Genomic DNA, 576,716 nt, shown 5'->3' with positions numbered 1-576,716 from the left:
ATATAGCAAAAAAGCACTATATTTAATATAAATAAGCTGGAGAGAAAGGAGAAAAGGAGCATAGAGAAGTTGTTTTCTGCCCAAAGATATCTGAATGATCAAAGCAAAACTTAAAGAAAAATCTTGCTTTTTTTTTTCAATATAATTATTAATTAGCCTCATGTCATTCTTAATAGTCTGGAGCAACCCTAAGAGTTCTTTTTAAAAAAAACCTAGTGACTATGTATTTTTTCTTGACTTAATTGATGCAGTTTGAGATGATTTCTTTAAATAGAAATCTTTTGAAGACAGGATAAAGCTTTATTTAATGTCACATACATTCACTCATTTCTTCAATAAACACTAAGAATGAATGTTTATTATACAAAAAGTGCTGACATCTCTCACTAGAGAATGAAGCATCTGCCTAATTCTAATCAGTTTTCATCTGAGATATTTTCTGAGTTTCCAATCAAAGAGCTTAGGAAGAGGTTGCACTGTTTGTAGGTAGACATGGTTGTGTTCATATAGAATATTACAGCTGAAAAGGACCTTGGAGACCATGATGCTCAGCTCCTTTTTTAAAAAACAGATGTGAAAACTGAAATCTCAAAAACTAAATTGACTTGTTTAAGGTCACTCAATGAGTAAGGGAAGAGGAAGATGATTAAAGAGATTTTAATTTCTCAAGCTTTCTAGTTCCTAGTCATCTTGATAATATCTTACAAAGTGTTTTGAGATCATTTAAGGTACTACTATTACTTACTATTGGGCATCTAGATGACACAGTAGATAATGTGACAAAACTGGAGGCAGGAAGACTCATCTTTCTTAGTTTCAATTTGGCCTCAGACACTTATTAGTTGTGTGACCCTGGGCAAATCACTAAACGATGTTTGTCTGAGTTTGCTCATCTGTGAAATGAGCTGAAAAAGGAAATGGCAAACCTCTCCAATATTTATGCTAAGAAAACCCCAAATGGGGTCACAAAGAATCAGGCATAACTGAATATAACTATCATTATCCTTAACAATAATAACAAGAAACACTTTGCTTCAGGAAGTCAGAAAGGCTTTAGGAGTGACCAACTCTAAATTTCCAGTTTTAGTTATTTGAATAATGAAGGAAGAAAATACACAATGGCACAATAAGGGAGGAGCTGAATAAAGAAAGGTGTCATTTATTGGAAATCAGATATTGTTACACCTCATGTGTTCAGTCATGTCCCCTCTCAATATCTGAGTGAAATGGAAAAGCTGGTGGCATCACAGTGCAGTCTTGTTGTATTTAAAGTGACATTTTTATTTAGTAGAAAAGCTCTTCTTGGTTGCTTTACCCCCTAAGGGAAAATTTAATTAAACTGTTAAATGTCAAACACCAGGAAGAAGAATGACACCCCCTGCTGTGTCTCCCCAAAGGTACTCTAATGAATCAAGAGTGTTAGTTACTGAGAAGTCAGCTGGTGATAGAGCATTTAAGGTAAGCCCTGGGTAATAGAGAGAACAGGTTCTGGTTCTACTCATCAGACCAGCCACTTGGAGAGCAAGCCATGCCTGAGCTAGACATATGAAGGGCAGAAAACAACCATGGATGTGCTCCAGCTGATAGGGCAAAATAACAGTCCCCATAGAGTTTAAACAAATAGTAATTTTCAGGTCAGGGAATCCAAAAAGGAAGAACCTTGTAGATTTAAGTTCTTTGTTGTAAAATGTTTTATGAAACCCACTATCCAATTGTCTTTTTACAACAAGACAAGGAGAATGGGGAAAGGGTTATCATATATAGAATACTTATTAAATGTGTTCTGCTTTTGATGCCCTCCCGGTCTTACCCCGATCTTACTTATGTCAGTCTTATCACTGGTCTTACCTATGTCAGTGTTGTGGGTAAGACTGGGAGTGCACAGCATATATAATACATGCCCACATACATCACACATACATATACCATATACATTACCAATATGTCAGTGAGTAGAAAGATAAATATTCTTAAGCACAGGAGAAAATAGTTCACTGATTCCGACATCCAGAAATTCTCATTCTCTTTCAAGGGCATTAGTTCTCTGCACAAAATTCAATCTCTCTTCCTAATGAGGGGCATAGCCTTTCATAGCATTAATAGCCACTTTCATCAAAAGTGCTAATGAGGAAAAGAGAAGAATGTATTCATGGATTTTTAAAAGTCTACCTGTTGTGGAGGGAAAGGAAGTGGGCCTGCTATTTCAATGCAGCGTGGCACCCATGCCCCTTGTAATTTTGGAGAGTTGCCTAAATTATTAACTTATAGCATTTGAACCCATATTTTCCTGGATCCAAGGCCAAATTTCTATCCATTACACCCTAACTTCTTTGACCTGATATATAGATAAATAGATAGATACAGATATAGATAGATAGGATACACACACACACACACACACACACACACACACACACACACACACACAAGACAAATAGCATTTTCCCTGATAAAAGATTTCACAGTAGTAGAAAGGAAGTGATAGGAAAATGAGAGTCTTAACTAAAGTTATAATCTGTCAATGGCAAGACCTGAACTCGAACCTAGACCAATGCATGTTTACAGCTAAGTGTTCTCTTTAATTAAAAATTCTGTGTTTCAGAAACTCTCCACACCTTTTAATCTTCTTACTTGTTTTGTCCCAGAATGTATTCAGGTGGCTTTTCCTCACATGTCCAATCATTGAGAAGATTCTTGCAGGTTCCTATTGCAGATGGAGGAGAGAAAATCCTAGTTATCCAAAGGGGAACTAAATTTTTATTTAAAATAAAAAATGACTTGGCTTCTGGACTTCATTGTAGTGCCTGGAGTAGATAAGAAACTAAGATTGGGGAAAATTAGCTAAGTAGCCTGAAACAAATTACTCAGCTTCTCAGATTAAATGACTTTCTCAGGTTCACAAAAGTAGCATTGTTATAGGTAAGAGTTAAAAAGAGACAGCTTTTGACTTTAAGTCAAGTACTCCTTTTAATATCCCATATTTTCTCTAAAAAAAAGTCACACAATTGTCACAGTATAGCAATTGTCAGAAGGACCTAAAACAACTGTTCAGGGATTTTATTCCTTTATTTAATTAATAGGTGTGAGGGAGATTTCTTCTACCCAGCTCAGTTCATGGTTGATATTTTTCCTAGGATATAATTATGGATGATGATATGTTAACACATTACAAGATGAAAAGTCTATCACCCTTTAATAATCTCTCTCTCTCTCTCTCTCTCTCTCTCTCTTTTACTCTCTCTGTCTCTCTCTTTTTTTCTCGCTATCTATCTCACTTCTCCTCTTCCTCCTCTTTCTTCCACACTCTGAGCCCCACAGAAGGATTTTGGCACTTAAACAGATAAATCATAAAAACAGATGGTAATTCAGCATTTGGGTAAATTAACTCAGAAGTGAGAAATTAGGAAAGTAGGAGACAGAAGATTTTTTTCCTCTCCACCTTCGACGATTATGACATCCAGTAAGAGGGGTACAAAAGTAGAAGACATAGCTGGAAAATCATTTCAAAAAAAAAGTGTTAAGTACAATTGAGGGAACAAAGAAGCATTCTAGAAAATAGCCAATAAATCAGATTGGAAGAGCCACTTGTGGACTCAAGAAAAAACTAGCCCTAAAAATTGATAATTGAGATGCAGAGAGGTACTGAGACTATGGAATCCCAGAGTTGTGAGTTGCTTTGGCTACATATATTCTTTTTGTGTATCTCCCAATCATTATGCTCTGTTTGTGACCAGTTCTGAAGATAATGAATATTAATGGAAGAGTATGCACTAAGTTGATGGAGAAAATGTTTCATAGAAACTGTTCTTTCTCTCTCTATATATATATATCTGTGAGTGTGTGCCTAATGGTGGCCATTTCTTATAGCAGATTAGAGGGAGAAAAAAAAAGAAAAATAAAGAAATTTATATGTCAATTTTGTTGTACATCTGAGAGGAATAGCAAGTTGTGTGTAGTAGATCTGCAGATTCATGTACAATCATCTTTTTTATTGTACTATGTTATTGAAATTGTTTTATTCTACAGTATATTTAGAGTGGTAAAAATAAAGAATATAGGTGTCAACCTTCATTTACAGAATTAAAGGAAATAAATAATTGCAGTAATTTTTAAAGGTATATTTCATTCTGTATTCAGAAGCCATCATTTCTTTCTTTGGAGCTGTATAGCATTTTTATCATATGTCCTTCAAAATTGTTCTGAGTCATTGTATGGCTGAGAATAGCTAAGCCATTCACAACTGATTATCATACAATATTGCTGTTACTGTGTACAATGTTCTCCTGGTTCTGCTCATTTCACTTTTCATCAGTTCATATAAATATTTGCAGATTCTACTTGAATCATCCTGTTTATCATTTCTTATAGAGCAATAATATTCCATCCCATAACTTATTCAGCATCACCTCAATTTCTAATTCTTTGCCACTGCAAAAAAGCTACCATGAATATTTTTGTATATATATATATATGTGTGTGTGTGTGTGTGTGTGTCCTTTTCCTTTAATTTCTTGAGATATATAATAAAATAGTGCTAGTAATACTAATAGTATTGTTGGTTCAAAGGGCAAGCATAATTTATGAGATAGCTTTCTGTCACCCTGTTAGCTTATTTGGGCTTTCATTCATCAAGTTTTCTCAATAGGATTCTGTCACCTTGTTAAAGTCCTTGACAGAAAGCTTGAATATTTACCATTGTTTGTTTCTATTGGAGTTGTTTTGACAAGAAATTTTGACTGGTAGGTGGGCTTCCTTCAGCCAGTGCCTCAGTCAGGAAATGTTCTAATCATCTTCTGAAACTTGGCAGCATAATTCATTAGATAAGAATGGTTCTTGCCCAAACATCACTAAGTGTAAGTAAAGCCTTTTCTATCATTCTTGTATGTTTCAACCAAAACATTGGCAAAAATGTCAAATGTTGACTCAGTTAAACTTACTGTTCAGCCTTAGAATTGCTACTTTTGTTCAGCAATGAATAATTACAATTCTCATATCAATGCCGAAAGGCTCTCCTGTTTGGTTTATATGAATTGCAAATATTTAATTGAGGAAGAATATAGAGGACTTTTTTTTACTATGTTCCCTGTTAATTTGAGTTTCCAGACTGGCAAAATTTTGAGGTCTGTCTTTGATCTTATATCGCTAAAGAAGTTTTTATCATGGTAACTGAAAATCTCCTTGAGAGAAACTGGGAAATATCTAATGGAAAACTTTGTAATTTCTTTTTGAGAAGGAGAACATTATTAGTCAGTTTTTAACATTGAAGAGAAACAATTTGGCTCAGGCCGGATGGAACACCTTAGCTCATGAAAAAGCATTAAGCACAGAGTTAACTTTTTGTCTGTAAGTACACAAAACAGTAAAACTCAGAGGAGAGAGCAAAAGAGTTAGAAGTTGATCTGGATCCCAGAAAGTCCTCCCCCTATCATCCACCTGCCTTCAACCTTGGGATTTGCTAATGGTTGAATTAGGGTAAAACTATACTGGCATTACAGGGTTCTCATTTATATGGCCCAAGAATAAAATTCCTAGACCTTGACATCCTGTACTTTTTGCACAGTCCTAGAAAGGAGATGACTAATATATAATGCCATGTTTCTCTAAAAGAAGGGAATTATGCATCAAAGTAGTGGAAATTCCTGAATCCCAACTTTCAAGAAAAATTTCTGGATTCCAGCCTGCTAAAAAGTCAGAGTTCCTTGACAATACTAACTTCTTAAATAAAAGAGAATTACACTATTTTCTTGAGTGCTTGTGCAGGAGCTCCAAGAGCCTTTTACCTACACCTCAGAAGACCTAGACATGAGCTATGCAGAGTTTCTCAGCGTTAACTGTGAATGGGAATAACACAAGTCAAAAGAAGAATGATCTGGAGTCATCATCAAGATTGGCTTTATTAAGACAAGAACTTTATATGTTGGGCCACAGGTTATAATATGATAGGTGTATGATCTATGCACAGTTTTTCCCTCCCCTAGCATTAATTCTTTAATGAAGTGGTCACTTTTCCCCAAGGCATCCATCACTTTTGCTTTAACAAATAAGTTCTTCATGTTAATCAGAATCAGATCCTGAGTTTTCCTAGTCATTTCCTCCAGTTGTTGAAGGATTATTATCATTAAATCAAGTTAAGAATTTAACAACTGCTGTGGCCTTGGCAGAAGAAAAAGGGCTAGTTTAGAAGATGTCTCAAAATCCATTAAGTATCTTCTCTCCAGTCTTAATCAAAATGGTATCATCCCTCTACTCTAGGTCAGGTTTGTGATCTGCTTTCTGAATGCCTCATCTTAACTGAATGTCTCCTTTTAACTACAGGATCAACTGCATGCTCTCACTAAAATGTGATTTCTGTTTCTTCTTCTTCTAAGTAACAAAATGCTCTCTCTTTTCTCTTCCGTGGACCACTGGATTCCTTCATGTATACATATATTCTTTTAAAATAAATTCTAAATTTAACTAATAAAGCAATCATTTCCATAATAAACTAGAATAGGGTAAAAAATGATTGTACATGAAACTGCAACTATATTATATGTAAATTGCTATCCTTTTATATATATACATATATATGATAAAGTTTTATAATGCGACTTTCTTTTTTGCTTTCCTTTTTTCTTCCTTCCCATCTCTGCCCTATAGATGGCTACCATTAGGCATACACATATATATGTTTATGAGTAAAATCATTCCATATATACTTGTAGAGAGACACAGACAGTGGGAGAACTTTAGGTGAGTATAAGACCCTTCAATTCAGAGGGAACCTGCTGAGAATGTCTGGTTCAATTCCCCATCTCCCTTTGGGGCGTCTCACACTTCCTGAGTGTGTGACCATTTGTGTTCTACTTGAAGCAAGGAATACTTATAGTAAAGAGGCATTTATGTATCAATAGCAGGGTGCTTATAGTTATCGCTTGCACAGTGTGGTATGGTGATATAATGGTTCTATAGTTGGCTCTTAGTGTGCTGTGGTGATGTAATGGTACTATAGTTGACCCATGCTCAGTGTGCTGTAGTGATGTAATTGTACTAAAGTATTTAGGGATTGAGAGACTTGAAATAAATGGACTCCATCTTTGACCAGCTTTGTGGGTCTCCTGCCTTTATCACTCCTCCACTAAGAACATGGACTTGGGCTGGTTCCCAGATCCTTCAGAGAGCTAGTCCAGATGAGATATTTTGGCATCCCAGAGTGGGGGCTCTAGAAAGCATGATGCACATTCATCTATTTATCAGTTTTTTTTTTCCTAGATGTAGATAGCTTCTTCCTTTATATATATTTGTAATTAATTTGGGTATTCATAAGAGTCAAAATGATTTAATCACTCAAATTCATTCTTGAAATAATATTGCTTTACTATATTTAATGTTCTCTTGGTTCTGTTCATTTTGCTCTTCATCATTTCATACATCATTCATACATACGAGTCTACCTATGTTTTTAAGATAATCAAGCTCATCATTTTCTTTCATTTTTTAATAATAGCTTTTAATTTTCAAGGTACATACAAAAGTAATTTCCAATATTCACCTTTCAAAAGCTTGTGTTCTCCTTTCCTTCCTCCACCCCCTCCCTGAGACAGCAAGTAATGTATTATATGTTAAAACATGTAAAATTCTATACATATTTTCTCATTTATTATTCTACAGAAGCCAAATAAAGGGGAAAAAAAGAAAGAAAACAAAAAGCAAGCAAATGACCAAAAAAAAAAAAAACATGAAAAAACTATTGTGGTCCACATTCAGTCCCAACAGTTCTCTTTCTGTATGCAATTGGCTTTCTCCCTCACAAGTCTATTGGAATTGTCTGGAATCACTCCATTGTTGAAAAGAATTCTATACATTCAAATTGATTATCACATACTCTTCTAGTTGCTATTTATAGTGTTCTTTTGGTTCTACTCAATTCACATAGAATCAGTTCATGTAACTCTCTCCAGCCCTCTCTGAAATCATTCTGCTGGTCATTTCTTATAGAACAATAATGGTCCATAATATTTATATACATAACTTATTCAGCCATTCCCCAACTGATGCACATTCACTCTGTTTCCAATTCCTTGTCACTACAAAAATGTCTGCTACATTTTTGCCCATGTGGTCCTTTTCCCTTTTTTATGATCTTTTTGGGATTCAGTAGAAACACTGCTGGATCAAAGGATATGCAGGGTTTGGTAGTCCTTTGAACATAGTTCCATATTGTTCTCCAGAATGGTTGAATCATTTCACAATTTCATCAACAATGTATTAGTTTTCCCACATCCCCTCCAACATTCATCATTTCATTATTGTTTCCTTCCATCAGTCTGAGAGGTTGTAGTTGTACTATAAAGTTGTCTTAATTTGCAGTTTTCTGATCAAGAGTAATTTAAAGGATTTTTTCATATAACTAGAAAGGGTTTTAATTTAATTTTTTCACCTGAAAATTGTCTGTTCATATCCTTTGAACATTTACCAATTAGAGAATAGTTTATATCCTTATAAATTTGAGAAAATTATTGATATATTTTAGAAATGAGGACTTTATCAAAACTCTTGGGTGTACAGATTTTTCCCCAGTTTTCTGCTTTCTTTCTAATATTGTCTGCATTGGTATTGTTTGTACAAAAACATTTTATTTTAATTTAATCAAAATTATGTATAAATTCTTTCCTTCATTGATTTGAGAGGTAGATTATCCTTTGTTCTTCAATTTGCTTTTAGTATCACTCTGTATGTCTAAATCATGACCCACTTTAACCTTATCATGGTAGAGTCTATTAAGTGTTGGTCAATGCCTAGTTTCCTCCATATTAATTTCCAATTTTCTCAGCAATTTTTGTCAAATAATGAGTTCTTTGAGGCTTCATCTGGAGAAGTTTTGCCTTTAAAGTCCTCTGGGTTTGAGGTCTGTTCTTCCCTGTCTTCATAAAAGCTATCTATGGTCAGAGCTCTTTTTGCTTTTTTGATCATTTTTAAAGATTTAGGTCAGCATAAGGCAAAAGGGAGATTGTCCTAAGCATTCTCAATAAGGGACAGTGGCTTTATGCTGCTTTGTAGCTGGTGCTTCAGGCTTCCTTCCTGTGCTTGATTAAGTCCTGCTTGTTATGATGGGGTTAAGGGGTCATTATTTGGCTTCAATAGTTGTGTTGGAGATCTCAGTCTGATGATTCACTAGCTTCTGAACCAGGACAAATAAGCAAACACTGTTGTATTTTGGTTACAAGTCTCCCACTAGATTCCCTCTGTGAGGAAGCCTCTTCTTCCTGCGTCTCCCTGAATTTCCCTATGCTGCATTGTGCCTGCATTGGACTGCAACCCCACTCCTGCCTAATTGAGACAAACCTTTTCTTAAGTTATCTCAAAATATCTTCTGCTGGAAATTTGTTAACACTCCAAATATCTGTAGGTTCTGTCACTGCAAAACACATTCAGAGTCTTGATCTGGTGTTGATATGAGAGAAGCTAGGAAAAGCTCAAAGACCTATCTATTCTCCATCATCTTGACTCTGCTCCCCATCATTTTTATTAATAAAGAATGTTCCTGCTCCTACTCTTTAATCAGTTATTTTCTCTTAATATGTTATACCATTCCATAATTATATTTCAATTATATGTCATGTTCCACCAGTTTTTAATGATACTCAAGAGATAAAATTTTCTTTCATTTGTTATTCTATTTGACCCTATATGTTTTGCTTTCTTTACTTGTATCTAGACATCTTATCCACAAATGGATAAGCAGTTACTATATATGAGATACTAAGTTGTGTGAGAAATATAAATCCAAATAAGCAAAAAATTGCCTATTCTTGGGGAGTTTACATTCTAATTGAGAAAGTCAAAATCTGAAGGGAGGTAGAAAGGAGGTGAAAAGAGTCTTGCTCATTTGGGGAGTGTTGTGGAGTCCTGTTTAACAGTAAGTAGGAAAAAAAAGGTTATCTATCCAGAGCCAAGGATACAAAGATAGAATCCAAGACTACAGGCAAAGGGAGATAATAATATAGAAATATAGGCAAGATGGTGAGGAGATACCTGAAAAGTAAAATTTCACACTTAAATTATCCCAGGCAAATTTCCTTTTGATTTCCCTTACCACAGAAGCACCACTATATATTTGTCTTCTCTAAGTGAGTGATATTGAGAGTGTGGTAAAAATGAATGAAGTGAGTATTGGGAAGATCAGCTCAGATTTTCTATTCTTCAGTCAATAGTGTGTGTTCCTATCTTTTTTTGTCTCTTGAAAGACCCACCATGATTGTGTTAAGAAAAATTATAAATTTGTGTCTATGCTGATCCAGCATCAAGGTTCATGAGTCCATACATAGCTTCCTCCATTTGAAATAATAACAGATGATCCACCTTGGAGCTATTTCCTTCTATATGAATTGTGTGAACTAACCTTACTCCCAATTTCAGATTGCTTAAGAATCATGGCAATTGTCAGGCACATAAAAACATCAGTCCTTCCATACTATTGGACATATTGGTAAATTTGAGCCTGGGTGATCATTGAGAACTTTAAAAAAGGAACCTTAGAAATGATCTAGACTGTTCCACTCATTTTATAGTTGTTTATAATTGACAGTGTTCTTTGGGAATCAGTGACTGTATCTGTATCAACCAATGACAGCAGGAGAGAAAAAATTAATCTCTTTCTCCAGAAATGTTAGCTAGGAAAGTTAGGGAACCTAAAAAGTAATATTATATCTATGTTTTGGTATTATTTAATGTATTTTGTTAACCATTTTCCACTTATATGTTAATATGAGAGAGAATTAGAGAGAGTTGGAAGAAATGAGGCGAGATGAGGCCTGGAAACCATAAGCTTAACATCTCTATTGTAGATTGTCAAAAAAAATTAAGAGACATAGGGTATGTGATATGCAAAATAACAACTCTTTTAAGGGTTAATAAACCTCCAGAAGAGGATCTGGAAGCTATATGATATAAAGATTCACTAGTTAACCCAGATGGTAGATCTGGAACTGGAAGGACCTTTCAGACCATGTACTACAACACACTCATATCATGCATGAGAAATTCAGGCACAGGAAGAATGTAAGGTCCTTGAAGGCAGAGATTGCCTTTCTACTTTTATGTATATTTCAGCATTCATCGGTGTCTGACTCATACTACATGCTTTCTAAATGGTTTTGATTCCTTCAAAATGAAAATAATTTCCCTTGTAAGTAGCTAGCTCCCTGTCATAAGGAGGGTTCCAGGAGAACTAAAATTGCCCATCCAGGGATATTGCTGTGGAGATGGAATGGAAAATATAGCAAATATTAAAAAATAAAATAGGAAAGTGGGAAGTTACAGGAGGAAGCTTCACATTTAGAAAAATCAATGCCCTTCAAATCTTCATTCTTTTCATAACCTTCTCACAAAACCTTCACCAACTGATTCCTTCTATCAGAAAACCTTTTTAACGATACAGTAAATACTTTTATGTGTAAGCTAACCAAAAAAATGTAAATAGGATTGGATAAGGATATCGTAGACTAGCAGGGATAAAACTCTCACAGTATTTCACACTTTGTTGATTTGTCAGCAGAGTACTTCACACTTGACTAAAAAGCTATTAAAACAATTACCAGGTCATTAGCAAGGACTTTTAAGTCTGAGCTGTGAAACCTCCCTAGCTGGAAAATTTGCTTTAATAGGCACTTTAACCCTGATTGCAAGTGCTTATTTGGGCCATCACAGTCCTTTAGGCTTCTTTTCCCCCATCTTCTGCCCTATCTCCCACCTCTTTCTTATTTCTTTAACCTCCTCCTTATATAAAATAAACAGGGAGAACAGGGAGTCTGCCTAAACCAAACCTTTCTCTACAGTAGAGGCATCTAGGTGGTACAGTGGATGGAACAATGGATGTAGCATTAGGAAGGCTTTACTTTTTTACTAATCTCTATTGTAATACTAGCCTCCCCAACTAGTTATGCAACTGGCAACTCAACGTCTTGAGAAGTTTATTGATCTCTACTTGCTTTACTTTCCTTATCTGTGAGCTAGGAATAATTATGTATGTATTTCCTAGTTGTTGTGAGGATAAAATGAAATAATGTTTGTAAAGTTTTTTGCAAACCTTAAAATGCTACGTAGATGCCACTCAACAGAGACCAGTTATTCTTTTGGTGTCATGGGCTCTTTTGATAGTCTGATGAAGCCTATGAACTCTTTCTTAGAATAAGGTATTTAAATACATAAATATAAAATATAGAGAATTACAGAGGAAAACAAAAGTGAGAAAATAAAGATGTAATTTTCCCATTCAAGTTCACAGATCCCCTGAAATCTTTCTATGTATGCATTGTCATTGAATCCCAGATTAAGAACCCTGTTTTAATATCACCACTGTGTCTGTATCCCAAAGAAAAAACAAAAAACAAAGAAGGACCTATATGTACAAAAATACTTATAGAATCTCTTTTAGTGCTGAGAAAGAATTGGAAATTGAGAGGATGCCTAAACAAATTCTTATAGATGAATTTAATAGAATACTATTGTGCTGTAGAAAGAATTGGCAAACCACTCCAGTATCTTTACCATGAATCCCCCTCCTCGCAAAAGTCACAAAGAGTTGAGCATGACTGAAAGTTAACTAAATGAAAACAGCCATTGTTGTGTTATTATTTGAGGCAAGGCAAGCCATTAAAAATTATTGCCAAATGGAACAAGGAAACCTGGATGAAGAGACAGTAAATTGTAATACAACAATATTTACTAAGAGGGCAAATAGAAGGTAGTATCCTTAAACAAAATCAGAAGTATTAACTAATCCAAATAATTTTTGATTTGGGGGATACATGGAAAATTTTTTTTAAACCTTGGGGTTCATCCTGGCAACTGTTACTTGAAGTAAAACAACTCTATCAAGCCTCTCCCCCCAAAAAAAACAAAACAGGAGAGAGTAACTGAGCACCCAATTTCTCAAAGGTTGCTGAACTGTGCTCTTTTTAAGGCTAATAGTATCAAGAAGTAATTTTTCTTTGGTTCTGGGTTTTTTCTGTCTATTTGCTAAAATACCTGGGGAATCTACTTCATGCTTTGAATAATATAGCTGTTCTCATTCTTAATCCCTGTCCTATAAAAAGATTAATTTCAGTAAATGTCAGTTGAGCTGTTAACCTAGTGAATTTGTTTACAGAAGCTTAACAATAAAAAATATATCATTTTCAGCTGGGAAAGACTGCAATATTTGAGAAGGTATTGAGTTTTCTCCCTTTGGTCTCATTTGTTCTGTCACTCAAGAAGCAATCCCAGAGTCACTGTAATAATAGAAAATATCAAGAATAAAAACTAAGAAAATATGTTTGGTTTATAGTACATGTTGTTGTCTGGTTTCCCATAACTATATTTTTAGAACAAGTAGACATATTTTTTAAGAGCTATTTGCTTAAAGAGAGACATTTGGGTTATGAAGCAAATAGGGTGATAACATAAATGAATCAACCCAAATCTGGAAAATGTCTTTGTCTCAAAGAATTATGTTTAGATAGAGGTGTTTATTCTAGGCACAATTGTAAAATGGATTGTCTGAAATTTGAATGAGCTGTTGAAAGAGGTATAGAGTTAGCCTTTCTCTCCTTAACTCCCACTCTCACTGAAGGCCTTTAGGGAAAGTTGGATAAATCCTTATTGGGAATGCTGTAAAATCTAGTGATGTTGTAATACTATTTACAATCTTGAACACAGGGTCATGCTGAAGGAAGCATATGATAATCTGTGCAATTATAGAAATATACATTTATTATTAATAAATGGCAATAAATTCTTCAGGTAGATATTTCTCTTCGTAAGATATGGCCTGTACAGTAGCAACAAGTTGATAGTTAATTATATTATGTGAAATGGATTGGAGATCATTGATGCATAACAAAAGGTATTCATGAGCTACATTTTTTATGAGTCTTCTAGGTAAGGTTTTATCTCTTGTTTGCTTATTTTTTTAATGCACGTATTTTTATGGGGCATGCATAAAACTGACAAAACCATGGTAATAATGAATTCTGAATATAATACTCAGGAGTCCACAGATCTCAAGAGAAGACAACTGCAAAGTAATAGTGCTTTGAATTTTGTCCTAAAAGTCATGAAATTAGGTCTTGAAAACTGCTATTCTCTTTCCTTGCTTACAAGTTCAAGACCTTAACTGGAAGATGTGTAAACTGCTTCCATTCATCAATTAGTCTGATAAATGCTGAAAGAATTTTGGTATGGAAATGATAGAGCACAGGAGAAAATAAAAACCTAATATGAAAAAAGCACAGACCTAATTTCTCAACATCTTCCTACTATTTGATCTTGAAATGAGAATGTGCTACCTGTTAAATTATTTTCATGTGACAGAACCATGATCACTTTTTGATTAGGTGGTGAAATAAGGCAAAGAGAGAAATATTTGCCAAAAAAGGTCTTGAGTAAAGTAAGAATTTAATTCTGGTGTCTTAGGTGTCTAAAAGGTTTGACAACTTCTTCAAACCAGTAAGTATACTTTGTTCTAGATTATCTGCTTAAGACAATTGATGGACTTTGTGATGAACATTTTTAAGAAATGATTAATTTGGTGAAATGGTTTACACCCAGGCCATGAAAAAAAAATTGCTCTTTTTTTCTGCTGAAAATTCAGTGGCATTAGAAATCTAATTTTTTGAAATAATTTTATTGATGTCTTTCACACTTGTAATCAACAAAATTTTGCTTCTTTTTCTCCTCCCAAAGAACCACTCCAAATCATAAATATTTTTAAAAGACAAAAAGAAAAAAGAAAAAGAGAAGAAAGATCAGTATACCACAAAATCTAAAAATAAATTAAATTACTATGCTAATATTCAAGGACCTGCAACCTCTGTAAAGGGTTAGAAAGAAGGTAACAAGGTATGGTTATTTTTAAAAACTTTGCAATATTAATTTTTAATTTGTTTGTGATATGTGGTTTTTCTTTCTATTTATATTATTATAGTTATTGTATATAATTTTATCTTGGTTCCACTTCATTCTGAATGAGTTCACACTCATTCTGTTCACACATCTCTGTTTTCATCATATTCATCATTTTTTAGAGCATAATTATATTCCATTGTAATCATATGTCACAATTTGTTTAGCCATTCCTTTATCTTTAAACTCCACTTTATTTCTAGTTTCTAATTATTTGACATCACAAAAAGTGTTGCTACAAATATTTTTAAATGGCAACTAAATCAAAAGGAGTAGATATTTATATATATATATATATCTTCAAAAACAGGAAAATATGCTTTAACTTTATTAATAAGATCTCAGAATTTAGAACTGGAAAAGATGTTCTAAATCCTGAATCTTACAAATAAGGAAACAGACTTAGAGATATCAGGTAATTTCCTTATGGTCACATGAGTACTAATTCAGGGACTGCAGTCTGGTGTCTGACTTCAAATCCAAAGTAAAGGCCAGAATTTTAGAACTGGAACAGATCTTAGAGATCACCTGGTATAACCTTGTCTAACTACAGAATCTGCCAACTATGCCAGGGACAGCTAGGTGGCTCAGTGGATAGAGCACTTGGCCTAGAATCAGAAAACCCTGAGTTCAAATGTAACCTTAACTACTTACTAGCTGTGTGATTCTGGGAAAGACATTTAACCTTTATTTGCCTTAATACACTGAAGAAGGAAGTGCAAACTGTTCCACTATTTTAGCTAAGAAAACCCCTTGAACATTATGAACAACAAGAGTCAGACATGACAATGGGAACAATACAACTTTATCCAAATACAGATAAGAAAGTTGAAGCTCAGTTAAGATATAATTTGCCCAAGTTCACTACAGTACCTGGAGTTTCTGGTTCCCTAATCAATATTATTTCTATTATAACACATTGCCTTATAAAATAATAAGAATCAGAATATTCCCATAAGTAATGATATTAATCAATTACAATCCCATGAAATTTTGCTTTCATGTCAACCAAAGATCTATCAATGATGCTTATAAAGCCCATGAAATTAAGGTCTTATGTAAACTTTTTATCTCTTCTGGCATGTAGTACCATGCTCTGCACTTATTATTGACTTAATATATGTTTGGTGAAAGAATAAAAAGAAATAAATGCTGGCTTTCCTTATATAACCTTCCTCTTTAAGTACATCATAGGGATGTAGAATAACCCTAATCGGAAAAGAATAAGTAAATATTCTAAGTATAGTGATGAGAAATCATATTTTAAATGATTACGGGCAGTATATTTCCCACACAACTTAAAAGAGCTCTCCTGGGTACCTGTTTTTAAATCAGACTTCATCATATTATCAGTTATAAAAAGATGTAACTTGGAAACAGAAGCTTGAGTTCAAGGTTTTGCACTTAGTAGTTATGTGATCTCAAACATATCACAAACTTTCTGAACTTGTTATAAAATGGAGATCATAGTATCTGCAATACCTATTTCATGGGATTGTGGTGAATAGAGATAATGTAAATAAATTACATTGTCATGATAAATTATTTTTTATTATTAAATGTTTTATTTTTTCTCATTATACATGTATATTAACTTTTAAAATACACATTTCTTTATCACGTTAGAAGATAAAAATCAGAACAAAAGGGAAAAACCACTAGAGAGAAAAAAAAAAAACAGGAAAAGAAGTAAATATAGCACATGTTGATTTACATTCAGTCTTCAAAGATCTCTTTCTGGATGCAGATGGTATTTTCTATCCAAAGTTTATTGGGGTAGACTTTGATACCGAACTACTGAGAAGAACGAAGTCTTTCAGATTTGATCATCACACATTCTTGCTCTTACTATGTACAACATATTCCTGGTTCTGTTTATGTGAAGTTCTTTATATATATGATTTGGTTTGGTTTATTTGTTTTTTAAGAAAGATTCAGATCAGAAATTCATAAATCTGAGGAATCTTAGTATAGAAACTATTTCCATCCAATTCATATTGCCAGTTAATCAATAACATCACCCAAAGAATTATCTCTGGCCCTGAGAATTAAATGCTATACCCAGTATTACATAGTTAAACTGTATCAGAGGTAATCTGTTGTCATCTCAACTCCAAGATGAGCCCTCTATCCCCATCACTATTATCACCAAACTTTATTGAAAATCAACTTCATTGTGCTGACACTTGACTACTACATGGCACTTCCAAAAAAAATTATTCTTAGGTATATATTATCAAATTTTAACAATGAGAAGCAGACCATAACTATATACATATAAATATATTAAAATGAATCAGGAATGTTTCCATTTTGATTAAATTATGAATGAATATAGATGTTAAGGAAGAAAAGTAATTTTCACAAAAACTGAAATGGTAGTTCTGTAGAATCTAAATGTGGCAAGTGGTTTTGAAATAGTTGTTTGTGGGTATAAGTCCTACAAATTTAGAATCTATACTGATGGCTGAAGTGACCTTTCCCCATATGTACATAGTTAATAAAGTTAATAAAATAAGCAGTAAAAAAGTACATATTTATAAAATGCCTTATATACTTGTTCTCTTTAGTGACTTTTTAGCATAATTATGGTAGATTCTAAGAACCTTTACCAAAAATGCTTACCATCATCTTGGAAGATGTGCAGCACAAAATCTGAATAAAAGAGATATTCCATATTGATAGTGAGGTCCACCAGATATTCCTGTTTATAGTTAGTATTATACTGATTGCATTGAGGCTTACAAAATGGCAAAGCATCCTCCAGGAAATCAATAATTATTTGAAAGAATTAAGCCAATCCATATTGGAAAAATCTATGGATGAAGAATTTCTTGCATACAGATTATCATAAAAGGACCACCCAGAGAGTTGGCATATATATACACACATAATATGTTATATATTTTACTCACCCACACATAATATGTTATATATTATACATCACACACACACACACATTCCACACAATATATTTCTCATATATATATATATATATATACATATATATATACACATCTTGTATATGACAATGCATTAGCAATTAACTGAGTTCAAAACTGAATGAGAGGAAAGTGGGCTAGATTGCTTTTATGAATTTATGTTATGCTTTAAATGATTCCTAATTTCTTCCTGGAAAAAAGCATATCTTTTAAAACATATGCTTCTGGTTGTATGATATGGTTTCAAGTCATGGAATGTCCTAATCTCTAAAGAAGTAAAGTTTAGGATCACAACAAGGTTAATATAAAAGTGATTGATGCCCATAACTAGGCAGTGATATATTATTTACAAAGAATTACATGAGAGAAGGGTCATAAAGGATGCTATGAAAGACATATATAATTGAAAAACATGTTTTGGTTATAAATTAAGATTGAGGGATAAATTAAGAACAGCAAGCATAATCGAGTGGTAACTAGTATCAAGTTACACTTCTCAAGTGTCAAGAGATCTATAGGAAGACCCATGCCCAAAGGACCCTCTGCAGAGCCTTTATGATAGAACATGGAAGGATCACATAAGATGAGACAGAATGAATGACCATGGACCATTGAGGGACTACAGTTGTCCCTTCCACATGAATTTCCCCATTGAGACTTCGATATATCACAGATTGACATAAGAAATTAACTGGGCATTTTTTGGGGGTAGTTTCCACAAAATACAGACAATATGTAAAAGCCAGCAGAAGAAAAAACAAGTTTAGAAACTCAGAAATGCATAAAATATGTATATAGTATCATGAAATATTAACATATATTATCTTTTAATATTATAATAATTCATAATTTTTCTCTGGTACAAAAGAGAGTCAAAAATTTTATATGAATTTTCCAGATCAATGGGAGCATATGCCCCATATGCCCCAGTGATGTGGAAGGCATAACTGTACTCACATTGATGAATTCATAGGTAAAATGTCAAAGTGAAAGTGTTTGCACCTGAAATTATTTTCCTTATTTTTTAAAAAACAAAGCTGATCAAACCCCTTAACACCTGCTCCTAAGCATTAATTCCCTATTTAACTTCTATCCATCCAGAAGATCAATGAATATGTGCACAATGACCTCCAAAACTTGGGCAAGTTTTGCTACAAATTCCCTAATACTTCATTTCTCCTTTACTTAGTATCTTAGAGGAGTGCATCCTTGTTTTGGGGGGGCAGAAATGCTAAAAAAATAATAATCCTGATGGAATTCTTCTATTTGAAGAAGGCTTTGATTTGGCATCTTTGGGGAAATGTCAGAGGAGTAGAAAATGTCTATACTCAGGAAACTTGCCTTATCCCTGTTGGGTTATCAGAAGTTTAAAAAATATATAAACTTAATTACTTCCCTTGGCAGAGTTCACAATTCAGTAAATTTTATTTACAGGATAAGTGTGTGTGTGTGTGTGTGTGTGTGTGTGTGTGTATGTGTGTGTGTGTGTAAACTGTTTACCTCTTTTTCTTCATTTTAGCCCATTATCCTGAGACATACTGTAGCATCCATGAGCACTCTTATTGTGAGTTATCACAATTTACATCAGCCTCTTAAATAAAAGCAGTGAAATTAATGTATTGATACTAGAAAGCATATCATTCTCTTGGTCTTTTTGTCTTTTTTTGGCAATGAAAATATTCCATTTCAATATTTCCTATCATTCTATTTCATGTATGGATATCAGAAAATGTACCATGTCTCTCCTTTATTGTACTTTTTGGCAATGAAATATATTCAGTATTTCCTAATATGCTATTTAGTATGAGTATCAGAAAATGCATAATTATTCTCTTTTCTTTGTCATTTTGGCAGTGAAAAATATTCAATTTTAGTATTTCTTAATATGTCAAATAATTAACTAGGGAACATTCAACAACAATATTTCCTATTTCCTATTAGGAAACCCTTGTATTGTTAAATCTTTGTAAGGATGACAGCATCTGGGGATAGTGATTGCATTTTTAAGTTAGAAATGCACTACTATGCTTCCACACATGCCATGATGAATAATTTTCTTTCTTGTTAGTGTTTATACTTATCAAGTCTTTGTCATTGTTCCTGGTCAGTCATCATTTAACCAAACTACACTGTGCATTATCAAATGCTTTTGCTTTTTCCTCATAAAATCAATTCCTTCTGCCCCTTAATTACCCTTGCCAGTCTCCTCTGAACTCCTTCCAGGTTGTGTTTTGTCTCCCCCTCTCACTCCTCAGATAATAAAGTATACAGTCTTGAATATTTCTTAAAATATTTCTGGATGCCACTATGTGAAACTGAAGTTCAATTGGGCAGCCTGACTGATGCATAAGGATCCTGAAAGGAGAAACAACATGGTGTAGCGAAATAGTATAGGATTATAAATTACAAAATCTGGGTTCTAATAAGAACCACTTCTGTTCTTTTAAGTAAGTCACTTAAATTCTTTCAGGAATCAGGGTACTCCGTGGAATAGGGTAGGGAAAGTTAGAAATAGATGGTTTTGGTGACTGATGCTTTTTTAATATAGTTTTAGATCAGGTACAGCTAAATCACCTTCATTTGATTTTTTTTTTTCATTAATTCCCTTGAAATTCTCAACCTTTTGTTCTTCCAGATGAATTTTGTTGTTGTTTTTTTCTAGATCAGTAACATAGTTTCTTGGGAGTTTGATTGGTATAGCACTAAATAAATAGATTATTTTAGGTAGTATTGTCATCTTTATTATATTCGCTTGACCTATCCAGGAGCACTTAATATTTTTCCAATTGTTTAGATCTGACTTTATTTGTCTGGAAAGTGTTTTGTAGTTTTGCTCATATAGTTCCTGACTTTCCTTTGGCAGATAGATTCCCAAATATTTTATACTACTGACAGTTATTTTAAATGGAATTTCTCTTTGTATCTCTTGCTATTTGATTTTGTTAGTGATGTATAAAAATGCTGATCATTTATGTGGATTTACTTTGTATCCTACAACTTTGCTAAAGTTGTGAATTATTTCTACTAGCTTTTTAGTAGAATCTCTGAGGTTCTCTAAGTATACCATCATATCATCTGCAAAAAGTGACAATTTAGTTTTCTCATTACCTACTGTAATTCTCTTAATCTCTTTCTTGACTCTTATTGCTGAAGCTAGTGTTTCTAATACAATATTGAATAATAATAGTGATAATGGGCAACCTTATTTCACTCCTGATCTTATTGGGAATGGTTCCAGTTTATCCCCATTACATATGATGCTTATTGGTGGTTTTAAATAGATGCTACTGACTATTTTAAAGAAAACCCCATTTATTCCTATAGTCTCAAATGTTTTTAATAGGAATGGATATTGGATTTTATCAAATACTTTTTCTGCATCTATTGAGATGATCATATGGTTTTTGTTAATTTGGTTATGGATATAGTCAATTATGCTAATAATTTTCCTAATATTGAACCAGCTCTGCATTCCTAGTATAAATCCTACTTGGTTGTGGTGATTATCCTGGGGATGATTTTCTATAGGCATTTTGCTAATATTTTATTTAAGATTTTTGCATCAATATTCATTAGGAAGATTGGTCTATAATGTTCTTTCTCTGTTTTCAACCTACCTGGTTTAGGTGTTAGTATCATTTCTGTGTCATAAAAAGAATTTGGTAGGAGTCCTTCATTCCCTATTTTTTCAAATAGTTTATATAACATTGGAGTTGATTGTTCTTTAAATGTTTGGTAGAATTCACATGTAAATCGATCTAGTCCTGGGGATTTTTTCTTAGGGAGTTGATTAATAGCTTATTCTATTTCTTTTTTCTAAAATGGGACTATTTATGCAATTTACTTCCTCCTCTGTTAATCTGGGCAACCTATTTTTTTAAAGGTATTCATCCACTTCATTTAATTTATCAAGTTTATTGGTATAAAGTTGGGCAAAGTAACTCTAAATCATTGCTCTAATTTCTTCTTCATTAGTGGAAAGTTCTCCCTTTTTATTTTTAAGACTAACAATTTCCTTTTCCTCTTTCCTTTTTCTAATCAAATTTACCAAAGGTTTATCTATTTTGTTATCTTTTAGTTTTATTTATTAATTCAATAGTTTTTTTTTTGAACTTTCAATCTTATTAATCTATCCTTTTATTTTTAGAATTTTAAGTTTGTATTTGACTGGACTTTTAATTTGCTCTTTTTCTAGCTTTTTTTTAGTTGCAAGTCCAATTCATTGGTCTTCTCTTTCTCTATTTTATGCAAGTAAGCCTCTAAAAATATAAAATTTCCCCTTATTAACACTTTGGTTGCAACCCACAAATTTTGGTATGTTGTCTCATTATTATCTTTCTCTTGGATGAAATTATTAATTGTGTCTATGATTTATTGTTTCACACATTCATTCTTTAGGATGAGATTATTTAGTTTCCAATTACTTTTTGGTCTATTTTCCCCTGGCTTTTAATTGAATGTAGCTTTTATTGCATCATGATCTGAAAAGAATGCATTTACTATCTCTGCCTTTCTGCATTTGATTTTTAGGTCTTTATGTCCTAATATATGGTCAATTTTTGTATAGGTTCCATGAACTGCCAAGAAGTGTACTCCTTTCTGTCTCCATTAAATTTTCTCCAAAAATCTATCATACCTAACTTTTCTAGTATTCTATTTACCTCTTTAATTTCTTTCTTATTTATTTCATGGTTTGATTTCTCTAGTTCTAAGAGTGCAAGGTTGAGATCTCCCACTATTATAGTTTTGCTGTCTATTTCTTCTTGCAGATCTCTTAACTTCTCCTTTAGGAAATTAGATGCTATACCGTCTGGTGCACATATGTTTTGTATTGATATTGCTTCATTATCTATGGTACCTTTTAGCAAGATATAGTTTCCTTCCTTATCTCTTTTAATTAGATCATTTTTTGTTTTGGCTTGATCTAATATCAGGATGGCTACCCCTGCTTTTTTTTTTTTTAACTTCACTTGAAGCATAACAGATTCTACTCCAGCCTTTTACCTTTGGTCTCAATGTATCACTCTGCTTTAAATGTGTTTACTGTAAACAACATATTGTAGGATTCTGGCTTTTAATCCAGTCTGCTATCTACCTCCACTTTATGGAAGAGTTCACCCCATTAACATTTACAGTTAAAACTATTAATTCTGTATTTCCTGCCCTCTTATTATTCCCAGATTATACTTTTATCTTTCCTTTTCCCCTTACCTCCCTCTCCAGTATTTTACTTATGAGCACCACTTGCCTCAAACAGCTCTCCTCTTTTAGATTCCCTCCCTCTTTCCCCTATTATTTCTGTATTTGTTTCTATTAGGCTCCCCTTCTCTTTTCATTTTTTCCCATCCACTTTTTAATAAAGTAAAAAAGTTTCTCTGTAAACCAAATATGTCTAATATTTTTGAGCCAAATCTGATGAGAGTATGATTCACATAATGTTCCTCCTCCTCCCTTCTTTCCCCCAAATACAATAGGTTTCCTCTGCCTCTTCATGAGATGTAATTTGCCTCTTTTTACCTCCATTTTTCCCTTTTTCTGGTACAACCCTCTTTACACTTTTAGTTCCTTTTTTATATTATAACAGTAAAATCAAATTATACATACACTCTCTGTCTATACCCATTAACAGAAATCCAGTTCTCAATAGTTCTTTTTACTTTTTTATACTTCTCTTAAGTCCTTTATTTGGAAGTATTTTGTTGTTGTTGTTTAGTTCTGATTTTTTTCATCAATAATAAATGGAATTCACCTGTTTCATTGAATGCCCATCTTCTTTCCTGGAAGAACATGCTTAGTTTAGAGGGGTAGTTTATTCTTGGCTGCATTCCAAATTCCTTTGCCTTTCAGAATATCAAATTCTAGTCCCTTCAATCCTTTAATATGAAAGCTGCTAGATCCTGAGCAATCCTCATTGTGGCTTCTTGGTATTTGAATATTTTTTCAGGCTGCTTGTAATATTTTTTTCTTTGGTCCAATAGTTCTGAAATTTAGCCACAATGTTCCTTGGAGTTTTGATTGTGGGATCTCTTTCAGGAAGGGTTCAATGAATTCTTCCAATGGCTATTTTACCTTCCGATTCTATGACATCTGGACAGTTCTCTGATGATTTGCTGAAAAATTGTATCTGGGCTCTTTTTTCATCATGGTTTTCAAGGAGTTCAATAATCCTTAAATTATCTCTCCTAGATCTATTTTCCGGGTCTGTTTTTTTTTTCCCAAGTAGGTATTTAAGATTTTTTCCTATTTTTTCAATTTTTGGTTTTGACTGATTCTTGATGTCTCATCAAGTCATTCATTTCCATTCGTTCAGTTCTCATTTTTAATGAATTATTTTCTTCACTTACTTTTTCTAAAACTTCTTTTTGTATTTGTTCAATTGAGTTTTTAAGTGAGTTGTTTTGTTCTATGGAATTTTTTCCATTTCACAAAAATTTTTAAGCAGTTATTTTCTTTTTCCAATTCACAAATTCTGTTTTCATGGGAGTTCTTTACCTTTTCCATTTCACATATTCTGTTTTTCAGGGAATTGTTTTCTTTTTCCAATCTATTTTTTAATGAGTTATATGTTTTTTCCAAACCCTCTTGCAAAGTTTTCATTTCCTTTCCCCACTGTTCTTCTAGCTCTATTTTAAGATCCCTTTCAATTTCTTCTAGGAAAGCCTTGTGTGGTAGGGACCAGGTTATATCACCTTTTGGGGTTTCATCTGTAGACAATCTGCTTTTAGTCTCCTCAGAGTTTGAAATCTGTTCTCTTTCACTATAGAAGCTATCTATAGTTAGAGCTCACTTTGCCTTTTTACTCATTTTTTTTTTAAAGGTGGAAGTTCCAAGCCTCTTGTACAGACACTAAGAAGAGGCAGCGACTTGGATGGGATCAAGCTGAGCCACTCCCAGTGCTGGGTGGGTGTGGCCAGGTCTCCTGAGACTCCTGCGCTTTGGGGTATACTCTTTACCTTTTGTGTTTTTGTTGAATGTTTTATAACTTCTGTGCTGCTCTACTGGTTTGCAACTAGGGTAGAGTAGCAACATTGTGGTAGAATCCTCCCCATAGATTCTCTATCCTGCTGAGACTGCACCCAACTCTGGTCTGGTCAGTGTGCTCTGGCCTCTGTGCCCTGCCTCCTTGCCTGCACCTGGCCACCTCCTTCCATGCCCGATCAAAACAGACCTTTTCTGGTGATCTTCAAAGTTATCTTCTGCTGGTAATTTGCTGCACTCCCAATATTCATGTATCCTGCCAGTCCAGCACTATTTCAGAGGCTGAATTTCATAATTAGTGTGAGGATAGTAGGAGAACTCAGAAAGAAACATGTGTCCTCTCTGCCATCATGGCTCCATCCCCAAGTCATTTCTTTTGAAGAAATAGAAGTAATTTATAATGTACATATTCCATTAAAAAGTCTGATTATTTTGTTATTGCAATAAAAATATAATAGGGGATAATTTTTAAATATCAGAAAAAGTGTATTATTTTAAGGAGGTCATTATTCCTTTTACATTTTGCATGATTATTTTGCTTAGGATTCACCATTTGTTACAATCTATGGAGAAAAGGTTAAATGGATTCTAATATCTATCAGTATTATCTGAATTCTATGTTAAGTGTGAATGAGCCAAATTGCACTGTGTACATCTAATGAATCAACCAATATTTATTAAATGCTGGGTATGGACCAGGCACTATGTACTAAGTCCCTGACTCTCTTTTATCTCATGTCCATCTGTAATTCCCTGTTTCTGATTTTGGTCTATTAACATTGAATAACATCCATTTTGATTCTTCTCAATATTTCTTGTCTAGATATTAAACAAAGCCTAACTCCCATCCTTTGAGCCCCAAAATATAACAGTAATGTGCCTAATTCTTCTATTTCTGGGTATCATTTTATCATAGAAGCTATATTTTGGCTTCTGCCATTTAATTTGAACTTAATTGAATTTAATTTGAATTTCTATAATTCTGATGCTGTTTCTTCTTTCCAAGTCAATCTGCATTATAATATTATGAATGTTATTTTTACAATAGTGAGTCAAGCTCTTTCCAAAATGGAGATACCCTCAAGTACATCTACAGATTTTGTAATATGTTTAAAACATCTGCATTCTTTATTAGACTTGATTTATTCTTGCTACCTACTTTCATTTTGATGTTCTGACATATCCAGCTTCACTGCTTCACTTGGTTCCATTCTTTTGAAAATTATCTTTCTAGTATTGACTCTTTGCCTATTGAAAATGGTAGGTTTATACTTTGATCTAATGGTAGTCCAGGAAGCTGTGATGTTTTCTATTGCTATTTGAACAAGATAAGAAGCACGGCATAATGAGTATTGAGTTAGGTTTGAGGGTAGAGCCAAAAAGACCATGGTTCAAGTCCTGTGACACATATTGGCCATATCACCCTAGGCATGTAAATCTAATCTGCCTCCAAACAGCTGATTAAGTTTAAGTTTAACTTGAAGAACTGTTGCCTATCTTTGTTGGTGGAGGGAATTTCCTAACCAGGAAGTTCCTATAACTAATAAAATCAGAGATCTGGGCAGGCACAAATATACAAATATGCAAAAAATACATGTGTATGAATAAACTTCAAAAATGAATAAATAGATAAACTACCATCTATTCCTGCACTTCCCTCCTCCTATACTTTCTTTTCTCATCAGTCTCCTTCCTTAGAATAGACTCTTTCCCTTCCCACTTCTGAGTGCTAAATATCTTTTCTTTAAGAGTCTATACAGGAGCCTTTTTATCCACCAAAGTTTCATTTCTTCCCACCCAGAGAGTCTTGTACTCTCCTTCTCAAGTTAAAGTGATCTTTCCTTCTTCAAATTTCTCATAGGGAAAAGAAGAAATGCCATTCTATTGTGCATCAGTCACCTGTCTTTGGGCAAAGGAGAAAATATTGTTCCATTGTCACAAATTTCTTTTCTACTGATAGAGAAGAAACCATTTTATTAAGGAGCAGGCTTCCCTTTCAGGGAAGAAGAGGAAAATCATTCAATCAAATTTTCACTTTGGTCTGCTATCTTGGGGAAGGGAAATCAGACCATTCTTGAAGTTTGAAGCACTTGTTGCTTCACTTAAATTGCTTAAGGCCCTGAAAGGAGTCTCTCCTGAGACCAAATTCCTATGGATAAAGAAAACCTGCTTGAACTCACTTCTCAGTGATAAACTCCCCATTCCAACTATTCTGAATCCCCTGCTGTCAATATTCAAAACCCATTTTTGATCACCCATTAGCCTATTCCTTATTTTCATTTCCCCTCAATATAACTCCCAGTCAATGTCCTACTTTAAAGCTACCCAACCATTCCATGATGCTCTCTTTCATATTTCCTTTTCAATCTTTTCCTTTCTCACTTATTCAGTTTTCTGATTTTTACTGAAACTTGACTTCCTTCTGAAAACATAACTTTCCTGGCCTCTCTTTTAGCACTTGGCTATATTTCCACTCGTTATCCTCTGACTCACTTCTCAAGGTGGCAGAATTGGAATACCCCTTGCTTCTCACTGGCATTTTTAGGCATTTCCTCTACCACCATATGACTCATCTTCCTGAATTCAAATCTGACCTCATACATTTACTGGCTATGTGACCCTAGTCAAGTCACTTAACCCTGTTTGCCAGTTTTCTCATCTGTAAAATGAGATGAGAAGGAAATGACAAACATTCTAGTATCTTTGCCAAACAACGACAACAACGAAATAACCCCAGATGAGGTCAGAAAAAAATAATATAGAATTGAAAAATGGCTATAAAACAACAAAAATCCATATCTATCATCCTATCACAATTCTGGTAGCTATTGCTACAATCTCCAGGCTGCTCCCCTTCTTTACTCAGTCAGTTCAATGCCCAGCTCGCAGTCCTCTCTTATTTGCCTCCTGAGTACATCACAAAGAACTTACATAGACCGACAGACAGCTAGATAGTCTCAAATAATTCAGAATTCCTCAACTTAATTCATTTCAAATGACCTATTCTTCTACCTCACCTCAGCCAGGTACAAAAATGGTCATATCCTAGATTCTGTCATAATCCACAAATGAAACACTTCCTTACTTATGAGCTTTGAAATTCTCTTATCTAAAAAAATTTCTAAACAAAATCTATTGTCATTCCACCTTTTTCCTGTTCTTTGTTCCTGATCTTACCTTTAATCTTAAAATCTTTCCTATGCTATTGCCTCTGCACTAGCTATAATCTCTTCTTTTCTTATTTTGATCCATTGATGAACCAGTTCAGCTCTATACTGTCTTCTTTTGATTCCCTCACTCTTTATCTTGACATGTCTCAAAAACTCATTCCCACCATCTACTACCTTCACTCCTACACATTATACTGAATAAAGCTGAAGAAAATCACAAAACCATGCAGACTGACTAAACTGAAATTTTATATTATATCATTTCACCTGGGTCCTCACTGCTACAAAGCAATCTTTTTATGTTTCCCTAATTAACTTACTATCTCACCACAGTGAGTTCCATACCTTTGCCTCCCTCTTAAGCTGTCTAGGCTTTCTCTCCTCCTGTTCTCTTAGCTCGATGTTTTGCAAAACAAATTTTTAAATGACCAGTCACCAACACCTCTCTCTCTTTTCCACATCTCACATCATCAAAATGCTTTCTGTCATCTCCACGTTTATTCTTGGTTCATATGAAGGAAGTGACTCTTCTCACGGCAAACTCATCTATATAAATGTATTCTTATTCTATCCCATCTTCTTTAGCAGGGTTCACTCTCATTTCAATCTCTTCTTGTCTGTTTTATTTATCATCAAAAAGCCCACAGTTCATTTATCCACCCCCAGTATCTATTGTTAAATAATTTCTCTCTTTTGTGATTAAACTCCTTGAAAAAATTTTACAAGGTTTGCCTCTACTTTTTTTCATCACTATATTTTTAAACTTTATAGTCTGATTTCTGGCCTCGTTCAATTAGAAAAGCTCTCTTTAGTTACTAATGAATGGTCTTTTCTCAATCCCCATTTTCCTTGACATTCTTATAGCCTTTGACATTTTAAAACATTTTCTTCTTGAAATCCTTTTCTCTTTAGGTTTCTATTTCACTATTCTAAACTGGCTCTCCTCCTATTTTCTGACCACTCTTTCTCAGTCATCTTTTTGAGATCTTCATGTGAACCACAGTTATTTAATATTAGTGTTCCCTGAGGGCTCTTTCCTTCTTGTTCTATACTATTTCATTTGATGATCTCATCAGGACCCATCATTTCAATCATTTTTATGCTGAGAATTCTTAGATCTACTTATCTAGCTTTAATCTCTCTCCTATGCTTTGGATTTGTATCTTCAACTGCTTTTTAGATATCTCAAACTTCATGTACTATTTATGTCTTAAACTCAACATGTCCAAAACTGAAATCAACATCTTTCCTCTCAAACTGTCTATCTTTCTCAATTTTCCTATTACTACTGAGGTTACTACCATCCTCCCAATTACCTAACCATGTGTCATCTTTGACTGCGTTTCTCTCTCCAGCCTATATCCAATCTGTTTTCAAATACTGCTTATTTTAATCTTCAGCATATCTTTCATATATGTGCCCTTCTTTTCTCTGACATTACCAACATTCCAATGCAAAGCCCTTATTACTTTATATCTGGATTATTGCACTAGTTTGCTTATTGGTGTTTCTGCCTCAAGTTTTTCCAGCTCTAGTCAATCCTCCACTCAGCTGTCAAATTAATCTTCCTAAAGGAGCAGAAATGATTATCTCACCCACCTATTCAATAAACTCCAGTAGTTTCCTAACACATCAAGGATCAAATATAAAAATTCTTTGTTTGATATTCAAAGCCCTTCACAATCTGGCTGGCTTCTACCTTTCTAGGCTTTTTGTACTTTATTTCCCTCCCCATTTCTTTGTGATTCAGTCACAATAGCTTTCTTTCTTTCCTTCCTTTCTTTTTTTCCCTGAGGTATTTGGGATTAAGTGACTTGCCCAGTCACTGTGCCCACACACAGGAAATGTTAAGTGATGAGGTCAAATTTGAACTCAAATCTTCCTGACTTCAGGGCTGGTAATCGATCTATACACCATCTAGCTGCCCCAACAGTAGCTTTCTTATTCCTTGAGTAAGATACTCCATTTTCACATTTTGGGTATTTTGTGGGTTTTTCTTCATATATGGAATGTTCTCTCTACTCATCTCCATCTTCTGACTTCCCTGGCTTCCTTCAAATTTCAAATGAATATCTTCTATGCAAAGTTTTTCCTGATGTCCCTGAATGCTGTGAATTCATTCTATTGACTATCTATAATTTATCCTTTACATTGCTTTTTGTACATGCTTGTTTTCATGTTTTCTCCTCCATTAGACTTTGAATTCCTTAAGTGCAAAAACTACCTTTTATCTTTTCTTTTCTTTTTTTTCTTTTTTTTTTTTTTTTTTTTAAATATCCCCAGTACTTAGAATAGTTCCTGGCACAAAGTAGGCCTTTAAGAAATGCTTATTGATTGATTAACAATCTAACTTGGGCTTCTAACTTGCACTCAGAATGTTCTACGTGATTTCATATTGATTTCTTTATATTTCTTATCTTATAAGCCACTATCATTTTAACTGAGAGCTACTAAACAGTAAGGTGATCTTCCTAGATTATATCAGTATGTTAAAGCAACTTGGTGGCATGATAGTTAAGAGGGCTGCACTTGGAGTCAAGAAGACTTGAATGTAAATCCTACATCAGGTATTTATGAGCTATAGATGCTGGGCAACCCCATAACCTTAGTTTCCTCATCTGTAAAAAAGTGATACTAATTTCCCCTACTTTTCAGGGTTGCCAGAATTGCTAAATATTCATCATATCATGGTCCTTCCCCAATTCCTCTTAATTCCAGTGCTTTCCCTCTTTTAAGTATATTATCTTTATCCTGAATATAACTTGCTTTTTAATTATTTGCATATTGTCTCCCTGACTAGATTGTAAATTCCTTGAAGGCAAGGACTATGTTTTGTCTTTCTTTGTATTCCTAGTGCTTAGCATAGTTCCTGAAACACAACAGAAGTTTGATAATTGTTTGATTGAGTGAATACAAAACTGAAAATATTATCTCAAGAAATTTGAACTGGAAGAACTGACTCAATTTCAATTGTCTTTAGCAGTGAAAAGCGCTGCAATTAATTTGGGTAAGGTCCAGTATAATTATGTAATTGGATATGCATTTATTGTTATTGTAATTGTTATTGTTATTGTTCAGCCAACCCTGTCTGACTGTTCATGACTCCATTTGGTGTTTTCTTGGCAAAGATACTGAAGTGGCTTGTCATTCCTTCACCAGCTCATTTTATAGATATGGAAACTGAGGCAAACAAGATTAAGTGACTTGTCCAATGTCACATAGCTATTAAGTTTCTGAGGCTGAATTTGAACTCAGGTCATCCTAATTGCAGGTCCAGACTTCTATTTACTGCACCACCTAGATGCCCATGAATTTATTAACTGCCTATAATATAAATGCACAATTCTAGGTGCGGAGGATACAAAAATGCATGCAAGATTCCCTGGAATACAAATCATTTAACTTTGTATTTGTATCTTGAGTGTTTGCCACATAGTGAGTGTATAATAAATGTGGATTAAATGACAATAAATAAAACTTCCTGTGCTCAAAATGTTTATATTCTGATGGAATATACATATATATTTTGATGTGAATATATATGTACACACATACATATATATTCATATGTGCATATATTTGTGTATGTATGTATATATGTATATATATATAAAATAATACATAATATAATAATATTATACTTTGATATAATAATATACTTTGAATTTCAAATTTTACTCTTCAACCTCAGTATTCTGCTTCTCCAATGGAAAAACTTGATTATTCTACAAAGCTCAACATTTTGCCACTTGCTCTTTTAGATTTTTTGCTGTCCTCTCCTGAAATAACATTTGCTTATCATTAGTGGGTCCAGAAGAAGTTATTCAGAATTCTAATTAGTCATTTCTTCCCCAGGGCCAGTCTGCTCCAAGCCTATTGTTAAATCTTATCATATTATTCAGAAAATAAAAATAGAACCTGTTCACTGAAAGACAGGGCTGATGAAATTTACCAGTTCACCCCAGTCATCTTGAAACACCCTGCATTCGAGATTCCTCTAATCTTTTCAGCTTTTCAGTTAAGGTATTCAAAGCTTTGGTGCTATTTTTTTAACTGCCTCATTTATATTATGAGACTCTTAGATAGTAGGCATTAACATATTGGTTTTGAGTATGAAGATATCGATCTGATCTAGAGGCTAATTGATTTGCCCTGGGAGACATGACAAGTTCAGAATTGTATTGAGATTTGACACCACGTCTCTTAATTCCCAGATCAGGGCACTTTTTCCTTGCTAAGTGATCCCCAACCAAAACTAGCAAATAATATGTCTGTATATCTAGATATGGATATATATATATATATATACAGAGAGAGAGAGAGAGAGAGAGAGAGAGAGAGAGTATCTATATATATATATATATATATATAGAGAGAGAGAGAGAGAGAGAGAGAGTAAGTATCTGAGAACAGATTTGAACCCAGAAATATGACTCTTCTTGACCAAAGGTCTGGCACGCTATCGATTGTGTCATGTAGATGTCTAAAATATATGTGTGTATGCGTGTTCATATATGTGTAGTATGTGTATGTATGTGTATCTATATCTTTCTATCTACCGTGGTTTCCCCGATAATAAGCCCTCCCCCGAAAATAAGCCCTATTGAGATTGCTACTGTAGTGAAGGTGATCCCCTGCGCTACATGCTACATTACGGTACCTTCTGCATGCACCGTCTCCTCTCCCCCCCCCCTCTCCCCCCCCCCGTGAAACGCACACCGCGCTCCGAGCTACATCCAATCTGAGCTGCAGCAGTGAGCACGTCATCCTGTTCTTCCCCAGTGATTTGCTTGCTGGCGCCACTGAGAGCAGTGCCGCGGAGGAGAGCTGAGGCAGGACAACATAAAAACCCGGTATGTAAGCGGAAGTGAGGGGGCATGATGGAGGATAAAAGAAGTACTCAGAGGGCATGATGGACGATAAAAGAAGAACTCAGGGGGCATCATGGAGGATAAAAGAAGAACTCAGGGGGCATCATGGAGGATAGAAGGAGTACTCGGAGCATGATGGGGTTAAAACATTATTGAATAAAGGTACTTTTTTTTGTTCACATTTACCTGTTTATTAAAATTGCTGTCAATGTTCATTAAAATAAGCCTTCCCCTGAAAATAAGCCCTCTGGTGTTTTTCTGTCCAAAAAAATAATGACAGTGTCTTATTATCCGGGAAACACGGTATATAGAAATATACACACATATATACATACCCAGGGTTTAGATTTGTCTCCTGATTCATTTTGTTTTGTTTTGTTTTGTTTACTTTATTATAACCATTATGTATGTTGTTGTCCAGATTTTGTTTATTTCACTCTTCATCAACTTATATCAGTTTTCCTATGTTTCTCTGAATTCTTTTAAATATCAATTTCTTATCAGGCAGTTATAGTCCTTTTTTTCACTAAGAGGCAGCATGATATAGTACATAGAGAACCAAGAGTGAGGAAGTCTTGGAATCAGGTGCTACCTTTGATACCTACCACCTGTATGATCCTGGTAAACTTTCAGTACTTCACCAAACTTTTTAAGATTAAAAGCAGATACTAATCTATGTTGGTAGGAAGGTTTTCCCCCATCAAGAGTTCCCTATAACTATGCAATCATAGCCATGGTTGTTCTTGTTTTGGCAAGGTACTTGAGGTTAAATGACTTACCCAGGGTCGCAAGCTAATTAAGTGTTAAAGGTCTGAGATTGGATTTGACTTCAGGTGCTCCTGACTCCAGGGTTGGTGCTCTATTTCCTGTACCATCTAGCTGCCCCCATAGCCATGATTTTTTTTTAAAATCTGTTATGTCCATATACAATAATTTGCTTAGCCATTCTTCAAAATACATCCATGTACATATACATATATGCCTATATAGTAATATATGGAATTTCCCTGACTCCACGTCCAGAACTTTATTCACTACCACTTAGCTTCCACTAATTTACATACAATGTAATTAATATATTGTATTGTCCTTTAGTTGTTTTTCATCCATGTTTGGTTCTTTGTGATCCCTTTGGGGTTTTCTTGGCAAAGATACTGGAGTAGTTTGCTATTTCCTTTTCCAGCTCCTTTGATAGATGAAGAAACCAAAGCAGAATTAAGTGACTTGCCCAGTTAATGGCTAAGGCCAGATTAGAACTCAGGTCTTCCTAATTTCAGGCCTGTCCCTCTATCTACTGTACCATTTAATTGCCTAATAAGTATGTTATATGTATGATATAAATTGACATACATAATTGAGATATAGATTATATATTAGATATAATTAGGTATTTTAATTACAATAAATTACATGTTACAAATAAGTAATATTATTGTATCATTATTGCATGTTATATGTACCGTTTATATATTGTATATTATGAGATAGCAATCTGTCTTTAACCTCTCTTAGATATGGAATCTCTAGGTTAAAGGGTATAGCCATTTAATCCCTCCCACCTTCCCCCCCCACTTTTTTTTAGCATAATATCAAATCTCTTTCCAAAATGATTGGATCGATTCACAACTCTCTCAATAGTATACTAGTATTTCAAAGGTAACTTAAAAAAAAAAAAAACTTTTCTTATATGCTAATATACAAGAGTGTATATTTATGTACTCCCTCTTTTAACTATAGTTGATTGAACACAAACTTTGAGCATGAGTGTCCTACAAGCAGGAAAGAAAGATAAGAAAATATGACACGATCCTAAAAAACTGATATCCTGTGAAAGCTTTGTACCACTTCTATGGCTTTACCATATACAGTGTTCTACATTGTAGTATTTTATAGGTTATTTATGCATAAGATTTATATCCCCTTACCTCAAGAGCAGGGATAATGTCATTCATTCTTACGCCATCTCCAATGCCAACAGACTATGATGTGTGTTACCATTGCTTAATAATTGTTGAATTGTGTCATTTAATTAATTCTGCCAGGATCTTAGTGTTACTTTATTTCTAATAGAACTAATATTTTGAATTCCAATCCCACAACCCTCTATTAAGTATCTACAGTGTGCAGAATTCTATGCTAGATGCTATGGGGAATTACAAAGTTTAGTACACTTTCATAGTTCTCATGAAGCTTATAATCTAATTTAAACACAGATATCAATTATATGTCCATATTGTGGAGATTGATGAATTATGGTAATGCTTACTCTTAAACAAAATCCTTGAAAGTTGCTTCTCCCTTTTTAACCTTATACTCCTCCATTCCTGAATAATGCAGAATTATCCTTTATCTGATTTTAAATAATGGAAGAGCCAAGAAAGTAATTGTTTTTTATGAGTCCAGCAGGCCAAGTCTGATCTTTTGGGATTTATTCTCAGATCCTTCCCCTCCCTCAATATCTTAAGTCATATTCCTAGGAGTAAAATGGAACTGCTCTCTTCACTATACAAAAGAATAAAAGGATCTTAAAACTTCTCCTCTATCAGCTACAGTTCTCTTAGCAGTAGGAACCTATAGAGTAGTTCCTAGGATAGTCTTGAATGAAGACTCAAATAGTACCAATTGTTTAACTTATATAGGTACCCATCTTCTCAGGCTTTGTTGATAATGTAACACACATAAGTGTTCATAGAAAATAATTTGACGTTGTGATAAGGAGAATAGAAACTTAGTCCTAATCCTATCACTTTATAATCCAGATGACCTGGACCTCTGTGGGCCTTAGTTACTTTATCTAAAAATGATGGGTTTAGATTAGCTTATTTCTAAGGTCCCTTCCATCTCATAAATTCCAGGATTCTAATGTCCTTACACATTTTGTAACTTAGTTCTAAAATCTCTGTAGTCAATAGGGTTACATTTTACAGAGGAAGAAATGGAGGATCAAAAAGTTCTCACAGTTACTTAGTAGCAGAATATGGGCATTAGATCACAAATGACAACTATATTTTCTTGATAGTTATACTTATAGAGATCCTTGGAGGAAGACTTTTTCATTTTGCCTTAGTATATCCAACATCTAGAACAATACCTAGTTTATGGTAGTTTCTTAATAAACACTTGATTGATTGAAGAGGGAAAACCTCTCCCTTATTGAAAGTACTTGCAGAACTCATAAGCCAAGATTTTTACTGGTAAATCACAGCTTAGTGCCAGAGAATTATGGGAAACAGAAAGGAGAAAGAAGGTATCCATACCAACAAGTGAATTATTTGTTGAAAGTTGAAGGAAGTGTTTTATAAAGGTTAGATTCACATTTAGATCACCTAATGGTTAAATAGTGCAAAACTTGTTTTAAATTCACTTGCTTCTCCTTGTATATACTATAAAGAATACGGCCTGATTCTCTAAGTTTAAAAAAAAAAAAGAAAACAACACTAAACTAGTTAATGTTTTCCTTCTGGGCTATGCCTCATGTGAAGGTTGTGCATGACCCTGAGGATGACTAACATAATTTTTTTTTTCAAAAAATCACCACTTTTAAAAGGTTCAGAAAGAAAAGCAAAACAGAAGTTTCATGTTTCTTTTTCATGAGTGGAAAAAAATGAACTGGTTTTTATCATAAAATACTGTAATTTGATTTTAAGATGTTTTAAACATTTACTACAGATTTTTCAATTTTTTAAAATTTTAATACCTACATATATACACATGCATACAAATGGCATATCCAGTAAGTTTTTAAAATCTTTTGAAGTCTTGGACAGATGAAATTTTAAATACTTAGCTATTGCCTTTTATAGTACTTTATTTCTCTTTTCAGACCTTTTTTCTATCTAAAAATTTAGTCTAATTTTGAAACATATGAATTATTATATAGTCATTGATATATATATATATGCCTTTTCTCAAATGTCACAACTATTTTGTAACAGTAATAAATTTTAACTATAATAATTGTGCAAAAATTTTCAATTTCATTTAAAAGGCAAAATTATAGATAGATAGATAGATAGATAGATAGATAGATAGATAGATAGATAGATATTTTACGGCTGGAAATTTTCTATGGAAATACCAATCATAAAATATGACATTTGAAATTGTAAAGGACCATTACAGGAAAAAAAAATGAAAATTTTCTCTTGAACTATTTATACTAAGTTTATGTAATTATCTATGTTGTCTGTGAAATAATAGTATTGCTTGAATGTGTGAAGTTCTTAAGTTTTGTTTCCTTTCAGACAGCTAATAAAAATATAAAGAATATCTTTGAAGTTCCAGTCTATTGTGAATCAGGTGAAGTCATAGAAAGAAGCTTCCTTTTCTCCTTTGTTTGTTCTTTTTCCTTTGGGACCAAAACATCTGGTATCACATCTTGGATCTGATCTCTGCCATAAGGACATTTACAACCTAATCACCATGTGACCCCCATCCAAGTACTGAGCACCCTGCTCACAATTGAATATTATTGTTAGCAATGAGAGTACTATAGCAGGAGTAGGTAAGTCACAATTTAGTTCTTCTAGAAAACACAATTTATTTGAGAGTTATATAATTCCCCACTGTGTGCATTGATGCTAGATTAGAGACAAGTTTCCCATGCTAGTAAAGCTGTATATAGTCATGAAATTTATTTCTTTATAGACAATACTACTATCCAGGATAATTGGGATGTACCTCATCCTCCTACTTACTATTAGTGATTAAAGGGATTTTCCCCTTGAAAAATCTAAATTAAAGTGTTCCTGTAAGAAGCTATCACCTTACATACTCTATAGCTGTTTTGCTATACATAAACTGACCAGTCTGACTTTGAATGTTAGATGATTTGAAGTGGCTGAATTTGTTAAGACAAACTAAATGATGTCTTTTTTAGTTTATGTGACAGGAATCAAAGAAAACATGGTATCACTGGGACTGAGTTGATGACAGTTAGGACTTCCTGAGAATCTTTTTTCTATATCTGGGAAAGAGGAAAAACTTTCCAGGAAGCTATGAGTAAGTTTCTCAACATTTCAAGCAGATGACTAGTCAGGGAAGGGAGGGGAAGGAAAATCTGCTTTTTGGAGTAGGTAATAAGATTTTGAAAAAAAGAAGGAAAATTGCCTAAAATTTCCTGGAAGTCCTACCAATTAAAAAACAAGAAAAGGAAAAAAAAAGAAAGAACCATGAAAAATATCATAGACATCACTTCTAGCACACATATCAGAATTAGTGCCATCCTTTACAGTAAATTCTGAAGAGGAGTTTTTACTTTAAAACTTTAATAACAAGTACCTGCAACATTGGAAAGAGAAATATCTTGTTTGTAAAAAAAAGCAAAATATGGTCTTTCCCCGCCTTTTCTTTTGGATAAAAATTTCTGCCTGAATCATCAAAGTTTGGGAAGCAAACAAAAGACTTTTTTTTCCTTATTCTTAGGGTAACTTAAAATATTTGGATTTGGGGGGAAAACCTTCAAAATTGGCCAAAGTTGCTAAGTTACTAAAAAAAGGATGCTTTTTGTGGAAATTGGAGAGATATATGCTTTATGGAAATACCAATCATAAAATATGACATTTGACATTGTAAAGGGCCGTTAGAGCAAAGCAATGCTCAAAGTCAGTTTTCATGCATTCATATTTCTAAGTAGGATTATAAGTTTATATATGAAATGAACTTTAGAAGCCATCTAGTCAAACACTCATTTAACAGTTGAAGATAGGGGTCTAATAAGGTTAGGTAATTTATAACAAGGTTTTGTGTGTATTAAATGGCAGACAGAGGGCTTGGACACAGGTCTAATACTCCAAAGTTAATGCCCTTTCCATTGGACTTCCCTGATCCACTCTCAAACTATCTTGATCTACTTGATCCTAATATTAATTTTTCAGAAAGCATTCTAAAAACTGGTGACTTTATACACATCATCCAAGAAGTGCTCTGAAAATCCTTTCCATCTTAGCCAAGTATTTCCATTTCTGAAATTACTACTCTCTGTGTTTCTGCCTCCTTCTCTTGTTCTCTCATTACTCAAGGGCACAAATGTGCCTTCATGGATGTTTCTCTATGTGCCTTCAGTAGAGTATTTAGTGCACTCTAGGGCAATACACCCTGTGGTTTCATTGACTTGTAGCAGATGGTGTGTGTTAGAATGACATTCAAACAAATACAAATTGTACAGAGTCACACTAATAGAGCTTCTCTTTCTGCCATGTAATTTCTAGATTTGGAAGAAGTTAAGCCTTGAAACAGATAATGATCAACTACCAAATGAAAAATTGGACACCCTGGGCTGTAAGGGTTTTTTTTTTCCTTTGGCACTTAAAAGAAGAAACAAGTATAAGAAAATGTGATTTCCTATGAGGTGCCAATAGAACTGTGACAAGACACTCAAAGAAATTGAACATTTGAATCTTCAACCAGTCTTATGATAGTTCATACAATAAATAAAATAATTAATTTTGATGATAATAACTTGCATTTATATATTAAAATTTAAAAATCATTTTACCTATTTTATCTCATTTGATATTCACAATAACCCTATGAAATACCTATTATTGTTATTCTTACTTTACAGATGAAGAAACTGAGTTTATGAAAGGTTACATGGCTTACATAAGGTCACATAAATATCTGGGTAATGTTTTGAACTGAGGTCTTTGTGGGTCAAGTCCAGAATTTTATCCCTTGTACTACCTAACTGCTTACATGATTCAGTTTTAGAACTTGAAGAACTAGCACTGTGCCTTGCACATAGTAGGCCCTTAAAAATGTGCAATATATCAAATGTTAACCCAGCAAATGTTCTACCACTCATTCATTTATAGAGAAAAAAAATGGCACTCTACTAAAGTATGTGGAACTTTCTGATTACAAAGTATATTAGGTGTTCAGACATGGTTTCCAATTTAGCAGGACACAGCTTCATATAAATTATAATTTTCCTTTTTATAATTCTCGTCAATTAGAGTGATAGAATTTGGAACTTAAAGAGACTTTAAAGATGTTTTTAATAATTGAAATCACATTTCTTAAAAACCTATACAAAATTATCTTATTAAAATTTAATTAAATTTTTTATAACTTTTTATTGACAAAACATATGCATGGGTAATTTTTCAACATTGACCCTTCAAAAACTTCTGTTTCAACTTTTCCCTTCCTTCTCCCCACTCCCTCCCCTAGATGGCAGGTTGTCCCATACATGTTAAATATGTTAAAGTATATGTTAAATGCAACATAGGTATACATATTTATACAGTTGTCTTGCTACACAAGAAAAATCTGATTTAGAAAGAAGGTAAAAATAACCTGGGAAGAAAAACAAAAATGCAAGCAAACAATAACAGAAAGAGTGTAAATGCTATGTTATGGTGCACACTCATTTCCCATGTAGTATCCTCATGTAGTATTGTTGGTGAAGTGTATAATGATCACTGAGACTCAGAGAACTGCAGTGAGCACAGAGTTCAAAAGTACCTTACTATTCTAAATGCTATAATACTATTATCTGAAATAGTCTTTCTGTTTCTGTTATATCTACAAATTCTTCTCTACTGTTTGCTGCTCATATTCCAGAATATTCTGGCTGAGCTGTTTTTGGTCAATGAATGGTTTTTTTTCAGGTTACGGATAATCATCTTTCAATACCTTCTATTAAATAAGATGATGTATTCAAGTGCTTCACAAAACTCAAAGCACTATATAAATGTGAGCTAAATTATTTTTCTTCTTGTTGCATTGAAAGATTTCTTTCACTCTTATTTTCTGATTCTTAATAATGCTTCCCATCTTTAAATCACATATCCTGATTTCCCAAAGATGTTAATTACATGAACTACCTGTTGTCTTTGCTGTCTTCCCCATAAAACAATCATGACACTATTTCCTTTTTTATTTTCAAAACATATGCAAATGTAATTTTTTATATTCATCCTTGCAAAATCTTGTGTTCCAATTTTTTTCTCCCATCCTCTCTTCTAAACATCAAATAATCCAATATATGTTAAACATGTATAATTCTTCTATATATATATTTTCACAGTCATCATATTGCACAAGAAAAATTAGATCAAATAAATGATTGAAGGATAAGAACACACAATTTCCAGTTGAAGAAACTAAAACAATTTCTAGCCATATGAAAAGGTGCTCTAAATCACTATTGATCACAGAAATGCAAATTAAGATAACTCTTAAGTACCACTACACTTCTCTCAGATTGCCTAAGATGACAAGAAAAGATAATGATGAATATTGGAGGGAATGTGGGGAAACTGGGATATGAATATATCAATTGTGAACTCATTTAACCATTTTGGAGAGCAATTTGGAACTATGCTCAAAGGGCTATCAAATTGTGCATACCCTTTCATCCAACGGTGTTTCTACTGGGCTTATGACCCAAAGAGATCTGAAAGAAGGGAAAGGAACCCACAAGCGCAAAAATGTTTGTGGCAGCCCTTTTTGTAGTGGCAAGGAACTGGAAACTCAGTGGATGCAGAGAATGGCTGAATAAGTTATGGTATATGAATGTTATGGAATATTATTGTTCTATAAGAAATTATCAGAAGAATGATTTCAGAGAATCCTGGATAGACATTCAGGAACTGATGCTAAATGAAATGGAAAACTAGGAGATCTTTATACACAACAACACCAAGATTATATGATGATCAATTCATATGAACATGGTTCTCTTTAACACTGAGATAATTCAGGCCAATTCCAATGTCCTTGTGATGAAGAGACTTACATGAACTGATGGAGTGAAGTGAGAGTAACCAGGAGAACACTGCTCATAGCAACAGCAAGATTATATTATGATCAATTCTGAGGATGTGGCTCTTTTCAACACTGAGGTGATTCAGGTCAGTTCCAATGGTCTTGTGATGAAGAGAGCCATCTACCCCCAGAGAGAGGATTGTGGGAACTGAGTGCATCACAACATAGCATTTTCACACTTTTTGTTGTTGTTTGCTTGCATTTTGTTTTCTTTCTCACTTTTTTCCTTTTTGTTCTGATTTTTCTTGTGTAGGCATGATATTTATGGAAATTGTAGAAGAATTGCACATGTTTAACACATTTTGGATTATTTGATGTTTAGGGGAGGGAGTGAGGGAAGAGAGGAAAAAATTTGGAACACAAGATTTTGCAAGGGTGAATAATGAAAATTATCCATGTATATATTTTGAAAATAAAAAGCTTTAAAAAAAGAAAAATCAGATCAAAAAGAAAAAGATTAGAAACAAAATGCAAGCAAACAACAACAAAAAATTGAAAATACAATGTTGTATTCTACACTCAGTCCCCACAATTCTTTGTCTGGGTGCAGATGGCTCTCTTCATCACAAGACCATTGGAACTGACCTGAATCACCTCACTGTTGAAAAGAGCCACATCCTCAGAATTGATCATAATATAATCTTGCTATTTCTATGAGCAGTGTTCTCCTGGTTACTCTCATTTCATTCAGCATCAGTTCATGTAAGTCTCTCCAGGCCTCTCTGAAATCTGAAATTTGCTGATTGTTTCTTATAAAACAATAATATTCCATAACATCCATATACCATAACTAATTCAATCATTCCTCAGCTGATGGGCATCCACTCAGATTCCAGTTTCTTGCCACTACAAAAAAGGACTGCTACAAAAAAATATTTGCACATGTGGATCCTTTTCCTTTCTTATGATCTCTTTGGGATACAGACCCAATAGAGATACTGCTGGATCAAAGAGTATGCACAGTTTGATAACCCTATAGGCATAGTACCAAATTGCTCTATAGAATGGTTGGATCAATTCACAACTCTACCGACCATGTATTAGTGTCCCAATTTTTCCACATCCCTTCCAACATTCATTCTTTTTTCCATGACACTCTTTCCTAAAACCTATTTTTATATTTAATATAATTTTCATCTATAGGTGAAAATATGTAAAAGAACTATATATACTATTATCCAGGACACACACACACACACACACACACACACATATATATTCCAGTAGAAACTTGAGTCTTCAAGCTCCAATGCTTCTCTGTTATCTAAGGACAAACTTCAAAGGAAGCTATCCCAAAATGGAAATCAATGAGCATTTATTAAATACCTATTTGTTCTAGGCACTCATGACAGAGAGGCAAAAAAATGGAACACTTTCTTACTTCAGAGAATTTATATCTATGAGGATATAAATACAAGTATATACTGGATACATATACAAGGTCAACACCAGATAATTTTTTTCAGTGGTCAATAAATGGGGACACTAGCATTTGAACACAGGGTATAATAAAATTCCTCAATCAAAAGGTAGAAATTGAACTTTGACGGAAACTAGGAATTCTTAGAAGCCAAGATGAGGAAGTCATTCCAGGAATAGATGGCTTAAACCTCCTATGCCAAGCCAAGGAGAGAGGAGACAGAAAGACAGTTTGGCCAGACCACAGGGCACATGAAGGGGAATAATGGGTAATAAATTATCCTGAAAGGTAAGCTGAAGCCAAATTATGAGGAATTTGGAATTTAAGAAGTGAATTCCTCCCTCTTACTAGTAGTCTTCAAGCAAACTCTGGGGGGCTGTGCTATGTGGGTTGTACAGGAGATATTTCTCAGATATAGGTTGGACCAGTGTTTCTTCCAACTTTGAAATTCTCTTATATACTATAGTAAACAGTCACCCACTAGTCATTTTCATTACTCCTCAGTTTCTAGTTGGAATAAATAACTGATGCAGGACCCACAAAGAACTGAAACATAAATGTTAAGACATTATGACACTGCTAAAACTATTTAGACAGATGAGTAAAAATAACACATTTTTATGTGGTGAACCAGTTGACTAGGGCTTTATAATTCTATATTATTTGCTTTTTTAAAAGAAAGCTTAAAGTTTCTAGAACAAACATTTCCCTCTTGTCGATGGGTTTTAGAGTGCCAACTGAGTTTTGTTTCTTTTCTTTAAAGTATATTTATTTTTAGACATTTCAATCTGCTATTGCAAACAGATGTGCACTTTTTTCTTCCCTTAGAAGAAAATAAATAACCAAGATTGTGATTCTCTTTAAAAACAGAAAAACAATAGGAGTTTTATTTCAGAATTATGCTTTGTGCCAAGCTTCCAATCTGTAAAACATTTTGCCCTGTTGTATTGGGGAGGCGGCAAGGACATCTGTGTATGTTGTATCAATCTGTTCCCTCAAAATACAATAGTAGTTCATTATGCTTCTAATCTAATTGGTGATAATCAGAAAAGATACACAAATACAATTTTCTGACAGTGCTCTTAAGAAAAAGAAGAAACTTGACAGTTTGGAGACTGCTACCTAAATGAAGTCAAAGTGAATTGTAGTATTGAAGTTAACATTGAAATAATCATTTTCCTCTTAAGTAAAAATTAAAAGGCCTGTTTTCATATTTAGCTGCGTTTTTTTTCATTTTTAATAATAGCTTTTAATTTTTAAAATACATGCAAAGATAGTTTTTAATATTTACCCTTGCAAAACCCTGTGTTCTAAGGTTTTCTTCCTTCCTCCTCCCATTTTCCTCCCCTAGACAGCAAGCAATCCAATTTATGATGCTGCATCAAAAAAAAAAAAAAAAATCAAATCAAAAAAAAAAAATGAGAAAGAAAAAAAGCAACCAGACAACATCAAAAAAGTGCAGATATTATGTTGTGATCCCCATTCATTCTCTACATACTTCTTTCTGAATAGATATGGCTCTCTTCATCACAAGTCCATTGGATTTGTCCTGAATCACCTCATTGTTGAAAAGAGCCAAGTTCATCAGAGTTGATCCTCACATAATTTTGGTGCTACTATGTACAATGGTCTTTTACTTCTACTTCATTTAATATTATTTCATGTAAATCTTTCCAAGGGGTTCTGAAATCATCCTGCAGATCATTTCTCATAGAACAATAATATTTCATAATATTCATATGCCATGACTTATTTAGCCATTCTTCAACTGATGGGCATCCCCTCAGTTTCAAGTTTCTTGCCACTACAAAAATGTCTGTACATTTTTGCCCATGTGGGTCCTTTTCCCTTTTTTATGATTTCTTTGGGATACAGCTCCAATAAAGACACTGTTGAATCAAAGGGTATGCACAGTTTGATAACCCTTTGGGCAAAATTCCAAACTGCTTTCTTCAGAATGGTAAGATCAATTCACAACTCTACCAACAATGTTTAATTACACTTTCAACTTTAGGTGAAAGTATATAAAGAAGTCATGTATAATATTATCAAAAATGTATATTTCAGGAGAGATATTTTCTCTGGGAAAAGGAGCCTTAAAGATCATTTATTCCAATTCCCTCTTTTAGAAGATGTATAAATGGAAATTGGGGCAATAAGGTGTCACAGTGAATGGAATACAATACCTAAAGTCAGGAAGACTAATCTCCCTGAGTTGAAATCTGGCCTCAGATAGTTCCTAGCTGTATGACCCCATCTAGGGGAGGAGGTGGGAAGAAGAGTAGGAGAAAAATTTGAAACTCAAGGTTTTGCAAAGGTGAATGTTGAAAACTAACTATGTATATGTTTTAAAAATAAAAAGCTTCAAAGAAGAAATGAATTGGGCACCACTAAAGAATAAAAGATAAAGGGAAATTAATAACAAGTCATCAACAATTTGCCAAGACATGCTAAAACATACTGGTAACATAAGAGATTTAGAGCTGGAAAGGATTTTAAGAAAGAGCTGAAGAAACAGAAGCCAATCCAAGTTTAAACAAGTAGTAAATAGTAGAGTCGAGATTTGAACCCAGGTCCTCAGAAGCCAAATCCCAAATTCTTTCCTGTGCATCAGGTTGTATAAAAGTATTGTTACGAGTCAGATAACGAAACTTGGACCTGGAGAAATAAAGTCAGAGGACAATTTTAGAATATACCATGATCAATTGTGGACAAAGTCTGGTCTTGAATGAATGAATGAGTACATAAATGAAGGAATGAACAAATAAACAAACAAACAAACAAACAAATAAATAAATAAGCAAATAAAAAACGAATAATGAATGAACGAACAAATAAATAAAGGTCTCCACTCCCTGTGTAGTGCTCCTTTTATTTCTTTACTTAATCCCCTAATCTCAGGACCAATTAGACTAGATTCTAGATCTAAATCTATAGTTTTATGGTTTGACTTAGAAAAAGCGAAGTATGACAGTTGACTGGCCCTGATCTTACTGCTTTGCTCTAAGTAGCCACTCTTCCCACCTTCTATCCTCCAATCACCAGAGAAAAAATAAATAGACTAAAAGCAACTCAAATTCTCTTTTAGAAACCAAGGAACCTAAGCTGATTTTCGGATATGTTTTTTTTTTTTTTTAATCCAAGTACTTCAAGTTAGTCATGAACAAGAAAAATAATGAAGAATTCAATAATGTTATCTATATTTGAGTCAAATGAGGCTGTCATAATTACCTTTCTTTAGGGTCTAATTGGGGATAGGAAGAAGAGGAAGTATGAGTATGCATACTTTGTAATCTGCTTAGGCTGCATTTGTAAATTTCCAGGGACTATCTGTTTGTTGAGAAATTTTGTTATTTAGTAGGGAAAATGATAAAACTGACATCTATTTGGCATCTATTAAAATTTCTCTTACTAAATGAATGTTGATTTTCTTATCATCTGAGCTCAGAAACATAAAAGTGCTTACAGTCCAAATATTTCATCCTAATTCTCTTGTTTTAGGACCAAGAGTATTTCATTAATATTCAGGTCATATTTGTTATTTTGTATTTAAATAAAGCCTTTCTTCATGAGAATACAAAAGTTTTTTCTTTTTAAATAAGCATTATCATTATTATATTTGCAAAAGCTTAATAAAAAATTCCTCATCATCCCTCATTCACTGAAAAATACTACCTCCAAAGATGGAAAACTTTGGATTATATTTGATTTTTTCACTATTTTATTGATATTTTTATCTCTACAATTCCCATGTATTTTCTAATGCAGAGTTCCATAACCTCATAACCAACAGGGTCAATAATACAACCATGGCAGTCCCTGATGAAATTGAGGCATAAAATCATAGCATTTCAAACTGGAAAAGAGCTTTAAGATTTTCTAGCTTGGTACTCCTATTCTACAGATGACAAAATGGAGTCTCACTTGGCATGAGAAAGAAGGAAAGAAAGGAAAAAGAAATGAAAGAAAAGAATGGAGAAAAGAAGAGGGGAAAATGGAGAAAGGAAAGAAAGAAGGAAGAATGAGGAAGGAAAAAAGAGGGAAGGAAAGAAAACATATATAATAAAGAGATTCAGTGTGATATAATAAATAAATAAATAAGTGAATGCTAGACTTTGGATCAAAACTAAGTTCAAATGCAATTGCTTTTGCTAAATTGAAGTATTCTTTGCATTTTGAATACACCCTGTGCTTTCCTGCCCCCATTATGGGTAGCTGGAATATATTTTCTCTTCTCTTGTTGATTGAATCTGTATCAGTTCTTTAAGGTTCAACTCAAATACAACTACTTTAAGAAGCTTTCTGTTGTCTCCCTGATAAGTAATATACTTTCCTCCTGAGCCTCACATACCAACTATTTTTGCATTTCTCTAATATATTTATTATATAATATTTGCACATTATAGTTTTCTCTCACTTTATAACCAATTAAAAAGTTTGCCAATCCAACATTAAGTTGATAATGAATAACTATTTTCAATGTTATAGTTAATGTTACTGAACTGGCCATTAAAATATATAGCTTAAAATGACACTGTAAAATATAATAATATGACTCTACCATTGAATAGAAATAGAAAAAGCAGGATGGGCTGTGAAATTAGATAGTACTTTCAATGACCCCAAGCTTCTTTCCGAAACAAAAAACAATCTTTATAACACCAATATTCATTGTTACATAACTGTAAATCACAAAAAAGAGGAAGATCTCTGAAGAATCAAAATTGCAAGCAACCAGAAGAACAATGAAGAGATGCATGGTAGATGAAGATAAGCTTTGTAATATGGTATCTTATGTGCAACAAGTAGTATAAAGATATTATACAAGAGTTCCATGATCAGAAAAAGAAATGAACCAATCATAGAATTAGAGCAAAAGATAATAAAGCCTGCAAAATGCATGTTATCCACAATGCCACAAAAGATTAAAACAACAAAAGGACACAGCACTTTGGGTGTACTCTCAGGAGGATTTATAGGATAACTTGGACAGGAGTCAAATAAGATGAAAAGACATGGCTATGTTGTAGTATGTATCATTAGAGAGATCATCCATATAAATGAGTTAAAAATCCATGGAAGCTTGGAAATATGCAATTATCTTCTGTTGTGTTGTGGCATCAAGTTGGATACTTGCATTTTATGCCACCAGAATGCAAGTTCTGACATTTCTAACAAATGTGGTTTCAACAATGGATTATATTTCTGTTGTTTGAAGACCAGACCAGTTATATCCAAAAAAACTTATCTCGAGAGGTTTGCCCCAGCTAAAGAATTTTTTTCTAGCCACAAGAGCTCAGTAACTAATTACTAAATGGTGAAAGGATTGAAGTTGAAATCTGAATGCATTATAGATATTCTGCAGTTATAAAATAATTATGCATCTTTGTATATACATATATATATATTTGTATGTATATATGCTATATCCTCCCTACAAATCAGAATGTCTTAACCTGAAGTTCAAGCATTTAAAATTTTTTTGATAACTATATGCCAATACAATTGGTTTTGTTAATCATGTGTATATTTTTATGCAGTTCAAAAACATTATTCAAAAGAGGATTCCATAGACTTCACCAGACCACCAAAGGGGTCTATCAAACACACACACACACACACACACACACACACACACACACACACACACACGGTTTGTTTTAGATTCTAAATTTAACCAGGAACAGGAATCATGTCATAATTGTCTTTGTTTTTCTCCAGCATAACACCATATTTTATACACAGCAGGTGGCTTGGTAAATAGTGGTTGAGGGAATAAATTAACTTAAATGCAAAAACATTTTTTTTATCTGCTAGTCTCAAAAGATAGGGTCAATAATAGATTTCATGGAAATTTTTGAGACATTTTTAAGGAAGTAGAATTTGTAGTACAGTAGGTGGCACTTCTCTCAGAAATAAACATTGAAATCAAGTCCTTATCTTCTGACAGGGGAGATACTTCTCACAGAAGCTTCTCTTGTTCTCATTAAGATCAAAATAAAAGTCCAGAGTTTTAATTTCAGTGGGGGATCCCAAATGGTATCACTTGGTTTTCTGTAATAAAAGTGATGGACATTGATGCCCCTTACTTCAGTGTCAAGACAGTCAAAACAATCACAGCTTCTGCCCTCTTACAATCTCTTGGGTATTTTCATCGGACTACAATATTTCTGATACTCCCTGACCCACAATATAATTTTATGTGCTCCTTATTGAAGGAAAAAAGACTAACGGAAGAAGGATATTGTTGTTTCAAGTTTTCTCACCTGAAATTCACAGAAGAAAGGTAAAGCATTGTGGCCACCAGAGAAAATGATTAAAATAACATCCCAAAAACAGAAGCAGTGTACTTAAGTTTGGCCTTGTGCCAGGTGCCAGGATAAATCATGTAATTTCTTTAGAAAATGAGGAGGGGGGGCAATTGGCCCTAAAAAAGGCATTTCAGAGAGATAGAGTCAAGATGGCAGAGTAAAGGCAGGAATTCACCCAAACTTTCCCCCACACTGCTCCAAATAACTTAGAACTCCCAAAAATGGAATAGAACATTTTCCAGCTGAAGACAACTTAGAAGCTCAGCAGAAAAGGTCTGTGACAGTGGGGTGGGAGTCCAGCATGCAGCCCTGGCCCCAGCATCAGCTTCAGCAAGGTGGGAAGGGGAACACTTGAATCAGCAGTCCTACTGGTGGCTTCCAGATTTCTCAGCCTAGGAAACCTTCTAGAAGGTCAGAAGAAAAGGGCTGTGGAACCAGGGTATGAGCCCAGTTCACAATCCCACGGCAGGCCATGCTGGTTTTGACCGGACCCTGACCTAGTCTGGGCTCAGCCCCAGAGTCAACAAGGCAAGACCTCTGAATAGGCAACAATGCTGGTGGCTTCTGGCTCTCTCAGCCCAGGGACACCAAAGAAGACTTGGAAGGTCATCAGAGAGGGTCTGTGGCAATGAGTGTGCAGTCCCAGCACAGGGTACCCAGCACAGACCCAGCCCCAGCATCAGCAAAGCAGGACTCTATTGCTTTACCACACTAAATGTTATAGGAACAGAAGGCTGGGGACATTTCTAAAAGTCCCAAGGCAGAAAAGATTTCTTATGGTCAGATTTCTAGAAGCATTTCTGAAAACAGAAGCACCAAACCCCTGAAGCTTGGGACAGTGAACCCTCCACCCTGGAAACAGAGCTCTACTTTAGCACACAATTAAAAGCTGAATAATGGGCTAGGAAAATGAGCAGATTACAAAAAAAAAGGTTTCTGATCAATGGAAATTATATTGGTGACAAGATAACTAAGAAGACAATAACAAAGTCCAAGCTCCTACATCCAAAGTCTCCAAGAAAAATAATAATTGAGTTCAGGCCATGGAAGAGTTCAAAAGGGATTTTGAAAATCAAGCAATAGAGATAGAAGAAAAATTAGGAAAAGAACTTAGAGAGGTGCAAAAGGAAATACAAAAAGCTAATGAGGAGAAGAATGCCTTAAAAACAAAATTGGTCAAATGGGAAAGGAGGTATTGTTAAGAGAAGTCAATTCTCTGAGAGCCTCTGAGAGCTGTGGATCATAGCATCTGAAGGAGTTGCAAAGCAACCTTTACTAATACAGGTGTTGTGGACTGGGAATGAGATAAATTGGAGGCAGAGGGAAGAAGAGAGAAGTGAGACAATGCAACAGCCTCTCAGTCAGAGAGGTCAGAGAACAGCAACTGCCTCTCAGTCTCCTTTGTATCATCCTCTCACAAGAAGAGATCCATTTTGGGTTGGATCTCCAGCAGCCACTGTCAGGTGGCTCCCGTGTATTCCAACAGCTCCCGGTTGGTCCAACATATGGCGCCCAATGTGGGGCAAGAATTGCAAGAAGAACCAGAGCTATTCATGAGAAGGATCCTTCCAGAGTTAAGGAAGAAGAGCCCCGGTAAGACTTTTTTAGTCACATCAAAGGGCTGAGCCAGGACACTGATGAAAGACTTAAATGCCTGTTTTGACTACAATCCTCTTCTCCATTTGAAAGTTTGCTTGATCAAGGCAACACTTGCTATAACCATCCAGAAATGATAGTGCTGCTTGCATTCCTTAGTGTGCAGACTATGCTGTGTGTGTGTGTGTGTGTGTGTAATGACAGCAAAAACAACAACAACAACAAAAAAAAAAAACACAGGGAATTATTAAGGGACAGGTCAATTTTCTGAGAGCCTCTACAGCTGTGTAATGCTCACAAAGGAAAAGAAACACATCAAGTAAAGTGGAGCCAGAGTAAGGATAACATAAGATCTAACAACTTCTACATTATAAAATTGCAGAACTATGTAATATTCTAGAGAGCAATAGATCTAGGATTGAAATAAAAAATTACCTGTCTAGTGAAACTGAATATAATCTTTCAGAGGAAAAGGTGGATGTTCAATGAAATAGAGGGTTTTCAAACATTTTGTGATGAAAAGACACATGCTGAATGAAAAATTTGATTTTCCAATACAGGGCTCTGGAAAAGCACAAGGAGATAATCAGGAAAGTGATAATAAGGGACTTCATAAAATTTATGTGTTTACATTCCTATATGGAAGGTTGATACTTGTAACTCATTAAAACTTTCTAATTATTATGGCAGTTTGAAAAAATATATATAAATAGAGGGTATAGCTGTGAACTAAATGTGAAAGGATAATATTGAAAAAATGATGAAATTAAGGGGAGGGAGAGAGGAATGTACTAGGAGAAAGAAAAGGAAGAAGTAGAATAGTTTCAATTATCTGCCATATAAAAGAGGAAAGAAAAGTGTTTATGTGAAGGAGAAGGGGAAGAAAGAATGATTGAGTGAACCTTATTCTCATCAGAATTATCTCAAAGAGGAAATAATATACATATTCAATATGGGTATCTTACCTATCTCACCCTATAGGATAATGAAAGGAAATGGGATATAGGAAGGGAGGTGGTTGATAAGGGAGAGAGCATATTTGAGAGAGAGAGGTCAGTAACAAAACACTTAAGGATGAGCAGGGTGAAAGGAGAGAGAGAGAGAATAGAATAAATGGGGAGATATAATTAGCAATAGTAATTTAAAAAAGAATTTTAAAGCAAGTTTGTCTGATAAGGCTTTATTTTTCAAACATAGAGGGAACTGAGTCAAATTTATAAAAAGTAAGAGCCAAACCCCAGTTGATAAATTATCAAAAGATATGATCTATCTCCAGGGAAGTATTAATTTCTTTGATCTAACAATACCACTATTAGACATGAATACTAAAATATTTTTAAAAGGGAGGAAATAAAAAGAAAAGGACCCATATATACAAAAATGTAACAACTGTCTTCTCAGGATAAAGAACCAGAAATTAGGGGACACCCACCAATTGGGGAATGGCTGAATAAATTATGATGCATGACTGTTATAGAATATTGTTGTTCTATGGGAAATGATGAGCAGAATGCTTTTGGGGGGAAAAAAACTGGAAAGTCCTCCATGAACTCAAGCAAAGTAAAATGTACTGTATATAAAGTAATAGCAATGTTCTGGGATGACTAGCTGTAAATGACTTTGCTATTCTCAGCAGTACTATGATCTACAACTACTCTGAAGGACTTAATAAAAAATCCTATCCATATCCAGAGAAGAAACTGATTGTATCTAATATAGATTGAATCATATTCTCTCTCTCTCTCTCTCTCTCTCTCTCTCTCTCTCCCTCTTCTAACTTTAATTTTCTTGAGATTTCTTTTTTATTTGGGTGGGTGGTCTATGTTTTTTTTCACAACATGACTTTTATGGAAATGTTTTGCATAACTTTGTGTGTGATTTTTTTTAATGGGGACTGGCAGGGATAAGGGACAGAATCTGCAACTCAAAAGTTTAAAAATGTTTTAAATGTAATTAGGGAAAATATTACATTAACAAATAAGAAATAGAAAAAAAGAGCATCTCCCCTCATCCAACCATTTGAATTCCGCTTCTTATTATCTTTTCACTTCCTATTTATTCACACCTGAGAACTTCCAGATTCCCCCACCTTCTTTACTTGTTAAAACCTATCTTATTTAAAAGGATAGCTCCTTTTTTCATTAAACTTTCCCCCTTTATTTACTACCCTCTACTCCCAAGTAGGGAGTCATTTCCTCTTTATCAGACCTTAAGTAAGATACTTACCTTCTCTGGACCTCAATTTTCTCATCTATAAGGTGAAGAGTTTGAACCAAATGGTCTCTGAGGTCACTTCTATTTTTAAAACTATAATTTTACAGTAAAATATGCTCTTATTAGTCAATTAAGATATTTTAATTTGTATGATATATAGCAATGTCCTTTTCTTATCTCTCCTAATATAAATATCTTAAGTCTGAGACTGTCTCTGCCAGGACTTAGCACAGCCTATAATAGGCAATTAAAAATTGCTGAATGGACTAATAATAATAATAATACACATTTAAATAGCTTATAAGGTTTGCAAAGTTCTTACATATACTAGCTCATTGGATGCTTACAACAATTCTGTAAAACAGCTACCATTATTATTCCCATTTTGCACATGAAGAAATTGAATCTCAGAAAAGTTAAATTTCTTGTCTGGAGTCATACAACTACTGAGTATTAGAAGGATTTGAAGCTAGTTCTTCCAGACTCTAACTTGAGCACTCGTTTCCCTATGCTACACCCCATTTATCATTATTCATTTACAATAAAATGAATGCATGAATGAATGCATGCATGAATGAATGAATGAATAATACTTTACCAAAAAGAACAACAAACTTAGAAAGCAGTAGAGAAGATAAAATCACCAATTGAATATTATCAGTTTAATTACTATCAATTTAAAATTATCTGTTTATTAGTGTAACAATTTTATTGGTAAAAGAAATGAACCATGATTTAATTAGGCTTTTAGAAATCTCACTTTCTCTCTTTGAAAGAAAAAAATATCATATTTGTAAGAGAACACTTTTTAAGCCTATGTATATATTAGTCACAATGAAGCTATGTCTAGAGAATCCTACTCCACTTTTTAAAAATAAAACAATTAGGAGACTCAGGAATAGAAGAACTATGTAGCAAGTGTTTACTATCTTCCAGCCTGCAAATACAGAGAAATCACAATTGCAAATATCAATGATGAATTTTTTGCCACATCATATTCTGTGCAAGTAACCTGAGTCTGATACCATGGCCCCTCAGGTACCTCTAATTTATACACTTTTCATTTTAAAATATGTCCTTAGAGTTCTTTTTTTGTCATTGAATAAGCCTTCCATGTCTCTTGAGGACCAAGCATTGAATGCTTGTTTTTCCAAAGTATCTCTCCCTCCTTCAGAACACATAGAACAGTCAGAGGGTTAATTGAAATGAGAATCATTTGTGCACAGGAGACTAAGTTTGCAAGTAAGGCAATCCATAGGCCACAGGGTTTCCATACATGCACGTATATGTGGAGGAGGGGAGAAAAGCATATTGATAGACATTTTTATTTTTAAATTGCTATTATTAATAATGTTCTGGTCTTATTCATTTATTCAGCACTTTTTATTGTAAATATTTTAAAAGCCTTAACAAGACAAAGACAATGGAACCTAATGCTTGACTCTTAATATATTTTATCTGCATAAATTAATATTATTATATTGGTAACACATATAGCTTTAGGGCTAAAGAAAATGTGCACTGATTGTAGGGCACAGAGCCATCTGTTCTACCTCTGCAAGCATTTGCTTTGTGGAAAAAATTCATGGTATGAAAAAAGGAAGCTATAAGAAGTGTCCAGAGCCCTGTTAGGTACCTAAGTGTTTTTGGATAGAAATTTTTGCTTCATTAATGTATCGTAGAATGTCAAATCTGACCTTCAATTGGGTTCATTCAAAGTGATATCTAGTTCACAAATGCAAATCAGCCTTCTTCCTTTTGAGTTCTGGGGCTAATAGTCTAAATGCAATGATCTGCCCCAGCTAGAGTATATTAATAATAAGGATGATGATGATTATATAAGACTTTAAGTTTTGTAAAGCACTTTACATATGTTATCTTATTAGTTCTTTACAACAATCCTATAAGGTTGATGCTTTTATTATACACATTTTGCAGATTAGGAAACTGAGACTAGGAGCAAGTAATTGGCTTATCTAAGTTTACACAGTTAATATCTAAGATAGGATTTAAATTCAAGTCTTCCTGATTCCAGATCCTTTACTAGATCTACTTCTCTACCTAGCAATTTTGGGTTGGGTTGGCTAAAACTGCTTTTAGCTTCCACTTTCTTTTTCTGACTGTCATTTTCTTTTTTTTTTTTCCTGAGAACTTCCTTTGATTCTTTATCACAGCTTAGAAGTGTCCTAAAATCTTTGAAGTCTATACTAGCAGAATATAGACTTTTACAACTTCTACCAAGCCAAAGCAGCTTCAGATTAAGTTCCTATAGCAAAGTTAGATTGTTGTTCAGTTGTTTTTCAGCTGATGTCCAACATTTTGTGACCCATTTGAGGTTTTCTTGGTAGAGATACTGGAGTAGTTTGTGGTGATCTTTTTCTTCTCAAAAACGCAGCCAGGTGATAAAAGTTCAGATCTTTTATTATCTTCAATATAGCGTCTTCCTCTCTAGAACTCTCCGACTGGCCCATTGGCCTATTTATGCTCCTTCCAGAGAGAGGGATTATGGGTAGTTCTACTTAGTACCTTGTTTCAGGTTCTGCCCAAAACATCTTCTTGTAAGATTAGATCAACTCTAATTAGTTAGCAGTTAGTAAGGATTCCAACATCTCCCCCTTTCTTTTGTTTTAAAACATAGGGGGTTTCTGAGGGGATACACATAAATCCATCAATATGGGCCAGAACTTTGTAACAGATATACATGGTATACATAAATCCATCAATATGGGAGGCATTATACATAATTTACATAAGTACATAGCAATATAACACAGGCTAGTAGTAATGTAACAACATGAATCAACCTAAAAATTTACACATGTCCATAAGTCCTAGAAACAGTCCAATAGGATTCCATTGTCCTTAGTTCATGTGCCAGGAATCCAATAGTTCCTGTAAGCCCTGAAGTACTGCAAAAGTCTCATCAACAATTTTTCATCTCAGGGAACCCAATGATTCTTGCTGGTTTTTCAAGAAGTAAAACAGTTTCATCTTGTGTTAGGAAATCCAATGATTCCTGAAGCTTTTAAAAGTCTTTTTAACAGTTTCATAGTCAGCCATCTGATTCTTTCTCCATCTGTGGAAATATAAGCAGATCCTCTTCCCCAAGCAGTTAATCTAATTCCCTTCTATTTACCAAATTTGGGATTTCTCCTCATCACCTGGTAATTACATTGGAGTCGTTTGCATTGGATATTGTCTTGTTGTCTTAAAAGGCCTGTATTCTTCCCAACTGTAATCCTGATTGCTTTTCTGTTGTTGATGACATCAGAATCCTGAATTTCTAAAGTCTCTCTGGGTGTAACCTCAGCTGCTATCATGCCCCACCTGTCCTTTGATTGATACTTTAGAGCTGGGCCCTGCCTCTCATTCCTCTGGGTCAATATACATTTAGAGGCCCAGTGAAAGCCTCCGTTACATTTTGGACATGGGGTTTTGGGTTTTCTCTCACCCTGTCTTCTCACTCTATCTCCATATCTACAATGAGCTCTCAAATGTCCAATTTTTCCGCACTGAAAACATCGACGAGTTTCTCTAGAATTCCTCTGCCAAGAAGGACCTTGTCTTTCCATGTTCATCATAGTCTGGGCATAATAAGCATTTGTGCCCACTGTGGCACAGCGTCTTATGATTTCTTCTAAAGGAGCATCTTTGTCTAGCCCCCATATAATTCTTTTGCAAACCTCATTGGCATTTTCCTTAGCCAAATGTTTAGTCATTATTTCTGTTGCTGCATTGTCTCCAATGGTTCTTATTATAGCTGTTTGTAAACGTCCCACAAAATCTGCAAAAGGTTCATTGGGACCTTGCTCTATTTTTGTGAAAGCATTATTTCCATCTTTCTGTCCAGGGAGAGAATTCCAAGCTTTTATTGCAGCCTTAGAAATTTGCTCATACACTGTTATGGGATAATAAATCTGTTCTGAACTCTCTGCATCTAAATATCTGTCCCATCTTAGCTGAAATTCTACTTTAACTCTTCTAACAAAATTTCTTTGTTGCACTCACCCTAATTTCTGGGTTGAAGTCTTTTCCACTGGATCAGGATCAGAGGCTTTTCCACTTGAATCAGGATCGTAGCTTTTCCACTGAAATCCACTGAGGGGTCTGTCAGTCCCACGTTCAGGGCGCCAAAATGTGGTGAGCTTTTTCTTCTCAAAACACTGCCAGGTGATAAAAGTTCAGATCTTTTATTATCTTCAATATAGCCCGGTTAGCTTAGAGGCCTATCTCTCTGCTTGGTTCCAAGAGCTCTCTCCAAATGTCTTTAAATCCAAAGGTCTGGTCCTTCAGCCTCTGCCTCTGCTTTCTTCAGCCTCCAGCCAGCTCCAGTCTTCATGTAATTCCGGTGAAATCTCGACTTGTAGCGTCTTCCTCTCCAGCCCTCTCCAACTGGCCCATTGGCCTATTTATGCTCCTTCCAGAGAGAGGGATTATGGGTAGTTCTACTTAGTACCTTGTTTCAGGTTCTGCCCAAAACATCTTCTTGTAAGATTAGATCAACTCTAATTAGTTAGCAGTTAGTAAGGATTCCAACAGTAGTTTGTCATTTCCTTTTCCAGCTCATTTTACAGATAATGAAACTGAGGCGAAGAAGTTCTTAAATAACTTGTACAGGGTCACACAGCTAGTGTCTGAGGCCAGATTTGAACTCAGGAAGGTGAGTCTTCTTAATTCCAGGCCCAGGTGCTCTATCCATTGTGTTATCTAGATGCAATAAAGTTGGATTAACAGTGTCTAAAACATTGTGTTCAACTTCAGGGCAAAGACAAGCTTTAGATGAGAGAGAATGCAATCTAATAAGGGTGCTATAATACATACAGAATTATTCTTTTTTATTAAAGCTTTTTATTTTCAAAACATATGCATGGATAATATTTCAACATTAACCCTTGCAAAACTTTGTGTTCCAGTTTTCCCCCTTTCTCCCATCCCTCTCCCCTGGATGGTAAGTAATCCAATATATGTTAAACATGGTAAAATATATGTTAAATCTAATATATGCATACATATTTATAAAGTTATCTTGCTACACAAGAAAAATCAGATCAAAAAGAAAAAAATGAGAAAGAAAATAAAATGCATGCAAATAACAACAAAAAGAGTGAAAATTCTGTTTCAATCCACCCTCAGTTCCCACATTTCTCTCTCTAGGTGCAGGTGGTTTTTTCACCACAAGACCATTGGAATTGGATTGAATAATCTCATTGTTGAAAAGAATCACATCCAGCAGAATTGATCAGCATATAATCTTTTTTTTTAATTTTTATTTAATAATTACTTTATATTGACACTCGTTTCTGTTCCAATTTTTTTTCCCTCCCTCCCTCCACCCCCTCCCCTAGATGGCAAGCAGTCCTTTATATGTTGGATATGTTGCAGTATATCCTAGATACAATATATGTTTGCAGAACCGAACAGTTCTCTTGTTGCATAGGGAGAATTGGATTCAGAAGGTATAAATAACCCGGGAAGAACAACAAAAATGCAGATAGTTCACATTCGTTTCCCAGTGTTCTTTCTTTGGGTGTAGCTGCTTTTGTCCGTCATTTATCAATTGAAACTCAGGTCTCTTTGTCAAAGAAATCCCCTTCCATCAAAATATGTCCTCATACAATATCGTTGTCGAAGTGTATAATGATCTCCTGGTTCTGCTCATTTCACTTAGCATCAGTTCATGTAAGTCTCGCCAGTCCTCTCTGTATTCATCCTGCTGGTCATTTCTTACAGAACAATAATATTCCATAACATTCATATACCATAATTTACCCAGCCATTCTCCAATTGATGGGCATCCATTCATTTTCCAGTTTCTAGCCACTACAAACAGGGCTGCTACAAACATTTTGGCACATACAGGTCCCTTTCCCTTCTTTAGTATTTCTTTGGGATATAAGCCCAATAGAAACACTGATCAGCATATAATCTTGCTGTTGCAATGTACAATGATCTGCTGATCATCAGATTTATTCTTTAGTATTTAAATGGGCCTGAGAACTCATCCTTCTTGGTATATATCCAGAGTGGAGAATTAATAACAACTCCTACATGCTATCTCATCTAATATTCCAAGTTCAATTCTTCCCATAAATCCTCCACAGAAAGTCCATGAAGCATCCTTCACTCTTGGGCCTTCATTCAGATCTTTTCATATTATGTTAGGGACACATAGGCTTTATACCTGTGTGAACTTACTTTTGTTATAGGACTGGAGCCTGTCTCTTTCTGGCCATGTACATTTTGAAGAATATCTTTTGGTACCATTTTTTTTTAATGCAAATAGCCTGAGTTTTATAGCATGACCCATTAGTTATCTCTAATTTCTACCTAATAACATGTTGAAACCAATTACACCTGCTCTCCTATGGATTCTCGTGTGTGTGTGTGTGTGTGTGTGTGTGTGTGTGTGTGTGTGTATGTATCATGGACTCCTCTGGCAATCTAACAAAACCTATGAATTTCTCAGAAAATGTCTTTAAAATACATAAAATAAGCAAGGAAACTAATTATATTGAAGTATTTTTTCAGATGTTATTTATTCTTCCTTCATTTTTGAGGACCAATGTTATCATAAAGTGATATCTTGACTTGCCTCTTAATTGAATTTAAGTGAAACAGACACTGACAAAGTTGTCTCACTCTCTCTTCCAGAATCTTTAAAAACTGATGATGGCTTGGTATGCAGTGGAACATCTTCAAAGTCTAATCAAGTTCTAAGTGAAGGCTTTGGCTGCCTTCATGAGCCATTGAAACAAATTGTTTACATCTGTCTCTTTCATCTGAGAAGTCTCCACATACTTAGGGTAGACATCCCTCTACCTCACTAAACAGTTTGAGACCTATGAGATATCTTCCAACTGGTTTAGCCTGTTAGCCAAGAGGGTTTTAGAAGGGTATAGCTGCTATGTATGCTACAGCTTCTTGGAGCCACAGGTGAGAATTGGGTTACAGGTGGACCCCAAAGGTGATTGAGCAGCTCTGCAAAGGGCTTGATAAGCCTTCACACTAGAGGTACTAGTTCTCCCTGAATATTCCTTAAACCTTTTCAAATATTATTTTTAAAATGATCAGAAACCAAGTTAACAACACTTGCTATATATAGAGCTCTACTTTGTCCTTTGGACAAATTACATTTTTAATTCTTCATATATTATGGCATAAATCACAAAAGGCTATTGCCTTTTGTGATTTATGCCATATTATAACAAAAGGAGAATATGTGGTTAAAAGAAGCTTGGGTTCATTAAAAATGATTTTTTTGGTTTCCTAGATATAATTCATCTTTATTCTTTGTCAGTCCTGAGCTCCCCTCATTATCTATTTTCAATGTCTGACAAAGGTTTATCTAGATCTAAATATTTAAATGGATCAACTCAGTGGGCAATTTATCTAACTGTGTATTATAATATGGTCACTAGGAATTTCTTTTCTATTTAGTTTTTCTTTTGTGGATTGTTAGACCAAACTCTTTTAAGTGGTTTCCAAAATCCATCAGGGGATTAGATTGAACTCGCTAATAAGCAGTCTGTTCCCCCAATTTTGTTCTTCAAGCAGAGAATGAACAAATTCTTGAACTTATTATAATAAGAATTTTTTCAAAAATGGATAAGATGAGATGAATGTTAAGATCTCTTCTGATTCTAAAATTCTATCTTTTTTTATTCTGGTTTTAAGTTTCATTGTAAAAGCATTATAGTGCTTTTCCAGGGCTTGATACACTTAGTAGAACATCATGAAGAAATCAGGGACTCAGGGATGTCTAGTCATAACTACTATTTATACCCTGTGTTAGAAATCATTCATTATTGTAGCAATTAACATGTACCTTCTTTTTTATGCTTGATATTAATCATCAGAGTCATCAAATTAAGCTACCTCTGGTATTAAATTTTCAAGAATTTATTTACAATTTAAATTTTTAAGGGAGATACCTTGTTGGAAGAAAGTCTCTTTTTATAATTTGCTGTACTTTGTGAAATGTTATTAGAATTAATGCATAATAAATACAATGGGATATTGTATATATTGTATTATCTGAATTTTTTACTCTATCATGTGATATATTCTGTTGTAGATATTCCTTGCAAAAACATATCATTATATAGGTGTAACATGTTTATGTATATATACATATACACACATGATATGTATATAAATATATACTTACATATTCATTTGTATATGTACATTATGCACATACATATAGAGTGAGGTTGTATTTGAGATAGATATACATTATATATGTATATATACATACATATATAATAAACATATATGTAATTTAATATATCTTTGATAGATTTATATCCTTGACATTGATTATCAAGGATACCCCTCATTCTATGTGTATATATGCATATATATATAAATTATATATAAAATTTTTGCAAGTTCTGTTCTATGACAGGCCATACCTTTTAGTCACATGACAGACTGAAAGATATATATGTATATACTTATATACATACATACATACACATATACATAAATGTATATAAATTTGAATATATGTATGTGTCTATATATGTACATGTATGTATACTATATATTTATATATATACATACAATAGATATGTGTGTGTGTGTGTGTGTGTGTATTATCAAGGATACCTCACACCCATAAAGGTTTTCATAGAAATGAGAAAGTTAGTGTATGATTCAGTAGTTTTTGATGCTTTGATTGACTCTAATGGGCAATACTACATTCTCTTTTTTATCCTCCTAGTCTTTTAGTATCTTCTCTTCTTTCAGATAAGAGAAATAATCCCTCATTTTTTTTCAAAACTGTGGCACCTCTAGCACAAAGCCAGCTCAGTGGCACAGTGGACAGAGTTCTGGTCCTGGAGTCAGGCAGACTTGACTTTAAACTGTAACCTCTGTCTAACTGTGGAGATCCTAGACAAGTCATTTAAACTCTATCTGCCTCAGTTTGGATTGGATGGAATCATTATTGTAAAGCACTTTGTACAATGCCTGACATCATATAGTAAGTACTTAATAAATGATTGTTTCCTTTGCATACTGTCTTCCCCTTCCTCCATAGTTGGTCAGACTTTTCTATCTTTGTTTTCTTTAATTCTATTTCTACTTCCTTGGACAGTGTTTTGATATTACAATTTAAATGTGGTTGTGTCACTATTGGTGATGGGGAAAAAAGTCTGTTAAAGAAACTTTGATATATTTCTTTTCCATTTTCTTCTGGTTTTCCTCCTTTTGTATTGTCTTTAAAGGCTCTTAGGATAATTTGCTTTACCTTAGTCTAATGACATAGTTTTTTTCCCTCAACAAACTCCATATTTTCCCTTTTGCTGCTTTCTGTTGTTTTATGAGTTGACACTTCTCAAATCTTCCACCATGTTCCTCCAATAACTTTTGCAAATGCATTTATAGTCTAAATTAGTTTTGCCTTTGGCTACTATTGCTCTTTTCTTGGCAAAGAAGTCAAATATTTTCTGGCTGAGACAGTTTTTAGTATCTTTGGGGATTTTTATTATGACTATTGCTTTAAATTGGTTAAACTATTGTAAGAAATGAAGCATGACAATACCTGTTCCTTTATCCATTTTCTCTTTGTTTCAGTAGCTTCATTGAACAGATCAGGTTCAGAACTATTTCAATTGCATACCACATCTTTCTCTCCACTTTATTCTTTTTGCTAATTTATTACAGATTTTATTCTTTATTCCAATAAGTAAATGGTCTGATTATACATAGGCTTCTGATTAGAAAATAACTCCCATATTGGTAATGATTCATTCCCATCTGGCAGAATATAGGCTGTTTCATATGTACATGTATGTGTCTTATGTTACTACTTATCACTCACCATAAGACTCTCTAACTACTCTTACTTGGAGATATAGTGAATAGAGTGCTGAACATGAAGTCAGAAAGACCTGTATTCAAATCTGGCCACTTTTCTGTGTGTCCCTTGGCAAGTGACTTAATTCTGTCTGCCTTAGCTGCCTCATCTTTGTAGCAGGATAATCATAAAACTCTATCTCCCCAAGGTTATTATGAAGATAAATAATATCTACAAAGTATTTCTCATACCTTAAATTACCATACAAGTGCTAGATATTTTATTCATTAAATTAGTTTTTAGAAATATAGTTTCTGTATATTTGATAAATCTTGGTATTCTTTTATTTGTTCTTTTCCAAAATACTTTCAGCTATGAGCTACTTCTACATTAAAATTACAAATATTAAAATTTGTGTTGTATTTATTTGAGGGAAAATGGAGTCTTATCACCTTTACAAAATTTCTCAAACTCCTTATTCTCTACAACAAATATTGATGCATTTGTCACAGTTATCTTCAGAGTTGTCTATTTTTTAAAATAATTCTCATCATGAGCATCACAGATTTTTATGATAAAGTGTAGCACAAAATTATGGTTTTGGCCAATCATTTTTAATTTGTGTCAAACTCTTTGTGCCTCTATTTGGAGCTTTTTTCCTTTTGCAAAGATAGTAGAGTAATTTGCCATTTCCTTCTGCAATCATTTTACAGATGAGGAAACAGAGGACAACAGGGTCAAGGGACTTGCCTAGGGTCACACAGCTAGCAAGTATCTGAGACCAGATTTGAATATGTGAAGATGAGTCTTCTTCCTGACTCCAAGGCCAGTGCTCTAATTACCACATCATCTAACTTGCCTGCACTATCTCCACCAAATGGAATTTGTTGTTATTTTGATCACGTGATGAAAAACAATTTTTGCCAACTCTTTCCAATTAGAATATATAGGTTAATTCTAAGTTGTTGGGGTTTTTTTTGTTTCATTAATAGAACAGCAATATTTATACTATTAAATTCCTCTAATAACATGTTGACTCTTTGTTGTTGAATAGAAACATCATCTTTAGAGCACCAATACTTCATGTTCTTAGTCTAAAAATGATTTTATAACAGCCTAAGTACATCTTAATGTAAAATAATAAAAAAGAGAATATAAAATGTATATAAGAACAGTATTAAATGCTATTCAAAAAAGATCATTTTTGTCTGGAAAGTCATGGATAACTCTTAGAGGAGGTAACATTTTTAATGGTCCTTGAAAAGGCTTGGTTTTCAATAGGCTCAAAAGGAGAGAGAAAACAGAGAAGAGCATATAAGCAAAGATCCAGAAACAGTGAAGCACTCCACCTGACTGAGAACTGTAAAAACAATGAGGCTGAATCATCTCTTGAGCAAGAATATTTCAAAAATCTTCAGTATCTCTGAGTCAAGTAGGGATATTAGGGAGACACTGATTTTTTCCTTTCTGTATCTCCCTTCTTCAACATTCTACCTTCATTTCAAATATAAATCCTACTTAGATCCTTTACCATCTCAGATCATAAACAGTGAAAATATTCTCCATGGCCATATCCCCCATTAAAATGCCTTTCATTTCAAATTCCAAGCATGCATATATGTGTTTATACATTTTCCTGCCCTTATATTATAATATATGCCATACTAGGAAATTATTTTATGTAGTAAGCATTTAGCTATGTTTTTTTTTTTTGGACAGCTGTTCTGAAGGTCTACATGACAATTTAGGCAAAGAAAGGAAGCAGAAAACCACATCCATTTTTAACTTTTAGGGGAATATGGGTCAGCTGAAGGTCATTTTATAAACTGAAATCCTTCTTAGCCACCACAGTTTAAGAGTAGTGGTGAAATGAGATTGTGTGATCTTTGATCATAAATCTAGAGCTGAAAAAAGATCTGGGTTTTTTGTAGTCCATCCCTCTCATTTTATGGATGAGAAAATTGAAGTCCAAGGAGGTACAATGTGTTACTCAAAATCACATCATGAGAAATGATATTTAAGCCCAGGTCGTCTTATGTCAGAGTCAATGTTCTTGCTCTCATGACCCAAGAAAAGCATTTTTTTCCAGTTGACTAAACTTAATACTTGGCACTAAAGTATTACAAAGAGAATAGTACTCACTGAATGAATTACATGCCATTTCCATGATCATTTCTCCTGAAATTTCTTATTATATCTGGTCAGTCTTAGTCATCTAAGTCCTGAATGTTCCTGAGAGCTTTTTGAAACTGGATAAAATTTTGTTTACTATGTTTAATTGACAGTGGTTTATGCAATTTCACTACCTAGTCAGGCAAGGTAGCCTGACTACCAATATTTACAATAAATGTAAAGCGCTTATTAAAAGCTTACCATGTGCAAAACATTGTGCTAAGCAGTCAGACAAATATAAAAGCAGGACAACTCCTGCTATCAAGGAGCTCACATTTTTTTCCCCCCAAGGGGAGTTAGTATAGTTAGAAGGCTTCAGGAACAAGACTTAGTGGTTTATTATTATTCTTGAAAAGATCATAGAATCTCATGAAAAGAATGCTGGATGGGGAATCAGATCTCTTCAGCTATGGTCCTTGAAAAGGCTTGGTTTTCAGTAGGCTCAAAAGGAGTGAGAAAACAGAGAAGAGCATATAAGCAAAGCTCCAGAAACAGTGAAGCACTCCACCTGGCTATGCTGCTACTTAGAAGGTGACTATAGACAATTGGTCTCTCTTGTCTACAGTTATCTCAGCTATAAAATTAAGTGATTTTGCTAGGTCCAGGGTTCCTATACTTTGTCAGTCCATAGTTTTTGGATTTTGATAAATCCTTCTTGTACTCTTTATTCAATATAAAAAAGGAATAAATTTTATAGTTTACTTTGCAAAAGCATATAAGAAATAAAGATTAATTTTATAAAGAAAAACTTTGATCATAATAACATCATAAAACTTTCAATTGTTATAAATTTAGAAGTAGTTAGGTAGCACAATGGATAGAGCACCAGGCCTGGATTCAGGTAGACCTGAATTTAAATTCAGCCTTAGATGCTGATTAACTGTGTGACTTTGGGAAATCACTTAATCTTTGACACCCTTAATGTCCATATCTGTAAAATGGGAATAATAATAGCACATATCTGCCAGAATTATTGTGAGGATCAATTGATATACTATTTTTAAAGTGTTTTGCAAACCTTAATTATAAATGCTATATACTATTATTGCTATTGTTATCAATTTATCCCATCCATACATATGGTTTTTTCCACTGACCCTACTACTTCTAAAATATTCTCTATACTCTCAGAACCTATCCACACTTAAATTCAACTTGCATCATTTCCTATGGAATCATGGTCCTCTTTGAGAATAAAAGACAAAACAACAACTACATACCCTCTCAACAAGCTTTTCAGATCCCATTAGGATATCTTTATATCAGATCAAGAACCCCTGAAGTAGGTAATTTTTAGTTGTGATGCTCTATGATTACAGGACACTTTTAAACAAGTGATACTCAGTAAATACTTTCATGCCCCTCTAAAAATATATACTACAAAGTAATTTTCCAAGCCACCTCTTGATGCTGCTGCTGAAGAATTATACAAGGAGTTCCTCTGAGCGCCAAGGTCAGAAAGCATCCTGTGCAAAGTCAAAGAAACATGGACTATGTTTTGTCAGCATCTGTAGCTCTTCAGTGACATTTGGATAGCACAACTCATTTTTCTTTTCTTCGATGAATCAGGCCCTTAGGGTCATTCTCCTAGGTGTCATGTCACATGATGATATGAAGCATAAGAAAGATTTTGTCAGTTTAACCAGAATGTGCAGGAAAAATGCAATCATCCTTCCATTCCAGTCATTCTGAATCTTCTCACAGCATCAAAGGGAAGCTCAGAGACACAGTGCTGGCAGCTCCTTCCCCCACCCTCTGACAGTGTGGGATACCTCACTCAGATGAATAATACATGCAGTAGCAAGGAACACAATTTTAAAAGAATCTGGCATTTATAAAGCAGCTTTACTGGTGGGAAAAGTAAAGGCTTTGAACATTCTGTCAACTTGAAAAGAGATTCTGTGTCACCCTAGCAGGTCACAAAAGCCATCTGATCAACTGCCACTTGATGGAAGCATTTATTAAAGCCAGGAGAAAGGCAATATCAGTTTGAGAAATGGAAAAAAGGAGGGTAGAAAATTTATTTTTTTAAATTTGGGGGTGAGGAGATTCTGTGTTTAAGGGAGAAAATATAATCTTAAAATCTGATTTGGATGATAACTGTCTCATATCCCAAGATGAAAAGAAAACACATTTTTTAGATTGAACCCATTTAAAATAATTTTAATAAGAATTTTTAAATAAGCTGTATTGTGTGTCATATGAGTTACACATAGCATGTGTCTTACACATAAAAACCTTTAATAGACTACCAGGAGCAGCTAAGTGTTGTAGTAAATAGAGTGCCAGGTATTATGGCATCAAAAACATGAGTTCAAATCCAGCTTCACTCACTTAACACTTCTTAGCTGTGTGACAATGGCAAGTCTCTTAACCCCAATTGTCTCCCCACCAAAAAAAAAAAAATAAGAAAATAGAGCTGCAGAAGGAAATGGTAAACCACCCTAGAATCTCTGCCAAGAAAACCCCAAATGGTATCATAAAGTCAGACATAAATGACTGATAAATGACTGAAAAGTAACAAAAGTAAAATTGTTTACTTTACTTTGAATGGATAGTATGTAACATTTAGAATATTGCTTTTCTATAATTTTTTTCCCTTTTTTTCTTTCCTTTTTTTTAAGATTAAATATTTCTATTTTGTCCTGGCTTAAAAATATAATAGCATCTCACAGACCTGATCAATTTGAGAAATGGGAAAAAAGAGGATAGAATTTTTTTTTAATTTGGGGGTGGGGAAATCCTGTGTTTAAGGGAGAAAACATAATCTTAAAATCTGGTTTTAACTGATATAACTGTCATATCCCAAGATGAAAAAATATTTTTTTAGATTAAACAAGTTTACCTGCTTAACCTCTTACATGCATTATTTTGCCCTTTTTTTAGGCTGAGCTTCCTCTCCCTTTTCCTTCATTGGCTTAGCTCCTGGAAGATCAGAACTCCCAAGCTCAAGGGATCTGTTAATCTCACCTTTTCATTAGCAGGTATTCCAAGATGTCCCACTATGCTCAGCTATATATTTCCTTTAAGAGTATTTTCTATAAAGCTCAAAATTTATCATCTCACATGTATAGATCATTTTTATGTTCTATCAAGAAAGAAATAATTGTGTCCCCAAGGAAATCCATCCCTCCCTCTCTTCACACATACACAGCTGGTATACAACTTCCTCTTTTATATGTCTTAAAATCCCTAATTTCACTCATTTACCCTCTTCATTTCTGCCCCATAAGATCTCCAATTTTCCAGGTTCATTTTTCACCTTAGCTTTTCCTAATCCTTCAAGTTGTTGGTGCTCCCTCCCTCCTTAAATGATCATTTATTCATATGATAGCATATATCAGATTCTGCTTCATGTTTCTCTTTGTATCCTCAGAGTCTTTAGCACAATATCTGGCACATAGCAGGCTCTTAATAAACACTTATTCAGTTGAATTGACTCATAAAAAATGCTATTATCGTCTAATGGTTATTAGTTTTAAGTGCTTTTTTCAGTATATTTTAAGCATTTTGCTATTCTAATAGGAAACAACAGATCAAAAATATGAAATAAGAACGGAAATGTATATTTCCTTGATGTGTCTAATAGTATGACAGCAGTCTTTTGGTTTAAAAGTGATCAAATTAGAAAATACCTGGACCTTACTTCTCTTCGACAGGAAATGATCTGATTAGTCTCCTGCAGATAACACTGATCTAGCAAAGAGCAAAGGAAGATCAGGACTTGACCAATGAAGGGATAATAAAAGAACTTATATTAAGTGTTTGAAAATGGAAGGGCAAAGCTACTTTGACAAACATCCCTATAAAGGAGTGGTTTATGTTATTGTTTCATTTAATTTGCTTAAAATAAAGGAAATAAAGCATGAGACTCTTATGAGTAGTACAAAGTCACACCATAGTCATCAACAGAAGTGGATGTATGATGATTCTTTACTGTGCTGTCTGTGGTCAGACAACTCAGATATACATCCTTTCCTTTCTTCCTCACCCCCATCATTAGGGTTGATTTTCCTTCTTTTCACGAAAACAAAACTTTTCCCAAAGGGGATTATTTTTCCCCTTTTGAGAAAATGAAGCAGGATATCAGACTAGCATAGTAACAAAAGCAACAATTAGGGAAAACCTCTTTATAAATTTGTTTTTTTAATTAATTTATTTTATTCTGAACATAAGAAGTAAACAAATATTTACATAACATAGTAGAATAGAAAAAGAAACTCATGGTACATGAAACTACAAATCTATTATGTACAACTTGTAATTCCTTTTAAATATAATAAATATAATTCCTTTTAGATATTAAAAATAACAAAAAAGAAATTTAAACATAATACAGTTGTAATGTAAACTTTTTTATCTTTTTTGTTTCCTTCCCTTTGCTCGCACCTTAGAGATAGCAATCTTTACACACACACACACACACACACACATCACATATATTTATGTACGTTTACATACATTTGTTAATCAGTTATTTTTTTGGATGAAGATAGCATCTCCCTTTATATAAACTTTGTAATTAATTTGAGTATTGATAATAGAATGATATAATCACTCTAAGTTATTCTTAAAACAATATTGCTATTATTACATACAACATTTCTTGGTTCTGCTTATTTCACTTTTCATTATTTCATGCAAGCCTACCCATGGTTTTCTGAGATTATCAAGCTCATCTTTTCTTAAACATAGCAATATTTTATCACAATCATATAACTCAACTTCTCTGACCATTTCCCAATTGATGGGCACCTCTGAAATTTCAAGTTCTTTGCTACTACAAAAAGAGCTGCTATAAATATTTTAGGATATAAAGAATCTTTTTCTTTATAATAATCATGGGAAACAGATCTAGTAATGATAGGCAGTTTAATAACTCTTTGGGCATAATTCCAGATTGCTCTCTACTAACAGTGAATTAGTGTCTCAATTTTTCCACATCCCTTCCAACATTTGTCACTTTCCCCTTCAACCATGTTACCCAATCTGATAGGTATAAAATGATATCTCAAGGTTGTTTTAGTTTACATTTCTCTAATCAATAATGCTTTATAGTATTTTTCATGTAACTATAAATTGTTTTGATTTGTTCATTAGAAAACTGCCTGTTATGCTTTGACCATTTGTCAATTAGGAAATGACTCATAATCTTACAGATTCTTTATATCTTTGAGATCTGAAGTCTTTATCAAAGAATCTGTCTATAAGATATTTTTTTCCTATAACATTCTGCTTTCCTTTTGATCTTGGTTGCATTATTTTATTTGAACTAAATATTTTAAATTTAATGTAGCCAAAATTTAGCATTTTATGCCTATCTTCTATCTCTTGTTTGCCTTGTCATAAGCCTGATAGGTAATATGTTCCATTCTTCAGTTTTTCTTGTAATATCTGCCTTTATATCTAGGTTATATATCCAAGTTGATCTTTGTTGATAAATGCTGTAAGACACTGGGCTATGTTCAGTTTCTCCCAGACTGCTTTCCAGTTTTCCCATTTTTCCAAAACAAAATAATGAATTCTGATGTCAAAAACTTAAACCTTCATACTTGTCAAATAAAAGGGTACTATAAATATTTGCTATTGTAAATTGTGTCTATTTTATTCCACTAATCTACCTTTTTCTTTCTTATACTGTACTAGATAGTTTTGATAATTGCTGCCTTATATTATAGTTTAAGCCTCTTTTCTTTGTGTTTTTATTCATTTCTTTGATTATTCTTGACTTGTTATTCTTCCAAATAAATTTTGTTGTTTTTTTTTTTTTTTATGAAGAAACTGAGAACTAGAGAAATGAAGTGAAGTGACTTGGTCACTTGGTCATAGTCAAACTATGAGTTCTAGTATTGCCAAACATAAAGTTTTGTCTTAGGATTTTATGCTTTTGCTTCCTAGGAAAAAAGTTAATAATTACAGAAGCCTGAGAAATGAAAATTCTCTCCTACTTAGACCCAGGTTTGTGACTACTAACAGGAAGTAGCTTTCTAGAAGCTGTATATTAATCTCTTTCTTCATCTAACTTTTTCTATTTCCTTGCTGAGCAGAACTTCTTACGATACATGATATGGCTTGGATCTTTCCCCTAATTTAGCCTGCATAATGCATTGTTTCAAAAATTTTGGTTAAGGCCCTAAGATTGCCAAATATGATGCTAGACACTGGGGATACAAAGACACAGACAAAAATTTTTCCTGCCCTCAAGGAGTAGAATATAGAATTAGGTAAGAAAATTGTAGATAGTGCTGGAGGTATTATCAAAATGGTGAGAGGTAGATTGTTTTTTCCTTTTGTCATTTTTTAAAGCAGATTGATATGTACAAATAAGAGATTTATTATGGAAATCAGACATCAAGCTAAATCAATTACCTGGAAAATATGGACTTGAATTGTGTGTGGGGGGTGGGGGGGTGGCATTTGTGTTTGCAATGGAAGAAGGCAAAAGCAGGCCAGAACTAGGCAACAAAAGGAAGAAGAATGAGGGAAACAAAGGAATTAAAGAAATTTTTCAATAAGTGGCTAGAAGGAAAAAAATAATGTGTACCGTTTTCACTAACTTCTAGTGAATTAGGAGGTTATAGCCAGAATAGAACTGTGAGATGAAGCATTACTATCTGGAATACAGCTTGAAGCAGATGCATTCCCCTTTCAGTTCTCAATGTGGTCTAACAACACCATTTAATTCTCATCCAATTGATGAACAAATATTGATCAAGCAAGCAATAAATATTTATTAAGTACCTGCTTGTAGAGGGTCACAGACAGTGAAGAAACTCTGGATGAGGTATAAGACCCTTCAGCCCAGAGGGAACCTGCTAACAATGTCTGGCTCAGCTCCAGGACACCAGGCAAAAAACACTTGGGGCATGATGGCAACTATTACATACAGAGAGTCTTTAAGCAAGCTGGTGGGAGAAGGGGATCACAATGAGGGTGAATAGAGCTGTATGCCCCTGGGACTACTGAGACATCCCCTGGAAAGCTAAAACCTGTCCCTGTCCAGCCTATAGACCCCTTGCCTCCGGGCACAATAGGCTTGACCTCCTGAGAGTGCTCACAAAACAGTGTCCATCCATACACTGATTTAGGAAACTGGGGAATGTGTAGCTAATGTCTCAGTCACTGGTCAAAGATTGCAGCAAGTCTGGCATAGGAGGATCAATAGCAGCTGAACTTAGTGCTACCACTTTGGGGTGGAGGTTTGGGGATGGAACAGGGGTTTTTACTCCTTTTGTATTAAAAAAATCCCTATCAATCTATGGGTAAGAGACATCAAGATGCACCTCCAAAAATAAAAGAGAGGGGGAGTGACAGGTAACCCTAGAGAACTTCTAAACTTAACTTTATGTATTTTTTTTTTATTTTTGATGGAGATGCACTGGCTCCAGCAGACAGGTTTTATAACCCACCAGAAGGGCAGTATCCAGTGTGAGCAGCTCCACTATCTTTAGATAATCACCAGGTGATGTGGAGAGACCCAGAAAGTGGTGAATGGAAGGGACCAAATAGGTTAATTGCTTGGGGGAGAGGGTTTGCTTGTATCTCTACAGATAGAAGAGGAACCCAATGGATCTCAACAAGCCATATCCGTCTTCTCCATCAGAGAGAGATAGGAAAGAAAAGACCTAAATGAAGAAGACCCAAGAAACATCACTGACTGTGCCCACCACTGAAAGAGCTTGGCAGTTAACCTTTTGTGTATGACAATTGACTCATGAACATCAAAAGTAATTGTTAATGAAACTGATGCAGGACTTCAAAACCTGCAGGAATTATTGGATTCCCTGACACATGAAGTAATGGACATTAGATTGGTTTTGGACTATATCTTGGCTGCTGAAGGAGTTATATGTGTGGTTATGAATTGATAGTTTTTTTTTAACACCTTCCTTCTGGGACTCATGGAATTCTTTATAGTATTTTGTTTATTCATATTGTTTGTTATGTTTGCTTGTAAGATATTACAACTTCCCTGTGTGATTCCTTCCATGGTGATAGATTTAACCACTGATGTATATCTGCTTCAATTAAAACAAAAGAAAGGGTGAGATGTAGAGGGCTACAGACAGTGGGGGAACTCTGGATGAGGTATAAGACCCTTCAGCCCAGAGGAAACCTGTTGACAATGTCTGGTTTGGTTCCCCATCTCCCCTAAGGGCTCTCGATCTTCCTGAGAAATCAGGGGGCAGTGGCAACCTGTGTTGAGATTGAAGCAGAGTGATACCAGGTGGAAGAGTGATACCAGGTGGCAAACTACGTATAATAGCAAGTTGTTCATGTGGTCCCACATGCACAATATTTACTGGGTGCATGCCCAGTGTTTTATTATTTAAGGGTATGAGGGTATAAAAGGGGGAAAATCCTTGAAATAAATGGATTCCATTTTCCCATCATCCTCAGGAGTCCTGCCTCATCACTTCTTCACTAGGAAGGTATATTTTAATCATCTTGGTGTGGGGGATCTAGAAAGCACAGTATGTTTTGTCACCTCAACTGGGGGCTCTAGGAAGCAGAATATTTTAATCACCCCAACTTGGGAGCTCTAGAAAGCAGGACACAACACCTACTATGTATCAGACACTAGGCTAAGGTGTGGGAACACAATTTAAAAAGGAGGCAAAAGACAATTTCTGCCCACATGGAGCTTCCAATCTAATGGAGAAGACAATATTCAAATGCAAATATGCAAACTAACTATTATGCAGGATATATAAGAAATAATTAACATAGGTAAAGCACTAGAATTAAGAGAACTCAAAAGGCATCCTGTTGTATGTTAGTTGGGACTTAAAAGAAGCCAGAAAAATTAGTACTTAGCATTGAAGAGGGAAAACATTCCAGGCTTGGGGGACAGCCAGAGAAAATACCTAGAGCTAGGAGATGGGCTATTTTGTTTATGGTATACCCAGGAGGCTAACATTATTTGATGGAAGAAAAGTATGTGTGGGAGATTTGGGTTTAAGAAGACTGGAAAGATGGAAGAAGGCTATGTCATGAAGAGTTTTGAATGCCAAAACAAAATATTCTGCATTTAATCATAGAGGAAATAAGAAGTCACTGGATTTTGGGGGGTGTTGGGGGTGAGGTTTGGGACAAAGTAGAACCTATATTTTAAGAAATCATTACAGTGACTAAATGACGAGTGGATTGATATAGGCAGAGATTTGCATAAGGCAGACCTACTGGCAGGCTATTATATGAAGTAAGGAGAGTCTGGTCTAAGGAGGCAGAAGTGTCAGAGGGGAAAAGGGGACATATTTTTAAAAAGTTGCAAAAGTGAAAGCAAACCTTGGCAACAGCCTGGATATGGGGAGGAAGAGATAGTGAGGAATCAAAGATGACTCCTGGTTTGTGAGTCTAAGAGACTGAGGGAATGATGTTACCTTTTAAAGAAATAGGAAAGATAGGAGGGAGATAGCATTTAGAGGAGGGTTAGAGAAAAAAGAATTATTTCAGTTTGGATATGTTTGCTCTAAGATATCTATTGGAAATCCATTTCAAGGCATCTGAAAGTCAGATGGAGATCATTAGAGAGATTGGGGCAGGATAGGTAGATTTGAGTATAACCAACATAGAGATGGTAATTAAATCCATGAAAGCTAATGAGATCTCCAAGTGAAGTAGCATAACAGGAGAAGAGAAGAAGGTCTAAGACAGAGCTCTAAGAGATACCCCTGCTTAAAAGGCATGATCTGGATGAGGGTCCAACAAAAGAGACTGAGAAGAAGCAATCAAATAAGGAGAAGCAGGAGAGAGTGGAGCCCCCAAAACCCAGAGAGATGAGGATATGAAAGAGGGGAGGGTGATCAAAAATGTCAAAACTTCAAGGGGATCAAAGCAAATCAAGATTGAAAAAAAAGGCCATTGGATTTAGCAACTAAGAGATCACTGGTAGCTTTGGAGAGAATAACTTCAATGGAGTGATAAACTTCACTGACAGATTATTAAAGGTTAAGAAAAAAGTGATAAGAGAAAAAAGTAGAGGTACCTATTGAAGTTAAGTTTTTTCCAAGAGTTTAATGACCAAGGAGATAAGAAATGCAGGGCAATAATTAGTAGGGATAGAAGGATCATTTGAGGGGAGATATTGTCATGTTTATGGGCAATAGTAAATGAGTCAGTACAGAGGGAGAGATTGAAAATAAGTGACAGAGTGAGGATAACAAAGGAGACAATTTGTTGGAGGAGATGGCATAGAACAAGGTCATTTGGACAGGCATAGAGATTAGACATGGTAAGGAGTAAAAGTACCTTATCAAGTAAGACAGGAAAGGGGAACATCTGGCCCGCAGGCCACATAAGGCTTGAGAAATCATTTTATCTAGCCCTGCATAGCAACCGCAGGAGATCATGAGCTACAAGCTGGGTACAAACACCTCCCACTGCTTGAGTTCTGTAAGTTGATGCTTTTGGATAATCTGCAAATGATATTATAAATATCCAAATGGCCCTTAACAGAAAAAAAGGATTCCCCACTCCTGTTATAAGATAAAGGTGAAGGAAAAAATAGTAGCAGAAAATATCTGACTGATAAGAGATAAGGAAGAGTTCACAATATTTTTTTTCTTGCAAAATATGAGACAAGGATCTCAGTTGAGAGAGTTAGGGGAGATGAAGTCATAGGAGGTTTAAGGAGGAATAAAAAATTTTGAAAGAGTTGCTGTGAAATGTAGAGTAGTTGAAAAGGCAAGTATAGTAGGATTGCCTAACAGTAGTGAGAATCTATTTGAGGTTGTATAACATAAATTTTAGTAAACTCAGAATAACAGTATGATTTTCTTCTCTTTCACTTAGTAGCACACATACAGGAGCAAGGATGGTAAATGGTGGAAGTGACATAAAGCTGAGATTTGGCAGGGCCTCATGATAAATGTAAATGATAAAGTAGTAAATGATAAAGAGAGGATTCAAGGGAGGAAGACAAACTGTTGAATTACTTCATCAACTGATGAAAAGGATGCAAATATTGATGATCTGCTGATGTTTTAAGCTAGATAATACAAAGGAATTTCACATCATGATTCTTGCACCCAATTGTGTTGAGAGGAACAATTCCATTCCATAGACATTTATTAATACCTAAAAATAGACGTATCAAATTTTGAAGGTCACATAAACAATGCCAAAGATGGCATATCTGTGTTCTTAAAAGAAACAAAATAATACTGAAAAAAGTTAGTGCATTAGAAAAGGTTATAAGAATTCAGAGGTAGGAGAGAAAGTACTAAGCTGTGTGTATATAGTTCTGGTTACAAGGAGGGTGATACTTTTGGAGATAAATTTGGGGAAAAGAGAGCAATGTAACCTGGAATGGCTTTGTGAAAGAGGTGAGATGTGACCTGGGGTTCAAAGGATCACAAAAATTTAAAGTTGGGTAGGACCATAGAGAATATTGAGTTCAATACTTTTGTTTTACAGATGAAGAAACTGACTTTTCCATAGTTAGTAAACATTGAAGGTACCATTCAATCTTAGTTTCAGTGCTCTCTCTCAGGTAGGTAAAGGTAGGAAATAAGATCATTTCAGGATTGGAGGAATCCCAAAACATAGACAAGAGTAAATATGACATTTGTAGGGAGAACTTAACACAAGATTTCAGCTATCCTCTTTCCATCACAAAATACAAGGAGATAATTTCATCTGATGCTATTTCAATTAATGCAGTCAAGAATTGCATTAGCTCTTTTAGCAGTCATCTCACACTTTTGGCTCATGTTAAACTTGTGGTGAGCTAAAATAGCCAGATCATTTTCCTGAGAACTCCTGCCACGTCAGATCTCCCTAGTCTATAAGCTTGATTTTTTAAAAAAACCTAAAATTCAGCACTTCACATTATAGCTGCTCTCTATTTCATTCCATTGCTTTCAGACCCAGTTTCAGTCTATTGAGATAAATTTTGAATCTTGATTTTTATCATCTCTTGCATTAGCATTCCTTCCCTACTTTTTGTCATCAGCAGATTTAATACATTTTCTGTTTGTTACTTTAAGTCATTGATAAAATGTTGAATGAGGGAGAGCCAAGGACAAAGCCCTTGTTGAAGTGGCCAAATATTAGCTTTACATCAGGAGAAAAGGTTTCAGGTTCACATAAGGTTTCAAGCAGCTCTTATTCACTCCTACTGGCAACCAGTAGATGGAAGCAGCAACAAAAAAGTATCTTCTTTCAATAAGTAATCAGGGAAGGGGGGGTGCAGGGAGATGAATAATATGAGTTTGCTAACCTGCTCCAACTGTGATATTGGAGAAGAGATGTCTGGAGGCTTTCCATTCCTGCTCTTCACTTGATGATAATAGACTTTGCATAAAGATCTAATCATTCTAATGGCTTGAAACAAAAATGAACAGTGTGGAATGTCTTCTCTTAGTATATGAAAATGTTGTTGATGCCTTGTAGTTTTCTGTCTTTAAATTTAAATGCCAATTTTGTTGAGCTACAAAAAAGTCTCAATAACAAACCTTCCTGATTCCACAGAATCACTAAATTCCAGAGCTGGAAGGAACCTAGTCTACAATATACCTGACCAGTATTCACCAATCATTTGCTTAAAGATCTCCAGGAAGGTAGATCACTTCTCAAAAAGATCTAAGCATGTGATTTTGAATGATATTGTTAGAAATTCCTTCTTGATGCCAAAACTAAATTTATCGATTTTCAGTTTCTAGCCATTGTTCTTAGTTCTGTTTTCTTTCCAAATGCTTTGAAGATGACTATCATGTTCCCTATAAATCTTTTCTTCTCTAGATAAAACATCCATAGTTCTTTCAAATCATTCCAATGCAATAGGATTGTGGAGTCCATCACTATTCTGGTTGTAGAACAAAATTATAAATCAAAGATATTGTGAGTTGATTTTGCTGAACCAAGTTTCCCCACCTCTGAGTTACTCATTATGGTCCAATAGCCAAGTATCCAAGAGCTCTGCACTCTTCATTGATAATTTCTGTGTTTAGATGATAAGAAAGTAACTAGAAACCTGAGTCTTTAATCCCCTCAGTTAATCAAGTCTTTAAGGTTGGTTTAACTACCTTAAAAAACTGGTCTAACTTGCATGAGGGTGGTGGAATAGGATATTTCTCCCACACAATGATCATCCTTCACTGGATATCCTCCAGTTTATATCAATATTCTTCCAAAAAGGAAAATGTTTGATTATAGAAATCTAATGCATGATTTTCAAAATACAAGAAAACTTAAATAGAAAATACATAGGTATTTAAAAGAGAAAAGGTAGAAGGATGACCTCTGCTCCTACAGCTAAACAACTTCTCTTTAATATCTTAATCTCTGTCTCCATATCAATCTCAGTTTCAAAGCCTGTGAACACATAGTTAAAATGTTAAACATAATCTAGCCATCCCATTTGTCTCAGTTATCTCCTATGACAGAGCAAACAATTTTCTCTTGTCTTTATTTCTAAGTTAGTTGTCCTATAATTTTGATAAATATCCTATCTTTGTCCTTTCAAGGAAAAACACTTTATGATAGTTTTCCTCATGAGCATACCTCTTTGTATCATCTCAGAGGCACAACAAGATTAAAATGACAGGTGATTGACAAATGAGAAATGGAATATACTAAATATTTATTACACACACACACACACACACACACACACACACATATACACACACACCTAATGACTTTTTTGAACTAGTAGATTCAATATCTCTGGTTGGTCTCAATTTGTGAGAGGCGAGATTCAGCAATAGGAAATTGTTTATTACCTACTGGTGATAAATATATTATACATTTAACATAGGTCCAAGACTTTTACCTCTAGACAAAGTAAGAAAGGTATGTCAATTAGGGAACAGAAGACCAAAGGTGCAGTTATAGGATGCTAGAAAGGAACACTCTTCTCCTCATAGAAATGGGAACAAGAACATTTCTTCACCACATCTATCATAGATCCCTAACCTTAAGGCACAATTCTGGATATGGTTCATCCTCTTCAATCTTGAAATGAGGTTATACATATTTAACATGTATAACATATTTAACAGTAAGGACTACCTGCCTTCTAGGGGAGGGGATGGAGGGAAGAAGAGGAAAAGTTAGGACAGAAGTTTTTGCAAGGATGAATGTTGAAAAATTACCCATTGAAAAATACCCCAAATTACCCATATGTTTTGTCAATAAAAAACTATAATAAAAAAAAAGAAAGGAGGTTATAGACCTAAGCAGCAAGCAACAATTCAATTTAGAATATGAAAACAGAACATCAGTTATTTTCTGACCCAAACATTCTTGCCAAACTCAGTTCTACCTTGTAACACCCTCTGCTTCTGTGACCTTTTAAAAACACAATGATGCTATGCTAAGATGTCACAAGAATCTAAATTGAAGATATAGTCCTTAATCAACAAGTTATTCTTCCATTAAACAACAAGTAAACTCTTAGCACTTGTTCTCTCTAAACCTTTGTTTTCCTCTCTCTATTTCTTTAAGTCCTCTGGAACTCTTGCTTTATTGCTTACAAATTTTCCTTATTCTAAGATCTTTTCACTTCATTTTCTATCTTCTCATGCTAATAGAAACATGGTTCTATGAAAGAAATTATATCCTACCTTTCTAGTTTAGCCCACCAAAACAATGACTCAATAGAAGAGCATGTACTTCCTATTCCTCAATTTCATTTTAGACCATTATTTTGCCAAAATTATTGTAGTAATTACTACTTTGAGGTTGACTCCATCCACCCATAGCACCTAGTTCAAATCCTAGACATAATCATATTAGGTTTCTTTTTTTATTATAGCTTTTTATTTACAAAATGTATGCATAGGTAGTTTTTCACCACTGACCCTTGCAAAACCTTCTGTTTCAACTTTTCCCCTACTTTCCCCCATCCCCCTTAGATGGCAGGTAGTCCAATATATGTTAAATATGTTAAAGTATATATTAAATACAATATATGTATACATATTTATACTGTTATCTTGCTGCTCAAGAATTATCGAATCTAGAGAGAAGGTAAAAAAAACCTGAGAAGGAAAACAAAAATGCAAGCAAATAATAACAGAAAGAGTGGAAATGCTATGTTGTGATCCACACTCATTTCCCTTAGTTCTCTCTCTGGGTGTAGCTAATTCTCTTCATTACTGCACAATTGGAACTGATTTGGTACATCTCATTGTTGAAGAGAGCCACGTCCATTAAAATTGATCATACAGTATTGTTGTTGAAGTGTTCATAATAGTTTCTAAGTCATTCTTCCTTTCTCAAGGATTTCAGACCTGATTCATGGTCTTTTTACTACCTGCCCATGCCCTTATTCTTGAGGCCTTAAATATACCTATGAGAGAACTTCAAAAATTTGTTTCCCAATTGATGAATCTCTTCAACTTTCATAACATGTATTTTAAATTTACTTCATGTACTTGGAGTCCAACAACACCATAATTATATTTCTTACATAATCTAAAACTTTTGAGAAGCCTCCTGTCCTTCCATTTCTTCCTCATCCTCATTGTTCTTTAGGTTATTTTTTTAACTCACTAGGAACTCTAGTCCACTAGCCCTATCTGTTTTACTAATTTGCTAAACTACTACTGCCTTTCTTCCTTTTGTATTTTGACCCTAGGCTTGATCAATCCGTTTGCATTTGACTATTTTAAGACCTTAGAGGGTAAAAATTAATAAGAAACCATTTATAAACAATTGAAGCCCTCAACTATATTTTTTTAATGATTAATTTCATAGAGGTCAATTGATGGGTTGTTACCTTTTATGTAAAAGATGAGTCACCGAGTGATTGGAAGCTCTGATTCAAGTCATTAAAAGTATGGGAGATATAGAAAATGGATAAGATGACAAAGACTAAAGAAATAGCATGGAACAGGAAAAGCAGCCTTGCCAGAACTGTTTAAAGAAATTGCCAGGAGAAGTAATTAGCTGACAGAAGGCTACATGATTCCTGATTGGTTGGATATAAGCTCAACTACACTGGACATACAATTATTGACCCATTTCACCCCTTTAGAGCTAACAAGTGAAGCCTTTCAGAAGTGCATGCTTCTCCTTGCTGTCCTCTATGGTTTCAAAGGGAAAAACAGAAAGGGGAAAGACAGGTTCTACAGTTGCTTTGCTATTTTAAAAGAGCTTCCTGGACTGCTTTATTTTGCCTACAAAGCCAACCTAAGGTGTTTACTGTAAATTCTGTTCTGACTGTATAATGAAGCAACCTAATGAATATAGAGCGAACTAATCTATTCTATAAAGTTTATAGATAACCAGCTTTATGAATTTTTGAGTTCTCTTGCATAAAAGAAGCCATTCTCTAAGAGAACAGGTAATAGTTTCTCATTACTTTTTAGGAGTGATTGAAAGTTAGAAGTTACCAAGATATTACTGTCTTATATGGTGATCATAGGAATAAAACTTTACTCTTAGTTCCTTCTTTCATCTCAACTAATCCTCCTTTACCACCTCTTATTGTTAATGTTAAATGACTTCTGGGTTTCTAGCTGGTAGATGCAATCTGACCCTGTTCATTTTGGGAATTCATGTATAAAGTAAATGTATTGTGATATAATAAATTTATACATAAATTTGTGTCATAGTCTTACCAATGTAGTCAATAATTGTGGCATAGTACAAGTAATTACTTATAGGAAGCTGATGGGGAAATACATGAGGGAGGAAAACCCAAGTGTTTGGCTTAATGATATTCTGGATTATAGACTTCAATGTCATTGGCTCACTTAATCTGTTCTTTGCAGACCTGAATTATAAATAGGATATTTTGTTAGGCAGTCCCAGCCAGTTAAGGGTTGCACTTGAGAGACGATAATAATAATGATAAAAATAAAATAACTAACTTTTGTAGAGTGCTTAATATATACTAGATGCTATACTTTACAATTATCTCATTTAATCCTCATAACACTAGGAGGTTGGTACTATTATTATCTCCATTTTATAAATGAGGAAATTGAGGCAAACTGAGGTTAAGTGGTTTGACTTGTTATATATTTAATAAGGGTCTAAGGCCAAATTTCATGCTATACACTGCATCTTGTTCTAGATGTTCTAGAGGGCTAAAACACAAGACCAGACTGTGTCTACTCCTGAATCTATGATCTTGATGCCTACAAATTATTGAACATTGAGAACAAGAAATGGTGGAGAAGTATGAGTTGAGATAAGAGAAGGAACTAAGAGCGAGGTTTCATTCCTGTAGACATGTAGGACAATAAAATCTTGATAACATCTTTGTTTTGACCTTTAAGGCATTATAATATATTATTGATGTATAAGAAAGCACCAATGATAACACCAGCCCAGAGTGTATGAACACCCTCAACATATACTCATGATTATATGTAGTAGCAAGAACTAGATATAGAGAGATTATTAAAAAATTGAAGGAAAAAATGAAAAGTTATCAGAAGCTTATTGTTATGCATGCCATCCACAGAAACTAAAACCATATTCTTTCTTAATTCTTCTTTCTTCTCATTGATCCTTTTCTTCTTGATTTTAGTGGCAAGAGTGAGTGATGGGGATGTTTATTTCAAAGTATATGGAAATACCCAGCTGTGACCTGGGCCCAAACTCTGGCATTGTCTACGAAAGTGGACAAGGATTTGAAAATAGTTAAAGAGAGATTCAAAAGGATTTGGTGAAGTTGGGCAGGAAAAAAGAAAAGGAAAAACCTTCTTTGGTCCCTCTCAACAATTAAGATTGGTAGTAAGAAAAAAAATCCAGTAAGGGGCCCCAAGTAGCCAAATCCTAGACTTGTGCACTCTCTCTCTCTCTCTCTCTCTCTCTCTCTCTCTCTCTCTCTCTCTCTCTCTCTCTCTCTTTCTCTCTCTGTCTCTGTCTCTCTTCTTTCTCTCTCTCTCTCTCTCTCTCTCTCTCTCTGTCTCTCTCTCTCTGTCTCTCTCTCTGTCTCTCTATATCTCTGTCTTTGTCTCTCTTCCTCCCTCTCCCCCATCTCTATTCTCTTCCTTCCTTCTCCCCTGTCTCTGTCTCTCTGTCTCTGTCTCTCTCTCTCTCTCTCTCTCTCTCTCCCTCTCTCTCTCTCTCTCTCTTTCTCTCTCTCTCTGTCTGTCTGTGTGTGTGTGTGTGTGTGTGTATGTGTGTCTCTCTCTCTCTCTCATCACATAGAATATTATATTTGGCATTCTTTTATTATATCCCTGTGGACAAATTAGAGAGACATAGATTGGACAATTGTACAATTAGATGGAGTCCATAATAGTAATGGAATGATTGGACCTAAACTTGAATGATTAATATGTAAAGGAATTGTGCTTATAAAATCCAGAACCTATTCACAGAAAAGAAGCTGATAGCAAAAGGTTAAAGTGTAATGACTAGAGATATGGTACGTGATCCCTTTATGAGCTGTGAGAAAGTCCTTTGAGTAAATTAGAATAGAAACATTGGATGAAAAATAATTGACTATACTCCAGGGTGACCTTTAAAAGTCAGTTCAGTTAGTCTAGGCAGGGAGTTTACTCCAAAAGGAACTAGGAGATATTTAACTTGAGGAGCAGCTATAAAAAAATCTACCTAAACCTAGAAGAGTAGAAGGAGAAACAAAGACTGCTGAGACAAGGAGAAAAGCCAGGACACCAGAAGCAATATTGTTTGGAGTGATGGGCATAAGGATTGTTGGTACAGACGTGCTATTAAAACACTCCTCCTTGTCTAACTACAAAACTCAAGATAGAAATCCTACATTTATAATATGTGATGGTTCTCTAGGAGCAGGTTTCTTGGGGAGGTTTTCTGGAGGCAGCCTTAGTTTTAGTTCAGAGTAATAATCACTTCAAATTCAGCCAGCTGATAAAATCCAAACTTTATTTTCTCCTTCCAAATCTTGTCTCTTTCCTTGGGCCCAGTTAGCTTTCCCGACCTTGTCAATCTTCCGAAGTGTCTGACTTCACTGACTCAGCTCCTTTTTATCCTCTCTCCAAGGTTGACTCCTCCTCCGAGAGTGGGATTATGGGAGGTATGAATTCACAAAGCTACAAAGCTAGTTTTATGTATCTCCCATACTTGTGAACACTTGTGAATCTTCCAAACTTGTAAACTAATGGGTGTGAGCTAATGTGTGAACTCTCAAAGGTGTTCACTTAAACACACAAGCATTGCTTCTATCAATTCCATTGAGTTATCACCTTGTTTCAAGTTCTGGCTCATAACATCTCCCTATAGGATCAGATCAATCATACTGAACTATGCTAAATTAGATAATTATTGTCTCTATCAATTCTAATGACCTAACACTTTGTAAGGATTCCAACATCCTACATCTCCTTTCTTTCTTTAGACTCCCTCAAGGAAGCCTGATTTTTTTTTTTTTTTTGAGAGCATGGAGAGAGCTTGTTTACTTTTTTTTGTTGTTTTAAGTATTTTGTCTTATCTGGGTGTATATATAAAAATGCATCTGAAAGGGGACAGTTGAGAAAGTAACCTCCCCAGAAAGGAGAGGGAGATGTATCTAATACTAGAATATTTTGCCAAGAAATTATTTGTGCCTGGAAGGCTCAGAGATTTAGAAAATAAATAGAGAAGTATAAATATGTTAATATAATTTTCCAAAGAAGAAAAAAAAAGTGTGCTATGAAATGCATCTAGGTAAGTTAGAGTAAGGTAGAACAAATAATAATGGTTAAACAACTTAACTTATTGAACAATCACAATGAGTCCATGTTAACCCATGGAGAGGTTTCTAGTGGAATTACCTGAACCCTGTGCTGTTCAGTAATTTTTACAAATGAATTACCTGTAGGTTTAGATGTTTTACTTATTAAATCTGAACATAATTAAAAGGAATTGGTAATAGACTAGCTGATAGGATTAATATACAAAAGATTCTTGACAGAGTAGAAATTATTTAATATAATAAAAATTGGGGGAAACTAGATGGCACAGTGCATAGAGCACCATTCCTAGAGTCAATAGGACCTGAATTCAAATTCAGCCTCATTCAGACTATTAACAATTCCCAGCAGTATGGGAATGACCCTAGACAAGTCATTTAACCCCAATTACCTTGCCAAAAAAAGTTAATAGGATTAAGTATAAAGTCTAAAGGTTCAAAAATCAAATATGTAAAAATAGGATGAAGGATGTATATTTAAATAGTTAATATGATAAAGACTAGTATGATAGTCTAATGTTGCAAAATATTGTATTAGTCTAATATTGCTAACATGCAACTAGGTAGCACAATGGGAGAAAATGAACTTGGAGTCAGGAAGACCTGAGTTCAAATCTGACCTCAGATGCTTACTAGCTGTGTGATCTTGAACAAGTCATTTTCTCTTTGCTTCAATTTGTTCATCTTTAAAATAGAAATAATATTATCTACCTCCCAGTTGTTGTGAATTGTAAAATTACAAACAAGGCACTTATCACATATTAAGAACTGCATAAATGTTAACTAATATTATTAATAGAGTACAAGTATAATATAAATTCAGCAGAGATGTCACAGAATAAAACTTTAATGAAATTGTAGGGTGGGATATCAAGAACAACTTAACTATGTTATTGTTTAATCATGGCTGACTCTTTGTGAGCCTATTTAGGGTTTTTTGGCAAAGAAATGAAAGTAGTTTGCCATTTCCTTCTCCAGCTCATCTTATAGATGAGGAACTGAAGCAAACAAGGTTAAGTAACTTTCTAGGAAATGTCTGAATAGGAATTTGAACTAAGAAGATGAGTCTTCCTGATTGCAGGCCCAGCGCTTTATCCACTGTGACAACTAGCTACCCTATTCTAAAAACCAACAAAGATCTTACTGAAACAGCATGTTCTCTGCATTAAAAATGCTATGTCAACTACTTTTGGTATAATAAAGGAAGTGAGAATAGTAAAAACTTTTAAAAGAACTTATAAATGAGGAAAGAAAAAATATTTGCAAATAAGCAAGAAATAGATCAATAGAACTAGTTATAATTTAAAATGCAGGAATGGTAGCCACAAACTGCCACATATTGGCACAATTGGCCAAAGTCTGGTCAAGGACAAAACTTTAGGTAGGTAGGTGTTGAATGATCCCATCTCTGAAGATTGGAGAAATAGGGTATAGTTAAGATAGAGAGCCAAGATAGTTCTTACAGTAATGGTTCATTAAAAGCATTTGAAAATCTAAGTTAATGGTGATTCAGCTTATTAAGTGTTATCAACTCTTTTCCAGGGGAACATCTTCTTTTTATTTCCTTGATTTCTTTCAGTCTCAAGATTATAGAGTTCATAGCACGAAAACATAAGTCAATGAGTTGAAGGAAAATAGGAACCAAACTGACAGGGGAAATCCAGAGCTTGGAGATAAAACTACATAGGGAGGTTGGGAAATAAGTCATCAAAGCAGCAATTGTTCATGTTCCTCTATCCCACTGGAAAAGCCCTCAAACCTGTGGGAAGGGACTATAGTAATAGCTAGTAGGCCAACAATAAACTTGTTGGGCTTAAAGATTGGCTTGATAATATTGAGCAATTTTTTTTTGGGGGGGAAGAGCTTTGCAATAAATCCAACATTTTTTTTCTTACAAATAATAGATGCAAATGGGGGAAAGTGAAACTGATAAATGTTCTATCAAGATAGTTGAAGAAGAGTTTGTATCCTAATCAATAATTCCTTTACCATCTCAAAACAGCAAGAAATGCACTAAAAGACAAAAAAAATCCAGAGGATTCACAAAGATAGCTTTGTAGAAAAATCAGTCAAAATATGAACATAATGGTGATACATAAAAAGTGGCCCTGATCTAATGAGTGGTAGAGGAAAAAAAGAAAGTCAAAATAATGTAGAAGAAAAAAATCTTCAGCAAAAACAACTAGCATTACCTAGAAATGAGAATGGAACAAACACAGAGACTTCTTGCTTCAGAATTTTATGAAAAGAATTAAAGGAAGGGAAATAAAGGCACCTAACAAGAATACAAAAAGGCAAGAAAATGACAATTTTTAATAGACAGCTGGAAATCAGAATGAATCAATAGAATCTCTGAAAAAAACAATTTACATGAAATTTAATAACAGACATTAGAGAAAATCAAAAGACAGAAAACTTAGAAAACATTTAGGGGCTTTACAAGTCAAAGTGATTTACATTGGAAACAATACTCAGCAAGATAAACTAAGACTGATTGGGCTCTAAGAGAAAAAAAAAAGCAAAATGAAGTAAAGTACCTAAATAGAATATTCAGAGAAATCATTCTTGCAAATTGTCAAAATAATGAAATAGAAATTAGAGTGCAGATTGATACACTCCATGAGATGACACCAAAGTAAAGTACCAGTATTAATATAATCAGAAATATATTCACCAATTATCATTTTAATATGCAAAAAAGGATATGATACTTAAATTCAATTTATCCAACAATTATTCACTGCTTACTATAGACAAGATAGAATGTCACTGATCAGGATAGGATAGGCCAAGATATAGGAATATCAAAGCAAAACACAATTTTAATTATGCAAGAATAGTCATCAAAATATATACATAAAAGGTAACTGGAATGTGATATTCCAAAAATCAAAGCAAATAACCTTGATCTTCAAAAAAAATCCTGAAAAGTTGAGAATATTTCTCCATGGAGGAAAAAACACTTTCAGGAGAATAATAAATTTAAATCACTTCTCCACAGAAAACTAGAGATAAGAAGAGCTTTTCAAATGCAAACAATAAACAGAAGAAAATTAACAAATGCAAACAAGTTTATATAATATAAAAAAACCTAGGTGATGACTCAATATTTACATACTACAAAGAAGAGATGAGATATTTTATTCTTTAGAAGTTTCATTTTTGAAGATTATTGAAGGCAAAAAAGAAAAACATTTATAAACTAATGTCAAATTTTGAGAATATATAGAAGTACCCTAATCAAAAAAAAAAAAAAAAAAAAAACAAAGAAAGAAAGAGGGGAGAGGGAAGATACAAATTAATATTTCTTAAATTGGACATGTCAAAACTGAAAATCATTCAAAAGAAAATAGAGGAACAAGGGAATAGCACTGATTATGAGTCTTATTTTACTCCTGATAAATGAGAGAAAATTTTAAAATGTCAGTAACAGTAGATTCAAAGAATCTAGTTTTGAAGTGGGAAAAGGAGGGAGAGTATGTTAAGATGGCAACTGGAAATAGATTGTATTTAGAAAAATTGTACTTTCAATCATGATTTCAAATAAGACAACAATAGCAATAACAGTATAAATATTGCAATGAGACAAATAGATTAATAAGACCATAGATAAGAAAATGTCAACAATTTAAAATTGTAATGTACTAAATGGCAATGTATTCAAGTATTTCATAGAAAAGCTAACTGAATTTTTTAAAACAATTAAGTGCAGATGAATCTGTTGTGCTTATGTTATGTTAATCAAAACTCTAAAAGAAAGACAATTGTAAGTGTGCAAAAACTAGAAAGTACAGAATGTTGAGGAAAATAAATTTGGCAGACCCATGATTTTATTATAGACTATATTTCTTTTTTCACAAGCATGCAGCATCTTTTTAAAAACTGATCTGGCCCCATGGAATTAAAAATAAATGCATAAGCTTGAAATATTAAACATAACCTCATCAGACCATAAGAAATATGATCAAGACATGTAGAACTGAATAGAAAATTTTAAAATACTGTTCTAAACACAGAGAACAATTCAGAGACAAAATAAGTAACAATATTAAAGACAATTTCAACAATGTTATACCAAATATTATGCAGTGTCGTTAAGACTGTCCTTTGGATGGAATTGCTATTAAATGCTAAATACTGCTAGTAACAAAAGAGGAAAGGGAGGATACAAATGAATTAAATATTTTTAAAACCAGGAAACCTTTAAATTAGTAAATACCAGAAAAGTATAAATAAAAAATTTTAAGTCAAATAAGAGAATACAACAAAACAATTTTTTTAAATCCCTACTGATCTGATAAAACAATCATTTGTTAAAGAAAAAACTAGCAAAATTTGTGACATTCATTAACTTAGAGAGGAATAGGAAAAACAAATTATTACCAAGGTTAAAAAAAGAAAATGATACTTTGTAACATACATTCAAGAAATAAAATAGTATCAAAATACTATATACAATTCAGTTTTTAACATAATGTAAAGCATTAAATAGATGACTATTCACAAATGTAAAATGCTCTAATTGACAAATCAGAAAAAAAAAGAACCTAAATGACCCAACTTCAGAAAAAAAGATATAGAAGAAGCCATAAATTAACTCACAAAGCAAAGAGGGAAAGCAAACATAAGGGAAGAAGGAACTCTTGAGCAAGACAGATTTACAAATTAATTCTATAAAACATTTAATTATCAGTTAATCATCATATTATCAAAAAGCAAAAAAGAAGGTACCCTATCAGATATCTCTTATGAGACAAATATAATCCTGATACTAAGCCATGAGTAGAAAAAGAAAACAATACAATACTTCAAGTAAAACATTAGCAAAACAGTTATACTGATATTTTAAAAAATATTAATTTTGGCTATATTGAGTCTATGCTAGGACTACAGGTATGCTCCAGTTTTAGAAAAATACTTCACAAAAGATCATTTTAGTAAGAAAATAATAATGATACTATTATAACAATAGATACGAAAAAAAGCCTTTAAAAATGATTTTTAAAAATTACTAAAATGTATAGGAATAAAAGGATCTTTCCAGTATAATCAAATCATTTATCTAAAAGCAAGAGCTAACATTATTTATAATAAACACTGAAAACTTATCAAGAAAATGGGAAAACTTAAAGATAGAGAAAAGTATCCCCATTTGCAAACAATGTTATGATTTACTTAGAAAATCATAGTATCAAACAAAATGAGGTAAGTAATAGCTTCAGGAGAATCTTACAAAACACATACATACAAACACACACACACAGAGCAACATTTATCTCTGACCCTAACAAAATCCAGAAGGAAGAACTAGAAAAATAAATTCCTTTTAAAATGACCCCCAAATTTATTAAATATATAGAATTTAACTTTGCAACACTCACACAGGACTTACTTAATACTAATAGAACTACAAAATAAACTACAAAAGAGCTAAATAACTGAAGTCTTATTCAATAGTCATGCCTTGTTCATAATATTATTATCAAATTAATCTACAGATTTAATGCTACACTAATTAAATTATTAGGGTAATGCCTTCTTAATTAAACAAAATATTACCAAAATCATATGAAAGAACAAAAGGTCAAAATTGCCAAAGGAAATGGGGAGGGGGGGAAGGAGGAGTACAAATGAGATATCAAATCTCTATATAAAGAAGTAGTTATCAAAACTATCTGACACTAGACTAAAAATAGAATAAAACAGATCAGGGAAGTACACAAGATAAGTAGGAACTATAAACAAATATGTAAAGTACTCTGGTATTGATTAAATCTGAAACATAGTAAGTAAAGGAAATTTCTAGAAAATTTGGAAAGTAGTTTGGACTAGACCAGCATTTTTATCAAATACTACAGTAAATTCTAAAGAAATTATGAACCTAAGTGACTAGGTGAATGGTATTCAAAAAAGAAAAAAGAAAGGAATAGAGGTAAATTCAGGAAAGAACATAATCTGTCTTATTTTACATATTTTGAGTTTGATATGCAATTGAGACATCCGGGGAAAGAAATCCAGCAGGCAGGTGGGAACCTAAAAGTGGAGCTCAAGAAAAAGATTAAGGTGGGATACATAACTGTGGAAATTATCTGGATATAGATAATTGAGCTTTGAGAATCAATGAAATCCCCATAAGACAATGTGTGAGAGAGAGGTCCAAAGAGAGATCCTTTGAGAAATCTCACATTTGATAAATAGTAGAAAGAGGAGTAGTCTGACAGAAGGATAAGTCAGAAGAGTAATGTTATGATGGTGAGAGAAGGAAAGAATACTCAAGTGCCGTGGGTAGTTGACAGGGTTACAATCTTGAGAATTCAAATAGGTATTTGAATTTAACAGGGCATTGTATAGAATTTTGAGATTCAAAATCTATAGGAAGGTGACTGAAACAGCTAAGAAGAGTCATTGCCCCATAATATTGTCAAAGGATATAAAACATTTTAATAGATCAACATAATCAGCAGACCGAAAAGACAGAAGCATAATAAAACTGAAGGAAGAAGAATTGACAAGGAAATAGTTAAGAGTGTCAGAAGCTTCAGAGGTGTTAAATACAATGAGGTTTAGGAAAAATCATTCAGATGAATATTCTAGAGAAGTCTGACATACATATTCCATAGTAAATTGAACTAAATAAAGATTATTAAGATCAATTCTCCAATGAAATGGTCAAAGGATATATATTTTTCCCCTGAGGCAATTGGGTTAAAGTGACTTGCCCAGGATCACACAGATAGGAAGTGTTAAGTGTCTGAAGCCAAATCTGAACTCAGGTCTTCCTGACTTCAGGGCTGATGCTTCATCTACTACACCATCTAGCTGTCCCTCAAAGGATATTTTTTAACATTCAATGGATCAATATTGTCAACAACCAAATTAAATATATTTAATAAATTTTCAACAAATCATACAAATTAAAATGAGATGAGTCTTCCTAAATCCACTCTATCCACTGCACCACCTAGCTGCCTTATTTAGAATTAAAATGAATACCAGAAATCATCTAGTCCAATCCTCTCGTATTACCATTTAGAAAACAGAACCCCACACAAATTTTGACTTGATTAAGATACAAATTACAAATAGTAAAGATGGGATTTGAACCCAAATCCTCTAATGCAAAGGTTCTCAAACTTTTGTTTTCAATATCTTTAGCCTATTAAAAATTATTGAGGATCTCTCCAAAGCGGTTTTGTTTATCTGGATTATATTTATAGACATTTACCATATTGGAAATAAAGTATTTCCAATAAAATAATTCCAAAAATTGGAATAAAAACTATTTTTGAATTTGTAGACCCTCTAAAAGGGTTTCAGAGATCCCCAGGATTGAGAACTATTGCTCTAATGTTAAGGGACAGGTCAATTCTCTGAGAGCCTCCACAGCTGTGGATCATAATATCAGAAAGGGTTGCAAGGCAGCCTTTGCTGACACAGGTATTGCGGACTGGGAACGAGATAAATTGGAGGCAGGGGGAAGAGGTGGGAGGTCAGACAACATAATGGCCTCTCAGTCAGAGAGATCAGAGAACAACTGCCTCTCAGTCTCCTTGTGTCATCCTCTCACAAGACGAGATCCACTCTGAGTTGGATCTCCAGCAGCCACTGTCAGGTGGCTCCCATGTATTTCAGCAGCTCTCCCATGTATTCCGATACTCTAACCACACAAATTTAGTACTATCTCCTCTATATCATGCTCTTTCTTAGCATTTCATCTTATAAGAAGCAATGACAACTTGAGGGTTCTGACCTTTTAATACACAATGGAAAAAAACTGATTGTCATGTGTCCTTATAGAACTTACTTTCTTTTCCATTTAAATATAGTCGGCTAGGATAGAGGCAGCAGGGTGGGGTTGCCTGAACTTGGAAAAGGAAGAAGGGAATTCTGGATTCTCCTCCTAGCTCTGTGATAATTTCACTCTGTGACCTTAGACTAGTTATTTACTCCCTAGTTTCTCCATCTTTAAAATGAGAATAATGCCAAAGTCAATTGGAAAAAATTGAAATGAGTCACAATGGTGAAGTGCTTTTTGAAAAGATAATCCTCTATTTTAATGTAAAATTTTATCCTTAGACAACTGATGCACTGTGGGGCTTCCCTAGCTCCATAGCAGTCACTAGGGTTACTTGCCAATTAATAAGTCCAGTTGTACCCTAACCATCCCGGGACCTTTCCTATTATGCAAGAGATTGCTTCTGATTTATTAGCAGAAGTATTAGGCTTTGGGAACATATTCAATAAATTAAAAATAAATGATGCAGTTGCCTGATATGGCTTCCACAGTCCCAGTTTTGCCTGAGGGAGGAATGAGCCTTTAAGCTTTTGCACAACAACTATCTTTTCAGAGAGTTAATTATCTACAGATATATTTAGGAAATAAAAAACAAGACCAAGTGATTTCCAAACAACCCTAGCCTAAATTAACAGGCTGCCTGGATCCCTTGGAGCCAGAGTACAATCATACAAGGGTCGTTTACATTACATTACATTTTTTTCAGGTTCTCCAGTTTTCTAAAGTTCTGGGGCTCCAATGTCCACAGAGTCAGTATACACACTTGTTTTAATTGTTCATACTTGTTGTGACATTTTAGTAAGAACTAACTACATAGGGAGTCAGAAACTGATTCTCTCCACTGGCTAGCCCTGTGATTGTGGTCATTTCACTGAGCCTCAGGAAAATGAAGGCTTTAGGCTAAATGATTTCTAAGGTGCCTTTCAACTCAAACATTCTAAAGTTCCCTGGACATCAAAGTCTTTCTTCGTGATCTCACTATCACTCTGAGTCAGGGAGATAGCAGCCCTTGAATCCGATTTTTCCAGTGTGGTAAGCTACTTTGGGGAAGTAAGTCAGACACCCTCTGAATCACTGATTCTTCCAAATCAATAACAAAGTAATATGGTCTTTAGGGTACTGATCTTTCAGGGTCCTAACTTTCTTATTTTTTTAAAGCATTTATTAAACATTTACTATGTGCCAGACTGTGCTTAGATGGGAAATAGAAATCCAAGTTAAAAGAAACTCAGCTCCTGTCTTCAGGAAGCTTACTGTTTAGCAAGGGAAACAATGCACTAATGGAAGTAGAAGGTCTGGGAAGGATGAGGAGAGAGAGGGTTCCGAATTCTAGGAGGAATACAGTGTAGTGGAAACTGTAAAGAAAGACAGCCTAATTACCCTCCTTAAGTCAAGGATAATGAGGGGAATCAACAATCAGAGCGAGGATCCACAGGTAATGGGCACCTCCTAAAGGCGTGAGCTCTGGCCCTAAATAATCTCCCAGAAAAAAGGGGTTGTTGGGGCATGATGGAGAAATCTGGCAGAGGGCACCCTAGTGGCACCTGACCTAACAATCTCTTATTCTATGAAATGAGCAGAGAGGCAGAGTAGCAGTGAATCAGGAGCCCAGCCTGAGAGTTCCTTGCACTTGGGTTCCAAGTTAGCTTTGGATGGGTATTAGCCATTTTATTCTGGAAAAGTAGACATCTTCTCAGTGCTTCCCCACTCTCAGGCAACTTTCTAATACTTTCTGCATTGATAGAGTGGTTTTCCACAATAGTAGTTCTCTATGCCAATGAACTCACAGGACTTATGCTCCTAAAAAAATTACAAATAAAGTTTAAAAAATAAATAAATGAAGGAATTTAAAAAATTATTGTGATAAGAATTAGAACACTTGGGTCTTGTCTCATCCACTAACTACTTATTTGGTTTTGGGCAAATGAAGGTTTTTTTACTTCCATCTCCTCCAATATTAAATATACATAGCAATAAATATTCTTCACCATGAAGAATATATATTTAGTGATTTTGTCTTTGGCGGAAACTCTCATTTAGGAACTTCCTCTGCCAATCATTCTATCATTTTGAGCAAAGCTTCTTAAATTGTGGGTAATGACCCCTTATGAGATCCAACTCCCCAAGTTACATAAAAATTTCTCTGGTGAAAAGGAATCATGAGTGTTAAAAGTTTAAGAAGTCCTTATTTAGAGCCGAGGTTCTGGTGAACTGCATAAATCACACAAAATGTACTCTCTGGACTCCATTCCACTATCATTATCTCCCTCTCCATCTTACCAGGAAAGACTCATCCCCAGGAAACTCATCATCAATGAGATTGCTTCAGTTTTGGTACTCACATCTCACTGGAAGCCTCTGAAGTTTCTGTCCCTTTGACTGAAGGACTGGAAGACAGTGCAAAAAGCTCCCCAAACCTCCATATAAAGGGGAGTCAGAAGCATGGTAAGCTCTTCATATCCTATCAGTTATACTCTTTGGATTCCTCCTGCCAATATCATGCAACCTGTAATTTGTACTGTACCCCTTTGCATATTTCAGTTTCTTTTTCTGTGTTGTGTTCCCCCAATATAAAGTAAGCCTCTTGAGGGCAGAAGATGTCTTTTCTTATTTGTATAAGGTTTAGCACAGAACCTGGCACGTGGTAGTCAAATAATCAGTGTTTATTGAATTACATATGATGTGATAAGGGTTGGAAAGCTAATATCAGGGAGAGGATTTATATCTAGTCCTTCCTGATTATAAATCCCAATCCTCTCTGTTTATACCAAGTTGCCTCCAGACTCTGACAGAATATGAGATTAATTAGAATCTGAATAAGACTTGAAAAAAGTAATGTGTCACTCAAATGCCCTAAAGCCATGACTTACCAAATAGTAGTCTATTGACCTGAAAGGGTTAATATGGTTCCATTCCTGAGATGCTTGATTTACTATTCCTAGGGAGTAGCTGGGGAAAGCTGAGTCATTAATTATTTGTTATTCAGTTGCTGGTGGAGAAACAAAATTGTAGGCCAGAGGACACCCAATGAGTCAGCAGAGAAACTATCAACAGGTCTCCTTGTCCAGTTTTCTGCCAGAACTAAGATGCTGTGACTAGGATTGTGGTTGGTCATGATACCTAGACCAGGACTATGGGAATAGGCTGTACTTTATGGTAGCCAGAAGCTCTCTCCCCCATCCCCATCTGTGACCCAAATTTCTATTAATATCCTAACCACATCTGCAGACTTTCTGTCTGTGTTTTTGATCTTCCAAAGAGACAAGGCCCTCTGATATTGCTTATAGCCAAAGGCTCCCTCCACCAAACACATGTATTTTTGCTGGAGGCAAGGAGGCTCTGGGAGAGAAAGGTCTGGAATCCTGGAGAATAGACAAGATGCAACAAATTCACATCTTGTAGACATTTCTTTGTAAAATCTGTAATCCTTTCCAAAGCAATGATCATTGTTTCTGAATCAGTAAAGTTTACCTGGAATTCATGAATATGCTAATTTCCACTAATGAGTAGAACAAGTATAAATAGATAGAATGTCCTTGGGTTTTGTTTCCCCTGCCACAAATTTATATGGAACTCATAGATCATAGCTGATAAAACAGATTTAGAACAAGAGATCAACTCATCTAACCCTTTGACTTGGAAAATGCATTTATTTCTTTGTAAAAAAAAAAAAGTTTGAAGAAATACATAATCCTTGTAAGAATATATTCAGTTTTCACAGAATACTTTTTAAAGTGATTCATTGTATTTCATTACAGTCAAATGATTATCAGAACATAGATTTATCACCAGAAGAGAATCTAGAGATTACCTGATTTCATCAGAGAAATCAAGAGAGGACTTCAGAGGTTAAATGATTCTTCACTCAGGATGGTTTCAAATTCTTGGTAGTTGTAATTTTAGAATACATTAGAGATAGCGTATGGCAGAGCAAGATTTTCTGCTTTGGTTTTGGAAAAATCATGGGTCAAGTCCTGCCTCTGATGCATACTGTAGACTTTATGACTCTGGTCAAGTTTTTTGATCTCTTCTCATCCCCAAATACCAGCTCAGTTGTTACTTTATTTCAATGGACTGTTATTCTCTCAGACTTCTATGTAAAGGGGTTTTCACACAATGCAAATTTGCCTCTACTCACCTACTTAGCCTGTATACTATATACAAAATGATACCTTATACAAGTCAAAAAATGTATTAAAATGTAGACATGTTAAATATAGTCTGATAATAGGCAATTTTGAAATTAAGGATAAAGTAAACATAATACTGTACAGTAAAATTAACAAAGGTGTGCTGTATGTTGCTCTTTCCCCATCCAATGCCCCTAGCTTTTATCACTGGTGTTCGCTTGAATGATTTTGTTGATTGAAGCTATCAAAAGATGTTTGAACAGTGGCTCTCTTTATTTTTTCATATATCTGACACAAGTAGGCAATATTATGCTCAATTAGTCTTGGAATTTTTAAAAATCTTGAAGTGTTCAGATCCACCTTTTCAATACAAAAAAAAAAAAATCACTCAAATGACAAAATGCTTTTATCACTTGTTTCATTGTAAATCTTTCTGGTTTGAACTCAAATTCCAAAGTTTCTCTCTTCTTCTGTAATTTTTGCAGCTATCACCTTAATCAGATCCTTTTTCAGATTTCTTTTAGAATTCTTTACATAAAGTTAAATTTATATAATGTGAATTTACATAAAGAAAGAACTGTCCACAACTTTCTAAGATTATGTAACAGATGAGTTGATGATTTGCAACATTGGGAAACAAATTCTAATCCACTATGTGACAAGGTTAGTAATCCTTTACTGCTATCTTGAAATGGATAGAGAAATCAAAAAGGTATTTTTATTAATTATTTATTATTATTATGTCATTAATTATTATTATATTTAATAATATATCATGTAATTATGGAAAATAAAAATTAAAAAGTAATTGGCAATCTTATAATCTAGAAAGTCTTCTAATTATAGGGCAGGGGAGTGTGTATAAAGAGCAACAACCTACACAAATATATAGCTTAAAATAACCTTTATTGTTTCTTAATGGAAGGAGTGGGACAGTTATTAGTGAGACCTTTTTTCATATGCAGCCTTCATACCTACAGATAAATAATACTCAGATGAAAAAAGACTGGTTTGGGGAGGGGGTCCATCTATTTACCATTTAAAGGTCCAAAGCCTCTAGGGCTCAAACTTACAGTTTTAGACAAGAGTCTCTTTTCTATAGGACCAAGAAAGTAAAGATATTTTTTAAATTGCTTAATGAGTAATAAAGAATAAGGAGCAGGAAAGTAGGAAATTTAACCCTAATTATACTAGTCAAAAGAGAAGTTGAAAGGACTAATGCTTAGTCTCTCTTTTTCTCTCTCTGACTTTATTAGCCTTAGTATTATAGGAGTTGGGGAATGAGAAGAAGGGTGAAATGTTTCCATTGTCTCACTCTTGTTCATCATTTATCCCATCCTCCTCACCCCCCATGATTACTGACCTGTTTTTTCAAGGTTAATCAAGCACTATTTAATGAGTACCCTTAATGTGTTTCATGTGTAAATACAACTGTGGGAGGCACAATAGATAAGATGTCTTCCCTCCTCTTTAAGAAATTTACAATCTAAAATAAAATAAAGAAATTTAGAATCTATAAAGGACCCACATGTGGAAAAATATTTGTAGCAACTCTTTGTGGTGGCAAAAGTTTGGAAAATAAATAGATACCCTTCAATTGGGGAATGGCTGAAAAGATTATGGTATATGAAAGTATTGGAAGGGTACTGTTGTATAAAAATGATGAAAAGGCTGATTTTTAAAAGACCTGGAAAGATTTACATGAACTGATGCTGAGGGAAACAAGCAGAACCAGGAAAAGATTGTACAGAACAATAGCATGATTGTGTGATGATTAATTATGACAGATGTTCAGTGATCCAATTCAATCCAATAAACTTTGGATGGAAAACACCATCTGCATCCAGAGAGAAAACTAAGGGGGCTGAATGTAAATCAACATATGTTGCATTCATTTTTCTTTTTCTTTTTTCTTCTGTTTTTTTTTTCCTGTCATGGTTTTTCCTTTTTGTTCTGATTTTTCTCTCCCAGTATGATTTATGAGGAAATAAGTTTTTAAAATGAATAAACTTGTATAACCAAAAATTGATTTTACATGTAACTGCGGAAAATAAAAATTAAAAAATAATTGGCAATCTTATAATCTAGAAAGTCTTCTAATTGATTAACACACATAAAACCATCAGACAACAATTAATTAATTGTGGGGAGTATATTCAAATTGACTCTGATTTTTTAAGGTTAATGACAGATGGATTTGAAGATTAAATGCTAAAATACTAGATTTTTTTTCCTGTGTAATACACTAAATTCCCTTTAGAATTATCAGACCTCCCAATTTCATTAATTTCCATAGTTAACATTGTATAAAGTACATGCAAAGTATATGTGTGTATACATATATGAAATTTCATCTGATCCTCACAAAAATTCCCTAAAGTAGATTCTACAAGTAACATTGCACCCGTTTTAGAAATTAAGGGACTGAAGCCTTAAGATATTAAATTATCTACCCAATATCATTCTTGTATTGGTGTCCCTGGCAACAAGCACAGGCCCTTTCACATAGTAGATGCCCAATAAAAGTTCATTGATTGATTACATAGTCATATCAAGCTCCTATGGACTCCAAGGCTGGCATACTTTTCACTATTTATAGAAGGGAATCTTGATTCTACCACAAATAAACTCTGTAACTTTAGGCAAGTTGCTTACTTTCTCTGATCTTTAATGATTCTGAGAATCCTTAGAGATTCATCTCTAAAGTTCAAAGATTATAGGATTTAGGAATTAGAAGAAATTCTTTATGAATTCTATTCACTTTACCCAGTATAAAGGAGTCAGAGAACAAAGAGAACTCTAATTGAATTATGTAACTCAGTTTCTTGGTGGGCAATATCATTTCTACAATTATTAAGGAAGCTTAGCAGATTATTTCAGCAAGTATTCTCTTAGCACTTGGCTTCCCAAATATATCTGTAGAGATATAGTTAGAAATATAGCAAAATGAAGTAGGACTCTATCTTGCCTTTTTTTCAGTAGTATCAAATGCCCTTTATCTTTATTTTTAAATATTCATTTTACTTACCAATGCTTTTCTTTGAGTTATTTTTATTACCAAAATGATAATCAGCATCATTCAGCTATCAGCTTGATTGTGATTCTGAGAAATAATAAAGTTTACCTAATAGGTTAGAACACTAATATTGCCCAAAGTTACTATGTCCCATGTCAGGACTAATTTTTTTTTCATTCAGGAGCTAAAGTGAGTACAAATGTACTAATCCAAGATAAGCAGGTGCCAGAGACCTCTGGAAGGAAATTCTTGACAGTATCAGTCATGAGAAGGCTAGTAAATGATGATGGACAGAGAGAATAAGATTTCGTGATATTCAGCATTTCTAGAATGGACTCACTCATCACTATAGCTTTTTCTCTTCCTGTGTCCCTCACCTCAGTAAAAACAAATATTTTCTTTGACCAGATTATAAAAATATCACCATAAGATTGGCAAAACACTATATATTTGTATGAACACACCTACATATATATATGAATATGTATGCATATATACCTGCACACATACATATATATATATACATAGAATATGTATATAAATAAACTCATTTAATATTCATGAATACATAGGGAGAGATAGGTGAAAAGAGGAATAAATTTGTCTTTTAGTTGGAAAAAAAATCTAAATACAAATGGAAAACTTTAATTTAAAAATCTGGCCCTTTCTACTAGATACCAAATGACAATTATACACTTCTCAACATCAGTACCACATTTGTTTCTTTTGTATCCCCCCACATCCTTTGATGCAATATTAGGTACACATGAGATGCTCAATTCATATTTGTTGATTGATGAATTAAAGTTCCTAAACTTCTCTACAGCTGTTAATGTGAACAGTATGACAAGGTCCACTGCAAAAACAAAATGCTACACGTATTCCTGTTATTAAAGCATGCTCTAGTTGGTTCATTATAAAATTGTCACGTTGAGTGAATTGTGGGCTTGTGAATGATTCCTTTCTATTTACTGGACAAAATGAAACTGCCCTTTCTTGTAATGACATTGCACCAAGAACCTATGTTCTGCTTGATTGATAATTATCCCTATGTCTTCTCTTCAGAGCTCTTTTCTTTTTACTGTTCCCTAATTTATATCTCTGCACTGTATTAAACCTCCCTGTGTGCATTTCTGTATGCTAACTTCAATATATCCGATCTCAGTTCTTTGGTTCTAAGTCCCTAAAGTTATTCCTACTTATCTGAATTTTTTTATTGATTTCTCATACCTTGCCATAGTTCTTTCCTCACTGTCACACATAAATTTAAATTTTTTCTTACTAAGTTATTAATGAATAACTTGAATAATATTGGTTCTAATATTATGACATTGACCTCATGGGTGAAATAGAATATCAGTTCCTTGAAGGCAGGTCACATTTTTCATTTTGTATTTATATCTTGCATATAGCAAATTCTCAGATTGGATTTAATCAGGTTCCACTGTCCCCAGCTCTCTAATGCAGCTTCTACAGACCTAGCTGCTATAGCTCTGCTTGCTTCAGCGAATTCAAAGAACTCCTAACTAGTCAAAAGACAAGGAAATAAATATTTATTAAGCACCTACTATTTTCCAGGAACTGTATTAAAGACTTTACAAATATTATTGCATTTGATATTTACAAATGTTACGGTAAGTAAGCAAATGAGTGACAAGCAAGTGAGCAAATGAGTGACTTGTCCATGGGCACATGACTAGTACTACTAAGTCTAAATCCCTGAATGGGTGAACCTCAGTCAAACTAAGTTCTGTTGAAGACCTTAGCTTAAAAAAGCCAAGGTCCCCCATAACATCCAGGGCCATCTCCACTTGTCTTGAGCTATATCTTGCCACTGGTCCAGAAGACTCTGCAGGAAAAAGTGAGGTAGATGACCTCACACAGATCTCCCTCACTTAAATCCAATTCACTTGCATGTCACAGCATCCCCTCTCTGATGTCATGGTCCTCTTCAAGAACGATGGACAAAAAATACTAACCAACCAAAAAAAAAAAAAACAGCAAAGAGGAAATGTCAAAAAAATATTAGCACCTCACTGAGGACTTCTATTTCTTGTTAATGGAACCACCAAAACAGTAGTGGCTGTAGGGCAAGAAAGATCTTTAGAGAGAAATTTGGGCAATTGTTAGAGAAAACTGGCATTTTGTACAAAAAAAGGATTATTTGATGATTTTTCTGCTTAAGAGAGTCAAGGGAAACTCCAGTCCCTTGCTGACTCTCAGATAGAAAGACCATCATATATTCATGTGTGGTATCGTTTAGCCTTATTTTCTACTTCAGTTCAACCCCTGCTTCAAAGACTTATATGGCCCATTATTATAACAACAGAGATTAATATTAACATATAAGGGGTGCAGATAACATGCTAAAAAAAACAGTAAACCAAGAAGCCAAATTTTGGAAGCAATTTGTAAATAGGAAGTCTTCCAGATATTTATTTATAGCAAGTTGTTTTTGTAGTGTGTGTGTGTGTGTGTGTGTGTGTGTGTGTGTGTGTGTGTACACTAATGTTCTCCCTTTCACTTTCTTTCATGACTTCCAGGACAGAAATTCAGTTAATTCTATTGATTGTACTTAGCCTGGTGTAGAGAATGTTAGATTAGGAATCCAGAGAGCTGGCTCAGCTGTAGCACTGACTGACCGTCACTTTGGGTTTGTCTGTCCTCATCGAATAAGCCCCTCTGTTGATCATTAAGAAAAGTGCTCCATCAAATATTCCTGTTCGCTATAATCCATTGATGTGTACTCTTTTAGTCAGATGATTTCTAAACAAATAATAAATGATCAATCAATGAAGAAATGAGAACCATCTATGCAAGAAATCAATCAACAAAAAGTTATTGAATGTATTATATACCAGTTTTTTTCCTAACATTGAGATTACAAAGAAAGGTAAGAGAAAACAACAGCCAGAACAAAATAAAACAAAAAAACAAAAACAATATCTTCCTTCAAGTAGCTTATATTCTACTACAGGATACAGAAAGTAAATAAAAGGCAAGAAAGCAAATAAAAGGAAAAATAGACAGAAGGTTGTAAGTATGCTAGGTTTGGATTTTATGTCCTTTAATTTCAGAAGGAAAGGCATCATGGCAGTGAAGAGTAAGTTAGCCTAGGAGTCAGGATGATTTAAGTTTATTTCCCACTTAGGACATCTACTAGATGAATAGCAATAGACAAGACACAACCTGTCGATAAGTGATTCAGACAGTTCTCTAAGACTTTATTATAAGAAAATAATTGATGTCCATCAGTGGAGGGACTTCCTATATAAGGACTTCACACCAACTAAATAATAAATTTCAAAAGTGGGAAGGGGAAGGAGTCCTAGAAGCTGGAAGAGATTTTAGGAATCCTCAATTATAAAATAAGTTGGATTAGAGGTTCTTTAAATTAAAGATACCCTCTAATACCCCAACCTAAATTGGGGTGGTCACATTTTTGCATATTTTTGACAAAGATTTCATATATAATATTTAGAGGAAGTGATACAAAGACAAAAATATTCTCAATCTAGTGATAAAAGGATATGGATAGAAACTTTGCGGAAAAAAAAAAAGCTAGCCACACCCATAAGGGTAAGAATAGTATAGAAAACCAGTCTTAGAAACCATAAATCTTAAAAGTCTGGTTTGTTAGTCATACTGGCTAAGTAGCCCTGAGCAAGTCATGCAAATACTACTAGGTACTCTTGCTGAATTACATGGATAAACTGTTATTCATCCAGGAGTTCTCTAAAACAATGAAATTATAAACTCACTCTTTATACCAAAATAGACCAGAAAATATCTTCCAATCTTCTCCTTTACTTGTCTTTGTTTTTTTTTTTTTTTTTTAATAATTTCCTAGGCTGAAACAAAAAAAGTAACTCCTAACCTTAACCTCTGGCTCATGCAGCCTTTTCCACTTTTTCTTTTCCCCTTGATCCTACAGAGAAAGATGAAATTGGACATAAAATAAATATGAATACAAGATCTTTGTAATATTATCCTGTTTCAAAGAGAAAATATGATGTGAATTCTCCTTAGCAATGCTTTAAGTGTGGAGATTGAGACTCTGGATTAGGGCAAAGATCAGAATAGGACTTTTTGTGAAGGCTGAACAGACAGAAATCCACACTAAGGGTGCCAATGAAGAGAACTGAATAGCCACTCATGGAGTCAGCAATAGTGGACCAGTGAAGGAACAAGGGCTATAGGAAGAAAAAAGGGCTTTCTTTCTTTCTCTCATTTCCTGCCACTATTGCCAGTCCAGAAAAAAAAATGACCTTGCCTCCAAAGGAATAGGAAAGAAGATCAAAAACCAGTGGGTCAGTAAGTGGCCTCTGGCATTAGAAGAATAAAATAACATGGGAGGGAAAATGCAATTATGTAGGGTTCTTCATGGATGACAAAATCTTTTCATTATCTGATCACTTCTTAGACTTCTAAAAAGGGAAAGTACTTTGCAAGTCATTATATTCCAAACCCCTCAGAAATCTGAAGCCAAGAGGGACCAAGTAATTTGCATATTGTCACAAAACTTCAGGTACATTCCTAAAACCCAAGCCAGCTGATTGCAAGAACTATCAGTAGAAATGCAGGAAAAATTCCCAGGGGTTCCTGAAAACATATAAGTAAGCTTAGTATTTTGGGGAGTCATCTATATTCTCCTTGTATAGAACAATAGGCATAGAACCTATACAATATTTGTTAGTGTTCTTATTTATATGCCAATTATTTGTTTTAGCTGGAAAATATGTATATATTTAAATACCATAAATTAAATTTCTAAATAATCTCCAAATCTCATTATAGTTAATCTTTCCATTTTCTTCTTTTCCAAATGTAGAACTGCTAATAAGCAAAATAATGCAATTAAACTTCTACTATGTGCAATGTGATTATGCTAACCACTGAATGAAATATAAAGACAAAAAAAATCTCTTTACCAAAGGAATTTATGTTCTATAAATCAGTGACTAACAAGTTTTGACTGCTCTTATGTTTCTTACTCATTGACAGGTAACATGTAGAAAAAAACAAGAAATAGTAATAGTTAAAGAAAAAGAGGAAGAAAGAATAAGGGTGGGAGTGATGACTGGATGAACTATCTGTTAGAAAATGTATCCATGAATGAAAAAGGTAATTATTGACCCATGAATTTTCATTGAAAATGAAAATTAAATATTATTTAATGCTCTAACATTAAAGAAGCAGATAAGTAGTACAGTGGATAGGACATTGCTTCTGGAGACAAAAAGACCAAAAGACCTGAGTTCAAATCCAGTCTCCCACATTTAGTAGTTGTATAAAATGTGGCCAAATTACTTAACTTTTGTCTATCTCTATTTTTTCAAATGTAAAATGGGAATAATAATAGCATTTATCTGTCAGTGCTGCTGTGAGGATCAAATGAGATATTATTTGTAAAGAGTTTAGCATAGTGCCTGGCACATAGTTTTGTGTTTTGTTTTGTTTTTTTCCTAGCAAAAAGAAAAACAATAGACATGGAATTTAAAGAACTAAATTCAAATTGAAGAAGAATTTAGCACCAGAAAAGAATTCAAAGTTCATCTACTAAACTCCTTCATTTTGCAGATAAGGAAACTTGAGATTCAGATGGTCTAAAAATTCAGGGGTCCTCAAACTACGGCCCACGGGCCAGATGTAGTAGCTGAGGATGTTTATCCCCCTCATCCAGGGCTATGAAGTTTCTTTATTTAAAGGCCCATAAAACAAAGTTTTTGTTTTTACTATAGTCTGGCCCTCCAACAACCTGAGGGACAGTGAACTGGCCCCCTATTTAAAAAGTTTGAGGACTCCTGCCAGTGACTTGATCCAGATTACATAAGTAATAAGAAGCAAAGTGAAAGGAGTTGCTGGTATATCTGGGTTATAGAGAGGAGACTAGAATATGAGACATGTGAGTAGAGATTGTAACTCTGGGATTCTTAGATTAGGAGGAAGGTGCTGGGACCCAGGTCACTTGTTTTATGGGAAGGGAGCTGGAGAGCCAGGATACCCAAGTTAGATTCAGAACAACTGGGTTATTGAAGAAGAGTTGGAAGTTCAAATTACTTTATAGTAGAAGAAGCTTGGATGCCTAGATTATGGGAAGGGTTTTGGAGCTCAGGACTACCTGGATTTGGGAAAAGAAGCTAGATTCTCAGCTGGCTTCAGGTATGCTGAAGCTTGCTGACAAGAGAAATTCAAGCTTTGCCTAGATCACAGCAACTGGATTGTCCTATAGAACAAATGTCCCAGATTTACCTGCTGAGTGACCCTGAGGGGTCATTTACCTGTGAGTCAGCTTCTTCATCTGTAAACTAGGAGTAGGACTGTGTTTTATCCCAGAATTATAATGAGCATCCAAGAAATAAGATACATAAAGTGCTTTGTAACCATAAAGTACTAATTAAATCTAAACCACTATTATTATTTCCTCAGAGACATATATATATATGGTATTATTTCAATTTGAGGAGAAAAGTCCCTTAATCTTTGATAAATGTTTAAATTTCTTTCCTGTTTTGGGGTTTCAGTAACACTTTCTTGGATCATAGAGCTAGAATGGCTCTCAGATTTTACAAATGAGAAAACTGAGGCCTAGAAGGTTGAACTATTATATCATAATAACCATTTTATATTAATTGTAATTTATTCCTTTTGTTAAGTAAATCAGAATGCATTGTTCCTGTTTTCTACATGGGGACACAGTCAAAGAAGGTTAGAATTCTTGTTAAAAGTCAGGAGTAAGTCACCTATTGAGTCATGAGTGATGAAGGAACAATAAGTCTACCATATTCTTCAAGTTGGAGAGTAAGAATGGAATATTCAAGTGTTCATGTGCCTTCCCTAAAATTGTAGGACATTTAATATGCATATATGTATGTATGTAAATATATGCATAAATACCCATCTGAAATAACTAATAATAATTAATTTGGCAAACCATGGCATACAATATTGGTTGGATCTATAAAATGGTAAAAATATTTTTTTAAAAGCTCCAATAAGGGGTGAAGATACGTGTATGTATGTGTGTATATAATACACATATTTGTATATTAAAATACATACATATGAAAACACAGAAACCAATTTTTGTAGTTGAAGTTGTGAGCTTTAAGCAAAAAAGCAATTTTCCACTACTTGGCAAAAGCAAGAAAGTATCAAAGGATAAAGTTAGTTTTCTGCACCAGTAGACTCAGTTGGAATCTTACCTTCTTTATCAGCATTTCACACCTCACAACAAAGATTAAACTAGGAAGGGAAGGTGCTGAGGAGAACAAGAGCTGAAAAAGCTTCTTTTGAAAAAAAGAACAATGAAATTTTGTAAGAAGCAAAGTAGAAATTCATTATTAATTTGTCATTCTTATTTGGTGCTTGACTATACTTAAAACCTTTTATTTTAATATATAGACTATAGATATAGAATTTTTGTTTCTGGGGAAAAACAATTAAACTAGAAAGGCCATCGATACTAAGCTTGATACCCTCCCACTATTCCATGGCCCACCCCAACCCCCAAATAAGGAAAGTAAAGAATATTCATGTATCTCCAAAAGTCAAACAATTTACACATTTGGTGTTTATTTCTTCATAGAAATAACAATTAGAATCTTCCTTCAGTAATCATTCCTATTCAACAGTGTATGTCAGCCACAGAGTCCAGAGCTCTTTCTCTATCCAATACTAAATATTTAGGGTTTTGCTGCTGTTGTTTTTGGAAAAAATCTATAAAATGGATTTTTCATAAATTGTCCAAGATTTCCTGGCTATATTGTACATTTCCAGAAGTGGAGCAATAACTAGAACTTCCAGCCTGTAAAGTGAATCCTTCTTAACTTTGTGTATTAAGGAATATAGAAGAAATAGTTAACTTTGAAGAAGGTACTAAGAGTTGTGGTATGCTCCGGGATAACAAAAATTCCATTTCTCTGCATACCAGAAGATGGAAGGGATGTCCAAGGAAGAGATTTAGAAAGAATGAGAGTTTAAGCATAGAGAAGAGTTCAATAAGCATCTATTAATAGTTTATTGCATGTTTTGCACTGTACTAAGTAGCAGACATAATAATTAATAATAATAACACTCATTGTTACTAATAATAAGGCTAATAATCACTCCCTTCTCCAAAGAATGCCACAGTCTAATGAAGAAAACAAAGGGAAGGGAAAAGAACAATCATTTATATAGTTCAGGCATTGTGCTAAGTGCTTTTAAAATTATTTTCACACTTGAACAAACTTCAAACAGCTATGTACAAACAAGATATATATATAGATATATATATGTATATATCTATATATATATATGTATATTTATATATAGGGTAAATTGGGAATAATCTCAGAGGGGAGGCACTAACTATAAGGGGAACCAAAAAAGATTTCTTGTAAGATTTTAGATGAAATTTGAAGAAATTTGGAAGTGGTAAAGAGAGAGAAATTCTCTAAATGAGCTACAGCCAGTGAAAAAATGGGGGACAAGGGAGAACAGAGACTAAGAAGATCTATGAGTGAGCCTACAGCAGTGACTGGGCACAACTGGGCCAAGTTCTTTTGCCTTCAAAGATTATTTCATGTTAGCACAAGCTGCCAATAAGCCTGTCAGAAGCAATCTGCTCTGGGGAAAAGAAATACCTAAAAAGGTTTTCTGATTATGAAACTCTAAGGGGTAGCAGACCAGGCACTGGATGAAGTAACTTCTGAAAGACTGTCAGACTCTCCCTTCTCCCCACTCCTTCCAGGGCTCCACAGATATCAGTGTCTAGGGATATCTAGACAATTAACTTCCAGAAGCACAGAGATTTCTTCTTCGACTTCTTGACGTTTTATCATCACCATCACTGAAAACAAAATAAAAAAAATACAAACCACAGAGTATATTCTCAATAAATATTTTTAAAGAGAACATAAAAACAAAAGCAAACATTCTAAAATTCTACCATATAAAACAATGCCCTGATTAAAGAAAACCTAAAAGATTTAGTCATGTCTGACTCTTCATGACCTCATTTGCAGTGGTTTGCTATTTCTTTCCCAGATCATTTTACAGATGAGGAAACTGAGGCAAACAGAATTATGTGACTTGTCCAAGTTCACAAAACTAGTAATTGTTTGAGGCCAGATTTGAATTTGTGAAGAAGAATCTAAACTCCAGTGTCAGTACTCTCTACCCAGAACTACTTAGAAGACATAAATTAAAATGCTGATTCTGTCACTTGGTACTTTAAGTAAATGTAGTCAATTGACTTTATCCTTCTTGGTCTCAGTTTCCTAACCTGAAAATAAGGGGGTTGGATTATCTGACCTCTAAATGTTCCCCTAGCAATAAATCTAAAGTCAGCGATCCTAACATAACAAAATCTAATCTTTCAAGCCAGAAAGCATTTTTTATTATGAAATAACATTTCACTTTTATAAGGGAACTTGTACATTTTTATACTTTTTCATTATACTAATAATAATTCACATTTATAGAACTTTAAGATATTCAAAGTGCCTAAGCAGTTGGTTTAATGGATAAAATATTGCGTGAGGGAGGTTCAAATCCTATATCAGGCAATTAATAACTGTATTAAGGAAAAGAGAGATCTCATATTGTAGTTTCCCCCATTGTAAAAAGTGATACTCTCTGGGATTATCTTTAGCACTGTTATAAAGAAAGAGATTTACAAATGAATGATGGTGATAAGGTTTGTCTTTAAAAAAGGAGTTCTTTTGTTACTTAAAAATATGATTTGATTTGGGAAAGAAATCTCATTTGTACCCTTGATTTCAGCAATACACTTCTCACAAAGTATTGACAGGGACTGGCAATCTCACCATTACTTAAGTACTACAGAACTACATCACCATATTCTTCCATTTTTATGTCTATGCTGGGGTTGTCTGGGTTCCTTCTGAAATTCTGACTATTTATAGTGTTTGTTTAATATATTCAGAAGCACTCAGCAAAGTGTCCTGTGTGTGGTAGATTAATAGATACATTTTGATAATGTTTCTAATTTTAACATGATTTGAATAAGAAAGACTTGTAGTACTTTTAAAATATAAAGAATGGAGATATTTATTTCCTGTGAAGCAATAGCTTCTTTCCCAAGACTCAGTGGGGGAAAACAAAGCTTTGAAATCTTGAAATCTTGTCCAGCAACTTCACACAGATGGTAGTTTTCAGAAAGTTCCAAATGCAAGTAGAGGCAGTAAATTTTGGGTTCCTGTACTAATAAAGGGACATTTGGGTGACTCAGTAAATGGAGTTTCTGGCCAGGAGTCAGGAAGACTTAAGTATTCTTGTATTCAAATCTGATCTGTTTGTTGTTGCTTGTTCTTTGTTCTTGAAGAGGACCATGATATCAAGGAAATGATTCCATGGTGTAAGAGGAAATTGGATTTGAGTGAGAGAGGATTGGGCAAGGTCATCTGTCTTACTTTGTGAAGTACCTCCTAGTTATGGGACCTGAGCGAGTCACTTCACACTGTTTGCCTCAGTTTCTCATCTGCGAAATGAGTTGGAGAAGGAAATGGGAAATTATTTTGCCAAGAAAACCCCAGAGAGTACAAAAAGTTGGACAAGATTGATGCTACTGAACAACAAATACTAACATAAGCTCTAAAGAAGATTTGCATTTTTTATATATGATAAAAGAACCTTTTAGTGTCCATACTCATCTCCATCACAATAGCCTATGCTTGCCTAGAATAGCCCATGTTAAAATTGTCTAAGACATTTTAAATTTTCTGGATTCTTTTCAGGACATGTTCATTTTTACTAAAAGAAATGCTAAAGATATGGGTGATAAGTAGATGCCAAACTAGAATTCTAGATTGCAAGAATTCCTAATAATGCTTCAATTCTCTTAGGGAAATGCTTATTTATATAAGGAAATTCAATTGTTTATTTATAGAAGCAAAAATCAGGGGAATTCCATACACTGGTTTTTAATGCTTTGTCACCAGTGTCTTTGTTTCCCAGCATGTTAATTATTAGCTTGAGAATGCAACAGTCTATATTGCAGCCTGGCTTTGCTTCTAATGAAACAACCATTATGGGCCATGTATTACAGATTAAGTGGGTTATGGGTGTTTTTTATTTTTAATTTATGACACGGGGAGGATACTAATAGCATTCTTTTCCTTTGGCCTTTAAAGACTTTGGATCGCAAATAAAAAGATATATATGTATTTTTTTCATTTTCATAGGCAAAGAAACAGCAAAGTTTAGAAGAGTTTATAAGAGGGTACCAATGCCAACACCAAAATTAAAGGGTTATTTGGCAAATTCCATCTTATCATTTAGTGGCTTGACCTTCAAGATTCCAGCTTACAGACCCAGAAAATGCCAGGTCCAAATGAAATGTGCTAAAAAATGATGATGATGGTGATGATGATGAATACTCATAGTCTTTAATCTGCATAGAATAAAAAAGCTTTCAAAATATGAGACAGAGTGGAAGAAATTTTTAAAAGTAGGGAAACAGGAATAAGTATATATCATTTCCATTATCCTATCCATTACTAGAAATTTTTTTCCAAAGAAAATTTCAGTTAGTGTACAGAAGTTGATTCTGAATCCCAAAACTTTTTTTAATTAGAAAAAATAATTTTACACATCTATACAACAGTTGGCCAAACACTAAATACAAATGTTAATACAGCAACTTGAAGCCATTTACACCTGAAATTAATTGAACATAAAGGTGAAAAGAATGAAAAAGCAAATTGATTTTCTTTAGTGCTTTAAGAAAGAAAAAAAAAACATTTTTCATACGTTGTCTTGTGAGGTTTATAACAACTCTGTGAGGTGTTACAAATATTATTATCCTCATTTAACAGATGAGGAAGCTGAAGCTGGGAAAAGTTGAGTAACTTTCTTAATGGTCACATGACCACTAAGTGCCAAAAATAAGTTTTGAATTCATTTTTATGATTATTTTTCTATCCATTCTGCTCCACTGGCATTAGAAAGCAAAACCTGAGCAATATCATACTTGAGTAGTCCACTGTCATTAGATTTAAATACATAAAGGCCAGGTTTTGTTTCATGAAGAAACTAGAGGGCAGTGGCTGCAATTTAACAGATTTGTAATCAGAAAAGCATTCAAAAAATTTGTGTTTTATGACTATGTTTCCCAAGAAATTGTAGCATTCTCTAGACAAGATGCGTATGTGTTTCCTCCATCTGACTAGTGCCAAAGCAATTTTTCCCCTGTGATTTATGCTCACATTCAAACTCTATTATTTTGTAATACTCAAGAGAAAGAGCATGAAGTAAAAGGAATGTTCTTGTATCAATGAAACCACTCCCACTTCTTATTATTCTTCTTTAGGGTGCTATTAAAATCCCTCCCCATCCTTCCAATTGTACAAGGACGTCTTTATGCATTTTTCTCATGATCTAGCATTGAAAATTTGTTGATGGTAGGTAATATTCTTTTTTTTTTTTGGACTGGACCCAGACAATTCCATTATTATAAGGAACCCTAATGAGCAAATTCCTTTTACCGTAGAAGATCAACACCTGTTAGGTAATATACAGTTCCATTGTGCTGTCTGGAAATACTAAAAAGTAATTGACAGACCCAGGGTAACTGGCCAGCAAGTGTCAAAAGTGGAACTAAACCCCAAGACCAATTCTGTCTGCAATATTTCAGATTGCCTTAATATCATATAGTATACACTTTGAGGAAAAAAGTTGAAAATGTAAATGTCAGAGTACCTAAGGTCCAGATCCTAAGACAACACGTTTTTCAAAACAAAGTGTTCTGACTGAATCTTAAAAAACTTAACTTTGGATGCCCAAAATGTATATTTATTGTTTAAAATTATCTTTGCATATATTTTGAAAATAAAAAGCTATTATTTTTAAAAAAAAGATATTGCTTCCATTTGCATCTGCTAATTTAGCTTTATTGGTTTTTCTAAGTAAAATCATTAAAAATGTACCTTTTCAATGATTGAAAATTAGAGATGGTAAAGGTCCTTTACCATAGATCAAATTCAATTCTCTCTGGATTTTCCCTGCTGAAAGAGGTTAAAATGCAGAATAAAGAACTCACATTTGACTCAGACACTAAAGAATATTGGAGATTATCTTGAGAACTGATGTCAACTAAACATTTTCTGACTCTTTACAGAAACTATATAATTCCAAAGGGAGATTAGGATAAGTACAAGCCAGGTTAGGGATCTGAATGCTGTGTCTCTAACTCCAAAATATACTTTTCTATAGGATACAAGTTAATGCTTGGGAGTTTTAAAAATAAAAAGAAATTACAGACTACTTGCCAGTATCGTGAAACTGGTGCCTTGGAAGACAGTTACAATTAACAAGCAGTGAATGATGATGGTATCCCTGACAAAGAAGGCTGTTCTTGGAAAAGTCTTTTGGAATCAAATATTAGTCCAAAGATATGAACATACAATTTTCAGACTAAAGAAAGTAAAACCATTTCTAGTCATATGAAAAATGTTCTAAATCATTATTGATCAGAGAAATGCAAATTAAGATAATCCTGAGATACCAGTACATACCTCTTAGATTGGCTATAATGACAAAGATAATGATAAATATTGGAGGGTATTGAGAAAACTAGAACACTAACATATTGTTGGTGGAGTTATGAATTGATCTAACCATTTTGGAAAGCAATTTGGAATATTAACCAGAGGGCTATCAAACTGCATATCCTTTGATCCAGCAGTGTCTCTACTGAGTCTGTATCCCAAAGAGATCATAAAAAAGAGAAAAAGACCCACATTTTCAAAAAATTTTGTAGCAGCCCTTTTTGGAGTGATATGGAACTGGAAATTGAGTGGATGCTTATCATTTGAGGAATGGCTGAATAAATTATGGTATATGAATGTTATGGAATATTATTATTCTAAAACAAATTATTAGCAGGATGATTTCAGAGAGGCCTGGAGAGACTTACATGAAATGATGCTGAGTGAAGTGAGTAGAACCTAGAGAATATTATATACAGCAACAAGAAGATAATGTGATGATCAGTTCTGAGGGATGTAGCTCTTTTCAACAGTGAGGTAATTCAGGTCAATTCCTAAACACTTGTGATGGAGAGAGCCATTTGCATCCAGAGAAAGGACTATGGGGACTGAATGTGTTTCATAACATTTTTTCCCACCTTTTTGTTATTCTTTGCTTGCTTTTTGTTTTCTTTTCTCATTTTTTTTCCCTTTTTGATTGGATTTTCTTGTGCAGAATGATAAACATAAAAATATGTATAGAAGAATTATACATGTTTGGTACATATTGGATTACTTGCTGTTTAGGGGAGTGGGTGGGAGAAAGGATAGAAAAAATTTTGAAATACAAAGTTTTGCAAGAGTATATATTTAATATTTAACATATATAGGACTGCTTGCCATCTGGGGGGGGGGTGGAGGGAGGGAGGGGAAAAAACGAGACATAAGCGAGTGCAAGGGATAATGTTGTAAAAAATTACCCTGGCATGGATTCTGTCAATACAAAGTTATTATTAAATAAAATAAAATTTAAATTAAAAAAGTATATGTTTAAAATTATCTTTGCATATATTTTGAAAATAAAAAGCTATTATTTAAAAAAAGATATTTCTTCCATTTGCACCTGCTGTAATATCTTGGCTTTGCTACAAGAATAAGATTGAATGTGATCATGAGAGAATAGAGGCCCAAAGTAAGTAAGAGACCAATAATAGTGGCCACAAATTTTAGATAAGTTTAATTTCACATCCCCATATGAATGATAGAACAGAGTGGCAAATAATGTAAGATCCTTAAAAATATCATTATAACTTTCTACTCACTATAATGTTGGAATGCCTTCCTTCTTCTCTTCAAGCCTCCACTGAAATGCTACCTGATACATGAGAGTTTTCCTGATCTTCTCAAATATATCTGCTAGATAGTTCTCTCCCTAACCCCTGCAATAACTTTTTATTCACTTTGTATACATCTAAATAACTGTATATGTTGCAAAGACACAATAGAATGTTAAGCTTCTTGAAAACAGGGTCTATTTTTCCCCTTATATCACCAGCGTGTGGCACATAGTGAGTGCTTAATAAATGATTGTTTAATTGAACTGCATTGAACTGAGATATCATAAAGAAAGGGAATGTTTCATAAGACTGTGACTCAGAATCTCAGAACTGAAAGAGGGACTTTAGAAGAGTTTCAATAGGGTCTTCTTAAATTTCATTCCTTAACAGAGAGTAAAACTGCTTAAGAGAGATGCTTTTCTACCTTTTTAGCTCTCTGACTTAGTCACTGATATAGATTGATATTTCCCTCTTATTTTCGGATTGTTTATTAAACTTTACCATAAATTTTCTGTATAGAAAACACCCAACATACCCTTTTGTCTTTTTGCTGTTACCAGTTCAAACATTATCTGACCAAGAATCCTTTCTACAAGGTCCCCATTGGAGAGATTTTTCATTCTCTATTTAAAGACTTTCATAAATTGGACAAGTTGTTGCTCCATTTGGTCCTGATTATTTGGATCTTGAGTGACTCAGATTGAATGTAAATAGTAGTCATTTATGATTTGGACAGAAACCCTGAGGATCTTTCCCTCCCAGACTCATTCATTCACTTCTTTATTTATTTAGTGTTTTTTTTTTTGGGGGGGGGGAACTAGGTGAAATAGGATATTCTTTGACTCATTTGCTAGCTAGTCTTAAACACTGAATGGGTCAAGCCTCAGTCACAATGAGACCTGTGGAAGACCATAGCTTAAAAAGACCACGGTCTCCCATTTCATTCAGTCATCTTGATCTATATCTGGTTACTGGACCCAGATGGCTCTGGAGGGAAAAGTGAGACAAGTGACTTTGCACACTCCTCCCTCACTTAAATACAATTCACTTGTCTATCATGGTGTCACTTTCCTGAGATCATGGTCCTCTTCAAGAAGGAAGGACAAACAACAGCAACAGCCTCATAAGTCAGCTCATTCATACAAAGTTTCTGGCAGATGTTGAAAAATACTTTTTCATTCATTCATGCATTACATTTTTCTACTTCTCTAATTATTTAGAAATCATTTTTTTACATTAAGCCTATATTTACCTCTAAATCTATATTTACCTCTCTGATGTAGTATGCATAGTGATCATACCCTAGTAAAACCAAATTAGCAGTTGAGGTAACCAGGTTGAGGGTGATTGACAAGCTTCCAATCTGCCAGTGAGTTACATACCAAGCATATATAAAGACTTCCTAGTGGAATAAGTTGTTGAGAATAATTTGTTCCAGTAGCCACAAAAGCAGCTAAAGCAGACACTATGGAGAGCTTTGCTACTGAAGACCCCGAGCTAAATATCCCCTATTTCTTCAACATAATCTTTAATTGAATGGTATTCCATCTCCTCACCACTAACATCTGTAAACAAAGGAACATGAAAACAATAACTGAACTGATTGATATGGACTAGTTTGCAGATAGGATATATGAAGTGCTTGTGATGTACAATTGTGAGAAAATTGAGTGTATCAATGTTTTCATCTGACTAGGTTTCTAGTCCACATAACCTAGGTCCTTGATTAAGAGTCTCTTATCAGGACCTCTAAGAGGCGGTCCAGCTTCCCAGCTATGCAGGGCTAAGTTAAAATAATTCAATTAGGTTTTCTCTCAATTCCCACAATTGAATAAACTTTTCTCAAAAGACTGAATTTGGACTAGACCCATAATTGAATAGAAATGGAACTGAGCTCGTTCCAGAATTGAATCACAAGATAGAGTCAGTGTGATTCTCTCAATTCTGACAATAAATCACCTGTTGTTCTAATTCCCTCAATTCCCTCAATTTTCTCCCTTTTGATTTATGGGAGAGTAGGAAATCTATGAATCATTTATCTTTAAGTCAAATTTACAAAGTTTTTCACATATTCATAATCAGAATTGCATAAATCAGGTTAGAGGTCAAATTACTTAGAGGGCTAATAATGGACTAATTTTGAGAAGGGAAATTTATGTGTTAACAAGGTAATCAAGAAAATTCAAACTTAAATATAAACATCTTTAAACAAAAGACTAAAATAATACAATAAAATCATCAATATTAACTAAAATCAAGTCTCCTTATAGCCACTCCCAATGTTCATTTAATCAACCCATTTTGAGTCCCAGATGTCTTATGTAGCCCTCTAGTCCCTGGATATCTACACTTAAACATTCTGGAGTAGACTTCACTCTCAGGACAGCTATAAAGAGGGCTCTGCTTCTCTAGTTCCAAATCACTTTTACAGGTGCCTAGATAATTCTGATAAAATCTGCCAGTAACAAAACTTAATACAATTTAGTACAATCTCTTAAAATTGGTTCTTCAAGCCTGAAACTTCAGAGAATTTCAGTTTTATATGGGACTTGTTTTTATCTTTATCTAAACCTTGTACCTGATAAAATAATTTCTTTAATTTTATAATATTAAGAGCATAACTATATAGTGAATTCTTCTGTTTTTTAAAATTAGCAGACCAATACTTGTAAAATAAAAAAATTTTCACTTTCCTTATAATAATTTATAATTTTTTATGTGTAAAGTCTTTAATTTTGGTAACTTGTTACTACAACATAATCAAAGCCTAAATTTTTCTACTACATACACTTGGAAGTCACATTGTTTTTAGGAGATGTACATTGTTCTTAAAAAAAGAATTTAATCCTGTTGATTTCTCAAATTTTACTATTCCATTTAATTAAAAAACTTTACATTACATCCTTTTCTTATTACTCTATTTAATTCCCTCTTTAGGAAGATATCATTCCTAAATGATAATTTGATCACAAATACTATTCATATTGTAAGATTTTTCATACTTGCATCCTATTTTAGTAACTTAGAGATCTTTCAATATCCATTTATAAATAGATTTGGCATTATTATTATAAAATCTACAACCTACTAGGATATTCCACATCCTTTTTATTCCCTCCCTCCTAGGAGATAGTTTCAATGAGGAGAGGGGAAGGGAGGAGAGAGATTTTATAGCCTAATGTATTCTTCATGAAGCCATATTGACTTTTGGTAATCTCTGCTTCCCTTTCTAGGTGTTCACCAGTCATTCTTTTAATAATAAGCTTTAGAAGTTTGAGCAGAAAGTCAATTTCATTAGCCTATACTTTTCAGTAAGGAATAACAACAACAAACAATGGTGTCAGGGGACACTCAGTCAGTTCACCATTCTTCTGTCTCCTCCCCCTCTCTCAGTTCCTGCAAGCAGTTCCTATGATCTCAGCTTCTGTTAGTCATAGGGTTGAAACTACTTGGTTAAGGTAGCTATTTTACCTCCATTCCATTATGAGAGCTATATTTTCTTTCACTCCTTTATGGGGAAAGATGCTCTAGGACTTTTGAACATCCTTAAGCACATGGCACATTCATTATTTATTGAGAAAATTCAGCTTTCTCCCTCCTTCAGGACAAACATAGGAGAACATAGAAGGAGGACACAGACATTTCTTGAGGATAGTCAGAAATTCCAGTCCTTTTCAAGTCAGAATATTTTAATGAAGTCTGATCCTAGCTGCTCCTACAGATTTTCATCACAGCTATATTTTAACTTATTGGGCCAAGGGATTTATTCTTGCCTTGATTTTTATCATCTATATGTGCGGGGTTTAATTCTTTTTTTTAAATTAAGAAAAAAAATGAACATCTTGATATACAAAAAAGAATAAAAAATTATTGCATATGAAACAGTGAATTTCTAATATGTACAACCTGAATTTAAGTACATATTTAATTTAACTTGATAGTACCAACACTATATTGATCTTTCGCTCACAAGATGAAACAACTCATCCCACTATAGGAAGAGCCTCATAAACATTATAAAGCTCCATGTGTTCAGTGGTTTTTCTTCTTCCATTTCTTATCCATGTCATTCTTTTTTTCTTCCAATCTCTTTGTACAGATGAGACTATTCTTCACTCTCTTTATATCCCTCATTTTTTTTTTCATTTCCTCTTTGAAGCACTTCTACCAGATTTTTTCAAAGAATATTCCTTTTTTCTCTATCAAGCTGGAGAGAAACTTCTCTTTTGAAGTTCCTTCAAACTTTGCAATTCTCTCAAGTATATGGGCTTAGTGCATAAACATTGTTCAAAAATTTTAGTGCAATTATAAATGCCTGAGATAAATCTTAGTTTTAAATAAATGAGTAACTCTCAGTGTACTTTTAAGGAGCAATTTGGTGGTATAGTACATAGATCCATCAGCCCTGGAGTCAGGAAGACCTGATTTACATCTGACTTCAGACATTTACCAGCTGTGTGACCTTGGGCTAATCACCCAACCTCAATTACCCTCTCCCCAAAAAAGAAGATCCTTAAGTATCTTAAACTTGAACTAAGACTTGGGAAACAATCTAAATAACTGATACTTAGCACCTAAATAACTGATACTTAAATACAAACATAGAACATCCTCTGAAAATCTCTACAGATTTTTTTCATTTTTCTCTAAACTTATTCAAAGCAAGCTCCCCTTGATCTACAAGATTTGTTTACTTCTTTTTGGTGCTCTCTCAACTATCTCATGTCCAAATGCTATGGGCCACTCTGTTTTTTAAGGACCAAAGACAAGACATCAGTTAAATAATATCTATCCACATTATTCCATCTTGCCCCTGAACCCCAGATATTTAATTCAACTCCCAAGCAATTATTTCAAAGCAAATGTCTTCGAGGCAACTAAGAAAGGGGGATAAGGAGGCAACTAGATGTCACTGTAGATAGAGTGCCATACCTGGAGTTAGGATAACCTGAATTCACATCAGCTTCTCAGACATTGGGTGACCTTAGGCAAATCATTAAGCATCTGTTTAGCTTCTAAGTGTTGATGAAAAAAAAGAGGATAACAATATCTACCTTTCAGTGTCATTGTAACAGTCAAATAAGAATAATTGTAAAGTACTTGATATAGTATTTGGCATATATTAGGTCCTATGTAAAAGTTACTTATTAGCCATTATAAAAAGACAAAATTACACAGTCTCTTTTAATGAAATTAAGTTCTATTTCTCTAAAATCTCTTTTTTTACTGATAAAGGGTAAAATTTAAATCATTTAGCAAAAAAAGAAGCAGATAATAATTACATAAAATAAAAGATATAAGATGAAATTCAATTATCTAATGAGTCCATCCCATTTCATGTTGCTGATCATCTTCAGGAATTTTTCTTTATTTTCCTGGCTGTTAGGCACTCTGATTCTTACATTTTATTTCAATATGTCTCTTAAGGTCATTTCTCTCTAACAAGTGGTTGATTGTGTTATTATCTTTACTTTTGCCCAAAGTGGCAAAGACTTGTCTATCCAGTCATTTAAATGATTCAGACTGGAAGTGCTGTAATCATATGCATTGTCTCTTTCTTATCTTAACCCTTTTTTCTAATTTGAGTCTGACTTTGACTATTGTTTTAGCCAACTAATCATCTGACTTGCACATAGCCAGATAATTCCAAAATAACATCTATATCTTTAAGTAGTTGTATTCTATATTTAAAATACGGTCCATTTCATTTTTTGTAGTATTTAATGTTCATATCTTGTTGTATTCTGACTCCTTTCTTGAAGAAAGTATTCATGAAACATAACTATATGTTTAACATGGGCAGACCTTGAGCATTTTCTTTCCTGAGCCTAAGGCTTTCATCCAATAGTGTTAGATCAAAGGAATGCTGCAAAAATATTGTATCTTGATGCAGGAAAGACATTTGGTGGTACAGGTATGTCAACTGAATGAATACGTAACTGTAGTTATTTGAATTTGTAGCTAGTCGAATAGCCATAACTATGGAGAGTAAATAAAAAGAAGGATATCAACCCTAGAGGTGTGATCCATGACTTTGTACTTGAATTTTTCCTATTTACTTCTTTTCATGGTGGAAAGAGTAAGTGATTTGGAATCAAACATCTCAATTTGAATTGGACTTTGATATTTAACTATCTGTGTGAATTTAGATTCCATTAGTCTTGGTTACTTCATCTATAAAATAAAGATTAAATGATTTTCTCCAAGATCCTTTCCTATAATCCTAAAGACTTAGATGAAGACAGAATTATCAAATTTGCAAATGGCCAAAGGCTGGGAGCTAATATTTTGGATGGCAGAATTAAAATTCAAAATGAGTTGAAAAAGTAAAAATGATGGATTAAATTAACAAGATGAAGTTAGACAAAGATGCAAATAAACTGCACTTTAATTCATAAATAACTGTATATGTACACAATAAGGGTGAAGGGAGAGGAGAGTTGAACTAGAGAAAAAAATGTAGTTATTTTAATTAAGGGGCAGCTAAGTAGCTCAGTGAATGGAACATTGGGCTTGAAATTAGGAAGGTTCATCTTCATGAATTCAAATCTGGCCTCAGACATTTACTAGCTATGTGATGCTGAGCAAATCGCTTAACTCTATTTGCCTCAGTTTTCTCATCTGTAAAATGAGCCAGAGAAGGACATAGCAAACCACTCCAATACCTTTGCCAAGAAAACACCAAATGGGGTCACAAAGAGTTGGACACAACAGAGCAACAAAAATATTAATTAAATGAAAATTTAAACCAACTGAGTAACCCAATGTAAAAAAAAAAAAAAGACAATGAAAGATAAGGTTACATCAATACTGAAAAGTATAGTTTCTAGAATATGGAAAGCAATAATTCTACTACATTTGAGACCAGTCAGAAAAGAAGTGGAGTGTGATGTCCAGATAAAGGGATACCACATTCCTAGGATTGACAGAAGGCATACAATGAAGAGTAACCAGAGGGACATTTATAGTACATCACGTAGGGAATATAAAATCATAAGACTAAATCTAGAATGGAAAGGTCCTCAGAAGCCATACTGGTCCAATTCCTCATTTTGCAAATGAGGAAACTGAGAGCCAGGAAAATTAAATGATCTTCCCAAGGTCATATGGATAAGTAAATATCAGAGGAAGATTTTTTAACTGAAGTCCTCTGACCCTAAAGTCAATACTCTGTGATAATTTAGCATGGGAAAAGAAAACAAGAGTTTGGGAAGAGAGATAATGTACTTATTGTTAAATTCTTAATAGACTGCTCTTTGGAAAAAGAACATGTCTTAGTCTGTAATCTTATTGCGTAGCGTCAGAGGACAGCACCACTGAAAGTGAAGTCATTAAGATATCAGATTCAGCTCACACTAAGGAATGATACACGAACAATTAGATTCGTCCTAAACTGAATCTGCTACTATGAGAGGCACAGTGATATTGTTAAAAGAGTTTTGGAATTGGCAATGAATTCCCAAGTGCCACTTACAGTTCTAGCCATGTGACCATAAGCAAATCACTAAAATTCTCCAATCCACAGTTTCCTTATCTGCAAAATGAGAATATTAATACCTGTATTACCTAATGTTGTGAAAGAAGTATTTTGTAAGCTTAAAACAGTATTCCTATGTGAAATGTTGTGTTATTATTGTAATTACTGAATTCCCTGAAATTAGAAGTGTCTAAGAAAAGGAAGGATGACCATAGATATCTACAATGTTGTAGAGAGTAATTCTGTATTGAGTGATAGCTTTGACAAGTTGTCCTACTAGTAGCAAAGTAACATACAAGATATGTAAATTCAATTCAGCTTTGGCAAAGGCCCAGATCACTTTAGATGGAGATACCTGTGTGGGAGATTCCAGACTTCTGAGAGAAGACATTTTTCATTCACCTGCCACATAAATGGGAAGAGTGTCTTTCAACTGGTTGCAGAGATTGAACAAGTTTCCTTTCCCTTCTTCTCTCTCTCTCTTTCTTTCTCTCTCTCTCTCTCTCTCTCTTTCTCTCTCTCTCTCTCTCTCTCTTTTTCTGTTTGTGTGTGTGTGTGTGTGTGTGTGTGTCTCCTCTTTCTGATTATTAGGACGTCAAAAGTTGATAAATAAATTCCATTCTCTGTTTATTTCTTCTTTGAATTTTAATGAATAAGCTATACTTATTGTGACATCTTATTTCTCTCTCTCTCTGTCTCTCTCTGTCTCTGTCTCTCTCTGTCTCTCTCTTTTTCTCTCTGTTTCTCTGTGTCTCTCTAGCTCTGTCTCTCTCTGTCTCTGCCTGTGTTTGTGTGTCTGTTTTTCACACACATATAAATATACACATTCCATTCCTTTAGATCCCACGACTCCAAGAAATAATCTTGGGATTTTGTTTGGCCTTTTGAGTTCTAATGCAAGCAATACCACTCTAGACCCAGAAGTTTGAATCATGATAACCTTTGAGCCAGGATTTTAGGGTTTATATTGCTGTCAGACCATCAGGGAAGCCTTGAAGAGCCAAAGTTCAAAGACACTGTAGACTTGGAGTTGGTAAAACTGTGCTATATAGGAACTAAGTTAAAACTGTATCCTAATCCCTTTTTCCTGCCAAAAAACAGAGAAAGAAGTAAAGAAGAACATTATATCTTCTAGTTATATTGAGGAGGGAGTGTTTGTATGTTTATTGTTGCTCTACCTTTGAAGTAAATTTTTTAAGTAAAAAGTATTTTGACTTGCGTAGTTAAATGGACCTGGGTAGCCTGAATCCCCCAAATTAGGGAAACATAATCAATGAAACTTGAACCCAGGCAGAGAATGGACAATCCCAACTGTTAGAATTCTTACAAGGTGCTGTCAAAGGAAATTGATAGAGACAATGGTTGTTCAGCAGGGTGCTTAACAGTTTTCCAAATGTACTTAGTACTTAAGAGTTCCACAAGATTCACACCTTTAAGAGAGCATATATAAGCTAGGAGCCTCAACCAGGATGTACTTCGGGAGATCCACGAGCCCATTCTCTGAGGCAGAGTAAGATTCGTTCCAACTTCCATCTCTGTGCTGACTGGAGACATTTGGAGGAGGAGAGGCTGAAGCTGGCAGAGGCAAAGGACTAGCGGCAAGAGCTCTCGGAACCAAAGAGAGAGATAGGCCTCTAAGGAAGCTAACTGGGCTATTTTGGAAGAGACAATAAAGGATCTGGACTTTAACACCTGTCTACATTTGAGGTGATTATTACACTGAACTGAAACTAAGGCTGCTCCCAGAAGCCCTCCAGGAAACATGCTCCCAGAGAACATTATAATTTAGAGAAAAACATTACACCCAACCACATTAGGGATAACACAGAACCCATTCAGGCAGTGGGACCTAAAGTAGTTACTATTATGTAAAGAAATTCTGGGTGGTAACTTATCAGGGATCTTGTAGAGGTTGTAGAAAGTTTTACTAGAAAGTTATTGTAGAAAGTTGAACTAGATGGGCTCTTAGTCCCTCTGACATAATAGTTCTAAGGTTTTCAATCTACCCTGGATGAAAGTCAATGGTTTTTTTTTTCCCTTCACATTTGTTCTGATACTGTTTAATACCAAAGGATCTTGCTTCTCTGTCCCTCCTCACACACATCCCAATATTCTGAAACTGCTAGATGGCCCTATGGATGGAGAAGTGAGTAGAGGAAGAGTTCAGTTTCAGTCTTCCCTTTAGTTGCATCATTAACACTCCACTTAACTGTTTCATGTTGCACCAAAAAATAACAGACCATACTAATAACAATGCCATGTGAAGTCTTTCAGGTAGCAAATAATCTGAGGAATCCCAGTAGTCTGAAGCCTTTGAAGAACCCCCATGTCTGGCAGTCCGAGTTCTGATTTAACTGATTTGCTACAATCCTAATTAGTTCAAATTCCTTGAGGCAGGATGTCTGTAGATTAACTTTGTAGCTGACTTTTCCCTCAGACAAATAGCTCAATTTGTCCCAATTTAAAGAACAAAAGATAAAATCATGCTCAGTTTGTTTTAAGGAGCATCCATCCCTCCCTCCCTCCAAAATATTCCACACACACACACACACACACACACACACACACACAATGCCATGTGCTCATCTTGTACACCTGGATGGCTTGAGATCTTTTCATCTGAATCATTTGCTTCTTCATAAATAAATGCCTTTCATTTGTTGAAAGCAACAGGTTGATTATTAGGACTTCAAATGTTGATAAATAAATTCCATTCTCTGTTTATCCCTTCTTTGAATTTTAATGAATAAGCTATACTTATCAACATGACATCTTATTTGTGCATATTTAGAGAGTAATAGCAGAGTAAATTTTTGTAAAAATGATCTGCCGAAGCATATGAGTTGTTTCATTTAGAAGTGTTTTATAAATTTATCTCCATTGGGAAAAAAAAAATCCTTGCCAAATTTCAGATTGGAAAATTTTATAACTCCAAATAACATTAAATGTCATAGTTGTTTGGTATTTTTATAACTCCAAATAACATTAAATGTCATAGTCATATATTCTCAAATATGCTAATGTAAAATATGCAAATATGCAAAAATGCAAGAATGGTTTGCAAAAATGCAAATATGCAAATAACATCACTAATTCAGAAGTTCCTCAACATTGGTATTCACCAATTCACCAATATAATGATGCCTGTCTCTGGATTATTGTCCATGTCCTCCCCTAAATTTGGAGCAGTGAGTCTACCTATGGTGCTAAAGACCTCTCTCCCTCTTCTAATATCCAAGGAAAATCTGCCATCCTTCATCCTTTCACATAGTCAGTCCATCTTCTTTTCAATCTCACATTTCTGTCATCTTCATTCCTATTCTTCTCTAATACTCTCATGTGTTATATATTGCCACTGAAGACAGCTAGATATTGTTGTAAATAGATGGTAGAAGTAGAAGTAGAATTGGGAGAAGTGGTAGAATTAATCAGGAAGGCCTGTGTTTGAACTTTCTCTCAGGCACCTATTAGCTATGTGACTTCAAGTTCAGTTTCCTCATCTGTAATATGAAGATAATTCTAGTAACTACTTTACAGCATTGTTGTGAAGAATAAATGAGATATATATATAAAGTATTTTGCAAACTTTAAATCACTACAGAAATGTTAGCTACATTAACAATGATCATATACCAGAAACATCATCTCAATTTTGGAAAAGTCTTGTTTCAGAACAGGCTTTAAAGAAGAATTGCTCCATTCTTGTCATTTCAGTCCCTGGTGAGACTCCTGAAGCAAAGTGCTTCTTCCTACAACAGAGTAAGGTCTAGGGGTCTTGAAATTGGTCTGAAGTTTCAAAGTTTTTCTTCAATTCATTTAATCAGAGAGAATACTCAACCTCTATAACTTCGATATGCTTGTTCTTCAGGTAAGAACTTCCAAAAATTATATGGTGTTTGGAAGTTTCCCAAAGGAGAATGGGAAACTTATCTTATGCTTATGCATACAGAACTTAGCTTATGCTACAGAACTGATCTTGATTTTGATGAGGTAGTAGCAGCTGACTCAGTTATGATTTGGGAGGACACAGAGCATGCTAAGACTGAATGGATAAGATCTTACTACAGTTCTCCTACTCCAAACAAATTTTATTCCATTATGGGAAATAGAACTGATTTTTAAAAATATACTTGGCCAGAAGTTAATAGTCTTTTGCTATCACTTCAAGGTTGCTTTTAAAATGCATATCTTTTAAAGCTTCACCTATTTAATTTAATTCAGCAAACATTTACCAATGGATGATTATGTATCTAGCACTGTTAAGTGCTATGGAGGTTAAAAACTTCAAGATATAGCATTTTGTTGACTTTTCTTCCTTTTTAAAATTTTTCTTGGGTTTTAATTTTTTATTTTTTTTCCTTAGTTATGTATAAAAATAACATCCCACATTCATTTTTAAAACTCTGAATTTCAGCTCACACAAATCATCAGCATTTCTAAATATTACTGACCAAGCTCAGAGCAAGAAAAAGAAAGAGAAATTCTGTTTTAAATAATTGTAAACAAAATAAAATATTTGCTGTCTTTGCAAAGACAAACCCAGGAACTATATGAACACAATTACAAAACACCTTTCATACAAATAAAGTCAGATCTAAACAATTGGAAAAATATCAATTGCTCATGGATAGACCAAGCTAATATGTTACAAATGACAATTCTATCTAAATTAGTTTACTTGTTCAGTTCCATGCCAACCAAATTCTCAAAAAATTATTTTGCAGAACTAGAAAAAATAACAAAATTCATTTGGAAGAACAAAAGGTCAAGAATATCAAGGGAATTAATGAAAACAAATACAAAGACGTGGAATCAGACCTAAAACTATATTATAAAGCAACAATTATCAAAACCATTTGGTACTAGCTAAGAAATAGAGTGGTGGATCAGTGGAATAGGTTAGATATACATGACACAATAATTAATAACTATAGTAAACCCTCAAAGTCCAACTTCTGGAATAAGAACTCACTATTTCACAAAAAAATTTCTGGAAAAACTGGAAAATGATATGTCAAAAACTTGGCATATCCTTACACCTCACACCCATACCAAAATAAGGTCAAAATGGATACATGATTTAGGCATAAAGGGTAATACCATAAGAAAATTAGGAGACAAGGGATAATTTACTTATCAGACCTTTGGAGAAGACAGGAATTTATGACCAAAGAATTAGAGAAAATTATGAAAAAAGGATAACTTTGATTATTAAATTAAAAAGATTTTGTACCAACAAAATCAACACAAACAAGATTCCAAGAAAAGTGGGAAGCAGGAAAAAAAAATTTACAGCCAGTATTTTTGATAAAGGTCTCATTTCTAAAATATATAAAGAACTATGTCAAATTTATTTTAAAAATGTCATTCCCCAATTGAGAAATTGTAAAGGATATGAACAGACAATTTTCAGATGACAAAATCAAAGCCATCTATAATCATGTGAAAAAATGTTCTAAATAACTATTGATTAGAGAAATGAAAATTAAAACAACTCTGAGGTACCACCACACACCTCTCACAATGGCTGAGATGACAGGAAAAGATAATGACAAATGTTGTAAGGTATGTGGAAAAACTAAGACACTAATGCATTGTTGATGGAGTTGTGAGATATTCCAACCATTCTGGATAGCAATTTGAAACTGTGCCCAAACGGTTGTAAAATGTGTGCAACCCTCTGACCAACAGTATCATTCCTGGGTCTTATCCCAAGGAAATCATAAAGCAGGAAAAAGCAGCCACATGTGCAAAAATGTTTGTAGTAGCTCTTTTTGTGGTCACAAAAAATTGGAAAATGAGTAAATGCCCATCAATTGAGAAATGACTGAATAAGTTATGATATATGAAGGTAAGAAATTATTATTGTTCTATAAAAAATGCTAAGCTGATTTTTGAAAGACCTGGAAAAATTTACATTAACTGATGCTGAATGAAACAATCAGAACCAGGAATATATTGTACACAATAATAGCAAGAATGTGCAGTGATCTTCTATGAAAGACTTTGTTCTCAGCGGTTCAGTGATCCAAAGTAATCCCAATAGACTTTGGACAGAAAATGCCATCTGCATGCAGAAAGAGAACTATGGAGATTGAATGTAAATTAACACATGCTATGTGTTATACTATGTTCATGCTATGCTATGAACATGCTATGATCACTTCTTTTTTCTGTTTTATTTTTCTCTCGCGGTTTTTCCCCTTTGGTCTGATTTTTCTCTCCCAATAGGATTTATAAAGAAACGTATATCAAAAAAGTTAATATACATGCATAACCAGGAAAAACAATAAAATGTTTTTTAAAAGGATTAAAAAACCAGCTCTGAGCTCCAAATTCTCTTCCTTCTTTCCTCTCCATCCAACCCCTCTCTGAGAAGGGAAGCAATTCAAATATAAATTATATTTGTGTAGTTATGCAAAACATCTCCATAAGTCATGTTGCAAAAGAAAATATAGAGAAAAATTTTCAAGAAAAGTAAAGCAAAAAATGTGTGCTTCAATTTGTATTTAGACAACATCAGTTCTTTCTTTGGGGATGGATAGCATCTTTCATCATACTTTTTCAGAGTTTTATTATATCAATGTACTGATGAGAATTTTCATTCACAGCTGATTATCTTACAATATTGCTATTACTTTGCACATTATGTATTTCACTTTGCATGAGCTCATGAAGTCTTTCCAGGTTTTTTTCTGAAAATTTCCTGCTCATCATTTCTTAAAGCATACTAGTATTCCATCATAATCATATACTAAATTTGTTCATCTATCCCCCAATTGATGGGCATCCCCTAAATTTCCAATTCTTTGCCCTCAGAAAAAAACTATTATAAATATTTTTTACATATAGTCCTTTCTTTTTTTTTTGTTTGAAATACAGACAGTAATAATATTGCAAAGGGTATGCATGGTTTTATAGCCCTTTGAGCATAAATTCCAAATTGATTCACAGAATGGTTAAAACTGTTCTCTCTTTGAACTAATTCTGATGAGAGTATAGTTTAATAACTCGTGCTCACTCTTTACTTGCCTTTTTATGGCAGATAATTTACCCCATTCATTATCTGGAAGTTGGCCATATCAACAAAATCATAGATCAAGTCTCTATTTTCTCAAGAGACTTTAGAATCCATCAATGTGCCTATGCCCAAGATGTTACCCACTTCTCTTAGAAGTCCTAGTTTTAGTTACTTCTTACTTAACTACTACCTGCTTTAGACACCTTTCTTTTATGTCCCTAGTTGTTAGTATTCTCTCTCCACAAATGACTATATATACTTCTCTATTCACATGTTATGCTTCCCTAGTAGAATGTAAGCCCTTTGAGGTAGAAAATGAGTTCTGCCAGGAAAAACCTGTAAATTTGACTAATCCCCAAAATTTGGATTGGGGAATGATTTTAGGAAGGGGGAACAGTGTGAGCAGGAAATGTAATGGAGGCAATAATGAACCTGGTATGTATATGAGTCTGTAAGGTAATCATGAGGGAGCTTGGTAAATAGAGTATCTGGCCTGGAGACAAGAAGACTTTTCTTCCTGAGTTCAAATCTGGTCTTCAGCACTTGCCAGTTGTATGACTTTGGACACCTCTGTCTGCCTCAGTTTTCTCATTTGTAAAATGAGGTGAAAAAGGAATGACAAATTTTACCAGTATTTTTGTCAAGATGGGATGGTGAAGAATCTTTCACTATTCAACAACAACAATGGCAAGGAGATAAGTGAGAATAAAGATGAGACCATATTATAGAAGGCTTCAGATATCAATATAGAAAATTTGAAATTAATTAAATAGGCAAAGAAAATCATGATCGATGGGAGAGGATCACAATTATGAATAAATTAATGAACATAAATTATTTATTGATTATTTATGATATGTTGAGCAATATAAGTACTGGACATAAAAATGCAAAAGTACAACAGCCTCTTCCTCTCAAGAAACTTATGTTCTAATAGGAGACTACAAGGATATAATATGGTATAATATGGTGATCAGGGAAGGAAATTTTAGTCTGAAGAATTACAGGAACGGTAAGTTGAATAATAAGGAAACCTATTCACAGTATTTCAACAAGCAATAATAATATCTATTTGTTTTGATTATTGTGCCCAGGATAGGGAGGATAAGTACACTTGGCCAACTAGAGTTCTAACTTACCTTCCTAGATGCAGAGATAAGATCTAAAAAAGATTCCTATTCTTTTGTTGAGTTGTTTTAGTCCTGTCTGACTCATTTAGAGTTTTCTTGGCAAAGATACTGGAGTGGTTTGCCATTTCCTTCTCCATCTCATTTTCTGGACAGGGAAACTGAGGGAAGTAGAGTTAAACAGAGGGAAATAGGGTTAAGTGACTTGCTCAGGGTCACATAGTTGGTAAGCAAGGCTGGATTTGAACTCCTGAAGATCAATTCTGACTCTAGGTCCAACACTCTTTCGCTGTACCACCTAGCTATCCCACAACCTACCACCCTCTTCAATATTTCCCCACCCCAAGGATATACCTATATCCTTGAGTTATTATATTGCTGTATCAGCAACTCAATCTCTTAATCCTATTTCCCAAATTTTTGTCTCCTTTTTACTCTAAATTAAAGCACTAGGTCCAAAATCCTTCAGTCTGCTAATTTCCTCCAGTGAGCAATTCTTTTGATACCTACTATAATCAGGACAATATAATACTGAAGCTTTCTCTGAACTTGTGATAATTGATTGTTAATTTTTTATTGGAAGTATATATAACTCAGAAATTGGCAATCACAACAAAAGACAACTGATTTTTTGTTTTAGTGATTTTCTAGATTTTAAAAAGGGCTAATAATGTAAAATAAGCTTTAACATGTGTGTGCATATCCCTCCCCTTGTTAAATATTTAATAGCACACCCCTGACTCTAATCCTCTCCAATCACTTCTGAGCACCTTCTAACCTCTTCTATAGAGCTCAAATTTTTATATACTCCTTTCCCAACAGCCACATTTCTGCTTACTTGCTTTTGCTGGTTGCTGACTTTCCTGATGATACAATTTCCATCAAAATCCTCCCTAATGAAGGCCATTCATTCTCCTATCCCATCTACCTTAGTGAGCCATAAGAATAGGTGCATTCTGCTCTTCACTTTCATTTCAAGACCTCCCTTCCCATTCCATACTTAAGGAACTGGATTTCTGAAGCTCAGGGCATTTGTTTATATCACTTTTTATTCATCATTGTCACCATTACTTACTTCCAGAGGTACTCTCCTATCATCTTCAATGATTTATCATCTGGTTTACAGTCTTGTTCTTCAGCCTATCTCCTACAATTCATCCTCAGTGAATTCAACATTGATTTTAATCATCCCTTTAACTGTCCCAGTTTCACAATTTTTGGCCATCTTGACTCCATTTTGACTTTCATATACATTCTGCTTTAAGCAATCAAGGGTACTGTCAGATAATGTTCTTCACCACCACTCAGACAGAACTCCTTCAAAACCAAGATCCCCAAAAAGACTTTGTGTCCTTCTGCCTTTCCCACTCTTACTTCTGCTGAATTTGCTTTGTAATCATTGTGACCTCCATTTCTTCAACCCTCCTCTAACCTCCATTTTTATCACCTAACTTCTAAGGTCTAATTTGTGATAAGCTATTTCAGAATATTCTTGTTAGTACCTTCACTTCTCCTGCCTTGTCTTGCTTCTGAAAGACCAAGCTTGTCAACCCAGAGTCTTGGATAAACTTCACTTCCCCCTTTCTTCTCTCCTTATTGAAATCTTTTTAGTGTCTCAGGACAAAAAAAAAAAAGAACAAAATCTAATTTATTTGAATAGAAATATCCCATATGAATTCCTACTTTATATATAGAAAGCAGCTAGGGGTCTCAGAACTGGACCTGGAATCAGAACTGAATTTTAATTTGGCTTCAGGTACTCCCTAGCTGTGTGATCCTGAGCAAATCATTTAACCTGTAAAAGAAGGAAATGACAGACTACTCCAGTTTCTTTGCCAAGAAAACCCCATGAGGGGTCATAAAGAGACATTACTAAATTACTCAACAACAATTTTATATATAATCACAGATGAACTTTGAATGTTGTTTCATGCTCTTATCTTTAGTAGACGTCTCATTTCATTCACTCATTCAACAAATATTTGTTTTATTTCTTTTGTGTGGCTAGCAATCTTCTTTAGTACTAATTAAGAAGCTCATGAAAGATACAATTCCTACTTCAAGAGATAGATAAAACAAAAACCTAGGTAACCATGTTATATAGATAATAGTAGCTGACAGTTATATAGATCTGCAATGTGCTTTGCCAACATTTCTTCATGAAATCCTTACAAAAATCCTTTGAGATAAGTAGTACATTTTAACAATAACCAACAATAATATAATTAATTAGTATTTATATTTCATTTTAAGATTGGTTAAGTGTTGTACTTACTACATTTTCCCTTCACAGCACAACTTTCCCCTTCACTGTTTCATTATATTGTGAATGGGCAAAGACAATTAAACAGAAATTGGGGCGAGAGTTTTGCAAAAGTCACCAACAATGTGTGAAAACCAACAGATGACACAGAATCTATGATCAAATACTTATCTCAGATTTTTAATAAGATAATGTAAACACTTCATAAAAGAGAAAGAAAATATTCAGATTTCTTCTCTGGTACAAAGAAAAGAACAAAAATTTTATGTGAATTTTCCAGGTCATGGAGGCACTGTGCCCCTAACCCCCTGGGACATGAAAGGGATAACTACTTCTAGTGCTAGAAAGTGGCAAAACAAAGGACCATGTGTGTTGCAAAATACAAACTTCTCCATTTTACTGCCATATTTCTCCTACTTTTACTTCCCTATCATGTACCATATGGTTTCCAGTCTCATCACTTCACTGAACTTTTTCTCTTAAAAGTTGCCTGTGGCCTCAGATTCCCAAATGTCTATTTTTGGTCTTCATTTTTGACATCTCTGCAACACTTGAGAATATTGACTTCCCTCTTTTTCTGGCTACTTTCTATTTCTCTTCTAATTTTGGAAATTATGAAGAGTCATATGTGGAGAGGAAGGGTCTGTGTAAGACATCAAGAGCTGCCTTTGATGCTAAATATTTTTATTGCACTCCTGTTTCTAACTTCTATTTTAATATATGTCTTATATTTCTCTTTTTTTATTATTGTCTTTTCACTCCACACTGTCTCTCTTGATGGTTCACCCTTTCTCATGATTTCAGCTATCATGTGGTGAAGACTGTCCCTCACATGTAGTATGAGGGTGTTGTTGGGTGACTTCTTAGCCTTTTATCCCCCTGTTCTTCTCCAAAGAGCATTTCCTGCCATTCCTGGCAGGAGAAGAAACAATGCATTATCTTTGGCCTAAAATTTGTTCTTCTTTCTAATTTCCCTATTTTTACATAGCAACATCATTCTTGCAGTCATCCAATTTCAAAACCTAGAAATATTTTTTACTACTTTTTCTCTCTCTTTTGACTCCCACTGACAATGTGACATGGTAAAAGGACTCTTGGCGCTGTAGTAAAGAAAGACCTTGATGCAAATCCTATCTCTAAAACATGCTAGCAGAATTTAGACCAGCTTACTTAAGTCACAGATTACTCTTAGAATTTGTTCCCAAGTAGACTCACCTTTGTACTTTTGATCACAACATTCCTTCAACTTAGTGATCTCAGTACAGGTCTTCCTGTCCTGTGCAGGATTTTACAGGCTAAGTTCAAATACTATATTCTCCATGATATATTTTTGAGCCCAAATTGCAGGGATTTCTCCCTTTTCTGAATTAATTTAAGCCTTTACATTTCAAGTATATTGTTACTTCGTTTGTGAGCATGTCGTATTTTTTCTACTAGATTGTAAACATTAAAAAGCAAAGACAATGCACTTCCCTCCCTTCATTGAAGAGTTAGAGACCATGATTATGAAATATTGAATATAACATTATATGCTATTTTTGTGTTCTTTAGTTTTGCTGAAAGGATTTTTTTTTCTATTTCTTTTTTAATCTTCGTTATCAGGAAAGGGTTTCTGGGAGGGGAAAGGGAAACAAATATATTCAGAAATAAATGTGACATAAAAGCAAAAAGCAATGATTAAAAAAAAAAAAAGATTGTAAACCCAAAAGAGTGTTGCAGTCTTTTTTTTGTTTTTTCTCAGATATTTGCCTCACATATTTCACACTTACTAGCTATATGATTTTGGATAAGTCATTTAACCCTAATTGCTTCCATAGACACACAATTCTAAGTAATATTTTTTTCTATATCAGATTTCTTTTGCTCATCTTATTGCTATAACCAGCATTAATAAAAAAATTGCTGAAAATAGACATCCTTGTTTCATTCTTGAATTTATTGGAAGAGATTGCAACTTAACTTTGGTATACTTGGTCAATTTTAGGTTTAGATATATACTAATTATCATTTTAAAGAAAGGTACATTAATTCTCTGTTTCTTAATATTATTACCAGAAATTGTATTGTGTCAAGTTGAGGTTTTTTTCTGCATCTATTATTAAATGATTTTTTGGGTTTCTGATTATTAGAATTAAAATATTTTAGTTTTATTAATATTAAAATAACCCTGTATTCCTAGTACACATTCAATTCAATCATAATGTAAAATCTTTTTGATATATAGTTTTAGATGTTTTGGTAATACTTTATGTAAAACTTTTGCCTCTTTGCCCATTAGAAATAATGGTATAGAGTTTACACTTTCTCTTTTGAATTTATCTGATTCTTTCAATTATGTGTGTCATAGGAAAATTTTAGTGGTCTTACTTCTTTTGCTATTTTTGCAAACTTGTGTAAAATCCAAATGGATTTTTTTTTTGCATGTTTGATAGAATTCACTTGTGAATTCATTTGGTCCAGGAGTTTGTTTATTGTTTTGTTTTACCTTTGAAGTTCATTAGCTTAACCAATTTCTTCCTGAAATTAGTGTGTATATGTCTCTATTACTTTGTTCTATTGATTTAAGCATTTTGTATTTTTGTAAATATTAATTTATTTCATTTAAACTGTTGATTTTCTTGACATATATTTGTGCAAAATAGTTTCTAATAATATCCTTTATTTCCTTGTTTTTTGTTATGAATTCTTTTCTTATTTTTTGATACTGACAGTTTGATTTTCTTTTTAATCAAGTTAAATAATGATTTGGTTTTTTATTTGTCTTTAAAAACAGCATCTAGCTTTATTAATTTGGTGGGGGGATTATTTCAGGATTTCTATTTTGTCATTTAATTCAGCTTTTTTGTCTTTTAATTTTCTGGTACTTTTAGTTTCATTTTCAATTCATAAAATATAATTTTGTTTGTAAAGAAGCTTAGCAAGCTTTAAAGTGCTATATCAATGCCAACTATTGTTTTTGTTGTTGTTTTATTAGTAGTAGTATTAATTGTGTATTAGTATGGTGGAAATCAAAATACTCCAACTCTTGAAGGACATATCATTTGGTTAATTCAGTTTCAATGACCATTAGAAGGAAACTCTAGAAGGAAAACAAATATTTTCTTTTAAAAATTTTAATAGTAATTTTTCCAAATGCATGCAAAAATAGTTTTCACCATTCACCTTTGCAAAACCTTGTGTTCCAAATTTTTTTCTCCCTCTCTTCCCTCCCCAAGATAGAAAGCAATCTGATATAGGTTAAACATGTTCAATTCTTCTAAACATATTTCCACATTTATCATGCTGCACAAGAAAAATTAGATCAAAAGGGGAAAATGAGAAAGAAGAAACAAGCAAGCATACAAAAACAACAATAAAAAAGTGAAAATACTATGTTGTGATTCACATTCAGTCCTCATAGTCCTTTCTCTGGAAGCAGATGGCTCTCGACATCACAAATTTGTTAAAACTGGTCTAAATCAACTCATTGTTGAGAAGAGCCACATCTATCACAGTTGATCATCATATAATCTTGTTGTTGCTATATACAATGTTCTCCTGGTTCTGCTTACTTCACTCAGCATCAGTTCATGTAGTCTTTCCAGGCTTTTCTAAAATCAACCTTCTCATCATCTCTTAGATCATTAATATTCCACTATACTCATATGCCATAACTTAATCAGTCATTCTCTCACTGATAGGCATCCACACAATTTCCAGTTCCTTGCCACTACAAAAAAGGCTGCTACAAATATTTTTGCACATGTAGATCCTTTTCTCTCTTTTATGATCTCTTTGAGATACAGCCTCAATATAGACACTTCTTGATTAAAGGGTATGCAATTTTTGTGTCCCAGTTTTCCTACATCCTCTCCATCATTTATAATTACCTTTTCTTGTCTTCTTAACCAATCTGAGAGGTGTGAAGTGGTTTAAATTTCTCTAATCTAATAATTTCAGTTATTTTAATTTCTCTAATCAAAAAAGAACATTTTATATGACTAGGTAAGATTTTGATTTCTACATCTAAAAATTGTTTGTTCGTATCCTTTGACCAAAAAATATAGTATTTAAATGGAAAAGTTCATTATGTTTCAATGATTCTACTCTTACATGTATATGTATCTATGTATGTACATATATTTGTATATGTGTAGGAGGAATTCCATTGTGAATTTGTATGATAAAGCATCTGTTTCTTCTCTGAACATGAATACTAGTGAATTATGAACCCAGAGAAGGGAAAGGATAGTAACTGAAAATGTAATTAATCTAAGGGAAAGAATGTGTTGTTCATTAGACTGAGCCAATATGCATCAATACAGCTCTGTCCATAAGAGACATTTTATAAAATGAAGGATGGAAAGATGGCCACTAGGCAGGGGTGAAGGTTGAACGGGGAGAGAAAGCTTTCAAATCAGGCTAGTAACCTGGCTTCAGGCACCAATCAGAATGGAGAGGATATGTCAAGGGACAAAGAATTTCCAGTAAATACAATTTTTGAGCTTTCTAGGAACATGAGAGAGATGTCCTAGCAGGCTTCCAGTCCAGGGGAGAACTTCTGAAACCAAATCGAACATATATGGTTTCATAGCCAATGAATAAATGACAAGAGTGAAAAGGCAGATATGAGATATTTGGAGGCCTGAAGTCCAAAGGAAGAACTTGTTTGAAGAATCCACAGAAAAAGTTTTCTCTATAGGGTCTGAGAAGTCCTCAAATCAAAATTAAAATATGGAAATGAATTCTAGAAGAGCTGAAACATCTGATAGCCTTACCAAAAACAAGTCCATTCACTAGAAATCTAGAACTTAATTTGTTCTCTAGTGTTTTCAAGATTTGGCTTACTGACTGAGGACAAAACCAAGAAAAGAGAATTACTTCAGGTAAGAGAGAACTGAGAAAGCTTAGGAACTGAATGTTTTCCCTTTTTCAGTCAGCCAAACAGCATATATTAAAGACCTACACTATTCCAGGACTGGAATTTATCTACAGATATTTAAGCTTAGTTATTTCTATTAGAAAGACCACATTACAATAGATTAAATTATTGGATTTACAATCAAGAAGACTTGACTTCAAATTTTTCCTCAGATAATAATACTGGCCCTAGTCACAAAATACTTCAGTTTCCTCATGTCTAAAATGAGGGCAATAATTGCACTTATTTCAAAGGATTCTGTGAGGATCAAATAAAGAGATTGTGTGATTACTATAGACATGCATGCATACATATGTATTGTATTGTATAAAATTTTAAAACGCTAGGTAAATGGAGCAGCTAGGTGGTGCAATGGATAGGGGTGCAGCCCTAAAATCAGGAGGACCTGAGTTCAAATATGATCTCAGACACTTAACACTTGCTACCTGTGTGCCCCTTTGCAAGTCACTTAACCCCAATTGCTTCAGCAAAAAACAAAAACAGACTAGGTAAATAATACTTAGTTAATTAGCTATTTAACTAGTCAACAATGAAAGAGCAATAATAGGTAGGACTTTCCACCTTTTGATGGAAGCTCATAAGATCAAGAAATAAGCCTAGCCCCCAAAAATTTGTGTTTGGATAATTGCTTCTTTGGACTCTTACCTATCTTTAAAATATGAGAGCAAAAAATATATATATGAGGGCTACTTTATCCCTGAGCTTTTTATGCTCCTTTATTACTGGTTTATCTTTTAGGAGCTCAAGCTTGTCCTTCTACCTCTGAGCCCTACTCAGGTGCTCCATAAAGTTTGCCATCTTTTGGCTAACCTTCTTCCCACCTACTCCCCCAACACAAACACTTCTTTCTTGGCTCTTTGGCTTCCCTGAAACTGTTGTAGACAGCTATCCTGGACAAGACCAGACTCCTATATAGTTCTCTCAATTTACTGCTAGGCCAGAGTCAGGGTAATGTAATACAGGATTATTTATTGAGATTTGTGACTTGTAATCTTAGCCCCTATGTGGTCCTTAACAAGTATTATAACATTCCTCTTTCTCTGTTTTAGTTGCTTTAAAGTTTTCTTATAGTTTGTTAAAAACAGGAAACCTTTTGATGGAATAAATAAAAAGTTGGCCTAGAAACCATGAAACCCTAGGTTCAAACCCTATCTCTGACATATGTTAGTAGTGTGAAACTGTGTGAATCAGTTGACCTCTCAGTGATTTAGCATTCTCTTTAAGACTATAAAATGTATATAATATTTAGATATTCATTTATTAAAATAATTTATGCACCTGGGAAGGCTTACATTAAATCACAAGTCCACACCTTTTCCTTTAATTACTAAATCCACTGAAATGCCAAAAGCAGGGTGGAGATGTTATATGTTATTTGGAAGGAATAAGGGAAGGGAGAAGATAAAAGTCTTTTTCTTTTCCCTAAGAAAATTTAGATCCTGAGAACTCAGATGATAAAGAGACCTAATGTGAACATGAAAGCAATAGGGCAAGAGCCATGATTTGTTGGTGGAAAAAGAGCAGGACTGAGAATTAGAGTGAGTCATCAGTACCACAACTACCATATAAATTCAATACTATTTTTAAAATGCCACTTGGATATACTATATATTCCCAAAATTGATATCATGAATCATATTCCAGAAAGATTATATGAGTAGCAAATTAACAAGAAATATTAATGATAACATAAGATACAAAGAATCATCACAAAGCATTGAATTTTCTGACCATGAATAATCCAAGGATCACAAGATCACATATTTTAAATTGGAAGGCACATAAGAGATCATCTAGTTCACTCTCCTCATTTTATATAACGAAAAACTGAGACTGAGAGGCTGATTTGTCCAGGGTCACTAAGCTAATAAATGTTAAAGGCAGAATTTAACTTGGTTCTTCTTGATCATAGTCCTTATAATCATAATAAGAAATCTCAACCTATTTATTTATAAACTTCCCTTTTTTATTGGCATATTTTAGACTTAATTACCTGAAGTTATATTTTGTTGTTGTTTCCACTTTAGAGTTATGAAATCCTAGAATTTGAGGGATGAAAGGGACCTTAGAAGCCATCAGATCTAACTCATATCCTAAAAGAATTCTCCTTAAAGAGGGCTATTCCAAAGCGAATTATGAAAACATTTGTGCAAAGCTAATTATGTCATGTCAGCTTCTTTGGAATGAAGGAGAATGTATTTCTTAGCATTTTCTTTAGAATTTCAAAACTACAAATGTCAACTTTTAAAAGGAAAGGAAATGTCATTGTTTACATGAATAAGTACATGAGAGCATAATGGATGCCAAGTAGCTTATACTAGTATAACGGATACTCAAGTGAATTGCTCTCCAGAGATTTTCTAAAATGGATTGCAAACCTGCTTTTTAACAATGTATGTTAGTTGCAACAATGCAGAGAATAAAGGGAATGGAACACTGGTCAATCCCTATAGAAATAATGCTTCAAAATGTGGGCTTGGTGGAAAGCTTACCATCCAAGCTGTCTTGTGTTCAGTTCTATTCATCCCTCGCAGTCAAAGGAAAGGAATGCATGTGCCTAAATCCAGGAGAGTAGATAAGTTTGTCTTAAAACAGGTTTCTTTATTTGCTAGAGTGCTTTCCTGTAGTTGCTCTCCCCTAATTCCTAGCAGCCCCTGTTCACACAGGATGAATTGCTTGCTACCTTATTGAAAGAACTAAAATTCTGGCAAAAGCAAAAAAAAAAAAAAAGAAAGACAACACTTTTTAAAGCAGATACTAGATACTAAAGAAAACAACTCCTTCTATATAAAAAAGAATCAATAATGGGTTCTGTGCTCTTTGTGTTTCTTGTTTGTATTTGTCACAGATGTGTATGAAACTTCGGCATTTGGCTTTAAGTAATGTTAGAAAAAAATAAAACACTTTTATAGAAAGAATGGAGGAGATAATAGAGTGTAATTTAAACACCCCTGACCTACTTAAAGGAAAAATCTATTCTGTTCTTAGAACACATAAGCCAACCAACAAAAGAAAACCTCTCATGTATGTAGGCACGCCAAAACGATTTCATAACACAAATTACATTTTTCCTTCTAATGTAATGCATTTGTGTGTGAAAATGGAACAAATTCAAATTATTGCTATGCCTAGTACTATGACCAAGTTGACATTTACCTATGATGCCAGAGCATATGTACTTGGTGTTTTACAATTTAAAAAAGTCTTTCTTCACAGCAGCCTTGTGAGACAGAGAAGACATTTATACTTATTCCCATTTAAAGATGAGAAACTGAAGATGAGAGGTTAACTAAGAAACCAACACTTATCAATTAGCATATGGAAGAGTCTGAAATAAAGCACAGGTTTTTCTGGCTTCTAGACCAATAATCTTTCCACTATACTATATTGTCTATAGTCATTGCTATTTTTATTCAATTTTAGGGGATAGCTACCTGCTGTCTTCTCCTTTTGAACTAGTTCTTAAGAACTGTTCTGGAAATAAAAAGGTGGGGGGATGGAAAGCAAGACCTATCTTCCAACCCAGGCCAATATGACTGGAAAGCTTTAAAAAAAAAAAAAGTCATGTTTTCCATGATGGTTGTTTTTTACATGTTTGAGCCCTGGCTTATTTTCGTAATGACTCACAATGGAAAAATCTAGACACAATGCTATCCCCCTCTAATGTCTCCTCTTTTCAAATCTTAGCCAGAGTAAATACACCAGACATACTCTTAAAATTCATTTTTTTAAATGTTTTTCCTGAGAGGTTTATAGACTTAAAGGTATGAAGCATGAAAAAAAAATTGAAAAGTAGCATAAAACAAGTTACAGCTCTTTTTAGAAGTTAGGGGAAAGAGTAACTTTATCCTTTATAGACTTCTTAGACCTGCAACTTCTAAAGAATATGTGATCACTATTAGATCAAACTTTAGTGAAGCTGGGACCAGGAAAATGGGAATTCCAGCCTAGCACTGGAAACAATGGCTTCATTTCTAGAAATGGTCTGGCATGTTTATGTGTGTCTTTGACTTAGAATAGCCTTTGACTTAGAATAAAACAGTACTCCTTTTATTCAAATTAGTTAAGGCTCTTTCCAGAAAGTCAGTGATTACCTCTTTAAGACAGAAACATGTAATGTCAAATGCATATCTTCTATAAATTTAATATTAATAATCAACATAAACTAATGAGACACATTCAAAAGCTGCTCATATATCATATTTTTATTGCCTAACATACTTTACTATACTACATACAATATATAAACCTTCAAGTGTACAAAACACTTCATAAATATCATTTCATTTTACCTTTTGACATCCCTGAAATAAATAGTATCATTATCCATTTTTCAGATGAGAAACTAAGAAAGTCACAGGTCAAGTGATTTGCCCCTGAGGGTGGATTTAACTCAGATCTTCTTCAATCAGGAAGATTCCTCTTCATAAATTCAAATCTGGTTTCATTGACCCTGAGGAGGTCACTTAGCCTTGTTTGCTTCAGTTCCTCACCTGTAAAATAAGCTGGAAAAGGAAATGGCCAACCACTCTAGCATCCTTGCCAATAAAACTCCAGATGGGGTCACAAGAGTCAGATAGGACTGAAAAACAACTTCCTGATTCCAGGTCCAGAGCTCTATCCACTATACTACCCACTAATTATCTTTGATAGTGGGTAAGAGTAGAAGTCTAGTCATAATTGCTTAGAAAACATTATTTATTTTAGGAAAAGAGATTTCCTAGAAAGAAATTTCCATGAAATCACAATAAAGGGTTGCAGACATTATCAAATCTAACCCTTATCTGACTAGATCACAACCTTGATCAAAAAAAAAAAATTAACAATGATTAAATGCTTCTATGATAAAATATGAATTCTGATGCCTGACATTTAAAGCCAGCCACATTCTTACGACAGTATATCTTAGGTTTGTTTTGTGTTACTTTCTTTAATGGGCAGAGTATTCTAGCCAAATTGGCCCACTTGTCTTTCCTCCACATTTCTCTTCCTTCTCCCTGGCCTTTGCACAGATTATCTTTACTGTGCATAATGCATTCTCTCCCTCATTTCCTCTCCTTAAAACTTTTATCTGCTTTTCAAGGCTCAATTTAGATGCTATCTCATTTGGGAAGCCTTTCCTGCTTCCCCTTTTTGGTACTATTTTATCCTTCTTTAAATTGTCTTGCACTTCACTGTGTACATTTTATATAATTTTAACAAATTATTAGTTCTGCGAGAACAGGGACTATGTCTCCTGGCACTAGCATAATTTATCAATCAACAAACATTTATTAAGCACTTACCATGTGCCAGTTACTGTCCTAAATTCTAGAGATACAAAACAGGCAAAAAAAAAAATACTGCTCTCAAAGAGCTTACGATCTTAGACCAAAACCTTGTACATAATAGGCATGTAAACATATTTTTAAGAGAATGAATGAATACCTGTACAAAACCTTTGAGAGAAGTCTTACAGGTCTGAGTGTTTTCAAAAATCCTAATATTTATCTCGTGAAGTATACTCTGAATATACCCAAAGGTGTATGCAGAAGTGGAGCCAGACATTTGGCTGGTTAATTTGTCAAACATTCTTCCATAGTTTCAACCCCATGCTTCTTTTTAGCTTCTTTCCCTTTGGTTTTTAATCTGGAAAAATTTAACCACTTAGTCTACAAAATACATTTCAACACAATTTAAAATTTGATTATATGCTGTACCAGTTTTCTTGATAAATTAAGAAATTTCAGGCATGACTCCTTTCAATGAGCTCCATGTCCCAGCCAAACTAGCTTCCTTAAGGAAGTTAGGAGGAGACTGCTTATACATTGTCATCTCTAATCTCCTTAACTCTCTTGATATGAATTACCCTGTGTAGTCATGTCTGACAGTATCTGGTTGAATAGTAAACATGACGTGTGGGTAATCTTATGAATGTAGGAAATGTTACTAATAAGCACTTTAACTACAAATTTTTTAATAAAATTGTGCTAAGATCACTTTATCCTAACAGGAATGGAGAATTTGCCTATAGCTTTTCCATTTTCTTTAATTGATAAGGAAATAAATTGAAAACCTAGGCTAATAGATTTATAGCATTTGAAATTTAGGATCCATTCAATAAAATTCACACACAAAGGAAATCCCTACTCTAACATACCCAACAAAAGCTTATTATCCAGCCTCTGCCTGATGATCAATGGGAACTCATCCCCTCTCCAGATTTCCCATTCCCAGACTTGTAAACAATTGTGATCATTATAAAGTTTGTTAAGTTTTGTTTTTATGAAACCAAATTTAAATTGACCTTTTCTGCAACTACTATCCAACAATCTGGGGTCTTCAAAAGATAATTCTAATCTTTTTCCATATCACAATACTTCTGGTTCTTAAAGCCTGTTATCATGCCCTCCCTTGAAGTCTTTTGTTCTTCAGGTTAAACATGTCCAAGTCCTTCTGATGATCTTCTTATGTTATGGACTCAAAGAAGGCCCTTTACTCTGCTAATTGTCCTTCTCTGGATATTCTCCAACTTATCAGTGTCTTCTAAAAAACATGTAATGCAGAAAAGAACATATGCCCAATGAGATCTGCTGATGAGGTTTTATGGCACAGCAGAGCTATCAACTTCTTAATGCTTAAAGTAAATCCATCTTGCTTTGTCAGTCATTTTTTTCAGTTGTGTCTATCTTTTCTTGATTCCATTTGGCGTTTTCTTGACAAAGATACTGAAATGGTCTGCCATTTTCTTCTTCAACTCCTTTTTATAGATGAGGAGATTGAAGTAAACAGAATTTAGTGCTTTGTTCAGGGTTACACAACTAGTATGTGTCTGAGAAGAGATTTGAACTTGGGAAGAGAAGTCTGATTCCACAGCCAGCATTATATCCATCTTCATCATTTACAAACTTATATTAATGTAGCCCACAATCATTTCTAGAGCTGCAATATCACATTGTTGTCTCTTGATAACTGTGCAACAGTAACACCCCCAATTTTTTTCTAAAACTAGTCTATTCATTTCTCCTCCATCTTATTGTGAAGTTGGATCTTTTTAATCCATATGAAAGAGTTCACATTTGTTGCTATTGAATTTCTCCCTGCTAAATTTAGTCCAGGGCTCACATCTGTCAAGATCATTTTAGATTTTGACTCCGTCTGCACTAGGCTTCCCTCTCAGTTATGTATCATCTGTAAATTTGATGAGCTTAACATCTATGTTTTTATTCAAGCCATTGATAAAATGTTAGACTGCACAGAATCAAATACAAATAGAATTATAGGATAATCTATTGGAAATCTTTATGTTAAAACCATCTGATCAGTTTTGAATCCATGTGCTCTATCTTCTAATCCATACTGTTCTATCTTCTCTACAAGAATTGCATGAGATGCTTTATCAAAATTTTTTCTCAAATTTAGATCATCCATAGTCACAGAATTCATTTTGTCTACTAGTTAATAATCTTACTCTCCACCCAAAAAAATGAATGAGCTTAATTTGGCAATTAAGTTTTAGCAATTCCATAACAAAGGAGGAAGCAATATTTCTCAACACCTAAAATTTTAATTGCTTACCACTTCATTGACCTTCAGCTTTTTCTTCCACTTTTTGAATAAAATCTCTAAAGTGGAACCTAGTCCTCTCTGATAGAATGTTTAACCATAGAAGGTCAGATCCAAAATGACCTCAGAATCACATAGCCCCATCACTTTATTCTTAAGGTGAAGATAAAGGATCTAAGAGACCAAATCATTTGCACAAAATTATATGGTGAATTTGAAGTTGTAGCTGAAAAACCAAGATCTCCTAATTCTAAGTCCAATGTACTTTCCGCATTATGACATTTCTTGTAGTTATTAACAACACAAATAAATACATTAATCATGAAATAAATAAAATTTTAAATTATTTTCAAAATTTACAAATTAATAGTTATCATGATCTTAGAATCAAAATCTATTTCAAAACATGATATAAAAAGAGTACACAAATTTTCGCTGGAAACTAGTCACAAATTTAATTAGATGTTTTGATAGTGTAGTCATTAGAATAAATGATCACGGTATTGGGTTCCATATCTCTGCCCTAAAATAGACAGTTATATTATTCTTTAAAATGTTAATTAGGCTGAGATTATACAACCTATACCTGGGTAGACTTCTTCATCAAAATCAGAAAGATGAATTCTACATATACACACGCTTCATTCACATATGTACAAGTTATCTCAAAAAAATTTAGGCTAGTTTTAAACATTAAAAATTTAAAATTGCCTGAAGAATTTTGGAACATTATACTCCTTATATGACAAGAACTAGTCTCTACATCTAAGTTATTAAATAAACAAACTTTCTTGCTGATGGATTTCCAATTATTAAGCCATATTATATAATAATATAATAATTTTAAATAATAAAATTTAAATTTTATTTAAATAAATAAATAATTTTAAATTATTTTAAATAATTTTAAAGCTTTGGCATCACATTTTGTCACTAAATTTTATTCTTTTTTTCTTGTTAGAAATTTTAGATTAAATTGGAGAAGTGTGAATGCCATTCTCCTTCATTACAAAATTGTTACTTCCCAGCTAAGATTTGAGATATTTTCATTTCAAACTAGTAGTCTGATCTTATCTTGCTGATGAATGTTTACAAAATTATACCTTAAAAATTCTTAAATATATTTAGTAAATACTCATTTAGTGACTTGTAGTGTTTATTTAGTTCACTATAAGGGATTATTAAGAGGATCTAAATAAAAATATTTCATATATTGATATATCAGTTAACTGTATCTAGGTGACCTAATGTGTATTTGAAATTTTCCTTCTTTAAAAGAGCCTATTTTATAATATCAAAGAATTTTAATGACAAAAATATTGAGTAGCAAAAGGGGAAGTGAGAGAGCTGACACAAGAAAAATCTGAAGACTTTCCATTATCTCTTTTCATTTGTTAAATTATCCTGCTACATATTTCTCTATCTAAATACTTATTTACCTGTCCATATTTAAAAAATTGTTTATTATTTCTCTCATGCCAACACCCAAAATTGAATAATAAATGTGGTCTTTTAAATCTTCAAACAAGTATCCATAATTCACTATATGGTCACTATGGCCTTATTGGCCATTTCAAAAAATGCACATCTCATTTGTGACTTTAAACTCATAATCTCTCTGGCAAAAGGTGAGTGACAGGATTTATCTTCATGCTTCTAAACTTATGAATTATGAATTCATTAATCAGAGTTCTAAATTCTTTCAAAAGATAATTACTATTATTGTTTTTCTTCTATAAAATTTCCATAATTTGTGTAAAGGATGGTTCTTTATACTATACCATGTTGCTTCCTAGAATACTCTATCAAAAACTAATTTAGTCCAATCTAATAACCATTTATAGAACATTTAAAATATCGAGGGTCCTGGGAATTTAGACAAGGCAGGGTTTCTGATTTCATGAAGGTTATAGCCTAATAAAAAATAATACATACACAAGTAACTCATAGCAAATAATACATGAAAAAAGAGTTACCACATAATACGGGATCCAATGTGGTGGGTGAGGGACAGGGAAACTAGGAAAGACTTTCTGGTTAAATATTTATTTGAATTTAAAAGATGTGAAAAATTAAACAGGGACAAAAAAAGTTGAGTAGTCATAAGGAGGTATAGAACAACATAGAACCAAGGAGGTATAAGTCATTTATCAGTGTCAATAAATATTCTCTCGTCCAGAGTACCTAAAGTATTGTCCAGAAAATCCTATTGTGATACCATATTGTGGGATAGTAGTGACCCTGGTTCTTGAGAGTTGTGCCAGACTCAAAGAGGAAACAATTGACATATTTGTTTTACACAGATTCTTCTCTCACTTCATTAAAAAGTGGGAGAAGAAAAGGGAGAAGGAAAAAGAGTAATAAGGGAAGGGTACAAGAAAGGGGAAGGGATTCAAAGGGAGGAGAGAGGGATACTAAAGAGGGAGAGCTACGCGACGTTAGTGGGACCAATAGGGAAGAAGAGAAGGAAGGCAAGAAAAAGAAAAGTATAATCTGGAGATATTAGGATGGCAGGAAATGCAGAATTGGTTATTTTAACTGCAAATGTGAATGGGATGAACTCTCCCATAAAGAGGAGGCGGATAGCAGACTGGATCAAAAGTCAGAACCCTACAATCTGTTGTTTACAGGAAACACATTTAAAACAGGGAGATACATACAGACTAAAGGTAAAAGGTTGGAGCAGAATCTATTATGCTTCAGGTGAAGTCAAAAAAGCAGGGGTAGCCATCCTTATCTCAGATCAAGCAAAAGCAAAGATTGATCTAATTAAAAGAGATAAGGAAGGAAACTATATCTTGCTTAAGGGTACTATAGATAATGAAGCAATATTAGTATTAAACATATATGCACCAAGTGGTACAGCATCTAACTTCCTTAAAGAGAAGCTAAGAGAGTTGCAAGAAGAAATAGACAGCAAAACTATAATAGTGGGAGATCTCAATCTTGCACTCTCAGATTTAGATAAATCAAATCACAAAACAAATAAGAAAGAGAGTTGTGCCAGAGAATTGAAGTCTAGAAAATTTTTATGCTGGAAGAGCTCTTACTATAGTCCCAGCTATAGGTTGGATCTACTTTCTACAAACCAGTTGAGTTAATCACCATACTACTACTCAGCAACTAGTAACTACTTGAGGATAAATCTTATAGTCATGATAGTTAATAAACATAAAATATATGAATAGTCTGAGAGCAAGTTAAGTAAGATAAAGTAGTATCAGATTATAGAAAGCCTTTAATGTTAAAAAAAAAAAAGGAGCTAGAACTTGCCTTGGTGAAATTTGAGTTCTCCTAATTGTACTATTGTCCATTTCCCAATTGAATCCCCCATAGCTGGATAATTTCAACTACCTGTTGACCTCCAACTTGCTATCTCTGCTAGATATTTCATCAAACTTTTAGACTCATCATTCTCATGGTTGGGAACTATCAGCCCTGCTATTGCATCCAAGATCCTTAAGACTTGGAACTTTCTTCACCAGAATCTGAGTAAGTTCTGGTCTTTCCATCTACCAGAATTGAGCTGGAATATGAGTCTTACCTGGTTTAGGAGACTAAGGTTTTTGAGATACCATGTATATACACATGTGTGTGTTTTTCTGGGTGTGAGTGAAACAAATCATCAGTATCTGTAGAGGTACCTTTATTTTATGTTATCTTTACCAGTTAATATGTGAACTCCTTGATAACAGGGACTATTTTGATTTACTATTCATATCCCAAATATTTAGTAAGGTACTTTCTGACACATAATACATATTTAATAAATGTATTTCCATTCCATTAATAGGCAATAGGAAGTTATTGAATGGTTTAAAGCACTAGCATGATCAAATTTAATTATTCTAACCATAGGTAAAATGTCTATCTATCCAGGAAACATTTTGGGTTTGGTTTGGTTTGGTTTTACAGAGATTTTCCCTCAAAAGGTAGGAAGCAGCTACAAGAAGCTTTTCCACAAAGCATCCTCTCCATCTATTTATGAAACATTTTTATTATTGTTATGCTGTGGCTTAGTAACTGGAGAAAACATATAGATTATATACTTGATGCTAGAAAGGAAACCACAACAATCTTCTGACATTGCAAATAGCACACTTTCACTCAAGTTTCTTTCTTCCTTTGTTCCTGTGAACAAAGATATCAGTGTCAATCTGAGGTGGGGGGGGGAGGGAGATTGGGAGGGAGAGTAAAAGAGAGAAGCTGCCATCACATCACTTTACTGTGGAATGAAGTTCTCAAGAATTAGATACTTGTCACCAGTGATCTGATGATAGCACTTCTGGGAGTGGAGTAGATCCATTTACACCTTCAGCATTGATCCATTCTTGTTTGAGATGTTTTACTTATTCTGTGTTTACTAAGAGCCACAACTGCTAACCACAACTAATCAAAAATTTTCTACAGTAAAAGTAAAAAATAAATCAACCAGTACAGGAGTATGAAAGGAGGTTGTCATACTAAAGAATGTATTGATTGACCATCATTTAGTATAAGTACACTGTTCAGAATGAAGGATCCACTGGAATTAAAGGAAATAAACTATTGGTTTTTCTCCTCTTAAGTGAGTCTCACATTAACCAGTGAACATGCAAAGATATGAACTCTACCTCTCAAATCACAATGCATTTCTGTCTTCCAAAGGTAAATGAGATATTAGTAGACAGAAATAATTTATTTGTTTTATTTATGTGTAATATATGTGTGTGTGAATACACCCACATATTTTAAAGCAAAATAAACTTCCCATATACACACAACAATTGTCCTCTCCAGGCTCATATTTCTTATACTACTACTGATATTAACTTTACTTGCTATCAGGAATAAGTTTATGATCTATCTTAAAACTGGTCATTGTTTTTCTTATGGATAATCTTTTCCATAATTTTTTTCCTTATCAAAAATCATGGAAGATTTAAAATCAGAAAACTCCAGTTTGCATTCCTCTTTATATTCTGCTAACTATTAAACATGTGACTTTAGTCAAGGTCACTTAGCCATTCCTATAAAATGAGGAAGTTGGGATAGATGACTGCTAAGATTCCTTTCAGTTCTAAGATTTATGAATCAAGATTCATAAACTAATTCTGAAAAAAAATTACTTTTTGGCTGTTTGGAAATAATCAATATTTCTTTGGTGACAAGATCCATCTTGTACTTAATTTTTATGACTTCAGTTACTTATTACACTGTTCTGCAGACAGTAAGTGCTTAATAACTGATTGCAAAAGTGAATTGGATGTGCAGCAAAGTTAATACTAAAAGAGGCAAATACATTTTTTTCTTTTAAAACATTTATCTTTTAGAACATAAAACACAATGCAAGGAAATTGGCATTTTATTCTTATTTTTAAAGTTTATTTCACTGGCTAATATTACTTTAAACTTTGAAAAAATCCTTTTGCCTCCTGGTGACTATAATTTGGGCTGCTAGATGGTACAATGGATAGAGTGCTGGGTTTAGGGATAAGAAGACTCTTATTTGTGAGTTCAAATCCAGCTTTACACACTTACTAATTGTGTGACCCCAGGCAAGTCATTTAAACCTGTTTGCCTCAAAATTCCTCCCCTATAAGATGAGTTGAAAAAGGAAATGACAAACCACTCTAATATTTTTGCTAAGATAACCTCAAATGGGGTTGGATACAAATGAAAAACTACTCAACAACTAAGTGTAATTTCACTCAGAAAATCAAGAAGAGTAATAACTTTTATTTATAGGCTTTAAGGTTTACAAAGTACTTCATATATGTTACTTCCATTTCATCCTTATAACAACTTTGTGAAGTATAAGCTATTTTATTCCTATTTTACACCTGCAAAAATTGAAACTAAAAGAGATTAAATGGTTTGCATAGGTCACTCAGCAAATAAGGACTAAGACAGGATATGAATTGTAAATTGTCTGACTTTCAAATCCAGCACTCTATTCACTTCACCATCTTTGAGATCCTTAAAGGAAAGAAGATATATTATACCTGATGCAAGCACACAGTGAAGACATGGAGGAATTAAATGTCCAACAATCCAGAAACTATCTAACAGTATAGTAAAAATACAATTTCAGTGATTTAGTGTTTAAGGTACCAAATGTTTATTTCTGTTGTTCTAATTATTTATTATTTTATTATTATTAACATGACAATTCTTACTGTTATCACCAAGACATGTAAATAAGTGAGTTTTATTACTGTCTTTAGATTATTAGTAATAAGTAACCCAGATACCATCTGGGACTAACAGGTGGTAGGAAAGCCTGCCAGAGCCAAGATCACCCAGAACCCATCTGGACTGCTTAACTGTTCACAGAATTTGGATAAGATGGGAATCTGGTCCTTCTGGTGAGATAGAAGGTCACCAGGCTTTACCATGTGCTTTGCTATTGCCAACTAAAGTCTGAGCCCTTATCATCTGCCTTACCTCTGGGCTAGACAGATCCTCAGTTCCAGCCCAAAGTGATCTATGAACACCTTGGTTTGTCAGCCTCCTCTACTACTACATCATTAGGACATCAGATCTTTACCATCTACCTTGCAGCTAAATGTTCTTCTACATCTTGTCTCCCACAATTAGAGTGTGAACTGCTTGAGAGGAGATTTCTTTTGTATCCTTAGTGCTTATCTCAATGCTTGGCACTTAATAAGTACTTAATAAATACTTTTTCTTGTATTTGTTCATTTTCATTACTGATATGGTTATTTCTCAATGGTGCATAATTCACTTATTTTTCAATGATGAGAAACAACTGCAGATCACCTTCTGCTACATACCATGTAGGATAACCTGGTTCTCATTTCAATAAACAGTACCCTATTAAAAGATTGAACTATACTTAGAGTCCTAACCAGACAAAGAGAAGGCAACCTGAATTCAAATCCCATTTCATACACTTGGTGATAGTGTGATCCTGAACAAATCATTTTATCTCTCAGAGTCTCATTTTCCTCTTCCATAAAATGGGGATAGTAACACCAACATCAAAGGATTGTTGTGAGAATCAGATGACAATTATATAGGCAAGGAGCTAAGCAAATTTAGAAATGTCATATAAATATTATTAGCATCTCATTCTTATCCTTTTCAATTGGATTCAGATAGAAATAGTCCTGGGACAAGGCACTATCTTGCTTCCAATCTTTTATATTTAATATTCTACAAATTATTTCCCAGAGAGAAAGAATAAAATAACTGCTTTTATAGCTTAATTCAACTATTAAAGATATCATCCTCTGTAGGTTCAATGAAAGTATTCCTGATGTAACTCCAGCAGCAGTAAGGAACCAAGAGAGGAGACTCAGCTCATCCTAATAATGCAAGATTTAGTGGGTTTTTTCCTAGTGCTCTGTATTTGGAAAATATTTTGTTCCAGCTAGCTTAGAAATGAAGATTTGACATAGCAATATCTTTTTAAAAACTCTCAAGATTCCAGGTAACTGTTCACTCTGTATGTGACATTTCAAGTAAACTGACTTATTTATTGTTCCCTCAAACTCAATATTCCATCTCCTGACTCTGGAACTTTACCCAAGATATTTGCCACCCTATGACTAGAACTTTAAATTACTTTTTAAAAGATTCTCATTGTTTTAGGAGCTTTATACATATTATTGATACATTTCTAGAGAAGTTTGCTATGTACTACATCCATCTTTCAAAATTCCACATCAGAGTAAAGTGCATCAAGTTGCTTAGTTCAAATTTGGTTTTCAGCAAATGTTATCAAAAAATGTATCCTTCTATTGATTTTTAAGACATCTGCAAAGAAAGAAAGTCATTATGTTAATATACAGTAAAGACTATTATTAGATAAATCTTGAATGTCTCTGTCTGTATTAATTAAAATGCATAGAAGCATGAGTTACCATAATTCTCAAAAGAATGCTGAGAGTCTACAAAATGTAATAGACTTAATATACTTAAGTGCTGAACCAAAATGACATTTAGCTCAACTGACCTGGTATTCCTTCACAGATGTCATAATTTGCTTTATGCTAGGTTTAACACTGATTCTGGTTATTTCAGTGAAACTCTTATTGTCTTTGAATTACAGAAAGCATTAATTCACATCATCACTGCTTTCTCATGGCTCCTATAACATTGTCCTGCTCTTATGCTCTGTTGAAAAGAAAAATAAAACTTATCCTGATATAACATTTTAAGGGAGATTTTTTTCAAACCAGTAGAGCTGATTACCATAGCAATGCTGTCTCTATCAGTGTACCTTGCAATATTATCAGTTTTGCTGGGAAGAGTTGTTACAATTAGATTACAAAGATATTTATGCGTATTATTTTGTTTCACTATTTCTAGTGTTTGCAATAAGCCTTCTTTTTCAATGAGCAATAAAATCTCCAAACTGTTAAGAGTCTATTGACCAACTAATGATCCTGAATTATGGGCCAGGAATAAAACATGAACATCAGAATATGTTTCTGATCTAAAAATGTTTCTCAATCAATCAATCAATAAGCAACCAGGTGGCACATAGACAGGCCTTGAGTAAAAAGACTCATATTTCTGAACTCAAATCTGACCCCAGACCCTTTCTATCTATGTGACCCTGGGCAAGTCACATAATCCTGTTTGTCTCAATTTCATTAAGTGTAAAATGAGCTGGAAAGAAAAATAGCAAACCTCTCAGGATCTTTTGGCAAGAAAACCCCAAATTAAATCACAAAGAGTCATACAAAACTAACAACAAGAAAAGACTCTTGGAATTAGAGAAGAAATTAAAAGACATTAGAAATTTTAAGGGCCTGAACTAGGGTAGTAAGCTCTGTGAGCAGAGAGAAGAGAATTGAGTCAAGATATCTTCTAAAATATTTGTAGTGGTGGCAAAGAACTGGAAAACTGCAGGCCTGACCATTAATTGGGGATTGGCTAAACAAGTTATATGACTCTGAATGAATACTACTATGCTATAAGAAATGATGAACTCAATGATCTCAGGGGGAAAAAATATGGAAATGCTTGCACAAAATTAAAAAAAAAGCAAAATGAGCAGATGCAAAAAAATATTGTGTACAGTAATAGCAATATTGCTTTAAGAATGAATGAATACGTTATTTTGACTATAATAAATACTCACATTAACTGTAAAAGATACATGCCATCCACAGGCAAAGAAAGAACTGATAAATAAAAGTATGTATAGAATAATTTTACATACACACATATACATGCCTATCGGTGTTTATTGGTAGTCATCTCTAAGGTGGGGTGAGGAGGAAGAAAAAAGTAAAAAATAAATTTCCATTATAATTTTATGATATATTTAAAAGGAATAGCAAGTTATATATAACAGATTTACAATTTTACATGCAATCATCTTTATTATTATACTGTTATAGAAATACTTGTTTTATTCCATAAATTAAAAATACAAAATATTTTAAAAGAAACATAATAGACTTAGAAATGATAAGATTTAGCAAACTACTTATTTCTCTACTTAAAATACATCTTAATTAGAGAAGAAACTACTTATGTGTGGTAAATAAAGATAATGTATCAAAATTAACTTTCAGGTTTCAAACCTGGGTGACTCCAAGTATAATGGTATATATCATTACAGATTACTTCTGTATATAATTATACCAAAAATAAGAAAATTCAGAAAAGGTATGGGTTTAGAGAGAAAGATAATGTAATGAAATTTGCAATGCTGATTGAATTTATTTGATGTCTACTCATACTTGCAGCTAAATTTTCTCCTCCCACCATCCCCAGAAAAAGGAGGCAGTACCATTTCTCATCAGGTACTGCTCTGGAGTACAAACAAGAGGTGATGAATTGATATAAGAACTGATTCAGAGTGAAGTAAGCAGAAGCAGAATATTATAACATCAAGATGATAAAATGGATATTTTGAAAATTTTTACATATTGATTAATAATGAAATGAGAAAAAAACAGGAGAACAATTTATATAAGGTGGCAATTTATGCACTAATAATAATGAGGGACAACTAGGTGATGCAGTAGAAAGAGTCTGGAGTCAGGAAGATTCATCTACGTGATTTAAATCTGATCTCTTGTGTTTCTCATCTGTAAAATGAACTGAAATGTGCCTCTTGAAAATGCATATTAAGAAATCCCCAAATAGGATCAGGAAGAAGAAGACACAATTGAACAACAAACAAGAATGCTATAAAAGCAAACAACTTTGAAGGCTATGAAAATTATGATAAATAAAAAGACAATTGGTAATTCCAGAGGACAAATGGCAAACTTTTTATCCATTACAAAAAAGTTATAGAGTTAGAGTATATAGAGAGAGACAGAGAGACAGAGACAGCGACAGAGAAAGAAAGACACAGAGGCAGATCGAGGGACAGAGAGAGACAAACAGAGAGAACTATATGTATGCATATATGTAAATATGTTCATATAATAAAACTATTGAGGAATTTATCTTGTTGAACTAAGTATATTTATTTTGAGAAATTTGTTTTTTTTCCCTTCAGTGTAAGGAAAGAGGAAGGGAAGCAAAATAGTTTTTTGTTCATTTTTTTTATGATAAAGAGGAGGCAATGTGACCCACACTTAACACCATATACCAACATAAGGTCAAAATGGGTACGTGATCTAGACATAAAAATGATATTATAAACAAGTTAGAACATAAGATAGTTTACCTCTCAGATCTCTGAAGGATAAAGGAATTTGTGACCAAAGAAGAACTGAAGATCATTGTGGATCACAAAATTGATAATTTTGATTATATTAAGTTAAAAAGTTTATGTACAAACAAAACTAATGCAGACAAGATAGAAGGGAGCCAATAAACTGGGAAAACATTTTTATATCCAACATTTCTAAAATATATAGAGATTTTACTTGTTTATAATAGTTCAAGCCATTCTCCAATTGATAAATGATCAAAGGACATGAGCAGACAATTTTCAGATGAAGAAATTGAAACTATTTGTAGTAATATAAAAAGGTTCTCCAAATTACTGTTGATCACAGAAATGCAAATTAAGATAACTCTGAGATACCACTCCATACCTCTCAGATTGGCTAAGATGACAGGAAAAGATAATAACAAATGTTAGAGAGGATGTGGGAAAACTGGGACATCAATACCTTGTTGGTGGAACTGTGAACAGATCCACCCATTCTGGAGAACAATTTGGAACTGTGCTCAAAAAGCTATCTAACTGTGCATACCCTTTGATCCAGCAGTGTTGCTGCTGGGCTTATATCCTAAAGAGATCTTAAAGGAGGGAAAGGGACGCACATATGTGAAAATGTTTGTGTTAGCCATTTTTGTAGTGGCAAGAAACTGGAAACCGAATGGATGCCCATCAATTGGAGAATGGCTGAATAAATTATGGTATATGAATGTTATGAAATATTATTGTTCTGTAAGAAACGACCAGCAGGATGATTTCAGAGATGCTAAGTGAAATGAACAGAACCAGGAGATCATTATACATGGCAACAACAATATTATATGATGATCAATTCCTCTCTTCAACAATGAGATAATTCAAACCAATTCCAATTGTTCAGTGATGAAGAGAGCCATCTACACCTAGAGAGAGGACTGTGGGAACTGAATGTTATTCACAACATAGCATTTTCACTCTTTTTGCTATTTTTTGATTTCATTTTATTTTGTTTCTTTTTTCTTTTTTTATTTTTACTGGTTTGATTTGATTTTTCTTGTGCAACACAATAATTGTATAAATATGAATGCACATATTGGATTTAACATATATTTATGTTTAATATATATTGGACAAGTTGCCATCTAGGGGAAGGTGTGGGGGAAAAGGGGAAATTGGAACACAAGGTTTTATAAGGACTAATGTTAAAGAATTGTTCATGCATATGTTTTAAAGAAATATAAAGCTTTAATAAAGAAAAGGAGAGAAAAAAAGAGCAATGAGCTACAGATGTGACATACTGCCTGCACTTTTAGGCAAGATAACTGAATTATTAGTTTTACTTAACTTTCACTCACAAAGTAAGATTAATCTGTAAATACTTGTAACAGAAACAAAATATATCAATAAATTTACAAAAAAAATAGCTGTGAATGGCCAATACTTAGCACAAAAGGTATAAGGTCACAGAGTATAATCTCTCCTCTCATTTGATGTTCCACACTGTGTGAGGTCATTTGATAGCATCCACATTAGAGATCACTTATGTGATAAATGGTGATTCAGAAGAACACCAGAGATCAACACTTTGATAAATTGAAATGGAATAACTAAAAATAATTTGAATAAAAGAAACACTATGCAGATATCATATAGTCAATAAATAAAATATGCCATAACTAAATAAAAATATAGTATGATTTATTAAAAACATCATTTATGTGAAGTTTTTAGTAACAAGAGCCATAATAGATAAGAGTTCCTCCCCTTCATAGCAAAGGGATGCTATATGAATATAGACAAGTAATATTTATCACAAAGTCCCCTTTTGCTTCTCAAGAAATGTTTCATTTTTTGAACACAAATGAAATGCAAAGCATAATTTCTTTCACATTTATAGATGTGGAGATTACCAGTCACATTATCTTTTCTAAACATGAAGAATAAACATGAATAGCTAGAACTCATAATGATTGGGATTTTGCTCAAGAGTATTAAATTTAAGGAGAAGCTAGATGATACAACGGATAGAGTGCTGGGCCTAGGATCAAGGAGGCACATCTTTCTATGTGATCCTGGCAAGTCACCTAATTCTTTTTGCCTCAATTTCCTCATTTGAAAAATAATCTGGAGAAAGAAATAGAACACGGTCGAAATGACTAAAACACAAAAATAAAATTTAGATGGTGCTGACAGCATTTGTTGCCTTTCAGCAAACTAGAAATAGCAATTTAATGCCTGGTTAGTAAGAATTGTTAAAAATTGATGGCATGGGTAAGCTCCTTCCCTGACTTGCCTTGTTTCTTTCCAATTCCAAGCAGCTGACATTCCTGCCATGTCCCAGGGTCTCCGTCTCCTGTCTCATGACTAAAAATGAACAGTTTCTTTGTGCATTGAGATATTCACGCCAGGAATAAAATTCCTATTTAAATCTGAGAAAGACAATGGCCCTAAATAGTTTTGCCACCTATTCAAAGCAAAAATTAAAATAATTTACAGTCTTTTATATCTAAAATGCAGACACCAAACCTCTGAAAGCAGAAAATCTTTGGAGTTATTTTCAGAAATCCTTAGTTTAAAATAAACAAATAAAAGCAAACTTTTGGTTGGTAGCTCCCTTAATCATTTTTGAAGAAACAAAACAAGGGGTATGACACTCTTGCCTATTGTCTTTATCTGGACTTTTCCTTTTATAATTCTACTAAATGGGGGAAAGTGGAGTTTTTTTCTTTTTGCTGAACTATGTAGAATTGTGCTTCACTAAGAAGAAGAAAATGCAAAAAAAAAGTTCTTAAATCTAACTTCACCAGCAAAAAGTAACTATCCATTTATTTTCATTGCAAAAAACAGTATCCTTTCATTTTTATTAATTCATTCATAAATCTATTGCATAAAGGTAACAATCAATAGAATTTTTATTGTGCATTAATGCCTCATCTATATTCATAAACATTGAGTCTTTAATTCTAAAGCATCAGATATCAGGAAAATCCCATTTGTTCCTCAAATACTTCCCCACCTGCCTCTCTAATGCCTGAAATTTCCAAAATAATTCATTTTTTTATCCAAAACCAAATGGATATTTTTTCCTTGGTAAAATACAAATCCCTGGATCCAAGAGCTGATTGAGTCTTATTATAATTTATACTGGAGTGTGAATGAATCCATGAGATCTCTTCATAAAATCCAGAGAACATGAAGACACTAGGTTTCTGTGGGAAAGAAAGAAGAATCAGGATAGGTAGGACTGGGAACAGCAAACAAAGGAAAAAAGAAAGAAAAGACTAAAAAAAGTTCAAGACACATAATTTTTGAGTAATTTAATCATTTTATGAATAATGCTAGTACGTTTATTAATAAAGAGATGGTCATTTTGTCTTGTTATTAATTACTAAGTTATTTCCAGACTTGGAAAATCTATTCAAAGTATTTATCTCCACCCAAATCTGAGTAGAGCAAAATGGTTTACCCGTCTGAGTGGGGGCTAGATAGAAGAGAAACTTAGCTTAACCTTCAGAGACTAAGGTCTTGAAATGAGGATAAAAGCAAAGGAGAGAAACTTAATCTCTCCAAATCATTGGTTATTAACAATAATTTCCATCATTGAAAACATTTAAATTAGAAGGTACTGAACAGTCTTTCCTTGTTTCCACTGAAAGTCCACAAAAAGAACATAGCATAACTATATAAACAACATTTATTGTTAAAATGACTCCTTGGCTCCAAATTGGGGGAAATGAGTCACTCAAGTAGAAATTCAGAGGACTTTGTATTGGTTTGACATTGATACTGATTTGTCACCCAAGTCCAATATCCTGAGAGGAAATGGATTGTCATCAGAAATTCATTGCTCTCATTTAGAAGTAGAGCCAGATAAAGAATCTGTGCACACACATCTGAAATGATTAAAAAAGTCACTTAATCGAATGGCTAAGTAGTAGGCTATAGAGGGCAAATGAGTTCATTTCTCATCAAACATGTTTTGTTTACATTAGGTCTAAGAGAAGCATCAGAAGTCTAAATTAAATCTTCACTTTTGCAGTACTTATTTTTTTTTAAGATTTGTCAAATTAGTTCCAATTCCCAGAATGCCCTTAGTGAATAATGACTATTAATTGCTGCGATAACAAGGTTGTCAGAGTACCACAGACAGCACTATACAACTAACAAGGAGACAGTATTTGCAGAGCCTAATAAAGTGCTTTGAACCTAGTAGAAATTCAGCAAATATATGTTTATAGAGAAGAGATTGGTTAACTTAATCATTATACATTATATTAATTCTTGATATATAAAGTATTTATTCTCCAGGGAAGAGCCTCTCCATTGCCTCTTGCCGGAGATGAGCCTAGTTCTCAAAGGCCAGCACAGAAGAATGCAAACTCTGTCAATCCAACCAACCTTCAAGAATAGTTCTGGTAACAAACAAAAGCATCAGTCTAAGTTAGAGATCTTCATTGCTAAAAGTTTGGCCACCAAGTTAGGATTTTCTTTTTGTTTTGGCCACAATAACTTTTGGACACAGTCTATTAAGGGGCTTAGGTAATATGGGGGAGAGTCTGGGGTCTTCATTAGAATATGAAACCTAATGAGACTATAGATATTTTGAAATATTAAAGAAAAGGCCCTTGTCTGGCCACCAGATAATGATTATTTTGGTCACAGCAACTCTTGGAAACAGTCTACCAAGGAAAGTTGGGGACATGTACCAATGAGGTTATGGATTTTTTTTAACATTTTGAAAGAAAGGCCTTTTAACAAACAAAATTTTCAGGGGGTTTTATAAAGAAAGAATGAATTGGTTTGGGAGAACAAAAGACAAGATTATATTTTCTTTAGACAAGTTCAAAAGACTTTTTTAAAGTATCCAAGAAGACCCTTCAAAGTTTTCAAAGTACTTCATATATATATATATATATGTTATTTCACTTGATTCTCACAACAACCATGTATTATTATTTTCCTCATTTTTATCCGGGTAAGAAAGAGAGGAAGAATTGAGACTCAGAGGTGAAATATTGTGGACAGTCACACAATAAGCTCTGAGGAAGGTTTTGAATTAATCATCCAGCCTCCAAGACAAGTTCTTTATCTCAAAGCTTCTTAAACTATAGATTGTAACCACATCCATAATTGAATGTAGGGGTCAAAGACTTTTGATTTATTATCAGTAAATGTTTGATTTGTATACCTATTTTATATAACTATATTCTTAGTGTCAAGTAAAAATTTCTCAGACAAAAAGGTAGTTTTGAGTGGAAAAGTATAAGAAGTCCTGCTCTATCCACTGCATCACCTAGTTACCTCACATTCCAACCTGAATCCAAGCACATATCCATGCTCTGGAGAGGGTGACAATTTTTTTTTCCAATTCATTTGTAAAGCCACATTTCCCTTTAGTAAGTTTTTCCTCTAAAGGTAACAGGAATACCATGCTTTTGCCAGAAAGTCCTGGGCTACCCAGAAAATATTACAATCACAAGGGTTTTCTTTTCTTGTACTTCATATAACTATAGCAACTGTGAATGAAGGGACTTCTATAGGTAGAATCTGAAACAAATGTCACTTGGCTATTGCAAAGGAAGTATTAAGGAAAAAATATCAAACTACATTAAGGAAATTAAAATATTTGTTTCCAAAAAAATGTATTTTTCCAACAATTAACTAAATTTGCTCTACAATAAAATAGTAATTAGTATTTTTTCACCTAGGAAAATATTTTTAAATATTTGACAGTGGCTGAGGGACAAAAGGTAATGTATTCACTACAGCCTTTATCTTTTTTATTTAAAACTTAAATACAGGGCAGAGCCAAGATGGCAGAGAGTCCTCAACTCAGTCCTGCAGTAAAAATTCCCTGTTGTCTTGCAGAGGAAGTTCAGGGCAATCTCCCCTGTGTCCTAAGAGCAGACCTTAACATTTAAAAGTGAGCAAAAGAGCAAAAAGAGCTCTGATTATAGAAAGCTACTATGGAGACAAAGATCAGAACTCAAATCCAGAAGAGTACAATAAAGAAAAAATGCCTGAAGATGAAGCCACAAAGAGGGATATAAACTGGTCTCAAGTTCAAAAGGTTCTCTTGGAAGAGTTCAAAAAGGATATTAAAAGAGAGAGAGAACAAAAATGGGAAAAAGAAATTAAAGTTTTGCAGGAGAGTTATGAAAGTTTGGAGGGAAAAGCTGATCATTGAGAAAAGGAAACAGAAATTGACTGAAGAAAATAATTTCTTAAAAAATAAATTTGGTGAAATGGAAAAACAAAACAACTCCTTAAAAATAGAATTAGTGAAATGGGGGGATCCACTGAATAAAATAACTACTTTAAAATACAGTTGGCCAAATACAAAAGGAGGTAAAACATAAGATAATAATTCAATAAAAATTAGAGTTAGACAAATGGAAGTGAATGACTCAGTGAGATATCAAGGATCAGTCAAACAAAAATTTAAAAAATAGAAGAAAATGTAAAATATCTCATTGGAAAAACAACTGATCTGGAAAAATAGATCTAGAAGAGAGAATCTAACACTGAAAGCCATGATTTTTTAAAAAAAAGAGCCTAGACAAAATCTTTCAAGATATCATCAAAGAAAACTGCCCTGACATCCTAGAACCAGAGGGTAAAATAATCATTGAAAGAATCCATCAATCATCCCCTGAAAGAAAGCCCAAAATGAAAACTTTAAGAAATAATGTAGCTAAATTCCAGAATTATCAAATCAAGGACAAAAAACCGCATGTATCTGGAAAGAAATAATTCAAATATTGAGGGGCCATAATCAAGATTACCCACACCTTTGCAACTTCTATATTCAGAATCTGAGGCCCTGCGATATGATATTCCAGAAGACAAAGGAGCTTGGACTACAACAAGAATCAACTACCCAGAAAAATTAAGCATTATCTTCCAGGGGAAAGATGGATATTCAATGGAATAGGGGATTTTCGATCCTTTTTTGAAGAAAAGACCAGAACTGAGATCAGAAAAATTGATTACCAAATTCAAGACTTAAGAGAAGCATGAAAACATAAATGGAAGGGAAAAAAAACTATATTTTAAAAGGTGAAAATGTTTTCATTCCTACATGTAAAGATAATATGTATAATTCTAGAACAGTATCTTTGTCAGAGCAGTTAGAAGGGATGTACTTAGAGAATGTAAGTATAAGTTAATTTTGATGTGCTGACATAAGAAAGAAATTAGGGATGAAAAATGGATTATACTTGAAGAAGAGGAAAGGGGAGGTAAAACGGAATATATTACATCACATGAAGAGGCAAAAGACCTATTGCAGTTGAAGGAAAGGGCGGGGGGAATTAACATTGTTTGAACCTTAATCTCATTAAATTTGGCTCAAAGAGAGAATAACATACATGCTTATTATAGTTTAGAAATGTGTCTTACTCTATAGGGTAATAGGAGAGGAAAGAGAAAAGGAAGAAAAGGCTAATAGAGAGGAGGTCAGAAATGAAAAGGAAAAAGATAAGAAGAGTTAAAAAGGGGAGGGTAGATTGAGGGAGGTACTACTGCTCAGAAGCAAAACACTGACGAGGAGGGAAAAGGTAAAGGGAGAGAGAAAAATATAACTTGGGAAAAACAGGATTGTAGGAAATATAGAGTTAGTAATCTTAACTGTGTATATGAATGCAAAGAACTCTCCCATAGAACAGAAGCAAATAACAAATTAGATTAAGATCCAGAATTCTATAATATGCTGTTTACAAAAAAAAAAAATTTGAAGCAGAGAGATACATGCAGAGTAAAGGTAAAAGTCTGAATCAGAATCTATTATACTTCAGCTGAACTTAAGAAAAAGCAAAGGTGTGTCCGATAAAGCAAAAGAAAAATAAAACTAATTTAAAAATATACGAATGGAAACTACCTCTTGCTAAAGGATATAATAGATAGTGAAGAAACATAAATGTTAAATGCATCAAGTGTTACAGCATCCAGATTCTTAGAGGAGAAGTTAAGTGAGTTGCTAGTGGGATATCTCAACCTCCCTCTTTCAGAACTAGATAAACATATCACAAAATAAACAAGAAAGAAGCTAAGGAGATGACTAGAATATTGGAAAAGTTAGGTATGATATGCCTTTGGAGAAAATTGAATGGAGATAGAAAGAAATATATCTTTTTCTCAGGGTATATGACAGCTACACAAAAATTGAACTATTAGGGCATAAAAACCTCACAATCAAAGGGAGAAATAGTATATGCATCTTTCTCAAATTCAATAAAAATTACATGTAATAAATTACTATGGAAAGATAGACCAAAATAAATTGAATAGATAGATAGATATGTGAATATATATACACATAAGTGAATTGTCCAGGATCACAAAGCTATTAAATGCCTAAGGTACAGTTTGAATCCAGTTCTTTTAAGAAGAATTAAGTTCTATGTTCAATAATTAACTATCAATAATCATCACTATGAACTTTAAAATTTTAATCTTCATGACTCTCTTAAGTCTAGACAATAAGCAAAACAATCAAGTTCTGATGATGTAATGTTTGCTTCATATTGAAAATTTAATAAGTGGACATTCCAACATACCATTGGGTAGATATAATTTAGGAAAATTTGACCTTTTATGCACTGACAATTGGAGAGAGAACAGTCTAATCCTTGCTCCTATAGAGATTTATGTAGTGGATAGATCACTGAACCTAAATCCTGGGCCATCTTTGTTGTCTTAACTAATGTCTTGCCACTGGACTTTGATGACTCTGAAGGAGAGACTGATGATTTTGCACAGCTCTGTCTCATTCAAATCCAATTCACCCATGAGTCAAAACCTTAGATTACTGACCCTGGAATCAGGAAAACCTGGATTCAAATTACACCTTAGACATTTATAAGGTTTGTGATCCTGGACAATTCACCTAATCTTTCTAAATCTCATCAACCCTATAATGAGAGGACCAGACTGAATGACCTCAAAAGTACCTTCTAACTCTATGTCTGTGGTTCTCTGAAAGGCAGATGCCAAAGAAAGGGACAGCACAGTGATGGGAACCCAGCTGTAATGATATAGGATGGTTTCATTTCATCAAAGGGACAGCACGTAAAGGTTAAAATTTAAGATACAGAAGCTGTGCTTGCTATCAAGAGGAATTAGGATCCTCTGGGCCTCAGCATCCTGAGAAAAAGACCTAATTTCCTTCCACTAATTATTGCTTTTCCCTCTGAATAAAATATAATCTTCCTTCATGGAACAGATTTATTTTAAGATTTATCTTCTTTTTCAATCATAGAGTCGGTCAGTGGGATTTTGCCCAAGAACATTTTAAATATCTAAAGTTCTAGGATTTAGAGCTGGACTGAAGCTCAGAGAGGATCTAGCTCCACTAATTCATTTTATTGATAAGGAAAATGAGGCCCAGCGATTCATCCAGAGTGCTGCACTGATCAGAGGCTGGAAAGAAATTCAAATTTTCTACTTCCAAATTCAGAGCTATTTGTGAGAGTTGGGGGGAAAGGGAAGAGAATGAGCACCTATTATGTGACAGACATTGTAGTTTGTGCTTTACAATGTGTTTATCTGATCTACACAACAATACTAGGAAGTAGAAGTTATTATCAGCATTTTACAATTAGGGAAATTGAGGCAAATAGAAGTTATGTGACTTACCTAGAGTTATACAACCAGTAAATGTCTGAGACTGGATTTGAATTCAGATCTTTTCCACTATGTCATACTACCATATCAGCTACACAAAATAATAATCTCTGTGTCACTAAAAATACAGTTAAATTCAATTCAACTGATATTTTTTTTATTTTTTTTCACTCTATATCCCTCACCTCCAAAAGTTCTCTTCTCAAAATTATACCTAAATTGAAAATAATACATAAGACTGAAGTACTGAAAACTATGATAATTAATAACTAACATCTATAAAAACTATTTGCTGTTGTTATTGTTGCATATGGTATTATTTGACAAACAAATGTGTGATAAGATGCCCTCATTATACAAGTGAAGAAATCAGCAAACATTTATTATGCACCAGACATTGTGCTAAAAGCTGGAATACAAATAAGAAGAAGGGAAAAAAAAGAGAGTCCTGTACTCAAAGATCCAATAAACTACTGGGGTTGTACAATGTGCAAAAAGAAAGCTAAGAGGCAAGGAAAGGCATGATATTCATCAATCAATATCCAACAGAGAAACTGGCAGAAAATAAAAGAACTTGAGTGACTTTCCTGCAGTTTCACAGCTAGTACTGAGACAGGATTTGAACTCATATCTTCCCATTTACAACTTCAATACTCTATCCATTATACCTTCTCTTAATGAATAGGAAAAATTTTGCTTATCCTGACACTTAAGCAAATATTTAAGATGACAGGAAGAGTTGTGTATTTAGATATGAGTCACAGGAGAACAGATAACCTTGTAAAAAGTCTAGTTTCTAGGAGAAGAAATCAATAAGGTAAAAAGTAAATATATTGACTAAATACAGCTGAGAGAATACTCTCTTGGCCCTTTCCTGGGGTGTATTGGCCATGAAAGGAAGACTAGTTCAGGGAAATTCTGTGAGTAGACTCGAAGGGAATTAGTGACTCAGTGTTTAGGGCAAAAGAACATTCCAGCCTTAGACAGAAGGGAACTTGAGGCCCATAAAGAAAAGATTAAATATCATCAGTGACCAGTAGAGCTATGAGAATCATCTTCATTCTAGCTAAGAGTGATAACAGACATAAATCAGTTAAAGTCTGATTTATACATTTGCTTTTCTCAATTAAAGTAAATGTGGCATAACGACCCTGTGCAATTACCCTGGGGAACTGAGACTGTAGGGAGGGAGAGCTGAAAATGTTCTTTGTAGATGAGCCAGAAATTATTGTTTCGTTATTTTATTAAGGAAAAAAGTGGTATTGTAGTTTTTGACTGAGAGAAGAGTAACCCAGGCCCCAAAGGCACATGGCAAAAGGGAACCCAAGTCTGTAATAATAACACATGGCAAGAGAGACCCACGTCTAGAACCAAGACACTTGGCAAGAAGGTTCCAAGCGTAGAACAATGATACATAGCAAGGGGACCCAAGGCTACAATAATGGCACATGGTCCTGGGGTAACAGAACATAATTGATTTGCCAGCCAGAGACAAGAACTCACTCATAAATGACTCTAAGCTATGTGTTTTCACTCCACCTTTGATGGTGACAGTGAGTTAGACACAATTCTACCCAGGAGGATTGCTTCGGAAATAGGAACCAAAATTGATCTTCATACCAGGAATGCACTCTGCCTTTACCTTCACTCACCTCTTGAAATCACTGTTTTCCTTCCAGACTCATCTCAAATTCTGCTTCCTACAGAAAGCCTTTCCTGATCATTCAATTAATAAGCATTTATTAAGCAGTTGAACAAGTTCCAAGTGTTGGAGCTATACCCATTCATGTGCTTCCCCCCAAATAATCTTATATCCATTTGCTACATATGTGGATGTGCTTATTGTATCCCCAGAGAGAATGAATGCTCCCTCAGAAGAGATGTTCACTTTTGTCTTTATATTCCTAGCAATTAATACAGTGTCTGACCCACAGTACTCTCCAATACTCAAATGGGTTAAGAATTCATGGATTCAGGGCTTCCTTTCAGTAATGCAAATCTATGCCTGCCCATGCTGGGTGACTTTTAATCATGTTCTCCTAAAAATTTATCATAGAGAATCCCTAAGTGCTGGATGTCTTCTTTGCTTTCTCCAAACATTAATAGTACAAGATGTAATGGGCTGAGGCTTGAGTTGATGCACTGAGGTCCCAAGCACATCAGGCTAAATAGTAATTGGACCATACTCTATTAATATATAAGCTTGGAGAAAGAATGGCCCCCGCCCACTCTTTGTGCAAGTCCTGTTGTGTTGTATAGGAAATGACGATTTTGGTGGGTGGAGGCAGGGGAGTGGAAAAGGAAGGGGAAGGAGAGACTTTTGGGATTGCCATTGCCACGGTTGGCTCAGCTCAGATCGCTCTCTGTTAGCTGGCTTCCTGTCGCAGCTGCCTATATTTGCTATCACAATCTTTATTCACCTCTTCACTTTAATAAATATTGAAGATTTTTCCCTTAACCTGAATTACTGACTCCAGCTGATTTTAAATACGTGGTCATTACATTTCGGTGCCCAAGGAAGGGGAAGAGATGGCTCAATGGAAAGAGCACCAGCCTTGAAGTCAAGAGGACCTAGTTCAAATCCAGCCTCAGACACTTAACAAACAGAAAAAGTTGTCGAAAGCAGCAAAAGCAAAAAGAAGAAGAGAAACAAATCAGCTAACAGAGAGAGATGTGAGCTGAGCCAACCGTAGCAATGGCAGTCCCAAAAGTCTCTCCTTCCCCTTCCTTTTCCACTCCCCTACCTCCACCCACCAAAATCGTCATTTCCTATACAATACATCAGGACTTGCACAAAGAGTGGGCGGGGGCCATTCTTTCTCCAAGCTTATATATTAATAGAGTATGGTCCAATTACTATTTAGCCTCATGTGCTTGGGACCTCAGTGCATCAACTCAAGCCTCAGCCCATTACACAAAGTTAAATAGAAATTAATTCCTGCTTGTCAATTATTGATGTAGAAAACCACAAATTTACATTAGATATATTTGTATTGTATTTTTTATTTATTTTGTTAAATATTTCTCAATTACATTTTAGGTGCAGGTAAGAGTTTGACACTTCTGTCCAGTATTATGAGAAAATCCCCTAGAGGACTCAAGCTATCTATCATCCTTAACTCTTCTCTACCCATCTTCCTTTTGTCCTATAATTTATTGGTGACAACCATTATCCCATAATCTTCAGAGTTCCTTACTAGTTATATGTTACAGTCTGCAGATTGAATGCTGGGCCTGGAGTTGAATCTGCCCTCACATATTTCTTAGTTGTGTGACCCTGAGTAAATAATTTATCTTCTCTCTGTCTCAGTTTTCTCACAGGGAGGTTCTGAGAATTAAGTGAGATCTTAAAACACTTAACATAGCATAGGAGTATTTAATAGATGCTTCTTCCACTCTCCTTTCACTATCACACACCTTTCCATTATCATCCATGTGATTCTCATCTTGGACTCTCATCTTGGCAGTGGTGTTCCAAGTCTTACCTTCCATATAAATAATTCCAAGAAAATATTATTGTTGACAAAATAGGTATTTGCTTTCATGGGAAGCCTGAGGTCAGGAAAAGAACTTTGTGATTTCCCCAGTGCCATCTGCATGTTTTCTTCATCTTTCAACTCTGAAGTGCTCTATAGGCTATCCATCCAAATGCATATTAAAATCTGAGTAATAGAAATTCTTCACCTACTTGGTTTTCCTTTGTGTGGATAGATAGGCCAGAGTTGTATAAAACCCAGCTTCTTAACTATGGGTCATGACCCCATATAGGTTCCTATAATTCAATGTGGAAGTCATGCAATTATGATTATTATCAGTAAATATTTGATTTGTATACCTATTTTACCTCTTTCATAGGTTCATGTAAAAATTTCTCAAGAGAAAAGGAGTTAACTGTAGAAAAAAATTAAGAAGCCCTGACCTAGAGCACTAAATAATAAATAACTTGCCTCAGATGATCAAACCAGTATCCATTAAAAGTGGGTCATCCTTGATAACTTTATAACTCTTGACTTTCTGTAACCCTTCATACATAATAATAACATAATTTTGAGATTGCTAGGGTAAGTTGGGCTTTGAAAAAAAAACAAACAAAAAAAATCCTTGGAATACTAAAAGATGGAATTAAAAAAATATTCTAGGCAGGAAGGATAGTCTATACAAAGATGTGGAGAAAAAAGATGGAATATTGGGAATGGAAGTAAATGGAACAATACAGCCAGAAGGTAGAATATATGAAGAAAAGTAATATGGAAAAAAACTTGGAAAGTTAGGCAGGAGCCAAATTGGGAAGTTATTTGAATGACACACAGAAGAGTCTTTTTTCCCTAGATACTATTAAGAACACCTAGAAATTTTTGTTCCTATAGAGTTTTTCAGAACTGAAAAGAAAATAAAGGGAAAAAATGTTGCATTGCTTTGGAGAAATTACAAAGCTCTTTTCCTCACTTCAAAAAGTAAAATACGGTCAAGTCTGTGCTTTCAGAATAGAGAGGGGAGAGTCTGGCTTCAAGAACACCCATTTATGTTTCTATGACTCACAGTAGTAGTAGTGTTCCTGGACATTCTCTAAACAATAAAAACTTTCTCATTTTTCACTATTTCCCAATTTGGCACATACTCCTAGGTACAGCTGGAACCAGCAGAATGGTGCCAAAATTCAATTTGCAAAAATGGTCTTCTTTGTGGGTGTTCCTTTACTGCCTGGAACCAGGACATATCCAAAATCTTGAAAGAGAATGAAGTGCCCAGGAGTTCTCCAAACCAAGTTTAACAGATAGTGCCAAGCCTTATCTCTGCCCAGATTTTTAATCCCTAAATCCCTGGAATGAGAATATAGGCAAGAATAGCTTAATTACGAGGGCAGCTAAGTAGTGCAGAGAATAGAACACTGGACTTGGAGTTAGGAAGTTCAACTCTAGCCTCAGTCACCAATTAGCTAGGCAAGTCACTTAATTCTGCCTCAGGTTCCTCATTTGTAAAATGAGCTATAGAAAGAAATGGGAAACTATTCCACTGTCTTTTCCAAGAAAACCCCAGATTGAATGACAAAAGGTTGGACACTACTGAAATAAATGAAGAACAACATTTAACTAATGTTTGATGGAGGAGGACAGCGCTTCTTCTCTATTGCTGATTCCTGACATTATCAGCTCTTGATATAAAATGTATCTGACAAAGAAAACAAATATCAGTATGATTGGAGGGAAGAAGGAAGACACAGTTATGATGGAGAGATGAATAAATTTTACCTTACAAACAGTTCCTAACTCTGTTCTTCTATGTCTTTCCCCAGTGTTTAGTACAGTGCTTGCCATGGAGTAAATGCTTAATAAATAAATGCTTTATAAAAATCCATTCATATACCTGGGCTACATTGAATTGGGGAGGAATATGTCCTGTAATGCTTTAAATTTCAAGATAAGGATTATAAAATTACAGATTTAGAACTAGGATTTATCTTAGAAATTATTCTACCTTCTCATTTTTTCTGAAAGCTGAGATCGAGTCAGGTCGAGTGACTTGCAATCTTTTTGAGAACATAGACTATTTCATTTATTTTTTTTTTATCCTTGGTGCCTGATACTCAGTAAACATGTAATAAATGTATGTTGATTGTGTTCAAGGTTATACAGGTTGTAAAAGCTAGATAGAATAAATGAACCCAGGTCTTCTGCCGCCAGATGCAATACTCTTGTCACTGCCCAGTTTCATATTCATGTTTGAAGTAGGAAAGTGGGAGTAGAATTCTGTCATAATTGTCTCTTCAAAACCCTTTTTTATATAATGAACAATTATCCTTGCCCTTTCTGGACACTGCCCTTCGGTCATACATTAAGTCACTAGGCATGTAGGTCCATTAGGCAAGATTTACAGAGCACAGCTGTTTCTGAGTGATCTCTGCTGAGTTTTCTTACCAAGAGAAGTTAAACAAGTGACTTCTAGACTTGTTACTCATTGATTCCATCTTTAAATCATGTGAGAAATACCAAGAATCGCCTGGAATTTAAGAATCACAGACTTATATTCATGGACCTCCTGAACAGAGAGTTTAATAAAGTTCATAAGACTAGAAACCATATGAGTCTGTCAGACAGGAGTAGACAAGATTTTAGAAAAACAACTATATCATTAAAGATTTAATATGCTTAGCAATGAATTTGCATTTAACAAAGAGCAGAATGTGTTTTTGTAAGAATTTATCAAGGAGATACCGGCCCAATAAGACCATTTATTTTTTAAGATGTGTCAAGTGGATTATGTCCTGAATTTGATGCCTGTGAGTATTAAACTTTAGTTCCATAAAATAGTAATGATGGCATCTTTCATTGGTGATATAACATGGATTTTGATGAGTCTTCTTAAAATACTTTACAACTTTATGCTCATGAAAAGTGCTCTTTCCTCCCCCATACTACTAAAGCATAATTATTGTATATATAATAAAGATAATCTATAACTGCATACCAAGATTTTGATAAGAAACAATGAACATTTTGCATCAAAAATAATTTTCTATTGATCTTGAGCAGATTATTTCACTTCTGGAGGGCCTCACTTTACTCATCTGTAAAATGAAAGAGTTGGACTTAACCAGTCTTTTAAGAAAGAGCTCTATATTTATGATTCTATATTTATTTTGCTTCATTCCTCTTTCAAAATCCTAATACAATATTCTGACAGAGAATTTAATATATTTACAGATTTTTTTGTCTTTATATCATAGTCATTTCTAAAAATGCAACAAAGCACTCTTTTTCAAATCTTCCCTCTAGACTAAATCATCTCTTTTTTTAAAAGTTAAGCAAAAAAAATTGGATATAATAACTGCATCTGACAATATAGTAGTATTCTGACCCCTACAATATTGGTAGGCAACCCCATTTCTACTCTGTGAGGAGAGAGATGTGCTTCCATATCTGTTTTCAAGGACAGTTTTGGATTTTGAACACTCAGTGTTTGATTTGGTTAAGTGATTTGCCCAGAATCACGTAGCTAATTAGTGTCTGAGGCTGATCGCTCAGTTTATGTTGTTATATTCATTGTACATAATGTTCACTTGGTGCCCATTTTTATTCTAAATTGGTTCATAAAAATTTTCCATATGTAAGTATGTATACATATATGCATATGTTCCATATATTCCTATATGTGCATTCCCATGTGTAGATATTCATATATATGTATATATTGTCACATACGTCTATATTCCCATCTATGTCTCATATTTCTCCCATATATATATCATTTGTCACTGAATAATAGGATTCCATTCCATTCATATATCATAGTTTTTTCAAACATTCCTCAGGTGGGGAACACTACTTTTGTTCCCAGTTCTTTGCTATCACAGAGTACTGCTATCAGTACTTGACTCCACATTGGATCTTAGTTTGCTTTTTACTTTCTTGGGTAAAATGTTTTATTTTAGAGGAAAAATTGAGAATTATGGAAATTATTTTTCTATTTTCATATGAGTTGTTATTTAGTGAATAACACAACCAGGATATTTTTTAAAGGACAAAATATTTAAAAGTATATCTCTTTCCCCTCAGAGATAGCCAATTTGCTTTTTTTTGTTTTAAAATAAGCCTCTGGGAAAAGAATGAAAAGTCTTTTGATTTATCTCCAAATTAGACAATAAAAATTGCAGGGAAGCTGCATTTGCTTAATATCAAATCATACATTCAAAGCTGGAAGGGAGCTTTGAAATCATTAAGGTCCACTCCACTCACTTTAAAGATGAGAGATCTGAGACCTAATGAGGCTAAATGACTTGCTGAAAATCCCATAGATACCAAGTGGCAGAGCTAAGATTAAAACTCAGGTTTTCTGCCTTCAAATCAGCACTGATAACACTGCTTACAACACCTACAAGTGAAAAGTGAGCTTAAAATTTTGTATGTACAATCAAAAGATGGGATACTTGGAGCATGTTTCTACTTCCAGAATTAAGTGTAGCCCCTCTGGTATCTAATAGAGAACTTGTAACATAATAGGCACTTAATAAATGCTTATAGATTGATTGGGACAGATATGCTCAGGTGGAGGACCATTCTAATTGGACAATAACAGCTAGCTGGATCATCATTTTCCAAGGTAACCTTTGTAAAAACTCAGGATTTTCTGTCACCAAATATCTGCTCAGTTTCCTCACAAGACAGAGAGAAGAGGGGGGAGGAGGAGGGAGGATTGTTGTTAGATTTCGCTCTTGAAGAGGACCATGACATCAGGGAGGTGATGCCATATCATGCAAGTGAAGGATTGGAGGGACGGCTAGGCAAGATCACCTGCCTCACTCTTTCCTTCAGAGCCATCTGGGCCCAGTGACCAGGTATAGATCAGAACGACTAAAGATGGCCCTGGAGGAATGTGAGCCCTTGGCCTTTTTAAGGTAAAGTCTTCCACAGTTCTCAGTTTAATTCCCATTCAGTGATTAAGGGTAAGTAGCAATTGAGACAAAGGATCCCTTCTTTCTCTTATCCAAAAAAAAAAAAAAAAAAACCCTAAATAAATAAATCTGGAAGGGAAAAACGCTCAGAATGTCTGGTCAAAACAGAAATGACTGGTATTTACATTCAATTTGAGTCAATCAGGACCCAAACAATGACAAAATTGAGCTTGACCCAGGACTTATTGGTGGCCAATGAGAATCATATTTGTTTTGGTTTAAGGCATGATCCTTAAGAAAAAAATCTAGCCAGCAAACTCCAAATTATCTTGGGAGGGTTGAGAGGTGCAAAAGAGGGAAAAATGCATCTGTAGGTAAGGATGTGGAAGGAATGAGGGAGGGAGGGAAAGGAGGAGAGGAAATGGAGATGGAGACACATAGTGAGATAGAGACAAAGAAATAGACAGACAGAGACAGTCAGAAACAGAACCTACGTCCTTGAAGACTTTGCCCGTGGAGCATAAATTCCAGCAGATCTTGATAAATAGAAAGACATCAAATATGGGTCTAGCGATGATAACCTAGAATTCCACCAGCACTCAAAGTCAAACTCAATGGCTTATGGTTTATAGATACATCTTCTTCCCATTTTTTAAAATGGGAATTTTGACTCTTCTCCATTCCTGTGGCAAGTCTAACATTTTTTCCAAAGAGCATCCATTGTGCTTTTTGCCAGTAATATCTGCTAGACCCTTGTCTAGAATTGTACATCTCACTTATGGATCAGGAATGTTTTGCTCTGTCATCATGAATCATGATGACTTGTAGGTATGGAGGAATCTTGGATGATAAATGTTTAACGAAGATGGTATAGTTTCTATTTTCTGTCTGTGACCTCATATCAAAATAATTTACTCTAGAAGAAGAAAATCATTTTGGCTTGGTGGATTAATCGGAGCACAGGCACCCTACTTGTTAGTAATATGTGCCTTCCCTGAAATGTGGTTGGTCATTGGGATCCTGTAGTAAGAGTAGAACCCTGAAGAGAGATTACACTCATGAAGAACATCAGTCACCCAAATCTGCAGGTCCCTGGGGCCATTTCCCTCAAGTCCAATAGTGCCTGAGATATATTATTGTAGTTGATATTTGACATGATTACATTTGATATTTGATGTATTATCGAACACATGTGGGGTGGCAAAGTAGCACAACGAACAGAGCTGAAGTCAGAAGGCCTGAGTTCAAATCTACTTTTGGATACTTGACACTAACTGGTTGTATGACTTTGGATGAGTCACTTAACCCCACTACCTCACTAAACAAATAAACAAATAAACAAATAGCATGACACATGAACACTGAGTATACCAAATGCATTTGTGTTTGATATCTTAATGTGTGAATCTCCATTATCATAAAGAAACTTGAGCCCCTCTCTGTCAGACCTGCTTGTCCTTCTTTCACACCAACTGATTTAAACTCATCAAAGTCTAGAAGGGGCTCTTTTGCTATTTACTTATCCTTGGGATTCAATTCCCTATCAGTCATTTTCGTTCTATCTTTTCAAGTGCACATTTCAGAAGTAATGTCAGCTGTGCTTATCCAATGGCCAAGGTTCTATAATCCTTTCAAGTTAATTAAAGAACTTGTTGGGTTGTAGGAAAACTACTTAACACCTTTACAATTATCATGCCCTTTCCAGAAGTATTGATTTGATTACGATTCTAAGAACAAGGTTTTAAGGGGAAAGGTACACAGACAGCATCTGGCATGGTTGATGGAAAGAAGTACTGGATAGATGGAGAGGCAGAATGCTTTAGTGTGGATTCAATAAGGATTTATTCACTCACTAATTCACTCATCAATTTAAAACAACTCAGCCCTAGGGAAGAGTTCCAAATCTGAATGCATAAATCCCTAAGATGTTGTCTCAAGAGAATAATATTTCTGGAAGAAACTGGGGAGAAGGGGTGAGGATGCATAACAACAGGAATCATGGTAACATGTCAGGATAGATGAAATTTAGCAGGATGCAAGAAAAAGAGAATTGAATATGGAGTCAGTGGTCCAGGACTGGAATCCCACCTCCCCAACTCTTTGTTTGTTTGTTATTCCTTAGTTTCATGGGTCCAAAAGGATCAAAGGCATCATGAAGGTGATGTCTTGACTTGCAAGAGGATTGTATTAAAGTGAGCTAGAGCTATGAAAAGTTATCAGCCTCTTTCTCTCCTCCAAAGTCATCTGGGTCCAGGGGCAGTGGGTGACCTGGGTCTTTTTAAACTAAGCTCTTTCCCAAGTTTCATTTGGTCTGAGGCAATGCCCATCCAGTAGTTAAAGGTTAAGTAAGAATTGAGGCAAAAGATGTCCTGGTTTGCCTTCACAAAAGAATCAATTTGGGGGGAAGGAGGGAGAGACTGAAGGGGAAAGAATGTAAAAGAAGGGAGACTCCTATCTGTATGATCTCTGACAAGCCTCTTAACTCCTTGGGGCTTCAGTTTCCTCCTCTATAAAAGAAAAGTCATTGACAAAAATAACCTAGCCCTCAAGGAAGTTATATTCTAATAAGGGAGAAACATGTACATAAATAGGTGCATACTACATACATATAGATGGAAGGGAAACTTAAGACAGGAAGGCTTTGGTAGTTAGACATATTTCAAAAAGCTTCCTTCAGAAAGTGGTGAATTTTGACAGAAATAAAGAAAAATGGAGATGAAGAGAAAGAGTGTCTCAGGAACAAGGGACAGACAAAGAAAAAGGACATAAATAGAAGATAGATTATTGTGTGAAGAATAGCAGTAGGCCCAAGGTGACTGAATTGAAGAATAACAGAAGAAAATAGTATATGAGGAGACTGGGAAAATGAGAAAGGGCCAAGACATGAAGAACTTTAAAGGACAAATAAAGGAGCTTACATTTCATAGCAAAAAAAAAAAAAAAAGTCAGGGGAATTTATTGAGGTAGGGGGTGACACAGACAGATCCATCCATTAGGAAAATCACTTTGGCAGTCATATGGAGGAAAGATTGGAGAAGTGAGATTCTTCAGGCAAGGCGTCTTAGTAGAAGACAATTTCAGGGGCAGTGAGGTGGCACAGTGAATGGAGCACCAGCCCTGAAGTCAGAAGGACCCGAGTACAAATATGACCTCAGACACTTAACACTTCCTAACTGTGCGACCCTGGGCAAGTCACTTAACTCCAATTGCCTCTGCAAAAAAAAAGAAAAGAAAAGAAAAAGAAAAAGAAAAAAAGAAAGGGAAAAGTAGAAGGCAATTTCGGCAATCCAGGTGATGGGCCTGATGAGGTTCAGCGCAAGGCAGGGAGTTATGGGAAACCTCTTCTGGTCAGCGCAGGTCCTTCGTAAATGAATTTATGATCCCATGCCGAACCTCATCATCAGGCCTGTCTCTAGGAGTGGGAAGTAGACAACACTTTCAAAAGATATAAAGGGACTGAGAATTTCACAACTGATGGGACATACAAGGTGAATGAGAGTAAAAAGTCAAAGATGACACTATTTGTGGGAACATGGGTGACAGAATGGTAGCAATATTCACTAAAATAATAAGGAAGTTCAAAAGAGGGGTGGGTTTATTACTTTGAAGGTAAAAGAAAATTGAGAATCAGAGGAAAGTGATATTACTTCCCAAAGGCCACACAACAAATTTGCAATTGAACTGTCTGACAGTATTTATTGTTGATGTTAATTCTACTTATTCATGTCTAAGAAAAGCAATATGTAAGATAATCATCATTGTGTTTGCCATTTTCTTAAGAAATGATAATGGATATGCAATTAATGCCATTCTATTGCTGCCCTCCTTTTTACCTTTTTCTTTGAGAGGAATGGATTTTTGTGCTTTTTCACCTCAGTGTTATGAACAATCAACATTCTTAGTCAAAGTAAGATGAAACAAAACAATTCAATGCTAACGTCAGAATTAATGAAAAAATGAGAGGAGCCTGCCAAAATCTTTGCTCTTTGCTAAAACATGTTCATTTAGCAGAAGTCAGGCCCAACCTTTACAGCAAAACTTGAAACAAGGAAAACCACTCTTTGAATATAAAATGCAGAATGAAACTCAGGGGGTTGCCCCACAACCTAAATTTGCAAAAAGGTCTACCCCAAACTCAAGGGAACTGAAACTTTCAAGTCTCACTAAGCTCTGGTGGCACTTTTTCAACCACATCGTGTGACGTATATCATGAAACATCACAGATCTCTTCAGGGAGGTATGACCTACAGTACTAAAAATAAACAGAAAACTCCTGACAATTCGAGCATAACATAGATGGGGGCACATTCTTCTGCATCCTAAATTTAACTTTCTAGAAGATAAGTTTGTGAAATGTGTGCATTCAACAATCAAATAATTTACCCAGAGGGAAATCTACATGGGTAATCAGATAACACCATTTTTTTTTTCAGGGACCTTTTATAATCTATTTATTTTTTGGTCTAGACTTGATTGCATCAGATGATCCCACAAGCATATGTGACTTTACCTTCTATAGGAATCCTTTCCTGATTACCCCAGCTGTTGATTCCTTCCCCACTTGACCTTATTCCTTTAATTTTGTTTGTATATATTTCATGTATACTACATAAGAGACTGTGAACAGTCTAGTCTAGTGGCTAGAAAACTAGATAAAGAGCATAAATACTTGGGTTCAGTGTCTACCTCTAACACTAGTCCAAGGGTTCTTAAACTTTTTCCACTTATGCCTTTTTATGTGAGAAGTTTTTACATGACCCTGGGTATATAGGTTTATAAAATAGGTATACAAAGCAACCATTTACTGATAATAAATCATAATTTTGCAATCCCCTCCCTCATTTGGGAGACCCACAGTTTAAGAAACTTAACTATGGTCAACACTTTAAGATTATAAATTGCAGAAGATATGTTAAGATGGATTGGTAGAAGGAGTTTCCTTACCTCCAATTCAGTGTAGCAAATGGAATCACAGGTCTAGTCCCTCTCCTATGATGAAATAGCTTGGTTCCAACTGGGATATATTCCTAAAACTATTATTAATCCCTAACACATCACAATTACATTATAAATACTCAGGTTGTCACTATTTTTAGACATATTGTATACCTACAGCCTTCAAATTAAGAATGTAGGTTTCTGGGTCAGTTAGGTGATACAGTAGATAGTGTGCTAGCCCTGGAGTCAGGATAATCTGAATTCAAATCCATTTTCAGATACAGTATAGCTGTGTGATCCTGGACAAGTCATTTAGTTAATCCTGTTTCGCCTTGGGGGAAAAGGCAAGGATTTCTTTTGCCATGGCACTAAGTGCTCACAAGATGGTCAAAAAAAGCAATATAAGGATACTTTAGATTGATTGTATGTTATGGGAGACACTGGCACAGGCCTGCCCAGAATGGTATGGCTTCCTCAGAGAAAGTATTGTGAGCAAAGCAGAATTGAATTAATTGAGAAGAAGCATGAGATGCCCAAAGTTAGAGAAGCCTCCCCAAATGCCCTAGGGACTGTTAGTGTCCAACCTGGGGCAGAGCATTCTGAGCTCATATTGTTCTAATCAGCCACAGATGGGACACACTATATCTCGACTCTAACATGGTAATGTCGCTTCAGTCCTCTTGGAGAATAAAGGACAACAACCAAACAACCAAAGAGTAGGGTACTGGTTTCAATTAATTGATTGAATATGAAACCTCCAATAACCAGTGCAAGCCTTAAAGACCATCTTTAAGTATTGCCCTGAATGCTGCAGAACATCTATTCACTACTCCATTTTGCCTCTCACTATAAATACAATGTGAAGAGAAAACTAATTTGAGAGCTAATTAATAGTTTAATTAGGAAGACATGGATTCAAATCCTGACTCTGATGTGAACTAGCTATATGATCTATCGCCTGGTAAGTATTTAATATAAGCTTAACTGCCTGATTTGAGTATAGTTATGCTCCTTTAAGTTTTCAGCATTTGCTCCATTCCAACTATAAGACTAAATATAGGTTATGGAAAAGTGGCGTATCTATATTATTGGAAAGAATTCCCATACTGGAAGATCCCCAAACAGATAAAATCACAGAGCTGGAATAAAATAAATAGTAAATGGGAGGGGGGAAATCAATATTTTACAAACCATATCAAGTAGAATTACAAGATGGCATTTATCTGGCTCAGAATTGTATTGATTCAAATCAGCTCTTGTAGCCACTTTCATAAGGCTACTGTTAAAGGATATTCTCTGCTATCTAAGTGGCAGCTAAGGCCCCAAAATATCAACTGTGATTGTTATGCATAAAAAGTGACTAGATGAAGGAAGAGGAAGTGACAGGCAAAATAAGCAAACACTTGTGCACTTGGCCCTAAAAGGAAAAAGAAATCAGCAAAGAATCCATCTTGGTCAAAACATGTTCTGAAAAAGAATGAAGAGCAGAATGCAAAAGAAGTCTCCATAAACTAAACTATAATTACACAATCTAGACCTTGGGGAAATGGCTGGTTATAGGACCACAAGGCTTTAGATCATGACTGTGGCGAAAATTTAAAGTTGGGAATATACAAATAAATCAGTCTTTTTTTATTAACAAAAAAGATGTTTATACTCCAAGTATAAAGCACTGACTATTGAATCAGCTGCAGGAATTGTAAGTCAGTAATACATTCATAAATCAGATGCAGGAACTATCCATCATCTCTAGCCATTATAAATCAGTTTGTGTTCACAAAGCAGTTGCATGACTTGGAAATCACTTTCCAGATTAATAAATCAGTCACTTTCAAATCTATGAATAACTGACATGACCCATAAATCACAGAACTACCATACTCATGTTTCATAAATCAGCAACCTTATATGTATAATTGAGAATTTAAGAACACTTATTATGAACAATTTTCTAAACAGCAGAACTGAATTCCCACTGTACCATGAGACATTATGCGTAAGAAATACAAGAATTTTCCAGTGTTTACCGTCAAGCACTAGGTTAAGATGCTGCCAGTTCTTGTGAATACTGTCATCTTATATGGATAATAGGGACATATTATATGGAAAAACTACTTCCAAATGATAAACAGTCATAACTTTCAAACAAGGTCGATGGAATCAAGTGGAATTTACTTATGTCAGCCCTTGTGATGTTACTTTTATGAACTTCCTTTCAGAATTTGGCAATATAGCTATGGATACTACATTCCTAAACTTAGGGATCTAGTTAATTTAAAAAATAAAAACTTTTTGCCAAGCCATCTTTGGAGTCATGTGAGATAGAGACATACATATGATGCACATATTTCATGCTTATATTGTACACATATGTATAACATGTAAACCCTACAGATCAGAGGTATAAACATATGTATATTCATTCCCATATTTCTATAGATGCATATGCATGAATGCATACACACATATTTGGTCCAGATTTCTAATCATTTAATTATAGGAAATTCCTAGAGGAGGAAAAATACTACTTTGCCCAGCCATCTAACCCTCACCCATCAAAGCTTCCTAGAAATTACTTTTGAATTAAAGTTTTAAGAATTTGGTTCCAGAACTAAAAGGTTCAATTTACTTGCCCAGAATAAGACATTCAGTGTATCTGAAGTGTGAGTTGAATTCAACTCTTCTTGATTATAAGTTATCAGAGAAAGATAAATTACTTATCTGCATCATTCAAGAGAGGTTCTCTAATGGGAGGTATCCATACCAATGAAATTATGGATTTGGAAGACACATATTCACATATGTCTATAACATTTTCAAATAAATAAATACATATGCACAACTATGTACACATGTGGTAAATGTACTTGTATATGAATGTAACAGCTCATGCTAGCAAGGAGATAGCATTGAGACACTACATACCGCAGTATAGCAAAGCACAAAGGGAAAGTCATTGAGTTTCTCTGCACCTCAGTTTCATCTGTAATGGGCCAGAACTCTGGAAAAATATACTTAAGGCTCAGTATGATTGATTTAATCCTACAAGAAGGTGTTAACTCAGTGGAATTGATGAGACAATGGTTGTTTTGTTTACATATACTTAGTACTTAGCATGGTGATGTAATAGTTCTACAATTGATATAATTGTAATAGGATATTTAAACTGAGGACAAAGTCAGCCATAGACATTCCATCTGTGATCAGCCTCCTGATAGCTCTCCTGACTCCTGCACTTTGGAAGAGACTGGTTCAGACTGGGAGACTGAAGGAGACATTCCATCTCCCACCATCCTGGTGGTTCTCTTGCTCTTTACATTCACCTATAAAAGTCTCCACTAAATGCTAGGACACCTAATGATTATAAAATAATTTATCTTTATGAAATATGAAGGTATTAATGATTCTCAATCTTCAGTAAACTATTAAACTAAAAAGTGTAACTGACTTTGACCAAGTCATAGAACAAAGTGAAAATGAAATTTATTTTCCCCCAGTTACTTGTTTAAATAATTTTTAATATTTTTTAAAGTTTTAAATTCCAAACTCGATCCCTCTTTCCACTTCCCCACAATGGTAAGCAATCACATATGTTTTATATATGTGAAATCAAGTAAAACATGAAAATAAAATTTCTAGCCTAATTGCCAAATCCCTGATTTCTTGTCTTTTTTTATTTGTTTGTTTGTTGGTTTGTTTTTGTGATTGGGTCTTTCTCTCTTGTCCAGACTGAAAGAGCAATGTCTATGCAGTCTCACCATTGATTAGCAGTGTAGCTTTAACTTTCATTTTTCCAAGCTAGATTGGTTTCCTCCTTAATAGACAGCCAAGAGGACATTCATTCCCAGGGACTCATCATATTGGTTGTAGACCAAGCTTAGAACTCCACCAACTTCAGCCTTCCCAGCAACACTGACTATGGCTGAATATTACCATGTCTGAGAACTCCTTGTCATTTTTTAACCACTTTAGGGGAAACAGGATGCCATCATCAGAACTTATACCTATATGTTTACTAAACCTCTACTCCTGAGTCTCATGTTTAGTGGTAGCTCCATGTACTCATTTGTTACTCTATGGAGCAAGAACTCTAGCAATCTACAATAAGGAAAAGGTTTTAAATAGAGACCAAAGTGAAGTATTTGAAGCTTATCACCAAAGGTGTGGCTACCAAAAGATTAATTTTGTTTTCAGTCAGAGTAACTCAAGATTTGTAATGTCTGTAATCGTGGAATGAGTGCCAATGAATAAATCATATATACATACACTTTAAACATTAGACTGTGACCTTGGTCTACACACATGTAATCTCTCTGACTCTCACTTTCCTCATCAGTAAAATGAAATTTGACTCAAATACTTTTAAGATATCTCTAGCTCTAACCCCACTATCCTATGACCTTCTCTGGGCTCACAATGTCACAAATGTTTGTTCTTTCAGAGTTACACATTAACCAGAATTCTCTCACTAATGTTGACATACAGAAGTTGGAGTTTGAACTTCAGCTGTAACATCCACATGTGTTCAAATTCAATGATTTATCATTTATGTACTGTTATGATGGTTAGTGCAATATTTTCTGTACCCTCCCTATAATTCATTATAAATCGCAATTATCTTTGTGAGTTAGAACTAAACATAATTCAGATATTAGAATTACTTTTACCTCTGACTCCATTTCTGACTGCCATCGTTGAAAAACATGATAAATTGGTCCAGACTCACATTTATTGACACATATAACCTGATAGTTGGGCACCACCCAAGCAATGCTAAATCAGCTACTTCCTCTACTATTGATGCTCTTTAGAAAGTTCCCCTGAGATATGTTAAACCAATTCAGAATTAAGGCATTTGAGAGAATCTTGTTCCTTTCTTTAACCTGAAATAACCATTCTATTTTTAGGATGAGATAAAGGAAAGTTGAAAATGATCTTAGATTCATATTGGTTAAGAGTTTACTCTAAAATGTCAATGCTACTTTTACATTGTTAATAGAGCTTTTGCTTTGACTTGCTCACAAACTGTGTATGTACTGTCAGCTCTTTGAATCAGGAAGCTGGCTTTTGACTGAAGGAGAAGGAATAGTATTAGCAGAAAACCATAAAGCAAGACAGTTGACAACACACAGCCAGGCATATCAATTTTGTTTTAATTGAGACATTTCACACAATAGTAAATTAAAACTCAATTCTAAGCTATTTATATCAGCACTTGAAATCTTAGTATCCTTTTGGGAATCTATACTTATACTCATGAAAAAAAATGTCCAAATATAAAATACCAGAGGGATTGATGAATTTTTCAAAAATAAATTAATTAAATTTAATTTGCTTACATTTAACCAAAATTGCTTTGTGCAAATTTTGTATTTTTATTTGTTTGTGTACATATTATCCTCCTGGAGAATATAAGCCTCTTCAGGACAAAGATTTAACTTTTCAATTTTTTTCTTTTGTCTTTCTATTTCTAGCACCTAATGTAGTATCTGATTCATAATAGAGACTTAATTTTTTATTTGATTGAGTGATATAATATGTCATATAAGCTTCTTAAGGACAGAGGTCTCTTTATATTGCTTTATATATGGCATTGGCTTAATAGGTATTTGTTGGATTAGAATGAATTGAATCATTTTATATCTTCCCATTTCATAAGTGAAGGAAGAAAAGAAGTCATAAATTTGCTGGTTCTGCTCTAGATTTCATTTTAAATCTGCTCCATGGCCTTGGTCAAAGTCACTTGAACTCTTTGAATTGTAGTTTAGTCTTTTGAGGGAGAAGGAGGGAAGGAATGCTAATTTTACCACTCTCCTTCATCTGAAAAAAAAAAGGAATAAATCTCAACCATTCTATTTCATACACTCTAGTCAAATATCTTCATTTCACAGTTAAGAAATTAGAAATTCTGTGACTTCTCCAAGAACACAGAAATAACTAGGAGAAATACAATGCCAGGGAGGTATTAGGGATTCAATCTCTCTCAACTGATTTATTGATTAGCTTGAGACTGGAATCCAAAGTCCATGATTCACATGTAACTTCAGTGTTATTCATTGCTAAAATGAGTCATATTAAAACATAATAGATTTTTCTAGATTAGAAATTACAAGAAGTATTTTTGATGCTACAGAGAGACCCCTGAACAGAATGTGAACATAGTATACCACCAAAAAAATATATTTTAAGATACAAATTTCTGTGTGACTGTAGGCAAATCCTTTAATGTTTCTAAGCCTTTTTTTCATTTGTAAAATAAAGAGAAAAGATAACTAATCTTCTGATCTTACAGGGCTTTTTGTGGATCATATCTGAAAATGCTTTGTAAAACCTTCTATACCAAGGTGATGGTTTGACCTTCATTCCCAAATCCTATGTTATTTGCATGATTTGAGACTTGTCACCTCATCTGTTTTGTTCTTTGGTTTCTCTGTCTTCACTGTAAAGATAATAACTTGGGGCCTAGGGATGGGGAGAAGGGAGACAGGATGGCTGTCTTCAAGTATTTGATAAGCTGTTGCCTGGAAGGTAAATTGTATTTATTCTCTTTGGCTCTGAAGGGCAGAGCTGGGAGTAGCAGGTAGAAAGCACAGAGGCAGATTTGGTCTTGATGTAAGGAAAAACTTTAAAATAATGGTAGCTATACAAAATTATTCAAAAAAGAATAAGATATCTTAGGAAATAGTGGGGTTTCCCCCCCTCATTTAAAGTCTTATAAAAAAGATTGGCACTTCACCTGCCTGTTATATGGTAAAAAGAACTTTTTATTGCATATGAATTGGATTTGTTTGCTTTCAGCTCTGGAATTCTCTGATTTCTCCCCCCAAGGCCCCCCCAGTCTTCCAGGATTTTATGAGCATGAATTATAAAAAAATAGTTTAACCTGATTCCTTCAAAGGAAAAGAATATAAATCCCATTAATATAATTGAATCAAGAGGTGGGGAGGGACTGACTCCAAGAGGTTACCTAGTTTCTACATTCAGATTGAACTATACCTAACCCATCGAAACCAGATGAGAAGCTATTTTTAAGAACCATCTCTTTGATTAAAACCATTCAGTGTCCTTATGTTTGCCTCCTTTATTTAAGCTAATTTCCTGTTGTCCTTTTAGAAGTATAGAAAAGAATACATCTGGTCTTAATAACTCAGTTTTCTTTTCTCTGATAAATAGCCCCAGTTGTCAAAATTCATAGCAGCAGCAATGATATAAGTGAATACATCCCTAGAAGGTAATTGGACTTTTGGTCCCAGAGAAAAGATAAATAGAGAAAAGGGAGACTATAAATGATGTATTCATTATTAAATTTTCCCTTTGTTGATAAGTTGTACTTAACTTTGGGTGAGATTTTCTTTGGGGGTGTGGGGGAAGGTGACATAATGGGCAGCTAGATGGGACATGTTAAGACTGGAATAAGGAAGACCTGAGTTAAGATCCTGCCTCTGATATGTACTAGCTATGTGACCCTGGATAAGCCACTTTGCCTTTTTGCCTCAGGTTCTTATCTACAAAATAAGCTGGAGAATGAAAGGGTAAATCACTCCAGAATTCTTTACAAGAAAACCCCAAATGGCTTGCATAGATTTGGACACAACTGAAAAATGACTAAACTAAGAGAGTGTGACCAAGGGGAGACCAATAGGAGATGAGTAATATAATGAAATATGACTGTGATATAAAAGCAAATGATATAAATAATTTTTTGAAAATGAATTATTATTATTTAAAGTAAAAATTAATTAACTTCATTCCTCTCAGACTCTCCCCATAAGCACTGCTTATCAATATGGTAGTTTTCCTCATAGTTTTCCTATTAACATTCTAAATTTTATCCCCCTTACTTTAAATGCCCAAAGGTCTTCTTCAAGTTAACCTTGAACTTGATCACTTGTACTGGTTATATATCTATCAGGTGCTTTCTATTTGTTGAGTGAATGATAGTATAGCATTAAGTGAAAGGATATTGAAAAAATTAGGAATGTCTGTATTTAGATAAAATGACTCTTTCTCCTGTGTTTGGGCTTCTATCACAGTGTATTTGAGATCAATGGCACAACTTCAGTAACTAACACCTTGCTCCCTCATCAATACCAGTCTACCAAGGCCACATGTACCACTTCCTCAACATTGTTCTTCCTGTTCATCTGGATGGCAGATGGTGGTAAAGAGATCCCAAGGCACTTTGAAATAACTGTGGTGTCCTGGGTAGTATTTTGTCATGCAATTAAAAAAAATCCCTGGTTCTAATCTGTGTGCCTGTGTGTGAGCTGATGTTAAGTGGATAATGGAGGCCATGTTTCCTCCACAGTCATTCTATTTATTACCAAGGTCTTCTAATTCATTACTGTGAAAGCGCTTTGGGATGGTTAGAATGGAATTAGATTTTATATAGTGCTTTTCATCCTGGAGCCAAGTGCCCTGCAGAATCATTTCCTTTAAAAAGCTGACCTTTTCCCCAACTGGAACATTTTCCTAGCATGTTCTGACTCAGCCTATATTTTCACACTAAATTTGTTGCTTTTTGGAATATCTGGCCTTGGGGTAGAGAGGAGAAAAAAGGGAACCTGGATGTGAGGGTGGGAAAAGAGAGGGAAAAAAAAAAAGAAGACTTCATCAAAGTTGTTTGATCTCAGAAAAATCCTTACACATGTCTAAGAGAAATTAATTTAATTGCTTTGAAACTCTTCACCAGAACTCAGAAAAGATAGAAACCAGCTCTTTCTTTGTAAATTAAAGAGCTACCTGTCACAGACCTGCCCAAAGGAACACCTTACTTAAGAAACATTAAGAAATACTAGTAAATTATAATCATATCATAGCATACCTGTACTTATCTCTTCTCAGACAATCTACTAAGTTATGAATGCAGCTCTTCAAGCATTAAGACTACATTTTTATAACAAGCAATAATGTAAGACTTTCATGACATTCCCTATAGAGTATATACTGTATTCCATGAGAGCTCTTCCCATATAATTCCCTCTAATCAAACTATAAAGGATAGGGCCAGATGAGCATTAATGGTCATCTATTCTAGAGAATATGATTTCAGGGTTCAAACCAAGGCTTATTGCCCCAAATACTTTTTTCCTGATATCTACAATGCCCCCCATTACAATATTACTCTTTTAATATATGGCTTTTAAAACTTGAAAGGACCCAGTTTAACTTGATGTGTTCATAAATTTACATTATGAGTTGGAAAATAATATTGTGGATGAGAGAAGACTGGAAAGACTCTCACCAAAAATTTTTTTTTAAAGTATAGAAAAGAGAATCTGGGGAAATTTGGATCTGGGGAGGTAGGAGATAAGATAAAATCTCTGAACATTGCCTACCTTGCAGTTTTTATCTACCTAGATTCTTTCTTACAGGATCATAGGCTGATAGGTTTAGAAAGAGATCCCAGGGATCATATAGACTAACCCTTTTGTATTACAGCTGAAGTAATGGGAAATCAAAGAGGCTGAATGATCTTCCCTGCATCACAAAGAGGCAAGAGATGGTTCTAACTTAGAAGCTTTAATTTCAAGTCCATTGCTTTTATTTACCATGTCATTCTTGCTTCCCTATCCCTTCTCTGCTTCTTTCTCCTAAGGAAGCACTACTTGAAAACATTCAAATATATTGTTTTTCTGACAGGTTTTAGTCATGTCTGACTTTTTGTGCCCTTTATTTCGGGTTTTCTTGGCAAGGGATTTGCCATTTCCTTCCCCACCTTATTTTATACATAAGAAAACTGAGGCAGATAAGACTCACCCAGAGTCACAGTCTGAGTCTGAAGCAGGATTTGACCTCAGGACTTCCTGATTATAAATCCAGTTTTCTAGATTGTGCATTCCATGAGGGAAGAGATATCTAAATATTTCCATCTAGAGCCTAGATCAGTGATCTATACAGTTAATTTGGAAGATGAATTTCTAGGTGGAAGGCCTAGGATAAACATAAAGCCTCAGCACATGACAATTGAATGCCATATGGATTTAATTTGCCTCCCCAGATTTCATCTTGTGTTAAAATTAAATCACAGGGCAGTTAAGGTGGCAAAGTGGATAGAGCACTGTTCTTCAGTCAAGAGTACTTAGAGTTGAAATTTGGTCTCAGACACTTACTAGTTATATAACCCTAGGGAAGTCACTTAACCCCAATTGTTTCCCCTCTCACCAAAATAAAAACACACTTAAATCATTTTTGAAAAGGGTAGTCATTTATATCTTAGTGTAAATTTATTTTATCCTGAAGCCATATTTTGCTAGGAGGAAAGGGGGAAGCATACTAAATCTTGACAGCAAGATTAAGATACATAGGATGAAAAGATAAAGAAAGAGATAAAGAAAAGAAGAGATTAAAAATGAAATTATATGAAAAGGTAAGGCTAGAAACTCAGAAGAAAAATGACGTACTTTACATTTTTGCCTAGGGTTCACTTTGAGATTTACTGATGGGTTTTGTTGAGTCATTTAATTCAAGAAACCTATTAAATCTTTCTTTTTTGTTATAATGTTAACTTAGTTCTTTCTGAACTAATGCATAGTATTTACTCTGACAACAGAAAAGACACTGAGTTCTGAAGACATGGGTTTGGAATAGCATAAATATTTCAAACCTATTTATGAAGCTCTGACCACAAAACTGTTCCCTTTGCTGGGAATATGCTAATTATGTTAATTCCATACATCTATCATAATAATTTTACACTGATGTCATAAAATGCAAAACAAAATAATAAACAACATTCAATTTCCTAAACATTAATTATGAAGCATTAGTAGTTAAATCATCACAATAAATCTTTGCATTTGGTGGCCATGTAGTTAAGTACTTATGTCTACAGAAATATGTCAGTGTCACATACCACTTAGAAATTGATTGTGAAATTTTGATGGCAAGAGCAAGAGGCAAAGAGAGTTCCAAATAGTTCAGTTCCACTGTTTCAAGCATCAACCCATAAATTTTAGCTTTCAATGAGATATTTAAAATTGTTCCAATGAAACAGGTCTTCTTGGATGTTTAGCTCTATTGTTGGTGACAGTGCTATCATGTAGTTTGGAGACAACCTTTGCTGCTATGTCCATCAGAGTTAAAGATCATTTTTTTCACTTTGCTGAATATTTAAAGGTACAGAAAAAGAGGCACGAATGTTCACAGATACTGCCTTAGTTGATCATATTGTAACACAATCCAAATTTTGTAAGGAAAACAGTCATTGATTTTTTTAAAGTTTGTTTGAGGTATGTTCTACTCAAGAAAGGACTACTTTGTGAGTATCCACTAAATGAATTGATGATTTCATAGGATTTTACACCATGATGGGCTCTATCTGTCAGGGGATATAAAGTATTGCACCAAGCATATGGGAAGGAATAGGAGTTATTAATGGTTGTGCTCTATGGACTGCCTGAATCTTCCCAGAGAGGGAACTGGTATGAAGAGTGTTGGAACCTAGTTACTAAGCTCCAAACCATGGACTAAGATTTAGTAAATAGATTCAAAGTTTTTTCAGTGAATAAAAAGCGAGCTACATTTGTGGTGGCTCATCTGGGAAACTGGATATGGAAATTGAAGATGATGTCAAAGGCCTGGTGAAGGGAGAGAAACCCTCTTCAACAACCAATTGGCCAGCACCAAGATATTCATCAGCTAGTAATTCATAGACAACATTATCTTTATTTGTCAATGACTCTACTATTGGTAGCAGGACCTAGTCCTGAGGACCAGAGTGTCAATCAATCAATCCCCACATTTATGGAAAATGGCATTTTTCAGAAGGGAATCCTCAGAAGAAGAAATTTTCAGTCCTGTCTAGGAAATGCCAAAAAGATGATACAAAAATAGCAAAAGAGTAAAGCAAAACAAAACAGAAGAACACAGACAATTAATGGAGAATTTCAGTGAACCATTGTTTAAACCTTAGATAATTCTTAAGAATGCTAGACATCAAGGTTTCAGTACTCAAATGCCTGCAGAGATGAACATCTATTTTGGTATCATTGAGAGCACATAAAGCTGAATCTCTCTAAGAAGTAGAAAAGGTCTCTAAGTGTTACAAAGTTGGAGAGCCTGCTTCAAAGAGTAGCATTTAAAGTAAGAGTGACTTATGGAACAGGTGAACTGTGCTAGATTGGCAGAAGTGATGAAAGGACAATTTATTGTAGAACAAAGTTTCTTAGACTCTGGGTTGTGACCCATATGGAATCACATAATTGAACGTGGAGGATCATAAAATTATGATTTATTATCAATAACAATAACAATAAATGTTTTAGATAGATAAATAGATTTAACTATTCACATAAAAATTTCACATCACATAAAAATTTCTTGGGCAAAAAGGGCTCGTGAATAGAAAATGTTTAAGATCTATTCTAGAATAATAGGGATGCAACTGCTAACTTATTCATTCAACACATATTTATTAAACATCTAATATATGCAATTCAATGAGCTAAAAATCCAGTGTATTAAGACAAAAACAAAACACTTCTTGTTTTTTAAAACACATATTCTACTGGGGATATGGAGCAGTTAGATGGTACAATGGATGAAGGATAGGGTCTGGCATCAAGAAGACCTAATCCAGCCTCAGAATACTTATTACTTGTGTGATCTTAGACACGTCATTTCAACTGTTTGCCTCAGTTATCTGTAAAATACATTTAATAATAGCACATCTCCCAAGATTTTTGTGAAAATAAAATGAGAGAATATCTGTGAAATATTTAGCACAGTACCTAGAACATAGTAGGCCCTATATAAATGTTGTTTTAATGATAACTATTATTATATAACACATGTAACAATAAGTAAATACAAATTAAATACAAGGGAATTCTCTAAAAGATGAGCACTAACAATTCTGGGAAATTAGGGAAGACATTGTTTTGGATATGGAACCAGACCTGAGTATTACAGAGAATTAAGTATGCCAATGGCATCTGGGTGGAACAATGAAAGGGGTGCAATATCTGGAGTGAGGAAGACTCATATTCCTGAGTTCAAATCCAGCCTGAAACACTTAGTGGCTATAGGAATCCTGGGTAAGTCACTTAATCCTGTTTGCCTTAGTTTTATCCTCTGTAAAAGGAACTGGAGAAGAAAATGGCAAACTACTCCAGAACTTTTGCCAAGAAAACTCCAAATAGGATCAGGAAGAATTAGACATGATGAAAAACAACTGAAGGTATTCCTTGGGACAGAGGTAAAAACAAAGGAATTTCCAGACAAGGAGGACAATCTGGGCAAAAAAGTCACATGGATAAGAAATGGAATATCATTATAGAGAGAGAGAGTAAGAAGTCCAGCTTGGCTGGAATATAGAATATGTGAGAGGGAGTAATGCAAAATAAGTCTGGAGTCAGATCATGAATCAGATTGAACTGAATCAGAGTGGGGCACAAAGTTACTTAGAGTTAATAAGCAACAGGAGAAATAGTGATGACAATTATGGACAGAAAGTATTGCTAGAGAAGGAATAGGCCCTTACCTCTTGTTTTGACTATTTTAATTGTTTCTTAATTAGTCCCCTCCCATCTGGTCTCTCCCCTCTCCAATCCAAATGCTACATTAGAAGTGTCAACCACATCACATAGGGCCTATAACACTCCTGAGAAGTATATTAAAATGTAATTGAGGGAAAATAAAAGCATGTGAGGGGTGGTCAGCTAGATGACACAGTGGATTGAGTATTGGTCCAGCCTCAGACACTTAACACTTAACACTTACTAACTTTGTGCCTCTGGGCAAATCACTTAACCCCAATTGTCTTGCCAAAAAAAAAAAAAAAGAAAGAAACTGAGAAATAATGTAACATAATGCAATTTCATATTTAAATATCATTTAATACAAAATGCAAAAATACAATTTTAAAACTAAGTCAACATGCAGCTCACAGATTTAGGGGCCCCCTATTCTGTCTGCATTTGGCGCTACTGCTCTACACAGCTGCCAAATTAATATCCCTAAAACAAAGTTCTGATAAGACTATTACCCTGGTCAAGAAACTCCATGGTTCCCTCCTACCTCTAGAATAAAACAAATTCCCCATTCTGGCTCCTAAGAACTTGCACAAGGTTGACTTGCAGTAAAATAAATACATAGATAACTTGCAAATACATAGATAGACCAGCTTCAGCAATATTTCCTTACTAAAGAAGAGATAATTTCTCCATTCAGAGGAATAATCTATCCTGGAATTTTACCCCAGTGATTTTTCTCTACTAGCAATTACCTGGGAAGTAAATTTGGGTGCATACATAGGGAAAATTTAGTCTGTTTGTTTAATCATTTTAGCACCAATTCAATTACTTTTCAAATATATTCTCTTCACTAGGGCAGGTGACTTTAAAGATACTCAATTAATCTGGGTTAGGGGGCTCAAGCTGATGGAGGCATACTAACTCTCAAGATACCCCACATTGAACCCAGTAATTCAAGGGATGTCCTAAGTTTAATAAAAAAGGATACTATTCGAAATAGAAAGTATTTTTGTGGACATACTAATCATAATTAGCATTGTGAAAGTACAGATATTTTCCTATTCTTAAAAACCCTTCTTGACAAATGGATGTCAAGTCTATATCACGAATATTTAGTGTAATAATAACTTCATAACCCTCTAGTGCCTGTTCATTCAAATGTTCTTTAAGTTAAAATTTTCTCAGCATTTGGCCTAAATTTTCCCTCCTTCAGGACAAGCTCATTATATCCTATTCTTTTCCCCTTGACTGGCAGAAATAATAGCTCCCCGTACTATATTTAATATCCTGTTATATAGTGATGAACTGTGGTTTTATTTCTCTTCTCCCATTGTCTCTAGACTGATCATACCCACTTCTCTTAACCTTGACTTCTTGGGCATGCTTCCTAGTCCTTTCAGTCCACATTACATCGAAATCTCTCACATTCATTAAATTTTATCTTGAGCAAGTACCTATTAGAGTAAGATGGGACTGCTGCCATTTTTACTGGAGATGAACAAAAGGAAACCTATTAATCCCAAGATGATACTTCTTAATTTCAAGATGAGTTCAAAATCATCAGCCCCCTCAAGTGCTTTTCACAAAGTTTACAGAGAGGTCAAAATTAAACTAATAGCCTGATAGAAATTCATGACAGAACTTGAAGAATGCTGGGGTTGTAGAAACTTTTATTCCTTTAATCAAATCATGCCCCTGCTCAGCTGGCTTTAAGAGCTCTCATCCAGAGCTCTTCACAATCACAGAATCACAGATTTAGAGCTGGAATGAATCTTAGAGATCTATCACTTAGCCCAAACTCTCACTTTAAAGATGACAGAACTGAAGACAAGAAGTCAAACAATCAGTACTAGTTACTGAGCTGGGTTTCAAATCAGTTTTTTTGGTTGATCCTCCCAACAATGCTGTAAGGTAAACTTCACTTTACAGAAGAGGAAACTGAGGCTTGGAGAGTTTAAGTGACTTGCCTAGAGTCACCCACTTAATAAATGTCGTCTGATATTGAATTCAAATTCAGATCTTCCTAACTTAGGTTCATAGTTGTAGTCCTTATGCCTTCACTATACTTGATAGAGAAAAGAATATCAGCAAGTACATTGAGTCATTCTCTGTCCATTTTTTCTCCAGTCTGCTACTAAGCTGAGGACCATCCTATATTTTCCTTGTTTTATATGTCACCAGGGCCAAAGAATTTGTCACCAAGTGGCAGTATTATTGAGGATGAGATTTCATACTTAACAAGGCTGGTCTTTAGAGTGCAGACATCTTTTGTTGCTGGAACCAAACAAAAAACTTTTTACTCAAATTCCCAGAGATATGGGCAGCTAGGTGGCCCAGTGGATAGAGTATGGGTTAGAGTCAGGAAGATTCAACTTCCTTAGTTCAAATCTGACCTCAGACACTAGCTGAGTGATCCTGGGCAAATCACTTAACCCTGTTTGCCTCAGTTTCCTCAACTGTAAAATAAGCTGGAGAAGAAAATGACAAACCATTCCAGTATTGTCGCCAAGAAAACATCAAATGGGGGCATGAAGAGTTGTGAATGACTGAAAAATGACTAATCTGACAAGAGTTACATAGTGTTAGTAAAGTAAAGTCTTTAATAACTCAGAGTTAACTCTATATGACAATGAGGCATTGCAATAGATTTTTTGTGGATTTATATATAGACCTTAACTCTCCAACTGGAACAAAAGTTCCTCACAGCAGAAAACATGCTCAATACTATATCTTAAGGGCAGAGAGAGTTTGGGCTTTTGTGTTGATAGTCAGCCCCTAACTCCTGGCACCTATAAGTTGCTCAACAAATAACTTTTTAAACCACACATAGCATCCAAAACAGAAACTTACATACAAGGTCTTCAAAAATAAAGATTGATTGCTTTTTAGATGTATTATACAGAGTAGTTTTCATGTTTAAAAAGCACTAAGCTGTTTGAATCAACATTTTCACCAGTCATCAAAGCAGGATCAAAGTAAATAATATATAAGCACTATACAAACCTTAAAGCCTATGTGAATGCCAGTTATCATCATCTTCATCTTGATAGTACAAATAAAACTCCAGAAGCTAAAATGTAATAGACTATATTAAAAGAACTAACTGTTGTACAATTAGTTTTAGCTGTTATGAAAAGCAGTAGGCTCTTGTTTCTTTTTCTCAGTTTTAAGTCCAGATACAATTAAAGAGATAAAAGAATGCCCCTGATATTTTGTAGCTGAGAATTCTCTCTCAAAATGTACAAAATGTAATCCTGTCTTGGATAGATACTTATCCCTAATTTAATTGGAGCAGTTCATGATAGTGTATTTACTGCATTCAAAATAAAGTTTGGGCTTTTTGTTATTTTTTTAACAACAAGCAGAAAAGGATTCAAGTATGGACAATGGACTGTTGTTCAAGAATCAGCCGAGATTTAAAGAGACTGATTATTAGAAGGGTAGAGACCATCTGAGGAATTATTTTAGTCATGACAACTCATTAAACCATTTAGTAAGATGTTTAGTCACTATGGTCTCCAGTAGCAGAAAGAGGGAACACACATTTAAACATTTCCCAAAGCATCTAAAGAAGGGATAAGTGTATTAAATAGTTTCATTTGCCAAGCTTGCAAGTATATTTTAGAGCTTCATTTTGTGACCAAAAGAATTCTCTGATCATAGTACGGTCCAAAATAATTAGAACCATCAGCACTAGTGTTGTATGACAGTATAATTTTAGCTCTGAATGGTTGTAATTATTTTTTTCCTAAGGAAATGTTGTGAAAAAGCTAAAGCAAATGTAAAAATCAACAGAACCACTATCTGTGATCCTTTAGAAGGAAAAATGCTTAACTTTTAGAGAAAGGGATGAAACAAAAGACATTTTTCATTTCTGCAACTGTATTCCTGAAGCCAGGTCAGTTAACTTCTCTATCAAAGTTGTCCCATCTGCAAAGCCATTTCTGTTGTCTTAATCATTTATAGCAAATCTATCACCATGGAAACTAAAATTTTGCTCATAAAAAGGGAAAGAAAATAAATTAGCTAACAGTGGGTTGCATTTAAATGATGACTATTGCAGCCAGAAATGTCCATCAGTGAAGCATTAAAGCAAAACTTGCATAAGTATTCAACATCAATGAACTTTAGCACACTCAGGAGGTTGAAAAGCTTATCAGTCTTCTTATTTACCAAAACAATTACCAAGAAATTGGGTGTAACATCACTAGAAAAGGTCATTGTCAGAATTAAATCTTTCTCAAGCTCAAATGGTGAGGTCAAAGGTTGAAGGACCAGTAGCAAGGGACTATCAAAGTCTTCATGGCTACCTTCTTTGTCTCTACATCCTTGTATGGTCCTTAGGAAAGGGGTAGTATTAGGATAAACCTGATGGGTGCTGCAATTGATAAAATATAGGATCTGATGTCAGGAAGACCTGAGTTCAAATCCAGTTTCAGTATGTTCATGTGCAATAATAGCACCTACCTCACAGCGTTGCTGTGAAAATAAAACCTTCAAACATTATATACATGCTAACTAAGGTCTTTCCCAGTTTGTCTGAGACAATGTCCATTCAGTAATTAAAGGGTAGAAAATACTAGAAGAGAAAGTTGTCCTACTTCACCTTCACAAAAGAATCAATCTAGGGAAGACTTTCAGAGTTTCTGAGAAACAATTATTATCTGCACTCACTCTGAGTCAATAAAACCCAAACAATGAGCAAATAAGGCTCAGACTGGGATCTATGATTGGCCAATCAGCGGAAGCTGAAGTGATTTAAGTTTAAAAGCACAAATAATTTCTTTTGAATCATAATGGGCTTTATTAAAGACCAATTTTTCAAAACTATATTTTAGAAGATCATAAATGAAACCACCTGAGATAAAAGAGTTAATTGTTCCATTATTGGGGGTGGGTTGGGAGAGGGGAGCAACAAGAATGAAAAGATAAATAAGTAGGGGAGGGAAAAAATGGCCAAGGCCTCCCACTGCATCTGAGGCCAGCACCAGGCATCCTGACCTATGTCTTGCCACTGGACCTAGAAGGCCCTGAAGGGGAGAATGAGCTCAGCATGCCTCAATCTAATCCAATTCACTTATAAGCCGAGACATCACACTCATGATGCTATTAACTCTCTTAGAAAATAAAGGACAGCCAACAACAATATATTAGCTATTATTATTATTATTATAAAAGATTGGGATTTTCAGAAATAATAACCTTTTTCTCAGACAGTTAATAAATAGTATAATAATTTACACAATATATAGAAAGTTGTGATTGGACACTTTAATTTTTAGAACACTGTCTTAGGTTACTCTTATTCAATGCAATTTAATGAGTATAGGGATTCAGGATATGGGAAATACTCATCTGAGGTAACTTCTTGTACCAATACATATTGGCACTTCTCCACAACTTAGGATATTAGAAAATTACCCACAACACAGAGAGCTTAACTGATTTACTCAGAGTCATACAACCAATTTCTGTGAGGGTCAGGTCTTGAACTGCCCCTAATTTAATATCATGAATGATGATGTCTAGCAAAATAAAGAGATTTTTGTCTATTTGAAAAGGGAGAATTTCATCTTTGTCATTTTTCTTGAACCACTCAAAACTACTTTAAGAACACCAATCCTTTTGAATTTTGATAAAGAAAACAAAAACACTAATATTAGGAGTAGTTTAAATTCTGGGCCCAAATGCAAATATTTCAGATACAGCTGGCCTTCCCCTTAGAAAATAAAAAACTCCACACCACACAGGGACCTATCCTTTTGTGTCCTGCACCTCCAAGGGACAGTATTGACTCTTGTGATTATTTAGTCTATTAAAAATGAATATGTAAAAGTCACTGTCTTGACTCCTCCATTACTATCATAATCCCCAATTTATGTTTAGAGAGAAAAAAGAAAAATGGAGGGAAACAGAAGGGAACAAAAAAAAAAAAAGAGTATTTTCCTCCATTCCATCAGTTCACTTAGAATTCTTGATCAGGGAGGAGTCATTTGTTGTGGTTCCTGTGGCTATTGAGAGAGGTCATGCTTACATTAAAATATCATCAATAATACTAAATAGCTAAGCCCACTTAATATCACTTCCTTCAACATAAAATATGACTCTAAGGAAACATTTTTCAACACACCAAGCTATTTTCTCTTAATTCAGGGCAATTGTGCTCATTCAGTTTGAACTACCTTTCAACTGGTTATTTCTTCTAGAGGATCAAGCTCTATATGAAACAAGGGAAATGGGCCATCTAGAGAACCACTTCATTTGGATTTGTGAGCAAGGTGGGAATGAAAGAGGATGAACACCTTGGCTTTGGGGATTTGTTTCTTCAGTAAAAGGAAGGTAAGATAACACACTAGAAGTGCCCAGTTATGCCTGAAAAGATTCTTACAAAATGATGTAGATATTAAGAGCATTCAACCACATTTTTTTTCCTGAAGAGAAATGTAGGTAAAGTATTTTAAATAATATTGAAATCACTTTATTCTACTTTTGTTTATAAAGATCCCTGTAAACTTCAAACTGAAAAGAGCTCACTGATTTTTTAGTGTATTTCTGATAACCTGCTGTTTAAGAGTTAATCACCAGGGCTGCATTTCAGGTAGGAAATATTTTTATTTCTTTAAAGAGTACTAAGATGGTTCTTCTGATTAGCTTATAAATAATTTTTAAGATGCAAATGAGCACTTCTAGATAATCACTGTATTTAGGTCTATCAATCTCAATGATCCCTTAGTTTTAAAAGCTTGGAGATAGCTGAATGCTTTATCTAGCAGATGAGTATGAGAAACTACATTTATAAATAAAGTTTTATTTTATGGGCCAGGAGTCATATTTCTCCTTAGGGCATGACAAGTGGCACTCATTTTAAACTCAAAATTCCTAATCTAAGGAACATGAAAAATTTTAAACACGCACACATGTTAATAACTGTGGTTTAATATCATTGGCTCCTTTTCCAATTCCATATAACCTAATTTATATATCTAAAAGCACGATTCCGAGAAGGAATCTGTCAATTTTACCATACTTCCAAAGGGATTCATGAGATAAAAAAGGGTGAAATGAACCATTGGTTTAAAAAGTATCTTAAAGGTAAGATTTGGACAGAGGCCCTGAAGGCCTAGGCCTTGACTACAGCATGTCAAAATTCTAAAAGCTTATTGAGATTTGATTTTTAAAAGGGAAAAGAAATTTTTATTTTTGCCAAAAATGATGTGAATTATATACATATTTCAAAAAAAGCAAAAGAAATAAAAAGTATTAATAAAACCTACCACAAAAAGGAGAAAATAGCTGTTAACTTCGAAAATTGTTAACATGTTCTTCTTTCAACAATATTTTCTCTTGATTTTTTCCAGACAAATATGCACAATACAACCTACTCATATTGCAAAGGACATTTTTTAGATCAATTTTGATGTGACAAAAATTTAAGTAATGAGTGTGTTATTAAAACCCTTACGAAGAAAATAGACAAGTGAACATTTTCAAACTGGGATTGGGGAAGATGAGATGGGAAAAGAATGCAAAAAAAAATAAATTTTTTTCTGATTTCTTGATAGATGTATAGAGAAAATCATATTTTACTATCAAAGCAGACATTCAAGTAGAAAGAATGGGGTTTTTGAAGTTATTTACTTTCTTTGACATTAGTTATTAACTTTTATGAAAGGCCATATCAAATAAAAAATATTGTCCCCTGGTGGAAATAGGTGAATAAAATTCTCCACAGGACGAGGTAATTTACTTCAAATATCCACCAACTTCTACCATTTCACTGAAATCATTTATTTTTTTTTAAGTAGAATCATAGATCTCTAAATACTAGTTACTAAATTCTTCTTCCCCTGGCATTCTCCTTCCTAAATGCATAGAGATCTTCAATATGTAGCAAAAGTAGTGCAATAAAAGTACATGAATTTAGAAGGGTGCGAGATTAGCCAACAATTAACCAAAGATTTACTTAGCCATAGAAGCAGAAGGGTAATCAACAAAGATAGACATTGAGAACTCCTTGGTTTGATTTACTTAATAGATCACATTGTTATCTATCAATTAAACATTCAGATGGATATAGTCCCTCTATATATCTTCATGCTGCTTGGTACTAAGGTAATGAGGAAATATATGTAAACAATCTTCTCTGCTAGTCCCCCAGAGCAACCAAGTGAAGAGGAATAGTATCATGTTACCTTTAAGGAAAAGCTAACCTAAACTTTGTGGGGAGAAAAGTTAGGTTATTGTTCCTAATACAAACAGCTAGTAGATGGAACTAGTAGTGGTGGGATTTGGATCCTACTCAATAAGAATTTATTACATGGGAGCAGCTCCAGCTAGGTGATGCAGTGGATAGAGCACCAGCCCTGAAGTCAGGAGGATCTTAGTTCAAATCTGATTTCAGAAGCTTAACACTTCCTAGCTGTGTGACCTTGGGCAAGTCACTTAACCCCAATTGCCTCAACAACAACAACAAAAATAATTTATTACACACATAACTTTTCATCCAACACTGTAGAAAACACAATGGATAAAAAATATATACAGAATAACATCCGCCACTAAGAAAATTTTAATACAATTAGAGAGACAAAAATAATTAAAGAATAATCAAGTGCTGAATGATGAGTTATTGACTTAATAAGGTCATTAGAACTTCAGATTGTAATCTTGATCATAATGCTCTTCTTTTTCGAGCCCTTCAGTGATTGCCTGATGTTTAATAAAATCTCTGTCCTTTAAAATAGTATTATTTTTATAATAGCTTCTCATTTTTCAAAATACATGTAAAGATAGTGAATGGGACTTATTGGATGAAGTATTTTTCAGTACTCCTGTTCCCAGAGCTGGAAGAGGGGATCACATGATCTCTGGAGGGATGAACTTTAAACCGTGGGATACAGGAAGTTGCAGGAAGTGATGTGATCTGTGGGAGGCAGCCAACATTGGTGGCTATTGGTCAAGGATGGTTATGTCTTTTTAGTCTATTCGATGAAAAGGCTTGGGTCTTTTGCTTTTAAGTCCTGGACAAGCCTGAAGCTGGCCAGATTCCAAGAGCACATGGGTGGCTCCCAGGTGTGTCTGGACCTCTCCCTTCAGGGATTAAATAAATGCTTTCTCTTTGTACCTGATGATGTCTCTGATTAATTAATTTGGGAAAGGGAATCTTGTCCCCACCCCCACCCCCAGCCCCAGACAATAGTTTTCAACATTCACCCAGGAAAAATCTTGTATTCCAATTTTTTCTTCCTCCTTCCCTTCCTCTATCCCCTGAACAGCAAGTAATCCAATATAGGTTAAACATGTTAAAATAGCATTGATACCTTTCTTTTCTAATTCTATATCTTGTACTCTATTATAAGCTCTGCCCTGTGACTAAACTGGATTGTTTGCCAGCATATTCATTTTTCTTGATTTCCTAACTATGTTTTTCTCTTTTTAAAAAATGTTATTATGAAAATAACAAACATGAACACTTCAATTCACAAATGAAAACAAAAAAAAGAAAGTTTGTATATGAAGCTATGTTTTAATGACATTGTATGGTTTTTGAAAGAGTATAATAAATTTAACCCAATAATACCAAAACTACTATCCTGTTCATTGATTTCATTCTGCTCACTTCTAAATTGTTTCTTAATGTTTCATTGACACTTTTTCCCCCTTTCTTTCTCTGTTTTTGCCTCATTATAATATCCACATATACTCCCTAAAAAACCTTACCCATCACTAAAGTAAAATATCTCTCTTATAAAAAATTAAGTCAAATGATTTATATTAAAAATTGTCCATTTTGTAGAGGGCCCCAGATAGTAGGGAACCCAGGGTGAATTATAAGACCCTTTAGTCCAGTAAGGAACCCTGGTAAGTGTCTGGTTTGACTCCCCATCCTTTGTAAGGGTCTCTCAGCCTTCCTGAGAAGTCAGACAGTATGATAGTCTGTGTTGTACTTGAATTAGAGTTTTACTAAAGTAGCAAGGAGATATTTGCACACAATAGCAAGTTGTTTATGTGGTCCCACCTGCGCAGTATATAGTTAATACATGTGCCCTGAGCTATAGTTATGTAAGTGTATGACATAAGCATAGGGCATATAAGGCTGAGGATTTTTTGAATAAACACACTCCTGTTTGAGCATCCTCATAAGTTCCACCTCATCACTCCTCAGCCAAGATCCCAGGGTGGTATCAAAGTCCTCCCAGGTCCAGACAATGTGGGGCTCTCAAGAGCAGGGCACACAGCAGCTCAGCTGACATGAACAGTGGGAGTTCTAGTGAAGAATCCCCAGTACCCAGGAATTGGGTAACTTTAAACAGGCAGCAGGAAGATTTGGCAAGGACTCATCTAGTCAATTTTATTTTCCAACCAAAATGGGGCAAGTGCTAACAAAAGAGCCTCCCTCTTGAAGTTAAAAAGGGAGAAAGATTTGTTAGCTCAGAAGCAGATCACTGAGTTCTTAGATATTGTGGAGTGCATGTCTCCATGGCTCCTTAAGGAAGAGACATTGGAGCCAGAGAAGTGGGAGATAGTGAGAGAATACGTAAGTGAATACTATGGGTCCTGGCTCAATCCTGGAGCACACATTCCTTATGTATGATGTAATAAAATTGGCTTTGAGAGATCCAAAAAAATTATTACCCCCCCCAAGAAAAAAGAGGGCTCTTAGTGTAAGGTGCCAAACAAAGGAGCATGAGGAAAATAAATAAAAAGGTGTCAACAACTCTAAAGGGCATGGCACATTAAACAAAGGCAAAGATGGGGGGTTTGAAGAGTATGACACTTTCCCATTTCTCAACCTACCTCCCCTTCCCCCTGTGCCTATTCCCCTTGTGTATCCCTGCTTCCTGACCCACTATTTTTTCAGCCTCCTCCCTCAACTGCATCTTTGTAGATGGGAAATGGAAGAACAAAAGGGTAGTGGCTCCATCAGCACTGCCAGCGCAGCAGCCGTCTTGTCCTCCTCCTATGTCCCAAGTACAGGAGGTACTGGTTAAGGCAAAGGAGGAAGGATGGGATACCTTTGGATTGAGAATGGAAAGATACCCTGTATGTGAAGAACCGGACCCCAGTGGGCCTCCAGATCAAATTAGGAAAAGACACACTCCTTTTAATCTGGAAGTTATCAAAGATCTGAAAAAAATTTGCACTCTTTATGAGTCTACATCATCTTATGTTAAAATGCTGTTAGAGAATTTAGCTTATGAAATTCTAACCCCTAATGATTAGAAATCCATAGCAAAAACAGCAAAACCATACCAAAGCCTTATTCCTTACCCAGTGCTTGTGACTAGAATCTTGTTTAAAAAAAAAAAAAACAACATTAAACGAGTAATACAATTATCTGGGCTAGAACCTAACAAGATACACACATTTTATACCACTGTATAAATTCATATATGCAGTGAAACCATCACAGAGTAGCAAATTTTATTGGCCACAGCTTCAAATTTCAAACACAGTTTCCCCTTAAAGATAACCCAACTATTATATAATTGACCATGGGTTTTTAAAGAAAAGATTTCTAAGATACTTCTTAAAGGACCGTACATCTTTACAAATGCATCCAAACATAATATTTGTGCTATGTATTCTCCTGACTTAGCTATAAAAAGAGTAGTCAGAACTTTCTTTCAATCCATTCAGCAGAATAAGTTGTATACAATTATGCTAGCTCTTATTTATTACCTGGAGATGTAAATATAATATTTGATTCAGTCTATTCAGTAAGTATGATACAAAGAATTGCCGCAGTCCAAATAAAATTTGTAGCCTCTAACATATTTCAGCTTTTTAAGGAATTTCAGGAACAAGTGCGAAACTGCCCAAATAAATAAAGAACAGAAATTTGCTTGTCCCTTCTCATACTGATCTTCCAGGACCTATTTTTTATGGAAGCTCAAAGGCAGATCACCTTGTCACCATGTTAGTCGATACTCCCCTATTTCAAGCTGCCCAAAAATCTCATTCTAAATATCATCAGGCTGCACTAACTAGTGTCTGCAGTTTGGGATAACAAAAGAGGAAGCTAGGAGCATAGCAAAAGCCTGTACAGCTTTCCTTTCCACTCTCCTACATTCCCTTCAGCAAAGAATCCTTGTGGTTTGAGGTCCAATGAAGTTTGGCAGATGGCTATGATTCATTATAAATCTTTTGGTCATCTGACTTTTTATCCATGTTGTCATGGGCACCTTCTCAGGATTTATTTTTGCAATATAGCAGCAAAAGAAATAGCGTGAGTGGTCACTGAATTCCTTACACAGGCCTTTGTACTTATGGATATGCTATGAGCAATAAAAACAGATAATGTATCTGCATATACTTCTAAACATTTTGCATATTTTTGTGCACAGTACCAGATTTCACACACCACTGTCATACCCTTCAATCCTCAAGGACAGGCAATAGTGGAGAGGAGGAATAGAGACATCAAGCCACTCCTCCAAAAATAAAAGGGGGAGCCATAGGTAACCCTAGAGTATGTCTAAACTTAATGCTATTATGCTTTTGTTTTTGCTTTTTGATGAGGATGCACTGGATTCGGCAGACAGGTTTCATAACCCATCAGAAGGGCAGTGTCCAATGGGAGCGGCTCCAGTATCTGTAGATAATCACCAGGTGATGTGAAGAGATATGGAGAGTGATGAATGGAAGGGACAGAGAGATAGAGAAAGACAGAGAGAGGAGGGGATGGAGAGAGGGATGGAGAGAAAGAGGAAACACTCTCAGTAAGACTAATGTACTTGGAAAGACAATGCCATTTCAAGTTTCTCAGAATTATGGACATGAAATGCCCATGTGTGACTATAAATTATAAGTAAGCTGGGCTCAGATGTAGTTGTGGTTGTGGTTTCTTTGGAAAGACCATTGCAGTTTTCTTCATTTGTTGAAATATGGGAAATCAAACAATAAAAAGGATTTTTAATATTCCTCCCTCTCCCCAGGGGAGAAATTGTCCTTATATGTCATGGAGTATTAGAAATGGTTTTGAAAATTAGATACAAATTTTTAAATTTGCCTTATTATATATAGATCTATTATGTGCAAGGCAATATTCTTGGCACGGCAGATGCTAAATCAAAAATGAAATAGTTCTTTGCAGGGAGGCTGTATTCTAGATTGGGAGCAGGGAGAGGAGGCAGGAATGCTGACATATTTATGCAGATAAGTAAATGGAAGATAACTTAAAGAGGAAAGATCTTTAACAGTTAGACAAATGATTAAAAACTTCTCAGATAAACCTTATTTTAGGTGAAGCTTAGAAAAATGATCAGAGACATAGGATGGAATGCTGACCCAGAACTGTTGGTAGTTCAATTTTACTTTGAACATAGCTTGTTGAAAAGAAGTAATAGGAAATGAGTCTGGAAAGATAGGCTAAACCCAGACTATGGAGTTGTTTATTTCATCCTATTAGCAACAAAAAGCCACTGAAGATTTTTGATCAGAAAAGAGAAATTATTAGATCTTATGGCTTAGGAAAATTATTTTGGCAGCTGTTGTGAAGAAGGAAAATTTTGGAGGTAGTATGAATTAAGAGAAAAGGATAGACAAAAGGAATAACCTGAAAGTAAAGATCAAATAAGACTAGGCAACTGATACATTACAGGAGCATGGACAAATTGGAAGAATCAAGGATAACCTTAAAGTTTCTAATCTGGGTAACTGAGAGCATGATGGTGCCTCTAAAAGAAATAAACAGAAAATCTTGGTAGAGGATTTGTGTGTCTGAGTGTGTGTCTGTGTGTGTGTGTATGTGTATCTGTGTACCAACTGAAGCTACAAAGATAAAAAAGAAACAGATCCTGGCCTCAAGAAAATGCAAGTTTACTAGGGCCCACTCCACCTCCAGGATCTGTTGATGATAGAAATCCAAATATGCACTGTGGCAATAGCACTAGCCCATTCTCCCACAAAGAAGTGGGGAGCTAGTGATAGAAACATAAAGGAGATCAGGGTGGAAATCCACTTTGATGAATATCTGCTGATTAGATACCTAGGGGCCTGACTGTATTCACACTTGACACTTATACCTTTTCCTTTTCCCAAGATGGCAAAAAATGATTATAATGATACACACTCATAAAATTCCATGCTCAGTCTCAGAAGAGAGACCCCATTACATAGTATCTGAGAAACAGTCCTACCATATACTAGAAAGGACATTGAACTTGGAATCCTGGAGACATGAATTGGTGTCCCAGCTCAGATATTCACTACACTGGCAACTTTTAGCAAGTCATTCTATCTTTCTTCCCAGGACCTCAGTTTCCTCACCTTCCAAACGAGATTGATACTGTTTATGCTTTGGCAGGATCATTTTCAGTAAAGCACCTTGAGTTGTAAAGAAGGGTAGTTTCTCTTTTTGTTTTTAATAGTATTTTATTTTTCCAAATACATGCAAAGATAGTTTTCAACACTCACCTTTGCAAAACCTTGTATTCCAAATTTTTCTCCCTCTTTTCCTCTCTCCCTCCTCCCCTAAATAACAAGTAATCCAATAGATGTTAAATACGTGCAATTTTTCTAAATGTATTACCACAATTATGATGCAGCACAAGAAAAATCAGATCAAAAAGAAAAAATGAGAAAGAAAAAAAAGCAAGCAAGCAAACAAAAAAACAATAACAAAAAGGTGAAAATACTATGTTGTGATCTACACTCAATTCCCACAGTCCTCTCTCTGGCTGCAAATGACTCTTTCCATCACAAGTCTATTGGAAATAGCCTGAATCATTTCATTGTTGAGAAGAGCCACATTCTTCAGAATTGATCATTGTATAATATTGCCGTATACAATAATCTCCTGGTTCTGCTCATGTCACTTAGTATCATTTCATGTAAGTCACTTTAGGCCTCTCTGAAATCATGCTGATGGTCATTTCTTATAGAACAATAATATTCCATAACATTCATGTACCATAACTTATTTAGGCATTCCCCAACTAATGGGCATCCACTCAATTACCAGTTCCTTGCCACTATGAAAAGGGCTGTTAAACATTTTTGCACATGTAGGTCGTTTTGAAGGGTGAGTTTTCTTGCCTCAGTCTTCCTGTTTATCGAAGTGAATGGTGAAAGGCTGGTTCTCAGCAGGTTCAGTGGTTACAGATCTCTGAGAAGTTCTCTTTCTACTTTAGACAGTTTGGTGATGGAGAATAGAGAAGATCCTGCTTCAAAATGTACAAATCTCAGCCTCTTCTGGGAGAGTTTTTTATGGTAGTTCTCTTTTGCCCTCATCTCAAGCAACACTTTGTACCCAAGACATTCCTTGATTACACTATTACTAGTACCTTTATCTTACCCTATTACTAGTGTCTTTATCTTATATTCACTTTCCCACATGACAGTGCCTAGAAAGCTGGCTAGAGTCAAAAGAATCTGGGTTCAAGTCTTACTTTTGGTACATACTGGCTGTGTGACCCTAGACAATTCAATAAATTTCTTAGCACTCTAGGCAATGGTTCTCAAACTTTTGTTTTCAGTATCCTTTTATACTATTAAAAATTAATAAGGATTTGTCCAATGGATTTTGGTTTATATGGATTATGTTTATAGATATTTACTATATCACATAAAAACTGTGAATTTGTAAACCCTCTGAAAGAATTTCAGAGACTCCTTAGATTCTCTGGACACACTTTTAGAACCACTGGCTTAGACTAAAAATTTCAGAGAATGTGTTAACTTGTGCTGGTAAAGGGAGTTTACTCATCTGGAATGGGATGTTTTTTAAAAACGCAGTTGTGTTACAGGTCTTTGTTGTTTTAAGGATATCCGACATATGAAAACTCAAAATTCCCCAAAGTATAAATTAAAAAGTAAATATTTCTTTTGGAAAATAATTCCTGACTATTAAAAAGATTTGCCACATGAGTCACTTAAATAGTAACATAATATATTTAAATGATCCCATGAAACCTCAAATCTGATTTATTGACAAAATAAATTAACACAGAAAAACAGACGTACATATGTATGTATATGTGTGTGTATATATATATATATATATATATATATATATATATATATATATATATATATATATGAATTATAGATGGATACCTATATGCTTTTAAGAAGAGTATATATTATGAACTATTATAAAAATTAGTACAAATTTGTAAAATTACAATTTCATTAGCTCTATTTAACCCAATAAACACATGATTTTACCCCCAGGGTGATGACATTCTTAATTTCATTGAGTACTTGAGCTAGAAAGAGGTACTTATGTTGCGATTCTAGTGGCAATCAGAGAGTTGTGGGAATCCCCTTTTGGTCGGAAATACAGGTTCTTTGCAAAATAATTCACGAACCTGAAGAGTTTTAAGTGGCAAAAATGGAAGTTTATTGTTGGATGAGAAGTCAGCTTTGCTAGAAAAACTGATTTTTTTTAGTGGCAAAGTCCTATTAGAGAAATGGAGGCTGGCACTGAGTAGGGAATGTCTTCTTAGTGGACAGGTCCTGACAGTTTCTGTTTTGGACATTCTACAAAAAATGAGAGAGCAGAAACCTATTTTATGAATAGAGCTTGGTGGGGGTTTAGGGATTGTTTGAACCGATCAGACCAGGATCTCCAAAATGAAATTACTTTGAAGGCTTTTTCAGCCTGAATTTGAATGGAGATCCAGCTATCAATTGGGGTGATTTGCCTTAAAAATGGCCTGGCCTGAGAAGTTCTCTCATAAACTCCATGGAGCCTGGGAGGGTCAGGAATCAAAAAGGGGACAGAATTTCTACATTGAGTTCTTGGGTTAGAAATAGATAGGGCTTCCTTATTTATAAGTTATAAAATAAGTTTCAGACACTATCCCTTAAACTTGTATTTTTATCTATATTTTCCCTCTACTAAATAGCTAACATTTATATGTGACTTTAAGATTTGCAAAGTACTTTTTATATATAATTTTATTTGATTTATAAAACATTTGTGAAGAAGATGCTATTAATTTGCCAGATTAGGAAACAAAGGCTAAGAGAACTGTCTAGTGTCATACAATTAAATAAGTGTTTGAGACTGGATTTGAACCCAGTTCTTCCTGACTCCAAGTTCATTGCTCTCTATGCTATAGCATTCAACTGCCTCATATAGTATATAATGGAATAAAATGACCTTAAGAGCAAGGAATATTTCATTTTTATCTTTATGTCCTCAGAACTAGCACAGTACCAAGCACCTATCATGTGCTGTGTTTAGGGGAAGAAAGGGAAAAGAATAAACAACTATATAGTTCCTACTACATGCCAGGCACTATGCCAAGCACTTTTAAAAATATTATCTCATTTAATCCTCAGAGTAATCCTGTAAGGAAGGTACTGTTATCCCCATTCTACAGTTGAGAAAACTGAGAACAACAAAAAATTAAGTGACTTGCCCAGAATCACTTGGATAATGTGTCCAAGGCCAAATTGATACTCAATTCTTTCTGACAACACCCAGAGCTCTGTCCTCTAGGACATCAAGTTAACAATTAACTACAAAAACAAACACATAAAAAAGTCCCTCTCTTCAAGAAGATTATTTCCTAGTATGAAATCAACACTAATAATAATAACAATTAAATAATACAAAATACTAAAAATAAATGATTCTAAAAATCAATAATAATAAATTTTGCCAGTTTATTCATGGTTTCCTCCAAATTCCTTCTTCTGAAAAGATAGTAGAGGCAGAGAATAGTAGAAACCATAATAATTAAAACTTTAACTAGAAAAAAGAAGTCTGAAAACCTTTAATTGGGAACCCAATTAAAATCCTACAAAGTGTGATTTAAATTATTTTTAATTGGTATCTGTAAACACTGGCTTAGTAATATAACAGCACTTATAGTCAGTGCTATCCCTAGCGGGGGTACAGGGCAAATCATATTCCTAGCATGTTTATAACAGTGTATGCTTTGTTAATGCTGACTGGCATTGCCAGTTGCTGTATTTTTCTTGAAAGTATTATTCACTTTTTGGCTTTGTACTGTGGTTATATCAAAAGCATGAAGATTTCAGTAACCTTTCTCTCTTCCTAGCAATGACGGCTCTAGGTTACCTATGAGTAGACATTTTCCTCCTACTCATTTATTCAATGCTATTGAACTGGCATAATAGAAGCAAGTTCTGAATCATTCAGTATCATCCAGGTTGGCAAATAAGCTAGTGATATCTAAGGCTTCCTTGCTGGAAAACAGGAAACTTTGTCTCTGCTTAGATAGATTTGGGAAGTAAGGAATAATCAAAAATCATAATCATGAAATCTTTTTACAAACCATCTGGACTAAAGGAGTCCTGTGAAAAAACTTTAAATGTTGAAGCCCAATTAAATTCCCACAAAATATGATATAAAATCATTTTAATTAGTATCTATAAGCATTGGCTTAATAATATAACTGTTTACATAGTAAGAATTATGTCAGATTTTGATAACAGATGATGGAGAGATAAGATAATAATAGATGAAAGATAAAAATGTAGATCACAGATACATAAGTAGATAGAAAAGTAGATAGATAATACATAGAAAGATAGATGATAGATATATAGATAGATAGAAAAATAGATACACACCTCCATAATTACATAGATAGGCAGATAGATAGATATATCTTACTTTTGGTTTGCAAATGACAAAAATAATGGAAATGAGATAAGGTAGAGAGAGAATAGAAGTGCTTGGTGAGAACTTTCACACGAAAGCTTCCAACCAAAAAAAACAAAAAACAAAAACAAAAAAAAAAAACTATTACCTATGGAACAAGGGAGTACTCTTGAAGAAGAAATGAAGACCTAGATTTCATAGGCCAGTTATTTTGTTTCACCTCTTACAATCTGCCCTGAGAAGATAAGCACTTTAAAATTTCTCTTTATTGTGTCATATTAATTTAAATGTATCAAGTATAATTCCTCATAACAGCTAGCATTTGTATAGCAAGTTAAAGTTTGTTAAGCATTTTGCATGCTATTTAATCTGTTCCCTTGTACAAACCTCTTAGATGGCATAATTAAGCCCATTTTACTTTTGAGGAAATGAGACAGAATTTTAACTCAGCTCTCCCTAACTCTACTTCCATTGCCTCAAATATTTGTAATGTCTATTCTTAATCTGGGACAGCTAGATGACACTGTATTGGAGGGCCAGGACTAGAGTCAAGATGGTCTATATTCCCAAGATCAAATCTGACCTCAAATACCTACTAGCTGTGTGATCCTAGGTAAATTACTTAACTTTGACTCCATTTCCTCATCTATTAAATGAACAAGAGAAGGAAGTAGCAAACCACTCCAGTATCTTTGCCAAGAAAAATCCAAATGGGATCACAGAGTCAAATAACTAAAATGACTGAACAACAAACATTAATTTGTTATCTAATTTTATGATGATTAACACTGATCACCGAAAATGTACGGAACACAAAAATATATGCTTGGTGACACATGGGATTAAAATAAATATTAACTGAAGGAAATATACTTGTGAAAAATAAACATTTGGAATGACTATGGTGAATATGAGGGCAGTGGAGGAGTGGAATAGTTAGAATTTCAAATCTAGTGACATTTGAAAATAAAAAGTTTACAACTTACAAAAATACAAAAATGCCATATATACCAGTATAGGGTCAACAACAATTTATTTTTCCTTACAGAGAAAATATACTCCAAGAAGTTATAGCCATCTCATCATGTGCAAGGTTGACATTTAATTAATTTAGCATATTAGTTCATTGAAGAAATAGATAACTAACCCATTCTCCCTAGGTCTGTTTAAGCAACCACCAAAATGTTCTCTCGAATATGCTTTGTTTGGACAATAATTAGGATGTGTTCCAGTTCTACAGATGCAAAATTTCATTTTGTATTACCCTTTACAACTCAGCAAGACCTCAAAATAGTTTTTAGGATTGCAACATGAGTGCAGTTTCATGACAATAAGAGACGTCAAAATAAAATTTGCTCAGTGCAGTAACATAGATTACTTATTTTTTTCTTTACAAAGTGATTAAAAAACACTAATCCAATGAGGAACTGACATGCATTCAAAAGTTACATTTCTTTGGAAATTCATGCCTTTAGTATCAGATAAAGCTTTCTTTTAAAAATTGCCAAAACCATAGTTCCATGTGTAGTATAGATTATCTTTCAAGACTTGAAAACCAAACTTTATGATGCTTTCTATATAAATACTTAAGTTGTTTTCCTACCTCAGCAATGGACATTTAATGTTTTTTGTAGTGTGCCACAGTCCAAGTGAATGACTCTTGACAGTTCCAAAACCTTGCAGTCACGACGATCTTAACTATGAAAGCCAAGTCATCTTGAAAGAGTTTGGTGTAACCCTAGGCCTGCTGTTCTTCACAGGATACACATTTCATCCTTTGATACTTTAAAAGCCAAATAGCTAACATAGATTTGAGATGGTAGGTACTATCATGTTATGATTCAAAATAAAGTTTAGGTGGAAAAACCTCTGAGATTTTATTAGACTATACCATAATTGAATTATTTCAGATGTTTAAGTAGTGTTACTATTATAAAATACTTATGTGAGAAGATGTAATTCAAAAGTCTGCTAACGTAAAATTATAGTTAAATTTTAAGTATGAATGAGAAATCTGATAGGGGACAGGATAATTTTCAAGCACTTAAAAGGCTGTTAAAAGGGAATATCTTATTCACTTTGCTTCTAGAAACAGAACCAAGAAAAGTGAACAGAACTTAAAAGAAGGATTTAACTGCATGTATTAGTTAATAATAATAATAGCTAACATTCATATAGACCTTACTCTATGCCAGGCTCTGTGCTAAGTGATTTACAATTATTATCTCATTTGACCCATCCAACAACCCTGGAAGATCAGTGCTATTATTATGCTCATTTTATAGGTGAGGAAATTGAGGCAAACAAGAGTCAAGTTTCTTGTCCACACAGCTGGTATCTGAGAAAGAACTCAAGTCTTCCTGACTCTAGACTTTGTGCTTTGTACATCACATCACCTACTGTTCCTAATGAAGGAGCAGGGAAAAAATAAGAGAAAATGTTCTAAGAATTAGAATTGTCAAAAAAAAAATAAGAGCTCCTTTCAATGTTCCAGGTTTTCAAAGATTAAATGACCACCTATGGAAGCATTTACTGTATTATGCAGAACATGACACTCGATGACTTCCAACTCAAAGAGTCTATGATGACAATTTTTCATTTTTGTTCTTCCACCATTTTACATGAGGAATATCTGGGTGCCCCATATATTATTGTGTAACAAGAAAAAAAAAGTAGAACAGAGGACTTTACTTCCTATCCTTCCTCTAAAACTGGGATACACACAGATACATACACACTCACACATATACTGGTACAATTGATCAAACTATATTGCAGCTTTCAAGAAAGGCAAGATATGAGAAAAGTGGTTTTAAGCATGCCTGTGACAGGAGAAATACTTAAAATTTTCTTGAAATAATTAAAAGCCCAAATTTATGTAGCCCTTTAAAGTTTGCAATGTGTTTTATAAATATTGTCTCATTTTATCCTCACAATAATACTGGAAGGCTATCATTACCCCATTTTACAGATGAGGAAAGTGACTTGTTCACATAGAGAATGAATAGGGATCAAAACATAGTATTTTCACTAATTTTTTTTCCTTTTTTCTCATTTTTTCTTTCATCCTTTGCTTTCTTGTTCAGTGTGACAAATATGGAAATATGTTTAGAAGAATTGTACATTCATTGTAAAAGCATGGGAAAAGGAGATGGGATGCTTGGTAACAACTGATGTTGAAATAGATGGTTGTCATTACACACCTGTCAGACTGGCTAGGACAACAGAAAAAGATAATAATGAATGTTGGAGGGGATGTGGGAAAACTGGGACACTGATACATTGTTGATGGAATTGTGAATGCATACAGCCATTCTGAAGAGCAATTTGGAACTATGCTCAAAAAGTTATCAAACTGTGCATACCCTTTGACCCAGCAGTATTTCTACTGGGCTTATATCCCAAAGAGATCTTAAAGGGGGGAAAGGGACCCATATGTGCAAAAATGTTTGTGGAAGCCCTCTTTGTAGTGGCCAGAAACTGGAAAATGAGAGGATGCCCATCAGTTGGAGAATAGCTGAATAAATTGTGGTATATGAATATTATGGAATATTATTGTTCGGTAAGAAATGACCAGCAGGATGATTTCAGAAAAGCCTGGAGAGACTTACATGAACTGATGCTAAGTGAAATGAGCAGGACCAGGAGATCATTATATACTTCAACAACAATACTATATGAGAATCAATTCTGAGGGGCGTGGCCTTCTTCAGCAATGAGATAAATCAAATCAGTTCCAATTGTTCAATAATGAAGAGAACCAGCTATGCCCAGCAAAAGAACTATGGGAAATGAATGTGGACCACAACATAGCATTTCCACTCCTTCCGTTGTTGTTTGCTTACATTTTTCTTTCTTTCTAAATCCGATTTTTCTTGTGCAGCAAGATAACTGTATAAATATGTATACATATATTGCATTTAACATATACTTTAACATATTTAACATGTATTAGTCTACCTGCCATCTAAGGGAGAAAGTGGGGGAAGAAGGGGAAAAGTTGGAACAGAAGATTTTGCAAGGGTCAATGCTGAAAAAAATTACCCATGCATATGTTTTGTAAATAAAAAGATATAATAAAATTAAGAAGAAGAAGAAGAAATAGATGGTTGTCTATCTAAAATTGCTTGTGGTCAATGACAGTATACCCAATTAAGCACAGGTGTGTATATGTTCCTGTCTTACCTCAACCTCGTCACAATCTATTTTTCAGCCTTATTGTGTATTTCTATCCACTTCCCAGTGGGATCCAGACAAATAGGTCCTATAGTGTTGCTCACATGCAGTACCCCATATCCTTTTTCCATGCTTTTACAATGCTTTTTTACAATTCCTAGAACTAGCACAATACCTAGTATCTTGTGTGTGCTTAATAAATGTTCAGTGAATGTAATGGAATATTATGTTTTATAAGAAATTATTTCAGTCTGGAAAGACTTACATAAACTGATGCTGAGTAAAATGAACAGAACCAGGACAACATTATACTTAATAATAGAAAGATTATGTGATGGACTTGGCTCTTCTCAGTAATGCAATGATCTAAGACAATTAAAATAGATTTGAGATGGACAATGTCATCTTCATCCAAAGAGAGATCTACAGAGACTGAATGTGGTTCAAAGCATAGTATTTTCATCATTTTTTATTGTTGTTTGTTTGCTTTTTATTTCTTGTGGTGTTTTTTTTTCCTTTTGGTCTGATTTTTCTTGTATAACATTATAAATATGGAAATATATTTAAATAGTTTGTTCATGTTTAACCTATATCAGATTGCTTGCAATAGGGAAGGGGGATATAAGAAAGGGAAGGAGAAAAAAATTGGATCTCAAAAGTCTTACAAAAATAAATGCTAAAAACTATCTTTACATGATTTTAGAAAAATAAAATTCTATTGAAGAAAAAATAAATGTTCATGAGTGGATGACTATTATTGACTCAGTAGTGAATTGTGATTTTTCTAAAATATCCATAGAAAACACAAGGGTCAACCTCTAAGGATCATGTTAATATGGAGTTCCTGAGCATATTCACTGTATAACTCCTTTTTGTTTTACTGCTCAACTCCCTACAACAACTCTGCAGTTCTTTGAAGGAAATGAAAGGAATTTCATAGTCTCTATATAGTCTCAGTAAGATGGAGGACAAATCTTATCCAATGACCTAAATTGCATATATTTATCTGTCTCACCTCTCAGTTACCAGATAAATATTATGGTAAAGTGAGAACCCCCTCAAATTTTAAAGTGCTACATAAATGCCTATCATTATTATTTCTATTACTCTAAATTGGTTCTTTTTTTAAATTATGTATGCCAGCTCCCTTTATTTACTAGTGACTATTCAGTTTGGACTTTGGACTTTATTTCATTTTGATATAACAAACATCCAGTAAGGAAACTCCCTCAGCCCATGCAGATTGACAATATGTCTTAGAAAGTTGCCATTCAGCTCTCTTTGTAGTGGCCAGAAACTGGAAACTGAGTGGATGCCCATCAATTGGAGAATGGCTGAATAAACTGTAGTATATGAATGTTATGGAATATTATTGTTCTGTAAGAAATGACCAGCAGGATGAATACAGAGAGACTTGGAGAGATTTACATAAACTGATGCTGAGTGAAAGGAGCAGGACCAGAAGATCATTATATATGTCAACAACAATACTATATGATGATCAATTCTGATGGACGTGGCCATCTCCAGCAATGAGATGAATCAAATCAGTTCCAATAGAGCAGTAATGAACTGAACCAACTATGCCCAGCAAAAGAACTTTGGGAGATGAATACGAACCACCACATAGAATTCCCAATCCCTCTATTTTTGTCTGCCTACATTTTTTATTTCCTTCATAGGCTAATTGTACAGTATTTCAAAGTCTGATTCTTTTTGTACAGCAAAATAACTGTTTGGACATGTATACATATATTGTATTTAACTTACACTTTAACATATTTAATATGTATTGGTTTACCTGCCATCTAGGGAGGAAGTAGGGGGAAGGAGAGGAAAAGCTGGAACAAAAGGTTTTGCAATTGTCAATGCTGAAAAATTACCCATGAATATATCTTGCAAATAAAAAGCAATTAAAAAAAAAAGAAAAGAAAAGAAAGTTGCCACTGCCACTGAAAAGTTACGTGACTGATTCAGGTCACAAAATCAGTGTTTAAAAGAGCTGAAACTTGATTCCAGGTCTTCCTGACTCTGAAGCAATTTCTATATTCACTATACCTTTTGCCACCTCTCTGTCCTGAATGTAAAAGAAGAAAATTCCCAATGTTTCAAAGTTTTACTAAATCCACTCTCTAATTCTGACAGAACTCACCAGCTTCTGGTTGGACCTCACAAAATGTGATAGCATATCCCAGATCAAAACAAAAGGAATTCATATAGCTACCCATGACCTTCTCATCATCTACATTTTAATACAATCAAACAATGAACAAGCATTTATAAAGCACCTACTGTATATCAGGTATTGGGCTAGATACTGGAGACACACACACACAAATTAAACAGTCCTTAATCTTATATTTTATTAATTTGCATTATATTCAAGAAGACAAGATAGATAACATGCAAAAATGATACAAAGTAATTTGGGGAGCAATTATCTTGGATCCTGGGAAAAACTTCATGTATAATGTAGTCATTGAGTTGAAGCTTAAAGAAAACAAAGTATTCTAAAAGATGAAGATGAGGAGACACTAGTGTTTAGACATGGGTTATAGCCGATGCAAAAAGCATGAAGAAGGGTTTTTGTTGTGTTCATTCATTTTTTCAGTGGTATACAACTCTTTGTGACCCCAGTTGAGTTTTCTTAACAAAGATACAGTAATAGTTTGTTTATCACCCCCTTATTCAGTTCATTTTACAGATGAGGAAACTGAGACAAATAAGATTAAGTGACTTGCTCAGCTTCACACAGTTAGTGAGTATCTGAGGTCAGATTTGATCTCAAGAAGATCTTTTCCTGATTCCAGGTTAAGCACTCTATCCATTGTGCTAGCTGCCCTTATGAAAAAGAGAGGATAGTAAAATACTGGGGAGAGTAAAGATAATCTAATCAGGGCTGCTCAAACTACGGCTCTGGGCCAGATGCAGCAGAGAGGACATTTATTCCCCTCACCCAGGGCTATAAAGTTTCTTTATTTAAAGGCCCACAAAACAAAGTCTTTGTTTTTACTACAGTCCAACCCTCCAACAGTCTGAGGGACAGTGAACTAGCCCCCTATTTAAAAAGTTTGAGGACCCCTGATTGCTGAACGATAGAATCTAGGAAAGGAATAATGTATATTAAGACTGCTGGGACCTGGTTTTGAATTACCTTAAATAGCAGAGGAGTATGTATTTACTAGGGACAGCAGAAAGCCACTGGAGTTTCTTGAGTAGAAAAATGACGTGGTCAGATCTGCACTTTTAATCTGCCCCTCTAGGGTTGGCAGAGTTTCTCAAATATTGTCAGTAATTTGGGGAATCAATTTAAGAAGGACTAGGAATATTGAAGATATTTTGTCAACTAAAAATCTTTAGCAGGAAGTTGAAAGTTCACACTCTGGAATAATTAGTAAGCCATTCAAAATAAAGGCATTGTCCAGTCAGCCCAACATAGTTAGAGGTATCCTGGTCCAGTAGGGAAGGAGAGCTTTGGAGTAAAAAAAACCTGCCTTTAGACCCCTGGTCTCTCACTTGTTAATTGTGTGACTGTAGGCAAGTCCTTTCACTTCTCTGACCCTTCAGCTATTAAAATAAAAGGGTTGGATTAGATGATTTTCAAGGACCCTACAAACTCTAAATCTGTTATCTTATGACATGAGGGTATTCCTACTCTGGCTACACATCTCTCCTGCCTGTGAAACTCCTCAAGATAATGCCAAATCACTGAAGCTTTTGTGCCAATGCCTGGGGAAGTCCCAGATTTGTGGAGCAATGCGGCACTTTATTCATCTCTTCAGTGACTTCATCTGTGCAATTATGATTTGCTGGTAGTTCAGTCTTAGTCAGTTATGCATGAACCAGTAGCAGACCTTGGATCTTAATGATGCCCCTCCTGGGATAAACCGAAGCTGACAGCCTTCAGACAGGCTTCCTGTGCTATAGTAAATAAATGGACTTGGGGTCAGGAGCACTAGGTGAATGGCTCGCAGAGGTTGCCATAGATAAGCAAATCAGGTTGAAATTATGTTTCCTTGAGGGCCAGAAAAGAGCAGTAATGTATTGTGTCTGCTTCTGCCTCATCCAATTTTTAAAATTATCCTTAAGGGGGCTGGAGGAAATCCATACATCAAAGGGCTTTGTGCAAATAATACACAGTAAAAGCTCTTGCATACAGATGACCCATTTTTAAAAGGCAAGCTAAAAAGATCGTGCCTCGTGCTGCAGCAGATAAAGGATCTACTTTAAAATGTTTGGGATTGTTTTCAAGCTTAATTTCCTTTTCCTGGGTGGATAGCCCAGTTTACTTTATCTGAGCTACTTGGGACCACTAACCCAGGATATAAACTCTCCTCCTGATGCTCCTGAAATAGTTCTAAGGCTTCTATCATCTCCTATCAGCTATCAGTTAGAAAGCTGGAGATCACTGCAGGAGGCAAAGTCTTAGGCAGGTGATTAGAGTCATAGATAGCTCTTTCAAACAAAATCAGAGATTTAACCCAACCCTTGACAAATCCAAGGCTCATTAAAGTGTTTCAGGTGCTACTTTGTCCTATGCCTTCCGCCCTTCTTTGCCAACCCACTTTACATGGACATTACAACATCCCACTGGGAGATGGAACTTTTCCTGCTCTTAATGATTTCCCTTCTCTAAATGCTACTTTCTATAATGTCCCTTTAAAAATGTGCCTATTTCCCTTTCTATTTCCAGCTGCTTAACATTATCCTGAGCTGTTGCCATACCTTCACTTTCCTTATGCTGGGACAGAAACTCAAAGAATACCAATTTATATGCCTCATAAAATATGCAGTCTGTTCCTTGATGCTGCCTTGACACTTCCAAAAAAGAAAATCCCGGATGGGGTGGAACAATATTTCCTTGCCTTTTCTAGTTTTGAACCTTCCATCGCTCAACTTCACATCATCCTCTTCTCTCTGTCTTCAAATAGTAGCAGGATGAAACATCACTGCTTCTGATCATCTTCTAACCTTTTATCTTGTTCCTCAATGAGCAAAAACAAATCTGAAGGGACACTGGCAGAGTAAAAAACTTGTACTTGTTATGGGTCTGCCAGAGGAGTAGAGAGAGGATGATAAACAGCAGCTGCTTAGATTGGCAAGTCCAGGGAAATGAATACAGGATATGCTTTATTTAAAATCACTCCATTTATAAAAGGCCTTCCACGTGAATGGCCTCTGATTCTCCAGTACTACCCTTGTCCTTCCATCCTTCTAACCAACCATCCATCTGAGCCCTCCTGGGTGCTGTTCTGAGAATCAGACACTGCCCAGTGACAAGAGCATACTATAACTATCCTCCTACCCCATTCTTTCAGAACCTAGCGATGCCCAATGTACCATGGAGCTCTGCTCTCAAAAAAAGGTTCAATGAGAATCTAGCACTCAGAGCATCTAAGGTCAAAGGGTCCTTAGGGACTTGCAGCTGAGGGTTACCATGAGCCATTTAGAATCCCAGACTGACTACTAAAACACGACTTTACAAATTGGACACTACCTTTATTATCTGAGAAATTAATCTGGCATTTGTTACAAATAAATGGATGGTGGGAAAAGAAAAATGAGAGAATAACACTTTAAAAAGTAGGGGCCATGTTGTGAAGGCTTTTAAAAGCCAAGGAGTTACATTTGATCCCAAAGGTAAAAGGGAGCCACTGAAGTTTATTGAGAAGGGGAGTGACATAGTCATATTTGCACTTTAGGAAAATCACTTCAGCAGCTAAATGAAAGATGGATCAGATTGGGGAGAGAATAGAGGCAGTGACACAAGGAAATAGAATAGAGAATAGGTGGTGAGGATCTGAACAGTGACTGATTCTATTGCCCAGATACCTTGATAACAGGATAGAAGTCATTTGGAAAATAATTATGAATACTCATCATCAGAAGGGTTCTCCCTTTTCATTGTTCACCCCCTCACCACCTACTCAATGTACAATATAGCCCCTATTTTTTGTCTTATTACTCAATATTTTCCTTTATAAACACTACTGCAGTTCTCATATATAACATTTCATCTACTGTCTAAGTTACTGTATCTCCATTTCAGAATGAGAATCAAATCCCCCCCCCCATAGTGCTTAATAATCATGTGGCCTTGGCAAACAATTTAACCTCCTTGTGTTTAAGTTTTCTCCTCAATAAAAATGAGGGAGTTAATCTAGTTGGCCTGTCAGGTCCATTCCAGGTATGAATCTATAATCCTATGATCCTTCCATAGCCTCAACTTCCCCAAAATCTCATTTCCTTCCAAACTCAATGCAGCTTGAAACAGATTAAAATGTAACTGAGAAATATTTAACAAAATAATTAAAAATACAGTAGCATAAACAGTGCTAAATATGTGGTTTTCTAAATCAGTATACTGCCCTCAGATATTCTTATGGGTTTAATGGCCAAAATTCTATTTGTTTTCCTGATCCTCTCCAGCTGCTAGTGATCTCTCCTAGTTATTTTATTTAAACTAGTGTTTATAATTTATACACACACACATACACACACACATTCACATACACACACATACACAGAGACAGATGATAGATAGATAGATAGATAGATAGATAGATAGATGATAGATAATGTTGGCTAGATTATTAGTTTCCAGAGGACAGGAAATAAGTTTTACTTTTTGTTTTTCCTGGCACATTTTTCTTCTTTAGTCATTTTTAAGTTATCTAATTCTCCATGAGTCCATTTGAGATTTTTCTTGGCAAAGATAGTAGAGTGGTTTGCCATTTCCTTCCCCAGCTCATTTTATAGATGAAGAACTTTGACAAACAAGATAAAGTGACTAACCCAGGGTCACACAACTAGGTAAGTGTCTGAGACCAAATTTGAATTCAGAAAAATGAGTCTTCTTGACTCCAGGTACTCTATTTACTGTACCATCTAGTTGCCCTCACCTGCTTGTCAATTAATTGATTTTTTATTTTTTTATTTTTTGATCATTTATTTAATTGATTTATTTAATTGATCATAATATTATATCATACTATCTATGGTAGATCCTGGCTAATTTTTCTTGTTCCACTATATTTCTATAGTGATGCCTTTAGATAATGATGGATAAAAGCTAACAAACTTTTACTTTTGGATTCTTATATTTTTCCTACACTCCACTCAAATAAATGCTTAATATTATCTCATGAGAGGTACTTTACAGTTAATTAGATTACATATATCTTACATTAGTCAAGTTTTAGATTAGTTCCTTCCTGGAAGAGAGCTTGGTAGAACCCTTAGTCTCTTTAGCAAACAGATTTCAGACATTTGGCAAGATCAAATACCTCTGCAGAGAAATTTCCATCTATTGTTGATTCTTGTTTCCACTTCTACTTGTGTCCCCAAATTCTGAGGATATACCTTTTTTCTATCCCAAAGCATTTTATGCCCTGATTATTTTCCTCTTAGAGAAGACCTACTCACTTGAATCTTTCAATTGTGATAATAGGACCTCTCTGTATTTTAAGAACTTTGCCTTATTTGTGAGTTCAAAGGAAATGGATCTGTATTACTGGTTTTGACTGTTTATACTTTTTTTTTTTATTTTGGGATTAAAGTATCCAAACTCCATTATGTCTATCCAAATACATTTGTAGGAGTTAGGAAATGGTCAGAATTCCTTTGGCCAGTAAAAATAAGACAAAACTGTCAAGTCAAATAAGAAAGCATAAAAGTAACCAAATAATTCTCAATTCCTTTTGAAGGGTCTTATCTCCAGAGGTTCTCTGGAAGCAAAAGTCACAAATCAAAGACAAGCCTCCCTCAAGCTTTTCCTCATAAATGCACTATCCTGTCAATAGGACCACAGAATGTCAGAGCTAGAAAAGACCTGAGAGGCCATTGAGACCAACCCCTACATCTTACATGTGAGGAAATAGAATGAAGCCCAGAAAAATCATCACAGGGAGAAGAGGAAATCAAGTAATAAGTCAAATTGGGAACCTCCAATTCTAAAGCCAGACATTTTTCCATTGTATTACATTCTTTCTCTCTGTGGGTGTATGTTCCTATAAATCTAGTACATGCAATTTGTTAGATATTATATTAGTGATAAAGAATTTATGAAATGTTTATTATGTGCTATCCAGGTGACACAGTGGATAGAGTGCCAAGTCAAGAAGACCTGAATTAAAATTTGACCTCAGATACCTACTAGCTGAGTAACCCTAGGAATGTCACTTAACCCAGTTTACCTCACTTTCTTCATCTGTAAAATGAGCTGGAGAAGTGAATGGCAAGTCACGTTAGTATTTTTATCAAGAAAACACCCAAAGGGATCAGTAAAGAGTCAGAAGTGTCTGGAGTAAAATGGCTACACAACATGTACTGCTAAGTGCAGGGGAAACAAATTATTTATTAAGCAGATGCTATGTCCTAATTGGTCAATACTTATAGAAATTAATTCAGATTATTCATTGAAAGGCCAAATACTGAAGCTGAAGCTTAAGAACTTTGGCTAAATAATGAGAAAAAGAATTCATTGGGAAACAAACCCTGAAGACAAAAGGAAAAAAATGATGTGGATGAAGATAGTGTCATGGAAGCAAAGTACATGAGCTTGGACAGAGTTTGGGAGATATTGGAATATAGAAGAGCCTAACTTGATATAGCTCATGGGGTGACAGAGTCAGATATGACTGAAAGAATGAACAACATGTGCTAGGCAGAAAGACAACACAAAAAGTCGAATGACAAAATGGGATAGGGGACAGAGCTGGAATAGCTTGAAAGTGTCCTGGTTCCCAGGGGGGAGTTGGTCAATCAGTTAACAAGTATTTATTAATGGTTTGCTATGTCAAGTTGTGGTGGGAGAAAGATGAGGAGGATAACTATAGTGCCCATGTAAGTGATTATGGTTTATAAGTGGACAGGAAGAAGAAGAAAAATAGGTGTAAATAGTAGAAATTAATTATAGTAATTAATATTGGATTCCTATATAATACTTTTTACAGATAGCTGACATAGTTTTTAAACAGTTCTTCAAATCAGTTATTTTAATATATGTGGTTGATAAACTTTTGCCTGAATTGGCCCCCATCACCCTTGTCCCCACATACAAGCATATTATCAGTTTTTCTATTAAATTCCTTATAATAAATATTATTTTATATAAATTATTATATTATTTTATATAATAATAATAATAAAGGAAGACAAGAGGACCAGGAAGAGAAATAACAATTTTAAGTTTCTTCTGAAGAAAGAAATATGAATTTTGAGGAATAAATTTTTAAAAGATAGAAGGAAGTAGGGTGCTTACATTATATAGGGAGGAAAGTAGAAGTAAAGTATTTGGAAAATATTAATACCTAAAACTTTCCACATCTAGGAAACTCCTAGTGAACAGTGGTTTTCAGTTAAATTAATTTTTTTAAAAGGTCATGGAGCAAAAAAGGGCTAAGAGAGAAAGCCAGAAGAGCATATATAGTAGTAGGCTTCACAAAGAAAGTACAAGTGAGTCAAACTTCACAGGGAAGAGCAAAAAGTAACCCCCAAAATTAGTAAATTTCTTGAGGTCAATGGAACAGTAAGTAGACTCAGTAAGAATGTCATGCCTTGATTTTTTTTTTAAGGGTAAGAGGGGAATTACCAAGTAGAAGATCTAAAGGATTATTCTTTTTCTTTTTCTTTTAGAAAGTATCTTTTGAAGTGAATTATGAACACCAAAAATTTTTTTTTAAAAAAATTTCAAAAAGTAATTCAAATTTGTCTAGTTAGGAGCTGGAAGACCAATTTTAATAGAATGGATAGACAATTACAATTGAAATAGATATGTACACATAATTTATTAAGTAGCTATTAATACTTCAGTTAGTAGTAGTAGTAGTTAGTCATAGTTAAGCAGTTATTTGCGCTAAACATCATAAATATAGTAAGGATTTAGAAATGTGTGACTTTAGGAATTTGCTATCCAAGGGTAAAACTGCTCAATACCAACTAGAAAGGTTCAGTGTAAATGAGAACCCTCTGGCAGGGGTCCTCAAACTTTTTTAAATTGGGGGCCAGTGCACTGTCCCTCAGACTGTTGGAGGGCCGGACTATAGTAAAAACAAAAACTTTGTTTTGTGGGTCTTTAAATAAAGAAACTTCATAGCCCTGAATGAGGGGAATAAATGTCCTCAGCTGCTGCATCTGGCCCGTGGGCCGTAGTTTGAGGACCCTTGCAAGAGGGTGTTTTCCAATTTGACTTACTGAAATACCATTCCTTTTAAAATAGTAGACAAAAGAAAGTATTTTGAAGAGAAGTACTTTAGATTAAGTTAATTTTATTCTTATTTTAAAATGTCATGCAAATTGATTCAGGAATTTAAGAAAATGAGAGACAGTATGGCTTAGTGAATGGAGGGGCTCACCTAAGGTCAGGATGATCTGGGTTCAAGTCTGACACTTTTCCTATGTGACCTAAACCAAAAGTTCTTGCCTCACAAAGACTCAGACATCTCTCTTAAAAAAAAGCTTTATATGCACAATTTAGAGATCTGTATCAGTGGAGGGAATTTTCACATTGAGAATTCCTATGTGGAGGAAATTACAGATCCATATCACCAAAAAATAAAGTAAAATAATAAATAATCATAATTATATTTGTGATAAAATGAGTTGTATTAGAAATACTTCTGAATTGACTATTATTTTTCTTATAAAATACTTACTTGATCATTAAAAGGAAATGAAATATTTTCCTAAACTTTAAGAAATTTACAAACAAAGACTGAATTGTCTTTATGTAATTCCTTGCAGCATATAATTCTCAGCAGGGAGTAGACATTCAAATATTCCTTACTAAGAATAGTTTCTTCTCTACATGTTATTCATAGATATGTGTCCCTAGTTATAATCTCTTTTATCACAAACAAAACTCAGAAAATTACAGAATTTCCAGTCTGGTAAAAACATATATATATATAAATATATGTGTGTATAGATAATAGATATACATATATATATATATATATCCTATTCTTAACATTAATATCAATTCTAGCTTAACCCCAATTGCCTCTCCAAAGGAAAAAAATTAACACTAAATATTGAAATGAAATATAATCACAATAACTTCCAAAAACTAAAGTAATTCTCAAGGAATCATAACATTTACAGCACATGCCAGGTTTATCTACTGTAAAACAGTAAACCATTAATACATTATAGAACATAAAATTGAGAATTCACTGAAATAAGTAAGGCCTCATTAAGCAAAGTTTCTTTATCAATCTTTCTCTGTAAACTTATAGTTTTAGAAACCTGCCTAGCTCATTAAGAAATTAAGAAATTAGTGACTTAACCATAGTTGTGTAACCAGTCAGAGGTGAGACTTGGACCAAAGCCAGCTCTTTATCCATTATGTCCCATTATCTCCTATCAAATTATATAGGTCCAAATATGTACTGGCACTTTTTAAATGAAAAGAAAGATAAAAAAGGAAGTTAAATAAGAATTTGGTGCTTAAGGAATCCCAGATTCTTTCAAGAGTAAGTTAAAAATGTCAGGTCCCATAAGTGTCTATGTAGTCTTCATTGTAGATCCCAAGTACCATAATTCTTTTGAGAATTTCCAGATTAAGTATTTCAAATCGCCATGATTCGTGGAAAAATATGCTGAAAGTGCAAAATATACCAAAAGACAAGGCAGAACTGGATATTACTTTATGCCAGATAAAACACAAAGCTCAGATATAAAAGTAACATGCAGTTGGGCAGTTACTTGAGCAATTGTCTGGTGTTTTATGGAGATTTATGCCTTGGATTTTAGCTTTAGCAGTCTTGGGGACAATTTTATAACATAATTCTACAGCCTCACTTAAAGTCCACAATTTTTGGCAAGCCAGGTCAGGGATTTCTCCTCTTGTTAGGTGGCTGACTTCTCCAAGCAGAAGCTTCCCTTGCTGCTACTAGTCAATTCACTTAGTAGACCCTTCTCTAATTCAGAAAGTCATCGCTGTGCCTGGACATTCCCACAATGAGAACGATATTTCATTGCCTACTCAGCAAAATAAAAGAAAAAAACACAAAAAAACTGAAATGAAAGCCAGAGGCCCAGGCAATAGCTTGCCAAGTTGAATCCATGTTCCATATGTGAACCACAGCAGGGTGGAGATGAACTGCAGAATACATCTTTACAAGCACTCTAGAGACAAAGCACTCTTCTTGCCACAAAAGAGGGTAGAAACTAAAAACTGTTCAAAGCAATCTCCTTTTAATTGATACAGAACCTGGCCTCCCTGCTACTATCATGGTGCAGGAGGACCAAGGAACTAAAAGTTTGCTATGTTATTTCATGGGATATCTGGTCTCTTTCTATCAAAGTGTTCACCATGAGACTTTAACACCTTACAAATTGCTTCCTTAGTAGTGTGCGTATTCTTCTTCCCATTTTACAGATGAATAAATTATAGCTCAAAGTGAAGTTGAATAATTTGCCTAAAGATCACATGAGAGGGAAATGAATGTAAACTGCTTGCATTTTTATTTTTCTTCCCAGGTTATTTATAATTTCTGAATCCAATTCTCCCTGTGCAATAAGAGAACTGTTCAGTTCTGCACATGTTTTATAAATAAAAAGCTATTTAACCCACACACACACAAAAAAAAAAGATCACATGAGAATTGTTGGAATTGGGATTGAACTGAAGTTTCTAGACTCCAAGTCTACCACTTTTCCTAGTTAATCCAAATAGTTGATACCACAATAACTTGTGCTCTACAATGACACAAAACTCAGTTAGTGAATACAAACCCTTCTTGTGTGAGTCTCATCCATGTTCTCCAACAAGTAGGCTTTTTACACATTCCCTCAGATTGCATTCATACCAAGAGAGCCCATGGGCTGTTTATCCTTGTTCTAATCATTTCTTTCACTTATACTACCTAGCCTTAAATAAATAAATAGGTGAAAGAGGAGATTCTTTGCTTCAATTGTAATCTAGCCTTAATCATTGAATGGGTGCAGCTTCAATCAAACTGAGACCTGTTGAGGACTTTAACTTAAAAATCCAAGTTCTCCCATTTCATCCAGGGCCATCTTCAGCCTTCCTGATCTACCTCTGGCCACTGGACCCAGATGGCTCTAGAAGGTAGGTAATTTTACACATCCTCCGTCACTTAAATCCAAATCACTTGCATATCATGGCTTCACCTCCTTGATGTCATGCTCCTTTTTGGTGTCATCCTTTGTACAGATTTTCCTTCATGATTCTTTGTAATGTGTTCATTCCAGTTTATTGCAGATTGTAATATTTCATGACTCACAGAAATACAACATTCCCAGAAGAACATTGGCATTAAGATCACTTAACTATTCTGGTGCCCAGTTTCCTTATCTGGATCTTTTATCTCATAATTCTAAGACTGCCTTTTATTTCAAGGCACACCTTGCAAGTCATTAGAAGAACTTTGCAATTTCCCAATTGAAAAATTCCCACTGGAAAATATACTAGTCTTAAAACGGTTTAATTTCACTAAGACTGTTAGACAAAAGGCTAACATTGCTTAGATCTTTGCAAAATTAATGTTAATTTGAAGAATGATTTCTTTTTTCCACTATTAATATTGCATTTGAATTTGTGTAGGGCCTTGGGCTTTTGACCCAGAAATGTAAGCTCTATCCACAATTACCAGTGAATAGTGAGGATAGTTAAAGGATTTACTAGCAATTTTTTCTTATTTTCCTTCTTGCTTCCAGGAGGAATCAAAAAGGACAAATTAAACTACTTCCAGTATCTTCATTGCCTTGTAATTTAATTTATTTTTGTGACCATGAGGCATTCTTTGAAATAAAACTAAAATGATTCAGGGTAGATAAAGGTCTAGTGATTGGAGCCATTCTTGGGAGTTTTGGATTGTATTTCTCATCTTTCCACAAACACATTAGGTTGCATTATGTTGGGCAATTTTGTTTTATTGCCAATATAATAATACTCTTTCAAAACATAGTCCTCACATGCCTGTGAACTTTATGCAAGAGAACCTAGAATTTAATATTCTTCTTTTTCTTTTTTTTTTTTCATTTAGCAGGAGGTTGGGAGTAAGTTAATGCCTTTTCTAGAAAATTCTCTGAGAGTGCAAAGCATATATTTGATAGGGATATAGTTACTATAAATAGAAATACATCCTCTTTGTAACGCTTAAGGTGATTTTTTTTCCAGACACTTTTTTTCAATAATCTTAGTCATTGTAAATGATGCTAGCTCTTTCTCAGGGGAGCTACCATTCTCTTGTATATCTGAGACTCAGAACAGATCCACTAGTGTAGATCTAAGTGAAAGATGTGCAGGTCGGGCCTTGACCTTTTCAAAGAAAATATGTAGGGGAAATTGCTTCATAGAGAATTTTTAACATCAATCTAAACCACATTTTAAAAATAAAAAAAGAAATCTTCTCTTAGAGTAACAGTTTTCTGTCTTTGTCATACATAGCAATACCTAACCTTTTCTTAATGTATCTAGTCATTAGGCTGACAGGTCCACAGGTTCTAGTCAGTGGTTAATTAATCCTTTTTATATATTTTAAAATCTTAAATATCTTATGTATGACTACCTTTTGATGATTTTATCATCACTCACATTGTACAGCAATTTCCCTTGTAGAGATCTGTATAAGTAATTAAGAATGAAATACAGAGTACATATTTTTCAGTAAAACCTCTCTAACTTGACCAAAGAATGGAGAATCCAAAAGAGGAAAGTAATGGGGTTGATGAATGGAAAAAAGCAAAGCAGATGGTGGAGTTACATAAACTTGCCAACATGCTCCAGCCTGCATTCTGTTCCAAACACTTTTAAGGCCAGAAACACTGTGTAAGCAACACCAAGGGCCTGATCCAATAAAAAGAAGGGGGAAAAAGGCACATTACCCCCTTGGGTTCTGAAAAGCAGTCTTGCTGGCTCTAAAGTGAGCTGACCTATCCAAAAGTGGACTCTATTGAAATGCTTCCTTTTTTGATTTTCTAGGGAAGATACAAACTAAGTGTAGAATGAAAGAAGGGAGTAGAAGAGAGAGGTGGAATAAAAAGTTCTTTGGAAATAGCATTTACTCCATCAAATATACATTTATGTAAAATGTGAATCTAACCATATAGATATATGTTTGTATTTATGCATATAGCTCAAGTTCTGGTTTTCCCTGTGCATAGCAATCAATGATTGCACACACACACACACACAATTTCTAAGAAAGGGACTTTTTTCCTTTCTCTTTTACTACTTCGCAGCAGTGGACCACTACTAAAGTTCCTTCCAGAATTACTCAGCTGATTGAAATTAGAATCCATTCCATCACCATTTATATCTACTAAGGACAGCTTTGTATGAAAGAACTAAATTAGAACCAATCAAAAGATCAGAGAAAATTAAGAGGGAAGAAAACAAGATTCTCTCTTTTGGCTTTTGAATATCTTGTGCCATGCAAAGATGGTGACAGATTAACTGTCATCCAAAAAATTTCAGTGTCCTAAAGGTCATTTGGGGGCATATCTCTGAAGCTATCAATTAGTATGCTGTTTAATTAATTATGGGAAAATTCAATTTAGTTCTCAGGAAACACTCTCTCTTAGAAGGGCAGGTTAGTTGAAAATAACTAGGAAATACTTTTTAGAAAGTGATCTTAAAATTAAGAAACTAAGAATCTAAAACACCTATCTGGCCCTTCCCTAAAGTTTTAGTTTTTGTATACTTTACTGCCCTTTACACATTCTTACAAGCTTCTTAAACTTTGGGTCATAATCCCATGCGGGGTCATGTACCTGAGTGCGGGGATCAGTAAAAAACTGGCAACACTAAAAGATATCATATAGTCTACAAAGATTGAACTTTTTATATAAAAATAAACAAGCACATCCATCTCACTATACAAATTTGCTTTCATCTTTAATAAATGGTAAAAACACATGTATACCAAAGAACTGTTTTAAAATAAATTTATTTTATGATTTATTATCAGTAAATGTTTGATTTTTATGCCTATATACCTAGAGTCCCATAAAAAATTTCTCTGGAGAAAAGGGGTCCAAGTGGGAAAAGTTTGAGAAGCTGTGTACTGGACTATTGGTTGTTCCTCCTTTGGAACATTCCATCACCATTATTCAGGGCTTTACACATGCTGTCCTGCACATCTAGAATGTATTCTCACGTCACCATCACCTTTTAGTTTTCTTGATTCCTTCAAGTATCAGTTCAAATAATACCTCCAGAAAAGGCCTTTTCTGTTTCTCTCCAGTATTTTTCTGAGATTACCTTCCATCAAATATATATATTTTGCACACACCTCATTCCTAAATGTTTTACATGTTTTTCCCCCACTACAATATGAGATGCTTGAGGTAAGGAACTATTTTTGCTTTTGCTTTTTGTTGTTGTTGTTGTTGTGTTGTGTTGTGCTGTGGGTTTTTTTGTTTCTTTGTTTGTTTTGTTTTTTGGTATTCACAATGATGAACACAGGACCTGGCATGTTATAGCATTAATGAATGCATGTTAATTGATTTGTTAAATGGGGACTAGAGACCTGGTGACATTATTAGATAACCTTATTTCATTGAAAATGCTCTTAATGGAAGTATTACTAGATTTATTAAAATCTTTATGGGGCATATAGATGGCATAATGAATAGGTCAGCAAGTTAGTGCCATGGATAAAGCACTGGTCTTGGAATCAGCTATATTTGAGTTCAAATTTGACCTCAAACTCTAAACAATTAACAGCTGTGTCATACTGGGCAAGTCACTTAACCCCTATTGTCGTGCAAAACGAACAAATTTTAAAAAGAACTTTTCTGCACCAATGAGCCCAGTGTTAGAAAAGAATTGAAGAATACTAGCAACAGGTTTTACAAAGGTAGCATGGTTTAATGAAAAGGGCACTGAACTTTAAGTAAAAAGACTTTGGTTTTATTCCTATCTTTGCTACTACCTACTTATATGACTTTCTTCTGAACATTATTTTTTTCACCTAGGAATACTAAGCTTGTGCTATCTACTTCATGGGATTGCTATAAATCCTTTGAGCAGATGAATTATTTATTCATGTTAACTTATGTCTCTCTGACACCCCAGTAGGGTGTGGCTATAAGCCTGTACCCTCAAAATCTGTGTCACTGGAGTACAAGGACAGGTTTCATGAACTTGTGAGCATGGTGTGGGCTACATGCCTATCCTCCCAGAACGAACCTAGCTGCTCAAAAGGTTGGCTGCAAGGTTCAACTCGCAGAGGTCCTCAAAGTACGGCCCGCGGGCCAGATGCAGCAGCTGAGGACTAGCTCCTACCCAGGGATATGAAGTTTCTTTATTTAAAGGCCCACAAAACAAAGTTTTTGTTTTTACTATAGTCCGGCCCTCCAACAGTCTGAGGAACAGTGAACCGGCCCCCTATTTTAAAAGTTTGAGGATCTGTGTATGGCAATTTTCAAAAATTATCTTTCAAGTTAGGGAGGGTTAGGAAATTTCCCCAGAATTTACCTTAACATAGTTCCTTTATAGGTTGGAAATATATATTCTACCTGACCTTGAAATAACTTTGATCAGAAATTTAGAGAACTCTTACTTCTATATGTTTATAAACAATAATTTTTATTGAAGAGGAGGAAGTCATTTTGGATTTTGAAGCATTTGGGGGAAGGGCAAACCCTATCCAGGGGAGTATAAAAAAGGAAGCTGGTGGAAAAGGTCCTGATGCTACTCAGCCTTTGAAAATCACTATCTGTTGTAGTGGAAAGTGCCATCCACATCCAGAAAGAGAACTATGGAGACTGAATATGGATTAAAGCATAGTATTTTCTCCTTTTGTTGTTGTTGTTGTTTACTTGTTTTTTTTTTCTTTTGATCTGATTTTTCTTACACAAATATGGAAATATGTTTAGAAGAATTATATGTGTTTAATCTATGTCAGATTGCTTGCTGTCTTGAGGAGGAGAAAAGAGGGAGGAGAAAGAAAAATCTGGAACATGAGCTTTTGCTAAGGTGAATGTTGAAAACTAGCCTTGTGTTATTTGGAAAAATAAGATTTTAATTAAAAATTTTAAAAAGAAAAAAATGTCATTTGTCATATTCCAGTCCCTTTCTGGGGACACTCTCTTGGAAGTCAGAGGACCTGAGACTGAAGCCTGATTCTGCTAAGTACTTCCTGTATGATCTTAGGCAAGTTACCAAAAATAAAAAGGATAAACTTAATTACCTCTAAGGTTGCATAGAATTCTGAATCCAAGATCATTGTCTAGTTCAATTCAAAACAATATATATTGATGGTGCTAATCGTCACAAACTACTACTAATCAAAGATGGCTGTATCTGCACATTGCAGAAACATATCAATTAGGCCACAAATGCATAAAGTACACTGAGTAGAAAGAGGAAATTCATAACCCATTCTGAATGCCTTCCTCAAAAGATAAACATACCAGAAAAACACGGGGAAAAAAAAAGAGTAATACCTGGGTATAAAGACCACTAACCACCATTATGCTGTCTCACTCTGTTCCCTACCTGTATTCTGTTTCCTCTGCCTTTATGAACATGAAGAGAAACATAAGGGCTCAGTCTCACATAAAACAGTAATAATATATTCCTTCTCTTGTTTTAGTAGATGACTTTCATGCGGGCAGAAATAGCATTGCTTTCTCTGGATGTAAAACCACAATTGCTTCCTTCCCAAAAAAGCTACTTTGCCTTTTCCATAGAGGTGACATCATTGGCAGCTATCCTTTAGTACCATATTTATTGAAACATTGATCACATTATTATAAAGATTTGTCCCCAAATCAGCATAATTTAAACTCATGTAACTGGAGTCATTCTCTCCAATTCACTTTTTTTTTACCTGATTAGTATGAATATTTCACTCTTGTGTGACTCACTGGAGACATTATTAGCATATGATAATGTTTATATTCCACATTATATCTTAAAAGCATTTATCTGTCAGAAGATCAAAGCATTTCCCAACATCAATTCTCCAACTATGTAATCTTTAGCAACAATGCAGACAAATGTTAATCCTGGTCCTATCATTTCTTAGAAACTTTGGAAACCTAAAATACAAATAGCTTACCTAAGATGATATAAAGTAGGGAAGAAACATCTCAGGATTTAAGTCTTATGCTCATGGTTCAACTCATAATCCAGATGTAACTATTCCTTCTTTTTCAATTAGAGTTGTATTAAGGGACATATGGACTTTCAACCTTTTGTTTAAGGTAAATACTGATAATTTTGAAGATCAATTGAAGTTTATCATTATTGGTTACTTAATCCTACTAAACATTCTTGTACCCATTCAAATGCAGACATTTTTACATATGATGAGGCCTTTCTGTGAATGGGTACTTTTAATTTGTCAGAAGATTGACATAAAAACAACATATCTGCTGACTTCAGGATATTTGTGCTTTTACCCTCCTTCCCAAAAGTTCCTTTGAAAACATATACCTTGTAAATAAGACAAGAAAATGGGGTCCTGAACAGTTATCTTACTAACTTAACTATCATTAAGCAGAGGAGAAGAATGGTTCATGTTTATGTGGTTTTCCAAAATTATCATTTTATAAAAAATAGACATTTTTGTGAGGCTTAAACATATAAGACGTTTCCTTCCATGTACATAAATGATTATATATTAACTTGTGTACAGTTTGCATTATACTGGAAATATCTATTCTACATAAAGTTGCATAATTCTCCACCAAGTTTAAGTGATAATTTATCACTCCCATTAAAGTGCAAGAGGAATGTATATTTTCCATAATTACCTTTTCAAAAAGTAATTTTAATTGTAAAAAAAATCAAACAGGCATATGAGGACAAAAATTTCAAATTTAAACTCCAAACATTTTGATTAAAAAATAAAAAAAAAAACCTTTGACAGAATATTGAATTAGCTTTTTTAGGCAGTGAAGAGGTCAGATACTTAGTGCCTCTATAACCTCAGTCACATCATTTAACTTTTCTGGGCATCAGATCCTCATTTATTGATAGAATAGTGGGATGGGACTGCCTAGTCTCTGAGGTCCTGTTTTGCTATGATGTTACTATGATATTATACCATGATTATGGCATATAATGATTATCTGTACTGGAGGTTGTTCACCTTATTTTCTAAGAGGATTCAAGTATTTTTCCTCAGGAGTGTTAGTTCAAGGTGAATAAATGGTATCAGCAATAAAAGGGGCAGTCAGGTAGGGATGGGCCTAGACTCAGGGATACTCATCTTCCTCAGTTCAAATCTGATCTCAGATACTTACTAACTATGTGACCCTGGAGAAGTCACTTTACTTTGTTTGCTTCAATTTCCTCATCTGTAAAATGAGCTGAAGAAGGAAATGGCAAACCACTCTAGCATCGTTGCCAAGAAAAGTCTGGGATCATAAAGAATTAGACAAAGCTGTTTCAGAGCTGTTTCAAAACACAATCTGCATTTAGTAGGACCTCAGGATTCAACATCAACCAAGACCAAACTCGACTACTTCCCCCCTCATCCTGACTCTGACTGACCATGTTCACAGTGTAATGATTTAAAAGCCTCACTTAGCTTTCCAAATTCCAAAAAGCACCAAGAATATTGTCTCCACTGGAAATTGTGAAACTTGATGACTGATTGCAAAATGCTTTGAAACCCTAGCATAAAGAATACTGACAAATAACTTTGTATAATAATGTTCTTTCAAGAGACCAGGGCATTCATATGGAACTAGTGATGGAAAGCACAGAAAAAAATATTTTTATATGAAGGGAAAGCATTATTTCAACTGTCAAAAGATATAAGATATTGTATCAAAAGTAACAATAGTGCTTCCTAAGAGAAGTAGGAAAATAACTTTATTTTAATTTTAAATGGTAAAATGCATGCATAAAGAAACAGTTTTGAAATGGTATTTGAGTACTTTGGGGCAAAAAATTAAATGAACAATAAATTTAAAGACACAAATAACTTTTGAGCATATAGAATTAATACCTCTCATATGTGAATATTGATGTTTTTAAAAGGCAAAGAAGTAATTTTATTTATAAAAAATGGAATAATATTAATATGAACAAACATAGTTTCAAAGATATAAAATGAGATGTTGGACCATATTGAAGATTAATGACTGCAGAAGACTCAATTCATTTGTATATAATTATTTTATAGCTAAAAAAGGTAAAACAAACAAACAAAAATTCTACAAATATTTGAAGACTGAAGCATGATTTTAAAGGACTATTTATTTTAGAGAGGAAACTTATGAATTGTTGCCTTTTAAGTGAAAATGCATTCACTTAGAATCATAAGGTTCTCATTTAAGCTATTGAAGGGACAGAAATCTGAAAGAGGAGTCTGATTTCAGAACCTTAAGAGATTTGAAGGGACAGTAAGGAAGAGGAAAATATTGTTTAAAACTGTGGCAGCTGGAAATCACTTGAACAAAGGCTTCAGCTAAGCGATTCCTGATTGATGAGAGAACTATCTTCAGCTATTCACACTTGAAACTTGTCCTTACATTTCAATAACTTGAAGCTATTGCCTTTCACTTCCAAATGGAGTTAGAGATGAAGCTTCTGATAGCACTTATTGCTCTCTACTGCCACCTCTGATTTGACAATGAAAAAACAGAGGGGAAGACAGGTTTTGCAGAAACGATGTATCCTAGAAAGCTGGCTAAGTTCATTTGCCTTGCTTTAAAAAAAAATTTTTTTAAGAACCTGATCTCTGTCTTGACTGGATAATGCAAGATCAGGATAAGTGAAAATTGATTGAACTTGTCTTTATAGCCCGGAGATAACCATTTTAATGAAATTCTCTGGGTCAAAAAGGATATTTATTCACATAAAGAGGTAACATTTTCTAAAAGTCTATTTAGGGTTGATTATAGGTTGAAAGAAAGAAGTGAGAGATACTATATATCAACATAGAAGAAAATAGTATTTGTCAAAGTGAAGAATGTAGGTAGTAACAGAAGAGCAATAGAAAATCAGTTTCTTAGTTTGTAGATGTCCCAGACTGTAGATGGGCTATTAAGGCCTGAAATCCAGAGGTGAAAGTTACACCCAAATACATGATTTTTCACCCTCTCTGTGTTTTTCTACCAGATTTTTGTATGTGCACACTCCCTACATAAATATTTAGTACATTGGTTAGAAAGTGTGGCTCAGCTTTAAACACATGTTGTCATAAATTTTATTAGTTATGAATTTGCATTAATATATAAATATTTGTGTATTATTTTTATTTTGTTTTATCACTAAGCAAAAATGATCATTTTTAATCATTATTATGAGTGGCTAACTATATAAATAGAAACACATCAATAGGGTCTCAAGAGTTAGAGTAGTAAATTTAAAAATTTTTTTTTTCCTCAGCAGGCTTACCCTTAGGACTCTGGGAGAAATTAATTGCAATCAATTAGTAGTGAGCTTTCTCTGGGGACCCCAGACCTAGAGGGAGACCAAGTTAGAGTAAGAGGGTAAGGAGTTGTCAGCACAACTTGTGCAAGATATGATATTATCCTACATTGTGAAAGTAAAAGGTGGGGTGATCATGTCAAGGGAGCACCTTGGACTACAACCATGATGTTGTTGCAATTTACTGCTTTTGTTTGTGCTGCATTTTAAAATATAAATTTGAGTTGTGACCTTGTTGAATCTTTTTTTTTAGCTGTGTTATCTGGGATGAGAGAGCTGACAAATTATCATAATATTAAAGGTGGCACAAAATTTAACTGAATAGGTCCCCTGCTATCTCAAATCGCTCAAATTTGCTGAATAGTCAGAATTTGCTGCCTTCTGAAGATAATTTGTGATGTTGTTTTTAAGTTTTCAATTCATATGAATCTATATAGGAATCTATAATAAAGGTTGGTATTCCAGAAATGAATGTCTCAAAGTTTAATGACCAAATAAAAACAAAAATAATAAAAAATATAATCTTCAAAGTTTATTGTTTTTAGTGATTTCTGTAACAAATTGAAATAATATATGAAATTGTGTAATTTTTACTCGTTAGGCCCTATGATTGTGTTTCTATTTATACAGTCAAGTACAAGGTTTCTAATAAAAAAGTGACATTTATAACACGTGTATCTCTTTTAAATTTTTCAAATTCTTTATATATATATATCACTTCATTTGATGTTCACACAAAGTAAAGGCAGTTGACACCAGTTTTAAGAAAACCTGTTCCCATGTTATGGGAGTATACAGTTCATCAGTGCTTTTGTAATTTTTCATAAAAAGCTAAAAGAATAACCAATGGTGAGGTCACTCATTGCATATGATGATATAGCCCCTGATTCTTTTTTACCCCTCACCCTTACCTCAATTGAACAAATCACCAGGCATTTATTAAGAGATAGCTATATGCCAGGCATTATGCCAAAAAGTGAGAATACAAATACAAGCAGAAATGAAGATAACCCCTACCTCACAGGGTCTGCTTTAGCTACCTTGAGGACCCTCAAAATAGATAGTTTTCACATATCCATAATGCTAGGGAAAGACTGTTCACATCTTGGGGTTGACACATTTGAGAACTGTTGATAATCAACAACCTGATTTATCACAACTGCTGAGATGGTTTATCAGGATGTGATCATTGCACATGCTAAAGCTTCTTAGAGCCACAGAGGGTTACGTGAAAGTGGACACCAAAGGTGAATGCGCATCCTTGAAAAGGTCCTGGCAAGCCCTCACACTAAAGGAGCTAAGCCTCTTGAGAATCCCACAAATTCCAGGGGAGATGAAGCATAATGAATAAAGTGGTAGCCTGTACTGGATCCTGGAAAGGTATAAAGATATGGCTAGTCTGGAAATTTTCCTTAAAATAGAATTTCTAAGAGGAACTAACAGAGGATAACACCACAGGAGTGGAAAGTACTTCCAGTGTGAGAAATGGGCTAAGCAAACTTTCAGATAAAATGTCTTTTGTAGCAAGACAGAGAAAATTTATGTCAGGAGTCGAGCCTGAAGAAAAATAAAAAATCACGTCCGGCTTGAGAATTTTATTTTTAATGGAGGCTATAGGGAAACTAAGCATTCATGGGAAGGAGTTTTCAGGGTGGGAATTACTTCCCTCATCTTTAAGGATTTCTATCTGACTTCAGAAGTCAGAAATCCTTTTTAGCCAAAATAGCATCAGTCACATTCATAGAGAAGCAGGGAATTCCTGCATGACCACAGTTTCCATTGATGTATACCAGTTTAGTAGGTCATTCTACAGTAGAATGATTTGCAAGATATTACAAACAGCTCCAAATCTTGTTTTAATATAGACCTGTAGTTGGGGACAGCTAGGCAATACAGTGGATAGAGTATCAGAATTTGAGTGAGAAAAATCTAAGTTCAAATTTAGCCTCAGACACCTATTAGCTGTGTGACCTTGGGTGAGTGACTTAACCCCTATTTGCCTCAGTCTCTCATCTGTAAAATGGGGACACACTGGAGAAAAGAATGGAAAACTACTTAAGAATCTTTGCCAAGAAAACCTCGTGGACATTGTCCATGAGGTCACATGGAATTGGCTATGACTGAAAAAATAAAAGTTGGGCTTCTATTTGGCCACTGATACAAGCCACTTTCTAACATTAGGAAGAGCAAACCATATTTTAAGAGGTAAATCTGTTTGTAATCAAAAAGTCATCATCCTCATCATTTTATATCACACTCCAATATCAAATTAAAATTACTTATCAATGGTTTTTGACTTACCTAGGCTAATGCTTCCTTCTAGCTTTGATGACTAATCTGCCTCTAAATTGAAAACTCAAAACCTTATCATAGCCACATTTGTGATTAGGTGAAGGGAAAGGCATTTGTTAAAATAGTCTTTAAAATATGTATGAGCTTTTTGCTAAAACTTCAAGCACCCCCTGATATGAAAGGAGTTATATATTCTTCAGTAAGTGATCCTTAGAAGGGGAACAGTTGCCAATATTCATGCTAGGATTACAGATGGAACAATGTTTCTTTTGTCAACTCAAGGATCATAGTATTAGACAACAGGCAATAATTGCTGTGAGATTATACTTAATCTGGAATAGAATCTTCAGATAGCAAAGAGTCTTCCAAGGAATATTTATTGTACCTAACCACTGCAATAGAGCTAATTGGAGACCAGGCACTTGGAGCCTTATCTTTCAAATCAGAAATCAAAAAGATAAAATAGAAAAATAAAATTATTTAGCAGTATCCTGAATAAATGATATTTTATTGTGTATTTTATTACTTTAGTGGATCCTAAAGCTCCTTAAGTAAATTAATATATTTTCTGTGAAAATCAATTATTTATTTCCTCTTTCTGGACAATTATTCCCTAATTTATTTTCTTATCTTATTGAAATAGCTAAGAGAATTGGCCTTGTAGCCAAGATGACTTTAGTATATGTCCTACCTCTAAAATTTTTTCCATGGGTGTGTATTTGAATATGAATAATATGAAATAAAATATCAGCAAACGTACTTTAAAAACACATTAAAAGATTATATACTATTAACAAGTTGGTTACACAAAAAAGCAAAGTTTAATTTAATATGAAAATAAAAACATATAAGCATAACAAACTATAATAATAACAAAAACAATAAAATTTTGGTAATGAAAACAAAATTCTATGTAGAGGTAGAAACACTTTTTAAAAATAAAATATTTCCTTATACAGCATGATAATTGTGAAAATATGTATAGAACATTGCACAGGTTTAACATATATTAGATTACTTGCTGTCTAGGGGAGGGTATGAGAGAAGGAGGAAGAAAAAAAAGTTAGAACACAGTTTTACAAGGGTGAATGTTGAAAACTATGTATATGTGAAAGATGTAGCACCCTCCAAAATCTATAAAGAAATAAAGGAGAAGGTCTAGGTGGATGGAGAAGCAAAAGGTGAGGAAAGAATACAAGGGAGGAATCTGTCTGTGTGTATGTGTGTGTGTGTGTGTGTGTGTGTGTGTATTTATGTGTTTATCTACATATGCATACATAAATTTAAAAAAATAAAATTCTTTTTGAGCTCCTCAAAAAAAAATACTATGCATATGTTTTGAAAAAAAAAGGTTGTTAAAAAAAGAATAAAATACAAAAACCATTTCCAAAGTCATAGGAATAAATAGGCCTTTTCATAACATGGTCAGTAAAAAATACAAATAGTACTTTCAAAAATAAAGAAAAGAAATGTTAAAAATCATTTAAATAAATTTTGCTGTTCTATATGTCATTGATAATAGGAGAAATGAAAATTACAATAACTGAGATTTCACTTAAAATGCATCATGATGATAAAAAAGGAAAAGGATAATTATTGGAGAAGATAAGGATAAAGAGGCACATTAATGCATTGTTGGTGAAATTGTAGTCTAGGTACTGTGGAATTCAGTTTGAATTTATACTTTAAAAGTAAATAATTTATTTATACTGTTTGACCCAGCAATGTCACTATTGGTTATGTATTCCACAGAGCTCAAAGAAAAAAAAAAAAAAAGGAACCTATATACACAAAAATATAACAGCTCTTTTAGTAATGCCCAAGAAATAAAATCTAAGAAACTGTTTCTCAATTAAGCAATGAATAAACACATTTTATCATACAAATACAATATAAAAATAAATACAAATATGTTGTACAAATAGAAATATAGTATACAAATTTATCATAAAATTGGGCCTAAAGAAATGACAAAAGGGATAGTCAAAGGAAAACCTGAGAAGATTTTAATAAACTGATGCAGTGATAACAATTTATACAATAAAAGCAACATTGTATAGAAAAACAACTGTGAAGACTGAAGAATTCTGATCAATTTAATGATCATCTACAATTACTGAATACCAATAACGTAACAGGTCCCACATCCTGTGTGAGAAGTAATGGACTCAACATGTAAAATAAAGACATGTTTTTGGACATAACCCAATGTTGGGATTCATTTTTCTTGTAAAACAAATACCACATACCCCTATACTCCCAGGGCTGGACCTGTCACATATTCTCATTGGAGTGCTCTGATATCCTGAAGGTGTGTAGTGTCTCTTCTTTGCTATCTGCTCAAACCTTTACCTGTGTCCCACACCTGCTCATTTTAGAAAGGTAATAACTACCACCCCCATTCCACGTAACCTCTTAACAATGGGTAGCTTTTACAAAAGGATAGTGACTTTAAAAATATGGCAAGAACAAAGAAATATTTTCTGAAACAACTCAAGGTGTAATTCCCCTTAATTAGGCTTGCAATTTAGCACAGTCCTATTTAGTTTTGGTGATACCAAATCCACACCCAAAGGCATCAATAATGCCTGATAAGTGCTTCTGCTGGGCTGGGGTCCTGAATGTCGCTCCAGAAAATCCTTCCTTACTGCTTGCTCCTTGGGCCATCAGTGTTGTTCTGATTGCAAAACACGACTTGGATTCCGACTCTCAGATTCCTGTGGTTTGTTCCACTGGCATTTGAAACTCTCAAGGTTAGATACCCTAGTCTTAGGGGAAAAAAAATCTGCAATGGGAAAAAAATCAAAGGAAGTCTCATTTCTAGGGGGTCCTATGTCAGTGAATGAGAAGTCCCTATAGCATAGTATCTCTCTCTCTTTTTTTAAAATAGCTTTTTATTTACAAGTTATATGTATGGGTAGTTTTACAGCATTGACAATTGCCAGACCTTTTGTTCTAATTTTTCCCCTCCTTCCCCCCCCCATCCCCTCCCCAAGATGGCAGGATGGCCAGTAGATGTTAAATATATTAAAGTATAAATTAAATACAAAATAAGGATACATGTCCAAACCATTATTTTGCTGTACAAAAAGAATCGGACTCTGAAATATTGTACAATTAGCCTGTGAAGGAAATAAAAAATGCCGGCAGGCAAAAATATAGAGATCGGGAATTCAATGTAATGGTTCTTAGTCATCTCCCAGAGTTCTTTCGGTGTAGCTGGTTCAGTTCATTACTGCTCCATTGGAACTGATTTGGTTCATCTCATTAGCATGGTATCTCTTAAAGCATCGTATCGCATCAGACACCATCACTCTATCAGAAAATGAGGCAAAGATATAGCCAAGCCTGAATTGGACCTTTTTGAAAATGCCAACAGTTGGTATAACCAATTTGCCAATACAAAAAAGACTCCTCCCAACTACTTAGCTAGCTAACAGAGATCAGAATATCTACACATTCTCCAGTGTCTCCAAGATACTTCCCTCATGTCATCGTGATTCTCTTGGCAGCAGCTCCCTCATATCCCCCATTTAAAGGCATCATCTGTTCTCTAGCATCCTCCATGTGGAGATGCCATCTGAGCAAGCTGATGGGGTCCATGCATGTGCCAGACCACCATTACACTTGACTATGCATATTGTTATATGAGAATTTTTCTTTCCTTCTGTAGGAGGGGGTATAGAAAGGGGGTGGAGTTTAAGGATAGGGTTCAGGGAAAAAAACTGAGAAGAGAACAGAAGGAAGGCCAGAAGGAATCATTGACAAGCAGGACAACTTTGAAAGTTACATATTAAATTATAAATATGCATTCATATACATATGTGTATATGTGTGTATCCATTTAAAATTAATTCTATGTAGCTTTGTGCAGTATAAGCTTCTGTTTCTGGAATACAATGTAAAAAATTTTAATTTTTTTTTTGTTGTTTTCCAAGTTCAAAATAAATAAAAGAGTATTAGAAAGTGTGGGCCACAGTACACACAAAAAGAAGTGAGAAAACACAAAATTGATTTACCAATTATATCTCACCAGACAATGAGTAATATCGAGCATTTCTAAATCAGTAATCTCTGGAAATCAGCTTGACAAGTTAAAGCTGAAGTTATTTTTTTTTAATTAAAGAAAAGCTAGAGCTATACTTACACCAGCTCTGTCAGACTATTGAAACAAGCTGTTGACTTTGAAAATTGAAAAATGAATAAAAGTAAAGACATTAATCTTTATTATCAATATTTCTTAGAAAACTTTAATAGATTCAAGAGTACTTACAGTGAGGAAGCCAGAAAAGCTCATGTTCTTTCTTGGGCCAGTAAACACTTGCTTTCCTTGCCAAGCAGAGAGACATAGTGAGCCAAGGGCAACACCTCTCAGAACACAAACTTAGTGGCAGGTTGTTAAAAGAAGAAGATAATTGAAGACTATGAAGAACATTTCAAAATCGGTGAAAGGGAAAATGATCCTGCAGAAAGATGAATGTGAGATCTTACTAAGTCATATCATCCAAAGAGCATTTATAGATGAAACTGGTAGAAAGATTGCAAACAGACATGAAATGTCGCACTTCTCTCAGAGTTTCTACAGCTATTCATCCTTGATTTTTATGACAGTTGAAAACAGCCACATTTGGACTCCAAAATCTTGGTATCTGCTGTACTGTATGAGATAGTGAAAATGGCTTTTAAGAAGATAAAGTCAGAAAGAAAAAAAAGTTGTACCAGGAAAAAAAATACACAGAGAAGAAATTCATGCTGGAAGTGAGCCTATGTTCAAAGTGTTGAGAACTGATATTATTACCCAAAGGGTAGGCAATAGGGGATAACTGGTAAAACATTAGCAAACAGCCAAACACAAGCCTTCTTTCTTATCCCAAAAAGTCTGAGAATGACCTATGCCCATATGGAGGATTTTATTGAGGAAAATATGAAAAATTAATAAGAAGGATTTGGGAATAATTAAGTAGGCATTTGGAGTTTTTAGGAGTTGGTCTCTAGAATGTGAGGAATGGATCCATAATTTCTGGGAAATATAATTCAATACCACTTCTTTTCTTTCTGAGAAGGACAGGAAACAATTAGGTGCTCTTCTGATAGCAGAGGAGTGGTAACTTCAAGTTTTGAGAAAGAGATTTCAAGAGTGCAATTCAAAAAGAGCACATTTAAGCACAGAGGCATAGAAATTCAATAAGATGACTAGAAATCTGGGATTTTAGGAAGCCTAGGTCTCTTCCTTTTGCCCATGAATGCTATGTTTGAAATAAATTGAGGTCATTACTAAACTATTTTTTTCTAGGAGATGTGAAATGATGCTGATATGTTTAAACCACCCTTCCTTGCTCCCCTTCTGCTACATTTATTTCAATGCTTATCTTTGTTCTGTGAAGACAAACTTTTAAAATTATGTTTCTCTTTAAGTAGTTTTAATTTTCCTTGCCTAGATAAAAATCCGATCAATTTTAACTGCTTTTTGATCTGCATGTTCCTTATTTGCAAACACAGTAGACTATAAAAGAAAACCAATGAGTGACTGGGTATATAGATACAAATAAGACCAAATTTGGAATCTTATCTCAAAGCACTAGTCCTCTTTCCTTGAGGACTCAAGCCAAATGAGAGAGAATCTCAATGAATTTTTACTTATTAATAATTTGTATAAGCTTCTCAAAAGCAGAGATAGATTAAACCATGTGAATATAAGCCATTAACCTTATGTGATGTCTGAGCCTTGAGTCAGTAATGATATAAAGAAATATAGCAAGTAGAAGATGCTTCCCTCTGAAACAATTAGTGTTCAGAAGTTTTACTCTCTCCATTGTCCTGTTCTAGAGAGTTTAAAGTACTCCATCAGCTTCTGAATGAGGGACTTCTGACCAACAAGAGAGAAGTTGACATAAATTAGAGCTACTCATTCTGAATGTGAGATCTAATTGAGTGAGGGAAAAGTTGGTTTGCTTTCAATACTGACCACCTCCAACCATACCAACTGTTAAATATAAAAGAGAACATGTTCAGATTTTTAAAAAATTAACAGAAGTTTATAATAGAAAAAAGTTTAATTTTAAAAAGAGAGAACATGAGCATAATGTCTTTCTTAAGATTTTAATTCAGTAAAACACAAATAGTGGTCCCATGGAGAAAGTGTGGAGCTTTGATTCAAGAGGACCTGAATTTAAATCTAGCCCCAAATACATATTAGCTACATGATCCTGGACAAGTCACTTAATTTCTGTTTTGTTTCAGTTTTCTCAATTATAAAATGGAGATAATTATCATTTACCTTGTAGTGCTATTGTGAGGATCAAATAAGGTAATTTTTATAAAAGCACAGCACAGTTTGACACATAATAAACATTATGTAAATGTATATTACCTTCATCCCTTTCCTAGTAAGTTTTAAACATTATAAGACTTTACTTTTCTCTGTATTTTTCAATTACAAAAAAAGCTTTTGATTCATTCATTGATTGAAAAGAATCTTAAAAGGCTTTCCTCTGATATTTCCTATATCTATTTTGAAGTCATTTGATATTCCTTCACAGCTGCATTTAAGGTGTTAAATGTATTCAATGATACACAGATTGTCAAGATCAAGGAAAGAAAAAAAATGGATTCAAAAGTGCTTAGCAGCAATATGGAAGGTGTCAGGCACAAAGATGCAAAATTCTCCCAGATGATTTAGTCATGGATCTAAAGAGTGATTAGTTACCAAATATCTGAAGAAGCTGACAAAAAAGAAGCAGACAGTTTGAGTTGACTAATACCCATAATTCCCTCTGACCTTAGGTGGCACACATTACATACAAGCAATATAAGTTAACATATAAGACAATGTATGTTAAGAAAGGACATGGGTCAGCCATGTAATGAGAAGAAAGAATAGCCAAACAGCTGCCCAAGCTTTACATTGGTAGCCAAAAAATGTCAAAACAATGAGAATAAAGTCTCTGATACAATAGGTAGGTGATCTATACAGGTTTTACAAAAGCACTTTGAGAAACCTAGGTGGAAAAGGCATGGATGTGTCATGGAGTAAATACCCATACTGATGAGAGCATTGGACTTATCAAGATATCAAGTTATAAGCCTAAAAGGATGATGTAGTCCAACAGTCTAGTTACATTCAAATTCAAACCTTCTCACTACTGTATAGATATTCTTCAATTAGATAGATATTCTTTCCTATATAGTCATGTTGCCTCAGTGTGTGAATGGAGCATGATGCTTCAAATTTCCCATTCAGTTCAGAAATAATTAAATTCAAAAAGCAGTGTTTCTAATAATGCCAAAGACTTTTCTGACCAAAGCCTTTGCTTTCCAAGGCTGATGATGCCTTTTGTTCCTAGGAAATGACTTCCTCTTTGTTTTATTTCCCCACCCCCATACCTAGTCTCTTGAGTGTAGTAAGTAGCCTTCTTTCCCAGCCCTTGGCAGTCTCAGTGGCCTTGAGAGTTACACAAGCATTCCTCTGTATATATACATGAGAGTATTTTCAAAGAGATAGATCCTACTTCATAAGCAAAGATGTGTGTACTTAGTGTAATTTCCCAGCATTGCTTTGTAATTTCACCACATGCTGTTCATAAGGGCCTCTTGGTAAAGTGAAGCCCACTAAAAAGTTGTGGTAATAAAAAAAAAATTCTTCACACATATGGTTTCATTTTTCAGATATTAAATGGAGTCAATATAATTCTAAAAATGGATACATGTTCTGGCTGATGACTAATTTAACTGTTCAAAACCTTTAATCAGATTAATAGAAATGAACTCAGAATAATAATTTTATTTTTTGTGTTTTAAATCCACACTGACCTTAGAAGCTATGAGGATGGGTAAGATTGCCTAATGATGATACTCATTAAAACAGTAAATTTCCAGAAAATCTACTTTTCTCCTTCCAAACTATTATTTTCTTTTTCTTGTAATATTTTTCTTCTGCAGTCACTTTGAAAATGTGACTCCCACTGTGACAGTGAATGAGAATGGATGAAATACTGGAATTGATGTAGAATTAAATAGTAAGCATAGAGAAAAACTATTTGTGAATTTGAGAACAAGAACTTCAGATGAATTATTAAAACATGGGATTTTAGTCCTAGGAAAAGCTTATACTTCAAATACTTCAAAAGCTTTGTGATTTCATCAGTGTGTTTATCCCCTCCTGGATAAAGATCATAAATCTTGGTAGATGGTCTACAGACTACATTGTGGTAACCCAAAAAATTATCATCTGATGATAAAATTTGTTGCCAGATGGATGTATATGTATATGTACATGTATATATATGTACATTTTATATACATATATAGGGTGGTGCATGGGGTGTTTAAGGAGGAATAATACTTCAGGTATGAGGACTTACTGAGCCATTTTCAAAGCTATTCACCTTTAATGTCCATATATCTTTTACCTATGCCTTTAGAAAACTATAGCTTGCACAGTGATCATACCACAGTTAAACCTTCTTGGCAGATAAGCTAAAACAGGTTGAGAGTAACTGACAAGCTTCAAAGCCATTAGTGAGTTGGGGGAATATCTCCAGCAAGCATGTCAAAATTTTCCCTTGCAGAATTGTCAGATGAAAACAAATTTTTCCGAAGGCCATGAAGGTAGCTGAAGCAGGTGCTATGGAGCACTTAGAGTTTTGTTTAAACATTGAAGGTTCCACTCCATCCTGGGCTATCACCAATCATCTTCACTTTTGTCTTGCCGCTAACTTTAATGATTCTAGAAGAGAGTGAGACTGAGAACTTCACACAACTCTGCCCCACTTAAATCTAATTCACATAAGTCAAGACATCTCCCATGATGTCATTGGTCCTCTCCAAAAATGAAGGATTAATACAACAACATATATGAATAATATATACATATGCATATATATGTATATATATATATATACATTTATATGTACACATATATATTGTCTTTTAACATTATAAAGGTATCATTTGGCTTGAATCATTTTCACATAGTATTATTACTTAGCAGATATGTTATACTTTTTTCTATTATAGCAAAAATATTTCTACAAGAATTAATATTTAAATGTATCAACATCTCAATAATAAATTCATATCATCATGTGTTCATGCTCACAGGATATACTGGATTTCAACTTGGGGATTTGGATTCAAATCTCACCTTTTTTTACACTATCTACTAAGAGATCAAAATGGTTACCTGATTTAGAAATAAAGGGTGGCAAAATAAGCAAATTAGAGGAGCAAAGAATATTATCCTGTCTATGTAAGAGAAGAATTTATGACCAAACAAGAGATAAAAATCATTATGGGATATAAAATGGGTAATTTTGATTAAAAAGGTTTTGACAAACAAAACCAATGTAGCCAAAATTAGATGAATTTTACAAAAATGTATCTAATAAAAGCCCCATTTCTCAAAAATATAAAAAGCTGTGTCAAATTTATAAGAATCCACCATTCCCCAATTGATAAATTGATAAAAGCAGTTTTTGGAAGAAGAAATCAAAACTATTTATAGTCACATGAAAAAATCCTCTAAATCACTACAGATTAGTGAAATGAAAATTTCAACTACTCTGAGGTAGCATTTCATATCTGTCAGATTAGTTAATGTGACAAAAAGGAAAATGACAAATATTGATGGAATTATGAACTAATTGAATCCATCTGAGGAACAATTTGAAAGCATGCCTGTGATAACTGCATTAGCACCCTGGATACCTTAGAATCAACCGGAGTCAGGATAAGCAAAAGTCCTTAGTCTTTATTCTTGGTCTTTAGGGGTAGAAGTGAACAGGATGGAAGTAGAATCTTTGCAACCTTCCTTCTTCATCTCCCGCCCAGAGAGTGACCCTGGCTAGTCTTACTCCACACCCTAGTCCCTCCTAAAAATCCTCTGCATACGCCAATCATCGAGCCAGCAAAGGACAGGGGGAAGGGCCATTTTCCAAGCATATGCCATAGAGTATTGTTCAATCGGTAGTTAGCCTTAAATGCTCAGTTGTTCTGAGTTTCAAGCCCATTACACATGCCTAGATGGCTATAAAATTGCATTCCCTTTGAGCAATACAACTATTAGGTGTGTAACTCAAAGGGATTTAGAAAAGTTGGTAAAAACCTATATGTTCAAAAATATTTCTAGCAGATCTTCTTGTAGTAATAAAGAATTGCAAATTGAGGGGATGCCCTTCCACTTCCAAAATGTTTTCAAAAAACCTGGAAACGCTTATATAAACTGATGCAAAGTGAAGTGAGCAAAGCCAGGAGAGCATCTTACATAGTAGCCACAATGTGATGCAAAGATCAATTGTGAATAACTTAGCTATTCTCAAAAATACAATAATCCAAGACAATTTCAAAAGTCTTATTATGAAAAAATATTATCTCCCTCCAGAGATAGAACTGATGTGCTCTGAATACAGATCAAAACATGCTTTTATTTTTACTTTTTTTTTTTTTTTGCTTTTAGTATATGTTTTCTTTTGCAACATGGCTAATATGGAAATATGTTTTGCATCCTGCACATGTATAATCTATATCAAAGTGTTTGCCTTTTCAAGGGGGGAAAAGGGAGGGATGTAAGAAGAGAATTTGGAACTCAAAATTTTTAAATGTAAATAATTGTTTTGATATGTAATTGGAAAAATATTTTTTAAAATTGAAAGAAAAAATCCTCCTTAGATACTAATTAGTTGTGGGCCTAAGGCAAATGACTTAAATTTTCAACCTTGGTTTCCCTTATCTGTAAAATGGGAGTGTCATTGCACATGTTGTTGTGAGAGGAAATGAGATAATGTAAAGCATTATACACAACCTTAGACCACTATAGAAATATGAGTTTTATTAAAATTAAAAAAAAACTATTAGATATTAAAAGACATACCTAATAGTCCATAAATAATATATGAATAAATGGATGAATCTCTGCTCTCAAATAGTTTATATTTTATTCCCTAATGATAACCAGAAAAAATGTGGACAAATGACAAACATACAATTAGAGGGCACCAAAGTGATATATAGCATTTAGCTTATGAGATGCATAAAAACTGAACCAGAGTCAGAGAGTAGTGAATTCAAATCCAGCCTTAGTCATTGGGCAAATCATTTACCCTTTTCATGCCTTAGTTTCCTCCTCATAAAAAATGGGGATACTAATAATATCTGCCTGCCTGGTTTGTTGTGAGAATAAAATGAGATGTCATCAAGACACAGCAAAGCAACTCCCAAGCTTTCGGTGTAATTAGATTCAAATTATAATCTTGATGATGATAGGGTTCACATGTATCATAGAGCACATTTATCATTTCCCCATATTAAAATATAAGCAGTTTATCTTTGTTTAGTCTCATAGGATTTTCCATTTCTATTTACCATTTTATGTTTCTCTTAAGTTTTATGTTTGAACTACAAACACTGCACAGGTCTAGTTTCTTCCTCAGAAATACTTGGAATTCCTCTTAATTCATGAAAGTTTCATTTTTCTCACTGCAGCATCATACTCAATTTTAATGGGATTAGTTATTCTTGGCAGTAAGCTCATATCATATGCCTTCTGTAACATTGCATTCCAAGCTTTCTCTGCTCCTTTATTATTGTGACTCCTTGGTACTTGATTTCTCTCTTTCTAGATGCTTGTAGTACCTTTTCTTTGACCTGGAAACTTTGGTTTAGGCTAAAATATGCATAGGAGTTTTCATTTTTTATCATTATTATAACTTTTTGTTGACAGAACATATGCCTGGATAATTTTTTACAACATTATCCCTTATACTCACATCTGTTCTGACTTTTCCCTTTCCTCCCTCCACCCTCTCCCCTAGATGGCAAGCAGTCTTATACATGTTAAATATGTTATAATATATCCTAGATACAATATATGAGTACAGAACCGAACAGTTTTCTTGTTGCACAGAAAGAATTGGATTCAGAAGGTATAAATAACCCAGGAAGAAAAACAAAAATGCAAACAGTTTACACTCATTTCCCAGTGTTCCTTCTCTGGTTGTAGCTGCTTCTGTCCATCATTGATCAATTGGAACTAAGCTAGATCTTTTCTTTGTCAAAGATATCCACTTCCATCAGAATACATCCTCATACAATATTGTTGTTGAAGTATATAATGATAGGAGTTTTCATTTTGAAGTTTCTATTTTCTTTTTTCACTTTGCCTTCTGAAATAGGATTTCTATACTCAACCTTTGATCAAGGTATTCAATAGTTATTAATCTTTTTGTTTTTTATCTGTTTTCAATGTCATTAATTTTTGCTCTGAGATATTTTACATTTTACTCCACTTTTCATGAAGGTTTTGGGAGCATGATTTAAAAATTTATCATTGTTTCATAGATTCATTGAGTTCTATTTGGTTCATTCTAATTTTCAGTGAGCTTGTATTTGGATGAAATTTTGTCCCTCTTGTTCTATGCTGTTAATTTTCCTTCCAATTATTTCTTTCAAAATATCAAGTAGATTGTGAAAATTCCTGTGATATCAAACACAGATGCAAGAGTTGTTAGACACTGTTATTCCTTGCCACAAGTTATTAAAACCATTGATTCCTAGACAAATACAGAAAACAAAGGCTATTCAAGGACCACCAGGCAAAATGTCTGAATCTTGCAATGATTAGAATACAAATCTAATAAGCTGAAATTTATAGAATCATATATCATTAAACGTATTTAATGTTGGAATGAAATCAAACACTCAAAAGTCATTGTATAGTTAGCAAAAGGAGACATGCTTTGTCCTAACAAGACAAAGATATGTAACAAGGATATAGTGATGCTTAACTTCTGAGGATATGACTTTCATTTGTCTCCTTATGTAAATATGTCTAAGTAGTAGGATAGGATATAATGTAGGACCTGATGACTCATGGTCTTTAGGAATCAACCCAACTGCATCTATGTGGGATTTGTTTATGTCTTTCGTGAATGTGGAAAGTAAACCAAAGAAGGTAGTTATCAATCAAGTGCCAGAAACAAATTTGTTGCCATTTGAAGGAAATTTAATTTTTATTGCAGGAAACCAAGAATCTTGGTTCTATCACATTTTGATACAAATTAAGAGAGAGACATTGTTGCATTATAGGGAGAACATCAAACATGGATCAAACATGATTTAAGCTTGAATACTATCCCAGATACTTACTATCTATAAAATAGGGTTAATATCAGTCATAATAACTATCTCCTAGGGTGGTTCTAAGACTCTATTGAGATAATAGATACAAAGCACTTTGCAAACTTTAAAAAGTTATATAATGTCAGTCAAATCTTAGAATTGAAAGGGACCTGAGAAGTCCAATCCAAAAGTATATTCCCAACAAAAATACATCCAGTCTCTTCTTTATGACCTCTGGGGGATGGAGGAAAAAATTAATACTTCCAAAAGTAGTCCATAGGAATTATTTGATTCATTTATCCTCTTCTTGAATATAGACAAAGGGTTCTAGAATAAAAATAGCACCGAGAAAAACAATATTAGGAAATTATCCTCACCCTTAAATCGACATTAATGCTTTAACTCAGGTAGAAAAATGATGACTTGAATTTCAAAAAGCACAGATACCCAGGAAGGTACAGGGTAGTCATGAGTATAGACTCTGTATCCCAATTTTTTCAAAAATGACTACTTGAATAACAGAATGGTAAGTATATCAATATTCAATTCAATTTGATTTCATAAATTTAATTAACAATTGCAAAATTCATGCAAAAGGTAGGTTAAACCTTTGCTTTTTGATGCTTTGAACTCATTCTTTCAATAAGCTGTGCTAAATTGCTGGGGATACAAATAAGAAAAAGAAAGGCAACCAGTTTGAAATCCAATGGGGGAAGACACATGAAAGATAATTGAAAAGCAGATTAGAGGGGGAAAGACCAACAGAGAGTATAAAGTTCCTAAGGAGCTGAAATCAAGCAAAGCTGATGATAAAAAAAAATCTGAAAAGTTTGGAAAGTTCTGAATTTTCCATAAAAGAAGGCTTTGGGAGAAATTTATTATTCCATTCTCCATTTCTCCAATCAAAGGGGAGAAATAATTGAGAAAGTTGAGGTATTGAGTGTCAAAAATTGAACAAGACAACATGACGATGAGATTTCAATTGATCTGTTTTTCTTAGAAGAGGCATGATGTTTTGTAGTATCCCAAACAAGTAGAACAGCTGATAGAAAAAGGAAAATTACATATCATTTTATAAAATTAAGATTCAACTCATATTGGGATAAGAATTGTTTTGGGGGGGTAGTTAATAGTATTTCTTTTTTTTTCAATTACATGTAAGGACAGAGCTTTAACTTTATTTAAAATTTTCTTTAGCTCCACTGATGCTGAGTGAAATGAACAGAACAGAAGAAAATTGTGCACATTAAAAGCATCACTGTACAATGATCAAATATGACTTAGCTTTTTCAGCAATATGGTGATCCAAGACTTGTGATGAAAAGTGCTATCTACATCAGAGAAAGAATTATGGAGTCTGAATGCAAATCAAAGAATATGATTTTCACTTTTGAAGATTTTTTTTATTTTTGCTTTATTTCTTGTGATTTTTCCTTTTTTTTTTACTGATTCTTTTTTTGCACGACATGACTAACGGGGAAATATGTTTAATGTGATTATACATATATAGCTTAATTTTTTCCATTTCCAAATTTTCATCTTCTTTCACCTCCCTGCTCCCTAGTTTATATATGGGCAATCATGTAAGGCATATTTTCATATTAGTCACATTGTGAAAAAAAAAGAAACAGAGGAAAAGAAAAATAAGAAAGAAAGGAAATATAGCATGTTTCAATATGAATTCAGATTTCATCAGTTCTTTTTCTGAATGTGGATATCATTTTCTAATACAAGGCTTTTGGAATTTTCTTGAATCATTGTATTGCTTAAGAAGACCTAAGTCATTCAAAGTTGATTATTATGTGATGTTGTTGTTATTGTATACAATGTTCTCCTTGATGATGCTCACTTCACTCAATATCAGTTCATGTTAAGTCTTTCTAAGTTTTCCTGAAATCTGTTAGTTTGTCATTTCTTATATCATAATAGTACTTCATTACATTCATATATAGTATATTGTTCAGCCATTCTCCAATTGATCGACACACTCTTTTCAACTGAAACTGGAAATTACAATTTCCAATCACTTGCTACTACAAAAGAATCTAAGAAGCAGCTAGGTGGTGCAGTGGATAGAGCACCAGTCAGGAGAACCTGAGTTCAAATTTGACCTCAAAGACTTAACACTTCCTAAATATGTGACCCTGGGAAAGTCACTTACCCTGCCAAAAAAAAAAAAGAATCTTAAAATTTTTCATAAAAATATATAGGTTAGTGTTTCTTTATTTTATTTTTTATGCAGAGCATAAACAATCTAAGTTTGTGCCTGTGCATCAAAGTACAAAAAGAAAAGTTCAATTTATCAATTAGCTACTTTTTAAAAAATTCCATTCAATATTTCTTCAAAATGCATTGTAAATTTGTGAGTTAATTTACTAATATACATTCAAAACCTATAAATCCAACTAAAAATATTAGTTAAAGAAAGAACTGGAGATGTATAAGTGGAAAAGTAATCAGTGCTCATTGTTGGGCCATGTAAATATAATATAAATGACATTATAGAAATTAATTCATAGATTTAGCATTATATTAATCAAATTATGAAAGGGATACTTTATAGAACTACCAAATGAATAAGAAAATTGAATTTAAAAAGCAAAAAGTCTAATATCTCAAGGAAAGTAATGAAACAGTACAAAAGAAGGAGACCTTAAACTATTATTAAGCACCATATCATACATAGTAAATATAATATCATTAATCATTAAAATAGCAATGCTAATTTTAAGAACAGATATGTAGGTCAATGGAACTTGATAAGCAAGAAACAAAACACGCAAAAAAATCCAAAAATGGTAGCCCAATGTTGATTAAATCCAAGCATATAAATCACTAGAGGAAAGACTCCCTATTTGACAAGAACTGATAGAAAATTAAAAAGTAAATTTGCAAAAAGTAAGTTTACATTAACATTATATATCACATATCACAACATTGATGTGTGACATAAATAATATAAAAGGTCAAATAAAACAATTAGAAGGTACCCTTTATAAGTGTGTCAAGGGGATGTATTCCTGACCAAACAAGGAGTTAAGGAGATCATAAAAGACAAAACTAATAATTTCAATGACTTAAAATTTTAAAAAGATTTTTGTGTCAAAAACATCAGTGTAATTAAAATACAAAGAAAAGATGTTTAATCAGAAGATAATACTTGCATTAAACAACACTTATAAAAGTCTGACATACAAGATATGTAGGGAATTACTAGAAAAAATTATAACATAAAGCATTCCCAAATTGATAAGTAATTCAAAAGGATATGAACAAAGTTTGGTTTTTGTTTTGTTTTGTTTTGTTTTAAAATTGAAATGTGCCCCACCTTTTGACACAGAAGTCTCACTGACAGTCATATATCCCAGGGAAGTCAGTGATGAAAAGAAAGATTCCATGAGTACCAAAATATGTATAACAGTAATTTTTAAATGAAAAAAAAAAAACCTATAAACTTACTACAATAAAAAAAGACAAGAAAAATTAGAAGCAAAATAGAGGCTCATAAACTGGGGGATGAATAAGCAAGTTGTGGTCCAAGAATGTAATGGAAGATTGCCTTATAAGCAATTATGAATATGAAAAATAGAGAAACATGGAAAGACTTAGACAAACTTATTCATAGTGAAATAAGTGAGACCCAGAAAACAATATACATGATGATTTCAATAATGTTAACTACAAAAAATAAAGAGAAAAACAATACAAAATTGAATGCAATAAAATTACAATGAGCTTGAATGCAGAAAAGTTATGAGAAATTACTATCCCCCACTCTATCTCTTTCATTACAAGAAGGGATAGCATGGGCATGAAACATTTCATATATTGTAAGTTTTTTATGTGTTAGTTTTGTCATTTTTCTCCCATTTTCTGAAGTGATGAGGTAAGATATTTCAAGATGTAGCTGGTGGGAGCCAAGATGAAAGAGAGGATACACATTTCTTTCTGACCTTCTCCCACAATCCTCAGACTAATTAACAAATCCAGCTTCCGAATTAACTTTGACTAGCAGAATCCACAAATATTGGGAATGCAACAAATTACCAGCAGAAGATAATTTTTGAAGATCGCCAAAAAAAAAAGTCTGTTTCAATCAGGCATGGAGAAATGCAAGGCCAAATGCAAGCAGATTGAACACAGACCCTGGATATTGCAGGCAATGCAGAATCCCAGTTGGTATGTGATGGAGAATTTATAGGGAGGAATCTATAGCAGTGTTGGTTACTCTGCTGTGGTTACAAGGCAGTAGATCAGCAGAGAAGTTAGAAATCATCCAACAAAAACACAAAAGGTAAACAGTGAACCCCAAAACACCAGAATCTCTCAGGATCTGCCCACACACACCCCAGTACATGGAGTGAGTCAGCATAGACTCAGTGCAACTGCTGCTGTTGTAAAAGAAGCTTGGACAACATCCCTTGCCCTAAATGACCAATAGGATGATTTCAGAGAGGCCTGGAGAGACTTACATGAACTGATAAGTGAAATTAGTAGAATCAGGGAATCATTATACATGGCAACTAGAAGACTAGACTATACGATGACCAATTCTGATTGGGTTTGCCAAACATTAGATTATTAAAGTTATTGACTATTTTTTTCATTAGTTACCTTGAAATTCTTGACTTTTTTGTTCTTCCAGAAGAATCAAGTAAAAAACTATTAGAAATAATCCACAGCCTTAGCAAAGTTGCAGGATACAAAATAAAATCACATAAATTATCAGCAATGATAATTCAACAATGAGATGATTCAAACTAATTCCAATTTTTCAGTGATGAAGCAAACCATATACACCCAGAGAAGATTGTGGGAACTGAGTGTGGATCACAATGTAGCATTTTCACTCTTTCTGTTGTTATTTGCTTGAATTTTGTTTTCTTTCTCAGGCTTTTTTTTCCTTGTTGATCTGATTTTTCTTGTGCAGCAAGATAACTGTATGAATATGTATACATATTTTGGATTTAACATATATTTTAACACATCTAACATGTATTTGACTACCTGCTATCTAGGGAAGAGGTGGGAAAAAAGAGGAAGAAAACTGGAACAGAAGGTTTTTGCAAGGGTCAATGTTGAAAAATTACCCATGCATATATTTTGTAAATAAAAAGCTTTAATAAAATAAAATGGAGCAAAAATGTAGCTTGTGTCGAAATAAAAGATGTTTAAAAATGTTAAAAAAAAAAGGAATTGCAAATTATAAAACATCATTTGAAAACATGTGAAATTATTAATAAGACATGCAAGTTAAAATAATTGGTGTTGCCTGCTTTGCAAATGGGCATCTATGAAAGTTTTGGGGTGATATAAGAAGATAGACACACTAATTCACTATTAGTGAAGTTATAACTAGGCCCAACCACATATTTTTCAAAATACTACTTCATTATATATAAGGTCACTGAGTAAAGTATTTATAATTTATTCCTTTTGATATTTATACCCTTTGATCCAGGGATCCGACTACAAGGTAATAATACAGTGTAAAGACTAAACACTTCAAGGAAGGGAGAGGAACAATAGCATATATCAAAATATTTCAATATTTTGATATGAAAACAAAAAAGCATTAATAAAATTTATCTTAAGAAAGAGTTTAATCTTTAGCTGCTATATTAATTATTTAGCTTTCTCCTTAACTATATATCCCTAGCCCAATAGTTGCAAGTAGACCTACCGTGTTTCCCTGATAATAAGACACTGTCTTATTATATTTTTTGGGGGGGACAGAAAAACACCAGAGGGCTTATTTTCAGGGGAGGGCTTATTTTAATGAACATTGACAGCAATTGTAATAAACAGGTAAATGTGAACAAAAAAAAGTACCTTTATTCAATAATGATCATGTCATCTTCTTCAACAACATCGTCATAAGTGTCCATACCCTGAATTCCATCCTGGATGTCTTGTGCCTCTATTTCCTTCAGAAGAAATGGACCCAATCTGTCATGTCCAGCAATATAGCTCTCTTTAAATGAACATGTCTTGTCCAGATAACCTGCTGGTAGTGCCTTGGTGACACGCTGTCAGTAACCCATGACTTCTTCACCCAAGTCACGACTTCTTGAAGACAGGGCTTCACAAAGTTTCCACGGTGATTTCTTTCCAATCTATTTTCAATGTAGTCATTGACTTCCATGTGCAAATGGTCCTTGAATGGCTTGTTTATTGCAATATCAAGGGTCTGGAGATAGGCAGTCATTCCTGCAGGAATCATTACTTGAACTATTTTTCTCTCTGCAAGGAAGTTCTTAAGTTATTTAACATGGTGAGTGCTGGCTGAGTTCTTCTTTTATCCTCCATCATTTGCCCTGAGTTCTTTTTTTATCCTCCATCATGCCCCTTTTATCCTCCATCATACCCCCTCACTCCCACTTACATACTAGGTTTTTATGTTGTCCTGCCTCAGCTCTCCTCCGCGGCACTGCTCTCAATGGCGCCAGCAAGTTAATCACTGGGGAAGAACAGGATGACGTGCTCACTGCTGCAGCTCTGATTGGATGCAGCTCAGACCGCAGTGTGCATTTCACTGGGGGGTGGGGGGGTAGGGAGGGAATGGTGCATACAGAGGGTACCGTAATGTAGCGTGTAGCTCAGGGGATCACCTTCACTACAGTAGCAATCTCAATAGGGCTTATTTTCGGGGGAGGGCTTATTTTAGAGGACTCTTACACAGTAAGGGGAGGGCTTATTTTCGGGATAGGTCTTATTATCAGGGAAACAGAGTAGCTATGATGAGATTGTTTTTTTCTACTTTTAAAAAAATATTATTTTATTTTCCCCCAATGACATGGGTAGTGTTCTTGGTTTGGTTTTTCTTGGGGTCTCTGGAGCAGCCTTTCTTTCAGTAGAGTAAGCACCACAAGAGTAGCCAGAGGTTAAAGTCCCAATCCTTTATTGTCTCCTTGCCCAGGGCTGGACAGCTTTCTTAGAGGCCTTCCAGAGTCTTGGTCTCAGTGGAGAAATACAGGAGGAGAGTCTGCCACCAGGACCCTGACCAAAGATCGAATGAATCTCTCTCCTTGGTTCGGAGAGCTAGAGCTCCCATCCCTAGTTGTTTGTCTTCTCTGCCTCTGTCTAAATCTGAATGAACCTTGCTGAGATTCCTAGCTTATATGCTCTACACTGAGTATAAACCAATCATTATATCACTAGGAAACTATTATTTGTTGTAAAATTAAATCAATCATACTGAACTTAGAGAACTATTAAGCACCATGCTAAACTAGATAACCATTGGATCATCAATTTCACTTAGTACTTTGTAAGCATCCTTGTTTCAGTTTCAGAGTTCTGGCCCATAACAGACATGTGAAAACAATTTTGACTTTTTAAAATTAGTTTTGAGTTCCATATTCTCTCCACCCTCTTTCCTGAGATGGTAAGCAATATGAAAGGAGTTATATATGTGAAATCATATAAAACATTTCCATATTAGTCATTTTGTGAAAGAAATTTCCAACAAATAAAAAGAAAAAAGGGAAAAATAGTTTTCTTTGATATGTAGACATCATCAGTTCTTTCTCTGAAAAGGGACAGATAGCATTTTTCAGCATGAGTTCTTTGTGATTGTCTTGAATCATTGTATTGCTGAGCATAGTTAAATCATTCAGAGATGTTCATTGAAACATTCCTGTTACTGTGTTCAATGTTTTCCTGGTTCCATTTACTTCATTTTGTGTCAGTTCATGTGATACTTTCCAGAGTTGTCTGAATTTTTCCTGTTTATCATTTCCTTCAGCACAATAATATTCCATTACAATCTTGGTCATTCCCCAATTGATGGGAATCTCCTCAATTCTGATCCATCACAAAAGAGATGTTATTTTTTGTGAAAATAGGTCCTTTTCTCCTTTTTAAACAATCTGTTTGGAATAAAAACATAGCAATGGTGTTGCTGGATCAAAAGGTATGTACAACTTTATAGTCCTTTGGGCATAGTTCTAAATTGCTTTCCAGAATGGTTGGATCTATTCACAATTCCTTCAACAATGCCTTAGTGTCCCAGCTTTCCCACTTCCCCTCCAACATTTATCATTGTCCTTTTATGACGTGATAGCTCATTGCATTTCTTTAATCAATAGTCATATAATAATCATTTTAGAGCATTTTTATATGACTTAGATAGCTTTGATTTCTTTGTCTGAATTTTGTTTTGTTTTGTTTTGTTTTTAAGGGGAGAGTTTTCTTCTGTATCTGCTTGTAAAGGGTCACAAATAGTGGGGAACCTTGGGCAAGGTATAAGACCCATTACTACAGTAAGAGGAACCCTGCTGACGGTGTCTGGTTCTGCTCCCCATTTCCCCTAAGTGCTCTCAGCCTTCCTAAGAAGTCATGGGGCAGTGACAACCTGTGTTGTAATTAAAATACCAATGGCAAAGAGCCATCTACACACACTAACAAGTTGTTTATGTGGTCTAAAATGTGCAGTATATAGCTAGCTAGCACATGCGCAGTGTATTATAGTTACATAAAGATATTAGTGTATATAAGGCTGAGAGAATTTGGAATAAACGGTCTCCATATTTGATCATCCACTTGAGTCCCATCTCTTCACTCCTTTTCTAAGATCAAGGACTTAGACTTGTGCCATGATCTTCCAGAGAGCTAGAATAGAATTATATCTGCTTCTAACTCTGAGCTTTTATATTTCTAATCTAGTAACTTGCTGATCCTGAGGATACTTCTATTCCTGAAACCTCATTTCCTGAGTTTCTCTTCAAGTCACTTTCACTTATCTCCTGACTCTGCTCCTGAATCTCTATACTTTTCCACCTTTCTCCTTCTTATACACTTTGTAACTCCTTTTTATGTTGCCTGGTCTCTTTTAAAATATAAACTTGTTAATAATCAGAACTGTATTTGTGTTTGCATTTTTATTCCCAAAATTTAGCACAGTTCTGGCATATAGTCAACATTTAATAAATGCTTAAATATTTGTCTGTTTTATTTCTTACTCCCTTAAAAAATGATGATGACACAAAGTTACAATAATAAAGTTTTGGCAAAAACTTTAGTTATCCCTCTTGACTTGTAGAAAATCAAAAATTTTATTATCAGGTAATATTTATCTAGCACTTATATAAGAGGTACTATACTAAATGCGAAGGCCACAACAAAGTATAAGACATGTTCTCTGTTTTCTGTCCGGTTGGAAGTACATGATAAATAGTTCAATTGGTAGTTGAGGTTATCAATTTAAAGCTAGAAGGGTCCTTAGAGGTTATCTGAATTAGTTAGGTGATATAGTGAATAGAGCAATGGATGTGGAGTCAAGAATATGAATGTTAAAACCTTGTCTTAAACATTTATTAGCTTTATGTGCTTCTAAGCAGATCCCTTTTTTAAGCCTGAATCATTCCTCATCTATAAAATGAGGATAATAATCATATTTACTTCACACAGTTGCTACTGGAGAGGGTAAATGAGATAACTATGTAAAGTGTTTTTGCAAACCTTAAACATTATGTGTGTGTACATATATGTGTATATGTGTGTATATACATACATTTATATACATATGTGTGTGAAAGCAATTATTGTCTAGTCTCACATCTTCATCTAATATTTGAAGAAGTTGAGCAGAGAAAGATTAAATGACTTGCTTGAGATCACACAGGTAAAAAGCAAGAGAGTCGAGGTAGATCTTTAGCCCTAAATACAATATTTTTTTCCATTGCACAAAGGTACAGATCATTAAGAAAGAAAAGAATGAGAAAGAGTAGTATTTATCCACTTTGTGACTAAGTGCCAAATACATGGTAAAAGTAATAAATACTGTTAAAATTGAAGTGAAAGGGATAACCTGAGACTATGATGACAGGGAGAGGCTTCATAAAGGAGATGGTAATTCTACAAGCATTTGGCACATAGACAAGAAAATGCCTTCATAGCAGCAAAAACAGCATAAGCACAGATACAAAAACAGGAATTAAACATGGCAAGTTCAGGTAATAAATTAACAAGATTTTCCAACTACAAACAATTGAGTCATCAATTAGATTTATTAATAGGACATAGTAGAATGAGAGGCTAGTTCCATCTTGAAAACAATTATCCTTGAGGATGACATCCACCTATCATTGCAATAATACTATTTAGTTCAGCCAGTTCTTCAGCATCAAAAATCTCAGCATCTAGATCACTATAGTTTTCTAAGTGTATTCTAGGAGAATGGATTGTAAAAAAGGAAAAGGAGCTTAGTCTTCTTTTTGTTAACATGGCTTCTTCTCCTCCCCCACCTCGAATTCCCTTTGAGCAAGAATTGAAGAGGGATATTCTTATTTGAAAACTGCCAAACTCTTCACAATTCTCAAACTTGTTGAAGATGACTTGTAAAATGTTCAAGGAAAACGAGCAATCCTTTTTTACATGTTAATCATTTACAGGTGTTATGGAATGATTATGTTTGACTTACATAGGGACAGCCAAAAACTTTCCTTGAGGTTTTGTGTAAAAATAGCTAAGTCTCTTCCTCGAGGTCAGATAGGAAATATTTTTTGGAAAATTCTTCCCAAGAGAGGATCCCCATGACAGCTTCACATACACTATTGTCCTATCCTGAGATCCTAATAGTTGCAAGCATTTATTAAATATCTATTATGTGTTAGGGAACAACTGGGAAAGGGTGGAAAAGACAAAGAAAGGTAAAAATAAAAATATATATATATATTAATTCCTGCTCTCGAGTCACTCACAGTTTAATGAGGGAGACAACAAGCAAACAAGTGCATTCAAAGAAGTTATATACAAGATAAATTAGGGATATTCTTAGAGAGAATACACTAATTTCAATGAGTACTTTAAAGGCTTCTTTGTAGAAGGAGGGATATGGGTAACACTTGAAAATCCAAGAGTTGGATTATAATAAGAGAGAGAATTTGTGATTATTGGGAACAGGCAATGAAAGTGGTAGGCATCAAGAAATAGAGTGTGTTGTGCAAGAAAGAGCAAGGAGGCTTTTGTTACTGAATCACCAACTACAAAAGGGTAAGTAAGATAGGGAGAGGTCAGCAGTGAAGGACTTTTCATTCCTTCTCTTTTATGAAAAGGTGAAATTTTCTGATGTCTGAAAAATATTGTACAAAGGCCATATGAGAAATTAAATATTGGAAATTAAAGAGAACATGGTAACCCAGGGGAACACATAAAAAATTATTCAATCTCACCTTTTACCCCATTTCAACATACATTATTGATGGAAATTATATTTTGTTCTAAACTGCGCATAGCATCCTACAAATAAATAAATGTTTTTCCATTGATTTTATTTTTCTATTATGAATATGTAAATCAAGGGACAATTGATTTCTTGGGCAATAAACAAGATAGGAGTGATCTGTCAAAGTTGTTTGAAGTTTATGAAAATAAAGTTTTTAATTTACTTCAGCACTTTGAAAAATATTTCTACCCAGGAACATCCTTGAGGATTAGGAGAAAATTGAGAAGATGATGATCCATGGAAGAACTCAAAAGTAGATTTTTAAAATTTTAATTATTTTTTTCCAATTAACAAAAATCTATTTTCTCTCCTTCCCACATTTTCCCCCTAACATAATTGGAAAAAGATGTGGGAAAAAGTCTTGCAACAATTAAGCAAAATAGTAATATTAATAAGCATAGTCAAGCAAAACAAACTTCCATATTAATGTCCAAAAATACATATTTCATTACAAATTGAGTCATCATTTCTGAGAAGACGTAGGTAGAATACTTCAGCTTCTGGTTAGTCATTGTGTTGGTCAGAACTCTAAATTTTCAGTTATTTGTCTTTACAATGCTGTTGTTATTATGTAAAATGTTCTTTTTTCCTGCTCATTTCAATTTGCATCAATTCATATATGTCTTCTTGGGCTTCACTGAAACTGACTGTTTTACCCTTTTACAAGGCCCAATAACGTTCTATAGTATTCTATTTCTTTATAGATGATGATTTGTTCAGATATTCCCCAACTGCTTGCACAGCTTTTAGTTCAGAATCTTTTCTCACCACAAAAAGAGTTGCTATAATTATTTTTGCACAGATGAAACCTTTTCCTCTTTCTTTGATCTCTTTGAAGGCACAGGCCTAGTTGTGATGTCATCGGGTCAAAAGGTGGTAATTGTCTTTAGAAGAAAAGAAGGGTTCCTGCAATGGTAACTATCTGTGAAAAGACTCAGAAGATAAACTTGTATGGTTGTTATGTGGAATCAAAAGGTTTGAGATCCTCTTTCAGATACTCTGGCCACAATAGTTTCCATAGTTACCACCTGGTTCTACTTTTAATCATATTACTCAAAGTGACCCAAAATAACAGAGATTTATTGGTGTCTATTAAATCTGCTTTGCATTCATGCAATAGGAGATGATGTGAAAGATGGGGGAGGAGAAGTCTCTAGATGCAGATTTTGATCAATGCATTTATGCACTATTTTTTTTCCATTGCCTTACCAACTCACTGAACAAACTTCCCCAGAAGTTGTCCACTTATCATGCATGTGAAACAGTGACTGATTTTCTAAAATCCTTTTAAATGCTGGGATTTTTATTTCTTTGTACATCCTATGAAAATTTCCTTTGCAGTATTAGTGCCTTTACTTTTCATAGTCCCTCCTCATCTTTGAATGTCTTAATCAAGTCAATATAATTCTTGGTTTTTCCAAATATCCCACCAGTTCACATCTGGTATTACCTTTCTAAAGCAAGATATGTATGGTCTTGAACATTATCTGCATGCCAACCTACCTTGTTTGACTGTGAACAAGAAATTATAGTGATTTCTACACAGGCTAATGTCTCTGTCTATACCTAAGGTCTTGCTATTTAAAGTTACAAATACAATTAATATCTACACACTTTATTTTCACTTTCACTTCGTATAATTAACTTTTTTCTTTGTTCTCTGTAAAAATATAATGACAAGGGGCAGGTAGGTGATGTAGTGGGTACTTGAAGTCAGGAGGACCTGAGTTCTTATCTGGCCTCAGACTTCCTAGCCGTGTGACCCTGGGCAAATCACTTAACCCCAAATACCTTAAATATATATATATATAATGACAAGGTCAAGGTCAAACACCCTGCATTCTTCTGGGCTACAATGTCCTCTTCAGGGTGCAATTTTGTTTTAATAGTTAAAGTTCCTTGCAATTTTCCCTAGACATTGGACTGTCTTTCTGTGGACCCACCTCTCCGCAAGACAGGAATGGAAGGAGTCACTTTTCAAATTGAAGAAAGGAAAAAATGTACTTGGAGGGAAGAAATGGGTTTAGGATGAAAGTTCAGGTGCTAGATCTAGAAACGCTCACTGGAGTTTTGCTACGCCTACTGCCTCAGACTCTCTTTGAAAGGACAATGATGCACACATGGCCACTATGGGGCCTCTTTTTCTTGGGCCCAATTTTTTTGGGCCATTATACCATTTATTTGTGACATTGTACCATTTATTTCACTACTACAATTTTGGGAATTTCTTAGATGATATATGGTTAGATGACTATAAAACTTGAGATAGAAGATCTGCAATGTTACCTCTTGATTAAATCAAATTTTCTTTTCAGTATGACTCAGTACAAAGTTCTGACCAATGAGAATGAATTATTATATGTCAGAAACACTCAAGTAGAAAAAAATATTTCAAAGGCTATCAGCAGAACATGGTAAATGCATGTTCCACAAACATATCAGTTCAGATATAGCAACCTTTGTGTATGTTGTATTAGGCAAACACTCTTCTTGTAGATTCTAGGATGCTTCTGTAAGAAAAAGGGCCACATAAGAAAGTATATTGTCCATTTGCACAATATGATTCAGAATGCCTGCCATTGGGTATTCTTAGCTACTTATATAAGAAAACCCAAAACTTGTATCATATTGAAGAGATCAGTTACAGGATGCTTCAGGATTCCCAAGTGCATTGTTTTGTAAATTGTTGAATCAAATGACTTTGATATCTGAGTCCCCAGTATGTGACATGTAAAAGAGACATACATAATAAGACGTATATTTTCAAATATGGTCAAGATGTGGATTTGCTTTATTTAAAAATTTGTTACAATGGTTCTGTTTTTGTTTTTCTTTTGTTTGGGGGCAGAGGAGCATCTCTGTAACTAGATCTGCTGAAGGTAATGAGTTCTTATCCTAACTTTTTGCACTCTTACATAGGTTCCATTTTAGTATAAGGTCAAAGAAGTAAAATAGAGAAATATTCACTTATCCATAAGATGCATAACAAGATGATTCTCAGTTCCACTGGTACATGTATTCTCATTGAAGTTGTAGGCAGAAAGCAGTGAGTCTTTTGTGTGTGTGTGTGCTGTTTTGATGGAAATGTGCTATTTTGGGAGGCAGGGAAGATAGGAATTGTGACTCAGTACAGGCTCAGGAAGATGGAATTGTGGAAGAAGTAGACTGAGATCAAAATCTTCATTGACTCACTGATGAATGCAGCAACGATTTATTTTACATTCCTGCAAGAATGTATTTCGCACTGAATCTTTCTTGAGGGACTCTATGTAAAGGAGAGCCAGATTTCTCTCTCTGGGTCTGCCTCCACTCTATAGTTCCCTGTCCTTTTCTATACCTCTGTGCCAGTTTTCTAGTACCTTTGATTACCTAAAGCCCTGTAGTTCTATACCCTACCCAGGTTTCTTATCCTCTGAAATAACTTATGCCTCAAACTTATCTGACTTTTTGATGAAGTAAAAGTAAATGGTTACAGAAATGTTGGCTCAAACAAAACTGAGCCTGGGTGTTAGATTATCATCATCTACAAGTACCCTAAAGGTATTCTAAGTGAATTGACCTTCAAAGATCTTACTAATAAATAATGTAGACACATATACACTAGAAGTACCTAAAAGAACACACAAGACAAACTGTGCTTCCCTCTGCTTATTCAGATGATTCCAACATACTTATTGAAAATGCTGTCATTCCAACGATATTGTATGAGGACATATTTTGATGGAAGTGGATTTCTTTGACAAAGAGACCTGAGTTTCAATTGATAAATGACGGACAAAAGCAGCTACACCCAAAGAAAGAACACTGGGAAACAAATGTGAACTATCTGCATTTTTGTTTTTCTTCCCGGGTTATTTATACCTTCTGAATCCAATTCTCCCTATGCAACAAGAGAACTGTTCGGTTCTGCAAACATATATTGTATCTAGGATATACTGCAACTTATCCAACATATAAAGGACTGCTTGCCATCTAGGGGAGGGGGTGGAGGGAGGGAGAGGAAAAAAAAATCGGAACAGAAACGAGTGTCAATATAAAGTAATTATTAAATAAAAAATTTTTTTAAAAATGCTGTCATTCGTCTTTCCTCCTTCTTACTCACTCATCTATTGATTTTTAAATTTTTTGTTGTTTTATTTTTCTGATTGTATATAAATGTTAACTTTTAAAATACACATTTCTTTACGAATCACATTGGGAAAGAAAAATTAGAACAAAAGGAACCATGAGAGATTAAAAAAAAAAAACAGAAAAAAAGAGGTGAACATAGCTTGTGCTGATTTACATTTAATCTTCATAGTTATCTTTCTGGATGCCAAAGTTTTCTATTCAAAGTTTATTGGGATTGCCTTGGATGACTAAACCATGGAGAAGAACAAAGCCTTTCATAATTTTCCATTGCACAATCTCACTTTTACTGTGTACAATATAGTCATGGTTCTGTTGTTTCACTCAACATCAGTTCATGTAAATCTTTCCAGGACTTTCTAAAATTAGCTTATTCATCATTTTTATAGAATAATAATATTTCATTACAATCATATACCATCTCTCAATTGATGACCATTTACTCGTTTTCCAATTCTTTGCTATCACAAAAAGAGTTGCTACAAACATTTTGCACATGTGGGTCTTTTCCCCTCCTTTATGATTTCCTTGGGATACAGACCTAATAGTGGTACTTCTGGATCAAATATCATGCACAATTTGATAGCCTTTTAGGCATAATTCCAAATTGCTCTCCAGAATGGTTGGATCATTTCATAACTCCACCAACAATGCACTGGTGTCCCAATTATCCCACATCCCCTAAAACATTTATCATTATCTTTTCCTATCATCTTAGTCAATCTGAAAAGTGTGAAGTGGTACCACAGAATTGTTTTAATTTGCATTTCTCTAACCAATAGTGATTTGTCGCATTTTTCATGTATGTATAAATAGCTTTTATTTCCTCATCTGAAAATTGTCTGTTCATATCTTTCAACCATTTATCAATTGGAGAATGATTTGTATTCTATAAATTTGATACCATTTTTAATATATTTTAGAAATGAGACCTTCATCAGAAACACCAGGTCATAAATAATCTCCCCAGCTTTGTACTTCCTTTTTAAATAATATTTGTGATGGTTTTGTTTGTGCAAAACCTTTTTAATTTAATGCAATCAAAGTTGTCCCTTTTGCATTTCATAATATTCTCTTGTTTTTCATCAGAAACACTGGGCTATAAATATTTTCCCCAGCTTTGTATTTCCTTTTTAATAATGTTTGTGATGGTGTTGTTTGTGTAAAAACTTTTTAATTTAATGTAATTAGAGTTGTCCATTTTGCATTTCATAACATTCTCTTGTTTTTCCTTGGTCATAAATTCCTCACTTCTCCAAAGGTCTGATAAGTAAATTATCTTTTACTCTTCTAATATGCTTATGATATCAGCCTTTACACCCAAATCATGTATCCATTTTGACTTTACATAGATGTAAATCTATGCTGAATTTCTGACCTATTATTTTCCAGTTTTCCCAACAATTTTGATGAAATAGTGAGTTCTATTCCCCAAAACTGGAGTTTAAGGATTTATCAAATACTAGATTACTACAGTCATTGATTATTGTGTCATGTGTATCTCCTATTTCACAGATCTACCGCTCTATTTCTTAGACAGTACCAAATGGTTTTAATGACTGCTGCTTTATAATATAATTTTAGGTCTGGTACTGCTATGCCACCATTCTTTTTTTCCATTAATTTCCTTGATATTCTTGCCCTTTTGTTCTTCCAAGTGAATTTTGTTATTATTTTTTATAGCTCTGCAAAATAATTTTTGGCAACTTGGCATGGCACTGAACAAGTAGACCAATTTAGGCAAAATTATCATTTTTGTTATATTATTATATTATTGTTATATTATATAATATTGTTATATTATTGGCCTACCTATGAACAATTTACATTTTTTCCAATTATTTAGATCTGACTTTAATTGTGGGAGAAATGTTTTGTAATTGTGTTCATAGTACCAGGGTTTGTCTTGACAGACACCTAAATACTTTATTTTGCCTACAGTTATTTTAAATGAAATTCTTCTTTCTATCTCTTGCTGCTGGGCTTTGTCAGTAATATGTGGAAATGCTGATAATTTGTATGGGTTTATTTTATATCTTGCAACTTTGCTAAAGTTGCTCATTGTTTCAAATAGGTTTTTGGATGATTTTCTGTGATTCTCTAAGCATAACATCTGCAAAGAATAGTAGTTTATCTTCTTGTTGCCTATCCTAATTCCTTTAATTTCATTTTCTTTTCTTATTGCTAAAGTCAACATTTCTAGTATAATATTGGTGATATTGGGCATTCTTATTTCACCCCTTATCTTAGGGGTGCATCCAGTTTCTCTTCATTACAAATAATGCTTCCTGCTTTTCTTAAATAGATGCTACTTATTATTTTAAGGAAAACCACCTTTATCGCTATGCTCTCTCGTATTTTTAATAGAAATGGGCGCTATATTTTGTCAAAAGCGTTATCTGCTTGTATTGAGATTATCATATGATTTCTGTTGATTTTATAATTGATATGACCAATTATGGCAATATTTTTCTGATACTGAATCAGTCCTGCATTCCTGGCATAAACCCCACTTTGTCATAGTTTATTATCTAGCTGAGAAGTTGTTGTAACTTTTTGCTAACGTTTTATTTAAAAATTTGGCATCAATATTCATTAGGTAATTTGGTCTGCAATTTTTCTTCTCTGTTTAAGCTCTTCTTGGTTTAGATATCAGTACCATATTTATCTCATAGAAAACATTTGGCAGAACTCCTTCTTTTCCTATTTTTTCAAATAGTTTATATAGTATTGAAATTAATTGTTCTTTAAATATTTGGTAGAATTCCCTCGTGAATACACCTAGCCCTGGAGATTTTTTTCTTAGAGAGTTGATTGAGAGTTTGTTCAATTTCTTTTTCTAAAATGGGACTACTTAAGTAATTTATTTCTTCTGTTAATATGGTCAATTTATATTTTTGTAAACATTCATCCATTTTGATTAGACTGTCAGATTTGATAGCATATAGTTGGGCAAAAACCTCGTAATCATTGCTTTAATTTATTTTTCATTAGTAAGTTCACCCTTTTCATTTTTGATGCTGGTAATTTGGATTTTTTTTCCTTTCCTTTTTCTAATCAAATTAACCAAAGACTTATCTTTTTTGTTTTTTGTTTTTTTTTAAATAAAACCCATTCTCAGTTTTATTAATTAGTTCAATAGTTTTCTTAGTTTCTATTTTATTCATCTCTCCTTTGAGTTTCAAAATTTCTAATTTGATATTTAATTGGGAGTGGGTTAATTAGTTCTTTTTCTAGCATTTTTAATTGCAAGCCCAATTCATTTATCTCCTCTTTCTCTATTTTATGCATGTAACTATTTAGAGATATAAAATTTCCCCTAAGAACTGTTTTGTTTGTATCCCATAGGTTTGATATGTTGTCTCATTATTATCATTCTCTTGTTTGAAATTATGGATTGTTTCTGTGATTTTGTTGTTTGATCCACTCATTATTTAGAATCAGATTATTTAATTTCCAATTGATTTTTAGTCTATCTTTCCCTCGCCCTTTATTGAATACAATATTTATTACATTATGATCTGATAAGGAAGCATCACTATTTCTGACTTTCTGCATTTGATTGAGGTTCGTAATTTCCTAGAACATAGTCAATTTTTGTGTAGGTACCATGTACTGCCAAGAAAAAGGCTATTCATCTATTGATGATAGGATTTTGAGGATTAATTTAAGGATTGAATGCAATCAATACATATTGCTTACCATTATTCATATATTCATTCAACAAGAATTTGATTAAGTAGTTAATATGTGCCAGAGTATACTAGACTAACTGCTACCATCAGCAACACAATAAAACCCATGTATTTTTTGGCCCTCTGCTTCATCGCCTTTCTCTGTTTCCAACTTGACTATTTAGCTGTCTGTCAGGCTAAAAACACCAGAGCTTTTTTTCTGGCTTCAATTTACTTCAATTCTGGCTGTAGGTCCTATGTCACCAAAGAAACTGACCCTTCAGAGTGGATGTGAAATTGAAGAAGTAGAATTGTCAGCCTGGTTGCTTCAAATATTTCATCTTCATCATTTGTTGTCAATATGACATTTCTGTCTGTTCATAAGATCATAAATTTAGAACTTAAAGGTACCTTCAGAAGTCATTTAGTCCAAACATTTCATTTTACAGATGAAAAACTGAAGCATAAAAAAGGTAAGTCCCTTTTTCAAGGTCACTCATGGAAAGCTGGGATTCAAACTCTGATTATTAACTTTTGCACTCCTTAATGGATCATAGCTCTGCTCACAGCTAATAAAATGTTCAAGAGAATGGTGCTGGGTACTTTTCAATGGGTTGGTTTCATCTTCAGTTGGCTTGAAGAGGTTAAATGTCTCACTTCAGCAGTATGTATTGGAAAGGCAAAGTGTCATAATGGAAAGTACATTAAATCTAGTTACTTGCTCTGCCATTTTTGATTATGTGATATTAGACAAGTCACAAAATCTCTGAGTCACAACTGTAAGGCCGTAGGTGGTATAGTGTACAGAGTATATGACCTAGAGCAAGAAAGAGTTCAAACTTGCCTTGGACACTTGCTGACTGTTTAATCCTGCTCAGGTCACTAAACTTTTCTCAGTCTGTTTCCTCATATGTAAATTGGAAATAATGATAGCATCTATCGCATAAGATTATTGTGAGGAATAAATGAGATAGCATGTATTAATTTAATATTTTGATATGTTTATATAATTTAATTAATTGATATTAATTTAATATTTGAATGAACTTCTGATTTATTCAGCAGAACAAACATTTGTTAAACAGAAGTCATGTGCAAAATCACTGTGCTAAATGTTAGAACACAAAGAAAAAAGAAAAATAACTTTCCTTCTACTATAGGAACTTTCAACACATGCAAGAGTGTAATAGGTGAGCAGGATGACCCTAGTTCAATGTAGAGCCCTCCTAGTTTACTTGATAACACCATAGAATTTGGATCTTTTTTATACTGGAGCACCTCTTATGTAGAGTAAAGCTTTACTTCTAAAATTGGCCCTTAGAGGGAGTATTTAGGGAGTTCTTCTGATTAGACCCTAGTAACTGGACTTGCTTCCTGAAAATGATTGATTGCTGAAAATAGACTTGTTCTGGAGACTTCCACTCTCTTTGGTTTATGAGAACAGTGAAAGTAATTCCATCCTGTCTCTTTTGGACACTTTTACTCTGGGACTCTTTCAGTATTTTTCTCCTTCCTCTCACTGTGTCAACGGTAGCTTTCATGGGAAGTATTTGGCAACGGAAGAGATAAATTTATTAATACAGCCTCAGATATTTAAGAGCTGTGTAATCTTAGCAAGTCAGTCAACTGTAAAATGGAGATAATAATAGTCCCTACTTCCTATGATTATATGAAAACAAAAGGAAATATTTGTAAAGTGATTAGTACAGAGTTTGACCTATAGTAAGCACTTATTAAATGCTTATTCCTTCCTTTCCTTCCTTTCATCTTCCTACTTTCCTTTTTCTTTTTCTTCCTTTCTTTTATCCATCTATCCTTTCTTCCTTCACTCATTCTTTTCTTCCCCAAGACTTTCAGAAACTAGTCATCTGATACATATCATACCTTTCTAAGAAATGGTATTCAAAAGTGACTGTAACCAAAAGATTTGTCATGATGCAATCAATCTGGTGATAAGCATCTCCAAGTTGAGCACTCCAAATTGAAACAGACAAGGTTCATGGATCTGCCAGACTTTGGGTTTGTTAGCAAATCCTTAAATAACCTTTATAAAGCAAATAACCTTTATTAGGTATGAAAACCGAGTTAGCACCCTGGATGCCTTAGAATCAGCTGGAGTCAAGATAAGCAAAAGTCCTTGGTCTTTATTCTTGGTTTTTAGGGGTAGAAGTGAAGGGGATGGATGCAGGATCTCCACAACCTTCCTTCTCCTTATCTACCACCAAAGTGACTCTGGCTTGTCTTACCCCCTAATCCCTCCTACAAATCTCTGTATACACCAAAAGATCAAGCCAGCACAGAATAGTAGGAAGGGTCATTTTCCAAGCATATACTAATAGAGTATTGTCCAATCAGTAATTAACCTTAAGTGCTCAGTTGTCTGATTCCAGTGCATCAACTCAGAGTTTCAGCTCTTTACAATAAGGCATCAGAACTGAGCGGAGAATAACTCTAGAGACTTGTTTGTTGTTGTTGTTGTTGTTTGTTTGTTTGTTTGTTTGTTTTTAATTTGTCAAATAATAATTATATTTTCTTTCTTTTATGATACACTTGGTGGTTCCCTGTCTGTGACATTCTACTCTCTGTGTATGGTTGGAATGTGTTCATCAGCAAATTTGGAATCAAAAATGTTTGCATTAATATTAAACTCAATTCTTGGAAAATTAGCTCTTTCCAAGAGATTACTGTTTTTGACAATGACAATAATTGCATATGTGTGTGTTTAAAAATATTTTATAACACACTGACCTTTAATCATTGTGATTATTGTGTGGAAAATGGAGTAAATTATTTATAAATGTCACCTAAACATACTTGTAATATTTTAGATCAGTAATAATAATTAATAATAATAATAATACTCTAAGTACCCCCAATTACACTGGAATATAGTATTTCTGATATGGGATATCCTTTCTCCAATAGATAAAAACATGTAAATAGTTTTTACCTGGAATTTACCTGGAGTATATAGAAGTTATGTTACTTCTCAAAAGTCAGATAGTTACTAAGCAAGGCAGGATTTTAATCTAAATATTGATTCATAACCCTGCAAACTATCAACAACAATATCTCCCAGAAAAAATTAATCCAAATTAATCTAAATAAAGTAAAATGGAAAGGTTTTAGAAATAATCTGAGTGGTTATACTATGTTACTTTAAATACCAGGAAGAATTGATAAATAAGGCAAATTTGGGCATGTATTCAAAAATATTAAATATGAACAACATTATTAACTGCAAATTATTATTTTACACATATAGATACATAAGTAAGAACAATATAACCAAAAATTAAAATTAATTAAGAACTCATATGCACAAATACATATGTATACACATATTATGGAATTAACTTTAGGGAAAATGCTATCAAAAATATAACATACAATATATGATGAGATTCTGGGTCCTATCAATAATTCTGTGGAGAATGGGACAGAATAGAGCATGATCCAAATTTGAAAAATATAATATTAATTAAAGTTCTTTCCACATGTGTATGTTTATGTATACATATCTTCATTGACCTATATTTGGCATTTTGATGATTTTTACATGTTGGGGAATAAATAAGTATCCTTGTCCTAGATATTCATTGACTGATCACCACATCATATGAAAGATAATTGCTATTTAGAAATAATCAATTAAGTCATGACAACTGTATACTCATAGTCCTAACCTTTAAAAGGGAGAATAAAAATAAATCTATGGTAGAATTTCTTAATATTTTTTCTGTGTCATAGGCCCCTGTGGCAATCTGGTGAAGTCTATAGAACCCTTCTCAGAATAATGATTTAAATACCTAAAATAAAATATATAGGATTACAAAGAAAATCAATGATATTGAAATACATAGGGAAATCTAGGTGACACAGTAGATAAAGCACCAATCCTGGAGTCAAGAGGATCATATTTAAATGATAATCCATGGCCTCAGAGTAAGAATCCCTACTGTAGATGGAATGAGGCCTAGGAAGTAGAGACAAAAATTCAATTTCCCTGAAAGGAAGTCTGCTTAGGTCCCTTTACCTTTCTATAGAACCCAAGGGAAGCCACAGAGATAGCTGTGGATGGAAGCAGAGGTAGAGCAATAGAGAATCTTCAAGATTTACTGATGCTAACACTGAATTGATGCTAAATGAAGTGAGTAGAACCAAAAGAACATTGTACACAGTGGCAACAAGATTATGTGATGATCAACTCTGATGGATTTGATTCTTTTCAACAATAAGGTGACTCAGGACAATTCCAGTGCAGTTGTAATGGAGAGAGCCATCTCCATGCAGGGGGAGCACTGTGGGGACTGAATGTGGGGACTACAGCATAATATTTGCACTATTTTTGTTGTCATTTGCTTGCTTTTTTTCTTTCTTCCTCATTTTTTTCCTTTTTGATCTGATTTTTCTTGTACACAATGATAAACATAGAAATATGTATAGAAGAATTGCACATATTTACCATATATTGGATTGCTTGTTGTCTAAGGGAGAGAGTGGGAGAAAGGATGGAGAAAAGCTTAGAACACAGGGTTTTGCAAGGCTGAAGGTTAAAAACTATTTTTGCATGTATTTTGAAAATAAAAAGCTATTATTTAAAAAATTTTAAAAGAACATCCAAGAATGAAGAGGAAAAATTCTACAAGAAAGCTGAGAACTCAGCAGAAACTTGAATTATGTTGTGAAATAATAAATCTAGATACTGCTATTCATTAAAATTATAATTAGGGATAGGGACTGAAAGTATGAATTCACTGACACAGAGAAATTCCAGTTGTAGGTCATCACCTTCTCTGAAATATATAGTCTCAGATAGTACCCTAAAACATTAATATGTTAAATGACCTGCCCAAAGTCACATAGCCAGTACAAGTCAATGCATATTTGAAATCAGGTTTTTTTCTGATTTAAAGGTCATTTCTTTTTTCATTATTTTATGTTATGAATAAAATCATTCCAAAGAAAGAGAAGATGATTCTCCAGTGATCTTAAGTTCTTTCTCTTTTAAAAGGAAAGTTATAGGGTAGAGTATATAGGACAGTCCAGTTTGTCTGGAGAATTTAACCCTCACCCCACAAGGCAGAAAAGAGATGACTACCAATATCGAGTGCTTTTCCCTTTGGAGAGAACCTCAATGCTGAGATAATGCAATAGGACAGCATATCTCCTCAGAAAATGTGGGACTCACTAGAAAAGGAAGAAGAGTTGTCTTGACTGTTGTGGACATGGGTTCAATTAGATGTATTTTCTAACAGGTAAAACAAATGTTTTGTCAATTCAATGCAATGTCAGCCTGAGAGTTTGTGCATTGGAACTAATGAACATTTTGTACTTTTATAGAGAACTAACTTATATTTTAAAAATCCCAAGCGAAATCCAGGGTGGGAGTACAAAATACCACCAAGAAGAAAAAGAGATGATTTAAGGAGAAGAGAAATAAGATCAAACTCGGTACGTGTAATTCCAGAGCTTGGGTTCTGGGCCATTGGTTTTAAATAATTACTTCAGTATTCAAATTAAAAAGGACTAAATTCCTTCATGAATTAACAAAAAGCCTAAAATTATAGAACATCTTCAGTAAAAAAGATATTTTATTTTCAAGGACATACAGTAACTCAAACTAGGTCAAGTAAATAACTAGTCAGAATCCTCAGAAGGTATGCTTCATTGAAGTTTAAAATGATTTGTAATTAGCATGAAGTTTATAGCTTATGATGAAATGCCCCTGGGTGATCATAAATTTAAGGGAAGCACCCTGGCTGGGGGTGGTGAAATTATGTGTATTAAAATATCAGAGAAACAGAATTTTGGTGAAGGAGATATCTTGCGGGCCTGCACTTGCAGAAACATTCACACACTCATGTATACACACAGTCACATACTTTTCTCATTTGGGTAGTAACAGTAAAAAACAGATTGATGGTACCCAGACGTCAATGTGATACAAAGGCTAAGATCGTGTTAGAAATAGAATATATGTCACAAATCACAGAGAGGTAACAATAGAATTCCCTACATTAGAGTGAAATTGAATATATCGTTTGGTTAAATCATTAATTATTTTCCCTGGAAAATTAATGAAATTTTAGGGTCCAAATTTACAAAGATTAAAGAGAAGCGATAACCAGGAGTGTATAAAAGAAGTTGTCTAATACTTTTTAAAGTTGATTTTTGCTTGTTTTAGAACAAACCTGTGATTTTATTAATATGGGGAATTTCCAATGAGGAAATTCCCTGTGTCAATGCGAATCAACACTTGTTCTACAATTAATACTTTCAGAGGGTTGGCTAAAGCACTTAGAACACTTATCTAAGGTTAGTATATATTAGGAAAAGAACTTTAACCCTGGTCCCCTTACTTCATCTTTACCACACAACTTCTATGAGTTGTTAAATGCTTTAAAACACATGAACTAATTCTTTTAGAAGGAAGAATATGATTATTGCATATAGATCTGGACTAAATTGATCAAACAATGAATAACTACAAATTATAAGTCCAAGACATTACTAATTTTCATAATCATTATATGATAATGTGTTTGCATTATCAAAATTAGATGCACAAAACATTTAGCAATTCTCGAATTTTATCATTGTTTTAGCTAATTATAAAATGAGGATCATTCTGGTAGAAGTTTCTAAAAAGGAATACACAGGTGAGAAACCATTTGGAACTCTCCTCACTAATCTTTTTTTTTTCCCAATCATAAAAAAGATATCAATTATAATGTTCCTTTCTTCTAAATCACTAATCCTGATTTTGAATAAAAAATTCTCCTGGGATTTCAAGGCAGGCAGACAGGTAAGCAATGAACAAACATTTATGGAGCACTTAGTACATGTCAGACACTGCTAAGTCCTAGGAAAACAAAGAAAATCAAAAACACAGTTTGAGCCTGCAAGAGGCTCACATTCTAATGAAGAAAGAAACTTATAGAATATCATATGTAAAGGATATGAAACATATAAATTGAAGGTAATATCAGAGCTAAGCATTGAGAGTAGGGATGGGGAAAGGACTTGAAAAGGAGCCACCGAAAGTTAAGATTTAATCTGAGTCTTGTAGGAAGTCAGCAACTAACATGGATGGAAAGAACACTCCAGCTATATGGGGCCCTGGAAACTCTCCCTCTGAATGGAAGCTAAAGAGTTCCTCCCAGTATCTCATTTTAAAATGGATATCCACGATATTTTGTTTTCATTTCTTACCAAGCTGTACTTCTCTGACTTTTCCATCATACTTTAGAATTCCTTCAGCCTTCAACATCACTTATTTTTATGTCTTCCCCATTAAATGCAAATTTCTTGAGGGCAGAAATTGTCTTTTGCCTTCCTTCTTATCCTTAGAGCTTACCACAGTCCTGGATCTGTAGTAATGTTTATTGACTGATTGATAGCCAGAGGAGAGGCAGTAAGGATTAGATAAAGTATCTTATATGTGGAACAAAAAGGAGGCTACTATGACTGAAATGGAGCAAAGTATAAGAAAACCTAAGTTTTAGAAACCATACATAGGATTTTGGAAAGAATCTTGTGGATAAAAAGGAGATACTAGAGTTTATTGAATAAATGTGGGATGACATAGAGTGCGCTTTAAGAAAATCTCTTTGGAAACTGAATAGAGGATAAATTAGAGCATTTACATTGATTCATTTATAAAACATTTATTAAGTACCTATTATGGAGAATATAAAATAATGTCTGGAGTAGTTATACAAATAAATAAGATATAGATTCTGCCTTGAAGAAATTATTCATCTGATAAAGTTGATAAGGCATGTATGCAACCATACAATTTAGAATATAATAAACTGAGCTAGGACTTCCCAGATGCTTGGAAATACCACTTTATTTTTACTAATGTCTTATCTAATTCTTTTCTGCAAATATCTTTTTGTAATAGTTTTTTTTTCAAAATACATGCAAAGATAGTTTTCAACATTCACCCTTGCAAAACGTTGTGTTCCATATTTTCTATCTTCCTTCCACCTCCATTCTCCTCTAGATAGCAAGTAGTTCAATGATAGGTTAAACATGCAATTCCTCTAAACATATTTTCACATTTATCCTGCTACTACAAATATCTTTAAACATATCACAACCTCAACACTCTCCACAGATCGTAGCCTTCTAATTCATCCATACATATGGGACTCTTTCACTTTCCTCCTTTCCTCATGTCTTCACATAATTACTCATTCTCTCCTTTATAATGCAAAGAAAGATATGTTACTAGGCATGACTAAGATGAACAAGTCCATCTCTGCTCTTAATCCCATTCTCTTCTTTTTTTTTCAGTATCTTGCTTATGAACATTTCCTCTTTTATGTACATCTTCTAACTTTGTAATGATTCTTTCCCTTGTTCACAAATATGCTAAGTATGCAGCACACTTCTACAAAAATCTTCTCTCCTATTCTTCAGTTGTCATCTGATCTCTCTCTCTCCTTCCTTTCACTACTGAACTTCCAGAAACTGATCTATTTTAAAATTTTTTACTTTCTTACCACTCACCCTCACCTCAGATCTCTGTCATCTAGATTGCCTCCTCATTTTGTTCTCTCAGAACTTTGTCAACACTCCTCCAATCACTGTACCTAATGGCCATTTTTCTATCTTCGTCTTCCTTAAGAGTGTAGGATTTGACACTGTTGACAATTGCCTGTTTTTAAAAATACTTTCTCCTTCCTAGACTTCAAAGAGTATATTCTTCTGGTTTTCCTGCTACATATGTTACCACTTGTAGCAGTCCAGATTCTTCTTATTCCAGTAAACTACCTCAGATTCAATGTATTTTCAATATAAGGATCTTCTCTAACACATAATTCATAAACCTTTACAGATGTGTTTGCTTTTCTAGTTAGCTATAGGAAACACCTGACTCCCTTCAAAAAAAGGCACTTAGTGTAATAAAATTAAAACATTTTCCCCCAGAAAATTTTGCCTGACACTCCCACAAATACACATACACTCAAAGAGGAAGGGTGGATAGATCTATATAGAAACAATGTATGGCACACACATATAAGGAAAAACGTGACCAAATTACCTGCATGAAGCGGGGAGAAGAGAGAGAAAGAGACAGAGAGAGACAGACAGACAAACAGACAGACAGAGATAAAAGATGGATGGATAGATAAATACACATACCATACAAGTATGTGTATATGCATTTATGTGTATATCTATGCACCTATATATATTCATATATATATGGATAAATGATAGACATACCTTTGTACATGTAATAAATACACATATCTAGGGCACTTACATGTAAGGACAACTGATACCTACAACAATTCTAAGCTTCTGCTATCATCTGTTGCAATTGTCCCATTGCTCTTTATTGGATCTGAGAGCATTACTCTCTGCTGCTTCCCACCAATTTTCCTTTGATCCCTGCAGTGAACCATCTTTTCCTTCCCACTATTCCCTACCAGGCAACATGTTTTTGTTCCAACTGATCTTCAATCTAGGATACCTTCAGGATTATCCTATCTAATATTCTAAGAGGACTACTATAGCTATTAAGCATCTCACTTGAAGGGAAGGCTTTATAGCTCTTCACTAACTCTTTTAGTCACCTCTGTCATCCCATTGAAGGATTTTGTGATTAGTAAGCCTCTCTTCTAGTATGGGCCTTCACTGTTACTTACTTCTACTTTTCCTTCAACTCCCAAAAGATTTTTCATACCACTGCCCAACACTGTTCCTGTGCATAGATTTGTTTATGTCATTCCTCTATATCTGATGTAGTTGCATTGGGGGGGGGGGATGAGAGTAGCAGCAAGAGATGTTTAGTAAAAGGGATTTCTGAAGAAACTAGAGTGCAAGGATGCCCGATCACACTGGCCATAAAGCTCATTCATAGTCAGCAGCCCAATTAATATCAATTTTTGTCCAGCTCAAAAACCTCTGTATTATTTCCTCCATTCATTCTACACTGTAGCCAAACTCTACTTCTCACCATTCTTCATATCTATCCATTATTTTCTAGTTCTTCTAGGGCTTTTAATGCAGTTTTCTAAATCTGAACTGCCTTCTTTTCCTTCTCAGATGAATTCCTACTCCTCTTTTAAAAATCAAATAAAATGCTACTTTCTATATGAAACCTTCCTTAATGTTCTTAGTAAGATATGACCTTTGCCCACTATATTATGTATGCCTTTCTAATGCGTTTATTCCATTATAGTTATTATTGTTTTTGTCTTGTCTCTCTATCAACATATAAATTTAACTAGAATGATGACAAGATATGTGCTTAATAAATATCTATTGAATTGAATACTATTAAAGTGAATGAGTTGAAAAAATGGAAAATAAAAAAGATAGTTCTATCCCTAGAATGCAAAAGTAAGAGTAAAGCCTGGGAGTTGCAGAGATAAAGTTAGGCTTAATGTAAGAAAAATTTCTTACAATTAAAATAGAATAAATTCAAGAGGCAGTGAGTTTTCCCTCATTGGAGAAACTGAAACAAGAGGAAACCTGGCCAGGAAAGATTCTTGTTAAGGAAAGGGGCTGTCTTCATAGCCTCTGGGGTCACTTCAAACTCAGATATTCTACCAAATTATAAGTATGTAAATCAAAAAGCTATAAGATTAAAGGAAGAGATCTTTATTGGCTAAGGGTATAGAAAAAATTTAATGAACTTGGGAATATTAGAGTTATCTTAAAAACTATATAGGATAATGGACAATGGCAAAGAAATGCCCAATTTAGTCTAATTCTTATTGTAATATGGTATTCATGAAATTTTTCTACATTACTATTTATCTGATAGTGTCACACAGCAAAGATATTGAACATATGACAGTATTTCCTAGTGTGGTCTCAAGCAGATTAAAATGGATTTGGGGAATGTTCAACAAAATAAAAATACAATAAAATATGGACAACATTAGATTTTAAAATTGAGTCAATATGCAGCCCACTAGGATCCTTATGTATATATTAGTGGTCCCTGATTCTATTTGGGCTAACTACCCTTGTTCTATATCTAATTATCTATTTAAATACTGATAATAAAACTTTGTGGGATTCCAATATTCAGTGGGAGGAAAAAGAGGATTCTTCAAAGATGACAGAAAAGAAATGAGGAGAGAAGAAAGATGAGAAATGAAAATATCCAATGTCCCAAAAGTCAAGGAAAAAGGAGGAGCATGGTCCAGTATGTCAGATGCTGAAAAGGGTAAGAAAGATCAGAATTGAAAAAACAATTATTGGATTTAAAAATTTAATAGTCAACAGTTAACATAAAGAGAGTGATTGTTATGTGATGGTATGACTAGAAATCAGATTGCAAGGAACTGACAAATGAGTAGGTGATGAGGAAATAAAGATAATAAGGATATACCAATCTTTGAAGAAACTAGAAAGGAAAAAATAAAAGAATGGCATGATAACTATGTAGAGTTGAGAAAAGAAATTTAATACAGGAAATGTAAAGACATTTTTATCTAACTCAACACACTATCGCTTTTACATTTCCTAGTAAAAAATGTTTGTTGGCAAAAGGGAAGGGACCCAGGAGAGAGAAAATGCAAGTTAAAACTAGGAAAACATATTTTTTTCCTTTCTTTCACCACAAGGAAGAAGTTAAGTAGTTTACTCTTTACTGAGAGTGATTAAATTCTCTCCAATCAAAAGATAATTTTTAATATTACTCTTGCCATTGAAATGTCACCACTATTATCAGCTGTTTGCTTCTTTTGCTGCTAGCTGGGCAAATCATGAAATTTAAATAGAAAAAATGGATTTCTTCTCAATTACTATAACAATAGTTTAGCAACCTGTCACTTTTACAAAATGTCTCAGTAGGAAAACTTTTCAGAAACTGCTTACATAGAAGGAATATCTTTGAAGAAGGTGAACAAGATTTTTCAATGGAGATTTACTGATGGACTTTTTCAACAAATGAACAAGAAATTAATTATTCAAGGTATGGCTACTGTTTCTCCACATTTCTTTGTGGCTTTTAGCAAGGTACTTACCCTCTCCCATTGTCTCAGTATTCTTATTTGTAAAATAAGAATAAATGTTCTTATTTAGCCAAACAAGAATGAATAAGGTATAGAAGAACAAATGAATACAAAAAAACACAAAGCACTCTATGAATGTTAAAAGATATTAATGGCTTGGCCAAACTCCAGTACAGATAAGCACTACTAAGTCTACTAAGTCATTTTAAATTGGCCCCAATGGGTAGTATGTGTTTGTTTCTTCTCCCAAACCTTTGAATAGCTTATATCCTTTTAAACAACTTTTCTAAATATTCAACTCCAGAGTCTTTGGGGGAGTTGCTTAGTTAGTGTGTAGCCATAGCATTTAAATATTACTTTACATTAAGGTCGAAATTAGAAAAGACAATATGCTTTATGGGAAATAATGCAATTTATCTATTATCAAGACTGGAAATGTGCCAGCATTTTATGAAACTGGCTATCATTTCTGAATATAAAAATAAAATAAAACTTTTTTGTGCAATTTATGGTATTGGTCAGATCACTGAGGTATAACAATGGAGGCATTGCCTCAGATGGAAAATTTAGAATAGGGTAGTAGCAATACTTCCTCCTTTGCCCAGCCTACTGCAATGGCAGCCTTTCCCAGGATGCACCTCCCCTCTTCTTTGCCTGGCTTTTATGACTGTCACTGGAAAATTCTTGTCCCATAAGTGATTATTCCTCCTCTCACCCTCCACACAAGGTACCAGCTATGGTGAAGCTGCTTCCATCTCCCCACCCCCAAATAGCACCCTAGTTAAGGATATACCAAAAGCACTCTTGTTAACCCTGACATTTTCCTCAGGTATTTGGTCAAATGAGATAATATAGGTATAGCACTTTGCTATCTTTCAAGCACTACATAAATGCTATTATCTACTTGTGAGCAATAAGTCTTGTGCTACTTGAGAGCTGAATTTTAACATAAATACCCTTTTACGAATCTCTCTTTTGATCTGGAAACTATTACGAACTTTTAAGGTACATGGGATTATTCAACATCTTCAATTTAAATTTTAATGAGCTAGAGTCAAGTCTTCCTCCAAACTACTTCCAATTCTCAAACTTTGGGAGGTCTTTGCTGATCAGGGTCTCACTGACTTAAGGCCCTCTTTTTAAGTGTTAGTATGGATAATATAAATCCACAGATAATCCCCAAAACTTCATATAAGCTAGTCTCAGCTTTTTTATACATCAAAGCTCTTCTAACCAGAGACAAAATTGGCTGGTTCCTTTTATTTTCCTCTCTGCACAGTCTATGAAGTGCTTTAAAAAAAAGTCAGAAGGCATCCAGCCAGTAGGAGCAGGCTGGATAATCAGCCTCTGAATAATTGAAAGTTGATAGTAAGTAACAGCTCCTCAGATTCTAGATATTAGCTCAGTAGTAATAGCAGACCATGCTGGCTTTGCAGAAATCAGAGCCTGGAGAGCTTATTTCAAGGACATAAAGAAAGGCACTGCTTAGTCTAAGGTAAGAACCCTAGCAGACATACGTTCTCTGCACTGCAACCACTGAAATTAATTTGAAGTCAGAATACATATGGTCTTTAGGAGGTATGCTCTCACAAACCCATAACATGAATTCAGAGACTTGAGTGAGGGCATCGGGCCTCTCAGGTCCAATTATACATCATTGTTATACTGTCAGCAACAGTGTTTTCCAATATGAAAAGCAGCAATATTCTCTCATTTTATTGCTCAGACAGAGAACTCTATTGTTTAAAGAAATAGAAATTATACTTTGCACTGACATAAAACCTGAAAAGAAAACCATGCCATATTCCAAATATTTTTCCTTGTTCCTACTATGAAAAGTCATTTATACTTCAAAAAAAAATCCACACTTTCTTTAGCTAGGGATATAATTTACTGATGCAGATCACACTTAAATAGCATTGTCATGCCCAAAAATATTCCTGACTTGATAGCCAAATTTCTAAGACTGCTAGGTAGTGGGGGAGGGGAGAGGGAAGGTAGTATCCCTGTATTTAAGAAGGCTTGATTTCCAATCCTTCTTCAGATATTTACTAGTTGTATTCCTTGGGTAACATACTGGGAGAAATGAATATTTCTTTCTTGTATTTAATAACTTATAATTGTATTAGGATTGTGTGTTTTTCTCCTGTTCAACTTCTCCATCCAGAAACCAACCAGTGTGATAAATCTCTCCTAAAGGGTTACCTAGCCCAAGGTATTATTAGTAAAAGAAATGGATTAATGGATGAATTCCTATTCATTGTTTGCTCAGACAGATCTGGAGAGGTGTTGATTCTCTCTTTTGTCTAGACAGGTGATATGGAAATTGATGTCTCTTTGATCATGTTTTGGATAACTCACAATGCTTACTCCAGGACACTAAATTTAACATACCCTCTCCCATTGTGTTAACTAATCCGAACTGGTTTCTGCCTTTCAGAAATACCTGCTGTTTAAGGAGCACTTCAAAGAGTATGAGCTCACTGCCACTGGGGATCTTTGGTCAAGAGAGATGGCCAAATGACCAGCATTTTATTAATAATATACTGACTTTATTAACAAAAGGATTAAATTACTCAGAAACTATGTCTCCCAGAACAATGTCTCCACATTAGTTAACTTTAGCATCAATTTCTTCATCTATGAAATGGGGATAATTATGGCATTTAACTTCAGAGAGTGTTGTGTGTCTCAAATAAAATAGAATATATGTAAAGTGTTTTGTGAGCTTTAAATTTTTATATGAGAACTCAGTAATATTCTTCTAATGATAAGTTTCTTCATCTTAGACTAACCTTTGGACAACAGGAATATTATAATCCTTCATTGGATCCATATTTATAGTCTTCCCAGCATGGCAGAGTCTGCTATGGCTTCCACTTCGCTTACATACTTTTCAAGAACTCAGCACCACCTCCGCACCACTATGAGGCATCAGACTAGTACATTGATGGAGAATAATCACATGAAAATTCAACAGTATTACCAAAACTCAGTAAGCTAGATAATACTACTCAGAGAAGAAATAAAGTTTTCTTAAACATTAAACACAAATATCATTATTTGTTAAAGTATCATAGATTACCTTTTTATTTTTTTTAATAATACAGCCTCTAAATATGAGAAAAGAATATTCTGAGTTTGTATTCTGTAGAGGGCCACAGACAATGGGGGAAACTTTGGGTTAGGTATAAGACCCTTCAGTTCAAAAGAAACCTGCTAACAATGTCTGATTGGGTTCCTGATCTCCCCTAAGGGCTCTCAGCTTTCTTGACAAGTCAGGAAGCAGTGACAACCTGTGTTGTTGTTGAAACAGAGTGATGCAAGTGGAAAAGAGTCATCTACATACAATAAGCAAGTTGTTTATTTGGCCCCACATACACAATATGTATTTAGCACATGTGTAGTGTTATATAAGGGTATATTAAGGTATTAGGGTATGTAAGGGTGAGAGAACTTGGAATAAACAGACTCCATGTTTTGACCAGCCGCTTGAGTCTCGCCTCATCACTCCTCCACTAAGACCCAAATCCTTTGTCTTCAGACTCAGGCTGGCCCTAAGATCCTCCAGAGAGTTAGTCCAGATGGTATATTTTGACACCCCAGCTTGGGGGCTCTAGAAAGCACACAACAGTATTCTTTTTTAACCCATTTACTTTATTCCTGATAATAATTATTTCAAGAGAATAGATAGCAATGATTCTGCCAATTAAACCTCTCTTTGAAGTTCTAAATCATTTCTGCTAGAAATATAGGTCTTATATTCTTTATTCCTAGTACTGAGCAAAATGATTTATATATAGTAGATTCTCAACAGAGGTTTACAAATGATTATGAATATAACTGTATTTCTGCTTGAATTCACTCAGATTATTTTTAAAGTAAAAATAAAATGAACCATTTGTGCAAATCTTCTATTCACTGACTTTTTTCACTTTTGTACTTGTTTCTAACATTGAACTCAATTCATAGTAGTTTGGAACTAATCTGAGAATGTTTGGAGGGCATAATAAAAATAGTGAAAGATCTACCAGATCCAATTAAGTTTCCTTACAAGTAGGATCACTTTGTCATAGGATCATTGAACACATGGTAAGGTAGAATCTCCTGAAAGGAACAACTAAAACAGGGAAAAGAAGAAACAGAATAGACTGACATTCAGTTAAATATGAGGTAATACTGGATTGGATTTGTTATCAAAGAAAACAAGTTATTTCAAATTGTCATTCTTTTGGATGAAAAAAGAAAGAGGCCATGTGTTTATGAAATTGGACTCCAGCTTTTTTTAAGTCTTTACTATTGCAAAGCTTTTCAGAAAAGCATTTCCATTTTCAGGGTAAAATCTTGTTGTTTTTTGTTTACTACTGGATAAGTAAGGTTCTTGGTGCTTTGAGTGGTACAATCTGGGGAACACAAAAATTGGAAGTTATATATTTAAACTGTTTAAAATTTTCATGTAAAGCAATGTAAATGAACTAAACAAGTTGTAAATTAAAAAAAAAAAAAAGAATACAGAGGAGAAAAAAATCATCTGTCCAGATACCTCTTTTTACAGATTTGGAAATTTAGGCCAACAGACATTAAATGACTTTTCCAAGGTGGCATGAGCAATAAAAAGTAGAAGCAGGATTTGAACCCAAATCCTTTGTCTTCAGACCCAGCACTCTTTCCACTATATCACACTGCTTGACCCCTTGTTAGTTAAAGATTGTTTACACAAATGACATGAGATTGAATATAATAAGGGGAAAAGATAAATCTAGACACTCTTAGACAAAGTCTAAGACCTTGGAGATAGCATCTCTACTTTTTTCTGAAGGAGAAAAACTGGAGGCAGAGACCTGCTGAGAGGCTAAGCTTGGAGAGTTTCATTACAGAAAGTAGATTATCAAATGAGGATCTTTTTTTCTAAATCACATCAACTTAAAACATTCTCTACAAAGTCATAAAGAGTTTCATTAGGCACTAATGAAGTGAGTAGCCTCAGCATTGAAATCATGTGTCCTTGAAATATGAAAGAAGTGTTTACTCCTTTAAAAATCTCCCATCATTTATTTAAATAACTCTTTCATCACTGATGTCTCATTTGTATTTTAAAATAAGACTGCTATTTATATCACAGTCCTTGTGTTTTGTCCTGCTGTGCTGTGGTTTTCTTTAGTTATTAAGGATGATAAGTTAGAGTTTGACATTCATTTTGAGTGAATCAGGCAGATGGAGTTACCAGAAAGGATCCAGAAGATACACAGTATAGTAACAGCTACAGACAGTTCCTGGAAAAATTTTAAGCTTTTAGAAGCAAGTATCATGGCTTTTGAATGTAATCCACTAAAAGTTGTGAAATTGAGGCTTTTCTCTCCTTGCAAATACCCTGAATTTTATTTATAGAATTTTTTTAAAAACTTTTTTTCCAAAATTAGTTTTACATATAAATACCACAAACTGGGCTATTAATTTTAGGGATATATGGCAAGAAAATAGGAACAACAAAAAAAAAAAAAAAAAAAAAAAAGATGGCAAATAGCTGCATGTATTGGACAATCTGAATAAAAAGAAACATTGATAAAAGTAAAATTGTGCTAAGTTTAGTGGGTTCTAATAGTACAAATTTCAGACAAAAACTCTGCCTCTCTTATCTCCCCTGAGAGCCTGGAAAAAAATGTGAGAAGAACATGATGACATTTACCATAGGCAGACAAAATATCCCAACCCAATAAAAATGTATTGCTCAACAAGAACTCATGCCCTTATAAGGCTTCTGGAAGCTAAGGTAAAGCTCTTTCCTGCAGTGTCACATTTCCTCAGAATGGAAAGGGGATCGGAATGCCAAGTGACGTACTCACTCTCATGATTGGGAATTCTGGTTGGAAAAAAATCATGCCCTGATTAGTAACGTCATTACTGCTTCCTGTTCCTGGGAGGAAAGGCATGTTTTCATTCACAAAATAGAGCCAGAGCTATGTACCTCACTAGAAAGAATCACTTCAAGAACAATTCCAAACACTGTGTTTGAATATGTCAGATGGAATTATAAAATTTAATACCAGTGAACAATTATCTATTGACATCTAGCATATTGATTCTTGTATTGATATGCTATAATGATTATATTATCATATAGATAAATAGTAAATAACTAATTTTCTTCACTCCAAATTTAATCAGGCTTTCCAAAATACATTTCTGTTCTTTCAATTAGGGTCAAATAGTAGAGAATTTGGTGAAATTATAGTGTAAGTTTCTTCCTGAAAGATGCCATACTGCATTCCAGAGCACTCAAATGAAATGTTCACATTCATTCAGGTCACCATTAAAAATGTTAACCACAAACTAATTTTCTGATATTAACCTTGGAAGTCCTAGACAAATATAAGATTTTCATGTGCAGTGAGATCAGCATTACATAAGTTAACTGCAAGCTAAATTTCTGATACTATTTTTCCATCTTATTTTCCTTGTTTTATTTAATTAAAAATGTATTCAATTGAAATGAATCAGCACACATATGGATATTCAGCTTATAGAAATAGCTGTGCTTTATGACTGACACTAATATTTCCTATATATATAAAAATGAAACTACTGATATACAATGAACAGCTCTTTTCACACCACCCACACTTTGAGTTTGTCCCTTGGGTATAATTGCAGCTCTTCCTTCTTAACACTATGGTTCCTGGCTATCTTACTTTCGAGACATAGGCAGAGATAGAAGTAAGGAGTGTGAGTGTGTGTGTGTGTGTGTGTGTGTGTGTGTGTGTGTGTTTAGTGTATGTAGTGTCTATGTGTTTCTGTGTGTGGCTGTAGGCAAGTGGGTGGTGAGTCTGATGATGGTGGTAAATATGAAAATGATTTGATAGTTTATTTTCTCACAGAAATTATTGCTTCTATCTTTCATCTAATAAATTCTACCCAAGCCAACTTGATTATACATAACTCCCCCTATGGCAAATCTCAATATATATTATTTGCTTTTCTGTAATCTGACTGCCTCTCCCTTTCTCTATCCTTGCTCTCATATAGCTGTAGAGCAATAGAAAAACTTAAACATATGTATATTTATAGAGATAAACTATCATAACTAGCCAACTTCTTTCTACTGTATCTTCCTGATAATAAAGAGTCCAAAATGGAATGATGGAAGTAACTCTGAGAATATGCATCTTACCTAGTCCATATCTTACTCATCTCAAACAGTGGTGGTAGCAGTTAGCAGGCCTTCTCTTTTGGCTTCTAAATCTGGAGAAAGTCCAAGATTGTTCGCATCTTCCTGTCTCCTTTCATTATCCTGGCCTTTGGGATAAAGGAGTGGACAAAGGAATTATGGGTCTTAAAATAGACCATAGCTTTCAACAAGATCCAGATCTGTTTTCCTAATTAGGGGACATTAAAACCACTCTAAGAGCAACTATGATTCTAGATAAGCAATTTCAGCCACTTAGAACTTTATTTTGGGTCATATAGATTCCAAGGATATCTAAGAAATAAGTTGGTGAAGAGGGGAAGTGGGTAGCATTTTACTATTACTATTTTTTTTACTATATTACTATATATTTTTTACTATTTTACTATAAACAATTACTATTTTTAAAGCACTATTTTAGGTGAGAATAAATACAATACATGACATAATCCTACTATCAAGAGTAAATTTAATTGGTAGAGTGGTATAGTGGATAGAAGGCTGACTCTGGAATCAGGAGGATCTGAGTTCAAACCCAGCCACAGACATTTACTAGCTGTGTGACCCTGGGCAAATTACTTCATCTCAATTGCCTACCAAAAAAAAATGGATGGTTGAATTTGATAAGGAAAAGGGAGAGGATCAGACAATATGCTACAAAATAAGGCTCAGTGTGAAAGATCACTTTCAGCTGAGAGGGGATCCAACATGTTTAATGGAAAAGAGATTAGCTTGTTTAGGTTTTAAAAGAAAATAAAGAATAAAGATATCTAGGGAATTTGTGCCAGGTGGTGAATTGCCCTGTGGGATTATATGGAAGCAGAGAAAAGTAGAACATGACTGGAGAACATCAAATAATCCAATTTGGACTATCACATAGAATGTATGAATCAGATTTGAATACAATTAATCTGAAAGCCTAGATTGGAAATGACTGTGGAACATCTTAAATGTCAGCAGAGAAGCTTGCATTATTTCCCAGGAGTGAAGGGGAATCCGAGAAGATTTCTGTGCAAAGGAAAAACTTTGTCTAATTTGTGAAGTGGGAAGATGACTTTGGTAATTTTTTGAAGGATGCATGAGGGAAAAAAAAGAACAGAGAGATTTATTGGAAGGTAAGTAGAGGGAATAAAGGTCTAAACTATCATGCTAACTATAGGGAAGGCCTGGATGTGAAATAGGGTGGGGGCAGAATCAACAGCTCTTGACAACTAATTAGATATAGATGGTGAGGGAAAAATAAAAGTCAAAAATAACTCTGAAATTTTATACCTAGATGACTGCAGGGAGAGGAAATGGAAAGTTGGGAGAGGAGCCACTAATATAAATCGGAAGTAATATAATATTTTCAGCCTGGTTTTCATCATCATCATCATAATCATCATCATCATCATCCTTCTCTTCCCCCTTATCTTCCTCCTCCTTCTTTCTTCTTTTTATTATTATTATCATTATTATTTTTATTTTGTGTATTTGGGTTTTTTATCCATTCTCCTTTTCACAAGTTTCAATAGCTAGATCTATTCAGATTCCAGCTGCTATATTATACACTTAATAGCAAAATGTCCTGCAGAGTTGCTGTGAAGAATGTGAGTTATAGTCATTCAGTCTGTAAGGAAAAATAACCTGAGTCTTAGATTGTTATGAATATATCCAACTTACCTGAAATATGAAACATAGATCTAGATCTATATAATATGTAATACGTCCATGTAAAAATAAATATATATGCACATAGATATATATATATATACATATATGTAAATGGCTACAAAGTCATACATAATCATATACATATAATATATATGAAAAAATGAACAAACAAGTAAATAGATAAATAAACCTTTGGAATACTTTTTTGAGAATTTTCTTTAGAGCCTACCAAGAATTTTTTGCACATTCTCTTTTTTTTTTTTAGGCAATTGGGGTTAAGTGACTTGCCCAGGGTCACACAGCTAGACAGTATCTGAGATCAGATTTGAACTCAGGTCCTCTGGACTTCAGGGCTGGTGCTCTATCCACTGTGCCACCTAGCTGCCCCTGCACATTCTCAAATGATGACAAATATCCCTTTGAGCACGTCTTTGATCTTTATTCAGTGTCTATTTATTGCCTCACCTATCCCAGAACTCATTTTTTTATTTGTAGATATCCTATATTTATTTATCCATGAATGTGTCAAGTAAAACATAAACTCCTTGAGGGCTTGGATTGTTGCATTTTTTTTACCATATTGTCATAGTAGCATAGTGGGAAATTAAACATCCAATGATGAGCCATGGTTCAATACATTTGCTTACTATAATATGTACAATACAAGAGAACCTACAAGCATGAGGAATATAAGAAATCTGGAGAGATTTAATTGAAAAAAATGCAAAGAAAAAATCATATTTAAAAAGTGAAATGAATAAATTGACAAAAAATACTAACAGAGACTTGGAGTGAAAAAATTATCATATTATATTATTTTCAATTAATTATTTAAAAAGAAGTTAAAAACAAATTTAATTTATTGCATTAGTACTCAATATTAAATTTAGAATAAGTAATTTAGTGAAAGTAAGTCCTATTGGTTTGTAATGAGACTTGATGATTTGATCAGCTATTTATATAAACATTTAAATTAAAGATGATCATATCATTTTCTATCAAGGGTTGCGGCACTCTTTAAAGATGCAGAGATGTGTTCCAAGTGCCAGTCTGATATTTAAGTGAAACGCATTCTTCATAGCAACTCTAGGAGATGTTTTACCATTAAATGTAATACAACAGCTTAAAAGTTTCAGCTACTGAAACTTGCAAAAGGGAGAATGGATAAAAACCCCAAATGCCTGACAGTATTGGAAAGAAAGAGAAAGAAAGAGAGACACAGAGACAGAGACAAATAGAGAGGAGTGGGAAATGATATTTCTTAACTAGAGGACAAATAATACAATTCAAACTTAGAGACTCATTCCATCTCTGATATCTTTGTGACAGTTTGAACTGTCTGATTTGGTTAATATCTCAAGTAATGTGCAAAATTGTGCACATTGTGCATAAATGTGCACAATTATATTGCCTCAACTTGCTTCATCATATTCTTCACAATTAAGTCATAGGGTTTCAATAACTGATCCTCTCATCCCTTCAAATTCTGAAAACTTTTCCTTTTAAGCAAAATTGAAGAGAACTCTACTCAAATATAATAACAATCTAAAATATGTCTGATCTCTTATCATATGAACTTTATATGTAACCTACTTTTTTAGACTTTTACTAAGAATTTTCTAAGAATTACTCAGACGATTAAGTTGTAGTTATCTATATCTACCTTATAATGACTATCATTTAAAATGCAATTTTTCTTCAGGATGATTAGAAACAAGCAATGAAATGTATTCAGAATGTCCTGCTGAATCACTGTTGTGAAGGTCAGTGCTTATTTTCAGAAAGCTATTCATATCCAGTAAAAATTATATTTTTTAAATTGACAAAAAATAAGTTCCACATTTTTGCAATTTGAACAATGAAAGCTATTTCCATTCGACCCAACCCTTATTTTGGCAGAGGAATGGAATGAAGTGAAGTTTGGCTCAGTATTTAATAATCTAACAGAGAAAACAAACAGATGATGACACCAAAAGCTTCTAGTAAAGTTCTCTCTTTTTTTAAAGGCTTACTGCATAATTATTTTCAAGGACACAGCAGCTTCTGTCCTGACAGGATGGCTCTAATAATTTACTTTTTTATTCTATAAGACAGTATCACATTCTCATTTGTTTCTATTTTCTTCAGATACTGTCAAGCAGCAATTATGTTCTGTGTTGTGAAGTATAAAGATAAGTCTCACCTTTAATGGATTAGACTTTAAGTGATTCATCTGAAATTTGAAGTGCCTCATAAGAATCATCTGCCAAGAATATCTTTAACACAGTATGGGGATGGGGAGAACTTTTTCCCTTTACACCACATATGTAAATATGGAAATTTACTTTCAATGATCAAAAGAAGAGGAAAAGGATCCACTTTACCTTGCTGTTCACCTGAGTTTTAAATTGTTTCTCTTCCTTTTCTCTTTGATAGAAACAGTGAAGAGGGTCACCTGGGAAGAAATTTCTCATGGATTCTGTATACCAAAACTTCATAAACTATGAATTGTGATCCCACATAACTGAATGTGAGGGTCATGAAATTTTTTATTATCAGTAAATGTTTGATTTGTATACCAAATTTGTATATCCAGGATCACTTAAAAATTTCTCTGGTAAAAAGGGGTCACAAGTGAAAAGACACACCAGAAGACCAAAAACCCACTTCCTGGGGTTTCACTCTGAATGAATCATAAAAATTCATTCACCTCCTTTTCCTATCATTCCTTATTCTGCAAATCAGTCAACAAACATATATTAAGCTCCTAGTATGTGCCAAGCATTATAGCATATCTAGGACATAAAAACAAAAATGAGGGTTTTTTCACCCTCAAGGAGCTTACATTCTCCAGGGTAAAACAGTACCTGCTCTGAAATAACTTAAACTTAGAAGGAAGTCATCTTATGAAAATAGACTATCCAGGAGAAGCAGTGTAATCCATGAGAGTTAAATGGCAAACAGAAGTCAAGAAATAAGAAAGGACTGAGAAAAAGTTGTCAAATTTGGAAATGAATAAATCACTGGTAATTCTGTAGAAAATAGTTCCCATTGCATAATAAGGTGAATTTGCAGAGTGTTGAAGAGGGAGAGGAGAGAAAGTATAAATGGTGATATTAAACAGTTGTTTATTGTTTTTTTAAGACTTTGTAAAAGGGAACAGAAATTAAAAATAATAGCTTGATGCTATGGTAGAGTCAAGTGAGAGTTTGAAATATACACATAAAGGGAACACAAGGTAATTTTGGAAGGAAGAAGACATTAGCCCCTAGGGATGGTTGTGGGGAGAAATGGAATGTAGAACCAGAAAGACCTCATTCAGGAGATGAGATTTGAACTGAACTTTAAAGGAAGCTTGAAATTATATGAGATCTAAGTGAAGAAAGAATGCAGTCTAGCTTCCTTAAAGGCACCAAGATGGGAAGTGAATTATCATTTATGAACCAATGAGAAGGCCGGTTTGGTGGGATTGTAGAGTATATAAAAGGGAGTAATGTGCAATAAACTTGGTGACAAAAGTAGGATAGGGACAGAGTGTTCCAAGAGTTTTAACTGCAAAAGAGAGAAACTTATATTTGATCCTAATGCTACTAGTGAATCATTCGAATTTATTGGGAAGGAGAATGCCATTAACTATGGTACACGAATATCATTTTGACAGCTTATGTGAAAGATAAATTAGAGAAGAGAGTGGTTCAGGTATCAAAAACTAATCTGAAGATTATTGCAATTATCTAGATCAGATAGTGGTAATCATATGAACAGAGAGGAAGCAAATGAGAGACATGCTTCAACATCAAACCTACAAGGTCAGGAAAAATTGAAGCTATTTAACATGAACTCCTCCCCTCTTCTTCATCCTATACTATTCAGATGCTTTCTGTCATTATCCCTTCTTTCACCCATCTTACCTAAAGAAGTGATCTATCTACCTACAGATGTAATTCCATTCCATCCTCTCTTCCAACAGATTGCTTGCTCTGTCATCTCTAATCCCTCACTCATCTTCAATCTCTTTCTGTCTACTGACTCCTTCACTATTGCCTAAAAATATGTCCTCATGTTCTCTAACTTTAAAAAATCCTTACTCAATTCTACCACTCCAGCTATTTACCAGCTTTCATTTTTTCTGCCCTTTGTGACTAAATTCTTTGAGGAGTCTATAATAGATTCTTTCATATTCTCTTCTCTTATTCTTCTTAATTCCTTACAATTCAACTATTTGAATGCATAATTTACTATTCCTTTTATTTTTATTTATTTTATCAAGCTTTTTTTATTTTTAAAACATATGCATTGCTAATTTTCAATATCCACCCTTGCAAAATCTTGTTTCCCAATTTTTTCTTCCTCACTTCCCCTCACTTAGTCCCCTAACTGGCAAATAATCCAATATGTGTTAAATGTATATAATTCTTCTATATATATTTCCACAATTATCATGATACACAAGATAAATCAGATCAAAAAGGGGGAAAAATGAGAAAGAAAACAAAATGCAAGCAAACAATGACAAAAATAATGAAAATATTATGTTGTGATCCACATTCAGTCCCCACAGTCCACTATCTGGGTACAGGGGCTCTGCCTATCACAAGATCATTGGAACTGGCCTGAAGCACCTCACTAAATTCAACTTATTTTTAATAACTTATTATTAATCTCCTAAATGTCAAATCCCAGGTCTTTCCCTCAGGAGTCACTCTCCTTGATTTCTCTGAAGTCTTTGGCAGTTTTGATCACCCTTTTATCCTTGATGTTCTTTTCTCTTTGCATTTTTGGGACACCATGCTTCCTTTTATTCATCTGAATGTCCCTTCTCAGTATTCTTTGCTGGATCTTTATCCAAGTCATACCCTTTAACCTACAGGTGTCTCACAGGACTCTTGACCATGTTATTTCTTTATATTCTATTTCACTTGAAGATCTCATTCCTTCACATGGATTTATTATCCCTAGGTTGATGATTCTCAAGTCTACTTACCTGCCTCAGTCTCTCTGCTGACCTCCAAATTGTTTTTCAGCCATCTCAAACTGGATGTCCAGTAGTTATCTTAAACTCAATATACCAAAAACTGAATTTATTATCTTTCTGCCTAAACCCTCTCACCTTCCAACCTCCTCTACCACTGCTAAGGGCATCATCTTCCTCCCAGTCCCCTAGGCCTGCAGCCTAGATATTGTCCTTGACTCCTCACTGTCTTTCAAACCTCCATATCCGATATATTGCCAAAGCCTGCAACATCAATTGAATGTGTTCCCTTTTCTTTTCTGCTTCTCTCCTGCCTCCACCCTGATACAAGCCATCATCACCTGCTTAGATTAATGCAAAAGCCTGCTAATGAATCTGCCTACCCCCAAGTCTCTCCTCACACCAGTTCATCTTCAATTCAGCCAGTAAAGTGATTTCTCTAAAGTGTAAGTCCTACCAAGTCACTCAACAAACTGCAGCCTTCAGGATCAAATACAAAATTCTCTGTTCAGTGTTCATCAGACTTTTATAATCTAGTTTACTCCTTACATTTCCAGTCTTCTTAGACTTTACTCTGCATCACATACTCTTTCAGTCCAGTTACACTGGCCTTATTATCCCACAAGTAAAATTTGGCTCCAGGCATTTTCTCTGGTTGTCTTCCATGTCTGGAATGCTCTCCCTCCTCTTCTCCAATCTTTGTCTTCCCTACCTTCCTTCAAATTTCTACTAAAATCCCACCTTCTATAGGAAATCTCTCCTAATCTAACTAACTCCTCCTGATTCTAGTGCCTTTCTTCTATTATTTCCTTTTTATCTTGTATATAGCTTGTTTGTATATGTGTGTATTTGCTTGTTGTCTTCATCATTAGACTGTGAGATCTTTGAGGTCAGAGACTATATTTACCTCCTTTTGCATCTGCAGTGCTTAGCATAATGCCTAGCTCATAGTGGTAATTTAATAAATGTTTAGTCATTGACTGCTAGGGAAACTTCTTGTGTACATATACTCTGCATCCAATTGTTCAAGCCATTTACAGAGACTATTCCTGTAGTTGCCCATAGACTAAAATATTTTTGATCCAGAAAATAGTATCTACGTCATTTATCCAAGTTTCAAATTTGAGGAAAATTAATAAAAAAAAAAGTTTGCTCTATAACATTGGGCAAGAGCTGATCTCAAAATTTAAGTCAGTTCCTAAAATATCTTTAATCCATTAAGTCACTATATAGAAATAACATTCATAAGTCAGTATAAATAGAAATTATAATTCTGCTTTCCCATATTTATTCCTCCAAAGGAACTAGCTGCTATCAAAACTCTACCAACTTAAAGGCAGTTTTAACTAAAACACAGCTATCTACTACAATTCAAACAATCAGCTTGTGTTTATTAAGCATCTAGTATATGATGAAATATAAAATAGAAAGTCTTTTTTTAATAAAAAAAGGAGATTTGAGTTGGAGTCTGATGTGATCCTGGGTAATTCATTTAGCTTAATGCTTTAGGAAACTCTCTAATTCTTGAAGGAACTGACCTTCATTAGTAGAAGAAATTTCCTCACCAGGGACTTTACTATGCCAACGAAATCATAGGTGTAGATTCTGTTCATATAGGCCATGCACTATACTTCATAAAGAAGAGTATAAATTTTCATAGAGATATGTTTCTTAATTTAAGTATATATATAATATATACACACACACATAACATACATATAAAACTTCTACCCATATTGAAGATAAATTAATTCATTATTAATCCGTTAGTGTAATGATTGAAAAAAAATCTGTTATTATGTGATCCCTTTTGGGGATCTATTCTTGTTGATGAATGGGGAAAAGAACGTAATTTCCCTTTAACCATAGATTTCATTTCATTTTAAAGGAAAAGAAGTTCCTTTCCCCAATTTTGCATTGTCTAACCAATATATGTAAAAACTATTTTGTTAAATAACTTTCTGGACTATTAGTCCCCTAGGCCTGCAGCCTAGATATTGTCCTTGACTCCTCACTGTCTTTCAAACCTCCATATCCGATATATTGCCAAAGCCTGCAACATCAATTGAATGTGTTCCCTTTTCTTTTCTGCTTCTCTCCTGCCTCCACCCTGATACAAGCCATCATCACCTGCTTAGATTAATGCAAAAGCCTGCTAATGAATCTGCCTACCCCCAAGTCTCTCCTCACACCAGTTCATCTTCAATTCAGCCAGTAAAGTGATTTCTCTAAAGTGTAAGTCCTACCAAGTCACTCAACAAACTGCAGCCTTCAGGATCAAATACAAAATTCTCTGTTCAGTGTTCATCAGACTTTTATAATCTAGTTTACTCCTTACATTTCCAGTCTTCTTAGACTTTACTCTGCATCACATACTCTTTCAGTCCAGTTACACTGGCCTTATTATCCCACAAGTAAAATTTGGCTCCAGGCATTTTCTCTGGTTGTCTTCCATGTCTGGAATGCTCTCCCTCCTCTTCTCCAATCTTTGTCTTCCCTACCTTCCTTCAAATTTCTACTAAAATCCCACCTTCTATAGGAAATCTCTCCTAATCTAACTAACTCCTCCTGATTCTAGTGCCTTTCTTCTATTATTTCCTTTTTATCTTGTATATAGCTTGTTTGTATATGTGTGTATTTGCTTGTTGTCTTCATCATTAGACTGTGAGATCTTTGAGGTCAGAGACTATATTTACCTCCTTTTGCATCTGCAGTGCTTAGCATAATGCCTAGCTCATAGTGGTAATTTAATAAATGTTTAGTCATTGACTGCTAGGGAAACTTCTTGTGTACATATACTCTGCATCCAATTGTTCAAGCCATTTACAGAGACTATTCCTGTAGTTGCCCATAGACTAAAATATTTTTGATCCAGAAAATAGTATCTATGTCATTTATCCAAGTTTCAAATTTGAGGAAAATTAGTAAAAAAAAAAAAAGTTTGCTCTATAACATTGGGCAAGAGCTGATCTCAAAATTTAAGTCAGTTCCTAAAATATCTTTAATCCATTAAGTCACTATATAGAAATAACATTCATAAGTCAGTATAAATAGAAATTATAATTCTGCTTTCCCATATTTATTCCTCCAAAGGAACTAGCTGCTATCAAAACTCTACCAACTTAAAGGCAGTTTTAACTAAAACACAGCTATCTACTACAATTCAAACAATCAGCTGGTGGTTATTAAGCATCTAGTATATGATGAAATATAAAATAGAAAGTCTTTTTTTTTAAAAAAAGGAGATTTGAGTTGGAGTCTGATGTGATCCTGGGTAATTCATTTAGCTTAATGCTTTAGGAAACTCTCTAATTCTTGAAGGAACTGACCTTCATTAGTAGAAGAAATTTCCTCACCAGGGACTTTACTATGCCAACGAAATCATAGGTGTAGATTCTGTTCATATAGGCCATGCACTATACTTCATAAAGAAGAGTATAAATTTTCATAGAGATATGTTTCTTAATTTAAGTATATATATAATATATACACACACACACATAACATACATATAAAACTTCTACCCATATTGAAGATAAATTAATTCATTATTAATCCGTTAGTGTAATGATTGAAAAAAAATCTGTTATTATGTGATCCCTTTTGGGGATCTATTCTTGTTGATGAATGGGGAAAAGAACGTAATTTCCCTTTAACCATAGATTTCATTTCATTTTAAAGGAAAAGAAGTTCCTTTCCCCAATTTTGCATTGTCTAACCAATATATGTAAAAACTATTTTGTTAAATAACTTTCTGGACTATTAAGTCAAACCACTCAAGAATAAATACACACAGAGAGAGACACAATACATGTGTATTACATACATATATGTAGAAGTATAAAAGATAATATATAATATGTAATTCTCTGCCTGGCATAGTTGTTTGTTTTCTTTAATTTCCTAAATCTTCTAGGTACCAGAAAAAAAGAGAAGAATATAGTATTCATTTGGCCCCCATACAGGTGTTGTAAAGAAAATTTTCTGAGATCATTTTGACACCTGGCTGAAAGTGGGTCATTTTTTAAAAGTCACCTTGTTTTGGAGATGACACCTTTGAAAACTACCAAATTATCAGAAATTAGCATGAGTGTAAGAAAAGAATGGGTGTTGTTGTGCTGAGTGGAGACATAAGGGAGAGTCACAAGGCATTCACATTCTAGAAAGTCAATGAATACAACTGACCTCAAATGCTACTGAGTAGGAAAAGACTACCCATCTAATTTGCTATTCAGTCATCAGCCACTTAGGGAATACCTATAGCTCCATAAAACGATTCTTCCCTTCCTTTTCCCCTTAAAGATACAAGATCAAACAATATTTGATAGAAGGCCTTCAGGTGTTTTTGCCTCTGTGATGACAGCAGAAGGCAAAGCACAGAAACAAATAGTAAGAATGATTGAGATTCCTGAGTAAGCTCAGAAGTGTTCCCAACTCAGAAATCAACTTAGGTACCTTTTACTTTTTACTTCCCTTCAGAAGATAAACTTCATTCTATTTGTCAGTGAGCCATTCTTCCAGGGTCATACTGATATTAGGAAAATGATTTGCAACCTTTAAAATAGGTTGGCAGACACAATCCAAATAAATTATAAATTCTGATTGTATTTGTCACCATCTTAAATAGAAACCCAGGTTTCATTAAAAGGGAAAAATGGATTAAACATAAACATCCAAAGGATCTCTATTATGCATCAGCTGAGAAACCAAAAGAATTCAAGGACTGTTACTCACTGTTCACAAATGCAGAGTTATTCAAGCTCATGGCTTGAAGTACCTCCCAGCTAGAGGAGTTCCCCCAGTTGGGGAACAACTATAGCACCTTCAGCAACTTTCTGATCAAATTCCTCAGTGCATATGTTCTCCTTGTATGGGAGAAGCAGAAGGGGGAAGAGTGGTGTGGTTTCAGGTCTGATAAAAGTATACAAAAGTAAGTTATCCAAGGCAATTTGCATTTTTCCCTCTCTGAACAAGTCTCAAAGCTCCCAGCAAAGGGAGGGTAGTCATAGAAAAAATTGTTCAAAGGGCTATATCTTACTGAATCCCAGAACCATATCAAAATATTTGTGGAGGAATCATTTGTTTTCTTGTATGCTATGTACTTTTCCCTACTCATTACTTCAGATAATTACAAATAATCTTTACTTTCTTTTTATATAGCCAGTTAGATAACTTGTTAGGGCATTGGATGGACTTTGAAATAGAGTGAAGGAACAATCCTTGAGCAAAAAATTTTTGTCACTGAAGGAGCAAATTTTGAAAGGGTAATGCTAAAGCTTTGAATACATTTCACTGAGAGACTGTTTCAAAGGAATTAGAGAATTTATGTTTGACATACAGGAAGACAAAACACAATTAAAAGAATAGAGGATGCTGTGAGTATTGTGTACCTTTTTCCCTCAAAAACAATGGCTTTAAAAAAGGCTCTATCCTCTTCCTGAGTCTGATATAGTATGTAATTCAATGAACTGAAGGATATAGTTCCCATAGAAACTAAATAGGTTACAAATCTGTTCTTTGAAAAATGAGCACAACAAAGTTTTAACCCTTTTCGTCACAATACAATGCAACTATATCCTAAATGTTTCACAGATACTAAAATCAGATATAATCTTATGACCCCAAGACAATAATCATAAAAATCTCCAAGCTCAAAAGCTATGATGCATTTGAAAGTTGGCTTTGATATAAGTATTATAAAATTTCCCTCAAATAAAAGGGAACTGATGAAAGGAAATATTCCTTTTGGACTGTCTTATTTTAGCAAAAAAAAAAAATGTTCCAACTATTTCTTCAATAAAACTTATATATCATTGTTTTCCATTAAAAAAAAAAAAAAACCTTAGCAGTCTTCCTGGGCTATGTATATCATTGTCTTAGCTATTATATTCAGGAAGTCCTTCATGATGTGGTTTCCCTCTATCACACCTATTGCAGTATAAACTTATTTTTGTCCTCAGTAAAGAACAAAGCAAAACAAAACATAAAAGGAAGCTCACTCATTGTTGCATATTTCCCTCTATCTCAGGAAGCAAGCTTTGTGAAGCTAGGGGGAATTAACATTGCTCAGGGATATTACCAAGTAATATTGGTGGATTTCAATTACAGGTAAGGAAATGGGCTACATAAAATTTAGAAAAGAAAAAAATGCAATAGAAATAAAGAGAAGGAATAAAGAGAAAAGGAAGAAGAGGGGGAAAATCCATTCTCCTGAGACAGGGCTGAAGACAAGCATAACAGTGCCTAACTTTGATCTCTCTTCATATAGAAAGATTTCTGCTCTCCAGACTAAATGACACCAATTCTTTTGACCTTTCAGGTTTATTTACATCATGCTAGATAACTTCTTGCCAAGTTACTCTTAAGAAGGAGGTCTCAATGTATCAAGATTAATGGAAATATACTTCATAGTTACTATTTGTCTGTTCTACTAGCAGCTGGCATATCATTACATGGTATAGTATAATAGAGAGTGGTCTTTGGAAGTCAGGAAAACCTGGAAACAAATCTTACCTTTGACACTGTCAAAATAATCCTCTCATTGTCCTCAAGCAACTCGTAAGACTACAGGTAAGAGAATAGTTGAACAATTGCCATCTGCATTGGTGGAGGGAGTTTCCATACTAAAAATTCCCTTTCCAGCTGAAATCAGAGATCCAGACTGCTCTTTCCTCTTCTCTGCCTTATTCCACAACAATAGCATCTAGCTTTTTTTTTTCACTGTTATACTCTATTATATTTAGTATATGATTCCAATGTTGTTTTTTTTTTGAACAACCTAACATAAATATGGCCTGTCCCTTTTTTTTTCATTGATCCCTAATTATTTTTCAAATATTTAGGCAAAGAATCTGGTTTTCTTAATGGAAAGGAAGTATCATTGAGGTAAGGAAGACTGGCTGCATCTCAGGAAAAATATTACCATTAGTGGATGTCACATATTTAAAAGGACCATCTTTCTATCCTTGTAAGGTAACATAGCATCCAAAAATTGCTCCCTGCTTATCATTCAGTGTAGCTGAATATTTCTTTTTGAAACAAGTCTATTATATTAAGAGAAATAGGGATGAAGGGGAGGAAAGAAACATTTATTAAGTCCCTACTATATTCTAGACATTATACTTAATGCTTTAAAATCACCACATTTGATCCTCACAAGTACCCTGGGAGATAGATGCTTTTATTATCCCTATTTCACAGTGGAGAAAACTGAGACACTTAACAAAAGTTAAATGACTTTCCCAGGATCACACAGCTAGTAAATATCTGAGACAGGATTCAAACTTGGGTCTTACTACTTCCATTCCCAGCATTCTATCTACTGTACCATCTTCTAGCCAGAAAAACAATTAGATGTAAATAATCAAGTCTTTGTGTATATGTGTATGCATATATGTACATGTATATGTATAGATGTCTGTATGGGTACCTGGAGCACATCATTTTACTGGCAAACAGTGTTAAGACAAAAACTTACCAGTATACTCACAGGTACTTCAAAACACCCATATATTTAGGGTGAAGGGTTAAGAGGATGTAACATGATGATATAGTGGAAAATATAGGGATTAAGATTTCAGAGACATAGGTTAAAGTCTCTACTCTGCTACGTGGCAAATCACATCCTTTGAGAAACTTTCTGTTTAAAACAACTAATACTGTTTTGGGCAGACAAGAGAAAGAATTGACTAGATAAGAAAACTTATCAACTTAGAAGAACCAAAGTTCTGAAGAAAATCCCAAAGTAAAATGAATATTTGTTTTGCCCTTAGAAAAATCTGTTTTATTTTTTCCCTTCATTAATTTGTTGTTGACCACCATCAACAACATCTGTTTGTAACGAACTAGTTACTACATCCCTCCAAAAAAAAGCCTACTTCAACCTCTCTTCATGGCATGGAGTTGATGGTAGTTTAAAAAAAAAAACTGTCAATGGAGTATAAACTTCACTGAAAGGTAGAAGATTTTAACAAGTGAAAAGGATTTGAATATGTGCCAGTGAGAGACTGTGACATGAGGATAACCTTGATAATTATGATGAAGGTATATCACCAGTAGGTTGCTCATCTTTTGGCTGTACCAAACCATGGGAAAAAAGAAAATGTAAAATAGTTCTAAATGTCCTGTGAAATTCCTTTCTGCCTTTTCAGTGATAGCAGCAGAAATGAACTGAAAATATTAAGAATCACATAACTTTTAGTCTAAAAACTAGTACTTAGCATAGTTCCCATCATATAATAGGCAGTTAGATGTTGATTCATTAAAAACATTAATTACCAGGAATTTAACCATTAGTACTTTAAATAAAATCATTGTCTAATGACCAACAAATTGGAATACAGCATATAAGAATTATAACAATATCTGCATTCTTGCTATAAATAAAAGTTGAAGATAAAGGAAGTGGAAGGTGAATATAAAAAGGCTCACAAGTACTCTTTGGATAGTAAAATAAAGGAATTTTTCTAAATGGTACACTTCAAGACAAAAAGATATCTTATTTCATGGGATACTTGATTAGCTTGCCTTGAAGTGCTCATGGTGAGAATTATCCAAAAAGTTACCAAGAAAATAACTGTGTGCATTAATTGTTGCAGAGGATAAGGAGGTAGAAACAATTCAGTGTTCTTGATAAGATGTTCTCTTCAATCTAAGAAAACACATAAGTTAACACTTGGTTACTTATTTTGTTATTGTTCATCTTTGTTTTTGATGGGAGTAATGATATTACAAAGTGTTGTCTTGACTTGTCCATGAAGTGAATGTAAGACAAAGCTACACAAAGTAGTTAGCCTTATTCTCTATTCCAGATTCATCAAAATCCATGACAAAACAAGTCAGGATGACTAAAAATGGCCTAGGATATAATGGATGACATTATCATTTTCAATTTTTGTCCAAGTTCCAAGAACCCTACTTCAGCCACATTCATGCAGGGCCCCTGGAACAAATTATTGTCATCCACTCATTCTGTCAAAGAGAAATCATCACATGTTTGGGGTAGACATTCTCCCAACTATCTGATACTTTTGAGGCCTGTCAGTTTTCCTCAAACTAGCATAGCCCATCTACTAAGATGCTTATACCAGGGTGAGGTTGCTTCAGAATAAAAAATGATGATGAAAAAGAAGGTGAAAAACAATTTAGAATTTTTAAGACAAATTTTTATCAACTAAACATATGTTATACACATATATCATATAAAATCTTGCAGGAAACAAGAAAATGAACACAAGTATAAGCAGACATAACGCCCCCAAAATCTAATGTAATAAATGTTGGCAAGATATTATTAGTAATTCATTGGAAAATTATTTTTGAATCACCTATGTGCAGTTAGACCATTGATTTGTAAGAACACAAATCAACATCAACATCAGATTAGAAGAAAGGATAATAATTAAAAGATGATACGCTCTAAAATTACACAAACTTAAGACTTACCTATTCAATCCAATTATTGATGCTGAAGGTGGAAAATGACACAAGGAGAAGATACCGACATGACTTAGCAATATCTTTGAAAATTTAACTGAAATCAACAAATAACTACAAAAAGAGAGCAAAAAAATTCAAGAAACTACGTTAAACAACAAATGCTTTATGTCTTAGAAATATATATGTTATTTATGGACTGCTTGCCATCTAGGAGAAGGGGTGGAGGGAGGGAGGGGAAAAATCGGAACAGAAGTGAGTGCAAGGGAAAATGCTGTAAAAAATTACTCTGGCATGGGTTCTGTCAATAAAAAATTATTATTAAAACAACAACAACAAATATGTGTGTGTATGTGTGTGTGTGAAGAGATATAAGAGGTTTGAACCCTATTATTAAGAGCAAAAATGGGGGCAGCTAGGTGGTGCAGTGGATAGAGCACCAGCCCTACAGTCAGGAAGACCTGAGTTCAAATCTGATCTCAGACACTTAACACTTCCTAGCTGTGTGACCCTGAGCAAGTCACTTAACCCTGATTGCCTCAGCAAAAAAAAAAAAAGAGCAAAAATGACATAAAAAATTCATACATGATGTGTGTTACTAGAAAAGATTGATATACTATTAAAAGAATGAATATATACATATATATATATAGCTTGTATGTTACACTATTATACATGTAATCAATCCATAAAGGAATATATTTTTTCAATTCAATAAACATTTGTGAAGAACATATTCACAAATTAAAGATATAGTCATTTATTAAAGTTATACAAGAATATGAACTAGATGCCAGCAATACAGAATCTGAGAAATATAGAAGCTGAGAGTAGTAAAGGAACTCAACAGCCTCAGCATACTGCTGGACCTAGAATCAGGAAAACATGAATTCAAATCCTGCCTCAGACATTTACTATCCCAAAAACTGGGATTTGTCAAATACTAGATTGCTATAGTCACTGACTATTTTGTCCTGTGAACCTAATCTATTCCACTGATTGACTACTCTATTTCTTAACCAGTACTAAATGTTTTTGATGACTGCTGCTTTATAATATAGCTTTAGATCTGGTATAGTTAGGCCACCTTCATTTGCATTTTTTTTCATTAATTTCCTTGAAATTCTTGAATTTTTGTTCTTCCAGATGAATTTTGTTGTTATTTTTTTCTAGATCTATAAAATAGTTTCTTGGGAGTTTGGTATAGCACTAAATAAGTAGATTAATTTAAGTAATATTGTCATTTTTATTATATTTACTCAACCTATCCAAGAGCATTTGATATTTTTCCAATTATTTAGATCTGACTTTATTTGTGTGGAGAGTGTTTTGTAGTTGTGTTCATATAGTTTCTGACTTTCCCTTTGCAGATAGATTCCCAAATATTTTATACTGTCAACAGTTATTTTAAATGGAATTTCTCTTTGTAGTTCTTGCTGTTGGATTTTGTTGGTGATGTATAAAAATGCTGATGATTTATGTGGATTAATTTTATATATTGCAATTTTGCTAAAATTGTGAATTATTTCTAATAGCTTTTTAGTTGATTCTCTAGGATTTTCTCTGTATACCATCATATCATCTTTTTCTTCTCTTATTGCCAAAACTAGCATTTCTAGTACAATATTGAATAGTAATGGTGATAGTGGGCAATCTTGTTTCACCCCTAAACCTATTGAGCATGTTTCTAGTTTATCCCCATTATATATGATGTTTGCTGATGGTTTTAAATCGATAATACTGATTATTTTAAGGAAAAGGTAATTCCTATATTCTCTAGTGTTTTTAATAGGAATGGATGTTGGATTTTATCAAATGCTTTTTCTGCATCTATTGAGATGCATGTAGTTTTTGTTAGTTTGGTTATCGATATACTCAATTATGCTAATAGTTTTCCTAATATTGAACAGCCCTGCATTTTTGGTATAAATCCTATTTGGTCGTGGTGTATTATCATGGGGATGAATTTCTCTAATCTTTTTGCTAATATTTTACTTAAGATTTTTGTATCAATATTCATTAGGGAAATTGGTCTATAATTTTCTTTCTCTATTTTCATTCTATCTGATTTAGGTATCAGTACCATGTCTATATCATAAAAGGAATTTGGTAGGAATCCCTGTTTCCCTATTTTTTCAAATAGTTTATATAGTATTGGAGTTAATTGTTCTTTAAATGTTTGGTAGAATTCACAGGTAAATCCATCTGGCCCTCAAGATTTTTTCCTAGGGAGTTGATTAATAGCTTGTTCAGGTTCTTTTATTAAAATGGGACTACCTAAAAAATTTATTTCCTCTTCTGTTAATCTGGGCAAGCTATATGTTTGTAGGTATCCCTCCATTTCACTTAAGTCATCAAATTTATTGGCATAAAGTTGGGCAAAATAGCTCCTAATTATCGCTCTAATTTCCTCTTCATTGGTGGAAAGTTAATAAATGGAATTCACCTGTTTTGTTGAATTTCTATCTTCTTCTCTGAAAGAAAATGCTCAGTTTAGTGGGGTAGTTTATTCTTGGCTACATTCCAAGTTCCTTTGCCTTTTGGAATATCAGACTCCAGGGCGTTTGATCCTTCAAATGGAAGCTGCTAGTTCCTGGGTAATCCTTATAATTGTGGCTCCTTGATATTTGAATTGTTTCTTTCTGGCTGCTTGCAATATTTTTTGCCTTAGTCTGATAGTTTTGAAATTTAGCCATGATATTCCTTGTAGTTTTAATTTTGAGGTCTCTTTCAGTAGGTGTTTGGTGAATTTTTTCAATGAATATTTTACCTTCTGATTCTAAGACATCAGGGCAGTTCTCTTTGATGATTCCTGAAAAATAACCTAGGCTCTTTTTTTTATCATGGTTTTCAAGAATCCAGTCATCCTTAGATTGTCTCTCCAATATCTATTTTCCAGTTCAGTTGTTTTCCTAAGTAGTTATTTTACATTTTCTTCTTCTTCTTTTTTTTTTTTTTTTTTGGTTTTGCTTGAGTGCTTGAGTGATTCTTGATGTCTCATTGAGTTATTCATTTCCCTTTGTTCAATTCTGATTTTTAGTGAATTATTTTCTTCATTTACTTTTTAAAAATTCTTTCTATATTTTCTGTATTTTCCCAATTGAATTTTTAAATGAGTTGTTTTGCTCTGTGGATTTTTTTTCCATTTTCATTTCACAAATTCTGTTTTTCAGGGAGTTGTTTTCTTTTTCCATTTTGTCAAATCTATTTTGGAATTATATATAGGAACTATATAAGGAATTATATGCTTTTCCCATTTCACTAAGTCTATTTTGTAAGGAATTTTCTTCAGATAATTTCTGTGTTTCCTTTTCCAAACCCTTCTGCAAAGTTCTCATTTCCTTTCTCCATTTTTCTTCTAGCTCTCTTTTAAGATACTTTATAATTTATTCCAAGAGAGCCTTGTGTGATGGGGACCAATTTATATCACTCTTTGGGGCTTCATCTGGAGATAATTTACTTTCAGAAACTTCAGGGTTTGAAATCTGTTCTCTTTTTACATAAAAACTATCTATGGTCAAAGTTCTTTTTTGCTTTTTTTGATCATTTTTTAGGTTGTAATCTACTTTTAGGGCAAGGGATATTGTCCAAGCTTCCTCTACTGTAGTGTTCTTGTTTGGTTTTTTGAAGGTCTCTGGGACAGCCTTCTTTTCAATAGATTAATCTCCACAAGAATAGGCAGGTATTAAAGTCCAAATTCTTTATTATCTCCTTCAAAGTCCTGTCTCCTTCACTTGGGGCTCGGCTAGTTTTCTGGAAGGCTTTCAAACAGGACTTGGTCTCTCAGTAAAAGAAAGGCAGGAGGATAGGTCAGCCACCATGAGGCTGATAAAGTTGGAATGAATCTCTCTGAATCTGAGGACTTATGCTTCAGCCTCCAGCCCCCACAAAGGTGGACAATGAATGAATGAATCTGTCTCTCAATCCCTCCCAGTTTATATGCTCTATTACAGTTAAATCCATTCATCATATTGAGTATAAACTAATCATTATATCACTAGGAAACCATTATTTGTTGTAAGATTAAATCAATCATACTGAACTTGGAGAACTATTAATCACCATGCTAAACCAAGTAACCATTATCTTTATCAATTCCACTAAGTTAGCACCTTGTAAGAATCCTTGTTTTAAATACAGAGTTCTGACCCATAACATTTCCTGCTTTCTTTTGTTTTAGAACATAGGTGGTCATGTCCTGCCTGACTTGTCAGGAAGGTGAGAACCCCAAAAGAAGGTGATCATGCCTTCCCCGACTCCTCAAAAATTGGGTGAAAACACCAAAAAAGAAGGTGATCACACCCTCCCTGACATTTCATGAAAACACCAAAGAAAATGGGGAATCAAATCAGATTAGCAGGTTTCTGAAGGGTCTCACTTGAAACAGGTATACATAAAATCCATCAACACAGGAATTATTACATAAGCACATAGCAATATAGCACAAGCTAGTAATGATGTAACAAACAACATGAATCAACATGAGGAATTATACATGTCCATAAATCCTAGAAATAGTCCAAACTAATCCATTGTCCACTATTTCATGTGTCAGAGAATCCAATGATTCCTACAAGTTTTGAAATTCTGCAACAGTGTTATCAATTTTTCATCTCATGGAATCCAATGATTCCTGCAGGTTTTGAAGTCGTGTAACAGTCTTATTATCAGCCATGCTCTTTCAGTGTCAGATTTTTTTTTAGTCTTCTCCTTTGTTTCAAGGTTTTTTCTTTTTTTGTCTCTCTCTGATGGACAAGGTGAATACAGCTCATTGGCACCCATCTGATTCCTTCTCCATCTGTAGAGGTACATGCAAACCTTTTCCCCCCAAGCAGTTAACCTATCTAGTCCCTTCCATTCACCACTTTCTGGATCTCTCCACATCACCTGGCTGTTATATTGGAGCTGCTTGCACTAGACACTGCCCTTGTGTTGAATTAAAAAGCCTGTATTCTTCCCAATTGTAATCCCTTTTTCCAATCTGATTGCTTCTTGGCTTATTGATCATGTAATCCCTTTCTCCCATCTGATTGTTTTTTGGCTGATTGATCATATCAGAGTACTTAAATTCTAAAGACTCTCTGGATGTAATCTCGGCTGCCATCATGCCCCACCTGTTTTTTGTTTGAGGTCTTGGAGCTGGGCACCATCTCTCATTTCTCTGGGTCATTCTATATTCTGAGGCCCAGTGGAAGCCCTTGTTGCATTTTGGGCACAAGATTTTAGGTCTTGTTCTCTCATCCTGTCTTCTTGCTCTATCTCTATGCCTACATTGGGCTTTTAGATACTCTACTTTACCACACTGAAAGCATTGATGACTCTTTCTGGAAGTCCCTTGCCAAGAAGGCCTCTGTCTTCCCATGTTCTGAATCATAATCTGGGTATAAAAGGCATTTGTTGTAATATTCTTCTCTAAAATATAATATTCTCTGGGAGCAGGTTTCTTGGAGGGTTTCTGGAGGCAGCCAATAATCACCACAAGTGCAGCCAAGGATTAAAGTCCAAATCCTTTAATGTCTCTGGCTTCTGAATCTTCTTGACTGAGTCCTGGCTTCTGAATCTCCTGGACTACAAAGGTTTCTGCTTCAGGCTCCAGCCACAACAAAGGTGGAAGATGGAATGAATCTGTCTCAGCCTCTGAAAGCTTCTAGTGTGCTTGTCCTTTAGTGGGCTTGTTCTTCCTGGCCCTGAGACCTCCTCCTTATATATCCCACACTGAATATACACCAATCATTATATCACTAGGAAACCATTATTTGTTGTAGGATTAAATCAATGCTAAACTAGATTTAATTACTTTCTCTTCAATTCCACTTATTTAGCACCTTGTAAGAATTGTAACATCTCATGCTTTCTTTTGATTTTAGAACCAATTGAGGTTCTATTGGTGGTCATGACCTCCCTGACTTCTCAAGGAAGTGAGAACCCCCAAAAAGAAGATGATCACACCTTCTCTGATTGCTCAAAAAAAGGAGTGAAAACACCATAAAAAGGAGGTGATCATGCCCTCCCTGACATCTCAGGAAGGGAGATGAAAACACCAAAAGAAATGGGAAGTCAAATCAGATTAGCAGGTTTCTGAAGGGGCTCACTTGAAGCAGGTATACATAAATCCATCAATATGGGAGGTATTACACATAATCACATAAATTACATAAGCACATAGTAACACAGACTAATAGTGATGTAACACATAATATGAATCAACTAGTAGTGATGTAACAAATAATATGAATCAACATGCAGAATTATAACCATTGTCTTTATCAATTCCACTGAGTTAGCACCTTGTAACAATCCTTGTTTTAAGTACAGAATTCTGGCCCATAAGTGTTAGTAGCTGCTTTGGGTCAGTTCTGACTGACTTCTAGTGCTAGGTAGTGGCCAGGTCCTCTGAAATTCTGTCATTTTGAGATTCACTATTTACTTTTGGTATTTGTGTAGGATGTTTTATAACTTCTCTGCTGATCTACTGGCTTGCAACCAGAGCAGAGTAGCCAACATGGTTGCAGCTTCCTCCTTGTAGATTTTCTAGCATAGGGAGCCCACACCACCCGCGGACTCTGTGCTGCCTGCATTCAGCATCTGTGCTCAGCTTGCTTGTGCTTGGCCCACCTCCCTCCATGCCCCATAGAAACAGACCTTTTCTGGAGATCTTCAAAATTATCTTTTGCTGGTAATTTGTTACAATTCCAATATTTGTGAATTCTGTAACTCTAAAACTAATTTAGAAGCTGGATTTTTTAGTTAGTCCAAAGGTTGTGAGAAGAGCCCAGAAAAAGAGATGTGTCCTCTCCACCATCTTGGCTCTTTCTTTTTTCTTTTTTCCTATTTTGTGACTTTTAAGGTCAAGCTCTGCTCTTGTGGTACAGGGGGTGTTGTCCCAAACTTTAAGAGTCATTCTGAATCTTGGCTTTGAGCATAGGGGCCCTTTGTATTTGGTGTCTTGCTCACAGGATGGGATAGTCCTACCTGCTCTCTCCAGACAACAGCCTGCTTTCCTGGGCTGGTAGTTTGCCTTTAATGCTGAAACTGAAGGCTGTCCTACTGATCTATCTATTGAGCCAGAACCAAGGGTCTCGATTGCTGATCTATTGTGATTAAGATCTCTCATCATTTTTTCCAGATACTGTCTGAGATGGTTTGGAATATTCCTTTCATCCTATTAAGACTGATCTTTCTTGAAGTTCTTCTAATCTATCTTGAGCTGAAAAGTTGTTTCATTCCATTGGTCTCTATTCAGAGGCTTCATTTCATATGTTTTTTGAAGAAAATCGAGAAAGCTCAAGCAGCTTTCCTGGCTTCACTCTGCTGTCTTGACTCCAACTCCAAAAATCTCTCTTACTCCCAAGACAACTCAAAACACAACATAAAAAAAATTGAGCTCATAATCTTTCCTCCAAAATCTCTGTCCTCTTCTTATGCTCTTTATTACTATTGAATGATCTTTCCAATCACACAGGCTTGCAAGTAAGGTGTCATTCTCAATTCCTCACTCTCTCAAATCATACATTTTATATGTTGTGAAGCCAGTTAATTCTCTATTAGCAATATCCCTTCAATATGTCCCCTTATCTCTTCCTACACTAAAACATCCCTGGTGCAGACCTTGAAAACATTGTGATTGGTCTGTCTGCCTCTTCCCCCCCATACACATACACACACTAATCCATCCTTCACTCAATTATCAAAGTAATCTTCTTAAAGGATAGGTTTGACCATATTACCTCTTCCCAAATACCCATTCAATAAGCTCTGGGGTCTATTTCTGGCAGAATCAAATTCAAAATCCTCTGTATGATATTCAAAGCCCTTCATAACATATTGTCTTCCCCACCCTCCCATTTTTCAATCTTCTTATAATTTATATCCCCACACTACCACCTTCACTCCAACATATAATTTTTAATGTAGTAATCCTAGCCTCCTTGTTGTTTCTCCAACAAAACACCAGCCCCTGTGAATCCATTCATTTTCACTGGCTGCCTCTCAAGCCTGAATGTTCTCCCTATTTTTCCTCTACTTCTTGGCTTATTTTATTCTCTCTACAACTAAAATAAAAAACAATAAACTTTTCCTAACATTATCTCCAATTTATCCTATCTCTTATTTGTACATGTTATTTACATATTCTGCTTGAGTGAGATTATACACTCCTTGACAGCAGAGGCTATCTTGTCTATCCTTCAAATCCACTTAATAAATGCTTTTTAACTTGACTTTTCAACTTGAAGACTAAACCACTTGTGTTCCATGCCATTTACCCTAAAAAAAATTGTTCTATGATCCCTTTTCAAGATTGAGGAGAAAAATTTAATTTAAATTTAAAAACAAACTCTAACCATATATATGGAAGGAACAGCTATTGAGTCAGACCACAATATGCATATTCCAAGACTCTAGAATAAGAAATTCTCTCTATCAACTGAAGATTGATATCCTATCTATGATTTCTTTGGTAATGCTAGAGAGATACCTGGGGTACATAGAGTTTAAATGATTTGCCCAAAATCACATTGTTGTTGAAGGACCAGAAGAAGATCTAGGTTTTCCTGACTTCAATGCAGATCATGATTAACACAAGTAATTTTGTAAGTAACATAATTTGTGACAAAATATTAGAAAGGGAGGGCAAGTTATCATATTTAGGCAAATTTGCTCTCCAGAAAAAAACTCAAGTATTTTGTATTTCAATTATTGTTCAAATACTAACCTCTCTAAAAATAGTATGGACAAATATATGTTTACAAAATTTTTAACTCACAAATAAAAAACTTTCATTATAATAGATTTTATAATCCATTCTTTGGCTTCAGCAATTAAATTGGAAAACTATCAGATTAATTAGATTTTTCACATGAAGACTTTATGGAAGTCATTTCTGCTTTTAACACATAGAAGATATACACAATAAGAAGCTTAATTTTCTTTTTGACACATATTAAGAAAAATTCTATTATCTCATTATAATGAGTAACCCTTAAGAAAAATCAGTGTTCTATTTGCTACCTCCATTCTAAAGAAGGATTTCTGAATTCATGTTGGTAAAGTATTTTATGATCAATTAATAATGAAGTACTATAGAAATTAGCTCCATACTTCTAATGGACACTTTTGGTTTTGTCTTTGCCATGCCAGGACTTAGCACAGTGTTTTATACATATTAGATGCTTAATAAATATTTGTTCAATTGAATATTAAAAGAGTCTTCTGTTCACATAGTGCAGAAGACCCATGCAAAATAGCTGACTGATCTCTGATGCACTCTAAACATCAAGTTTCAATATGGATGTGCAAATGCAAACAGTGACATTTATTTCTTGTTCACTACAAAGAGGGCTGCCACAAACATTCTTGCACATACAGGTCCCTTTCCCTTCTTTAAAATCTCTTTGGGATATAAGCCCAGTAGTAACACTGCTGGATCAAAGGGTTGGCATAAGAAATTAAATGGAAATTGGGGAGGGGATTTGAAGACAACACACAAGGGCAGCTGATGGCATAGAAAAAGTTTAGAAACTTAGAAATGCAGATAATTGCATAATAAACATATTTTATTTTTAATAGCATAATAATTCAGACCTTCTCTGATACAAGGAGAAGGTCAAAAATTTTTACATGTTTCTGTGTCTTTCTGTCTCTCTTGCTCTGTCTGTCTCTCTTAAACTGGATGAATAAAAAGAAGATGGGCTGGTCATGTGGCAAAAGTAGAAAGTGCATAGAAGATATGTTCTAGCATTATCTCCATAATGATAAAAGAAAATCTATCCAATAGGTTTGTTGAATCATTTATAAATGCTTAAGTAAATAATTTAAAGAGAGGGAAGAAGAGGGAAAGAGAGGGGAAAAATAGAGAGCACATATTAAGAACTTCCTAGTTTCCAGTCCTCCTTCATAAGGACAGGTTCCTAATAGATTAAATAGAGCCTGAAGTGGGCTTTAAAGGTAGTTAAGATTCTAAGACACAAAAGGAAGGAAGAACATTTCAGATATGGAGAAGAACTCGTATAAACACACAGGGCCTGGAGGTGAAATGTGCAATAACCCAGTTTGGTTAAAAGATAAAATGGGTAAAGGGGAATGATTTGTGAAATGAAAGATTGCAGAGGGGATTAAATACTGGGATAAGGAGTGTGTGTTTTAGCCTAAAGGAGACAGGGAAAATAAATGATAAGTTCAGGACAGAGTTCATAGGCCAGTTGACTGGAAAGCAGAATGATACACGGAATAAATATTTAAAAGTTTGGGAGAGCCAAATTATGGAGATATCTAAATGCCTGTTGGACAACTGGGAACCTTTAGCTGGGAACCATTGAAGATATTTGAGCAAGAGAGTGACACGATCTGTACTAAATTGTTTTTTTTTTTTTTTAATAATAAATTTTATTTTATTTAATAATAACTTCGCATTGACAGAATCCATGCCAGGATAATTTCTACACGACATTATCCCTTGCAATCACTTATGTTTCGTTTTTTCCCCTCCCTCCCTCCACCCCCTCCCCTAGATGGCAAGCAGTCCTATATATGCTAAACATGTTGCAGTATATCCTAGATACAATACATATTTGCAGAACCAAACAGTTCTCTTGTTGCGTAGGGAGAATTGGATTCAGAAGGTAAAAATAACTCGGGAAGAAAATCAAAAATGCAAATAGTTCACATTCATTTCCCAGTATTCCTTCTTTGGGTGTAGCTGTTTCTGTCCATCATTTCTCCAATGAAACTCAGTTAAGTCTCTTTGTCAGAGAAATCCACTTCCATCAGAATACATCCTCATACAATATCGTTGTCGAAGTGTATAATGATCTCCTGGTTCTGCTCATCTCACTTAGCATCAGTCCTTGTAGGTCTCTCCAAGCCTCTCTGTATTCATCCTGCTGGTCATTCCTTACAGAGCAATAATATTCCATAACATTCATATACCACAATTTACCCAGCCATTCTCCAATTGATGGGCATCCATTCATTTTCCAGTTTCTAGCCACTACAAACAGGGCTGCTACAAACATTTTGGCACATACAGGTCCCCTTCCCTTTTTTAGTATCTCTTTGGGGTATAAGCCCAATAGAAACACTGTTGGATCAAAGGGTATGCACAGTTTGATAACTTTTTGGGCATAATTCCAGATCGCTCTCCAGAATGAGCCAGAATGATTTGAAGAAGAAAACATAATGCTGAATTTTATCTTTTTTTCCCTTTTGGACACTTTTGCTAAAGCAGTAGTTGTTTAAGGAAATGATATATAAGGGAATGGTTTATCTCGACTGTGTAAAGTGTTTCAGATTATTCTAAATAAAAGACAAGAGATGTTAGATCAAATGATAATACTATTAGATGTTATTGTCACTGACTAAATAATTATGACTTAAAATGTATTCATTAATGAATGGTTCAATGTTAGCTTGAAAGATGATGGAGCGTCCTAGAAATCTGTACTTGTCCCACTATATTTGATATTTTTTTTTTTTTTTTTTTTAGCAGCTGATCTGTATCTTTTTTTTTTTTTTTTTAAGTTTTTTTATTTAATAATTACATTATATTGACACTCATTTCTGTTCCGATTTTTTTCCCCTCCCTCCCTCCACCCCCTCCCCTAGATGGCAAGCAGTCCTTTATATGTTGGATATGTTGCAGTATATCCTAGATACAATATATGTTTGCAGAACCGAACAGTTCTCTTGTTGCGTAGGGAGAATTGGATTCAGAAGGTATAAATAATCCGGGAAGAAAAACAAAAATGCAGATAGTTCACATTCGTTTCCCAGTGTTCTTTCTTTGGGTGTAGCTGCTTTTGTCCGTCATTTATCAATTGAAACTCAGGTCTCTTTGTCAAAGAAATCCACTTCCATCAAAATATGTCCTCATACAATATCGTTGTCGAAGTGTATAATGATCTCCTGGTTCTGCTCATTTCACTTAGCATCAGTTCATGAAGGTCTCTCCAAGCCTCTCTGTATTCGTCCTGCTGGTCATTTCTTACAGAACAATAATATTCCATAACATTCGATCTGTACTAAATTGTAAAAATATCTTTTGACCTTAGAAATATTAATTTATCTTTTTTTTTAGAGTAGAATATATAAATTCAGCTCTTGGTCTTGTCAGTCATTGTGTACATGGTGATTTTTGTGAGAACAACTTCAACATGTGAGAAGAAACTATCACATCACATGATCCTTTGAATATGGGGGTGGCTAGACACTAGGAGCTTGCATGTTCTCAAATGATTAACCTTCAAAGTGAGTGGACTGAAAGCAATGATGTAGGTTGATATTTTCTGTTTGTGATTTGTCAGCTTATATTGTTTGTGGGGAAGGATTTTCAAACTCACCATCATTGGTCACCAATTTACAAAGAAGAAAAGAAGATTTGGTTGAACCCATATTTCATAGAGAAGAAAAAAAAGAATATTTAGATGCCTTTGTTCTTGTGATCTGGAACTTGGATCAAATAACCCTTTCTCCTGAAGAGGTAATGGTATGGGATGATAGAGGGCTAGGGGTCTTCTTAATGGGGACAAAAGAACAGTAAACAGTGTTCTTTGCCTAACATGGAGCTTTATGAGAAATTGCTTCTGCTAATGAGGTGAAACATCTAAGTAGATAACATCTACTTAGATAATGTGATAAGGAAAAAAACATATGTCCATATGTGTATATGATTCATGATGCTTTTAGGTGGCAAATAATTGATCATAAAACCAAACCTGTATTTCTGCATTAAACATATTACATCAGGTTCAACATTTTTCTAAAGCAAATGTAATATTAGGCTGATAATGAAGTATGGACTCTTCACACACATTTTTTGTAGCTTAGAGGGCTTCCTTTTTAGTAAATTCCATTTCTCTATTTTCATATTTTAAATTATTTCTTGATTAGTAATTCTCTTCAGGTGTTGCTCTTAAATTTTAAATACTATAATTTCAATTGCTACAGTGCCTGCTCCTGTCACTAAGAAAGATAATTACAATACAAGTTGAAATGTCAGTTCTCTCTACATGCAAATACTTATAATTTAGTTGATTTTATCCTGAGGGTTTTGCCAATTTATAACATCCTAGTTTTTTAGTCTGATATTGTAGAATGAAAAGTATTACTTTTTTAGTATGAAATAATATTATTCAGGAATGACTGAAGGTCAGTGAGGGAAAACTGGGACCAAGAACACATAGAAGCCTATTTTGAAGATATTTCATCTACTTTCATGCAGACACTAAAAGATAATCTTTTTTTTTTCATTTTTCACCCTACACTCTTTCATTCCTGAACTTCTTGGTCTAAACTTAATTCAAAGAAATTAACTGTTAAGGTAACTAAAATGAAGTTTTACAAGCATAATGTCTTTCAGGACACATATAAAAATATGCTTAAATATTTACCGATTTATTAATTTAGGAGAGAAAAGAGAAATGTCAATTTTCATTGAAACAAAATATAAAACATTAGTTTAAATCATATTGAGAAAAGACACTATTTCTTTAAGATATCCAAGATACTTCCAGAGGTACATCTGCAACTATTTCAAACAGCAATCTAATTGAAATAATCTCATGCTTCTGTAGTCAAGAGCCTCAATGAAATAATTCGTCTCTGAGACTGCTAATTTCTACCCAAAGTTTCACTTATTCAATAGAATTTAGTCTTTGTTTTTAATTAGATTCCTACATTTCAATGAAACTCAAGGTAAAAGTTATTACTCTGGATAACATTTTCATTGATTATTGAAATGCTTACCTACCTCACTGCTGTTTTAGAATAATATCTTTAAAGGTGTATACTTCTTCCAAAGCAAATATGCTGAATATCTTAATAAATTGGTATGGAGAAGAAAGGAAGATAAGTATCATTATATTGCATCATAACTCCTCAGTGACTATCAATTCCCTCTCTCTTCCATCTCCATTCTATTTCTTTTTAAATTCTTTTTACAAACACAAAACTCTCTCTCATCATGAAAATATATACCTTTAATTCAATTCAACAAAATACTTTATTAAGGACTGACTATGTGCAATGTATTATGGAAGACATTCATGATAAAGAAGAAAATGAAAGTCTTTTTTTCAATGATTTTATTCATCCATGGGTGGATGACTTGAGCGGAACACATTCTCTCACTTGACCCTGCTACTTCCTCATACTTGTTCCCTTCATTGACAAGCTCCCTGAAACAATAATTTACATGTGATGCTTTTTCTTCCCAATTACTTGTGGATTTCACACTACTTTACACCCTGACTTCAATTGTTACCGTTTCCCTAGAAATTTTCTTTAAAGATCACTAATGATGTCTAGAGGTCATACTCAGTAACTTTTTATTAGGCTTTTTATATTTGATATCAATTATCCCCCCCTCTTTTAGATACTGTCTTTTTGCTTGGTTTCCATGATACTACTGTTTCTTGATTTTATATCCCTGGATATTTTTAGAGCAGACTATCTTGAACAAAATTGAGATAAACAAGTGCAAGTCAGCAATGATATAGTTAATAACTAATGTTGTCTCATTTACTCCTTTTAAAAAATAATAATCAACTAACTTAAAGTTCAGAAAATAGTCATTATTTTTATTCATGAATGAAAAAATGTATTTATTTTCTTTGCAGCTTCTCACTAGAATTTCAAGTGTTGGTAGATACCTTAAAATACTTTTTCTTTATTACAACTTTGCTAAGAATGAGGATGTTGTCCCCAGGATTCTGGCAAAATTTCAAAATATGTAATCTTATTCAGTTTAATTTCTCCCTATTTTCAACTGAACATACTTTACTTCACTTTGTCTAATTCTAGCTATTGAGAAGTTTTCATTGTACTCAATTTGACAGCTGTTTCTATGCCCCACAGTTTTATGAGTTGATGAAGATATTTTTAAATATGAATTAACATGAAAAACATTAGAAAATATGTTAATGGACAGTTGATTCTGCAAATATAGCAAGTGCTCATCTTTCAGTTCCAATCAATCCAAAATACTTGAGAGTGAGTGAAGGGAAAGGTGGAAAACAAATGATCAGGGGGCATGGGAAAAGAAATGCATGTTCTTGCTCTTCATGCCTAAATGTGAGTGTTCAATTAACTAGACCATGCCTATCATGCTCAAAATGTTTTTCTTAATGATTCAAGTTTCCAAAAATGTGGGTATGCTACTTAGAAAGCTTAAGGATTTAGAAGGAGGCATCTATTCTAGATAGTGTAAGATGTCTCCACAATATATAAGCTATGCTCAGAAATAAACAAAAATCAAGAAAATTAAATTCTCTCATTTGTACTATAATTTTTGTCAGTAAGTCAATAAGCATTTATTAAATACTCAATAGGTTCCAAACACTGTGAAAAGCATTGGAAATACAAAGAAAAGTAAAAGACAATTCCTGTGCTTAAACAAATATTTGTGATCTCTTAGGTAGAAGAGTAAGTGATACTAGCAGGAAAGAGCAAGGCCAATGTAAATTCTGCAGACTGAATTTTTTAAAAAGTTCTGTTGAACTAATGGTTGTTTAAAGGAATGTATACCTAGTATAGGCTCATACCCCTTGTAGACAATCAATAAAACTTAATTAATGGATTGATTTTTGAAACTATTTTAAAAGTGATCCTTGACTGGAGACCAGACAATGACATAAATGCTCCTTTCAGTATAGTCTGCCTTTGTGGAAAGAATGAACAGACAAATAATACTTGCTTTAGATTTCAATTTCCACCCAAGGAAGCAAGTTGTGTCAGCAAGACTGCTATCTGACAAAAGATCTGGATAAGCTTCTTCTGACATAGACCTTAGTTAGGACCTTGTAGTTAATTTTGTAAGCCTCTGGGTTGTTTTCCCATGCTACACTTGTATGAATGAAAACCAAGAGTTTTATACTTCGTGTTGTTTGCCCAGGCTGTGAACTGTGACATTAAATTCAATTCCCTTTTGACTCAACTGTTTCATCTCAGACTCTCATCCCTCTAAATTGGGGTTTACTGACCTGTGAATGTCACAACATGACCAGTAAAATACAAGCAGATTCACTGCAAAAAGCTAGTCGCTTAAGTAATGTTCCATCCCTCTAGGAAAAGTTGAAAGGTAGAGGCAACCAAGGGTGGCTGACAGGACCCAGTTCCAATAAGACAAAAACTTAATTAGGTGAACTAAAAAGAAATAAAAGCAGACAGAAAGAAGAGAGGCAAATTTGCTTTACTGGGGTTAATAAAAGGAGCTTTTGATTTTTAATATCAGCTTTGCAACTGTTTTGCTGTGTGTTTGGAGGCCAATCAGTTAAATTCTTTCTACTCCAGTTTATCAGCTATTAATGGGAACCAGACTCAGTATCCCTCCAAAGTTTTTCACTTCCACAGTAGGAAACTGTGATATTCCTTTTTATGTTTCTTCCTTTTTATTTTTCAGTCTCATTCTTCCTCAAGTTGTACTTTGCCCTTCTTTCAGTCCCCAATCATTTCACCTGTGCCTGACCTCACTTATTTGCTATTCCTCATATTCAACAATAGACTCACATCTCTGTTTGATTCACTATTTTTCATATCTGTAATGCACTCTCTCCTACTATTGAATTATAAATAAAATTAAGATTTCCCTCCCTACTACATTTTCCTTTTTGTACTAATAGGGTAAAGCTAGGTGGTACAATGTTTAAGGTACCATGCCTGGAGTCAGGAAGATTCATATTAGACACTTAGTAAAAGTATGAACCTGGGCAAGTCACATCATTCTGTTTGCCTCAGTTTCCTCATCTGTAACATGAGCTAGAGAAGGAAATGGCAGACCATTCCAGTATCTTTGCCAAGGAAACCCAAAAATAGGGTCACAAAGAGTCAGATATGACTGAAAATGACCCCAACAACAAAACAGCAAAATAAGAATACTGGCATAATGAAATCCAAATTTAGATATCAAATTCACAAGTTAAATCTAGATTTCTGGACAAATTGAAGTGCTAGTTAGGTAGCTTTTTAAAGAAAATTCTTAACAAAGTATGAAATGTTTTATAGGTATCTTGGTATATATAGTTAGTACTATGAATGTTGGACTAAGGAAGCCTCAGGTTCAAATCTTACCTCTGACCCTTTAATAAGTTATGGGACCTAAGTCAAGCCACCTAACTCTGATGTTCCTCAACACAACTCTCTAGGACTTTCCTTCTTTTCTAGGATAGGTTTTAAGGAGTTCTGTACATTGAAGAAATCAGTCTTGCACTTCTGGAATCCTCTATGATCTATTCTATAAAGTCAGTTCACTTGACACTGCAACAATTCTCAGGATTCTGCTCCCCTTCATTTCTCGCCGGGCTGCCCTTTGGACTTTTTTAGCTTCCTCTTATGTGGTATCATCCTCTGTTAGCTACCTTGAGGGACAGGACTGCTTTCTTCTTGCTTATACTTGTATACCTTGTGCTTAGTGTGGTGCTTGGTACATAAGTAAAAGATTATTGATTTACTAATCTTTTATTTTTTTATTATAGTTTTTTGTTAACAAAACATATGCATGGGTAATTTTTCAAGAATGACCCTTGCAAACACTTCTATTCCAACTTTTCCCCTCCTTCCTCCACCCTCTCCCCTAGATGTCAAGCAGTCCCATACATGTTAAATATGTTAACGTATATATTAAATATCATATATGTATACATATTTATATAGTTATCTTGTTGCACAAGAAAAATTGGATTTAGAAAGAAGGTAAAAATAACCTAGGAAGAAAAACAAAAATGCAAGCAAACAACAACAGAATGAGTATACATGCTATGTTGTGGTCCACACTTATTTCCCAGTGTACTTTCGCTGGGTATAGCTGGTTCTGTTCATCACTGATCAATTGGAATTGATTTGGATCTTCTCATTGCCAAAGATAGCCACTTCCATCAGAATTGATCATCATATAGTATTGTTGTTGAGGTATATAATGATCCCCTGGTTCTGCTCATTTCACTTAGCATCAGTTCATGTAAGTCTCTCAAGCCTCTCTGTTTTGATCCTGCTGGTCATTTCTTACAGAACAATAAAATTCCATAACATTCATATGCCATAATTTACTCAGCCATTCTCCAATTGATGGGCATCCATTGAATTACTAATTGAATTACAAATTTTGATTAGTAATTACTAATCTTTTAAATTACAGATGACAAGTTTTTTGATGGTGATTTTCATCTTATACCTGTATTGGCCTTTCGAGAAAGGTAAGACAAGGAAACAAACATTTATTAATATCAGGCATGACCTAAACCCTTAGTATGCAAAAAAGACAGTCAGCCTCAAAAAGTTTATATTTTAATGAGATAAAACTATATACAATTTGTTGTTTTTTCAGTCAAGTGGCCCTTTTGAGGATTTTCTTGGCAAAGATACTGGAGTGGTTTGCCATTTCCTTCTCTAGTTCATTTTACAGATGAAGGAATTGAAACAAACAGGGTTAAGTGACTTGCTGAGGGTCACATAGCTAGTAAGTGTCTGAGGCCAGATTTGATTTCAGGCCTTGAACATTATCCATTGTGCAACTACTTGCCCACACAATCTAGCTTTTCTTCTACAAGAGATGATACCCAGATATGGTATCGGAAGCTAGAAAAGCAGAAGCAGAGCTAAAAGGAAAATGAAGGCTAGCTTGCCTGAAACCCTTTCCAAAATGCAAGCCAGAAGGAATTCACCAATGGAAGAAGGAAACTGGCATTAATATAGAGACTTTTCAGGACGAGAAGACCCTAAGTAGGAGATAGAGGCTCCAGGGTAAAGAAGCTCCACCACTTATAAAGGGAGGTTCTATGGTGAGAAAGTACCTAAAGCACTTTAATAAAATCTTGAAGTCATTAGTTAAGATTGGCTGGCTTGCACTCCTTTGAAAATGGAGAGAGCAAGAGGAATTCACTAATGAGAGAAAGCAGTTGGTATGTCTGAGGGATGGTCCTAGGTAAGACAGGGGCTGAGACATGGCATCAAAGTTCAGAAAATCAGAAGCAGAGCTAGCCTAATGAGATAATAATGGGGAAGCAAATTATAGCATTAATGTAAGATTAGCACTCCAGTACAGTAAAGTCTCTACTATGTCATGACTTCATATATAATTAAATTCAACTCACATTTCTATCTCTCCACTCTTCCCATGTACACACTATAAAGACCATATTATGGTGACTATATTCACTAACCCCAAAGTCAGTCCATGCGTGCAATCAACCTGCTGCAACAGTTATTTAGATTTTCTAAAAACATAAGGTGGTGTAAAGTTTGTAGAAATTATCAGTAGGGAAACATAGTCAATTGTCACCACTGTCATACCACTTGGGTCTCAAATTCACACTCAAAGTAACAAATATAGACATATATAACATGGTTCAATGTTTGTTGGATTTTCCTGAATTATCCTGTGTCTTTTATGCTGCCATTCTCCCTCTTTAATGGCTATCAATCTTTTGTGACCGTGTATATTTTTATTGTCCCATTTATTGACTGGATCCATTCAGCCACTATTTGTTAAAATACTGAAATATTTGTGATAATTACATCATTCATAGGAACATAGGATGGAATACTTAAAATGAGGACTGTTCTCAAAAACTCAAGATATATGATAATTTTATGTGTAGCATCTTCTATTTTGACACAGCAGTACTATAAAGTAGGGTAATAGGTGTTGCAGTAGTTATTATTTTACTTGGCATCAGCAAGACCTGAGTTCAACTATAGGCTCAGATACTTACTAGCTGTGTGATCCTAGGCAAGTCATTTAAATTCCCTCATTTTCAGTTTTCTCATCTATAAAATGAAGTTATTACTAGGACCTATCTCTCAGGATGATTGTGAAGATAAAATGAGATAATATTGGCAAACCTTAAAGCTCTATATAAATGCTAGCAATACTATAAAACAACTTTCTAAGTCCTTCAACACAGGCAGCATCTTGAAATTTTACTATTATTTCTTTTTCTTATTATTTTTCCTTTGGCTCAGACTTATGATTTCATGGGTAGAAGAAATACAAATTCAGATTTGAAACTTTTTTACAATTCATAATTTTAGAAAGTTGACTAGGGCATTCAATAAGAAATTAAATGTGCTTAATTAACTTCAAAAATAAGAATATTTACTCAATTCCAAACAACCAGTGAGATAGAGTGAAGACTTACTTGAATTCAGACCTTCCAATCTAAGAATCTTGCATTTTTTCCATTGTGAGATATGGCTTCTCCACTTTAACCATTTAAGGATAAAAAGAAATGCTTCTGACCATTAATTGGGGCATTTCAATACTGAATACCACTTCAAATACTCAAAAGAAAGTACTGGCTCCTAAATCTCATAAATCCAAGTTTTATGTTTGAAGGCAAAAAAAAAGAGAGAGAGAGAGACTTAAGTGATGGAATTCTTTTATTTTTAGCCTTCTCCATATATCCATATTAAGTTTGATTCCCAGAGACTCTCTGTAGTTTGCAACTGTATTTGGAAAAGTTTTGCAACTTGAATAAGATTCCCATGCAGTGATTAAGGTTATGGTTTTACCATCATGATTTTCAGATGTTAAAGTTTTATTTTGGAAAATATTTGAACTTTCTACTATGTGATCTATAGATTTCATTTTAAATGAATAAAAAGTGTATTGGGATACAATTTATCATTAGAAGTAGGAATCTATCCTTTCCATTATATTTATATGTACATTTTTTTCCCAGTGGGACAGGTATATTTTGAAATCCTAGAGAGCTCAAGTAAATGTAACCTGTTTAAACTAAGAAAACAAGTGATAATCTGAGATAGTTAAACTCTTACACACTTTCATGGTCCAAGAGGAGAATGAGGCTTAAAAGGAACACAGAAAAAAAATTACAGCTTTTAAAAATAGAATAGTGTTAGAACAACAACAACAAACTTGCAGAGCACCTGGTTAATTGTGTATGTGACCAAAAAAGATTATATTTCTCATGCTGGCTAATGCTGGTTCTGCAGGCAAGAAAAGACATCTGTGTTGCAAGAAACACAAAATTATGGTTTCGAGCTGACTGCTATGCAAATCAGAAGTGCAAGACACTCTTGCCTAGATCCTCAAGAATACCCATGTTTAACATCTTCCAGAAAAATAACTGTGATTCCTTTGTAAGATTTTGATTAAAATGGAAATTTTTAGCACTTTTCCAGGGTTATCATTTGAATATTTGAGCTGTATGTTATTAATCTCTAAAATCATTTTATTTCCTTTATGAAGACTTGGATTACCTTACCTATTTTATGCACTTGTCTTTTTCAAAAACAGACAATTTTTGAATAAGTTTTAGTGCCTTGACAGTCACATATCATAGTTTTTCAAATCCAGCTTTTATCATTTTGTCAGGTTTTAAGAAAAATGAAGAACTCCTAAAAGCCAGAGGAGACAGATTTGCTAGAGCATTATTTTTGGCTGTCTTTTCAAATGAAGATACCACAAGAAAACTCTGAAGGGAAAAATACATACATGCATGTATATTTTTGTTTGTATGTATTTTCAAAGCAGAACTACAACAGCATAAAATTGTCCAAATTTTTTCTTTTACTGTCCTCTCCTACTTCAATTCTATGGATGAAAACCTGCCAGTGTAAGAATGGAGAAAATGAATGAGAGAGCAAGATTTTATCCTAATGTTCACCTTCAAAATTCCACTAGTAACCATTCCCCCTCCCACACAACTGTGAAAGCCACAAAGCTGTCATAGCATATGAGTTTGGTTCAGCCCTTGGGAACCTAGTCACCAGGAAATTTCTGACTTAGCTACTCAGCTGATACTCCCAGTTTCCCACTGTTTGGAAAGAAAACATTTCTCAGAAAATGATGCATCATTCCCTTCTACTGATTCTTCCCTTCATCATCTTTGTACCTAGGAGTAAAAGAATTATGAAAAAAACTGGTGTTTCTGCTGTCGCATGCTTTTATACCTTACTCTCCCTATCTCTGTGGTTCAGAATTAATGGATTAAAAATCTTTGCCCTGTCATCTCTCCCCTCTTTCGTCCCACCTCGCTCAATCTTCACCTTTCTTGCTCTTATTTTAATTCTTGTTCTTATTCTAGCCTGCATCCCTTTGGGACCGATTCTTTATTATTAACTTAATGTAGGTATGATATTATCTTCTCACACTTTACCTGGTAATGCAAGACACCAAGTTCCAAGACTCCTTTTCAGCTTCTTCACTCACAGCACACCATGGCTCCTAAAACAAAAGAAAATCCACCTTGAGACAAAAGAAGAAATTGAGATACTAAATGTTCTCCATTCCCATTTTGATCTACAACCTTTCCTTCTTTAAGGTCCATTCTGTCTGTGGCATCTTTATAGCTTTAACATATTAACTTCCAAGTTATTAGTTTTCTTTTCTTAAAGAAAGACTTAAATGATAATTTTCTTTTCTATCTTAGTTCTTGCCCTCAAATTTGGGGACTTCAACATGAACACTAATCTCTCTCCCCAAATCCTGGCTTCTCAGGTCAAATACTTTCTCACTTTCCATAAACTATATCCACATTTCAGTTCGTGAATTCAAAGGAGTGAGCATAACTTGAAACTCAGTATCAGTCCAAACAGTGACACATCCATCATTTTGAACTCTGACATTCTTCTCTCTGATCTCCTGCTCCAATTTCCTTTAATTTAGTCTTCATCTTCCATAACTCCTTGACTCTGGATAACCTATCAGCAGGAGTAGGTCCTAGAGTATCTTTTCTCTTACTTGTCCTACCCACTGTTGCCTGGTTCCCATTCAGTGCTGGGCAGTGATCACAAGTGCATGCTCACTCCTTCCCCAGTCCTCACATTTACCAAAAATATATAAGGCCCCTTGCTTTTCAACTTTTAGCACTCCTAGTCCCTTCTTAACAAATATTCAATGTATCTTGCCACTGCTAATCAAGGTCCCCAGTGTTTTACCATCTGCCTTGATGTTTTGACTGATGAATCCTAAGTACTATCTAGCTTTTCCATTTGCCATGAAGACGAATGATCCTTTTGATATTGTCTCCCCAAATTAGACCATGTGTTCCTTAAGTGTGGCAACTTCTATCTTTCTATTTGTATCACCATCACTTAGCATAATACTTGACATGGAGTAATGATTTAATGCATATTCTTCCATTCCATTCCATTCAAAGTGATCTTCTCCATTCTATTACTCCTTATTTGGACTCACTTGACCCAACTTCATAGTTTTGATTCATGAATCAGTTCAAATATGCATGTCTCTACCCTGAAACATTTGTCCCCCTGTCTTCCATCAATTTACACCCTGCTAATACTCAACTCTGTGTCCTTCATTTTCTATCATTTCTGCTATGCTTCCATTGGCTACATGCTGCTATAAAACATTGGATAAAGTCTTATACTATTTTAATAGAAGAGAAATAAAGATGTAAACTAGAAAAATAGTATAATTAGGTGAATTTGGAGCAGGTTAAATGGCCAGATTCAAAGAAAATTAGTTCATTGCCAATGTGAAAGGAAGTCCATAGTGCAGAACCTCAGGTATCTATGATTGGTTTTGTGCTATTTACAATTTTTATGAATTGTGGATAAAAACATAGAAGATACGTTTATTGAATTTGCTTAGAACACAACAGTGGAAGAGCTTGCTGACCCACTGAATAATAAAGTCAGAATTAGAGAAGATTATAGAAGACTAAAACATTAGATTAATTGTAATAAAAAGAAATTTAGAACATTATTATAAAATCTTACCCTTGTATTTAAAAAAATAAACTTTGCAAATACAAGATGGAAGAAATATGGCTACACAGAAATTCATTTGTTTTGTTTTTTTGTTAATCATTTCAATCATACCTGATTCTTTATGACCCCATTTGGGATTTTCTTGACAAAGATATTATAGTTATTTAACATTTTCTTCTGCAGCTCAATTTATTTGTGGAAAGCTACAAAGCTTCTAGGATCATAATCTTAAAACTTGAAGGGACTTTAAGGACATCCCATCCAATTTCTTTGTTTTAGATGGATAAACTGAGGCACACAAAGGTTAAGTAAAGGACTCTTTAAAAAATCTTCATTTTCCTATTCATGGTAATGAACACCTATAATTTCAACTAGCAAGGAGATCAGGAACCCTGAACTGCAGTGGGTTATCTCAGTTGGGTGCCTGTACTAAATTCTGCATTAATATAGCAAGCTCCCTTCAAATGGAGGTACAACCATGTTGCCTAAAGTGGGGCAAAATTGGCTCAGATTGAAAATGGATTAATTAGCAATATGAGTAGTCCCTACACATCTAGCCCACTTAAGAGATACCATCTTTAAAAACACTAACAGCAATGACAACAAAAAATCCTCTATTTTAGATCTGTTATTCCCCCAAATATCATTATATTTCTCCTCCATTTTGCTGCTATATTCTAAGAAAGCATCATTATTACCAAACTATGTGTAATGTGCCTTTTACTACAATGCTAAAATCGCTATCTCAAAGGTCACTAAAGGTCTCTTAAAATGCTAAATCTAATGATGGCTTTAATTCAATTATCAACCTCCTTATATCTTTGCAACTTTTGATATTACCAGTTATTCTCTCTTACATTCATTTTACTTATACTTTGCTCCTGATTCTGCCACCTTTACAAATGCTTCTTATCAGTTTCTTGTGCTGGATCACAATCCACATTTGATGTGGATCATAACCCACCATGTGTATACATGCCCAATACTGACTCATCTACTTTTATGGATTTATTTATTTCCATGATGATGACAACTTCTAAAACTAAACATCCAATTTGATCTCTTTCCTGAATTTCTCTGGTACTGTCAACTCTCTCTTGTACATTTCTACCTGAATTTTCAATTTAACATGACCAAATTTAAAATCTTATCCTCTTATCTTTTATTCTCTTCACTTAACTTTCCTGAAACCCCTCTAGCATTATTGGAGTCCCTGAGGTTCATAACTCTGGAGTTATCCTTTACTCTTCCCTCTCCTTTACCTTCCTTATACAACCAGATGTCAAATCCTGTAAGTTCTATTTTCATAACAATTTTTATAACTGTCTTCTTCTATCCATGCATATAGTCCTTATTCTATTTTAGGCCTCTTCAATTCTCATCTACAATATTAGAATAACTTCTTCAGTCTCTTTTCTCTCCATATTACCCTCTACACAGCTTCAAAATCATCTTCCTAAGGATCTGAACATGTCTTTTCCATGCTCAAAAACCTAACTCTTTATTGTTTTTTAGATTTAATACAGACTTTTTAGGCTGACAAATATACTCACAATCTGGCTTCAATCAACTTTATTTTTTGTTAATTTCCTCATTCAATTAAGATGAATTACTAGCTATTCTCTAAGTTTATTGTGCCCTCCTCTACTTCCATGCATTTACATCATCTATGCTTAGGATTCACTATCTCATCTCTATGACTCATTGAATTTTTATATTCCTTCAAAATTTTACTCAGGCCTTATCTTCTCTATGAAGCCCTTCTCTTCCCCTTTTCCCATTTTGTTAATGATCTCTCCTTACTCAAATTATCTTTTTTTTTAACTTGTGTCAATATTTTCTCTTTCCAGTCAAATGTAGATTTCAGTCCAAATACTTCTTCATTTTCTCATTGTTTCCAATAGTGTCTGGTACATAGTATGTCTTTAATATATCTTTTAAAAGGAATCAACTTTAAATTCAGAGTGGAAAGATCATGACATGAATAGAATTATTTTTTCTGTATTTTCTTAAAATTGAAAATCATTACTTTTTTATAAATTGGATGAAAAATCACATCCAGCATTAATGGTCCAGTTCTTAATGATTCTTTGTTTGGATCTGACTTGCTGAGAAATTGTGGCATGTATCCAAAGCAACTTAGCAATAGGCAGCATCAGATACACAACAGTAAAATCATCCACTTCCATTCAAAAATTATAAAGTGATACATTTCATTGTTTTCATCCTTGAAATACTCTTTCCTGTTTTGTTTTTCTCATCGGATGTCATTTCAAATTTACCATCATTGTTGTCATTTGGCCAGCTGACTTTATGAAATGTAGGACGCACTTAACCTTGGGAGTTTCTATGAGTAACCAGTTTGTTTATTGATTCCTGTATTGTGGTTTCAAATGAATTGAAGCCTTTTTTTCCCCTAGAATTGTGGCCTTAATAGCTATTAAGGACTTCAGTGGTCACCTAATTCAACATTTCCACTTATTTTACAGATGAAGAAACTAAGGATCCTCTCATCCAATATCCAAAGTTCAAAAATTGGAATCAAGATTAAATCCAGGATTTTTGACTCTAAGTTTTGCTTTTGTTCAGCCTACATTAGAGTATTTAGGAGTACAAATTTAAAGATTACACACATATTTTTAAAGTGACATAAAACCTTCAGAATTTCTTTGTTGTTCATGAAGTAATAGTATTGTACTACATAAGTTATAAACATATTTAATAGTCATTTGCAAATTTGTCTATCATTTCAATAAAATGATCTGAAAAAAAATAAAAAGAAAAATTCAAGAAGTAAAATCCTAACGTAACAGGACATAGGACTGATTATCTATTGTTCAGCTGTTTTAGTTATATTCAATCTTCATGAATCCATTTAGGGTTTTCTTGTCAAAAATACTGGAGGGGTTCACCAGTTCCTTCTCCAACTCAATTAACAAATAGGGAAACTGGGGCAACCAGGGCTAAGCCACTGCCAGGGTTTTTCTTACTCCAGACCTAGCACTCTGACCACTGAATTGCCTTTGAATATCTGTGCAGGAAGTAATTACTGAGATACTTCCTTTATTTTGTTTCTTTCTGAAGACCCTGTAGTATGAGTTTAAAAAATTAGCAAACAGCAAAAACAAACAAACAAACAAAAAAAATCCTCTTCCTATTTTTAAGAATTGTTATTACTTTGGATTACTCTTTGAAAGAAGAACTAGGAGATCTAAAAGCAAGAGGAAAATGTAGCAAATTTATTTTTCTTTTTTTTAAAGGAAGATTGGCATGTAAATGCACATGATTAAACAAATCTTGTCTTTTAACATAATTAATTGCAGAATTGAAGAGTCTGAAGGGATGTTGGAGGTTTTATATATCAACCCATTCCCTCTTCACTTTTTCCCCTTAGAATCCTTGTCTTATTTCACAACTCTTTTCAAATACCAATTTCTGGTACCCCCAGCTGCTAGAACCACTCCCTTCAATAAGATAACCCAAAATCTATTCTGTATATATCTTGCATGTATCTATTAATGTTTTAATAGTCTTTCTTTATAAAATCCTTAAGGCAAAGTCTATTTGGACTTTTTTTTTTTTAATCTCAGGGGTTAGCACAGTATCTGGTACAAATAATAATTTCATGTAAATTGATTTATCTTTATTTTAGTTGAAGTGTAAATTTGCCTTTCTACAAGTTCCACCTTTTGCCCCTGGACCTTCAAGATTAAGTGGAGCAAAACTAACTCTTCTTCCATATGATGGCCTTTCAAATACTCAAAAATAGCTATCATTTTCCTACACGTTGTCTCCTTTCCAGGCCAAAATTACCTACTTCTTCAGTGGACCTTATATGGCAGGATTTAGAAACCCTTGAGCTTCCTGGTCTCACTTCAATTCATTAATATTTCTTAAATGTACTCTTTAGAATTGAACACAATACTCCAGATGTGAAAGATTTCTTTTAAATTCTTATAATCTGGCATAAAAATTCTGCCTTAGTAGTACTGAATTTTGAACAAAATTGTGATAACCTAGTTCTTTTCTCCTTGCTAATGAGACTTTTTATATGTCTTTCTTGTTCTAAGTCTCATAGATTATCATTCAATGAAAAATCAGGTCATATCTTCCTTTTGGTTTTACTTTATCATTATAGCTGCTTCAACTTTACACAGTACCCTAATTGGTATGCACTTTTTTTCGTTTTTGTCCCTCAAGTTCCACCCTCATAAATCGGTCTTCATACTAAGGATATAGTGTTAGGACTTTCTCTTTCCATCAAATTACTTGCCTGCATAATCTCTAGCTGTGTCTCAGCAGGAAACTCTGCCACTTTAAGCCTGCTCTGCCCTCTTTCCTCTGTGTAGCTATAGATAATTAGAGAAAGTAAGAGTTCTTCGCTGTGCTGAGGATAAGGCAGAATCTTTAACCCTTCTTCTTCTCCATCAGTATCAGAAAAGAGTACCTGACTGTTCAAACATCTGTGATGTGTGGTGCCCAACACCTCATGGCCCTTTTTTTAATCTTCTTAAATTCCTGACATTGTCACCTTTCTCATCGGCAATGACCTACAGTAGAAATGGAAGTGTTATTCCTAGAGGCAAAATTTTAACATTTGTAATTTAATGCTAAACTAAGCTGCCTGTCTTCTTGGCCTTTAGGTACACGCTTATGGCTATCTTTCCCACTCTTCTTCTCCCCTCTGCCCCCAAATTATTGTATAAAGAGAGACTGATAATTGCTTTAAGCCTGTATCCATCGGGACTAATTTATTATTGTTTCTTACAATTACCCCAAATCCACTGCAACTCATTTCCCAATTTGTATTTTTCTTTTCTTTTTTGTAGCAAGAAAGATTATTGTTTCTAATTACATTTGTCCTTCCTGCAAGTTGCATACTCTAGCTTTTTTTTTCTTTTTCATCTATGATTACTAACTTAGCTTTCATAAAAAGTTAAGTTGAGTAGTTTATTCATATACAACATTTTTACAACCAAATCAATCTCCTTTCATTTTTCTATGACTAATGAAACTACAGAATCCAACTTCACTTTAGTGTTGTCAGGATTCAGTTAGTTGAATCTCAGCAGTCTTCATACAATATAGGCTTCAGGTAATTATTTTTTCATATCTAAAAACGTATGTCTCATTTTGTATTTCTTGTCCATTATCATTTGGCCTTGTGGTAAGAAGAATGATCTATTATCATCTTCATGGAACAATAGTCAATCTTTACATTGTTTAGTTATTGAAAATTGTTTTCTTTTACAATGTTATAATCATTGTATAAATAGTTCATCTGGTTCTGCTTATTTCATACAAGTTTTCCCAGGGTTCTCTGAGTCAATTCCTTTTATCATTTTTATGGTTTTTATTATTCTATTATATTAATATATCCATATTTGTTCAACTATCCTCTAATTGATTGGCATCCACTTTGTTTCCACTTTTTTTTATTACAGCTTTATAACAGCTGCTAAAAAAATTATTATACAAATGAGTCCTTTCCTTTTTTTCTTTTATCTCTTTGGAATTATGTGCTGGCAATGATATCACTGAATGAAAGCTTTAATGATATTTTTGGTATGGAACCAAATTGCTTTACAGAATGGCAAGCTCAAGCTCAATCCAAAGTTTCTCTAACAATTGCCATTTTTTTCAGTCACCTTTGTCAAGCTGTTATGTATGAAGTACAACTTCAGAGTTATTTTAACTTATATGTCTCATTATTAGTGATCTGGAACATTTTTACAATGTCAGTAGTTTGCATTTCTTCTTTTTGACCATTCATGTATTGGAAAATAGCTCTTTTTCTTATTTATTTCTATCAATTTGCCAAATATCTGGGATATCAGAACCTTAACAGAGAAATTTGCTAGAAAGATTCCCCCCAGCTCCAATAAATGTTTCCCTGTTAATTCTAACTGTATTGATTTTGTTTGTGGAAGCTTTTCAATTATTGTAGTCAGTAAATTTCATTTCCTATGATCCTCTCTATGCCTGGTTTGATCAAGAACTCTTCATCATTGTGAAATATATCTTCTCTTTCCTCCCAATGATATTTTTAAAATATCTAGGTCAAGTTTTTATTTGAAATTTATCAAGGTAGGTTGCATGAAATGTTAATCTTCACCTAATTTCTTTCAGACTGCTTTCCAATTTTCCAAGTTGTTTTTGTTGAATTAAGACTTTACACCAGCAATTGGGACCTATGAGTTTACTGAATGCCATGCTATTAAGTTCAAATTTTTTTCTTTAGTTTTATAAAAGTATCCTTTGGTAATTTGACTGGTATGGCACTGAATCTACTAGCATTGACCAAAATAAATTAATATAACTCTAATTGCTTTTCTTTATTTCTGTAAAATATATATATATATATATATATATATATATATATATATATTGTTATAAACTCTATTTTTGTCTTATTAGGTGGATTTACAGATACTTTGTACATTCTCTACTTTAGATAGAATTTATTTTTCTATTTTGTTGGTAATATTCAAAAAAGGTGATGATTTTGTGGGATTATTTTATATTTTGTTACTTTAGTTGTTATTAGTATTTCAATCCATTTTGACTGCTTTTCTAGGAGTCTCTAAGTAAGCCATCAAAGAGCATCTGCAAAAAGCAATAACTTTGTGATTTTTTCTAATGTTTATTCCCTGTTTCTTTTCTTTGTCTATTTCCTGCAGCTAGCATTCCTAGAACTAACCATATAATAGTACTAATAAAGGAAATCTTTTTTTAACCTCTGATTTTATTTGGAAGATCTTTAGCATATTACAGATGATGCTTTTTTTTTATTTTACCATATCTTCCCAAGTAAGTTCTCCTATTTTTGTTAATGATACTTTTACCCTCTCTCAGTTATCAAGACACAGAATCCAAAAATTATTTTTTTAATTTTCCTCTCCTTTATAGCCTCTTTGCAACTATTTGTTGAATTCCAGGTAGGTTCTTTAAAACATTTTTCCATCCTTGCCTTTTATCCCCATTGTCTCCATTGATCCTTTCTCCCACCAACAAGCTCCTGACTATTTGCAGGGTACTCCTACCTGATTTCTCTACCTCTTTACTGCACTGTCAAACTAATCCTACTGATTTCTTTATATTACTTTCCTTCTGGGAAAAAAATCCAATGATTGTCAAATGCCTAAACTTATAGAGATATAATAGATATTAAAAGCAGTAGAAAAAATGGAAAGAAAAAGGAGAGTCCTCTAAGTCAACATTTCCTAAATTAATTTAGACGTGTAATAATTAATTCTGACATAACAATTTAAAAACACATATGCATAGAGCTTTAAAACTTCCAAATTTTAAATATGATGAAACTGAAGTTTAGAAAGGGTTAAGTAACTTGCCTTTGTTCCTATAGCTAGTAATTGTCATATATAGAATTTAAATCCAGACTTCTCAAATGAGATATTTGTAAAAAAAAAAAAAAAAAAAAAAAAAAAAAATCAACAAAACAACAATAAAAACCTAGCACAAAATAGAAATGTAACATAGGTTTGTTGCCTTCCAAGTTAACCCCTTCATCCCTACAATCACTTTTCTGACTCCAGAAAATTTGTATCATAATGCTGTCTCTCAAAAAAAATTTTTTGTTATATATATTTGAAAAGTCAGTAGACAAAACTGGGTTCTATTATCTCTCTGTAGATAATTTCTAAATCTATATTTTCTCTTAAAAGTCAACAAGTATTAAGCATCTATCATCTTCCAGGCAAATTGAGGAAGAGGTATTAGCAACTGAAGGGAATCAAGAAAGAGCTCTTAGTAAGCAGCAACAATTTACGCGTATTTTGGAGGAAAGTAGGAATTCTAAGAGAAGGAGATGGGAAGGAAATGCCTTCCATGAATACTGAAACAGTCTGTGCATAGAGACAGGTGTTAAAGTGGTATATGCAATGAATAACAAGAAGATCAACCTGGGTATAAAATACATGGGGAGAAATGATGGGTAATGAGTCTGGAAAAAATAAATTCAAGTCAAGTTTTAAAGACTATCAACACCAAACAGAGGAATGTATATTTGATTCTGGAAGTAATAGAGAGCCATAGGAATTTATAAGAAAGGAGTGACATGATTAGTCTTATAATTTGGGAACATTATTTAGACAATTTTGTGGAGGGGAATTGGAATAAGTGAGACCAATGGCATGGACTCTGAGCTGTCACGACCATTACTGCAGTGCTTTAGGGGATGGTTGATCAGGGCCCGAACAAGTACAGGGGCTAGGAGAATGTCCTATATTATCCCTCCCAATTGAATATACCATTGGAATCTCAACACATCTAAAAGAAGACACTATATTTTTTTCTAATCCAAACCTTATTTCTGTTCTATCTTTCCAGTTACCAAGATTTGTAACCTCGGAGTTAGCAATGACTCTCCATAAACTTTATTCTCCTCCCCCACCATCCCATTTAATCAATGGCCAAACCTTATCTATTCTACCTCCATGATATTTCTCTTCTCTGAATTTCTACTGTAGTTCAGGCCCTCATGACCTTTCACCCAGATTACTGCAATAGCTTCCTAATTGGTCTCTCTGCTTTCAGTCTATTGTTTTTCCAATTTATCCTTCACACAGATGGCAAATCATCATTCTTAAAACAAAACATGTCTATGTTGAACATCATTCCTCCCACTTAAATACTTTTAAAGGCTCCCTTCTGCACCTAGGACTGAATACAAAATTCTCAGTCTAGCATTTAAATCCACAATTTGGCTCCTACCTCTTTTTACATATATATATGTATGTATGTATGTATATATATATATATATATCTCCACTTCACATTCTCTCTGTTCCACTCAAATCTCACATCAGCCTTTTCACAGGTGGTACAATACATATAGAATGCATTCCCTTCTCACCTCTGTCTTATAGAATCCCTGGTTTCCTTGAAAGGATAGGTCAATTAATGTACCTGCCAGATTCCCCCAATTTTTAGTATTCTAGTTCTCTGGAAATTGCATGTGCTTTGAATTTACTTATATGTGTTTATTTTGTTAGCTCCCTAGTTGAATATTAGCTCCTTAAAACTGTGTCATTTCCTTACACATGCTTGATCTCTGTTAAATTGAATTGAATTGAGTTGTAATGCTGACTCAGACTTTTACTATCTATGTAACTAAGGGCAAATCACTTAACCTCTCAAAGGCTCAATTTACTTTTCTGTAAAATAGGAATGGTAACATTTATACTACTCTCATAAAAACCTTCATGGGGTTTTTATGAAGAGTGCTAAGATGATATGTTAGTATTATCAGAAATAAATATTATATATATGTATATGTGTAATATATATATATGGACAGAGAAAGAGAGAAGTATATTTATATTTTTTGAAAGAACCCATCAATATTAGTCTTGGTAGTCTGAGGGATGGAATAGCCTTTGACAACTTTCTTAGGATTTAAATCGAAATAGCCTCTGGAACAACTCCCCCATTTTGCATAGAAGGAAAAACTATTCCAGAGATGAGAAATGAAGTGACTTTTTGTTGTTGCTGAGCCATTTCAGTAATGTCTAACTCTATGTGACCCCATTAGGGATTTTCTTGACAAAGCTTCTAGAGTAGTTTGTCATTTCCTTCTCCGGCTTATTTTACAGATGAGGAAACTGAGGCAAATAGAGTTCAATTATTTACCTAGGGCCTTGCCTATGGTCAAATAGCTTTTTTGGCTTTAGGAAGATTGGTCCCTTACAACTATGATTTCTCAGTTTTGAGAACTATTTTTATGGAAACTCCTTCTGCTTATGTAGAATAGCAACTCCTCTTTAACTGAATAGCTATATGTAATTTTGTGTTGCACTGAGTTAAATGACTTGCCCAAGGTCTCACAATAAACCTGAATCAAAGAAAGGAATGAACCTCCTGCTGCAATACCACCCTGTATGTTCTAGACCATTCTACCTCTTACAAGGTATTACTGGATCAAAATTGAGGTTTTACCTGATTTTATAGTCAAAGACTGACACAGTTTTATGATATGTAATTTAATATTTAATTTAGAAAGGGAAAAATATCACTGGCATTAACATTTCCTCATGGGTCTCCTCTCCACATCACACTAGGGTTTCATGGAAAATGCTACTTTCTGATGTTGAAAAGTAACAAAAAAAAAAACAAACATGGTTACATGGTTCAAAAGAAGAGATATGAGAAGATACTCTCCTCATTTCCTTTATTGGAGGTTGGAAGACCACAAGGGATACATAGTTATAAAGTTACAGACTATTTTCAATGTACTTATGATGATTTTTTTTCCCCATTTAAAAAAAAAAGTGTTAACTAGAATGGGGAGAAGTAATGGAGAGCAGTACTGTGGAAAACTATGAATGATGTAAAAAAATAAAGACAGCAATAAAAACTTATTTTAAAAATATGCTGCTTTAAAACTCTTTCATTAAAAAATAGTTAGGTGGCCTTTGGTGCTGACATTCAACTTTACCAGGCTTCTCCCCTTCTGTACACTAAAAAAAATAAATCAAACAATGATGTATACCTTTCCAGATATAGTCAAGGGACTTTGAAAAAGAAAGTGTTTAAAGGACTGGTCTCAAAACAGGAAAGAAAGGGAATTGGGAGGTGGGGGAAGAGGAGAATTTTAATTCAAGACTCCAAACCCCAGATTCTTCTTAGGAATTGTCTCCAAACTTCCTAATTCTCCTATTAAAAAAAAAAATCATTTTTCTTAAGGATTCAGACCTTGTCAAAACTCACATGAAAACAGTCAGGTATGATATCCACAGTACTATATTTTATATGATAAACCCTCTTCCATTTTCACAGAAATAGAGTTTAGTATATAAGGTGTGCATGTCATCTGAGTTCCTCATGCTTATTTCTTCACCTGCAAACCATGCAAAGTCATGGTGTATATGATAAGAATATGATATGTAAGTTAATATTTAACAAAAAGAAGTTTTTCTTCTGATTGGAATGTTCACTTCTAAACATTAGGGGAAAGACATTTTTATTCAACTAAACAGGCAAAGTGAATTGGGAAAGAATTGGAAATTGGAACTTGCATTCTAACTGTAGAGGTGATAAAATGACCACAAAGAAAGTTCTCCCCATCCCAAAATAACTTTCCCCATTGACTTTCCATAGGGTTTAAAATTCTATCTTTCAGAATGGACATTTTTCTTATATAAAATGCAATCATCCACAGAGGCGTAACAAATTGATTTTTTTTTATCATTAACACTTTAATGTGAATGAATTTCTAGGATCTTTCTCAAAAGGATTGCCAGCCAAGAACAGAACACTGAATGATTAGAAGACTCTATGAATAAATTTTGATAGTAAAGAAAGCAAAGAGCTAGATCTAAGGACAGGATTACAGGATTTAGGGGAAAACTCGGGAAGCATAAGAGTGGCTGCAATATGCAGCCAAGGGGTAATGTAAAGGCACTATTCACCTGGAAATGTGAATAACTGAAGATCCCTAGAAAGAGGGAATAGGGCTCTGAGAGACCAGCAGAAGGGTGCCCAAGAAGTATCTACTGTACAATTTTGCATAGGATCTGTGAATATAATTCAGTATATTGCATAGGCTAGATAGAAAGTCTGTCAGACCAAAACAAGAATTTGTGATTGACAGATATAATTTGTTGATTTTCCCATTTAGCTGTGAATAAGGTAATTACTAAAGGTGCTTTTAGAAAGATGGGACTTGATTAGTGCCCTTTTTATTTTCCTCAGTAGTCAGAGCCCAGTTAATAATGAAAATGAAACTCAATAATGAATATGAAAATCTACCCTTTAGTCTTAGATTTAGAAATTAAGATGGCATTTGAAAAGTGCATGATTTATTATGAGAAAGTATCTTTACTGTAGGCTCATTTGTTGCATGTCATTTGCCAAGCTTTCTTTTTTTCCCCTAAGTTTTCTGTGGTTTATTTAGTGCAAATGGTCACATATAAGAGTTTAGTGCAGTAGTTATAGAGTATGAATGATTTCAACAAAAAGAGGCACCCTGGCTTTTACTAAGTATCTATATATTAGGGCAAACCACATAAATACTTTTGGCCTATTTCCTGTGAATAAATGGGACAGTTTTTGTGTCTTTCGAAAATGGGTTGATCTGGGTTTTTTTCCTTTTAGTTGTTGTTTTGCTTTTAAGGATGTTACTATTTTCAATATTTGGATAACAGAAAAAAATATATTATAATACAATATATTATGTTGTATATATACAATGTATACAATATAATATTGTATAATATATACCAAAAGAAAGAATATTCTGCTTTATCCAATGCGAATAGGATTTTTTAGTACCACAACTCCAGCTTGAATTTACAGGTTATGTTCCCTGGAGAATTGCTTATTCATTCATTTCAGTCATGTATGATTCTTTATGACCCCTTTGGTGGTTTTCTTGGAAAAGATATTGGAGTGGTTTACCATTTCCTTCTCCAACTCTTTATATAGATAAGGAAACTGAAGCAAATAGAGTTGAATCACTTTGTCAGGATCATACAACTAGTAAATGTCTGAGGCTGGATTTGAACTCAGGAAGATGAGACTTCCTGGTTTTCAATCCACTGTGTCACTTAGCTATCCTAACTGCCAAGGAAGAATTACTAACTCAGGTAAAAACACTCTGTGAACTTGTACTCTTAAAAACAGAGTTCACATTCCCCAGTGATGTGCTTACCTTTTCTTCAGTTCTAGAACATAATTAGCTAGAATCAAAGGCATTTATTAAATAGCATAGTAATATATATATAATATAGAACATTTCCCCCATAAGTTTAGTGTATACTTTGCTGAAAACATACATACCATCCTAGAGAGAGTGGGCAAGTATAGAGATCACTTATGAGTAATACATAAGTAGGGAATGTGTGCAGATGGACACCCCAGGCCTCTGAAATTAAAGAGCTCCTGATGTTCTCTCATGATATTCTCTTTACTGCTTTTCCTGGAAAAGATAATTATACTAGGTGCCTTGCTCTGCTAGGCTCACTAGGTCTACTCTATGCTGAACATGTTGCTCTTTGGTAGATTTCAACCTCTGCTGACTCTGACATTTGACCTAAAGTAGGTTAGGGTCCTGGTAGATTCTTTCAAAAAGAATGGGCACTCTTACCTTAGGATGAGCAGAAAACCTTTCATGTTCTGCTTCTTTGGAGTTTTACCCCTGAAATCTGCATCTGACTTGTAAGATAAAATTTCTCTCTGTCTCTCTCTCTCTCTCTCTCTCTCTCTCTCTCTCTCTCTCTCTCTCTCTCTCTAAATCTCTCCTTCCCTCTCCTCACTCTTTCTCCCCTTCTTTCTTCCCTCTGTGTCTTCTCTCTGTCTCTGTGTGTCTTTGTCTTCTCTATCTCTATCTCTTTCTCTGTCTCTGTCTCTCTGTCTGTCTCTCACTATTTCTCTGTCTGTCTCTGTCTTTGTCCTCTCTTTTTCTCTCTCTATCTCTCACTGTGTCTGTCTCTCTGTCCCTCACTCCCTCTCTCTTTTTCCCTCCCTTTTTCCTCCTTCCATCTCTCCTTCCCTCCCTTCTTCCTTCTCTCTCTCTGTCTCTATTTCTCCCTGTCTATTTCTCTCCGTGTCTCTGTGTCTTTCTCTGTCTCTCTTTTTCTTTCTCTCTCTGTCTCTCTGTCTCTGCCTCTCTCTATCTCTCTCTGTCTGTCTCTCTTCCCTGTCTCTCTCTGTCTCTCTGTCTTTCTGTGTGTCCCTCTCTCTCCTCTTTCTGTTTCTCCTTTCTTTCTCTCTCTCTCTCTCTCTCTCTCTCTCTCTCTCTCTCTCTCTCTCTCTCTCTCTCTCTTTCTGTCTCTCTCTCTCTGTCTCTCCTCTCTCTCTGTCTCTCAGTCTCTCTCTGTCTCTCTCTGTCTCTGTCTCTCTCTCTCTCTCTCTCTCTCTTCTCTCTCTCTCTCTCTCTCTCTCTCTCTCTCTCTCTTTCTGTCTCTCTCTCTCTGTCTCTCCTCTCTCTCTGTCTCTCAGTCTCTCTCTGTCTCTCTCTGTCTCTCTCTCTCTCTCTCTCTCTCTCTCTCTCTCTCTCTCTGTCTCTCTCTCCTTTCTCTCTCTCCCCCCTGTCTCTGTGTCTCTGTCTCTCTCTGTCTCTCTCTCTCTGTCTCTCTTCAAACAACCTACCTCTCTCTCTTCAAAAGTTTTGGATTTCCAGGTCAGTTAGGCATGACTCTTTAGTCCTTTGGGTTTCAGGAGGATTCTATCAGTGGTCATTTTCTCCTTCAAGAAATATGCTATTACAGGAATTAGTTCCTACTGGGATACCAGCACCTGACTTTGGAACACCTGAATTTTCAAATATACAAGATTGCTGCTAAGCCTGAAAACATCTATTTTTTCTCTGACCTGTTCTTAAGAAAGGAAAAGTAAATGAAGCAAAGGCAAGTGCTTAGACTTGTCTAGCAAACAAACATTTTTTTCTGTCATGTGCTTGTAGAGACCAAGACTGCTAGAGATTGTGGGGAGGAATCTCTACCTCTTACCATAAATCCCCTGCAGTCTATAAGAGGTGAGAGATACAAGGACAGAGTTTGGTACTTCCACAGAAATGACCATCATTTCCATTGTTTCAGTGTAGCTATTTTTTATTTTTAATTTAAGTCACAAAGGGCAAAGCTGAGCTTCTCAGGAAATTATTAAAAATTCCCTGAGCCTGATCAGTTGCATTTATTTAATGGCCACAGTTCTTTAATCTGTGAAGACAGATTGAGACATTTCTCAGATTTGGTCATTGACTAATAATGGTGTACAATTTATTTGGTTTTCAAGTCATTTAGCATTACTCCTCAAGTTGATCCATGATTTTTCCTGATTGACTTCCTTTACATTTAATACTTTTTTCATGCTCAATATCTACTCACTGTATGTCCCTGAATTCATGGGACAGAACTAATTTCATTAGAAAAATATATTTTGAATAAGGCTTCTCAAAAAAAATCTTTTATCTAAGCACTTGTCCCCTTTTGGGGTTTGGAAAATATAGAATTCATATTTATGCCTTCTGTAATATGGGATAGCATATCTTTCTTGATTAGATTCCCTTTGAAAAGATTAGTTTTTTCTTAAAAGACTCTTCCCCTGAATCAGTCATCAACTTTGTAATGTAAAATGATATAGTCAGATAATTGAAAATACAATATGGTAGCTTGAAAAAAGAGGAGAAAACTTGTACCTGCATGTTTGTAGAATAGACCACAGTATATTGAGTATCTAGATTGGCTTATAGGAGCTCTGAATCCATCTCAAGATGCTTACTCCTATGTAAAGGCAGGTTATTTAGTGGGGCTTGGAGCCTGAAAATGCTATATTCAAATTCTGCCTCAGATACTTATTAGTTGTAAGTTTAGTTCACTTAACTTAATCTACATATACCTTGGACAACTCTGTAGTAGTTGCAAGGAGTTCCTCATGATGTCTTTCTAAGCCAAATAATGTGTCTTACAAGAGATTTTTTCCCCCTCTGACTTGAATATTTATAAAAATGTCTTAAAAACAAAAATGAAATATATTACTTATATATTTAATGATTTTCTTCAATGATACATGGCCAATTGCCATCACTACTGTGCTGCTTACGAACCATCTGTGCCCATAGTATATACCTAGCTATAAATATATATAATTTAATCTAGTATTCATGTGCTTTTTGGAATAGCTGTGATATTTCTCATGTTTTGGGTTCTCTTTATTTTGCGACTTTAATATTTGTATTTAATGCTGATAGACTTGACTCATTCAGTAGCAATTTGATGAAATGCTGGAAATTCTGGGACATTCATGGAACAATAGGGCAGAATGTATATATATATATATATATATATATATCTGTGTGTGTGTGTGTGTGTGTGTGTGTGTGTGTGTGTGAAAACTGTATCAGAAAATCAGGGACATAAGCATCACTATCTAGAGCTAACTTTCTCTTATTTAATATTCTCATCATATCACTTTTCGATCCTATTTTAAATTATTGATTTTTATCTTGTAAAAATATTGTTCTATGTGGTAGTTATAATTCTCATTGCAATAAAATGTTGTTCTGTTGCAAATCAAATTGATGAAGAATTTTGGAGATCTAGTCAAAGCCTCCCATCTTTCAGATAAAGAAAAGAGATACTTTCCCTACTCTCCAAACTCCCACCTTCTGCAAAAAAAAAAAAAAAAAAATCCTAGAATCTCAGAAGCCATTTATTCAATCAAATTCATACCTGACCAAGAATCCCCTTTATATCATGGATATAGAAATGCAGCCAAATAGGTCCAAAGTTAGGAGCTGAACTCAGACTCTTTGACTAGAAATCTAACACCCTTTCCACTAAAACAAATGAGTTTGGATAACACATGGCAATTTTTATAACAATTATAGTTATTCTAGACTACCTGACCATTGCTTATAAGGAAGATAATATTCAGGAGCCCAGAGAGTTCCAATATTTTACTAAATCATCAGTTTATCTCTTCATTACTAAATATATGGTCTCCAAGATTTTTTCTAGTTTTAATATTCTAAGATTTTGCATGTTTAACTTAGTGAAAGCAAAAAAAAAAATGAAATAAAAAAGGTTTTTGCTTTTATAAATTATAACATATAGAGAGGGATAATTATACAAAGTTTTTCACCAACCACTTCATAATCATTACACAAACTCTTGGAGTAGGAATGTGACATTTCCTGAACCAATATTACAGAAATGGAAAGGAACTAACAACTTATAAGGCAAAGAAACATCCAATAAAATGGTAGGTTTGGGGGAAAGCAATATGAATTTGGAAGAAATAATTATATTTTATACTGTCAGAGTATTTTTTTTAAAACATGGATTGTAGAGTTGTATTTTAAGCAAAGATTCTAAAGTCAGTGTGAACGGCAAAAATCATCTATAGACAAAATAACTCTTAAAATCTAATGTAATAAAAGTATTTTTACTTTAATTTAAATTTAATTAACTAAGACAGCATTTTTAAATCATTGTAATTGGAAAGGGGCAAGCATACTTTTTTTAAAAAAAAGGCATCCTAGATCTGCAAAGGTTATTATCGAAGAAGTTGCCTGTAAATTTCAGTTTTAACAATACATAGGCTAGAATCAGAACTTTTTGGAAAATTAGCTGGCAGAAAAAATGATAACTAGGGCAAATAATAGCCTTGAAAGGGCTTCACATATGTTAGAGTGATCATATTACTATCCATGAGAAACATAATTGTTCTGTTTTTCTTTTGTTTCATCATGAGGTATGAGGCAAGAAGATGAAAGGAATTCAGACTCAACACAAGAGGAGTTTTCTGGCTAACCATGAATTAAAATAAACTAAGGCTATTGACCCTACTCACTTTTTTTTTAATAGAAAAGGAATTTATTGGTATACCAAAGACACCAAGCAGTAGGATTGAAGCTGAATTCCAAATGCCAGCACCTTTTATAGATGTAAAGCAATTTACATGTAAGTTTAAGACAATCTTGATTGGTAGAACTCTCAATAAGAAGGTAGAATTAGTGTCACCTCAGCTTGTCATTATAGCATCATTAGGAGATGAGAGTAGCCCTCAAGTGATGGAATTAATCCTAAGGGGACTTCATCCTTTCCTGCTGGCTGGTTGAACATAGGACCCAAAGATTCAAACATAGGGGCTACTCAAACAGACTCTGTTCCAATAGCTGACTTTGCATAATCTCCCTTTGATGAACTCATGGAGCATTAAGATATATGGGATATTCTTGGAAGATTAGCCCTTCTGATGTGAGGGTTTGGTAAGTAATCATAAAAGTTAAATTTAGTTAAGAAGAGTCATAATCTTATGAAATAGACTTGATAGTAAACCAAGTCAGGTTACAAATTAAACTACTTAGAGGACTCACCATCTGTGGGAATGATGAAGAGGAAAAGCTAGTACACTGAGAAAAGTATGAGTATGGAAGAAGTATGAGAGATCAAGGAAACTAGCAGAAGTAGGTGATTAGGTGAAGGAATTAGGTGAATGGGGACTTTTCCTGATCTCATTTGGGGTTTTCTTGGCAAACATACTGGTGTGGTTTGCCATTTCCTTTTGCAGCACAGGGTTAAATGGCTTGCCCATGGTCACACAGCTAGTAAGTGTTGGAGGCCAGATTTGAACACAGGAAGAGGCGTCTTCTTAACTTCAGGTTTAACTTCAGCTGCTCCTTCTGTGCTTATGTGCAAATACAAATAGTGCTCTTACATTTTAATGGAGGACAACTCATAAAATGAAGTTGAAAGGTGAGGAGGGGAAATGAAGATACTCAGAGAAGGTGAATGGTAAAGAGTATCTGCAATGTGGTCTAGAGAGAAATGAGACATGATTGACCTGGATGCCCTTCTTACATGGAGATTCTGGGAGAGAGTTATCCAATCAGGAGGATAAGTCACAAGGGCAGAAGGTACTTCTAATGTGTGAATCCCAGGCCTGGAGTACTGAAGAGGAACAGCAGATTTAGTGTGCCTTCTCATTCTAACTATAGGCTTAATCTTATTGAATGGAAGAGTAACTGAAATAATTGTAAATTGTTACTTTCCTCTCTTTTCTGCTGACAGAGGTTCTTGGAGATATCATTTGGCTCAACTTACTCCTTAGAGAAAGTTTTGATTTTTAAAAGATCACCAGGAGTGAAACAAATTCTTTGCCAGGCAATGGCTAAATGTCCTCTAATTTTTATTAGTTTTGATGGGAGAATTTTATCATACCTTCTAAATGGATGACAGAATTTGAAGTACTTTACACTTGTTTTGAAATCTTAAGACATTTTTTCAATGTTCTGTCCTTTTCTGAAAATTTGATTGTATCTGAAATCTTTTGTGATATCCTCAAGTTAATTGAGAGCAAATCAATTGAACAGTATTCTGTTCTCTCTCTCTTCCCCCACTTCCATCAGTAATCTTGTAATGGGAAAAATTTTCAGTTTCTTATCCTCAGACTTTGCTTCCATTTAAATGCTGAGGGGATGGGGGGAGATGGAAATTTAGGAAAAACCCCACTATATACTTAAAAGCTAATTTTTTAAAAAACAAAATATTAATACTTGAATACTTTTAGAACGATTTTTGTAATATTTAGTGATGTTTCTACAATACATAGTTTACAGATGACTCTATATATGTATCTACACCACATACTATAAAGCCTATAATTTAATACCTACATTGTTAATGACACATAATCCTTAATACTGTAGGCAATGACATTTCTTCATCCTGCCATTTCTTTGTTACGTAATGTAATAAAAAGCAGTAGTATCCGCTATAACATGCAAATATTTTCCCTACTCTACACTTAGTCAGGTGTGCATATGAGTAATATACTTTGTTGGCAAACTTAACTGTCACTATTGCTCTAGGTACTGAAACACTTGATGTAGCTTCACATGATATAAATCTTTACTCCAATCTGTTTTCAAAAGGGGTCTCTTTAAATCATACTTTTCCTTTTGTTTTTTCACTTCTGCTTACACTACTATTTTGCATTTGAGTAAAGGAGATATGGTTCATAGAAAAGTTATAGAATTAATAAATCAGATGCATAGCTAAATCCATTCCAATAGGAAAATACTGTCATCAGTAATTTATGAGTTATCTCATGACTTTGAGGGGAAATCCATTTTTACTTGGTTTTGTTATTTAATCTAGGATTAAAACTTGAATGTGGAGCATATCCTGAAGTGCATGAAAATTACTTAATTTGCCTTCAAGATGTGTCCATTGGTTAAAAGGCTTTTAAGAGCAGTCATCTTTGTCAATGTGTACTATCTATTCCATTTAAACATAGTTATATAGTTTACTATAGGCTTCTCCTTTCATATAAATTGTTCTCAAATTAATGTGTAACTGTGGAATCTAGGGAGAGAATGCATCTAATTACAAGAGTGTTGGTAGCTATGTATTCATGTGTATCTCTCTTCCTCATAAGGGGGTAATTAGAAGAAGTGGAAAATCTTGAAAAAGAAACAAGATCAAATGATTATATATGTCAAATATAAATGATTCATGGGCAGCTATGTGGAACAGTGGATAGAGTACTGGGTCTGAAGTCAAAAAGATTCATCTTCCTGAGTTCAAATCTGGCCTCAGCCATTTACCAGCTGTGTGACTCTGGGAAAGTCACTCAATCCTATTTGCCTCAGTACTGCATTTGTAAAATGATTTGATGAAGGAGATAGCAAACCTTGCCTTTGTCAAAACAACAAAAAACAAATGGGGTTGAAGAGTAGGGTGCAACTGAACAACAATAATCATGTAGTCATCAGTGGAGTAGAAATGATAGGGTGCAAAAATAAAAGTAGTTTTTTTTTTTTGCTTAATGGATTTAAAAACACATTTTCCCTGTTTTCTATTTCGTTGACCAAAATAAAAGAAAACAACTTCAGCTTGAAAATTCCTAATCACCTAAAGTTCAAGGCTGCAACAAATAAGTGAACCTTGATAAAAATAGAGTATTCAGCACACATTCAACATTAGGCTTTAGAAGGATTGACTTATTAGGGAACACCAGTGGTTAATGAAAGAAAAGATCAAAAAGATTCAGTAAAAAGGATAAAGAACAGAGAAATGAGAGAGTAGATCCAAAAGTCATTGTATTTAATAATGCAAAATAAAATAGAGGTTTATGAAAAAGATAATCAAGAAGTGGAAACCCAAAAGCATCTTGGTAGAGATGAAAATTAGAATGCCAGAATTGAAGAATTAAAAAAAAAAAGATGAAAAAGTTAGAGAATACAATAGCGAACATATCTTGAGAAGATAAGTAAAATACAAAAATAAATAAATAAATAAATGAGCAAGGTATATTTTTTTCTCTCCTACTAAAATGTGAGCTCCTTAAGAGGATGGACTGCTTAACATTTATATCTCTGGGGCGCAGATAGAAGGTCTTTAATAAATCAGGTAAGAATATACCTCTCCTTCCCCGTGGTCAATTTAAAAAGGAGAAAGGATAGGTGTGATCTCTCGGGTAAGGGACTCAATTTTATAAAGACAGGAGAGAGGAACAACAAGAGCAAGTAATGAAAGGAAAACGATAGCTCAGATAAACCTAGAAAAAAGTTTTTTAATTAATAGATTCATTCAGCTTTCAGTTCCTCCTACTTTGGTGTACTAGCAGAAAGTCTGCTTTTTTTATTTTTTATTTTTTTTGACTGGGTCACTGCTAATTAAAGCTCATCATCTTCCTTTCAGTACAATGAAATACAATTCCTTCCAGGAACTAACAGCTGGAACAGAACATTGGTTTGCCAAGTCAGACGCTCTTACTATTATCCCAGCCTAGATAAGGGTCCCACTCTAGCTCAATTTCTTCCTCACAGTGCCTACTAAAAACTAAGACTCGGGTCCTACGAAAAAAGTGTCCTTTCCAGCAGCCTTAGCAAGCAAATTTTCTGCTGCTTTTTCCACTCTAACCCAGGCTCAAGTGCCACTCATTGCCTCCCACCCTCAGTTGCTACGAGACAAAAGACTAGGAAGGTGGACAAAGCAGGAAGTCCCGCCTCTTATCCCCTAGTTGGCTTTTACTCTCCCTCCAGATGGTCACGCCTATTTCTCCTTTTAGCCCCCATTGACCAACTCCCTGGGGGTTTGAATCCTTTCCCCTTCCTTTTCCCACTCCCTCAGCGGGCCACGTATTTATACCCTCTCTTCTGTGTCTGGGATTGGTGTGTTTACGTATATATGTATATGTGTGAATGTATATGCGTGTGTGCGGGGGGAGGGGGGTTCTTTGGCAGCCCTGGGTACTCTAGGAGACGTGGAGGGAGAGGAGGGGCGAAGAAAGGGTCTATCTTCCATTGGTCAAGTCCTGTGTCCTGCAATGTTGAGCTTTAGTAGGATTGGCTAAACCCCTCCCTCCTGCCTCCTCTCTCCTCCCCCTCCCTGGTCCCGTGGCTCCTCCTCCTCCCCTCGTCTGTGTGTTTTAGTGTAAGTTACCAGGGAGAGGGGGGAGGGAGACACTAAGAGGGGAGGAGAGGGGTGGGGCATACTGTGAGTTGTCTCCTCCTCCTCCTCCTCCTCCTCCCTCCCGGCTGCTGCTGGTGTGTCCCCAAGCCCAGGAGGGGGGGGTGTAGTGGGGAGAAGCAGGAGGCGGGTGTGGATTTATTTCAACCTTAAATTGTTGTCTTTTTTTTTTTTTTTCCACGTCTCGCCTGAAGCTGGTTGGTAGAGGCTCCCTGTATGTGGAATAGCTGTCTTATCTCACTCTCTCGGTGCTCCCATCCCTCCTACGGCACCCGCCCCGACGTGCGCGTATAGTGTAGCCTCACGCACACGCGTGTGCCTTCCTTCCCCCCAGGAGTCCTCTATTGCCGGGAGAGAGGGCGAGGAAGAGCTCTGCTTGCGAGACTCAATGTTTCTCCCGGGCCAAGTGCCCCTTGAGCAGCCAGACACGAGCTACGGAAGAGGAAGAGAGAAGAACCCCCAGTTTGCTCTTGCTACAGTTGTTGCTGCTGCCGCCGCTGCTGTTTGAAGAGGGGTATTTAATAACCCGAACCCCGGGGTGGGCTGGGGGGGGGGGGGAATATAGAGGGAAGCAAGGGCAAAAAGAGAGGGAGAACAGCCGTGGAGATTGGAAGAGACGAGCATGGGCTGTATAAAGGCGCAGGAGAGGGCAAGACGAGAGAACTGCTGCTTCTTGTTGCTTGGAGGAGAAAGGATACTTTGTCCTTCCTTCTTTCTACCTTTCTCCTCCCTAACTGTGGATGAAAAGCAATGGGGGCAGCTGGGGAGTGGTGATGACTTTTTTTTTTCCATCCAGAAACAAAGCTCTGTGTGTTGTGTATGTGTATGTGTGTGTATTTTGTTTTCTTTTTCCCGATGGGGGGAGGAGGTAGGAGGGCTGAATCAGGAGTGATCTTCCCTCCTCTTCCTTTTTCCCTCCTTCAGTTTCTTTCCTTTAAAAAAGAAAAGAAGGAAAGGACTCCCTCTAGCCCCCTTCTGAATTGGTTATTAACTAACTTATAGGTAACTATTGAAATTACATTCTTTTAAAAAGATAACTTTGAATTTGGGGGAATCTGTCTCCGTGTTTGAGATTTTTAAGCTGGGGAATAAAATACAAGTCATACAGCCTTTGTTGAGCTCAGATGTGTCCCCATATGAGGTGTATAGTAATTTTTTGCTTGGCCTAACTTGAAATCTAGTGCAGGATGCAAATGAATGAAGCCCCCAAGAGGTTTCCTCAGTGGCTTCGTTTTTGTTTTTATGGGTGTTGGTAGGGGGTTAAGGGAAAGGAGATGGGGAGAACATTGTGTTCTTATCTATTTGGAGTGATTGTATTTATGTTGCCTTTTTGTTCTGAGCTGAGTAATGCAATCCAGCTTGTGCTCCTTCAAATATGAGTAATATTTGTCCACAACTGTTAGTTTTCGAAAAGCAGAGTCAGGGTCACTTCCCAGACACCCACTCTGTGTAGATTGTCACTGTGAATCCATACTCTCCTTGTCTAAAAGTTGAACTCTGGGCCGATTTCACTCCATCTACTGCATTCTTTGCTGAAGGAGGTGGGTGGGATGAGTTAGCACATTTAGTTTTCTGTTGGGGAAAAAAATAATTTAAGAATCTTGTGAGTCTCATTTGATAACTTTAAAAAAATTATTTTCAGTATTCTCATAATTGCTGAAAAGCCGAGATTCCAGATGGCTAATGCTATGAATGGCCGGAACCCTGGTGGCCGAGGAGGAAATCCCAGAAAAGGACGGATCCTGGGCATTATTGATGCTATCCAAGATGCAGTTGGACCACCTAAACAAGCTGCAGCTGATCGAAGAACTGTTGAGAAGACTTGGAAACTCATGGACAAAGTGGTGAGTATTTATTCTTTTTTGCATATAGAATCTTTGGGATCTCTTAGACATTTAGTATTTCGTGACACTTGGCAATGATAAGCTTCTGATGGACTCTTAAGTCTTGTAATGAACACAAAATCTATTTGTCCATCATTTTTCTGTAAATTGTATGTGTATAGAGAGAGAGAATAACAAATTAACAAATTTATTAACAAATGGTTAATAAATATTTGTTGACTTGACCTAGGTTCTAGCCATAGTTTTGCTACTTTTTGCTACTTCTTGACTATTGTGACCTTGTGCAAATTACTCAACTTATGTAGCTGATGTTTCAGGACTCAAGTACATCAGTTTCATCATCCTTTCGTATACATGAGCAATTGGGATAGATCATCTCAGAGTTTATTTCTAGGTCTAAAGTTCTGTGTTCTCTAGTGAAAGACAAAGGCATTATGATTTGAATCAGATATTTTGCTCACTTCTTGGTTTTGTACTTGCTGTAAAAGTTGATGTCTTGATAGGAGATGGTCTTGCTTTTACCTTTTATCTTACTCCTTAAGATTCAAAGTTCTTCCAGAGAACTCAGAATTGCAAAGCTCATGCAATAAGCTGCTTAATGTCAATATATTGTCTCAGAATAGTTTGGAAATGTTTGTTCTCACTTATATGAGGTTGTCTTGCCCTTAGACCAGAATTGGAGCTCTTAAACAGGTAATTTATGCAAAGCATTTTAGAAAGCCTTCTGATGACAATCCAGTGCATGAAATGGAGAGCATTTATCTGGGAAATAATTACACAGATTAGCTCTCAAGTGAGTAAGCAAAATTTGAAATAGTTTCCATTTCATCTTTGGAAAACATCTTCATTTTAAAAGTTCTGTGCTTTTGTTAATGGCTAAATTACAGTTTCTTTCATCTACTATTCCATTTTGAAACAGGAAATCTATTCGATTGCACATTATTTGTTGTGAAGGGAAAATTTATGTTGGGGGTGGTGGTTCTGAGAGTTTCAAATATTTCTGTGGTTTCTACAAGTTGCTTTCAGATAAACTGAAAGATCGCACACGGAAATTTAGCTATATATCAGCACATGCAGAGTAAACCAAGTTAAGGATATTTCAGAGCAATTTGGGACCATCGGTTTAAGTAATTTAGATGGCAGTGTCCTAAATATGATGAATAGGAATTTGTAATAAGTATGATGATTCTCCAACTTCATTTCATAATGAAAAGATCTTTCTTTTGAAGCAACGTAATTTCCCAGATTATATTTGCAATAGTTAGAGGACCTCATAGATTTTCCATAAGGGATCTTTGAGCCAATTAGAACAATTAGTTGGGAAGAGGCCTGAAGTGGATATACAGTTGTCTCAAATATCAGTAAGGTGCACACATATTTTTATGTTAGGTCTTACATTCTTTAATATGAAGAAATCCTGGACCTTTTCCCTTTTGCTTTTAGTTTGTCGCTGGATACAAATATAGTGTAAAAAATTCTAATCTGTTGGTTTAAAGGTAGAGGTAGTTGCCAATTCTTGGACAGATCAACTTTATTTCATTTTCTTATTGATTGGAATGTAGGTAGATGGGATGGCTTTCTAATTTTGCTGGTATTTATTTTGGATTTTTAGGATAGCCTGTTTAGGCTTCTGCCAATTGGTTAAAATTTATGACCCAAATTTAATTATGAAAGTGCAGGAGACAAGACTTTATAACCTGTTGCTTAAACTCAGCTTTTGATTTGGATCTTTGATAATTATTGAAGCATATGCATTTGAAAAAATTTGAAGTTATTTGGCAGACAAAACTTTTTCAGTTTTATTTGAAGTAGCTGAAGTTCAGTTTTACTTCTTAAATTAGAATTTAATTCTTAAATTGGAATTTAATGTCAAAATTCAAGGTTTCTGGTTGAAATCATCCTTTATGAAGACTTATAAATCCAGATTATTAAGTGACTCCTATATGAATGTATCAGATTTTGTAAAAATTTTTTATTTTTCTCACTCTTTTTTTCTTATAGTGGTCAAAGACATTTAGAAATCAGACAAGGTGAACTGAAAGTTGGGTCAACATTACAATAGATTTCATATAGGAAATAATGCGGTTATAGTTACTATAAAGACCCTTCTTTTGAAAGATTAAAAACCAGCCAATTGTGCTAATATAGGGGCACTTTGGTGGCACAGTGGATGGAACACCAGGCCTGGCATCAGGAAAAGTAATCTTCATTTAGTAGCTGTATAACCCTGAACAAGTCACTCAATCCTGTTTGCCTCAGTTTCCTCTTATCTAAAATAAGCTGGAGAAGAAAATGACAAACCGTTTTAGTATCTTTGCCAAGAAAATCCTGATTATCGGCTCATAGAGTTGGACAGGACTGGAAAAAAAATTGAACTACAACAATAACAATGCTGAGGGGTTTTATTTACTTTTACAGCACTGGTTAGAGACTTGCATTTCCCTAAGATAAGACAAGCACCTGTCATTGTTTGCTTTATCTTTAGGCCTTTTGTAGAGTTAGCTTAACTTTAGTAACTTGATGAACTCTGTTGCCTAAATTCTTCACTATTGATTTCTGGATAAGTTTTCAATGGTTTTCAAAAGTTGTTCCTGACATTGTGTCTATGGGCTTTCTTGAGGAGAATTTATTTTTAAAAATGTTAGACTCACGTGTGGCTTATGTAGGCAACACAGTACTATCAACACATTTATAATTACTAATTGATGTTGTTATTTCATTTTATGCAGTACTGAAGAGTCATACACATGTGTTTATTTTCTCTTATTTGTCAGTGGTAAAGGAAGTGGTTCATAATATCAACATTGTCTTAATGATTACATCAGAAACTTGACTGTTAGTCCAAAAGTTAATCCCTTGATACATTACCTAACTGTTTAGTAAAATAGCAGCAAGAATATGTAGTTAGCATCAGAATTCCAGAGAAGAGTTACTTTTTAGTCCTCTTGATAGTGATTTGAAAAGACATTTTAGATATACTGTTAATTTTTTCCCTCTGAAGCAAAATCTAAATTTAATTAGCATTAGATAATTGATTACTCTTAAGGTTTGGGGAGTGTACTGAGGTAGATGGTGTATGTAAGCTTTGTAGAATGAATAAATGTAAGTTTATTATTCTTCTGACCCATTAATTCAGAATACTTTCAAGTAGTTGAGACATTTCAGCTAAATAAATTTAATACTTTTTTTTAAGATTACCTGAGAGCAACTGCCTTAATTTGTTTTTATAGGATGTGAATTGTTAGTAATTGTCATACACAGCATAATTGGGGAAAAGGTTGTTGGCAAGAGTCAGGTAACTAAGCATTTTAGGCACTTTGGGACAGAGTTGTAGAATGATGTAATGCCAAGGTTGCATTAGTTAGGAAAGTTTTTGGTGAGCCAAAGGGTGCATCTAATGATTCAGTATTGTTTGAACTGATCCCCAAAGTGCCGGTGTTCAATCTTTCTCAGTTAGAGGACTGTTGGAAAGCTGAGTCTGTTTCAAGACTATCCCCTGGGGATATGGGACCACAGCTGGCTTAATCAGTTAAACAGTACCCAGTACTTCCCATCATGGCCACCATTTAGGCACTTATATGAATAGGTTTTGGCTGGCTATTGTCTGCCTTTCAGAAAAAGCACTATCATCCCTCTCTTGGAAAAACTGAGGTTAGGATAAGAAAATGATTGCTAATCGGGATAGTAGGAAAGATAATTGATTGAGGGGCAGTTCCTGTGTCATGATTCTCATAAGAATCTTACCCAAGTGATGGAAAGTAGAAGCAGTTTTCCAGTTAATAGATGCTAAAAGCATCGTGTAAACATGGATGAATGCTCAATAAATCCATAACAATTAATTGATAATGAAAAGCAGAGTATAATGTGAACCTACATTTTCTACAGTTACCTTTGTCATTTTTGTAAAGTCATGTTATTTTAAGAATTACAAAAGCACTCAATATGAAAATGGTAGAGGATTACTTTCCCCCTTTTGGTGTGTACTGCATTTAGCTGGCTTGTTTTTTATTCTTAGAAACTTTAATGTGACAACAGTGTAGCTAAAATCAAGACTTCAAAGCCATTTGTTTATGGCCTTCTATTTTATATCTTTCATTAGAATGATGTGTTTTTCTCTTTAGGTTTAGATCCTGCTTCATCTCTTAAATGAATATTATTTTTGGGACTTAAGACTTGCCTGTAAATGTTAACTTTAAAAAAAAAAAAAACTTCTAAGGCCTAGTTCAGAAACATCAGTACCCTTGGTACTAAGTAAAGCAGTAAGTTTTTTCATCCAATCCATTTTTGCCTCCTGGAAGTTGATTATCATAAATAGAACCAGCAGATCTTGCTGAATTAAGGATGTTTTTGGTCTGTGTGGGTGGGTGTGAGAATAGGATTGAGAGGTAACTTATTAAAAAACAAGGTTGTTTGTAATTCTGGGAGAAGTAAACTGATTCAAGTTTTGGTGATTTTATGTTGTAGTGGATCTCATTCAGTTTTGAATCAAGCAGCTAACTGCCTCAAATCTTATTCTGTTTTATACTTACAGTGCTTAAATGGCATAGGTAATGGCAGCCATAGCATCACCAACAGAAAACTTTTCATTGTTTTGCTCTGCAAAAGAAGGATCTCCTTACTCGCATTTTACAATATTATGTTGGTCACATAAATTCAGGCATGGTTATTAGGTTTTTAAATTAAAGACCTTTAAAAAATTTTTTTTGAACATAAGCAAATTTGCAGAAAGAAAAAAAATCTCTAAGCTCTTTTCAATAAAATATACTTTAACATATAGATATTACTCATTAACATCTCCTTATTGACTTTGTTGTTTAATTGTTAAAGTTGCATTTGACTCTTGTGATCTAGTTTGAGGTTTTTTTGGCAAAAATACTGGAGTAATTTGCTATTTTCCTTCAGCTCATTTTACAGATGAGGAAACTGAGGTAAACACTTGAATGACTTACCTGAGAGCTGCTACAAGTGTGAGACAGGCTAGATTTGAACTCTTGAAGATGAATCTTCCTGACTCTAGACTTAGGAGTCTATCTATTGTGTAACCTATCTTCCCCTTACTGATTATAGCTCTCTTTTTTTTTCTCCAACTTGTAATTATTTCATATAGGAATTTGCCATTATTTCCTGTCCCTCATAGCTATCCTTTCTAATGTTATGACCTCTTATAACACTGAAGTATTATGATTTGTTTGCTCATTCCTCACCTATGAGAATTTAGATTGTTTTCAATTTTTAAGGATTACATTATAATAGAGATATAAAATTTCTGGATTGATAGTTCTTTTTATTCTTTTCAATGACTTCCTTGGGCATGTTCCCAAAGGGAAGATTACGGTGTCAAAAGGTAAGGTCATTGGAAATGATAGGAAAATGCATTCCTTTCCTTCCTCTGTTCTCCCTTTGTAGAGGTGGGGATCATAGATATGTAGTATTGCATATTCTGTCTGATGGAGATGATTTTTTGTTGAACCAATTTTTCTTCTCTTTTATTTTTAATGTTTGTTATAAAGTTTGGCTCACTAGGTAGGTGATTGGGAAGATATATATATTTGGAATTGATGGTGATGTAAAAATAAAGGTCAATTAAACAGTAAGATTAAAAATCCAAAGGGCATGGCCAATTATCCTGTTTCTGAAGGCAAAGCTGAGGCTATTGTACTGAGAGATTGCTCTCTAGATAGATTATACTGTGGCTACCTAAATTGATGATATTTTAAATCAAATTTTTTAGTAATGTAGTACTGAATGAATAGAATATATTTTCAAAGATCAGAAATTTAATAGGTAAATAAGCAAGAAATCAATTCCTATCCTATTAGGTGAAATTTCAAACACACACACACACACACACACACACACACACACACACATATAATAGAGCATTACAAAGGTCCTTATTATAATTCCAATGGAGAAGTTAAAATACTGGTTTGACAGATTATAATGTATATATTAGGTTTTTTTTTTTCTTGTCAACCAAATAAGCATATCTAAACTTCCTTAATGAATTTTGTAGCATTTTGGTATATTAAATATTTAACTGGAATACCATTTAATAGATCATTTGACTTATTATATTCAAATCCTGCAGAATCCTACAGAGTCTTGGTGTTAAAAAATTATATTTCATTGAGCATTGTTGTGATCGCCATTGCTAGTGGAAATTCTCATAAATGGGATCATACATATCATTAGGTATTTGATCTTTCTTACTATGTCATTCTATTTCATAAAATGACCTTATTCAAGACCTTATTAAATGATTGGTGGCGAAGGTCCTTCAAGTTTTATTTCTGAGTTGACATACAAACTTTTAGGGCCATTATCTTGCTAGGTAGATCCAAATCCACATTGAAGAGAAGTTCTTACAGGGTACTCCCAGCATCATTCCAGTCTGAGAAACCTCATAGAACCAAGAAGAGCTGAAGAAACAGATCCATTAAGAGCCTGTCAGCCCTGATGTGTGTTTAGAAAGCTTCTTTCCCTTCCTCCTTCTTTCCTCCTGCCTCTTCCCCACTCCCCGTCTTACAGTATAGAAATGTGACAGGCTTTTAAGGGATTTAGACATTTCAGAAAAGCTATAGAGATCATAGAGATTTTGGAAGAAAAGTGGGACAGAGTTTTCTAACCTGTTTTTCACATCTTTAAGTTCCTTGAGTTGTGTGTCTTATGCTGATGGAAGCTAGCATATTTTGAATGGAAAGAATTGTCTTTGATTCTCACTCTGATTGGAATTAAATTATTTGATGAAAGTTTGCAGTCACATAGACCTTAAATTCTAAAATGTGACTCACGAAATCCTTACTTCAGTGTGACCACAGCAAAAGATTTTTTCTCTTCATATTAAATTGTGAGCTTTTCTCTTTGTTACTAAAATGACATAAAAAACTTATTGACTCCACTTAAAATCCAGTGTTCTCTTTTCCTTGTAAATATCAACCTTTTTGTATATTTCGATACATACTAAGTCCCAAAGTCATAATCTTTCCCAGCATTTAGGTATTCTTTCCACTCTTGCAAGGAATTTATGTGACTGACATAATATTGTAAAATGTGAGTAAGGAGACTCTTCTTTTTCAGAGCAAAACAGTGAAAAGCTTTCTGTTGGTGATGCTATGGTTGCTATTACCTATGCCATTTAAGCACTGTAAGTATAAAACAGAATAAGATTTGAAGCAGCTAGCTGCTTGACCTTGCAAGACCAAAGTACTAGTCTTGGCTAATCATGTTATAGTTGAAACAGTGCTAGACATGGAGTCTAGAGGCCTGGATTTGACACTTATTAGCTGTATGACCTCACAATGTGTTTGTCATCCTTGACCTTCAGTTTCCTTGTATATAAAAAGGAGTTCATATTTGAACTACATATATACATACATATATATATATATATATATACACACATATATAGTTTTTTATTATTATTACAGCTTTTTATTTGGAAGTTATATGCATGGGTAATTTTATAGCATTGACAATTGCCAAACCTTTTGTTCCAATTTTTCCTCTTCTTCCCCCCCCCACCTCCCCCAGATGGCAGGTTAACCAATACATGTTAATATATATCTTATATATAGTTTTAAAATAATATTTTGTAAGTGTGAACTGTTTTGTAAGTATGTGTGCATTATTATTGTAATTATACTTTTACCTCTAATTCTGTCTAAATTCCATTTTCTATGTAAAGGGCTCTCTTGTATCTTGCTTCCTTCACATGCCTTCTTTGAATTGGAAGGCAGCAGAAGCAGTCACATTCTTTCTTGTTCTTCTTTGTCTCGTCTCATGATTAAATAAGAGAATTGGTTTTACATTCATAGTGAAGATTCTATATAGTTATTGCTGGAAAAGTTTATTTGCATGCTTTTTGTACTTTGATTCACATTAATGTTTTCTTATTTACATGAAAAGATGTAGAATAGAAAGGGTCAAACTGGTATTGTACTGTGGTTGGTACAAAATATTCAGAAGAACTTTAAATGCTTTTGATCTCAATGATGAATTACATAGTAGAATCATGCTGTTACAGCCTTTGAGAAAAGTGATCCCTTGTGTTTCTGTGAAATATTTTACTTCACAGGATTTACCCACAGGGTATAGCCAAATCTTTGGTTAATTGGGGGTTTTTATATCAGAGTTTAGTTGTAGTTTCACAGATAGAATTTCTTTGCTCTGTCTATAAATTTTATTTTATTTTAATGAAATTGCTTTGATACATTTCAGGGGATGCAGTATGTTAAATCTTGTTTGCTAGGACTATATTAGTGGGTCTAACATTTTATTGGTTTTTAGTAGTGAATTTTAATTTAGGCATAAATCGGGAAACATTTAATATGTTTTCTAAGAAATATTTCTATATGCTAAGAATGTTTTGCTGTATTAAAAGTCTCTAAAGTTTCCTCTTTTATTCTTAAATCCTATAATTTGTTTAGAACCTGTTTTTATATTTTTGCTCTTGCATGATGTAATTGATTGAAGATATATGTTTATGTATATGGAAAAAGGTGTTACTGCACTACTGGACTTGTTTTTTTAAAAAAATTGAATAAATTTTCACAACAAAAAAACAGTGATCAGAGAAGGAGGTAGCCTGGTTTCCTGGAGAGTGGTCAAGAGCCCTGAGATGTGTGTATCATGACTGAGCTGTGTGACTTTGGGCAAGTCTTCACCATTCTGGGCTTTCATTTCCTCATGTATGTAATGAGGAATATGAAATAGTTGATTTCTAGAGTTGATTTCAGCTTTAAATTTTTATGAGGTTATGGATATAGTTACTTTCTAAATGCTAGTAAAATTCCTAGTTAAATGTTTAATCATTTAGACCACCAGGGAAGGATAGTATTAACACTTAGGTGGTATATTAAAAAGTTATTCTTTTAGCAGTTATTATTGACCATAGGAAAGTCCTTTATTTTCATAATAACCCATTTCTATATGGAATTTAGATTGAACAAAAGAAACTTAAAAAGTAAGTAGAGGGAGATATGTAACTTTGTGAACTGGATATTTTGTAATGTGCTATTTTTATAAAATCATTAGTTTTTTGATCTTTTCCTTTTGTCTTGGTCTGCAAGAAAGCAATTTTTTTTTGTTATGGGACTATTCTTGGTATTTCAATGTAAATCAATTCTGTCATAAATTGCTATCCTTATTGCTAAAATGATTGACTTGAACTCTTCATATATTACAGAAGGTCCTTATTGTATATTGGCACATGTAACTAGAAATTAAGTCTTGAATCTCTGAAGTTTTGTTCTTGGTTTGTCACAAGGTAAATTTGTATTTTGAGTCTGTAATTAGTTATATTTCTGTGATTAATGTAGTAGAAAGTGCATTGACTTGAACTTCAGTCTGAGCTACTACTTAGCTAGTGGTAGACTATGGGCAAGTCACTTTGCTTCTCTGGGTCTCAATTTTCTCATCTGTAGTGAGGGGATAGGATTAGATGGTTTCTAAGGCTGCTTACTATTCCTATACTATTTTATGAAATTTTCTTAGGAAATGAATGAAAAGCCTACAAAATATATCGAGTTAGAAGTAGCCTAGCTTGACTGGACTTTCCCCCAGCTATTAATCCAACTTTGGGGTTGTAGAGGGAGGGTTGATGTTTCTTTCCTTGCCCTTCCTCTCCTGGTTTTGCCATTCTGGAGTGTACTGCACCAATAGATCCACCCAGTTTTAGGAATTGTCCCATTGGGGTAGGATCAGTCGTAGAGGTCAGTTCAACTCTCCCCAGCTCTGTTCTGTGCTCTCGTCACTTTCTAGTATGTCTTCTAAACATATTTCTAAATTCTAAATTGTCCTCAATTTAGAGTCCTCTGTTAAGCTAATTCTTTCTGCTCTGTGTCTCTTCCTCTCAGGTTTTCATCATCTGTTACTTTCTCATACCCACCTTTCCCCTATAGATCCCAGTGTATCTTGGTATCCTCTCTATGCCAGACTTTCAGCTTTTCTCACTCTGACATAAAGGGTAAGGAAGAAAAGTTGACATACTCATTGTTCCTCACAGTTGTTTTTAGATTTCTTTTAAGTTCACTCCATGTGATACAGATTCTCATTGTCATGTGTTTACTCCTAGACTGCTCTTTCTGCTGCTCCTCAGTAAGTCTAATAACCAGGAAAGCAGACATCGCCCCCTCAGCTCCTTTGAGTAATACCCTGGCCTACCAGTTTAACTTCTAAGAATTATTGAAAGTCTACCTTAATCACACTTAGAGGGCCATCTCCAGTTGTCCTGCCTGTATCTTGCCACTGGACCCAGATGACTCTGGAGGAGAAAGCAAGTCTGGTGCCTTTGCACTGCTCTCCCTCACTTCAGTCCACTTCACTTGTTTTCATGGTATTATTCCCCTCCTACCCCTTCCACCCTGGTCCTCTTTAAGAAGGGAAGACAAACAACAACACAATAATAATCACACTTAGGAGGGGTTCTATACCTTTTTGCTCCAACTGAATTTGCTCCAGGTACTAGAATTCTTAGTGATATGTCTGAAAATTCTAGATTTGTGAATGCACATATATATTAAAAACAGCAACAAAAAACTTTCAGAGAAAAACTTTTTAGTATCTCTTTTCTAGTTTCAGATCAGAATTCATCCACAATAGTTAAGTCCTGTGGAATTGACTGAGACACTTGGAGGTTAAGTGATTTCACCCAGAAAATGTTTGAAATAGATTTGGATCCAGGCATTCCAGAGTTCTGTCCAGGTCTCTGTCCACTCCATAGTGCTGTTTGTAAGGTTACTGTTTACATCTATGTTATAATTAGCATAGGTAATTCCTGGTAAGAAAATCTTCTACCAATGCTGATCAGTAACTATTCTATCACTAGAGAACTTCATGGGACACAGAAATTAAATGCCTTGTCCAAGATCAAACTGTCACAGTGGGACATCTTAAAAACTAGTTAACATTTCATTTATGAAAGGAGAGAATAAATTTGAAACAGATTTAATATATATCATATTTCCCACATTACAGGGCAATCTGTGTCATATTTTATCCAATTTTTTCTCAGGGATATGCCTATTGAAATCCAGTTGTGGTCTGTGTGTATAGCCTGTGTTTTGTAGTATTTTAAAATGTTGATTACAAATGTTATTGTACCTTCTCTTCTATTGTATGAAATTCATTAATCCTTTGAAAGTCTTCCCTTTTAGCAAACTGTACTTAAAAAAAAATCCAATTCAAGTACAAATGTACACCTTGCTTACATAAAAAGTGAAACAATCCTTTAATGTCTGTAAAATGTCAGCTGTTATTTTCTAGCCCAAATAGCAGTTTGTATCTTGATTCCAGTTTTAGTCATTATAGACTATTTCATGCTTTTTTTGGTTCTAAAAAGTGATTTAATCATTTTAGAGAGCTCTTAAATACATATTTGTCCTTTCTCTACAACTTAGAAAATTACCTAGGAAACTGAAAATATAAGTGACTTGATCAGAGTCACACAACTAGTGTTTCTCAGAGGCATGACTTAACTCAGATATTCCTGACTCTGAGGTCTGCTCTCTTGCTTACTGCTCCATGTTGTATCATATTTAAGAAAATCAAAAAAGACCAAGTGATAATTTTTTAAGTAGGAAAAAAAATCTGTATTTGGCTTACTTTTTTTTTTCACACGGGACAAAATCAATGCTATATTTGATTTTCTTAGGAGGGCCAAAGTGTTTCCTAGCTAGGTAACTCAATATACAAAACATTGGACCTGGAGGCAGAACCTTTATTAGCATTGTGACTTTGGTCAAGTCACTTAACAATTATGTCTGTTCAAGTTTCCTCATCTGTGAAATGGGGATAGATGTTGACCTGTCTCTCAGGGTTGTTGTGAAAATAAAATGACATATTTGTAAAACTCCTAAGTTCTTTGTAAAGCTTGAAGTACATAGAAATGTGAATTGTTCTTGCTATTGTTATTTATTAAACTGAGGTTGTTGTAACTTGGATATGAATTTTAAGTGGTATAGTTCTGTTCAAGGAAATCAAGTCAAAGACATTATTTTTGATGAAATGGTTTTTAGAGGGAACCAGGATTCATCAATACTGATGACAGAAATAAGTTAATCATTTAATTAAATACAAAAGTTCATTTAAAGATGTTTTGTGTATTTATGGACAAAAATTGATGTGATCTTTTTCAAAGAAAAAACCCATTATCACACAAGGATTGACAATGTTATTTCTTTAATGCAGTGCATATGTTCTTTAATGCAGTTCAAGGTTCTTGAAGCTACTGTTACTGAAGAGTTTAATATTTTGACCTGTTGATATTAAGTATTTATAGTTTGTCCTTTTTGTAATAGTATTATGCTGTTGAATTGCATATTGTTGCTTTTCTATAGCTTTCAAACTGAAAGTTCATGATTTACTTAGGAAATCTATTACAAAGAGGTTCTAGTTAGGCAGATAGGTCAGATATTCAGTGAAGAATTGAACATATATATTAATATGTCCAGGATCTGTTTTTTTTTTGTTGTTGTTGTTGTTGTTGTTTTAATGAGAACTCTTAGTATGTATCCGTTCTTCCTTAACACAGGTTACAATCCTTCTATAACTTCACTGCTTTATAAAGTTGCTTTAAAATTTGTAAGGGTTAAATAGTTTGTCCATGATGACATAGAAAAGGACAGAAATGGACCTGAAATGAGGTCTCCCTGATTCCAGGTCCAGGATTCTCTTCACTGTGTCAGTTGGACATACTTTTTCTGAATCAATACTTGGTTGGATTGCAGCTGACTGAACCATGAGATAATTTGTGTTTGTGGACTAGGTAGAAAGTATCAAAATAAGATAGTGAAGGCTAGTTTGAACTTGATGTGTATTTATTATTTATTATCTTAGTTGTTAAAATTGCAGTCTTTTGTTTAAACTTCCCCGGCTACAGGATTAATCAACTAAAACATTAATTAAAACCTATTAAATAACTTCAGTGGGGAACAAAGTATAGTGTAATGAAGTTTTAACTGCAAGATTTCAGATGCTCATTGATGAACTGTATTTTATTTACTCATTGTGATTTTACTTTTTAAAATGGATTTGCATCTTATGTTGAATAGTTTATTGTACTCAAAGAAGGTTAAGAAATTAGGGGGGAAAGTTATAGATAAAGATTTTCTAAGTGTATTACTAAATAACTTGCATTTGTAGAAATAGAATAAAATAAAGTTGTACTAAGATCTATCTGAAAGTAATTTATATAGCTTCCTTGTAGATTATATTATAGGAGGGGAAAGACTTTTATTAACTAGCTAATAAGAACTTCTTATACATTTTTATCTGTGTTCTTTCCTCTAGGTAAGACTATGCCAAAATCCCAAACTGCAGTTAAAGAACAGCCCACCATACATACTTGATATTTTGCCTGACACTTACCAACATTTGCGACTCATATTGAGCAAATATGATGATAACCAGAAACTCGCACAACTCAGCGAAAATGAGTATTTTAAAATCTACATTGATAGCTTAATGAAAAAGTCAAAACGAGCAATTAGACTCTTTAAAGAAGGCAAAGAAAGAATGTATGAGGAACAATCACAGGACAGGTAAGAATTTTTTATGATACAAATTTTATAATTGTTGCTTGTTTTGTCACATTTTCATATTTAATAGAAATGTTACAATGCACTGGTATGAAGATTTTATCACTTGATAAACAGCAATTGCTTATATTTACATACCATTTTTAAGGTTAGCAAATGCTGTAAATATCATTTCATTTTGATCCTTAAAATTACTCAATAATTGTATTAAGGGAAATACTATTATTCATATTAGAGATGAGGAAACTGAGGCTGAGAGGTTTTGACTTGCCCAAAATCAATATCTAAGAAATATCTGAGACAGAATTTGAACTTGAATCTTGTGAAATTCAAAAACATAACTGAATTTTCTATGCCACTAGCTAAAACAATGAACTGTCATTAATCCTAAATCATCTTAATATCTTCATCATTAAAACAGTAAATTAACCCTCTCACTAACTAAATTTAGGTCTTTTAAATTACTGTACTTCTACAGAACAATTGGAAGTTAGTTTTAGTTGTAACTTTATGAGAGCAGGAGTAAGGAAGGAGAGTACAGAAGGAGACTAAGATTGTACATGGGCGCAGTAAATAAGTCTTGATGAATCTATATCTATCGTTCTTTCCTTAGATCAGGACTGGCCAACTCTGCCTTCCACACCTATTTTTGCATGGCCTTAATTAAAAAAAATTTTTTTTAAATTTTTAAGTAATGTTTTGTTGCATTTTACACTTTATTGTATTGTAAACTTTAATAGATTAAAACTACACTATGTTTTAATCTATTAAAGTTTACAATACATATTATTACAATACAATATTGTAATGTAATACATTAATTACAATACAATATTAACATTTATGCAGTTTTGCAAGTTGGAGACAACTTGTGTAGTGCCTTGCAAAACTTTAAAACTGCATAAATGTTAATAGTTGCTATTGTAACTATCATTACTTGTGTCATTAACTTAGGTGCTTTTTTCCCCAGAATTTTTAGCTCTAAATCCAATTTTTATGCTGCAAAATGGTCTTTTGGGTTGTGACTTTAAAGACATTTATTGTTATCATAACAGCAAGGTCTCAGAATATCTCTAGTGGTTATGTAGATACTCAACTAGATACTTTTATTTTATTGTGAAATAAATACTACCTTCCTGAGAATCTTGAGTTAATTCCTACAAAACTTAAATAATTAACCTAGTGATTTCATTTTTTAAAAATATGAATTTGACATAAAAAGTGTTAGCCCCCTATTTGTGTGCATTGCACACAAGACAGATCCTGCGGGAGATTCAAAGTTTAGATGGTTTTGATTTCCTATCAAAAAGGAGAAATGAGGAATTTATTCTCTTGGAAAATAATACAATGTAAATTAGAATTCAGTTGCTATATGATCAGCTGATGATTATGAGGAAGACTTGTGATACACTTTTGAATTTTTGACCAATGACTTAGATGCATTTATAATTAAGAATTTGGTAGCTTACCATAGAGGGCTGGAACTCTGGAGAAGTATACTTGAAACAAGGTATTAACTCAGTGGAATTGATGACATGATGGTTCTCTAGTTCACATATATATATATACTTAGTACTTAGTATGGTGATGTAATGGCTTTTTAGTTCACACATATTCAGTATGCTGTAATGATGTAATTGTACCAAGGTATATAAGGGCTGAGAAGGGCTGAAAAGAGACATTCTATTTTTGACCAGCCTCTTGGTGGCTGAACTGCCTTCATCGCTTCTCCAATAAGACCAAGGACTTGGTCTGATTTCGAGGTTCTCCAGAAAGCTAATCCTAATATTACAGTTTACTTCTGGAAAGAATAAAAACCTATTTCTTTGGATAGAGTATAGATCTATGGTAGGATTAATTGAGGATCATATCTAAGTAAAAAGCAGTTTATGTTTTTTTATCCTTGTGAGTACCCTTTTATGTATTTGTTTCCTAATAATGATTGATAGTATTAATCTCTGATCATTCTTTTGGGTCTATTTGCTACCAGAAGTATACTTTTATGAAATGTAAGGGAGGTTACTGGGTACAGTTTTATGCCACACAGAATGTATTTTGTTGGTAAAGAAAGTAATAGAAATTCCTTGTTATGTGTCCTGATTAGAGAGTAGAGTATTCTTATTAATAAAATTACTATGCAAGTAATACATCTATACTGGATAGAATATAATTAAATATACTTTATTTTAACTATACTGAACATAATCTAATCAATTTCAGAAAGTAAAATATTATGAACATCAATTTTTTTATTGGCATAGGTACAAGAAGATTTCAGAGTTGGTTATTTAAGTAATTTAGAATATTGAAAGGAAACTGACCTGAAGATTTTTCTGATGTTTAAAAGATGTGTTGGATATTTGTACACATATTAAGTGATCTTGTGAATTTATTGGAATTGGTAGCTTCCAAATGAAGAAACACCTTCTGTCAATACAGCTTAGCATAGTCTCTTCAACTTACTGTTTTAGAGAAAGACCTGCATCTGTGAGAGATTAAGTGACTGTTGTCATGTCATACAATTAGTATGTGTCAGAGAAAAGACTTGAGCCTAGGACTTCCTGACTCTGAAGCCAGCTTTCTATGCATATTATTGGACTCCTTTTCATTTTCCTTCTTCTACTTTGCATATGTGTATGTTAATTTGTTATAAATTAAATTAGCAATTAAAATTTTCAGGTTGAATTTTCTACACTATCCAAATGAGGGAAGTAAATGAACCTGATTTAGAAGATTTTTTTTTTTCTGAAAGAAAATGGAACTTCTCTATTTATGTGTCTGCTAACAAATAAGATATGAGTAATGTAATGCAAGACCTTTACTCAAATATTTTATTTGTAAATGGGCTAGAGTAATTAATTTTGTTAGTCACATGTCATGAGAAAGCTCCTATGTCCCACTTTCCATTCACGGTATGCCCCTTTTCCCTATATCACACTGCTTAAGTTTCATCAGACATAATTGAACCTCATATTGAATTGATGTTGCTCCAGCTAGTAGTTACTTTTGACTTATAAACTCTACTGAGCTGGCATTAACTGGTAGACTCTTCAGTATTTCTGACAAACACACTTTGTATATGGGTATGTATGGTCTTCGTAGGAAAAGGAGGGTGCATCATTTGTATTTTTAGTCTTAAAAAGGAAGTGCTATATTATGTGGTTTAAAGACATGATTGATATGAAGGACAGATGGCAAAATGGGCTATAAACAGACTTCTACAAAACTTTCTTTTTCTTTTTCCACTATTTATCACAATTAAAAATAATAATAACTGGTAAATTCTAACAATAACTAGTACAGTCATTACAGTTTGTGATTGGTAACATAGTAAGCTGACCTCTTTAATTTTTCATGCAACGTGACCCAGATACACCTGAAGAAAATGGCATGAGACCATATTTTAACCCACTTTAAAATTGTCCATGCAGAATAGTAGTTTTCTAATTTTTTATATGTGGACTACTATAAAACTGATCAAGAAGTCCCATGGATAACCTTTCCCACTCACTGAAAAAGGCCAGTCACTGAAAGGAATGCCAACACAGTTCACAAAATTGTTGTTCAATATGGATATGCCTATGTGTGTTGATTTTTGTAGGGTGATATGCTTACAGTACTTTGAAACTGTGTAGATCTTTTTGATCTACCTATATATTTATCTAATCTATTTGTCTGCTTGCCTACCTACCTACTTGCCTGTGTAGACAAATTGACACCACATATTAAAAAGCAAAGATTACATATCCTAACCAAGATCTTAGTTCTTAAACGCCTTCTTTTATAGCATTAAATGTTTTTTTTTCCTATATTTGGCAGAAAACAAAAGGTTAGGGTTTAAAATTTTTCAAAAAAATATATGTGTGTAAATGTTCATTTAATGTACTTATGCATTCATTGAGACAATTCTGAATTTTCCAAATCATATTTAGCTCCTTGTTTAAGGAAAATGATCTGCATATCTTATTAGTGTGATCAACTTTGCATTGTGAAGGAAGCAGGAGAGGAGAAAGGGATGTAGTTGGGCAACATGACTTGGAGCCAAGAACATCTATGGTCTGGTTCCAGTTCTGACAGCCAGGGCTCTCTGACCTTGGTCACTCTCCTGACTTTTATTTACATTTTGTTCTTTGTAAAATTGCTATCTAGGCAACTTCTCAGTCAAAATAGAACAGATGCTATAGAGTAATTATTTCTTAGTGATCAATGTAATTACATGAGTAAAAAAAATTTTTTTTCTTCTTTTGAAATGTCAGAAGTTTTCCTTTTTGCTTTGAATTTATTGTTGTCACATTATTTTTGTTAACAATTTAATGAAGATAAGAGAATACTTTTTGTTTGTTTGTTTTGGTCCTGACCTGTATGATTTCATGGGTATAGAGAACTCCGAAACTCCCAATATGCTTTGGCAACTACTTTGCTATTTATAATGTCCCAGAGAGTTCCAAGGGCAATGTTGAAAGATTAAGTGACTTGCTATGGTCACACAGACATAAAGTGTCAAGGCAGGACTCGTACCCACATCTTCTTGAACTCTGAGACCTGTACTTTGTCTTTTATTCTAAATTCCTCAGTGATTTAAGGGGGAGAGAGAAGGAGGAGAAACCAAAGAACATAGATATCAAAATAATCTGGCTAGTTGTTTCTGTTTTTTTTTTGTTGTTGTTGTTGTTGTTACCAAAACAGCTAAATTTTCTTTATGAAACAATTGTTTCTTTTGTTAAAATATTTAAAACGTTTTCTACATTGTTTTTCAAATACTTTCAATTTTACAGATTACACTATACTTCTGCTTTTTTGACTGAATTGTGTGTGGTTTTATTGTTTTGTTTTTATAAACCATATAAAGTGATCTTTCACAATTGATCTCAAAATATGCTTTGATGGTCAGGAAAATGAGTAAAAAAGGAGACATGGTTCATAGAAATGTTGAGGAAAAAGTAAAGAATTGTTTTTAAAATTATTTTATAAATTTATAAGTTTTATAATTTGTTCTTGAGGTGTAATGTGTTAAAATAAATACATAAATTGAATGCATTCATTAGAGACCACAGAAATTAATGAAATTTCCATATTTAAATAAATAATTTCTTATAGAAAGGGCAGATGAGAATAGGTAGAGAATTTAAATGCTAAGTGGTTATTTGGAAAATAGTATTCTTTTACCAGTATTTATAATATCTTACTTAAATCTATAAAGACATTATCATGTATATTTTTTATTTTAATTGAAAAGTCTGTTCAAATTGTTTAATACTCTGCTATAGTTTTCAAAATAGGATCAAAGAAAATAAGAATAATCAAAGTGATGTAGTTAATTGAAAAAAATCTAAATTTTAAAATATAGAAATGCAAAGGTTAAGTAGTTAACTTTAAAATCCTTCATCTTCTGTAGCTAATTTCATCCTTCAACATAATTTTTAGAAAAATAGATATAGTTCATATTGTTGCTTCATAATTTAGTGTTATCATTTCATTTGGTTAATCTCTATGATTTGCCTATATAAGTTAATAAATCATAAGAAAATTTATTTTTTTAAAGTGCAGATAAGGACCTTTGTAAGTCTTGTATGCATATGTATATATTATTTGTAAAGATAATCTATAACATAATTTTTATATAACAGAAATTATATGCTATTAAGAATAAAATACAGTGTGGCATAGTAGAGAGGAGTTTGACTCCTCTGGTAAGTGGGCTTGGAACCAGATTAAAATGGAAATTTGGAAATGTTTAACAAAATAAAAATTTAGTGTAGTTAATGTTAATTTGTACTATTCAGGTTAGTATCAGGAATTCATTTTTGTTTGCGTTTAATACCACTAACGTGGATAAAGAATTGATAATCATCAAAGAAGGACCTTGGTTTAAATCCTACTTCTGACATATGCTTACTCTGAGATCATAAAGAAGTAACTGAACTTCATTAAGAGTGTTAAGTTGCAGAGACCAATTTGATCTTTACATAGAGGCTGTCCTTAATTGGGAGTTCCATGTGCAATGAAATCACAGTTCTAGTCACTATTCCTATTAGTTATTATTGTCTGGTAATCTTTCCTAGTGTTAGTAGATATCAAATGAGAAAGTAACTAGTACTTTAATAAGGATAAAGTAAAACTGACTTTATAGATGTTTTCTATCCCTTTCTGATTTATGACAGCTTATTAAAGTTGATTTTTTTCATCCTGTAAATGTCTATTGACATTTAGATTAAATAATTAAAGTCCAGAAGCATGCAAGAAAAACACTCCACTCTATGCTCAAAAAGTTATCAAACTGTGCATACCCTTTGATCCAGAAGTGTTTCTACTGGGCTTCTACTCCAAAGAGATACTAAAGAAGGGAAAGGGACCTGTATGTGCCAAAATGTTTGTGGCAGCCCTGTTTGTAGGGGCTAGACGCTGGAAAATGAATGGATGCCCATCAATTGGAGAATGGTTGAGTAAATTGTGGTATATGAACGTTATGGAATATTATTGTTCTGTAAGGAATGATCAACGGGATGAATACAGAGAGGACTGGCGAGACTTACATGAACTGATGCTAAGTGAATGAGCAGAACCAGGAGATTATATACCTCAACAATGATACTGTTTGAGGATGTATTCTGATGGAAGTGGATCTCTTCGATAAAGAGAGCTAATTCAGTTTCAATTGATCAAAGATGGACAGAAGTAGCTACACCCAAAAAAAGAACACTGGGAAATGAATATAAACTGCTTGCATTTTTGTTTTTCTTCCCAGGTTATTTATACTTCTGAATTCAATTCTCCCTGTGCAACAAGAAAACTGTTCGGTTCTGCATATATATATTGTATCTAGGATATACTGTAACCTATTCAACATGTAAAGGACTGCTTGCCATCTGGGGGAGGGGGTGGAGGGAGGGAAGGGAAAAATCGGAACAGAAGTGAATGCAAGGGATAATGCTGTAAAAAATTATCCTGGCATGGGTTCTATCAATAAAAAGTTATTTAAAAAATAAATAATAAAAATAAAAATAAATAAAAATCATATAAAAACAAAAATATCAGTAAATATTTTAAAAATCAAAAAGAAAAAAAAAAGAAAAACACTCCACTTGAATTTCATACTAAAACCATCACCACAAAGGATGTTGATGAATTTTGTTTTTGAAGTACTAGATTGGTTGTTTAGCTCAAGAAAGGTCCTTTGGCAGTTTTTTATAAAAGTTAATTAAATCCTATTTATAAAACAGACATACTGCAGTGATAATTTTATAGCTTAAGAAATGCTTATTTCCAAAAAGTAGACAAAATAGTTTTATTTTTCAGTGATTTTACAGAGAATATTGATTCCTAGAAAAAAAGCCAAATAGATTACCTAATATTTCTAATCTTAATGGAATAAAACTATATCATATTACCCTAAAGCAGAAAAAAAATTAGAATTGAAAAAGTCATGGTGACTGAACTGTTTCCTGAAAAACTGAAGTTTTGATGCTTACCAAAAAAGATTAGTTCTTTCTTACATTTAAAAATATCCTCTACCTTTGATTCTTTAAATTTGATTCTGTTGATATTTTAAAAAATAGTTTATACTGTCCTAGTGTAAGATGCCTAGTATTAGACATATGGTTTATAGCCATACTTTAATCTTAAGAACATCAACCCATGATCATTAATGTAATATCAAAATTTTATAGAGATGTGAATACTATATGAGGAACTTATGATTTAAGTAACATGAAACTCCTAGTATATATTTCTATGCAGATTATACCCATCTTGGACTTAATAGCCAAGATTCAAAAAAAGTTAAGGTTGCATGATCTGCTCAATAAATATTTGTTTATGGAATTGATATTATTACACTAAGGCTTATTTCAAAGGTTAGTCACCTAATCTTTCTTTCAGAAAACTTTGTATTGCTTTAATATATTAAATCAGCACCAAAATGTGTTAACAACGTTTCTAGATTTTGTGTATTTTATGTGGTACTTAGAAATTCCCAATATTGAAGCCAATGTAATGGGTAAAATACTGGATTTGGGATCAGAAGGCCTGGGTTTGAGTTCCTTTTTTTCCATTACTACTTGTATACTCTCGGACACTTTGCTCTTGTGGGCCTCATCTGTAGAGAGGTTGGATGATATCACCTGTAAGGGCCCTTCCAACTCTAAAATCTTGTGATCTTGTACCAAGATTTTTTGAGATTCTTAATTCAGTAAATCTTAGCAATGTTTTATTAGTCGAGGGCATATTTGCTTTTTTTTTTTTAATAGTTGATTTGGAAGGGAATAGTCATTCATTTTGATGGCCAAGTGTGTGCAAAATTTTTTAGTAATATTTTTAAAGATAAGTGTGTGAGCACCATTTTCTAATGTGCTTATATTGTATCCATAATCTTAAATGGCTTCTCTATATAAAAAAGTAACATGTTCAGGTTAAAGTAAAATGATGGATGATATAAATATGGTCTCTGTTTTTTAGTGTAAAAAGTTTAAAGCATAAATATTACTGGAATATGATTGTGTTTTCTTATTTTTGAGAATTAAACTCAGGAGAATTAATTAAAACATTTAATTTTAGCTTGCATCACAGTCATTAAATCTGTTTACAAAATTTGATTATAATTTTTGAAAACTAATAATGGGATATTTGGTGGCATAAATTAACATTTGAGTGAAAAATGCTCAAAAAACATTGACAACAATTTATTTCATTTCTTAATTGTAGCATCAGCATTAGAATATTATCAAGAGGAGGTAGTTCTTAACAATTCTCAAGTCCTAAAGTGAAGCTATGCCTTTTTTAAACATTGGTTGTCAGGGTGTTATTAAAACATATTACAGTTTTTCTGATATAATTTCTGAAATTTTATTTTGGAAAAAAAGATAAAATCTTGGCTTACAAGAATGCCATAATTAATAAGAATGTTTTATCTCATTTTTATGTTAAAATGTTTTAATGATATTAGCAGTATGTTCAATCATATCATGTAATTGAACATTTGCATACAAATATCATAAAATTTTATTTTACATGTAATTTGAATGGTGAGTTAATGAGTTATACCATTTGTTTTGAATAATTGATTTCCAAATGTTATGACTGTCTGTTACAGATTATCAGGAACTAAAAATGGCAGGTGAAATACTTATCTTATTCCCTACATTAAAAGTGAAACAAATATATATATATAATATATATATATATATATATATATATATATATAAACTGCTAGCATAAATATATACATACATATACATTATTAGCATATTTTGTGCAAGGTTCAGTGGAGGTGTGTTTTTTTTTCCATTTTCATTAAAGCTTTATTAGTGTTGAATATCAGTTGCTGTTGCTGTTAGCAAATGATCACAAGATTGCAGATAGTAACAGATTTATTTAAAAGTAAAGGACTTATTTTAAAAATCATAAACAACTATATCTAATTTATCAGTGCAAAAAAAAAAGTACTCCATTTTCCTCTTTGATCATAAGTAAAGAAATTGTTGGGGTTGTTTGTTGAAAGGTATGGAGAAAGGTGAACTGGATAACTTACCAAGATAGGAAAGAAAATAAAAAGTCAGTTTCATAATTGTCTCTGAAATGTGTTTTTTTTTTTCTCTTAAGCATTGTTATGGATCACAACAGTACTTTGCTCTGTTGAAGAAATTACCCCTCTATAATTTTACATGAGATAATAATTCATTTGAAAAGAAACAGAAGGCATAAATGTGATTTGTCAAATTTTCTTTACTGTCAAAATATGTTCTTTATAACAATTTTTCATATCACATTTAAAAAAAATTAAATATGTTTTAGTAAACTAATTTTTTTTCTTTTCCTGCCCTTTTTGGCCATTGGGAAACTGACGTATATACTATGATAGTTTTCTTTTAAGGAAAAAAAAAGGGAAAGTCCAAGTGGATGATTTACTTAAAGTATATCATAAAAAAAAAAAAATTAAGTTAGTTTTACATTTACTTCTGACATCTTACAATTTTGTTTATATTTCAAATCACTTTATATTTAGGAAAAAGACTTTAATTCAGGATTTTTCAAAAATATACAATTTAATAGTATGTGGATATGTTATCTGAGTAAGATATGTCTTCCTTTATAAGATATTCGGTTGAAATCTATTTATAATGGGATTTTAAGAATACATCAGAGTACTTTGTATAAGGGACCTATTTGTTATTCCTTTATTAAATTTTGCTTGGGAACCAATCTGTTTGCATAAGAAGTTCTCAACTTTTTTAGAGGAGAGTCAATTTTGAGTCAGTCCTTTGAATTTTCATATCATGGGGTTGTCTGGGAGAAGCCTGCAGACAGAATGGTCTTTTGGGGAGCGAGGGGGGGGGCTGGGAATTCAGACAGTAAATTTGAGCAAGGCTACTATTGGAAATGCTTCCCTTACTTTAAGAATCCCAGAAAATCACAAAAAACATTCAAAGGAATAGCTAACTTTGGTAGGAAATAGAACTTCCATGTCTTTTCAAGATATCAATCAGAACTGTTCTGTTAGAGCTTTTCTAAGTTCTATAGAGGGACAACATTTTATTATTTGTAACTCGCATATAAGTTTTTAAAAAATAGAAGATTTTTGCTATTGGTGAGCTGGTATACATTGGGCTGTTTACCTTCAGAGGAAGATTGACTTGAAATTCTTTAACTCATAGCTTAGTTAATAAGCCTTTTGCTTCTGTAGTTTGTGGTTTAAGCAAATCCTCAGAGTTGAAGGACAAGAGAGAGGTAAGCAACATCCTGTTTATGTTTCCTCTTTTCTATTATTCTTTATAATTAATGTTCCATGAAGAGTGGCTTCTAAGCACTTAACAGATTTCAGAAATCTGAAAAAAGATTGTTTGCATTGGGGAAGTTAACAGTATAGTTTTAAAGATCTCTATTCAGCAACTCACTAAAATTCTAGGTAGTTTTATAATCAACATACATATTAATCATTCATAAGAAAATTTATATACACATTTTAATAATGCCATAGTAAAGAGTCATATGTTTAATTAATGAAAACATTTACTTGTGAATCCTTTTTAGTTTTACGCTCTGAAAAATTTGATTATTAATGTCTTGTCTGTAGTGGTGGTAGACTCAAGTAATTTTTAAAATTTGCATTTTAAAATGAAAAATCAGTATTGAATAAGAGAGTTAATTGTCTTCATATTTTTCTTTTTGAGATTTCATGTGTCTTGGATTGTCTTTAGATTAGTACATTGTTACAACTGAACCTAGAGCATTTGGTAGTTTGAGCTAAGTATGAAGACCTAGTATAATACAATTAGCAAAGAATGAGGGTGTGAGGTTCATAACCTAACATCTACAGGACCCAGTATTATTCAAATTCAATGCTTAATTTGATTGAGTGTGGCTAAGATCTGAAGTGGCAAATATTGAAGGGTACACTTGTTTTTTGGAAGTATATTAAATCTAGTCAGCCTATCCTAATTATTGTTTTTAAAGAAATCTTTAAGAATTATGAATTAAGCAACTAATGTGAACAAGGTATTGTGCCAAGTTGTACTGGAGGAAATGATGGCAAATATGACATAGTCTATGTTAATAAGGCTAGGAACCTCAAGGGAGGGAAGATAAAGAAAGGGAAAAATAAAAGAACCAGGAAGGAAGAGATGGGTAGAGAGAGAGGAGAAGAGAATAGATATTGCACATGGAATGTTCTTCTTCCTCACAACTATTGGAGCCTTACTAGTTTTTTAAAAAATTGTTTAGCCAAAATTTCAATTTATCTGTATAGTCTTCTCGAAATACCTTAATCCAGGGATCTCTTTCTGATCTGAATTCTTAGTCTATGTTATTATTATTACCACTCAGAATACTTTTCAGCAACCCAAGAAGGGTTCTGCTATTATCTCTTTATTTGGAGAAAAATGCACATATTTGTATGTGTCTTATCTTGCCAGTTAGGTTGTATGATAAGGTAAGGTTTGACATCAAAGGTTGTAATTTGCTTTTCATATTCCTCTATCATATGTAGCACTGGGCTTTGTATATAGTTGACATCCAGATATATATTCATTCCCCGGAAGAGTACTCTTGTAGTTTAACAATCTTGGTTGATCCTTAGACCACAACTGGGGGCAATACTGTAGTAACTGCCCTGTGGAAAAGCTCTTCTTCTCTGTTGGTTGAGATCTCACGGATGCTTATATTGTGCACTGTTGTTATGAAAGTAGGATTCTGCTTCCAAACTGAACAGAGACTTGTCTTCAGTGCTCTGACCCCCTATGACAAATGAGAAGAGTTCTAGATAAACAGGTGTTCATTGGTAGATTCCAAATTTCTAGCTCTTGGCATCTGCAGGTAAGTTATTCTTGGCTGTTTAGAAGTTTGTTGTAGGTATGAATAACCACATGATATCTTGTGTGCTTTTGAGAGATAAAGTGCCCTCCCAGTAGGTGCATCCTATTATAATCAATATTGCTTGTTATGCTACAATTTTTTAAAAGCAACTATTAATTCAGTGGATTTTTTTTTCACTCAAAGTGTCTTTAATGTGGCAACAGTGTTTGCTAAGAAGTATGAATTTACTGGTAATTGAGAGACGGTTTCTAAGTAGGTTATTCTTGCAGTTGTTTTAACACCTGAAGAATAAATTCTAGAAAAACACTATAGTCATTCTCCCAGTTCCCATCAATTGGGCCAAGGCATAATGTATATTTCATATTTCTTTCAATTTGACTTTTTCCATATTAACTTTAATGCTTCTTTTCATCCTTCTCATTTTAACACTTCTGGAAAGAATTTTTTCATTCATGTTATTGTTCATGAGCAAATAGAATTCTTCAGTAAGTTAGGGAAATAGTAGAAGAGAATTTTGTGTCAATGAAAATACATCTATATTTGTTGTTATATACCATTCTTATTGCAGTTTCTTCAACAGCAGTAGTCCTTGGTAATTTTTTTTTAAGTTTTCTATTGTTTCACTAGCATTGTGAGTCCAGTTTCTTCTGCATAAATACTCCCAAATTAAAATGTAAAAGTCATGTTGTTATAATTAATATTTTTTTTTCAAAGTCTCTGATATAAATGGAGTTCCTACTACCATTTTTTTTCCACTCTGTTTTGATTGAGGATTGGTATCTTCAAGTATTTGTTCATTGTCAGACTGGGAGATAGGACGATCTTTCTTTTTTGATGCTGACTCTTTTGTTTGGGTTATGATAGTGAGATGTGCTGAAGAAAGTTTGAATCTGGAACCTAATGGTTTTAAATAAAACAGCAAGTCTGCTTTTCCACATGAACTCTTAAGAGTTTAAGAAACTTTAAAGGAAGCAAGCATATGTATTCAAAATATATATTCCGTTGTCCACTTCCATGGTTGTTAAAAGATATTATTTGACTCCTTCCTTCCTTACCTTTTTTTCTCTTCCCTCTCTCCCTCTATCCTATCCAATCTCCCTCTTTCCTTTCCTCCTTCTCTCTGTCTCTCCCTCACTCTTTCTCTTTTTCTCCCTCCCTCCCTTTTTTCCTTATATTTCTGAAAGTGGATTATTCATCTTTCATGTAATTTTCTTCTTTTCATAATTTCTTCATACCTTTTCCTATAGAATTTTTATAGCATTCAAATTCTTTTGAATTTACTCCTTAGTATCATCATCCAGAATTAAAAATTTCCTATTTTGAGACACATCTTTCTTATGTTATCATGACCTCTCCTTCCTTCCCTGTTCCACTACAAGTTAATTATTTGGGTCAGGATTTTCTGACCAGTTTTTTTGTCTCTGACAGGTAAGGGTTATCATCTCTACAAATCAATTACATTTCATATTAATTTTTAATCAGCCTCTGCTTGCACTGTCTCCTCTATAGAGAAAAAGACTGCTGGTTGTAGTGGACGCTGTCAAACTGAAACTAATTTAGGGGAGGGTGAAGGTGGGACTTGAAACTAGAAAAGGTAGAACAGACACTAAGGCTATTTATGGCTGAGATAGATGAAGAGATAGTAAGAGAGCAACTTAGTGTTTTGAAGGAAATTATCACTCTTGGTCTAGAGTGATCATATCCTAGGAAACTAAAAAAATTAGCAAATGTGATTGCTGAGCTGTTGGTAACTTTTGAGAAATAAAAGGAGAGGAAAACTAGAAGACCACATTGGGGCTGATATCCTAGTTTTAAAGGTGGGGAAAAACAGACTCCAAGCTAGTGAGCTAAGCTTTTAATTCCTGGAAGAATACTAATGTAGCCTAAGTTATAGGATCATTAGCATGTTTGCCCTAACATTTTTATCAATAACTGATTAAAAAAAACTTAAAAGGCAACCATGTTGAATTTGTAATGGACGAAGTTGATACCCACCTTCTGAAAATGAAGATAATATAACAATATAAAAAGTTCTTAATAGACAAAAAAAGCCGAGTTGGAACTAACAGGCTTACTTGTGATAGGGTTAAAAGTAAAATCCTGCCTTTAATTTAAATACAATAATCACAAGACAAGGTAGACTTTACTTAACCATCGGTGTTTGTGCAATAGTCCAAAGGGTTGCAATTGACTAAATTCTCTGTGTAGCTCTTCTTTATAAAACATAGCAAAAAAAAAGTTAAAATAGTATCTGGCTGCAGTAAGAATAGTTGGCATTCAGAATTAAGAAGGTAATAGCTCGTTGTGTTCTGTGCTAGTCAAACAACATTGGATATGTTTTTTTGGTTCCCACCCAATTTGCTTTAAGATGATTGTTGATAAATAATAAAATTGGAAAATGGCTAGGTGATTGATGGATAATCTGAAAGCTTGTTATGTGAGAAGTGAAGGAATTGGTAATGTCAAGAAGAGCTTGAAGAGGAGGGCTGAAATAGCTATCTTCAGGTATTTGAAGCAGTCTCCTATGGAAGAGGAAATTGACATATTTTGTGTAGTTCTTCTGGATGATTTTGATTAGTGAATGGAAATTTTAGGGAGGGAAGTTGTAAGTCAAAAATAGGGAAGTGTTTTCATAGTCAAACTAACTTTTAAAAAAATGGAATGCTGCCATATTGAAGTGGATCATTCCCTATCAGCTTGCAAAGAGTTTACTTTTAAACAATTGGATTCTTTCTCAATCTAACTTGAATCTTTGTGCTTGGAATGCAAAAGTTGGTTGTGAATACAACATACGGTTAACTATTTGTGTGTTTTTCCCTTTCTACTTTATTAGTTATTCCTTAGTATCCTATGATTACTATTTAACCCTCAGAAGCAGTTAGGCAAGTGCTGTTGATTCAAAACAACAAAAGATTTTTTTACCAGGTACCAGTTATCAGAGTTAATGCAGTAACTTCTCAAATGTGTGAGACTATATAATAAGTAGATCCTTGCGTTCTGAGTTGCAGTTAGAAAAACTTGCGACCTAAGACATTAAGCCTTCCAACAGTTGGAGTATTGATATGTGAGGTCAGTACTTCCAGCTCTGCCCATTTACAGATAAGAGTTGCAATATAAATTTATTTCTTTTAAGGAATTTTCAATAATTTCAGTTTTTGAATAGCCAAAGTTTCTTGCTTTGGGATGCATATACTCTGTCTAAATTGACAGTATTTTGTTTGCTTTTTTTGGTCTTCTGCTACTAAGTCATTCCCTAATGAAAAGAACAGTTTCTAAAACTGGAGTTCTGTGTATACAGTGTATGCATGTTTGTGTGTTATTGTAAAAAAATTTTTTTTGAATGATAATGGTACAAAAGTAGATCTTTTTATATGTAAATTTTTTTCAATTTCTTAATAGTGGGATTTTTAATTAAAGTGTGATTGAAGGGATCATGGGGAAGGAAAGCAGTAATTTCTTGACATGCTAATATTTCAAGTATAGTTCTCTCTGAAATGGAAAATAAATGTTTTGATAGTCACTTTCCAAGAAACACTAAAACTTCAAAATTAAGTAAACTACCTACTGGAATTTCAGCTTAGAGTACTTATACATATAGCACATAGCCATACTATTCTAGTTTTCTGACGGTTGGCAGAAAGAATTATTGTGTAGCTCAATTTGGATCCTTTAGCTCCAACATTTTTCATGGTATTAAAGCTGAATTTTGTTGTCTTTTACTGTTTTTTTAATGTTATTTTAATCATTGTGCATAGTTTTTTTAGAATTGCTTTTCTTATTCTTTATCACTTATGTCTTCCGTTATTGAAAGTGGGTTTTTTTTTTTTAGAATAATAGTCTCTTGCAACAGCTGAATCACATTTATTTTTTTTTAAGTTTAATGATTATTTAAAATTATTACTTTATATTTATTCAACCTTTTTAAAATTATGACTGTCATGTGTTAGCTTTTGGCTTTTAAGAAAATAATTGAATCCTCAAGCCTTATGAATTAAAGTAAAAAGCCCATCTCTTTAATTTATTCATTATTTATGCAAGTAATTAAACAGCTAAATAATTGGCATTTTTTAAGTATCAATGAATAATTAACTTATTTGGATTGTTGAGAGTAATATAGTGTTTGAATCAGATTTCTTTCTACATTCTTTCTACATTCAGCATTTATAATTAAAATTTCCCTGGAGTATTAGAAAACAAAACAACATTGTGCGAATCAGAAAAAGAAACTGATGGTAAACAAAAAATGAAAATGTGTGTTATTTTGAAAGTCAAATATACTACACAGAATAAACACTGCTGATTATTATTTTAAGTTACAAGTTTTATATTTACTTTCACCTTTTAACTGGACATTGGAATAAGCAACTTTTCTACTCTCTTGAAAAGTTCATTCACTTTGCTGTCTCATTTACTAAATGTTCATGCACTGTGTGTACTTCAAAATACACTTTAGTATTTGAATTATAACTCTATTTGCCTTTATCCTCATTCTGTTTCCAGTGTGTGCTATCACCTTTGGAAATAATGAAAATTGCTGTATTTATGATTAATATGTGTTTTATATATTTTTGTATATTTATACTTATATATGTTTTTATGTATATCCACATACTCTCACATATACAAGGACTACACTGAAAATGGCTTCTGTTCAAATGAATAGTTTATTTTTCTGCTGTCTTATGTATGCCATAAAATTATCTGACCTTATTAATCCTAGTGCTTATCACAAGAGTTTTTTGTTTGGGAATTTTTTTGAAGTGGGGGATAACATTGCAACCTACCTTTCTTAGTATGCTTCATTAGGATAACTGGGTTGTATGCAGTAAGTAAACTGTATCTTTGGAGGAAAAAATGTCCTTTAAGCCAGCTGTTGTGGGCTTTCTTTTCAAGGGAAACTTTGAAAATGATGCAAAGCAGCAGTTAAACCCATGTATCAAATTTTTGTGACTATTCCATAAGAGGATGAGTATCTGCATAGTTCATTTTCTCCTTTGAGATATCAGAAATGTCAAGTGGGGCAACTTTTAACTTTTAAGAAATTCACTGTTTTAACAAAATAAAAAATTTACATTTTTTTCTACCTCAGAAACATGTACTTAGAACTTCTCACTGTAATGCTGTAATGGGCTGAGGCTTGAGTTGATGCACTGAGGTCCCAAGCACATGAGGCTAAATAGTAATTGGACCATACTCTATTAATATGTAAGCTTGGAGAAAGAATGGCCCCCACCCACTCTTTGTGCAAGTCCTGATGTGTTGTATAGGAAATGACGATTTTGGTGGGTGGAGGCAGGGGAGTGGAAAAGGAAGGGGAGGAGAGACTTTTGGGACGGCCATTGCCACGGTTGCCTCCACGGTTGACTCCACTGTTGGCTCGGCTCGTGTTGCTCTCTCTTAGCTGGCTTCCTGTCGCAACTGCCTATATTTGCTATCGCAATCTTTCTTGCCTATATTTGCTATAGCAATCTTTATTCACCTCTTCACTTCAATAAATATTGAAGATTTTTCCCTTAACCTGAATTCCTGACTCCGGCTGACTTTAAATACGCGGTCATTACATTTGGCGCCCAACAAACAAATCAGCTAACAGAGAGAGATGTGAGCTGAGCCAAAAAGGAGGAGGAGGAGATGGCTCAGTGGATAGAGCACTAGCCTTGAAGTCAAGAGGACCTGAGTTCAAATCCAGCCTTAGACACTTAACAAACAGAAAAAGTGAGCTGAGCCAACCGTGGCAATGGCAATCCCAAAAGTCTCTCCTCTCCTTCCTTTTCCACTCCCCTGCCTCCACCCACCAAAATCGTCATTTCCTATACAACACATCAGGACTTGCACAAAGAGTGGGTGGGGGCCATTCTTTCTCCAAGCTTACATATTAATAGAGTATGGTCCAATTACTATTTAGCCTCATGTGCTTGGGACCTCAGTGCATCAACTCAAGCCTCAGCCCATTACATAATGCAAATTAAATTTTAAATCCTTGTCACAAAGTTGCCATTAATATAACATCTTGATCTCATGTTTTCAGATTGTAATTATTTTAACAACCATAATAGTACTAGTGCTTCATATTTATGTAACATTTCAGTTTGCAAAATGTTTTTCTTAAAACAAAATAAAATCCTCTGAGATAACATAGTTTGAATATTTGTCATCATTTCTTGTTAGAACAGAAATTCTTGACCTTTTATTGTGTCTTGTTAGTCTTCTGAAGCCCAAAGTTCCATTTTAAATGTATAATATAAAATGTATAGGATGACAAAGGAAAATAAAACTGTATTACTTTAGGATTTCCCTGAGTCGTAGAAATTTGTAATAGAAATGGAGCAAAATCGAGACATTTTACACATAATTTGTTTATGTAGATCACCAAAGAGATTGTTCTTGACTCATACAAAAAGACATTTTTTCTTGAACTTGAGTTGAATTAATCCTACCTTGTATTCATCTTTAATGCCTGAAGATTTGAATTGTCTTAAAATAGTACTGAGGAATTTATATCAGTTTTTTGTTTGTATTCTCATCTGTACTTAGTGGTATTTATTTATGAGAAGGTGGGTATAACTTACAATGAAATTAAGTATAGATGTTCAATAAAGACTTTTAACATCTAGGATCTCCTCTGAGTAAGAAGATCAATGAGAAATTTCAATGAAGAAATATTTAAGTATTAATATAGGTGTTGATTTGAATTAGAAAGGAGGTATTAACTAGAATCATTAACCATTCTGTTTTTAAAAATTGAAAAATTTATGTCTTTATTTAATCAGTAACCTGATTGAAACATTCTGCTCTAATACCAAAATTTAACATCTCAGAGTTACAGCCAACTAAATTTAGTTTAACAAGTATTTATTGATTATCTACTATGTATCAGATACTAGGAATACAAAGATGGAATTAAGTAGTGCCTGCTCTCAAGAGATTTACATTTTCCAGGGAAAATGACATGTACACAGATTAAATAAATACACAATGTATACGAAGTAGTTTAAGAAAGTTGACTTAAAAATGGAGGGATCAGGAAAGGCCTTATGATGAAGGGAATACTTGAACTAAGAAAGGAATTTGGGGAGATCATAAGAAAGGGATGGGAGAAAGGACAGTATTCCACATATAGGGCATAGCCTATTTGAAAGTATGGAATCAAGAGATGGAATTATATTAAAAGTAGTTGTTCTGTCATGTCTGACTTTACACTTAATTTCTAAATTAGTATTTTAAAGATATTATTCAATAAAATTAAACATTTCTTTTTGTTACAAATGAAAAAAGCCAAAAGTGGGAAATTTTCTCAGATGTTCATATTTTTAAAATCTTAAGAGATATGAGTCATAATTTTTATGATTTATAGTGTCTTGTTTATTCACCTAATATTTTGAGAAATTTTAAATAAAAAATATATATGTAATTTTATTGAAATATATCATCTGCCCCATGAAGTATGATCCTATTCCCCCTGCTAAGAATACTCTCTCCTTCCACATATTCCATACTTTGATTATTTCCTTTGCCACCATATTTTCATATTTTATCACATTTATATAATATTTATTTGGCATCTTTAAAGATTATGCATCTGATAGTCTTTAAATCTATGGTTTTTTTATCTGTAATACATAAACAAAAATTGAATTAAACAGAACATAATCTTTTGTGTATGATAGAGGAAATGTCTTCTGCCATTTGCATTTCTGTTTCCTTTTTTCTTTATCCCTTTTTTATATTTGAGGAATGACTAATGAAATCTTGGTTGACTAGTTGACTAGGGCTAAGCATTTTTAATGCTAATTAGGGAGATTCTTGACATTTTTAACACGGAGGAAAAAAACCTTATTGGAGATGTAGCTTTTAATCAGTGGGGGAAAAAAAAGGTCTGTCCTCCAAAAAACAATCTTTTAGATTAAGAAATATGAGTTACAAGAAATTACAAATGTTGTGGGAACTCTCTTGTGTGGGAGGTGATGACTAGGAAAAAATATGTTCCACAATGATGAATAAGAAATTGAAACAGTATTACAAGTATAATTTTCATTCACAAAGACAACTTACATTGTTACATTGAGAAACGGATAGGTTTAGCTTCAATGAATTATGGAATTTGACCTTATGCTTTTCATTCAAATTACAATTTTTGAAGTTGTTCTTAGATTTGTAAGAGTCTTGGTAAATTGTCAGGTGTAGGGTTTATAGTTGGAGAGAGTTGAAAGAAGAAAAATATATTTGGAGGATAGTAGGACATAGGAGAGTTATACATTGTTTGTAGAAGTGAAGGCTGTGCTTTGATCTCCATTTTTGTACTACACAAAAAAATCTCATTTCTAGAATCTCAAAAATATCATGCAGCTAAAATTGCGAGGCTTTTCTTAGAATTATGCAAAAATTATAAAACCATCCATTAAGTATTGTATGCCTAGTTATTACACTTAAACTGTATTTGCAGGTGAACTAAATTTGCAAGATCACTTAGGCCACCCAAGGTACATTTGTTATATGTTGACTTTCAGTAATTCAAAAGACCTGCAGTTTTGTGGATGTGTACTCCTACTTATTCAGCCTGCAGCCTTCTCATATTTTAGCGTATGATTTACTTAGCTAGGCTAATCTTCAGATGAGAGATACAGAATATCATGTGTATGTAGGACCTGTAAAGCCCTGCCAACTTGGCAGGATATGAGGGAGTTTACTCTTTATTGGCACAATCTTCAACAACCAAGGGTCACAGAAAAAGTTAACATGGAAAGGGTTGTGGAGAGAGTGGGCACTTTAATAATTAGTTTAACATTTCTGGAAAACTCTTTGGCACCATGTTAGAAAAGTAACGATATATCCATTGTGTGTATATGCAATGATTTGGCTGTACCTTTTTTTGGCATGTTGCCTAAGGTCAAAGATAGGTCAAAGTACCTCACCAATGCAAAAATATTTGTAAGTAGCACTTACGTGGTAGAAAAAAATTAGAAGCAAAATGGGTCTTCTGAGATCGGGGAGTGGCTGAATAAATAGTGGTATGTAAATATGTTGGATTCTTATTGTTTCACAAGGGAAGTCAAAGATGAATAATTCAGAAAAATTGAAGACTTGTCTGAACTGATGTAAAGCAGAGTTAATAGAAATAAGAGAATGATATATTCAGTGGCAACAATAATGTAAAGGAAAATAACACTAAGAAATGTCATAATTAAGATCAATGTAATGACTCCAAGAGACTGATGATGAAATCTATCTCCTCTCAGTAGAGACTGTTGACTAAAGATGTGAAACGTGGCAATGTGGCAATGTGGCATAATTTGATCCTTGTGTTAACTTGTTTTTCTTAATTGTTCTTTTTTTTAAAAAAAGGGGTTTTGTGGAGAAAGGTAGTTGGAAATGATAGTTGTACCAAAAAATCATCCTAATAAGCCATTAAAAACCCCCTTATAAATATTAATAATAAAAGAACTTAATATCACTTTTATACTGTGAGGAGGAGTCATTTGTCCTACTACTATAGTGGAGATGATAGTAGTTCTCATTTCAAAAGATATTTTACACCTAGATGTGTGATAGAGGGAACACTACTTAACATGTGAAATACACTAGAAATTTTTGGAACTGAATAGTCAATGAGTTTTCTGTCTCAAACAGTTTTAAATTGTTTGTGAAATACACTGCTGCACAGCATCTTTTTGTGAGAGCTTTGGGTTAACACTAAATATGCTATGAAGTGATGATCCTTTGTGAGCCATATAGTTCATAATAAATGTTAAACATCTCATTATAGCAATATAATAGTTCCTGGTGTATGTGAGTTGATAGCCAAGGAAAAGAGAATGGTTGCGCTTTTGGTTCTGAATGGAGAAAGAAGGCAAGGAAGGGTCAAAGAAAACAGTAGAGGCCATGGAAACAGAGCACTGGCATTACTGCTCCTACAGTTTTAAGTCAGAGGAGGAGTCATCTAGACCAAAGAGTGTACATTAAAGTGGTAAAAAAAATGAGTGAATAACAACAGCAAGTAGAGAAAGTTGGAGAAGTTGTCAGTCCTTTGCTAGAATTTAGCACAGTAAATTTAAACAAATTTTTTGGTTCTAGGTAATAGAACAGGTCAACATGTAGAGTACTGGACTTGGAGTCTAAAAAGACATGGCTTCAAATTCTAACTCTGATTCTTAAGTATGTAAATCATTTATTCTCTCTTAACCTCATAGCAACTCCCCAGGACTTATTTATTGATTTGTAGGTGCAAGGTGATAAACAGTATGTTTATGAAAGAAATTCCTATGCTAAAAAAAAAAAAAATCACAGATCCATGACAAATTGAGTAAAAGGAAATCCTTCCACCTTTTTGAGAATGAAAGTTACATGTTGAAAATATTTGTTGAAGATTATTTTTATTTTTATTTTTTTATTATAGCTTTTTATTTACAAGATATATGCATGAGTTATTTTTCAGCATTGACAATTACAAAACCTTTTGTCCTCAACTTTTCCTCTCCTTCCCCCCACCCCTTCCCCCAGATGGCAGTTTGACCAATACGTGTTAAATATGTTCTAAAGTATAAGTTAAATACAATATATGTATATATGTCCAAACAGTTATTTTGCTGTACAAAAAGAATCGGACTTAGAAATAGTAGTAGAAGTAGTGAAATTAGCTTATGAAGGAAATAAAAAATGCAGGTGGCCAAAAATAGAGGGATTGGAAATTCTATGTAGTGGTTCATAGTCATCTCCCAGAGTTTTTTGAAGATTATTTTTAGCAGCTATTTAATCATAAAATAAGATCACATAACTAAATTATTAGTGCTATGGTTCTTGGTTAGAACTTTATCTTGTTAATGGAAATCTTTTTTTATTCCTAAACATTTACATTTTTGCATATACCTCTGTAAAAACTTAATAGAGAACACTTTATATGACTATCTGGTGAAGGAAGTGTCTACCTATCTTATCATTTGGCTTTCCTATTATTTGATTGGATTTCAGAACAGTGTTGAATATCTATAGATGGTTTTGCTGGCTTGCTATGAAACACATATGCAGAAGTTTACTATACTTAGGGTTGTTTTTTATTTTGTTATTTTTACATTTGAAAAGTTTCAGGTTTTGGTGATTGGTACTGCTGTAATAACAATGATTTTAATCTCAGTGACTTGAATTAATAAGACTTATAAATAGCTTATGTATTTTCACAGTTTTCTGGAACCTGATTTCCTAATGTCATCGTGTTACTGTAAAGTAAGAACACAGACATTTTAGTGGAAAATATTCTGTATTCAGTAATTCTAAAAAGTCAGTGTTTTCATCATTAACATGAAACAGTGATAGTTGTTAAATGATGCTTGCTTGTATCATTGCCTTCTTATTCTATTTTTCATTAGGAACATTGGATTAGATAAGTATTACACACACAGAGAGATTTAATATTCTATGAAAGGGAATTTTAATAGTGAACTGAAAAACATAAACATTATGCTACTGTCCCCTCCTCACATGGATAGAGGAAACATTATTTATCATATTGAACTTATCAGACACATTTGTGCACCTATATAACCTATGAGCCCTCTCTTTCTTCCTTTTGGATCTCTCCCATCCACCTCCCAAATGAATTTTTTTTGCCCCTTATAAGAATAAACATTAGGGATTTAATTCAATAAATGTAGATCAAGTGTCTATTATATTATGTTCAGGGCACAGAGTTGATGGAGGTACAGAAATAAAAATTAATATAATCTCCTTACTCAAGGAGCTTGTGGTCTGTAACATTTTAATTTCACCTTAAAACATGGAGTATTATTCTTTCTCAAGACATTAAGGAGAAAGTAGAATTAAAAGTCCATAAGGCCACAAGAGAGACCTCCTCTATTTTTGTTTGAGAAAATAATGCTAAAAATAATGACATGGCAACAATAATAGCATTTGAAGCTGGAAGAAATCTAGGAAATCATCTAATTCAGTTGAATTTCTTATTTTATAAATTGTAAGAACATAGACATAGAGTTGGAAGGGATATTAGAAGGTATTGGGTTCAACCATTTTATTTAACATCTGAAATAACTGAGATTGAGGTGATGAGTACCCAACCTACAATAATATAGCAGGACCAGGATTCAAAATAAGGAGCTTGAGATTTAGGGTGTTTATGCTCCTGGCTATTGCCATTCTAGTCCTGTGCATCTACACAATTAAGATATTTCCTGGTCCATTTACTTTCTGGTGTTTTTACTACAAGTCAGCCTTTCTCCCCACTAGTTAGATGTTAGTCTGTATGTGACGAAGAATTTTGAAAAGAAACAGAGATAAATTTTTCTGGTGATCTAGTTAAGAAAGGGGACTTTAGGGGAGCTATTGTTTGCTGATCTCAGATGTTTTACTCAGTACATATAAGGTCCTTTTTGTGATACCTAAGCAAAATAAGCAGCTATCAAGTAATAGATAATGAAACTTAAAAGTTATCTTGAATTATTTTTTTAAAGTGAATACTTCTCTGTCTGACAAGATTTCATAGCACCTACTTTTCTAGGTTATTGTGAGAATAAAATGAGCTAATATTTATTATGTGTTATCAAAAGGCTAGTTATTTTTAAGTGACTTGCTCAAGGTCAAATGGGTAGTCTTCTGAGGGAAGATTCGAACTCATGTCTTCCTGACTTCATTTCCAGTGCTCTATTGACAGTAACCACCTGCTTGTCTTGGTTAGCTGCCAGTGGCAAATCATGCTTATATAATTTTACCCTGTAACTTATATGACAAGTACCACAAGAGTCAAGAGTTAGACCTCCGAGGACATCTAGTTCAATTCACATATGAACCAGAACCTCTCATACAGCAATACCTAACATAGATTTATCCAGCATTGGCTTGAAGATACTCTATGGTCCATTTGGTCTTCTCTTATCACATATTCCCTTAAATATCACTGATATTTAAACCATCCTCAGAACATGTTACAGAAGTAAAGGATTTAAAATGCAAAGCAGATGGATTTGGATTTGAGGTAGTAGGGAACCATGAGTTTCCTGACCAGGGAAATGATCAGAATTGTGCTTTAAGAATAAAAATGTGCTACCTTTATGGAGGGTGGAGAAGGGAGAGATTTAATGTAAGGAAACCAATTATGAGTCCATTCCATTAGACTAGATGGGAAGAATTCAGAACCTGAACTAAGATGGTAAACTGTTGAGTATTGAGGAGACATACAAGAGCTGTAGCACACTCTGAGAAGGACAGTAAAAGAAGCTGACTGTATTAAACTTTCTTCCTTCCAATTGCTGTATTTTGTAGGCTTATAAGCCATAGATTTAGAACTGGAAGGGATAGTAATGGCTATCAGATCCAACCCCTTCATTGTAAAGATGTGGAAACCTGGGCCAACACACTAGAGTTTTGGGGGCAGAATTTCAATGCAGGTCTTTGTGGATGCAAGCCCATATTCCTATCCACTTTACCACTTAAGTCTCTCTAAAAAAGTATATTTCATAGTAAGCAACATTAACAATTTGATCTTAGGTTTAATGAACTAGAGTTTTTAAAATGTAGATATGACGTTTTCAGGATGTACTAGTGAAATTAATGTACTATTGCAGGTGGGGTGATATGATACCAATGTGGATTGCTGATACAAAGAAAATGGGGGTATTGAGGAAAGGCAATTTTGAAGAAGCTATGGGAGTAAAAAGGGATTCATTTTAATTCAGCTTTGTGCCAGGTGATGGAGACAAAAATCAGTTACTGCCATTAAGGAACTTAGATTCTCTTTGGATCAATGCAACATGTGCCTGTGACCTCCCAAGCTCTCTAGCTCTCTGTATATTAGGAATGCAGGGATTTTGATTTGCTTGACTATACATATTTTACTAGAGTTAGGTTTTGCTTTGCTTTTTAAAAAATGGAGTGGGCTGGATTTTCTAAAATACCTGAACTATATTTTTAGCTCATACCCCTGACCTCATTTCCATTTCTTTGTTTTCAGTATAATACCACACTGTACCAGGAGCTGAGTATGTATGGTAAGCAAGCTTATTGGATAGATTTTTATATATAAGTACAAGAATAGCAATTCTACAAACAAGGCATAGAATTCAAGAACAGTCAGAAGCAAGCTGGAGGGTTCAGAGACCTGGACAGAATGATAGTTGGAGTAAATAGCAAGAGACCAGATCAAAGAATTTCTATGACCTTTATCCAGTGGATTCTGGTATTTAGGTTCAGTTGGATGAAATAGTTTTTACTTGATGACAGGTATGGATTCTACCCAGACAGGAAAGGATTATGTTTTCCCAGGTTCCAAAGGAAGAGAGAAGGTAAGGAAGGAGAAGGGAAAGAAAAGCTATCTTTAGCTTGGGGATTGAAATAGAGTGAACTTAACATTGTGATTCTAAGTATCTGAAAATAGACTGGAAAATACCTTAAAGATAGCCAAAAATGCTTTAAACCTCTTGACAAGTTGATTAAATTACATAAGGTTATATATCTGTACTGTAGAGGGCTATTGAGATCCTCACTTTAAAATAAAAAGTTTCTTTACTTTATGATAACTGTTTTTATTGTATTTCATTGGACAAAATGAAAGGGCATTGGTTTCAGAGGCATAATGTTTAAAGGGTCAATCATCTCTTCTAGGTGATAACCACAAAAAAATTATGTAAGAAAGATAGGAACAAAACTTGACTGAGCTATACACCTTCTGTTTGGGAATTTCTCTATTTTTATTCCCCTGTTCCTAGTATTTCCCTTGGTCATAACAAGAAATAGCTGTTTGAGTGAATTATACACTTGTCTATTTGGAGCAAAAATTAAGAGAATGTCAGTCATTGTTTTACAACCCGCTAGAAAGGTTCAAGATAACCCTTGTTTAGACTCTTTCTGACATTTATTTCACTTATCAAATTCAGGCACAAGCTTTTAATTTTCAACATACAACTTCTAGGTCATATAACACATTGGAAAGATTCTATAAACAATCGTTCTTCTGTACCACAAACAGGAAAACAAGCTTTAGAAATAGTATGTTATCAGGTCCAGGAATGTGACATTAAGATTTAGAAGAGGGAAGGCTCATAGAATAAAATGAATCTTCTCTGTTACAATTTGAGAAAACTTTTGAATTTTCCTGTGGATTTAAGAAGCAGATAGATTGTAATTGTTGATACAGACTTTTTAGCTAAAATACAGTATCTAAGTAATGTTGCCATAAGCTGTGTGGGAAACATCAGTAGTAGGTAAACAAAGATGGTATTTCAAAAAGTGCACAAAATGAAAAAAAAAATGCATTGACCTTGGTTATCCTAATTATCTAATAAAGAACATTGGGGGCAGCTAGATGGTGCAGTGGATAGCACACTCAAGAGGACCTCAATTCAAATCTGGCCTTAGACACTTAATACTTGCTAGCTGTGTGACCCTAGGAAAATTACTAAACCTTACTTGCCTCAACAATAACGACAACAACAAAAGACCTTAAGAATATTGGCTCAAAAATAAGCACTATATAGCAAAAATATTTTTTAAAATAGTAGCTTTTTATTTTTAAAAAATATGCAATGATAGTTTTCAACATTCTCCCTCGTAAAACCTTGTGTTCCAAATGTTTTTCCTTCCCTTCTCCCCATCTCCTCCCCTAGATAGCAAGTAATCCAATATATGTTAAGCAAAAGAAGTTTTGAGGAAATTTAATTTTCTTTTATACAGACTATTATCCTTCACATATCAAAAAGGATAAAATTAATTTCATATTCCATTCTTACTTGGTTAATTTGACCCTCAGTATATTTATCTTTCCTCTATACCATTCTTGGGAGAATATCTTTGTTGGTTTCTCTGCAAGATTAAAATCAAATTAATCTTCTCTTGTATTCTGAGTTTGAGTTAGCACTTAAGATATGTTTCAACCACCAGAAAATGCAGATAATTCATCCTTCAAATTGTAGCCTGTGAATGACATTTTAGGTCCTGGAAATTTTATAGTGAGCCATTCAATAAGAATGAGGATTAATAGTGTTTTTTATCATGTTGATTATTCAGTTCAATAAATTAACAGTTTAGAAAACATTATTTAATAATTACCATTTACGATTTTTGTTGATGCATAAATTAATATCATAATAATTTGTTTTCCATTTATTGATGCATTCTGTTTATGAACATATGTCTTAATCTTTGGGAACCCTCAGGAACATTATGAACCTAGCAAAATGATTTGCTGATTTTCCTGGAGGTGAAGTTTTCAGTGGCTTTTGTGTGTGGTTATGTAGTGGCTAAATGAGTGGATGGTGGAATTAACTAGCCATTGTACTATCACTCTTGTTAAAATGAATAAATCAAGGCTTGTAAATGTCAGAGTATCACTTAATGCTAGAACTGAGACTTGGGATAAGTAAGGAATCATGGTATGGATTTGAGGCAGTTCACAATGACAGCCACTTTTAACTATTTTTATTGTCAGAAAATTCTATCCTTTATGTTGAGAAATGTTTGTTTTTTTCATGAGTTATTTCATTAATTGCATATGTGATTTATCAAAGCTTCCATTGGATAGTGACATAACAGGGACCACAGTGTTCAAACTAGGCAATTAAGGGCCTGTTTTTAGCCCTTGATGAAGATATATAGATGCTATATCCCAGACATGGCCTTGATTTTATTTTTATCTTTCTTGCTGAAGATGATGTGTAGTAGGGTATGTATAAATGCATGAACTTCATTTCTACAATGTATTTAGAGACAATTAGGTGACAGGGTTGATATGGTAGAGACTTGGTAGAAGTTTCAGGGGAGACCAATGTTCTTCAAAAATAGAGCTTCAAACTCTAAATTAACTGTATTTTAAGTGTAGTGTTTTTTGTTTTTGTTTTTTTTTTTTAAGGTAGAATTAGTTTCAAATCATGATTAGATTAAGAGGGAACTGGCAGGATAAACTGGTTCAGTTCTTTAGCTTCAGGGCTATGAATTCAATCTTTTAAATTCTATGGTAGAAAATTCAGAAAATATAATTTCTTTATTGTTGTATAGACTTTATAGTTTATTTAATGCTTTTCTGAAGATGCCTCATCAAGAACAGTATGTATGACTAAATATGTGACATAAACAGGGATTATTTTCTAAGATTGGATACTTAAATTGTAATGGTGCCTTCTGTTTTTCATTCACAGTTCTTAAGTAGTATATCTCATGAAAATTCCCACATCCCATAAAAGGGCAAAATAAGGAAAGTAAATTTCTTGCTGCCCTTTACCTGGTATCAATAATCTAAGGATTAAGTCTGGATAATTTCATTTAATCAAATGGATGGATGACGCACTGAAATTTTAAAAACTATACGCACCCACAATTATAATTGGATTAAAATTTTAAAAATACTACTGCTTTTAGAAAGGCATCAAAATAGGTATTAAAAATATGTTTTGTGTACCTCCTAAAATTAATATTCGGCTTTTTTCTATAAAGGGAAAATAAAAGTTCAACTAAAGTAAGAACATAAACTTTAAACATTAAAGGATATTCCTTTAGACTGTTACCCTTTATATTTGTATTTGATCTGAACTCATAATTAAGGGGAGAAGAGGGGCAGTGGTGCAGATAGGTAATTTAAATGCAATTTGTAGTACCAAAGAGTACTGCAAAATTAAATGAATGTACTTGGGCCAGTACAAATTCAGAGATAGGATTTGAACCCTTGTGTTCTGTTTAGCCCTATATATGCCTTTCTGCTACTTGCAAAAACCTTGTAATTTTGACATGGAAAGTTTAAAATATTGCCTTGATATTTTCTGTGCTGTAAGCCTAGCATAGTCAGGCTTTCTTTGTCTTCTCCAAGTAAGAGGAAGAAGATATATGAATAAAAGAGTGCATATTAGAGTATTGTAAAAATGTGTTAGATTTTGATCATTTTAAAAATAATCTGAATCAGGATCATACATTTGTAGAAATTGGAGTGGTTTTTTTTTTCCCTTTCAATTTTCTCCTAAAATTTAATACTTCTAGAAATTAAAATGTCTTGGATGATATACATACATATATATTTTAAATAAAGGTTTCATATATAACTAATATTTTTTTCTATGTGGTAGAAATCTTAGAAACATTTTATATCCCCATACAATACCAGAAAATGGTATTAGAAGTTTTGGACATTAAAGAAATTGTTCATTTTGGATCTATTAAGTGTATGACATTTGTCATGTAGAGATGAAATGCCTTTTGATATAATTCTAGTTCTTAAATAATTATGGAATCAAATTATATACATATATGACTTCTACTGTTACTACCACCACCACCACCACCACTACCACTACAACAATATTATAATGGCAGTATCTTCACTTCCAAAGTGAAAATTGTGTCTATTCGTTCTACTCACGCTGAAATATACTGTATAAAAATGGTGTTGACATTAGATCACTTTGAAATAGTTAATAGGATTTTGAATAAGATACTTAATTCTTTTCACATCCACCAATATATATACACACATATATACAACCAAGGAATTTCTCATAATTAATTTGAAAATGGCCACTTTTTTGCTGTTTATTTTTTTACTTTTTCTGAAGCATTACTGACAAATAGAAAAATCTGAATCTTTTCCAAAACCTTGTGCAATTCAATTTTTTGTTTCTAAAAATCATTTGGCCTCTTTTAATCCATTACTTTATTGTATTTCTTAGATTGTATTAAAAGATTGTTGTTGTTTTTTGTTGTTATTTTTTGAGCCTCATAATAAAAATAATTATCAGTGGGTTTATTACTGAGGGATTTCTATTTTTTCTTTAAGAAAGTATCAAGAAATGCTAGATCCATTCCAGAAATTAATTTAGAAATAAGAGTCTACACATATATCTAAACCAAAAAAATTATTTAAAAAGCCAAGCAGAGTTGGTCTAGAAGTCTTTTAATGGAAAGGGTGGCAGTATATCATTCAGATCTGTGGGAAGACAATTTATTCAAAGGCTAAACTAGATTAAGTAGCTAAGAATATAGTTTAATGAGGAAATATATTCTCTGTTCAAAACCATATGAGACATTTTGAGATTTACTGTTTATTAAACAATTTTATTTTAAAATGAGGCATGAATAACTTATCATGTTAAACCCACAATTGTATATGACTCCTGTGAAATATTTAACTGGTCATTAAATAGTTGCTCATTTAAAATTAAAACAAGATTTTAGTTTGTGTTTTTAACATTATTATAGTAGAAGAAAAATAAAAATTCAAAAATAACTATAAAATTTCAAAATTTAATCTTTTTTTAAAAGCTTTTTTCCACAGCTGTTCCTGTATTCAAGTGACTATAATATTAGTGCATGTAGTTCTGGCCAAATAATTTTGATATTTCGTCAAAACACAAAAGGAATTATTATTTCATTACATGAAATAAGTTATTAATATTAAAGTTGCTTCCATTTTGCAGTTTATGAAATAGGGATAACAGTTGAACTTGTCAGAGAAAGGGAGTAGGGAAGGTAGGAGAGAGATTATCATAACATCTGTTCAATATTGCTTCCAATTCTAAGAAAAAGAAATATTAATTTTTCAAGTGCATAAAACTTTGTACACCTGATTGCAAATGTGTTGCTGTAATTTTTATACTCTCCCAGTTTGATATATTATGCTATTAAGATTACTAAATCATGAAATGATTTTAAATAACTTACACAATTTTCCATTCATTTAAATATTCAAATAATTATCCCCTTTCCCTCTTTGTTTCCAGAAAATGTAATCAACTAACTTATTTAAGTAATGGAAGATGTCACTTGTAATTGTAACACAATGGGATTTTTACTAAATCTGTACTATAACTTTATCAAACTATTCCTATATCTGCTCATGAGAAAACTTCTATCAAATTTTTAAAAATCAGTTTTATTATAATCCAATTTACTAGTTCACTTTACCTACAGAATAACTTCTTCTGGAAATTCTATTTTTTTCTCCCAGAAAATTAAAGCATTTTGTCTTTCTTCTGATTTTATTTTATATATTATTTTATTTTTTTTGTGTGGTGAGTACTTGTTTTAAGTCATTTTGTTATTCATGTTATTTGTTACATTGAGTCCTTTAATGAGCATATGGGTTTTCAAAAGCCTAGGCTAATTAACATAATTAGGATGTTTGAAATACACTTTTTGGATTTCTTCAACAAAGAGATCAACTCAGTTTCAATTAATCAAGGATGGACAGAAGCAACTACACCCAAAGAAAGAACACTGGGAAATGAATGTAAACTGTTTGCATTTTTGTTTTTCTTCCCAGATTATTTTTACCTTCTGAATCCAATTCTTCCTGTGCAACAAGAGAACTGTTTGGTTCTGCACACATATATTGTATCTAGGATACACTATAACATATTTAACTTGTATAGGACTGCTTGCCATCTTGGGAAGGGGGTGAAAGGAGGGAGGGGAAAAGTCAGAACAGAAGTGAGTGCAAGGGATAATGTTGTAAAAAATTACCCTGGCATGGGCTCTGTCAATAAAAAGTTATAATTTAAAAAAAAAAAAAGAAAAAAAAAGAAATACACTTTTGACTATAGTTTATACATATAAACAAAATTTGATTTTTCTTGTCGGGATTGGGTAGATCCAATTTCAGATTTTACCATTTAAAATGAATTGGTACACTGATTTTATTGATGGAATTTAAATTGTCACTAGTTTAGACATGTTTTTTTTTTTTTTTAAGCAGAACAAAGTTGCAAACTGTAAATCTTATGAAGAAGATTTCAGATTTGAAAAACACCAGCTCCTTTCCTCAGCCTTTAAAAGTGGATTTTTCACCTTTATGTTAAATGTCTTATATTCTTTTGCCTACCAACTACTGTTAAACCTCTGTATCCATTTTTTAAAACCACCATAATATCTTATTTTACTTCTCCCCTCTATCATGCTATTAAAAATCAGTTTATTGAAGGGAATCAGTCAGTGAGCTCTTTATTTCTAAGTCATTTTTTTCTTTCTCCTTCCTCATTTTACTTGACCACTGTACTAAATTTGCCACAGCTGATTCTTAATCCTTGAAAGTTTCTGGGGGCCTCAACTCTTAATCAAACTGAAGTTTTATATTATCAGATGCATGTTAGATATTTCCACCACAATTCTGACCATCTTCAAAAATTTTATTTTCTGTTTCTTAAAACATGCCAGTTATTGTCAGTGGCCCAATCAGTAGAGCTTGAAATCTTGGTAGCATCTTTCTCATTTTTCTCTTGTGTCCTATTAGTTAACAAGTCTCATTTATTTTTCTTTCAAACTGTTTTTGGATCTTTCTATTCATTTCTAATTGTATTGCTACCATGCTTTCCTCTTTTTTACATGAGAATGATTTCAAGAGCTGCTAACCTTCAAGACTCTAATTTCTCCTTCCATCTTTTATGTCTGTTCCAATGTAGTTTTGATTATGAGTTCAAATACCACTTTTATCGTGCATCTTCATTAAGAAGGCTTATTGATTGCCTATTTCCTATTGTTCCAAGTCCAGTCACATAGTATGATGAAAGCAGTGCTAGTTTTAAAGTCAGAAGACTTAGTTTGATTCTGGCCATATTACTTATTAGCTGTGAAACTCACTTTAAACACAAATTTAGTTTTCTCATCTGTAAAATGCAAATACTGATGTTTGCATTACCTACTTTGTACGGTACAACATTGATCTACTGTGAGAGAGGAGCAATGAAGAAAGCTTTGTGGAAACATGATACTTTAAGCTGAGCTTTGAAAAATAGATAGAATTTGGAGAGGTAGAATGAATCCAGGCCCAGAAGTTTGATGTTGAAATTAAGTGTACCATATTCAGGGATGTCCTAGAGCTAGCTCATTCATATTGCCAAGCTGGTTGTTATCTTTTCAGTGGAAGTATTTACTATGCCTTGACAGACACTGCAAATCAAGTCTTGGATTTATTGTTTTGTTGATTGCTTGGACTTAAAACAGTGATGGAGAAAATCTTTCATGCAGATTAAAATTAAAAATATGTCACACATACATCTCCAAAACCCCCTCCCCAGCTCTCTATCCACTCCCTTCCCTCTAGAGTTGTTAAACATTTATCAGCACAGAAGTTTTACACTTCTGTGTAGAAAACAGTGAGGCAGTCACTCTGACAAAAGGGGATACATTCCAAGGCAGTAGGAAAATAGGTTGAATAATTAATAATAACTCCTTCAGAATAACTCTTAAAATTCTGCAAAATCTGGCCTCTTCTGTTTGCCCTGCAATTGACACATAATTGTATATGGTCTTTTGTTCTCTATAGTTTCTTATATGGGAGAGCAGGGAATATATTTTTTACATCTTCCATGGTGTCAAGTAAATCCATACAGGAATATATTGGTGTTTAGCAAACACTTTGTTGAGTGATAGACTTATGTAAGGAATGATTTATTTAACTTTTAAGAGGATTTTGTTTTGTTTTGTTAATAATAAAATAATTCTCTCCAGTCAAGTTTCCTCATCTGCATAATAAAGGTACTTAACTCAACCTTGGAGGACCTTTTTGACACTAAATCTTTGATTCTATGATCATAGAGTATGGACTACCAGGAATTCATCCATTAGCATTCTTTTTTTTTTTAAGTCTTTCTCTAAAACTGTGTGTACATATATATATATACACACACATATACATATGTTATGAGATTTTCACTTATATTAAACTTAGTGGCATGATCTTGTTACTAGAGATAGAAAGGATAATCTTGTCCAACCCCTTCATTCAACAGATGAGGACTTAAGGTTGCAGACTTGGGATCAGGCAGGTTTCCTGATAGCCATTCTGTATGCTAAGAAGCAACGATATCGTTTGAAGTTAAGCCAGAAAGAGAGTTAAGGGAATTGAAAAATCAATAGAAAGAGAGTTTGGCTCTTTCTGCTACACCATACTGCTTCCTGTAGGAAGACACTTATTGAATCATATGAATGAAGTACTCCTGTATTCATCTTCTATAAGAGGTGTTGTCTTGCTCTTCTGACTCACTGTGATCTCATTTTGAGAAACATTTATTTACGAAAATTTGCATCCATCTCCAGGGAAGAACTAAAGTCATTTTTTTCAGACTTTTTAGTCTGTTGCTGCTATGTGCTGCAGGGAGTACTGAGGGGTCTTACCAGAGTTTTATGCTGCTGGAGTTGTTTTATGGTGGTGGTGGTGGTGGTGTTTTTTGGGGAGGGAGGAAGGAAAATGTTAAATTCTTAAAAAGAAGAACATCAGTTTAGTTGAAATATTTAATGTGCCTTTTTGGGAATCCTTAGCTTGTTTCTAATTTCATGGCTTTACAAAATTGTAAACATCAGCAAACAGCACAAATTCTAATGTCTTTCACTGAATTGACAAAAATTTTCAAGATATCCCAATACCATAAATTCATCCATTTTCATTCTCTTTTTATTTTTTCCTTTTTTATTTTTTTATTCTTTCTTTAAAGATGTAATTTTTAAAAGAACTTTTCTTCCCTTAGTCCCTGCATGTTGATGTCTAACTATATTCTTATCATTCATAAATTCATTGTATTTAGATACAATTTTAGATATTAGAATTGGAAAGTTATCTAGAGAGGCTATAAATGAGTATAATAAAAGATAATATGTGAACTGGGATAGAAGCATTTCCTGATACATAAGAAGAGTTAAATAAATATTTATTAATTGATACGGAGAAAACATAAATTACTCATTTAAGTATTCAGAAGAAGAGAGCTATACTGACCATGTTATTTAAGAAGCTTTTCAAGAAAAGAGCATTCTAGAGGATGGAAGGAGCACGTTAAAAGACGACAAAAGCAGGAAACTACAAGATGTGTTTAGGAGAGAAGTATGATTTATCTGCAATGTGGAGCATGCATACTGAAGTATTTTTGAGGAACTTGACTTCCAGATTAAGAAATTTGGACTTTATTTGTAGTCATTGCAAAGCCATTGACAGTTTTTTGAGGTGGAGAATGTTTAGATCAGGTCTATGTTTTGGAAAGCCACTTACCAGCTTTTTGTAGCATGAAGGAAGACAGAAGGCGGGCTGCTAGTTAGAAGGTAGCTCAAATGAAAGGTAAATACAATGGGAAGAATGGGACTGATTCTCGACTAGGGGCTAATAACTGAAGCTTTCACTTTGGATCTAGGCATAAAGGAGGCCTCAAGGATAATTCTGCAGTTTCAAATCTATATGACTAGTCTGTTATTGGTAGTCTTAGTAATAGCGGTGAGGAACTTAGAAAGGAAACCTGTTTGGGAGGGAAGAGGATGTATTCTCTAAATATCTTCAGTTTGAGGTGATGTTGAGAGTCATCCAGCTTGAGATTATGTTTTAGAAAAGAGGTTAGGATTAGCCTTAGAAATTTATGGGGGTATCTAACCTTTCTAATCGTTTAGTGATTTTGCATCCTGGTATAGAATCTGAAACAAGCTTTCTTTAATGGAGTAAAGTGTTTACTTTCTCACTAGACTTAGTTATACAGTAAGGCTGTTTATTTGCCAAGGCAGATGGTGTTTATGATCCCATTACTGGGCATAGACCTTCTGTCTAATACAGCTTCTGTGAAATTTCTAAGGCATCGAAAAGAATATTCAAGGTCTGTAGCACAATGAGATCAACTAAAAAGGAACATCAATACACCATCATTCATTTTCTAAAGTACACTTGAACATCCTTTTCAGTTTTGCCATATTGAAAGGATGGTTTATCTGTTTGCCATTGCCCTGAGCATTGAATTAAGAAACTAGATAATTGTGTTCTGATTAAGATTATAAGAATTGAATGCTAATTGTTTTAATGCAAAGAAAAAGCAAATATACATGCAAATAATTTGGGAAAAATGTGTTTTATAGGATGTTTCAGCCTTCAAGGTTTGTTTTGAGACTTGAGTTTTGAAATTAGTACCAACCTTTTTTCAGGAATGTTTCTGTTTTTTAAACTCTACTAATTTGGATAGTGTTCCATGAAGAAATTATTTTTGTGTTTGAGAAAATGGAAGGTTTGGGGTTTTTTAGTTAATGTGTCAGACTTTAATTTGTGTAAGAATGCAAAATTTCAGTGATTGTTTAAAAAACTTTATCTTATATTGACATAAAAATTAATTTAGATGTAGTGATCAGAAGTGTTTTCTTTTTCAATATTCATTTTCTTTCTCTTCTGCAAATAAAGTACATATAAATGACCTGGTAAAGCTCAATTCTGTTAAATTCCATTCATGTTTTACATTTTAGTGGCTTGAATATTTGGACACAAAAACCAGATAGTCTCTTTAATTTTAATAGAGGGAATTTAAAAATTGTAAATTTGATAATTGAGCCAAACTATTGTTACTGAGACTAAAGCAGTTTCAGTGACATCAAATTTAAGCTCTTTCATCCTAAGAGATCCTATTTTACAATTTGTCACTAATATTCTGCCATTTGTAAGATGAACAACAGTATCAGATGTCCCAGGAGGGTGGAAGTCAAGAAGGCCTTAATATTTTTATAAAGATAGTTCAACAACAAAGGTAGCTACTCTGACAATATTTTGAAAAATTAAAAATTTAATGTTATTTGGTCTTTAGGGAGAGAGACATGAGTCTATAGAAAGCCATTCTGATTATAGCTTGCATCTATATTTTCTTTGTGTGATATAGCTCCTAAGTACTGATTGAGGGGCTGAGATTTTATAACTTTATATGACCTTATTCAAAGACAGTTTTTCCTGATATTTAACAAATTAGAAGTACTTATTAAATACTCCTGATGCACGAGATAACATTTTTGAATTAAAAATAGCTACTTTCTTTAAGATAACAACTTTTCTCTTATTTATGTTTTTATTTTTAACTTTTTACATTTTCTCCATTAAACAGTATTTTATTAGTGGAGGTGAATCAAATGATGCCAGAGCTGAACATCCTGTTCACTATAGTTAAGTTCTCTTTCTACCGTTCTTTGTTTGCATTTATCACTTGGAAGGAAGGAAGAAGCTTGTTATTGTAAACTAAAATATTCTCTAGAGCTTCTTCCTTAATTACTGTTCTGCTACCCAACTTCCTTCCATAGTGAGGAGAGACTTCAAGTAGAGACAAATTCTACTTTTGTTCCTTTATGAATAAAGTAAAAGTTTTTGCCATTCTTACTAATCTCAAATGTTATTTCAGTGGCAAAAGTAATTGTGTGCTGGTAATGACTTCAGTCACTATTTTAATTTTCACTAAATCTTACCTAAAATGACTGAAATGTTTACATTTTACTTTTCATTTTTATATTGTTTTAATATTTTTCACAGTATTTTGATTATGTCCATTTGATTCCTGGAACCATCACATGAGGCAAATAGGCCAATAAAAATTTTTCTTGGTAGGCATATAGAGAAATGGAGTCATGGACAGTTTGTGATTTGTCCAGGAATGTACTCCTGTATAAAACTTGAAGAAGACATAGGCCTGATTTCTAGTTCTGTGTTAATCCTCCTTCCCCAATAAAGGGTCTTCCCCACAAAATCAGTTACAGCTAAAATAATAATGTAACATAAAATTGATATTACAATTATTACTAAAAATTGAGAGTAAAAGATAAATTTTATTGTTATATTTTGTAGAATATTTTAACTCCTTAGCTTGGAATCTTTTGAAAAGAGTCTTTTATGTATTTTCTCAATTTTTCTCAACTTGATCTCCTACTACTTTGGTCTATTAATTTCAATTCAACAAATATTAAGCAGCTACTATGTATAAAACATTGTACTATGTATTGAGGGTACAAAGACAAAAAGGTTTATCATCTGCTGAAGGATATGATACTTAAGTTCTTCAATAAATAAAATTTGAGGAGAGAGAGCACTATTATTAACCTAAAGAATCATGATATTCATGAATCACTTGGCTCTTTGTTAGGATTTGGGGAGACAAAGGAAAACAAACAGGACTGCCCCTGTCCAAAAGGAACTTACATTAAGATTGGTGAGGATGACCCATAAAAGGGTTTTAGGAAAAGATGGGTATGGCAGTGGGAGACTGCAGGTTATTATCTATGTAAGGCATGGAATGCATGAAGAGGAATTTCTTCACTTGATCTGGAAAGGTATAGGTGTAGGTCTCTCTTCAGGATGAACTAGTTACTCTTCTTTTAACATGTCCTGCAGTTGCTTTTTCTCCACTTGTGATCTCTATTTGTACTCTTCAACTCCATTCCTATCTCTGCCTGTTGAAATTATCTTCTAAAACTTGATTTAAATGCTTTAATGAATGAAGCCTTCCTGGATTCCCCCAATCCTCTTTTTATACTATGTGATTTTTATCCATGTTTTTATATAAATCCTCTATAGAGGAGAGAGCCAATGTGCTTGCGATCTTATAATGATTCTTAGAATGATTTTTTATCAATACCAGATTGCTCCAGCAATCTGTCATTTCTTATTTACATTTTGTGCCTGGTGTTCCTCTTTTTTTCCCCCATATTCTTGATCATGTATTCTATACTACTTCTCACAAACAAGTCATTGTTGATAATAGGTTGCAGTCCACTTATATATAAGTTTCTCTTTGCCCTATAGCTGACCTGCAGTTGTGATCTGAGACCCTGGCGATCTCTGATTTTCTAACCATGTAGCAATCCTGGGAGAATAGAAGTCATTTTTATTATTGTAGTAAATGTTAGTTAAATTGAATGTTTTGGCAGTGAGATAAGTGCTGCATAAATGCAATCCAGCCTGCTTTAGCTTAGATGACATTAATTCTTATACTTAGTTTTTGTTTCCCACTTCCACCCTTACCCTCCACTCATTCCATTGTAAGCTCTTTGAAGGCAGGAGCTACATTCCTGCTTGTCTGTATATCTCATATGGCACCAAGCATACCTAGTCCAAGCTCCGTAAGTATGTGTTAATAAAGTACAAAATACCTCAGCCTAACAAATCATTCATTAAAATTCTCTTAGGAAGTGTTCTGCTTGCAATAAGAGCTGAGACTTATGTGGTGTCTTAAGATTTATAAAGCATTTTAATTTCATACTGGTGCTATAAGGTAGGCACTATAGGTAAACAAATTATGTTGATTTAAAAAATAATGAAACAGAAGCTCAAAGAGGTAAGTCACTTGCTCTGCATCAAGGGGGTATTGGATTTGGAGTGAGAGTAATAAAATTCAGCTTTGTATCTGTCAGTGATATGGATATCTCATCTCTGGCCTCAGTTCCTTCTTTCATCTGACAAATTAATTTGGATTAGATCATCTTCAAACTTCTTTTCAGCTCTGAATCTCTTATGCTAAATGTCAAAACAAAATTTGAACCTAGATCTCCCATTGAACTCTCTTATCAACTTACCACAAACCTCCTATAAATACAGAAAATAATACCTAGATCTAGGAGGGAAATAAGAGAGTACAGAAAAATGTCTTTGGATAGAGATCCCATCAGTAGTGAATTTAATTAATATGTTACTACATATGGAGAAATAATAGCTAGCATTTACATAATACTTAAGGTTTACAAAGTACTTTACACATGTGTTCCTATTTGATCGTCATTCTGAGAGCTAGGTGCTATTGTTACCCTCATTTTATTGATGAGAAAACCGAGGCAGAGTGGTTAAGTATCTTAATTTGCCCAGGGCCATGTAGCTGGTTCGTATTTGAGGCAGACTTTGAACTCAGCTCTTCCTAACTTTATATATATAGGATATTAAAAAAAGGGGGGGTAAAGTTCCCCTTGCTCCAAATAAAATTTTAACATACTCAATATTTTTAATTTTATGAAATTGTATCTTCTCTTATATATAAGTATTGTAAAGTATAAGTCCTACTACTCCTTTGAATACTGAAAAATCCTCAGGTTTTCAGGAAAAGGTCTAATTAAGATTTCCTGAAACCATATATGTCTCAATTGTTTTTATTATAAAAAGTGGTAATAAGTATAATCTTACTGAGATTTAAGCTCTCTGCAATACTATACAGACACCTAATGCATCAAGTAGAATATTAACTAATTCCTGTAGGCTTGTACAATTTAAAATTATTAAGTTGACTTTTATTATTTCTTGGAAGCAACAGAACTTTACTACATCTTATTTTTTTCTTTTTAAATTGGTATTATAAGAGACTGCCTAGTGTGGAAATAAAATCTGTGCCCTTATTCTTAGTTGATTAAAATTCATATATGTTTAATCTGCTTAATTTATAGTATCTTCTGTTACCAAAAAAAAAAAAAAAATTCTTTTAACTGTGATTTATTCTTAAGATAGCGCTCTCTCGCTCTCTCTCTATATATATATACACACACATATATGCACACACACACATATGTGTGTGTGTGTATAAGTGGAATTAGAATAAAGGTTTAGAATTTTTAGTACATTATTCTCAACTTTTATTTAGGCTGAAGTTTTCAATTCTAGAAGAGGTTACATACATAGCAGTCCATCACCACCACCACTCCTATCCCTCCATTTGTTGAAATTATATTGCTTATGCTGTGTTTATTCCCACTTATATTTATAATTTCTTCCAGCATAGCATGTTTGCAAACAGATCATAAATAGTATTTAATCAAATCTCTCTTAAGATATGACTCAAAAATTTAAAAAGGAAATATCAAGTACTTGTAAACATTTCCCTTAAAGTCCTGCACAATATTCTCCTGATGTTGTTGAAGAGACCTTCAGTTTTGAAGGCTATGCCAGCAGAGAGGGAGTGTGGCTATTATCTGAGAACCAGCCTACCTCACTTTAGAGAGATTCATTAACATAAAACTAGCAGATTACAAGTTTTTATTGGCAAACTACTCTCCCAAACTGTCATTAAGATATTGAGGAATTTTGATCTTTGTTAGAGGGGAAGTAGTCATTCAATTAGTTGGAGAATGGATAAGTTCCTAGATTCTTGGTATTTTGACATTAATGCATACTTATTAGACTTGCAGGGGTCCTCAAACCACGGCCTGTGGGCCAGATGCAGCAGCTGAGGATGATTATCCCCCTCACCCAGGGCTATGAAGTTTTTTTTATTTAAAGGCCCACCAAAGTTTTTGTTTTTACTATATTCCAGCCCTCCAACAGTCTGAGGGACAGTGAACTGGCCCCCTATTTTAAAAGTTTGAGGACCTCTGTAAGAATAATGGAGTGTTGTGTCCTGCTTTCTAGAGCCCCCAAGTTGAGGTAACAAAACATACCATTGCTTTCTAGAGCCCCCACACTGGAGTGGTTAAAATATACCATCCTAGTAGAGAAGTGATGAGGCGGGACTCCTGAGGATGGTGGAATAATGGAGTCCGTTTATTTCAAGGACTTTTCCTTTTTTATAATGTAACAAAAACAACATTGGGCCTGCGCCCAGTATATACTGTGCACATGGGACCACATGAACAACTTGCTTTTGTACGTAGTTTGCCACCTGGTATCACTCTTTTCACCTGATATCACTCTGCTTCAATCACAACACAGGCTGTCAGTGCCCCTGACTTCTCAGGAAGGCTGAGAGCCCTTAATGGAGATGAGAGGCAAACCAGACACCGGCAGGTTCCCTCTGGCTGAAGGGTCTTAAACCTCACCTAGAGTTCCCTCACAGTCTGTGACTCTCTGTAATGATTAAATGCTTCTCTGGATCTGGGATCTTACTAATGTCAGTGCAGATTTCACCTTGTTCATGTGTTCCTTGTCCATCTTTTCTGAGTTTTCCAACTGGATCTAACCAGATTGCTGGATGACTTTTTAAAAATTCATCTCTTTCCCCTATTCCCCTACTTTGGGGTGTTACATAGCACTTGGGCTGCCGGCTCTTGGCCTGTCAGTCTTGCTATATGATTGGTTCACCTCCTTTTTAAATTAGAAATTGTACCAATGTCATTTTTGGAGTTAAGCTATAGTCTTCAAACATGAAATATGCATCCTTCCATTTCCTTTTGAGTAGGAAGATTTGGTATTTCTCAGATTATAATCAACGTTCCAAGATTTGTAGCCATAAATATTACCAGGAGAATATTGGGATTGAGAAAATAAGAACTTATATTAATGAAGACTTGGTATCATTGAAAACACCATGCACTTTCCCTAATGCATGTGAGCTTCTTCTGTGTCTCCTATACTAGTTATAGAAATATATCCTAAAATAATCAACTGACATCCAGATAAATGTCAGCTAAACAATAGTTTTTCTTCTGTGGATTTCTTCACTAATTCTTTTGAGTAGTCATGGATATGATTGAGAAATCTCTATAATGGTTTGGGGACTGATGTGAGCATCAGAATAACAACAAAAGATTTGAAAAGTATCATAACAATATCGATGGAACACAGATCCTAGTTCCTGTAGGCATCTATAGAAAAAACTATACTTCTTCCTCAAAAAGAAGGAAAGGGATTAATAGATGACTTTAAACTACATGATAAACAGGTTAGAAACTTAGACAAGTATGTATTCAATAAGGAGACATCATTTTTCCAAAAACTAGTAAAATGTGACAAAGTGTGATTCTACTGGGTTTGGTGAATGTAGCTAAAATGTGATTTAAGCTGTGATATAAGTCAGATTCAAGAGAGGATTTAAAAGAAAAAAAAATCCATGGCTAACATTAGCAAGGACTTTATGTTAAGAAAAAAGTTTCATACAAATAGATGAATCAGCTGATTTATTTATAAAAATAGAAAGGATTTATGATGACAATGAAAGACTATGTAACTGCCACCAGAAATTACAGATGTTTTATTCTTAAGCGATTCAGATTTATTGATAATGCATATTTTTCAATTCATTGGTAGAAATTGTGCAACATTTCACGGAAGGCTACAGAATTAAGTACTCCATAGGAGGGAGCTTTTATTTTGTTTCACAAGCAATGGAAAGTCAATGAAGGTGTTCAATCATGGAAAGAACATAGATCTTGCTGTAGAAGAATATTTTGATACCTTTGTGAAGGGTAAATTGGAGAAGCGTGAGAGTGGAAGTAGGGAAATCAAATACTGGGAAATTAGATTAGCTTAGGTGATAACGGCTTGTAACTAAAATTGTGACTGAGAGAGTATAGAATGTGAGGGAGATAGAGTTGATAAAAACTAGTTAGTTAGTTATGGTGGCCAAGGAAAGAATCAAAAACTACCTGTTCTCAGTTTTTAAAATTGGGTGAAAGGGTTTGACTGTACTCTCAAAAGAAACAAAGACATTTGGAAGAGGGAAAGGTTCAGTAGGAAAAAAAGGATGAGTTTTGTAATGAACATATTGAGTTTGAAATGCACATGGTATGTCTAAGAGAAGATTTTAGGCAGCTGATGATGTATGTAGAATTTAAGCAGGATTAAGAATGAATTTATAAATTAGAGAAACTTGCATAGATATGGATAAAGTATGAACGCATGGGACCTGATGAGTTGTTGTTTTCCCCCAAAAGAGAGTAAATAATTATATGTATATTTGGACTAAAAAAGTAAAATTGCTCAGGAGAGAACCTTAGGGAATATCTCTGCCAAGGGGGCAGAATTTAGATGTCCTGTTAAAAAAAAAATGAGAGGAAAGGAGAATCAGGACAGAATTGCGAGAAGAAATACAAAGGAAGAAGTCATCAGTATCAATAGCTACAGAGAACACAAGGAGAATGAAGAAAAAGACCAACTATTAATGAGAACTATAGCTAACTAAAAAGAGAGCTTCAGAAACTTTGGAAAGAAGTTTTCTTGAAGTGGGATTGCAGTTTTTATTTTAAAATGGCATTTTCCATGCCCCTGAGCTTGATGAAGAGATCAGGAATTTGTTTACTGAAGTGGTTTCTGGCTCATCTTTCTTTGCATTACTTTGCATAACTTTGAGTTAACTTAATCAAAAAATTTTAATATGTTCTAGTTCCATGTACTATTTTTCAGTGTTTTCAACTTGAGTATGTGCAGCATAATTTCTTATGCTTGTACACCATGTTTCTTTGCTTTTATCCTTTTAATTTGATATTGATTTTGAACTTTGCTCTAAATAATCAGAGTTCTATCACAGCCAGCTGACTTTGATGTGACTCCCACATTATTAACAGTCATTTCCTGTGCAGATATAATTAGTTTTATTTTTTGTGATATTGTTCAGTGCTTAATATGTGCAAAACTTTCCAATATTCTGCTGGAAGAAAGCAGTCCTACTATATAAATAAAAAACTTCTGAGTAGATAAGAAGCCTTGGACTGATTTTTTTAAAATCCGTAACCACATACATATTTTTGTTCTTCCCAGTACTCAGTTTTGTATAGAATATACTGAGTACCAAAGTGTGTGTGTTGGGTTTGGAAGATCTTGTCACATTCTTTGTATATAAACTAAATACATATGTATAATATGTATAAGATACATATAAACATGTATTATGTTTATATGGGTTTTTTTGCTTATGCTCATTGAGCACTCCATTAGGACAATAGCAAGAGTCTTATGAAATATTTTCTGTTGCCTTTGGACCTATTGTGAATCAACTCTGCCAACTGTTTGTTCTTCAAGAACCTGTTACCCTCTCTCATTTAACATATTTTAATTCTGTGATTTAACTTCAGATCTGTCTATTTCAATGCACTTTGTTAAATAATGTTCCATTTTGTTTGTCATTAGTTGATCTCATTTTGACTACCTACAGCTAGTCTAATGATTATTAGCTTGTCTAAAAAACGGTATTGTCACTTTTGTTCCTTTTTCTGTTATTATACCACTCTTCATTCTAGAAGTACAAAAATGCAAATGTACAATTAGGCAAACATACATTTGGACAAATGTATCTTTGGCATTCAAAAAATGTGGTCAGCATATCAAGAGTTGAGCTCTCTATAGATTTTGAACACTTAGGAGTTTAGCTTGAGAAAGGATCTCAATGTGTGGTATCCTATCTTGACAGGTGATCTTCAGAATCTTCCTACGACAATTCAAACAGAAATGATTCCGTTTTCTGGATTCATGACTTTGGTAGGCAATTCAGGTTTTACTCACAGACATACAACAATGAGGTCAGCACAACTCTGTAAACCTTCAGTTTGGTAGGCATCCTAATACCTTTTTTCTCTCATACTTTTCTTTGAAACCTCTCAGACACTGAACTAATTCTGTCAATGCTTATATCAACCTCAGTATCTATGTGTCCATTCCTGGAAAGTGTATTGCCACAGTCAGTGAACTTATTTTCACTAGGCAGAATTTCTCTGCTGTAACTGATGGTTTGGCTTTTATGGAGAACTGGCACAAAGTAGATGTTCACATGGTGGTCAGAAGTGAGACACAAGGAAACTCTTTAAGTTCTTGGTACATTTAATTAAGGATTTAAGTGGCTTAAAATACTTTTTCTTAAAAGTATTATTTTAGGTCATAATATTTTTGTTTATTGGCAAGGCATATATATCCTACTTAGCATTTAAATAAAAATTGCCTTTATTGATCTTAATACAACAGAGCATATCTGCATAACTTCTATCTTTCAGATCTTTGACTTGACAGTATTTCTAGGCACAGAAATTCATTAAAAATGGTACTTCATAGTGAATCTTGAAATTATTTAAGCCCTGTTTTGCTAATTCACTGAATGTACTGAACGTTTCATGTTTCTGAGATGAGGATGGTTTTTGTATACCTCTGGAAAACTAAGAGCCAGGACATATATCAAAAGATATTTGATTTTTTCATATGCTGATCAATTTATGGTATTTCCTAGTAATTTCAAATATGATATTTTCCATATGTCTGTGTGTGTATAGTGGTATTTTTTTTTTTACTATTTTAATCCAAAATGCAGGTTTTTAATCCATGAATTAAAATTCACGTGAATATTACTTGCACTTTATTGTTGTATTATGCTATTCTACACCTGTGTATCACCTATCTGGTCTTGGTTTATGTGTGTATATGTTTGTCTATCCATCTTTGTATGTATGTATATTTATGTGCGTGTGTGTATGTACACATATGTCTTCATTTCTGCCTTCAAAAACCTAGGTGTAAAGTGAGGTTGCAGTTGCTGGTTTTTGTTTAGAAACATTTGACAATACTGTCTAGCAATGGAATTGTCTCCTCATTTTATTTTTAATGTAAACTGGTCAGCTAATCATGCAAATAATTGCAATCTCAGATTTTGATATTTTCAAGTATAAAGGGCTTATGCCCAAAGTTCTAGTGTGAGGAAAACAGAAGATTGAAAACATTGTTTCTGCCATAAACTAACTTAACCACATAGTTAGACATATATATTTTAAGAAAATTAGTTCACCAAATAGCTTGTAAGTGTAGATTGATAAACATTATACATAAGTATTGAAAGAATCTCTGGTGAAGGCAGGATAACTTAGGAAACTTGCTTTGGGTATGAAGCAACAAAACAAATTCACGTGAAATGTACCAGTGTAGACATATATTAAAGAGGCAGGTGGAAGTTAGATTTTTGAGAAGAAAGCATTCTGTTTTCCAATCAATCATTTTACCTCTTCTCCCCCTCTCTCCTATTTAGAAATGCATTTTCTACAAAGTCTAGGGGGACCAGGATATAGGGAATAATAGGCCAATCTTAGTTTTGAAAACCTGCCTTCAAGACCTTTCTACATATTATGTAATGAGAGAGACAGAGATAATATATGTAACATGAGAATATAAGAATATAATGAATATATGTTATAGTGAAGTAGAAAAAGGGGTCCCCGATGTAGTGTCAGAGCACCTGGGTTAAAAATCTTGCCTGTGCTGTGTACTACTATATGTGCTACCTTTAACAAGTTGATTCTCTTGGCTTTAATTTCTTTTGAAAGAAGGGGTTGGTTTACGTGATTTTTAACATCTCCTCCAGTTCTAACTTCTGTGAAATTTTTTCTTAATTCACTTATAACAAATGCTGAAAGAAAACTCTATTGATTTCATAATCATGTGAAACCCATCTTTCCAAATATTGTAGCTTTTTAGCTATATATAAACAATTCTTTGAATAGGTATTTTAAAAGATTGAAGACAGCTACTATAAATGAAGAGTAGTTCAGCTATACCGTTTTGTGTCATGAATATTAAACAAAATACATGAAAGTACTGAGAACTTTTTTCTTAACATATTTAGCTTTAGTGGTGTATTTTGTATTATATGCAGCTAAAGAAACATGATCTACTAACATGAACATTGGAATGGCTTTCTCAGACATTCACTGTTTCTACAAAAATGATTTTATATAATGACTTTCTTGTTTGTAGATATTTGTAGACATAGGTAATAACTCATTTAGATAATACTTCAAATTCTAAAGCTTTTCCCTCATACTGGTCCTGTGAAGCAGTTAGTTCAAATATTGTTATCCCTAAATATTCATAGGCATTTTTATATAAAAATGCATTCATAGCAAGAAAAAATACACTATTTTTAGTCAGTGTTTTACTCAAATTATATTAAGGAATAGACATTTTTAATGCACTCTTAAGTATTTTATATTTATTACATATATTTATTTTAAAATATATGTTATAAATATATTATTGAAATGCATGTAAAGTGTTCTTTTAAAAATTGTATGGATTAAAGGTTTATTATACTCGAGTTGGATTTGGTATTTTAATTATTTTTTAATCTTGTTATAATTATATATATCTTAATTAAGTGTGAAGTTGTCCCCAAGACTTTTTTGATCAGATTTCTTCAAAAGAATGATTAATTCCATGTTTTTCTCCTAAAATTTGTAGGTAATTTAAATCATTTTATCAGATGACAATAGGACCAATCCCTATTACCCATCCCTCTTTAGCTCTTTTCCTCTCAACCCCAAAAGTTCGGGAGATAAAAGGTATAAAGAAAGTATTTTAAAATTTTTCATCTTGTAGAACATTTTGTAAACATATACTGGATGCATAATAAAATATAATTGATAACAATTTGAGTTAAGCACCATAGAATATTAATTCAACAATGTGCAATTGAACTTTATTTTTTTATGGAGAGTAACTAAGGTGCAAAATGATTTTACCCAGGTAGTAAGAGGAGAATTAAAAGTAAAATCTAAATCTTCTTATTACTGGTTGCCATTTATCTCTTACAATATTAAACCTAAAGAAATAAATACTGGTTCTGTAAATATTCTATAAATGGTGCATTTTGAATTCCTTGGGTAAATATTAAAACTAAAAATTACACATTAAAATAATCACAATTAGCAAATTACCTAACTTGCTTTGCCTAGTTTCAAGAACTTTCAAGAACCTTTCAAGAACTGAAATTTTCACAAAAAGTGACTATACATGGGAGCTATTTAACGAGCATTCATTGAACATCTCAGACTAATTTTTGTCATTTGGAAGATTCCATTGATTTTTCAGATTGAATTTATCAACATACAAATGTACCTTCTATAGCCAATGCCCAGACAACATATCCTCATTCTTTTTTATTTTTAAATAATAGCTTTTTATTTTCGAAATATATGCAAAAATAATTTTCAACATTCACTCTTGCAAAATCTCGGGTTCCAAATCTTACTCCCTAGATAGCAAGTGATACAATTTAGGTTAAATATGTGCAATTCTTCTAAACATATTTCTGCATTTATCATGCTATACACACAAAAAAAAAATCAAATCAAAAAGGAAAAAATATAAAAAGAAAAATTCAAGCAAAAGACAAAAAAGGTGAAAATACTATGTTGTGATCCCATATCAATTCATGCCTTTTTGAAATCACCCTGCTGATTGCTTCTTATAGAACGATAATATTTCATTACATTCATATACCATAACTGAATTTTTTTTAGACACATAATCCACTAAGAATTTCATGATGTAATAGATTTCACAATGGACACCAAAATAGAGTTAAGTAGACATATTTTAGAAGACTCCTAATTGTTCATCATAATACAGAATAGGCATCATCACTTAAATGTAAATGAATACAAATCGAAAAATGTGGTTAAACATTGAGATTTTTTTAGCAAATGAAAATTAGAATTTTTCAAATCCCTCATAATGCTTATATTGAAATACCAGATAATGTCTTTGACTATCCAATGATAGAAAATTATTTATTGTAATCTTTGAATGTAATATGCAATGAATAGTTACTAAAATTTTGAAATTAACACTGGTAATATGTTAAGTAAAAGAAAATGGGATTTATTTCTTCATTAAAATGCTACATTTTACCATTGTTTCCCTTAAGTATTAGATTAAACAATGATGATATAATTTTTAAGGTCATACATTTTGTTAGCATTTAAGATTCAGAACATTTATCTAACTATAAAGGCTGCTTCTGCTAATTACATTGTTTTATTTGATATTTTAAAAGTAGTCTTCACTTAAAAGCCAATATGTTGTCATTTGAGAGATCAAGACTTTCCCCAAGTCTAGCCTTCAAATTAGCCAACAAAACTATCATTAGATTTAGGGTATCAGCAGATGGGGTATGAGGTAGAGAGAAGAATACATTCGCTTATATATTCCTTTATTAATTGTGGTGTTTTCTTCTTTTTTGTAATATAAGATCGTTCTCTCTGGGAGTAGGTTTCTTGGGGAGGTTTTCTGGAGGCAGCCTTAGTTTTGGTTCAAATCAATAATCACCTCAAATACAGCCAGCTGATAAAATCCAAATGTTTATTTTCTCCTTCCAAGTCTTTCTCTTTCCTTAGGCCTGGTTAGCTTTCTTAGAGACCTACCTACTGGTATTTCTCTCCTTGGTTCTAAGAGCTCCCTCCAAATGTCTCCAAATCCAAAGGTTTGTCCTTCAGCCTCCAGCCAGCACAAAGGTGGAAAATGGAATGAATCTGACTCCGCCTCTGAGAGTGGGCTTCTGTATCTCCCAGAGTGACCTTAGGCCCTGAGAGCTTCTTGCTTATATGCTGTACATTGAGTACATACCAATCATTATATCACTGGGAAACCATTATTTGTTGTAGGATTAAATCAATGCTAAACTAGATTTAACCATTGTTTCCTCAGTTCCACTTAGTACCTTGTTTCAAGTTCTGGCCCATAACATCTCCTTATAGGATCAGATCAATCATACTGAACCATGCTAAATTAGGTAATTATTGTCTCTATCAATTCTAATGACTTAACACTTTGTAAGGATTCCAACAATTTATTAAATGTTGAAAACATATATTTTAACTTTTTTTCCACTGATCTGGGTTTTGTCTTGTTTTTTATTATGAAGATATGTTAGGAGCTTATCCTTTCAATTTCATACCTTTCCTATTCAGTTAGCAAAATAAAATCATCATTGCAGTAGATTTGGAAAAAGTGTGAATGATGTTCTTTTGCATTTTGAGAGTGTTCCTTCTCCCCTAGTGTATGAAGCTGTATTTTATACTATGAATTGAATTTTCTTAGATATTTACTTTAGCACACTTTGCTTGAGAATAAAAGTAAGGCTGGGCTTTACTTTTTTTCTTTTTCTGTAGTGTATTAGAGGGGTGGATCACAGATAAAACATTTTATTCCTTAAAAAGTGTATCAATTCAGTTTATGCAAATAACTATATAAATTAGCACAACTGTTATATTTAAAGAAATTACATAAATTGTTCTGTAATGTCAATTTACCTATTTTTGTGAATATGTATTATTTACCAATAGGAAAAATTTACATAGGTAAATAACTTAACCAAAGTTAAAACAAGTAAAGTTGATTAAGTAAAGGAATTTAATATATAAGGATATATTCTTGGGATATACGATTTCTAAATGATTATATGGAAAGTAAAAATGATAGAAATTTCATGAAATAAATGGTTTAGAGCATTTTAATATGGTCTCAGGATTGTAACATTCGTTGTTTTTGAAACAAAATAAGAATAAATAAACACAAGGAATTAGGACTTTGTGAAATGAGTCCAAGTGGTCACTTGACAGAAAAAGAGGCAAAATTGCCTTAGGGCTGGATTTTTAATTCTAATAATTTTTAATAGATTTTTATTTTTCTAAATACATGCAAAGGTAGTTTTCAACATTCACCTTTGTAAAACCTTGTGTTCTGATTTTTCTTCCTCCCTCCCTCCACCTCCTCCCATAGACAGCAAGCAAATCCAATATAGGTTAAACATGTGCAATTTTTCTAACTTATTTCCATATTTTGTCATGTGGCATAAGAAAAATCGGGGAAAAAACAAGCAAACAAACCAAAAAATCCTATTTTCATAACATGCTATGATTTGATCTACGGTCAGTTTCCATATTCTCTCTTGGATGTGGGTAGCTTTTTCTGTCATAAGTTTGTTGAATTGCCTTGAATCACTTCATTGTTTAAAAGAGTTGAAAAATCCATTACACTTGATCATCACATAATCTTATTGCTATATACAAGATTTTCTTGATTCCACTCACTTCCCTTAGCATCAATTCGTGCAAGTTAATATTGTCATTTCTTAGAGAACAATAATATTCCATTACGTTAATAGACTATGACTTATTTAGCCATTCCCCAACTGATGGACATTCAATGAATTTCCAGTTCCTTGCCAGTAAGTTCCTTGCTGCTACAAACATTTTTGCACATGTAAATCCTTTTCTCTTTTTTATGATCTCTTTGAGATCCAGGCCCAATAGAGGCACTGCTGGATCAAAGGGGATGCAGAGTTTCATAGCCTTTTTGGGGCATAGTTCCAAATTGCTCTCCAGAATGGTTTTGTCAGTTCACAGCTCCACCAGCAATGCATTTCTGTTTCAGTTTTTCCACATTCTCTTCATCATTTATCATTATCTTTTCCTCTTATCTTAGCCAATCTGAGAGATGCAAAATAGTATTTCAGAATTGTCTTAATTTGCATTTCTTTAATTAATAGTTTTAGACCCAATAATTAATAATACCTCTGTTAACAAAGAGAACAGATTTCATTAATACCATTTTTTTTGTCTTTAGAAACAACTAAAAATATAAATAATACTGGAGCATGTGTGGAGTTATGTTTTAAGATGTCCTAGAGAAAAGAACATGACTATCTATCTTTTATTGGCCATAGGGAGAGGTGACTGATCCTCAGTCAGCCAATGATTAGGAATTCCCTGGGTTCTAATAGCAAGAAGTTCCTTTGGGATGTATTCTTTACCACCAACACTCCACACCCACTCTTAAGTCAGAGAAATTTGTTGAGCCACATCTTAGTCAGTTTGGAGCCTATCTTCTTATCCTCTTTTGGGGAAGCAGTTTTGGAGAAATTTCTATTCCTTAGAAACTTCAGATGGTATACTTAGGATCTCCTCTATCTCAAATCCTATTCAGAATTGACTATAGTAGATTTACCAACAAAGATTGCTATATCCCGAGTAGGATTTTAAAGATTCTCTTATACTCCAGTTTTTCTTTTTTTTTTTTTTCTTTCTTTCTTTTTTTAAAAGACCTGCTTCAGTGATTCTTGAAATTATTTTAACATGAGACAAAGCTTTTTGAATTAAAGAAAAAAGATCAGAGGGCTAAATGTAAGGCAGCTAACTAGTTAGTACAGTGCATCATGCCAGGCCTGGAGTAAGGAACATCTGAGTTTAAATTTGGCCTCAAGCAAATGTCTGATGTGACACCATTGATGTGACCCAGAGGTTATCCTGTTTGGGGTAACCTATATGGGAATGTTAGTAGCATCCATCTCTTAGGATTCTTGTGAAGATCAAATGAGATGTCTATAATGAGCATAGCACATGGTAAGTGCTATATAAATATTTGCTATTGTTATTATAAATTAAAAACTAGTTAAGAATAATTTATTGACTGACTACATTTTATTGTGAAATGATTACTTGTTGTGTAAATGAATAAATAGCACATTGAAACTTATTCACAATAAAATGTAACCGTTTAACAAATAAGTGTAAATTATACTACCTTCTTGGCTGTCCTTCTGGCAGGGAAGAGAGTAGGAAATGGTCTTTGACTACCCTAAATATCAAGAGGAGTGTATGGATTCCATTACCTTCATTTGAGAAAACTTAAATATGATCTGTATCTTAGTTTCATTTTGGAGATTTCCATGTTAACTACAGCTGGAAACAGTGAACTAAGGAGAAAAATATCCTCTTGAGAGTCATCCCACAAGATATGGGAGTCCAGAGTCTTTTCTGGAGCATTGAACCGTGTGTTAGACATTTATTTTCTATTCATCCCTTTTTTTTTTTTTTTTTGCTGCTTTTCTCTGAATTCATTTCAGGATTATACTCGAGGGTTGCATATTGGCAGTTTGTAGCAACTATTTTCTTAGCATCTTTTGAGAGTCGATCACAATTCATTTCAAAGTTTCACCATTTCTTGATCCATACTTGTCATTCATTTGATTGTTTCCCTTAAAAAAAAATCCAGCAATTTAATTGTTCTTCTCACTCAGTTTTATTCCTCTGTATCCCCTCACTCTAATTTCCTCAATCTGTTGGCCTTGATTATCAGGAAAAAGGTAAAAACAACTCCCTAAAGTTTTCATTTAAAACATTTTGGCTTTATCTTTTGATGTAAGATGTGATCATTTGCATATCACTTTACAATAAGCAGCAGGGGGAAACCATAGTTCTATGACCTTAAAAAAGGAAGTGTCTATCCTCCCCTCCCCCATTACTTTTTGAACATCTGGTTCTGCATACAGGAAAAAAAAAACACAAAAAACTAACCTCCCAGGCTTCCTCTTAATCCTCTTCTGCACCCAAACTTTTATTTTCTTATAAGTTCTATTTTTGTTCTTTACACAAACAGTAGTGACCCATAGGGTCAGACATTTCCTGCTTGTTAATGACGTGTGTTAGGTTAAGGCCCAGAGATGATGCCTTGAGTTTTCTGCTTCCTAAATGTTTAAAATATAGAGACCCACATTTTAACAATCTATAAATAGGAATAGACATTATCATTCCATCATCAAACCTTAGAGTTAAAGGAACATGATGCAAGGAAAAGTAATTAGCACTTTGCTATGAAAGTAGTGAGTATACAACTTCTCTTGGTTCTGTTAGTACACATACCTTTTGTTATTTCATTCTTCACATTTGCCAAATTTGAAATGACTAATGAAATAATAAATTAAAAGCTTTTTTTTCCATGTCAAGTAGAATTTTTTTGAAAATTAGAACAAGTTGTCTAAATTGTCTAAATTTTATCTATTTACCAATTCTGTATCCATACATCCATAACTATATTCATACAGGTTTTCTCATGTTAGCAATCTTTGGCTCACCTGACTATTTCAGGCAACTCATGATATCTAAACAGTTATATAATGTTAGGGATTTAGTGAATTTTAGAATTCACTTAATTAAAATTCCCTATTTTAAAGATGAAGAAAGAAAAATAGAAAAGTGAAATGGGTTGCACAAGTTACATAGTTTATGAACAGCAGAGGTGGGATTAGAATCTTTGCCTCCTAAACCTAAATTCATTTCATTTTTTGTTATCCCTTCTTGCTTTTTTCTGAACTTGGTAAGGTCTAGATAGAGGATTCAGATTATGAGTTTGATAATTATTCCCTGGCAACAGTTATATAATTAGCCACATCCCAAAGTGGTTCTTGATTTTTTAGTTTTAATGGAAGTACAGAGGCAAGATAAATCTATTATTGCTTAGAAAACTTATTCATTTCTGCTTCTCGTCCCCTTTCTTTCTTTTTAATGTGCTCAACTGATAGCTACAGTGGACAAAGAGCCTCATACATATATGTGTACACATTACCTAACATTTGGAACATTGGAACATATGGGTTGTTTTCATCTCTCTGATTATATAGATTAGGAAATTAAGTTCTCTTCACATCTTAAAAATTTTGATCCTGGGTATTAATATCTAAAAGTTGATAAATGCAGTTATCCCTAAATACCATTACTACTATTTCAGAAGGAAAGTTTCTAATAAGATAAAACTCTTGTTCTGTGATCTATAATGTATCACAAATTCATAAACATAATTTAATGCAATATATGGAAACCTTTGGAGTTTTTAATGAGCAAGTATGTTCATTTCAGTGCTGCTTAAAATATCGCATTGTTAAAAGAAGAATACTTCTTTTATGAATGCCAGGTGGCAGGAAGTTAAAATAGATCCTATCAAGGAATTTTTATATGACCTTTAAAATAAGACTATAATAGTTTCTGTTATTGTTTTCTTATTTTGTTTGCATTATGTTTTTTTAACTTTGATATCACTTTACAATGATTATACTCTTTCCTTTTCTTTTCTATCCCCATTCACTAATTGAACTTTGTCTTGCCACAAAGAGGTACAATTGAGCAAAACCATCATGTTGTCTGTCTGAAATTGTGCCTGGTTGAGCACCTTTGACTATACGATGTTTTAATTTTCTTTTAATTTGAAGTTGGTTATAAACATTTATGAGAATTTTGAAGTCTTTTGGTATTGGTTCCCTTTACATTATTGTGGTCATCTTGGAATTTCATTCATGTGACTAGAAATGGTTTTCATTTCTTCATCTAAAAATTGTCTTTGACCATTTATCAATTGGAGAATGGCTTGTATTCTAATTTGGTTCAATTCTCTATATATTTTAGAAGTGAAGCCTTTATCAGAATCTTTGAGTGTAAACATTTTCTCCCAGTTTTCTGCTTCCTTTCTAATCTGATTTGCCTTGATTTTGTTTGTATAAACCCTTTTTAATTTGATATTATCCATTTTGCATTTCATATACTCTAGTTCTTCTTTGACCACAAATCCCTTCCTTCTCCACAAGCTCTGAGCTGTTATGTCTAAATCATGAACCCATTTTGACCTTATCTTGGTATATTGTATTAGGTGTTGATCAATATCTAGTTTTTGCTGTACTGTTTTACAATTTTCTGAGCAATATTTGTCAAATAATGAGTTCTTATTCCAGAAGCTGGAGTCTTTGGATTTATCAAATAGTAGATTACTATAGTCATTGATTCATTTCTTACAATACAATAATACTTAAATTATTTTCACATACCATAGTTTGTTCACCTTCTACCCCCACTTCTCCAATCCTCCCTTTTCTCTTCTCTTCCTCCTTCCCAATCAGTGAGTGCTTGCAACCTGGAAGTAGAAAACTTTACTATGATTAGGGACTAGAGAATCAAGGAACTATCTTGGGAAGGAAAGTCCTCTCCCTCTCCCTCTCCCTCTCCCTCTCCCTCTCCCTTTCCCTCTCCCTCTTCCTCTCCTCTCCCTCTCCCTCTCCTTCTCTTCTCTTTCAAAATGGTGTCAAAGATATAATTGTTGCAAGAGAGCAATGATGGTTTTTTTCTTGGTAGGTGTTGAAAAAAGTGCCAATATGTAGCCTTGACTAGAGAGTGGGGAAAAAAGTAGGTTGCATGCAAAGGTGTTAATCTTGGGCAGCTTGTGATTGTCAAAACTCCCTTATGTGTCTTCAATAAAATTATAATATAATTGGGAGAGATTTGACATAATAAATAAAAATATGACACAACATAGTTAATGTCAATTTGTGGTTTTCTAAGTCAATATGTGGTCTGGAAGGATGTGTTTCTATTTTAGTTTGATACTACTGACTAGGGATCTTTTTAAATCTCCTTGATTGGTGATTCTCCTTCCTTGGTGATTCTCTGACTTATTTCTTATATTTTGAATTCCAAAAATTGACTGTTAACCTGTTATATTAATAGATACTAAGTCTATAACTTAATCTTTTCAAGTGGTTTCAATAAAGTAGTTCTTTAGTACTAACTGAATATAAAATTTTATTTTAGCATTCAATAGAATTGAGAAGAGACTCAAGCATTTGATTTGTTGGAATTGTATTAGTTGTGTTTAATGGAATAGGTTTTTTTTTTTTTGGGGGGGGGGGTAGGGGGCAGTTTGTTACAGATTGGAGAGACCTGTTAAACTCTACTGTATATTGAACAGTTTTCAACTTAAATTCCTTCTGAAAATATGCTGGTATTTGGGACTGTGATGGAACCAAATTTTTACAAGAATCAAACACGTGCTTAGCAAATGCCAAACATATGCCTCACAAAAATTTTAACTGTTGAATTTGATAATAAAAATGCTCCACATTTTATAAAACTTAATTGAAAAATGTAATGCCTTTATAAACTGCCTTTATGGATAGATTGTCATATTCTGTCCAAGCAAATGAGAACTAAATGAATCTTAATGACTAATGAATGAATGTTAAATCTTTGGCATAAACTCCAAAAACAGGGAATTACAAAGAGTGATTGTTAACAGGTTGCTATCGTCAATGTTAATCCAATAAATATAGTTTGTTTTAGATTGAAAAGAAAAAAAACAAGATGAATTTATTTATTGTGCTTTCTATATATCTTGTTGAAGTGAGGGAATCTCTGTGGCATTTTGAAATTGAAACATTATTTTGGAAATGGCTTAATATAGTATATACTATTGAAAATAATAATAAAACAGTGGCAGAAAGTCTCTTAAAATAGGACATCTTTTTCTAAGATATGAACTCTTGTTACTGTATTTTGCTTGAACATGTGAAATCTATTAGCTTCCAGCAATGTTATAAGAAATATTAAGTTTATATAGTGCAGTATGACAGTTTTACTTATGCTTAATTCAAAATTTTAAATGTAGAAAATGTTTTTTCTTTCCTTAATTTAAAAACATTTTAGTATGAAATATTTCTCAATTATGTGCAAAAATTTTTTTTTAAATTCCAAATTCTCTCCTAACCCTTAAGGAGCAAAGCTCTATGATGTTGATTATATATGTGAAGTCCTATAAAACACATTTGCATATTAACGGTGTTTTAAAAGAAAACAAACTGACCATCAAGAAAAGTAAAGAAAGTGAAATAGAGTCTTTTCTGCACTAAATGATCATTGGATCTCTCTCTGGAGATGGATAGCATTTTTTATCATTTGCTTGGACAGAATATGACAATTTTATCATGTGTCTTTTGGAAGTTGTCTTAAATCATCATCTTAATCCTTTGTTTTTTGCTGATATTCTATGATACTCTATGATATAGATATTCTGAACTTTAAATAATCAATAGTTTTAAGCTGAAAACTAGGAAACTTGCCTAGAATCTCAGGCAATATTGTATAATGGGCTGAGGTTCAAGTTGATGCACTGAGGTCCCAAGCACGTGAGGCTAAATAGTAATTGGACCATACTCTATTAATATATAAGCTTGGAGAAAGAATGGCCCCCACCCACTCTTTGTGCAAGTCCTGATGTGTTGTATAGGAAATGACGATTTTGGTGGGTGAAGGCAGGGGAGTGGAAAAGGAAGGGGAAGGAGAGACTGCTGGCTGGTGCTTTGACTCAGCTGCTCTCATTGCCATTGCGACGGCTGTTCAGCTCAGATCCCCCTCTGCTAGCTGGCTTCCTGTCGCAGCTGCCCATATTGCTATCACAATCCTTTTTCACCTCTTCACTTCAATAAAGATTGAAGATTTTTCCCTTAACCTGAATTCCTGACTCCGGCTGATTTTAAATACACGGTCATCACAATATTGGGGATTAAACTCAAGCCTTTCAGATTCCAGAAATGGCCTTCTATCCATTTTGCCATGCTGATTCTTAGACTATGCTCATTGAAATATAGCCCTTTAGTAAAGATTGGTTTTTAGACTTGTCATGTCTGACTATATTCATTCATGTCACTAAGATTTAATACCATCATTTCCAGAAAGCTTATGCTTATTCTTGCCCAATACATGGAAATTCTTAGACACCTAAATAGCTTTTTTTTTTTTTTTTTTTTTTGAGATATCTCCTATAATAAGGACATACATAGGAGCTGATCTTTTCCTAGGTCAGGAGGAAAAAGGTAATAATAACCCTTTTGCTCTGTTTATTACTCTTCTCTTCTCCCTTTTCCACCCACTCCCTTCTAGTAGATTATTTGGCTTGATACAAAAGCACACATGTACATTCTTTTCAGGCAGATTCTAATACTACAATTGGTCTTCTCCCTATGGGAAGATGTTATCAAGGGGAAAAAAAGAAAGCAGGAGTTTGGAAATCTAAACTAATTTAGAGTGTAATGCAGTTTCACATATGTGATGAAACATTTGTATCTGAAATCAGAAATTCTCTGATTTTGAATCTCTAAAATCAGGAATCTCAGAGGACCTTATATATGCACAACCAGAGCAATGAAAAGAAAACACAGGCTTGCTACATGATTATTTTGTTTGTATATTTAAAGTCTAGAATTTGTTTTCCTTGAAATATTTATTTATAGAATGAATGATAATTGCAAGACTTAGTTTTACACATGAGTATAAAACTTTTTTAAAAAAAATTTTAGCTAGTATGATTTAAATGAAATAATTGAAAATTGAGTTACTTCAAATCTTGTTTTAAAATCACATTGCTTTTAATTTGTCTTATTTATTGAGCTTGATGAGAGATACAAAAGGAGGAGAAAAGATTGATACCTTGGAATGTAGCTTTGTATATATAACTGGAAATTTAAAAAAAAGTAATAATAGCTTTTTATTTTCAAAATACATGCAAAGATAATTTTCAACATTCACCCTGGAAAAACCTTAGATTTCTAATCTTTCTCCTACCCTTCTCCCTACACCCCTCCCCCTACACCCTTCTTCTAGGCAACAAGTAATCCAATATATATGCCTAGAAATATTATTTCATTGAAAACACTCATATAGATAGTTTTATAGAGATCTCAAGTTTTGTTAGTAATATTTTAAAGTTTCTTTTCAAAATTAGTGATAATTCTTACAACATGACCAGGAATATAAATGATTATAAAACAAATGTACACTTTCGTACTCATGAATGACAAGTTTTTACTTTTTTTGGGGGGGGAGGTAAAGGGAGTGGAACTGAGGCAGTCCAGGTAAGGGACTTGTCTAAGGCCACACAGCTAGTCAAATGTTTGAAGCTAGTGCTTTATCCATTGCACCGTCTAGCTGTGCTTAGGGGTTATCTTAAATAGAGATTGATGTATAAAACTAGACAAGCCATCATCCAAAATGATTTCTTATCTAGACGCATGGTAACTCATTATATTACATTATCTTTTGAAAATACATAATTTAGTAGTCTTCTTAATTAAAAGAAACTGCAGTCAAAGCAATTCATGTTTTAGCTTACATTTTACATATGCAATGGCATTTTCTAAACTTTTCAAAGTTATATAAGACTATAAAAATCAAATTGGCTATTTTGTCAGTATAATTTAATGGAATATTTTAAGTCTACTTTCATAGTTTGTGATGGGGCTATCCAAATAACCATATGTTGTGAAATAACTACACTATAGATTTTTCATTCCATAAGAATAAAGCAACATGTACACAGAAATGGCCATACAAAACATAAAAAGCAGATGAAAAGTAAAGAGGGCAGAGCAAAATCAACTAGGGGAGAAGGATAGGTTTCCAATAGAAGATTCAAGGAGATAACTTTTGAAGGAATTCCTTCCCATTTAAGTATGTTTCTGGTTAGGCTGCCTTCTACTAGCAGGTTTTTCAATTAAAAAATGCTTTTATTTACTTTTTTTAAACATGTGAAGCAACACACAGAGCATATGCAATAATAATTCTCAAAGAATAGATATTGACTTCAAATATGAAATCTGGAAATAAAAGCAAGGTCTAAGAAAAGTGTCAGACATCATTTGGGAGGTTTCAGATTGAGGTTCATTCATTGCATGTTTATTTTCTTCTAGCAACTCAAGTGTTTGAAGAATGTCCTTGATGAATAAAAGAATATATAGACATATTTGACCTTTTTCTTGCTTCTTCTTCAAATGCCAACATAAGTAGATGGTAGTGGTTTTATAGTGTTGACTTTTTTCTTTTTTTCCATTTGTGATCATGTATCTAAGCTTTCATGTATTAAGATTATGTAGTGCTCTTATTTTGTTAGTGTCGTAATTGTTGAGATATGAAGTTAAAATTCTTAGATCTATTATTGGTTAGCCCATGTGTTGATAGATATTTTTGCCCAGATTTTAAAACCATTCACAATCTGGCTCCAGTATATGTTTTTAGACTTATTGAATGTTACTTCTCAGCCACTCCACGTGTCATAGCCATGCTAGCCCTCTCTACTGTAGGTGAGCTTCCATCCTCAGTATTTGAATTAATAGCTCCATGTACTCTCTTACCTTTACCTACCTTTATCTTATGGATTCATTAGATTCTTTCAAGAGTTATCTCCTTGCATCTTCTATTGGAAACCTATCCTTCTCCCCTAGTTGCTTTTGCTCTGCCCTCTTTACTTTTCATCTGCTTTTTATGTTTTGTATGACCATTTCTGTGTACATGTTGCTTTATTCTTATGGAATGAACAATATTCTGATTTTTGAGGGCCGAAACATTGATTTCCCAGCACCTTACAGTTCCGGCACATACATAGTTTGTCCTCAATAAGTGCTTTTTGATTGAAAGTAGCTTTGGTCCTTATCTGCCAGTGAAACTTTATGAGAGACTAGGGGAGATTTTCAGCATCTCTGGAATCCTGATTCAAATCCTGATTTTGAAATTCAGTCTGTTACTATTGAACCTTTCCAGATTTCTTTCATATCCCTTCAGGTACTTCATGCTCTGGCTAATCAGACTATTTGGAGACCATCTTATTCTTGTCCAACCTTCTCTGCCTCTGTCTATTTCTGTGTCCCTTTCTGTCTCTCTCTCTGTCTCTCCATCTCTCCTCTTTCATCTTGTTCTCTGAAGTTTAAAATTCTTCTACTTTTTCTCTTCTTTCCCCTAAATCCTCTTGCTTTTGAATAAAGATAATTACATATATGAATCAATTACTAATCATTTATTAAGAGCCTCCTGTGTGCCAGGCACTGTGTTTAAGTTTGGGAAAGATAAATACCTGTTTATGTCACATATATAGTCATACATACTCTTTCTAACAAAAAAAGAAGAAATAATACACAGGATGGTTGGATCAATTCACAACTCCACCAGCAATGTATTAGTGTCCCAGTTTTCCCACATTCCTTCCAACATTCATCATTATCTTTTCCTATCATCTCAGCCAATCTGAGAGGTGTTAAACTGGACTTTAAGATGTAGAGTGCCTCATTAGGGTTACTTACTGTATACCATCTTAAGGGAACTAAAAAGTTTTTGGTGGTAGTAACCTTTCCTTAGGTATATTCAGAAAGAAAGTTATTTAGGATGTTTGCTTTATTGTTCTTTGTGGAAGCAAAATTATAATTAGCCCTGTTTTTGTAGAAGCTGATGAATAGCAGTATATAGAAGGGCAGAAAGAAAAGGAATCAGATACAAAGACATTAGAAAAGAGTAAAATATATCATCTTGGAATTTAGGAAGATAATGGCCTGTTATCTAATATTAAGGTGAATTTTTTTCCTGCATTTCAGAATTTTTTAAAAGGGAGAGAATAATGCAAAAAAGAGAAAAGATAAGCAAGCTAATATTTTAGCTACATTAGCATTGTCAGATGGTCATATCATTTTATCATAGATTTTTTTTGGTGGGTGATTTATTTCAAGCATTAAAAAAGGAAATATTTTATTGGGAAAAAATGAGGTTGTTTGCCAAGATACAATCCTTTTGTATCTCAAATTCTTTAGGCATCTTCTTCTTCTACTTCTTTATGCACTCTAATCTCCTAAGAAAATCATAGGAGAAAGTAGACATCCTTTATCTCAGGACTGTTCATTCTTGGTATACCCTTGAATCCCCTTCATCTTCTTTTCTTTCCCAGATTTCCCTCATTTTTTTTTATCTTTAATCTCTTACTCTTTACTTATTCCTTCCCTGTTGCCTATGAATATGCCTACGTTATTCCCATTCGGTCCTTAAAATTAATCACTTGATCCCCTTATTGCTATTATAGCTATTTTCCTATATCTCTCCTCTACTTCTTGGCCATCTGTCTTTTTGAAGTGGTGTCCTTCACTTCTTACCTCAAAAATCTTTGCAATCTGTCTACCTGCAAAAATCTCATCCTTCAACTGACACTGTTCTTTTCACAATTACTAATATTCTCTTAATTGCCATATCTAATGATCCTTTTTTTAGTCCTCATCCTTCTTGATCTTCCTGTGCCTTCTGAACTGTTGATCACCTTGTCTTGGATATTCTCCACTCATCTTTTTTTTTTTTTTTTTTTTTTTTTTTTTTTTTTTTTTTTTTTTTTTTGTAACACTACTTTCTTTTGGTGTTAGTCTGACCATTCACGCTCAGTTTCTTTTTCTGGTTTTTCATCCATGTCATAATCTCACCAACTATGGGTATCTTTAGCATTTCTGTTAGTACCTAAAATTTGCTTATGGTATCATCACTCTTTATGTCTCACTCATGTACTTGTTTTGCCTGTTTCTTTCATGTGTGATGAAAAATTAATTTCTTTTGAAAAAGCTTCAAATAATGTCACATTTCCTTTTTGAGTTATTAAACTGGCATTTATTAAATGTTTATTTTTCCATTTTCTACTCTTACAGCCAGTATAATTTAATAATCGAAATATGTATAATCTAGTCATTCAAAATCATATAGATTAAACTCAATAAATAAGAAAGTAATCCCAAAAATCATAGGAAAGCAGCTGGGTGGAACAATGTACAGAGTCTTGGCTAAGAGTCAAGAGGGCCTGAGTTCAGATCAGTCTGGGGACTGATTTATTTTGCATATGTTAAACAATTTCAAAGAAGTGAAATATGGTATGTTAAACTTCCATTCAGGTCTCCATACTAATGTGTTTTATGTTATTTCAGGTGAACTCCTATGGTCTTGAATTGGGTTTAGGTAAACAATCATGGTCAAAGGAACTAGCATCAGATAGATCTGAATCAGTCTCAATCCTTAGACTTTAGAGGCTAGGATAATTTCAGAGTTAGGGTTCTCTCACTCTGAAGCATTACTGAGTATTGACTGATTCAGCTCTGTTTCTTGCTCTTCCCACAAATTCCCATAAGCCACATTGTATCCCAATCCTAGAAGGAAAGGGAATAGAGTCACAGCAGGTACTTAATTCAGGTGCCCTGAGATACAGGCAATGAATATTATTTCTCTCAAAGACAATATCTATACTAAAAAGACTCCAATAAAACTGGCTGCTCCAGACATTCTGGCTTTGCAGTTCAGTATGATGACTTAGGGCAAATTATGTCACCCTTCTGAATCTTAGGTTCCTTATCTAGACCTTCTTTAAGGAGTCAGTTCCCAGTTCTAACCTTCTATGATTTTACAACATTCTACTATTGACTTTGCAGTAAAAAGACCTCAGTTGAGTTCCCAGCATTGATACTTGGTACTGTGTGATCAAGGGAAGCTACCTGACCTCCTTGGGCTTCATTTTCATCACTGTGAATTCATTATTTATATATATATTCTCTCTCTCTCTCTCTCTCTCTCTCTCTCTCTTCTCTCTCTCTCTTTCTCTTTCTTTCTGTCTTTCTCTCTCTCTCTCACACACACACACCCCTTGCTGTTTATGTTTTATTTTCTCCTCACCCCCAATCCATCATCTGTTTATCCGGTAATTCCATTTTCTTTTTCTTTTTTCAATCCACATTGTTCTCACTATAACATAATTTCAATAACATTTTAAAAAGCTACTCTCTAGATTGTTTACCAAAAATTATAATGTAGTCTATAATCCAATGTTTATTGTTTCTGTGGTTTTCTTACTTTATTCAAAAAGATAACCATCTTCCTCCCCACCACCAATCAAATAACTATTTAATTTGATGAAAATATGTAAACTGAACAGTAAGACTTTTTGAGATAGTGTTTTTCAGTTTATACTTTATAGTAATATAGCTAAGAAGAATATAATGAAAGCCTTCTGTGTCTGTGGATTAAGAAGCTAACTAATTCAGTAGAATATTATTGTAAAGGCTTCTTTTAAAGTGTATCTCAGGAGCATGTGTAAAGATACAAATGGAACTCAAGGCCCTAAGGCTCAGTTTAGGAGAAAAGTTTTATTGGAGGCAACATGATATTATGGAACTAGCTATAGTTCTCTCTGGAATTAGCCTTAAGTTCATAGTTCAAATATTTAAAAGGCTGACAATATAATTCAAATTTGAAAAAAAAAAGAAGTTATAATTATACTTCCTCCACATCTTTGTCTATTGATATCTTTTCCCTCCTATTTCATTGTTTAGTACTTCTACTTCTTAGGAAGCTTTTCTTTACATTAAGCTCAATTCTGGGTTTTTATTTTTGTTTTTTGCATTGTTCAGCCATTTTACTTAGTTCTATGCTTTGTGGCCAGGTAGAAATAAATCTAATTATCTTTCTAAAACCCATAAATGGTTTTTATTATTGTCTGTAGAATGAAATACAAAATCCTTTGTCTAAGATTAAACAAAATGAGTCTTTACAGTTGGGTTCTCAACTATCTTTCAAATCTTTCTTTATATTAGACTATTTGACAAATTTGGCATTCCAGTTAAAGAGGTATTCTCACTGTTCACATCATTACATCATCTGCTTTTGCGCAGATGGTTCCCCATGTTTGCAAATCACTCTTTCCTCAGTTTTGTCCTTTAGTATCTTTGTATTTCCAAAAGCACAGATCAGGTGCCACTTCCTACAGAAGGCTTCTGATCCTCTCCAAGTTGCTGTGCTTGAGTTCCTTCTTGAAATTTCCTTGTATTACCCTGTACCTTGTGTATATATATATACAGATACATATTTGCAAACTTGTGTACTTGTTTATTTCTCTATTACAAGGTAAACTCTTTTGATGACAGGAACTTCATTGTTTTTGGTACCGTCCTTGAAACCCAACACTGTATCCTGTGTGTAAGGATCAACTTCATAATTTTTTTTCTTCAAAATTAAATTGCATTGACAGGCTCTAAAAAACTTGAATATCTTTGTCAGGTGTCTCCCAAGACTCTCCCAAGTCTTCTCATTTCCAAGCTAAACATCTGATGAGGCACTTTAAAATCCTATATGTTAGAGGTTGATAAACTACAGGCCAAATGATACCTTCTGGTTTTGTATCCTGACAAACCAACAATGCCTGTTTTTATATAGCCAGCCTGTGAGCCAAAAATAATTTTTACATTTTAAAATAAAGTTTTTTAAAAATCCATTTCTATAAATCATTCTTAGCTCTGGGGCCATAAAATAACAAATAATTTGATTCTCTGCAGAAGATACCTGCTAAACATACACTTTTGTTCATGAGTCCTTATATGAGTGGTTTAAACATTATATATGTAATTTAATAATCATAATGGAGCTCCCTTCTTTCTTTGGTACAATTAGCTTACCCTTTGTTGGGGAATGGGTTGGAAGAAGTTTGGAGCTCCCCTTTGTTGGGGAATTCCAGATCCTACAAGTGCCTCCTACTACTTTGCTCAGTGCTTTGCAAAAGTTATCTCATTTGATACTCACAACATTCTAGAGAGGGTAGGTAATGTTATTCTCCTTATTTTATAGTTGAGAAAACTGAGATAAAAAGAAGTTAAGTGACTTGCCTGGGGTCACAAAGCTAGTAAGTGTGTGAGGCCAGATTTGAATTCAGGACTTCCTGTCTTCAGGTTTGGCATTCTATCCACTATACTATCTAGCTGTCTTATTCCATCCCTAAGAACCCATTATTCCTAAAAATCTCAGATCAATTCTCCCTTTCAGCTAAAAGTGATCCCTTACTCTTTTGATCACATTTGTATTTATTATGATAGTAGGTCATGCTTGACCTCTCTTATGCAACTAATCATATATTAATTATCATAAATGTTGTAGTTCTTTATCTCATTCTGTTCAAAAATAATCATCTAAAATTTGAATGGGTTTGTTCAGAAGACTAGCATTGGATGATTCGAAACTGAAGGATTACTCATCAGGATTTATGAAGAGGAGGTTCCTCTTCAGCTACAATTGGGACCCTAATGTGTTAAATGCCTTATCTGTTGGCCATCCTCCTGATAATTACCCCTCTTAAAATGCACTAGGTTTTGTACTAAAAATGTACACAAATACATTGCATCACCTGTACTTGAAGCTCGTACACTTTGATATTGGACCTGCTTACTTGATTTGGTATTTTTCTGGCAGAACTTTAAAGAAGTCAGTCTTCCATTCTACTTCAGTAGGACTTTAGTATGGCAAGGATTGTAATGATCACTATTATAAATGTCAAGTTAATTTTTACACGCACACAAAACAATAATAAAAGGCAAATCTGATTTTTAATTTAAATTTTTAAATATTTCATGATAAAGGATATTTTCTGAATAAAAAGAGTTTTTGAAATATACAAAGCAAATAAATTGTTATTTTTGTAAAAAAAAAAAAAAAAGTTATATTAAAAAGATATCAACAAACCAATGAAAACAAGAAAAAGATGACCATGAGAATATTCATTTGTATCAGGTTTAGCTATTGTCTTTGAAGTAATAAATTAGAAAATAATGATAGCATTAATGTAGCATTTTAAAGTTTGTGAAGTGCTTTATGTATGTCATCTCCTCATTCTCACAGCAACCCTGTGTGATAAGTGCCATTATCATCATCCTCATTTTAGGGGTGAGGAAACTGAAATATTAAATCCTTTCCCCAGGATCTAAGAAAATTAGTTAGTATCTGAGACAGGGTTTGAACTTTTGGTTTTCCTAACTCCAGATCCAGCATTGTATCCGTTGCGCCATCTAGCTGCCACAAATGATCTCTGCAAGTAGAACTTGTTATTTTAAAGTTAAAGATATTAAATCCAGTATAGTGGATGGTTTATGATTGCTGTTGTGCTTCAGGTTTTATTGCTCAGATGAGTAAAAATAAGAAATATGTATATTCATTTGAAGAACAAAGTAAAGAAAAATAACCAACATAGAAAATGAGAAAAGTTGGTTATTCTGATTACAAACATCTTTTTCATTTGTGATATAGGAGATAATGGGAATGGGGATAATACAGGAGGCAGTATATTCTGGAGAAGATAGGCTAGGAAGGGTTCAAGGGTTTTTGTAGAACATTTGACCTTAGTAAGAAGGTGAAAGAGATGATGATAATGATGGAAGATGCTATGTTAAAGAGAGTAAGGGAATGATTTTGCTCTGGTTAGGGAAAACAAGGGAATTAAGAATATTTGGGGGCCAGGATAAGAGAGCTGTGGCCTCATTATAAAGGTAAAGAAACTTCAGAGACATTAAGAGACTGGCTCAAGGCTGTACAAGGATTAAACAGAGAAGCCTAGATTTGAATCATGATACTCCTGGTCTCTCTCCATTGTGCCATGCTGCCTCCCTTTTCATTTGATGATCATGTCATTTCTTTCCATATGGCTTGAAATACTCCAAATTCAAAGTAAAAGGTTTGGTTAGTTTATATACATGTGGTGTGATAGACAGTTGTATATTTAAAATAATTGAATGTGTTTGGAAATACCAATTTTCACAGTAGAAGACCTAGTTCACTAAAAATAAAAGCTTGAGACCCCAAAGTTATTGCTAAGATGTATGGGAACCAGTCAAATCAGCTAGTAAAGCCATTTAATAAAACATTGTTTATAAATTTGAGTGATTTGAGGGATTATGTGTTTTTAGAAGAGCAAAAGCAGTAACATAAGTCTTTGTGGCTCCAAAGAATGTGCAGTTTTATTATTTGGATTACTTTGTCTCTAATTACCATTAGTCCTTTTAAGATATGCTTGGAGGTTAATATTTTGAAATTACTAAATCTCAGCATTTTTCGACTTCTTTTCATTAGATTGCTAGAATACTGACTTAAAATGTAAAAGGCCTTTTTCTGGAAAGTGCAATAAAGGAGAGAGTAAGAAATAAAATGAAAATTAAAACTACGTTTATATTGACCTTTGAATAAAGTTTTGGTGGTTAATATAAAAAAGACCTGACTTAAGTATATAAGTGGTTTTCTTATACTATACTTTCTTATACTTATACATACTATAAGTATATAAGTGGTTTTCTTATACAACATATACTAATTACCAAGTAGAAGACACCATCAGCATCTTTATCTGGATTAAGTGTTTATAATTTTTTTTGCCTGTTTTCTTTTGACACATAATAACTTCAGATTAGTATGCAAATAGATGGATTTTGATTAAAAAATAACAAGGTATCCTTTATTTAATTTCCCTTCTTCCTTTTAGGCGGAATCTCACCAAGTTGTCCCTCATCTTCAGTCACATGTTGGCAGAAATCAAGGCAATCTTTCCTAATGGGCAGTTCCAAGGGGATAATTTTCGTATTACAAAAGCAGATGCTGCTGAATTCTGGAGAAAGTTTTTTGGAGACAAGTAAGTTTTATCCATTCATATTATTCAAACATATCACTGAAGAAAGTTTTTTTTTTTTAAGCACTTACAGAATATGGATTTGATATAGTATTTTGAGCCTTAATATAAGTAAGCCTAGTAAAGTGAGCTTTACTAATCAGATTAATTTTATTTAAAAAAAATTTGCTCCATATTTCCTGAATTGCATTGGAGAATATATTATCAGCAATCTAATGTCTTATATTTCATGGGCATAGATAATTAGATTAAATTAATTACATTTTAATGCCCCTTCAGAAGATTTTTATGTTGTATATTCTAGTTAATTTTTATAAAAAGACTTAAAAAGAAAAAAATGAAATAAAGCTTTTTTTTTTTTTTCTGAAGCAATTGGGGTTAAATGATTTTCCCAGGATAATCAAGTGTTAAGTTTCTGAGACCAGGTCCTCCTGACTTTAGGGCTGGTGCTCTATCCCTTGTGCCATGTAGTTGCCCCAGTCATCTTTTTTCTAGTCAGTAATAAATAGCCTCTCAGTATTATAGTAATAAATAATTTTTCGACAATTAAGTTCATTTTGATTTCCTTTATTTCCCAGAAGTATTAGAAAAGCTTTGCTTCAAAAAGTAAATGCATCTTTTACATAGCTCAAGAATTACCTATTTGTTGTCTAGATTACAATACTTTTTCTATACTCTAAGTATTTAGTATATTTCTTAGCATCCAATTATTATTCGAACTCTATTTAGATTTTAGGTAAACACATGATGAAAATGCTGTTACACCTAGTTTAGGTAATTACTCTTCAACTGATGGTTCTGTAAAAGTAAACGTGCTTACTCTATGCAGAATTCCTTATAAATTATTATCAAGATAGGACACAATTAAAAATAAGATGATTCTTGCTTTGTATTCCTAGGATAAAATTTATGTGATGAATTTGATTTTGTGGAGCAAGAAAAAGATCTTTACTAATAGGTTTTGATGAACTGGGAGTTGCCGAGGGGGGGGGGGGAGGGGGAGGGGATAGCATATTTCCTAAGAAGATTTTGCTTACTTTTTATTCTTAGAAGCAGCAAACATACTTGTTTCACATACTTCAGACACTGATATAATCCTCATATTTGCCAGTATATACAAGGCCCTAAAAATTAACATGTATAAAATAATCTGAGATCTATTTATCCTTTTAATCTAAACTACATAATCCTCTAAGAAGAAAATTTTGTTCTGAATCTGTAATGAAATGACTTTTGCACTGTTTTAGTTATATCCTTAATTTTTATATTATAGTTTTGTTAGCATGGTTACTTGATCATTTCTGTGCAAAAATATAAAAGACTACCCAACAATGTTATAAAAGGGAAGTTATGTTTGATAATCTTCAACTGTCAGTTTAAGAAGTGGTCATGGGTTTTATTTGTCTTGCCTAGGAAACATAAACATTAGAATAAGATATTGAAATAAAATGAATTAATTTCTAAGTGAATGCTAAAGTGAGGTAAATAAATATTTTCTGTGAGCCTTTCTAACTTGGATATCATTGTCATCATCACAGTAGCATTTATATGATATCTACTAGCCATGCACTGTGCTAATAAATATTTTATACATATCTAATTTGGTATTCACAACCCTGTGAGATATATGCTAACTTGTAATAACTGTTTTAGAGTTGAGTTAATTGGGCCAAACAGAGATTAGGTGACTTGCCCAAAATCACATAGTAAGAATTCAGCTCTTCCTGACTTCAAGCCCAGCATTTTTATGTACTGTGCCACATAAAAAGTTGGCAAAAAAAATTTAAACCTGAATCTCATCTGGTGTAATAAAGAAAAAAAATTTTTATGTCAATGTTAAGATGGTGAAGAGAGGAAAAAGCTTGTAAGATATTCTTCATCTGAAGATCTAATTGTTTTTCCAGAACACAGAGACAGTTATTTTCCTAGAAAATCTTTTAAGGAGATGATATCTTAAAGGAATAAGAATAGGCAACGAGGAAACCAAATTATCACTTTTTCCTGATGATATGATGGTATACTTAGAGAACCCCAGAGACTCTACTAAAAAGTTATTAGAAACAATCCACACCTTTAACAAAGTTGCAGGATACAAAATAAACCCACATAAGTCATCAGCATTCTTATATATCATAACAAAACCCAACAGTTAGAGTTACAAGGAGAAATTCCATTTAAAGTAACTACTGATTGTATAAAATATTTAGGAATCTATCTGCCAAGGGAAAATCAGAAACTTTATGAGCAAAACTACAAAACACTTTCCACACAAATTAAGTCTGATCTAACCAACTGGAAAAATATTAAATGCTCTTGGATTGGGCGAGCAAATATAATAAAGATGACAATACTACCTAATCTATTTATTTAGCACTATACCAATCAGATTCCCAGAAACTATTTTGATGACCTAGAAAAAATAACAACAAAGTTCATATGGAAAAACAAAAGGTCAAGAATTTCAAGGGAATTAATGAAAAAAAAATCAAATGAAGGTGGCCTAGCTGTACCAGATCTAAAATTATATTATAAAGCAGCGGTTACTAAAACCATCTGGTATTAGCTAAGAAATAGACTAGTTGATCAATGGAATAGGTTAGGTTCAAAGGACAAAACAACCAATAACTTTAATAATCTAGTTTTTGACAAACCCAAAGACCCCAGTTTTTGGTATAAGAACGCATTATTTGACAAAAATTGCTGGGAAAATGGAAATTAGTATGGCAGAAAGTAGGCATTGACCCACCCTTAACACCATACACCAAGATAAGGTCAAAATGGGTTCATGACCTAGGCATAAAGAATGAGATTATAAATAAATTGGAAGAGCATAGGATAGTTTACCTCTCAGATCTGTGGAAGAGGGAGGAATTTATGACCAAAGAAGAACTAGAGATCACTATTGACCACAAAATAGAAAATTTTGATTATATCAAATTGAAAAGTTTTTGTACAAACAAAACAAATGCAGACAAGATTAGAAGGGAAACAATAAACTGGGAAAACATTTTTACAGTCAAAGGTTCTGATAAAGGCCTCATTTCCAAAATATATAGAGAATTGACTCTAATTTATAAGAAATCAAGCCATTCTCCAATTGATAAATGGTCAAAGGATATGAACAGACAATTCTCAGACGAAGAAATTAAAACTATAGCCATATGAAAATATGCTCCTAATCATTATTAATCAGAGAAATGCAAATTAAGACAACTCTGAGATACCACTACACACTTGTCAGATTGGCTAGAATGACAGGGAAAGATAATGTGGAATGTTGGAGGGGATGTGGGAAAACAGGGACACTGATACATTGTTGGTGGAATTGTGAATACATCCAGCCATTCTGGAGAGCAATTTGGAACTATGCTCAAAAAGTTATCAAATTGTGCATACCCTTCAACCCAGCAGTGTTTCTACTGGGCTTATACCCCAAAGAGATGCTAAAGAAGGAAAAGGGACCTGTATGTGCCAAAATGTTTGTGGCAGCCCTGTTTGTAATGACTAGACGCTGGAAAATGAATGGATGCCTATCAATTGGAGAATGGTTGAGTAAATTGTGGTATATGAACGTTATGGAATATTATTGTTCTGTAAGAAATGACCAGCAGGATGAGTTCAGAGAGGACTGGCGAGACTTACATGAACTGATGCTAAGTGAAATGAGCAGAACCAGGAGATCATTATACACCTCAACGACAATACTGTTTGAGGATGTATTCTGATGGAAGTGGATCTCTTCGATAAAGAGAAGATCTAACTCAGTTTCAATTGATCATGAATGGACAGAAGCAGCTACACCCAAAGAAAGAACATTGAGAAATAAATATAAACTGCTTGCATTTTTGTTTTTCTTCCCGGATTATTTATACCTTCTGAATTCAATTCTCCCTGTGCAACAAGAGAACTGTTTGGTTCTGAACACATATATTGTATTTAGGATATACTGTAACCTATTTAACATGTATAGGCCTGCTTGCCATCTGGGGGAGGGGGTGGAGGGAGGGAGGGGAAAAATCGAAACAGAAGCGAGTGCAAGGGATAATGTTGTAAAAAATTACCCTGGCATGGGTTCTATCAATAAAAAGTTATTTAAAAAAAAAAAAAAAGATTACATCACTCAGAAAAATCTATAAAGAATGGTCATTCCTTGAGAATATACTAAGATCTGAAAGAATATAAAAGAAGCAGGAAAATCCTGAAATTTTAAGTCCCTTCCTTTTTAGTAGAAACTTGAGAACTAAAGTTTGAATCTACTTTTGAAGGTCCATATTGGGTGTGAAGTTTCTTTTTTTTTTTTTTTTTTAATTTAATTTTATTTAATAATAACTTTGTATTGACAGAATCCATGCCAGGATAATTTTTACACAGCATTATCCCTTGCAATCACTTATGTTTCGTTTTTTCCCCTCCCTCCCTCCCCCCCCCCAAGATGGCAAGCAGTCCTATATATGTTAAATATGTTGCAGTATATCCTAGATACAATACATATTTGCAGAATCGAACAGTTCTCCCGCTGCCCAGGGAGAATTGGATTCAGAAGGTAAAAATAACTCGGGAAGAAAATCAAAAATCAAATAGTTCACATTCATTTCCCAGTATTCCTTCTTTGGGTGTAGCTGTTTCTGTCCATCATTTATCCAATGAAACTCAGTTAAGTCTCTTTGTCAGAGAAATCCACTTCCATCAGAATACATCCTCATACAATATCGTTGTCGAAGTGTATAATGATCTCCTGGTTCTGCTCATCTCACTTAGCATCAGTCCATGTAGGTCTCTCCAAGCCTCTCTGTATTCATCCTGCTGGTCATTCCTTACAGAGCAATAATATTCCATAACATTCATATACCACAATTTATTGGGTGTGAAGTTTCAAGAAAATATTGATATCTGGAGCCATTGCAACAATATGGCAATTTGGCCTACTTGATACAGTGCTTTTGATATCAGGGCACCTGGAACTTGGATTTTGCTGTTTTTTCCCTGAGGAACAAGTGACAGGGCCATTTGTCCAACCGTTGGTCTAGATGACCTCCTGAGATCCCTTTTTGCCATAAATCTAGATATCTCACCTATGCCTTTGAATAGTCATCTTTCTCCCTCTCCCCTTGGAATATTCTTGTTCCTTCCTCCTCCTTATGGAAGCCCTGGATTTTGCTCTTTGAAAAGATGTTTTCTCAAATTTCCTTACTTTCCTTGTAGACAGTCTTTGGTATTTATATCCCTCACTGCCTAACATACCACCTGAAACATAGTTAATCCTTATTAAACTCTTGGTAATTGATTGTAGGGCCTAAAAAATATTGAAGCCTACTTATACAATTTTGCCACCAAACTATTTTTGGACGTTGGGGATGTATTGAATCTCCTCTGTTTCAAAATGTTTCCATAATTCTCAGACCTTTTAAAAATTAAAAGATGAATCATCTTTGCATCTACCTTCCATAAGTTTTGTCTTTTATATTTTTACTCCTATTCAAAACTGATTATTTTTCTAACATAGAGGAATCCAGTTGATCCAATCAACATGCAAACAAAATATACAAATCAAGCTATGTACAAGATAAATAGGAAATAATTAACAGATGGAAGGCACTAAAATTAAGATAAATTAGGAAAGGCTTTCTCTAAAAGATGGGAATAAGGAAGTGGAGCCAAGATGGTGGAGTAAAGACCAGAGCTTATCCAACCTGTCCCCTTTAAAGAATGACTAAACAAATTTTAGAGCATCAGAATACCGAAAAAATGGAAGTAGAACATTTTCCAGCCAAAGATAACTTAGCAGGTCAGCAGAAAAAATCTTTGATACCAGGGAGAGGGTCCAATGTGTAACCCTGATACGGGCCATGCCAGCACTTCCCAGCCCCAGCCCTGACCTGCAATACCCTAGCCCCAGCCCTCACTTGCAATCAGCAGCAGTCCTGATGGCTTTCATACCTCCCAGCCATGAGACATCAGGGAGGAGTTGGAAGCCCAGCAGAAAAACATCAGGGTGAGAGCCTAGTGCACAATCCCAGTGTAGGCTGTGCCAGTGCAGCTCCAGATTCAACCCTGACCCTGGCTCCCTAGCCCCAGCATCAGCAAGGTTTGACCTTTGAATCTAAATCCAGGGCAGTGCCAGTGGCTTCTGGACCTCTCACCTGGGGATGCAGTCTCAGAACAGGCCACACCAAAGTGGCCATAGTCCTAGCCTGAGCCCCAGAGTCAGGAAAGCAGAACTCTCTTGCTTTAGCACACTAGATCTTACAGCTACAGTGGGACAGGAACATTCCTAACTGTTCCAAGTCTTGTGGACAGGTCTGTAGAAGGGTCTCTGAAAACAGCTGCACAAAACCTCTGAACCCTGGAATGGTACACCCTCCACCTTGGAAACAGAGCCTTTCTTTAACAAAGAGTTAAAAGTGGAGTAATAGGCTAGGAAAATAGACAACAGAAAAAGGTTTTGACTAGAAATGATGGAATTTTAATTTTGATACTTAAAGGAAACTAGAAAAGTCAATAGTTAGAATTGAGGAGGGAAGCCATTCTAAGTATGGGATATTGGGGAAGAAGGGACAAATGCCTAGAACTGAGAGGATTATCTTGTTTGTGGAATAACCAAGATGTTGAATTAAGCCAACAGCTAAAACAGATTGGCATTGAAGAATTACACCTCTCTTTTGTTATATGGTTTTATTCTGTAAGAGATAAATTGCCTTGACATGCTGCTCTTAGATTATTAAGGAGACCTCTTCTTAAAATTTAAGAAAGCTCTTCAAACAAATGTTTGAATGACCTTCTTTGCAACAAAACCCACAGACTAAATATGTGTAAGTTTGCTAGGAACAAAATAATAAATGTTTTTTCAAGAGAAAGTTTCCTTTTGCTTTGGACTTCTTATGTAGAAAATATTCTCTTGAAATACATCTGCTGATTCATTGTTTAGAACTGCTGGATAAAGGTGCTACAGGGACTGGAAAATGCATTTTGAAATCTTATGAGCCAGGTATTTTTTTAGATAAATGGATATATTACCTAATTGAATGGGAGATTGTTGAAAGATTAATTAAAACAAAAAACTCATTTTACCTCTGTGTCCTATTGTCAACTCTGTTTGAAGAAGCCACTTTATCTCTTCTAAATACTTTCCTGTCTGGGATAAGAGCCAGTTTTAAGCACCCTCTATACCCCATGTATGAAATTCTTTAGGAAGAACACTGTACCAAGTGTGAAAATTATTAACTATTTGCCTTATTGACATCTGGGTAGGTAAGCAGTTCTTTAAAAGGAATGAATTCTTTGGCATTAATTAGCAACCTTTCATGAAGCTCTGACTGGAAATGTGACTTATTCAAGGTTGTCTGCTGGAATAGAAAAGGCACCACCTGGAAACTTTGATTTTGTATCCCTGCTCTTCTACTGACTTTGAGCAAAGTCATTTAACCTCTGTGCTTCTTGATTTTGAATTTAGTAAAATGCCAGTGTTAAGCCAAATGATCTGCAAGATTCCTTTTGCCTCCACAATCTTTACATTTTAAATATCATACTTATTTTTTGCATACCTAGAGACCATTTGTGGGTTCTCTCATTTCAACACACTTATATCATAGACTTAAGGCAATTTTGCTTCCTTAATTGGAATCATTCAAAAATTCATGCTGAATTAGCTAGATAAGTATTCAAAAAAATCTGACATTTTCTTAAGGGCAATCATGATTCAAACCTAGTATCAGACAGTAGAAGTAAGAGACCTTTAAGATAAAGTTATTTTTTTAAAAAAATCAATAAATATTTACTAATAGCCTATAGTTAAGAAAGATGAGATATATCTTACTCCCAAATCTCAAGTTATTTCCTCCATAATCTCCTCAACGCTTTGTGGTTGTTCCTAGGCTCAAGTTTAAGACTCTTGAGCTCTGGAGCTCTAAACTAAACTACAGTAAGACTAAAATCTAATTGGAGTCCAAAGTGTTTGGCACTAATATGGTGATCTCCTGAGATTTAGGGGTCAGGGATAGGGGGACCTTTAAGGTGACTGAGTTGAAATAAATAAGCCTAGTATGGAAGTGGAACAGAATAAAGTTTTCCTGGGGATCAGCAGGATCTATGAATGGCAACTGCACTTCCAACTTAAGAAAGTTAGGAAGACAGTCTCAAAACAAAGCAAAACAAAACAAAAAGAGTTTATTCATGGCACAGAGGTAAAAAAAAAAAAAAGATGAAATTGTTCTTTCAATAGATTTTTCACATTTTGGGAAATTTGTTATTCAAACATTCAAAATTTAGGTTTTTTTAATTCAAAGTTATGATGGAGAATAGGGTTAGAGGGTGGAACGAAAGAAACCTGAAAATAAACAGGAAAAAGAAATGGTATTTTTAAATGTGAATAGTGCCAATATGTGGTCTGTAAAACAGTAATTTACAGTCTAATATACTTGAGCCTAAGATTCAAGGATATCTCTAAAATTTAGAGCACTTGCATTGAATGAAAATGCCATATTTAATGTGATTGTACATTTTAAGCATGACATTCATATTTTTGAAGTATCCCAGTTTGGGGAAGTCCCTGAGTACTTTGACTAATTGTGATAAATATTTAGGTGCTAAGTTTGACATTGCAAAGTTACTTGAATAAACATGAAGATTTTGAGAACTGGGAGGATTTTTGTGCCTGTTGGACAAGTTACTAATGAGTTCAGGTTCTTAAATCATACCAAATCTCAACGACCGTTTTAATATTAATTATCACTGATAATATTGGTCTTTATTCATAGGGCTCAGATTACCCAATTAGCTTATACATTTCTAAAGTTCATCAGTATATATACCGTAAGGTGAAAATAGGGTCATGACTATGGAAAACTGCTTACTATTTCTAGTTCAGTTCATTGTTTCATTTCTTAATTTCCTGTGGAAGTAATACTTTCCCACGTTGGTTTCCTGTGTATTCCTTTCATTTTTATAATAATAAGGTTAACTATCACTTTGCTTAATTTTATGATAGATGAGATTTATTTCCCTAGAAAATAAATCAGACTAGTTTTTACCATAGGGCAGATCTTAATAGATTTACTTTTTAGCATGTTGTCTAAGGTGATTTGATGAAGAGTCTGTAATATTAATTAAGATAGATAGTGAGATTAGATAGTGTGGTCTAGAACAAAGTGCATTAAGGTAAAAAATCTGATTGGCAATCTCTTAACTGTGTGACTTTGGGCAGATTATTTCTTTTTTCTGCACTTGTTCATATATAAAGATTAATTGGATTAAAAGTCTTCTAAGGCCTCTTCCAACTTTCTGAGGCAAAAGAATGGATTTCTAGAGCTTTCCATCTGATTTGTAAATTTTGTCAGTAGAAATTTAAGTAGCAAAATGTGTAAATAACAATAGTATTAAACATTTAACTCCATGAAGATAAAAACATCAGCACAATAATACTAGGAAGGCTGTGGGTGGAGTTTTCTTCATGTAGGGCGTGTATTGAGATAAAAACAAACCTGGAAGATGAGTCCATCCTTCTTTCTCATTAGAACAGTAGCATCTTCATGTAGGGTGTGTATTGAGATAAAAACAAACCTGGAAGATAAGAGTCCATCCTTCTTTCTCATTAGAACAGTAGCATCTTGTTTCCAAAGAAGACTGAATGGAATTAGTTCTGAATATACTTTGTGACCAGGATTATTGCTAGTGATAACTTGTAGGAAAGAAGCATGAAGTAGAAAAGAACTATTTTTTTTATAAAGGGTCTTTGGTCATAGAATTTTAAAGTTAGTTCCTTCATGTGTTTTTTTTTTTTTATTTTATTTAGCAATGTAAAATGTTAGACTGAAAATGAATTAGAATATTCTTCTTCTAACTTCTAATTCCGTGTTGCTTTCTCTGCTTTAGTCTACTCTAACTGTTTGTGTGTTACATGACATTTCAGAACCAGGTACCATCCCTTTGTTGACTAATTTTTATTTATCTTGTATATATGTTTGCACATAATTCTTTGCATATTGTCTCCCCATTACATTATAAGCTCCTCAAGGCTAGGGAGTGTCTTTTGACATTCTTCTATTCCCACAATGCCCGACAACATTAATAAGTTACTTACTTTGTAAATGTATATGACTAATTGACTGTTATAAACTTCTTTCATTGAAACCCAGTTTATTTTTTTTTCTATGACTTAAAAGCAGCAATAGCCTCATAAGAATTTTCCATATCTTTGTCTTAAAAAAAAGTTTTCAAAATATTACCCAAAAGGTGAGGTAACTGTAGTTTATAAAAGGTTTACAGATAATAAAAATTAAAAATATTTTGGAGTAATATTTCTATATATACTATGCTAAAAATGATCATATAACAAGTAAAATTTTCTAAAGATAAATCGTTTATGCCAGAGTATGCTTCTTCCACAGAATTTTCTTTCCTTCTTTTTCCATTATTTCATTTATCCTGACTTTACTACTAAGATTTTTATTAAATGTGTACCTGAATCATAGGATGGGATTGATTAGAAATAAGAACTAACTTTAGGAATCATCAAGTTCACATATCAAGAAAATGGGAGTAATAGCTTCAGCATGTTGGACGAGAACAAATTTGTGGGAGGATAGGGAAGAAGCACTGAACAAAAATGGCAGCAGTTGTGATCACTGTTAGGCAGAATACCCACATTAATATCACAGATCTACTGGAGTTTTAGATCATAATATGGAAGGAAGACACGAATTATCAATGATTATAAAATTCACAGCCTCTTCTGAGGTTGAAAGATAGTAACAATTTTGCTTTTTGTTAGTAGCAGTCTTTAATCTTAGTCCTTTTGTGCCTGGTCAAAAAAGACATAAGAGTACAGTTTCCTAGAATATAATCATAACCCTTCCAGCATGGAGCAAAAAATTTCATCCTGGTAGTTTGCTCCACTTTTGTAATTTGTACCTTGAAAATACTCTTAGCTACTTCGACCTCTCCTTCTGATTGGATATTCCCCCAGAATTTCCATTTAAGAAGGGAGCTCAGGGCAACAACTTTTGCATTTTTCATCCAGAAGCCAGCCAACTTTTTAATTATACCTGCTACATAATTAGAGCTTACTAAATGCTTGTTGTTTGACTGATTTTGACATCTGAAAAAAATCAAACAGTTGATTATAAACTTCAGAATTAAATAAAGATAAATAAAATTATGCAATTATTAGAGGCTGCATTTTTTTTTTTCTAAATACACTGGGAACTTCATGACTTATAGACAGACATATGTAAAGTGGTTTCAGATAATTGTGTGTGCTTTGTAATGATAAGTATTGATGAAGTTAACTCTTCCCCACTTCCTCATTTATGTACTTTATTGCTTTTCTTCAGTTACTGTACATATTCTCAATTAACACGCAAAACTCTATAGGAGGGCTTCTTAAAATTTTTCTTCTTATGGCTCCTTTTCACCCAAGAAATTTTTACATGATCTCTGGTTGTTAATTATATAAAATAGGTATACAAATTAAACATTTACTGATAATAAATCATAATTTCATGATCCCTAAATTCAATTATGAGATACTATGTGGTGTTGTGACCCACAGTTTAAGAAGCCTGGGCCTCTAGAGTGTATAAAAACTCACTAATATAAATTCTTCCATGTCTATTGTGGTTTGATTTTTTTCCAGATTGAGGTTCTATAGTATCTATATATTATTCTTTAGTGTGTGTGTGTGTATATATATATATATAACATGTATACATAAATGCACATATATATGTACATACACACAGAGGCACAAATAACAATCATTTTGCTATTAAGAATATATAACTGAGTCTTCAAAATCCTCATATTCCATGATGAACATCTCTACTGCTTCATTCACTCACAGGGTAGTGGTTTGACAACATACTTTAGGTCTCCCCATCACCAAAATGATTGTGAACTCTGCAATTCTATCTGATCAAAATTTCCTGTCCTTTTTTCCATTCTTTTGTCTCATTTTTATAAAACAAGACCAGCCTCATTTGGAGTCTTTATATCTCCACTTGTTCTCCATTACAGCTGCATTTTCTTTTCTTTCTTACTTGCTGATGTGTACTCCAACTGTCTTTCCACTTTCTGTATCAGATCTGTATCTTCATATTATGGAATTCTAGAGTCAATGCCCCTAGTCCCTGGGAAAGTTAATTCATTAAGATGGCCAAGTCATCTTAATTGTGATAGAGGAATAAGTGCAAACTCACTCACTGAACTTACTCTGTGCATCTAGTCTCAGAACATGCAGCACTTTTACATCCCATCTATTTGTCCATCTTGCCATCATTCATATTCCAACAGAGCAGGCCAAAGCAACTAGAACAGAACATGGAAAGATCAGTGATGTGAAATGCCTAGAAAAGTTGGTGAGGTGACAGGATACAGAAGTTTTTGAATATTATAATCAAGATAGGCATTTTATCCATGAAGTAATAAGGAGCCATTAAAGATTTTGAGTAAGACAGTGAGATGGTCAGATCTGTAACTGTAGGAGGAATTAGAGAAGGAAAAGACTGGAGTCAGTGAAAACAATAAAGAAAACTTTTATTTGTCTAAGGGAATATTGATGAGGGTCTGTGAGTGAAGAGAAGGGATAAATGGAATAGATATTGTGGAGATAGAAGAGAGAAGAGACAGGATTTGGAAACTAGATAGGGGACTTGAAGAGGCAATAAGATAGAAGAATTGAAAACCCGGGTGACAGTAGGGCTAGTGTTATCTCAGTGCTCTCAGCACAAATTAGAGAAGTTTAGGGAAGATTTTTGACATGGCTGATTGGGTAATTTTCCTAGCTACTTCTTACTTCTATTTACTCCTCCTTTGACTTTTATGGCACCTCTTCTCCTTCTCTTCTTATTTTTTGACCCCTCTTTAGTATTCTTTGCTGAATCATTACCCATCTTCTGGCCTCTAGATTTGATTGTTAACTCAAGTTTCTGTGCTGGGTCTTTTTTTTTTCTTCTACATTTTCTCCCTGATAATCTCATCTACTTCAGGTCCCTTTGTTATCTTTGTACAGATGATTTCTCAACCTATGTATGCACTAATCTCTCTTGAACAAGTCATGCATCACTAAGAACTAGAAGTCTCCTTTGAATTTCCTGAATTTCCTTCTCAAACTTATTTGCTTAAAATACAAGCTCATTTCTCCCAAATTCCTCCCTTTGTCTTAACTGTTGAAATGATTGATATTCTCCCAGCCAGCCAGTTTTGCAACTTCTGAGTGTCCCTCATCCCAATATTTAATCAGTTCCAATACCTTACTGATTCTCTAAGTCAATAACTTCTCATCTGTAGCCTCTCTTTCACTGATTTGGAAACCTTAGTTTTAGTCTTTTACTATTCTACAAAATATGCTATGATGAATATTTTGACGCATGTGAGAGGTTTTTGTTTGTTTGGGGGGGAATAAGTTATCTTTTACCTTCTTGAAGCATGTACTTAGTAGTTTGCCCCTTTCTTATACCCTTCTTCTCTACCGTCTCCAACCCACCCTAAACACCCAAGTCCACCAACCAGTCCCTCTGCATTCCACCCTGTTCTTCTAGGGATACGATTTTACTTGGTTTAATCTAAATTGATATTAAATTGATTATTAATTAGTATTTACACTTTATTCAAAAGGAAGATTTTCTAATTGTGAGAAGTCAGTAAAAATGTCTGGAGGGAGGCTTCCTGAAACAGCTCTGGTGCCTTTGTAGTTATACCTAAGAGACAAACTAAAAAAAAACAACAACAAAAAAAAACAAAAACAAAAACAAAAAAAAACAAAAAACTTCTATGCATAGCACTTTTAGTTGAAATTGAGCCCTATTCTAAAGTATTTACCAGAAGAAGCCAGGTTGCTATGTAAAAGCATTGAGTGCTTAGTGGAATGATTATATCTTTGCATAAGTCATTTGGCAGCAGATTTGAAGGTAGACTATATGGCTGCATATTTGCAGTTTTATTTAGCATGAAAGTATCCTCAACATTTTTCACTTCCCCTCAAGAGATAAGAATATAACTTTTACAAAATCAGTATTTTATTTCTTCAGTTATTAACTCATTACTTTGTGTTTTTATTGGTTTTCAGTGGGGGTGGGGTAGGAGCAAGGGAAAAAAAGAATTCTTGATAACTTTAGTTAAAGAAAAGAGAAATCTAAACTTTCAGAAATTATCATGTATATGCATATGTATGTGCACATGCATATACACACATATTTAGAAATGAAATATAGTTGCAAATATATACTTCAGTATCTTTTATTCAATCTCTGATATTACTTTTCTGATTTTCATTTGTTCTTTTAAAACAGTGCAACATTTTGTCTTTAACCTTAATCAGACTTTGACGTGTGTTCTTTTCTAAATGGCATCTGTTGTGGTATCTCTCTTCAGTTCTTTGTGGTTTCCTGTTTTTTCATACATAGAGAAAAATCTTTGAGATATTAACCATCATCGTTTTTTCTTATAATTGTCTTTAGTTTAAACTTCAGATTCATACTACAATAAGTCCCTGTGTTCTAAAGAATGCAAAATAGCATTTTTACTTTATTTCTTGAGAAGCCTTGAAACACTTCAGTTCACAGGAATTTTACTTTCCTTTCCCTAAAGTACTACTTATTCAATGTCCCAGTATTCAGCATTTGATTATATGCCAACATATCTTCTTTCACCTTTCATGTAATATACTTTGTGTCACTACCTAGATTATGAGTTCCTCAAGGGCAAGCATAGTGGATTATACTAATGGCATCTCTACATAGAGATGATAATGGATCCTATGGTAGTAGTTAAAAATACCAAAAATTTATATACATACACATATATATGCATGTATATATTTGGAGAATATTCCCATATCTGTACCTACATATCTGTCCTCTAGGTAAGAGAAAGACCCTTAGGAGTATACCCAAAGTTAGGGAACAAAAGATGGGAAAATGACTCAGTAAAGAAGACTGAAGAGTTGTCATCGATGTAGGAAGAGATCCAGTTTCCATTGTGCCTATAAGTAGTGTTTTGTATATTGCAGACATTCATTAGATTCTTACTGAATGAAATATTGAAGATACTATCAATTTAGAAGGTTTTTTAAAGTGTAAAAGTTTCCTGTAGTAGTCTGTTCAGTTATATATACTTTTTTGGTATACGTTTTGAACTGTGTGTATTTATTTTGTTTGACTATGCTTATTTGTTCCTCTCCCCATCCTTCTCCTTCCCCCCTTCTTCCTTCCAGGTTCACTTTTTAACAAGAATGAACATATGTAACATTTTTTTAAACAGGGATTACCTCCTACCTCTAGTAAAAGAAGAACAAGCATTGGACTAGAGTGTTGCCTATAATATATGGTTAGTGTTGTATACAAATAGACATGCTTTGGAAAAGAACATAGTAGAACCCTGAAATAGTAACAGTTCCTCTGTCCCAAGTACTTTGGAAAGTGAAAAGGAAATAACTTTTAGTGAAAAGCAAAAGGAGTTATCTATTCTGAATTACAGGAAGTTTTCTGAACTATTTATCTTTTAGTACATTTGGAATCATATGAATTTAAGGATTGGATTGTGTTATGTCTTAAGTGACATTTGATTGAATTATTTTTATTTATCCTTATATAGGACTATCGTGCCATGGAAAGTATTCAGGCAATGTCTCCATGAGGTTCATCAAATTAGCTCTGGCTTGGAAGCAATGGCTCTAAAATCAACGATTGATTTAACTTGCAATGATTACATTTCAATTTTTGAATTCGATATTTTCACCAGGCTATTTCAGGTAAGCTTTTATATTTCATCCTTCCCCTCATCAGTGATCTCCTTCACATATGCCAACACATACCCCACCTCCACACACACAGAGAAGGAAAGAATAAAATTTATATAGCAACCTATTATGTTTTAGGTACTGTGCTTAAGTACTTTAAAAATATTATCTCATTTTATCTTCATAAGAGCCTTGCAAGATAGATCTGTTATTATCTGCATTTTATATTTGAGGAAGCTGAGGCAAACATTAAATAATTCGCACAAGGTCACACAGCTAGTAAGTGTCTCAGGCCAGATTTGGACATAGAATTTTCTTATTGTAGGCCCAGTACTCTATCCATTGTTCCACCTAACTGCTTCTACAGAGATACAAAAATCTTTTTTTTTTCTTTAAAGGAAAAAACGTTCATTATTTATATATTTATTTTTAACTTTCTTTCCTTTTTAAAATTTGAGTTCCAGATTCTCTACCTTAGATTATTTCACTCTATGAACTTAAATAATCAGTGCTGAGTACGGGCCTTGCATAAAGAAGATATTTAATAAATACTGGTGGTCCCTTAATTGAATAGTTATTCAGATGATCTGAGATTTATGCCTGGAGAGAATGTCAGAGGTTATCTGGTCCAACTCTCTCATTTTTTAGAAGAGAAATGTCAGACCCTCCTTTTTCAGTCACTGAGAAGGCAAACTATATCAGCTGCATGTGAAGTCATACAAAACATATTTCCATAGTAGTTATATCACAAAAAAGCAAAAAGAAAATTAATCAAGAAAATCATGCTTTAATTTACAATCAAGAGTTCATCATTTCTCTCTATATAGTGAAATTCTATTAGATCCTTCTATTGATCAAAGTAGTCAGATCCTTCACAGTTGATCATCATTAATACATTCTTGTTCCTGTGATATAGTGATCTTCTTTTTCTCACTTTACTTTGCATCCTTTCATAGAGTTATTACCATGTTTTCCTTAAATCACTGCCCTTATTATTTCGTAAGCACAATAGTACTTTTTCACAATTCTGTGCCACAACTTGATTGAACATCCTTTCCCATTTCAATTTTCTTTTGCCATCACAAAAAGAACTGCTATAAATATTTTTCTACATATAGGTCCCTTTCCTTTTTTCTTTGATCTCTTTGGAGTTTTGCCCTAGTACTGGTATTGCTGGATCCAACAACTTGCTAATGCTTCCTTAAAGATGGTGAAAATAGTTTTAATTTATATGGAATAGAATATCCATGACATATCATAAAACAAAAATATCTTCTCTAAGGGATAGATTTAAGGAACTTTTAAGTTAAATGAACACATGTACAATAAGATGTCCGTTCTTTAGGCAGATACATACAGAATAACTTGAGATACATGAATTGATGATGAAATTAACTCCTGGAGAAAGTGGGCAAGCCAAAGGCCTTGTCTGATGAAGACCTATGCTTAGCAACTATGCGAGCAGCTATTGAATTTTAGATCTGAAGCCAGTCCTTTTTGAGGACAGTCTACCTGACAGCTTAGTGACTTCTAACTCTCCTAGGCTTAAGCTTGCCCAAGGCTTGCAATATGATTTGCTTTCTGGCATAGTTATTTGAGGTATAATTCAGTGAAGACAAAGCAGGATACAGTGGCAAGAACACTGAATTAAGAGTCAGAGGTCTAATTTTGAATCTTCCTCTGCTATTTACTCCCTGTGTGATCTTGGGAAAGTCAGTTCAGATGAATTGGGTCTGACATTTCTCTTCTAAAAAATGAGAGAGTTGGACCAGATAACCTCTGACATTCTCTCCAGGAATAAATCTCAGATCATCTGAATAACTATTCAATTAAGGGACCACCAGTATTTATTAAATATCTTCTTTATGCAAGGCCTGTACTCAGCACTGATTATTTAAGTTCATAGAGTGAAATAATCTAAGGAAAGGGCAACACAAGTATATATGTAAAACAATGTGACATAAATGTAAAACAAATAAATACTAATATATAGGAAGTAGTTAAATACAAGGTTTAGTGAGAGGAAGGTCATTAACAGTTCCAGGATCCAGAAGGGCTTCTTGTAGAAGATGATGTTTGAGTCCTGAAAGAAGAGATGGGTATCTTTATAGTGAAGAACAAGATCATTCCAGGAGTGTGAGATGATTAATACTGACAGGCATGTATTTGAGATGTAATTTTGTTTATGAGTAACAGAGGGAAGACCAGTTTGATAAGAAGAGTATTAGAAAATGAAGAAATGTCCTTAGAAACTGAAAAGCTAGGTGGAGGAAGATTGTGTAGGACATTAAGAGCTAAAAAGCAAATTTTATATTTTGTCTTATTGGGAACAGGAGGCCAGAATTTGACTGAGTAGGGAATTTTTATTGTCAGTCTATCTTTAAAAAATGTTAGCCACAGAGTGTAGAAGATTTTCTTGGTAAAGGTACTGGAGTTATTTGCCATCCATTTTACAGATGAGGAAACCAAGGCAATGCAATGCCGTAGGAAGAGACTTGATGCAGAGATCAAGTTGGCTGTTGCCACTTTTTTTTTTTTTTTTGGTCAGTACTCTTTGGAGAATATAAAAATTAGCATCTTTCTCATCAAAACCCATGTAAAGTGTACTAGATGTGGAGTGAAAGATCAAATCCTGCCTCTGGTGCTTGTTACTTAAGAGAGGACACATACCTCCTTGCTTCTCAGTTTCCTCATTAATAAGAAGAAGGACATTAATAAGAAGAAGAATAGTAGATGACTTTGATGGTTCCTTCCAGACCGAGATGTGTGATTTATACTGCTAAAACTATTCAAGCTGCTCCTTAAAATCACCTTTTCCAGCGAGGTCATTGACAAAAAGAAAGGTTCCATAGAGAGTATAATATTTATAGCCATACATTTTACGGCAACAAAGAATTGGAAGTAAATATGACGACCATTATCAGCTGAGGATAGTAAAGAAGTGGTACATGAATTTAATGGAATATTACTTGTGTTGCAAGTTGGTGACTGATTCTTTAGCTTAGGGCTCTGAAATTGACAGAGACTTCATTCCTTCAGCTGCATTGAAACAACTGAATTAAGTACCTTGTTAGAATGATGCCATTAAATAATCTTGTAGATAGAGGATTTTATCTACATCCTCCCAGATAAGATTGGCCCCAGATAAACTCTGTTCTCTGTACTTTAATGTAGAATTTGCTGGCTATTGCCCTGAAACAGATAGGTAATATGGTAAATTGAAAAAATGATTTTAAAAAGTAATTTTTAAAAATTTTACTCCTAATAGCCTTTTGTTTTACTCTGTAAAAAGGATTGATTTCTGTGACAGACATGATGTAGTCCAGCTTCCTCATTTTACACATCTGGAAACTGATTCTCAGATTATATGATTTGCACAAGGCCAACAAATTCACGTGTGATAGGGCTAAGATTTGAATGCATTTATTCTGGATCCCAATTCATTGTCTTTCCCACTATACCATCCTACTTTCTTAAATTTTTACAATTCTATTTATATAGCTGTTACAGAAATGATTACAAAAGCAGACTTGTATTTAAGCTTAGTAATATTTCATTTTGTTAGTATGAAAAGAGATTTATTTTGTTTGATACATATTTCCAACAGCTGTTGAAATAGAATATTGGTCTTCCTGTTGACTGTGTTATTAGAATTTTGCCATTCTGATTTATGAGCATACTTGGCACTGAACTTAGAGGATCAGAGAGTCTGATTTATGTTAAGGGAACTGGATTGCCAAAGATTAACTTTTAATTTAAAAGAATCCCTTAGCAAAAGGACAAATGAATAATTGTCAACAAAACTTATAGTTTATATTTTTTATAATTTCAGAATAATACTTTTTCATGAATCATATACTAGAATGAGGACTTAAATGCAGCTGTAGAAAAAATTTTGTTTCATTTTGCTTTTTGGGAGGGAAGAACTTTTATAAGGGCACTCTTTAGTAAGAGCTTTTTGTAAATTTTTTTAAATATAATGTAGAGATATGAAAGGAATTTAAACCTTTCATAATGCATCAATCTTCTGATCTTGAGCAAGCAATTTAATTATTGAATCTTCAGTTGCTTTATTTATAAAATGGCAAAGTTTAAAGTAGATTATCTCCTTGTTTTCTCCTTATTCTAAAATCTGTGCTTCTGCCAAACTTTACCTAACAATGCTAATTGCCTTATGATAGAAGCATTTTATATTTATAGTTCACATATTTTTTAACAAATGGAAAAACAAGGACCTTTTAACTATCAGTCAACAAGTACTTATTAAGTATTTATTATGTGCTAGGCATTGTGCTAATAGCTTTCTAAATAAGATATTTCACAATATCAAAATCATAATCCCTACCCTTACCTGACATTCTTTTAATTTTTTTTTCAATTTACAAAAATATATTTTATCTCCTCATGTTTTCATAATTGGAAAACAAAACCAAACTTGTAGCATAGTCAGGCATTGTTTATATCCAGAAATCTATTTCCTGAAAAGAACCTTTTTCAGTATTTTTCAATCATGTCGGACACTTAGTAACCTTATTTTAGCTTTTCTTGCTAAAGATACTGGAATGATTTGCCATCTATTTTATAGATGAAGACACTGAAGCAAACAGAATTAAACCCAGACTTATGAACAGCTCATAAAGGCCAGATTTTAACTCAAAATTTCTGGTCCTTTAACCACTGCTCTAGCTAGCTCCTATTTGCAAATATGTACATTTATTCATATATCCCCTCAAAAGGTCAAAAAAAAAAAAACCCTGTCTGTAAAAGAGCTCACAATTTAATGGGTATGACAGCATACAAACAATTGTACATACAAGACATATACAGGGTGTTATATATAATTTTAGAGGGAATGGAAAAGTGGAAGAACAGTCTCTGGCAAAAGATAGATTTTTAGCAGAAATCTGAAGGAAACTAGGAAATAGAACATTGTAGTCATGGAGGATAGCCAGTGGAAATCCAGAAAGTCAAGAGATGGAGTGTCTTGTTCAAGGAATAGCAAGATGCTCATTGTCACTGAATCACAGAATACTTGAAAGAGAAAGCGAAATGACTGGAAACATAGGAAGGTCAGGTTATGATGAATGTTTGATGCCAGATAGATTTTATGTTTAATCCTGAAAATAACAAGAGAAGCCACTGGAGTTTATTGAAAGGGAAGGGGGAAGAAGGTTAACATTAACATGGTGGGATCTGCTCTTTATAAGATAGCTTAATAGCTCAGTACAAATTAGATGAGTGCATGAAGAGAGTTTGAGGAAGGGAAACAAACCAATCATTAGATAGTTATAGTCATCTAGGTGTGAAGTGAGAGGGCCTACACCAGGGCAATGATAGGCTGAGAGGACAGAATGGAAAATATAAAGGAAGATATTGTGAAGGGAGAAATAATAGTATTTGGCAAAAAAAAACAAAAACAAAAAAAAGATATTGGGAAGTGAAGAGAAAGTAAGGGATTGTGGGTAATACCTTTGTATTTATTTTATTAAAAGAGATTTTGAGCATTACTTTATATGGTTGGTAATGGTTGGTTTTTGATAGCTTCTCTACTGAGACTAGCTTTTGGTCTTGTTTCTATTAGTGTCTGATTCTTGGGTACCAAAACCTTTTTTTTTCCCCTGAACTAACCGCTTCCCCTCTTTTAAGTGAGTTAATTATTTTGTATATGAAAAAATCTTTTCAACTTTGTGTGATTAGAATTATCTAATTTATCTCTAATAATTGCCTCTTAACTTTGGTTAAAAATTCAACTTGACATTTTAAAGATCTTTCCAATCATCCTACCTGTATTTCATTGTGCTCTTTCATGTATTCTGTTACTTCTGGACAAACCTACTTTTTATTTCCCAAATTCAGTTCTACACCTTGCACTTTGCCCAGTGTTTTTGCACATCCCATTTGCTTAGAATGAACTCTTTTTGTTGCCTTTGCCTCTCAGAATAATTAATTTTTGAGAATAATTATCATTTATAGACATATGAAAATATGCTCCAAATCATAATTAATCAAAGAAATGCAAGTTAAGACAACTCTGAGATACTGCTATATACCTGTCAGATTGATTAGAGTGACAGGGAAAGATAATGTGGAATGTTGGAGGGGATGTGGGAAAACAGGGACACTGATACATTGTTGGTGGAATTGTGAACACATCCAGCCACTCTGGAGAACAATTTGGAACTATGCTCAAAAAGTTATCAAACTGTGCATACCCTTTGATCCAGCAGTGTTTCTACTGGGCTTATACCCCAAAGAGATACTAAAGAAGGGAAAGGGACCTATATGTGCCAAAATGTTTGTGGCAGCCCTGTTTGTAGGGGCTAGACGCTGGAAAATGAATGGATGCCCATCAATTGGAGAATGGTTGAGTAAATTGTGGTATATGAACGTTATGGAATATTATTGTTCTGTAAGAAATGACCAGCAGGATGAATACAGAGAGGATTGACGAGACTTACATGAACTGATGCTAAGTGAAATGAGTAGAACCAGGAGATCATTATACACCTCAACGACAATACTGTTTGAGGATGTATTCTGATGGAAGTGGATCTCTTCGATAAAGAGAAGATATAACTCAGTTTCAATTGATCACGAATGGACAGAAGCAGCTACACCCAAAGAAAGAACACTGGGAAATGAATATAAACTGCTTGCATTTTTGTTTTTCTTCCCAGGTTATTTATACCTTCTGAATTCTATTCTCCCTGTGCAACAAGAAAACTGTTCGGTTCTGCACACATATATTGTATCTAGGATATACTTTAACCTATTCAACATGTAAAAGACTGCTTGCCATCTGGGGGAGGGGGTGGAGGAAGGGAGGAGAAAAATCGGAACAGAAGTGAATGCAAGGGATAATGCTGTAAAAAATTACCCTGGCATGGGTTCTATCAATAAAAAGTTATTTAAAAAAAAAAAAAAAGAAAACTCAACAGACCAAAAAAAAAAAAGAGAGAGAGAATAATTATCATATAACAAGAAACCTTAATTTTTCCTTAGTAATTAACTAGCAGTCTTCCTTTCTCAAGTTATTACTTATAAATCTAAATTTTTATATTTTATAAACACTAATTTAATTTTTCAGAAAATTTTTACAAAAGTTTTCACTATGAACAATTAAGAAAAGCTTGCTGGATTGGATTAGATATAATTGGAAAGAAATCCTTGATTTATCAATTCTTTTATTATTTTATATGGCCTTTTATGGGAGTAGACCAAATATTGTATTCAAAGTAACTTATTTGCTTCTAGAGAAAAGGGTGGAGGGGGGTTGGAAGAGTGGGGCCTCATGCCAATTGCTAAAGCCTTTCCCCATTGTTTTACTTAATTAAATCTCCCTCAAAGTATTGTTTTATGTAGTTTTAACATGTGTCCAAGATGAAAATTGAAATCATTTTCCCCTCCCCCAAGTATATAGAATCTCTAGTTCGGGATTAGAGGGATAATAGGGTTGTGAAGTTCTCCAAGGTAACACTCTAATTCTCCTCATGTAGTTTTTTTCAGTGTGATAAGGAGATGTCCTAAACAGAAAATTTTACTATAAACTTATGTTTTCCTTTATTATTTTCCTCATAAAGTATATAATCCTTGAAGAATGTCCCTTGCTAATTTGAAATTTAAAGATAATGAGCATCATATCTCCTCCTAGAAACAAAAAAATTAGTTTTCTATTACTGTTCCCCAAAATTTTTTTTAAAAAAACTTTTTCCACATTTAGGTTGAATTTATTATTACATTTTAATCTCATTACCTACATTTTTATTTATCTTTTATTTTTAAATAGAATATGTTTGTGATAGAAAGAATTAATAAACTCACACAGATTATTTAGCCAACTTCTTGAAATAAATGAAGCTCAGGCCTACATATTTTGAAAAGATGAATTACTGTCCCTCTTAAACAACACTGTTTATTAGTAGCTTTTTTTTGACCCCTTCTGCTATGATAACTAGGAGTGGGAACATATAAGATTAAGTAGGTAATGATGAGATAACTCAAACTAAAAATCTATTTTGTTTCTGATCAACAACCTAACAACCTTATATTGCTTTAAAAAAAATAAAGTTATTTGACAAATTCAACAGCTCTTTAAGACTATAAATTGTAAAGAAAGTGTTCTGTAGTGGTAGAAGGAATTTTTCACTAGACATTTCTACATTGAGGAAAGCACAGATTTGGTCCAAAATAAAAATCATGGATACTTAGAAATTTTGAGTTAGAAATCACCTCAGTAACCATCTAGTCCAATGCATAATTGAAATAGAATTCTCATTGTAACATATATAACTTTTGTTTGAGGATCTTCGGTTGAGGAAAACTCACTTTGTTTCAAGCTAGCTCCTTTTTTTTTTGGTTATTCTGTTTATTAGGAAGTTTTTCTTGACAGCAATCTCAACCTAAACTTGCCTTTTTCCATCTTCTATTCATTGCTTCTAGAGTGCCCTCTGACAATAACAATTCTACTCTTACTTCTATATGTAAGCCTTAGAAATACTTTAAGACAGCTAATATATTCCCCCTGAGTCTTCTTTTCTTTGAGCTAAATTTTACTAGGTTCTCCAACCAATCTTGGTTACTGGAGTAACCTGTTTACTGTTACTGGAATTTTAATATTGACTAAAGCTAAACTCATATGTTATAGAAATAGTATGGTATCAGGAAAAGTAGTAGAAAGTGATTCAATAAATAAGGCTAGAATTGTTGTTCAGTCACAAACATTTGAACTTAGACTACTTATCTGAAGCTCAGGTTTTTTTATTTGTCATTTGAGAAAATTAAATTTTTATTTTGTATTAAATGTCCGAAATTTGCTCCATCAAACTTTAGACTGCTGCATATAGTAGCAATTATGTATGCATCATAAAAATATTGATTGCATTTCCCCACTTATAATGCATATATGCAATAATGCTGCAATCTTTCTTCTCTTTATAGAGTGTTTCCATTTGGGGACTTCTCCATTGTTCACACCCTGGAGTGTTGGTAGTGATAGTGTAGCAATATAACTAAACTGCAAATGATAGGACTAGCAATTTACATTTAATAGAATTTACAGTAAGATGTTCAGAGTGTTTGTTTTAAAGAGGAAAAAAAAGCCCTCTAGGTTTTTTTCATTGCATGAGATTCATTGTAAACAGTGGAAATGTTTAGCTAAGTTCTATAAGTGCATCATAATCAGTTCTGTGTTTGTAATTAGCAAATAAAATCTCTTCTCCCCAATTTGAATTATAAAATTCCCTTTAAATAAAAATTATTTTAATTAAATCTAAGCTTATATTCTTCGTATTATCAAAAGTAACATTTAGGGTTTTTTGTTTGTTTGTTTAAAAGATTATATAAAATGAACTTGTGCTGAAGGTCTAAGGCAGTTGCACATTTTTACCCTAGACAGTTCATTATATATTTTTAAGGATTTAAAGTTCAACCTAGAAAATTGAACTTTTTCATAGCCCTTAGCCTTTTGAATCTTACTTTAGGATCACTGATTTATTTAGTTCTGGAAGGCTTTATAAAAGTCATCCAATCCAACATCCTTATTGTAGAATACCACTTGACATTGAGCCACTGACATTTTCCCATATACTCACATTAACTATAATGATCTAGAAATTTTCTGTAAAAATTGGAAAGTTAATTGAATGTATTCTTGGTGTTTTGTTACTAATATGTAATATTTTCCAACTAATCTCATTTCATTATTTGTATTTTCAAGCCCTGGGGTTCCATCTTAAGGAATTGGAATTTTTTAGCCGTGACACATCCTGGTTACATGGCATTTCTAACCTATGATGAAGTCAAAGCACGGCTACAGAAATACAGCACCAAACCTGGAAGGTGAGGCATCTTTGTTAATAATCCAGAAATTGAAACATTTTTTTTGAAAATTATAATTACAAATATTCCTGTGTTATTTTGCATAGTAGATTTAAGGTCTTACAAAATCTTGTTTTCCCTCAGAAATTATTTCTAATTTGTCTTTTAGATGTCTTATTTGTAAATAGTTACTTTCATGTCATCTCCTCACTTAGAACATGACTACTTTGAAGCCAGGACATATTTTTTGGTCTTTATTTATATCCCCAAAGACACTATAAATGCTTGTTGATTGAAGTAATCTTCATGGATCAAAATAGTGTTTCTATATTTCCAGTTATATATATATGTATGTATGCATGTTACCTACATGCCTTTTGTGAATGCTACGGTCATGAGTAAGCCATGTAAGAATGCACACCCAAGTTGATAATTAGTTCTACTTCTATTTCTTCACCCACCCTGCTTCTGGGAAAAGGGACCAAGTCTAATTAGCTTGGATCAATCAATCATATTCTGATAGGAGTGTGTAAATTGATTAAATTCAGAGGTTGTAACCATTATTATATAGTTAATTACCTTATAAAGTTATTTTTACAGTACTTGGTTCATAAATAATCATTATACATGAGAAGATTTTTATTTCATTGGATACATTTAGGCAGTCAAGCTGTTTAAATGTATCCAACAAAATTAATTGAACCAGGTCATAAAATTCAAATATAAAGAATATGACAAGTGTAAAGGTATATATTTTGCTATATTCCATTTTGTAAAGTTGTAAAGTGAAATTATCTGAATTTTTTTCAATAAGAAAGAAGATATTACTTTGCTATTGTCTTCTGCCACTTAGAGTTTATTTTAAAAGAGTAGTCTTTTCCTTTGATTTATACCATTGAACAATTTGACTACTTCGATGAGTTTGACAGGGTTAAATAACTGCTATGAATCAAAGATTTAACTTATACACTATTGTAATTTAAAGGCATTTTTGGAATTTTTCTCCATTAAGAAGAAAAAAAAATAGAATGGCCAGCATAATTGCAAAAAGTAAAGCATTTTAAAAGCAATTTACCTAGTAAAATGGGAAAAACATTATTTAAAAAATTATAAGCAAGATATAGTTTAAACTGGGGTTCTATATTGCTAAATCCTTCTTTGAATGCTAACATATCAAATTTTATGTTGTCTAAGAACTGTAAATTATTTCAGAAATATAATTTAATTTTTCATATGTAAAATAAGTAAGTGAAAACTATTAATGACCACTTATTTCATCAAGAAATGGGAATTTATAGCAGGTTACAAAATACATTATAAAAGATGAAAATAGATTCCAGGACTCATAAGTCTTACTTACTACCTTACTAGAATATATCTTCTATTTTGTGATTATATTTAAGAGATAAGAATATTTTTTAAGAGATTAAGCCTTCCCCCGCTTTTTTTTTTCAGCTATATTTTCAGGTTAAGTTGCACTCGATTAGGACAGTGGGCCATTGGATATGTCACAGGAGACGGTAACATCCTACAGACCATACCTCATAATAAACCTTTATTTCAAGCCCTGATTGATGGTAGCAGGGAAGGATTGTAAGTATTAAACATTTTGTGGTTAAAGGTGTCAGTTCATTCTTTGTTATTTGTAAGATTAAAAATTATAAAATGTATGAATTTAATATATGAAATACATGAAATATTTGATTGTGGGAATCTTGGAGAACAGTTGAATAGCATCATTTACTTACATGTTCTTAAAGAAAGTAACCTTTGTTGAAATTCATTATGATCTTTTCATTATTTACCTCCAAAAAAAGTAGTTAACTAAATTCAGACAAATATATTTAGCAGCAAATGGAGAGATGTAATATATATGTGTGGTATTTTATTTATGTGTGTAAATACACACATATATGTATTATGTCTCTCCATGTAGGTCTTTTTGAAAGAGAAGTTAGTTTTCCCTGAAATATTTCAAAGAAATTTGTCAAAGATGTAGTTGTTTTTACCTATTAATTTCTCTTTTGCCACTTCCTTTAGGCTAATTTAATATATTTGTCTTAAGTATCTTGAAGTTTTTAAGTTTACATAGTTTATAGTTTATATTAGCACTGCCTCTTAAGATTGTTGTGAGGATCAAATGAGATAATAATTGTAAAAAAAGGCACTTAGTGTAGTGCCTGATGGTATATAGGTGTTAGTTATGATTATTATCATTGTTATTGCTGTAATACTAAACTGATGTCCTAATAGCTATTTTGAGCAAAAAAAAAAATCATATTCTAGTTTTCTAAACCACAGCATATGTATGTATTTATATGTATTTACATAAAACACATTTAAGCATACGTATCTTGCATATCATTCTAGTACATAAAAGTGCACTGTTATTGTTTTCTCAGTTTAATAATGCTCTTAACTCAAAAGAAGCCTTGGGAATCTGGTAAACTCTCTATCAGTAAAAGTAGATACTTTACTCTTTCCATATCAGTATCACACATTTCTTTTGCTTTTTCTTCTGTTTTTCTTTTACCTCTGTCTTGCTGAGTTCTATTGCAACTTCTGTGATGAGTAACTCAGAGGATTTGAGTTGTTCAGCAATTTACATATCATCCAGAATGAGGCAGTCCAATAGAGTTGTATAAGAAAAGGTGATTCATTAAATTCATAGGTCATCCATGGAAAAGAAAAGGAATAATAATAAAAGGGATAGAATTAGTTTTATTTCATCTATGGATTTTAGGAGATAACCAGGATTAATCAGCAGTGTGGTAAGTTTTGATGAGCATCTGAAACTAGTATTTGTATAAATTTACTGTTCATACTTGTAATATTAATACAATAGTAATACAGTTCTTTAGTCTGTTTAAAGATTAAGAAATTATCAGAGATGATGATCTAATCTAGATCACAGTTTAGCATATCCAGTGTGACTCACAGGACAAATAAATCTATGCCTGTTTTGTATAGCCTGTGAGTGATGAATGTGTTTTGGATTTTTTTTGTTTGTTTGTTTTATTTTACATTTTAAAATAGAAACTTTGTTTTAAAATGTAAAAACCATTCTTATCTTGTACTTATTAAAAACAAACAAACAAAAACTAGGGAGGCCATAGTTTCATCAGCCCTGATCTAAATGAACTATAGATGAATTAATTTTGCCATAATTTATCATTTTCATAGCTTATATTTGTAGACAGACTAATCTCAAATTTAGCTAGATGCTACCCAGTAAAAGCTATTGGACTATGGCATCTTTCCTAAGAAACTAAGAATGTAAAATTATTAACAAAGTTTGCATTGCAGTAGTCAAATTTGGAGCATCCTAATTTACAAATTAAAGTAATTATCATTTTAATAGTATGGTGTGATTTATTTTTTTCCCCTTCTTGTAACAAATTGCTACTTATTTGTGATCAAATACAACTTATTAACTGGGTAATAACCACAAATGATTTGATACTAGCTCTGTCTGTGTGTATGTACATATTAAATCAGGAGTTGTAAAATAGTGTTGTAGAAGGTGGGCTGGACTTGTTCAGCAAATAGCTGATTCTTTGTTTGTTTTGTCATCATGAGCATGTAGGGAAATTATTTATCTTCTCAAGCCTCACTTTTCTTATTTATAAAGTGAAATAATGATATCTGAGTTATTTATCTTCCATTGTTGTTGTGAAAGTCAAGCAAGATAATTTATGTAGACTACTTTAGAAAACTTAAAGCTGTTATAATTAATATTTCAAATTATAGTACATCTATGCATACATATCTATCACATAATAGTTGATAATCATAAAATGTAAGGGAACTGCATGGGACATGGGATCATTGGATTTAGTTGCTTTTAGGAATATAAATGTGTCAAGTATCCAGGATAGATGATATTTTAGTTTAATGACCATAAATAGGGATAGAAGCTCTTGGCCAGAATACCTTGGCCATTTTCAAGATGGCAAATACTGAAATGATTATTCTAAAATCCAACTAAGAGTTGCCTTTATTATTGTTTTCCTCTATTTTAGTCCTTCACTATAATGGAAAACAATGGATCAGTTTCATTTTCATGTGCTTGAAGAGAGTAGCCTTCTCCCCTATATATAGCCTCTCAAGCCCCTTATTCCCTTAACATTTCCTTGGAACTTAGTTTCCATCCCTTTAATTTTCCTTGTCACTCTTTTTCTGAATCCTTTCTAGGTTTTCCACATCCTTTTAAAAGTCTGATGACCAGAATGGGACACAATACCTTATAAGGGTATAAAAGTAAAAACAAATTACACCCACTCCCCCAGTCCTTGCATGTCATCATTTTTAATTCACCCCAGGATCATGTTGGCTTCCCCTTTTCCCCCCACAATGGCATTGCATGGCTCACTCATTCAGATTATAGTCAATGATGACCACCACCTCCAGGTCCGTCCAGCTCTCCTCGACCCATCCCATTTTAGTATTGCTTGTACCTTTTCCCCATCCCCCAAAACTTTATTCAACAAACATTTATTGAGTACTTAGCTTGTATAAAGCCCTGTGTTGGGTGATAGGGGAGGTGGGAAGTGACACAAAGAGGTGTAAGACACTTTTAATGCTCTTGGTAAACTTGCAAGCCAATTTGATGAGATGTATGCAAAAATAAGTATATAAATAAAATAAATTCTTATTAGAGGTCAGAGGAGGGAAAGCTTTCAATTTAGTCTGAAAGGAATTAGTTGACATGTTTATTTTGAGTGTGAGAGATACAAAGACAAAAAAAATTTAACCATCCTCCCTGCACATTTTATGGAAGAGGTCATATTTCCTTTCAGCTTTGAATGAGGGAGGAGAAGATTACCACATGAGGGAGAGAGAAAAAGAGATTCCACATGGAGGGAAAGAAATATGCCAAAAGCACCTAGATGAGAAAATGTCTTTAGAAAAGGGAATATCTCTGAGGCAAAACAGGTGCTTCATTTTGACTAGAATATCATATTGGAAGGAGCCAAATTTATGAAGGATATTAGATGTTAGGCCTAAAGTGTTTGGATATTGCTCTCTAGGCAGGAAAGACACGTTAAAAGTTTTTTTCAGCACTACAGTGATATATTCTTAACTCTACATCAAGAAATTAATCTGACAGTGCTTAGTACCTAGTAGGTGTTTAAAAAATATTTATTCATTTATTTATTGACATTGTTATATAGCCTAGCTTCTTAAACTGTAGTTCACAACTCCTTTTGGGGTCTCACAACTGAATGTAGGTGTCATGAAATTATGATTTATCATCAGTAAATGCTTTATTTGTATGCCTATTCTATGTACCTCCATGTACCATCTAGAGTCATGTAAAAAATTCTCAGGCAAAAAGGATCACAAATGGAAAAAGGTTAAGAAGCCCAAACTCTAAATGGTGTGCTTTATCTTAAGTACACCTCCCTTTTTTCTTTGCAGAGATGTTGGATTTTGAGTGGGAAACATTGCTAAACTGTCAGTTTCGGTTGATATTTTAATTTTCCTTAACTGCTTTTCCCTCTCTCTCCTTTGTTATTATTATTATTTTACAAAGGATATCTCCTTGCATAGGGGAGGAAGGGAGGAGGGGAGGAATATATTTGGAAATGAAGGTGATATAGAAAGAAAGAATATGACCTTTTAAAAAAAAATTAGTAATGATGACATGAAAAAGAGTGGGTGGCAGTGAGTATAGAAAAGAGAGATTGCCAAATTACTTGGGCATCATTTGTTCTCAGTTACTCTACATTTGTTTTTAGTTACTCTACATTTGTTCTCAGTTACTCTACATTTGTTCCTAGTGAAGTTTTACCTCTTTTTAAAAATAATTTTCCCACTTTGCCAAAATTATTTTGAAAAAACACATTTTCCTTACAAAAGGGTATTTTCAATTCTAGGTAATTTGCTCTGAACTCCAGATATTGAGTGTATTATTAGTTCCTTCTGTCAGGCTATCCATAAATTTGCTTCTAAGAGTCAGCCACCCTGGACAAATTGTTGGAGATTATTTATTTATATATTTAATTTTATATATATAGTAGAAAAGACAGGTCTTCATTTGATCTCTAATTATATAGTCTCCCTCCTTCCTCCTTCTCTCTCTCTCTTCATGTCTCTCTCTCTCCCTCTTCCCCTCTCCCTCTTCTTTTCTTTCTCCCTCTCTTCCTCCTTCCCCCCCTCTTTCTTCCTCCTTCCCTTTCTCTTTCTCTCTCTCTCTCTCTGATACACATATATTGATAAAAGCTGCCAACTGAAATATAGTCTTTCCTTTTCCCAAGGTCTTTTAAAATAACATCTTTTTCTTAATCTTTAATGTTTATTAAAAAAAGAAGAAAAAGGAAAATCGAAGTACCTACCCTTACTCAATTGAATCTCATTCATTTTGTGTTTTTCAAATCTTTTTTGTAAAAGATGTTTATTGTTACATCACTCCCACATGGACACAAATTGGTTATTAATTTTCTTCATATGTTTACACATTAAAATATCATAGCAAATCTACATTTACATTAATCAGTTATTTCCAAAGAAAACAGTTGACCTCTGGGATAAATGTTTCATTTTTGTAAAGGAAATACTTTGTAACTCCATGACAAATGTATTTTGTTGCTATATTTCATGCCTGTTCAGTTACTAAAATTTACACGATTTAAGCTATAAGAGCAGGGAACTGTGCCTTATATTCTTTGTGTCCATCTTAGTGCCTAATATAATGCTTTGTACATAATAAGTACTCAATAAATATTTCTTGAATGAATAAGTGAATGAATGTTAAAGTGAAAGGGACTTTAAATGTAATAGAATTTGAAGGAAAGAAAATAGAGGATTATTTGTAAGTGAACTGTGTATTCTTAGGGAATCCAAGGAGAGAGATTTATCATTAATGGGAATATGTTAAAGGAAGAAGTCTTTGAACATTATATATTTAACAAATTTAGATTTTGAATCAATAAATATATTTTACTTTTATCTTATATGTTAACTTTTATTACTGTTATATTAACAATTTTTGTTTCAAAATTCAGCTATCTGTATCCTGATGGACGGAGTTATAATCCTGATCTGACGGGATTATGTGAACCCACACCACATGATCATATCAAAGTTACACAGGTATGTTTGATTTCAGATGCATATACTTTTAATTAGTTATTATTATTTAATGGTTTGTTTTATTGAAAATTAGTATGAATTTCAGAAGTAAGCTATCTTTACCAGTATCCTGGCTAAAAGACTGGATTTTATTCAGAACTATTTTAAGTGGAATTTAAGGATGTACTTGCACTTGCAAAAATCAGGCAATTTTCTTCAAACTCTCAAGAGCTTTTTTTTTTTTTTAAATTCTTATTTCTCCTCTTCTGAGTAGAGTTTTTATAGAAACTTGTTTTCTATTGGGTGGTAGTAGATTTAATTTTTTAAAAAACGAAATCCTGAGTAATTATTATAAGAGAATGGTGATAGGATATATAGAAATATTTCAAGTCTTTTAGACTTGATTTATACAATAATTTTGGAGAAGTAATTTTTAAAAACCTATAGCTAGATATTTACTTTTTATTCCTTCCAATAGAACATCTCCTTTTTATTTCTTGTGCTTTTGATATCTCTAAATGAATATCATTTTTGTGGAGGTAATATAATCTATAAGCAGATCTGGGAAAAAATCCTAATCTTTTTTTTGCCCTTATGCTCACTATTTTCTGTAATGTCCACTAAAGAATCTAAAATGTAGATGATATAGATGATTTCTGAAAGCCTTGAAAAAATTATGTGAAGGAAGAAGGAGTTGGGTTTTATATATGTCAAGTCTTAAAAAATAAAAAACAGTTTTAAAACCTGTATTGTTTGAGATAGAAAAACTTTAATAAATTTCTTAAAGAGAAATTGTTCTTTGTCATTTTTCTGACTTTTTAAAAAATTTGTTGTGATTATATCCTTAATTTTTTAAATAAATAAACCAATGAGCATTATTTCCTGAAGCCAACCATTTTAAAATTGTATATTCAATTCAGTTGTTTCATAATTTTTTGGCTAAATCGTCCCTGTGGTCAAAGGGAGTTTTCTTTAATTCATGTTCTGATGATTTCAAGTTTCTCTTTAGGATATCCATTATCAATATTGTTAAATAATTATCACTTTTGTAGCTCTTTGGTAATTTTTTGACTTTATTACCTGTTATGCTGTTCTTTTCCATGTGGGTAATATTTTTATTCAACAAAGTTTTAAGTAGTTTTCAAAATTTTTTTTTATTTGTTGCATTTTTTGTCCTCCAAATAAGTTTGTAAACTTCTTGAGCACAGATTCTCATAAAGCAGAGATGGTTATTATATTTTATGCCTGATAGCAATTAGCATAGGGATAAATGCATTGTAGGTATTCAGTGATTATAAATTAAAAACAAATTAGTATTTTAACTCATAGAGTATCACTCTAATTTTATTTTTTCTTTCCACTATTAATTCCTTTTCTATATGTCTTTTAAATTTATAAACTAACCTATAGACTCAGTTTCTCTTAACAACTGAATATTTAAAAGCATTTATTTGAGTTTTGCCACACTAGAAGAATTCAAGCCAGAAATAAGTAATGAGTCTGGATAAAGAAGCTGTTTGACCAATTTTATTAATTATTTTATGACGTTACATTTTTAGTGAATTTTCTTTTAGTCTTGGAATTTCTGTTGTTTGCTTATCCTTTGTTTTTAAAGAGGACCAATGATATTATGGATGATGTCTTGACTTTTACATGAATTAGATTTAAATGAGGCAGAGCTGTGTATAGTCAAAGGCCTGAGTCATGAAACATCCAGTGGCAGAACAAGTTGAGATAACTGACAATGGGCCAGGATGCAATGGATGGCATTGATGTCTTTAATGTCTGACCAGGCTCTAAACACTCTGCAGCAACTGCTTCATCAGCCTTCATGATCATTGGAAAAAATTGTTCTCATCTGAGAGAAGACTTACATGCTTGGGGTAGACATCCCCCTAATTGACCAAAAGGTTTGGGGCTTGTTGGTAACCCTCAGCCTGGTTTTGTTCACTGGCCAAGACAATTTACCAACATGTGCCTACTGTGCATGCTATAGTTTTTTAAAGTCACATGTGAGAGTTGGGTGAAAGTACACACCGAAGGCACATAAGCAGTCCTGAAAAGGAATTATCAGGTTCTCATACTAAAGTGCTAGTCTCTGTGAATATGCCGGACCTGGCATCATAATAAGTACTATATACAAGTTAGTTTTGTTTTTCTTTTTTAACAAAACACAGAGAGAAGGGAAATACTATTTCAAATTCGATGATTTAAACATTAGCATTGCAGTAGTTTTGAGAATATTTTTGTTTTTTTAATGTTCAAATGAAATGGAGAAATAAATATTGGAGGCAGGACAAAAATAATCTGTAATAGCTAATTTTTAATATTTGAAAAATGATATGACTTGATATGAAAGGAATTTGATGTTTATAAACTAAATACTATAGATATTGTATTCACATTTAATTTAAAATAGTTTTTTTCCTTATAACTGGTTAAGGAAAATTGATCCTTTTATAAAAGAAAATGGAAAACGTTAAATAATCTATAGTATATAGACTTTTAAATTTCTAATCAAAACTTATATTTGTAAAAACTATTACTTCATATTTGATGACCAAATTATGGTCATCAAATTTATGTTGGCATTTGCAGCATGTATTAAATAGCAAAGTAATCTTGTTGTTATCCAAGTGTGAGGTACTTTGGGTAATTATTATTTAAGGAAATTCTGTTTTAGCTGATCTTCCTGGAAATGCATTAACTTTAACTTTCTCTCATTCCAGGAACAATATGAATTGTATTGTGAAATGGGCTCTACTTTCCAGCTTTGTAAAATCTGTGCAGAAAATGATAAAGATGTAAAGATTGAACCTTGCGGGCATTTGATGTGTACTTCTTGTCTTACTGCATGGCAGGTATTGTCATGGTTTTACTCAGTTTTTTTAATTGACTTAAGTCATATATTTCTTTTTCATATCACCAGTTTTTATTTTGTTATGATTTCTTACACAATGAACTTCTGTAAAAAGAAATTAATTTTTAAAAAATTTCACACTTTATACATTTATGTTCCAGATTAGGTTTTTTTTTTTTTTGAGGCAATTGGGGTTAAGTGACTTGCCCAAGTCACATATCTGTGAAGTAGTAGGTGTCTGAGTCCAGATTTGAACTCAGGTCCTCCCTGACTTCAGATCTGATGCTCTATAAACTTTACCATCTAACTGCTTTCCCACTCTTTCCCCCAGATTAGTTTTTCATTTCTGAACTATGTTTTTCCTCCTTATGTAGTTTTTTTTTTTACTGATGATGATGATCATTGCTGCTTATCCTAGGGAAAGAAAAGAGAATTTTAAATGTGGGATCAACAAGTCAGTACCAAGCATATAGCAGAATACTTGAAAATGCTAAGAGATAGTGACATTAATAATATGCTCCTGAATTCAGCAATATTTATAATGCCATTGGCTTTTAACTATTTAGGCAACTCAGAGAAATAATGTTTCTATTTTCAAATATATTCTCTATAAAAACAGACAGATGGCATCATTCTCCAGTTTGGGGAAAGATGAGGAAGAACGAATTAAGCTCCACCTGTTTTTGTGTGAATAACTCAATGAGACCTGAGCTGATAGTTCTTTCAGTTTTTCAGAATAAGATTAAGTTGATAATAAGCCTTTAGATTGACAGCCTTCATTCATTTATTTTTCCAGAAACAAAAAATTACCCTATTGTTTGTTCACTGTGGGACATTTTTCAGTTAGTATAGACTTCTGAACTGGAAAGACATTGAAGATCAACATTTATCCACCATTATGTAGGGCCTATTTTGTTTCTATTCTTTCCTGGTGCTCAATGTTGAATAGCCACTCACTTCAAATCTACCCTCTTTCTTCTACCTTGGGATTTGATGATTCCTAATCATTTTCCTGGCAAAATGTTAACCTCTATTACCACATGAGAATTGGACTGTATAGAAGTCTATAGTCTAATAGAAGTACTATTGTCATACTGACTAGTAATAGGAAAGTAACACTGTAGTAGGTGCCTAAAACCTACAACATCATAGTGGAATCATAATCAGCCTTTACTATACAAATCAGTTTAGTAAACTTTCATGTATTTGTTTGCCTAGAATGATTTAAATTATGTCTCTGAATAGAGAAAATTGATTTATTTTTCCTTTTTTGGGAAAAGTAGTACTGGTACTTGAAAAAGCAGGGCCTGAATATATACATATATATTTTTTAAAAGCTATAATATAATTTGTCAGTTGATGGCTTCACTGTTGCAAAAGACACCAGAGTTATTCCCAGTTGTTATAACTGTGACATTATTTTCCATATTACTATCATTCTAAAATATTTCCATTTATTCTCCATCTGCTATAATTTATCTGCTAATTAATCTTTTTCTAAGCCTCTGTGCTTTTTATTATTACTGAAGTAGCCTCATATGAAGACATCAAGTTGGTAAATTATTTACATTCAATAATCATTCTTTTTCCCTCCAAAGTTCTTTTCCATGTTATGTTTAGAAATTCAAGAAATTTGTTAACTGTCAGTCACTAAAAGTAGATATTTGAGGAAGAAATCCCAAAAAAGTAATAGAAGAATCAGAACTAGTAAAATGTAAAACTTATATTTAGTAATAATTCAGAGTAGAAATATGAACATTTTGTCCATTGACTATTATATTTATTTTTTGTGATATTATTTAAATATACTCATCTTTCATATTGAGATTTGTAACTAGTAAAAATAATGACTTGTCATTTTCTGAAGTAGTTTGCATAGTAAGATAAGTATGGACTTAATATTGCAAAATAAAGTAAACAGAGGCACAGAATAAAGAGTAAGAATGGAATCCTTTGGGAAAGGAGAAAAACAAATGAATAGTAGGAAAATAATTTACAATTAGTTTTAGCATTTGATGCTTGAAAGGTGCCTTAGTGATTATCTAAGTCAACTCTCTAATTTTATATATGAGGTAAGTGGGGCCCTTATCTCATATATAAGGGTATATATGAGGTATATCCTTATACCTTATATAAGGTATATGAGCATTTCAATAACTTGGTCAGGTGGTGAAACTAAGATAGAAACCCATGTACCTTGAAATTAAACCCATTGTTACGTTTTCACTGTGCAGCATTGATTTCTCTGCTCTTGTAATTCAGTCATACCATTAATAACTACTAAACTTTTCTCTGCAACTATACTGGACTTCTTATTCCTATTGTCTTGAGAAATATCCGCAAATCTATCCATTTTCTCATGGACATGTTTCTTTGATCTTCTTGGAAAGCTGCCATTGCAAACTTTGACACCTATTCTCTACCTTCCTTCAACCTCTTCTTTATGTTAAAAATGTTGGGTTATTTTCCTCAAATCTTTTTTCACTTGTCATTTTTATGACAGAAACTAAGACTACTACCTATGGTATTCCAGGGACTAAACTTTTAGAAATTCTTTTGCAATATTAAAAGAAGCATGTGAAATGGTGTATCAGGGATATTTTTCTTCTTTTTCAATATCAGAATCCCTAATTTCAGACCATTTCTTTTTTTTTAATGACTTTCTACATGCAGGTTTTTATGTTCTATAGTACTTATGCTTTCTTGATATGTAAGCATTGAATTTAAAGTATTTAGAGCCTCAGTAAAAGTCCAATATATTTTGTCAAAAACTGGTAAATCGAGGGCAGCTAGATGGCACAGTGGATAGAGCACTGGCCCTGAAGTTAGGAGGACTGAGTTCAAATCTGGTCTCAGACACTTAACACTTCCTAGCTGTGTGACCCTGGGCAAGTCACTTAACCCGAATTGTTTCAGCCCTCTCCCCACCAAAAAAAACCCCCAAAAAACAAACAAACAAACAAAAAAACCTGGTAAATTCAGTGGAAACAGAGGAACAAGAAAGGAAAACATAATGTTTTCTACCAAAGGACATTTATTAGCAAATCATTTTTCAGATGACAAATGTACACTAAGTTTTCTTCCCATTAGGTGCTACACTTTCAACTTAATCAAACTTTATTGAAGATTTAACTTTTGTATAATTAATGAGAAAATGAAGAAACATACTGTAGCAATGTCAGTTTTGCAGGCTGCAAGTGGTTAGTGTTTAATTGCTGTCATAATGGCTCATTAGTCATGCCTCAGGAGAGGTTTCCTATACTTTTTTTTTCCTCCAACTGAAACATTTGTGTTATTTTATAAATGGAATAAGTAGCCTAAGTCTGCACAGAATACTAAGTGAGGTGTCAGATAATTTACCTCCTTAGAGATTCTATTTGATACTGTTTCATTATGTATGTTTCATTTTGATTGAACTTTTGGCAGGAGGAGTGGTAGAATTTGCTTCTATTCCCTCAGCTGAATCAAATATTAACCAAGGCATTTTTTTCTCAGTGATAATTTTTATCTGCTATTCTGTAGTACCATATTTATTATAGCGCTGTGAAGACCCATATCAATAAACATGGGTTGAAAGTTTATGCTTCAGTATTTTGTCTAATATCAGGAGAACAATTCACAAATTATTTGGTACCTTAAAATTTCTCCACACAACAAAAAGTTAGCACTTTCTAAAAGATATTTGCTTCCAAATATTGAACGTATATTATTGCTGAAAACTTTAATTCAATATAGAAAACAAATAAAAAACAAGCAAATTTGTTCTTATTGTTTCTGTCAATTTCAAAATATTTCATGGAAACAAAATGAAGTCTTGATTTGTAGTGTCATCAGTAACTAAGAAATCTTGTATCTATAGCTAATCTATATGATATCCAGATATTTAAAAGAGAAGTGAGAGAATGAGAAAGAGAGTAAGAAAAAGAAAGAGGCAGGAAGAAAGACACACACATACATATATCTCTGTGTGTGTGTGTGTGTGTGTGTGTAGTGAGAGAGTGAGTGAGTGTAGGTGGCTAGGAAGAGTCATGGAGACCTTGTTTTGGTCAAGATAATTTAAATGTTCACCTATCAGATCCTAGAGTCCAGACCTGGGGTGGGGGCGTATATGATGTTAGTGGCTAGAAAACCTTCTTTTAAAGAAGGTGATATAATGTATTAGAAAGATTCTGGAATTAGAGCCAGAGGGATCCAAACTTGAATCTTGTGTTTGCCAGTTACTACTATCTGTGTGACTTTGCTCAAGCCACATAACTTTTTTTGACCTCAAAGTATATTATTATATTTATATCACCTTAAAACTTTCTTTTCTAAAAAGAAAAACAGCAACAAAAAATAAATGGATGTATGTCTCCCCTCTTCCCCACCTCTACACCCATCCACATATTCACCATTTCCTTTTCCTTTACCTCAGGGCTGCTAAAGCCAATCCTTTTATTTATGTTTTCTGCCTCAAACTTTTGTCTTCTTTGGAACCTTCCACCATTCTTAATTTCTCATTCTTTTTCTTTCTCCTTTTACCTCTCTCCAGGGATATGGTAAGTTCTTAGTAAATGTTTTCTTTCTTCCTTTGGTCTCACTTACTATGTGACGCTGGGCAAATAGCCCATGTCTGAATTAGTTTCCTCAAGTATAAAATGGGGATAATTGTAACAATGCCTAGAATGTTGTGAGTATCAAATTAGATATTTATAAAACAGCAAAGTGACTGGTACATGGAAGGAAGGCACTTAATAAGTCGTTCTTCCTTCGTTCCTCTCTCCCTTCCTTCCTTCCTGCCTGCCTGCCTGCCTTTTTTTTTCTTCCTTCTTTCCTTCTTCCCTTCCTTTACTCTTTTGTCTTCCTTTCTTTCCTTTTCTTGTAGTCTTTTTCTCCCTCTCCTACAGGCACTTTCACTCTTCTGAAATCTCTTCCATTATCTACTGTCCTCCTTTCCTGTAATTTCTCAAACTTCCCCCTCCCCAACCTCAAGATTATTGGCTTTTTCCTGCTACCTCTATACAAAGTTAGGGATGACCTATTCTTAAAATAAAACAAAAACTCTTTTCTCTTGACCCTGTCACATCCACAAGCAGTAATCTTATATTTCACCTTCCTTTCAGTGCCAAACTTATAGAAAATTTTTTATACTTTTACTTTCTTAACAATTTATTCCAGAAATAAGAAAGAGATAGTACCTTTATATTCTACTCTCTTCACTCCACAGTTGAACTATTATATTCAATTCTTAATAACATATTTTGTAAGTACATTGATAAGATGGATTAAATCTAGAGGTGGAAAACCAGAATAATGAAAGATTTTTGAGTCCATGTCATAACAGGATTGGCTTGAAACATTAGGGTATATTAAACTGGAGAAGACAAGAGTTACAAGGGTTGTGATAGCTGTCTTCAGGTACTTGAAAGTCTTACTTGTGATCTTTGATTAAATAATACAGTGGCTGTAGCTGAAATATTTCATGCTATCCTAACTTTTTTAATGAACTTCTCCAATCTAGGTGGTCTAATCAGTGAAAGAGGTGTAGTACATTGTTGGGTTCATACTTGGAGATTTTCCAGTTTAGTGAACACATTTCCAGAAGTTGTTTTTCACTGGCATAGCCATTGTGAACCCAAGGTCATTCTATGCTACAATGACTCAGCAGGACTTCTTGTCTTTGTTTTAATCTTTTGACCCTCACAGTTTCTTATCTAGTTTTTGATTCTATGTGATGGTTCATCAGAATACTGTAATAAGACTTCTGTAATCTTTTGTCCTTGCTCTTTTTATTGCAAAGAAAAAGTATTAAAAGAAGTATTTTTATTTTATGATTTCTTGTTGTCTGAGATATATCTCTTTTGACTCTGAAAAGGAATTCATTTGTTATGGTACTATCCTTTCTTCTCCACAGTAGAGGTTTTAAAAGCATGTACTTTTGCCTATCATTTCTTTCTATGGTCAACCAAAAAAAAAAAGTTACTGTGAATTTTTGAATCTCTGTGAACGTTAGTCTGTGCTTTAGAGTGTGCTTAGAGTACCAAATGTGTTCAGGTTTTAATGAACATTGTTATAAGTTGAATTTTACCACAAATATTTGAATGCTTAGTGTATGTATTTACTTTAAAATTTACTGATGACTTTTCTGATGTATTATTTATTTGGAAAAGAAAAAAAGAAAATGTTCATATATAGGTCTAAGTATAGATGTGAATTAGTATTTCCATCATAATGACTGAATACCTGGCATAAGTGATATGCCCATACTCTAAGTTATATAAAAAGTTCTTTTTCCTGAAGTTATATGATTTGGATTTTTACTTAATATTTTTTGGTTGTTGGTTTTTAAATAATTGCCAGAATTATTGGTCACATTATTCAGCAAGATGAAAACTAGACAGTTTTCTTCGATCCTATTCTTCCTTTTCCAACTTCCAGCCCCCCACATGTGAGCAGATTATTCAGATTGCAAACACTCTCCAAAACAAGAAAGATAAGTAAAACTACTAAGACAAGAAGAAAAGAGTAAGTGACAAAATAAACAATCCTATTTCAAGAGGCCATTAAAAGAAAGAATAAAAGAAAAAAGACATATTTTTAAAAACTTAAAAAAAAAAGAAGTAATAAAGAGAGACAGTTAAGATAATTCTTCTTAAAAGAAGACAAGCATAAAAAATGAAAGTGCAATATAAAAAATTGGAGTAAAAATTATAGAAGAGTAGATTTGAAACATTATGAACTAAAATTTTCCTTTCCTTCACATCCTTAGTTGAATCATTATGTTTAGTAGAATCAAACTGCAAAAAATGAAAGGTTAAAAAAAGAACAGTAGGTATATGAAAGTTAAAAGGAAATGTGTGGCGTATCCTAAATAAGCCAGTAGAAGACTAATGAAGATAAGATAGCTTTTATAATCTCATTAAGAGAAGGGCTATGGAAAAATTGCATAGGTAACAAAGAGAGGGGTTGAAAGAACTGGATAAAAAAGGGGGAGTTTAAACTCAGTGTAGGGAAGGAATCTCATCAGTAAATTATTTATTGGAAGATGGAGCATCTTATATGGATCTGGTCTGAAGGAATTTGTGCATAGTAGATTGCTTCCTCTAAGAAACTGTTGTGCTTTGATATAAAAACATTTCTTCCTAAGAGTTAAAGAAGTCCCAACTTTTGGGGACCACTGGCATCCACAAACATAAGAGTGTATGGATCCAGAGAGGAGACTGCATGGTATTTGGGATAAGAAGGGTAGGATGGACTAAACAGTTTAGAACATATGAACATTTCTACCATGAGACAATGTTTTTACAACTTCATTATTAACCTCATAAATGATACTTTTAAGAATGATGTACTACAGATGAGAAAAGGTTAAAGAGAGAAAAATCTAAAAAAGGCAACAATAGAATTTATTAAAAGAAATCACATATGAAACTTAAGAAATTTTAATTCAATGAGGAACATAAAGACAGAATAAATTTTTATGAATCAAAGAATAAAAATTCAAAATACATAGAAAGAAAAGATCACAAATGAAGATAATAAAGAAATTTTTTTAAAAGGTGAAAAAAGCATTAGAAAATCGAAGTAATAGGAGGAGTGGTTTTGAAGAGAAGGGAGAGGGAAGATGAATTGGATAACTTAATAAAAGAAAATATCAGTAAATCATATACAACATCAAAACTAGGGAAAAGATTGACAAAGGGAAGTGGAGGTGAGAAGGGGTTATTAGTTACAACTAAGTATTTAAGCAAAACTAATGATAGAAAAAAGGTGCTGACCTAAAGAAGGAATGGAACTAAAACAATTAATAAAAAATTAGTAAAAATAAGAAATGGAACCCCAAAAATAAATTTTTAAGTGCTAATACCATAAAGGAAGGGAACACAAAAACTTATCTCTCAAAATTTTAAATGTGAATAAATGAATCCAGTAAAACAAAATAATGTGACAGACTGGATAAATAAAATCCCATTATCTGTTACAGAAAAAATATATATCTTAATAACCATTATATCTTAAATATATCTATAAAATGTGAATATAATAAAAATGAGATAGTCGAAAATTGACTGCATCAGATGGACAAAAAGGGGCAAGTTTTAATATTTGTTTTCTTTATATTTTCTATCAGACAAAGAAAAAATAAAAATTCACATTGTAAACAAAGATAAAAAAGAAAATGTCATAATGCTTAATGAAGCTATAAACTGATATAAGCATTAAACATATACCGCAAATTTCATATCATTTAAATTCTTAAGGGAAAAAACTAATCAAATTAAAAATTATAGATAGCTCAAAAAATACAAAATGCTTTAATGTTTTTCTCTCGGAGTTGGACAAATTTAACTGAATGAGAAATAAAAGGAAAAAGATAAAATTGAAAGAAAAAAATGCTGGATTAATTATGATTAAAATATATATGGCACCAGTAAAAAAATATATACACATATATCAGTAACACATAGTATCTTTGGCAGAAAATTGATCATATTTCAATTACATGTAATTTCAAATTTCATATAAATGAATTTCAAATACATGTAAATATGAAGAATGCTAAACATATTCTTTATGGATCATAATAAAATTTTTAGGAACCATGAATGAAAGGCATAATCCTAAAACCTAATCAGAGTCCTAATGGGTTAAAATAGGTGTGAAATGACCAGCCTAAGTGCCATATGAGGCCAGCAAAATCTAAGCAAAAGCTGAGGCAACCTCAGGTTATGATGAGCTGAAAACTTGGTAAAACAAAATCCCACTGCTTGTGTTTTGAAAATTGATAATTTTGTATAACCTGCAAATGATGCTGAAAATATCTAAATAGTCCTTGGCAGGAAAAAGGTTCCCTACCTCTAGGTTAAAAGATTTTCAGTTTGTTTCATGATTTATCAAAAATTTTAGAGTGATACACGTTTTATAACAAAATGTAGGATTCCAAAAATGAACCCTTATAAAAGGTGAATGGGTGCAGGGCTTTCTGTCTTATTAGATATATAAGTGGATTTTGAATTTAGTACCAGCTGTTAGCATCATTTAAAACAACAATAACAATAATTTCTAGAAAGTACACATTTGACCTGTTCTTTGTTGTATATGTAGTTAGGCAGTCATTCAACAGAACTAATGCTTAATGTCTCAATTGATAATAAATTATAGCTTCACTGAATTTCATAATAACAGTTTCTGTCGATAACCTTATGAGGTAAACAATTTCCATTAGTAACAAATACCATTGTAAAGACAAATTCTATATATAATAAAGACATTGTCCTTGTGATTGGCTTGTAGTGATAGTGCTTTCTGCTGTACAATAGATAAACTATACAGTAAATGTTTCCTCTCCATATGTAGAAGTGAACTTTACAACAAAAGCCTGTAGATATTATGTCCTTATATTTCTGAGTACGTGAGGAAAAAAAAAAAGAGGGAGGTGACCTTGCTCACCCCTCTCTTCCCTACCTTAAATCCAGTTCACTTGCATGTCACGGCATTGCCTCCCTGATGTCATGGTCTGTCTTTGAGAATGAGGGACACATTTCAGAAAAAGAAATAGAACAAGCTATTAATCAACTCCCTAAAAAAAATCCCCGGGACCAGATGGATTTACATGTGAATTCTACTAAACATTCAAAGAACAATTAGCCCCAATGCTTTATAAACTATTTGAAAAAATAGGGAATGAAGGAGTCCTAACAAATTCCTTTTATGACACAGACATGGTACTGATACCTAAACCAGGTAGGTTGAAAACAGAGAAAGAAAATTATAGACCAATCTCCCTAATGAATATTGATGCTAAAATCTTAAATAAGATATTAGCAAAAAGACTACAGAAAATCATTCCCAGGATAATACACTACAATCAAGTAGGATTTATACCAGGAATGAAGGGCTGGTTCAATATTAGGAAAACTATCAGTATAATTGGCCATATTAATAATCAAATTAACAAAAACCATATGATCATCTCAATAGATGCAGAAAAAGCATTTGATAAAATCCAACATCCATTCTTATTAAAAACTCTTAAGAGTATAGGAATAAATGGACTTTTCCTTAAAATAATCAGTAGCATCTATTTAAAACCAGCAGTAAGCATCATATGTAACAGGGACAAACTGCAACCATTCCCAATAAGATCAGGAGTGAAACAAGGTTGCCCACTATCACCATTACTATTTAATATTGTATTAGAAATGCTAGCTCTGGCAATAAGAGTTGAGAAAAAGATTAAAGGAATAAGAATAGGCAATGAGGAAACCAAATTATTACTCTTTGCTGATGATATGATGGTATACTTAGAGAACCCCAGAGACTCTACTAAAAAGTTATTAGAAACAATCCACACCTTTAGCAAAGTTGCAGGATACAAAATAAACCCACATAAGTCATCAGCATTCTTATATATCACTAACAAAACCCAACAGTTAGAGTTACAAGGAGAAATTCCATTTAAAATAACTACTGATTGTATAAAATATTTAGGAATCTATTTGCCAAGGGAAAATCAGAAACTTTGTGAGCAAAACTACAAAACACTTTCCACACAAATTAAGTCTGATCTAACCAACTGGAAAAAATATTAAATGCTCTTGGATTGGGCGAGCAAATATAATAAAGATGACAATACTACCTAAACTAATCTATTTATTTAGCGCTATACCAATCAGACTCCCAAAAAACTATTTTGATGACCTAGAAAAAATAACAACAAAGTTCATATGGAAAAACAAAAGGTCAAGAATTTCAAGGGAATTAATGAAAAAAAAAATCAAATGAAGGTGGCCTAGCTGTACCAGATCTAAAATTATATTATAAAGCAGCAGTTTCTAAAACCATCTGGTATTGGCTAAAAAATAGACTAATTGATCAATGGAATAGGTTAGGTTCAAAGGACAAAACAGCCAATAACTTTAATAATCTAGTTTTTGATAATCCGAAAGACCCCAGTTTTGGGGATAAGAACGCATTATTTGACAAAAATTGCTGGGAAAATTGGAAATTAGTATGGCAGAAACTAGGCACTTAACACCGTACAACAAGATAAGGTCAAAATGGGTTCATGACCCAGACATAAAGAATGAGATTATAAGTAAATTGGAAGAGCATAGGATAATTTACCTCTCAGACCTGTGGAAGAGGGAGGAATTTATGACCAAAGAAGAACTAGAGATCACTATTGACCACAAAATAGAAAATTTTGATTATATCAAATTGAAAAGTTTTTGTACAAACAAAACAAATGCAGACAAGATTAGAAGGGAAACAATAAACTGGGAAAACATTTTTACAGTCAAAGGTTCTGATAAAGGCCTCACTTCCAAAATATATAGAGAATTGGCTCTAATTTATAAGAAATCAAGCCATTTTCCAATTGATAAATGGTCAAAGGATATGAACAGACAATTCTCAGACTAAGAAATTAAAACTATTTATAGCCATATGAAAATATGCTCCTAATCATTATTAATCAGAGAAATGCAAATTAAGACAACTCTGAGATACCACTACACACCTGTCAGATTGGCTACAATGACAGGGAAAGATAATGCGGAATGTTGGAGGGGATGTGGGAAAACAGGGACACTGATACATTGTTGGTGGAATTGTGAACACATCCAGCCCTTCTGGAGAGCAATTTGGAACTATGCTCAAAAAATTATCAAATTGTGCATACCTTTTGATTCAGCAGTGTTTCTACTGGGTTTATACCCCAAAGAGATACTAAAGAAGGGAAAGGGACCTGTATGTGCCAAAATGTTTGTGGCAGCCCTGTTTGTAGTTGCTAGAAACTGGAAATCGAATGGATGCCCATCAATTGGAGAATGGCTGGGTAAATTGTGGTATATGAATGTTATGGAATATTATTGTTCTGTAAGAAATGGACCAGCAGAATGAATACATAGAGGCTTGGAGAGACTTACATGAACTGATGCTAAGTGAAATGAGCAGAACCAGGAGATCATTATATACTTCAACAACGATATTGTATCAGGATGTATTTTGATGGAAGTGGATTTCTTTGACAAAGAGACCTAACTCAGTTTCATTTGATCAAGGATGGACAGAAGCAGCTACACCCAAAGAAAGAATACTGGGAAATGAATATAAACTGCTTGCATTTCTGTTTTTCTTCCTGGGTTATTTCTACCTTCTGAATCCAGTTCTCCCTGTGCAACAAGAGAACTGTTTGGTTCTGCACATATATATTGTATCTAGGATATACTGTAACCTATTTAACAAATAAAGGACTGCTTGCCATCTGGGGGAGGGGGTAGAGGGAAAGAGGGGAAAAATCGGAACAGAAGTGAGTGCAAGGGATAATGCTATAAAAAAATTACCCTGGCATGGGTTCTGTCAATAAAAAGTTATTTTTTTTTTAAAATTAACATTTTATGAGGGACTAAAAACCTCACAACCAAATGCAGAAAAGCAGAAATATTAAATCTGTCCTTTTCAAATCATAATATAATAATTACATCAATAAAGGGTCATGTAAATATAAATTTAAAAAGAGAGAGAGAATGAGGGACAAACAATAACCACAACTTCTGCAAATAGAAATTAGTTGAGTGAGTTTAAGCCATTGGTGTAGTAGAAATTCTTTTTAAAGGAGTGTATATGACCCTGAATTTTATCTTGTTCCCAGATAGTAGTAAACTAAAATGGAGATTCCTTACTTTAAATGGGGAATATTCAAGTTCCTTTTCATTAACCAGGCAATGGTGAAATGTTTTTTTAATTTAAAAAAATTTTTTTAAATAATATCAAATGAAGTTCTAGAAGTTCTGTGAAAATGAATCTTTAAGCTAATTCATCTCTTGCTTTCTTTAACATGATATAGTGTCTGTAGACCTTAGTGTTACTATCTTTAACATGAACATAATTATTATTGTCTCTGCCTAGAAGAAAAAGAATGTTTGTTGATATTTAAAACAGACAACATAGTTTTTTATTTCTGTGTTTGAATTCAATAGTTTACATTCTGATCTCCCTTTGTAGAAATGTGATTAAATTTTGCCATTCATTTCAAGGCTGTAACTTTTTTGTACAATGAAGTGGCATAAGAGTTCTTTGATTCTTTTGCCCATTATGAACCTCAGTGTTATAGAAGTCATGATTATAATAGATTTGAGTGGGAAAAAAAAAGCAATTCTTAGCAGAATTAGCCCATCTTCAGAAATGTTTCAGTAAATTTGATGGGAATTTCTTGTTTAAAGGTAAGATTCGGAGTGAGACTAATGTCATCTTATGCAGCATTACCTCCCAAATGAGTTATAGCAAGAAGACAGGCAGTGAATTCTGAAACTATGATTTTGCCATGATTTCTGAAACTGAAGTCTGATTTCTTTGTTTTTACAGTGTCCTTGTAAATCAAAATTTAAATAGACCTACTTCTTGGAAGTTGATATGTTTAGAATATGACTTGTTCTAGAAATAGGAAGATTTTCCATATCAAATGTTAAAATGATTGATCATCACTGTTATTACAGCTTGGTTCATTGTAAAATTCCTGTCTTTTGGTTTAATTTCACTAGTAACTCTATAGGAATGTTTTAATTACTTTAGAACATTCCAAACTCAAAGGTTTGAAAGCTCAGATCTTTCTTTGTTTAAAAAAAAATTAAATACTTTATTTTCCCAGGATTTGTCATTAAAGTTAGAAATATGTAAATTTTATTCATACTTTGCAACAGTAAAATTTTATTATAATTATGCATGTTATTCAAAAACCAATGATCCATTTATTCTTTTATTCAGGAATCAGATGGTCAAGGCTGTCCCTTCTGCAGATGTGAAATAAAAGGAACTGAGCCCATTATTGTGGATCCTTTTGATCCAAGAGATGAGAGCTCCCGGTGCTGTAGCATCATCGATACCTTCAGTATGCCAATGCTGGATTTGGATGATGATGATGACCGTGAAGAATCTTTAATGATGAATCGTTTGGCTTCAGTTCGAAAGGTAAAAATCATATACCATGGTCTGTAATAGAATGTTACCTAATAAAGCACAATTTACAACTTGAGATGAGGAGATTGCATAATTATAAATAAGATATTTGACATGTTTCATGAGAATTTTAAATCAGAATTGCCAAAAAGGGAAATCTTTTTTTTTAATTGAATAGAACTTCAGTTTGTACATTCTGAGTCAAAAAGAGATTGCCAGATTGTCGGTGTGACTCTTGATTCTGTTTGAAAAATGGAACCAAAAGTCTAATACTTAGCAATGGGGTACATTTAAGTCCAAGAAAAAATGTTACGAACCATAAATAGAATGTGTCCCCAAGATGATTTTGTGTTTAAAGGTCAGTGTAATCATTAATGTTGAATAAATCCTTTGGTTGATATGCCCTGATACATTATATCTTGATTGTCCAACCTCATCTCTATTTAACTTTTCTGACACTATTAGTTATTCTGACTGCTTTCATATAGTATGCCTGTTAGCTATTCTGATCAAGCATACACATTATGGTGACCCACTTCTTTCTTCTGGCTCTTTTGAGCCTTATTCCCAGGATTTGACTACCAAGAAAATAGTACAAACTTCAATAAATGGGTAATAAAATAAAATAATGGGTATTTTAATACCCATTAAATAAAAATGGGAAAGAAACATAATGGAAGAACAGGTCAATAGGTAGAGAAGACTAAGAGTAGAAGGAGGGGATAAGTAGGCAAAGAGAATAAAGCAAAATGTTCAAAGAAGGGTGAGACAAAAACAGATCACCTTGGTTGTTCTTCTCAGACTCAGAACCCATCACAGATTTACATGTGATTTGCTCTACCTGGCTGACTTTAGGCTTCCCATCAAGGAACTAACCTTTTTTATTTGTGGGGGGAAGGGGGTTGTAGGATTTTTTGTGTGTTTTCAAATTACTACTGACTCTTCACCCAAGAATTACTCATCTTACTCTTCATTCCCAAACTCACAATATTCTAAGTCCCTGGCTATTTTTGAAGTTATATTGAATAGATTACCTAGCAGTGTAAGTTATCCTAAGTCTAAGAGTAAAATTATTTTATGGAGAATTATTACTTTAACAACGTTTTTGTTTATTTTGTTTGTTTTAACCAACAACGAAACTCTTGTAGTCTTTTTTTTTTAAGTTAGGCAATCATCTGAGACAAGTTTCCCTGACTGCTCTCATCTGTCTGCAATAATTAAATATATCCTGTAATATGTAATTAAATTTCAATCTCTGTATATCATATCACAGTAAAATCTATTTCTTAAAAGTTTAAGCATTAGAAATGTTGTCATCTCTTTGTTGTAGAAAGCCTCCATCCCACCACTGAAAGCAAACATGAGATATTAAACATGCTTAATGCAGATTTCCAATCAGTTGCTGTTTAAAGCAGCATATCTTTTTTGAAAAGTTGGATAAAACTTCAGTTTGTATATTCTCATTCAAAAAAGAGTTCATCTACTTGTCCATGTGACTACTGATTCTATTTAAGTAGAACTAAAAACCCAACTTTTTCAGTGTATTAAATTTATATATAAGGAAAGTTGTTAGTAATGTTTTTTCATTTACAAAAATCAGAAAAAGTTAGATCTGGCAGGAATATTAAGAGATTATTGAATCCAGGTTTTCTCAGAAGAGAAAACCAAAATCTAATCCATTATTGATAGCACTAGTGAAACCTAGGTTTTGTGATTCCTAGTTAAATGTTCTTTCTAGTACACAATAATATCTGTTTTTGAAACGTATATTCACTTAATTAGTTTGCTGAATCTGAGTTTTAAAAAAATAGAACATTTCATTATTGTGGGGGGGGTTGTATTTACTTTTCTCTATAACATTGAGAATTATATGTTGTTTTATATGTCTGATTGCTGCTTTTATGGGCTCTCCCATTCTATTGATTGCCATTGACTTGTTATATTTTCATTAGACTGACTTTTCCAGCTATCTATGCTATTTTTTCTGTCACTGTTCTCTGTTTGTTTTTTGGGGTTTTTTGAGTTTGTATACTAGAACTCTTCCCTAAAGAATTCTCTGATATAGTTTCTCTAATTCCAAAAAATAGGAATCCATGATTTTTTTCTAAAACCCCTTTGAATTAACTCCTCTTTTCTTTTCTAGTAATGACTAGTTCTTCCAATAACTAATTAATTAATGGTTTCCCTAAATAACCCTAGCTAAGCTGAATAACTTGTTTGTATTACCTATAACTCCTTAAATTTTAGATATTTATTTTCATATTCAGTATTTTAATAATTAATATCTCTGCCACTCATTTAAGTGTTCAGTTTTATATTATCTGTATCTGATTCATATGCCAGTCTCCCTCTTGTAAATAGTAGGTTTAATGACAACAGGGACTTTTATATTTTTTAACTTCCCACATATTTTAGCACAGTGCTGATAATATAGAGATACTTGATAAATGTTTGATGAATTGGATTTCTAAAGCAGATTTAGTCTACTTGAATAGACTATTGAGTATTTGTTTTTTATTTTTTCATTGAGCTAGACTATTCAATGAGTTTCTCTTTACTCTGGTACTTTCTATCTATGATATAATAAATATAGTTAATTCCTTCCACTGGTGCAAAATACAACCATTTCCCTCTCATTAAGTATTTTTGTTCATATTAGATCCTCAATAGAGGATCTACCTAATACAGCTGGGGCCATCTTCTATATCATTTGTCATTTTTTTTTAGATAGCAACATAGCACTTAGCTATCTATCAGGTAATTCTTTTTTTTTTTTTTAACTTTATATGAATGAACCATTTTATTTGGTCATGTATGTCCTTGATGACCCAATGAGTATTGTGTTTTCATTAACACTGGCCCTTTCTTCTTTGGTATATTGAACTGGCCAATATTTTTTTTCTTATTGTATTTTTTTTCCATTTCCTCCTTTAAATTCACAGAGAATCTACTCAGTGTATTGTAGACCTTGTTATAGGATTTATAATTTCTAAGGAACCATTGTATCACTTAGCTATCCATTTTGTTATCCTTTCTTACTGCATTGTCATCCTGTTTTCTGACTATACACTTCCTACATGATACATCTTATACCATTTCAACAATCTTATATGTTTACTATATCTCTCCACAGTTTTGATTTTGTGGAAGTTATGATGGTATTTAAGGATTGGCAGTCCAGTCAAAAAAAAAAAAAAAAGCTTTATTTCTTCTGGAGATCTATAGCAGTACAAACAAGCTTTCAAGTGGACTTAGGAAATTCAACTTTGTACTTATTTTCTATAAAAATCATTCTTTCAAAGTCTTATATTGTAAATTACGAATTAAAATCTAATACTGGACTGGTTAGTTATTAAAGAAGTGACTCATTTAATAATTAGTGTAATTATTTTTGACTTAGAGTAAAGCAAGGGGAAGGGATATGTATGTGTGAGAGGGGGGAGAGGAAGAGAGAGAGGGACAAGGAGAGGAGGAAAGGAGGGAGGAAGGAAGGAAGGAAGAAAGAAAAGAAGGAAGGAAGGAAGACGAAGACAGGCAGGTAGGAAGGCAAGAGGGAGGGATAAGGAGAGGGCAAGAGAGATAGTTGCTTACTATCCATATCTTATCATGCTTATTCTCTGGTTATGCCCATAATAAGAGTTTTCTTTCAACTGTTAGATACATTGACATTGAGAATCAAAACTTCATCAAGGTAACACAAATGGTTGCTAGGATTTAGATCTCAAGAGTCACTAGCTAAGATTCTGTTTTACCTTCCTGCTTCACTGTATAAATAAAAGGCCATTACTCTTTTTATTGAATCATCATATGCTTTTTGTTCAGCTCAGTCTCATAGCAGAGGTGATACACATACATCAGATACTCATTTTTTGGCATGAATTTCTCCAATCTGTAACATCAGACTCTCTGGTTTGTGACTCATTCTGTGTCTTCATTTTAAAAAATGTCTCATTCTCTCAATGATTTGTCTTCATCATTTACTCAGACTGTTCAAATTTTTTCACCTGTCATTTCTACTATTCTTCTCATCTTCCTCCTCTGTCATGATCAGCATTTTCCATTTGCAATAAAAATATGCCTTCCTATTTGCAAGTATGTTATTTTTTCCATATTTTTAATGCCATCATGCCTTTGGGTGTTATATGATAGAACTCTTTAGACTTCATTTGTGGAATTCATTTCCATTACCATCACAATATTCAGGGCATAAAGTTAAAAACAATTTGTTTTTTAAAAAATTTCTAAACTTAGAGTAAAACAGCTTCCATGTAATATATAGTTAAGTAAATGCAATATATAGCTGTATTGTAGCCCAAATGGATTGCTTTCCTGGAAAAAAGCTGTGTTACTATTTTTATAATTGGAGGATGATATAGATTCTTTCCAAGAAATCATATAACCATATGTGTTCTGGAGCTGTCAGGATTCACAAGATAATTGGGGCTTGATGCTGTTTAGTGTGTCAGTGGAGGACTTCAAGAAAAGTCTGGGCTATTGCCAAAAGCAGTGCTAGTAATTTGTTAGATTACATTACTCTTTCTGATTTCACACACATTCATTTTAAAAGAAGGTTTCCTGCTGATATTCTGTCTTTGGCTAAGACATAAATGAAATCCAAACCACTTAACATAGCAAATATCTTTGAGAAATTTTTTGCCCACTAGTTTTATCAGAACTCTTACATGGAGAAATTAATACTGTCTTGTTTCTATTTGCCTTTGAAAATTTTTATTTATGGGGCAGCTAGGTGACGCAGTGGATAGAGCACCAACTCTAAAGTCAGGAGCACCTGAGTTCACATCTGGCCTCAGACATTTAACGCGTCCTAACTGTGTGATCCTGGGCAAGTCACTTAACCCCAATTGCCTCAGGGGGAAAACTATTGTACTGTTTACTTATATGCTTTTTAGTGTTACTTTAAATTCATCTTGGATTTCAAAGCCTTTTATAATGTGCAGGAAATTTTGAGATAAAACTTGTGAAAATCTATTACATGTCTTAGTACATGCATGAGAACCATAATTTAATCTTTACTTTATGGTCAGTCATAGTTATGATCATTAATTTTTATCCTGAGCATGCAGTAATGTCTTCAAGTGGTATAATATATAGAATACTGTGTGTCTCTGTACTAAATACTTTAGAGTTGATGATTTTGCTGCCTCTGCATTTGCCATACCTTAATTCTCTGTCCTAATCTCCTTTTTTGTCTGTCTGTTTGTTTGTTTGAAGAGAATGAGATGTAGGCAAAAGGGCTATAGTTTGGAGGCTTGGGTTCAGCACCCACCTTTTCTGTTTATTATCTTTGTGACCAGGGACAAGTCATTTAATGTCTATGTGCTTTTGTTCCCTCATCTTTAGTAAGTGTAACAGTTGTACTACCTTCTTTATGCTTCTGGAAAGAAAGCATTTTATAAATCTTAAAGGAATATATAAATGTGAATCATTATGATAACCTTGGAAGACTCCATATTGCCAGGAAAAAAGAGACAACTCAAGTTTTTAACAGCATGATCTTTGTACTTTTTCTCCTATTACTAAGTGAATTAAAAGCACTCATCTCTTAGTAGAATAAAATAAGTTAGGTAAACTGATCTCTTGTCTTACATTCTGAACATTTTAGCTACATTGTAAACTAGTGGTTCTCACTTTCCTCTTCACATCTCCATCCCTTTGCTCCAGCTCTTCCCTATACCTATATTGGGCCAGCCTTTCTCTTCTTCCCATCTCCATTTAAACCTTTTGAAAATCTTTTCTTTAAAACTGTGATGCTTTCCCTGATCCCAGTTTCTTCATCCCTTCCCAGTTTAAAATGCTTTCACTTTGCCCACCAAAACTCATTCAACATAGTTGGCTCTCTTACTGTCACATGATGAAAATGACCTATGTTACAAATTATTCATAAGTAATTTATATTTGAGTTTTAAACATACTATATTTTATTTACCTAATAATTCTGTTCTTGGGCTAAGATAAAATTAAATTTGAATTCATTGGCAAGAGAGAGATGGCCAATGATGATACCAGGTTAAAAGGAAATAGTCCTTTAGAATTAAAAATTTATTAGTAGAGTGTTCATCATTGTCAATGGCTAGTTTTCTTGAATAAAGATGAAAACTATATCTGTAAAAAATAATCCTGAGGCCATTATTGTATGATATACATCACCTAAAATGAAAGTACATTTTAGCTAATAAGAAAAAAGAAGTTAACAACTATTGCCTTGGAAAAGTCCTAATTCCATAATTTTTATATTCTTCATTTGCTAATAAGATGAAATTTTATATTCTCTCATTATAATCTCCATAGACAAAATACTGGTAGCTTCTCACCAAAGTTTTGTCATTTCCATCTTAAAAGAAGTTATGAAAGCTTTTCAGAGAGAAAAAGAAATACTCATTAAAGTAAGAATAGATAATTCAAATGAATATAACATTTAAACTTTGATTAATAGTTTTTTTATACCACTAACCTCCTTCCACCTCTCAAATGTAGAGAAAAAGTTTTACTACAGGCATTCCAGATATGATTATCCTAAAAACATCATGTTCCAAGAGACTTTACCTGCTATTTATAATTAGTTTTTGTTATCATCTAATTTAACAGTTGAGTACCATGCATTAATTTATTTTAGAATTTCACCAAACCCTATCTGTAAACTCCTTAACCACCATAATCATTTAGCATCTCAACTAAGATTTTTACTTGCCCTAAGCTGAAGTCTAAAAATGTGTGTGCATTGAATTACATAATTGAGTCACAGTGGAAATTCTGCCACTTAATAACTATGTGACTTTGAGCAAGTCTTGTTTCTTCTTTTAGCCTACTTCCTTATACATGAAATGAGGAAGTTATAATTATATAGTCTAATCTTAAAATACTTTCCAGGGTAGAAATATGGGAAGGTTCTAGAGTTATGAGAATTAAATTCTCATCAATGATGCAAATCATCAATATGACTACAACTTATGATCTTAGTGATTTGCTTAGAGTACTGAGAGTTACTTGCTCATTATCATATAGTAAAGTACCTGTCAAAGTCAGGACTTAAACCCTTAAGACTAACCCTGTATTAAGTATAACATGTCATCTCTCTTAACTATTATATAAAGCTTTACCTACTGGTTCTTCTTTATCTGTGTCCTTGAGGATTCTATAAGGATATAAATGATTAAGACAATTTGCCTTTAAAAACTTTATGGTTGGGGCAGCTAGTGGGCACAGTAGATAGAGCACCAGTCCTGAAGTCAGGAGGACCTGAGTTCAAATATGGCCTCAGATACTTAAAAGACTTCCTAGCTTTGTGATCCTGGGCAATTCACTTAACCCCAATTGTCTCAGCAAAACAAAAACAAAAATCTTTTTATGGCCTAATAGGGGATTTGAGACGTGCAAATAAATATCTACAGCATAAGATGGAATATGATATCTCCATAGTAAGCTAGTTTAATGAATAATAAATTCTAATAAATTTTTATTAAATGAAAGGTATTTAGATGGAAGGGGATACAGTTGCAGAAATCAGTATAGGTTTCCTGGAATGGAAGTAGCATTTGATCTTGACTCTAAAGGATGGGTAGCAAATGGATATATGAGGTGAGTGAGATTGAGGAGGTGAGAATGACACTGAGTTGTTGAACCTGAATTACTAGAAGGGTAGTAATGCTTTTAACGATAAAAAGTGAAGTTTTGTAAGCAAAGTGATTTGGTTGTGGTTGTTACTATTTTGGGATGGTAGACATGATTTGTGTTTGATATATGTTGGGTTTAAGATAGCTATGGAACATTCATTTCTTAACATTTATATGAGCTATTTCATAACTAGCAGAGAAATTAGTTCACAATTTCTACATTTGGGGGTCTTCTATAGAGAGGTGATGATTTAACTGTAGGAACTGGTGAGACTTCTTAGTGAGGAAATGTAGGCAAAAAAGACAAGACTTAGTACTTGTCTTGTACATACTTATTGTTAATTAGTCTAACATGAGTGATAATCCAGCAAAAAAAAAAAAAAAAAAAAAAAAAGCTTGAGAAAGAGCATTCAAACCATGAGTGTACCAAGAGAGGTTGTATTAAAACTCTTAGAGGAAAACATTTTTAGAATATGTGACCAGTGTTTAATGCTGCAGAGAGATATTAAAAAAGATGAAGATTGACAAAAACTGTTAAGTTTTTCACTGGTGACTGGAGAGAGAGACATTTCAGTTGAATGATATGGTCAGAAATAACACAAATCCAACTTTTTTTCCATTGGTTAGTACTAGTGCCATTTTTATAGTCCTCCAAATCTTTTTTCCCAGAGGTTGTTGTTTCCTTATCTGGATAAGGTGTGACTAAAAATATATATATATCAATAAACATTTATTAAGTATCCCCCCCAAAAAAATAAAAAATAAAAAGCCTCTGTGCACAGCCCTGAAGGAAATAAAAACTGTAGATAAGACTCACATCCTTTCTTGAGAGAATATGCAGGCATGAATGCAAATAACTCATATAATAGATAATATTACTTAAGTGCAGTAGAAGAGTGTATAGTGCTATGGGAAATCCATGCATATTAGTTTTTTGTTTTTCTTTTTAAATCAAATCAGTGGGAATTGGGAAAAGACTTCCTGCAATTGAGTTGAACTTTGCAAGATGGCTGAAATTCAGCAGATAGACAAGTGGAGAGAATAGGTACAATGAAAATTGTGTGAGAGAAGGCTATATACTTTATGTGACAAAGAACCCTGAAGTAAGAGTAAAAGGACATGAGTTTGAATTCTGACTTTCCTGCTCATTATCTACATGACCATTGGCAAGTCAGTTCAATCTTTTCTATTCTATAAAATGGAAGAGTTAGACAGAATTCGGTAGTCATTACTTGGGGGGAAATAAATATGGCATGGGCATGAACTGATGAAACAGAATAATCGTTTATTTCTCAAACTTGCACCCCTATTTTACTGGCACTTCAATTACTTCCTGGTGGTTTTCAGTTAGAAGAAATAAAAGAGCTCATTTTCCCACAGTCCACAAAAACATGTGTTTCCAAGTGTATTGTAGTTCTTCAGGTATTCTTTTGGTGGCTTTTGTTATATATTTGTGTGAGAGTAGAATAGGAATATTATTTTAGTATTGTCAGTCACTTTTGTTTTGAATTCCTACCTCTGCTTTATGAGGTTGTAATTTCATCAATGTCTCTATAAGCAATTCAGATTGCAAGAAATTTTGGTAATTTTTGTTTAATCTTAATTTTAAAACAATATAATGTTCATTTGGAGGAAGACATTTGGTGTACTGAAATGGAAAGAACTCTAACTTTAAAGTCAAAAGACCTGGATTTAAATCCTGACTCTGCCATTTTATTTTATAAATTTAAGCAAAAATTACAATTCCTCTAGGCCATGCTTTGATTACTTAAAAGGGAACACAATAGATAACTACTAAGTTTCTTCCTGCTCCAAGGCAGGAAAATCTCCCAATTTTGTACAGAAGATATAAAATTTAGAATGAAGTATATTAAAAAATCAAAATTGCCCCAGGAAGGATCAAAACCCACAAGTTTTTAGTGGGTCAAGTTCTAACTTAATGTTAGCAACATTCAGTGGCCTAGATATTGAGAAAGTCCCTAGAATTGGGAAAGGAATAAGAAATGGAGAAAGAAGAGAAAAGAAGGAAGGAAGGAAGGAGGAAAGAAAAAAAGGAAGGAAGGAAGGAGGTAAGGAAAGAAAGTTTATTAGGTGTCTGTCATGGGTCAATCATTGTGCTGTTTTACAAATTTTATCTCATTTGATACACACAATATTGCTGGATATTATTATGATTATCCCCATTTTATAGTGGAGAAACTGAGTCAGACAGGGGCTGTTACTTGCCCAAGGTCATAGAATTAGTAAATAGCTGATCCCTAAATTAAATTCAGATATTCCTGAATTTGGGAGCAATACTCTATCTACTATGACAACTAATTGCCTCTAGGATTTCCTTAAATGTATTGGAAGATATGGGAATCCAGAATATTTGTGAAGGTATGATTGAAGTATATGATCTTAGGAGTTTAAAGAGTCAGATTTAGTTAGTAACATACTAATCAGTCAAGTAGGTGAGTTGGGAAGGAATAACAATGAAATTCTATATATGTTCGGGCTTCTTAGTTATGAATCTGGAACTTAGTCTTTGATATGAACTAGCAAAAAGGAATTGAGTTATTCTTTTGACTTCTCAATTTGAATCTATTGAATATACTTATTTTGGCTTTCTCTTAAAAAGAAACAATGAAAAAAAATGTTTCTCTAACTTAAAGCTAAACAAATTCAAATCTAAAATATATGAACATTTTCCTTTCTCTTTCCTCCCCTTGCTCTCATCTTGCTTCACACAAAAAAAGAGACAAATTTTTTTGTTACTAATCAAGCTGGTAAATCTATATCTGACTTTCCAAAATAATCCATGTAGAATCTTCCAAAGCCTTAATAATTCTGAAGTAAAAATGATTCTTTTGTATATTATAATATGACCTTTTATAAACAAGGACAAAATTAAATAATTTGTCCATGATCAAACCGGTAATAAGTGTCTTGATTGTCAGATTTTCCTGTGTCCAAGTCAGGATCTTTGTCCATTTATATACTATCAGTTGCTTTTTTAGGTTTTGTTTAGTTTTAGGTTTTTTTGTTTGAAACTTAGTCATTCACTTTAAACAATGAATTCTGTTGGCTTCACTGGGGTATCTTATTTCAAAATTATTTTAAAATGTTACATGTAAATTGTCACTGAATATGAATTTCACAACCAGTTAATAGTAGTGGATAATTTTATTACCACAGTAGTATAATTATTGGTATGAATAGCTACAGATTTTGTAAAAAAAAAAAAAAAAAAAAAAAAAAACAACTTGCATTAGTGTCTGTAAGGCAGTATTTGGTTATTTATTTTTTTCTTGAAAATTTAATTGCAGTGTATAAAGAATCTGGAAAAAAAAATAACAAGCTACAGACAATGAATTTCATTGACGCAACAAGTAAAGCCTATTTTCTCTTTCCTAAACTAGTACGCCCTCCATAAAATTACTGTTTTAAATCTACTTCCAGCTATTGTAATGCTTCAAATTGAATTAGTGCTTCAGAGAATAGTACATAATAACTTCTGTGAAAACAATGAATTGTACTAAGTATAAGCCCTGGTTCCAATTATATGTACAAAGCTGAAGGGGCCTGCTGGTTTTGGAGTTAAGTGATCCTAGTGCATCATAAGGGTTTCTTGGAACTCTGACCCAAGAATTTTCATAGTTGGACCTTGTGTTATATTAATAATCTGTTTCACAAATTATTTCCAGCCCATTATTTAGAATGTGAGGAATTTGGTATAACTATGTGAATTTGATTCAGTAAATGGTCTTTTCTAAATTAGCAATTAATTTTTGGTGGAATTAGAAATCAGGAGAGCTGACTAGTCCTAGCAGAAAACTTAGAATCTTCATGTTTATTTTATCAGCTATAAAAGGAAGGTGTTGAATTTGATGATGACTGACTAGGATCTCAAAGGTCCTTTTCATTTTTAGTACTCTATTGATTCTCACCGAATATTTTTATAATGAGTTTCTTGCTCATAGCCAGATTTCCAATCTGCAAAGACTGATATATCAGCAAGGGAAAATAAGAGTTCTGAACACAGAAGGACAAGCAGATGTCAGCAGCCTCCATTAGTCCTTAGTACCACTAGATAGCCAAGTTGTTCCCTGTGTGCCATTGACAGGTTAAAGGAAACCTAAAAAAGAAGCCATGGAGGGAAAGGAGAATCAGAGAAGTAAGGGAAAATGAATACATGAGAAAAGAATAGAAATGAAAGGTACATTTGGCTATGCCCAAGTACTGTAAAATCTGATTTTTATTGAAAGATTTTGGTCAACATCATTCTAATTAAAAAGTGTTTTTTCCAGAAAAATTGAAGTAGGGAACTTTCCTTGATAATTTTATTGATAAAAAAAATTCTCTTTTAATACATGCAGTGTGAACCAAGCCATATTTCTCTATTGATGAATTAAGATGCCCTAAAACATCATTGAAACTATACCAAAGGGTTTATAAATGTCACTTAAATTTAATTTGTTAACCAGATTAGTTCAGGAAATTAGCATTTGATTAAAATGTTAAATAAAATGAGGTCTTTATTATGTCCTTAAAAGTTCCTCAAAGGACATTTAGTGATCCTGATTTCTTTGGAGCAACAACCATGCTGAACATTCACTTCTGTTTTGTTTTATTTTTTCCTTCAACTCTTCAATCTTTTTTTTTTGAATGTTTGTTTTGAAGAAATATTTAATTAGGACAGTGGCTGAGAATCTGACAGTTGTTAAAACATAAGCTTATTGTATTACAACCCTTGTCTCAAATTCTAATAATCAATTGTGCATTGCCAATTGCTCTGCAAAATAGGATGCTATTAGCTACTGACTAATCCTTTTTTAACATTTGTACACAAAACTTTGGGCACACACTGTAAGATAACATTGCTTCAAAATTATTATTTGTTTTGTAAGTCCTTTAAAAGACACCTGGCTTAAAGAAAGGCAATAAAGTACTCTTGAAATAGCTTTGGTTTACCTCAGCAGTTATGTGTCTTCCCTTTGTCACAGAATTTTACCTTCTTTATGATAAATGATTTTTCTACCCCAAGAATTCCCTCACCCTTCTTCATGGAAACTTCCCTGTATGATAAATACAAAGACTCCTTTTACATTAGAATTATGACTGTGTCTATCATTTTATTCCCTTCTTCAACTAAGAATTACCAGTAGTCTTCATACATTAATTTCACTAAAAACATAATCAAGAAATTTTCTAAGCATCTTAGTTATAGAACTGTTGCCAGTCTGTATTTAGTAAAAAGTACTTAAAAATGTAAAGTAAATTTCACTGTGCTTCAATTACTTTGTTTTGTTTTGTTTCTGACATTAGTTTGCACAAAAACACAAGGATTTGACAATCCAGCATGCAGTGAGATGGTTGAAGCCTATGTCTGATAATGTTTTCTGAGGAGAGATCTTTGTGCTTCTGTTTAACTGCTAGAACTTTCAAATCAGAAGTTGACAAATAAATATGTAGGATACCTAAATAAGAATTTAAACACACACAAATTCTCACTATACCATATGTTTCAGATTTTAAAAACAAACTATGTTGATACAAAAATTGAGTCTTTTATAAACATTGTAAAAGCTAGAATTAAATTGTCAGCTGGTGGCCCCAATTATCTTATTAGAGAAATATTCACTAATTACCATGCTTCACATGACTTTAATAAAAATGTTATATGCTACTATATCTCAAAGAGATAAAAGAAAAAGGAAAAGAACCCATCTGCACATAAATATTAGAACCATTCTTTTTTGTGGTGGCAAAGAATTTAAAATTGAGGAGATGTCCATCAATTGGGGAATGAACAAGTGATAGTATATGATTGTGGTGGAATACTATTGTGTTTTAAGAAATGTCCAGGGGCATGGTTTCAGAGAAACCTGGAAAGACTTGCATGAGCTGCTACAGTGCAAAACAAACAAAACCAGAACATTGTACAAGAAAACAGCAGGATGATTTCTAAAATAGAGTTTAACATAAAATCAACAAATAAAAAATCTTGTAATTTGAAATATTTGCCTAATCTTCACTAGAGAGCACAAATTGTTTTTCCTTATTTAATATATTGGCTTTAAAAAATTACATAAATTTTACTGAATATTTTCCTCCTCTCTTTTTGTACTTCTTTAGTATGAAAAAAAGGAAAGGACAAAGAAGAAAAAACTTTTCAATATAAATAAAAAATATCGATAGAAAAGAATTCCAGACAATTTAAGACTTTTAAATATTTTCTGATATGTTTATATACACAGATACATATATGCATACACACTTCTCTATATGTGTACATATATACATATGTTTACATTTTATATATATATATATATATATATATAATTTCTTTACATTTTCTTTACTTATATAATCTGGATCTCAAGTAGCAATATGTTCTTTAAATAACATACCTTTGATGGACAGTGTCAGTATCTTCATTAAGCATGAACCAAAAGGAATTTTGTTAACTGATAGACAAAGTAGTTTTTGTCACCAAGATCAGTTTTTTTTTAGTTACTCAAAAATCATGCACTTCATAGGTGAGGTAAATGGATGGTCTCATTCTGTTTTTCTTTCACAGTGCAATGAAAGACAGAATTCTCCAGTGACATCACCTGGATCTTCTCCTCTTGCACAAAGACGAAAGCCACTTCCAGATCCTCTTCAGATACCACATCTTAGCCTTCCACCAGTACCTCCCCGCCTGGATCTCATTCAGAAAGGTGTAGTTCGTTCTCCCTGTGGCAGCCCAACCGGTTCACCAAAGGTAAATAAGTTTTCGTTAATATAGCCATGTGTAACATAATTATTATTTTATGATAATAAGTTTTAATTTTAAAAACTCTTATTCCGTATCCTGTCCTCATATTTTGTTGGATAGACAGAATCTGATTCCTAATATTATTTTGAATTTTGATAAATCATAGAAGTTACATTTTCTTCAGAAGGGAAGTCCCTATAATTATCCTTTGATTTGCAAAAATAAATGTCAGAGCATTAAAATTAATTTAAAAGGTCATTATATGCATTAAAATAAATTACATGCTAGTTTCCAGTAATATTTTAAATTCATTTTCATTGTGTCACGAAAGGAAAATTGTGGTGACATATTTGCATAAAGGCTTAAAGTATAACAGATTTTGGGTTTCAAGATGACTTACATTATATGTAGTTTTTATATATGATTGAATTAACCAAAAGAATTACTTATATCATAAATACATACCAGCAATGATAGTTATACTGATTTTATATTAAATTCATGTCATTTAATGAAACTCACAAAGTAGATTATATTATGAATTTTGTTTTCTTAAATTTAGTGATAAAGTAATCATTTAAGTTTTTATGAAGCAATCTTTGAAAACAAAAATTTATTTAAATTTAAACTTTGCCTCAGACATCATTTCTAGTACTTTTTAATTTCTTTTACTTGATAGTTTTGTTTTTAGATAACATTAAAAGTTATTAGTAATTTTTAGCCAGATGCATACACATATTAGATTCCTTTTTTTTTACTCTAGTGCTTTCTTATATTTAAAAACATAAGTTATCTTCTTCTAGATCAGATCAATTTCATAAAATTAAAGATCACTTGCAGCCATGAGAGCTCATTTAGCAGAAAAATCATGTTTCCTCTAAGAGAATCAGACTAATTTTCTTTTTGGAAATGCACATGGAATTCCTGTGTGCTCTGCGAAAAATATGCTTTAAAGTGTGTATAATTCCATCAGACTTTCAAGTTCTTGATCTTTCAGTGATGAGACAAAAGAACCAAAACATAGGTGTCTTACTGTAGAACTGTATTATAATGATTAAAATAAAAATTTTAAAATTCTAATGTTCCTGAAAGGTTATAGGCTACATAGATTTTGCATAACAAAAGAACCTCCAATGTACTGAGAGCACACTTGCAGAACTTTTTTAGAATATTGTTTTCAAGTGTTTCAAACGAAGTCTTTCCTCATAATCTGCTAAATTACAGAACTATGCAAAAAGATAATTTTTGTTAGGTTATTTTAGTGTTAATCATTCAAAACCATTGCTTAGGACATTTTTATTTGTCCTTTTTTTAATTTTTAAAACCATGAGCATTAAATTCAAATACTGAATTTTACTGCTACCACCAAAACTGTTATAATGAAATATAGCATTAGGCTTCTCTCATTTAGCTTCCAATGTTGTTGAATTTGTGATTAAGGGAATATGTTGACAAATGGCATAAAAATATAATATGCTCCACTTTGATCTTATTAAGTAGCTCACAAAAATAATAGCCTTTTTAACCAGAAAAAGGCAAGGAAATGAAATTTAATAAAATAAATGTTTAAAAACTTTTAACATAATGCAGCCCTATTTCTTTTTTCTCCCCTATGTGTATGCAGTCTTCTCCATGCATGGTGAGAAAGCAAGATAAACCCCTGCCGGCACCTCCACCTCCCTTAAGAGATCCTCCACCACCTCCACCTGAAAGACCACCTCCCATCCCACCTGACAACAGATTAAGTAGACATTTCCATCATCTGGAAGGTGTACCTTCCAGAGACCAACCCATGCCTCTTGAAGCCTGGTGCCCCAGGGATGTGTTGGGGACAAATCCATTGCTAGGATGTCGAATCTTGGGGGATGGCTCACCCAAACCTGGACTTACTGCAAGTTCAAACATAAACGGAAGGCAAAGTAGGATAGGCTCTGATCAAGTACTTATGAGAAAACACAGACGCCACGATTTGCCTTTGGAAGGAGCTAAGGTAAGACATACAAAGCAAAGGCTAGATGATTTACATGCAGACTCAGCTGGTTGTGAGGTGGTATGAAAGATTGTCTAAGGCTTGTCCTAGAGTATAGATCTTTCCTCTGTAACTTTAATTATCATGGCCTAAATATCCAAAAGCTCATTAAACCTTATGCTTAAGAGCAATCAGAAATGGGAGAGAGTGTAGTCAGAAGCAAAGCACTTTTGAGGAAAAACATGACAAAAGGAAAGAGAGAATAGAATAAATGAGATGGGGGACAGATTGGGGAATACAGTTAGCAATGGTTATTCTGAAAAGAATTTTGTAGCCAGTTTCTCTAATGTCTCATTTTTTCAAACATATAGGGAACGGAATCAAATTTATTAAAAAAAAAAAAAAAAGCCATTCCCCAATTGATAAATGATTTTTAAAAATAAACAGTTTTCAGATGGAACCATATGAAAAATTATGCTTTGTATTGTAATGTGCACAAAATACCAGCAGTATTAAAGGATGATCAGCTGTGAATGACTTTATTATTCTCAACAACAGAAAAGATCCAAGACAACTCTGAAGGACTTATGTTGAAAAATCCTATCCAAAATCAGAGAAATGCTAATTAAAACTATTCTGAGGTACTACCTCATATTTGTTAGATTGCCCAATAAGTCAGAAAAGAAAATGACAGATATTGGAGGAAATATAAGACATTAATACATTAATGGTGGACTTGTGAACTGATTCAGTGATTTTGTAGAGCAATTTGGAACTATGCCCAAAGGGCTATAAAATCATGCATACTCTTTAGTTTAACAATACCATTACGAGACATGTATCCCAAAAGAGATTTAAAAAAGAAAGAAAAAAGGACCTATGATTACAAAAGCATTTATAGCAGCTCTTTTCTGGGGTCAAAGAATTAGAAATTGAGGGGATGCTCATCAATTGAGAAATGGCTGAATAAATTGTAGTATGTGATTATAATGGAATACTGTTGCTTACTAAATGGTGAGCAGTGTGTTCTCAGAAAAAACTGGAAAGACTTTCTTGAGCTCATGAAAAATGAAGTGTACTTTGTACAAAGCAATAGCAGTATTATATATGATCAGTTATGAGTGACTTTGCTATTCTCAGCAATACAATGATCCAAGATAACTTTTAAAGACTTTTGATTGAAAATGCTATCCATAGTGAGAGAAAGAACTGATTGTGTCTAAATACAGATTGAAGCATACTTTTTTTAATTTTATTTTTCTTGAGGGTTTTTTTTTTGCGGGGGGGTGGATCTATGCTTTTTTTAATAACAACTTATTGAAATGTTTTGCATGATTTCACATGTGCCTTCTCAATGGTGGTGGGGCATTGGGAAGGGAAGAAGGGAGAGAATCTAGAACTCAAAGTTTTAAAAACAAATGTTAAAAATTGTTTTATATGTAACAGGGAAAATGAAATATTAAATAATGAAAAAGTTTCTTTTAAAGCATTCAGAAGGGAGATTCTAAACCATGACTTCATTCGACTATGAAGCTATTATGTGAATGGCTTGATATTTATTTTTTATTTGCTTTTTCTACTAAAAGTTTCTCATCATTAGCGTTGTTATTGATTTGTGGCTTATAAAGGAAGGAAAGTATCTTTGCAAGAAATTTGGTGATTTGGGAGAAGATTAAAGGATCTAATTTTTTGTTTTGCTTTATTTTTTATGAGAGAGAGAGAGAGTATGTGTGATTTTTTTTTTTTTTAGCCTTCCATAAACCCAGGTAGTCTGATAAAGCATTTTTTTTTTAATCATAGTTGGTCATTTTTATGACTCTTTTCATATCTAATGCCATCTAGCTGTCAGAATCTTGGAAATACAGATTAATATCATACAAAATATTAAATAAAAACCTAAACTGAACTACAGGATTAAAAATTAACTTTTTCTGTGTGGCAAAATTTAGATTGCCTGAAAAATACACTTTGAAAGAAACTTGCCCATATATATATATGAGTCATGACTGAGATGGTATTATTACTCTTAAATTCCTAACAAAGGTAGTACTGTAACAATCAAGGAAACAACAGGGGAAACAGTGAATTTGGCTTTAGCCCAAAGCTGTTTGCAGAATTGTGAAGTTATGTATATCCACATTTGCTTCTTTATTTATTCATCAAATCTTATTGTCACTGTTTGTTTCTCAGAGATTAACCTATGGAAAGGTTGCTAGAGTCATGATTAAATGTAGTTTTCCTTTATTGCTTCAAAATGACAAAAAAAAATTCTAAATGAATAAATGAATGAATGACAGTAGAGAAAAAATTCTCATAAGGAAAGAATGACAGAAAGACACAGAGAAAAAATACAGTACCCATATAATCCAAATGGAAGCAGAAGGAGTAGAACAAATTAAAAAACAAAACAAAACAAAACAGGAATGTGAATTTAAGAGCTCCTAAAATGGAAAGGTTTGAAAGAATGATCATTTATATAGTATCTACAATGTCCCAGGTTATTATTCCAAGCAAATTTCAAATAAGATTTAATTTAATGAGGTGCTGCTATTATCCACATTTTACAGCTCAGGAAACAGAAGTGAATTGCACTGAGTCACACAGCTATTAAATGTCTGAGACCAGATTTAAACTCTGATCACCTTGCCTCAAATCCATCTCTATATTCTCTGTGCTATTTAGCTGTGCCTGGAAAAAAAAAATAGACTAGAAGAAAAGAATTTAGAAAAACTTTGTTTTGTTCCCTAGAAAAAAATTGAAGAAAATGTAACATATTTAATATAAAATACCCAAATAATCCAAAAGAGTGAGTAGATAACCTTAATCTTAGAATGAGAATTTAAGTTAGACTTGGAATGAAAGTCCTGGAGCTGCCAGGCTTAGTTACTCCCTAAATACCCTAATTTACAAATTTCTTAATCTACTCCTTCTCCATGGCCTACTGCTGTACTCCACTTCAGCTACTTGAATTAAGATGACCAATGATTATAATGAGCCTTGTCTATTTCAGTATTTATGAGCTTTATTTGATAATAATTTTTCATTTCATCTTTATGGTCTCTAGCCCTATTTGTGGTTTTTGCATCTATTTCCTTCAAGTCTTAAGGTTTTTAGAAAATTGTCACCTCTATTTTGGCTATACTTAATTCCCTTGATTTCAGTGGGAGAATTACACCTTAGAAATCAAGAAATGCTACAAAGTAGGACTTCATTTGATTTCTAGGCTTAAGAAAGTAATAGAGAAAATGCAGATTGAACTTAAAAGTGTGTCATATTTGGTTATTCTCAGAAATTAAGTGATCCAAAACAATGCTAATAAACTTTGGATGGAAAATACCATTGACATCCAGAGAGAGAACTATGGAGACAATGTAGATTAACTCAATCTATTTTCAATTTTTTCTTTTCTTGTTTTTTTCTTGTTATTTTTTCCTTTTTGTTCTGTTTTTTCTCTCCCAACATGACTTAGAAATATTTTTAAAATGAATATACATGTATAACCTAAAAAAGGAATAGTATTTTGTAAGTATTAAAGTGTCACATAATTGTAAAAAAAAAATAAATAAATAACAACTACAACAATAACAACAAAAAATGTGTCATAAATACAGATTTCTTTTCTTCCCTGGAGAGCTAGTTTTTAAACACTTATTAGAATACCACTGACTAATCTATTCTTAAATCCTTTATTCTTCTGTCTTATCACTGATTGCAGCTTGCCAGACTTCAGCCTTGGATTATTCCTACATTCTTGCTTTTTGCTCCTATACTCATGTAGCTGAATGAGCTGGAGAAAATCATAAAAACCTGCTGATTGGACATATATAGATATATGTTACATGATATTAATTAGGCCTTCCTTGTAGCAAATTAGTTATTTTTTTATTTCCTTACTCATTTGATATCCCACTTACCTCAGCAACTACTTTAAACCATTTCATCCTTCCAAAATACCCTCCCGCATCTTCTTCACTCACCCTCTCAGCTAATGATTTTTTAATATTGAAAAAATTGACAGCATTTGCTGAGAGCTTTTTTTTCCTTCTCACTTCTTAATCTGACATCATTTGGATATCTTTACCCACTACTTCTTCCATTCCTCCTCTAAGGTCCTTTCTCATGGACCAAGGCTGACACCTCTACATGCTCTTTTGACCCCATCTGTTCTCTCCTCTTTTCCCCTATAGATTGACCCCACTGTCACCCCAATGCTTTCTCATTAATCTTCACTCTTATTTTCCTTCCTATCATCAAACACACCCATGTTTCAGCCATCCTTTAAAAAATAAAGCACACAAACAAACAAAAAACAACTCATCCTTTTATCCCTATAGCTATTGGGCTATAGCTTTCCTACCCTTCTCAGATAAACTACTTGTGAAAGTCAGCATTCACAAAGTGAAAGTATTTCCTCTAGCTCTCACTACTTTGCAACTTGACTTCCAACCTATTCTCTTAACTGAAGCTATTTCCCAAATTACTGGTGATCTCTTATTGATCAAACTAATAATTGCTATTTCTCAGTCTTCATCCTTGCCTTCTTTGTACTTTTTGACATTGTCAATCACTTTCTTCTGATTCTTTTGGCCTCTTTGGAGTTTTGAGACTGTCATCTTTTTGTTCCTCTACTTGCATGATTTCCCAGTATCCTTTTCTAGGTCTTCTTCCAGGTCAGACCCGGTAATCAGGGTTGTCCCCCAAGGTTCTGCCCTTTACCTTCTTCTTTCTCCCTCCATGCTGCTTCACTTAGTATTCTATTTCAGTAATTCCCATGGGTTTATTATCTCTATACTGATGATTACCATATGTACAGATACGTATACACACACACACACACACACACACACACATATGTGCATATGTATAAAAGTATTGAGTCATTGATCTAGATAATCTATTCTATATAGAGTTGGATACGTATATCTGTATATACAAATGGGGGAGGGGTTTTAAGGGAGTAGTCTGTATACATTTACACACAAATATCTTTAACTGTAGTCTCTCTTCTGAGCTCTAATTCTGCTTCCAAATACCTAATAGGTATTTCAAAATAGATGTTCCATAGGCTTCCAACCTGTTTAAATAGATCTTATTTTCTTCCAACTCTTCCCTTTATCCAACTTAACTGTTATTGTCCAGAATATCATCATCTTTCTTTTGGCTAGGCTCTCAAGGTGATTGTCACTCTCAACTCCTCACTTTTCCTCACTTACCTGTCCAGTCTGTTGTCAAATCTTGTTACATTTTCATATCCCCATCTCTTCTGACACTGTATGTCAGATACCTGTGTGACACACAGGTGCAAATTCTTATCACTCTTCATACTTAGACGATTGTAATAGAATATTCCAAGTCTTTTTCCATTTCATTCTTTGCTTATATACTAAAATTATTTTCCTAAAATACTGGCATATCCATGTCAATCACTTGCCCTTCTCCCTTTCCTACCACTCTTAAACTCTCTATTACTTCCTAGTTGCCATCCCTCTCTGCCTCCTCCCCCCATTCTCTTTTCTCTGCTAGTGCCTTCCCTTCGAAACAGCTTTACCATTATACTATTTTCTTTATTTTTACCTTTGTTTTGTATTTTCCTTGCCACATTTCCTGATACATTATAATAAGACCTAACAGGTGCTTATTGAATAATGTGCAAATGAATTCTATCAAAGATGTGAATAAGTGAAATCTATACGAAAAAAAACTTTTTCAGAAACAAAAAAGATAACCACAGTATTCCTTCCGTGTGACAATAATGATTTTAAGTGGAATTTTTAAGTCATTAGCATCAGTGAATATTGATGCAATAGTAATAAAAGCCTGTCTAAAAACCCACAATAACTTATCATTAGAATTGTTTGTTAAGATCACGTTAGATTCATATCAGGGATGCAAGGATAATTCTAGGCTAAGAAAATATTGGTTTTGATTTTTTGGTGGAGGTTTTTTGGGGTTTGTTTGTTTGTTTTTTAGCCAAACTTTTTATTTCATTGATCTAGTGAATTCTCATAAAGAAATATATATATCAGTGCAGATCAGCATCTGCTCTGCTATTTATAGTCGTAAAGAATTGTCTTAAGACACAGAGAAGTAAAGTAACTTGCCAGGACCGCTTAGCTAATGTATTTCAGAAGCACAGGCACATCTTCCTAATGCCAGAGTCATTTTCTTATCAGCTACACTGTTCTATTAGTTGTTGCTATCAAGAAAATTCATTAATAATAGGAATTAAAACAAAAACCATAATTTTGGTGTAAATCAAAACCAAAAAAAACATAATTTTGGTGTAACCTTTTTAAATTTATGTTGAACTAAAATCATTGACACGAAATTTTTTTTCATAGGGAAAATTGATCTAAATTTGTAAACACTTTTTTTAATAAAGGGAAATTTTTACAGCTTTCCCATTAAATTCAAGATTAAAGCTAGGATGCTCCCTCATCATTATTCACAATATGTAAGAATTTGAATAGGACCTTAGTAGCCATCCAAGCTAATCCTGTTATTTCATAGTTGAGAAAAGTAAGGCGCATAAAGGTTAAATAAATTGCCCAGTTACACAGCTAATCAGTGTCTGGTACCAAATTTGAACCCTACCTTTGTCCAGTGTCCCATCCACTATATCATATCGCCTCTTATTCTAATTATCAGAAATGTTACTATAGCAACCAGTCAGGATAAAGAAATTCAGGAAATAAAAATTGGTTAAGGAACAAAAATAGATTGTTTTAGAAAAACTGTGGAAAGAGAGCATGATATTTTTTCAAGAAGACCACAACCATCTCTGACACATGCTAGTCATGTGATCTTAAGGAATTTTTTGATTTAACATTTCAATTTCACCTCAGGAAACTACACTTAAGGTATAGGTTGTAGAACAGTTGCTGATGTTCTTTGGTAAAAGAAGATGTCATCTAAATCTCCCTATTCTGATGAAATCACAGCTCATGAAATAAGTATATCTTGTTTACTTAGAAAATCCCAAAGAATCCTCTGAGAAGAAAGGTAATAAGTAATAAAATAGTAGAATATAAAATAATCCACAAGAATAACCAGCATGTTTTATGGGGAAAATGCTAGGAAGAAATAAAACTTAAACAAATTTTAAATAAATTTGTTATCTGAATGTGCCAGAACAAAGAGAAGGCATTTCTTTGTTTTCTACATACATAATAATATTATTATTATTATTACTGGGTTTTAGGTTTTTATAGAAAAATATAGTATAAGCTAAATAACTGGAAAATATTCAGCATATATGACTAGTTTATACTAGTGTAGTAAAGGTGATATTGCTGGCTAAATTAAGCTCTATGTTCAAATTTAAACATCAATGGATATTTTATAAAATTGTTTATAACAGTAACAAAATTCACGTGAAGAGACAAAATTAACAGCATCAAGAAAAATAATGAAGTATTTGGGGAAAAAAAGAGATAAATGCTATTATAGAGCTAAAATTATAGATCAGCCATCATCAAAAATAACTAATGTCACATTTTTAAAAGAATGGAAAGCTAGTTCACTGAAATTGATTGCATGGGCATGATTTATGTATGGTTCTGATTTTTTTTTTAAATCCAAGAACAAAACTTATATAGGGTAAAGGTATACATTGGAAAGTCAGTTCAGACTATGATCTTTCTCAAATTACACTAACTACTAAGTAACTACAATTTGCATTTTTTTTAAAAAAGATACCTCATAATAATAAAGGGGAATAGATTTTATCTTTTATATATATGTATATGGACATATATTTTAAAATTTATAAAACTTTTAAGTTTTTGCATGGTTAACAATAACTGTTAGAATATGAAATAAGGATGTGGAGTAAAACCAGGTCTTTTCATTAGCTATCTCTGGCAAAATCGATATTAATTGATAGAATTAATTGATAGATAAAAGAATGTTATATTGAATTGTTCAATATCACATTGTTAAAATGAAAGTAACAATCCATTTCTTTTCAAAACTACCAATGTGAAGTTTTTAAAAGTTCAAAATTACTGAACAAAAATTTTTAAAAATGGAAAAAATTCCTGGCATATCATTTTACTTCAAATCTGTAAAGATGGTTTTTAGTTAAAAAAAAAAATAGATAGATAGATAAGGCTATGGTAGAAGTGTATTTATTCAGTATTGGGGGAATCAGTGAGGCCTCAAATTTATTTATCCCATTTTTTTCTTACAACAGTACTGCCATTTGATTAATATACCTTTGGGGGCATAAGCAAGAGAAAGAAAATGAAGAACATGGGGAAGGAAGGAATTGGAGGGAGAAAATAAAGGAGAAAGACAGTGTGAAAGGGAAACTCGTGGTAGAGCTATTTGTAATGACAGGTAGTTAAGGAACTCAAGGATTAGTTAAGCTAGTTAAGGAAATCAAGAATTGCTTAATAAAATATTATATGTGAATGCAGAGCAGTATTTTAGTGCCATAAACACTGAGGAATATCAAGAAATTTTTAAAAATGTATGAAGTAATATAGAGCCAAAGAAGGCAGATCCAAGTATGTATCTGCCACGTTGTTGTTTCAATTATTTTCCAGTTGTGTCTGATTCTTTATGATCCCATTTAGGGTTTTCTTGGCAAAGCTACTGGGATTATCTGCTATTTTCTTCTCCAATTCATTTTACAGATTAGGAAACTGAGGCAAATTGGGGTGACTTGCCCAAAGTCACACAGCTAGTGTATCTCAGGCCAGATGTGAATTCAGAAAATTATACCTTGCTACTCCATCCATTGTGCTACCTAGCTGAATACAATATGTTATAAATGAAGATATTTGACTTTCAGTTGCTTTTTTAGTCATATCCACTTCTTTGGTGACTCCTTTTGGGGGTTTTCTTGGCAGAGATATTGGTGTAGTTTGCCATTTCCTTTTCCAGCTCATTTTACAGATGAAGAAACTGAGGCAAACTGAGAGTTAGCAACTTACTAGTCACAGCCAGTAAGTATCTGAGGCCCGATTTGAACTCATGAATGGGAGTCTTCCTGATTACAGACCCAGGATTTTATACTGCTACATAGCTGTCCCTAAATGAAGACATTATCCAGCAATAAAAATTATATTAAACTTCCCTTCTTTTAACGGACAATAAATATAGTGGACCATTTCATATCCTGCTAGGTTTTTGTTTGTTTGTTTGTTTTTATTAATACCCTGTGAGGAAGAATTCTTTAGAGTTTGTTAACATGTTTATCTTTATATAAAAGGAGTTAAATTTGCCACAAACATGCCCACCAAATTGGATCTCTCTCCCTTCTCCCCATGCCCGGGTTCCACACTTAGATTTTATAATGAGTGTGCATTTTGCAAAACAAATGGATATACACTGGATTAAGCTTAGGCTATAAGAAAGCCTCATGTATCTCCAAGTCCTATGGAGAACTATGTGCACTAACAAGCAGCTAAAACTTCTCTGAGAAAAATGAACCAAAATGAAATGGTACCTTTATATTAAAAAAAAAAAAAAAAGATAAAACACACTCAGTGGGAGCAATATGCCAAGGAACCCACAATATAACACCATTTGTAATCACATGAAGAACAACCTGGGCTGACCCTTCACCAGAATCTACAGAAGTGCAGAGGGAAGGATAGGCTTTCTAATATCCTTTCAGTCTTTTCTTCTGAGAAAGGTAAGAAAATATCCTTGACACTTTGCTCAAGTAGGAGAATCTTTCTTTATTGAAAACTGTTCTTTTTGGTCTTTTTGCTGGCAAGAAAGAATTCTAAGTCCCTTCTAAACTAAGTAAAAATGAACCAAATAAATTCCTGAAGCCTCCTGAGTTGAAGGTGTGTGAGTCAGGCATAAAATACCCTAGAAAACTTTGTCTATTTCTTCATGCCCCTGGGTAAATACCTTGAAATAGAGGCTATAATTATAAAAATTAGGATTACTCCCTTTCACTAAATTCTCTCATGTACTCATGAAATTCTCTAGTTCTTGGATCATGATAAGTCTGATCTTATATCTGATTCATGTTTTTCTTGCTAATTTTAAAGTTCTTTGAGGTTTTGTTTTTGTTTGTTTCTAATTTTTTTCTTTTCTAACCTACATGAAAAACATGTTTGCTTCTGAAATCGTTTTCAGTATTATTGGAAACATGAAAACTTTTTTCCTCTATTCCCTCTATGTCAACAGCTTTACTCCTCAGTATACTTGATAACTTAAACCTATTTTCATTTATGGGTTATATTCACTTGAGATTTTTTGTTTTAAGGCATTACTTGATGTTGCTTGTAGTGAAAATTACTTTTCATTATTTCTCTGCAACTGTTCTAAGATTTTGCTATGAAAGTGCATTTGAAATTTCTTTTTACTACATATTTTGGTGCTTTAGCGTGTTTTCTTTGGGGAGTTATTTGGAAGCTAGTGTTTCAGTGAAGTATTTCAAATATTTCTATAAGAAAAGGGACAGCCTGTCAGAAAATAAATATGAGTATGGAGATTTTTGTTTTCAATCATTGGTATGAATATAGAGCTTTGAATTATTTTTGTATTTTGAATTTTTTTGATTTTTGATTTTTTGTTCTTCTAGGGGAAAAACATTTCTATGAAATATATTCTTTATTTCAGGAGGGGATGTGAAGGTCTGAAACTCTGAAAAAGATGTGCTTGAATCAGAGAGCACTTAAGACTAATTACCTATTCTATATGGGACAATGACTATTAGCATATGTTTGGATACATGCTCTTCTTACAGTTGATGCTGGGTCAATGTTTGGTGTAAAAATAATCATAGGCAAGGATTAGAGGGATGAGGTGGAGAGAAGTTGGTGACTTTGGACTCCAGAATCCAGGATACATCATTGGCAAGCCTGTGGCAGTTTGCCTGTTTCTTTCACTTCTCCCCCTAAAGACCAAGGATTTTTACTTATCCTGACTCTGGCTGATCCTGAGGCCTCAAGGAAGCTAGCTCAGGCTTAACAAGAGGGTATGGGGGGGGAGGAAAAGAAAGTGGGGGAGGGTGACAAAGAGAGGGAGAGAAGGAGAGAGAGAGAAAAGAGAGTATATGTGTGGTCCTCTGGAGAGACAGACTAATTTAGCCTGATTTTTTTAGACAGAAATCACAGAAGTTGCTCATAAATCTTCAGGGTATAACTAGACTTAATTTAGAGGAGCAACTTTTATAAGTATCTCAAAAAAGAAGCACTTTAGTCTCCTAAGGAATACAAAGAAGTATCCATTTACACCGTCCCAATACAGAAAAAAACAAGTTGTTAACAATTCCTTTTCCTAAGCTTGTCTTGTAGAGGCAACTAAAATGATTTTAGATTTAATGAAATGTACAGAGAAACATGAAGTTCAGGATAATGCAACATTAACAAAAACCAGAAAAAAGTAATATTATCCTATTGAAAATATTTGCCATAGACATTTTCTTAAATACACCAGCAGATATTTAATCATTTTTTTTCCATTTACTTATTTCAGCAGACATGTTAAACTTGGACTTTTCATGTTCTGAATAGCATTAGGCATTTTAGCTTTTATTTATTGGAAACTAATAAATTTCTTAGTTTGGGGTTCTTAGTTAACTGATGGCAGTTAACATATTGCAAAAGATGAACATTTTTACATTTTTGAGCTTTTATATTATTAAATAACTAGAATGAAGGGGAGAAATGTCCATGTATCAAATTCAGCCACTTTAACTATGAAAAGTGAGGACACTCTGTCAAATATATTTATTTAATACTTTGTGCTAGTGTGTGAGAGGCAGAGGTCCGGGCTTAGAATCTCTTTCCATGATTTAATGTTTTTGTGACCTTGAGCAACTCAATTAATCTCCAGAGGTATAAATTTTCTCATATATAAAATAAAAGCATTAGACTAAATAACCTTTGAGGTCTGTTCCAGGGCTAATGTGATAATCTTCTTACTGTTAAGACGCTATTTTAATTGTTACAAAATATAGAAAAGGGATAAAAAAGAGTCTTTGCCTTCAATGTGCATTAATATTACCAAAAAGATGTGGTACCATCTACATAAATTTATAACTGGAAATACAAGTTGTCATGCTATGAATGAATTTATGGTAGAAATAGATTGTTTGGAGCATGCTCTTAAAAAAACAAAATGTGATTTCATCAATGTGGAAAATTTAAATACTAAGAAAAGTTTCTCTACCAGTGCAGATTGGCAGCTGATCAGTTTAGAATGATCTGATATTAAGAGATTGACCTGTGCCACTGAGTAATTAGTTCCTTGACTAAGGATACACATATTGGAGGTCAATGATGAACCAGGCCATCCAAACATTTAGAAACAATTGGTGGATGTTGTGCTATACAGTTAGGAATAATGCATTCACCTTTGAAAGGTAAGTATTCTCTGTGTGCCCATGAATAAGTTCCCTCACTTATTTCTCAAAGTGATTTAGCTATGATAAGAATTAATGCCCATATGAATTATTTCTGTGAAGAATTAAGAGTAATTTCTAAATGGTGCAGAGAAAGATTTGCTGTTATTCAGCCTGTTCCCTGTTTACTTAATGTAAAAGATAATAGCATTTTTAATACCACAGTGGGTAAGGATCTTAAAATGCTGTTTCAGACAGAATCTCAGTACATTTATATATGGTTCACTTATACATAATAAGTTTTTGTAAGCACACATACATAATGAAAAGCATGTTGAAGTGATTTCTTTAACCATAGCACAGGCTGTACTTTCTGACATGGATCATTCTATAAATTATAGTTCAGAGATTTGAAGCTTTTCATATCATATAAGAGCTTTTTCCCCCTTTATGATAAAGAAATTGCCTTTTAATGTTATATGATAAAGATTTAATACAGTTTCAGATAAGGAAGAGAAAAAATTAAAGCTATTTAACTAATTTTCTAGGTAATGAATACACCCTTTCCCCAAATGTTTACATATAAAATATACCCCTCCCTATACACACACATCATTTCTGCTACTGTTAAACAAGAAATAATGATCTAGGGTTTGGAAAAAAACCCATTATAATACATATTTATAAATAGATACATGCACAGTTTTAAAAAGTGTGCCCTATGAATTGGTCTACTAATTCCAGACTTCAATTTGGAATAATATCCCCAAAATCAGTGCTTTCACCCATTCAATTCACTGCTAGGCATATATTCCTAAAGTGATTAAAGAGAGGGTAAAAAGACCAATATGTTCAGAAATATTTTAATATCTTTTTTTGGGTTAAAAGAACTGTTACCTAAAGATGTATCTTGCACTTCTGGAATTGCTCAATAAATTATTTTATATGAATGTAATGTACTATTATTTCACCATAAGAAGTAAAAAACTGGCTGCAGTCAGAGAAATATGAGAAAATTTATATTCATTACTAGAAAATGAAATGAGTAGAACTCAGAAAACAATATTGAAAAAGCAATATTTAAACTTAAGTTTGAAGCACAAGAAGTAATTGTTTGCAGTGTCTAGTCATATTTCCAGAGGATCACTAGATCCTCTGGATAAAGCAGTGCTACTCATCTTTGAAAGTGGGATGATTGACTTGAGATGCAGAATAAAATAGTTTCCCCTATAGCTAATGTAGGGATTTGTTTTGCTAATTTGTTACAAGGATTCTTTTTTATTTTGAGTGGGATGGAGGTATAGTGGAGGGAGATAGGTCCAGAAATAGAGATGCAAAAAAGAAAAGTCTCCTCTAAGTATTTTAATATACAAAAGAGAGCAGAAGAAAGTTCAAATGAAAGCAAAAAGGACAGCCTTGAAGCTAACATTTTGAATTTATTATATTCTGTTGTGTTTTTTAAGCAAGTTTTATGCATTAGAGATGTGCAGTTTTTTATGTAAAGATGTTCATGTTTGTTGATGTTCAGAATAATTAAAAAATAAAATTATTGAGAAAAACTGATACCTTCCTACCACTTCTTTTATTTCGTATTGCTTTATTGTCAAGTTAAAGTGATCATAAATAATTGCTTGTGTTTTGCTTAGTAAATATAAAGAGAGAGAGAGAGAGAGAGAGAGAGAGAGAGAACATACTTTGAACATTTTTTTTTCTTCTTGAATAGTCTTTCTTCTAGGTTTTCATGACTGCTCTTTCTTGGTTCTAACCTCCTTGTCTAACTGTTGCTTCTGGATACCATCTTCAGTATCATGGATTATAACTTTATATGTACCCCAAAATATTGCCCTGAATGCTCTTCTTTCATTCTATTGATTCTCACTTTGTGACCTTAACTCCCTTGAGTTCAATTACCATCTCTATATAAATTAATTCAATATCTATATATCCAGGTTGAATCCTTCCTGAGCTTTAGTCTGATATCATGAAGTAAGTATGTGACATTTCAAGCTGAGTGATCCATAAATATCTCAAACTCTACTTAACTCATTAATATTCCTCCAAACCTACTCTATTTTTGAACTTCCCAGTTTCTTTCAGGAAAATCACCATCCTTGAAATCTTCCAGGTTTACAAACACTATGTTATTATGTATTCCCTCCTTTCCCTCACTCCATGTGTCCAGTTACTGAATCTTGTTTCCACATCTCTTGCCTCTGCCCCCTTCTAAATATGCACACTATATAGTTGAATACCTGATCACATCTCTACTAAACTATTGCAGAAATCTCCTACTTTATTTCCAACCTTTAAATCTCTCCCCACTGAAATTCATCTTCCGTAGAAGAGCCAAAGTGATCAATGATAGACAGAAGCAGCTACACCCAAAGAAAGAATACTGGGAAATGAATGTAAACTATTTGCATTTTTGTTTTTCTTCCCGGGTTATTTTTATCTTCTGAATCCAATTCTTCCTGTGCAACAAGAAAACTGTTCAGTTCTGCATACATATATTGTAGCTAGGATATACTGCAACATATTTTATATATATAGGACTGCTTGCCATCTAGGGAAGGGGGTGGAGGGAGGGAGGGGGAAAATCAGAACAGAAGTGAGTGCAAGGGATAATGTTGTAAAAAATTATCCTGGCATGGGTTCTATCAATAAAAAGTTATTATAAAATAAAATAAATTTTTAAAAAAACACCATGCATACATATTGTGATCCACACTAAACTGTAATAAGTTCCGTGAAAACCAGGACTGTTGTTTTTTCTCCTTTGTAGCTTTAGTACTTCACACACTACCTACTACATTCTATGTGATTAAACAGTGCTTAGTAACTGATTGTATGTGTGTATAAATATATTCATATTTAGATAGAATGATTTAGATAAAGAAAAAAAATCATGCTAGTCCATTTTTTTTTCTTAGCATATTCCTTACTGAGAACTAACTTTCTTTTCAATTTAAATTTGTGCTGAGAAAAACTTTATCTTAATTTGAATTTTAGCAAGTATACTGTGTAAACAAATCCAGAGGAAGACCTTTTATACTCATTTAAATGTGATATTTGTTAATCAAGATGACAAACTATTGGTTTTGAAAGAAGTGCAACTCCCACCTATTTGTTAAAAACATCTGAGATGGAATAGAATTGCTTAATAATTTTTAAAAAAAAATAATGACAGATGGTTTCAAAGAAACATGAGATGGTGATTTCTATGAACTAATATAGAGTGAAATGAACAGAAACAGAACAATTTATACACTAAAAAAAATAAAGAAAAACAACTTTGAAAGACTTAAAGAATTTGTTTGAAAACTGGGAAAACATCTTCACAGTTAAAGGTTCTGATAAAGGCCTCATTTCCAAAATATATAGAGAACTGACTCAAATTTATAAGAAATCAAGCCATTCTCCAATTGATAAATGGTCAAAGGATATGAACAGACAATTTTCAGAGGATGAAATTGAAACTATTACCACTCATGAAAGAGTGTTCCAAATCATTATTGATCAGAGAAATGCAAATTAAGACAACTCTGAGATACCACTACACACCTGTCAGATTGGCTAAGATGACAGGAAAAAATAATGATGAATGTTGGAGGGGATGCGGGAAAACTGGGACATTGATGCATTGTTGGTGGAGTTGTGAACGAATCCAACCATTCTGGAGAGCAATATGGAATTATGCCCACAAAGTTATCAAATTGTGCATACCCTTTGATCCAGCAGTGTTTCTATTGGGCTTATATCCCAAAGAAATACTAAAGAAGGGAAAGGGACCTGTATGTGCCAAAATGTTTGTAGCAGCCCTGTTTGTAGTGGCTAGAAACTGGAAAATGAATGGATGCCCATCAATTGGAGAATGGCTGGGTAAATTGTGGTATATGAATGTTATGGAATATTATTGTTCCGTAAGAAATGACCAACAGGATGAATACAGAGAGGACTGGCGAGACTTACATGAACTGATGCTAAGTGAAATGAGCAGAACCAGGAGATCATTATACACTTCGACAACGATATTGTATGAGGACATATTTTGATGGAAGTGGATTTCTTTGACAAAGAGAAGATCTAACTCAGTTTCAATTGATAAATGATGGACAGAAGCAGCTACACCCAAAGAAAGAACACTGGGAAATGAATGTGAACTATCTGCATTTTTGTTTTTCTTCCCGGGTTATTTATACCTTCTGAATCCAGTTCTCCCTGTGCAACAAGAGAACTGTTCAGTTCTGCAAACATATATTATATCTAGGATATACTGCAACATATCCAACATATATAGGACTGCTTGCCATCTAGGAGAGGGGGTGGAGGGAGGGGAAAAATCGGAACAGAAACGAGTGCAAGGGATAATGTTGTAAAAAAAATTACCCTGGCATGGATTCTGTCAATACAAAGTAATTATTAAATAAAAATTAAAAAAAAAAAAAAAGAATTTGGTTGATACTATACTCCAATCACAGTATCAGAAAAACATGCTATCTACTTCCTGAAAGGGTAATGGATCCAAGGAGTAGAATGAGATGCTTTTCTGGACATGGCTAATGTTGATTATTATTTTTTTTTTTGCTTGATAATGCCTATTTGTTACAAGGATTGTATTTTTTTTTAATTGGGAGAGGGTTGGAGAGGGAAAGAAAAATTACCAAAAAATTTACCAAAAAGAAGAAGAAGAAAGAGAAACAGGAGGAGGAGGAGGAGGAGGAAAGATAAAGAGAAGAAAAAAGAAGAAGGAGAAGAGGAGGAGGAGAAGAGAAGAAAAGAAGGAAAAAAAACATTTTTAAGCACAAGAAAGGGAATAGAAACAAGAAAGTTTCATAAGGAAACAGGCAAGTTTTGAAAGTTAAATTCTGAATGTCTTATATACTTGTTCTAAAAAGACAAGATGAACATATTAGGGATTAGTGGTTTCATATAAAAGAAGAAAATTAGTCAAATTTATAGTTAACAAGTCCTGTCCTTCATTAATCATGTGATTTACTTTCTTGCTAATAATAATTTATTCTTAACAATAAATAAGAATCATTGAACTGGATTTGACTGTCTCCTTTTTTGTTTCAGTGGAATTTTGTAAAAACTACATAAAAATAAAGTATAAATATGAAATATTGAGTTTCACCTTTGTTAGTAATTAGCATGATTTGGCTCTAATTTTTTTTTTCAAAACACCTCCAGAAAGTAGACTATTTAAAGTAACCAGTTGTTCCATTTTTTCAGGTCTTTTCTAATGGTCACCTGGGAAGTGAAGAATATGATGTCCCTCCCCGGCTTTCCCCTCCTCTTCCAACTACATCCTTCCTTTCTAACCTAAAGTAAGTTGTATTGAGATTTGGAAATCACTTGTTAAAAATGGAAATCATTATCAGTTGCCTTTCCTCACAGTTAATATAAATAGGCAAGGAGTTACAAAATAGCCTTATAATACAGTTATGAATGGCAAATGCTAATGATTCAGATTGTTTTGATTTTAATACAAGAAAAATTACTGAGTATGATTGCATTTAGCAGAGAATGGGAAGCATAGGTTCTAAAGCAAGGGAATACTGATGAAAACTATATTTTTTGAAGATTATTTTATTCCCTAATTTGTAGACTTCATATATCTACACTTTAGTGGAACTTGAACTTTTTAAGATAAAAATAATCTTTCTAAAACACAGTTTTCACCACTACTCAATGAAATTAATGAAATTGTCATAATTAGTCTATACTTTTAGCATTCTGCTTATTAAATTTCTCTGGGGAAGTGGAGTAAAACCTTTAGGTGTGTGGGTCATTTCATTTTTATTGAACTATAATTATCTGGTTTGTAGATAAGTGAAATAAGAATTAGCAAAGTTCTCATGAAATTTATTTCATTGGCAATTTCCTAACCCATAAAATTTCCAGTGAATCTAAAACTGTCCAAGTGTATACATTTTTCCATTACCTCTTATTTTTCCCCAGAAGCAAAATGAAATTGTATTGATTAAATAGAGGAGTGTTTTAATACTGTATTTTCAACACATTGAATTTTACGTTTTCCAGTAATGAACATTTGCTGTAATCTTTTTTTATCGTAATACCAATTATAATTGGAGATTTGGTAAATTGACTTGTACATCTCATAATTGGAGACTCTAGTTCATGTTTTAGCTATTTATCCACACAATTTCTCTTTTCCTAGTTAAAAATAGTAATGTTGGCTTTTAATGGCTCAGGTGTTCTCTGTATTGAGATGACAAATGACATAATAGAAAAATCATTAGATAGGGATATAGCATTGGATCCCAATCATAGAATTTTAGATTTAGAGTTAGAAGAGACTGCAGAGATCATATACTTTTGTCCCATCATTTTACAGATTATGAAAAAGAGTCCCAGAAAGAAAAGTGACTTTCCCAAAATAGTAATTATCCAAAATTTATTATGTGGAACTCAAGCCCAGGTTCTTAGAATTCCAAATACACTACAATCCAAATGCAGTAAACATTTGTTATGGACACTGTCCTAATTGCTGGGGATACCAATAAAAAAGACAATCAAGAGTCTTATGGTCTTAAGGATGGAAAACAACACAGAAAAGGAAGCTTAAAAGGAGAAGGATAAGTGGAAAATGTTTGATGATAATGTAGTCAAAAGCAAGCAATATAACCACTGAAAATAAAGAGTTGTCTGAACTTCTAATCTCTAGCTAAATATGGACATTGAGAGGATTTTAAAAAATTATACCTCTGTCAAAAAGCACAAACAATTGAGAATCCTGATGAAGTATAAGTAATAAAGCTGATAAAATCACTGCGGTGATAAGTTCTTTGGAGAAAAGCCCAGAGCTCTTTTCCCTAAATTTGGTCCAATTCTGTCATTAAATATGTGACTCTGGACAAGTCAGATCACTTCTATGTGTTTTAGCTTTGATTTATATAAAAATGAGTTTAGATTGAATAATTGCATGAATCTCTGTTAGTTGAAGTAATCTATGAAGCTCCAAATGCATCTCACAGACCCATGTGGTTTCCTTTTCTATTGGCATGCTTTTTTCCTTCCCTCTAAGTGCTCTCAACAACTTTCCCCTACACTACTTTTGGGCTCTTGATGCAAGATTTTCTATCAAAAGCACAACATTTTGTAGAAAAACAAGAGTAATCGTAAAATCTGGGTTCTACTCAGACATTTGCTGATTCTTATTGTAAAATGTTGAATAGGTTCCATAACTTCTCTGGGATTCAGTTTCATTATATGTAAAAAGATCTTGGACTCCCTGACCTGTAAATTTCTTTCAAGTTATCTTTCTTAATATAATTATTTATCTTCAAATTTAATATAATTTTGATCATATGGTCCTGATTATTTTTGTAATTCACATTAGCTTTATTAGCTCTTTTTTTAGCCTGTTGAAATTATTAGTCATACTTAGGCATGAATATTTGATATTGAAAAAAAAAAAGCACATACTACCAACCACTCTCTCTCCCCGCTCCCTACACACACACACACACACACATATATGTGTGTGTGTATGTATATGTATACAGATAACACATACATACACACTCACCCATATACATATCTATATTATATCAGAGTGCATAGTTGGTATAGTGGATAGAACTTTTGCCTAAGTTCAAATCAAAAGTATTATTATTAAAGTCATGCCTAAGTAACAAGAAATTGGTTGTAAAATGCATAATTTTATATTTCCTCCTGACTCCCAAAGAGATTCTTTTCTTCATACTATCTATTTCATATTCCTATCCTCCTCTCAATGTCCTTTGTGGTTTTTGTAACCTAGTTTCTCTCTTCATCTTTCATCCCATATCAGTAATTGCCAATTGCATTTTTTCCCCAAATAGATTATTTCAAAGTGAACCTGACCACAGCAGAAAAAAGAATTCATCTTTTTCAGCACTGCCTACCAATCCTCCCCATCTCACCTCTTTCTCAGACACATTTTCGTTTTGGGTCCTGCCTTTTTTTTTTTTTTGATAAAACATACTCAAAACCATTTTGTCACCCCCATAATCAATAAGTTGCCAAGTTATTTTGGTTTTCCCTCTCCAATATCTCTCACTCGCCCCCTTTTTCTCCTGACATGGCCACCACGCTCATTTAGCCTACATTGCCTTCTGCCTGGGTAATTGCAAAAACCTCCTTCTTAATTGATCCACTTGTCTAGTCTTTTCTCTCTCCAGTCTGATCTCCACAAAACTGTCAAATTTTTTATTTGTAAAACACAGGTCGCTCTTGTTCAAAGAGCTTTAGTGACTTCTTATTATCTCTACAATCAGATACAAACTCTCTGTTTGGGATTTGAACCCCTTAACAATCTGGCTCCAGCTCCTTCTAGGATAATTAAATACTATTTCCCTTCATGCATGAATCCCCCATTCTAGCCAATTGGATCTAATTGCTGTTTCCTTTACATGAGATTTCGTTTCAGTGCTTTGGCTTTCCCCTACCAATAATGCATTTTCCTTCCACTAATGCCAATTAAAGTGTCTAGTAGACTACTACATAAAGTTTTTTCTTGGTAGTCTTCAATCTCCAATCCTGAAATGGTTGGGTTTGCTTTTTTTTTTTTTTTCTTTTTAATTTCTTCATTTACATAAATGTTTACCACCAGCTGAGTATAAGCTTCCTGTGGGCAGGAATTGTTTCTTTCTTCTTTTCTTTTTTTAAAATGTATCCCTAGTTCTAACTGTCATGGCTAGAATACATGGGGCTCAATAAATGGTTTTTGAATGAATACTTTTTGAGGCTTAGATGTCACTACAGGGGACCCCCACTTATCAAAAGAAATTCACAATAGTGGTGAATGAAGACTAACTAGATTTAGAGGAGAAACATTTGGAGGAATTAGAGGGAGAGAAAGTTAGTTCAAGATGTAAAATGATATAAAATAAAATATTATAAAATCCACAATATATGTGGCTAACTTTATATGTGTATTTACTCTCATCTGTGATAATAATCTTGGATCCAAAATCCAAAGATGGATATCCTTTCCATGTCTTAGATTCTATGATTTATATCCATAGAAACCTGAACAAGAATTCTAGTATTACCTATTACTTGATTATTTAGATTAAGATATAAAACAAAGTTTGTATCAACTTAAAAAGCAAACAAATAAAAGAATAACAACAACAAAATTGTCATTTTCCAGATGTGTATAGATCTGGTGCTTCATAGAACAGTTCTGGCTACTTAGCTAACAGTAATGAACTAATACACTTCTCTTAAATTTCCAAGCCATCTTCTAACTGTTTGAATTCCCTAAAGGGTAAAGGAAATTTAGTATTCTTTTGAACAATAGTATCCAAAGTAGGGACTGGGACTTTACAGTCATGATAGGGGACCTGGCTAGACCCAAGGGAAGTATGATCAAAAAAAGTAGAGTCTAGGAAGACAGATTACATCTTACCTTCACTTCAGTTCACCAATTTTAGACTTGTCTGCAACAACAACAACTTCACTTATTCTTCAAAACTGCCCCAAAGTACAATTCCTTGTATAGTGTGAATTCTGAGCTTGAGAGCCATGAATGGGGAGGCCGAACCAGATCTCTACTCTTTGTCATTCGTGGGAGGATTGTGAATGCCACAACAGAATAAGTAGGCATGGATAGGTAAGGACATGCACTACATATATTATTAGAATATATTTTTCCTCAAACCCCCAATTCATCTGCCAAACTTCCCAATTATTGTCAGTGGTACTCTCATCCTTTTAGTCATGGCTTTTCACTGCCTTATTGTCATTTTTGACTTGTAATTTTCTCTCATTCCCAATGCCCATATTCTTTCTGATGATAAAGCTTGTAAATTCTATCTCTAATCTCTTCTATTTTTCTCCATCTTTCTTTTGACACAGCCACTGCTTTAGTTCATAGTCTTATCACCCAGAAAATAACTGCACACCCTAATTGCTATTGCCAAATGCAAGTCTGACCATTTCATGTTCTTCTTCTTTTTTAATAGACTCCACTGGCTCTCTGTTAACTCTCATTTCAAAGATTATTTTATCTTTAATTCATTTTCAGTTTCAGATTTTAAAAAAGTTTTACAGTTAAATAATTAGCAATATAGTAGTATGAATAGGTAGGTGTGTAGATAGATAGATGTAAATATGCACATATAGGGAGTGTGTACTCAAAAAATTTTGACAGGGCCTTGTGATCAAAAAAAGTTTGAAATTCACTGTAGGTCAACAGAATCAACAAGAAAATAAAATAGCAACAGAAAGGAGAAATGACTCATATAATATTTGTTTTACTATTTCATATACATATATGTGTATATAGTTGCACACCCATAAAATTTTTATACTTTTGTAATTACTTGATGTGTTTTTTAAAATAAGCTGTTTCATTTTTATCTGCAATGTAAAGTAGATGAAATTGTCCCAAATTTTATACTGATTATTTTGTTCAAATTGTTAGAAATAAGTTTCTTTAAGAGAAATATAAGAGCATGTGGGGAAAAATACCTAAAGGGAAATTACATGATGTTGTACAAAGTGAAATATATATGTAAATTTATTCTTATATAAATAAATACATGCATATGTATAGGATGTGTGTACACATCTTTCCTGGAGAAGTTTCCTTTTCCAGTTACTAATTAATCCTATATTAATTCTTACATATAAACTAATTCCCCCAACATTTTCCCCCTTGCTTTCTTCCTAACCTCGGTGATCTTCTTTTGTTATAAGGTGATATGCAGTTTTTCTTCTAAATGGAAAGCTTTTTAATGGGATGCTTTTTATCCCACATAAGCAAGAATGCATGTGATAAATAGTACCAGCAAATCATTTATTCAGCTCATCCAGTGTTCTTTTTTCCCTGAAATTCTTTCTTCCGTTGATTGTGCATTGCTGTGCCTTGTGTGCAATTGCTTTTGATCCAAGGGTAACACAGACTATTCAACAATCACTCCTATTTTTAAATGAATGAAATTGGGTATAAAAAAGATATTATGGTTCATTTTCTTGCCAAAGAAGGAATAATTATTTTAATGTAAATTTTTTTAGTGTTTTGGTTATCCTGCTATAATAAATAATTCAGGTATGCAAAGCACTGTCACTCATCATTTTGATAGCATTAATATAATATGTCAGTCACTATACTACAAATATATGCATACTATTTTCATGTAGCATTTTATTTAATTGCCAGTGAATATAAGTTGCCTAATACCTTTTGTGGAAGCAGGATAGTTGAAAGATAATTTAGAAGCAAAGGACTTTAATTCTTTAATATTAAGTCCTAAACATAATCAGGATTGCCTTTAGAACCAGTGTAAAGTACAGAGCTCAACAAATTTGTTAGATTCCAGCAAAATCTTTTTTTTTTTTAATTTTTCTATTATACTTCAAAAATCCCTTCAGTGCTTAAATCTAAATAACAAGGCAACAAACCCACCAGGGGACTCTTTTTATTCAGATTGCTATAGTCAAAGATTATGAAACTTGAGTTAAAAGCAACCCCAGAAGCCATCTAGACCAACCCATACACTATATCTAACAACAATCATCTATTCTGTGCCTGAACCATCACTAGTAATTATCAATTCACTACTTACTGTGTACATCTGTTCCATTTTAGGCACTTCTATTTGTCAGTTAAATTTTTTTTTTATATTAGGTTGCTATCTGTTCCACCCTTTGTTTCCAATTCTGCTCTTTTGGACCAAGTAAGACACATTCTCATCTTTCCTGTACATTATAGCACTTCCAATACTAGAAGAAACATTCTTGTATATCTTCTCTTCTTTAAGCTAATTGTCTTCTAGTTCCTTCAGCTGATCCTTGTGTTCTGATTTCCAGTGCCTTCCACTAGAGTTTTTCCTGTGCTTCAGATATGGTAAAGGCCAAATATAGTGACTATGTCACTTTGGATACTGCTTCTGTTAATTTAATTTGAGGATTTTCTTTCTTTTCTGCTGGAATCTTTTTGAACCCTCATTCTGCATTCAATATGTTTTCTATTCCTCCCAGTTATTTTCATCCCCAAACTTGATAGGAAACTCATTTCTTCGATTATCCAAGTTCTTTTAATCTTTTCTAAATAGAACTAAAAACTTAGGAACAATCTTTGAAATATCTTTACTAATACATAACCTCATAAAATTCCTTTCTTTGAAACAGATTAGAAAAATAGTAAAGTTAAAAAAGAGAAAAAAGAAAGAAAATTATATTATATTTGTTTTAGGAAATGCATTATCATCACTTTAAATTATTTTCCACAAATGAAGTAACAGTTATTATGCCATAACAATTCACAATCTAATTCTTCTATGCTTTAATAAAATCTTCTCTTTCATACATGTGAAGAGCTGGATCTTTGTCTTCCTCTCCTCATGAATTGTTCATTTTCCCACCATAGGGAAAATTGTAGGGCTAGAGGAAAAGACTGTGATTAAGATCTTGAGATGTAGCATCTACATTTTGTTAAAAGTGAAAATGTTCATATTTCTATTCCTATCCCTATGTGAAATCAGTGAATTGAATACTGGTATAATTGCTTTACTGTTCAAGTACCAGATAGCTAAGTTCAATAATATTTTGTGGTGAGCTGTTCCAGATAGTTTGCTCAACAGTTATTGGAAATTACATCTTCTATAGGAGGAAAATAAATTTCCAGTCTCTGATCTCTATCATTCCAGGCCAGAAAGCTTTAAGTGTTAATAAGTGTGATATTATTCTTTTTTGAGACCTATATTTGGCAACTTTAGTGTGTGGTAGAAAGAGAATTTTTTTTACTCTTAATAGTTTTTTGTGGGTTTTTTTAAGCCATATGTTAGTAACATATGTGTGCTTTTCTTGGATCATAGAATTCCCTCCCCACCCCCGCCCTTTCCTTTCCTTTTCTTTTACTCTTACCTTAATATTTTGGGGGGAAAATAGGTTTGTGTGGTACAAGTCCACCATTCTGTCACACACGAATCTAGTTTACTTTATCTACATTCTGGAATGACTATTCTTGTGATAGACAATGAGCCAAACCAATCATTATGCCTAGATTTTGAACCCATTTTCTTACTTTAACTAGTGATTATTATTAATCTAATCATTTTCTTCCTCTGGATCTCTATTTATTCATCCATAAACTAAGGAGTTTGGACCAGGATCCCTCAGATTTAAAATTTTTATGGTTCTGAGTTCTTCAGTATCTTTTTGAAATTAGTATCTATATAGTACAAAAAAATCTAAAGTAAGGAGTTAGCTGGTCCAGAAGATTCAATTCCATTAATAAAAATTATCTTCTGAAATGCATCTGAGGAGAGATTTATCTATAAATGATAAGTAAGATATGCTTGGATAATGTTGTTTTTATGTGACAAATAGGTCAGCTCCACAACATTCAATCCCCTTTTAACATGACATAGTAGAGAACAAGAGAGGGTTGAATCAAATCTTTTAAAATTACTAGACATTTCAACTCAGTTTTCTCTACTTTAAAATAAGGATAATAATACTTGCCCTCCTACAACACAGAATGTTTGTGAGGGAAGTGTTTTGTAAATCATAAGCCACTAATAAATGTGAGTTATTTTACATTTTTATGGGTTGTGGAAAATTCAATAAGGACTTCATCCTTTGAGACTAGTGATGGCTCTTGTAATTAGGAAAATAAGGATCTTGCATGGTATATAGCAGCAATATAGCAGACTCTATTATAAAACATATATACGAGAGAACAAATATAGCATAACTTCAGGTTATATTTCAGATTAAATATTTCCATTATGTAAAAGTTTAATAAAGATTTAAGTAAAGTAATAGGGAGTATCCTCATTGTAATCCTACATTTAGATAGAATTCACTTGAGTAAAAATCACTTCTTTTTTCCTAATCCAGAATAGTTTGTTTAAAAAAAAAAAAAAAGGAGAATTTTATTTGGGAGTTGCTTAAATGAGAGGAAGAAACACTAATTTGCAAACTGGAATAGAGTTAATGTTTAAAAAAATATTACACAGATTAAATTAAGTGTAAGATGAAGATGACACCAGCCAAAGTTTAAGTAGCCCTACATTAGGAAGAAAAGATATTCAGTGACTAAATGGTTTAAAGAGTGAACTTATCAAATATAAGTATTTGTTGAATGAAGTCGTAATACCAAAAGAATAAACATCTATTTTTTTCTTTGAAGTTTACCTGGTTTTTGTATGTGGGTATAAAAAGGAATAGATTTATTCTGTTTTTCATTTAAGGTTCATATCCAGTCAGAACATAGTTGGAAGGGCACTATTTAAGTTTGAATCACAACATACAAATGTTTTTCACAATGCAATGTAGCCTTTGAACATTTAAGTAAATGTTTGTAGACTATAAAAAGAATATCAAATTATGATTTAAAATTAAAATTGCAGGATGGATTCTTGGCCAACTTTAACTGGGAATCAGTCAAATCTCATTTCTGTTTTGCTAATCTGCTGACCCAACAGCTTTTCACAAAACAAAGTCAGTCATTGAAAATTAGTCTTTGGGAAAAAAATTAACATTTATCCACTACTAAAAATAAATAGACATATGAATGAATGGTGAATGGTCCTAAACTTAATTACTTCTTTTGTCACAAATTTTATTTGAGACCTGAATTGAGTGTCAGGAATGAAATTATGTAAGAGAGAGAAAAAAGGTGTTTCTGTGTAAAAAATTCAACTTTTGAAAAATTTGTAAATTTTTCATTTTATTTTATTGCATTATTCATTTTATTGCATAAACTAATGTCCTCCTGCTTCCTTGAGATTTATTTTCAATGATTTTGTATGTGAATAAGAAATATTATTTATTAATATAATCTATTCATAAATCTTATACTGACATTATTGAACATTGTCATATTAAAATTACTTAATTTTCTAAGTAATATGTCCTTGTGAGAAAGTCACATATGAAATGTTATTATAAGAAAAAACAAATCTGGTTAGCTTGATATCCCTAGTAAATTTTTTTTTATTTTACAAATGTCATTTAAAGAATTATCATCTTTAACTTATAATTCTCTGAAATTACTTTGAAATGATGTACTTTAGACTCTGGTAGACCCATAAAGTAAAAGGTGAACTTTACCTTTCATTTGCCAAACATTTTTCAAATATCTACTATATCCAAAAAAATACGTTAAGTACCATAGGGATAGTAGCAATTCACCTTTATATGGTGATTAGAGTTTTACAAAGTGCTTTTCTAATAAAAGCCTTTCAAATAGTAATATCCTAATATTACAGAAAGAAAGTTGGAGCTTAGGAAGTTTAAGTGAGTTGTATATGGTCATAGAACTACAAGGTAGTTAAATTTTTTAAAAGCCTGAATACAAACCTTAATTCTGCTATAAAAAAGAAGAAAAACTATGTGTTCTCATACACTTTAGAGTCTCTCTATCCATGTTAATATATAATAAGAAAACTACAAATTGATGTTATTTTTAATTTCTTATTCCTAGTTCGAGGAATAAGGTATGTTGTTGGAAGAGATGGCACTTTTAGCTGAGACTTGAAGGCATAGGTATGATGCAAGTAAATGGAATTAAAGAAGTCAAAAGGAAGAACCTGTACAAGAAATCATAAAGCATTTAAGAAAAGGAAGCTAGTCTAAATTGGCTAGAAGACAAAATGTAAGAAATATTAGACTGTAAAGATACATTGGAATCAAATCAAAGAAAACTTTTAATATCAATCCCCCCAAAAATGTGGACTTCATTTGTTAGATAATGGGAAGCCATTGAAGGGATTTTTGGAAAAGGGTATGCATGACATGACCAGAATTAGACTCAAAAAGATTAATGTGAAAGTCATTTATAATGGACTTATGCATGTAGAAGTATGGGAAAGATTCAAAGTTTAGATGAAATATTACCCATTCCTACATAGAACTTCTGGACTATTAGAGAGATCTGACATTTGTGAGAGAAGGAAAAAAAAAGCAACTAATATACAGTAATTATATTGAGAGAGCACCTGGCTTTGTGAAGTCAGAGTCATTACCAACTCAGGCAAGTAAGGTATGATTGTAAGTAGTATTTGACTTGGCTTGTAAATGATGTACAATGTACAAATGTACAAATTCAATAAGCAGTGAGGTTAATTTGTGTGTAGGATGACTTAGGGTTAGGGAAAGAGACATTGGAGCTGAGGAGACTTATTTCAGTAATTCAGAGGTAGTAAAATACGGAACAAAGATTGTAACAGTGTGCTGAAACCAGGTGGGAGATAGAAAAATATCACAGAAATAGAAAGAATTGGACTTGGTGACTGGATGTGTAAGAATAAGAATAAATCTGGCAAGATTATTAATACTGATAGCAAGAAATAGGAAAGTCAAAAGAAAACAAAATTCACAGAGAAAATGATTTGCCTTGAACATGTTCAATTGGAGGCAAACCAGGAAAAATATCCAGGTGAAAATATCCTAAAAAGAGCTGTTAAGTATGATCTAAAACTCAGGAGAAGATAATGATTGGCTATATGAATTGATTTAATAATCATCTTCATAGATGGGAAAATGGGTTAATTGTGAGAGTAAATGAGCTTTCTAAAATAGAGAATGTAAATAGAAAAATGACTAGCAAACCAAGAACAGACCCTAGAAAAAGTTGATGGGGCAGAGGGAGAAGGAAGAGGAAAAGAAGACGGAAACTTAAAAGATAAAAAGATAAAAGGAGAACCAAAGAACATAATGTTCTGAAATCCAAGGAAGTACAGAACATAAAAGGAGGATCTGGGCCAATAACAAAGTGAAACAAAGTAGTCAAGTTGAGCAATAATTGAGAAAAAAATTTTAATTTAATGATTAGGGATCATTTGTCATTTCCTTCAAAGATTCTTTATCTATTCATTTGTGATGGAAAATTCACACATTCATCTGGTTTCAGACCTTAGATATCTGAAGTAATATTCTTCTTCATCAAAAGAGAATTATTACTAAAGAGCAATGTATGATATCAGAAATATACTTGATAATAAAGTTGCTCTTAGGGAAATAACTACCTTCTTTGAAGGTAGATCCTTATACACCTATCTTAGTACATTTCTGAGTTTTGACATTCGAGTACAGGGCATACTTGTTGAGAAGCAGATTTCTTTTTTATTTTATAAACTAAGAAGTATTTATATAGTAATTTAATATGAATTGAAAATGAATTGGGATAAAGATTATATTTTCCATTGAATTTGTGAAGAACAAAGTTCCTGCTTCTTGACCCCAAAGAAAGCAGTGCCACATAAACTAAGTTACGGGGGGAGGGGGAATGTCTGTGTGTATGTATATGGTGTATTTGTGTGTTTAGTGTGTGTCTGTGTGTGTGGTATGTGTATCTGTGCATGTGATGTGTATGCTATATGTGTCTGTGTGATGTGTCTATGTGGTGTGTGTATGGTATATGTGTGTATGTAGTGTCTGTGTCTATGTGTGTGTGTGGTGTGTATGTGTCTCTCTGTATGTGTTGTGTATGTGTGATGTGTGTTGGTTTGGTAAGTGTGTCTGTGTGTGGTGTGTGTTTGTGTGTGTGATGTGGAAGTGGGTGTGTCTGTGTGTGTTTGGTGTGTGTCTGTGTGTGGTGTCTGGATGTGTGATGTGTGTGTGTGGTATGTGTTTGTGTCTGTGTTGGTGTGTCTGTGTGGGGTGTGTGTGATGTGTGACTGTGTGTGTGGGGGGGTGTCTGTGTGTTTGTTGGTGTGTGGTGAATGCATGTCTGTGTGATGTGTTTGTGTCTGTGTGTCTCTGTGGGGGGGGGTATGGTATTGTGGTGTGGTGTGTCTATATGTGTGCATGTGTCGGTGTGTGCGTGCATGTGTGTGTCTGTGTGTGGTGTATGTGTGTGTGTCCCTTTCATGCCTACCTTCTTCCCTTCTCCAGGTGTTTTTACTCAGCTGAACATGTGCTCACTTTAATTTTACTAATAGGGCTCATATATCATTACAGATTTAACTTTGAACTCATAAACTCCTTCAGCTGTGTTGAATCTAGAATTTGCCTTCGTGTATCAGTATAGGCATTTTCTAAGTTGATTATCAGTGAAACAATAAATAAGAAACAAAATTCACAGCCAGTTGTTTTGAAAACTTTTTTTAAATTTTCAAGGGATACTAAGAATATGCCTTTACAATTCTTATCAGAACTATTTCTTTTAACTATATGAACTTCATAGATTAAAGTATATGGATATAGTCCTCCAAATTTTTCCAAATTCCTTCTTTAAAAAGATGCCTCTAAGATGAAGGGTGTTAGATTAGATCATCTCTGAGTTTCCTTCTAGCTCAAAATACTCTTAAGTACAGGATCTGTCTCCATTCTATAATTAAAAAAAAAAAAACTTTATTACTTATTGACATGAAATCAAGGGGGAGGAGAAATTATTTCATTCTATAGAAGAACTCTTGCTCCCTCTATGGAAGGTGGTTGAAAATTGCATTCTTTTTAGAATATGAAAGTAGACACATAAATCATTCATTGTAAGTTTATTTTTCATATGTTTTACTTAATTGTCTTATGTTCCAGTTAAGTTTTGCTTATTTTATTAATTTCTATTTCTTATAGCCAAATAAATTGAAGACTTAAACAATTATCTATTATACTTTATCAGATAATGGAAATGGGATCTCAAGTAAAGTTCTCCCTTTCTCTGCTGCTCTAGGTGGCTTCAGTTCATATTTCATGCTTAAATTAAAAAAAAAAAAAAACTTCATAATATAAATTTATGGAAAAGAAAATAAGATATCCTTCAGCTGAATTGACCATTCCCTAACTATGAAAAGTACTAATTGTCCTGAGACATTAGCTCTTTCATGAAACCTTTTTTAAAAGCAAATTGAAATTTGGACTATTTCTGTTATTTTATTTACTCATTTAAAGTTTAAAAGTTACCTTGTCAATGAATATTTTATTGAGTTGACTTTGGGAAAATTTCTGCATCTTTCACAGCAAGATTTTTGTTGCTGTTTTGTTGTTGTTTGATTTGACAGCACCTCCTACTCCTTATTCTTCCATTTAAAATTATAAACATAAATATACTTTTCCCCTTTTCTATTGAATCTTGATCAAAAAAATGAAAAACTTGATTAATTTATATTAATTTTAAGAAGCAGCTCCTCTGATGTTATCCTGTAATTGAAATATGAATGATTGACAGAATAGTTTTTGTGATTTGTATATATCACATCTAACTTGTCTGCTGAAAAGTCAGGCAAATTCTAGACAAGAATTTTTGTTTTTAATAGGTGTCCTATTCCTTTAACAAATAGTCTATCAGAAAAAATAAAAGAGAACATAGAGGAAGAGGATGATGACTACAAGATTCCTTCATCCCATCCTGTATCCCTGAGCTCACAACCACTTCATTGTCATAGTATAAAGCCTGCTGTACGGTAAGAACAGATACAACATTTATCAACTTACATCTTCATAGACATCATTTCTTTTGTTCCTGATTTTATGGGGTTTGGTCATTTACCTTTCATTAGAAACGGTTGAATTCTTGGGCTAATTTGTATCCTCCCTTATGTTTTCTATTTTTTTTACCCTTATTCCAGAGTGAACTAAAAGATGTGAACATCTCATTAATCAGGAAGCCATTACAGTAAATTAGTTAACTGGTGGGTATAATGGGATGTTTTGTTCCATGAAAAAAGTAGCTCATACTTTAATATGATTCTGCTCATGTACAATATGTACAATTTCACTAAACTATTTCAATGCTTGGGATTTGTTCTGCATACCTTCCTCTGCAAGAAGAATGAGTATCTATAGAAACTTTGAAATGGTATAAAGAAAGTCATTATGTAAATGTGCCTTAACATTGTCCTTATTATATATTGGAGAATTTTTATATTCATGTCTTTTCACTTATGAACGTAGCTGCCTCCATTCAAATTTTGAATAAATGAAACTAAATCATCTAAAAAGTATCTGCTGTTCACAATACTGCATCACATCCTTAGATCCCTGCAGTTTGCATTAACTAAAATTTCATCAGGCTTACAGAGATCAGATACTGACATAAAATTCTTTTTTTTTTTTTCATTATTCCCACTAAAATTATGTTATCCTTAGCTTTTTGGAGAGGCAACTACTTTTAGAGTTCAAACATCATTGAGAATATGAAGAGTTTTTAGATAAGGATTCATATCTTCCGGTTGGAAGAAGAAACTGAATTCAAAAAGTGAATTCATTAATAATCCTCAACCTAATTGTATTCTTCAATTTCACCTAGTTTTATGTGTGCATAAAATATCAGGTTTTTTAAAAAAAATTTTCTCATGGATACTTGATTTACTTCCCTGATGCTTCCAGCAATCTACCATTTACTTTAAAACCCATCCAAATGAATGCAAAACCATTTGCTGGAGTAGAATGATAACTTCATTCTCAATTCATACAAAGTTATGTTGCCATTTTTATAGAATAAGAAAAGAAAAAATGAAGGGGCTTCAAGAGAAGCAAGCCCTTTTCTTGAGAACTTAGGTATATTTGGGAGAGGAGGTAGTTTTAAATAGTTAAATGAAATGCATCTTTCTGAAGACAGGATTATCAACAGCCTGGTGGCCACAAGCATTCTATAACAGGGATAGAACTCAAGTTTGTGATACTAATGTGTTTTGTTTGGAACTTTTACTGACAAAGCCTTTAATGGCTTTGTGAAGAAAAAAAAATCTGTAATAAAATAAAAATAGTCAAAAGTGAGTCTCAGAATGAATTAGAGATTGTAAATAATTTATATTCTGGCTATAATGTTCTAGCTAGAAGACAGTGATCTTGGGCAAATCATTTCACCTTTCCTGACCTAGGTTTCCTCATCTATTCAATGAATTTAAAATAAACCAGTTTTTTTTTTTTTTAACATCCAAAAGAGAATGACCTGCCAGAGTGCATGGAATGCATTTCCGACAGAGAACTTATTTTGTTCTAAATATTGAAATTTCCACTCTTTTTAAATATATTTCCATTCATGTTTGTTGTAAGAATCAGTTTAGTTTGCCTACATTTTCTGTAGATTTTGTGAAAGTAGCAATTCACAAAAGAATTCATTATTCCTCAGTTCTATTGAAAGGGCAAGAGACAGTGATACTAGTATGTGAGATCATAAAAGTTACCGTGTAGTACTACATCATTCATTCACTTCAACGGTACTATCTGGAAATTATTTAGAGCCCTCTTAAAATATGTTGTCAATGCCTCACATTAATACTAAAGCTACACTGTTCCAAACCTATTTGCATAAAATCCAAGAGGCACTTATGAAATTCTTACCTTGTATCAAATATTATATGGAATAAGTTAGTGCTTATAACTATAGAGATATTTTCATGGGGTTCATTTCTGTTAATCATATTTGTTGTAAAATGATTGAACCTTTGTACAGATTTATAACAAGTACCTCATGAAAAGAAAAAAATAAATAAAACTGAATCTGCAGAGTATTAAATTTCATATATTCATCCTTCCTCATTTTCATAAGGTACTTTCAGTGGCTTAGGCTGTTTATGCTGTTTGTATTCTGATATCTGCTCCTTTTGGTATTAATTAACTGATACAGCAGGAGAATAACCATTACTCGAATCTGATCTTTTTAGGAGATCCTGGCATTTTTTTCAAGTCTAATTGATGTCTTTCTTGAAGATATGCTTATATCCTCCTTCTCCTCTTTTCTTCTTTGTCTTCCTTCTTTCTTCCTCCTTTCCTCCCTCCCTCCCTCCCTTTCTCCTTTTTTCTTTCCTTCCTTCCTTCCTTCCTTCCTTTTTCTCTGCCTTCCTGCCTTCCTTCCTTCCTTCCTTTCTTCCTTTCTTTCTTCTTTCCTCCTTCCCTCCCCCTTTCTTTCTTTCCTTTCTTTCTTTGAGAACAGGAATCAGATTGTTTTCACGTTGTCTTTTTTACTCTAAGCACCTAGCACACAGCCTGGCATATAGTAAGCACTTAATAAATGTTCATTGAATTGAATCCCTTGTGTAATATAATTTACTTCTTTCTATGTTTTTCTCTCATCTCATTTGCTGGTTCAATGATTATTGGTTTATATTTTGAATTTATAATGGAAACTAGTTTTTTTTTTTTTTATTTGGAAAGTTTTATGTTGTAAAGAAAAAAAAAAAAAAACAAAATATATCTGACAACCAATAAGCATTTTTTAACCTCCTGCAAGAGGCCAGGAGCCTTTTTTTAAACTACTAATTAAGAATGATAGAGATTGTTCATTTTTAGTGCTTAACAAATATAGATTTCTAGAGCTGTATCATCTACTGATAACTCTTATTGTCTAAGTTCTTTTGCAAAGCCACTGCAATCCTTACTTTCATTTAAGGAGTGACACTATTTCTTAAAATAACCCTTTCTTTTTTAAGTTTGCTTTTTAGGACATATAAAGTATTTTAGGTATACTTTTTTTTCCATAAAAAGAGTTAATTATTTCTTCCTCTCAACTTTTGTTATAGATTGTTACCTCAGAGTAAATAAATAAATTTAAAGTTGGATTTAGTTATAGTGAAATAAGTCATGTCTTTTTTTCCCCCTCTACCCTCAGGTCCTGTGAGAATGGTCAATGTATAATGAATGGAATACATGGTACCTCATCAGAGCTGAAGAAATCAAATCCCCCTGAATTAGGCATATATATAAAGGGTAAATATATGAAAATTATCCTATCTTTATTTAGCATCTTAATGGTAGAATTGAAAGGCAAAATTATGTCAATTTATTGTACTAAAAATACACTAAGATTTTGTGTTATCCTCTAGGAGATGTTTTTGATTCAGCTATTGTTCCAGTGCCATTACCACCTGCCAGACCTCCATCCCGGGACAATCCAAAGCTTGATTCTTCACTCAACAGGACGCCCTCTGATTATGATCTTCTCATCCCACCATTAGGTTGAAGACTTTTTTATAAAACAAACAAAATTTTTAAACACATTGCATCTTTTCAGCATTCCAAGTTAGACATTTAGCTAAAGTGTTACTAATCATTCTCCTTTCCTTGGAAGGTTGATAGGATTTATAAGTGTTAGTGACTCTCACGCTTCTAAAGCCATGATTACTAATGAATAATGTTGTATGTTTAGACAGACATCCATTAGGTAGGAGGAAAAATAAATACCAATTTCTCATGTCATATAATGTGAAAAAATATATAAATGATATAATATTTATATTTCTTTGCAGTTTGTGCAAAGTGTATATATAAAATATGAATATAAATAACTATGATATTTTTAAACTAATCAGATGTAAATGAATGTGCAGCTGATGTTTAGTTTAGTGAACTCTTTAATGGCCTCTATAAATGCCATAAGAAATAGTTTTCTTAATTGTGTAGAATTCTTATAAAGGTCAAATACATACATCCCTAAGGATAGAACTGTGGACTAGATCTATGATTTCATTGATCTAGGGAGGTCCCAATAAGGAAATCTATTTTACCAGGGCAAATTGGCACTTTCTTGACAACTTAAAATCTTGGTGAGTCATCCAGAGCATTGAAAGATTGAGTGAATAAGCAGTATCTTTTATATGTAGGACTTGAGTTCAAGTCTCTCTGGCTCCAGGACCCAATTCTCAATCATTTCCACAGATTAACGCTGTAATTTATTTCCCTATTATTTTAATGATTGACATATCTACATAAAAAGCATAAATCTCAGATCTCTTGTTTCAGATTAGAACCTGATGTTACACATATATCAAAAAGAGTAGAGAAACTGGAATTTCAGGCAATTGAGTATCATGGTACTATAAAGCTAGGCCTGGAATTAGGAATATCCAAATTCAAATATGGCTTCAGACATCTACCAACTTGTGACTGTGAGCAAGTTACTTAACTACTTAACCACTATTCTGCTTCAATTTCTTCAAATATAAAAAGGAGATAATAATAATATTATCACATCCCAGGGTTCTTGTGACAATCAAATGAGATAATATTTATAAAGCACTTAGCACGATCCCTGGCACATATTAGGTACTTAATAAATACTTGTTTCCTTTCTTCCTTGTTTTATCGTTTTATCATTCACCCTGTGATAGTAGGCAAATTCCTTATTTCCTTGATGTCTGAGTCTGTTTAAAAAAAAAAAAGAATAATGATTTTTCCCACTACCTAACACAAATTTGTTGACAGGACAATTAATATTTGCTAGGTTATTTTGAGCTCTTCAGGAAAACTCTCTGTAAGAAGAGGATACCTGTCTCTTAACATGAAGATGTTCCTTGTATCAACAGCAGTGTTTTAGAATTTGTCAAGGAACCATTTTAATACACATACACAAACATATTTTTAAACTTGCACTCAGAGGAATTTTGAATCTTTGTTTCTGCTGCTACTTTCCTGGCAAATGAGCTTTTTAAAAGTCCAGCTGTGTCAGCAGTAACAAGAACAAAAGTAGAAGGAGGAAAATTGAAAAAAAAATCTGTATATTAGAGAACTAAAGGTATGGATCTGAGAATCAGAAGCTGTTGCTAGGGTGATTTCAAGCAGAAACATCCCCAGTAGGTTGCCCAGATATTATTCAAATAGAGCACAAGATTTAGAGTCAGGAAGATCTGGGTTTGAATTTTGCCTTTAGACACTTTGTAGGTCTAGAACAAAGTTCGGTCACTTAATCCTTCTGGATATCAGCTTCCTGAAGTAGTTAAACTCAGCCTCTGGGATCTCAGAGAGCTCTAGGTTCTGTGCTACTATAAGATATGGTAATGGTAAAAAGAGAAGTAACTATATCTTCTATTCCCTTTCCATTCTAGTCTTTTGTGTTGTTATTCTGTATCCATTTACTTCAAAAAGAAGCCGACTTGAGTATCTTTGGAAGCTTTTTCATCAGAGATGTGTATCTAGACAGACATGTATATGTATAAATATAGATGTGTATTTACTATCATATTGAACAGTATTTATGATTGATGGAAATGAAACTCCAATTTTTCAATGAAGAATGCTGAAAATAAAGCATCCCCATTCAGTGTGGACCTATGCTAACAAAAGTCATCACAGCTTAAAAGTTGGTATAATTAAAAACTCTGTTGAAACTTATCTATACATGTACAAAGAGAATGTTACACTAATGTAGATTGTTATCAAGTAGAGAATGTTTTATCAAATCTCGCATTTTAAATTCATATATATATGGATAATGTATTAGCTCAACAGCTAAGAGATTCAGTATTTCATCAGTGTGAGTCCTTCTTCCATCAATATAGATTTTCACCTTTTTTTCATTACAAGACAGTATTGGTAAATTATTTGGATTAAATAAAAATCATCAGCAATTGGCCACCTGTCTGGGAGTGAACCACTCCAAACATCGCTAAGTTGGTCTCCAGATAGCCAGCATTCAGTTCTCTGAAATCAATAGGTCAGAACTGGCAAGGCTTCCCTCCTCTTTAGAACCTATCAATATTTTCTCACTGAGTCATCTCCATGCCAAGATGAAATATTGGAAAAGGGTTTGGTGTAGGATATCTGTAATTATAAATTTAACTATAACATAAAATTAAATATACATCTCTATATGGTTTTTTATATATAAAAATAAAATGACCTACAAAGGTTTATATCTGTATATTTTTCAATAGTGTAATAAAGTATATATGTATACTTAGATATTTTCATATATAGTGACATTTGTACATATAGATGTAATTACATACAATATTTTTACTAGTTTACCTAGATGAAGATATTTGGGAACATTATTTTTTTCTTTAAAAATATAGTTTTGTTTTTTCTTTTTAGTAAAATCATTAATTAGATGACTATGCAGTTTGTTTTTGCAGTATTTGAGTATCAGTTATTATGAATCCTGGAACCACACAAAAGAAAATAGTTTCAAAACTTAGTTGTTCTTTCTTTAAGAGACTTACCATGTCAGTAGCTTGTGAATATATCTTTTGAAATGTTTTAGCTGTTATTTAGTAAAATAAAGCAATTAGACTAAAAAGATTAAATCCTATTAAATTAATTCAAAGGAATGGTTGACATTCTTTTGTTGTATCGAACAGTTACATTGCAGAATAATGTAGCAGTGGCAATAAATAGGGCAGACGGGGAGAAACATTTTTGACACTCAGACTTTTAGCAGTAAATGTTTGTTCAATTTTGTTTATTCATATTTAAAATTTGTAGCTATATGCTGCAAATTCCAAAAGCTGAAAAATTGCATACACTGCAAAAATTCACCTGAGAAATGAAAAGAACACATAGGAATTAATGGTCAATCATTTTGTGTGTATGAGTTTTGTACACATACATGCACACACACAGTTCCAGAACAAGCAATCAGACTTAAAGATTCCATTATCAGAATCAGTGAACTGTTAGATTTTAAAAATGAGAGACTGGAAAGAGCAAGAGAAAATCAGTTGTAACTTTTGTTTGATACCATGTTTTTCTTAATAAAGTTGGGCTTATGGTATTGACTTTTCTCTGAAAACAGGTGAAGATGCTTTTGATGTCCTTCCCCCATCCCTCCCACCACCCCCACCTCCTGCCAGACATAGTGTCATTGAACATACAAAACCTCCTGGCTCTGGGAGCCGGCCATCCTCAGGACACGATCTCTTTCTTCCTCCTTCAGGTAAGAGGAAAAAAATCAAATCCAGTTCTTTAACTGAGGATAGAAACATCTCTTTTTCTGAAGAGATAGCTTTCAGACATTCACAATTTGCTTACTGTTAGCTATCAGAAAAATGTAAGAACCTGTTTTTTGAAACAAAAGAAACTTTTAAAAAGTAGAAAGGAGGAAAGAAATAGAATCATAGGTGGTTTTTTTTTTTAGTTAGAAGGGACCTTCAAGATCTAGTTGACCTCACTGGACAGATGAGATTAAGTGCAGTGTTCAAGGTTGCAGTACAAATTTGTGACAAAACCAGTTCTTTTGAATTTTTAAGTCTCTTTAATAAATACTTTGCAAAGTACTAGAATAGTTTTAGTTTTAGAACAACTAACTTTTTTTTTAACTTGCAGATGTTTACAAATATTAATTTTTCCATTGTGTCAAATAATGGTTATATTGTTTTTTATTGATAGCTCATGTAATTTGTCTTACTCAACAATTTTTATGGCTTTTTAGAAGAATTAACTTAGTGTTTTGTTTTCAGACCAAGAAACTTCCAAATACTATTCATTTGGCAATATTAAGAAAAAATTTACTTCCTAGATAGAATTAACTTTTAAAATGATCATTACTGTACAAGCTGGAACAATATACCTTGTTAGTGTTGATGAAATATGTATTTTGAAATTTAAACTGATATGATTGCTTGCTTAACCATGGAAATAGATTTTTTTAAATATTTTCTTGGGTGCAGACCTAAGAATCAACCATATAAACCAAAAACCATAAAGGTTGAAATGCCCATCCTAACTTTTGAAAACAAGAATAACTTAACTGAAGTCTGTGATGTAAAATGATTTTCCTTCGTAGACTGTCAGTCACACTGAGAATTTCTTTGTCTTGTCTTTTTAACTTGATTCTATAATTGAAAAATGTTTGTTGGAAAGGTTACTCAAGTACTATGACATTTATTTCTTAATTTTCATGTCACCATTTAATCTTCCAAATTGGATCAGTTCACTGCTTAACAAAATGACATGCAATTTGAATATGTTGCCACAAAGTGGTGATAGTATACTATTGTAGCTTTTTTGATACAAGCAGTTTAGCTAAAATTAACACTTTTTTTCCCAGTTTCTATTTTTCTAGATCAAAAAGTATCACATTGCTAACATAACCAGATAACAAACCATTAAAAAAGATACTTTTATTGATTTTTAATGTTTTATTGATTTTTTTTGCATACTGTTCTTTTACATAATTATGACTTCCTAATAACATGCCCTAGCCATTAGAATATACTTGGTAACAAAGAAATTTGAGAAACCACATTGTGTTTCATTCCATAGCCCATCACTTCTCTTCTGAGGGGAAGACGTAGGTATGTTTCATCATCAAGCCTTTATGGTCAAGATTAATACTTGCATCAGGATGAATTCTGATAGTTTCTTTTATTGTTTTCTATTATTATGCTCATTTTCTATTTAGGTTCCTTGAATCTTCTTTGTGTTATATCAGTTTAACAAAATTTTTCTATGTTTTTCTGAATTCCTTTTATTTAGCATCCCTTGATTCATTAGTTATTATAATCATAACTGTATCCCCATTTGAAGGCCCTACATTTTGTGTCCAGTTTTAAAAGTAAATTTTGTTTTCATTATTCATTGCTTCAGTCATGTCTGACTCTTCATGCCCCATTTGGGATTTTCTCGGCAAGTAGTTTGCCATTTCATTTTACAGATGATGAAACTGAGGCAAATGGGATTAAGTGACTTTCTCAGAGTAACATAGATAGTAAATGCCAGAAGCCAGATTTTTAACTCAGGAAGATTAGTCTTTTTGACTCAAGGCCAAGCACTGTATTCACTGAGCCACTAGCTGCTCAGGATATTTAGACATAAAATAAATAGTAAGGGACAGACTTACATTTTCCACAACATTCACTTTATTGCTGTCAGCTTATTCTAATGATAATATTTTTGTATAGCCTTAGGTTTTAACTTAAAAAAAAAAAATTCTGAATATAAGTCGGTGCCCAAATACTCTAGGGCCTTGTGCTTTCAGAACTAGGTTGGTACCAAACAATCTTATATTCCTCAATTCAGATCATCCCTCAGCAACTATCTGTGACTTACGTGTCCTCACCATGATTGGGAATTTCATTCTGCTTAGATTGTTTGAGAAGAACAATATAAGATTTCCTTTAAAAAAACTTGTGACTTAAAAGTTCTTGCTTCTTTTTTTGTGGTTGTAGTAAAAGACAAACCAAAATAAAATAAAATAAAAAACAGCAGCCATTATGGTGCATCAGATAGAGTGCTGGGCTTAAAAAGATTCATTCCTGAGTTCAAATTTGGCTTCAGACATTGATTAGCTTTGTGATCATGGGCAAGTCACTTAAAAAACAAACAACCACCACAGCTAATTAAAAGGGAAGTGGGGCGGGAGGATTATGTGGTGTGTGATGCTACGAATAATATACTTAAGCCACACATGCTCTTTTCCCTAAACAAATGGGAGTTGGGGAGAGGGTAGTTTCTTCTTTAGTTTGCTTGGTTTTTGGTTTTTTAGTTTGTTCCTCCTACCCAGAAATACTGGTTCAATCTGCAAGCATTCATTGAGTAAATATTTATTTGTCATCTTTTATGGGCCTGATCAAATATGTCAAGTTATTATATTATATTTGGTATGATCTAGGTGCTTAGATGAATGATTAGAATGACTTCTTTTAAAAACTGTGTTAATAGGGTGGCTAAGTTGCGCAGTGGATAGAGCACCAACCCTGAAGTCAGGAAGACCTGAGTTCAAATCTAACCTCAGACACTTAATACTTCCTAGCTGTGTGACCCTGGGCAAGTTACTTAACCCCAATTGCCTAAGCGAAAAAGAAACAAAAAACCTGCCTTAATGTTTGAAGGTTCCATCTTTTCTATAGAACAGAAAGTTTTAACAGACACGCAGACAAGATTTTAATATTACATGACATCTTGTGTGTATAATTGTTTGTAGCTCTCCATCCATCATAATTCATCATAAAAGTCCATTAAAGATGAAGAATAAACAGCTAAGGCTTAAGGCATGGATTCAGAAGTCAAGTCATGACTGCTATTTATCAATTCATATGACCTTGACAAAACTTTAGTTCTTTTTGTATTATGGTCACCTTCACTTTACTCATTTCTGTAAGATGGATGATACTATTTGTTGTTCTTACTCTGCTACTTCCTTCATGAAATTGTTTCTAATTCCATTTAAACCATAGTAGAAACAGAATGCAAATTAAAGCTTTTATTACAGGAAAATATCAAAGCAATTTTTCATAATAATATTGATTTCCACCTGCATTGTTGTTATGTTCATTCACAGTCTTATTTATAATTTTAAATATAAGTTCATATTCTATAGTTTTATCTTCTGTGTAGAAGATTGAAAAATTTGAAACTTTAGGACCAGTTTACTCAGTTTGAACCCTTGGACTGAATCATTTTTGCCAATAATGTTCTTTTGGAAATCCACATTAGAGGCACAGTTGTACTATCTTCACAGAGAGAAGGGAGAGAGGGAAAAAGGAAGAAGAAAGGAAAGGAAGAAGGTAGAGAGAGATTAATTATTAAGTGCCTAATGCTTGATGCTCTATTCAGTCTGAACAGTTGTCTCTCTTGTGATATCTTCTCCCATCAACTTAAATATCCAAGCATCTTATCCTTCTCTCCTAAGCAACACTGAGTAACTGTGTTCTGCCTTTCAGTTATCTTGTTGGTAAACTTGCTGTCCTTTAACTCCATAGTAAATTATGTAATCTTAGTAAACATAGTAACCTTTAATTGCATAGTAAACTAATTGTGTTTGTCTTTAAAAAAAAAAAAATCTGAGTCCATTGATGTATTGTTTTTTCATTTTTAGTTTGCAGTATGATTTTTTTTTGTCTTATTCCATCTCATAGGATTATAGTTTTAGAATTGAATTTAAAGCTAGTGTAAAGAGACAGGCAAAATATAGAGTAGGCCCAAAAGAAAGATAGTGTTAACATATGAAGAAAACACATGACTGCTTTCCCGGATTTCAAGACCCTCCAAAACCTGATCCCTAGCTACCTTCTTATGTTATATCCCATTATTCTCTTATAGAAATCTTCCACTAGAAGCATAGCCATTGCTCCTTGAAATAGTAACCTGTCTATTGCAGGAATGCTTTGACAATTTCTTCAAAAAAGTCTTATAATTATAAGGTTCTATCTAGTAGAACCTTTCATGGTTCAGTTATTTATAAATATCATATCTTTCCATATCAATGTTTTACTTTTACTAAATGTCTTCTTATATTATTATATATATTATATCATATTATATATACATGTACATACATATATTATATATATATATAGACATACATTTATATACACACTTTCTTGATAATATAAGAAGATATTTAGTAGATATTTAGAAGACATATATGTATGTGTGTATATATATAGTGATTTATAAGAAATAGCAAATTTCCTGTTTTACAGGAAATATTAAATTATAATTTATGACAAATAATATCTATACAAATTGCTTTCCATATTATTAAATTCATCACGTGGTACAGTAATCTGTTCACCAAACATTTAAATGTCTACCATTTGTACTACATTGTATCAAAGATGGTCATTGTTTCTATTTTATTTTACCTCAAGATTATAAATTAGAAAATATATTTTAATAATCTGCTGTCCTTCAGCCATTCTATATATCAGTGGGGTCATGCAATATGGCAAAAAAAAGTTCTACATACAGAGTCAGCAGAATCTGGATTTGAATCTTACCTCTCTGCCTTGACAAGTTCTGTGGTCATTAGAAAAGGCTTGTCCCCTTTTGGAGCCTGAGTTTCCTTATGTATAAAATGAGGGTAATGATACACATAACATTACAAAGCAAAACAAGAAAATATGGGCAAAGTGCTTGTTTTGTACATTTTATGTACAAAATATTATATTTAATATAGAAATGAAGGTCTTGCTATTAGCTGATGATTCTATACTATTAGACTCAAGTCTGCATTGCCAGTTGAGTTAAATATGTGCTCTTGTCTCTTAAGGCTTGAATACTAAGTACTGAGCAATAATATGAACTTTTCCAAACATAAGACTCAGTTTATTAGCCATGTGTACAGCTCCTGCCTTAGCAAGATGCAAAAGTCATTGCATCTAGAAATGGGTTTTGAATTGGATGAGTGGTGGGAGTAAATGAACATTACAACAATTGTAGGATTTCTGGTGGCATCTAATAATATATTAATAATGGATTTTAATGGGGCATTGATATATATTGGCAAGGACTTGTAATCTGAACACATTTTTCCTTAAGTCTGCATAAATAAACATCAAATCCAAGAACACTGGAGCACTGAAAAAAGCCATTTTTAATACAATTATTTATGGTGTTCTATAATGAGCCAAACACATTTTAGAAGAATAACTAAATTGAACGCCAATAGTTTTTTTTATCACAACATGCTTTTTATCAAATTATTTCAGAGTTCTCCAACAACATTTTAAATATTTGGGAAGGTGGGATTTTGAAAAACTATATCTTAATTTGTTTATTTACAGAACTCCTGGGTCTTCAGATTAAAATAGGCAATCCTTCTATTTAATACTTTTCCCAAAGATAGAAAATTGGTTTACTAGAAAGAAAGCTCATCTTTATCTCTGTTCTCACTCATGTTTGAATAGTATATAGTTGATAGCAAAACATAAAAGGACTGAGGATGTAAGCTCAAACTTCTTAAACAGATAAAGCTTACATATATAGTAACTGATGTTTTATTTTCAACAAAATAACTTGAGAGTAAATGAATTTAGTTGTTCTCACAGAAGCTCAAAAGAGAGAACTTTAAAGCTGACCTGACAAGATTTGTCATTGAAACCTACATTTTTAATTGTTGGTTCCAGGATCTATACAAAGTTTAAAGTAATAAAACTCGGAGGCAGAAGGGTATAATAAATGGGACTCTGGGCTTGGAATCAAGATTCCTGGGTTCTGAAGTTGCTTCTGCTGATGACTAAGAGATTTTTGAGTAAAGAATTTTGCGTCCTAACTTTGAATTTTTCTTCTTTATAAAATGAGTTTACATTATTTCTGAGGCTTTTCCCTATGCTAAAAAACAATGAAATCTAGAATTTCCAATTTATAACATTCAGTAATTCCATCTAGCCTTCCTTCTCCTGTTATCCCCAACTTTAACCATCAAAGTTAGACAGAATCAGATTTTATAATCAAAACTTTACAGGAAGAGTAGCAGAGTTTCTAATAAGTTCACTTTATATGTAAGTACAAGGGAGCCTGAGTCTATCACCCAGTTTTTGTAGCTCAATACTAAGTTATAGTGCTAGATTTTAAAAGTTACATTTCTACCTTTATATACCTTATGGCTAATTAACAGATTTAAGTATATGTATATCCCATCAATAGTCAATATTGAGAATCTCCTGAGAGAGGAATGAGTGAACGTATAGAATAGTGTTTATTAGTGTTCCTAATTAGTTTTCTTAAAGCCTTTGAAGCCTGGACTAATTGGGTTTTTTTTAAGGTTATAAACTTTTAGTGAGTTGGAGAGAGGGGGAGGTTAGTAAACAAAATGATTATTTCATTGTTTTTCATTAGAATTTTGTATTTATTTTAAAGATCCCTTTTTTGATCCAGCGAATGGCTTAGTACCTATGCCTCCTGCTCGGAGATTAACAAGTGAAAATGTCAAAACAAACAGGATATCTCAAGACTATGATCAGCTTCCTTCAGCTTCAGGTGAGTTGATTACAAATTGTAGTAATGGCATTTTTAATAGTGCTTTTTTTGTGTTATAGGCCTAGTAGTGTTTTGTCTGTGGACCATCCTTGCCAAATGCAAAGAGGGATCAACAGCATCATGGTATCATGGAAATGAATTTTTTCAGCAATATATTTTTATATTGCTCTTAGATCTTGGAAGCTATTTATTAAGTTGTAAAAGTCTACACTGATGTGATGCATCAGTGAAAGAAGCCACCTACCCCAGCAAAATCATAGATCCTGTGTTAAAGTACTTTCTCTTTTCAGACTTTTTTTCAATTCTGTTGTGTTATTTGAATAGGAGAGACTACCAACCTCTGCCCTGCATTTTAAAGTCATTTGGGGACAATGATTATGGAACTTTAAGATTGAAGGAGTAGTGCTGTACCCTAAAAAGAACAATGAATTTGGAGCCAGAAGATTCACATTTGAATCTTATATGTGCCACTTACTATCTGTGTAAAGCCCTTAAATATTTTTGGCTTGTTTCCTTTTCAGTAAAATGAGAAAGTTGGATTAAATATAAATCATCCCTGGATATTCTGAGATTAACACAGACTTAGAACTAGAAGGAAGAACCCTGGGAAATAATTCTAGGTCCCCATCATTATTTTATAATGAGGAAACCAGGGCACATAAGAAGTCAAATCCACAATCACATAGCAAGTTACAGGCAGAACCTAAATTTGAACCTAGGTCTTTTAACTGTTTTTCTAATGTTTTTTCCACCATCCTAAATCATGGAGTATAAATCTTTTGGCCCACTTTGCCGTATCACCATAGAAAGGCAAAATTGAAAACTTGGTAATATATTTTTCATAGAAATTTGCTCAGAAGATTATACAAATGCTATTTTAATCACAGAGCCCTAGAATTGAAATGGACTTCAGATAAATACTATCTAATTCAACTCTCATCTAAACAGGAGTCACCTCAGTGAAATCTCCAACAAGTAGACTTTGTTCTGAAAGTCGCTTTGAAATGGATCTAATTATTAGAAATGTTTTCTTTACAATTAACCTAAATCCTGTCTTCATCTTTCTAATTTCACTCTATTCCTATTTCTTCCCTGTTGTGATCAAAATAGACCAGCTCTAAATTTTCCTCGTCATGACAGTATAGTATCATCATTAGATATTAATCTGTCTGGTGAAACCATGTAACACCGAGAGCTCTCTCCCTGTAAAGGAGTCTGCATTCAGAAAGCATTGACAACATATGATGTGTAGTTAACATGTGAGAATTGAGGAATAACCTCTAGGTAACTGAAATCTATTTGATCTATGTTTCTCCTTTCTTAGTGGAAAAGAGAAATAAATACCTTCTAATTTAATCACAAAAGGATTTTTATCAGTTGTTAGTTTATGCACCATTATCTATATTTGGGTGAAGACCCACCCTACTTTTCCCACTGGTCTGTGAGTACTTTGTATCCATCTTTGTATTCTTCAGTGACTTACCTGTAATATGTTTTCAAATAATAGAATGAAAAAAATTAGCTTATCATATTAAATTCAAAATCATGTCGAATTTTTTTAATTTAATGAAACCTAGTAGATTTGTATGTTTCTTGTACATGCATATAGTTGTCTGCTACAGTTATGTGGAAACTAGCAGTTTTTTTTTTAATAATTCAAGACATTACTCATGCTTTTTATTCTAAAAGTCCTGAAGTCCTTCCAGATTCCTTTATAATATTCCCTTTTAACATTTTTTTGAGTCCAAAGGACAAAGTATATAATAATATTTTTTGTTATTATATTTAACTGATTTTGTATTTGAAAAGTTTTAGAGGTATTAAGAATGTTCTTCAGAGAATTGCTTTGATTATCCATTGACAAGCCTTGCAATTGCAAATATGGATATTTCATTCCTTTATAAATGGCTAGGCACGTTTCCTTCTCTTGAAAGTAAGAAAGCTTAGCTAGTAACAGTGGTCTATGAGCTAATATAAATTTGATTATCTAATCTCTAAGAGTAACCACTGGGTTTTTCCCCCCAATAGTTCTTTGCAAAACATGTTATTAATCTTGATTTATAAATAAAAAGAAAGACAAATGTCCAGTAAAATGGATGGTGATATGATTTTAGCTCATTAGTACAGTTTTCAGAGGAGTAAAACAATTCATTGTCCTTTAGTCAGTTGTTAGATGAGATTGCATGATATAATTGTAAAGCCATGAGATTGTTTTTCAAAAATTATTCTCATTATTTTCATGTAATGTATTATAGGATTACATGAGGTGCACACATCAACTCTAGTACCTCATGCCTCTTAACATGGGTGTATGGGTAACTATTTGTCCTCACTCCAGCCTGCTCAGTTGCAGATTGAGGTTTCCAGAGAAGGACTACCACCTGTTTACATTCAAATTCCCTAAAAGCTTTTACAAAGATAATGCTCTTTCTACTAATAACTTTAGCACTTGAGCTTGAACCCCCATTGATGCATTTTTATACAATAAGCAATTCACAATGATGCCTTTAGATGTTAAAACATAATAATATGTAATAAAGCAAAAGAAATAACATAAGGTTTCCTGTTAATTTAAATGCATGAGATATATGTACATAGTGATCTATCTATTTGTCTCAGTCCATATATAAACCACACTCTCCCACCAGTGTACTCAGTGCCTGTAGGACACACACAGAAGCTTGTCAAAGGAGCACATGAGTGAGTAAAATCCACACAGAGTAATTTAGAACTCTGGATCTGAAGACTTTAATGTCTTCTTTCTTTCTCAAGAACCACAGATAAAAGTTCCCTGATGAGTATGGCTTTCTTATAAGTTCCTAATGATGTATGTTCTTTAATGACCGATTATAAGATACTTCCATTGCCAAACTACTTGATCCACTGATTGATTTTCATAATTCTTTGCCTCCTCTAGTCTTTTCCTCTGCTCAGCTCCAATTGTCTTGATCTATATCTGGCCACTAGATCCAGATGGCTCTTGAGGGGAAAGGGAGGCAAGTGACCTTGCACAGCCCTCCCTCATAAATCCAATTCACTTGTATGTCACGGAATCATCTCCCTGATATGTGGTCCTCTTCAAGAACAAAGGACAAAAACAACAATCTCTGCTCAGCTACTTAATCCTTAATATCAATTATAGTACTATTATCAATTAACGTCAATTATAGTATTAAATGAATCAGTTCAAAATACAGCTGTTCAATACCACCAACTAGTCTCACAGTACAGTCAGATAACTAATACTTATCTCATAATCATACAGCACATTTCTGCCCTTTGTTACAAACTCTACAATGGTTGTCTCGGAACGCTAAAGAATAAAACCTTGAAAAACAGTCTCTCATAGTTGCAGCTTTTCTTTAGAACTCTGAGCAGAACTTAATTGAGCAACAGACCTTAAGGGAACAGTACATTGTCTAATGCAATATAATGTTAACACCTTGGTGTACTTTATCTGATATTATGGTATTTTATTTTTCTGGATTGTTTTTTGTTTCTTGGGGTTGGGAGAGATGCCTGTTCTGGAGAAGTTCATTTCACTGTCTAAATGAATTATCCTATTGATTAATAGATTGGATATGACCTTCAATACTCTGGTCTATTGATTTAATCTGTATTCAGCATGTATGTAGGAAATCTTTCCATTTCAGAGCTGTAGAAAAATTGAAGTGATAATCTAATCTAGTATTCCCAAAATAATTTTACCTTGGATTGCTTTACGATTAGTATAGTGATATTACCATTATTGAAGAGAATAACCTCAAATGGGTATTTTTTTTATCTTAAACTTCATAACTAGATTAGAGCATTAGCACAAGATTTTATTGTAGTCATTAAATAATAGCTAAAAAAAAAAACATGTGAAGTGTCAGGAAATATAAAACTATGGCAATAAAGACATTTTTGGTGGTGCAACTCATAGAGTAATGGGCTGAAATCAGGAAGACGTGAGTTCACACCCTGCCCAAATACTTAGTAGTTATATGATCCTGGGTAAGCCATGTAACCTCTTTTTCGTCAGTTTCCTCAGCTCTAAAATGAAGATAATAATAGCTACCTCTTAGGGTTTGTTGAGAAGATAAAATGAAATATCTTAGTTGTAAATTTCTTCGCATAGTGTCTGGCTCATGGTAAGCACTATGTAAATGCTGTTATTAATAATAGTCATCATCATTAATAATTCTAATATTAAATCAACTTTGCTTTGGGGTCCAGCTAAGTAGGCTTAGTATGTGTTTGTGTGTATGTGTGTTTTTTTTAAAGATGTGTGGGACCCCCTTCCCAAATTAACTAATCAGAGACATCTTCAGGTACAAAGAGAAAGCATTTATTTAATCCCTGCAGAGAGAGGCCCAGACACACCTGGGAGCCATCCCAACTCCTATCATGTGCTTGTGACACCTGATCAGCTTCAAGCTTCTGGGAGGGTTAGATAGCAAAAGATCCAAGCCTTTCCAACGAATAGACTAAAAGGATGTAACCATCCTTGACCAATGGTCACCAATATTATCTGCTTCCCACAGATCACATCACTTCCTGTAACTTCACTAACTTCCTGTATCCCGGGGTTCAAGGCCTGGGAATAGGGATCATGTGACTTAGTCTCAAACTGAGAAAACTTCATCCCTTCAGTCCCATTCAGCCCCTCTTTCATCCGTTTGAAGATTTCTCACTCCAGTCCTGAGATATATACATCTCCCACTAGGGCATCTCTGTGACCTGGACCCTCAGGCTGGTCCCTCTTCAGTACTAACTATAATCTACCCTCTACCATTTAGAGCCAATGCCCCACATCAGTGGAAGCTTTCAGGAACCACTTGAGCTGCTCCTGAACTTGGCTAAATCCTGAACTACTCTAATGAGTAAGTGCATGAGCAAGCGGGTGACGGGATATTGCTGCCTAAAACAAAGACCAGGAATCATACCCCACTTCCACCAACTCCCACTATCTGTCTTGGAAATCCAATCATCCCAGAACAGATTGGCGTCTGGAAGCCATAGAACTCCATCACTGTGGAGGCCTGGGGGCCTCAGAGCCATTGTCACACCATTCCCACCTCAAGCAGTCTGGACCCAGACTCATTGGGACAAAGGGACGAAGGTCTCATCTTCTGGAACTGCTTCAGGCCGACAAGGGGCATAACGATGGCCCTGCCCAGTGGGTCCGGACTGAGGAGGGGAGATGAGTGACTTGTAGGCAGCAGCAGCCGCGTCCAGTGCTGAGTATCAGAATCAGGTCTCAGGTGATTTCAGTTTGACCAAGTGGTTGGAATTTCATGACTTGGAGTCTGGAAGAAGCAACTCTCACAAGTAGATTAAAAATACAAGGACTAAATATGAGCAAAAGAGAAAGAATAAACAAAAGTGGAGTTAATATGGGGCTTACTAGGGACAGGAACCAGGAACCCCACCCAGAGGAAGGCTGGAGCAAGGAGAAGAGGCTATCATAAATGCCTTTCATTCAAACAGCTTTTCTTAGGATAAATATCAAATAATGTTTTCCCAAAATTATTTCTTTTGTTCCCTCAAAGGAGCAGATGCAATGGTTAGAACATGTACCCTTCAGTGAGTATGATCTCTCCCAGCAAAAACCCTAGGGCCTTACAGGGAAAGGCTTTTACCCAATTAGTACAGGTGTTAACAAAATTTAAAGCAGTTTGAAGCCCCTGCAAGGGGCACATGTGCAGGCCCTTTTAACAGTCCTTTCAGAATTTACTTGCCTGGAAACTATATGAGGAAATGCAGGAGTCAGAAATTGGGAAATTAAAGGTACCATGGTCAGGGGCAAACAGGCAGCTGATCTGTAAGCCTGCTTCCCTTCATCTGAAGTGAATTCCCCTTCTTTTAGGAAACAACAGTAACTTCTCTAGATCCATGGACAGCTAGCAGTAATTGTTTTCCCTGCATACTGAATGGGAAATTGTTTGGCTGTCAAAAATCCCTTTTCTTTTCCATATAGCTCCCATGATCATGCAAAACATGAAAAATGCAGTATAGATCTTTGTTAAGTAAGCAGGTCTGGGATAGGGTTCCAGAGGATCCCTAAGACCTAGCCCCGCCTTCCATCAACATACAGTGTCTTCCACTGGCCACTTGCTTTGATTACAAAAATTTATTATAAGAGGAAAAATCGGGGACATGATTTAAATATCAAAACTGGTCCTTCAAAACATATAGGATAAAGCATCCTTAATGCAGTCTTACTTCAAGCAACTTTCCTAATTTTAACAATTCCACCTTATGCCAAACTCAGAAATAATCAGGTGGGTTCTCATTCAAAGAACACCACTGGGAAATTGAGTCAGAAGGATCCTAGCTTAAGCAGAGGTGAAGATCGTCCTTCTAATTCGTTTCCAGACACTAACTTCCACCTGTAACAATTTCTTCTGAGTAGCTTGTGGTATATTCCCTTTAGATGGTAGATCACTGGCTTGATGATCAGACAGTTATACCTGAATTTAAAACGCCAAAAAAATATAAGCTGCAGTCCCAAGAGATTTTATCTCCAATAGCAATTCTCATTAATCAAAGCTTCAGATGAATCTAGCTCTCAAGGATTACAATAAGAATCATAGCTTCTTTTTCATAGCTAAGTAGATGGTTAAGTTCAACATTATATAAATCATATTGTTTTTTAAATGTCCAGTACATAGAAAAACTCTAAATTGCATATTGTCTATAACAAAAAACATATTCAAAGGAACAAAGGCAAAAATTATTATTCTTAGAGTCCCTTTAAATAATGGGTACAACTTTAAGATGATAGTACAATCAATTAAAATTCATACAGAATATAGAATATCTAAATTTCACATAAAAGAGCCTTATCAGAATTAACAGTTTCTTCATTCTTTAAAAAAAATGTGGTCAACTTCCTCCAATTGAGGACTCCCTATAAACTTTTTGGAAATAGCCATATCAATTTATCAAATCAGATTAAAATTCTGCTCTAGATACTTCAAGAAAATTATAGATCACATTTGTTATCATAGAAATAAATCTCTTTCAGAAAACTTACAGTTCCAACAAACCTCTTAGAGCAGCTATAGACTTGAAAAATAAAAATAAGACATTCAGTTATTAACACCATGTAAATGTAGGCTGTTGCTTTAAACAGTATAAGCAATTAATGTTTCAATCAGCAAAGGGGAGGGGAACTCCAAAGAGCTTCAATTTGTTTAAAAAAAAAAAAAACCAGTTGCACCAAACCTCATGGAGGGGAGAGGGGGAAATTAGATTGTCACCTGACAATCTAATCTGACAAGGTCCTCTTATCCTTTCCCCCCATTCCACATGGCATTTCTCCCAACTCCACCATGCTTCCCAAGCCCCACTTCTCACAACTAGCTTTTTAAGAGTGCCAAGTCCCCCAGGATCCAGTCTGCCAGCCAAAGACAGGCCTCTGCCTCATAGGGTGTCTCCTTTCTCCTGGCAAATGGCAAGTTCCACTAGGAACTTTCTGTTCAACCTAACTCTTCTCCCCTATTTCCAACAAGCCATTTTCCTCTTTCTTTCTCTTTCTCTCACACCATCTGTTCCCCTGTCCCATTTCTCTCTCTCCTCCCAATTCTCTCCCGATACTCTCTCCTTCTCTAACATACTCTCTCCCTTTCTCTAACATGCTCCCAAACCAATAACCCTTCTAACTAGATGCTCCATTTAAATTATTAATTGCTTTTGCAAATCAATCTTTTTTGTCCCTTGTCTTTAAATCCCTTTTTTAAACTTTAAACTTTAAGATTCACAATAACTTTGGACAAAATTCCATACAACGTATACATATATCCAGCAGAGCTGACAAAATTTTAAGGCATAACTCATAATTTTACAAATTACCCAATATATTTCTAGAAAGCAACATACCATCTAATTAGGGGATATAAATGTGACCTCCCCTAAGGTAAGCTTCCAGAACTTTGTTTTTAATAATCTATATTTTAATTTAAAATCAAATCAAATACAGCTTTAAATTCCCAATAATAAAACTGCTTTTACTATCATATCTCAAGTAACCAATTTCACTAAACAGATTGAGCATATTTTTTTCTCTCCCTCTGGCCCCTCGTGTCCCTGCTGCAGTAAGGGAAGAAAAACACTATCTTTAATGTATGCACTATCCTCCTCCAGGAGGCCCCAATTTAATTGAATTACTTTGAAATCTTGAAATGACCAATTGCCAAATTCCCCAATCATCACTCTCAATAGACTTTCCTGCAGTTCCAACTTTGAGTTTGAGTCTACAGGAAAGCCGGCCTTTCTCTTTTTAACAAATTCTAGCTCACAAAACTCTTTTGTCTCTTTTTGAGACATTCTGTACAAAGACATAAACACAGACAAAAATTACATGGAAGAGAACCATCCCTTCCCCATATACAACAGAAATACCAAAGTGCACTTTTTTTTTTCTTTTTGCTCTGAAGATTTGAGTTGGACTGCTCCCTCTTTGATGATCCCAGGGTCCCCTATTCAGAGTGCGACCCCTTCCACTGGATCATCAGAGCATCCAATCTCACAGCTGGATCTCCTGTAATACAAAAAGTTGAGCCCCAGCAACTTGGCTGATCAAGCTCAGAAGGAGTTGCCTACCTTCCTGGCCCACCAGAGTGCCCCTGCCCTGTGTCATTAATGGAACCTTTTTGCTGACACTCACCCCTTAACCCGGATCATCCAAGCCTTGAAGATCCCAGGACCTACACTGCCTAAGGACAGACCAAGGACACATTAACAGACAGTGCTCCCATGGTTTATCTGAGTGTCTCTCCTAGGCCTATTCTTCACAGAGAGGGAGGCAGGGAGGCTGAGAGGCTGAGCTCAAGGATGGTCAGAGAAAATCCAACCTGGCCCTTGCTTTGAATTAGGATCCCAGTCATCTCTCTGAGAAGCCACAGATCCTGGGCTGAGCCCCCATAAACTCTGTGGGACGGGGACCCCCTTTCCCAAATTAATTAACCAGAGACATCTTCAGCTACAAAGAGAAAGCATTTATTTTGTCCCTACAGGGAGAATCCCAGACACACACACCTGGGAGCCATCCCAACTCCCACTATGTGTTATGGAACCTGACCAGCTTCTGGCTTTCATTGGATAGACTAAAAGGACATAACCATCCTTGACCAGTGGTCACCAATGTTGTCTGCTTCCTACAGATCACATCACTTCCTGTAACTTCACTAACTTCCTGCATCCCAAGGTTCAAGGCCTGGGCACAGGGATCATGTGACTTAGTCTCAAACTGAGAAAACTTCATCCAATCAGTCCCATTCAAAGACACACCTCTACCTAAAATAGAGTCAGAATCTACCCACCCTTGCTAGGTAGGTGCTTGCATTTTATTTAATTATTATAATATTTTAAATTATAAATAATATTAATAAGTTTCAAATTGTAATCAGATCAACATTGTAATCAGTCAACAATAATAAATTTCTGTCATGATCATGAACTTGAAGGGAACTCTCACCTCCTCACTGAATAGGCAAAAAAGGAAGTAGGAAGAAAACTTTGAACCCTTCACAATTATGTCTCCTATTTTTACTTGGATAGAGGAAGGAAGGACTGCTTAACAGAAGGTAGAATTGGGCCAAGCTGGGTTGGAGCTTACCTAGGCTATAATTATCTAAGAACAGAAGCTCATGAACTTAGTAGCTCGTTTAAAATTTTTTTTGCTTCTGAAAGAGTTGTGTTATCAAAATGTAAATGTAACATGTAGAAATTATTTACACTTCTAAAAAAAGTTATTAAAATGTTTGCACTTCTATATTTTGGTACCCTTAGTCATCCCATCTAAGTCACAGCTGTATTTTATGAATGAATATTTATGCGGTACTTTGCTAACTTTGCAAGTCATCCAAAGGCACAAAGCCTTGAGTAAAGGAAAAACACTTAAATTATGGAACTGTTTGTAGCCAATAAACCTCAGACTCTATGGCTCTTTTACCAAATCCTCTGTAGGAATATAATGTTGCAGAGGTAGGGCTTCATCAGCCTGAGCACATGGCCTCACTTTGAAAACACTCAGACCTCAGCTAGAAATCTCTATCCATCTGGCCTTCCCTCTCTCAATATTTTGATCCATTCTTGTATTTTTTCACTTTTTCTGGGGTCTGATTAGTATAAAATTTAGAATTCTAAGTCTGGAGCAGTAGCCGTTTAGTCTGACCCCCTCATCCTAAAATTATGAATGGCCTCACAAAATTGAATGAGTGGAGCATAAACCCATTGGGAAAGCAAAATACATGAAGTATCTTACAGAGTTTATGAACTAGCATTTACATTAATGCACTCTTCCTGCATTATGATACTTGGTAAAACAGGGAACAAGCTCCTATTTTCAAAGTGTAAAGAATAAAAAATCAAATTTTACATAAAGAATTTCATTTTCATCTAAGTTTCAAGGATGATATCTATTTCAGGGATACCTGTTGACAGTTGGAATAGCTATGATAATTTGTCAAATTTAGGATAAAATGATTTTTTGAGAAAAAATGGATTCAATTTGCCTAAAGAATTTCTTTCCTCAACATGTATATTATGAAGACAGTTTTCTTCTCAAATACATATTAGTTTATTTTGAATAGATAATTGAACTTTGGGTATCTTCTTTACTACATTGCTATCAATTTCTGTGAAATTTATAGTTTATAATCAATATTGCCAGGTCCCTATTCATATGTTGTATCAACAACATTGTATCAAGTACCTCAAATCTCAAGAGAATTATAAGGATAGTTTGTGTCTATTAACATTTAATTTTGTTTACTAATTATTCAAAGAACCCTTCATTTAGAGTAAAAGTTGCAGGGTTCAAAACTCTTCTAGTAACCTGTGTGACTTTTGGGGAAATGTCTTTACATAAGGGAAACTCAATTTCTTCATCTACAAAGTATGGAGTTATATGGGACAGTCTCTGAGATCTCTTTCCAGGTTTAAAGATCCTAAATGCAGAATCATTAAACCTCTCTAGAGCATGTTCTATAGATATTCAATCTTCAGGGCTTAAGCAGATTATTCTTGAGTAAATATTTAGAGCCTTTGTTCATATGCAGATCAGAGGCTTACCATCCTGTCCTATATTTTTTTCTTTTTTCTTTTTTTATACAGATTTTGACAAAATAGTAGGGAGATTGAGCTTGTCTTCCAGATTAGTTTTTTTTCATATGAAACTCTGAGACTGGATGCCTGTGTGCCTTTGGGATTTTAATAGCCCTTATTTGCTGAAACTAATGTGTTTTTTATTCTGTCCTTTTGGAGATGACAGGATGAGAATTTGGATATGATTGCTGTACCTTTCAAACCCAATTTCTTCTTTTTTTTTTTTTTATGGCTCTTTAAATAAATGATAATGACTCATTTATATAGAGCATTTTTGTGGAAGGAATTTTTTGAAGAATTCAGAAGTGCTTTACGACCTAATTTATAAAATCTTTCCTCTTATCTCCATGTCTAAAGAGTCTTTGTGCTTTATATGATTTATGTATATACACATCTACATACACAATAAAGCCTTAACATATTTTCCATAATTTTTCTTGTTAAAAGTTTTTAGAAAACATCTTAACAATACAAATTCTATTCCAAAGAAATTTTAAGTTAGAAATATGTGAAAGGAATCTTATTCCTAGACACATGTATTCATGCAAATAGTAATCCTTTATCTTGTAGTCCTTTAAAAAATATTTTACAGGGATTTTTAAGTAAATGTATAAGTGTTTTCCAATATTCCATATTCACTTCTTTCTTTGGGATTGTATAGTAACACATGATTTTAATGTTTGCTTGAAAAAAGCTTAAAATGCATTATATTTTTGAAGCCTAACATCATATTCTAAGGTAATTCTAGGTCATAACTAAAATTCAGTAGAAAGTAACACTTCTTATAATACAAGCCCTTCCAAATCCACATTGGAATAAATATTTTCCTATATTGCACTTAGAGATAAGGCAAGTTTGTGATATTAGTGGTATAAGGGAACAGACCCAAGAAGAGATCACACCTCTTCTGTGTAGAGAACCACAACTTAGAATATTAGAGAATGAGGGCAGGATCAAAGTATGGAGAAGGGAGGTAGGGGGAATAAGAGGTTAAATGGTTCGTCCAGCATCTTAATGCCATTTTGTACCAGGAAGGACTTGAACACAGTTCTTGTTTCTGGAGCCAACTCTTTATCCTCAGTGCCACAGTATCTCTATTATTCTTGTTTACTAGTATGGAAATATTTTCCTTTTCCATTTCAATAGAGATCAAATGAATTTTATAATAGGATCATATATTCCCACCTTATCTTCTTTCACTTGGCAACCCTTGTATTTCACACAAGAATTGTCTATTCTGCTTAATTTCATAGTAAGACTTCTAAGGCGTATTTTAAGGTTTTTTCACCCCTCCCCCAAAATTATTTTAAACCTTCAGCAGTGTTATGGAGTGTTAACTTAGTTCTACTAAATTAACATTGTAACATTCTCCTTCAGGCTGCTTCCTTTTTTAATTAATAACTTATGTACCTGTGATATTCAGCACATATTGCTTATAAATATTACTTTCATGTCTATATATTTTCCATAACTATGTCTAGAAAGTATCCCCTAAAATCATATGTTATATCCTCAACTTTAACTATCATAATTATCCACCATGATGTATATCAAGATTTTAATTTGAATTAAATGAAAACTCCATGTTAAATCATGTCCTCCTGTAATTGGAAGGTTGTTTTTATGGTGGCAATAATTCCAGTTTATGGAATAAATTCCAGGATTAACTGGTCTGTCTTCTTACAGTAGAATTCATAAAGGCACAGAGATAGGGCATATAGGGTTCCTTATATCTTTTAACCAGTTAAATTCCCTTGCCATTTTTTCTTTCCAATTCTATTCAAATACCATTACTTCTGGGATTTATTATTAAATCCCTCTCCCCCTCACCCTTTTATTTTTAGTAAGAAGAATAGTTTCCTAAGAGTTAGAACTCTTCATTTATAATACAGCCTTTGTCAGTGATTTATTATGTAAACATAGAGTCATGCTTTTTGCCCTATATAAGTATTGAAGGTTCTCTTTTTTTAACTTCAGTTAGTTAAAATATTATCTTTATGTTAAGTTTGATATTCATATTTATAAAGTTGATAAATCATTGATGTATATTTAGTATTATTTTCTAGATTTCAAATTGTTTTAATATATAACATTTGAATATAGAGTGAATATATATTTAAATTGAATATGTTGAACATATTAAAGAAATAAATGTATATTAAAAGTATATACTATTCAAAATACATGTATTCTGATGTTATATATTCAAATTTATAATTTGAAATATATTTAATATCATTTTAAAGGAAATTTTAATTTAGCAGCTCTTGTGTCTCATTAATATATGGTGCTCCATAAAGAAACTTATTTTATATAATGGAATAAGACTCTTCAGAATTTTCCATCTAATTTGTTTAGGTTCATACAGAATTTTTGGCTGCTCTATATAGTGTTATCTTATCCATAGTGAAAGTATGACATGTCCAGTTCAGTATAGCAAACATCCATTGTGTATAGGGCACTGGGCTAAGCTAGACTTTCAGAATACAAATACACATAGAAGAAACCCTGATTCCAAGAAGCTTACAATCTGCTGAAGCATTAGAGCTTGATAACTTTTTAAAAACCAGTTATAATTTGACACTGAAAAGGGTATTAACCATTAGGTGATAATGGGAAAAGATCCTTTATAATCCTTTATACAGATGCTCTTTTTTTCTTTCTTTCTTTTTTTAAAACAATTCAAGGATGCTTGTTATCTTTTTTTCTAGAAAGATATCTAATAATTAAGTTAAAAAATTTCCCCAACAGCATGCACAATAGTATATACCATGAAAGAAAATAGTCTATTCTTTAATTAAAAGTCTAACAGAAGTATATTTGCAAGTAATTTTGCTTAGAAAGAAATCTGGCCAGTAGAGTTCCCCTCATTAAACAGAAAACTCTGAAGTAATTTGTAGCTCACATTTTATAGTAACTAAGAAAAAAAAATTTTTCTGTGGCTACAAAAGGAACAAATGTATATAATTCTTAGTTGTATTGTGAGCATATCCTTAAAGAAGATGAAAAGTAAGGATATATCTTTTCTTGAATTGATCAAAGGTTTAGATTTCTTAGTGGGATTAAAATTACTTCTAAATTCTAATCTCATCAGGGATTCCAAAGAGATGGGGAAGACTAAAGACTACAAAATGGAAGCCTCACTGCTGTAGGTTTCCATACTATGTTGATAATTGTTTTCCATGTCATTGAGTAAGACAGATGAAGATTATAAAGATGATTAAAGAATGAAATAGCTATTTTAAAAAGAATATTGGTCTAAGAATTAGGTGATCTGTATTCTTAGTTATTATATTCTGAATGACCTTTGACAAATGGTTTAACCTTTATGTTCCTTGCTTTCCTTCTCTACAAAATAGCAGCATATTACTTCAGTTCTTAATTTGTCTACCTGAATTAGTTAAAATACATTTTATCCTAGTTGGGCTTCTCCATTCTATCCAGCCCTTTTCTAGGCCATTCCTCCTTATATGGTATGTCCTCAGTGAATGAAAAATGATTCCCACATTAGCCAAAGCAAAATGTAATTAGGAAGGTAAATCAACTGGAAAACATTTAGATAAGGTGTGACTCTAAAGCATTGTGGCTATTGTTTAAACAAATATACCAGAAGTTATACACCCAAACAAACACAACCCACTTTAAAGTCCTTATCTTGGCAGACTGCACAGTTATTGTCATTACTGAAAACATTTGCGCAACTCCTTTTTGGGAAGAGATTCTTTAATGAATCCTCATAATGAAAAATCTCTAACTTGTGAGAGTTTTGATTTTCCAAAACTGATGCAAATAGTTCAGAGACAATTTTGCTAAATAAGGTTGGTTACTACAGTTGGATAATATTAAACTTCTACGTTTTTTAAAAAATAATTTTCCAGAAGGATCATTCAAAGATATTTGTAATTGATGAAAATTTTATTGGCATAATTAGATAGCTTCCAAAGTGACTAAAAAGAATGCTATTTAAACATTTAGATGGCTAATTTAATGTCTAAGTACTTTATCTTTTAAAAAACCCAAAACCTCATTACTTTAGAGTTAAGTATTATATAACATATGACAAAAGCTACATTGTGATTAAAGTTTTCTACTTCTGTATCATTGCATCTTTCTGCTAACATGCATGATCAAATGATGTCAGGTACTTTAGACTTGTGAGGAACATTGTCAAAAAAGAGTAAGACTTGTAAGTGTGGAACATCTGGAACTGGTGAAGAACACTCTCCAAGTGCTGCTAGTGTGATAGAGAAATGATCTTTCAGTTGGTTTGCTAAACATAATTCTTTAATCATCAACTACCTTTATATTTATTCATGTTAACAGTTCTTGCTTATTGATACTGTGCTTTATAATTTATGTTATAAATTATAACATGGTAACTTACTGTAGAATTAAAGGTATATAACAAAACTTGTGTTTTCCTCTCTCACATGACCTTGATGATCATTGGAAATATTTCTTATTCCTTAACTTTTGGGATGTATTAATTACCAATGTAGACGTGAAACTATTGCCCTTTCATATTAATAGTCTTTTTAGCTCCTATATTGCAATTAAGATTAATTAATCCCTACTACCCTCTACTAAAACAGTCTTTAGTGGTAGTATTCCCATTTTATAGCTCTGGTAAGTAGAATATATTGAGAAATTAAATGATTTACTCAGGAATAGCATAATTTTATTGGCAGAATAAAGATTTAAAATTTAATAGTACCAGATCCTATGCTCTTACCAAATTACTAAATGATTACATTTCCAAAAGGAAAAAAATAACATCTAGAAGTACGGATGAACTTGCCCGCCACCAAAAAAAAAAAAGAAAGAAAGAAAGAGAGATTTAAGAAGACGCTACAGAGGTGATGAAGAACCATGGTTCTGGAACATTCTATGGAATATCAGGCTTTTTTCCCTCCTCTTTTTTTTAAGTACTGTCTCCTTCACAGAGACTAAAAGAGAAATACAATGGGATGTTTAATAGACACTTTCATATTTGTAAAAACAGAAGATATTCAAAGTTCTATGAGAATTTTGTATTATTTTTTCCTAAATCAAGGTTGATTTTTTTTTTACTTTTTATTGCTGTCCTTTCTTATTTGATTTCTAATATTCTCCTTTTCCTCTACTTAATAGGATTTTACTTTTTCCAAATACATGTAAAGTGGTTTTCAACATTCATTTCAATATTTAACATTCAACATTTCAACATTCAATAAGATTTTGAATTTCAAATTTTTTTTCTTCTACCCCAAAACAGCAATCTGATATAGAGTATACATATATAATCATTTTAAACATATGTCCATATTAGTCATATTGTGAAAGAAAAATAAGAAAAAAAAAGAAAACCCTGAGGAAAAAAAAAAAAAACTAAAATAAAGATGAACACAGTGTGCTTTGATCTGCATTCAGTCTTTAATTGTTTTTTTTTTTCCCTTTGGATACAGATGGCATTTTCCATCCCAAGTCAATTGGAATTGTCTTAAGATTAGAAGGGAAACAATAAACTGGGAAAACATTTTTACAGTCAAAGGTTCTGATAAAGGCCTCATTTCCAAAATATATAGAGAATTGACTCTAATTTATAAGAAATCAAGCCATTATCCAATTGATAAATGGCCAAAGGATATGAACAGACAATTCTTAGATGAAGAAATTAAAACTATAGCCATATGAAAATATGCTCCAAATCATTATTAATCAGAGAAATGCAAATTAAGACAACTCTGAGATACCATTACACACCTGTCAGATTGGCTACAATGACGGGGAAAGATAATGCGGAATGTTGGAGGGGATGTGGGAAAACAGGGACACTGATACATTGTTGGTGGAATTGTGAACACATCAGCCATTCTGGAGAGCAATTTGGAGCTATGCTCAAAAAGTTATCAAACTGTGCATACCCTTTGATCCAGCAATGTTTCTACTGGGCTTATACCCCAAAGAGATATTAAAGAAGGGAAAGGGAACTGTATGTGCCAAAATATTTGTGGCAGCCCTGTTTGTAGTGTCCAGAAGCTGGAAAATGAATGGATGCCCATCAATTGGAGAATGGTTGGGTAAATTGTGGTATATGAATGTTATGGAATATTATTGTTGTGTAAGAAATGACTAGTAGGATGAATACAGATACAGTTGGAGAGACTTACATGAACTGATGCTGAGTGAAATGAGCAGAACCAGGAGATCATTATATACCTCAACAACGATACTGTTTGAGGATGTATTCTGATGGAAGTGGATTTTTTCAATAAAGAGATCTAACTCAGTTTCAATTGATCAAGGATGGACAGAAGCAGCTGTACCCAAAGAAAGAACACTGGGAAATGAATATAAACTGCTTGCATTTTTGTTTTTCTTCCCGGGTTATTTATACCTTCTGAATCCAATTCTCCCTGTGCAACAAGAAAATTGTTCGGTTCTGCACACATATATTGTATCTAGTTTAACATGTATAGGACTGCTTGCCATCTAGGGGAGGGGGTGAAGGGAGGGAGGAGAAAAATCGGAACAGAAGTGAGTGCAAGGGATAATGTTGTAAAAAATTACCCTGGCATGGGTTTTGTCAATAAAAATTTATTTAAAAAAAAGAGAGAGAGAGAAAATGGAATTGTCTTGAATCACCTCATTGTTGAAAAGAACCAAGTCCATCACAGTTGATCATCACATAATCTTGTTGCCACTGTGTATAACATTAGCTTGGTTCTACTCATTTTACTTAGTATCATTTCATGTAAGTCTTTTCAGACTTTTCTAAAATCATCGTGCTCATCATTTCTTACAGAACAGTAATATTCCATTACATTCAAGTACCTTAACTTATTCAGCCATTCCCCAATTAATGGGCATCCACTCATTCTCCAATTCCTTGTCACTACGAAAAGATCTGCTACAGATATTTTTTACTAATGTGGGTCCTTTCCTCTGGTCCAGCATTAAAACAAGTTTCTAGTCAATCAGAACTGTGTGGCAGAACTAGCATTATTCATGACAAACTTAAAATACTTTAGTTAAATTCGGTTAGTATAAACATATTTAAAAACTAGTCAGAAATTGCCATTTTTAGATGTCAGCCTCTCAGAGCAGATAAAGCTTGCACAGCTTCAGTTCCATTTTTTTTTAAATACTACACAATATAGCACACAATACAAAGCAACTTCTGAGAATTAGTGAAGATTGTAAAGGAGACATTAGTTCTATTTTAAGTAAATGGAAATTTAATTGATAGGCAATGAAGGAGAGTTAATGGAGATAAGTAAAAAGTAAAGTTAATAGAGTATTGGGCTTAGAGTCAAGAAGAGATGGGTTCAGATCCCACATCAAACTGTACTTACTAGCTGCATGATCTTGGACAAGTCACTTAACTTTGGTTTTTCTTTCTTTCCTAAACTATAAAATAGGGTTAATAATAGAATCCATTTTGTGAAAGCCAAATGAGATAATATTTGTAAAGACCTTAACATAGTTCCTGACACGTAGTAACTATTTCAATAAATACTTATTGTCAATCTTATCATTTATTTGTTATTATTAAATGTTTTATGCTAGTGATAAACAGTCTGATTTCAGAGAAATCTTTTGAAAATCTTGATTTTTCTCTTTAAAACCCTAATCTCCTATTGAATTCTTTTTTAATTATCCCATCAGAGAACAGTTTGAATTTTTAAAAAATTTCTGATAGTTTATGGAAAAATAATTAGAAACCTAAAGGATTAATTCATTGTCCAAATTATATAATATGTGGAAATTGAAAAAATGCTTTAAGTTTTGCAAAGTGCTTTATCTATTACTTCTCCCTTTATCCTCTCAACAACCCTATGAAGCAAGTATACAATTATCCCTATTTTATAGATGAGTTAGCAGATTGAAGTTTGTACCCAAGGTCACACACCTAGCAAATGTCTGAGTTGATATTTGAACTCAAGCCTTCCCTGACTCTAGGTCCATTACTCTGTCCACTATGCTGACTCTAATGGAAATAGTTAAAAGGAAAATTAATGAAACTTCAAAACAAAGAAATTCATGTACTTAGCAATTTGCTGCTAATGAACATTGCTGATTACAAACACATATATAATATATACACATATCATCTTAAATCATAATCACAAAACATAAAATAAAACTTGTATATTCAAATTTATTCTAAATCCATATGGCATCATCCTTTGTTTTTAACACATATAATCTTAAATCATAATCACAAAACATAAAATAAAACTTGTGTAGTTATTCAGATTTATTCTGAATCCACATCCTTTGTTTTTGTTATATGGTTTCATGGGCCTTTTTTAAAGATAATACTATCTTGATCTTGTTTAAATCTGTAATTGACAAAAAGTTTATCTTTGGTGGAAAACCATTGAGGCTCTATTCCCGTTTATAAAGGAGTTGGAGGAGAGGGAAAAGAAGAAAGCATAAGTAATTTTAAAGTGGTTTCAGTTCAATGGAAATGTCATTAAGGATAATGATTCATGAAGAAGCTTGTCTTTGGATCCCCCTCTCCCACCCATCCAGTCTTACTCACTTGAGCTGGAGGAATACAAAAGAATAAGAGACTATGACAGAATGAGAGCCAAGAGATTTGTTTTCTAGCTTCAGTAGTACCATGATTAGGACTGAATGAGTTTGGTCAATCTTTTGTGCCTTTGAGATATTTGTAGAAATATACTGAGGTGACTTTGTGCAGCCCACCTTCACTGAAATCCAACTCACTCGCATGTCATGGTACCACCTCCCTGATGTCATAGTGCTCTTTGAGATTGAAGGACAACCAATAGCAGAAATATATTAATGTGGTGATCAGTCTTATTGTTATTTTCATTTGTATTATTTTTGTTTAAAATATTCCATTATATATATAAATTGTAATATTTAGTGGGTATAATTTAAAATTTTATTTTAGGCAGGGATAGTCTATATTTTTAGAAATAGCTAAAGTGCTCTCTCAAGTAAGCAAGATGATGCCTAGGGATCAGTATAGAATTTTTGCTTATAATTAATTTTCTTTATCCTGTTCATGTTGCTCTCCTCTCTTGAGCATCCTTGTAATTTGTTTAACTTTGACAAACTGCTTTTATCATGCGAATCAACTGAAAGTTAAGTTAGTGTACTCTTTGCTTCCTACATTTCTGCTCCTTGTACATTTTCTAAAACAAGACTTCTTAATGTTCTCAGTTTTGATTGTGGAAAAGGAATTAAATGTATTTGGGCAGATCATCAAGATTTTAGTCATCATGATTCATTGACTTTAAAAAGTTTGGAAACATGCTATTTTGACTTTTTTCTTTCCAGTCACTATCAAAACATGCATTCTTAACAATAGGAAAGCAGCATAATGCAATGGAAAGAGTCTGGTTCTGGAATTAAAGAACTGGTTCAAATCTCACCTCTGACACTTAGTACCTATGTGACTGTAGGCAAGTGAATTACTTGGCCTGTTTCTTCATCTTTAAGAAGGTTAAACTACAGAACCTCTGAAGTCCCTTTCAGTTCTGGTTTTGTGATTCCATTAAATTGAAAAATTAAAGAAGAGACCTTAGAAGATATGTCTAGCCAAAGCATCTCTGCTGTGGCCAATATTCAATGATCCATTGGATTTTTCATTTGTAAAAACTTTACACTTTACACTTCGTAAAAACTTTAATTTCTTGGACCTTGCAGTTATATAATTGCCACTATAAATAAGCATTTATATATCACCTACTATGTTCTAGGCATTGAGCTAAGCAATTTTTTTTTACAGATAATCTCATTTGATCTCATAGGAACTTCACTAGAGAGCTAAAGAAGTATAATCTCATGTCAGCAGATTTTCTCTTTCTAATGAACCAACTGTAATACTAAACTAAGGGAAGAAAGGGTTTTATCTTGTGGTTTTATCTCAGCCTAATTGGTTGGTTTTCTCTCCATTTCATTCTTGTGACCCAAGAAAATAGAATTGTGAATTAGTGTTCTGCTATTTATTTATAGTAATCTGGGCTTCCTCATCTTTTAAATGGGAATAATAGCTCCCTTCCTCCCCTTTTTTCTGTCTTCCAAAGAAGCATTTGAAAAGATTTGTTGAAATGTTATTTGTAAAATGCTTTTAGCTTTTGTGAATTAATTGTACCATGTTATTGCAAAATTAATACCTTTGAGAGAAGCCCTCTTTTCCCCATTATATATCAATGTTCTTTTTTTTTTTAACACAGATGGTTCACAAGCTCCTGCCAGACCCCCTAAGCCACGGCCCCGCAAGACTGCACCAGAAATTCACCATAGAAAAGCCCATGGTCCTGAAGCAGCATTGGAAAATGTTGATGCAAAAATTGCAAAACTTATGGGAGAGGGCTATGCTTTTGAAGAGGTGAAAAGAGCCCTCGAGATAGCCCAGAACAATGTTGACGTGGCCCGTAGCATCCTAAGAGAATTTGCCTTCCCTCCTCCTGTTTCTCCAAGGCTAAATCTATAGCTGCCTGGATTTTGAATCTCTCAAATGGAAATCAGCAGATGAGGAATTCTAGGAATGTGTAAGGGAGAGCAAATGCAAGATGGATTTCAGAAGAGAAAGTTTTTTCTCTCCTTTGCATAGAAGAAAGCCCGACTGGTGCAGCTTTTCAAAGGAAGACAGCTGCTATACTGAAGATGTAAATGGGCTGCGTGCGGCTTACAATATTTTTGCTAGCCATACTTTTAAATCAGGGTTGAACTGACAAAAAAAAAAAATAATTTAAAGAAGTTTACTTCCCTTGAACTTTGAATCTGTGAAATGCTTTTCCTTGTTTACAAGTTGGCAAGTTACAGTTTTGTTTTGTTTTGTTTAATTTGATATCTGTACTGTATGTGACCTATATGTGACCCTTTGTAGTATAGACAAGTCTACTGTAGCATTTCCTAGTAACTTCTCTCCCATCCACATCAGCAGCAGAATCATCAGGATTTATTTCAATTTGATTTTCCCCTTCACGTGCCCATTTCTGTTTCTCCAGTTTATATATGTTAATGATTTTTGAATTTTAACTTAGTGAACAAATGCAAAAAAAAAAAAAAAGTATGTGGCCTTCACTACTGAGTCTTTTCTTCTGAAACCATCAGTTTGGGGTGGTGGGAGGAGGATGAGAGGGGTAGAATCTCAATGTATAATGCATTATTTTATCAAGGAACTATCCTTTCTGAGGTATTTGCGCAGTGATAAAGAACTACCTTTCCTTTTACTGTAGATACTGGGGTGTTTCATCTACCAAAATCTGATCTAGATCATCACAGTTCTCCAAAATCTAAGAGATGGCCATACAACTGCTGCAGATATTCGTGAAATTCAAATGCTATAGTGAAGTTATTTAATGAGGTCACCTGCTATTTATGCCTCCACTACCTTTGGGCATACTGAATAATGCGGCCTCCTCTTTGAATTATGTTAATAATTTTCACATAAAATTATGGTCAAACGTTTTTTTCCAGAGTGGAATACAGTTCATTTCCTGTTTGAATGATTATACTTGGTTCATAACGGCTTTGGGAACCAGTTCATATTAGCTTGGAAACTTTAAATCTTTGATGCACTGTTAAGTGCTAATGCTACTGTGGCAATATATTTTTCCAAAGTTCCTAGTAATTTCCTCCTTGTGCACTCAAATTAGAATCCATATTTAATTTGTAGACTCACTCCTTCATTGCCCCTTCTAATTAAGTGAAAGTATCTAAAAATTCTTCAGTCTTATCATACAGAGGTGGTTCTTTCAGAAGCCATTTTGTAAAATTTAATCAATTAGCAAATATTAAGTACCTGCTACATATAGCCAGCACAATTTTAGGAACTGCACAAACTGACACTAGCTGACCCTAGATTAATCTTTCCTTGTTATATCTGATCTTCTCTTTGCAAAATGACCTCTAATTTTAAGACAATATTTTTTAAATAGCTCTTTTTGGATTTCAGGGCTATTTTCATATTTCTTTGCCTTATTTTTGGATTTCAGGGCTATTTTCATATTTCTTTGCCTTACAGAAAGACAGAAAATAAGATAAAGCTAAATCAATGTCCTCCTTCATCCTGAATTGCCTGGTCCACCTAAGAATATTCTTTTCTAATATAAACTAATCTTGAGCTTAGTATGTGTCTTCTGCCACTCTCCTTCCTCATTGGCATAGTAGTATGTTGTCAAAGATATCTGACTGAGGAAGCCTAACATCAGGGATAAATTCACCTGCAGTCTACAGTAATTTGAAGAATATTTGCCAAATATCTGATACAAAATGTTGACAAAAAAAGCAGGCCCAATACACATTAGCATTGCCCAAAACTAATTCCAATATTCCCGGGGTAGTTGGTAGCAGGGGTAGAGGAAAAACATCATAAACTCAATTCTTTTCAGAACTGCACCTATTAATTTTTAATTTTTAAGTCCCACAGTAGTAGATGATCAAAAAGACTTGAGACTTCTGCAGATACAAGTTAGGGCTCTTCATTCTATTGCTTGATTTCTGCAAATATCTCTCAGCTGATGGTTGGCCAGAAAGGGGAATTTGCTTTTTGCATTCACTGTTCATTCTGTGAATAAGCATACCAAAGCCCAAATGACTATATTTTTATTCTCCCTTTTCTGGATTGCGGTAACTTAATTTCTTCACTTTTCTTTTGATAGCATTCACAGCTTTCAGTTTTGTGCATTGGTTCCTTCATAAAGGAAACACCATATCCTACATTAGCCATGTTAAAGAAATTTCTGGTTGTATATGTGTGCTATTAAGAAACAAGTGGCTTCTTTATTAGAATAGCAATCTGTTCCTCTTACCTTCACAAAATTGATGAAAAAATAATGCATTACAACTTCTACAGGTTTTCAGAACTTAAAGTGAGCCTTCACCTATCTGTCAGCAAAGATAGTTGAACATTTAATAAATTTGATCTAAGATCTTCAAATCAATGAGCACTATTTTAAAAGTGAAAACTTTCATGCACAGAAAACTTTCCAACTGATCAAAATATCTACTTTTGTGTTCAACAGTTTACATCTCAAATGTTTTTCATCTCAAATGAACCTATCAGAAATTCTTTGGCAGCAAAGAAAAGAGATACATCAAACATTATATTAAATATCAGATGTTTTTTGAAAGAATTGTTGCTCTCTTTTATAGGGGACATCAGAAAGATTATTTTGAAAATATCTAAGATACTAAAAACTCCCTCTACTTAACAAAAACTTGTGCTTCTACAGTTAGAAGACGTCTAGATTTTATGTATCTGTAACCTAAAAAGTATATATATGTGTGTGTGTATATATATATACACACACACATATATATATATATATTTTTTTCTGTATGTGTCAAGAATATCTACAGAATTGTTTATTTTGATCAGTATTCTGTATGATAGGAAGGTGAATGGATGAAATTTAAATTCCTGTGAGGTTTTTTGTGAACAGACTTTCCCCATTGACTTTCCAGTTCTCTCATCTCTAGCTTCTGCTGTTTATTTGGTTTTTTAATATCTATTATTGTACTGCTAGGAAAATAAGATTGATATCCTAGCGAGACTCTCTAAAAGTTAACCAGAGTTAACTCTAAAAGCTAACCATGCTTCAGCCTAACTCCTTTCCAAAGAAATGGCTCTTATTCTTCTTTCCTATTCCTGAACCTTCACACGTTGGCAAATGGTCATTAGAGCCCTGATCGTAACTCCCAAGGGCCCACTTTTTATAACTGTCAGTATTTCACATTCCAAGAACACTTGGCAAAGATTTCTTCATAATGTGAATTTTTTTATGCACCAGAAGCATTTCCTGTAGATGTTTGGAATTTTTTTTCCTCTCAGATTTTCAACTTGAAGCTTTACTTTGCACTTAGTATCTGACTTGGTTATATTTTAAATTTTTTGTGTCTTAAGCTTGACAGATTTGGAAGCAAACTATAGTACATTTTAAATAGTTTCAGGTACTACCTGTTAACCTGGAATTTAAAGGTTCTAGGAAAAGTTTCCAGAAAAAAAAGACAGAAATTGAGTGCATATTGAAGGGTTTTCTTCCAAATAGCTATTTTATCAGCAAAAAAAAAAAAAAAAAAGATACTTTTAAAATTTTGTCTAACATGTGGCAAATATAGTTATGTGTTCAATTAATTTATATTTTATTCAGCGTTCTTTTCCAATTCTGGTTATTATGTAACCTCAAGTACTTTATCTGTTCTTGTAAGGTATTTTATAAAATGAATGTTACCAGAATACTGACTCACTTCTTTTTTTAATATCAAACAATCTTTTGTTTCTTTTAAGGGTTGTACTTTTCCCTTCTTTTCATGATAAGCTAAATGAACAAATGACATTTAATTTGAAAGAAAATTATACAATGTGAAGTGGATTATGCACAGTTGAATTCAGGATAAGAAGAATCCAAATTTGAACTCACTCGAGGGGATTGAAGACCAGCAAAGTACTTGCCTATAAAGATAATCCCATGACTTAAAACTACTAACTTTTAGGAAGTCCGCAGATTAGAAATGTCATATAATAGGTATGAGATATAAATAGCTTTGTGAAGAGAGGTCTATAACTTCACTGGGGTAACTGCAGAAGGGACAACTAGTGGGCCTTCCTCTAAGGTGAAGATTAGAACTTTATTTGATTTATTGAGTAAGTCTGAGGGAGCTCCTTGCAGCAAATAGACATTAAGGGGCCTGCTTAAAACTTGTCATAAAGGTCTTGAGTGTCAGAGGTGAGAATTGGATTTAGGTCTTATTCATTCTATATGCCATGCTCTCTCTGCCCACTATACTAGAGCTGACTACATCAGATTATAAACTTACCTAGAATTATAGATGATTTAGAGCTGGAAGACACCTCAAATGTCATTTAGTCCAACCAAGAATTTAAATTTCTGGATACATAGAACACTTTTCATTCACTTCTTGGTGCTTCTGCTTTTCTGTCTAATTGCCATCACATTACATTTACAATATACTTGAACTGGAGGAAACAATTAGAAATTACTTTAATACAACCAAATTCCTTTTATAATGTATTTTATTCTGATATAGAGGTAGAGTACTGATTTAATAGTTAAAAAAAAATTGGCTTTAAGATCTAGTTCTTACACCTATAAGCTTTACGACTATGGTCTAGTCATAGTACTCTCTTGAAATCTTTGTTTCTCATTTGCAAAATGCACTAGTGCAAATGCACTCCAATGTCATGGAGTTTTTTCAAAGATAAAATAACATAATCCAAGCGAAAACTTAAAACAGCATATAAACATCACCTGGGTCCAGAAAGAAGACTAAGAATGGTCTATACTGATAAGTTACAGCTAGAGTTTCTCAGCATATAGAATCTGAGGGTTAGAAATGTCTTTTGGGGAGATGAACCACAGCTATGAAAATGAACACTCATCTGTTTATAAAAGTAAGTAGTCAATAGTTCTGTAAAGAAAATTGGATGACAGAAAGAAACTGAACCACATCTTCTCGATTTTCAAATTTGCTGAAATTCTTCCCTGTAAGAAAAGCTAGGAAACTCACTTGCACTTTTAGTTACAGATCTGCCTAGGATCTTAACCTGTACTACTGTGGGCTTTCAAATAGGCAGGAATATATGCCAAGGACAGAATCTTAAAATATTACATAGATTTCATTCATCAAAATTCTTTGTTCTTATTCAATTAGTTCTCGATTTAACTGTTTGTATCCCAATCTGTATTTCTTCATGTTTTACCCAAAGATACCATGATGCATTTGTCAGATATCTTGCTGAAATCCAATCATGTTTTCACCCCGATTTAGAAATCCAGTAAACCTATATCACATATTCATCATCTCTTAATTTTCTAAGCAAGTGCCCACAAACTGTCCCTTTAATGCATTACAGATTTTTAGCAAGAATTGACATAAAAATTTCCTCAGGCCCACCAAACATTTGAAAACTGGGAGAATATTGGTCTGTCGCCAGGCCAATGGTCCCTATTCCATTGACCATATTTTCTCAAAGATCACTGGCAGCAATGAAGCATTTATATCCCACAGTCTCTTTCATAAGGTCATCCTATAGATTCAGATCTGGAAGGAACTTCATCATATCCAACTTTTCATTTTATAGATGTGGAAAACTGAGGCCCAGAGTGCCCAGGGTAATGTAGTCAGTAAATGTCTGAGGGAGAATTAAAAACCCATTTTAGCCTTCTCCCAAGTCCAATATTCTATCAATTACAAAAAGATTTTGGATTACAAAACCCCATTT

The 576,716-nt window shown here is 33.6% G+C and overlaps 1 protein-coding gene across 4 annotated transcripts; it reads left to right on the top strand.

Annotated features, from left to right (window-relative positions):
* Window positions 1-352,626: 352,626 nt before the first annotated feature.
* CBLB (Cbl proto-oncogene B) lies at window positions 352,627-574,709 on the top strand. Of its 4 annotated transcripts, none has more exons than XM_051985226.1 (19): window positions 352,627-352,841; window positions 353,970-354,171; window positions 367,462-367,712; window positions 437,878-438,024; window positions 453,607-453,763; window positions 463,467-463,588; window positions 465,023-465,160; window positions 470,575-470,662; window positions 473,371-473,502; window positions 487,248-487,451; window positions 501,633-501,818; window positions 503,437-503,802; window positions 521,324-521,418; window positions 535,309-535,455; window positions 538,605-538,702; window positions 538,819-538,950; window positions 542,505-542,645; window positions 549,293-549,412; window positions 570,700-574,709. In XM_051985226.1, the coding sequence occupies exons 2-19, from the start codon at window positions 354,004-354,006 to the stop codon at window positions 570,957-570,959; spliced, it is 2,952 nt and encodes a 983-aa protein (XP_051841186.1). In that variant the 5' UTR covers window positions 352,627-352,841; window positions 353,970-354,003; the 3' UTR covers window positions 570,960-574,709. The 4 variants fall into 4 exon arrangements, with proteins under 4 accessions (XP_051841186.1, XP_051841187.1, XP_051841184.1 ...); XM_051985224.1 differs by having other exon boundaries at window positions 352,755-352,841; window positions 535,333-535,455; XM_051985227.1 differs by lacking the exon at window positions 538,819-538,950.
* The last annotated feature ends 2,007 nt before the right edge of the window (window positions 574,710-576,716 follow it).

The sequence above is a fragment of the Antechinus flavipes genome, chromosome 3, assembly GCF_016432865.1.
Source record: "Antechinus flavipes isolate AdamAnt ecotype Samford, QLD, Australia chromosome 3, AdamAnt_v2, whole genome shotgun sequence".
NCBI lineage: Eukaryota > Metazoa > Chordata > Mammalia > Dasyuromorphia > Dasyuridae > Antechinus > Antechinus flavipes.
Note: the sequence above shows the minus strand (reverse complement) of the source record. Positions and strands in the feature narration are given on the sequence as shown.

Bases quoted from the DNA above. Each gene is read 5' to 3' on its own strand.
- CBLB (XM_051985226.1), top strand. From the start codon at position 354,004: ATGGCTAATGCTATGAATGGCCGGAACCCTGGTGGCCGAGGAGGAAAT. The intron at 463,589-465,022 runs GTGAGGCATCTT...TTTTTTTTTCAG, and splicing joins TACAGCACCAAACCTGGAAG to CTATATTTTCAGGTTAAGTT. The intron at 503,803-521,323 runs GTAAGACATACA...CCATTTTTTCAG, and splicing joins TGCCTTTGGAAGGAGCTAAG to GTCTTTTCTAATGGTCACCT.